General features: G+C 43.4%; 7 protein-coding genes, 1 non-coding gene and 2 pseudogenes across 13 annotated transcripts; 4 read left to right on the plus strand and 6 right to left on the minus strand.

Moving 5' to 3' along the window:
• Positions 1–10694: 10694 nt before the first annotated feature.
• On the plus strand, positions 10695–267863 carry LOC145357741 (exostosin-1-like). The gene is made up of 11 exons (XM_080211185.1): positions 10695–11644; positions 199527–199620; positions 207696–207803; positions 211348–211467; positions 226487–226619; positions 226741–226859; positions 232656–232751; positions 243271–243360; positions 249035–249195; positions 253663–253834; positions 266231–267863. Exons 1-11 carry the CDS (start codon positions 10701–10703, stop codon positions 266414–266416), a joined length of 2223 nt encoding a protein of 740 aa, XP_080067311.1. The 5' UTR covers positions 10695–10700; the 3' UTR covers positions 266417–267863.
• LOC145358081 (U1 spliceosomal RNA) lies at positions 52199–52329 on the plus strand (annotated as a pseudogene).
• On the minus strand, positions 58644–58853 carry LOC145358058 (small nucleolar RNA U3). The gene has a single exon (XR_013889428.1). It is a non-coding gene; the product is annotated as a small nucleolar RNA U3 (small nucleolar RNA).
• Positions 267864–287601: 19738 nt separating the features above from the next.
• LOC145357804 (mediator of RNA polymerase II transcription subunit 30) lies at positions 287602–316078 on the minus strand. Its single transcript, XM_080211319.1, has 5 exons — positions 315950–316078; positions 309698–309927; positions 294924–295082; positions 293054–293146; positions 287602–287906 (listed from the first exon to the last, which is right to left on the minus strand). The coding sequence occupies exons 2-5, from the start codon at positions 309908–309910 to the stop codon at positions 287811–287813; spliced, it is 561 nt and encodes a 186-aa protein (XP_080067445.1). The 5' UTR covers positions 309911–309927; positions 315950–316078; the 3' UTR covers positions 287602–287810.
• A 6128-nt stretch (positions 316079–322206) lies between these two features.
• Positions 322207–341198, minus strand: LOC145357771 (proton-coupled zinc antiporter SLC30A2-like). The gene is made up of 8 exons (XM_080211244.1): positions 341131–341198; positions 337331–337539; positions 332132–332278; positions 328944–329097; positions 328471–328678; positions 327485–327590; positions 325969–326103; positions 322207–322823 (listed from the first exon to the last, which is right to left on the minus strand). Exons 1-8 carry the CDS (start codon positions 341196–341198, stop codon positions 322678–322680), a joined length of 1173 nt encoding a protein of 390 aa, XP_080067370.1. The 3' UTR covers positions 322207–322677.
• A 5774-nt stretch (positions 341199–346972) lies between these two features.
• LOC145357842 (E3 ubiquitin-protein ligase TRIM63-like) lies at positions 346973–362560 on the minus strand. Its single transcript, XM_080211379.1, has 9 exons — positions 362240–362560; positions 360798–360964; positions 357848–358016; positions 354977–355072; positions 353791–354024; positions 352500–352522; positions 351191–351315; positions 350128–350190; positions 346973–348328 (listed from the first exon to the last, which is right to left on the minus strand). The coding sequence occupies exons 1-9, from the start codon at positions 362396–362398 to the stop codon at positions 348321–348323; spliced, it is 1044 nt and encodes a 347-aa protein (XP_080067505.1). The 5' UTR covers positions 362399–362560; the 3' UTR covers positions 346973–348320.
• Positions 362561–402679: 40119 nt separating this feature from the next.
• LOC145357716 (dnaJ homolog subfamily C member 5-like) lies at positions 402680–407834 on the minus strand (annotated as a pseudogene).
• A 48957-nt stretch (positions 407835–456791) lies between these two features.
• Positions 456792–488650, minus strand: LOC145357948 (dnaJ homolog subfamily C member 5-like). Of its 5 annotated transcripts, none has more exons than XM_080211548.1 (5): positions 488627–488650; positions 471808–471924; positions 465603–465816; positions 463608–463731; positions 456792–460160 (listed from the first exon to the last, which is right to left on the minus strand). In XM_080211548.1, the coding sequence occupies exons 2-5, from the start codon at positions 471912–471914 to the stop codon at positions 460063–460065; spliced, it is 543 nt and encodes a 180-aa protein (XP_080067674.1). In that variant the 5' UTR covers positions 471915–471924; positions 488627–488650; the 3' UTR covers positions 456792–460062. The 5 variants fall into 5 exon arrangements, with proteins under 5 accessions (XP_080067674.1, XP_080067672.1, XP_080067673.1 ...); XM_080211546.1 differs by lacking the exon at positions 488627–488650 and adding an exon at positions 477880–477993; XM_080211547.1 differs by lacking the exon at positions 488627–488650 and adding an exon at positions 475734–475801.
• A 264-nt stretch (positions 488651–488914) lies between these two features.
• Positions 488915–524552, plus strand: LOC145357783 (glucocorticoid modulatory element-binding protein 1-like). 2 transcript variants are annotated; one of them, XM_080211265.1, is made up of 9 exons: positions 488915–489211; positions 494916–495004; positions 505067–505188; positions 505728–505831; positions 509185–509342; positions 517551–517676; positions 519164–519301; positions 521367–521489; positions 522756–524552. In XM_080211265.1, the coding sequence occupies exons 1-9, from the start codon at positions 489072–489074 to the stop codon at positions 523475–523477; spliced, it is 1722 nt and encodes a 573-aa protein (XP_080067391.1). In that variant the 5' UTR covers positions 488915–489071; the 3' UTR covers positions 523478–524552. The 2 variants fall into 2 exon arrangements, with proteins under 2 accessions (XP_080067391.1, XP_080067392.1); XM_080211266.1 differs by having other exon boundaries at positions 489105–489211; positions 494865–495004.
• Positions 524553–544560: 20008 nt separating this feature from the next.
• On the plus strand, positions 544561–575950 carry LOC145357861 (YTH domain-containing family protein 2-like). Its single transcript, XM_080211412.1, has 5 exons — positions 544561–545005; positions 545180–545204; positions 548284–548363; positions 552897–554462; positions 575059–575950. The coding sequence occupies exons 1-5, from the start codon at positions 544979–544981 to the stop codon at positions 575080–575082; spliced, it is 1722 nt and encodes a 573-aa protein (XP_080067538.1). The 5' UTR covers positions 544561–544978; the 3' UTR covers positions 575083–575950.
• The last annotated feature ends 766 nt before the right edge of the window (positions 575951–576716 follow it).

Genomic DNA, 576716 nt, shown 5'->3' on the forward strand with positions numbered 1-576716 from the left:
TCTGTGAATTTTGACACACTAAACTTGGTCCCCAACTCCAAATCATCTATGTAAATCGTAAACAATTGTGGTCCCAACATTGATCACTGAGGCACACCACTAGTCACTGATCGCCAACCAAAAAAACTCCTACTTATCCCAACTCTTTGCTTTCTGTTAGTTAAAAGCATTGCATTTACATTTTATCTATAGATTGATAGCGGCTTTTAATTGAGTTTGTTGGTGGAGGTGCAAAATAGCTGCATCCTCAGACCATCCTTGGCCTCTCCTGAAAAAAATGTGCCATTAGATGGCACATTTCACTACCCCAGGCTAAGCCAGAATGCTTTAGAGCCATTGAGGTACTTTGAATTCTTGTCATTGGTGTAAGCAGCACAGCAGTGAAAGTTGCACCCAGTGAGTTCCCATCAATAGCAGTGTGATAATGATCAGATGATCTGTTATAATGATGATGTTGAGAATGCTGCACTGGAGGACAACAAGAACAAAATGAACCCACATCTGGAGATTACCTCTGAGACTTTGTTTGAGAATGGTGGGTACAATCATGGGAAAAGGGCAGTAATATATACTCCTTCCACTTTCTCAGAATAGTGCCGTGGGAACTTTGATATGCATCTGAGAAAAGAGATTGAACCTCACTTTTGCATCTCAGTCAGAATTGTTATGCTTCACTTCAAACTGTCTCAATACACCAACGATCAGTGCCAATATATCAGCCTTGACTTGTTTAGGGCTCAGGTCTTTGGATTGGGATTTGAATCCATAACCTTCTAACTCGGCAAATGAGTCACAGCTGACCTGGACAACCATTATCTACCAAGGCCCCTCTAGTCCACCTTCTAGCATCCTGCGAGTTGAATGATATAATGATGATGGAATAGTTGCCTACCTAGTTCAAATAACTTCTATCAATTAATTTGCAACAGACCTCGAAATTGTGCATTAATTAGCAGGAATAGGAACGCAAGGGTCTATTATAAAGGGCTAACTGACCCATATATTTCCTCATTGAGGGAATTTCACATTCATACTCATTTTGAACCAGTCATTTCATTCCGTACCAGTTTTGAGTTCCAGTACCACATTTTCCAGTCTCCTTCTATTACAGTAAAAACACTTTTATGGATACCATAGTGATGTGTATCAGTTACTCCATTATTGATAGTTTACTGCATCTTTTCCTAACACCTCAGCTACTATCTTATAATAAACCCTTTGTCCCTGAATCTATTTTCTCTTGTTAATGCTTTCTTTCTCTGACTTTTGCCCTGTACTCCTCACCAACATCATTTCCCCAGAGGCATAATAAATTTGTATAGCAATGCAAACTCTGATGGTGTAATCTCCACAACTTGAACTCTGATCACATCCCAAGTAAAAAAATGTGAAAGGCCAATATCCCTTTCCACGAATCCCAATGCCTGGAATAACTCAGGGCATTGACAAGATCACAGAGCAAAGAACAAAGAAAATTACGGCACAGGAAGAGGCCCTTCGACCGCCCAAGCCTGCATCGACCATGCTGCCCAACTGAACTAAAACCCCCTACCCCTCCGGGGACCATATCCCTCTATTCCCTCCTATTCATGCATTTGAGATACAGATCAGTTGATCAAGTGCAGGCCTCAGTGTGTCTATCGGTGGGGACACTACTGAACTTTGGGCACTAAAATCAAAGCAGTGTTTCACATCTTTGTACCAGTCCATGACGTAAATTTGATGTGGAACAGAGGTGGGCAACCTGCAGTCTGGGGGCCATATGCAGCCGACCTTTGTTCACAGTGCAACCTATGAGACATTTTGTTGACCTTGCCCATGTGCAGAGTTGCCATATTCCACTGATTTCCATCTGCGTAGTTTTTTCCCAACCATTATGGCTGAAGTGATACGCACATAAAACAAGGGCAAATAAAGTGAGGTGTGTGTTGACTGCACGCAACATTGTGAGAGCTGTGTTCAAAGTATCAATATTTCATTTGTTCTTACCCTTTGAAATTGATGATAGTTCTATTAATATATGAATGATTAAGTGTTTTCTAAAACTTGTTATGGAAATATTCAGCATGTACTAAATGTACTTAATCTTATTCATGGGATCATGGTTAGCAATCTTCAGGCCCACTGAGGTAAATGAGGGTCACTCATGCAGCCCACTCACTAGTCTAAATTGCCCATCACTGATGACTACATCCTACATATAGTGACTGCCTTTCCTTGAAGACAGTTAAAAGCTTTACAGAACCTCAGATTGATGCTACAGTAGGGTGAACAGAGTCTTAAATCCAGAAATCTCCCATCTTCTCTAAACTTTCTCCATTATATACTGCCCTTTTCCCATGACTATACAGACCATTCTCAAATGAAGCCTCAGAGGTAACCTCCAGACCGTGGGTTCATTTTGCTCTTGTTTGTCCTCTCTTCTTTGGGCTGCTTCAGTGATAACATTCTCTACTCTGAATCAGACAGGTTTGTGATCCACTCCAGAACCTGAGAGCATAATCCAGACAGCCAATTCAGAGAGAGATGAGGGAGCATTGTTCAGATGAGATCTTTAAATCAAAGCTCTATCTGTCCACTCAGGTCGACAGTGCTATTCAGAAAATAAAGGGAGGGTTCTCTCCAGTGATCTCTCCAATACTTACCTTTCAGCAAGCATCACTAATGACCTGGTCAGGGTAGTACGGTGGCACAGTGGTTAGTCGATTCCCAGCTTGGGTCACTGTCTGTGTGGAGTTTGCACATTTTCCCCATGTCTGCATGGGTTTCCTCTGGGTGCTCCAGTTTTCTCCCATAGTTCAAAGATGAGCAGGTTAGTTGCATTGGCCATGCCAAATTGCCCCTTATTGTCCAGAATGTGTAGGTTAGAGGGGTTAATGGAGGAAATATGTGCGGTTACAGGGATAGGGCCTGGGAGGGATAGTTGTTGGTGCAGACACAATAGGCCAAATGGCCTCTTTCTGCACTGTACGAATTCTATGATTATCACATTTCTCTTTGTGGGAGCAAAGCTGTCACATTTCCAAATTAAAACAGTGATTTTACTTGAAAAGTACTTCATTCAGTGTAAAATGCTTTGAGATGCTTTCATAGAATCATGAAAACCCTACAGTACAAAAAGAGGCCATTCAGCCCATTGAGTCTGCACCGGCCACAATCCCACCCAGGCCCCACCCGCATATCCCTACATATTTACCCACTAATCCCTTTAACGCATCTCAGGACACTAAGGGCAATTTTTAGCATGGCCAATCAACCTAAACAAGTTTGATTTGTGAAAGTTCTATCTAAATGCAAGTTCGTTTTTGAATATTGATTCTTCAATCAACATCACTAAAATAGATTAATTTGCTATTTATTGCATGCAAAATGTGATTCCTTCCTGTGCACAATTTGACTTTTATGTAACTAGTGACTTCAAAAGTAATTGTATATTTGTGTTTTGTTACAACTATGAAGTTTATGAATTATGTTTTGAATTGTATCTTAAATTTAGGTTAAAATGAAGGGGTTCACAGGCAATTCCAAATTTTGCCTGAAAATAATTGGTCACCCTGCTTCAACTTGAGATCATTGCCCTCCTGTATCCAGTTTCCAGCTAGCAAAGAACCTGCAGCCTCTGCTGACCATTCTGATTACTGTTCTGTTCCTCTCTCTCTTTTCCTTCTATCCCAAAAGCTTGGGACCAGCAGGTCTACTTACTGCTGCCATGGTCTCTAATCGAAGCAAGGTGACCAGCCATCCCCTGGGGTTGGCCTGGAACTTGGCTTCCCGTCATGGGTCTGGGCTTCCTACAACGCCAGTTGTCCTGGATTCTTCTAGTCAGCAATTGGGGAGACTGCTTAACATCTTGTCTTGACATTACCCTAGTATTTTTAGCATCTGTGGCGGGGGGCTGGGAGGGGGTGAATCCAGCATGCCTAGGGGAATTGCAGGATGTCTGGAAGGTGGGGGTGGTGTGCTGCCTGGCATGCCCCAGAGGTCCAGCATGCCCAGCCTTGAGAGAAGGATCTGGGCAGAGAAAGTGTTGGGGAGAGATATTTCGATCTTGGTCTTCAGCTCCATTTTTCAGCCACTCTTCATATCCCGTAATTCTCTGAGAGGGGTGACATGGTGGCACAGTGGTTAGCACTGCCGTCTCACAGTGCCAGGGACCCGGGTTCAATTCCCAGTTTGGGTGACCATGTGGAGATTGCATATTTTCCCTGTGTCCGTGTGGGTTTCTTCTGGGTGCTCCAGTTTCCTCCCACAGTCTGAAAGACATGCTGGTTAGGTGCGTTGGTCATGCTAAAAAAATTCTCCCTTGGTGTACCCGAACAGGTGCTGGAGTGTGGCAACTAGGGGATTTTCACAGTAACTTCATTGCAGTGTTAATATAATGTAATGTGCTTGTGATAAATAAATAAGCTTTTTAACTTTACATTTAGAGATCAAAAATGTGTCTTTTCCAGACTTAGACATATTTGATAATGGAGTATCCAGAACCCTTTGAGGTAGAGTATCCCAAAAATCCACAACCCATTATTTGAAGAAATTTCCCCTCATCTCAATCCTAAATGATTGAGCTTACCCTGAGACTGTGCCCCTATGGCTTAGATTCCCTAACCACTGGGAACAAACTATCAGTATTTACACCATCAAGTAAGTCCTTTCAGTATTTTGTAGGTTACAATGAGATTGCCTCTCTTTCTTCTAAACTCCAGAGAATATTAACTCAATTTTCTTACCTATCATTTTTGGATGTATCTCATCATGCATGTCCTGGGAGGGGAGTTGGGAGAGGAGGTAGATTGAAAATAAATTAGTTTACATGTGGAATGCTGTGCTAGGTAATCTTTTACCTGAGAAAATAATTTGGACCCCCTCAAACCTATTGATGCTTCACACTTTGCTTGCTTGAAACTCTCACCCTCTTGTGTCCCTTTACCGTCTCTGCTACACTAGATTTATTAGTACCTACTCCCCACCCGTTCGAATTTACTAGCATGCAACAACCAGCTCCCCGCATACTTGGTTCAACTGCATCCACCATCTCTGCTCTGCTGGTGAAATACCACTTTATTCTTTTTCCCCAGAATTAATCATTGAGAAGCGTTCCAATGCCATCTAAGGATTTTGGATAATTTGTCCTGGCAAGACCAGTGGGAAGAATCTTCGGGCCAGGTTCTCCTGCTGGTAGTGAATTTGAGAAATCTCCAAAAACTGAGCGAAGCATCTCAAGATACCTGGCACTGTTACTCAGTGCAACAGAAAAACATAATCCCATTGGGCAGCATGGTGGCACAGTGGTTAGCGCTGCTGCCTCACTGCGCCAGGGACCCAATTCCAGCCATGGGTGATTGTCTGTGCGGATTTAATGTTAGTACATTAAATATAAGTTACCTGCAAAAATAGGTTAGGATTTTCCTCACAACTTGCTGCACATTTTGCGGTGGCAGAGGCAACACACCATGGCCAGTGGCAGGATCATCCTGTCCCACCGTTGTCAATGGGGCTTCCCATTGAATGCATTCATTGCCATTGGGAAACCTGAGGCAGCGATGTATCGTTGCCGCTGGATCAGAAGATCACATTGGGAACGGCCGGATAATTCCAGCAATAGTGTTTAGTTAATAGTGTTTTTCATTGTTTGTTACAGTAAAAATCTTAATACATGAAATTTATCTCATCCTGTTCAGCTATTAACTGGAAGTTCACATTTCTTTTTAAATGTTATCCATCTCTATGAAAATTGTGACAGATTCATTAGGTACGAAACATTTTTGGGATATCATGAGGCCTTTGAAGGTGATAAATAAACATTAAGTTATTTGTTGGGTAAGAAACACAAAGTTAACAGTTCTTGAAAAATCAGCAGGTGTTGACCACATTAATGTATTAACTGATGGTCACCCAGACTTGAAACGTTAGCTCTATTCTCTCTCCACGGATGCTGAGTACTTCCAGCATTTTCTGTTTATATGACTGTATTAACTGTGCCCAGCATCATGGACCATCTGCATCCATATGGACTCTGTTGTGGCATACTGGCACAGTGGTTAGCACTGCTGCCTCAGCACTAGAGACCTGGGTTCAATTCCTGGCTTTGGTGACTGTCTGTGTGAAGCTTGCACATTCTCCCTGTGTCTGCGTGGGTTTCCTCCCACAATCCAAAGATGTGCAGGTTTGGTGAATTGGTCATGCTAAGTTCTCCCTCAGTTTACTTGAACAGGTGCCAGAGTGTGGCGACTAGGGGATTTTCACAGTAATTTCATTGCAGTGTTAATGTAAGCCTACTTGTGACTAATAAATAAACTTAACTTTACGTTGTGGAACCCTGTGCACACTTGTTAGTATAATTGTGCAAGTGCGTGAATATTGTTAAATTGAAACAAAAGATCTTATTTATGTCTGTTCATTTATGTGTACTTATTCATATGTGAGCTCATATTTCAGAGGCAGAGATTAGGTGCTGAGAAATTGTTTCTCCTAGATGGAGAATATAAAACTGGGGGCCATAATTTCAAGATAAGGAATCAGCCATTTAAGATAGAGATAAGGAGAAATATCTTCACTTAGAGGGTGATGAATCTTTGAAATTCTCAGACGTAAAGCATAATAGATGCTTAGTCATTGAATATATTAAAAATTGAGATCAATAGATTTTTACCTTCTTATTAAATGGCAGAATGAAGGCATAATTGATAATGGTAGAGGGAAGGTAGTGGAAAAATACATAAAAGGCGAGAGTTGGAGAAACGTAGTGGTCAGACGATGGAAAACAATAGGGATCAAAGTGATTAGACAGGGAACGGTCTTGAAGAAATTTAAATGCAGTATGAAAATGTTAAATTTGCAGCATGGGAGCAAATGTAGGAAATATTGGGGCGATAGGTGAGTAGGACATGATCTGAGAGAAGAAAAGGGCAGCAGAGCTTTGGATGAACTGAAGTGGAAGTTATATTTATAGCTTCTGGTAAACTGTGTTCAAGCATAATAAAAATACTGCTTCATGTAACACACACTGGCTGAATCAAAATCAGTACATTTCAGAATGTGGTTACAGCACGCCATTTGGGTAAGACTAATAGTTGCAGAGGACAGTTTACAACTGGTAAGACCGCTGCTGTGCAGTGTGTGACTCCTAGCTAAGATTTATTCTCCTGTCATGATGAGGAGCTTGGGGTGTTTAAAAAGAGTAGGTAAATTTAATTAGCTACTTCCTTCTGTTATGTTCCAGAACTGACTTTTGAGGCTGTATATGACTACAATTTGCATTTAAGCAAAGGTATAAAGGGGCAACTCCTCTGCTTATTTCTTCATGCCTCCCAGTCTTGCACTTTCCTCTTCAGTTGCTCATAGGAGCCTTCCATTTTCAATTTCAAGTTGTCTAACATCATCATTCTCTTTCCCCCTCTTGGGAGAAGGTCTATAGAAGTCTATATCACTCTGATCTTCTTCCAATCACCTCCTTCAGCAAGTTCTCATGATTTAAGTCATATCCAGCCATGTATTGTTATCTGATTATATTCACTACCATTCTTTCCTTCCCCATCATTGAGAACTTCTTTGTTGCTTTAGTATTTTTTCTAACTAGCCTACTCCAGAACCACATTTCTAGCCTCTAGTTACCAGCTAATCTCAAGGTTCATGTTGCAGCCCCACCCCATACAACAATCAGCCTTGATATTGATTTTCTTAAGATCTTTACTTAATCTTATGCTGAGTGGTTTTGTACATTTGGTGAATACATTCTTTGCAATTGCTATTCTCACTCTGATTTCTTTATAGCAGTAACCATCTTCTGACAGAATGCTGCCCAGGTACTTCAACTGTTATACGTGTTCCAGCTGTTGGCCACTTAACTTGACCTCTGCATTCCCACCATTATTTCTTCCAATCTTCATAACTTTTATCTTTCTCCATTCATTTTCATTGACTTAGAATTTATAACTTACTTTCATTCATGTAGCACCTTTAACATTGTAAATTGGCCCAAGACACTTCACAGGAACGATTAACAACCTAGGCTTTACACTGAGCTATGTCAGATAATATTAGATGGGTGGTCAAAAACTTTGTCAAAATCATGGATTTTAAGGGGCATCTTAAAGGAGGGAGGGAGGAATAGGGAGATTTAGGGAAGGAATTCCAGATCTGAAATCCAGTTGAAGGAATGGCTACTAATGGTGAGACAAAGGAAACTAGGGGTACACAAGTGTTGAAATTGGAGGAACATAGAAATCTGAGGGATTTAGGGTTAGAAGACCTTTTAAAGCTAGGGAGGTATAAGGTCAAGGAAGGATTAGAACACAAGGAAGATCATTTTAAGTTTGAAGTATGCTGAAGCCAATGTGTGTCAATAGAACAAGGGTGATGGGTCACCAGTACATAGCAGTCTGCAAGCCAAAAAATCCTTGCACCTTTAATTTCTGATATAAAATCAAAACAGAAAATGCTGGAAATGTTTAGTAGATCGGGCAGCATTTGTGTTCAGACAAATAGAGTTAATAGAAGGTGCAACTCGTTCAAGGCTATCTCAATTTCTCTCTCATCAGTTGCTACCTGGCCTTATTGCCAGCATTTCCTCCCTTCCTTCAGATTTCCAGCATCAGCAATTTTCTTTTGCTTTTGTGGCTTTAATTTATTCTCAGGAACCTTGGTTAACCTTTAAAAACATGCTTGAAGCTGAGCTGCTTCTGAAAGGCAGTGTAAATATTTTGCCTCTGGATAACATTTTGGTTCTAAGATAAAATCACAGACGTGCTGCAGGCCAATCTGAAGCTGGGAAAGGTTGGAGGAGTAAGGCTCCTCATCGATCAGGCTGCTGTGCAGTTGTTCTATTTTAATATTTACAACAAATCTGCTCAAAATTAAATATATATCAGTGGAAATGTCAGTCTTGGAGAATTAGCTATTTGATGTGCACTGGCAGAGAATCTTGCGTTTTAAATATTGTGTGTGTGCAAAACAAAAGTGTATTTAGTGCTGGTGCTTCCGCAACTGAGGTTTGCAAATGCTCCCTGGACTGCACAGGGGCTGTACACCCACCCTGGGCTGCATACCCCTGAGAAGTCTCACAACACCAGGTTAAAGTCCAACAGGTTTATTTGGTAGCAACTGCCACTAGCTTTCAGGGATTTGCCCCTTCGTCAGGTGAGTGGGGAATTCTGATCACAAACAGGGCATACAAAGGCATATACTCAGTTTACAGAATACTGATTAGAATGCAAGTCTTTACAGCTAATCAAGTCTTATAGGTGCAGATAATGTGAGTGGAGATAGCATTAAGCATAGGTTACAGAGTTGTGTATTATCTCCAGACAGGACAGTTAGTGAGATGTCGTAAGCCCAGGCAAGTCATGGGGGTTACAGATAATGTGACATGAACCCAAGATCGCAGTTGAGGTCATCCTCATGTGTGCAGAACATGGCTATCAGTTTCTGCTCAGCAACTCTGCACTGTTGTATGTCGTGAAGGCCACCTTGGAGAGCATTTACCAGAAGATCAGAGACCAAATGCCTGTGACTGCTGAAGTGTTCACCAACAGGAAGAGAACACTCTTGCCTGGTGATTGTCAGTGTTCATTGTCATAGGGTCTGCATGGTCTACCCAATGTACTATGTCTGAGGACATCCTTTCCTGCAGCTATCAGGTAGATGTTGGCCAAGTTGCAAGAGTATGTACCATGTACCTGGTAGATGATGTTTTCACGTGAGATGATAGCATTACCCTTCCCAGGGGCTGCGCACTCCCTCCCGGGCTGGGCTGCACACTCCCTCCCGGGCTGGGCGGGGCTGCACACTCCCTCCCTGGGCTACACTGCCCCACTCCTTCCCGCCCCCCCGGGACTGGGCTTTAAATAACATTCCTGGCCGGTTTTTTTTTACACCTGACGTTCATCACGGTGGGCATCAGGCTAAGGAGGCGGGGCCCTATTCACCCAATGGGCATACATAGAGGCGGGGCTAGCCGCCGATGGGCGGTTGGGATAACCAATAGGCGCGCAGGAAGGCGGAGAGCGTTCCCATCAGGGCCAATCAAGAGGCGAGGAAGGCCAGGCGGGCTTGGCCAATGAGCTGTGGGTGTTGGGGCGGGGGCGTGGCTTGGTTGGAATGTTGGTGGAGCCAAGGTTCGGAAATGGAATGTTTGGACACGGTTACACCTGAGTGTCAGCCGGATGGATACAATGGGCGAGTGAGCGCGTCCCGGAGGCAGCCGCACACCGGCAGCGCTGCTCCCAGCCCCAGCCCGAGCCCGCAACTCCTCTGCCCGCAGCTCCCCAGCCCGAGCCTGCAGCTCCCCAGCCCCAGCCCGAGCCCGCAGTTCCCAAGCCCAAGCCTGCAGCACCCCAGCCGGCAGATCCCCAGCCCAAGCCCGCAGATTCCCAACCCCAGCCTGCAGCTCTCCAGCCCGAGCCCGCAATTCCCCAGCCCCGGCACTCGGCAAGCCCCAGCCGGCTCTTGCAGCCACATCCTCCCCTAAAGAAGCTCTCCCAGCCTCCCCCAGTTGCAGCCAATGTGCCCGGCTGCCCCATGCCAGACTGGGCTCCCCGCCTGCCCTTGCTCTGGAAGCGGGAGGATGCCCGTCTTGGCGGCTGGAAGCGCTTGAGATCCCGGGCGTCTCTGTTTCTCCCTCCCCATCCTACCCAGGTGCCACCCCCTGCAACCTTCTCCCCTTCGGCATCTTCCCTCCGAGGAGAGCGGATGGTCCGGGACACATGCAGGCCAGGAAGAAATACATCCTGATCGCATTCTGCGCTTTCTGCCTCTTGCTTTTCTACTTCGGGGGAGCGCAGATCCGGCAGCTGAAGTTCCTGGCGCGGAGGCAGAGCGAGGAGACGGGGATGGCGAGGAGATGGCCAGCCTGGGACGACCAGGAGACGCTGAAAAGTTTTGTGGAGCAGCCCGGTGGAGGGGAGCTGGACGCCCGGCTGCGGGAGTCTCCGAGGGCGAAGAGGGAGAACAGGGCGATGGTGTACAAGGACAGCAGGTGTCGGATGGAGACCTGCTTCGACCTGAGCCTGTGCGAGAAGCGAGGCTTCCGGGTTTACATCTACCCCCAGCCCAAAGGGGACAAAGTTTCCGAAAGTTACCAAAAAATCCTCGCCTCCATCCAGGGCTCCCGGTATTACACCCCGGACCCACAGCAGGCCTGCCTGTTTGTCATGGGTATCGACACTTTAGATCGGGATCAGCTCTCCCTGCAATACGTTCACGACGTGGACAGCAAAATCCAGACTTTTCCCTCGTGGAATAACGGTAGGAACCATCTGATATTTAACCTCTACTCCGGAACCTGGCCCGATTATACAGAGGATCTGGGCTTCGACGTTGGTCAGGCCATGGTGGCCAAGGCAAGTTTTTACATGGAGAGTTACAGACCGCACTTTGATGTCTCCATCCCTTTGTTTTCAAGAGAGCACCCCCAGAAGGGAGGAGAGAAAGGCTGGCTTCTCTACAACAACGTCCCGCCCCGGAGAAAGTACCTGTTGGTCTTCAAAGGCAAGAGGTACTTGACAGGAATTGGGTCAGATACCAGAAATGCCTTACACCACATCCACAACGGGAAGGATATTATCTCCCTGACCACCTGTAAGCATGGGAAAGACTGGGAGAAACACAAGGATGGCCGCTGTGACAGGGACAACCTAGAGTATGAGAAGTAAGTAGACGACCTTCACTGCATCGTCTTAACTCGCTTTGATATTGTGCGGGTTTATAAATAAGCTCCTTGTCTACAATCCATTATCCAATGTATTTCAGGCCTTCAGCACTGTGAATATTGGGCAGATTCTCCCCAAGGTCAGGGCCCTGCTTTGGATTTGAGATAATTAATTGTGCGCCAGTGTAATTGTGACTTGTACTAAAACAGTTCGAGGGCGTGCAGAAGTTATTGTTTGTTTTACGAGATGAGTCGCAGATGCTTACTAACATTTTTAAAACAAGTCTTTCAAGTTGGGCCCTGATTGTTTGTTTGGGGAAAGTAAGTGCAACATGGAAATATATTAAAACATAGGAATCCCGTACGGTGATTAGTTTCAAATGGCCATTTCTGTTGTATCACGATACCTTTATGTCCCACTTTGGCATTGTTGCCCAAACGTTGCTTACTCTCAGGATGCGTTGTTCTCCCCCCGGTTGGAGCTGCTACTCCAGTGATGGTGAGCAGAGTATACAGACATTCCTGTAACTCCTGCATAGCTCCCTCCTGTGTGCTGTCATGTATCAGTGGCAACTCTCTCCCCTCCGAATCGACTTTAGACCAGCGTCCAGAAACGGGGTGTGATTTTTAAAATCAGGGACAGGCTTGCGTGCCAACCGCAAAGGCAAGGAGGAGACTTAAAATCAGTAACTAAAACTAGGACGTGAAGCGAGGCAGTGTAGGACTATTTCAACCGGATTTCGGAAGGGATGTGTAGTAGCAGGTAGGGACATCTTAATTGATTGCAGAGAAATAATAATGGATTTGTGGATCCCTGCCAACAAGGTAAGAGTTATTGATGGCAATCACTGGCTTTCGAAAACCCTCAACTTGCAGGTGGATCTTGTCTTATTTTTAAACTCTGGGTGGAATTTTGTGGGAGTGGTTTAATCTTGCGCAAGAATCACCTTACAATTAGATTGTCGATGTGAATGTCAAAAACAAGAGTTGTTAAAAGATCCAATGCCTTAAAGGTTTTGACACCCTTTTGCCTGAAGTGATCTGTGGATGTTGATTTCTTTTTTTCCCCTGAGATGAAGGATGTTTGTGTTCAAAATTTATGGGCAACACGGTGGCATACTGGTTAGCGCTGCTGTCTGTGTTGGGGATCAGGTTTCGATTCCAGCCTTGGGTGACTGTCTATGTGGAGCCTGCACATTCACCCCATGTGTGCATGGGTTTCCTCCGGTTGTGCCGGTTTCCTCCCATAATCTAAAGATGTGCAAGTTAAGTAGGAAGGTGATGGCTTAGAAGTATTATTGCTGGACTATTAATCCAGAAACTCAGCTCATTTTCTGGAGCCCTGGGTTCGAATCCCACCATGGCAGATGGGATTAAAAAATATCTGGAATGACGAATCTGCTGATGACTGTTACGGGGTGGCACGGTGGCACAGTGGTTAACACTGCCTCAGGGACCCAGGTTCAATTCCAGCCTCAGGTCACTGCCTGTGAGGAGTTTGCACGTTCTCCCCATGTCTGTGTGAGTTTCCTCTGGGTGCTCCAGTTTCCCCTCTCAGTCCAAAGATGTGCCGGGTTAGGTTGGTCATGCCCTAAATGCTCCAAATGTCAGGGATTAGCAGGGCATATACATGGGGATACGGGAATAGGGCCTGGGTGGGATAGTGGTTCATGCAGACTCAATGGGCTGAGTGGTCTCCTTCTGTTGGGATTCCATGAAATAGATTGGCCATGGTAAATTGTCTATTTGTGTCAGGGTGATTAATAGGATAAATACATGGAGTCACAGCTTACAAAAGTGTACAGAGGGGCAATTTTCAGAGTGGTGAGTGTCTGGAACAAGCTGCCAGAGGTATTAGTAGAGGTGGGTACAATTTTGTCTTTTAAAAGGCATTTCGACAGTTATATGGGTAAGATGGGAATAGAGGGATTGGGCCAAATGCAGGCATTTGGGACTAGCTTAGGTGTTTTTTAAAAGAAAGGACATCATGGATAAGTTGGGCTGAAGGGCCTGTTTCTGTGCTGTGAACCTCCTATGACAGGGATAGGGCCTGGGTGAGATTGCTGTTGGTGCAGACTTGATGGGCCAAATGGCGTCTTTCTGCACTTTAGGGATTCTGATTCTACTCTGACCCTATTCGTTCAAACCTTTTGCTGTGACTTATTGATTAGTATTTCTTGTAGCCATCATCTCATACCAGGTCTGGTGTTGCACTTATAGTTAGACTATTCAGTCATTGGGTTAATCCATGAAGTGCCAATGTTGTATTGTGTATGTGGAGTCATGGACAAGCAGGTGTTCTGTCCTATGGATTATTGATTTTAAGAATCCTTCAAGATATTATTTGTCAAAGTGACCAGTATCAACATTTAAGTTATCTTTCCTTCAGTAATCTAACAGTGTTATTAAGGCTGGTTTTATCAATACTTATTCTTGCCCTTTGATGAATGTGGTGTTCAATGATTATCAAGTACCATTCACTCATAACAGGTCTTCTCTTCTATCCTGACATTAGTGATACATGATGGGTATCTGAAATGCCAGTTTCAGTAGAGCCGATTATTTCAACCTCACAACAATCATGTATCAAATAAATGATTAGGTCCAGATGCCTGACCCATGTGCAATCTACATCTGCTTGAGTGTATTTAATGTATTCTCAGGAAAAAGTGAGAGATCAAAATCCATTGGTTGTTAATCAGTCTTGGGTATAGCTGCACTCCTGCTGTTGATTAAAGTCTGAACTTTGTTCTGAGCGTGAGATACTTTAACCACAACTATTAGCTAGAAGACACTTGCTTCATTTATGGCACTTTAGTCCACTTCAATTTTCTCCCCTCCTCTGGGTGGCACATTTGGTTAGCACTGCCTGACACCGCCAGGAAGTTGGTTTCAATTCCAGCCTTGGGTGCCTGTGTGGAGTTTGCATGTTCTCCCTGTGTCTGCTTGGGTTCCTTCCAGGTGCTCCAATTTCCTCCCACACTCCAGAGAAGTGATGGTTAGGTTGATTGGTCTTGCTAAATTGCCACTTAGTGTCAGCCTATGTAGGGTTATGGGGACAAGGCTTGGGTGGGATTGTTGTCGGTACAGACTGGATGGGCCAAATGGCCGCCTCCTGTAAGGTACGGATTCTAATTCTTTAGGCGCTGACTCACATTGAGTGTTGGTTGCCAGGGACCTATCGACTATCTGTTGTCGAACTAAAGTGGTTGTGTTTTAGGTGTGAGCCAAGGTAGTGAGAAGATATTTGACCATGGCAGACCCTAGAGTTGAGTTCTAATGTGAACAGAAATCCTCATAGAATTCTTTTATTTTCTTCCCTTAGCACTGCCCTAAAACACTTGGGATAATGGTAGCACATCTACTATCACTGAGACTGAGATTGGCTTTCTCCACAGCTCATTTTGGGAATGAAACTTGGAGTCTTCCTGTTTTATATTCACCAGATTGACAGTGAGATTGAAAGGGTTAAATCTGGGGGCATAGTCTGCACAGACTAGGTTTATACTCACATGAGTGTAGAAAGTTAAAGGACGTTCTAATTCAGATGTTTACGATGATTATGGAAAGAGAGAAAATATGGCCTTTGGTAGGTGTAGGGTGGCCCAGAACAAAAGGGACATAAACCTCAATTTAGAGCTAGATTGCTCAGGGCTGATAGCAAGAAGAAGCTCTTCAGATGAAGGAAATCTGGAATTAACTCCTTAAAGAGTGTGCATAATGGGAGTCAGTTGCAGTCTTTTAAGAGTCATTTTGATAACTTTCTGTTCGGTAACAGGGAAACGCAGCAAGGGTGGGTAAAGGGAGCTGAGATACAGAACAGCCTTGATTGAATGAATGACAAAGCTAGCTTGAGGGATTGAATGGCCGATTCCCACTTTTATGTCTGATTCTATGTTGGTGCATTTATCCTCTAAATTATTGGGGAAGATTCACCTGTTCAGCTTGCTGCTGAAACAAGCAATATTCTATTGTACACAGTTGCCATTCATAGTGTGTTGATACACATCACTCAAGGGCACTGTTGACGTTACTGGTCAATACTCTAATGCCAATTACTGTGCAATAGTAACTTTTTATTTTGTAGCATGTGGCAGCTGTTTAACCAATCCCATTAACCATTTTGTTCTGTGGTTCCATAAGGTTTAAAGTTTATTTATTAGTGCCACAAGTAGGCTTACATTAACACTGCAATGAGGTTACTGTGAAAAACATAACCATACCTATAATTTTTCTCTGGATTCCAAGAATTTCTGAGCAAAACAGTCAGCCCACAGTTTGGATTATGACTATAATTATTCATTATTTGTCAATTACAGGGACGTGTTTACATATCAGTACCAACAATGTTTGATTTGGTGTGGCTCCATAGAAATTCAATGAAATAAACTGAATTAATTTTTTAATTGATATTTTGCTGTATGCAGGATTGCTATTTAGGTTGGAATTGGTAAACTGCATGTCCATTGTTAAACTTAAACACATCTTATTTTCCGCAGTGTAGAGGAGCTTTGGTGTACAAGTGTGTAGTTCAATAAAGCTAGTAAGTCGCTAAGGCCAGCAATGTAGAATACAAAGCAAGAAAGTACAACATCTTATTTGATTGTTAGTGTCAGGCCTAAAAATACTTCAACTCATTGGAATGAAAACTCCTCAAAATGCTGAACAAGAAACAAACCATAGGAAGAAATCTCTCAATACCAGGTTAAAGTCCAACAGGTTTATTTGGTATCATGAGTTTTCAGAGTGCTGGTCCTTCATCAGTGATAAACCATTGTTCACCTGACGAAGGAGCAGTGCTCCAAAAGCTCATGATACCGAATAAACCTGTTGGAATTTAACCTGGCGTTACGAGACTTCTTATTGTGCCCACGCCAGTCCAACACAGGTGTCTCCACATCATGGCAACAAACCACAGTGGTACAGGATGAAAAGGGGTACTGAAACAGAAATTTGAATCTTTGCATATGGGTGCTGCGTTGTTGGAGGCACATCTTTTGGGTAGACATTTAAAGATGTAATCACAGCAACCTGGCAGAAATATTAAGTTAAATATTAAATTAAATCTAGTAGATGTAATGTACTGAGATTTCCAAAAAAACCTTTGATAAGGTATGATGTATTAGACTCATGACTAAGGCCAAAGGTAGGTTTTCAGATTAGTGAATGGCGGGAAGTGTTGCTTTCACGAGGATTTGTGCTATTACATTTGTTTATTATTTACATGAGCAATTTTGGATCTGGAATTGGAAGTATTTTAAAATTCAGAAAATGTACCAAATTGGGGGCTACCATCAATATAGAGGTGGGCTATGATAAAATACAGAAGTACATCAATAAATTTGCAAAATAGTTTGTGTAACTGGCTACTGAATTTAAATATAGATAAGTACAAAGTGAGACCTTTTGATAACAAGGGAAGGAGGCCACATACTCTTTGGAAATTAAGTGCCTAATGGTGCATTTGTGGGAGGGCTCAGAAACACATTATTAGAAGTAGGCTTAGACTTAGAAAATTTCCTGCGTCTAGAGATGGGTAAGCTTGCATCTGTTTCCTGTGACTTATTTTCCTGGAACAGGTTGTTAACCATAAGTCAGAAGCTGTAGTTTGAGGGGTGCTATTCCACTTCAAGCGTGGCTAACCAGCAGCCCATCCTGTACTTGCCTCCTGTCATAGGCATATTGGAAGGATTCGCAGGTTGATAACCAACACGTTTGACAACATTGAGTGCACCTTCCATGGTCATGACCTGGAGTTGGACTTGAACCCAAAGCTTCTGGCTCAGAGTTACCCACTGCATTACAAAATCTCTGCACTAAAAGCATCAATGCACGTTAATAAGGCCAACGTTTAGATAAATCAAACAAGGCACTGGGGGGCTTATTTCCAGAGGGATAGAATTGAAAAGCAGAGAAGTTCTGTTCAACTTGTTTAGAATCTGGAGTACAAAGAATATTTCTGGTATCCATAATATGAAAAAGATATTGAAGCAGTCGTGAGTGCAAAAAAAGATTTACAAAAATGATATCAATACTGAGAAGCTATACTTATCAGGAAAGATTGAATTGTCTGGGGCTGTTTTCTACACAAAACAAATTCTGAAGGGTGACCTGCTCGAGATCTTCAAAATTATGAGATGGTTGATTGAAAAGACTTAAAAAAAAATTTCCACTTGCAAACATAAAATGAATGCAATAATCACAAATAAATCCAGTAAAGAATTCAGGACGGTTTTTATCTAAGAATGATTAGAACATGGATAAAATAGCCCAGATGCATTCAAGTAGGCATTCAGGGGAGGTAGTAGTGTAGTGGTACTGTCACTGGACCAGTAATCCATAGACCCAGGATAATTGCCTGGGTCCTGAGTTCAAATCCCACCACAGCAGAAATGTTGCATCTAATAAAAATCTAGAATTAAGTCTAATGATGACCATAAATGCTGGCCCAGTCAGTGATGCCCTCATATTAAAAACAAGTTAAAATGATCTGTTTCTGTGCTGTAAATACTTAATGAACCAAGGCTCTGCTTGCCCTTGTGGGTTTGTATCGGAGATCCAGTAGCACTGTTTTGAAGAGGTCTCAGTGTCCTGGCTGATATTCATCCCCAAGTGAGTAGTTATCGTACTTCCAACAGTGAATCACAATTACATCGGGCTATTTTGCCTGTGTTCTAACTTGTATCCTTTTCATAGATTTATCATCTGTGTTTGGTGACTTAGGTTGGATTACAGTCCAGCAACAGCTTAATTTTAAAATGTCCAACTTGTCAAATCGCTCCATGACTTAGTCCCTCCTCATCTTTGCCACCCCTTCCAGCCCCACAATCCTATGAGATATTTGCGTTCCCCAATTCTAGCTTCAGCAAGTCTGATTTTAATCTAGTCTGTGTCTTCAGTTGCCTAGGCCCTAAATTCTGGAATTCCCTCCCTAATCCTGTCTACTCCTCTCTCCTCTTTTAAAGTCGCCCCTTATAGCATACTACTTTGACCAAGTTTTTGGCTACCTTTTGTAATATCCCCTGATGTGGCTTGGTGTCAAATTTTGATAATGCTGCTGTGAAGCACCTTCGGATCTTCTACCACATGAAAGACGGTATAGAAATGCATGTTCGCTATGGCTGTGCATTGTGCATTTCGGTGAGAGTTGAGCCTACAACATTCTGACTCTGGAATGAGGGGCTGAGCCAAGTTGATAGCTATTATCTGTTGCAGTTCTTTTTTCACTTCTGAAGTGTGTGTGCTTTATTGGCTGCTTTTGGCACTATTTAAGGGACTAAATAGGCGCTCCACTCAATATATCCTGCTTACAATGGTGTAAGAGAGAATACTTATAAAGTTGTTTCAGACAATGCGACCTCAGCGAAAAGAACGTTTGCAAGTGTGATGGCAGTTTTCACTTTGAGTTGAAGCGTAAGCGGCTGAATACTTGAAAATTGTATCACTTTTTCTCCTCCAATAAAGCCATTTACGCCTTTGGTAAGAGCTACTTTTAGCTTCATGGAACTAGGGGAACCATTGATCAAAGAGTAATATCTGGGGAATGAAAGCACTGGGTGCATTAACCAGCAGTGGCAACCAAGGTCATATGGTGAATGTAGTATTTTTATCACACACACAAAACAGAAAATGCTGGAAAATCTCAGCAGATCTGGCCACATCTGTGGAGAGAGAACAGAGCCAATGTTTCGAGTTTAGGTGACCCTTCGCCTGGTCTGGAATGAGGGGCTGAGCCAAACTGGCAGCCAGTATCCCTTGCAATACTTTCTTCACTTCTGGAGAGTGTACTAAGTTCTAATGATGGGTCAATCTAACTTGAAATGTTGGCTCTATGCTCTCTGCACAGATGCTGTCAGATCTGCAGAGATTTTCCAGCATCCACACTAATTTTGCCTTTACATTATTATGGTAGTATTTTTATTGCTGTTGGGAAACTGGATGCATTATCATGGTTGAAGAAAGTAGATAAAGAGATGAGATAAACCAGCAAGTAGGGGCTAAACTGTGTCAACAGAGGGATCTCCCTCAAGAGAAGTGACAAAGCACTGCCCTTGTTATGGAAATGAAGGCAGACCAAATTGAAACCTTCTAGCATTGTGTGCTCCGTTGTCTCTGTCCAGCCACACCAGCACCAATGTGACATGTAAGCCTTTGCCCAACTGGAATCCAGACTGAATATCACAGATGTGGACAATGGAGGTATATCTGTTGCAGGACTCAAGCTCCAGTCCATGGACATGAACACAACATCTTGGTGGACTCTCTAGAGCAGTACTGAGGGAGTTGCTGCTCTGTTGAAGGTGATGAAACATTAAGCCCAAGTCTCAGGTGGATGTAAACAATCCTGTATAACAGTCAAAGAAGATCAGGGAGTTCTCCCTGGCATGCTGACCAATTTTTATTCTACAAACAGCTTCACAAAGAACAGATTTTCAGGCCATTGTCACATTACTATTGTGGGATCTTATTGTGTATCATTTGATTGTCACAGTTCCTATATTACGATAGTGACCGTACCTCATATGTATTTAATTGGAATTGTAGTCATTGCAGTCTAATTGTAAGCCTGTCTTTCTTGTAATATTTGTGTTCAAATATTCTGTCACAACTGAAGCAGTTCTGTGTCCCAGCTTGGATTTCTTCCAAGCTTCCAAATCAACGCTTTCCATTATGTCATCTGGGATAGAACCTTTAGCCATTATGCCCTACAATCTAGAGTTCGCTTGCAAAATCACTCTTCCAGGTTGCATTTATCCTCACCTTCCAATATGTTTTCAGAACTTTTCTCTTCTTATGCCTTCATTCACATGCTCAACTTTTCTCCGGTTTCTGCTCAGTGTCTATTGCTTCCACCTTTTGGAAAATTAGTTCAGGGACAACTTGCTAAGTTATGGGTGCAATGCACGTGTAATTTGTCGGTGCTCTAATGCTCATCCAGTACCAACATCACTAATTATTCAATGGTAATTAAACTGGTAATTAAATATTTTCTCATGCTCCCTTTTTGATTCTGATATGGAGGGAAAAAGTTCCTGTGGGTGTTGTGTTAGCCACATTTGTGGGAGATTGCTGTGTTTGCTGTTTCTAATTTAACATCCCAAAGGCAGACACAATTTTACTGCAACGACATTCTTGCCTATCTCTCTTCTCATATTCAACATTCATGAAAGACAGAAAAACCTCTTGTTTTTCAGAGATCAGTTTAAAAATTTAAGGTTTATTTAACAAGTAGGCATACATTAACACTGCAATGAAGTTACTGTGAAAATCCCCTAGTCGCTACATTCCAGTGCCTGTTCGGGTACATTGAGGGAGAATTTAGCATGACCAGTGCACCTAACCAGCACATCTTTTGGACTGTGGGAGGAAACTGGAGCACCCAGAGGAAACCCACACAGACATGGGGAGAATGTGCAAACTCCACACAGACGGTGACCCAGCTGCGAATTGAACCTGGGCCTCTGCCACTGAGACAGCAGTGCTAACCACTGCTATCATACCACCCTTTTTGACTGTGCCAGGTTAAAAAGCCACAGATATGTGGTTTATGGTCATAGTGCTTTACATGGGAGAGTTGACCGTGAAATTTTTGACTAGCCTCAGAGTGAAACAATAGTGATGCCATTTAAAATGTGTTCTTAAATGTTTGTAGAGAATGCCTTGCACACAATATGAGACCATGTACTTCACACAGGTACACTTAACAAGCCTCTTTCTTCTGTTATCAGCAAAGGTAGTAAAGCACTGAGTGATCGAAAAACCCATTCAGATGTTTGTCATAAAAAATGCCCCAAAAGGTGAAAGTTCACCTGCGTATGCTGTGCAAATGAGTATTAAGACCACATGTCTACCAATGTGGTCTATTATCCATCTTTATTTACTGATCATATATGTAATTAGCCACATGTGGTTTGTAGCTAATGCATTGGACAGCATTGGTACGTAAGCAAGCTGCTTACTTAATGACAGAGTACAGTAGAAACACTCAGCAGGCCAGGTAGCATCTGTGGAGAGCGTGATACAGAGTTGTCGCTACAGTTCAACAATCTCTCGTCAGAACTATTAATCATATTATTAATTGTGTTCAAAGTTCTATAAAGCGATGGCCTCATACTCAGTGGGGGCCATATGTAGCTTAGTGTGAAGCCAAGTTATCACTGGATCTGCTAGACTTCCTGACAATGTGAAAACGTTAGTAAATGATGCTTAAATTGTTCAGTTTTTTAATCATTACAAGTGTTTTACTCCTTTTCCAAGATTATAACATTCACAAAAGACTGAAGAGGCTGGATAACAGAGGCTGACTTGATAGAGGGCTGAAAACCATGAAAGGGTTTGATGGGAGAGATGTAGAGGTGATGTTTCCATTTGAAGTGAGACTGAAACTAGACGAGACTAAAAGAAACAAATGCTTATCACTCAATGAAAAATGGTTAACTCTGGGTAGGAATGGATGCTGCCAATTCTGAGGGACCAAGGGCCACAAAGAATTTCTTGTTCGCAAAGTCAGAATGGATGTTGAGGAGAATCATCTCAAAGAGACAATACTATGCAGAAACAGTCAAGGCCACTTCCAGCAAATTGAATAGGGAATTCAGGAGAAGCTTCTTTACCCAGAGAACAGCAAAACTCACTGCCACCTTGAATAGTTGAGGTGAATAGCATAGATGCATTTGAGGAGAAAATATTTAAGTATGTGAGGGGAAAAAAGGTTGTTTGGGTGAGATGAAGTAAGTGAAAAGTGGCTTGTCTCCAGAATAAACAATCAAGAAGAAAGACAGTATGTTAGCCTTTATTGCAAAGTTGTCGGAGTCTAAGAGTAATGAAGTCTCGTATATTTGGCTTTGGTGAGACCATGCCTTGGAGTAGTGTGTACTGGTTTGGTTTCCTTACCCAAGGAAGGATATACTTAACTTGGAAGGGATGCAACATAAGCTCGGTAGATTGATTCTAGGGTGAGGGGATTGTCCTATATAGAGATATTGAATAGAATTGTCCAATATTTATTGAGTTTAGAAGAATGAGGAGGTGATCTCATAGAAACATATAAAATTCTGAGATGGCTTGGCAGGGTATTTGCTGAAAAACTGTTTCCCCTGGCTGGAGAGTCTAGAACTAGCGTTCATAGACTCATGATTAAGAGTTAGTTATTTAGAATTGAGAGATGAAAAGGAATTTCTTCACTCAAAAACTGTAAATATTTGGAATTCTCTGGTCCCAGAAGACAGTCCATGCTCAGTCAGTGAGTTGATTCAAGACAAAAGTTGATAGATTTTTGTGCATCAAGGAAATTGAGGGATATGGTGATCCTGCGGGAAAATAGAGTAAATATCAACGTTCAGCCAAGATCATGTGGAATAATGAACAAGTGTGCAAGGTCAAGTGACCTACTCCTGCTCCTATTTCTCATGTTGGGCTAAATGGCCTGTTTTCATGCTGTCAAGTTTGTTATTCTCTCTCTCTCTCTCTCTCTCTCTCTCTCTCTCTCTGTTAAAAAGAAATCAACATTTGTTGAGTGAGGATTGATGCAGAGTCTTGCGGTATAATTTGCCCCTTAGACTCAGTTGAGAGAAACGGGAATCAGGCAGGGGAACACGCCTTGCAATGAGGAAATTCTATGATTGGAACCTTGCTGGCATTGGATATTAATATTTAATACATCCATGTATATGACCCTCAATAAGGGATAAAATCTCTGTTATAGTGTGCAGTAGGTTTTGAAGAAATGTGGAAAATGTTTCTCTGCTTGACATTTATAATGGAACTGCAAGGAGAACTGTAAATTTGAGAACATTCACCATTTCCCATGAAACATCACCCAGATGAAATCTTTCTCTATTTCATTTTGTATTGCTCCACATAGTGACAGGAGCAACTCACCCCACAGCTCTCATCCAGTTACAGACTCCTGTATTGTGTCAGAGCAACATCTGTTAACATATATCATCATGTAATAAACAAATTCTCTGTTCTCCCTTTGTTAGTGGAGTTATTCAAAAATTTCTAACTGATCTGGCTTCAGAATGGTGACTGGTTTTCATCATTACTGCCTTCACAAAACACAAAAAAGCAAAATACTGTGGATCCTGCAAATCTGAACCAATAACAGAAAATGCTGGAGATGTTCAGTAGGTCTGGCAGCTTCTGTGGAGAGAGAAACTGAATTGCTGTTTCAGTTGGATAGCCTTTTGTTAGCTAATTATTGTTTTCAGTTATTGGTGTCACAAGTAGCCTTACATTAACACTACAGTGAAGTTACTGTGAAAATCCCCTAGTTGCCACACTCTGGAGCCTGTTTGGGTACACTGAGGGAGAATTTAGCATGGCCAATGCACTTAACCAGCATATCTTTCAGACTGTGGGAGGAAACCGGAGCACCCAGAGGAAATCCACGCAGGTAGGGGGAGAACGTGCAAACTCCACACGGACAGTGACCCAAGATGGAAATGCAACACAGATCCCTGGTGCTGTGAAGCAGCAGTGCTAAACACTGTGCCACCGTGCTGCCCATATATGTTTGTGGTTAGGGAAAGTCATTCATTAATTTTTTATAAACAGGAAAATTCTCATAAGCCGATTTACAAGTCTGACAGGCATTTTTGCCTTAAGTAATATTACTGGAATTTTTTATAGTTGAAGATCTGTAAGGGTGTGCTGCCTGGAAAGTGTATACTCGTGTGTTCTAACCAAGTGGGATTTTGGGGGATTTTTTAAAGACTGTGTTTTAACTGTGTAACTTTGACCTTGTGTGATTAAGTTTTTTTTGTTTAATAAATCTCTCAATTTTTAAAATCCTTAGTGTTACTTGAACTCTCTGCTCCTGGGATCAGTAGAATCATAGACTCCCCACAGTTCAGAAGGAAACCATTCAACCCATCGAGGCTGCACTGACCACAATCCCACCCAGGCCTATCCCCGTAACCCCATGCATTTACCCTGCTAACCCCCCTGACTAGGGCAGTTTGGCATGGCCAATCAAGCTAACCATAATGCCTTTCGGACTGTGGGAGGAAACTGGCGTACCTGGAGAAAACCCATGTAGACATGGGGAGAACATGCAAATTTCACACAAACAGTGACCCGGGAGCAGAATCGAACCCAGATTTCTGGCGCTGTGAGTGCTAACTAATATGCCACCATGCCGCCCGATAGTTCATTACTTTTGTTCCCAGAATACAACAAAAAGGGGTGAAAGCCAATAAGACCAGATTCTGTTTAGGATTTGGCATGATCATAAAATAACATCCACTGTGGGTGTCACATGTGATATAAACCTCCTCAGCTGGTGTGGCAACCATTGTGTGCAGTATTGGCTGCCCTCACTGGGCCTGACCTGCACCTTTTTAGCTCCTCCTGTCTCTGTTTTCACCTTCCCCTGGCATGGTTCCTCTCCAGGTACAACCATGGCGTCAGCTCTCTATTAGACCTTGAAAGATGTGGGTAGAAACATGTCCACCACAAAAGAGTTACATGGAATGTAACCACTTAATTCACGTAGCCCTTTTAGCATACCCGCAGGGAGATTGAAGGTATGCTCCCTCTCCACTGTTATCAACCCTCCAGGATTGCTGTGGCATCGCTAGGCATTTAAGATGCACCTCTAGAACATTGCTGCAAGTAATATCTGGGAGAAAATTCCTAAAGATGTTTTATTTTCATTTTTCTTGAATTTTATAATTAGTTATAGAAAATACTGGTGTTGAAGAAATATAGGCTTTTTGAATGGATAGGATAATTGGAGATGGTGGGGGAGGGATCATAGGTTGAAAACTCCAGGGCCAGAGCTGTTGACCTATCTCCCTTGCAGGCACATTCCTTTATCCAGCCAGCCATTTTGATTTCACTTCGATTGTTGAGTTGCATTGTTTACCTGAATGCACTGGTATGTGGAACACGCAGAAAATGGAAGTTCCTCTAGAATTCAATCTCCAAAGGCCACCCATGGGGAAACTTAAAAGTCGGATTCCATTACACTGGTCAGCCATCATTCTCCAGTTGATGCTGGTTGCCAAGCAACAGCACACCTGAGTATGTAGTGGAAGTTAGTCTTTCCATAACTGAGAGAGAAGAGGTGAGACTGCCTTATCCTTGACTTAAAGTAAAGATTGGAGAGAAAAGAATTGGGCAAATCCTTGACGTTAAACAAAGATCAGAACTAGCTTTCTTGTGAAGCCTAGAAATGAAATAAGGCCAAACTTAAAGATAAAAAGACAAGCTAAAATTCAAATGAGTTCTGGCACCAGGTTAACTTTTATGAAATTGATATTAAAAACTGACACACAAATAGTCTTTTTGGTTCAAACACAAGTTGATTAATCTCCAACATCTCCTAGTCTCTGAGCTGTGTGTAAAATTAATCAACTCATTTTTGAAATACATTTTTGGGGAGGGCCAAAATTCTGAAGCGACTGTGATTTTAAAAATATGGATTTACAGTTCGGTCTCCTGTTTTATCCCAAGTCCAAATCTGATTGCAATAGAAAAGGGTGCAGCGCAACTTGGAGAATAATGCTGAAAGAAAACCGACACTGAGGACTCAACAATGAGGGCTGAACTACCTGCAAGGACAATGGATAAAATAAGATTGAAGCAAGGCTTAGGAGAAAACACCAATGTATTTTTCTATCACCTTTCAGAGCCATTTGATGTCTCAAAGTACTTCACAGCCAATACGATCATTTTGATGTGTAGTCACTATTGTAATGTAGGAAAAACAGCAGCTAATTTGCACACAGTATGCTCCTACAGATAGAAATGTGATAATGATTGGGCAGTCTGTTTTTGTGATGTTGACCGAGGGATAAATATTGATCATGACACAGGGCATAAGTCCCCTGCTCTTTAAAATAATGATGTGGAGATGCTGGCATTGGACTGGGGTAAACACAGTAAGAAGTCTCACAACACCGAGTTAAAGTCCAACCAGTTTATTTGATAGTAAACCCACAAGCTTTCGGGGTTTGCCCCTTCGTCACCTTCAGGGCCTTTCTTCAGGGCCACACCCCAAGACAGCATTGGCAACCGTGGACTTCCACTGGATTGGTCCATGATTATGCTTGGTGAAGTACTGGAGTGGTTTGCCATTGCCTTTAGCAGTTTAGCTAACCAGGAACCTCTCGGCCTGCCATATTGGAAGGATTTACAGGTGGTAACCAACCTGTTTGGCCATGTTATGAACGCATCTTCCATGGCCATCATGTTCTGAAGCAGGAGTTGAAACCAGAGCTTCTGGCTTAGAGGTGGGAGCGCTACCACTGCACCGTAGGCCTGCCCTGTGTATGTATATACGTACACATTTCCAAAACTGGATTAAATTAATAGTTGCTGCTTGACTTTCCATATGGCACACTGTCCCTTTTCTGTCCTGCAAAGATATCACCTTCTGGTGAAGAGGACAGCATTTTGGATTGGCTAGTCAGACAGTTTGGTTGGAGAAGCTTCCGGAAAACCAGTAGAAGAACAAGGAGGTGTTTCGCTTTTGCTGAGTAAGTGTTAGTGAAAATGCTGTTTGTACGCTTGGGTATTATTGAGTGGCTGCGAGAGAATAGCTGTGATCGCAAGTCTTTCAGCTTGTATTAGGAGTAGCTAGACTTGTATTCCATTGCTACTAATATCCTTGATATTCCTGATAGTCTGGCTGTTAAATGGACAGTGGGGAAGCAAAAGGCTGATACCTTCAATGGAAACGGGTCCCAAAGTGTATGAAATGCTTAAGAATTTGCTCATCCCAGTAAAATCAAAAGATGTGCTGCTGTCGGACATTTGGTGTAAACTTGAGCAGTTCCGCACTCCCAATATTGGAGAGTGCTGAAAGCTATTGGTTTTGAACAATCAGTTGGCCACTGAGGATTGGAGACTTTCTCATGGCTTTGAAAAAGCTGCCCATCCATTGTAATTTTGGAGAATTTCAAGAACGAGCATTGATTTTTGTGCAGTTTAAAAAGGGGATTAACATACAAACTAGGAACAGGCATAGGCCACTTGGCCCTTCAAACCTGCTCTGTCATTCAATAGGATCATAGCTGATCTGACTGTAATCTCCCGCCTGACCCTGGCAACCTCTCACCCCCTTGTTTATCAAAAATCTATCTAATCTCTGCCTTGAAAACATTCAAAGGCTTTGCTTCTACTGCTTTTTGAGAAAGGGAGTTCCAAAGACCTGCTATCCTCAGAGAAAAGATTTCTTCCCATCTGTCTTAAATGGGTGATGCCTTATTTTTAAACGATGATCCCTAATTTTCCACTAGAGGAAACATCCTCCCCACACCCATCCTGTCAAGATCCCTCAGGATCTTAATATGTTTCAATCAAGTCACCTCTTACTCTTCTAAACTCCAGTGGATATAAACCTAGTCTGTCCAACCTGTCCTCAAATCAACCCACCCATTCCAGGTATTAGTCTAGTAAACCTTCTCTGAACTGCTTCCAACACACTTTCATCTTTCTTTAAATAAAGTGACCCACACTATAAACTACTCCAGATGTGGTCTCACTAATGTCCAATACAACTGAAGCATAACCAGATTACTTGCTGTACCTACGTACTAGCCTTTTGTGATTCATGCACCCACATCATTACATCTCAGAGCTCTGCAATTTCTTATCATTTATATAATGTAATTCTTCTATTCTTCCTTCCAAGATGAACAATTTCACATTTTCCCAGCTCACTTAACCTATCTAAGTCCCCTTGTGGCCTCCTTCTGTCTCTTGACAACTCACTTTTTCATACTGATGTTTGTGTCATCAGCAGTTATAGCAACCGTACCTTCAGTTTCTTCAACCAAGAACTACAAAACTATCCTGGAAGTCTTCTATGAATTTTTCATCTCGACAGCCTTTGTCCATCTGATTTTTCCAGTCTATACAGAGATTAAAATCCCCCATGATCACTGCCATTCCTTTCTGACAAGCTCCAATTATCTCTTCTTTTGTCCTACCACGTACAATCAGGATGCCAGAACTGCACTCCTCCAAGTAACTTTTTGCCTTAGTAGTTTCTCATCTTGACCTGTATTACTGCTACATGCTGGTTTCCTGAAATTAGATCATCCCTCTCTCTACTGCACTAATACTATCATCAATTAACAGAGCCACCCCTCCACCTTTTTCCTCACTTCCTGACCTTCCTAAAAGTCAATATTCAGGTCCCAGTCTGTCATCCCGCAGCCATGTCTCTGTAATGGCTATCAGATCGTACTTATTTATTTTTATTTGTATTTGAGCCATCAGTTCATCTGTTTCATTTCAAATGCTATATGCATTCAGATAGAGCCTTTAATTTTGTCCTTTTATTACTTTTGTTACGTCTAGCCTTCACTGCTGTTATACTCTTAGGTTAGTACACTCTATCCCTGTCATATTCAGTTTATTATTTTCCCAACGTAATGTCTCTCTCTCTTGCCTCGTCTCTACACTTTGTTTAGCTACATCTTAATTTGATCCCGTAACCCCACTATTTATTTTAATCCTTCTCTACTTCTCTAGTTAGCAGTTTATTAGAACACCAGTCCCAGCACGGGCCAGGTGTATACCACCCCGGTGATATAGACCCCACCCTTTCCCAGTACTGGTGCCAGCATTCGAAGTAAGTTACTGACACTCATTTGATATAGCTTGTCAAACAGCATCATCCATGGACATGGCAAAACAAGACCCAGACGAAGTCAGAGTTAACAGCTTCTAGCAGTCTGCTGAAGTAAACAGGTTGCAGCTGAGGAGGCAAAAGACCCTAACCACAGCAGTTGGCAGTAGCAGAGGCACTAAAAAGCCCTGTTACTGGTGTTTAGGCCAGCAAAGAACATAGAATCGTCCATTTATGAGAACAGAGCGCTATAGCTGCGAGAAGATGAGTCATCTTGCCAAGGTAGGTTGAAAAACGTAAACAGAGAAAATGTAGCAGTTAGCATGAATCCATCGAAAGCTGATTCATCGTCAAAAGGAGGTATCTCGTACACAATTACAAAGTTACAGACGAAAGAAAATCCTCATGATGGGAAATGTGTCATTTCCAGTCATATACAAGGAGCAATGTGCAAAAATTGTCCATGAATGGTGAAGACTGGAGTAAGTTTTTGTGTAGAAGTGAAATTCATAATGCAAGATGATGTGGTCGCCAAGTACACTCAAGAGCTCAGTGAAACTGGCGAACCAACCCAAAGATGGAAGGCCACTGTATGGTTAGAGCAAACTGCAAGATCAATTTAAATTTGCCTAAAAACCAGCCTCCTATAAATTTGACTATAAGGAGCCTCTCAACCTACAGTGGCTCTTTTGCTCCACAAGACCCTCCCTTCAATTTCAAACCATCAAAACCATCCAAGAAACACATTCCACATGGGAGACAGTAAACCAGAAACTGAGATAATGGTAATCTGTAAAAGTGCATGATCTTTATTTGTATTTAATCTTTGTGTGGGTAAGAATGAATGCAACCGAAGTTGCACTTGATGTGGGGTAATTGTGTGAGGATAAATAACCATCTTTATTTTTTAACTCTCAATAGCTTACTGCTGAAATATTTAATTGGCATATCAACTCAAGTGGGATAAGAAAAGGCACGCCAATTGACATATACACTCAAATGGAATAGGAAAATGTGCACCAATTTGCATATACATTCAGAATAAGAAAAGGCAGACCGATTGGCATACAAAACATAATATCATCGGTACTGAGGGCACACAAACGTTCTTTCCGTGACACAACTAGTCACTTTCTTCTCATGTCCTGCAGCTCAAGACACCCTCTCAAGACACAGCTCAGGCTGCAATTTTACCAGGTGTTACTGTTGATAACCACATCTGCCGAAGTTGCAAGTGTAGATGTATCAAGAGTTAATATAGTTCAGATAATGCAGCATGTACGATGTGCGCAGAGGGCTGAACTGTTGGAATCTGCGGGGGATATGGATGGGTTGGCACTTGTGCCCTTAACTTGCACCTTGCCAGCACAGCATTTGCTAGCAAGACAGAGAGAGAACTGATCTCTCAGTTGATTGGAACCAGCATGTGAAAACAATCCAATATCTGTCTCAGTGCACCCTGCTGTGACCATTGATGCATCTGCCTGTTTGTACCCCTAGTGTTTCAGTTCAAAGATATTGAGTTATTAAGAGACTGCAAAGTAATCTTTTAAAAAAAAGTTAATGATTTAGTTCCTTTTTTTGTGCAAGAAGAGTTTTATTGAACAACAGATGCATGCAAAAATACAACACTTTTTTTATATTAATTGGAAAACATTGCAGGATGTAACCAAGGTTGAAAACAATAGAAGTGAAACTATGGTAATCCAGAAGAAATGTTAGTTGTGGCTCAGCAGGTAACATTACCACTTTCCAATTGAAAGGTCGGGTGTTCAAGTGCCACTCCAGAGGTTGTGAACAAAATCCAGGCTGATAGTTGCTCTGGCAGTACTGAGGGAACACTGTTCCCTTCTGGATGAGACATTAAACCAGGGCCCCTTTACCCTTTTGGGTGGATGGAAAGGATTCCGGCCCTCAGAATTGAGGGACTACTCCTTAATGCCCCAGCCAATATTTATCCCTCAACCAACAATGCAATTGATCTGGAGTGCCGGAATGTGTCAGCAAAGCCATGGGCGGCACAGTTCCACCATGGTTAGCACTGGCTGCCTTGATTCCCGGCTTGGGTCACTGTCTGTGTGGAGTCTGCATGTTCTCCCCATATCTGCATGGGTTTCCTCCCATAGTCTGATTAGATGCTGGTTAGGGGCATTGGCCATGCTAAATTCTCCCTCAGTGTACCTGAACAAGCGCTGGAGTGTGGCAACTAGGGGATTTTCACAGTAACTTCATTGCAGTGTTGATGTGTCACATGTAGGCTTACAAGTAAAAAACTAAATAAATAGGATTGAGATTGAGCATTGATATTAAGGATGCCTTGATCTCAAAGTTAAATGAAAGCCCCCCCCGCCCCCCCCCCAAATCCCCTTCACGAACTTGGGATCCCTCCCTAACACACACACACACACACACACACACACACACACACACACACACACACACACACACACATTGGGCCCCCCAGTGAACTAGGGCAACAGCCCCAACCATTGCATGCAGAAGGGCAACCTATCCCCACCACTCAAAGATTAGAGCACTGCCCCAATGCCCCCCTCCCTTAAACATCACGCAAGCATCAGAATGACCCGACCCATCTCTTTTCCGCCCCCGCTACACACAGTCTCCAAACCCAACCCCCTTCACAATCTTCTGCAGGACCCACACCAATGCATGGAGAGCAAATCCCCCTCCCCCCAACACACAGATAAGAGGAATTACCCTGGTGCTGCCAACCTGACCCTGCCAGGTTAGGATCACTAAGTTGGCAGTGTTAGGGTGCCAGGGACAATCCCAGGACATTACCCAACCAAGTTCCTTACCACCCAGGGTCTAAACTAACCTCTGTTTTCAAAACCCAGTAGTGATTCACGCCAGTATGATGTCTCACTGCTGGTTTGGTGGGATGGGAGAAGGTGTTTCAACATGGCCAAACACAATGACATAAAGCCATTTAATGACATTAAAACATACTTAAATTCATGCTAATCTAGTTAACGCCCTTTCGGGTCACGATCCTGATCACATCATGGACAGGGGAAGATTGCATTGTGAAATTTCGCCTGAGCGAATCCCGTTTTGGTCGTCATGCAGGACTTTGCAGCCACAGTGCGATTTGCGCCCTTGGCGAATGGTCCTGCTAAATTCGCTCCTACATTTGAAAAGTTCTCTGGGGCATTCTATACAGCTCTACGGCAATGGGGTCATGAAAGAAGTTTAATAAATGCAAATCTTTCTGTTTGTGGGATTTTACTGTGTGTAAAATGGCTGCCTTGTTGACCTTCGTAACAGCTGAATTTTATAGTATTTGTTGGTATGGTAGATTTTGAAAGATCTGAGAGATGTGATAAGCTTCTGTATATATTTTCTTTTTTTCTGTATCCAAGTGAGATTATCCAGTGCAATATGTTTAAAGTTTAATTGCAGTGGACTGTGCAATTTCCACTTCTCCCTGGTTAAGAACGTAGGAGCAAGTTTAAGCCACCCAGCACCTCGAGCTTGTGCAATTAAATAATTCAGATCCATATCTTAACTCCATCTAACTGCCTAGGTTCCTTAATCCTTAACCTGACAAGATTCAATCTCTGTTTCAAATTTCCAATTCAAGTCCCAACCCCTTCCCCAGCCACCCACTCATTCCTTCCATGCCCCACCTTGAAGATTTACTGATGGGCATTGGTTATCATGATCATTTCGGTAGAGTCCCTTCAGTACTGAAAGAGGCCATTTTTTAAAGTTTATTTCTTAGTCACATGTAAGTCTTACATTAACACTGCAATGAAGTCACTGTGAAACTCCCCTAGTTGCCAAACTCCGGCGCCTGTTCGGGTAAATGAACCTAACCAGCATGTCTTTCAGACTCTGGGAGGAAACCGGAGCACCTGGAGGAAACTCATACAGAGACGATGAGAACATGCAAACTCCACACAGTGACCCAAGCCAGGAATCTAACCCAGGTCCCTGTCACTGTGAGACAGCAGTGCTAACCACTGTGCCGCCGATGGGCTTGATTTGGCCCATCAAGTCAGCACCAACTCTCTGAAAGAGCATCTTGCCCATGCCCTCCCTTCCACCCCATCCATGTAACCGCATGCATTTACCATGGCCAGCCCACCTCACATCTTTGGAGTGTGGCAGGAAACCGAAGGAAATCCAGACATACACGGGAAGGATGTGCAAAATCTACACACACCCAAGGCCAGTACTTAACCCGGGTCCCTGGCACTGTGAGGTAGCAGCAGCACTTACCTCTGTCCCACTGTGCTGCCCAGATCCTAATACAACTAAACACAGCAGGTGAGGACAACATTGGGCTCAATAGTATCACCAAATGGAAGTGATGATTGTGGGGCATTTGGGTGGCACGGTGGGTGAGGCCCTGGCATTTCACCTCTGGGGATCAGAGTGCAAATGCAGACCACCTGCGTAATGGCATAACCAATGTGTGAAACTAAGCAGATTGGGGAAAATATCACCTTGGTGCGGTCTGAAGGGCAGTTCTGAGGTTAGAGCTGAGGAACGTGATTGAGAATTGAATGGAGTAGTTTTAGTCTGTATCGCACAGATAATTATCAGACACGCACTGCAACAAATCTTATGCTGTTCCTCATCGAGTGGGGAAAGGGCTAAGGAAGTTCTCCTGCTTCCTAATTGCCGTCCCGGTCACTTATCCATCCTGCTGCATGCAAATTTGCTGCGGTGCTCCTAACATTGTGACAGCAACTACACTCCAGCAGTATTTCATTGGCTACTTTAAAAAATAGAGATCCTGTAATCCTGAAAGGTGCTATAGAAATGCAAACCATCTGTCCTTTTCATCACCGCAGTTGAAATGTCTGCATATTCCTCCACAGGGAGGGAGGGTTGTGGAGTGCAGGATAAGCCACGGTAGGTGGAGAATGTAAAGGAATGACTCCCATTTGTAATGCTCAGAAATAAGGAAACATTTTATTCCTCCAAAGAAAACAACCCTAAAATTTTTAACAGATTCTGAACATTAGGATTCAGTGTGTCAAAGATATGATCTAAAGCACTGACCTTCAAAAGAGTCATCCCACTCAGTTTTGCCCTGTTTTACATGTGGTATTTTTTTTGAGAGTGGAAGCTAGGTGTTGAGCAGGAGATTTATTTTGGAACAAGCCTGCTTAATGCATTTTTGGATTTTATTCAGCTAGTTCTGCTCAGCTTGGGTGAGTAATCACTGACTTTTCAAATGCCTCCTAGAAAGTATTGACTAGAGTAGGCCAAGGCCGACATGGAGAAAGGCCCCTTGCCTCTGCGCTGGGTGGGCAAGTGGTGCCGACATCAGGAGGAGCTGGAGGGTGAAAATGGATAAATATTTGCAGTAGAGGAAGACACATGAAGACATGTTGGACACTGGGATTACATTTGGGATTGGTCTGGCTAAGAAACAGCACAGATAAGATGGGCCAAATAGCTGCCTCCTGTGCGGTAAACTTCATGGTTCAAAATTGTCCCTGGTCGTAGAATCGTACAGTGCAGGAGAGGCATCTCGGTCCATTGAATCTGCACTGACACATTAGGAGCACCTGACCTCCCACCTCACCCCATCTGCCAACACTTGGCCCATAGCCCTGAATGAATATTATGAGGTGCCACTCTCTCAGGCAGTGCATTCCAGACTGTCATTGCAAAAGGAAAGCCATGAGCAAAAGTGAGGATGAGGACTGAAGCGGGTGCTTATATAATTCTATGCTGCTAGTAGATGTGACAATTTGCTGGCATTATCCCACCCCTAAACCATTTTGCTGGATGTCAGTTCCATGACGAGCATTTTAGTTAAGTGATTAACTAAAATGTTAAGGACCTCAACCAGAGGGTGGTTGAAATTTTCCAGTTGGCCTGCCGGCTTTTACGGAACAGCAGCTGCCAATGGCAGACCAGGCCCACCTGCCCAGTGCTATCTGTAATGGTGGCCTGGCGACTGTGACTCCAAAAGTTTTAAAACTGCTGAGAGGGTGCATCACTAAGGAGGCTCCGTTACTCTCCCTTACCTGCTATGGCAGATTGGAGCTTCTTCCATGCTGGAGGACCTTCTGTTGGCTATAATCAGCTTGCCTGCCATCTTTAATTGGATGGCGATCATGCTCCCTGGCCAACAATTTGCCAATTTAGGCACAATCACTGCCGAGTACCTGCTCCTGGCATCGTGCAGGATCTGAACACCGTTTGATTCCATTGTTGATTTAATTGGGTCGCTGTCCCAAAAAACAAAGTCCTGCCCGTGTACGGGAAAGAAAGAACGCTATTGCATTATATAACACCTTTAACCATTTTGAGATGCCCCAAAGAGCTTCATAGCCTGTGGAGTATGTTTTGATGGTCAATTTTCTAATGTAGGGAAGCACAGTAAGAAGTCTCTCAACGCCAGGTTAAAATCCAAAAGGTTTATTTGGCAGCACAAACTTTCAGAGCACTGCCCCTTCATGAGGTGAGTGGGAGTTGTGTTCACAAAGAGGGAACGTAGGGAGCATAGCAAACAATTTTGTTGCTATCAAGATATGACCAGATAGCTTTAATTATGATGATCAAAGGACATGCTGAGCAGGACGGTGCTCAATCTAACCAAGGGGAAACAGAGGTTGGTGCTAAGGGGAACATAAAACAGATGGAAAAAGACTGGAAATACAATTAAACAGAGGATACCAGGAGTGAGGCAGTTTGAGGTTGGGAGCAGGGTGGCCGTTTTGTGGGAGGTAGTTGGGGGGTAAGGATGATGGGGTTGGAAGTTTGAAAGTGAGAGTTTGGGAGTGGGGGTAGTGAGTGGTGGGGAACGGGGTGATAAGCAGGGCGGTTGGGGGGGTGTGGTTCAGTGGGCAGCAGTTACACAACAATGGTGTCAGTGAAGTGAGGTGCTGCTTTCCTGTACAGTTCAGTGCCAACGGTCAGTGTGTAAATTAATAGCTTGTGGACTAAGGACTGGAAAATAAACATTGATCTTTATAATTGCACAAAAAATTGAATCTATTCTGCTTTAAGACGTCTGGGTGAACAAAATAGAAATCAACAGCCATAAACTGTCCACGACTGTGTTTACAAAATAAGAAGTCTCACAACACCAGGTTAGAGTCCAACCAGTTTATTTGATTGTAATCTTACAAGCTTTCGGAAACGGTGTTCCTTCGTCAAGTGTGTCCACCAGTGTTGTGAGACTTCTTACTGTGTTTACCCCAGTCCAATGCTGGCATCTCCACATTGTGTTTACAAACGCATTTGGAATATTTTACTATATTAACGGTGCTACATAAATGCAAGTTGTTGTTAGTTGTTGAGGGAACCGCAACCCGGTAAGAGAGACAAATCTCAGCTCTGCAATAAAAATGAATGCTACAGTGAGATGACTGGGGAGTTTTGTTCATAATTCTAATCACATGAATATCTGTATGTTTGAATGTTGTTGATAAATAAATTTGCCATAATGCGAAATCCAGTCTGTCAGCATCCTCCACAGCAGTGGGAGACAGGCAGTAATGAACTGTTGATTGTGAGGCAGGAAGGCATTAATATGCTAATACATAGATTAATGACAACCTTGTTTACTTGCTTTGTTCTGTAAAGGGCCCATCAAGTCCAAATGGGTTTTACAGCAAGGTAACAAACAGTTCAGTATCTGGAAGCTATTAATTGGGCTGTAGACAATTTAAGTGTATTTAAATTGGTTCTAATGAAATTTGCTGCTGTTGGTTATACAGAATTGGAGAGATCACAGGGCTATCTGCTTTTGTGTTTTCACCTTTTTAATTTGTTCCCAGAATGCGGGCATCATGGATAAGGCAGTTGTTATGGCCTCTCTCTAGATACAGACTAGGGTCCCTGCATTGTCCCAATATGTGGAACTACGCAGGTACAGAATTAATTAAACACAGATTAAAACTCCTGCTACACTGTCTAATCAACAAGGAAATTACTTGCACTTATTTAGTGCCTTCACAATCCTGATATAGGCAGCACGTGGCACAGTGGTTAACACTGCTGCCTCACAGCGCCAGGGACCGGGGTTCAATACCCGGCATGGGTCACTGTCCGTGTGGAGTTTGCACATTCTCCCCGTTTCTGTGTGGGTTTCATCACGAGGGGGATTGAATATAAAAGTAGGGAGGTCTTGCTGCGGCTGTATAGGGCATTGGTGAGGCCGCAGCTGGAGTACGGTGTGTAGTTTTGGGGCGCCGTACTTACGCAAGGATATTTTGGCCTTGGAGGGAGTGCAGAGGAGGTTTACTAGGCTGATGCCGGAGTTGAGGGGGTTGAGCTATGAGGAGAGGCTGAATAAGCTAGGCTTGTACTCGTTAGAGTTTAGAAGAATGAGGGGAGATCTCATTGAGACGTATAAGATGATCAATGGGATGGATAGGATAGAGGTGGAGAGACTCTTCCCACTCAGAAAGGACAGTAGGACTAGGGGGCACAGCCTCAAGATAAAGGGGGGGCAGTTTAGAACGGAGTTGAGGAGGAACTTCTTCACTCAAAGGGTGGTGAATCTCTGGAATTCTCTGCCCGTTGAAGTGGTGGAGGCTGCCTCGCTAAATATTTTTAAGACGCGGGTTGATGGGTTTTTGATGAGAGAGGGGATTAAGGGTTATGGGGAGAGGGCGGGAATGTGGAACTGAGCCACGACAGATAAGCCATGATCTTATTGAATGGCGGGGCAGGCTCGAAGGGCTAGATGGCCTACTCCTGCTCCTATTTCTTATGTTCATATGTTCCCCGGATGCTCCGTTTCCTCCCACAGTCCGAAAGGTTAGGTGCATTGGCCATGTTAAGTTCTCCCTCGGTGTACCCGAACAGGCACTGGAGTGTGGCGATTAGGGGATTTTCACAGTAATTTCATAAAATTTGATGCAGATCTGCATTAGATATTGGGACAATTGATTCATAGGTTGGTAGTTTTTAAAGAGTGTCTTGCAGGGTAGAGAGGTTTAAGGAGGGAGTTTCAGAGTTCAAAGCTGAGCTTGGTGAAGACACAACCATCAATGGCAAAGTATTAAAAATTGGGGATGCCGAGAGAATAGAATTGAAACAATGGTGTGATCTTGGGGAGTTATGGAGCTGGAGGAGGTTACAGAGATGAGGGTTGAGGCCACGAGAGATCTGAAAACACTGATGAGAGTTTAAAAATCGGGTTGTTCTTGGACCAGTAGAGGGAGGCAATCATAGAATCCCTGCACAGAGTCCATTCGACCTTTCGAGTATACCAGTGAGCGCAGAGGTGCTGAAGCATGCCGAGATGACTGAAACTCAGAATCTCGCACTGCAGAAGAGGCCCTTCGGCCCATTGAGTGTGCACCAACATACTAGAAGCACCTAATCTGGATTTACCAGCACTTAGCCCATAACCTTGAATTTTATGCCAAGTGCCATCTGGGTATTTTTTAAAGGATGTGAGGCAACCCGCCTCCACCACCTTCCCAGGCAATGCATTCCAACCAAGTTAAGTTGATTGGCCATGCTAAATTGCCTCTTAATGTCCCAAGGTGTAGAGGTTAGGAGGATTTGGAGGGTAAATATGTGGGGTTATGGGGACATGGGTTGGGTGGGTTTGTTGTCTGTGCAGCTTAATGGGCCGAATGGTATCCTTCTGCACTGTAGGGATTCTATGATAAGAGCGTTCGTAATGTGATTCAGCAGGCTGATAATCAGCTTGGAAATCCTTCTGCTATTTCTCCCATTATCCCTCAAAGGGAAAAAGTAATGTGCGCTTGAAGATGCGCTTAAGAAAAAAGCTAAATGCTGTTAAGACCCAGGCCTGAAACTCCAAGGTGTTTTATGAAGATAGCCTAGACCCTAAGTTTTACATCTGAATTTGGCACGGGTGAGCGTAAGGTTTTTTTTTTTAACTCCAGGTATGATTTAAGTGACCCACTTGGAAGCTTTTATCAAAGAAGTTTATTTAAGATCACAGTTAAAATACAATAATAAGATTTACCAATTACAAGAATTGAACATGATACAGTATAGTATCTTTGTTCTTTGTTCTTTGTTAGTATAGACCTTAACAGCTAGCTATTTATCATATCCCAAGTCAAACAACATCCCACAAACATTCAGCTCCTTCCGGACTTTGCGCAAAAAAACAAGTATGCTCACGAGATGCTGGCTTTTCAGCTTTTTAACACCTGCTGTGAATTGCTCCTTTGAAAGTTGGAACAAATCTCTGAGGCTTCCCAGTCTTCAATCTTTCCAAAAAGCCTCTGGAGGGGGAGAGAGAGGAAGAGAGACAGAGGGTGAACTTTCCCACCCCACCTGCCACGGGAATCGTCACAGGCAGGGGTGGACTATGCAAAGATCTGTTGACTTTGGGCCAGATTTTCTGGTGAGCGCAGCCAGAAAGTCCCACCCAGAGACACTGCCTGCCTCCAGCAGCTTTTGAGAGCAACTCCCAGCCAGTAGAATTTCCAGAAGGGAAAAACATTGTTGCTGCTCTCCACCTCAGGCCACTACTGACAAGCAAAGCTAAAAACTTGGACTTTTCTATGGGGAGAAAATAAACTATCCCCAGAAATCACCTGACTTGTCAATCATGCTTCACCATTTCCAAAAGGGTCATAAAACCCCAGAACACTGCAATAGACCAGATTAAGAATGAACATGATGTCCATTATATTGCTATGGCAGTGATGCTGGCTACAGACAAAATGGTGCCAAAATTAAACGCTCGGAGCTGCTTGAAAAAACCTGCAAGGTACCTGGTTAAAATAAATTTCTTAAAAGGACAGTACGGTGGGGTGGCACAGTGGTTAGCACTGCTGCTTCACAGCGCCAGGGACCTGGGTTCGATTCCTGGCTTGGGTCACTGTCCGTGCAGAGTTTGGACATTCTCCCCATGTCTGCATGGGTTTCATCCGGGTGCAGGTGCCTGACTGTGGCGACTAGGGGAATTTCACCCTAACTTTATTGCAGTGTTAATGTAAGCCTTACTAATAAATAAACTTAGTACCATCACAATGCCCAGACTTAAAAAGATAGAGTCACCAAAAGGATTCATAGACAGCAAAATGAAAATTAATACTCATACTTCATTATGTACTTGTAGAAATCACTAGCCACTCAATTGACTGGTTCCATTCTGTGCACTTTAGAACTCTCAAACTGTGCAGAGGAAGGACTGTGTGCTATCGAGTGCAATGTCATCAACTGATGGATTGAGATATAGCTGCTTCAAGTCTGGAGCAGAACAGCTCATTGAAGGGCCCTGGTTGACGCAGGGTTAAACGTATGTCAGCCTTCATCAGTCTGACTGAAACCGTAGCCATGTGAAGCCTGCGATCAATAAAAGATTAAATGACTTCTTCTGATTGCTGGCATTCCATTTAGTTTTTGAAGGTGTGACTCATTTTTCTTTCTCAAGGTTAGTAGAGTTTGATAGTCTGCACACAGCGACCCTGATTTGGGAATGCCTGAGGTATCACTGGTTTACTGGAGAGTGACTGAGAGGTTTGAAAACTGGTGCTTTGTAAATGTGTGCACCACCTGAGGGAGAATCTTTTATTTACAATGACTACTAGTATGGGTCACAGGTAGTTAGGTACTTGTCAGCTGTGGCTCAGTGGGTAACGCTCCTGGCTGTATGACGGAAGGATGTGAATTTGAGAGTCACTCAAGAGACTTTGCAAAAATCTAGGCTGATGCTCCCAGTGCAATACTGAGTGCTGCATTGGCTGAAGCATTAATTCTCGGTGAGGGTTGGATTTCTCCCCTCAGGTGGGTGTAGACGATGCTATGGCATTATTTTGATAAAGGACAGAGGAGTTCCCCCCACCCACCTCTCAGCAACCCCCAACTACTCACTGGTGTTGTGAACATAGCTCAGTCCATCACACAAACCAGCCCCTTATCCATTGACTGTCTTCTCTTCCTTGGAAAAGCACCAGCATAATCAAGGATCAATGCACACCAAACATACTCTCATCCAACTTCTTCCATCAGGAAAAAGATACTAAAGTCTGAGACCATGTACCAACCAATTTGAGAACAGCTTCTTCTCACTGTCTGAAAGACATGCTGGTTAGGTGCACTGACCATGCTAAATTCTCCCTCAGTGTACCCGAATAGGCGCTGGAGTGTGGCGATTAGGGGATTTTCACAGTAACTTCATTGCTAATACAAGCGTTAACGTAAGCATACTTGTGACAATAATAAACAAACTTTAAGCTTTATTTTTCCCATTTCCCTCCCGGAGACTTTTAGAGGCTTTTCAGCCCTGGGAGGATGCTGCATTAGAGTCTAATCCTGTCTTTACACGAAATTCAAATGCACACACTTTCAGGTAGTCATCATTAGACACCTGAAAGTGTGTCATCTTTGGATAATTTAGAAGACTGCAGCATTTCAAGAAGGCATCAGATTTCTGAATGGACCTGCCTTATATTAAGTTGATCTTTCTCTACGCCCCAGCTATGACTGTAACACTGCATTCTGTGCTGTCTCCTTTCCTTTGCTTTATATGCTTTGCTTTGTCTGTAGAGTGCTCAACAAACAATATTTTTCACTGTATACTAATACATGTGACAATAAATCAAATGGTGTCTTGGCCAATATTGATCCTTTAACCAGTATGCAAGTACAGATAGTAACCATTATTATACTGCTGCTTAGGGCATCTTGCGTGCAAATAGGCTGCTGCATTTCTTACCTTGCAACAGTGATTACACTTCAACCATTAATTAATCGCCAGCAAGGTGCCTTGGGGTGTCCAGTGCTCATAAATACAAATTCTTTCTTAGAGGGTTGGTTTGGGGAGGGAAATCAATCATGGGAGATGGGCTTCGCTGGCTGGCCAGCATTTATTGCTCATTCCTAGTTGCCCTTGAGAAAGTGGTGATGAGCTGCCTTCTTGAAATGCTGCAGTCTTCTAAATTATCCAAAGATGGCACAATTTTCAGGTGTCTAATGATGACTACCTGAAAGTGTGTGCATTTGAATTTCGTGTAAAGACAGGATTAGACTCTAATACAGCATCCTCCCAGGGCTGAAAAGCCTCTAGAAGTCTCCAGGAGGGAGATGGGAAAAATAAAGCTTAAAGTTTGTTTATTATTGTCATAAGTAGGCTTACATTAACGCTTGCATTAGCAATGAAGTTACTATAAAAATCCCCTAATCGCCGCACTCCAGCGCCTGTTCAGGTACACTGAGGGAGAATTTAGCATGGTCAATGCATCTAACCAGCATGTCTTTCAGACAGTGAGAAGAAACCAGATCATCTGGAGGAAATGCACGCAGACACGGGGGAAAATGTAAAAAGAAAACTAACGATTCCTGGTATATTATGGGGCAGCACAATGGTTAGCACTGCTGCCTCATAGCTCTAGGGACCTGGGTTTGATTCTGGGTTTGGGTTACCATCTGTGCGGACTTTGCACATTCTCCCCATGTTTGCGTGGGTTTCCTCTGGGCGCTCCAGTTTCCTCCCACAGTCCAAAGATGTGCAGGGTTAGGTTGATTGGTCATGGTAAATTGCCCCTTAGTGTCCTGGGATGCATTGGTTCGAGGGATTAGCGGAGCAAATATGTGAGGTGCTGGGGGACAGGGTCTGGGTGGGATTATTGTTGGTGCAGACTCAATGGGACAAATGGCCTCCTTTTGCATTGTAGTGTTTCTATGATTATAGAATAACAAGGTGCATGGAGAATTGGAATAGTATAGCAAAGGAGTCATACTATTGCTTCCTAAAAATGCAGAATGACCTGTGAATTACAAAAATTAAAATTGCTCTGTGGTCTCCTTTTGACGAGAAAACAGTCATGGCCGCTTTTCATTATTTGACCAGAGATCATTTACCCAAAAAATTACCTTGGTTTCTCTCCCCATATATGCGGCCAGGCCTGCTGAGTAGTTGCTGCATTTCCTTTGTACATTTCAGACTGCTGCAATATTTGGCTTTTGATCATCTATTGCCCAGTGTTAGCCCAGCATTCTTCAGGCATTGACAATCTCCTCTCCAATCTGAGTCTCTTCTTAACTTTCCTCCTGAGAACTGCTTTAACCAGACAACCTATTGCCAACTGCGTTGCAGATGGAAGATTAGCATGAATTTGCATTTTATTTTGATCTTATTTTATTATCTGTGTTAATATGCAAATTTCATGCATCTCTCCTGGAAATAGCAAACTTCAGAAAAGAAAAAAAATCTTCTTTCCCTCCCTTTAATCTCAGTTACTGAAATTGTTCTAAGTTTAGAAAGCTTTTAAAGAACTACTCCCTCATATTCTGATTGCGCTAAATATCGCTGTCCTTCCTTACCACAGGTAGATGCGATGGCCTAGTGGTATTATCGCTAGGCTATTAATCCAGAAACTCAGCTAATGTCCCAGGGACCCGGGTTTGAATCCTGCCACAGCAGATGGTGGAATGTGAATTCAATAAAAAATATCTGGAATTAAGAATCTACTGATGACCATGAAAGCATTGTCAGGAAAAACCCATCTGGTTCACTAATGTCCTTTTAGGGAAGGAAATCTGCTGTCCTTACCTCGTCTGGCCTACATGTGACTCCAGAGCCACAGCAATGTGGTTAACTCTCAACTGCCCTCCAAGGACAACTAGGGATGGACCAATGGAGGACTTGATGGGCCAAATGGCCTCTTCCTGCACTGTAGGGTTTCTGTGATCCTATAAGATGCTAGCCAGCCAGTGACTCCCATGTTCCACAAATGAAAAAAAAAGTAGAGGTAAAGGGACAATACTGAAATCTGAAGAAAGTTACAATTACAGAGCACCTTTCATGTCCTCAGGATGTCCTCTTGTGTTTTGCAGCTCATGAACTATCTTTGAAGACAAATCACTGTTGTAATGTAGGAAACGCAGCACCTGATTTGGACACAGTTTCCAGATGTGATGTTGGTTAAAGAATAACTTTTGGTCAAGGTCCCCCTGGCAGAATAGAATGGGATCCTTTACACCCATCCCAGAGGGCAGTTTGACAAATTATCTAAATGATGTTGCGTTGTTGCCTCAGTACCATCCTGGGAGTATCGACCTTGGTTTAACGTCTCATTTGGAAGAATGTGAAACTGGCATTCATTTTCAGAAATGCAATTTATTGGCCCCTCATTTCATTATTATTTATGTGTCCTTGCTGTCCAAAATGGCTTCTATGGCTGCACATTTATGTGAAGAACACTATATAGTGTTTCTGAGAGATGTACAAAAGCACTTTTTAGACTTTTACACGTGTATCAAAAGTGGCCCACTAAAAACCTGTCTTGTTACTTCTTCACTGTGAAGACAGATGTGGGTTTACACAGCACTTTTTACGATATCAGAATGTCCAAAAGCACTTTGAAACCAATGGAGGACTGTTTGAAGTGGACTCATTCTTGTGATGTGAGAAACACGCTGGCCAATTTATGCACAGCAAGCTCCCACAAGCAAGACACCAGGAAGGATGCACTTGCCCTTCCTCAAGTAGTGCAAGGGGATCTCTTACATTTCCCATGAGAGGGCTAGCTGGGCTTTGTTTTCTGAAAGATGACGCCTCCAACAGTGCAGCACTCCTTCAGTGCTGCAGTGGGAGTGTGAGCAAAGATTTTATGACAAAATATCTAGTGTGGAGCTTGAACCCCTGACTTCCTGACATAGAGGTGAACCATGGCTGACTAAGTTTAAGATCGAAATGTTATACGTCAGTGTTGGTGAACTGCACATTTGTGCCAGTTGCTTGTATGCGTTACATTGCAAGAAGTCTCACAACACCAGGTTAAAGTCCAACAGACTTATTTGTTAGCACAAGCCACAAGCTTTCAGAGTGCTGCTCCTTCTGCAGGTGAATGAGAGTTCTGTTCACAAACAGGGCATATAAAGACACAATCTCAATTTACAAGATAATAGTTGGAACGTGAGTCTTTACAGGTAATCAATTGTTAAAAGTACAGACAATGTGAATGGAGAGAGTATTAAGCACAGGTTACAGAGATGTGTATTGTCTCTAGCCAGGACAGTCAGTGAGATTTTGCAATTGGCCAGAGAGCAATGTGGAGAAAGTGGTATATTTGAATGGAGGGGTAAAGCCATGTAGGCTTATCTTACTGGAGAGTGATCCAGAGGCTATTATGAAATTGTGCTGACAGTTTGAGAATTCATTTTTTTTTTAAGAATTTGACTCGCGCTGTTGGATGGTCATAAGCTCAAATGGTCCCTTGATTTTTTTTTGGAGCAGGAAACTGACCATCCTTGTTCTTAAATGTGTCATTGCCAGTTTTCTTGCTGTTAAAATAATCTCTGATTGTACATAGTCAGTCTGTCAGATCAGAGTAGAGCAGTGTCTATATGCTATTCTCCATTTTACTTATCCTGCATTTCCCCTCCCCCACCCACTTCCCTGGCATATGGCGGGGTGCGTGAAGTTGAAATTATCCCTCCCTTTTAAATTTTATTTATTAGTATCACAAGTCGGCTTGCATTAACATTGCATGAAGTTACTATGAAAATCTCCAAGTCGCCACACTCCAGTGCCTCTTCAGGTACACTGAGGGAGAATTTAGCATAGCCAATTCACCTAACTAGCACATCTTTCAGACTGTGGGAGCAAACCAGAGCACCTGGAGGAAACCCATGTGGTCACAGGGAGAATGTGCAGACTTCACACAGTCAGTGACCCAAGGAGGGAATTGAACCAGGGTCCCTGATGCTGTGAGACAGCAGTGCTAACTACTGTGCTACCATGTCACCATTAAAAATATTAACAGTTCATGCATTTTGAGCTCATGTTTCTTCCCCATTTTGTGTGAAAAGGTGATATTTTTGTGTTCACACATTAATGGCATTGTGGAAAAGAGTTGTCCAAAAGCTTCAAAGGAATATGAATCGCAGGCTCTCTCTGACCCTCTTGGACAGTTCTCAACCATAAGCAATATCTAAAACGACAGTGCATCATAATCAGACCACATTAGTAAATTTGTAGCTCCTATAATCTCCTTCAGCTTCGGATAAAACACTAACCTCTGAAGAGCTTACAATAGCATTTCTGCATGAAAGAGGAGAACTGGTTTGGGTCATGCGCACAATGCCATTAATGTGCAGACACAAAAATACCACCTCTTGACAAAGTTGGGGGAAAACATGAGCTTAAAATGCATGAATTGTTAGCATTTTTATGATGGCACAGTGGTTAGCACTGCTGCCTCACAGCGCGAGGGACCTGGGTTTGCTTCCCGGCTTGGGTCACTGTGCGGAAGCTGCACAGTGTCACCGTGTCTGCGTGAGTTTCCTTTGGTGCTCCTGTTTCCTCCCACAGTCTGAAAGACATGCTAGTTAGGTGCATTGGCTATGCTAATTTCTCCCTCAGTATACAACTTATGTAAAGCTCAACTCAACTGAGCTGCTTTTAGCTATGAAGGAATAAATTGGCTGAAAACCTCTAAGGCCTGTATGCAGCTGAATGAAGTCATGCAGCGATCTGCTACTCATTGTTCATCTCTCTTGCCTTCTCCAACTCTTTGTGCCTCTCTCGATTCTTGCTTGTTGTGCATTTCTTGATTTTTCAACAACTCACCATTGGCTGGCGTTTCTTTGGCAGCCCAGGCACTAAGCTCTAGAATTCCCTGCCTAAATCTCTCCTCTCCAACTCTTTCTCTTCCTTCAAGCCACTTTTTGACTAAGCCTTTGGGCATTTGACCTAGAATTACTTTACTGGCTCAGTATCAAATGTTGTTTGTTCACACTGCTGTTTACGATGTTAAAGGCACTACGTGAGCTGTCTGCTGAGAGACCCAGGGCCAAGGTGACAGAGGTTTGAGCATTAGGTGACATTAATCATTAAACCAAGCTGATCATCTCATGTTCTTGGCACCAATTTTGTTCTTTTTCCAAGAGAGTCAATCTCATTAGGGAATGTAAAAAGGAAGAAGCTAATATGTTTTCACCAACCCTTGAGTTGGAGAATTGCTAATATTGGGCTTGTTATCCAATTGAAGCTGTCAAGGACTGGAATGAGGCCTTGTGAGGTAAAGAATCATGTGTAAAGCAGTTGATTAGATAGATTGAGAAAAAAAAATGACTGCCAGGAGAATCCAGAATGAAACATATTAGAACACGGACGTTCTGAGTTTGTGTGGGATACTTTAGACAGAGTCGTGGAAATCTAGAACTTTACCCGCAGCCTAAATGGCTGTGTTGAGGCTTGGGGATCAATTGAAAATGTCAGAACAGATTTATTGAATTTTGTGAGGCAGGAGGAGGAAGCATTTTGACTGCACTCCCTTTTCAGTTTACTCAAAAATTTTTTGTTGTTTTGTTTGCACTTCAGTCCCACACTCCTGATCTACAGACACCTGGTGCAGAGAGGGGCAGGGAAGGTGGAGGACCTCCTCGTGAACTTGCTCCTGGGCTTGGCAAAACTTGCCATAAACGGATCCAGTGGGCGACCGAGGGGGTCATCCGAGCTGACTGTCTGCCCGTCCCTGAGATGACAAGGAGTTTCTTCACTCAGAGGGTAGTGACTCTTTGGAACTCTCTACCCAGAGGGCTATGAAGACTGAGTACGTTCAAGACAAGGATCGATAGATTGCTAGATATTAATGGCATCAAGGGATATGGAATTAGTGTTGGGAAAAGTGGCATTGAGGCATTGCAGCTGAGTGTCCCTGGAGAGGGAGATTGTGGTGTCCGAGGACACCGTTATCGCCTTTTGTGCCCACTCGGCACCGCAGGAACAAGGGTGCATTATTGATCCTTTTAATCACATTTGATTTGATGTTTTAAGTTTCCTTTCCACTTTGTTTTGGGCGATTCCCCTCCTTTTGGGAACTGCCCATTTTAATTTATCCCTTTGTTAATTTGATTTACTATACTTGGTTGGTCAGAAAGATTGGTGCCCAGCATTGCATAAGTAAAAGTCATTTAGACACAGATGATCCATGATCTTTCCAATCTCACGAAGACAGAAGATGCGAGAATTACTCGCTTCTGCTCCAGAAAACCCCAGCTACTGCTAATCCACAACAAAATGTGCGATTGAATAAGTTCTGCTCAGTGGTTGGGAGGACTGATTAGGGCTGGGTTGCTCCTGTTTAGCTATGTCAATTTGTGACAGAAAGCAATCTGTACTGGGGCAACTGGTTAGGGAACCTGATATGTAAGTGATAAGTAATTGTTCATTGGCTTCTTGCATCTTGTGTGTGTGTCTACGTGAGTGTGTGTGTGTCTACGTGAGTGTGTGTGTGTCTACGTGAGTGTGTGTGTGTCTACGTGAGTGTGTGTGTGTCTACGTGAGTGTGTGTGTGTGTGTGTCTACGTGAGTGTGTGTGTGTGTGTGTCTACGTGAGTGTGTGTGTGTGTGTGTCTACGTGAGTGTGTGTGTGTGTGTGTCTACGTGAGTGTGTGTGTGTGTGTGTCTACGTGTGTGTGTGTGTGTCTACGTGAGTGTGTGTGTGTGTCTACGTGAGTGTGTGTGTGTGTGTGTCTACGTGAGTGTGTGTGTGTGTGTGTCTACGTGAGTGTGTGTGTGTGTGTGTCTACGTGAGTGTGTGTGTGTGTGTGTGTCTACGTGAGTGTGTGTGTGTGTGTGTCTACGTGAGTGTGTGTGTGTGTGTGTCTACGTGAGTGTGTGTGTGTCTACGTGAGTGTGTGTGTGTGTCTACGTGAGTGTGTGTGTGTGTGTGTCTACGTGAGTGTGTGTGTGTGTGTGTCTACGTGAGTGTGTGTGTGTGTCTACGTGAGTGTGTGTGTGTGTCTACGTGAGTGTGTGTGTGTGTGTGTCTACGTGAGTGTGTGTGTGTCTACGTGAGTGTGTGTGTGTGTCTACGTGAGTGTGTGTGTGTGTGTGTCTACGTGTGTGTGTGTGTGTCTACGTGTGTGTGTGTGTGTGTGTGTCTACGTGAGTGTGTGTGTGTGTGTGTCTACGTGAGTGTGTGTGTGTGTGTGTGTCTACGTGAGTGTGTGTGTGTGTGTGTCTACGTGAGTGTGTGTGTGTGTGTGTCTACGTGAGTGTGTGTGTGTGTGTGTCTACGTGAGTGTGTGTGTGTGTGTGTCTACGTGAGTGTGTGTGTGTGTGTGTCTACGTGAGTGTGTGTGTGTCTACGTGAGTGTGTGTGTGTCTACGTGAGTGTGTGTGTGTCTACGTGAGTGTGTGTGTGTGTCTACGTGAGTGTGTGTGTGTCTACGTGAGTGTGTGTGTGTGTCTACGTGAGTGTGTGTGTGTGTGTGTCTACGTGAGTGTGTGTGTGTCTACGTGAGTGTGTGTGTGTCTACGTGAGTGTGTGTGTGTCTACGTGAGTGTGTGTGTGTGTCTACGTGAGTGTGAGTGTGTGTGTGTCTACGTGAGTGTGTGTGTGTGTCTACGTGAGTGTGTGTGTGTGTCTACGTGAGTGTGTGTGTGTGTGTGTCTACGTGAGTGTGTGTGTGTGTGTGTCTACGTGAGTGTGTGTGTGTGTGTGTGTCTACGTGAGTGTGTGTGTGTGTGTGTCTACGTGAGTGTGTGTGTGTGTGTGTCTACGTGAGTGTGTGTGTGTGTGTGTGTCTACGTGTGTGTGTGTGTGTGTGTCTACGTGAGTGTGTGTGTGTGTCTACGTGAGTGTGTGTGTGTGTGTGTCTACGTGAGTGTGTGTGTGTGTGTGTCTACGTGAGTGTGTGTGTGTGTGTGTGTCTACGTGAGTGTGTGTGTGTGTGTGTCTACGTGAGTGTGTGTGTGTGTGTGTCTACGTGAGTGTGTGTGTGTGTGTGTCTACGTGAGAGTGTGTGTGTGTGTGTGTCTACGTGAGTGTGTGTGTCTACGTGTATGTGTCTGCACGTGTGTATCTGTGATCAGATGGACGGGTCAGGAGGTATGAGATTAGATAGGGTACCAGAGATCAGGCAGGAAGAAGACATTGAAGTATTGTCGTAGATACAGGGATGAGGATTTTACAAAAATAATTGGGCGGCCTGTGATGGCATAGTGGTTTGCATTGCTATCTCACAGCGCTGGGGACCCATATTCGATTCCTGGCTTGGGTCACTGACTGTGTGGAGTCTGCACATTCTCCCCGTGTCTGCATAGGTTTCCTCTGGGTGCTCCAGTTTCCTCCCACATTCTGAAAGATGTGCTGGTTAGGTGAATTGGTCATGCTAAATTGCCCCTTAGTATCAGGGAGACTAGCACGAGGTTATGGAGATAGGTCCTGAGCAGGATTGTGATTGTTGCAGACTCAATGGGGCGAATAGCCTCCTTCTGCACTGTAGGATACTATGAAATCCAATGTGCAAACAAAGGCAGAGAGAATCAAACGTCATTATATTGATTAATTCTACATAGTTGGACAATAGATGTTTCTTCCATATTTGGAGGCTAGTTATCTATCTGTTCCATATGCAAGCCTCTACTATAGTCCAGCACGTGATCACCCTTGTCCACAGACTGGTGCACACACGAAATGTGGTTGATTGATGAACTGAGTGACTTCCCCATACAAGTCTGGGGGTTACCACAGCCACATGGGGAAATCACTGACTGTATTTAAAGTTTCAATAGTGTCAGCATTTTCAGACTGACTAGCCTTATTGATTTCTTTTTCTTCCTTTTCTTTGCATCCTTTCATATTCATCCATCCAAAGGATGCAAGGAAGAGGATTAGAGCAGTTGAAAAGTTCGCATGAATGAAGAAGTGATGGTCTCCTCTGTGGGTGAAGAAAGACTTGCATGTGTATATATATATTTTTTTTTCCTTTGCAACTGCTGGACAAACCAAAGCATTTTCAATCGATGAAATTGTTCGCCTTAGGGGCGGCATGGTAGCACAGTGGTTAGCACCGCTGCTTCACACCTCCAGCGACGTGGGTTCGATTCCCGGCATGGGGCACCGTCTGTGTGGAGTTTGCGCATTCTCCTCGTGTCTGTGTGGGTTTCCTCCGGGTGCTCTGGTTTCCTCCCAAAGTCCAAAGATGTGCAAGTTAGGTTGATTGGCCATGCTAAAATTGCCCCTTAGTATCCTGAGATGCGTAGTTTAGAGGGATTAGTGGTAAATGTGTAGGGATGAGGAGTGGGGCCTGGGTGGGATTGTGGTTGGTGCAGACTTGATGGGCTGAATGGCCTCTTCCTGCACTAAGGTTTCAATGATTTCTATGATTCTATGAAATGCTTTTGAAATGTTTGTCATGTAGGAGAAGTGTATAAAGCCAGGAGCAATGAGATAAGTGACCAGGTCATCTATTTCTTTTGGGATATTGATTGGAGAATGAAAATTGGTCTGGACTCTGGATTACCCATCAACCCTTCTTTGAAACAGTGTCCTGAACCTTTACATCCACTCGAGGACAGATGGATCTCCAATTTAATATCGCATCTAAAGGATTGCACCTCTCGCACTGCAGCCATTCCAATTCAATTCAGTGCGTAAGCATATTTGGCAGCTGTTGGCTGCAGAGCTAAACCCCACAAACAGCAATTAGACAAATAACCTGTTAATCTGCCTTTACTGCTGCTAGTTGAGGGAGGAATGTTGCAATTTTCTCTCTCTCTCTCTGCCTCGCACGCTTTGCTCTGTCTCATGTGCTATTCCTCTGCCTTGTGCTCCCCCTCTATCTCTGCTTCATGCTCCCTCTGTCTCTACCTCAAGCTCCCTGCCTCACACTTGTCTCTCCCTCTCCTGTTCTCTCTCTCTCTGTCACATGCTCCATCTCTCCGTCTCTCTTTACTGCATGCTCTCGCATTCTGCTTCTGCCTTTTGCACATCTTTTTGCCGCATGCTTTCTCTAACTCATGTTCTCTCCCTCCCATTGGCTGTAATGTGCTTTGACAAGCGTTGAATTCCTGTATGTTACTCTAACAGTGCAAGTTCTTTTAATGCCCCTTAAAACAGAAATCCATGTATTTCACTCTGCATCTCACAGCTCCACCTCTCATTTACTATTAGAATCGTACAATATTTCACTGATCTTTTTAATATTGTTTGACATTTGCTCACCATCATCATCTTTTGCTGATTTCCTGATCCTTTCTTCACCTCTTCCCTTTATTATTGTATACTCTCTCGTATTTTTATTGTATACTTACCTGGCAGGGGTGTAACTGTGATTATGCAGGTAGTTCGCCCAGGACGAGACTAGCCCACTGCACTTTGGGTGTGCTGACGCCTGCGATGTTCCCCAATGTGGGATACTCGACTGTAAAATTTGCAGGCTCCATATGCTTGCTTCTTAAATGTTACTTCGCATCTAATCTCTTTCTTCACTAGCAGTGTTTAGAAACTTGAAACAGTCTCCCTTTCTAATGGTAGATATTAAATCTGCAATTTTCCAATCTCCTTTTGAAAAATAACTCATTGTTGACCCCAGTTTTGTTTTCCTTGACTCACCGTGGTTAACTCGCTCCTCTTTAAAATCTACCAATTTTAACGTGGTGCCCGTGTTTTTGTGCTAACTTTGCCCCTTTCAGTTGGAATCGAAGCTCTGTCATTATTGTAGTCTGCAATTCAAAGATGTCCACCCATGTTTAACATATCATGACTCACCTTTAGTTCTAACAACGTCCCTCCCCTTGTACAAACACGCTGCTTGCGAAGGAGTCCTAAATTCATTTTAGGAAATCTTTTGTTTGTTTGTTCCCTCCCTGCTCCAAACAATGGGACCAGTTCACATCTCCCAAGGGCAATTTTTCTGTGGCTGCACAACAATATTTGCATATATATTATGCTGTTAACATGTTAAAAGGTCCCAAGGCACTTCATCGGAGCATTATCAAACAAAAATACATACCTCGGGCTCCCTATAGATTGGTCTTTCCATTTCCCTCCCACCATTTTGCAATCTGTAATGCAATCTGAGTATAATGATCCCTTTTTATCTCTCATCTCCCGCCATGTTGGTTGGGATTTTGTGTCTGATTTCCGTGAGTGCGGGTGGCAACGTGGACACACAATTCCACCAGACTCAGAAAAGTAGAATCTTGCCAAAGAGGACAGGGTGACTAGGGAGCAGTTGTTCCCTTTGGATGAGGGGGCATAGTTTTAGGGTAAGGAACAAGAGATTTGGAGGGATTTGAGAAGAAAAACTTTTGCTCAGAGGGTGTTAGGAATCTGGAATGCGCTGCCTGAGAAGGTTCTCGAGGCTGGAAACCTTACAATCTTTAAAAATATTTGGATGGGTACTTGAAATATCATAATATTCAGGGATATGGGATAAAATGGGATTAGCGCAAATTTGGTTATTCTCGGTGATGGGCTGAAGGGACTTTCTGCACTGACGCAGATCTCGTTTTCCGATTTTCCTCGCCCCCTGCTGGTGCCAAAAGCTGGCCCAGAGAGGTCAGGACTTAAATAAATTCTAGTGACATTAAAGGGCTCCCCAGCTGCATCATCCCCTCACGTAGGGATCTCCTCGTCACGTCAGCGAGGTTTACAAGTGTTTTAAAAAAAGGAAACCACTGGGGGTACACAGGTAAGTATGGCCTCCAGGTGGCAGGGAGGGACATGACCAGGTAGTATGCTGGCACTGCCCCCGGCACTGACCTCTTCTAAATTTAAATTACTGTTCATTTCTGTTTATTCATTTTGTGGGTTCATTAACTTCTTTCCTGTTCAAATACAGCCCAATTTTAAGAAATAAGTCTCTGTTACCCAGAACTGCTGTGAATATCTCAAAACAATGAATAACTCCTTCATGACACTAATGTTTTGTCACTCCATTGTGTTCTGTAATCTACCCACAAAAACAAGAGTGTGTGGATAGGAAGCACCCTATTAATATGAGTAAGGGATTGATTAGGAGGCAAAACTGGAGAATGCGATCCAGTCCAGTTTGCAGGCTGTGACTAATGTGGTTTCCCCTTATTGGGGCATCTGCTTTTTTACTGGATTTGAAACAGAGAGCTGTTCCTCAGTTTGTTAGTGTCATCAAGTTGGTAAGCACAATAAGTAGAGCAGATGAAAGCAGAAAGTTTCAAAGAAACATTGATAGAGTAAGCGAGTGGACAAAGCTCTGACAGATTGTAATGCCCCAACTATGTTAGGCATTGTGGGTTTTACACAGAAAGAAAAGCCTTGGTTTGCACACGTAGATTCAAAGTAACATCAGCAGGTTTTGTTGAAGGGCTGCTCTCTGCACTGCATCAGGATATTAAACTGGAAGTAAAACAGCAGCCAAAGCAAACACCCAATTGACATAACATCAACAAATCATGTGATCCGCTCTTAAAGCAACCCGCATTCTTTTTAAAATGTACAGCGCAGATAAAGTTTAATGTGGAGAAGCATGAGGTGATCTAATTTGGACTGAAGAAAGATAGGCCAGAGTATTTTCTAAATGGTGAGGAGCAGAGAAGTTTAGCTGTCCATCTACATGAACCTCTAACAGTTAGTGAGCAGGCGCACAAAATAATTAAAAGTAGTCTTAGTCTGACAGTGGAGTAAATGAGTGGAAATTGTGCCAAAGTTATGTAAAGCCCTAGCTGGAACACAGCTGGAATGGTGCAATCGGTTCTGGGGACTGCAGGTCAGAAGAGACATTTTGGCCTTAGAAAGCAAAGGCGCAGTATGATTCAAGTTATACTGATGCTAATATAGTTAATTTATGAAGGCAGGTTGCTTCAGCACAGCTTCTATTTTCTTTAGTGAGAAAGGTTTTTAAGGAGATCTAATTTAGGTGTTTAAAATAATTGAGGAATTTGATGGGGCAAATGGAGAGTAGCATTCTCTTCTGGTGGGGGAATGCAGACCAGTGCCATAACTTTAGATTTAGTGCAGGACCATTCAGAGGTGTTGTTGGGAAACAGTTAAGTTGTGGAAATCTGGAAGTTTCTCCTCCACAAGGCTGTGGATGCTGGAAGTCAATCGAAAATTTCAAAATTGAGATCAATGTATTTTTGTTGGGTGAAGTATCGAGGATAATCATAGAAACCCTACAGTGCAGAGGGAGGCCACTCGGTCCATCGAGTCTGCACTGACAACAATCTGACCCAGGCCCTATCCCCATAACTCCACACATTCACCCTGCTAATCCCTCTAACCTATGCATCCTGGGACACTAAGGGGCAATTTAGCATTGCCAATCAACCTAACCTGCACATCTTTGGACTGTGGGAGGAAACTGGAGCATCCAGACACTGGGAGAATGGATTCTATGATAATGGAGGTAGAGATTGAGATCAGTCGTGATCTAACTGAAGGGCAGGACAGATGAGAGGGTCCAATCAGCCTACTGTTCCTGTATTCTCCATTCTTGTAGTTGGGTAACCTGAGATTGGGACCCTGGATGACCTGTTCCTGAACTTTTCTTTATTTCCTGAATCATCTTACAGGAGTTCAGGATTTTCCTTCCATAAGTGGTTGGTTCCCATGTAGACCATGATGATTGGCAGCTCTCTTTCTTTTTTCATGATCTTTCCTAGCCTTTCCCAACTCTCCTTGACTCTAGCACCTGAGCAACAGCAAAGCATATGAACATCTTGACCTGTTATCTCGACTGGAAAAGACGGTGCCCCTCACTCTAATTCTTGAGTTGCCTGTTGCTACTGCATTATGAATTGAGTTGCTAATCTTTGTCATCCCCTGTTCCCCAAGCCATGGTTTCTGAGACCATTGAAATCCATTTCAGGATCCACCCTCATGCAGGTAATGCTTGTAACATGTTGGGGAGGATAATATTCTTCTTTGTGCTTGTCACTCCTCCCAACCCTTGAGCTGCGTTCAGTCACCATTCATTCCTCCACCAAGCCAACTCCTTATAAGAACATAAGAACATAAGAAATAGGAGCAGGAGTAGGCCATCTAGCCCTTCGAGCCTGCCCTGCCATTCAATAAGATCATGGCTGATCTGTCATGGCTCAGTTCCACATTCCCGCCCTCTCCCCATAACCCTTAATCCCCTCTCTTATCAAAAACCCATCAACCCGCGTCTTAAAAATATTTAGCGAGGTAGCCTCCACCACTTCAACGGGCAGAGAATTCCAGAGATTCACCACCCTTTGAGTGAAGAAGTTCCTCCTCAACTCCGTTCTAAACCGCCCCCCCTTTATCTTGAGGCTGTGCCCCCTAGTCCTATTATCCTTTCTGAGTGGGAAGAGTCTCTCCACCTCTATTCTATCCATCCCATTCATCATCTTATACGTCTCAATGAGATCTCCCCTCATTCTTCTAAACTCTAACGAGTACAAGCCTAGTTTATTCAGCCTCTCCTCATAGCTCAACCCCCTCAACTCCGGCATCAGCCTAGTAAACCTCCTCTGCACTCCCTCCAAGGCCAAAATATCCTTGCGTAAGTACGGCGCCCAAAACTGCACACAGTACTCCAGCTGCGGCCTCACCAATGCCCTATACAGCCGCAGCAAGACCTCCCTACTTTTATACTCAATCCCCCTCGCTATGAAGGCCAGCATCCCATTTGCCTTCCTGACCACCTGCTGCACCTGCAAGCTGGGTTTTTGCGACTCATGCACAAGGACCCCAAGGTCCCTCTGCACTGTCGCCTGCTGCAGTTTTTTGCCACGTAAGTGATAATCCTTCCTACCATTATTCCTACCAAAGTGGACCACCTCGCACTTGCCAACAGTAAATTCCATTTGCCATTTCCTGGCCCATTCGCCCAGCCTATCTAGATCCTTCTGTAGACTCTCCACACCCTCCGCACAATTTGCCTTTCCTCCAATCTTGGTGTCGTCAGCAAATTTCGACACCCTACACTCGGTTCCCTCCTCCAGATCATCTATATAAATGGTAAATAGCTGAGGCACCAGCACCGACCCCTGAGGCACTCCACTAGTCACCATCCGCCAATCCGAATAGCACCCATTGACCCTCACTCTCTGCCTCCTATTTGACCCCAATGATGTTGATACACTCTCAAACGCTTTCTTCAGAAATCTCTTTACCCCCAAATATAAAATCAAATCACTGCAGAAGCTGGAATCAGAAACAAAAGGGAAAATACTGGATAAATCTCAGCATGTCTGACAGCATCTATGGAGAGAGAATAGAACTTGCGTTTTGAGATTGGATGACTCTTTTCTGTTTTTGTCTCTTTACCTGATGTGTGGGCTTGTTTTCAACTTTTTTGAACTCGTGTAATCTCAGTTGGTGACATTTCCTAAAGGTCTGCTTGCATGAGTGAACAGAGATGGGGCACCTCACAGTGCCAGGGACCTGGGTTCAATCCCCAGCTTGGCTCACTGTCTGCATGGATTTCCTCCAAGCGCTCTGGTTTCTTCCCGTAGTCTGAAAGATATGTGCCAGTTAGGTGCATTGGCTGTGCTAATTTCTCTACGTACCCGAATAGCTGTCGGAGTGTGGCGACTAGAGAATTTTCACAGTAATTTTATTGCAGTGTTAATGTAAGCCTACTTGTGACACTAATAGATAAATTTAATCTTAATCTTAAAACTATGATTCTCCGATCGATTTAAATTTTTATTGAACCACTCTGTCCTTCTTCAATCTGCTGCAAATCCCCCAAATTCCCATTATGGAAATATCATTTTTGTTCACGGTTGCATGCTCACTTCATTGTTGGTCTCCTTACAAGCTCCAAGCAGTTTCAGTTCTGCAGTGTAAACAAGTGATCAAAGTAACTATTGGGAAATTCCAAACCTGCAGCTGAGAAACCTTTCTAGGATCTGAGGCAACACGAGGCTGATTGATTTGATTTAGCATTGTCTAAGATTGCTCTTCAAACCAATGCCTCTCTCAAGACCATCGTTCACTTTCAACAACTGCTTCCTCCGCTCCATCTCCATAAATCAGGTACCACTCCCTAAACACTATCCCAGCAATTGCAAAAATTGGGTAAAACGTCACTGGATGGTGGGAGAGAAGTGGATGAGAACGATTGCAGGTGAAGAAAGAAGGGACTGGGACCAAAGTGAAAGGGGTAAGAAGTCAAAATGTTTAGTCTAAGACAGAAGGTTGTGATTTGATTTATTACTGTCACATGTATTAGTACACAGTGAAAAGTATTGTTTCTTGCATGCTATGCAGACAAAACCTATCATTCACAGAGAAGGAAAGGAAAGGGTGCAGAATGTGTTGCAGTTCTACTGCTGAATTTGAATGCATCATCAAGGTTGATACTTCACTGCTGCAGAGAGAGTAAACACAGTGAGAAGTCTCACAACACCAGGTTAAAAGTCCAACAGGCTTATTTGGTAGCAAAAGTCACTAGCTTTTGGGGCTTTGCCCCTTCATCAGTTGAGTGGGGGGTTCTGATCACAAACAGGGCATGTAAAGGCATGCCTTTATATATGCATTTATATGCATATAAATGCGAGTCTTTACAGCTAATTAAGTCTTAAAGGTGCAGACAATGTGAGTGGCGATAGCATTAAGCATAGGTTAAACAGATGTGTATTGTCTCCAGATAGAACAGTAAGCGAGATGTTGCAAACCCAGGCAAGTCATGAGGGTTACAAATAGTGTGACATGAGCCCAAGATCCCGGGAGTAGCCAGCAGTGCTTTCCTTTGGATGAGAGAGAAATATGACGTCCTGACTCTTCAACGTGATGCTTCAGACTGTGTTCTCTTCCTCCATTTCTCTACAAGAGAGAGAAGGAACACTCAGTGACACTAAGCAGCTGCTAAAAGCAACACTCAATGCCAGCTTCCTGCTCAGAAGAGAACACTATTAATCCTCCTCATGGTTTGTGAAACTACACAGTTTAGAAACACATTTCTCTAGGAAAACAGTTTAGAAATGATCCCTAAGAGTATAATCTTGGTATAAGGGAATGTCCCTGTCGTACTTATTCAAAAATGTGCATGGGGTGCATCCTGGTTTTCCTATCATTATTGCTCAACCATCACCACTGCAAGTAGATTAACATAAGAACATAGCGTAGGAACAGGAGGAGACCATTCAATTAGATTAATGATGACCCATATCTTAACTCCAGCTACTTTTGAGCTATGATTTCATAACCCTTTAATACTCTTGTCTAACAAAAACCTATCAATTTCAATTTTGAAATGTTGAATCGATTCCAACCTCAACTGCTATTTGAGAGAGAGAGAGCATTCCAGATTTGCCCTACTCTTTGTGAAGAAATATTTCCTGGCCCTTGAATGGCCAAGCTGTAATTTCTGAAGATTCTGTTCCCTTGTTCTAGCCTCCCCGCAGCAGAGGAAATAGTTTTCCTCTGTGTCCAGTACCAAGTTGGTCTTATTGCCGTTGAATTGGATGATCAGCCATGATTAAAATGAATGGTGGAACAAGCTTGAAAGACTGAATGACCTCCTCCTGCTCCTATTTTCCACATTGTAAGATCTCATTCTGTGCAAAATGAGTGTTAGACTGGTAAGGTCATTCAGTGTACTTTACCAAAGTTCTTTGGAAGTGCAGGATTATGAGATGGTTCTGGGAGGAAGGATAAGATGTGATCGAAATGTGTCTTTCTTTCAAAGGATGATTTTATCCACCTCTTGTTAGGACAGTACAATGAGTGAACTTAAGACAAATGAAAATACAAACAGGTCACATTTAGCTTGAATAAATGTCCACGGTTCTCCTCTGCATGAATGCTTACTGCCTTATTTCTCTTTCCTTTGTGTAAAGTAGAATTGTATAAATAGTAAAAAACTGCCTGAGAGGAAATGGCCTGTTGTGTCTCAGAGAAACACAGCTTGGAGTTCTGGTGTACAGACAAATGCCGCAGTGTGAGCTTTGCCGCTGATGCTTGTGAGCAACAGGTAAGAAGGCCCTTATGTCAATGAAGACATTTATGTAACATTACTCCCACTGAGACCTTGTTTGAAATACCTGTCCATACCAAGACCACATTACTGTGCGTTGACTTACAAGCTGAACTCACAGTGTGGACACTTTCTGCTGAAAGTAAGGACTAGACGCCTATGCTCATTGATAGGAGGGATCCGCACCAGGAATGGCACCTCACTGTGACACACATAAAGTCTTCACAGGATAAAATACTTTCAATGTGAAATGTGGCTTCCTCTCACCTTCTCCTTTTCATCTTGCACAATTTATTCCTTTTGCTCTCTGCCTTCACAAGCCCCTCCAGTTTTGCGCCCCTCCAGTTTTGCACCCTTCCAAGATCTCTGCGTTCCTCCAATTCTAGTCTCTTGTGCATCCGTGATTTCTTTCTCCGTACCATTGGTAGCTGTGCCTTCAGCTGCCTAGGCCGGAAGCACTGGAATTCCTTCCCTAAATCTCCCCATGTCTCCCTCTTCCTTTAAAATTACCCTTTCAAACCTACTTCTTTGACCGAACTTTTGATCACCTATTATAATGTCTCCTTTTATGGCTTTGTATTAATTTTTGAAAAATCATTCATGGGATGTGGGGGGTCAACCAGCATTATTACTATACATCTCTAATTGCCCACTGAGAAGGAGTTGGTGAGCTACCAGTACCTGTGGTGTGGGTATGCCCACAGTGCTGTTAAGGAGGGAGTTGCAGGATTTTGACCCAGCGGCACTGAACAAATGACAATATATTTCCAAGTCAGGCAGGTTTTTTTAATCACACCTTCCAGTTGAAATGCATTGAAATCTTTTACTGCATTAAAGGTACTATATAAATGCAAGTTATTGTTGTGCTAACCAATACAATATGTTGTTAGGGCAAGAAGAAATGAGCTGGGAGGAGACTTGTTTGATGTCCATAGAATGGAATAGACTTGTTGGGCTAAAAGGCCTGTTTCTGTGCTGTCAAATTCTATGTTAACCATTAGTTACATATGGTTAATTTAAGGTGTGGTCAATTGCATTTCAGATCAATAAATTAAAAGGTGATTAATATAGTAATGAATAGTCTATTCTCTCAAGTGAACATCAAACATCCCCTATCGCAATTCTGCAGAAGAGTTATCCCTGGTTACCTAGACAATATTTATTCAATCAACATTACTATAAAAACAAAATAGATTATCAGGTCATCGTCATATTACTGGGAGCTTGCTAAGTGTAAATTGACTGCTGCATTTCCATACTTTACACAGAGATTACACTCCAAATGCAAATTGACTGCAAAACACTTGAGTCCTGTGCTCTTGACGGCGTAAAAATGCCATCTTTATTTTGCTTTGTGGTTGCAATTTTCATTCGCGTGGTATATGCGTGTGAACTTGAACTTTGGTTGTGTGTTAAAAGTATGTAAGTATGTTTTGATCATTGTGTCTGCTTTCCTGAATGATGGTAGATACTTATTAAGTAAATGTTCACTTGTGAATTACAGTTACCTATGTTGTGCAAAGCATGTTCTCGTTTAAAATTATGCATGTGGCTAAAACAGTGTCCTAGTTTCTAACATTCGCTGTTCCTTCACTGTCAAAATCCTGCAACTCCCTCCCTAACAGCACTGTGGGTGTACCCATACCACAGGTACTGCAGGGGTCCAGAAAGTTGGGTCACCAACTCCTCCTCACTGTCAGAGGTGCTGCTCGTTGATGAGACATTAAAACCGAGGTGCCATCTGACAAAATTTAAATTCTATTCAAGGATTTAGGTCGATATTTAATCCTTATCCAACACTACTGGAACAAATGACCCGGTCATTTGTCATTGAATTGCTGTTGGGCCTTGCTGTGTGTAAATTGGTTGCCTACATTGCAACGGTGGCTATATTTCAAATGTACTTCATTTGCAGTAATTGGCTTTGGGATGTAGAGAGGTCATGAAACAGAGTATAAATACAAACCTTTCTAACTTTTTCATTCTGCCAATTTGTTACCCTTGGGATGAAAATATTCTTCGATCTCCCCCCTCGATTCTTAGCAGTTTTAGATATCTCTGGAGGGAACTTTCCTGTCCTGCCTCACGTGGGAATCATAGTGGGTGGGAGTGCGAGCCATACAAATGTCCTCGGGCAGTATGTTTTCGGTTTTGGGGCTAACGTGGCTGGAAAACCCCACCTCTGAGTTTGAATGCGCCATCACTGGTTGGCCCCATTGTTTGCATCTGTCATGTTTTCCATGTATTCACATTCTTATACTTTCAAAGAAAATATAAAATTATTGAGAGAGGGGAAAAAAAGAGACATCTGAATGGAAGATTGAGTTTCGAGCCATTCAAACGGACAGCTACACAGCAAGATATTTTGACATGTTTTGCAAATTAGAATATTAAGACAGTTGCACACATTCCGAGTGTTATTTTTAGTTGTTCTGTGTGTACCTAGGACCAGGAAAGGTTCTTTGATTCTATGAATCGCTCCCATTCTACTTCATCACAATCTCTGGAGGCACATAGATATCACTGCAACAGATGCTTCATGACAGAAGATCAGTTATGTTCTTTTCTCTCTCACTTTTTTGGGTAGCAGAGAGCTGAAAGTTTCTGTCTTTTACTGAATGCTGAATTCTGTTTCACAAACAGAAGAATTGTCTAAAGACAGAAGGAATTTTGTGAACAGATGGACTTAGCCTCTGCCAAACCACTCTTTCTGATCTCCCCTACATGCTGCTCATAGGGTAGATAAAGAAGACTCCAGATAAAGACTCAGTCGATATCTAGCCCAGAAGAATATTTAGTCACAGCCTCCAGGTGTTCCATTATTTCAAGCAGTTTTTCTCCACTCCCATTCCACATGTCAATCAAACTTTATACAAAGAACAATTTCCTCACATCATCTCATGAATTTGCCTTTGCCTAGTATAACCATCTTGCCTTGCTGGCTTTTGAGCTTTTTAGGATGCTGAAGATGGAGAGAATTGCTTCCCACTGATGAGAGGTTTCGCGTACAAGCGACCAGAACTTGTAAAGTTGGGCCATTGAGGAGAGAAGATAGGGAACACCAGAGCTGATCGAAATGTGGAACTCGCTTCCACAGAAAACTGTAGATGCTAGCTGTATAAAAGATATTAAATCTGAATCTGATAAACTTCCGCTGGCCAAGGATATTGAGCAAAGGAAGATGGAGGGCCTGAGTGGAATGCTTATTGGGGGAGTCAGTGCAGACTCTATGGGCTGAATGGCCTTTTTCTACAGCGTAAGGGTTCTACAGCATGAGGCTGTGGCCCAAATCAGCCATGCTTGTCTTGAATGGCAGCATAGGCTCCAGGGACTGAATGACCTAATCCTGTTCCCGTGCCACTATTTACCATTATCCCTCAATCCCTTTGCCCTACAAGAATACATTTAATTGCTTTTCAATTCATTTATAACGCTGGCTTTATTTGCCACAGGTATTTTAACCCAATGGATTAACTAACAGCTGCTTTTGATTCACGTTTTTTATTATGCTTTCTTTACACTACAGCTGTAGTGTTGGTGTGAAGCAATTTCATCTGGATGTTTGTAGTGTAAATTAGGACTTGAGGCCTGCCTTAATATGACCCTGGAGTGAAATTCAGATTTCGAATAGGATCCCTCCATCTTCCAGGCCCCTCTGCTCAAAAAAAAGTATGTTTAATTTGCAACCCATGGGGTCGGAGGGGAGTCGATCTCCACTGCTATTTTAATCGCCCACCTGCTTGCCTTTTGACTAGATGGGGTGGGTTAAAATTGTGGGGGGGGGTGTTGTGCAGCAGGGAGCATTAAAAATGCACTTCTGTACGGAAGGAGCTGCGGCTTGTTAGCAGAATGTTGCCTTGCGTAAACCTTAGCCGGCCCACTGAGTCCCATTAACTCAGAGGAGCTGCCTTCTTGCCTCTCTGTATCCTGACAGAAGCCACGTCAGGCTGGATGCTTCCTCATTAGCTCTCCCCAGTCAGAGCTGCAAATTAATTTCCTCAGCTCCGTGCTGCGCCAAGTTAATGATGCCACAGCCACAGACACACACCAAAAGGAATTAGCTTTTTTTTTTAGCTTAATGAGCAGCGTGGTGACTGTCCAGAATCCACTTGGCCTGCCTTACAAAACGACGCTCCGCTGAAATGTCAGATTGCGGAGCAGTGGAACTGAAGAGAAATGTTGAAAAATGCCAAATGAGTTTTTATAAATTAACGACAAAGCTGATATTAGTTTTAATTAATGGTGGTGGGAGAGAAGAGAAAGGTTAACATTATTATTCTTAGAGAACTTGTAGAACAAAAACAATTGAGAAACTTTTTCTTTTCTCCCTTTTAATTAAGTATTTTTATTTCTTTCCTTGTTTGGCTTCTTACTGATGTTCAGTCCCTTGAGGATGATTGGGGGGGGTGGCGGCGTGTGGTTAATAACAGCCCATCTTGTATCTCACTTACTAAAGGTAATTGCAACCCCCTTCCAGCACTGCCCATCTTCCTGGATTGCCCTTTAAAGGTTAACTTTCAGGACCCAGCTGTGAGCAACACATTATATTCATGTTTTTTATAAAATTGTTTATTTCTGATTTTTCATCATCCACTTTTAATGATCAAAAAATTAGGTCAGGGCAAAAAAGATTGATTGCCACCTCCAATCAAATGACAAAAGGGCGCGATCTTACTGGCTATTCGTGTCACACTCCTGCTGCAGCGAGAATTTGGCATCCAGCTGACGTGAACGGTGGGTAATGTTCCAGCCTAAGAGTATGGCTGTGGGAGGATGGACATGTCAGGTGACCATTGATGAGAGTGTAGGGGCAGGAAGTCACATGATGGAATCTTCAAGAACATGTCCAACCAGAATTAACAAACCTACTTACCACTTGGCAGGAGTGGGGAGGTAGTGCAGTTGAAACGGCGATGCAAATAGTTATCACCCCCTTCACTTCTTGCGTGCGACCATCTCGACTGGTGCTTCTTTAAGTGGTTGAGATGCCTGCCTGATCCACCAGGGCAGCAGAGGAAGGGAAGGGTTTCCAAAGAAGGGTTGGAGGATCACCAGTGCTCCTCCTGGCTTCATGCAGAAAATGATGTGGAGATGCTGGCGTTGGACTGGGGTAAACCCAGTAAGAAGTCTCACAACACCAGGTTAAAGTCGAACCAATTTATTTGATAGTAAACATGCAGAAAACACAGGCCTCTTTTGCCCCAGATTGTCTTCCACCTCCTCCTTTCCTGCACTCAGCGAGTGTTCTCAATTATGTCTAAAACCACCCCACCATCCCCCTCCCCTCAATTGCCTTACCACCAGTTCAGCCCTGCCATTCTGACCTGCCGCCTGTCCAGCTCTGGTCAGACAGATGTGTGAGGTTTCATCACGTGACCTACTCCAGTCAAGCATCTCATTATCAAACGGCCAATTTTCTCTTCCAGTATTTTTACAAGTAATAATTGGAAGCATTGAAAGAAAATGTAAAGAGAAAAACATAACTCAATGGTATTCCCCCCACACTGCCCCAGCAGTACCCAGGCCAGCACGGTGGCACAGTGGTTAGCACTGTTGCCTCAAGCTCTAGGCACCCGGGTCCGATTTCAGCCTTGGGTCACTGCCTGTGCGCAATCTGTATGTTCTCCCTGTGTCTGTGTGGGTTTCCTCCGGGTGCTCCAGTTTCCCCTCTCAGTCCAAAAGACGTGTTGGTTAGGTGCATTGGCCACGCTAAATTCTCCCTCCGTGTACCCGAACAGGCGGCAGAATGTGGCAATTTTCAAGTAATTTCATTGCAGTGTGAATGTGAGCCTACTTGTGATATGAATAAATAAACTTTAAGTTTAAAGCTTAAGATTATGTTTTAATTCCAACCCAGGGATAATCCTCTTCTCATGGTTCGACTGAGAGGAGTTGACTCTGTACAGATCAAAAGATGAGCTAAATAAGTAATAATTTAAAGGATAAAAAATTAAAGTCTGGAGGGAATAAGAGCACATTTTCTCTTTTAGTTGCCAAAAAAAAGTTTAAATAAATTGAAAGAAACAGCTGCTTTTGGAACTTGATGAAGAATGGAATTGCAGTTGGCAGGTAATATGGTGTGTTACTATCCATATATATAATGTAACTATGTGGATCTCCATGTGGGTGATCTGACTTCTCAGCCGTCTGTGTGTCACAGCATTGTAAACTTCATCCTCCTCCCTCAGCCAGGTTAGGTAAGGAAGTTTGGTGCCTGTCCAGTATTTGCCCTTTCCTAGAGGCTGTGACCTCCCGTTGGAGTCTGTTTCCATTGACACTGAACAGCATCAGCTACTTTGCCCAAATGGGCACTTTCCTTGTGTTCTGCTGAGGTAGTGAACATTAGTAAGCTGTTTAACTCTGGGACAGCACACCTAGGCCCTGACCTGCCTTCACCTGATGCCCAGGAACTCACTTGCTTATGTTTATTCTCCTTCTTCTTTCTCTTTCTTCCCCTGTTTGCTTTCTGTGCCAGCTGTGACTCTGTTGTTAACACAGTCTCCTCTGGATCACAAGATCCCAGGTTCATATCATACTCCAAGGCTTGAGTACGAAAATCAAGATTGACACTCTGGTGCAGTGCTGAGGGAGTGCTGTATTATTGGAGATGCTGCCTTTTGGGTGAGGTCCCTTCTGCCCGCTCGGGTGGATGTAAAAGATCCCGTGACGTTAATTCAAAGACGAGCAGCAGGGCCACCCCAGCTTCCTGGTCAATATTTATTCCTGAGCCAAGACCACAAGAAAACAGATGATCTGATTATGATGACATTGCTGTTTGTGGGAGTTTGCTGTGCATATGTTGGTTTCCGTATTCCCTCTTTTACAACAGTGACTACACTTCAAAATGAATTTCATTGACTGTAAAGTGCTTTGAGACATCAGGTCATTGTGAGAAGTGGTTTGCACTGCTGCCTCACAGAGCCAGAGAATCGAGCTCAATTCCTGGCTTGGGTCACTGCCTGTTTGGAGTCTGCACGTTCTCACCATGTCTGTGTGGGTTTCTTCCGGGTGTTCCTCCCACAGTCCAAAAGATGTGCTGGTTGAGTGCATTGGCTATGCTAAATTCCCCCTCGGTGTAGCCGAGTGTGGCGACTGTGGAATCTTCACAGTAACTTCACTGCAGTGGTAACGTAAGCATACTTGTAACATTAGTAAATAAACTTAACTTTATATAAATGCAAAGTTTTTTTTCTCTTTTAATTTTCCATTCTCTTTTGCATTTCTTTTTTGCCCGCTCTTTTTCTCTTTCCAACTCTTTCATTATTGCTTTTGATTTTTGTCATCCCGTGTGTCCAAGTCCCTTTGTAACCCCTTCCAGCTCTATCACTGTAACCTCAGCCAGCCCCTGAACACTCTCAGATCTCTGTGCTTCTCCAGTCCTGGCCCCTTGTAGATTCCCGACTTTTCATGACTGCACCTTGGCAGCTGAGCCTTAAGCTCTAAAAATCCAGCTTTAAAGCTCGCTGCCCTTCTCCCCCTCTCTCCTTATTTAAGCTGCTCCTTGACACACGTTTCTGTAAGCATCTAAGTCTTATTGGGTTATATTTCAGAATTTTTATTTCTGTTTTGTGATCATATTCTGTAACTCAATTTGTTATTTTTCCAGAAAATTAGTGGTTTCACGATGGAAATAAGGAAAGTAATTACAGAAAGATTCTATGATTCTGTGAGGTGTCAGTGAGATGAGCTGTTTGACTTAAACTGCAGCTTATTCTTAATATTGTCACCCATTTCCATAGGGAGCACAGCAAAAAAATAAGTGCATAGATGTCCGCTACCTGATTTTTGAGCGTACAACCAGTGATTGATTCTTCTTCACGGCACTTGCCAACTAAGATAGCTTTTCTACTTCACACAGACTCTTAAGGATAGCACAGTCCTTAGGGACAGCATTACAGACAAGGCACAACAGTGGGAGTACCAGGCCCTGGACAGGGTGTTCAACTATCTTGGAATTTGGTTTTCTATCGCGCATCATGGCTCTGAGCTTCCTGGGTGCCATTTTTCCTGGGTTTCTTTGTGTCTGAATCTCTTGGGTCTGCATGTGTAGACTCAAGGCCACACGACCATGAGTGAGGAGAAGGAGCACTGGCTGGTAATCTCAAAGAATTACTCAGCTTCAGCAGGTGGGCAAATTAGGTTGGGGACTGGAGAGAATCTGGCTGTGAGATGGAGGCCTAGGCAGTGGTAACAGTGAAAGACACTATGTGGGGGCTGGTTCTGGAATCGGGTCTAGCAGCAAAGGCAGCTTCAGGATTGAAACTGAACCTTCCACTGGTCCACTCCGATGATCCTGCCAACAAAATCCCCAGCTCCCACCACCCCCATCCTCCTGCTCAAAACCCCCTACAATCCCCCTGCCAGCTCACTCCTAGTCTCCCCTGGCACCCAAACTCCTCTCCCTGTCTACGGTCCTTCATGATGAAGTGTCCCTTTTTACCTCTAGAGTTGATCCTCCTGGCCCTGGGAGATGCAGATTAGACAGTCTGTGCCCTATCCTGCCCTTGTTCATCTCCAGATATGTTCCACTTGTGTCCAATCCCACGTCCTCTGCTTTTGATTCACTTGGCCCTTCCCCAGCTGCGACAATATGTCATCCTTGGTGACCTCTCACCTTCCTGCATGTGCTTTGCCAACTCATTCTGCGTTGATTTGATTTTTGACCATCCCATGATGTTAGTTAAACGGTCCTCCCTACCTTTTCAGATCCTGGCTGCCAGCTCTTGTTCTGATGTAAGAATGAACAATGTTGGCTTTCATTACCCAAATTCTTCGCAGGAACAGCTCAACTGACACTTTGGCACAGTGGTTAGCATTGCTGCCTCTCAGCGCCAAGGATCTGGGTTCGATTTCCAGCTTCGGGTCACTGTCTGTGTGGAATTTGCATGTTCTCTCCGTGTCTGCATGGGTTTCCTCCAGGTGCTCTGGTTTCGTCCCACAGTCCAAAGATGTGCGGGTTAGATGGATTGACTATGCTAAATTGCGCCTTAATGTCAGGGAGACCAGCTAGGGTAAATGCATGGGGATAGGGCCTGGGTGGGATTGTGGTCGGTGCAGACTCGAGCTGAATGGCTCCATGCTGTGGAGATACTATGACAAGAATTGGTCACAGTCAAAAAAACACAATTAGTGAAAGTGCATGGTGCAGGTTAGGCTGTTGGGGGAAAGCTACAAGTTCCTCAGTGGTTGTATTTCAGCCTCTGACTCAGAAGGTTGTGGGGTTCACGTCTCCTGTCTAGAAACCTGAGCATAAAATTGAAGCCCGCTTCGGTGTGGATGGAACGCTGCACTGTCATTTGGCCTTTATAAATCGGAATATTGAGTATAAAAGTTGGAGTGTTATGGTAAGGTTATATAAGGCACTGGTGAGGCTGAATTTAGAGTATTGTGTACAGTTTTGGTCACCTAGTTACAGGAAGGAGGTAAATAAGGTTGAAAGAGTGCAGAGAAGGTTCACAAGGATGTTGCTGGGACTTGAGAAGCTGAGTTACAGAGAGAGTTTGAATAGGTTAGGACTTTATTCCCTGGAGCGTAGAAGAATGAGGGGAGATTTGATAAAGGTGTATAAGATTTTGATGGGTGTAGGTAGAGTGAATGCAAGCAGGCTTTTTCCACTGAGGCTAGGGGAGAAAAAAACCAGAGGGCATGGGTTAAGGGTAAAAGGAGAAAAGTTTAAAGGGAATTTTAGGGGGGGCTTCACGTAGAGAGTGGTGGGAGTGTGGAATGAGCTACCAGATAAAGTGGTACACGTGGGGTCACTTTTAACATTTAAGAAAAACTTAGACAGGTTCATGGATAAGAGGAGTATGGAGGGATATGGTTCAAGTGCAGGTCAGTGGGACTAGGCAAAAAATGGTTCAGCACAGACAAGAAGGGCCAAAAGGCCTGTTTCTGAGCTGTAATTTTCTATGGTTTCTATGTTGGCTGCGTTGTCTTTCATTTAACTGAAGATTCACCTGCCCCCTCAGATGGGGGTATAAAATCCCACAGCAGCATTCAAAAAAAGCACAAGGAAATTCTCACAACACCTTGACCAACCTTTTTCCCACATCACTAAAACAGACCTCATCTTTTATCTTATTGAAGTTTGTGGGATCTTGCTGTGTGTCAATTGGCTGCTGCTTGTCCGACATTACAACAGTGACCACATTTCAAAAGTTCTTTGTTGGTGATGAGACATCCAAGATCATGAAAGTGGCTATATAAATGTGAACCTTTCCTCCTTTTACTCCTCTCTTGGTTTCCCTGGATATGAATAATCAACTCAACACGGAACTCAGATGGGATTTGAGACCTTTGATTAGATTACTGCCCTGTAACCCTGCCCTCCTGCCCACAATTCCACACAAGACGATGAACAAGTTGCTGTGAACATCAAGTTAATAAGACTGTCAGGCCAGGCCTATTCTCCAACACCATTACCTTGTTTTGAAGTCTCCCTGTTCCCTTTGTTAGTTCCAAAAATGACATTAATTTCTTCAAAGAAATATTAGAGAACAGAAAGCCCAAGATCACAAAGGACACCTTGCTGTCAGCTGCTGTCAATATTAAATATAAAATGCCTGACAGCTCTATTGTGTCTCAAAATTCCCCCAGTGATTAAACCAAAAGGCTTGTCAGTCCAGATGTGCATCTGTGTTGTTCTTTCTGTCAGTTGACAGGAAGCGCCCGGTAATGCTGACCATTTATTTTATTTTAAATAAAGTTGTCTTCTTTCAGTGCCCATTGGGGAAGGTCAGTGAGTGACAGATGGAGAATAAGAAGTAATTCTGCCTGAGATATGAGGAATTGCTGCTTTGTAACCCTGACCTCCTGCTCCCTGGTGGCCAAGGGATCTACACTTCTCCATTCATTCCTGAAAGTGCAAATTCTGCCTTCAGTTTTATCTGGGCTGGGGCCATCTAGAAGTCTCTCTGACTTGATGAGCACCCCTTTTTTGGTTAAAATGAACCGTAAAGATTTACATTCATGTCTTTTTGTCCATCTCGTCTCTCTTTCTCTGTGTGTCTGTGTGTATCCCCTGTGTGTGTGTGTGAGTGTTTGTGTGTGTCTACCCTGTGTGTGTGGTGTATTTCGTATGTATCCCCTATCTGTGTGTGTGCATCCCCTGTGTGTGAGTGTGTGTCTCTCTCTTTCTCTTTCTCTCTCTCTCTCTCTCTCTCTCTCTCTCTCTCTCTCTCTCTAACATTCATCGGGCATTTTCTTCCATCTTGAAAACTATCTTTTCTCTTTCTCTTACTCTCCCTCTCTCTCTCTTGCTTTATCTCTCATAGAGTCGTAGTTTACAGCATGGAAACAGGCCCTTCAGTCCAGCTTGTCTATGCTGCTCTTTTTTTAAACTACTAATTGAGTCCCAATTGCTCATGTTAGGCCCATATCTACCTAAACCCATTTTTCCCATATAACTGTCTAAATGCTTTTTTTTTAAAGGACAAAATTGTACCCGCCTCTACTCACTATCTTGTGTGTGAAATTTTTTTTCCTTTGGACCTTTTTGTATCTCTCCCCTCTCATCTTAAACCTATGCCTTCTAGTTTTACACTCCCCTACCTTTGGGAAAAGATGTTGACTATCTACCTTCTCAATGCCCCTCATTATTTTACAGGTCTCTAAGATCAACCCTAAACCTCCTCCGCTCCAGGGGGAAAAAATCCCAGTCTATTCATCTTCTCCTTATAACTCGAGCCATCAAGTCCCGGTAACATCCTGATAAATCTTCTCCAGACTCTTTCTAGTTTAATAATATCCTTCCCAAAATAGGGTGACCAGAACTAATCACAGTATTCCAAGTGTGGGTTCCAATTACAACAGACAAATGTCCCTTGATTCACTTGGGGAGATGTGTCTGGAAATCATTCCTGCTATCTCATCACTTCGTGAAACATTTTCACTTCAGTTTTTCATTGACCCCTCATTTGTAAAATTTGTTTTTGAAATCTTCCTTTGTGCGATCCTTCTGTTCAGCTAATGGGAGCTTTGCTGCAGCGTATGTGTGTGTATTGCATAGCTTGAAAAGTAAGATGTGTATTTATGTAACATCTCATCAAATCTCACAGAACCATCCCAAAGTATTGCGCCTATACAATGATTGCTACATTCGCAAGCAAAATAGCAAATCTTTATAAACACACATGATCCGTTCCTGTTCCTCCAATAGTTGATATGTCATGACGTGGCTGGTTGGGAAATTATACAGGATTGAAAGTGTGGGGAAATGCCTCTTTGTAAATCATGATTCAGGATCTTCTATGTCCATCTGAGAGGGCAGCCAAAGCCTCAGTTAAACATCTCACTTCAGATCTAAGTTTGGGGTAGCATGGTAGCATAGTGGCTGGCACTGCTGCCTCACAGCTCCACAGACCTGGGTTTCATTCCCGGCTGTGTGGAGTTTGCACGTTCTCCCCATGTCTGCATGGGTTTCCTCCCACAGTCCAAAGATGTGCAGGTTAGGTTGATTGACTATGCTTGATGTGGAGGTTAGCAGGATAAATCTGTGGCGTTGTGGAGATAGGGCCTGGGTTGGGACTGTTGTCAGTGCAGACTCGAAGGGCTGAATGGTCTCTTTCTGCAGTGTGGGGTTTCTATGATTCTATAATTTCTAGGATCTCACCTGAAATAAGGCACCTGCAACAGAAAAGCATTCCCTCAGCAGTGCGCTCGAGTGTGGTCCTGAATTATGTGCTCATTTAGACAGTTATATGGGAGTTAGATGCAAATCCATAATCTTCTAACTCAGAGGCAAGATTATAATGCACTGAGCCAGGGCTGAATGACTGTATTCTGTACTCAGGATAACGCAAAATATTTCACATCCGTTAAATTAGATCTGAAGTATGGTCACTGTTTTAGTCCAGACAAACTTCCTACAGGTATGTATCTTATGTACCACAAGAAACTGTGTTAACTGTTGCTATAGGATCACTTACAAAGACTTCTGTCTCCTTAGATAAATGTAAAAGATCCCATTGTACTACTTGAAGAGTAAGGGAGTTCTTTCTGATATCCTGGTCTAACAGTTCCCTTCAAAAAAAGTCTCTTTAAAAAGAAACAGCTCATTTGTTCATTATCTTGTTCCCTGTGAGAGCTTGCTGTTTGCAAATTGGCTGCCATATTATTAAATTCTATAGTGATAGCACTTCATTGACTGTGAAGCATCTTGGCATGTCAAAAGGTCTTGAAAGACAAGATTTAAGGGCAAGTTATTCATTTATGCTTTTTCTGTCGCTTGCACGTGATCTGTCTCACTTGTGATCACACAGCCTGTTTTACGCTATTTCACTGGTATATTGTTTCTCCTGTGATCTCCATCTATTAAACTGTCTTCTTTCATACGTGCAGACTCTCTCTTCCATGTCTGTCTCTCTCCCTCCCACACATTCAATGTTGACCAAAGAGAAAACCATCAGTTTCGCAAGGGGAAATCATTTTGTTGTTCACTTGATGTGAGTGTCGCAAGCAAGACCAATATTTATTGCCCTTCTTTAAAGGCCGTGTGAGACTGTGGGTGTGAGCTTACCGCCTATTCACGCCACGCTCCCGCTGCAGCGAAATCGGAGAATTTGGCTCCCTGCCGAATCTTTGTTCGCTGCAGCAGGATGGGAAAATCCCACCAGTGTGAATGATGGCAACGTTCTGGCCTCCTTGATTTCCTCCAATCCGTGTAGTGTAGAAACACGCACAGTGTTAGGGACAGTGAAGGAGGAACAATATATTTGCAAGTAGGGATGGTATGTAACTTGGAGGGGAACTTGCAGGTGGCGGTGTTCTTGTGTATCTGCTGCCCATTTCTTTCTAGGTTGTCAAAGCCACAGCTTTGAAAATGCTGTTAAAGGTGGCTCCTCTCTTCTGGATGTTTTCAAGCTTCTTGAGAGTTCTTTGGAGCTGCATTCATTTGGCAACAGAGCAGATAACGTCACACTCCTGACTTGTGCCTTGTAAATGGTGGACAGACTTTGGGGAAGGGGGTCTGGAGATCAGTTACTCACTGCAGAATTTTCAGCCTTTGACAAGCCATTGTAGCCATTATATCTATATTCTAGTCCAGTTATGTTTCTGGTCAGTGTAACCCCAGGGTGTTGACAATGTGGAATTCAATGATGGTGATGTCATTGAACATCAAGGAGTGATGGTAAAGTTCATTCTTATTGGGGATGATCATTGTCGGCAGGAATGTTACCTTCCCCCTACCAGCTCGAGCCTGAGTGGCAACGATCTTCCTTTCTGCTGGGTGGGATTCCAACCAATGGAGAGCTTTTCCGCTAATTACCGTTGACTTCAGTTTTGCAGTGGCTCCTTGATCATATGTCACATTGAGATAACTGCTGCTTAAATGTCAGTCACTCTCACCTCATCTGTGTAATTCAGCTCTTTCATCCATGTTTGGACCAAGGCTGTAAGGATGAGCCAAGAATCACTGATGGAACCCAAACTGAGAATCAGTGAACAGGCTATTGATGAATAAGTGGTGCTTGTTAGCATTGTCATTGAGTCATTATGATGCAGAAGGAGTACATTCTACCCTTTGAGTCCATTCTTGCCCTATGTAGAGTAATCCAGTCAATCCTATTGCCATAACCCTGAAAATTTATTTCCTTCCACCACCCTCAAAGGCATCAAGTTCCAATTGATTACTGCTTGCTGTGTAAAAATGAGTTTATTTGGAACCACGAGCTTTCGGAGCACTGCTCCTTCATCAGGTGAGTGGAGAGGTAGGTTTCACAAACATGGCGTATATAGACAAAGACACAATTGCGAGATAATAGTTGAAATGCGAGTCTTAAGACTACCTCTCCACTCACCTAATGAAGAAAGCTCGTGATTTCGAATAAACCTGTTGGACTTTTAACCTACTGTCGTGAGTCTTCTTACTGTGCCCACCTCAATCCAATGCCGACATCTCCTCCTTGTGTAAAAACGTTCTTATCGCCCAAAGCCTTAAGTCCATGTGTCCGGTCCTTGTGCAATTTGGTAGTAGAAACAACCTTTCTTTGTCTGATCAAAATCATGATTTTGTATGCCTCTATCAAACCTCCCTTCAATCTCATTTGCTCCAAACTAAAATTCTTCACCCTTTGAATCAGACAGGTACCCTTTCAAGGACCTTCACATCCTTCCGGAAATGGGTGTCTAGAGCTGGTTGTGGGCCAATACCAGTTCAACATAACTTCGCTGCTATTGTACTCAGTATCACTATTTATAAAGCCCAAAATCCCAAATGCTTTGATGGGGGATTTTCATAGTAACTTCATTGCAGTGTTAATGTAAGCCTACTTGCGACACTAATAAATAAACTTTAAACTACTCTGTCAATGTGTCCTGCTACCTTAAAGGGTCTGTGGGATGTCTGGGGATCATATATCCCTCTGAATCAGTACACTCTTTAGAACAGTGCCTTCTATCAGTTTGCTGATGATTGGAAATGGGCTGACAGAGCAATGAGTGATCACATGGAATTTGTTCCGATTTTTTTGTGAATGGGAGACACCTGGGCAATTTTGCATATTGTTGGGTAGGTGCAAGTGTTTTAACTTGTACTGGAACAGCAGTGGTAGTATTGGAGCTCGTTCTGGAGCTGAGATATTGTCAGGGTCCACAGCCTTTGCAGTGTCCAGTGCCTTCAGTTGTTTCTTGATGTTGCATGGAGCGAATCAAATTGGCTGAAGATTTGGAAACCATGATTCTGGGGAACTCAGGTGGAGGCCGAGAGGAATCATCCGCTCGGCAGTTCTGGCTGAAAATGGTTACTTCTGCCTTGTCTTTTGCACAGACGCACTGGGCTCCCCGTCTTTGAGGATGAGGATGTTTGTGGGACATCCTCCTCTGGTTAGCCGTGTAATTATCCACCACCATTCACACAACTGGATGTGGCAGGATTGTTAGTCCAGCCATTATGAGATTGCTGCTGTCAGCAGAATGCTGCTTCTGCTATTTAGCATGCAATTGCTTGTTTTTATGAGACTACCGGTAAGACCTTGCTGCGTACATGGAGTAGTTAGTGTGTGTGTGTGTTTTTTTTTTTAACCTCTCCCTCACCTTTAAAGGTTTTTCAGAGGAGTGAATCGGATCTTCCGTACAGTGACCTGAGAATACAGATCAACATTGCCTTGGATCAAGCCCCTAAATTCCAAATTCCCATATTCCAAGCAATGGCACTTGATTTTATGTATCATTAATTTGGATAATCGCTACCATTTCTCTAAAGATGAGTTATGGTGCTATTAGAAAAATGTCCACTTATAACTGCCATATGTACAGATAACAATGGTTCTGATCCACAGTTGGTGTGCATCATGATTTTGGTCATTAATTCTAATTATGGTCGATGCGGTTGTAACTCTTCAACAAGCCTCATTGGAGGTGAGAATGGGAAATATCGGCCTGATCTTAGGAGAATACAAAAGAGGCTGAAAGCAGAGTCTGGCAAGGTGAGGGACACGGAGACCCTGCTCATTGTAGCATCAGGGAATAATTGAAATGAATCATTGCGGATTCCTACCTGACCAGATTGACTGCCTGCTTGGTGGTTATGAACAGAAACAGGCAGCAGCAGGACGTGTGGGAATGGTCCCTGATAGCCAGTGGGTCATAAACTGAGTAAGGAGGGGGAGGGGGCAGATGGGGAAGGGGGCTGTTGGTTTCGAAAGGGGCAAGGTGGTTGAAGTTTGGTGACCATGATGTGGAGATGCTGGCGTTGGACTGGAGTGAACACAGTAAGAAGTGTCAATATGCGCAATCGTCTTGGAGTTTGGTAGCCAGGGACCGTGCTTGGCAGGGATTGTTAAAGTTTATTTATTAGTGTTACAAGTAAGCTTACGTTAACACTGCAATGAAGTTACTGTGAAAATCTCCTAGTTGCCACATTCTGGTCCCTGTTCGGGTACACTGAAGGAGAATTTAGCATGACCAATGCATCTGACCAGCACATTTTCAGATTGTGGGAGGAAGACAGAGCACCCAGAGAAAATCCATGCAGACATGGGGAGAACGTGCAAACTCCACATGGACAGTAACCCAAGCCAAGAATCGAACCCAGGTCTCTGGTGCTGTGGGGCAGCAATGCTAACCACTGTGCCATTGTGCCACCCCACTGTGTATGAGAGATGAGGCCCATGATTGACAGGGAGGGGTGTCTTTAATGGATCACAGTACCAATAAACCTGTTGGACTTTAACCTGGTGTTGTGAGACTTCTTACCACAAATTTACTGCCATGTTTTCTGCATTCCAACAGTGGCCACACTTCTTCGGTACTTCATTAGCTATAAGGCACTTTGAGATGTCTGATGGCCATGAAAGGTGCTATTTGAATGCAAACCTTTTTCTTTTTGTCCTGAGTAGTGATGATTGGCTGCTGCCTTGAACTGTTATTGTGATGGTGTCCCTTGAGTTGACCAACTCTTGGAGACTACTCTTCCTTCAATGCCAAATAAATTCTCAACTTTGTTTGGATCTTTCCATGTTTCCTTTTAATTTCCAGTCAGAAATAGAGTAGTACTTGTTCTTGCATTGTGACTTCTATATATTTCCATGTATTTATTTTTTGATTATGCTTGATTATTCTCTTCAACCCTGCTTCACAATCTTTAACCTGTGTCACCATATTTTCAATTCTAACAAGCTCATTAGTTAGGTCAGATGAGTCAATGCCCCTGGCAGCTTTCCAGATAGAGACTGTTGACCAGAAATAAAACTCTTGACATTTGGGATACAAAAGGTTAATGAAGTAGAAGCAAAAAGTTCAAATATTGCCTTGTGTTAACAAACAATTTAACACCGACAGGTCCACCTACCAAACTTTCGGTCGAGGAGGCATTAATTTAAACTGTTCGCAGAATTTTGCAATCAACAATCCAACAATTAATTAGACTGTAAAAGAGTCATTTGGAAGATTTTAATCACTCATACCCTGGATGCTATCAACTCCATGGGTAATTATGCCTTTCCTCGTTGCGACTAAGTCTAACTTTGTCAATAACTGCAAAGTCGTAGAATTAAAAGGAGTTGTATATCAGATTAATAGCTTGGAAAGCTGCCAGCAATAGCCTGATATCCAATTTTCCCTTCTCATTTTTAAACATCAGTCATTATAAGACATTTGACATTAATTAAAAGGTAGTCAGGGCTGCGTGTGATCGTCAGCTGCAAGAGTATAAAGTTGTCAGTCTTGACAATTGTCCCTGTTTGATGACCTTTATCTATAATGTTTATGAATTAGTGGCGGTGACACCTAACCGCAGTGAATTTCACTGTAACAAGGCGGCGCATTTCAACAGCTGACTCCTGCAGGAATGACACACAGGGAAGGGAGTGGAGTGGGGGGAGGGGGGCTGGCTGGCCATCTGTTCATCAGGTTAACATGTGACGCTGCTTTGCTAGTAATGACAAGCGTTTTCTTCCTCATGTGATTGTGTTCCTGCGTTATTGCGACAATCTGGTCCTCAGGAATCCTGGGCTTGTTGGTTAATTGTAGCAGGGTAGCCGTTGTACGATAGTGTGGCAAACTCTCGAGCTCCACATTCTCTTCTCCCCACCATCCTCATTCCTTGGAGGAGACAGTGGCCCAGATCTTGCCCTTAGCTGGATTTTCCAACCTCCTCCCTCCCTCCTCTCCCTCCGCCCCCCCCCCAACCCAAGTTCTTCAGCTTCAAACGTTTCTGTTCTGAACTTTCCAGAAACATGATCTAATAACAGCACAAGGACAATTGGACGACGGAGACCTTATTGAAATATTGGACCAACCATCTATCTGTTTGAATAGTAAAATATAAAGATTGAAAAAAAAATCAGGAACGGCAGCGAAGGAAATCAACTGAGTTAAAGGGAAATCTGATACAACAAGGGAAATGGAAGGAAAGAAAGTTTGGCTCAAGGGAGAAATGGGTGAAGGAAAAATAAGAAAAAGCATCCTGGAACTTTTCAAATCTCCAGCAACAGTTGACTGCATCCAAAAACGAGACTGAAAAATTAGATTAAAAAATATTCAGGTGCTGGAATCTGAAACAAAAAGAGAAAATGCTGCAAAATCTCAGTAGGTCTGACAGCATCTGTGGGGAGAGAAAATAGAGCCAACGTTTTGAGTCTAGATGACCCTTCAAACACTGCAGGATGAGCAAGTATTATATGACATCAAAGATGTGATTAAAATTTGCCCACTTTTGTGACAGAAGAAAAATCTGATGGCACTGTTTGAGTCATATTACAGACAGGAAAGGGAGAAACAAAAGTTCTTTATTGTTTATCCTCTTCATATTTGTCCACAATGGGGACAGCATAGACGGCATGGTGGCACAATGGTTAGCACTGCTACCTCACAGCTCCAGGGACCCGGGTTCAGTTTCAGCCATGGGTGACTGTGTGGCGTTTGCACGTTCTGCCTGTGTCTGGGTAGGCTTCCTCCACATGTTCTGGTTTCTTCCCACAGTCCAAAGATGTGTGGGTTGATTGCCCACGCTAAATTGCCCCCTCAGGGATCAGTGTTGGGACTGCTATTGTTTACGATTTACATAGATGCTTTGGAGTCCCCAATTCCAAAATCATATAGTGATTTTGGAATTGAGGACCAAGTGTAGTGTGTCAAAATTTGCAGATGACACTAAGATGGGTGGAAGAGCAAAGTGTGCACGGGACACTGAAAGTATGCAAAGGGTTATAGATAGTCTAAGTGAGTGGGCGAGGGTCTGGCAGATGGAGCACAATGTTGGTAAATGTGAGGTCATCCATTTTGGTAGGAATAACAGCAAAATGGACTATTATTTAAATGGTAAAAAATTGCAGCATGCTGCTGTGCAGAGAAACCTGGGTGTCCTTGTGCAGGAATCTCAAGGAGTTGGTTTGCAGGTGCAGCAGGTAATTAAGAAGGCAAATGGAATTTTGTCCTTTATTGCGAGAGGGATGGAGTTTAAAAACAGCGAGGTTATGTTGCAGCTGTATAAGGTGCTGGTGAGGCCACACCTGAAATACTGTGTACAGTTTTGGTCTCCTTACTTGAGAAAGGATATACTGGCCCTGGAGGAGGTGTAGAGGAGATTCACTAGGCTGATTCTGGAGTTGAGAAGGTTGGCTTATGGGGAGAGACTGAGGAGACTGGGGCTATACTCATTGGAATTCAGAAGAATGAGGGGAGATCTTATGGAAACATACAAGATTATGAAGGGAATAGATAAGATAGAAGCAGGGAAGTTGTTTCTACTGGCGGGTGAAATTAGAACTCGGGGGCACGGCCTCAAAATAAGGGGAAGCAGATTTAGGACTGAGTTGAGGAGGAACTTCTTCACACAAAGGGTTGTGAATCTCTGGAATTCCCTGCCCAGTGAAGCAGCTGAGGCTACCGCATTGAATGTTTTTAAGATAAGAAAAGATAAATTTTTGAACAGTAAAGGAATTAAGGATTATAGTGAGAGGGCGGATAAGTGGAGCTGAGTCCACAAAAAGATCAGCCATGATCTTATTGAATGGCGGAGCAGGCTCGAGGGGATGGCCTATTCCTGCTCCATTTATGTTCTTCGTGTCAGAGGACTAACAGGCTAAATATGTGGTGTTAAGGGGATAGGATCTGGATAGGATTGTTGTCAATGCAGACTCTATGGGCCATTTGCACTCTAAAGATTCTATGAACATGTTTTCTGAATTATATTTAAAGTAGGCTCTGGACTGTTTCCCCAAACCATTAGTCTGTATGACCTAATTTAGTGATAACGCAAAGAAAACTCGAATTATGATTAACTTAGAAGGTTAGTTTATTCACGTTCAAACCTGAGGGGGTTAGGTTGAGGGTTAGTAGTTGGGGGCTTCAGACAACAAAAGAGCCACAGAATGATTAGAAGTTCACATGATTTCCAGTGTCCGTGAATCCAAGTCCGAGGGTAGGAGTCCTTCACATCAGAGTTAGGTCCAGTTGGGTTTCTGGTTGGAGGTAGTACAAGAATCCTAGAAATGAATGGTGATATAGCACAATGGAGTTCCTGTGCTTAGACTGCTTGGTAGGTGACAATCAGAGACTTTTAAAAACAAACAAATTCCAAGGAGTTGAGAGATAGTGGCTGGTGCTTGGTCATCTGGAGTTCTTTTTAGTTGGTGCTGAGTCAGCAGTCTGAGCTATATAACATTAAAATAGCCCAAAAGGCTACAAGCTTGGACTTATGCGATGTGGTCCACTATGAGTTAATTGTAGCCTCACAAGCAGTTTCTACGCTTTTAGCCAAAATCCTTTGTTTCCCTTGGGAGTGAAATGGTGGCGTTCAATACTTCTTAAGGTATAACGAGTTTTGACCTCTCTGTCTTTGTTATCATCATGGTTTGTGGAATCAGTCTCTCTGTGAGTCATCTAGCTTTGTAATTATAATGTGCCCTTACAATACCGCGTGCAATTCCATAAGGATGAGAGTGGAACTCACTGTTATGGAGTTGTAGAGGTTTACTGCATGGAACCAGGCCCTTTGGCCCAACTTGTCCATGCCACCCTTTTTTTTTTAAACCCCTAAGTTAATCCCAATTGCCCACATTTGACCAATATCCCTCTACACCCATCATACCCATGTAACTATCTAAATGCTTTTTAAAAAATAAAATTGTACCTGCCTCTACTACTACCACCTCTGGCAGCTAGTTCCAGACGCTCACCACCCTCTGTGTGAAAATGTTGCCCCTCTGGACACTTTTGTATCTTTCCCTCTCACCTTAAACCTATACCCTCTAGTTTTCGAGTCCCTTACCTTTGAGAAATGATATTGACCATCTACCTTGTCTATGCCCCTCATTATTTTATAGACCTCTATAAGGTCACCCCTCAGCCTCCTACACTCCAAAGAAAAAAGTCCTAGTCTATTCAGCATCTCCTTGTAATCAATCCATCAAGTCCCAGTAGCATCCTAGTAAATCTTTTCTGCAATCTTTTTAGTTTAATAATATCCTTTCTATAATAAGGTGACCAGAATTGCACACAGTATTCCAAGTGTGGCCTTACCAAAGTCCTGTACAACTTCAATACGATGTCCCAACTCCTGTGTTCAATATTCTGACTGATGAAACCAAGTATGCCGAATGCCTTCTTTACCACTCTGTCCACCTGTGACTCCACTTTCAACATGTACCCCTAGATCTCTTTGTTCTTTAACTCTTCCCAAAGCCCCACCATTAACTGAGTGAGTCTCACCCTAATTCAATCTACCAAAATGCATCACCTCACATTTGTCTAAATTAAACTCCATCTGCCATTTGTCAGCCCTCTGGCCCAATTGATCAAGATCCCGTTGCAATTGGAGATAACTTTCTTCACTGTCTACTGTGCCAGCAATCTTGGTGTCATCTGCACACTTACTAACCATGCCCCCTAAATTACCATCCAAATCATTAACATAAATGAAAAGTAACAGTGGGCCCAGCACTGACCCCTGAGGCACACCACTGGTCACAGGCCTCCAGTTGTTTGAAAAACAACTCTCTACAACCACCTTCTGGCTTCTGTGAAGAAGCTAATTTTGTTTCAATTTAGATACCTCACTCTGGATCTCGAGATTTAACTTTATGGAACAACCTACCATGCGGTACCTTGTCAAAGGCCTTGCTAAAGTCTATGTAGACAACATCAACTGCACTGCCCTCATCTATCTTCTTGGTTACCCCTTCAAAAAACTCAATCAAATTTGTGAGACATGATTTTCTACTCCAAAGCCATGCTGACTGTCCCTAATCAGTCCTTGCATCTCAAAATACCTTTCAACAATTTATCCACCACAGATGTGAGGTTCACTGGTCTGTAGTTCCCAGGCTTTTCCTGCAGCCCTTTGTTTAAAAAGGCACAACATTTGCCACTTCCCAATCTTCAGGCACCTCACCTGTGACTATCGATGATTCAAATATTTCGGCTAGGGACCCGCAATTTTCTCCCTGGCCTCCCACAATGTCCTGACATACAGTTCAGCAGGTCCCAGGGATTCATCTACCTTGATGCGCTTTAAGACTTCCAGCACCTCCTTTTCTGTAATATATACAGTCCTCAAAACATTACTATTTATTTCTCCAAGTTCCCTATCATCCGTGCTTTTCTCAACAGTAAATACTACTGAGAAATATTCATTTAAGATCTCCCCCATCTCTTGTGGATTCGCACACAGATGACCTTGTTGATCCTTAACAGGCCCCACTCTCTCCCTTGTTACTCTTTTGCCCTTTATGGATTTGTAGAAGCTCTTTGGATTCTCCTTTGCCTTATCTGCCAAAACAATTTTTTGTCCCCTTTTTGCCCTCCTGATTTTCTCTCAACTCTACTGCTACACCCTCAATACTCTTCAAGAGATTCACTCGATCCCAGCTGGCTATGCATGTCATGTGCCTCTTTCTTCTTCTTGACCAGGGCTTCAATTTCCCAAGTCATCCAGAATTGCCCTTCACTCTAAAAGAAATGTGTTTACCCTGAACCGTGGTTAACACACTTTTGAAAGCCTCACACTTACCAGACGTCTCCGGTTCTTGTAATCTTTCCTGGTGGCTTCCAGAACAGAGGACCAGTCTTGTGAGTCATGTGACCTTTAGCAGCCATCTTTTGGTTCAGCCAGAATCCATTTTAAAGTAACAAAAGAAACAAATTAGGGCAGATTGTTACCATCGCTCAAGCCGGTGGGATTTTCCAACTTTGCTGCAGTGAGCGGAGTTTGGATTGGCTCCCAATTCTCCCACCTCCCTGAAGCAGGGGCATGGCGGGAATGGCTGGTAAGATGGCACCCTCAAGTTTTAATATGTACAGTTTTGCTTTCTTCTCGTGTCTTATTGACATAATAGTCAAAGGATGAATTTGGGGGGGCATTTCCTTCCTGATTTCCTGCTTTTATTTCTCCAGTTCTGGCATGCAACGTTCCTACTCAATGACCACATGGTAGTACAGTCATTTTGAACTTTTATGCCATTTAGAGTAATTAGATATTTCATTGCAGATGACATTGATGGAGATTACAGTAAGAAGCTTCAAGCTATTGGTTGTTAATAGATATTTAGTGGAGTGAGGAAGACAAGCTCACACAGTTGTTAATTGTATTAACTTAAAGAACACTGCAAATACAGACCTCAGGTTGGATAGGAGATCTCCTTGACAGTCTCTGTTTGTCCTTAGTTAATCTGTTCTCTTAGATTCTCACCTACTCTGCGATACTCAGCACAGAAGCAAGAAAGGTTTTGGGAGAAGTACATGAGTGATTTCTTAATTTTCTCCTTCCTCTGAATAATCCTGGCTCTCTGTCTGTGTCATGGGCATGTTGACTGATTCCCTCTGCTTCCTTGTTTAACTTTTGGTGTGCTAGTGCCGGAGTCAGAAGGTTATGAGTTTAAGCTCAGTTAGGAGACTTGAGCCCGCCATCTGGACTGACGCTGTCAGTGCAGTACTGAAGGAGTGCTGCTGTGTCCGATGTGCCATCTTTGAGATGAGATGTAAAATGGACACCATGTCTGTTCTTTTGGGTGGATATAAAACAGTCCATGACACTATTTCATACAAGAGCAGGGAGGTGTTCTCCGTTGCCCTGGTCCAATGTTTATCCCTCACCAATATTTCTTGGAGGTGCAAAGCTGCAATATAAACACAAGTCTGTTTGCTCTTCCTTGCCAAGTAGCACATTATTCAAGTAAAAGCTTGGACCGTGAAAGTCAACAATGTATGGCCTTGCATTTGGTTGGTTAGCACTCCTGCCTCATAGTGCTAGGGATCCAGTTTGATTCCTGGCCTAGGGTCGCTGTCTGTGTGGACTCTGCATGTTCTCCCCGTATCGGCGTGGGTTTCCTCCAGGTGCGCCGGTTTCCCCTTCAGTCCAAAAGCCGTGCTGATTAGATGCATTGGCAAAGTTAAGTTGTCCCTGAGTGTACCTGAACAGGCCCCGGAGAATGGTGATTAGGAGATTTTCACAGTAACTTTATTGCACTGTTAATGTAAGCCTACTTGTCACACTAAGAAATGAATTTTACGTCTGAGTCTGATTACAGCAAAGCCTGAAACAAGTTGCAATTAAGCACTTTCTGTGCAGTGAGTTTATACAGTGAGCTGTTAGGAAAGGCAAGTGGGTTTCTAGTTATTATTATGAGATGCTGAGCCCTAATTCAGACTGCAACTTAGCAAGTATTTTGCTGTGACATATTGCAGTGTTGGAAGTGCTGAAGTCGATGCTGTTCCTCTTCCCCCGCAGTGCAGGATCCACACTGATGAGTGAAGGCAGCCACTGTTCAAATGAATTTTACAGAGGCAGAGTTGAGTCTGGCTTCAGCATGCTGCCATATGTCTGAAGATTGGATTGGCACGGTTATCAGTTTCTCCTCTGTTAGCTGGCTGTCGCCATGCTGCGTGAGCGTCAGATCAAAAGACAAAAATGCCATCTGTTTTAAATCTTCCAGTGCACCCATGATGCGCCAATCCTGTCTTCTCCACTGCACCCCTGCCAGGGTCAGGAGGTCTCAGCTCAAAGGCTGTGCTGTGGTTCGCATCAATTCACAGCATGGGGAGGCAAGCAGCATGAGACAAGGAGCTAATGGTACTTGAGAAGCATCCCAATTGCAAGACACTCAACTTTTGTATAATACCTTTAAATTAGCAAAATGTTCCAAGGGACTTCACAGGAGACTAATCAGAAAGATATTAACACTAAGGATTATTAAAGTGTGGAGCGCTAGCCTTGCACAAACTCTGCTTTCAAAATTACACTTTCTGATTTTAAATTTTAAAATCCTTTAGGACTTTCGAGGTTTTTCCTCTTTCCTGGTTTTCCCACAGTTACTGGTGATGATGTACAAAACTTTGTCAAGTCATATCAGAAAAGGCATTTCTTGGATATGAGTTCGCTGAATATATATCTCTTTACTGGGGGATTCACAGAAATGAATCTGCTTGACCGATTGTTAAGAAGCAACACCTCCTGTGAGCTGCGTAAATCATCCTGACAATGTCACAGGGTTGGAATGAGGCAGAGACTGAGAAGGTCAAATGTGCAGGGTGAAAGTTGTGGGCCAGAAGGAGCTCGGAGTGAGTGAGTGAACCGTGCATGTGATAATGAGGCGGGCAGGCTGGCAGCCTCCCCGGCCTCTCACTATCTCTCAGCTGGTAGTTTCAACCTCATGCTTAAAGTCCCGAGCCTATCTTGCCTTTGTTTATGTTTCTGATGCTTTCCTTATCTTTCTTTATCTGAGTGCTGATTGGATCGCCTTGTGGCTGAAGGTTGCCCAGGCTCTGAAGCAGTGATTTCTTATATCCATTCCACCAACCCTCATGTCTCTTCCATTCACTTTACAAAAAAAGGGTTCTTTAGGTTTATCCAGAATAAAATAACTGTTCAGTCTGTGGGTTTGGGTGTTAATGTTGAAATAGTGCTGCAGTAGAATACATGCTTTATGTCGGTAAGTGCAGTTGTCCCTGATTGGGGAAGGATTATGCAATCATAGACAAGAACTATACCACTTCACCTGCCATTGAATCGGAACGACAGCGGAAATTTTCATTGACCTCAGGCAGGAACTTCTGGTTTCGCTTGAGCAAGGCCATAAAATCCAGCCCATTCTAAGAGAACATAAACCAGTTCACTTAATTCCAGATTTTTATTGAATTCCTATTTTACCATCAGCCATGATGGGATTTGAACCCAGGTCTCCAGAGCATTACCCTGGGTTTCTAGGTTAGTAGTTCAGTTACCGACACACCAGCAGCTCCCCACTTCAGCTCGTTCTAAACTTGTTGGCTGTGTTTTAACTTGCACTCCATCCCACGGCCTTTGCCGCCACTGCGCTCATTGATATACATTGGCTTTTTGTTCCCCAGTACCTCGCTTAAATTTCCAATCCTCATCCCCCATCTCTGTAAATGATGGGATGAAGGGAGCAGGGACGCACAGAAGAACTCAGTTGAAAGAATAGAGAGTATCTGGTTGGTTAGAAGGCTGGAGAATGTTACCAAGATAGCTCAGACTGAGGCCATCAAAAGGGTTTAAACACAAGGATAAGAACTTTGAATTTGAAGCATTGGAGACTAGCAGCCAGTGAGCAGTGGAAGATGGGAGAGCATGGCCACCGTCACCCTGGGGGTCTGTGAAAAGGTTTCATAGAATCATTGAGCCCAATCAGCCCATGAGTCTGCGCTGGCCCTCAGAGCGTCTCACCCAGGCCACACACCTCTGCCCCATCCTTAAAATTTAGCACATCCATGATAGCTAATCTACCTAACCTACACAGTAGAGGTAATTTGGCATGGCCAATCAACCTAACCTGCATAACTTTGGACTGTTGGAGGAAACCTGGGCAGCCAGAGAAAAACCACACAGACACGAGGAGAATGTGCAAATTCCACGCAGACAATTGCCAGAGGCCAGAATCGAACCAGAATCCCTGGCGCTGTGAGGCACCAGTATTAACCATTGTGACACCATGCCGTTTTGGTGGATCTGCCAAAAATAACCGGAGAATATGTAGAATGTGGGTCTTGTAGAATCCACCTACAACTGCCTCTTTCACTCATGAATTCTTAAACCTGTGTTTGAGTGACAAGGCCGGCCGATTCATCCAGTAGCTGTGCTTTCCTGCTCCTGCAGGTACAAGAAGGTTCTCAGCAGCAACATATCGCTGCATCCCTCCTCAGAGCCTTGACCCGCTGGCCACCACAACGTTAACCGGCCACAAAAACATATTAAATTCCATACCTAATTTTTATTCATAAATACTCCTGGATCCATGGAATTTTTGTAAGATCGGTGGAGGTCTCAAGTAAAACATTGCAAACCCCTGAATGTATGATTCCCTTCAGTTTATTGCACCCAGAGTATGACTCCTCCAATCTACTATACCCCAAGTACAAGGCTTCTCCAGTCCCCAGGTCTGCATTATTTTTCTGACTCGCAGTCAGTCTGTGTACTCGTTAAGAAGAATGGAATGCAATAAGGAAAGATGATGTTTCTCTCTAATCTTGTTAGTCAAATATTGAAACAACTTCCCCTGAGCCATTTTAGCTCTACACCGCAAAGTATGGATGAAGTGTTTACATAAATTGTTAAATTTATAGATTTTGGATAAATACCTTTTTTTGAAACCTCTGCATGATTCAGCCACACATAAGGTACAAGCCACAGATTGGGAGAATAAAAAGCAGCAACATAAAAAAAAATCAAGCCTAGATATCTCTTTGTATTTTAGAGTAGAGAAGTCAGTGCTAGGGCATAAATTCTAACTCTTAATCGTTATACACATGTGCTCTTTAACTTGGGGGCTCAGTGGATAGTCCTTTCATTGCTGTGTCAGAAGGTCATGCGTTCAAATCCTACTCCAGAGATACGAGTACCTAATCTAAGGTGTCATTCCTCGTACTCCAACGATGCTGTGCTGGCGGAGCTGTCTGTCAAATGTGATGTTAAAGCGAGGTCCCCAGCTAGATGTTAGAAAAAAATCTCATGATGCCATTCAGATAAGAGCAGGAGAGTTCACCCTGTCCCCTGGCCAACTTTTCAATCTCCCTAAGGTCTCTTCAAGAAAAAGAGAATAACTGGCCATTTTCCTCATTGCTGTTTAAGGGTTTTGCTGTGTGTAAATTGGCTGTTGAGTTTCTGATATTGAGAAAAGACTCCAAAGACTTTAAACAAAAAACTTTATAAAGAACTTTGGGACATTCTGAGGTTTCAACAAAAGCAATAGAAATGCAACTGATTTCCTTTAGTCCTTTTCAAAGTTAGTAATTATGTAAACTGTACAGAGTTGTTACTACATGCAGTAGGTTTAGGGTTACGCACTATAACTTTGAATTCTTGTCCATTCAGCAGGATGAATGCAGTTCTCCAGTTTTAATAAGAAAGTAAGTGAGGTCTGACTCTGCAGTTCCACTTATTTCTTTCTGTAATGAGAAGGCTTGCTTTCTTTCCCTTTTAATATCTCTCTTTTACAAACGACTGTCATCCTATGTTTTCTTTCCCTTCTCTCTGCTGTTTCTTCCTGTTTTGCTTATTCTTTGTTTGACATTGCTGCCTTAGCTATTTTTCCACGACATACCTAAATGTGATTTTCTATTTATTTCCCACTTCTTGTTGTTTTGACCCTTGTTCACTTGCAGCCACTTAATATTTCTGTGTTTTCTTGTTCCTGTGTTCACTATTACTGATTTATAATAGGGCAGCACAATGGTTAACACTGCTGTCTCACTGCGTCAGAGACCTGGGTTTGATTCCTGGCTTGGGCCACTGTCTGTGCAGAGTCTGCATGTTCTCCCCGTGTCTGCATGGGTTTCCTTTGGGTGCTCCAATTTCTACCCACAATCCGACAGATGGGCTAGTTAGGTGCAGTTCTCCCTCAGTTACCCGAACAGGTGCTGGAGTGTAGCGACTAGGAGATTTTCACAGCAACTTCATTGCAGTGGTAACTTAATTGCAGTCACCCAGGTTTTTTTCCCCCCTTTCTGGCTCTCTCCTAGAGCTACTGAATTCTTGTTTGCACATATTGTCTTCACAGTGTCTGGCAGGGATCCATTTTCACCAGAGTCCAGATTTATATGAACAATGATGGACATGAAATGGCGCAATGGTCCATCCAGCCTCTCCTGCACAATTTGTGATGTCTGGTGCATCTTACGATAGACATTCCCTAACTCAGCCAAAACCAATCTTGGGGGAAAGAAAATCTACTGTTTATATTGTGCAGATTAGTGTACTTTATAGCCAGTGAAGTAATTTAAATAGGTCGCTACTTTTATAATGTAGGAAACAGCAACTCATTTTGAGACAGCAAGATCCCACAAAGCGCAATACGATGGTGATTTTATTTTTTAATGATGTTGATTGAGGGATGGGGTATTGGCCGGGACAGTGGCCATAACTCTCCTCCTCTACTTCAATATAGTGCCATGGGATCATTTACATCCATCCAGGTGGGCAAGTTTTTTCATATTCATTCAAGGGATATGGGCATTGCTCGCTCAGACTGCATTGTTTGCCCATTCCTGTGCTGTGCTACTTGAGGTTTAATATCTTACCTGAAAGAGAGCACCTCCAACTGTGCAGCATGTTCTCATTATTGCAAGGATGCCCTGGTGTAGGAGGTTAACCAAGTTACCGTGTGATTTGGAGTGCTACAGCTGACATGACAACTCGTTTTAAATTTGAAAAAACAGCCAATTCAGGAGAAAGCAGTCTAAGAGATTCAACAGAGGTTGACAGGAGTAAATCCCCTCCTGTCTTGCCCAGCCAGACGGTACGGTAGCACAGTGGTTAGCACTGCTGCTTCACAGCTCCAGGGTCCTGGGTTTGATTCCCAGCTCGGGTCACTGTCTGTGTGGAGTTTGCACGTTCTCCTCGTGTCTGTGTGGGTTTTCTCTGGGTGCTCCGGTTTCCTCCCACAGTCCAAAGATGTGCGGGTTAGGTTGATTAGCCATGCTAAGAAATTGCCCCTTAGTATCCAGGGATGCGTAGGTTAGAGGGATTAGTGGATATGATGTGTAGGGACGTGGGGGTAGGGCCTGGGTGGGATTGTGTTCAGTGCAGACTCGATGGGCTGAAGGGCCTCTTTCTGCACTGTAGGATTCTATTCTATGATAACACCATTTCTACTTCGCGGGTGAATTACTGAATTCATTCAATCTGTTCCAAAGATCGACTTTTGCTTGGCCATATGGCTGCAGAGTCCCAAATTGGCCACGCATGGGTTGGTCCCTTTACACGGTCACACAATCACATTGTTACTGCGCACAAGGAGGCCATTCAACCCATTGTGTCTGCACCAGCTTTCCAAGCAAGGATCATGACTTAGTGTTATTTCCCTGCCTTCTCCATCATAACTCTGCACGTTGTCAATGATCAAATAATCTACTGCCACTTGAATACATAGAACATAGAACATTACAACACAGTACAGGCCCTTCGACCCTCAATGTTGTGCTGAGCTATGTCCAATCCCAAGATCAAGCTATCCCCTCTCTATAATTCTGGAGTGCTCTGTGTGCCTATCCAATAACCACTTGAAAGTTCCTAAAGAGTCCGACTCCACTATCCCTACAGGCAGTGCATTCCACACCCCAATCACACTCTGAGTAAAGAACCTACCTCGGACATCCCTCCTATGTCTCCCACCATGAACCCTATAGTCATGCCCCCTAGGAACAGCTACATCCACCCGAGGAAACAGTCTCTGCATGTCCACTCTATCAATCCCTCTCATCATCTTATAAACCTCTATTAAATCACCTCTCATCCTCCTCTGCTCCAAAGAGAAAAGCCCCAGCTCCCTCAACCTTTCCTCATAAGACCTACCCTCCAAACCAGGCAGCGTCTTGGTAAATTTCCTCTGCACTCTCTCCAATGCTTCCACATCCTTCTTATAATGAGGTGACCAGAACTGAACACAATATTCCAAATGTGGTCTCACCAACATCCGGTATTGTTGCAGCATAACCGCATGGCTCTTAAACTCAAATCCCCTGTTAATAAACCTCGGTCACTGTGCAAAAACTTCTAAAGAAAAGGTCAAGAGCTTCAAGTTTGTAGGTATTCAGATCACCAACAACCTGCCCTGGTCCTCCCATGTTGCCACTATAATTAAGAAAGCCCACCAGCACCTCTACTTTCTCAGAAGACTAAGGAAATTTGGCATGTCAGCTGTGACTCACACCAACCTTTACAGATGCACCATTTTTTCTGGTTGTATTGCAACTTGGCACAGCTTCTACTCTACCCAAGACCGCAAGAAACTACAAACAGTCATGAATGTAGCCCAATCCATCATGCAAACCAGCCTCCCATCCATTGACTCTGTCTGTTTCCCGCTGCCTCGGACATTCTTTCTTCCACCTTCTTTCGTCGGGAAAACGATCCAAAAGTCTGAGGTCAGATACCAACCGACTCAAGAGCGTACTTTTGAGTGGACCTACCTTGCATTAAGTTGATCTTTCTGTACACCCTAGCTATGACTGTAACACTATATTCTGCACTCTCTCATTTCCTTCTGTATGGACAATATGCTTTGCCTGTATAGCATGCAAGAAATAATACTTCTCACTGTATGCTAATACATATAACAACAATAAATCAACTTAAAGAGCCAGCATAATTAAATAACTCGCCCACTCATTCGGGAGGGAGGGTTGGGAAGGAATTACAAGGAATGTTGACCAGGGAAGCGGTCAAGTGGAGATTCTAAAGTGTGTGTCACAAATAATGGCATGCTTAAAGAACAGAATCCTGCATTAGCTCTGCTAAGGTAAAGCTGAGCGTCTCCCAGCTATTACCTCCTGTCCTATCAATCACTGCACTTGTATTAGCAGAGGAATGGTCAGGCTAGCACTGACCAACTGATTAATATCATCTATGAATCTGCTGTCTGTCGCTCATTACTGCCTCCCCTGTGGGAGCTTGCAGAGTTCGAAGCTACCCGATTGGCAATCTAAGGTTCTCATTGCTCATTACAGAGACAGGAAATCTTTATCATCTCATTGGGTGCACATAATTCATTACAAAATGGGAACTTGGAGCACGGGTTTAATCTAATGAGCGCCAGCAATAAACTACTTAAAGATTTAAGTGACTAATGACTTTCTTTTTGAAAACTTCAGTGCTGTGGCAATGAGACATCTTGGGTTTAAATAAAAACAGAAAATGCTGGAAATACTCATCAGGTCAGACAGCGCCTGTGGGGAGAGACAGAGTCAACTTTTCAGGTCGATGACCCTTCATCAGAGCTGAAAAGAACATCAGGGAAGGCCTGTAATAGCTTAGAGGGCAGGAGAGCTTAAATGGCAAAGCCAAAGAGAGTGGTATCGAACTGGGTAAAGATACAATAGGTGTGTCTATTTGAGGTGTAAATGGCAACAACTATCCAAATGCTGAGTGTGACAGGGCTAATTCCTCACATTTTATATATTTTTCTGAAATATATATAGCATCATGGCTAGTTTCTAAAATTTTAAAACTAGACGATGACTTTTTACAATGTGGAGACAAGGTCTAACTGTGACCCTGGAGCAATAAGAGCTATTTGGCAGTATCACAGAAACTCCATTACCTCTAAAGAGACACTAACAACTCCTGAGAGTTGCTGAGACCAAATTCAAAGGGAATTATTCAAAGGAAATTATACATTTCAAAAGCCAGACCCGGCCAACCAAAGCCAATTCACCTGCGAGGATAAAGGACCCTGAAACCTCCTGTTAAGAGTGAGATTAACAATCTCAGGCACCCAGACAAAGAAATATACACCATTTATCAAAGCCAAGGTAGAGAGGTAGGAGTCAATGACAACCACTCCTCTTAGGAACCTGTAATGTTGCCTTGTAGAGCTGCAAAGCGCAGTTGGCCATTTTTCCATGTAGCAGCATAGAAAAGGGACTCTATCCAAGTTTGAATGCCTGGTGCATCTGCATTGTTTCCACTGGAACTTATGAACTTCTGTACCATCACCCACAAGATAAATTAATCTCTTGCATGCCTATTTTATGGAAATCATCTCACCTGGAAAAGTGAATTATCCAGCATCAGTTTTCAACCTACTCTCCTCTTTGAAGGAACACACCATTGGACTTTGCTTCTGGACTCTGGACACATGTGAAACAATAACCTTTTTTTCTGTGGTCTTTGCCATGTAAATCTTTCTTCCTCTATTCCCCTCTTTTATTGTATGAGTTGAAAGCAGGCAGTGTCGCTATCCTCCTGAGTGTGTGCAAATGAACTTACCCTCAGAGTTCATCCTATTGCGAGTTTATTGCAGCGTTATTATTAGAAATTTGATCACAATAAAACCGAGGGATTTTTCTGAAATATATATACCATCATGGATAATTTCTAAAACTTTAAAACAAACCACTGCTTATAAATTGTGTTTATAGATAAGTAGTGAGAGGTTAAATCAGAGTTGTTTAAATTAACTCCCCTTCCTGTCCATAACAAGAGTAAGGAAATTAAGAAAATAACAAGAAAAGAATGGTCAAAATAAACCAGACAAAATGGGGGCCAAGGTGATGATCTAAAATTGTTGAACTCAATGCTGATTCCAGAAGACGGTAAAGTGTTAAGTTGACACCATGAATGTCAGGTAGCTGTCCTCCATTGACCTCATGGACTGGCAATGCCTCCTTTTTAATATTCATTTGATTTGATTTCTTATTGTCACATGCATTAACAGACAATGAAAAATATTGTTTCTTGCACGCTATAGAGACAAAGCATACCATTCATAGAGAAGGAAACACGAGAGTGCAGAATGTAGTGTTGCAGTCATAGCTAGGGTGGAGAGAAAGATCAACTTAATGCAAGGCAGGTCCATTCAAAAGTATGACAGGAGCAGGGAAGAAGCTGTTCTTGAGTCAGTTGGTGCATGACCTCAGACTTTTGTATCTTTTTCCTGAAGAAAGAAGGTGGAAGACAGAATGTCTGGGGTATGTAAGGTCCTTAATTATGCTGGCTGCTTTGCCAAGGCAGCGGGAAGTGTACACAGAGTCACTGGATGGGAGGCTGATTTGCATGATGGATTGGGCTATGTTCATGAGCTTTTGTAGTTTTTTGCTGTCTTGGGCAGAGCAGGAGCCATATCAAGCTGTTATACAATCAGAAAGAGTGCTTTCTATGGCGCAAGTTGGCAAAAGTCGTAGCTGACTGCCAAATTTCCTTAGTCTTCTGAGAAAGTAGAGGCATTGATGGGCTTTCTTAACTATAGTGTGGGCATAGTGTCCAGGACAGGTTGTTGGTTATCTGGACACCTAAAAACTTGAAGCTCCCGACCCTTTCTACTTTGTCCCCATTGATGTAGACGGGCATGTTCTCCTTTATGCTTCCTGAAATGGATGACAATCTCATTCGTTTTGTTGACATTGAGGGAGAAATTACTGTTGTCGCACCAGTTCACCAGATTCTCTATCTCATTCCTGTACTCTGTCTCGTCATTGTTTGAGATCCGACTCACTTTGGTGGCGTTGTCAGCAAACTTGAAAATCGAATTGAGGGGGAATTTGGCTGCATAGTCACAGATATATAACGAATATAGTAAGGGGCTGAGAACACAATTTTGTGGGACGCTGGTGTTGAGGATGATCGTGGAGGAGGTGTTGTTGCCTATCCTTACTGATTGTGATCTGTGAGTTGGGAAGTTCAGGATCCAGTCACAGAGGGAGGTGCCGAGGCCCAGGCCACAGAGTTTGGAGATGAGTTTTGTGGGGATAATAGTGTTGAAGGCTGAGCTGTAGCCAATAAATAGGAGTCTGACTTGCGTATCCTTTTTATCTACATGTTCCAGAGTTGAGTGCAGAGCCAGGGAAATGGTGTCTTCTTTGTACCTGTTGCGGTGGTCAACAAACTGTAGTGGATCCAGGTAGTCCGGGAAGATTCTCATCCTTGTTTGCAAATTCCTAAGTGGCTTTGTCCTTCCCCATCTCTGTAACATCCTCCTGCACTACAAACCCTCCAAAATAACCCCACACTTCCAATTCTGGTCTCTTGAGCAGCTCTGATTTTCTTCACTCTACGATTGGCAGCCTCACCTTCACGTGATAAAATTAACCTCTTGAATTCCCTCCTTAAACCCCTCCACCTCTCATCCTCCTTCAAGAAGCTCCTTTCAACTTGCATCCACCTGTCGTGATATTTTATAGGGCCTGATGTCTCTTTGTGATAACGCTCCTGTGAAGCACCTTGGAATCTCTTACTGCTGTCAGTAAGATAACCATCATTGCCTCATTGCTGTTTGTGGAATCTTGTGTGAAAATGGGCTGCCAAATTCCTAAATTACGGCAGTGACTGTGTCAAATGTGCTTTATTGTCTCTGAAGCACTTTGGGATGTGAAAGGCACTACATAATTGCAAGACTTTCTCTTTCTGAGATACAAGAGGATCTTTACTTGGAGATTTAATCGTACAAATTTGCCTGCTACATCAGGCAGTTCAATAATCGAGACAAGGAGGAGGGTTCATTCATTTCAGATTAGTTCAGTGAAACTGTTGCAAATGTGTAGATGCTACTGAGTTAGTTTTTAATCAGAGGCAAATCAATGGCTGCTGATTGAGTGATCAGAGAGCATCCTTTTAATCCAAGCTTCAGAAGATGTTGCTGATTTAAATTGAAGATGCTCGTTTCGGTACAAAAAGCAGAAGTTCCCGTATTCAGTTGGTTGCTTCTTGTGGTCCATTGGGAATTTCTCAGGACGTTTTTGCTAATGTTGTCATCAGCCTGGGGTAATGTATGCTTTAGACATTCAGATGGCATCTTGATCACACTCTGGCCTTTGAGCCAACAGGTTATGGAACCAACACCAGAAATGTGAGCATGAGTTCAAGGCTGACACTCCCATTATATCCAATTCCATTTATGGCTTAGATTTGTTTCATTTCTTCAAATGGATTATAGAGGAAGAATGTCCTTCTTGAATTGTCACACAATCCAACATCTTTGCATAACAAGAGTGATTCTGAAGGGGGTATTTGTCCTTGGCTGATTGGGTCCCAGCATCCTCGAATCTTCATAGAATCTGCAGTGCAGAAGATGGCCATTTAGCCCATCAAGTCTGTACCGACAACAATCCCACCCAGTACCCATCCCTGTAATTCCACATATTTGCCCTCCTAGTCCCCCTGACACTAAGGGGCAACTTAGCACAGTCAATCAACCTAACCCTCACACCTTTGGACACTGGGAGGAAACCGGAGCACCCAGAGGAAACTCTCACAGATGCAGAGAGAATGTGCAAACTCCACACGGTCATCCAATGCTGGAATTGAACCCTCTGTGAGGCAGCAATACCTCATTGTCATTGGCTTCCTGTTACAACAGCTTGCTAAATGTTAATGCTAAATTAAAACATCTAAAATGTTAACTCTGTCTCTCTCTCCCTACAGAAACTGTCATTTTGCTGTTTTTTTTATTTCAACTTGTTAATTTATATCTTGCTCAAACCTGTTCTTACTACAACCCATCCCTTGCATAAACGGATATTCATTTTAGTGTCAATCTTAAACTTGTACCCTAATCCTGGGCCCTTTTGCCCAGGTACAGCTGAACTATTCTTCTGGGTTTACTCTCTTGGGTTGCTTATCTTAAAATACAGTTGATTCTTGGTTATTAAACCACCCCTCAGCTGATCAGCCAACGCTAGGGGATCAGTTTCATTGTTCTCTGGGGCCTAAATGCCCCCTAGAGAAAGCCTCATGAGATACCAACTCTCTCTCCCCATCTTGTTTCTCTAATTTGGAGAGTTTCATTACAGACTACCAAAGCCAAATGTCAGCAGGAGGGACTGCAGAGATTTAACTAGCGAAAACCGTGCAAATGTAAACAAGACATATATTTCTATAGCACCTTTCACGAGATGGGATGGTAGTTAGCACTGCTGTCTCACAGCACCAGGGACCTGAGTTCAATTACTGCCTATCTGTGTGTAGGTTAGGTTGGCTGGCCATGCTAAATTGTTCCTTAGTGACGGGGGATTAGTAGGGTAAATGCATAGGGTTACCAGGATAGGGCCTGGGTAGGATTGATGTTAGTGCAAAAGGCCTCCTTCTATACTGTAGAGATCCTATGAACCTCGGGCATCCTCAAAGCACATTTGAAATATCGTAACTGTTATAATGTGGAAAACATCCTGTGAAATACCGTGAGATATTTTACCATATCAAAGGCAAGTTGTTGTTAACTAAGAAGCTTAATGGTAATCTGGCTGAAATGTTTGAATGGGTGGATGGAGAGAAGCTGCTTTCTCTGATGGGGGTGACTCCTGGTCCAAAGGTGCTTCGTCTTAACTTTCAAAGACCAAGGTGACTTACCCTCATGCAAAGGGTGGTGGAAATCTGAAACTCTGTCCTCACAATGTGATGTTCTGTCTTCTGTCATCTGTGAGGTTATTCACTTTGGAAGCAAAAAAAAGGCTGTAAATTGGGAGAGGGGAGTGTGCAGCAGGACCTGGGTGTCCTTGTGCACCAGTCACTGAAGGTAAGCGTGCAGGTGCAGCAGGTGGTAAAGAAGGCAAATGCATGTTGGCCTTGATTGCGAGAGGTTTTGAGTACAGGAGCAGGGATGTATTGTTGCAATGATCAGAGGCCTTGGTTTCCTAGAATATTGTGTGCTGTTTTGGTCTCCTTTTCTGAGGAAGGATGTTCTTCCTCTGGAGGGAGTGCAGTGAAGGTTTACCAGGCTGATTCTGGGGATGGTGAGACTGATGTATGAGAAGAGATTGACTCTGCTAGGATTGCTTTCGCTGGAGTTCAGACGAATGAGGGGGGAATCTCATGGAGACTTATAGCATTTTAGCAGGACGAGACAGGGGAGATGCAGGGAGGATGTTCCCGATGGTGGGGGAGTCTAGAACCAGAGGTCACAGTCTGAGGATTCAGGGTAGACCATTTAGTTCAGAGGTGAAGAGACATTTCTTTTCCCAAAGAGTGGTGAGCCTGTGGAACTCATTACCACAGGGAGTAGTTGATGCCAAAACATTGAATGTACTCGAGGCGGCTGGATATAGAACTTGAGGTGAATGGGATCGAAGGTTATGGGGAAAAAGCAGAATTAGGCTATTGAGTTGGACAATCAGCTATGTTCGTGATGAATGGCAGAGCAAGCTCGAAGGGCCAAATGACCACCTCCTGCTCCTATCTTCTATGTATGTTCCTATGTACAAAATTGTCGTGGCTGGAACTGCATTGTAAATCTTGAAACTGAGATAGATAAGATTTTTGTGAGGCTAAAGGTATTATGACTTGTAAGCAATGCCTTCTAACCCAACAAACTCCACCACTTTGAAGGAAAAGGGCAGCAGGCAAGTGAGAACGTCACCACCTACAAGCTCCCCTCCACCTCACACACTATTCTGACTTTCAGATGTATCATCGTTTTTTTACTCTGACCTGTTAAAAGCCTAGAGCTCTCTTCTTAACATCAGATGGACTGCAGTGCATCAAGAAGGCAGCTCACCACCATCTTCCTGTGGGCAATTAGGGAGAGGCAACAAATACCAGCCTTGCCAGCGATGCCCATATCCTGTGAAATAATAAAAAGCAGGAACCAAGGTGAGTTCCTATAGCGAAATATATCAGCCAAGATCTAATGAATGACAGCTTGAGGACTGAATGGCCTCTTCCAATGCTCCTAACTCACTACTACATTTACTTGAATCATAGATTCATAGACCAGAATCCCTACAGTGCAGAAAGAGGCCATTGAGACTGCAACAACTCAACCCAGGCCCTATCCCCGTAACCCCACATATTAAGGGGCAATTTAGCATGGTCAATCAACCTAACCCCACTTACCTTCGAACTGTGGGTTGAAAACTGAGCACCTGGTGGAAACCCAAGCAGACACAGGGAAAACATGCAAACTCCACACAGTCACCCGAGGCCAGAATCAAACCCGGATCCCTGGCACTGTGAGGCAGCAGTGCTAACCACTGTACCACCATGTCGCCCTTGTAATCTGATGCAGGCAGTTCATCTTAGGCTGGTAAGTGTGAAAACTGAAGGGTTCAATGCTTTATTTAATGTAGGATGGTACATCGTTAACAACTGAACACTCCTTGTACATGATGCGAGGTTCTATATTACAAGATAATCTTTTGCCAGCAAACCGTAGGAACTTGGCATCTTAAGTAGTCTGTAACTTTCATTTTCTGCTTGTTTGATGAGACAGTTTCATGTGATGTATATACCCTTGTTAAGAGACATAAAATTGCTCACCCTTAGGAACTGTGCAATAACAAATGTACGACACATCTATTTTACACCTAAGTGACTTTTAGTGGTCAGGTTGTTCTTGAGTGACAACAACATCTGGTGGTATCAAAGCAGGACAACCTCCCCCCCGGCCCCCGCCAACCTGCTCACTGCCCTCTTATTTTACTCTTATCATCTGTCAGGAGAAATTCAAGGTAGATTTATTTGGATTCGGAATAGGGGGAGAAAGAGCAACAGAAGCCACTTAGGAGCTGTCATTCTGATTACTACACTGACTACTAACCTTATTAACAGCAGCACCTCCCCTCCCGAATTCAACGAGAAGAGGGCTTGCAGTGCAATTATCATGCTTCAGTTTTGCTTTAACACCACTGTGCTGTCTCCCTTCAGCTTTTTGAAAGCAGAGAAGGTTTGTGGATGGAAGTCTGGCACTGTATTTACAGCTGTTCCTGTCTTGGTATAGGTGAAAGCAATACATGTTCCTATAGCAATTTTTTGAATGTGAACCTAAGGCAAATAAAGAAGGGTGAAGTATAGATCAGCAGCCCCCCCTCTGCCCCACCCCATTCCTACGGTTCAAAATATGAACCATCCAATTCTAATATGTAACTGATTCTACCTGGGGGGTAGGGTCACTGTCTGTGTGGAGTTTGCACATTCTCCCTGTACCTGCATGGTTTCCTCCAAGTGCCCCGGTTTCCTCCCATAGTCCAAAGATATGCAAGTTAGGTGGATTGGCCATGGTAAATTGATCCTAGTGTCAAAGGGATTAGCAGGTTAAATATGTGGGGTTACGGAAATAGAGCCTGGATGGGATTGTGGTCGGTGTAGACTTGATGGGCTGAATGGCCTCTTTCTGCACTGCAGGGATTCTGTGATTCGAGTGATGGGCCTCCAGGAGTTCAATCTGTCAAATTATGGCCGGTGCCACTGACTCACTAATACAAAAGCAGAACACTGGAAATCTAAAATTAGAAATGGAGAATGCTGGAAATAGTAGGGTCTGGCAGAAGTTCTGACAATTGACCCAAAACATTAACTCTGGGTGAGATTTTCCAGCCTTCCCCGTGGGCAAGGTCTTCCAGTCCTGTTGTAGATGATCCCCCTTTTGCAGGTTCCCTGGTGGCGTGATGGGCGAGCCATGCAAATTGCCGGTGGCACCAGCAGACCATGCCAGCAGCCACCTCTGCCACCAGAAAACATGTCGCCGAGGTGGGGAAGGGAGCAGAAAACCCCATCCTCCGCTTCTCTCTTCACAGATGCTGCCAGAGCTACTGAGCAGTTCCAAAATGTTGCTGGTTTTCATGCACAAAAAAAAATCATGTGCCATTTGATTCAAAGATGGCAAAACACCAAATGAAGGACGATATGGAAAACCATTGCTTTCCGACTATAAAGTTTCAGCAAGAAAAAGACGGAATGTTTCCTTTTTACTTTTCCCCTTCGTGTTTCTCCCTTATCACCCCCTCTTTGAAGACCCTTGCATCCTGGCTCATGTTCCAATATTGGTTTGGGCACTGACCGCCTCTCACCCAAGTGGCCCCATTACATGCTGTTTGTGAGACCAGATAATGAACATTAAGAAGATTGTTTGTCAATGAGAATGTTGCAGCCAAGCCTGATCATGATCTCACTTACACTCCAGTGCTGGAGCCCTACCCATTTAACAATCAAGCACAGGAAACCTTGGCTCCTCCCTAAAAAGTGAAGGAATTTCTATTAATGTCAACTTCCAAATCTTCAGGATGTCCAAAAACACTTATTTTCCTGAGGTGTTACTATTGTGATCTAGGAACATGAGGCAACCAGTTCGCACACCGCAAGATCCCACTAACATTTTCGTCATGTTAGTAGATAGATGGATATTGGGGAAGATCTGATTTGTTGTTTTCCGGGTAGTGTTATTGGATTTTCTTTCACCCTTCTGGGAAGGCGGTCAGAGTCTCAGTCTGCTGCCTCATCTGAAAGGCAGCACCTGAGTGCAGTGCCCCCTCACAGTACTGCATTGAGCTGTCGACAGAGATTTTGTGCTCAGGACATTTGGTGTGGGGCTCAAACCCACATTCCTCTGACTCAGAGGCAAGTATGCTATACACTGTTGTCACTTGCTCCAAATCCTGTTCCAAGACCCCAACTGCCACAACAGGTGAGATCATATAATTCAACACAGAATTATAGAATCTCTACAGTGCAGAACAAGGCTATTTGGACCATTGAGTCTGCACCAACTCCTGCGACCCCAGACATTTCACCATGGTTAATTCATCTAATCTGCACATCTTCGAACTGTGGAATGAAACAGGAGCACCTGGAGGAAATCCACGCAGAGACTGGGAGAATGTGCAGACTCCATACAGACACCAAAGGCCAGAATTGAACCCGGATCCCTGATGCTGTGAGGCAGAAGTGCTAACCACAGTGCCACTGTGCCGTGCCAATCATGATTTGAACCTGGGACTTTACTGAAATGCTGGCTTCTATAACACAGACTGTGCCCATAGAAGAGTCAATTGAATTGAGTTTTAAAAGCAAAGTCACAATGTAAAGTCTTCAGCAAGACAAGCGGAAATCCAGCTTCAGTGTTGCTAACCCCTCACCCACCCTCTGATGGTGTGAAAAGAAACGGAGGTGTGTTGAAACTGCCAATATATTTAATTCTTCCAATTTTCCAGTGTCTGGGCATCTAATGACCCCTTAATTTAGGGAAATAAATCTGTGGATTTCAGTGTTTCAGCAATGAAACATGATCCCTTGGCGGATGCGTAAGTTCCTGGCAGGTTGACTTGCCCTTTTATCAGCTGTGAATTAACTCTAAGCTTCCAGGATTTGTTGTTGCTTCTTCTGAAGCAAACATTTCTTTCCCTCGTGTTGTGTGGTCCTGAATATCTCCATGTTATTGTGGGAATTCAGCTAGAGCTGAATGGCTATAGTTATTGTGGGAACTGTTTGTTTTCATTAAATTGTAGGGTGTTCACCCTGAAGGAAGGAACACGTTCTGTTCTGGGTCCACAGTCACAACGCCAAGCCCTCCCAGGGCAGCTGCAGCTAATTCCAGCACTTGTTTTGTCACCCCCTGTATGCTATAGCATTTCAGGGGCTCATCTTAAATGCTGTAAGAATTCCTACCTCTGTTGCCTGTAATTCATGTTTCCCACCACCGAATCCCCTCTAAATTTCCTGTCTCTTACCTTAAATCTCTGCCCCTATTATTGATCCCTCTGCTAAAGGGAAAAGTTCCTTCCTATCCATTCCATATATGGCCTTCATAATTTTGTACATCATTCAGACCCCCCTCAATCTTTGTAATTCGAAGGGAAACAGCCCTGGCCTATCCAGCCTCTTTCCATAGGCGAAATGTTCCAGCCTTGGCAACATCCTGGTGAATCTCCTCTGCACCCTTTTTAGTACAATCACGTCCTTCCTATAGTGTGGTAACCAGAACTGCACTAGCTGCACTCTAGCTGTGGCCTAACAAGCTTTTTCTACAGCTCTATCATAACCTCCCTGCTTTTATATTCTATGCCTCGGCTACTAAAGGCAAGTACCCACATGCCTTCTTAACCACCTTATCTATCTGTCCTGCTGCCTCCAGGAATCCATGGACGTGCCTCTCAAGGTTCTTCTGTTCTACCATTTATTGTGTATTCCCTTACCTTGTTAGTCCTCCCAATGTTAAAGTTTTATTTATTAGTCACAAGTAGGCTAACTTTAACACTGCAATGAAGTTACTGTGAAAATATCCTAGTCGCCACACTCCAGCGCCTGTTCGGGTACACTGAGGGAGAATTTAGCATGGCCAATGCACCCTAACCAGCATATCTTTGGACTATGGGAGGAAACCGGAGCACCCAGAGGAAACCCATGCAGCCATGGGGAGAACATGCAGAATCCACACAAACAGTGACCCAGGCTGGGAATCGAACCTGGATCCTTTGTGCTGTGAGGAAGCAGTGCTAACCCCTGTGCCAGTGTGCTACCCTATGCGTCACCTGTCACTTTTCAGGGTTAAATTCCGTTTGCCACTATTCTGCCCACCTGACCAACCCATCTATATCATCCCCTTATCTAAGGCTTTCCTCCTTGCTATTTACCACACCATCAATTTCATGTCATCTGTGAACATACTGAACATACCCCACATTCACGTCATTAAAATCCAACTGGTTCACTCAGTCTCTTCAGGGGAGGAAACTTGCTGTCGTAGCCATGACTATATGTGATACCTGTAGTACACCAACATGGGTAACCTTTAACAGTTTATTGAAGCAATCTAGCAGGATGCTTAATTACATCAAATCTCACTATGAAGAAGGTCCACCACTACCTTCTCAGGGCATTCAGGAGGTGGACAATAAATTTCTTGCCATGTCAGTGATGTCAATGCTTTGGGATGAATTTTTAGTTTTATTTTTAAGTGTTCACATTCACACTCTTATTTTGTCTTCGTGACGTTCCATCCTTTCCTCACTTGTTCTCTACTCATTTGGGGGTAGGGTAATGTGAATTGAACTCAGTGTCCCTGAACTGCAAATAGTTGACAATGTCCAAATAACAAGGCCCCTAGTCACTGCTGGAAAATCTTTTGGAGACGATTTGAGTTTTTGACGGCGATGGAGAGGTTGTCGGCACAATTCACAACTATCTCAATTTTATTTTCTCTTTAAGTTAGTGTAAAGGAAGAGGTGAAGGGGTACGTAACGAACGTCACCAAACTTCGTAAAGACTGGAAATGGAATGTGCAAATTTTCTGGACTTGATTGGCTCAGTTCCACGTGTAGTACTGGGTCAGCTAGTGAGGGGCATCCCTTTCTCTTCAGCCTTGTTAATAGATTCATTTCAATAAGAGCAGTAATAGTTACAGAATTTAGGCGGATGGATGGAATTATGATACAGGTCAGCCATGATCTAATTGAATGGTGGGCTGTGCTCAAGGGGCTGAATGGCTTCCTCCTGTCCTTGTGAGCCAACAACACAATGAAGTCATGTGGAACACATCCGTATCCAACCTCCTTGTCTGCATTTTACACTGTTAATGCTGTCAGAAATTGGTGATGAGAGCAGAGCAAAACTGTGTCTATTTTAAAACCACTAAGCAGAAGACATAAAAATAAATCTACTTGTCTCCTATGTGCACTATAACAATTTTTAGTAATAGTCATTCTGAGCATTAGATGCAGTGCCTGCTCCCCAAGCTTAGGATCCTTGAAAAATGTATGGGATGCTTAAAACAGTCTGCATTGGGAACCAGAGTATGAGGGTTACTGAAGACCTTGTGCCCAAAAGCATTGTGCAGAAGGGATTTTACACTGAGTGGAACAGAATGGTGGATGAGTGAGAGTACAGTAAAGCTACAGGAATAATGAACAGGAGAATGGCCACTTTGGCAAGATATCAGAGAGGGAGTAGCAGCAATCTGTGGATCCTACTCATGTTTGGCTTGTGTGACTAAGTTCATGATTGCTTGTGGAACAAAGTATGTTGTATATGTATGCACACATATTTGTGTATGTGCACACCAATGTGTGTTTGTGCATTGCCAGTCTCGAGCTCAATCAGATGTGCTGTGAACACAGACGCATTCCTTTTTCGTCCCTGTCATGTCCGAGTGCTTTTTATTGATGGTTGTGTTTTCATTGCTGAAGATTGTGTGCTCTGCATGCTTGTGTCTGTGTGAATCTGTATGTGTCTGTCTGTGTGTGTCTGTCTGTCTATGTCTACATGCCTGTGTCTGTATGTGTGTGCGCGTATCTGTGTGTGTATCTGCATGCCTACATGTATGTGTGTGTGTGTGTGTGTGTGTGTGTGTGTGTGTGTATCTGCATGTCTGTGTGTGTGTGTTTGGGGAGGAGAGAGGAGGAAGACCATTCACAGACAATGAATATTAACAAGATAGCAGTTAATAATCACTGTCAGCAATCATGTGCTTATTCCCAATTGTTGCCTAATTGAATGTTAAAGGGGGCAAGTGACCAGAGTGAGGTTATTAAGATGTAATTAATTGTATTTGTCTAATTGGCATCAACCAATACAAGATGTCAATTGTTTGTCCTGGTTCATTGACTCACAGTGATGGTGAGCAAATCTCCAGTTTAGTGAGGTGTTGTACAATAAGCCACAGCTTAACCTTTCATTTATCCAGCCCTCCCTGACACTTGGCCAATTGTCTGCAATAATTTGAAGCACAGTTGGCAGGGTTAGAGGTGGGACAGAGCTGCCAGGAGACCTGTGGGTGGCACCGGGCACTTAGTGTTTTTTTCATTATTGTATTTCATGAATGAACATGAGTCTTAACTAAATATTGTTTGGATTCGATCGTGAATTCAATGGCTAGCTGACCCAAGTGGCCATTCTTCATGGACCAGTCAAGGTAGTGAAGATTGGCAGGCAATTTGATGACACAGGCGTGATAGGCCAACAAGGGAAGATGGTAAAGTCATTGGACTAAAAATGGAAAGGACCAGGGAAATGCTGTGGGGATGCTGGTTCGAATCCCACCACAGCAGCTGGAGGAAATTAAATTCAATTACTGGGGGCAGCACAGTGGCACAGTGCCTGGATGGGTTTCTTCCGGCTTCCTCCCAGAGTCCAAAAGATGTATTAGGCAAATTAGCTATGGTAAATGTGTGGGGTTTAGGGGAATGTGGCAGGGCTGGGGCTAAGATGCAGACTCAATTGGTGCAGACTCAATGGGCTGAATGGCCTCTGGATTCTATGAACTGAGCCCCTTCTTATTAGTTTATTCATTAGTGTCACAAAGAGGCTTACATTAACTGTGCAATGAAGTTACTGTGAAAATCACCTAGTCGCCACACTCCGGCCTGTTTGGGTACACTGAGGGAGAATTTAGAATGGCCAATCAATGCACCTAACCAGCATGTCTTTCAGTCTGTGGGAGGAAACCGGAGCACCCAGAGGAAACACATGAGGACATGGGAAGAACGTGCAGACTGCACAGTGACACAATCTGTGAATTGGATCCCTGGTGTGAGAGGCAACAGTGCTAACCACTGTGCCACCAATGGTTTTACTGACAACAACCATTTCTAGGATGTTGAGTGAGGTTGATACCCAGGATCCTCATAAGGAGAGAAATGCACCTACCATATATGCTCGAGTACTGGTCAGTCTTGTGTAATTGTTGTCTCCTGACTTTGACTAAAAGATCCAAATTCTTTGTACTTTCCATTCACTTACCACTGAAGTCATACTTTCCCTAGTACGAACTCACTCGTCGACAGAATCACAACATCGAAGGTGGCCGTTCAGCTCCTCATGTCAGCACACACCTCGCGTGCTGTCGAGGCTACCACCTCACTGGAATGCCCTGCAATCCCACTGTCTTAATATGGGAACATGATGGAATGGGAGATACAAGCCCGGTTCTCACTTTAAAATTATTGAGATTGCAGAGCAGACACACAATTGTGTAGCGGCTAGAGAACTCAACTCGAAGATACAGTCCTAGATCCCCACTTGCACACTCACTCCATCATGGACATTTACACATGCTTTCACACTCACTTTCTCACATTGATATGTGCTATAACTCTCACTCACACCTGCGCTTACTCGCAATCGTTATAGACTCATATTCACACACTCTGTTAAGTTCATTGCTCAAACTCACACACAAACCTTGGCTGACCTTTGCAGCTGAGACGAAACAAACATCAGAACTCATATGCCTTCTAGAAATCTGGGCATACAAGTGATTTTTCTCCCACGAAATATCCTTTTTTCGGAGTTTATAAACATGCATTATATTAGCAGTTCAACTTTAACATTAAGGAAATTTGGCATGTCAGCTGCAACTCTCACCAACTTTTACAGAGAAAACAATTTGTCTGGTTGTATTATAGTTTGGTATGGCTCTTGCTCTGTCCAAGACCACAAAGAACTATAAAAGGTCGTGAATGTAGCCCAATCCATCACGCAAAGCAGCCTCCCATCCATTGACTCTGTCTACACTTCCTGCTGCCTCGGCAAAGCAGCCAGCATAATTAAGGATCCCACGCACCCTGGACATTCTCTCTTCCACCTTCTTCCTTCGGGAAAAAGATACAAAAGTCTGAGGTCACATACCAACTGACTCAAGAACAGCTTCTTCCCTGCTGCTGTCAGACTTTTTGAATGGACTTGCCTTGCATTAAGCTAATCTTTCTCTATATCCTAGCTATGATTGTAACACTACATTCTGCACTTTCTTGTTTCCTTTTCTGTGAATGGTATTGTCTGTATAGTGCAGAAGAAACAATACTTTTCACTGTATGTTGAAGTGTGATAACAATAAATCAAATCAAAAAATTACGCAAAGTGCCTGCATCTCTTTCAGAAAGAGGTGGGTGATGGTCTCTTGCCCACTGCAGCTGTCTTGAGGTCTCTGTCCACTCAAGCCATGAATCCAGGTGTGAAGGAATCATTTCCATTTCAGTTGTTTCATCTCACTCACTTTTGTGCCGGAATTTTGCCGCTTCACCCGTCTAAGATTCGTAAGATCGCACTCGAGGCCAACGGAGAATGCCAGTCTGTGAACATTGCCCTCCCTGATTACGGGCAGGCTAGGCAGTAAAGTTCCAGCCATGATCTTCATATAAGTTCAAATCAGCCCAATTCAAACACCTTTTTATTTTGTTTATTTGTTCATGGAATGCGCCAGAATTTATTGCCCATCCTTAATTGCCATTGACTGGTAGTGTTAAGCCGCAGTCTTGAACCGCTGTAGTTCATCTGGTGCTGTTAGGAAGGGAGTGCCAGGATTTTGATCCAGCGACAAGTAGAAGGAAAGACAATATAGCTCCAAGTCTCAGTGGTGTGTGATTTGGAGGGAAGGTTGCTGGTTAAGGGACAGGAGGAAAATAACTTGGGCCCATTGCTGGTGTTTCTCAATCTCCTTTCTCCTCTCTCCTGCGTGAAGAATCTTTAATGGACAGCATGCTGTCAGCAAGACTTCTGGCACAACGGGAGGTATCTTCGATTCAGTCTCCTATTGACCAACAGTTTAAAAAAAAATCAATGGAACTGATTGCATATTCCGGACATGCTGTGTGCATGTTGGAGCTGAGATTAGCTACCAACCAATACTCATGGGTGAGATGCCTGTTTGGCAGTTTCATCTATCATCTTGTTCTTTTTAATCTGAACATCTACTGCAGTATAAATACGACCCTTAAAGCCAGTGTTCTTTTCACCGATTGTCTCCCATCTCTCCTGAGACACTGTGATGTGTCCTCGAAAGGCATGGAAATGTGTCTTAGTAAGGTCTTGCAACTGACTTCAAGTCCCAGAGTCTCAGGACTTTTTTTGTGATAGATGGCAAGCGTTACACACTGATCTCCTGAAGGTACAATGTTTCAACTTCCTTTTATAACAAAAACAGAAAATGCTGGAAAATCTCAGCATCTGTGGGGAGAGAATAGAGTCAATGTTTCGAGTATAGGTGACCCTTCTTAAAAGCTGGCAAAGGGTCATATAGACTCAAAACATTGGTTCTATTCTCTCCCCATAGACGCTGTCAGACCTGTTGAGATTTTCCAGCATTTTCCGTTTTTGTTTCAGATTCCAGCATCTGCAGTATTTTGCTTTTAACTTTCTTTTATATTTGAGCCTAGGTTCTTGTTTTCATTCTTAAGATGTGAGCTCCACTCTCAAGACTGACATTTATTGCCCATCAAGAATGACATTTATTGCCCATCCCTAATTAGTGGTAGAACTGTGTGGCTTGGTAGGCCACTTCAGAGGGCAGTTAACCTCAACAGTGTGGGACTGGAATTACACATAAGCCAGACTGGGTCAGGACGACAAGTTTCCTTCTTTGAAGGACATTAGTGAATTAGTTGGGTGGTCAGTTACTGATGCCTGTTTTCCATGCAATAAATCACTTCTCTTTATGCACCAATATTCCACACACTGGGTGGGAGTGTTCGCCCCGAAACTGGAAAATCCCATCCGAGTCAATGGACCTTGCCATGGTCTGCACCTCACACCTCCGGTTCCCGTGGCAGGGGGGGCAGTAAAATTCAGCCCATCACCTCTTTCCACTCTGATACTCATCAAGGTCCCTCTGTATTCTGATGTCCCACAACCAGTCTTTCTTTCTCCTCCTGTCTCTCTGCATCTCAAAGCACCGATATACCACCTACAGCCAGTCTCTCTACCTTGGATATATTCTTTGTGATTAGTTGTATTCTGTAAATGCGGTGTGTGGGAAAGGGATTCTCTATTCTTGGTATTGAAATGGCCTTTGTGCAATAGCCTGTAGTTGTGTTTTGTTGTATAAATTAGATTTGGAACAGGGTCATGTCAGTGCAGATTAAACCTCCGATTAACCCGAAGCAGTTCTCATTAACCTGTCCCACTCACCTCTGCCATGTGCTGATGGTTCAGTGGTTGCTAACAACAATGGCTCACAGAGGAGTCTACAGAGCAGAGAGAGATGCAAACTGCAGTGCAATGCAGTGTACACTTTGCACAATAGTGCAGTGTTGCCTCTCCTGTGATGTAATCTACACTGCGATGCGGACTACACTGTAGCACCACCTTACTCTGTGCTATGGTCCTTGGTAAGATGTGAGCTATCTTGTAATAAATCTACACTGAGGTACAGTCCATTATCATGGTACGATTTTTACTGCGAGTTGAGAGTGAGGTACAGTTAAAACGGCTGCAAAATTGGCTAATAGAGTTGTCAGTTTCATCTCACAGTACAGTAGACAAAACCAAGAGGTAACAACAAGCCTACAAAAATAATCTTAATAAGATCTCAGTTGGAGGGCAGTGTGCAGTATTGGGCTCCGTGTTATAAGGATAGTGAGGTTTTAGAAAGGGTACCCTTGGATGTTGCCTGAGATGAGGAAATGCAAATACAGAGAAAGACTTGGAAAGGACTTTTGGAAAGGACCAGCTCTGACGAAGGGTAATGTAGACTCAATGTTAGCTCTATCCTCTCCCCACAGATGCTGTCAGACCTGCTGAGATTATCCAGCATTTTCTGTTTTTGTGTCAAATTCCAACATCCACAGTATTTTGCTTTTTTGGAAAGGACTTGGGTCTTTTTCTTTAGGAAAACATCTTCCAGATAAAATAGATATGTTTAAATTTATAGAAAGTTGTAATAGTGTACATAGGAGCAGACTGTTTCCAATAGTTGAAGGGTCAGGAATGAGGGGGTGGTTAGTCACAAGATTAACTAAGAGATTTAGAACAAAGCACAGGTGGAACTGTTTAATGCAGAATTGTGAGGCTGTGAGATTCACCCCCGGGGGAGTGGTTGAGGTTAAAGTTATGTCAATTAGATTAGATATGTGGGTGAAGGAAAAGGAATCAAAAGGCTGGGAAATGTGAACAGTTTTTGTTTGGATTGTTAAATGGATCACTTGTTATGATTTCTATGCAAGGTCTACACCATGTTCACCTCAACAATGTCGACTCCACTATTTTGTAAATGAGCTATAATTTTATCGCTGCACAACGCAGACTGGAAGTATAGATAATCATTGAGGTTTTTCTCATTTACCCGACATCCATTTTTCATCCTTTGTAAGACCTCCAATTTGGAAAAGCCTTGCAGGAATTTAAAGAATTGACAAAATTTGTTTGGAATCAATAGTTTCTAATTTAATTAAAGGCTTTGATCTAGAGGCTTGCAGGTCAGAACTACAGATCATACCAAAACCAGGAGGGTAATTAAATCTTAAAGAGACAGCTTGGGAAGGACAAAGTGTGTTGGGTAAAATGCGTTATTGGTTTGATCGATGACGGATGAAGATTTAATATAGACAAGTGCAAAGCGCTATAGAGAGGGGGAAAAGATGAGGAATGTTAAATCTCTGTGAATTATGTCAAATAGCCGAGGGAAAGATGGCAAAGAAACCTGAAGGTTTTGGCAGCACAGCGGTTAACACTGCTGCCTCATAGCACCAGGGACCCGGCTTGGGTCACTGTTTGTGCGGAGTTTGCACAGTCTCCCTGTGTCAGCAAGGGTTTCCTCCGGTTTCCTCCCTCAGTCTGAAAGACGTGCTGGTTAGGGTGCATTGACCATGCTAAATTCTCTTGCAGTGTATCCCAAACAGGCACTGGAGTGTGGCGACTAGGGAATTTTCACAGTAACTTCATTGCAATGTTAATGTAAGCCTACTTGTGACACTAAAAAATAAACTTTAAAACTTTAAACTGTAAAGTGCCCAGCATTTTACATTGCAGAGCAGCATTTTACAAAACCAGTGGGACATTGGACAATATATCTGAAAAATTAGAAACATTAATGTTTAAACTGGTGTTTTATGCATGGCGTTCTGCTTAAACATTGACTTCAGTGTCTAGATCCAGCTACTGAAATACCGAGACATGCAAACTAAAACTGATCCTGAGCATCTCTCAGATGAGAGATTGGAAAGAGATGGTAGAAACATGAGCTTTTTTCAACCATGAGCAGAGTAGGGAGTTTGAGAATTTTGATTTAACGTCGATGAAGGAACTGAGATACAAGTTCAAGTCAGGATGCTGGTGTATGATTTCTAGGTCATAGAGGTTTACAGCATAGCAACAGGCCCTTCAGCCCAACTTGTCCATGCTGCCCTTTTTTTTTCAACCCTTAAGCTAGTCCCAATTGCCCACATTTGGTCCATATCCCTCTATACCCATCTTACCCACATAACCGTCCAAATGCTTTTTAAAAGACGAAATTGTACTCGCCTGTACTACTACCTCTGGCAGCTTGTTCCAGTCACCATCCTCTGGAAAAAATTGCCCCTCTGAACACTCTTATATCTCTCTCTTCTCACCTTAATGATGATGGTGATGGGGGTGAGTCGTTCAAGTTGGCGCATTCATGATATCATAGAAATTTTTGAAACAGTGCAGAAGGAGAACATTTGGCCATTTAAGTCTGCACCGACAACAATCCCACTCAGGCCCTATCTCCATAGCCCCATATAGAACATAGAACACTACAGCACAAACAGGCCCTTCGGCCCACAAGTAGCGCCGATCATATCCTTACCTACCAGACCTATCTATAACCCTCAATCCCATTAAATCCCATGTACTCATCAATATATGATCCCACTAATCCCTCTAACCTACGCATTCTGGAACACTAAGGGGCAATTGAGCATGGCCGTGCACCTAATCAGCACATCTTTGGATTGTGGAAGCAAACTAGAGTACCTGGAAGAAACCCATGCAGACATGGGGAGAATGTGCAAACTCCACACAGACATTTGGTCCATATTCCCAAGCTGGGAGTTGAATCCAGGTCCCTGGAGCTGTGAGGCGGCAATGCTAACCACTGTGCCACCGTGGTTTCCTGAGCTGATGCACATTGACAGGTGGGACAAGTGACTGGCAAAAATGTATGTCATGTTTGACATCCCAGATGAGATCAACACCATTAAGATTATCCACAGCCGACTGTGGAAAATCTACTGAGTATGTAACTGTTGTGGGAAAGATCGAGGGAGAAGATAATTTCTATCAAGGAGCTGAGATTTATAGTAGTGGTTGCTACTAGAAGTGTCCCATCTACAAGTGTCTGCATGGGTGCTCCATTTTGCTCCCACAATCCAAAGATGTGCTGGTTAGGTGCATGGCCATGCTGAATTGCCCCTTAGTGTCCTGGGATGTGTAGGTTAGAGGGATTAGTGGGGTAAATATATGGGGCTATGGGGATAGGACCTAGGTGGGATTGTTGTCGGTACAAACTCAAAAAGCTAAATGGCCTCCTTTTTGCACTGTTTCTATAACTTCTATGATATCATGAATGTGCCAATTTGAACGACTCATTCCCATCACTATCAGCATTAAAGAGAGAGGGGAGAGATACAAAAGTGTTCAGAGGGGCAAGTTTTTCAGAGAGTGGTGAATGTCTGGAACAAGCAGCAACTTGCCGAGAGTTCTTCGACAGCACCTTCCAAATCGGCAAGCATTAGCAGGAGAAGGACGGCAGATGCATGTGAATGCTGCTGCCTGCAAATTCCTCATTTGCACATAGATTGACGTTCCTTCATTGTCGCTGGGTCAAAGTCCTGGGACACTGTGAGTTTCTTCACCAAATACATTGCGGCAGTTCGAGGGAGTAGCTCGCCAGTGACTTTTCAATCAGCAACCAGGGGTGGATAGTTACTGCTGATTTTGACAATGACATTGCTATCTCATCAATAAAAAAAAATCCAAATTGCAATATGGGATTGTATGGTTCTGGGACGAGCAAAGCCGTAAATCCCACTGACAGAGTCTACTAGGGAAAGATATTTAGAATTGAAGTCAGCATCTTCAGAAACGGTTAGCCAAACGGACTCCAGATTGGGAACAAAGGGCAAAAAAAAATTCCCGGTGTGATTTCAGAAAGAGCGAATGTTGTGATGGGAACCTGTTAGATCAACTAGGTTGGGTGGAATGAGCTTGCTCATCAGTATGCTCTGTGATTTACATGCCAATTGTAATTGTGAAAAAGGCAGGTAAGATTCTTAAACAAAAAACTTGGGAAATTTAATATTTTAAAATCCTTTGTTGTTTCGCTGCTATTGTGTTCTGCCTCATCACTGGAGGATGACAACAGGGTAAGGGAGAGAGAAGGTGTGAGGGAGCGAGTTAAGGAACTGGAAGGAGTTGAAAGAGAAGGATGGAATGAATGAGGAAGAGGAGGAATTGGGAATCAATGAGAGTAGGTGAGGAGGCAGTAAGAGTGTAAAGAGAGGATGTAATAAGTCATCTGAGGCAGAAGTCCCTTTGCCAAAATTCCTTTATTTATAAACTCGAACAATAGTACACAAAGTGCTCACAGTCAGCAATCTACCTTCGGGATGTCAGAGGAACTGACATTCCCGATTAAATACAAGGCAAACACTCCCTGATTGGCCCATCAATTGGATCCTTAATCAGGAAACTCTTTTTCTCCCCAACCAAATAAATGAACTCAAATTAGCTTAGGGACAAATTAAATCTCCCCAAAAGAAGGGGGAACAGCCCAAACAAAAAACAAAGTTGAAAGAAAGCTTAAAACATTAAATCAAAATGTGATTTTTGGGTTTATAATACACCCCAGTCCCTGTGCTGCCCAGCGGGCGCGGAGATCCTTAATCAGGGAGTTCACACTCCAATAGGCCAACCTCAGTCATTATAGAGGGAGAGTAAGAAAAGGAAGAGAGCACGAATGAATAACAACAATTAAGGGAATGAAAGAAAAGCAGAAGTTGAGACATTGCAGAACACAAACAGAAAGTGAAGAGACAGAAACAAAAGACTGTGGAAATCATAGTGAGGAGAATAGGAGTTGCAACATATTATGTAAAGCAATCTCTGGCATTCCCCTGTGTTTCCTTCCACTTTGGTGGATAAATGGACCATTTGTTGTAAAACTGAGCCATAGATTGGGAAGATCCAGATGCCAGGAATCCTGGCCTTGTGGATTTGTGGAAGGAGCGTTACAAATAACCTCAGAGCTGCTGGAAAATGTGTGCGCCTATATCTGTTTATGTGAGTCTATGTCTACGTGTGTGTGCTTGCCTGCACAAGTTTGCATTTGTGTGTCAGTGTTCATACACATTTGCACCTGCATTGTGTAAGACAAAATTAGGCATGGGTTAACCTGCTAATGTTCACTGTCTATGGGGAATGGCCACATACAGAAGATTCTGAAGAACTGAAGGTGCCCTGGGGCCAGGACCCAAACCCCAGCATGAAGATAATTGGAGGGAGTTCAATCAAAACCCAGTAACGGGTCAGTTCATTCATCAGATATTCATGGAAGTGGAATCAATTGCAATTATAAATATGCCTCAGTGAACCTACCTGCTGAGAAGCAGTGGAGTATCGTGGGTAGGGTAACCATGGAAACCTGTCGTTCTGTTAATCACAAATGATGATCCACAATTAGACTTTCAGTGGAGATGGGCAAGTTTTGATTTTCTTTCGGATGTGCAAACAGCAGGAGGTTTTTTATTTCTATGGTGGAATGACCAGGGGATGCAAACCACCTGTAGGGTACTTGTTGGAGTCAGTCTGCTGATAATGAAGTTCAGTCTGATGGATGCAACTTAAGAGGGAGGGTCCCCAAGTGGACTGCTCGATTGGCAGCTATCCAAATTGCTTGTTTAATATATCAGGGAGTGAAATGATGGATGAACCTATACCAGCCATGACTTACTGGGTAGCACTCTGTCACCTCTGAATCAGAAGGTTGTGAGGGTCAAATCCCATTCTAGTGATTTGACCACATAATCCAGACGGAGACGGAGCGGCCCGGTGGTTAGTGTTGCTGCCTGACAGCACCAGGGACCTGGATTCGATGTCTGGCTTGGGTCACACTCTGTGCGGAGTCTGCATGTTCTCCCGTGTCTGCGTGGGTTCCCTCCTGGGTGCTCCAGTTCCTTCCCACAGTCCGAAAGACATGCTAGTTAGATGCATTGGCCATGCTAAATTCTCCCTCAGTGTACCTGAACAGGCACCGGAGTGTGGTGACTAGGGGATTTTCACTGTAACTTCATTACAGTGTTAATGGGAGCCTACTTGTGACACTAATCAATTGGGCCATCTTGATCAATTGGGTCAGTGGGCTGATGCATGGCAGGTGGAGTTTAATTTAGATCAATGCGCTGCGATGCATTTTGGTAGATTAAACCAGGGCAGGACTTACTCAGGATACTGGGGAGAGTTACAGAACAAAGAAATCTGGGGCTACAGATTCATAGCTCCTTGAAAGTGGAGTCACAGGTGGATAGATTGGTAAAAGAAGGTATTCAGTATGCTTGGTTTCATTGGTCAGAACATTGAATACAGGAGTTGGGATGTCTTGTTGAAGTTGTACGAGACATTGGTAAGGCCACATTTGGAATACTGTGTATAGTTCTGGTCACCCTATTATAGAAAGGATATTATTAAACTATAAAGAGTGCAGAAAAGATTTACTAGGATGCTCCTCGGGCTTGATAGTTTGAGTTATAACAAGAGGCTGGATAGACTGGGACTTTTTTCTCTGGAGCACAGAGGGCTGAGGGGTGAGATCTTATAGAAGTCTATAAAATAATGAGGGATATAGATCAGCGAGATAGTCAATATCTTTTCCCAAAGGTAGGGGAGTCTGAAACTAGATGGTATAGGTTTAAGGTGAGAGTGGAGATGTATTAAAGGGTCCAGAGGGGTAATTTTTTCACACAAAAAGTGGTGAGTGACTGGAACAAGCTGCCAGAGATAGTAGTAAAGGCAGGTACAATTTTGTCTTTTAACAAGCATTTAAGCAGTTACATGGGTGTGATGGGTACTGAGGGATATGGGCCAAATGCGGGCAATTGGGATTAGTTTAGGGTATTAAGAAAAAGGAACGGCATGGACAAGTTGGGCCAAAGGGCCTGTTTCCATGCTGTAAATCTCTCTATGACTCTAAGACATTCCTCAAAGCCTGGAAAATCTCAAAAGGTCTGATAGCATCTGTAGAGAGAGAATAGAGCCAACGGCCAGAATTTTACCAGCACGCCCACCCGGAATCAGTTTGTGTGCAGTTTTGGTCGCCACATGTGCAAAAGGATATATTGGCCTTGGAGGGAGTGCAGAGAAGGTTCACTAGGCTGATACCGGAGATGAGGGGGTTAGCCTATGAGGAGAGATTGAATAGACTGGGCCTGTACTCGTTGGAGTTTAGAAGGCTGAGGTGGGATCTTGTAGACATATAAGATAATGAAGGGGCTAGATAGGGTGGAGGTAGAGAGATTCTTCCCGCTTAGAAAGGATAGCAGAACTAGAGGGCACAGCCTCAAAATAAGTTGGGGGGGTGCAGTTTAGATCAGAGTTGAGGAGGAACTTCTTCACTCAAAGGGTGGTGAGTCTCTGGAATTCTCTGCCCATTGAAGTGGTGGAGGCTACCTCGCTGAATATATTTAAGTCACGGGTAGATCGGTTTCTGTTAGACAAGGGAATTAAGGGTTATGGGGAGAAAGCGGGAAAGTGGAACTGATCCACTTCAGATCAGCCATGATCTTATTGAATGGCGGGGCAGGCTCGAGGGGCTAGATGGCCTACTCCTGCTCCTATTTCTTATGTTCTTATGTTCTTAATCGGGGCAGCCGAGGCTTGCAGAACAGAATTCTCTATTCACCTTGGGTAGGATTTCACGAGCCTCGCCCATGCGAGGTCATAAAATCCCGGCCAAAGTTTTGAGACTACTCAATGTTGGCTCCATTCTCTCCAAAGATGCTGTCAGACCTGCTGTGATTTTCCAGTATTTTCTAATTTTGTTTCAGATTCCATCATCCGCAGTATTTTGCCTTTATTATTCAAAACCTATTTCGTAGAATCACAGAATTCTTATAGTGCAGAAGAAGGCCATTTGGCCCATTGAGTCTGCACTGAACACAGTCTGACCCAGGCCCTATCCCCATAACCCCACATTATTAACCCTGCTAATCCCCTGACACTTTACCATGGCCAATCAACCCAACCCGCACCAGAGCACATGGAGGAAACCCTCGCAGACGTGGGCAGAATGTGCGGATTCCACACAGCAAGTGACCCGAGCCATGAATCGAGCCCGGGTCCTTGGCGCTGTGAAGCAGCAGTGTTAACTACTGTGCCACCCTGCTGCCCAATTTTCTTTGACCAAGCTTTCAGTCATCTGTTCTATTTTTTCCTTGTGCTTACTGTCGCTGCTCTAAAGTGCTATGGGATACTTTGTTATGTTAAAAGGTGCTGTATAAATACAAGTTCTTATTGAACCAGCTTTACGGGGGCGTGGGGGGTGGGGGGAATGATCTGGCCATTCGTCATATTACTCTTTGTAACCTTGTTACAGGAATCTTGTATTCAACTTGGCTGCCACGTTTCCTACATTACAAGAGAGACTACACTTCAAAAGTACTTAATTGGTTGTAAAATGCTATGGAATGTCCTGGGGTCACGAAAGGCTCTACAGAAATGCAAGCTCTGCCTTTTATAAGTAACTCTCTTTAAAGTGGAAAATCTTACCTCACGAAAACAAGCAAGGGGGACCTGCACACAGCAGGCTGCTATTCACAACAGAGACTCTCTGAGGTGCCTCAGTGAGTCAGGGAGTTAATGGAATAGAGATTTGCTGTCGGATAAGGAGTTGCTAATAGGTCTCGGCAGACAGACGGAAAGCTTGTTACTTCTGGCATTCTGCCTCGCATAGCCCAGCAGTGTGAAAAGGCACTTGCGGTATCTAATTTGCAACCTTTGAGGTAAACACGTGGAAAGAATTAATAGCCAGGTGTATCAGGTGAAGGGAAGAATGTGGATGAGTTACCAAGATGTACTGAACGAGCAGTTGTCGTTCTGAGCTGTGATGTTGAATTTCATGATGAGAAGCTGTGTCTCACATCTTTTATTTATTCTTTTACAGTTTGCATGCATCATGACTGAGCCTGGTATTTGTTGCCCAATTGTAGTTACCTTGAGAAGTTGGTGGTGAGCTACTTTCTTGAAATTGCTAGCAGCGGTTTTACACGACTGAGTGGCTTGTTAGGCCCCTTCAGAAGCCAGTTATGAATCGGCCACTTTGGTGTGGGACTGGAGTCACGATCCAGTAAGAACAGCAAGTTCCTTTTGCCTGATGGACATTAGTGAGCAGTTGGGTTTTCCAACAGGTTATCTCCTTATTTTGTTTGGTGTCGGATTTTTGCGGCACGGTGGCGCAGTGGTCAGCACTGCTGCCTTACATTTCCAGGGACTCAGGTTCAATTCTGGCCTCAGGTCACTGTCTGTGTGGAATTTGCACATTCTCCCCATGTCTGCATGGGTTCCTCTGGGTGTTCCCATTTCCTCCCACACTCCAAAGATATGCGGGTTAGATTGATTGGCAATACTAAATTGCCCCTTAGTGTCAGGGGGATTAGCAGGGTAAATACATGGGGTTACAGGGATAGGGCCTGGGTGGGATTGTAGTCGGTGCAAGTTTGTTGGGCCAAATGGCCTCCTTCTGCACTTTGGGGATTCTATGCTATATGGTTTCTATATTTAAAGGTGCCTTGGGGTAACTTGCTGCAGTAAAGTTAATAGTAAAAATACAGGCTGATGTTGAACCAGCATTAACTGAAAAAAATTATCCAATCATCACATTACTCTTTGCTGTGCTCAAATTGGCTGCTACGTTTCCTACATTACAGCAGTGGCTGCATTTCAAAAGCACTTAATTGGTCATTTTAACTTCCAGCTTCTTTAAACCAAACACAAATTCTCACATTGTTATAGTGGAATTTGACACCTTTCTCTGAATTATTGGTTCAGATCTCCCCCTTTATTTAAAATGAATCCAGTTATATAATCACAATGCCACTCTATCTATATGGGGCCTCCACTTGTAGGGGGAGCCAAGTCATGTCCCTGCTCATGGCGCACTTCCTATTTTAAAAGTTGGTCTGCTAGGCCAGGAATTATGGTGGGATTTGCTGCCAAGGTATTGACCCAGACAGTGAAAGACGGCATATCTGAGCCTGGTCTTGTCCTTGGGCAACATTCACACATTTCCCAGCAGAGGCCAAGGCAGCAATTCTGGCTGATTTCCCTCCCACTAGACCAGGGCCAGTGATAACACATCTGAAGTCTTGGCTGAGATCCACACACCGCATAGAATGAATTTGAGAATCCTTTAGCGTGCATCTCACTACAGACTCCTCCAATCAAACAGCACAGAAAATCCCATTGTTCTCTTTAAAGAACTGTCCACTTACTCTCCATCCCTTGCTCATTCCCTACAGGTCTGGAGTTTTTTTTCCTTTGTGGGTATTTATCCAATTTTCTTTTGGAAGCTGTTATTGAATCTGTGTCCATCACCCTTTCAGGCAATGCACTCCAGATCAAACACACTTAAACACATTCTCCTCATCTTCTCCCCTGTTCTTCTGCCAGTTATTTTAAAGTTTGTGTGCTTGAGTTACCAAACCACCCTGATGCTTGAAACAAGAGTGAGTAAAGCCAAAATGTCAGAACCATTCATAATTTTGAATGCATCTTTGAAATCTTCCCTTAACCTTCTCTGCTCCAAAGAGAACAAGCCCCCAACCCCTCTGGTCACTCCATGTAACCAGAATCTTTCATCCCCAGTATCACTGTAATAAATCTCCTCTACTAACTCTCTCTCCAAGGCATCCGTGCAAAATTGGGGAGCCTAAAACTCAACTGGAGCCTAACCAATATTTTATAAGGCATAGCATCCTTGCTTTGTACACAATGTTTTATGTATAAATGCAAGAATCCTGTATGATTTTTCACAACTTGTAATGCCACCATCAAAAATTCTGAGCCTGAACAGCCAGGTCTCTCTCTTCCAAGTTCTCTTTAAAAATGGAGCATTTAATTGCCTATAGGACCGACGCTTAGTCACTGTCTAGACTTGCTGCTGAAGGACAGGCCCTTTAGGCAGATACACTTGGAACAAAGCCCCTGGGTAAATCTTTGATTTGGTGGAGAATTTTGGAAGAGGAATGAATTCCATTAGTAGAGACATGATTGGCAAAGATGCACTTAGTGTATCTCATTCATGATATTTGATGTAAACACATCGAAAGAATAAATTCCCTAAGAGGGATCTGACAGGAGGAGAGAGACATGCTAGCAGGTTACCAAGACTCCTGTTTGTCAACGTAGTATTTTATCAATTTCTTAAGGGTGTCTGTTGGGGGAAGGGAGTGATTTAGTGGACTCTCTCTACTTACCAGTGACAAAATATGGTCCTCTTTCCATCAATCTTTGCCTTTCCCCGTGAAATTGGGAATTTAGCACACGGGTGAATTTCAATCAAGAAAAGAGGAAGAATAGAAAAGCAGCATAATATTTAAATGGAAAGAGATTGCAGAACTTGGTGGTACAGAGGGATCTGCATGTTCTGGTACATGAATTACAAGTAATTAGTTAGCAAGTGATTAGGGAGACAAATGGAATGTTGGCAAGGGGAATGGAGAATAAAAGTAGGGAAGTTTTACTGCAGCTGTACAGGACTTTGGTGAGAGGACATCTGGAATACTGTACAGTTTTATTAGAAAAAGGATCTAATTGCATCAAAAGCAGTAGGTTTGCCTAACTCAGTGAAGGGTAAATGACTTAGTTTGTGAAGAAATGTTGAATAATTAGGGTTTATACCTTTTGGAGCTTGGAAGAATGAGAGGTTATTTTGTTGAAACTATAAATCCCTGAGGGACTTGATGGAGCAGATATCAGGAGGATATTTTCTCTTGTGGGAGAGGAAAGGAGGGAGACAGTTTAAGAATAAGAGGTCTTCCTTTTAAAATGGAGATTAGGGGAACTTTTTTTTCTCTTAAGAGGGTCATTACTGGATGTGGAATTCTCTTGGGGTGAATGGGATCAAGAATTATAGGGAGAAAGCAGGATTAGGCTATTGAGTTGGACAATCAGCCATGATTGTCAGAAACAGCAGAGCAGACTTGAAAGGCCAAGTAGCATCTTCCTGCTCCTTCTATGTTTCTTCCTCATTAAGTAGTGCAGGTTGGCTCACTGAATTTATTCAAGGCTCAGTTAGATTTTTGATGGATGATTAAATTAGATTTATTGTCGTCACATGTATTGGGATACAGTGAAATGTATTGTTTCTTGTGCGCTACTCTGACAAAACATACAGTTCATAGAATACATAGGGGAGAAGAAAGGAGAGGGCGCAGAATATAGTGTTATAATCATAGCTAGGGTGTAGAGAAAGATCAGATTAATATAAGGGAGGTCCATTCAAAAGTCTGATGGCAGCAGGGAAGAAGTTGTTCTTGAGTCGATTGGTATGTGATCTCAGATTTTTGTATCTTTTTCCCAACGGGAGAAGGTGGAAGATCATATGTCCGGGGTGTGTGGGGTCCTTGATTATGCTCGTTGCTTGACCAAGGCAGCAGGAAGTGTAGATGGATGGGAGGCTGGTTTGCAGGATGGACTGGGCTATGTTCGGAGATCATGGGTTATGAAGGACAGACAGGTATGTGGAATTGGGACCACAACCAGATCAGCCAAGATTTTACTGAATGGTCGAGCTGGCTTAAAGGGTCAGATAGCCTCCTCCTCCTCCCAAGTCCTATTGACCTTTGTTCCTGAAGATTAGATTCCCATCATCATGTGAGCAACAAGTACCCTTCAATATTGACCACATTGTAAAATTGCTCAGAGTGGCGTTGGGACCTGCTCGAGTGTCTGAACTGTATGATTATTTTTAGAGTAAGTAACTATCCCTAAAAACCAGTCTGTGATTTGTTTTTTTTTAAAAATTCCCAATGAGAATTTCAACCTTTACTATTGTTAAACCATTAGGGAGCAGATGATAAGTGAGATTCGCTAGCAACAGGCGAACTCTTCTTCATCTCTACGTCCTTGGGGAAGAGCAGCTGCCAGCTTGTCATTACTGCTGCACTGAAGCACATGGAAAATAACCCAGTGCCCAGCTGCGGCTCATTTCTCTATGCCGGTAACATAACAGCGAGACCGTCCTTCTTCATTGCAATGTCTGTTTGACAATTTAGAAAAAGACGGAGCATAGTGAAGGAGGTGATGGCCTAGTGATATTATTGTTAAACTATTAATCCAGAAACTCAACTAATGTTCTGGGGACCTGGATTCAGGTCCCACCACAGCAGATGGTGGAATTTGAATTCAATAAAATCTCTGGAAATAAAAATCTACTATTTATCATGAAACCATTGTCGAGTGTCAGGAAAAACCCACCTCATTCACTAATGCCTTTTAGGGAAGGAAATCTGCCGTCCCTACCTGGTCTGACCTACATGTGATTCCAGAGCCACAGCAATGTGGTTGACTGCCAACTGTCCTTTGAAATGGCCTGGCAAGCCACTCACTTCAAGGGACATGAGGGATGGGCAATAAATGCTTGTCAGCCAGTGATGCCCATGTCCCACAAATGAACTAAAAGAAAGACCAATATCAAATGTACAATGTACAGAAGGGAATATAAGATAAGTGTAAGAAATATGTAGGATCAGAAATGGGCCATTCAGCTACTCGAGCCTGTTCTTCCATTAAATTTATGCCTCAACTGCATTTACTCATGTTTGCTCCAAATTCCTTAAAACAACAATCTCAGTTTTGAGTTTAAATTTGCCCCGAGTATCAATAGCTTTCTTTGGGGGGTGGGGATGAGATTATAAGATTTCCATCACCCTTTTTGTGAAGAAGAGCTTCCTGACATCAGCCTGGAACTGTCTGTCCTGATTTCAAGGCTCTGTCCCCATTTTTCTGGATTTCCCTCTAATACTGAAGGCCAAAGTTGTCACCGATAGTTCAAGAAGGTGGTTCACCACCACCTTTTCAAGGGCAATTAGGCTTTGCCAGTGATGCTTACATCCCAAGAAAGAATAAAATCATAGAATTCATAGCATTCTTACATTACGGAAGGAGGCCATTTGGCCCATCAAGCCTGCACTGACAACAATCCCACCCTATTCTAGTAACCTCACACATTTGCTCTGCTAATCCCCCTGAAACTAAGGTCAATTTAGCATGGCCAATCAACCTAACCCATACATCTTTGGATTGTGGGAGGAAACTCACGCAGACATGGGGAGAACATGCAAACTCCACACAGACAGTAACCCAAGCTGGGAATTGAGCATTGGTCCCTGGCACTATGAGACAACAGTGCTAACAACTGTGCCACCATACTACCCCAAAATAACAGAAAAAAATAGATAATTCTAGAGTTTTGTTGAGACTGGGGGCCAATTTAAAATCAAAACTGATAGAATTTTGTTTGCTCAAGGTATTAAGGAACATGAAGCAAGCATGAGTAAATGGAGTTGAGATGCCAATTTAATGAAGGAACAGGCTTGAGTCACTGAATGGCCTATTCCTGTCTCTACATACTCCTTAAATTTGCCCCAGAAATGATTTAAATCAATAGTTAGAATGTAGAATAGTGAGAATGTGTGCTCACAGTTGGTGTAGCTGAGGTAAACAGCATTTATGTATTTACTTACTTAGACTTAGTTCATGTGGTCCCATGTGCTATCGGTAGACAACAAGGACTCCTGTCAGCCATAGCAATCTCTTCTGCTCCAGGCAAGATGGTGTTCTGCTCTTGAAGATTCTCTTTAAATGTACTTTGCTAGGTCTTCTTTAGCCAGCCCTGCCATCTCCTTTCACTCTGGTGGTGTATGTGTCTGGGAGGCAAAGGCTGTGTCCTGCTGGTATCTGTTTTCTCTCCATTACGATGTTCCACAGGTAACCCTGACCAGCCCTTTGTAGCACTTCCTCATTGGTGATAGTAGCTCTCCATGGGATGCCCCGTGATCTTATGTAAGCTGCGTTGGTGAAAGGAGCCCAACTTATGTGACACCTTTGCTGTTCTCTTTCATGTCTTTCTGGCATGGATTGTGGTTAGTACTCTTATGTAGTACATGGAGCTACTGGAAGATGGATGTGGCTTTGCCCATTCTTCTTTGCACGAGAATGGTCTACATCACTTCCCCTGGAGATGCTGTTTCCTAGAAGTGGTCAACATCCTTGGTGTTCTATTGCTCAATGATGAAGGGAAGGAACTTGTTGATGTCTAATTGACATTGTCTTGGTGTTCTGCCAACTTGTACTTGGCTTTTAAGACTGGTGGTCATGTCTTGGAATGCAAATGATTCTTTGACCAACAGGGTGATGTTGTCTGTAAATTCTAGGTCTGTTAACTGATGGTGTTGCCACATGATATCAAGATTTGCATGTATCATTGCCTTTCTTGTGATAAAACCAATAACCAAGAGACAGACAAATGGGGCAGTACTCCTGTGATGATGACGAAAGAGTCGTGGTGTCTCTGCTGGTCTTGATACCATAGTTGGAGCTGCGATGTAAGGCTTTGAAAGTGTTAATGTACAGCCCTGTGCTGCTGTACTGTCTTGTGATGTACCAGAGTGACTGCTGGTGGGTGTCGTCGAAAGCCTTCTTGAAAGCAATGAGATTGATAACAAGTAGCTTCTGACATTCTAGGTCCTGCTGTACAATGTTCCTGAACATAAATACTTGCTCACTGCATGACCTTTGAGGTATGGGCATCACCATCTGGGCCAGCCCATCCCTAATTGCCCTTGAACTTAGTGGCTTGTTAGGCCATTTTCAAAGGGCAGTTAAGTGTCTACCATACCAGGAAAGGGTGGCAAATTTCTGTCTCTAAAGGACATTAGTGAACGAGATGGGTTTTTATGACAATCGATGATGATTTCATGGTCACGATAACCGAAAGTAGTTTCAATTCCAGATTTATTAATCGAATTTAAATTCGCTGCCACGGTGCGATATCCCCAGAATATTAATCTGGGCTTTAAGATTGCTAGTCCAATGACATTACTGCTACACCATCATCTCCACCTTAGATGTGCCACCCTGGAAACCTGCCTGGGGTCTGTCTACATCTGCTTTCGCTCTTTTGACATGCACTTAAGAGGAAGTTAAGTAAGCCCATGAGCGAGAATGGATTAGAAACTTATGTTGGTTGAGTTAAATTAGAAGGGGAAATGGGGAGAAGCTCAAGTGGAGCATGGACCAGTTGGGCCAAATGGCCTGTTTCTGTGCTGTATGTAATTGTGTGGGGCCCCATACACAGTCCCCAAACCCGAGCTCCGCAGCATTGTTGGCCTGTGAGCAACAAAAGGCACCCAATCTGGTCTATTCCCCAGCCAGCTGAACAACACTGAGGCCGCACAGGTTGGTGTACCCTGACTGGGGTCACCTAACTCAGAGCAGACCTGAATTCACTGGCAGCAGCGCGTAGGCCACTCAGCAGCCCATTTTCACACACGACAACAATGAAATAAAGTGATGAGATCTCTATTTTAAAAGTTGATTGAGGGATAAATATTGGCCCCAGGATACCAAGCGGAACTCCACTTCTCTTCAAATAATGCCGTGGGATCGCTTGTGTCCACTTGAGAGAGCATTTGGAGCCTGGGTTTAATATTTCACCCAAAGGACAGCACCTTTGACAGTGCAGCACTCCCTGCTCTCAGCCTGGAGTGTGTGCCCGTGAACCCACAGACTCTGAGGTGAGAGCTGATGTGAGCTACAGTTTACATCTATTGTGTACGGCCTTGTAGCACACGAGGCCAGGCATTTATGAACTGAGGCTGCGGGCAGTCACAATGGGGAGTTGTAATCATGGTTTGGCCTAGGGCTATGAAACATGCACTGTTGTGTCTTCTTGGGTTGAGGTGGAGGGACATCTCAATTATGCTCATAAATCAGTGTAACTTAATTATTACAACATAACCTGTATTAGTTATTTGATTAATAGCTGTAGTGAGACTTGGGTGATTTTTCAGTTTTGCTGCTGAGTGTGTTTGATTTGTCTCACTGAGGAATGGTGTCTCATCCAGGCTCCGGGTATGCTTCAGTCAAATTAAATTCCCAATCTCCAGCTCCCAGTAGGAAGCTGGACTTGAGGTAAATACAGATCAACAATAACAACTCACATTTATATAGCGCCTTTAGTATGGTTAAAACATCATGAGGCACGTCACAGGGGCGTAATCAAACAAAATTGGACACACAAGAAGAGGTAGTTAATGACTTTAAATTGCAACAGTGCATAGTCTTAAAGGAGGAGAGAGGTGGAGAGGTTTAGGGAGGGAATTGCAGAGCTTGGGACTTTATCAGCTGAAGGCATGGCTGCCAATGTTGAGGCAAACAACACTACATTACCAATTCTCTGCTCCATCCACCCTCCCTTCAGTTACTGTCCACTGCGAAAAAAAGTCTGGCGTCATGGGACAGATATTATAATAAATGGAATATCATAGAATCGCTACAGTGCAGAAAGAGGCCATTTGGCCTATCAAGCCTGCACCAACAACAATCCCACCCAGTCCCTATCCCTGTAACCCCACATATTTACCCTGCTAGCCCACCTGACACTAAGGGCCAATTTAGTATGGTCAATCCACCTAACCTGCATACCTTTGGACTACTGGAGGAAATCGGAGCACCCGGAGGGAACCCACGCAAACACAGGGAGAATGTGCAAACTCCACACAGACGGTGACCCCAGGCAGGAATTGAACCCGGGTCCCTGGCACTGTGAGGCAGCAGTGCTAACCACTGTGCCACCGGGCTCTGGAAATGCAATCTTGGTGCTCCTCCTTGATTTAACTTCCTCTTCTCTCCATCTTTTATTTTGAAAACCTCGATGGTGTTCAGCCTAGGGCTGCTTGTCATGATGAGGCAAGGGGAGAAGCGTCACTTTGAGTTCCCATAGGCAAGGAGTGCGGATTGTGCACAAGCTTCTTATTGATTTTATCAAGGTATGCGGCTGGTACAGTTACCTGGTGAACGCAGTGAGCATTGACATCAGAAGGTCCACTGTTGTGTTGCATTATTGATCAGGAAATCCACCCCTCCTCTAAGTGTGTCTATAGCAGCCTGTTTTAATGTTTAGAACAGTATCAGGAAGAATGAGTTTGAAGAAAAAGGCTGACTTTAGCCAAAAAAGTGATCATTAGTCTCTCTCCTTTCGTCTGTTTACCAGCTCTCCTTTCTTAATCTTCTCTTTGACCTTGTGCTTTTTTTTAATAATGAAGGAGCAGCAAGAGAATCAAATGCTTTGCTGCGGTTTGAAGGACACAAAGTCATGGCAACAAGCTGGCTTGGATATTCGAGTTCCCAACCTTCCAACACTCACAAAATTAAAGTTTAAGTGCCTCCAACACTTGTATTCAAGAATATGGGACAAGTGCAGGAAAATGGGATTAGCAAACCTTTAGTAATCGGTATTGTCGGTGCAAACACGATGGGCCGAATGGCCTTTTCTGCACTGTATGACCCTAGGACTCTATAACACTGTAAGAAGTCTCACAACACCAGGTTAAATCCAACAGGTTTATTTAGTTCCATGAGCCTTCGGAACACTGCTCCTTCATCAGGTGAGTGGCCATTCAACTGAAAAGGGGCAGTGCTCTGAAAGCTCATGATACTAAATAAACCTGTTGGAATTTAACCTGGTGTCGTGAGACTTCTTACTGTGCCCATTCCAGTCCAACACTGAAATTTCCGCATCTATAACACTGTGCCAAACAAACCCATTTTTTAAAAAGTTGTTTCCTTCCACTCCCTCCACCCCCATTTTCTTTGAACAATTTTTTCACAGTAACTTCATTGCAGTGTTAATGTAAACTTACTTGTGATGCTAATAAAGAAGCTTAAACTTAGTGATATAAAATAGCAGTGGCTGCAGCTGATTGGGGTAGAAGGCATTACAGACTGTTTGTCTGACGGTCAGGGGATAAGGTATCTGTTTGTACTGTGAGGATGGATGTGTTGAGTAACCAGTGATGTGTGTGTGTGTGTGTATATGGGGGGTAGGGGGGGTAAGTGTGGGGCATACCCTCGTGGTCATGTGATGAAAACCTTATTGGGTAGGCATTGTAGTTTTGTGTCTTGCTTGCCAACCATCACCCCTTGGGGTGAATATTCCCATTCCGACAATTGGAGCAAGCAAGTGGGTAGACCATGGAAAGGATTTTGACCTAGGGCGGAATTTTCCGGTTTTGGGGCGAGTGCAGCTGGAAAATCCCACCCTAGAATCCCTGCAGGATACACTTTGCCCCCTTCCACTACTTTCCTCAATAAGAATTCTCTGTAAGTGAACTCTTGACCTTTATGAGACTCTGCTTGACCTTGGAGCCCTCTATACTTAGTCTGCTGCTTATGAAGGCTATCCTAATGATCGCTCCATTAGGCAGGCAGTCTGAAGCAAGTAGTTGCGATAAGAAAATTAAAGCTTTCAGACTGCCTCTCTGGTGAAGCCAGAAATGAAATGTTTGATCGTGGGGTAATAACGACTGTTTTTGTTTATTTGACTGGGAAATACATTCTTACTAGTACTTTTTCTCAGCAGGAGAGAGGAGGAAACTTGTACTGAAACTTAAAAAGCTGCAAAAAAATACAGAGTTTGGAACTTACTGTTCTGCACTAGTGAGACCACCTGCGTAGATGTCCCTGGGCTTACTTTGTTCCTCTTGTTTGATGTAATGTGGGAATTGTAATGCTGCCAACTCTGGTTGAACATATTCCTGGAGGTTTTATCACACGATGACCTGCCATCAAACACCCCACATTCTCACCCTTCTCCACACCCACCCCCCCAAGACCAACCTTGCCGCTTCCCCACCTTCTCATGTCCAGTCAGAAATTGTTACCCACCTAGATGATTCTACAATGCCAAGCTATGACTATTTTCAAACAAGAAAGAATTTAATTAGCTCTCCTTAACACTGAATGGCATTACCATCACTGAATCCACTCCCACTATCAGTATCCTGGAGACTACCATTGACCGGAAACCAAACTGGGAATTCTGCAGGGAATAAGTCACTCCCCAAAGCCATCTGCAAGGTACAAGTGAGGAGTGAGATGAAGTATTCTCCACTTGTCTGGATAAGTGCAACCCTAACAACACTCAAGAAGTTTGACATCATCCAGGACAAAAGCAACCTGGTTGATTGAAAAACCATTCCACCATCTTAAATGTTCACTCTCTCCACCGCGAATGCACAGTGGCAGCAGTGTGTACCGTCTACAAGATGCACTGCAACAATTTACCAAGGCCCCTTCCAAACCCGTGACCTCTACCACCTGGAAGGACAAGGGTAGTAGATGCATGGGAAACCAACCACCTGCAAGTTTCCCTCCAAGCCACATCCCATCCTGTCTTGGAATTACATCAACGCCACTGTCACTGGGTCAAAATTCTGGAACTCTCTTCCAGCAGAATTGTGGGAGTATCTACATCACATGGACTACAGTGGTTCAAGAAGGCGGCTCATCATTATCTTCTCAAGGGCAATGGGGGATGGGCAATAAATGCTGGTCTAGCCAGCAAGGTCCATGTCCCATGAAAGAAAAATTTAAATGTCAAACAGCCATGTGTTTTTCATCTCCAGCATTTCTGTAAATAATGCACAAAAGTGTTAAAAGATTTTTATTTAAAACACAAATGTTTGATCACCCCAAGATTTTGGTCTTGATTTTTTGCTCAGAATAATGACCAATAAATTAGTCTTCAATTTGTGAGGACATCAGGGACAATCCTGGAAGGTGGGCAACCCGAGCGAATTGTCTGTGGCAGAGAATTAGCCATTGGGTCAGGTTGATGGCAACGAGCTTACTTGAAACTGGAAAGTAGCAGGTTGCCTTGGAGCATGTGCGATGTTCGCCAATCCTGAAATATTGTTGTGGGAACACAGGGCACCACAAGGATGGACAGATTAGGCAAATAATGACCCCAGAGTGTGCAGATGGGATGTTTGAGGTGATGCACCATGCAATGAAACCTCCTTAGGTACAAAATTGGCGTTGTATTATCCAAGCATATATCAACAGCATATTACTAACAATTAGCATGAAGACCCTAACTTGGTCCAATTACTTAGTTTGTGATGTGAGTTTGCTTGAGCTTTTTCCCAATTTGCCAACTTAAATTTGGCAAAAGATCAGTGGAAGCCCTTAAGTAAACCACACAATGTGGTTTCCACTCATCTCTGCAGTTATGGCAGCCGATTAAAAGGACGCCTGAGGAGATTGCTGGCAATGTAGTTTGGGGCCACGTTGACTTTTTCCATCAGCAGCACGGAAGTAGACTATTTTACCCATGTTGCCTGTGCTGCCTCAATTTCCCCCATGCATTCCACTCCCTTTGCCCTTTCTCCAAAGACCAGCAAATCTCTTTTTTTCCCTATATGTTTACCTAATTCCCTTTTGAAGGTTGATTGTGTTCCATCACCTTTTCAGTCAATGCATGCCACATCACAACAAATATCTTCCTCATGCTTTCACTAGTTCTTGTTCACAATTACCTGTGTCATCTGGTTAAATAAATACCCTCTCATAACTGAAAACAGAGTCTTTTTATTTTCACTATCAAAACCATCCATAACTCAGGAAGAACCTCCTATTAAATTTTCCCTTCTCTGCTTTCAGCAGAGCATTCCCAGCATTCTGGCAGCACGGCGGCACAGTGGTTAGCACTGCTGCCTCACAGCACCAGGGACCTGGGTTCGATTCCAGCTTCGGGTCACTGTCTGTGTGGAGGCTGTGCATTCTGCCCGTGTGTGCGTGCGTTTCCTCCAGGTGCTCCAGTTTCCTCACACAGTCCAAAAATGGGCAGATTAGGTTGATTGGCCATGCTAAATTAACTCTAGTGTCAGGGGAGGGGAGGTGGTTAGCAGGGTAAATATGACGGGTTGTGGGAATAGGTCCTGGATGGGATTGTGGTCAGTGCAGACTTGATGGGCCGAATGGTTTCCTTCTGCACTGTAGATTCTCTGAACTATGAACTTCTCCAGCCAGCCCATAGAACTGAATTCCCTGTTCCCTTGTGTACTTTGGGTAAATCTACTCTGCACACTTTTTTCCAAAGCCTTGAAATTCCTCCCAAAGTGTGGTGCCCAGAACTGTGATTTATAGAGGCTTAGTACAACTTCCTTGCTTCCGTACTCAGTGCCTCCATTTACTGAGCCCAGGATCCTGTAATCCCTATGGATTTATCCTGCCACCTTCAAGTGATTGTGTGTGATGCTGAAATAAGAAAGGTGTTATGATCTGTGATCTCGGCCTTGGCAGAAGTAGATACAGTTTGCCTCACTGCATTCCAGTGGGAAAAAAGAATCAGGAGTCCACGCTCCTTATCACTGAAAAATACAAGGGGCGGGAGGGGGTAAATCTGATGAAGACAGGATCATTCATCAAAGGTTCATTTAAAGTTAACTCGTCATGGTCCAAGGTAAGCTTTACATTCAATTTAAGGGAAGTTCAAGAATATAGAGAATGATATTTTAAAAAATAGCAGAAGGTTGCAAAAAAGAATAGAAAAGCAAAAAGAAAAAGTTAAAACTTCAGACAAAAATTCGCTGCAGCATCACAGCCATCAAGCAATTATAAGTAGTGAAGCCCCACACAGTTGAATGACCTGCTGAAATTCACTGCAGCAGAAAAGTAGTGCAAGGTGGGAGATATTGCATGGAATGCCTTCTACAAATAATTACTTCTGTTGAAGTCAGGAATTTTTGGATTTCAGGAATGCTGGGAGTGGGAGTGACCTCTGACCATTCAGAGCTTGTCATGCTAGAATATGAAGTTTTCAGAATATCTGGGACAGGTGACAGCATTTGTATTTGCATGATGCCTTTAACATTGCATCAGTGTTAAACAACGTTTGTCACTGAGCCACATAAGGACATGCTAGGCCAGGTGGTCAAAAGCTTGGTCAAAGAGGTAGGGCAGGATTTTTCTCCTTCCCACAGCCTGCTTGGTAGCAATGGGAGGCAGCATGCCACGCACTGGTGGTGGGACCTCATGGTCATTATGGTTGTCAATGGGGTTTCCCAAGGATGTGCCGTTGGTGGGATTATAAGACTCGCCGGCATCAACATTTCGGTAGTAGATTTTCAAGGAAGCTGGAAAGGAGGAGATGGAGGCAGAGAGAGGTTTCAGGCGGATATTCCAGGACTGAGGCACAACCGCCAGTGGTGGAGCAATGAAGATGTGGATTGTGCAAGATGCCAGAATTGGGCAAGTAAAATCTCAGTGAATTGTGTGTTTCGAGGAAGTTAGAATCCTATAGTGCAGAAAGAGGGCATTCGGCTCATTGAATCTACACCGACAGCAATCTCACCCAGGCCCAATCCCCACACGTTTACCCTGCTAGTCCCCCTGACAGTAAGGGGCAATTTAGCATAGCCAATTCACCTAACCCACTAACTGGAGCACCTGGAGGAAACCCACACAGACGATGACCCAAGCCAGGAATCGAACCTGGATCCCTGGTGCTATGAGGCAGCAGTGCAAACCTCTGTGCCACCATGCCGCCTCAGTTACAGAAAATTGAGAGGCATTCAGGAGTAAAAGAGAACAGCTCACTTTAAAAATCGATTCTTTAGTGGGGACAGAGTTGTTTGAGCTGGCCCACATTCGTCTCTCGGATGGTGGAGGGTGCTCAAGTCTGCACTGCCTCAGATTGTGAACTTTAGATTGAACTATCCATAAAACTCATTCAAAGAGCTGGCACATCGCCTTCTTCTGTGATATATGATTCGATGATCATCAAAGAGTTATTCAATTAGCCCTTGTTTTTATCCCCTTAGCTATGCAGTTTTGCTTAAAAAAAAGGAAGAGAAAGCAAGTGAGTGGAGGAAAAGTTCTTAATCGCATTTATGTAGCATCTTTCATGACTTTAGTAAATACCAAAGCACCTTATAGTCAGTGAAGCTTTTGAAAGTGAGGTCTCTTTTACAATGTAGAGCTGAATTTTATGCTCCTCTGCTGATGAGTTTGAAGGCATGTGGTTCCTCATTAATTCCAACGGGTAGTCTGTCCGCTGCCCATCCCTGCTCCTACCACAGCTTTACCATTGGCAAGCGTGACATTGAGTGTCTCACCTCCATTGAGCCAATTTTGGCTCTTAACTGCCTCATCCTGCCACTGCTGGGATTTAACCAATGGTGGGAAAGCCTCATGCCAAGTGCCCAACTTGACAGATTAGCCTCCATGGAGTGGTGATGAGTGGGAGGATGGTTTACCTCCTCATCTGGGCCAAATGGAGTTAAGTTCCCAAGGTCTTACCTTTTCCCAGGATGCTGTTCCTCCATGGCCTCTCACTCCCCAGTTTCCTGCACACCCTCTCCCCCCTTTACCAGGGCTGTCATCTTGGTGCCAGTGAGACCCCCGAAACACAGACCCAAATATCGATTCAATGCCTTTGATTAACTGGCAGCTTCCTGAGGCGCAACGTCCTGTTCCTGAGAGACGGAAATCACACTTTAAGCCGATTAATGGTCAGTTTTTCGTTAGGTTGTTGTGAAGCAGCTGATGTTCCCTCTGCAGGGGCCTTCTCCCCCTACCTTTAGCTGGGGGTGAGGGAGCACGTGGAATCCTTCATCTTGTATAAATCTAAAACTTTCTAAATCTCCTCCATTTAATCTTCAATCCCAAGCTCTTTGATTTGCTTCATCCATCTTAGAAGAAGAGTTTGAAAACCAATTCAAACCCCTCAACATTATTTCAAGTATTTTGAAATAATTTGTGTCCATTGGAGCCCAAATATTGGGCCTGTGTTGTTCTCTGTGACTGGGGCCAGCTTTAAGGATCTTCCAATCTACTGTACAATCTCCAGTAATTGCCAATACCGAGAGCTCTGACTAATCTTATCGTGGGTCCTCTCTGCTGAGTCATTGCGAAATGCAGTTGTTGTTTGTTCATAGAACATCATAGAAACCCTACAGTTGTTGTTGGTCAGAGCCTCAGAATATCAAGTGATCTGCCCTTTCTTCCAATGGTGGTTGAAGGGCCCTTGAGTTTATTTCCAAAAATAACTGTGCATTATTTGTAACTAAGAGATAAGTCTGTGTAGAGGAACGTCGGAAATTGAATGTTCAGCATCATTCACAACTCAAGAGTCCAGTCTTAAAACCTCTGCAGTAGCTTGGTGTGTGCACTAGTGATAAATTTTGTTGCTTGCGAGCGATAAAGGTCAATCTGAAAGCCGCAGCTGAGAATGGTTATGCTTTAAATCTCAAGTTTGTGCTGATCTTAGCCAAGGCTGTTGTATCCCTCCGGAAATGTATTTTCATTGTCTGGGCACATCCATCATTCATTCTTGCGTGGCATGGCTGTGGCTCATCGGATAGTGTGTGTCGCCTCTGCCTCTGGAGAGCTGAGAGTAAATGGACTTTCCCATTAAAGTATAGCTGCATTGGTAGAGATGCTGGCTTTCTAATAATATGTTTAATTCGAAGCCCCATCTACCCTCTCAAATGGACCCAAAGATCACACAGCACTATTCTGAAAAAGAGGGGGGAAGTTCTCCCCTGTGCCCTGGCCAATATTTATCCACGATGTGGAGATGCCAGCGTTGGACTGAGGTAAGCACAGCAAGAAGTCTCACAATACCAGGTTAAAGTCCACCAGATTTATTTGGTAGCACAAGCCACAAGCTTTCAGAGCACTGCCCCTTCACAAGCCCACTGTATACACAGGATCTGTTCAGATGAGGAGGATCGCAACAGCTCCAGACGCTGAAAGATGCCCTCATAAGAACAGGATATGGCGCTCGACTCATTGATCAACAGTTCTGACGCGCCACAGCGAAAAACCGCACTGACCTCCTCAGAAGACAAACACGGGACACAGCAGACAGAGTACCCTTCATCGTCCAGTACTTCCCCAGAGTGGAGAAACTACAACATCTTCTCTGGAGCCTTCAACATGTCATCAATGAAGACGGACATCTCGCTAAGGCTATCCCCACACCCCCACTTCTTGCCTTCAAACAACCACACAACCTCAAACAGACCAATGTCCAGCCTTCAGGAGAACAGTGACCACGACACCACATAATCCTGCCACAGCAATCTTGGTAAGACGTGCCAGATCATCGACATAGATGCCATCATCTCATGTGAGAACACCATCCACCAGGTACATGGTACATACTCTTGCAATTCGGCCAAAGTTGTCTACCTGATATGCTGCAGGAAAGGATGTCCTGAGGCATGGTACATTAGGGAGACCATGCGGACACTACGACAACGAATGAATGAACACCACTCGGCAATCACCAGCCAGGAGCATTCTCTTCCTGTTGGGGAACACTTCAGCAGTCACGGGCATTCAGCCTCTGATCTTTGGTTAAGTGTTCTCAGAGGCAGTCTTTACGACACACAGCAACAGAGAATCACTGAGCAGAAACTGATAGCCAAGTTCCACACCCATGAGGACAGCCTGAACTGGGATCACACTATCTGTAACACCCACGACTTGCCTGGGCTTGCAAAATCTCACTAACTGTCCTGCTGGAGACAATACATGTGTCTTTAACCTGTGCTTAACCCCTCTCTCCACTCACATTGTCAATACATTTAAGACTTGATTACCTGTAAAGACTTGCATTCCAACCATTATTTTGTAAATTGAGTTTGCGTCTATATATGCCCTGTTTGTGAACACAATTCCCACTCAACAGTGAAGGGGCAGTGCTCCGAAAGCTTGTGGGCTTGTGCTACCAAATAAACCTGTTGAACTTTAACCTGGTGTTGTGAGACTTCTTACAATATTTATCCCTCAATCAACATCGCTAAAACAGATAATCTGGTCATCTATCACCTTGCTGTTTGTGGGATGATGAGTTGTATAAATTGGCTGTGAGATTTCTTGGATTGGAGGCAGTGACTACACTAGTTATAAGGGGCTATATAACTTTAAATTTTCTTCATGTGGGCTACTTGGCTTGTCTCTCCCTCATGTCCTACATGCCAACTCATGCCTTTCATACACCTCCCATATGGCCCGTCTTACTCCTTCAAGTGAGTTCAATGCCAACTCATGCCCTCACATCCCTCACCAAGACCTCATGTCCCCCACCATGACAACTCCATGTCAATTCACCTAGTATCCACCATGAGCAGACCTCAGGATCTACAAAAAATTAAACAAACCTTCTAAAAGTTTAAGAAAATTCACTTATTACACTCAATAGTGAACAGACACCTCATTTGTGAAGCCTGTTGGAAGCTTTTAAATCTCAAGTGGTTAGTCTCTTTTAAAAAATCACCCTCTTGCCACTAAGTCAGAAGATTACATGTTCAAGCCCCACTCCAACTATTCAAGCATGTAATCTGGGCCATCATTCTTAATGCAGTACTGAAGCAGTTCTGCACTTTTGCTGGAGCTGTCATTTGGATGAAATGTTAAACTTGGGCCCTGCCTGCCTGCTCAGGTGGCTTAAAAGATCCTACAGCCCCTAACCTGAAGAATACATTTCTTGTATAGCTTAAGAGAGCTGGAGCTGGAGCTGTCACCGCTGGTCAAAAAGAGGCTGGGGACATGGAACAATTCCAGTTTATTAGATTCTCTCCAGGACACCAGCAGCCAATCAGTGGGTCAGGTGAAACAGGTAGAGTTGGCTGTGTTGTTATGTGTTATTTACAGAAAGTGCAAATTACCCAGCACACTCCTGTGAATCCAGCCGAGACATTAGCCTTGCTTATCCCAGGGGCCCCAGTGTAGATGTCTAAAACTGTTAATTTCAAGAATAAGTCACCCAAGAGGGATACTAACCAAGGGCCCCTCTAACCAGCAAGATTCCTTTTCCTCAGTCAGCAAAGTTACATAAAAAACTACCATTTATATAGATGATCTGGAGGAGGGAACCGAGTGCAGGGTGTCGAAATTTGCTGATGACACCAAGATTGGGGGAAAGGCAAATTGTGCGGAGGGTGTGGAGAGTCTGCAGAAGGATCTAGATAGGCTGGGCGAATGGGCCAGGAAATGGCAAATGGAATTTAATGTTGGCAAGTGTGAGGTGGTCCACTTTGGTAGGAAGAATGGTAGGAAGGACTATTACTTACGTGGCGAAAAACTGCAGCAGGCGACGGTGCAGAGGGACCTCGGGGTCCTTGTGCATGAGTCGCAAAAACCCAGCTTGCAGGTGCAGCAGGTGGTCAGGAAGGCGAATGGGATGCTGGCCTTCATAGCGAGGGGGATTGAATATAAAAGTAGGGAGGTCTTGCTGCAGCTGTATAGGGCATTGGTGAGGCCGCAGCTGGAGTACTGTGTGCAGTTTTGGGCGCCGCACCTGCGCAAGGATATTTTGGCCCTGGAGGGAGTGCAGAGGAGGTTTACTAGGCTGATACCGGAGTTGAGGGGATTGAGCTATGTGGAGAGGCTGAATAAACTAGGCTTGTACTCGTTAGAGTTTAGAAGAATGAGGGGAGATCTCATTGAGACGTATAAGATGATGAATGGGATGGATAGGATAGAGGTGGAGAGACTCTTCCCGCTCAAAAAAGACAGTAGGACTAGGGGGCACAGCCTCATGATAAGGGGGAGGCGGTTTAGAACGGAGTTGAGGAGGAACTTCTTCACTCAAAGGGTGGTGAATCTCTGGAATTCTCTGCCCATTGAAGTGGTGGAGGCTGCCTCGCTAAATATTTTTAAGAAGCGGGTTGATGGGTTCTTGATAAGAGAGGGGATTAAGGGTTATGGGGAGAGGGCGGGAAAGTGGAACTGAGCCACAACAGATCAGCCATGATCTTATTGAATGGCGGGGCAGGCTCGAAGGGCTAGATGGCCTACTCCTGCTCCTATTTCTTATGTTCTTATGTTCTTATGTTCTATCATAAGATTATAAGAAATAGAAGCAGGAGTTGGCCACTTGACCCTATCAAACCTTGTTCCACCATTCAAAAAGATCATGGTTGGATCTTACTGTGGTTTTAACGCCACCCTCCTGTCTGTCCCCCATAACTGAAGGTAAGCATGCAGGTGCAGCAGGCGATAAGGAAGGCAAATGGCATGTTGGCCTTCATTGCGAGAAGTTTCGAGTACAGGAGCAGGGATGTGTTGTTGCAATTATACAGGATCTTGGTGAGGCCACACCTAGAGTATTGTGCGCAGTTTTGGCCTCCTTTTCTGAGGAAGGATATTCTTACTCTCGAGGGGAGTGCAGTGAAGGTTTACCAGGCTGATTCCGAGGACGACGGGACTGATATATGAGGAGACATTGACTAGGTTAGGATTGTTTTCACTGGAGTTCAGACAAATGAGGGGGGTTCTCATAGAGACTTGTAAAATTCTAGCAGGACTAGACAGGGTAGATGCAGGGAGGATGTTCCCAATGGTCGGGGGAGTCAGAACCAGGGGTCACAGACTGAGGTTTTAAGGTAGGCCATTTAGGACAGAGGTGAGGAGACATTTCTTCACCGAAAGAGTGGTGAACCTGTGGAATTCATTACCACAGGAACTGGTTGATGCCAAAACATTGAATATATTCAAGAGGCAGCTGGACGTAACACTTGGGGTGAATGGGATCAAAGGTTATGGAGAAAAAACAGGATTTGGCTATTGAGTAGGAAGATCAGCCATGATCTTAATGAATGGCAGAACAGGTTTGAAGGGCCAAGTGGCCTCCTCCTGCTCATATCTTCTTTGTTTCTATGTTTGTACCCCTTACCTAGCGATGTTCGATCAATCTCAGTTTTGAGATGCACATTTCAACAGCCTTTTGGGGACTTCCAAACTTCTAGTACCCTTTGTGTGACCCCCAGCCCTGAACAGCCTAGCTTTTGTTGTAAGTCTGTGCTGCTCCCTTTCCTCCCCAGAGTTTACAACAAGAGCTGGACACAGGATTTTTTTTGGATACCGGGCAACGCGTTCCAGCTAATTTCGGCAGCCCCGCTGCCTTTTAATACTTCTTGAAATGTTCCTTAGCCGGAGACGTCCTCACCCGGGAGACGATCCCATCTCAGAGAACTGTCTTGCCAATCTGATTGGTCAGCCGCTCTGTCACCTCGGCAGTGTCACCATGAGCAGAGGCCATTCAGATTTCAGCTTCTAAGTGCCGGGAGCCCCAAGACAAAGGAAAGTCCAGGGGTGCCATTTTAGTGCCGGGAGGGGTGGACCCCAGGAAGGGGGAAGAGGGGACAGAGGTCATGTTGGAAAGGCCATGGTGGAGGAAATACCCAGGTGAGGCCAACAGCTGCCTAGAGCCTAAATTCTGGAATTCCCTTCCTAAATTTCTCTGATTCTCTTTTCCTCCTTTTGAGACGTTCTGTAAAATCTACCTCTTCCACCATCTTCCCTAATTTCTCTTTAAAACTCACTGTGAAATGTCTGTTTCAAAATGACCCCCGTCCAAGAACTTGGAATGCTTTATTACATTAAAGGCACTATATAAATGCAGGTTGTGTCACTTTTACAAATGCACCGTAAAAAGCATTCCTTCTGGTTGTATCAGAGCTTGGTATGGCTCCTGCTCTGCCCAAGACTGCAAGGAGTAAAGGTCTTGAATGTAGCTCAATCCATCATGCAAACCAGCCTCCCATCCATTGACTCTGTCTACACTTCCCGCTGCCTCAGCAAAGCAGCCAGCATAATTAAGAACCCCACGCATCCCAGACATTCCTCCACCTTTGTCTGTCGGGAAAAAGATACAAAAGATTGAGGTCACTAGTTCGAGAATAGCTTCTTCCCTGCTGCCATCAGACTTTTGAATGGACCTATCTTGCATTAAGTTGATCTTTCTCTACACCCTAGCAATGACTGTAACACTACGTTCTCCACTTGCTCCTTTCCTTCTCTATGAATGGAGTGCTTTGCCTATATAGCATGCAAGAAATAATACCTTTCACTGTATGCTAATACATGTGACAATAATAAATCAAATCTCTATCATTGTCAGCAAATCTGCTCACCTCATTACCACAGGGTTAGCACTGAGACTGCAAATACATTTCACAATTTCACACAACAAAGAGACAAGGTCATTGGACAGTGTTGAGTTTGAACTGTAATCCCTGTGGCAGCAGGAATTCTTTTCTCCAGCATTGCCCTCCTAATGCAGTTAAGTGTCACCACAGACCTGAAGTTATACACCCTCTCCGATAATCCGCGTTGCCCATCTGGAGTTTCTCTGTACACCAGTAATCTTGGCACAAACCAGTCCAACGGTTTAAAGGTTGTGCATGATTTATGAGCATAACTACAATATGTGTCAAGTCTGCTTGATCGCAACACCCAACCACTAAGCCCTGCATCTGAGCAAATCCCTATCCATGACAGTGAACACCCCCTCCCCTTCCCTCCCCGCAACCAAACTTCAGTATTTCTAATTGTGCTTGTTTGGGGTTTGTTCCCAATTGTATTTAAAATAATTCTTCTTCCCTTTTAATTGCAATTTGCTAAACAATATAGATCCCCAAAAATGTACCCTCACTGAGATCTCTGTTTCTTTGAATGGATTTTTATGACAAATTATGAGTTAAATTAGAAATTCATAAGCTCCCCTCTTTCCAGGTTCTTAAACGTGTTGTGCTGATGTGAATGGTTAACTAAAGCGAAATGTTAAATTTCATGACTTCAGAGAAGTAATATAAGGTGTGAGTTCAACATTTTCCTTAGGCCATGATTGTTTACGCTCATTTGTGCCCCTTTTAAGTTTGGGTATATTCTAAAGCGATTGGGAAGAGTATTTGAGCATAACTTAACATTGGTGAAATGGCTGGCTACAATATTGGATGTAATTTCTCTGTTATGTCTGTAATGACTTTAATCAGGCCGTTGAGGTTGGCCTATAGGAGTATTAACTTCCTGATTAAGGATCCAACTGATGGGCCAATCAGGGAGTCTATGCCTTGTACTGAACCAGGAATGTCAGTTCTGCTGACATGCCCAGCGATAGACTGCAAACTACCAGCACTCTGTGTACTGCTGTTAGAGTTTGTAAATAAAGGGAGTTTGGTGAAGGGACTTCAGCATCTGAAGACTTATTATAATGTCCAAGGAGGAAATTCTAGGCTACAGATGTATCTTTTTAAAGAGCACAGACCATATTTAAAGTGGACTTACCCAACTGTTAAAAGGAGTCATAATTATACATTCAAGCAACACTCAACTCAGCTATCATTGCAGCGTTATGGGATGGGGGCATCTTGTTAAAAATTTTCATAGGTTGCTAGTGGGCAGGGACTGTCCAGCATCAATTCATGGCTAAACAGCTAATGACATGACTGGTATCAGCTCAGTACTGTCATCCATCATACAGAAGCCCAAAGGCAAAATATTGTTCCCCTTTTTTGGTGGGAAAATATTAGTTTACAGATATGAGCTATGGTAAGGAGCCCCCTACAGGTGTCACGTGAGGAGCATTTAGAAACTTTGCAAACATTATTGACGTCCATTCGCGACTATTTTTAAGCATCCCTTTAAATTTGAGCTGCAGGTCATTTTTGCACATCCCCCACTAGGCTGGCAGCCAGACAAGACTTAGGTAAATTATTTATCTGGCCTGTGGGCCCAGACAGGCAGCTAGCCATTTTCAGCACCATATTGGATGTTCTTGGAAACCAGAGCTACAGAGTGTTGCTTCTAGGATAGTAAAACTTAACAGTCAGTGCGTAAAATAGTCACGCTGCATCTATTTGATCTGTTCGAGATCCAATGCAATCATAGAGTTTGATCTTTTAGCTTTGTCTTTGGAGAAAAATGTAACCGCAGGGTAAAACACTCACTGCTGTGAATCTGTCACTTGTAATGGTGGGAGCAATTTGAAATGATGAATTGAGAGTATCAAACAACATGAAGGAGAACTGGCGCTAGTTTGTGATTGACAGCTCAGTGATGTTGCACGCAATATTAACAGCTGACTAGGAGGAATGCCTAGGGGGGCTGAGTTGGAATACAGTTTGAAGGGTAGATATTCAGATAGGTTGTTGCTGCCAGAAAGTTCAAACTCCTGCTGTTTCAACACTGAATAAAGAGTGCTTTCAACAGAGAGGAGCCGAAATCTCAGAGCCATGTCTATCGACGGACTGAGATGTTGAGTGAGAATATTGTAATTGGAGAGTGAAAAATGAATGCTGCAAGTTCCACACAAAACATCCAGTTTAATGATAGCCCGCGTGTATATTAAGATATGTAAATCAAACACATCCAGCAAATGCAATAAACATGAAATGGGAAGCTTGTGTGAGAAGCGCGGTCGCACAGTGGAATACAGAACTGATAACTGCTTGTTTGTTTTTTCATGCAATCATTAGCAATGTAAAGGAAGAATTGTCTGTAGATTTAGAGTTACAATCTAATGAAACTTACCTGTAAAAATCAGCAAAGCAATGATCCTGTAGACTGAATATGGATTGTGCTGAAGACCCATTTCTTGCATTAAAGTAACAACCCAGGGGGTGCAATCTTTGTGCCCCACTGTGCTGGTTACTTAGTATAGTGGAGCAGGAAATTTGAGCAGGAGGCTAAAAGTGTGAATCGCACCAGGCATCCCCCCAGGCCATTTTTGCCCGGGGTAATCAGCCTTGCGCCCAGATATTTATAAGCTGATTTAATTCTTATTAGTAAGCCCAGGATGTAATAGTCCGGATTTATTCACTTTCCGACCTTGCTGGTGGAAGCTCTCACCGGCGCGGATCACAGCTGGTCCCCACTAACAGGGACCAGATGCGCAGGCCTCAGCAATGGGACCAGAGGCCATTGAAGCCCCTTGGGTGGTCAGGGCTGGGGAGGGCTGCCAGTAACCTGGTACTACCAGCCTAGCATCCTGTCACTGCCAGCCTGACACGCCCTGCATGAAACTCCCAACTGCCAAAACATTGACAGAGCGGGGAAATTGCATGGGGTAGCTCGCTGAAAAACCCAGAGTGAAATACTGTTCTCAGGCTTTTGTCACACATATTTTTGGGAAGATCGCCGTCTTTTATTCCTTTCATTGCATTCCCTTCATTCATCCATAACTGAGACCATCTAGTTCCATCGTTCCAATGCCACATGTTTCTACCTAATTTCATCACCGACTATCACTAGAAAGCTTCATCCAAAGCTACATCACCTCCAGCTTTAGTTTCTTCGGTACTTTATCACAGAATCCTACAGTGCAGAAGAAGGCCATTCGGCCCATCGGGTCTGCATCAACCACAATCCCACCCAGGCCCTATTCCCATTTTCTTTGGTTGCCTCAAGCATTTCGTTCTTCAGAAACTACAAGGCATCCATAACTTTTCCACCTTTATATTATCTTGCACAAAATCCCATTTTTCTAATTCCCCAGGTTCTCAACATCCTATGATGGGTCCCTGCACCCCAACACATTGAATTCTGAATCCCAGGTGTAATTCCACCGCTCAGATATTCTTTCTAACCTCCCTGCCTTGCCACCTCACAGCCTTCCTTCAAAAGCCTACTCAGAGTCTATGCCATGCCTCTGCCATGTCAAACTGTTCTCCTGACCCAACCTGGTATCCAACTACCCTGTTGTGGAGTGTTTTGGAAGTTTAGTGTGTTAGCGTAGCCACCATTCCCTACATAAAGAAACAGAAAATGCTGTAAAAACTCAGCAGATCAAATAGAGTAAAAGCTTATTAGTTACAAGTAGGCATACATTAACACTGCAATGAAGTTACTGTGAAAATCCCCTGGTCGTCACACTTCAGCGTCTGTTTGGGTACAATGAGGGAGAATTTGGCATGGCCAATCCATCTAACGTGCACATCTTTGGACCTGGGAGGAAACCCACACAGACACAGGGAGAACATGCAAACTCCATACAGACAGTGACCCAAGCTGGGAATTGAACCCAGGTCCCTGGCACTGTGAGGCAGCAATGCTAACCACTGTGCCACCGCACTGCTCTTTATGTTTCAGGATATGAGGAGAAGTTGAGAATGTGGGGCCTGTACTCATTGGGGTTTAGAAGAATGTGAGAGGCCACCTTATTGAGACACATAGGACTCTCAAGGGGCTTGACAAGTAGATGCTGAGAGGTTGTTTCCTCTACTGGATGAGTTTAGGACCTGTGGGCATAATCTCAGAGTAAGGAGTAATCCATTTATGACAGAGGTGAGGAGGAATTTCTTCTGAGGGTAGTGAATCTGTGGTTTTTTTGCCGCAGAGAGCTGCAGAAGCTGGGCCATTAAATATGTTCAAGGCTGAGATAGATAGATTTTTAAATCAGTAAAGGAATCAAAGCTTTTGGGGATAAGGCAGGAAAGTGGAGTGGAGGATTAAGTTATGAAGAGAGGTTGGATAGGCTTGGGTTGTTTTTGTTGGAGCAGAGAAGACTAAGGGGCAACCTGATTGAGTTGTTCGAGATTATGAGGGGCATGGACAGGATGGATAGGGAGCAGCTGTTCCCCTCAGTTGAAGAGTCAGTTATAAGGGAACATAAGTTAAAAATGAATGGTGGGAGGTTTAGGGGGGATTTGAGGAAAAGCTTTTTTACCCTGAGGGTGGTGACGGTCTGGAATGTGCTACCTGGGAGGGTGGTGGAGGCAGGATGCCTCACATCCATTAAGAAGTACCTAGATGAGTACTGGGAAGGCCATAACATTCAAGCCAATGAGCCAAGTGCAGTCAAGTGGGATTAGGTGGGCAGGTCAGGGCATTTTGTGCATCGGTGTGGACTCAATGGGCTGAAGGGTCTCTTCTGCACTGTAGTAATCTGTGATTCTGCGATTATCATTTCAGATCAGTCATGATTTCATTGAGTGGTGGAGCAGAATAATGAGCTGAATGATCTGCTACTGCTCTTATGTTTTATGGGTCTTATGATCAAGTCTGTATGGCCCTTCTTCAGAGATACCTGGGTCATATGGATCATAAGTCACATGAGGTTGGTGCTGGGTCTGCGGTCCTGATCCTTTCTCATGTGACTGGCTCCGTGCCTGTCCTACTAATTAAGCACTCACCCTTCCTAGTCATTCCTAACATTGCATGTATCTGATGTGAACCCTTTGAATTGGTTAATGTGACATCAATAACAATTTGCCTTCATGTACTGCCTTTGATGCAATGATAGATTCCAAGATACTTCACAGGACTGTTTTCAGGTATTAGGTTTTTAGGAGCATTTTAAGGGAGAAGAGAGAGAAATTAGATCATCTTTCCTGATAGCTTAAATTCCTGTTACAGAATTATCTATTCCTCATATTGCTCAGCCTTTGAAGTTATTGGTATCATTTCTATAATTTAATGACCAGAATATCGCACTCATGTATAATGAGTTGGGGCAATCTCAACCCATTTCCTACTGTGATGCCGGTGTGAAAATTGCTGGATTACTCAGTATCTAACACAAGCTGCATCTGCCCTGGGAATGTTTGATTATCACACTGGGAACGTGAAATGGAGAATGTTCAATTCTACAACATTGTATCTGCTGCCTTCAGTAATTCACTCACAAAAGATATGTTTTATCACCTCCTGGGAGACTCCACTCTTTCCAGATAAGTGATGTACTTGTGCAACAAAGGAATATTGAAAGAATTACATATTGAAACTCAACAACAACTTGCATTTATATAATGCCTCTGACCTAGTCAAACTTCGCAAGGTGCTCGCAGGAACACATCTATGAAGCTGACTTTACCAATACAAGCATCATACACCTGGACCCATGCATACAAACACACACCTGCTTCTGCACATACAGACACACTCACAGTTAATAATCAGGAGGACTGACTAAATGCAAGACAATATGACTAAATATGCAGAATCGATTTGATCTGATTTAGATTTATTATTGTCATGTATTGGTACGCAGTGAAAAGTATAGTTTCTTGCGCACTATACAGGCAAAGCATACCATCCATAGAGTGCAGTAAGAAGTCTCACAACACCAAGTTAAAATCCACTTTTGAACTCATGAGCTTTCGGATGAAGGAGTAGCACTACGGAAGCTTGTGATTTTAAATAAACCTGTTGGACATTAACTTGGTGTTGTGAGACTTCCTACTGCGCCCGATGCCGGCAGCTCCACTTTATGTTCGTAAAGTACACAGGGGAGAAGGAAAGGAGAGGCTGCAGAATCTAGTGTTACAGACATAGCTGCATCAGGCATGTAAATTGTAAATAAATGTTAATATAGATAAGTGTGTGGTGGTGCATTTTAGTAAGGATGTAAAGCAGGCCACATATTCCTTGGAAAGTAACAGTTCCAATAGAATAAATCCTCAGAGCAAGCTAGTGCTTCCTGTGCTCTGAATAGTGAGAAGTTGGCATTGTAGAGGGGGAGAGGCATTTGGAGTTCCTTCTGTTCCTATGTTCCTGCCATCATGATTCACTGTCTATAGGCTCGGGCATGGAACGGGTACCTGAGTGGCTGATTTCACAAGTTCTCACGCCCACTGAACGGTGTCCTCGCCCTGGGGGCAGGAGGGGAGACCACTGAGAGGGAAAGATTTTGCAAACCAGGCACATGTGTTTGCAACATTGATTAAACTCACTGCCCTCAGCAAGTCTGAACAAATAATTGAGTACATGGAACTTTATAAACTCAAATATCAATAAACCACGGACTAAGTGACATGAAAGTAGCTGCTGTTTGTAGCATTTGACACTGATGAATGATCAGCCAGGGTTCACAATGTGTCCATGAAGTAACAACTTTCTGAAGCACAGCCAATGGTCAAGTTCTCTCCTGCCAAAGCGCTACACTTAACTCATTCTCTTTCTTTTTAAGAAGTTTTGCATTTTTGAATAATTCCACTTCATTCATCTTCACATGAAGAAGCATCATTATTTCCATTGAATTACAGCACATTCCAATTGCCCATTCGGCCCAGCTGGCTTTTCTGCTCCATGTGAGAGTTTCCTATCATCCAACTTCATCCCACTCAATCAGCAGCATTTCCTTTTCCTTTCTCCTGTCGATCTGGTAACCTCCAAGACCAAAATCATCCACGATCTCGCCACTCCCCCAGTTCAGGCCTTTTACATGTCTTCTTGATTTTTATTATTCCCCACTATCTCTGTTGTGTCTTCAACTGCCTGAATGCTGAACTCTAGAATTTCTTCCCTTACTGCCCACCTAACTCTCTTCCCTCCTTTAAGATGTTCTTTAAGTCTTATTCCTTTGATGAAGTTTTTGGTCATGTGTCCTAATGTCTCCTTATATGAACGGTATTCTAACTAGTCTGATTACACTGCTGTGTAGCAGATCATAGAAACTCTACAGTACAGAAAGAGGCCATTTGGCCCACCGAGTCTGCACTGACCACAATCCCACCCAGGCCCTACCCCCATATCCCTACAGATTTACCCACTAATCCCTCTAACCTAAGCATCGCAGGACACTAAGGGCGATTTCTTTTTTTTTGGCAAGGCCAATCAACCTAACCCGCACATCTTTGGACTGTGGGAGGAAACGGAGCACCCGGAGGAAACCCACGCAGACATGAGGAGAATGTGCAAACTCCACATGGACAGTGACCCAAGCTGGGAATTGTACCTGGGTCCCTGGACTTGTGAAGCAGCAGTGATAACCACTGTGCTACCGTGCCACCGCCAATGTTTTACTCTGTATAAATATTTTTTAAAAAACAACCCTGGGATCTTCAAGCGCCCTCCAGTTGCTCAGCAACCTTCTCAACACCTGGGGCCGAATTTTCTGGCTCTTCCCATTCGCAGGATTATCTGGTGGTTGCTGAAGGCCAGTCCCTGAGGCAGTCACCCTGACACTGTGGCCAGCGAGCAACGCAACTGGTCATTGAATTTGGCAGGAATGGAAGATCCACTTCCGGAAAACCCACCGCAGGGGGGGCCAGATAATTCCAGTTCTTCCTATTGTGTCTCAACCCTCTTGAGGGAGTTGAGAAGAATTTTCATATGTAGGGTTGTTATGATCTGGAATGTGCTGCCCACAAAGTCGGTGGGAACAGTTCAATTGTAACTTTCAGAAAATAACTGGATAAATAGAACCATGTAAGCTTACAGCACCGAAAAAGGCCATTCAGTTCACCATGCCAATGCTAGCTCTTGGATAGAGCAGTTGTGCTTGATCCCACATGTCTGCATTTTGACCATATCCCTGTGATTCCTCAATCCCAAGTGCCTGTCAAACTCCTTTTCAAAGTTATTTATGGAGCGTGTAATGATGGATTTTTTAAAAAAAATATTTCTGGGATTATGTTGGTATCCTGTAAAGGTAAATAAAGCTGAGTGTGTGTGCAGGATCATGTAAACTGTGGGGAGACAAACTGAAAGATGAAAGCTAGGTTGATGCAATGAGGGGTTATGAAAGCTCTTGGAGAAGATTTACATTAACGCAAGCCTGCCGCTACACAAGGACCTTACAATTCACCTGTTTCTCACCTTCCATCACACCAGCCTATGCGGCTAAGGCAACCGTACCAAGGAATCAAAGCAGAGATCTTATGCCAGAGGAATAGAACCAACACGCCACTGTAAAAAACACTTCCCCATCACAGATATCACAGATTACCCACCTAGCTTCAACCTGCCATCTCAACATTGGGCACTCTGAGCACTCTTCAACTGTTTCTGCACTAGCCAAGGCCTTTGTGAATTAATCAGTGCAAGTGAGGCCTTGCAGGGATCTTGGACTGCAGTTGCGGTGCACAAATAGGCTTACGTTAATACTGCAATGAAGTTACTATGAAAATCCCCACCATGAAAGTCGCCACATTCCAGCTGAAGGAGAAGTGAGCATGGCCAGTGCACCTAACCACATGTCTCTTGTTCTGTGGGAGGAAACCAGAGCACCCGGAACTGGATTAGGCTTGAAGGACCAACTAGCCTACCATGTTTTGTGAAAGACAAATTTGTTGTGATAAGAAATGGGCGACCGATTCATTGTGAGCCTGCTTCACGCTGTTGGCAAAGACTAACTGCACTGACCCAAAGTGGGTGTAGGGCTCGTTGGCATAAGGAGGATAATTGGTCAGATTATAACTGCTGTTGCTGTTGTTGTTTTGTTCATGATGATGTTCAGTAATTGGCAATCCATCCCTGACTGGGAGCATTCAAATGATGAAAGTAACATCTCTGATATTTACAGAAAGGCAGCCAGAGAGATTTTGCAGTTTCAAATTATTGGATAATCTGCCACACAAATTATTGGATAATCTGCCTGTAGCGTTCATCAGATAACTGAAAGTTCATGAGCTTTTGTCTCTAGGTCACATTAAAAGGAGAGACTTGTGATCCAGTTTTATATTAATCTCCACTTGCATTGCTATAGCACCTTGCAGAACCTCAGGCCTCCCTAAAACACTTCACAGGAAGATGGTTAGGTGCGTTGGCCGTGGCAAATTCTCCCTCAGTGTACCCAAATGGGCGCTGGAATATGGCGACTAGGGGATTTTCATGATAACTTCACTGCAGAGTTAATGTAAGCCTACTTGTGACTAACAAATAAGCTTTACTTTTACTTTTTGCTCATGAAGCACTTTTAAGTGTTGTGATGTAGGAAATGTGGCCAGTTTGTACTTGACAAACTCTCACTGTCAACAATGAAGCAATGACCAGATAATTTGTTTAAATCGTATTGGTTGAGGGATAAATATTGGCACAGGACATTCTGTGGTCATCTTCAAAGTAATGCCATCTAGATGCAAGGTTAGTGAGGCCTAGCTTTGATATCTCCTTTGGAAGATGGCATCTCGGACAGCACAGCACTTCCTCTCCACTGCACTGGGAGTGTCAGCCTGTATTTTTGTGTTCTGAGCTTGAATAACTGAGAGGTGACGAACAGGAGCAGGTGATGATGATTCATGCTGTCTGCGGTTTAGCTGGATTCAAAGCTGATTTTTCCAGAGCAATTACCTGCCAATAGATAAAAGGAAATAATAAGTTGCTGCAGGTGTTAAGACTTGTGTGTAGGATGAGATTCCCGAGGCTACAGCGCAAGTTCTAAAGACCACAGCTCAGTGAGAACTGAAGGGAGTTGTGTATCATGATATTTCAATTTCAGTAAGGCGCACAATATCAGACTTATTGTGTTTATCTATTTATAGGCGACTCCTTTAATCCTCAGGACCGTACGTGTATCTTTGTCAGTGCATGATATGTTTGCCTCTGACAGGTAACAGCGGGACCAGGAAAAGGGGTGGTAGGGTGCAGTTTGGTGAGGGATTTGTGCATCACACCATACCGGGGCACAGTGTTAGGCCTGTGAACATTGTTTGCTTTAAATTGCTACTTCAATTCAGCAACAAGAGCAGCTTACTTCACTACCTTCCCACTATACGATTAAGTTTATTTATTTAAAAGAGGCTTCCCTCTGGGGTCTGGCTTGCTCAGCAATAATATTTGCTGTGGTCTTAACAAGTTAGCTTCTCTTACCTTTTTGGATAGGGCATTACACATTGTGACAGTGATGAATCTCTAGATCCTTTGCTGTCAATTAGAAAACGCAGAGGCTGGATTTCCATCCTTCAGTTTGATTTGCGTGCGTGGTGTCACCCACCCCTTGTGCTCACTGACCTCCATTAGCTCCCATACCAATAACATCTTAAATTTAAAATGCTCATCCACAAGTTTAAACCTTTTCCACAGCCTTGCCCCTCTCTATTCCTGTAACTTCCTACAGCCCTCAGAGGTATCCGTGCAACCTCCCCCCGCCACCCACCAAATCCAGTCTCTTGTACATTAACAATTTTATCACATTGCCATCGGTTATTGTGCCTTCGGCCCTGAACTCTGGAATTCCTTCCTAAAGCTCTTCGCCTCGCTATCATTCTGCAAGTCCAGGGGATTTTCACAGTAACTTCATTGCAGTATTAATGTAAGCCGACTTGTGATTAATAAATAAACTTTAAAATTTTAAGGCTGGAAGGACGGAAGTTGAGGGGGAGACCTGATAGCAGTGTACAAGATTATGAGGGGCATGGACAGAGTGGATAGTCAGAAACTTTTTCCCAGGGTGGAAGAGTCAATCACTAGGGGGCATAAGTTTAAGGTGCGAGGGGCAAGGTTTAAAGGAGATGTACAAGGCAAGTTTTTTACGCACAGGGTGGTGGGTGCCTGGAACTTGCTGCCAGGGGAGGTTGTGGAAGCAGATACAATAGTGACTTTTAAGGGGCGTCTTGACAAATACATGAATAGGATGGGAGTAGAGAGATATGCTGAATAGGGGGGGTTTTAGTTCAGTCGGGCAGCATGGTCATTGCAGGCTTGGAGGGCTGAATGGCCTGTTCCTGTGCTGTAATTTTCTTTGTTCTTTGTTCTAAACTTTAGGACCTAGGCAGCTGAAGATGAAGGACATAATATTAGAATCCCTACAGCACAGAAGGAGGCTATTTGGCCCATCAAATCTCCATGCAGGCCCAACCGTTGCCCTACCCCCATAACCTCATACATTTACCCCACTAATCCTCCCAATCTACACATCTTCAGAGACTAAAGGATAATTTAGTATGGCCAATGCATCTAATCTGCACATCTTTGGAGTGCGGGAGGAAACTGAAGCATCCAGAGAAAACCCATGTAGACATGGGGAAAATGTCCAAACTCCACACAGACAGTCATCCAAGGAATTGAACCTGGATCCCTGGTGCGGTGAGACACCAATGCTAACCACCTTGCCAACATGCCATAATGTAGGAAATTGCACCAGCAACGTCCCATAAACAGCACTGAGATCATGACTACATCGCTTGTTTCTTCATTCATACAATTGAGGACTGAAAATTAGCCGAGACACTGGAGAGAACTCCCCTGGTCTTCTTTGAAAGAGTGCTTTGGAATCCTTCTAAAATGACAGGGGAAGCAATTGGTGGGGGAAAAAACTGATTTCTTAAAAGTGCAAACTATTTGTATATAATCAAGATCACAGCTTTGCTTTGGGAGTCAAGCCTCTTGATGGACAAGCTTACTTCAAGCAGCAGTTTCCAACCACAGATACTCATTTATAGTGGTGGATGTGAATTGGGGGTGGAGGCATCTTGTCTGTAACCTAGCCTGCACCGAATGCATACAGGGGCATGTTAAAGCATACCATTGTCGTCTGGACACCTGAGGGCTAGTTAATTCAGGCTAGTTAATTAACTAGATTAACTGAATCTAGTTAATTCAGAAGTTCTGCTGTAAGTATTAGCAGAGCAGATGCTGCTTGAGAAAGTGGTGGCCATTTTATCCAGGACAAGAACTGAGAGTTGAACTGTCTCATTACACCCTCATGTCAAACTCATTTTCAGTGTCAGCTCCCTGTTAGCATTGAGGAGATAACAACTGAATTCAGCTATGTTACAATGGCTTGCTCAAGAAGTTGTGCTTTTTCCTGCTTCCACTTTTCTCTCTTTACCAAGATATTTCCCTCTCTGCTGCTTGCCGGGTACCTTCCACTCAGGACAGATGCGCACCCCAGTGGTTACTCTTCACTGAAGAAATCGGACAATGTTTAGTTCATTTATTCATTTGTGGGACATGGGCATTGAAGGCTGGCCAGCATTTATCGTCCATCTCTAGTTGGCATCTACTCTTGAGGGGAAACTTATCTTTCCGCTTTATATTCCCAATCCTCCTCCCATGCTCCACCCTCTCCCTATTGGAAGCGATTCAGACTGCTGCAATTTGCAGGTTATTCACTCCTGGTCTCATTGGGATTCCTGCCTCACAAGAGGAGGATAAAGGGAAAAGAAGGACATGAGTATAAGCCAAAATGGATATTTTAGAAGCTACTTTATTCTTTCATGCGATATGGGTGTCACTGTCTGGGCCAGCATTTAGTGCACATCCCTACTTGTCCTTACACCAAGGATCAACCACACTGCTGCAGAGCTGGACTCACACGTAGGCCAGACCAGATAAGGATGGCAGATTTCCTTCCCGAAAGGATGTTAGTGAACCAGCTGGATTTTTATGACAACCAACAATAGCTTCAGGCCATTTTTTTATTTCCAGATTTTAAATTAGTTCACCATCGGCCTTGGGGGGATTCAAACCTGGACTCACAGAGTGTTACCCTGGGTCTCTGGATTACTAGTCCAGTGATAATACCACTACGCCACTGTCCCCTGGTAAGATAATTTGATGGAGGTGAGGAAGAGGGGAGAGTGTTAGGAGAGTGAAGTTTGGAGCTGGGAGTTGAAATTTGGAATGCAAGATAAAGAAGCCCAGAGTAGCTTGTCGGAGCAAATTGATGACCTATGGACAATCCACTAACCCTGTTATGGGTCGAAAATCTGCCAATTGTAAAACATAAACTTATTTATTTAACTATATTAATCAGAAATTTGTTGTAATTTTTAAGAAAGTGAACCCCTAAATTACCTCATCGCAGAAATGTATTTCTGATATTCTGCCATCAATCTCTGTCATGCTTTTCTGTCTGTGTGAGTGAAAGAATGTTGGATGTTACTGAAATTGACTCAGATCCCTTGTAATTATGTCTTCACATGTCATAGCTCTCCAATCAGGGCCGTGTTTGTGTTGTCAGAATTTTGGAGGTGTCATCAGCTTTTGTGTGTTTTCTATGTTAATGTGTATAGGGGACCAAATCACAAGTTTTTCCCAATTCCAACACATTATTGAGTTGATTTATTATTGCCACGTGTATTAACATAAGAACATAAGAACGTAAGAAATAGGAGCAGGAGTAGGCCATCTAGCCCTTCGAGCCTGCCCCGCCATTCAGTAAGATCATGGCTGATCTGTCATGGCTCAGTTCCACATTCCCGCCCTCTCCCCATAACCCTTAATCCCCTCTCTTATCAAAAACCCATCAACCCGCGTCTTAAAAATATTTAGCGAGGTAGCCTCCACCACTTCAACGTGAAAAGTATTGTTTCTTGTGTGCTATACAGACAAAACATACCATTCATAGAGGAGGAAACGAGAGAGTGCAGAATGTGGTATTGCAGTCATAGCTAGGGTTAGAAAAAGAGCAGCTTAATGCAAGGTAAGTCCATTCAAAAGTCTGACAACAGCAAGGACAGAGCTGTTCCTGAGTCGGTTGGTACGTAACCTCAGACTTTTGTATCTTTTTCCAGAAGGAAGAAGTTGGAAGAGAGAATGTCAGGGGTGCGTGAGGTTCTTAATTATGCTGACTGCTTTGCCGAGGCAGTGGGAAATGGAGACAGAGTCAGTGGATGGGAGGCTGGTTTGCGTGATGGATTGGGCTACATTCATGATCTTTTGTGGTTCCCTGTGGTCTTGGGCAGAGCAGGAGCCATACCAAGCTGTGATACAACCAGAAAGAATGCTTTCAATGGTGCATCTGTAAAACTTGGTGAGAATTGTAGCTGACATGCCAAATTTTTGAAAATGAAGATATTCAGCTACCTGGTGCATTGACCTACACTTGTAAAGCACAAATTCCTTAACTGTTGACCCTCAGACTGCCATTGTTATCAAGAATGCAGAGGATTAGCTCTTTGCTTATCCTTTACAATGCTACCTCACCTCTTCATATCCCACTCAGCAGTAATATCTCTTGGCGTGCCAAAAACAACACGCAGTTGCACGGGGCTTCAGTGTAATTCCCAGGTGATTCAGCGAAGCTGAAAGACACCTCAACCTGCAACTCAGAAAAGATTAGAGAGATAACCAAACACATGCTTAAAGAAAGTTTGAGGGCGCTTGGGGAATGAACCACAGATAACAAGGTGAAAGGGTTTAGGGAAGAATAATCCATGTGTACCATGAACTTGACTAAATAGTCTCTGCAATTGGGAGACAAAGGAAAACAAACATGGAAGAGCAGAAGCACAGGGGACTAAAGGAGATAGTTGAGTTCTGGAAAGAAAAGGCCAAGTCCAAACATGTGCAGATCAGGTGGATTGGCCATGCTAAATTGCCCCTTAGTGTCCCGAGATGTGTAGGTAAGAAGGATTTGTGGGGTAAATATGTGGTGTTACAGGAAAGGGCCTGCGTAGGATGTTCTATCAGAGGGTTGGTACACATTTGATGGGCTGAACAGCCCCCTCCTTCATCGTAGGGTATTTATAATTCTATAGACTGGAGACAGTTGAGAATGACGATGGGAAGAGGAAGAACTTCTTCACAAAGGGAATGACAGAAGTATGACATTCTCTTCCACAGATAACAGTAGATGCTGACTGAATTAATTTCAATCTGAGATTAATATATACCAATGGTGTTCATGGATCTGGAGTCAAGACCAGTAAATGGAGTTGGGATACGGATCAGCCATTGAATGGCAGAAGATGCTCAAATGGTTGAATAACCTACTTCCCTTCCTATGCTACAGTAATCCATTAGGAGACAGGGAGGTGATGGAGTTTGAGGTGCAAGTGGGAATTTGTGGGGGCCATAACGCAGGTGCCAGAATTTTGTACCAGCTGGAGGTTTTCTAGAGAGGACCTCTGAAAGAGTCAGGTCTGGGGAGAGCAAAGGTGCAGATGAAAGGTTTTAGAGGTGGTTGTGACCCAATGCTTTGAAACAAATGAAGTTATTGAAATAGACATAGCTGGTCTGGTTGCTGAATTGGATTAATGAGCACTATGACTGCTCAGAGTTAAACAGGACAATGAGAATTTGGTTCAATCTCAGCCCCCAGCTAATGTTGGAGATAATGAGTAAATAGGATGCAAAGTTCATGGCAGGAGTTGAACATGGTCATTCTTGTTTTGCTGATGTTGAATTTTAGAAAGTTCTGGCTCACCATGACTTCTGAATGACCTGGTGTTGGTGGTCATTTAGTTGAGTGGTGTGGCAGTGAGATAAAGGCGGAATTGGGAATCATCAACATACAGATGGAAGCTGAGATGATGCAGATGGATGATGTTGCTGAGAAGTTACATATGGAGAGAAAATAGGAGAAAGCTAAGGATGTATCCTTTAGGCTTCTTGTTGGATAGGATGGAAGGGCAATATTCCTATGAAGCTGCACTGGTGCACAGACGCATTAATGCCTGGGGAGTGTTGCGCAGACCTGCTCCATTATAAAAAATGCAAAGACACTAGACACTGAAAAAACTGACCCACACAACAACTAAGGTTTAAAGGGAACTATAGGGAGCATAGTCCAAGATAATCCTGAAATAGTTGAAGAATTGTGCCATGCTGGGAACAATAGCATTCTCCTGATGGTGATGTGGCTAGACCCAGCAGCATTGGACAGATTTGATCAAGTTTACAACCCCCATAGACTTAGAGCTAAAATTATACAGGGGAGGGGAGCAGAAGGCAGAGGTGGAACTGTGATGAGCCTGGAAGGCGGAAGGAAAGGAATGGCTGAGAAGCTTGATGGCGTTGAAATGGGGTCTGGTGGCCAACATGTGACTCCAAACCCACAGCAATGAGGTTGACTATGAAATGCCCTCAGGGAAGGGGGAGAAAGCAGGATTAGGCTATTGAGTTGGACGATCAGCCATAATCGTAATAAATGGCGGAGCAGGCTCGAAGGGCTAAATGGCCTCATCCTGCTTCTATCTTCTATGTTTCTACGTAATAATTGCTGGCCCAGCCAACGGTGCCCATATCCCATGAGCAAGTAAAGAAAATATATTCCAAGCTGGTAACACTGAAACAGTCGATTTCAGTGCAAGCCATTCATTGTAATAAGGGCTCACAGTCTCAGGATATGGGGTAGGACTGAGATGTGAAGAAATTTCTTCACTCAGAGGTGGTGTACCTGTGGAAAACTCTGCCACAGAAGGCCAAATCACTGAATATATTTAAGAAGGAAATAGATAAGATTTCTAGACTTTAAAAGGTGTCAGGAGTTTTGGGGAGAGTGCTGGAGTATGATATTGATCATGTTGTATGGTGGACAAAGCTCAGAGGGCCGAATGGCCTATTCCTGCTCTAATTTTCTATGCTCATATAACAACAGCAACAATTTGCTTTCATAAAGACAAGAATGATGACGTAACAAATAGTACAGATACAATCATCTAAATTCCATATGAATAAAAAGCATGTCAACAGTAGAGAAGAAAAATAATAGCAACGTAAAAGTATCTTGATGTTTAGTATCCTGAAGTAACATTTCTCCGAGATTTATTTATGTAGTCTTCTGAAATAGGAATAACAGCAAATAACTCAGCAACAGATTTTGTGTTTCTTGTTCAACTCTTTAGTGTGACACTGCTCAGAATTTTCTTCTGAATTTGCTGTTGGGTGTTGGGACTTCAATCATTATGAGATTCAGATATGCAGCTTCCTTTATTGAATGTTTCCAGTGTTCATTGGGTTATCTTGGGAGGTAATAAGCTGAGAGGAGTTATTTCACTGGGGGAAATAGTTTTTTTTTTCATTTTTCAATCGACATTGTCAGCTAGGCCAGCATTTGTTGGCCAGTCCTAATTGCTGTTGAGAAGTTGGTGGACTGGTCAGTCACCTTCTTGAACTTCTGAAGTCCATGTGGTGTAGATACACCTATAGTGCTGTTAGGAAAGGAGTTCCAGGATTTTGACCCAGCGACTGAAGCAACAGTGATATATTTACAGATCAGAATGGTGTGTGACATGGAAGGGAACTTGCGGGTAGCGGTGTTCCCATGCATCTGCTACCGTTCTTCTTCTAGCTCATGGGTTTGGAAAATCCAATCAAAGGGGGCTTGGTGAGTCACCGCAGTGCATCTTGTAGATTGTATACACTGCTACCACTGTTCATCAGTGGTGGAGAGAGTGTTGAAGGTGGCAGGGAGGATAATCAAGCACTCTGCTTCATCCCAGATGATGTCAGACTTCTTGTATATTGCTGGAGCTGAGTTTATCCAGGCAAGTGGAGAGTATTGAATAGCTCTCATGATTTATGCCTTGTTGACGAACTTTGAGGAGCCAAGAGATGAAATACCCAGCGTAGGATTCCTAGCCTCTGACCTGTTCTTGTACCCAAAGTATTTACATGGCTAGTTCAGTTTCTGATCAATAATAAGCCCCCAGGATGTTGATAATGGGGGATTCAACAATGGTAATGTCAAGGGGTGATGTTTAAATTCTCTTTTGTTGGAGATGGTCATTGCCTGGCACTTGTGGGGCACAACTGTTACTGTCACTTATCAGTCCAAGCCTGAGTGTTGTCCAGGTCTTGCTGCATATGGACACAGACTGCTTCAGTATCTGAAGACTTGTGAATGGTGAAAATTGTGCAGTCATCAGCAAACATCCCCACTTTTGACCTTATGATGGAAGGAAGATCATCGATGAAGCAGCTGAAGATGGTTGGGCCGAGAACACTCACCTGAGGAACTCCTGCAGCGATGCTCTGGAACTGAGATGATTGACCTCCAACAACCAGAATGATTTTCCTTTGTGCCAGGTATGACTCAACTAGTGGAAATTTTCCCCCTGATTCTCATTGAATCATTTTGCCAGGGCTCCTTGATGCCACACTTTGTCAAATTATACCTTGACATCAAGGGCAGTCACTCTCACCTGACCTCTCGAGTTCAACTCTTTTCTCTGGCTGTAATAAGACCAGGAGATGAATGGCCCTGGCGAGACGCAAATGAAGCATCAATGAGTGAGTTATTTTTAAGTAAGTGCCACTTGATAGCCCTGTTGATGACCCCTTTCATCACTTTATCAATGATGAAGAATAGCCTGATAGAGCTGTAATAGCTACTTTGAAGTTTTCTGCTTTTTGTGTACAAGATACCTCTGGTCAATTTTCCACATTGCCAGATGGATGCCAGCGTTGTAGCTGCGTGGAATGGCTTGGCAATGGGAGTGGCTAGTTCAGGAGTACAAGTCTACTGTACTATTGCTGGAATGTTGTCAGGGCCCATAGCCTTTGCAGTATTCGGTGTTTTCAGCCATTTCTTATTATCACATGAAATGAATCAAATTGTCTGAAGATTGGCACCTGCGAGGCCAGGGAAATCTGGCAGAAGCCAGGATGAATCATCTACTTGGCACCTCTGGTTAAAGAAAATTGCCTTCTCTTCTTCACTGATGGCTTCAGTTCTCCCATCAGTGGAGCCTCTTCCTCTCTTTCTCCAGTTAGTTGTTGAATTTTCCACCACCATTTACAACTGAATGTGGCAGAACATATCTGATCCATTGGTTGTGGGATTGCTTAGCTCTGTCTGTTGCTTGCTGCTTCCGTTTTTTGGCACACAAGTAGTCCTGTGTTATATTTTCACCAAGTTGACAGCTTATTTTTCAATATGCTTGGCGCTACTCCTGGCTTGCCCACCTGCACTTTTTATGGAACTCTGGTTGATCCTCTGGCTTGGTGGTAAAAGTAGAATGGGGAATATGCCAAGCCATGAAGTAACAGATTGTGACTGAGTACAATTCTGCTGCTGCAGATGGCCCATAGAGTTTCATGGATGCTCTGTTTTGAGTTGCTAGAAAAGCTTGTGGTTTGTGCTACCAAATAAATCTGTTGGACTTTAACCTGGTGTTGTGGGACTTCTTACAGCCCATGTAGTCACAGAGATGTTGAGAGAGCTGGACTATGTTTGACAAACACACATTTCCTACATTATAACAGTGATTACACTTCCAAAGTACTTCATTGGTTATAGAATACATTGAGAGGTCTAGTGGTGGTGATAAGTGCTAGAATAATGCAAGTCTTTCTTTTTCAAAGGCTGCAGTCCACAGATCGTACAGTACCAATGCCACTTAACCAAGAGATTAAATTAAAAAGAGAAGCAACCTGTGTTTGGGTACTTGATATGTGCAGAAGAATGATTCAATACGATGGAGGGTATTCTTAACGTGAAGATGTAACTTTGTCTCCAAATGGACTGTGCAGTGGTTACTTCTGCCAGTATATCACCTCTGGTTAAAGATAATTGCCTTCCCTTTTCACCAATGCATTGAGTTCTCCCATAATTGGAGCCCCTTCCTCCAGTTAGTTGCTTAATTTTCCGTCACCATTTACATCAGCAACAGATTGGTAATTGGTGAAGATGAGGTTGGGTTTCTGAGGGATGTGGCGTCCAGAAAGAGGTGGGGAAAAATTGGAGCCAGCACTCTTCCGCTCCTCCACCCTTTTGGAAGAAGAGGCAAATAGGGCTGTCATGTTCTGTGATACTCTCTTAAATGAAAAGAAACAGATTATCTGGTCATTATCAAATTGCTATTTATGTGGACTTACTCTGCACAAACTGATCGCACGATTCCCACATTACAACAGTGGCCGCACTTCAGAACTATTGCAATGGGTTGTGAAAGGCTCTGTCTAAATGCAAGTTCTTTATTTCTTTTCAAAAATGGCAAATAATATAGTGATGCCTCCGGGCTGAATATTTATTACCAAATTTTCCCTTCTATAATGAATATGTGCAGACTGAGAAGTCTTGAGTCAGCATTTCAATTGAAATTAAAATCATCCATCATCGTTATTAGTTTGCTACAGAAAAAGGCGGCAGGAACTGTAATCATGAGACGTCAAAAGCCACACGTCAGAATCTTTCTTCTGCACATATCAAGTACCCAGGCACAGGCTGCTTCTCTCTTTTTTTAATTTAATCCCTTGGTTAAGTGGCATTGGTACTGTGTGATCTGTTGTACTGTTGCCTTTGAAAAAGAAAGACTTGCATTATTCTAGCACTTTTCACCACCACTAGACCTCTCAATGTATTCTATAACCAATGAAGTACTTTGGACGTGTAATCACTATTGCAATGTAGGAAATGTGTGTTTGCCAAACATAGTCCAGCTCTCTCAACATCTCTGTGACTACATGGACTGTAAGATGTTCCACAACATCAGGTTAAAGTCCAACAGGTTTATTTGGTAGCACAAGCCACAAGCTTTTGGAGCTCTGCCCCTTCATGAGGTGAGTGGCAGTTCTACATGGGCTGTCCAGAGTCATACAAACCAGAAAGTTTCATGCTTCAGTTTTCATCCAAAAGCAGCAACTTCCTTTATAACATAAGCAGAAAATGCTGGGAGAATTCAGCAGGTCTGGCAGTATTTGTGGGAGGGAGAGACAGAGTTAATGTTTCAAGTCGCTTTGACTTTTCTCCAGAATTAAATAGAGGGAGAAACGCAATTTGGAAGAAGGGATGGAGCAGGTGGAGGAGCAGCGAAAGCTGCGAGCTAGGAGAGATTTCACAATGACGTTCAGGGTGCAAGAGGAAGGAAGTGTTCATGGCAGCATTAAGGACTATAGAAGGTGCTGATAGTGTAATAACTGTGAGGTAGCAGAATGTGTTAATAGGTGAACAATGCTGAGTGAAAGCAAAACTTAAAAACAAGTGACAGTTAGCCCTGTGGGGGTGGTTTTGTTGGGTCAAAATTTTTTGGACTTAAAATACAGGACCAAGGTGAATGAGAAACAGCCTAAAGTTGTTGAAGTCAGTGTTGAGTCCAGAAGGTTTTAAGGTGCCTAATTGAAAAATGAGGTGTGTTCCTCCAGTTTGCATTGGGCTTCATTGGAACATTGCAGTCGGCCAAGGATGGATATGTGGGCATCAAAGCAAGGCACTGAGTTGAACTAACAACGGTCATGCTTTCAAACTAAGCGAAAGTATTTCACAAAGCAGTCACCCAGTCAACTTTTGGCCTCCCCAGTAAAGAGGAAGCTGTGCTGGGAGCAGCAAATACAGCAGATCAAATTGGAGAAGGTTCAAGTGAAATGTTGCTTCACCTGAAAGAAATGTCTGAGGTGTTGAATAGTGAGGACGGAGGAGGTAAAGGGGCAGGTGTTGCACATTCTGTGATTGCATGGGAAGGTGCCATTGGAAGGGGACAGGGAGTTGGTGATGATGGAGGAGAGGGTCACGGTATTCCGGAGGAGCGTTCCCTGTGGAATACTGAAATGGGATGTGAGGGGAAGATGTGTTCCATGGTGGCATCATGTTGGAGTTGGCATAAATGGCAGAGAATGGTCCTTTGAATGCAGAGGTTGGCGGGATGGAAAGTGAGGACAAAGGGGTACCCTGACATGGCTCTCAGAGAGAAGGGAAGAGTGAGGGCAGTGAGTGAGTTGACACAGTTGAGTGTCCTGTCAATCACAATGGGGGGAGAATCTCAGTTAAAGAAAAAGCAAGACATATTCGAAACGCCATTTTTGAAGATAGCATCATCAGAACAGATGCGACAGAGGCAAAGAAACTGGGAGAATGGCATGGAGACATTACAGGAAGCAGGGTGTGAAGAGCTGTAGTTGAGGTATTCTCCTATGAAGTGACTTGGGATGTGTTATGTTAAAGCTGCTTTATGAAGGAAGTTAAAAAGTAAAATACTGTGGAGACACGAGAGATATCAATGCATGGCTAAAGAGTACGGTCAAAGAGTAGGTTTTAAGGAGCCTCTTAAAGATGAAGAGAAGGAGCGAAGCAGTCAAGTTTCAGGAGGAAATGAATGGAGTTTAGGGCCTAGGCAGCGAAAGTCATCCATACAACAGAAGAGTTTATAAATTCAGGGATGTGCAAGAGGCCAGAATTGCTGAGTTAGCTGATCTGAGCCAAGGCAGAGGCCTACAGTTGAGACCTCAGATATCTGTTGCTGTGACTGTCCCCATCTCCTTCAGGCTGCCAACCCTGGTTAGACGTATTAGAGGGTGTCTTTATCAAGTTACCACCCACCTCCACTAACCCCAACCAACCAAACAGTTTTTTCTCCCCTCCCCCCATTTTAATTTTTTAAATTACTAATAAACAAAAGCTTATCAAGAAAATTAAAATTAACCACTTTTTAATGATTTTGTTAGCAACATTTAATTCTTGGAAACTTGTAAGGCAATGCTGGAGGGGTGCCAAGACCCACCTGTCCTTTGATTCTGTGAGAAGCTTTGTTCTTGATTTCACTCCTAAATGAAACCAAAAGAGAAAATGCATGGAAAATCTCAGCGAGTCTGGCAGCATTTGTAAGGAGTAAAAAGAGCTGATGTTTTGAATCCAGACGACCCTTTATCAAAGCAACTGGACATCTGGACTTGAAACGTCTGCTCTTTTTAAATAATTAAATTCTTCCTCAACTCACCTCCACCTGCCCCCCTCCCCCTACCACACTGCCACCAGTTCAAGGGAGCACCAGCCAAGACTATGCAACAGTCCTTATAGTTCATGCTGTCACGATATGGTATTATTCTGGTGATTTTGCACTGCACCTTTCAAGATCTATATATCATCTGCCACCCACAGCTGAATGCAATACTTCAGATGGGAGTTGACCAAGGCTCTGCACAACTGAAGCATCACCTCCCCACTTTATATTCCAGCCCTCTTGAGATAAAGGCCAGCTTTCAATTAGCCTTTCTGATTAATTTTTGTGCTTGTGCATTAGTTTCAAGTGATTTATGGAAATGGACTCCCGAATCCATTTGTTTCCCTAGTTTCCAATCTCTCTCCATTTAGTAATTACTCTGATGTATGTCACTCAGGCCATGAATTAATGACCTTATTTTCCCCACAATGAATGAACTCCATCTGTCACAGTTTTGACAACTCACTTAATTTGCCCATCAAGAATTCACAGAATCTCTCGAGTGCAGAAGGGAGCCATTCAGCCCATCAAATCTGCACCCACTTTCCGAAAGAACATCTTACCAAGACCTATCACTCCATGCCCTATCCCCTTTACCCTGCACATTTACCATGGCTAACCCACCTAACCTACACACCTTTGGACACTAAGGAGCAATATAGCATGGGGGCCAGTCCATCTAACTTGCACATCTTTGTAACTTCCTGCAAACCTTAACCTCAGTTGCAGACGCTGCTAAGTTCTACTATATTTTTCCTAAAAGGGGAACAAAATAATGGCAGAAGAGAAGAACTGAAATACACTCTGCAGAAAGATCTGGGGAAAAATATTGAGCAATCTTGTCGACAAGACGTGTCATTCTGACAATGGAACCATCGCCCTGTAGCAATGCTCTTTGTTGAGTCTCTCACAATAGGAAGAGTTGGATGACATGGAATGAAATTCCAACTGGGATCATTTCAGGCCAGCCACAATGGAATTGACTGATGTCCCTCCAGTCCATGATTCCAAATCCAGCCTTTTAATACAAAACGTACAATATTGATTGGAGCCCAATTTATAAAAAATGAACTAGGAATGTCAGTTGAGATAAGGAAATCAAATAGCAACTATTTGATTTTCACAATGGGAAGTGGTGAGTTCAATTCTTAAACACGATGCTAGACTGGATGTGAGCAGCAATGCAATTAGGTGATTTCATAATAAAAAATGCAGGAAAGGAGGCCATTTGGCCCATTGTTTTTTTGGTAGTACTATCCAATTAATCCCATTCCTCAGCTACTTTCACTGAATTCCTTTGCCTTAGAATATCTCACACTAAATAGAAGTGTGAAAATCACCTGTTTGTTCATAGGAATTGCGAAGTGAAACAAGACCAAGATTCATCTGGTTCACCTTTGACCATCCTGGTAATCACGTGATGCAGCAGTTATAGTGTTGTGTGTTCAAAAATTGATTTAACGTCAAAAATGCTTCACGTTGCCCAGTTCTCTCCCTTCTCTTTTTTAAATCTTTCCGAAGGTGGTCACTCTCATTGGAATACGGATTATGGACTCATAGAAACTAGAAGCAGGAGGAGGCCATTCAGCCCTTTGAGCCTTCTCTGCCACTCACCTTGATCATGGCCTGTCATTAAATTCAATATCCTGATCCCCCCCTTCCTCCCATATCCCTTGATCTCTTTAGCCCCAAGTGTTATATATCTAATTTATTTTTGAAATCAGACAATGTTTTGGCCTCAGCTACATTCTATGGTAGCGAATTTCACACGTTCACCATCCTCTGGGGTGAAGAAGTTTCTCATCACCAAGGTTCACTCCTTATCCTCAGACTATGAACCCCTAGTTCTGGACTGCCCCACCATTGGGAACATTCTTTCTGGATCTGCTCTGTTTAACCCTGCTAGAATTTTCTAAGTTTCTATGAGCCTCTATCAGAGTAGTGCAGTGTTTTTTCAAATTCATTTGTAGGACAGGGACATCGCTAGGTGGCCAGCATTTATTACCCGTCCTTAGTTGTCCTTGAAACTGATTGGCTTGCCAGGCCATTTCAAAGGGCAGTTGAGAAAGAGTCACCACATTGTTGTGGCTCTGGAGTCACATATAGGCCGGACCAGGTAAGAACTACAGATTTCCTTCCCTAAAGGACATCAGTGAGGCAGATGGGTTTTTCCGACAATCAACAATGGTTTCATGGCCTTCAGTAGATTCTTAATTCCAGATATTTTCTACTGAATTCAAATTCCACCAGGATTCGAACCCGGGTCCCCAGAACATTAGCTGAGTTTCTGGATCAATAGTCTAGCGATTAAGAAGGAAAAGCAATAACAACCTCAGAAAAGACAGACCTAGATTAAGCATCAAAAATTAATTCCTGAATCACCCAGTCCTTCAGCTATTGACAAAATTACAACCGGGATCTTTTTCTACTTGCACTGAGCATTCTCGCACATTCATCTCTCTCTGCATTAAATCTACACCTTACCTCTCAGCACCAAAATCGACCTCTTGTGGACATTTTAGTGTTGAATTCAGAAGGAGGGTTTAATGTTGCTATTCTGCAGACTGCAGAAGATGGGCAGGCAAAACTGGCGGCCAATACTGACGAGGTTCAGATCGCTTTGAAAATTGGTGTTGATCTTTACGAAAGGGCCAATCAGGATGAGGAGAGAGCAGTACCTCACACTGTTTGTCACCAAATGCAAGAGAAGTACTTTCATACAGAATGAGAGATTAACATTAAATGAATACGGGCATCTGGTGACAGCTCGGATGGAGATGATTGATACCTTCGGTCTAAACTACTGGCTGCGGTTCAGCACCGGACAATATCAATTTTTTGCTCAACTCTGTCACAGATCATTCACGCTGTGCAATGTTGAACCATTTTGTTAAATCTTAAAACCATTTTATCTAGCTCTATCTTGCTTTTATTCATATCAGCATTCCAACTGTCTGCAGCTGTGGGCAAAGAACCTGTCGCTGAGTTTGTGCCATTTTGAACTAATATTGAACCAGGTGTCGGAAAGTGCGCAAATCGACAAATTTTCCCCTATCCCCTACCCTTTTCTCATTATCAATTGGGAGCTCCCTCATACGGCATCTCACCAGTGCTCAGCTATTCACCATGGGCAGATGATCAGGATTGACCTTCATGTCAGCAATGTAGTTGGCATAATTGGCCTGCAGAAGGAGAGACCTTTTCTCCTAGAGGGTCATGAGTCTACTCCAGACAATAGTAGAGGCAAGCTCATTGAATATTTTCAAGACAGAAGTAGATAAATTCATGACTAACAAGGAAGTCACAGGGTATTGGGCTCAGTAAGAAAGTAATGTTGAGGCCATGATCCTATTAGAAGGTAGAACAGGCTTGAGGGGCTAAATGGCCTACTCCTGCTCTGAATTCATATGACTGTATGAACGGGCTATCCCAATAAGTTGCCGTTCCTACATGATAAAAAGATTCAATTGGGTCAGAAAGAGGGAAGTTGACTTGCAAACACTATCCAAAGGTGAGCTTTGAGGTCACGTGACTGGCATTTAAAAAAATTTACTGATGAGAAGTGTAACTGGGGAATATCAGAATTTCAATTAGCTACATATATTCACTGACTAACCTATTGGACAACACTGAACAGCTGGTCTTGGTTGAGACAAACTGTGGTGTTTGAAAAAAAAAGGGCGGCATGGACAAGTTGGGCTGAAGGGCCTGTTTCCACACTGTAAACCTCCATGACCTCTATGGTGCGATGATTGGCCACAGTGCCCTAAGTTTGGGCAAAGGATTGAGGGGAGGACAAAACAGCCATTCTTTCCCATCTGATTACTATCTGTTAGCAGGTGCAAATGTGTGCACTTCTGCTAAAAACAATATTGTGTTCAACTGCGATGATCATCTGTTCACCCACTACCCCTGTATTCACTGACATCCGCTGGTTCCTGGTCTGTCAATGCCTCCAATTTCAGGTGGCACGGTAGCATGTTCTCCCTGTGTCTGTGTGGGTTTCCTCTGGGTGCTCTGGTTTCTTCCCATGGTCTGAAAGATGTGCTGATTAGGTGCATTGGCCATGATAAATTCTCCCTCAATGCACCTGAACAGGTGCCGGAGTGTGGTGACTAGAGGATTTTCACAATAATTTCATTGCAGTATTAATGTAAGCCTCCTTGTGACACTAATAAATACATTTTTAAACGTTTTAAAATTCCCATCCTTGTTTCTAATTTCTCTATATACTTGCCCCCTTCTTACCTTTATAACTTACTCTGGCCCTACAACTGTATGAGATCTCTGCGTGCCTCTAATTTTGCCCTTTGCATCTTGACTGTTTTCATCATGCTTGAAAGTAAAGTTTTAGGTATAGTTTATTTATTAGTCACAGGTAAAGCTTACATTAACACTGCAATGAGGTTAGTGTGAAATTCCCCTAATTGCCACAGTCCGGCGTCTATTAGGGTCAAGACACCTAACCAGCATGTCTTTCAGACTGTGGGAGGAAACCATAGCACCCGGAGGAAACCCACGCAGATACGGGGAGAACATGCAAACTCCACACGGACAGTAACCCCAGCCTGGAATTGAACCTGGGTCCCTGGTGCTGTGAAATAGCAATGCTAACCACTGTGTTACAGTGTCGCAAATTGGAATGAGCTAAAGAAGAGCTACCTCTACCAATGTAAATGTACCCATCAAGAGCTGGCATCTTTGATAGGAGAGAAGAAAACCGCTTTATTAAAAAATATAATTAACATGATAAACTGAGTCAGATTTCCTTTTCAAGCACTTTTTTGTTTTTTCAGAGAAAAATATGACTACTTTGAAAGGTTGCCTTACAACTGGCTGCAGCAATTCAAGAATAATGATCAGCAGTTAACACCAATTTCCACGTTCCCTGGAATCCACTCACTGAAATCATTTCAATAAGAGCCACTTCTGACCACAAGTTTCTCACATCTTGTCATTTTGCTTTTGAACTATCCGGTGCAGAATCTAATTGGATCACAACTGTCTTAACATTCCTTGGTATCTATCTGTGTTAAGCCTGGGATTAATAGCGTGGAAAGAGGTTAATTAAACCCAAATGCCATACAGTTTGCAAAAATCCTTCCCTTTCTGTGCATTGAATATTGATGCCTTTAGAATTGATTCATTTCTGAAAATTGTCTCACCAGCAGTTTTTACTGACCCCCAAAACTCCCTCCTTACATCAAAACCTATCAAAACAGAATTGAAAAGGAATTGGTGGCAAAGAGAATTTTCAGAACCTGATACGATTCAGTTCGGAATGATACGTTTTTAGTTCAAAAGTGTTCACCATGCTTGTGGTTCAGCCTGGATTCCTCATCCGTCAACACAATGGTTAGCATTGCTGCCTCACAGCGCCAGGGACCTGAGTTCGATTCCCGGCTTGGTTCACTGTCTTTGTGGACTCTGCATGTTCTCCCCGTGTCTGCATGGGTTTCCTCTGGGTGCTCCGGTTTCCCCCCCACAGTCCCAAAGATGTGCTGGTTAGATGCATTTTCCGTGGTAGATTCTCCCTCAGTGTATCTGAGCAGGCGCCGGAGTGTGGCCACCAGGGGATTTTCACAGTAACTTCATTGCAGTGTTAATGTAAGCTTACTTGTGATGAATAAATAAACTTCAGCTGTGCAGGGTGCTAGCCTAATGCATGAGAGGGAGAGGGTGACTCATTCAGATGAGGTCTAAACAGGATTGCCAACCCTCCAGGATTGTGCTGGAGCCTCTGGGAATTAAAAAAATTACTCTCGAGAGGGGTTAAAAAATAAATGTTTGTGAACAATTTTCTTTGAACACTTTTGGTTACTCATCCTAAACATATTGGACATGTGGGGGTCGGGTTGCCAACTGTGATTAAATGTATTCCTAGAGGTTTCACCACATGATTTGTCTCCATGCTTCAGCCATTCATTGGCCAACATATCCACACTTGTAATATACTGCCCCCCTATGCCAACTGAGAAACAAAAAGACTCAATCCCCAACAGGACGATGTTTAACTATCAGTCAAATGGCCTTTATTTCCCATTTTCAATATTTTTATATCTGGTAAAGAGAACATAACAAAAATAAACCAAGCTTCTTTAATGTCCCAATGATCTTTCTCCATCGGGTTGCACACAGCAGTGTCCAGGAGACTGCTCTCCAATTCCTGGAGGCCCCTTGCCAATCCTAGAGGGTTGACAAACCCTACATGGGGGAATAGACTGTTCAACCAACAACGAAAAATCATTCAATTTTGCTCTCTGATTAGGTGTGAGAAGATGAGGTGCCCACATGAATGGACATGACAGGTGACCAACTGTAGGAATAATGGACCAGAGTGGTGAGAGAAATGTGATGAAACCTCTAGGGCAACACATGGGCCCAATATTGGATGCTTCTTGGAACAGACACTGGAATTGTTCCCTGTATACAAGAATGATCCATGGAATGAAGAGCTTGTCGTATGAGGAATGGTTGAGGACTCTGGGTCTGTGCTCGTTGGAATTTGGAAGGATGAGGGGGAATCTTGTTGAAACTTACAGGATACTGTGAGGCCTGGATAGAGTGGACGTGGAGAGGATGTTTCCACTAATAGGAAAAACTAGAATCAGAGGGCACAACCTCAGGCGAAAGGGACAATCCTTTAAAACAGAGGTGAGGAGGAATTTCTTCAGCCAGAGAGTGGTGAATCTCTGGAACTCTTTGCCACAGAAGTCTGTGGAGGCCAGGTCATTGAGTGTCTTTAAGATAGAGATAGATAGATACTTGATTAATAAAGAGATCATGTGTTATGGGGAAAGTGCAGGAGAGTGGGGCTGAGAAAAATATCAGCCACGATTGAATGGCGGAGCAGATTCAGTGGGCCGAGTGGCCTGATTCTGCTCCTATGTCTTATGGTCCTATTATGGTCTTATGATTTTCTCACTTCATGTCAGCAGATCAATGTGTGAAGAAATTTCACCAAGTATTAGTGTTGAATTTCCCTTGCCCCTGTTTGAGTTTGTGTTCCTTTATTGTGATTTGCTCCAAATAAATGATCCAGGGTTATCTTTTCCATAATAGCTTCACAGCTTCACCATGTCATTGTTCCCATTTTGGAGGAAGTGCTGCTTTATAATGATAGAGGTCTTATCATCAGTGGGTGACAAGGTTAGGTTTTATAGGAAGCGAGACATAATATCAGAGTTATACTTCCATAAAGTCCAGCCTTTATCACCTTCCTGCAAAGGTGGGTTTGAATGCTGTCCTACCTGGTCTTGAAGCTCGATCTTACTCATAGTTTGTATAACGAAAGGTGAACTAGCTTAATCTTAGTCTTCCTTTGTGTAGAAATTCCTATGTTTCCAAGAGGGAGAGGCCTTGGTTAATATTTCCAACCTTAATCTAAACTCAATCAATTACTGTCAATGTATTTGTTGTTTGTGAGATCTTGCTAAATGCAAATGACTGTCATTTATTGGCTACGGTACATTCTTGTTTGTACAGCAATTAATTTACATATCCCACCATCGGCACCTCAAACTCATTCTTTCCCATTGCCACAAATCTCCTCCCCTTCTTCCTCTCTTCCTCTTATCAGAGTTTATAAACCCAAACCTGCCGTCATCTAGTTGTTGATTCTTGGCTCAGCTTCCTCTCCTACTCTTTGTAACCTTGAAGGCGTCCTACACCATGGGGCTTTGATCGTCCTCACTTTCTCCATAAAAAGAAAACATTTCTGCTGGGAACCTGTGCCATTTTTCAATTACTATCATCTGCTAAATCCTGGTTTCTTTCAAATCTTGTTAATTTTACTCCAGTGTCCTCTAATTGTGTGGCTATAAAATGCGTACAGTGACACTAAATCAGTGTGGCATGCGACTTGCTTTGTAATGCCAGAGACACCTTGGAGAAGGACTCAGACTGCACAGTTACGAGGCTTCTTGTCAAGTTAAGTTAGTTCAAAAGCTGATCATTGATCACATGTTTTGCTTAGACCTGCTAGTAGTAATCAGAGTTTAAACCCTCTGCTGTATAAAATTATTCCACATTTTATCTTCCAGTATTTAGCTGGATTGTGAAGGAAATCATTCAGTTTAACAAAAGCTGTGCCATCTCTATTGACTTGCTATTATTTTTGGTTTCATAAGAACATAAGAAATAGGAGCAGTTGTTTCAGTTGTTCTCTCTTTCTCACACCGCTGGTGTTGTTTCCTTATCAGCTAAAGTACTACAGATGTTAGATACTCTCTGATAATAGAGCCAGGCGACCCTCACTTGCCATAATTCAGTGGGTAGCGCTGAATCACTAGGCTCAAGTTCCAAGCCAGAGACAGGCACTCAAAGTCCAGGCTGCCATTTGAGTACAATACTATCGAAAGTGAGGCATTGGGCAGGATTTTCCAGCCATGCTTGCCATAATGCCAGAAAATCCTACTTGAGGTCAATGGACCTTTGCATGGTCCGTGTCCTACCTGCTACAATTCCTGTGGTGGGTGGGACGGGAAAATTCTGCCCTTTAAATAAAAGTCTTATCTTGCCTTTTAGGTGCACATAAATGAGCCTATGGCACTTTTGGAAAGGAGAACAGATGAGTCACCCCTCATGTCCTGGTCGATACTAATCCCACAATCTGATTATCAGACCCTCAGTGCACTGCTGTGCACAAATTGGCTGCTGTGTTTCCTACATTACAACAACGACAGCCCTTCAAAAGTACTTTATTGGTTACAAAATACTTTGAGACATCCTGAATTTATGGAATGTGCTGTAGGGTGTCTTTATTTCCTTAGGTGAGACCCTCAGGAGTGCAGTTTGGAAAGCCACCTCAAATATAGGGATTGCTGTTCCCTTTCCTGTCAAGTGGAACTCCCTCCACCTCGCACTTGTGGAGTGTACTCCAAGGAGCTCAAATTTGAGTTGCAAAATGCGAAAAGGGCATTTGACTCCTCAAAATTCATAATTCTGATCTCCATCTGTTTAATCTCTTGTCAAGCTTGGCATGTCTCTGTCTCAATCTCTAACTGACTCTGTTTCTGTCTGTGACTCTATCCATCTGTAAGCTAATTTATCATCTCTAGACATGATGATTCTAACTCAGTCCTGGCTGACGTTCCACATTCTATCCCCTATAAACTTGAAGTCATCCAAATCTTTGCTGCCAATGTCTTAACTCACACCAAATCCTGTTTCACCTGTTAACCTTGTGCTCTGTGAACTACAATGCCTCCATTTTAAAACTCACATCCTTGTTATCAAATCCTTTTGTGGACTCACTCCATCCTCATTCCTGTATATTCTTCCAGCCCTTCAGCCCGAGATAGCAGCCAATTCTGACCTTTTGTAAGCCCATCGTCAGCTGCACCATCAGCTGCCAAAGCTTTGAGCTCTGGAATTCCCTCACTAAAGTTCTCTGCCTCATTTCCTCTCTTTCATCCTTTAAAATGGGTGGCACGGTGGCTCAGTGGTTAGCACTGCTGCCTCATAGCACCAGGGTCCCAGGTCAATTCTAGCCTGTGGTCACTATCTGTGTGCAGTTTGCATGTTCTCCCTGTGCCTGCATGGGTTTCCTCCGGGTGCTCCAGTTTCTTCCCACAGTCCAAAGAAGTGCGGGTTAGGTTGATTGGCCATGCTAAATTGAACCCAGTGTCAGGGGGATTAGCAGGGCAAATGTTTGGGGTTGCAGGAATCGACCCTGGATGGGATTGTGTTCAGTGCAGACTCCATAGGCTGAATAGCTTCCTTCTGCACTATAGGAATTCAATTTTATCCTATTCTGTTTCTTAAGAACAACCAGTTTGACCAAATTTCTGGTCATCTGAGCTAAAAGTTACTTGTGTGGCTCGGTATCAAATTTTGTTCGATAATGACCTTGTGAAGTAACTTGGGCTCTTTCACTGTGGTTAAAGGTGCTATACAAATTCAAGATCTTATTGACTGAGACTGTTTCTATCTCTGTCTCCATATTCATCCCAAGTACCTTTATGCAAGGCCTCTCCCTCACTCAAACAAACCCCATGAACCAACAAGTAGATTACTGAAAAAGAGATTTTCATTCATTAGGACAGATACAAGAATGTCAAATTTCAAAGGGAGCAACAATTTATACAGCATGAGAAAAGGATGCTGATTGGCTTGAAAGTCAACTCGGATGGGTTGTTGCCATGGAGTGTACACCAGGAAACTATTGCCCACTGCCCGCGCCCCCCCCATACTTTTGTTTAATTCAAAAAAGGCACAATGGCTGGACTTCTCCAGCTGTTGACGCTCCAATACCGCTACAAGTGAGGACGGAGAATTTGGCACTCAGCCGTTCATTGTAGCGGGACCAGAGAATCCCAGCGGTGTGAATGGCTGGAAATTTTCGGCCAATATCCGACAAAACCTTTTGAAAGAATTGGCCTGGACAACAAAAGTATCTCTATAAATTGTTTGGAATTCTTTTGTGATATATGTTCATGAGCCTTGCTTCAATAAAAAAATCAAAGTTTATAACCATAAACCTTTGTGCTGAAAGTAGCAGGCTGGCTTGGTGGGTTTTATAACCTGAGATATTAATTACTCAGGGATACCAATTGAAAAGGCAAACAGTGAGTTTTCACTCTAATCAGTAGGGAATGTCCTTGACTAACTTCATTCTGTGGTCAGTGTGTTCTGTGGTTGCCTTAATTGGCTGCTTTGACCATACTTAAGATCTGAGCCATGCTTTGCATAATCATAGAAATCTTATAGTGCAGAAGGAGGTCATTCAGCCCGTCGAGTGTGCACCAACAACAATCCCATCTAAGTTTTATCCCCGTAACCCCACATATTTACCTCACTAAGCCCTCTAACTTACGCATCCTGGGACATTAAGGGGCAATTTAGCATGGCCAATGCATCTAACGCCCACATCTTTGGACTGTGGGAGGAAACCCAGAGGAAACACATGCAGACATGGGGAGAATGTGCAAACTCCACTCAGACAGTGACCCAAGCCGGGAATCGAACCCAGGTCCCTGGAGCTGTGAGGCAACAGTTCTAACCACTGTGCCAATGTGCCGCCCCAAATGATGGGGCAGTTAGCAGAATCTAGTTATGTACCTTTTCAGGCCTAGAAAAACTGAGCTTCACTCGTCAACACCTAAATGTTGGTTAAAATGTAATGTTGGCAAAAGTGCAATATGCAGGGATTACAAATGTTAAAAATAAACAATTTAAAATTACTGTTTCAAGTAAGAGAAGGTTTTTTTTAAAATAAACACAGAAAATTCTGGAAGTACCAACATGTCAGGCAACATCTATAGAGAGAAAAAGAGAACTAAAGTTTTGGGTTGAAGACGTTACATTATTTTCGTCATTTTTTCTGCACCAGTTACAGTAAAATTACCAGTGAAGTGATGTCTAATGATTCATTCAATCGCTACAATATAGAAGGAGGCCATTTGGCCCATCGAGTCTGCACTGATTCTCCAACACAGCATCTTATCCAAGCCCACCCCCTGCCTCATCCCCGTAACTTCACACACCTACCCTGCTAATCCTCCTAACCTACATGTCTTTGGACACTGAGGGGAAGTTTAACATAGTCAATTCACCTAACCTGGACATCTTTGGACTGTGGGAGGAAACCGGAGCACCCAAAGGAAACCGACACAGACACGGGCAGAATGTGCAAACTCCACACAGACAGTGACCCGAAGCTGGAATCGAACCCGAGTCCCTGGCTCTGTGAGGCAGCAGTGCTAACCACTGTACCACCATGCCACCTACATGATCTTCCTCACAGCTCTCATTCCAGAGATGCCAGGCGCAGTTTACACCAATGTGGAGTCAACATCTCTTCACATCATGTGATGAACTGAAATAAAACAGTTGTGCAAAAGAGAGACAAGTTGTTTTCTAATGGAAGAGAGGAAGGAGTTAGAGAAGAAAGACAAGAGGGAGAGAAGGCAGGGGAGTCAATTGAAAAATAAAGACACAAGAGAGTCCTTTGTGGGCCAAAGGGATGGAATCTTACCAAACTTTCTCTAAGTGTCAGGCTCAGACAGAAAAGCAGTGTGGAGCTCTCCAGCTCCACAGACTAGTTTTCTCTTCAGATCTTGAGCCTTTTAATCAATGAAAAATGAGTGGATGTAGTTTACTCCATCAGCCTAGTGGGACAGAGCCTTACAGAGTCAGCAAGACTGACTCCATAGAGATCAAGGTGCCTTTTTTAAAGGGCAGTGACCAGCCAGGGGGCAGTGCCAGGACAGTGACCAGCCCGGGGGCAATGCCAGGACATGACCGGCTAGGGGGCAGTGCCAGGACAGTGATCAGCCATGGGTCAGTGACCGGCCAAGGTGCATTGCCATGGCAGTGACCAACCAGGGGGCAATGCCAGGACAGAGACTGGCCAGGGGGCAGTGCCAGGTCAGTGACTGGCTATGTCCCTCTCGCCCCAGGGTCATATTTACTTCCGCACTCCTGGATGGATGCTCTCAACCGTCTCATTTGGCCAAACCTATTGTGAATCTTGCTGATGTGACTTCACGTCAGTGAGGTGTGAATATTTAGTGAGGGCGGGGGGGGAATTATGTGGTGGGGGGGAGCCTGTTAATAATATTTAAGTACATTAAGGACAAAAAACAATGCAGCACATGAACAGGCCCAAGCTTGCGGTTTCTAACCCCCTTCATCTCCCATTCATCTGTCTCTCAAGATACACCTTGGATATTGCTAATGTGCCTGCTGCCATCACCCCCATTGGTAGTCTGGTTCCAGGCACCCAGCATCATGCGTGTGAGAAATGTCCTCCACACGCCTCCCCCAAACTTGCCTTCCCAAACATCCCCCACCTTACCTTGAATCTGAGCCTCTTGTAGTTGACCTTTCCTCCCTGCGAAGAAGCCTCTGACTATCCACCCTGTTATACCTCTCATAATTTTGCAGACCTCTATCAGGTCACCCTTCAGCTTCCGTATTTCCAGTGGAATCAACCCGAGTTTATCCAACCTCTCCTCGTACCTAAAACCCTCCAGGCCAGGCAATGTTCTGGTAAAAATTCTTTGAACCCTCTCCAAGTCATCCAGCGGCTAGAACTGCGCGCAATATTCCAAATGTGGCTTATCAAAAGTTTTAAAATCTATGTAAATGAGGTTCCCACCCTTTTTTAGATGTGAAAATTGTGACTGGCGAGGGGTGGGAAAAATCAAGAAACACCACCTCCCTGGAGAGAATCACGGTTTCTCCAGATTTTGCACCCAATCCGGTGATCCCGCCCACACAGAATGGGCTCAAAATCCTCCCACTCCCCACCCCGAGTCTTTTTGCTTTCCTGTTAGTGTAGGAAGGCAGTGTTGGACGGATGTGTTGGTCAACTGGTGGCTGGAGAGTGGGGACAAGTCATGTGATCAAATTTCCAGAGTTGCATGTATTCACAGTTAGAAAACATGTACCTTTGTAACGAGTATTAAAATCATCTGCAGTCTGTGTGTTTTCCTTAAACCTATGTGAGGCCTCCTTGCTTTGGAAATACAAACTTTAAGAGTGATTATTTTCCAAATCCTTCCTGTGGAGAAATAGTTAGAAGATTATTCAGGAAAGCCATGTTATGGAATCCCTACAGTGCAGAAAGAGGCCATTCGGCCCATTGAGCCTATTCCAACAGCAATCCCACCCAGGCCCTATCCCCATAACCCTACATATTTACCCTACTAATCTCCCGAACACTAAGGAGCAATTTAGCATGGTCAATCAACCTGACCCACACTGCACATCTTTGGACTCTGAAAGGAAACCAGAACATCTGACAGAATCCATGCAGACACTGGGAGAACATGCAAACTCCATATAGTCATCCAAGTCTGGAATCAAAGCCTGGTCGCTGGCGCTATGAGGCAGCATTGCTAACCACTGTGCCACCGTGCCGCCTCTAATGTTGGATGGCAAAACTGTTGACATTAGTGGAGGACTGTCTGAGGCCGATCGTTGATGCTCTTTTGCACTGTAATATCTCACTGCCATTTGCTGTCTTAGGGTGCCAAGTCAGTTCTGGTCACTTGTGTCTGGTGCTGGAGCAGCTGCTGGCATTTGGAAATGTATTTAATCGCAAGTCCTTGCAAGGGAAGAGAAAAGAAAATTGGGGCTGAGTTAAGAAAATGAACACGTTCCCAGTCCAGTCCCAAACTGATTCCTCACACCTATGTCGGCTGGTGCATATTTAATATAGCTGAAAGAGTGTGCGTGATGGTACAAGCAGAGCAGAGGATTAAGGTAAATGAGCAGACATGAAATTATATTCAGACTTCAGGTGCTGCCGTTGCCTAGCATTACAATTACTCCTCAAATACCTTTCGAAGGGAGTTAACAATTTCTCTTCACGTTCACTTGCTGCTAGAGCACTGCTCATAAATCATTGTCACATCTGACCACTGAGGAGTATCTCGATGTGTCTCAAGATGATTTTTGCTTTGTGCAAGTGACCTGTGTAACCTCTGAAGAAGTTTCTAACTCAACCCCTGCAACTGAGCTCAACCATAATGTCCACAAGAACCTCTTGGAATAGGAAATTGCAATTAGGTACATGGAGCTTGTCTCTCCATGAGAGAGAGTAATCCAAATACTTACCTTCTTGCCACATCTCAATTCCTTTTCCCCCTAGAAGCAGGTTCAATTGCTTCTTGACTTGCTTGCATTGACTTTTTCAGTGGACTATTCTGCTGACTCTTTCTACTAATCTATATCAACCCTTCAGAAGAAAGAACTTGTCCAGAAGGTTGTGGCCATTCATGCCAGTGGGATTTTCCCATCCTGCCGCAGTGAACAGATTTGGCTGGACGCCAAATTCTCTGACTTTGTTGCAGCGGGAGTGTGATGCAAATGGTCGGTAAGATTGCGCCCTTTGCATTTATTCAGCACCTTTCACAACCTCGGGATGTCCCAAGGCACTTTGCAGTTAATCACGTACTTTTTGAAGTATTGTTGTAATTCAGAAAATGCAGCAACCAATTAGTACACGGCAAGGTCTCTCAAATGCTACCAAAATAATAACCAGGTAATCTGTTTTTGTCATGTTCGTTCAGGGACACCGAGAAGTCCCCTGTTCTTCTTTGAAATAGTGTCATGAGATTTGTTTATGTTGTTTGAAAGGTTTTATGTCTGTAGCTCCCTCTCTCCATCAACCTATCTACTTCTCTGTCACTTTCCTTAACACTTGCTTTCTTGTCTCTCCCTGTAACTTCAAGTCGCCATCCCTGTTCCACTCTGTCCTCACGCTCTGCCACACTCTCATCCTGAATGACACAGTGGGAAGGCCTGCGTGTGACACAGTGATACCACGCTATAGTACTTTGGGTAATGTTGCGGATAGGATTTATTTCAAGGCTGCAGTTTAAGAGGTTCCAATTTCATGAACTACACATGGCTTACAACCATCAGCTGAATGCCTCAAGTTATTTACAAAGCACTAACTGATGCCCTTCAGCATTGTGCACGAGTGCCTGGGGCACAGTTATGTGCCTGGAGCACAGTTACGTATTTTATTATTTCTTAAAATATAGACGCCTCTGGTAAGGCCAGCATTTCATGTTCATCCCAAGGTGCCCCTTGAGAAGGGGAGGTCAACTGCCTTCTTGAACTATTGTAGTCCATGTTTAGCAACACTGTTAGCTCGGAAGTTCCAGAAATTTGACACAGCAAGAGTGAATAAATGGTCATGTATATCCAAATTAGGATGGTGTATGACTTGCAAGAGAACTTGGCGTCATAGAGGTTTACAGCATGGAAACAGGCCCTTCAGCCCAACTTGTCCATGCCACCCCGTTTTTTTAACCACTAAGCTAGTCCCATTTGCCTGCGTTTGGCCCATATCCCTCTATAGCCATCTTACCCATGTAACTGTCTAAATGCTTTTTAAAAGCATTTCTACTACTGCCTCTGGCAACTTGTTCCAGGCACTCATCACCCTCTGTGTGAAAGAATTGCTTGTCTGGACTCTTTTGTATCTCTCCCCTCTCACTTTAAACCTTTGCCCTCTGGCTTTAGACTCCCCTACATTTGGGAAAAGATTTTGTCTAGTTGATCTATGCTACTCAATATTATATAAACCTCTATAAGATCACGCCTAAGCCTCTTATGATCCAGAGAAAAAAGTCCCAGTTTATCCAGCCTCTCCTTATAACTCAAACCATCAAGACCTGGAAACATCCTAGTAAATCCTTCCTGCTGGTGATTTTCTCCTGTACCTGCTGCCCATTGATTTGATTTGATTTGATTTATTATTGTTGTATATATTAACATACATTGAAAAATATTGTTTCTTGTGCGCTATACAGACAAAACATCTGATCATAGAGAAGGAAACAAGCAAGTACAAAATGTAGTGTTACAGGCATAGCTAGGGTGTAGAAAAAGATCAACTTAAGGTAAAGTAAGTCCATTCAAAAATCCAGAAGCAGGGAAGAAGCTGTTCTGGCGTCAGTTGGTACATGACCTCATACTTTTGTACCTTTTTCCCGAAGGAAGAAGGTAGAAGAGAGAATGTCCAGGGTGTGTGGGGTCCTTAATTATGCTGGCTGCTTTGAACATAAGAACATAAGAAATAGGAGCAGGAGTAGGCCATCTAGCCCTTCGAGCCTGCCCCGCCATTCAATAAGATCATGGCTGATCTGTCGTGTCTCAGTTCCACATTCCCGCCCTCTCCCCATAACCCTTAATCCCCTCGCTTATCAAAAACCCATCAACCCGCATCTTAAAAATATTTAGCGAGGCAGCCTCCACCACTTCAATGGGCAGAGAATTCCAGAGATTCACCACCCTTTGAGTGAAGAAGTTCCTCCTCAACTCCGTTCTAAACCGCCCCCCCTTTATCTTGAGGCTGTGCCTTTGCCAGGGCAGCGGGATGTGTTGACGGAGTCAATGGTTGGGAGGCTGGTTTACGCGATGGATTGGGCTAAATTCACAACCATTTGTAGTTCCTTGTGGTCTTGGACAGAACAGGAGCCATACCAAGCTGTGATACAACCAGAAAGAATGTTTTCTTTGGTGCAGCTGTAAAAGTTGGTGAGAGTCATAGCTGACATGCCAAATTTCCTTAGTCTCTGAGAAAGTAGAGGTGTTGGTGGGCTTTCTTAACTACAGTGTCAGCATGGGAGGACCAGGACAGGTTGTTGGTGATCTGGTCACTCAAAAACTTGAAGCTCTCAACCCTTTCTGTTTTGTCCCCATTGATGTAGACAGAGCCATGTTCTCCTTTACGCTTCCTGAAGTCGATGTCAATCTCCTTTGTTTTGTTGACATTGAGAGAGAGCTTATTGTTGCCGCACCACTTCACCCGATTCTCTATCTCATTCCTGTATTCTGTCCCCTCATTGAGATCTGACCCATTACAGTGGTGTCATCAGCAAACTTGAAAATCGAATTGGAGGGGAATTTGGCCTCACAGTCATAGGTATACAACAAGTATTGTAGGGGGCTGAGAACACAGCCTTGTGGGGCACCGCTGTTCTTCTGGGTGGTAGAGGTTAAGGATTTGGATGGTGATAGCAGCAATGGCTTGGTGAGTTACTGCTGTCCATCCTGCACACTAGAGTTTCTCAAACCTTGTTGGTTAAAGGATCCCTTTTCAAATGGATTTATAATTATTGACCCTCCTCCCACCATCTAAACTATAATGCTTGTAACACATAAGTGCTGCACGCGAGAATGTTTTAATAATGTTTTTCTAACAGTTAATTACATAGAGTGACAACTTGAGGATCATTTTACTAAAGTTAACAGTGTTGACAGATCAGACAAACTGGAGATAAAAGGACAAAAATGGCTCCAATAACATTCTACTACATGTCAACTGAACTGTCTTTAATTTAGTGAAAGATTGTTTGTTAATGGCATACTCAGACAATCAGTTCACAGATCACATCCAAGACAAACAGCTATTGGCCAAATTAGTATTAACAGCAGCGTCGCCCTATTGAGCAGTTTAACAGGCTCACAGTGGGTTACTGTTTCAATTTACCAAAATAAACACACCAGTTTTCCTTCCCCTCCAATTCTAGTACAGAATATTCACTTGAATGTGACGTTCTCAGGAATATTTTTGCACACCTCTACGAACCCAGACCATTTCTCCGCTGTTTTGGTGTCATGTATTGGAGGTGTTAAAATTACCTCTGGACTATTAATCCAGAAACTCAGCTAATGTACTGGGGCTCCGCGTTCGAATCTGGCCACAGCCGCTGGTGAATTTGAATTCATTACAAAAAAGATTGTCTGGAATTAAGAATCTGCTGACGGCCATGAAACTATTATCAATTGTTGGAAAAACCCACCTGGTTTATTAAGGAAGGAAATCTGCCGTCCATAACTGGTCTGGCCTGCATGTGACTCCAGATCGACAGCTATGGTTCACATTGCCCTCAGGAATGGGCAATAAGCGCTGGCCCAACCAGCGATCCCCACATCCCATGAACAAATTTAAAAATACTAAATGTGGCAGGGCACATCTGATCCATTGGTTGTGAGATTACTTAGCTCTATCTTTTGCACACTACTTACCCTGTTTGGTACACAAGTAGTCCGGCGTAGCTTCACCAGGTTTTTTGCTCATTTTTTGCTATGTTTGGTGCTGCTCCTGACTTGCCTACCTGCACTCTTCATTGAATCCAGGTGACTCTAGAGCACAACAATGTGGCTAAATCTCAACTGTTCTCCAACAGCAACTAGGGATGGGCATAAATGCTGGCTAGCCAGCAACACCCACGTCCCATGAATGAATTTAATAAAAATTCAAGGGACTTGCATTATTGCAGCATATGGTAGAAAATGTAATCAAAGCAACAGACAGCTTTAGCACGATTATAAGAATGAAGAGAAAATGCTAGGCATCATTGTAATGGCACTTGGCACTGCATGAGTCCAAATTGAATGTACCCCAGTATCACAGCAGCTGCTGGGGCGTTTACCCCCACCCCTCCTCTCCCTCTGAAGATGAATGCAAGCCTCGCCGCTAAAACCACAGCAGGCAAGAGGTAGTGGCGTAGTGGTATTGATGCCAGAATAGTAATCCCGAAACCCAGAGTAATGCCCGTGGGATCTGGATTCGAATCCCCCCAGGACAGATGGTGAACTTTGAACTCAATAAAGGTCTAGAATTAAAAGTCTACTGATGACCATGAAACCATTGCCGATTGTCAGAAAAACCCATTTCGTTCGTTAATGTCCTTCTGGGGAGGAAACTTGTTGTCCTTACTAGGTCTGGGCTACATGTAACTCCAGAGCTACAGCAATGTGTTTGACTCTTAACTGTCCTCAGGGATGGACATCCCATGGACAGATTTTTTAAAAGAAGGAAAGGATGGATTTCCAGGAGCTTTGGGGTAGACATCTTGCCGACAACTTAGGGGATTAATTCCAGCTACCATTAATTTGAACAATGTGGGTGGCTTATCTTTCTTCCCTCCTCTCCCATCCCACAACCTCCACCGCCCCCCTGCTCTCCCATCCCACAACCTTCCCCCCCTCCTCCCCCACTCACCGGTGGCAAGGTGGTTAGCACTGATACCTCACAGTGCCAAGGAACCAGGTTCAATTCCTGGCTTGGAACACAATCTGTGCGTAGCGTGCACTTCTCCTCGTGTCTCTGTGGGCTTCCTCTCCGGTTTCCTCCCACAGCCTAAAAGACGTACTGGTTCGGTGTATTGGCCATGCTAAATTCTCCCTCAGTGTACACAAACAGGCACCAGAGTGTGGCAACCAGGGGATTTTCACAGTAACTTCATTGCAGTGTTAATGTAAGTCTGCTTGTGACACTAATGAATAAACTTGACTTTACACTCTCTTCGTCCACTGGAGAGTTGACTTCAGAGACTCTGTGAAAACTAGAGGGATGAACTGGCTGCCCTCAGTTCAGCCTCCCCTGTTGGTCACAGCAAAGGTTTTTTTACTATTAATTTTCCTCGTGGATGCCTTTTTCAAATCCAAATGTATTTTTTGCTATCTATGCAGTGAAGAATAAGGACAAAATAAATTGGGTTTTATTGAGTCAAAAGAAGAGCACTAAATCCAAGCAAAACATAGTAAATGCAACGTCACTCACACACAGATAGAAGAGGGAAGGGAAGTAAGAGACTAAATGAAAATTAAACAAGTATATGGATAAAAGTCCTTCATTGGTAAACATTGAGGCTTATTTAACATATCCGGTTCCTTGTACCAGATAGATGAAGAAGATGTTACAATTCTTTCATGATCTCAGTTCATTGATGGATTTTGGAGGTGCAGACTTCTTGAACACGATGCTCTGCTTGTTCCGAGGGACAGAGAGAGAGAGAGACCGATAGATCTTCAGCCTGTTTCCCTGCTGAAGTCTTTTTCCACAGCCTCTCTGATGGTGGCTCCTTTGGTTTCGCCAAACCCGATGTGGTTGTATATTCCAAATGAAATTGGTTAGCATCTCTGCTGTTGTCATTGTTGTTGAATTAGTAGCCACTTTTTGAGCATAGAATCATTGAATCCCTACAATGCAGAAGGAAGCCAGTCAGCCCATCAAGTCTGCACCAACCCTCTGATAGAACATCCAACGCAGACAGCCTCTCCATAACTTTACACATTTACTGTGACTAACACATCTAATCTGCACTTCTTTGGACTGTGGGAGCATCTGTAGCAAACCGGAGCACTGTAGGAAACCCATTCAGACACTTGGAGAACGTGCAAACTCTACACAGGCTCCTAAGGCTGGAATGGAACCTGGGTCCCTGAGGCTGTGAGCACCGGTGCTAAGCACTGTGCCATCATGCTGACTCAGTAGGCCAAATGATCTCTTTCCATTACCATAACCCCACACATCTACCCTGCTAATCCCCCTGTCACTAGGATCAAGTTAGCATGGCCAATCAACCTAACCCACACATCTTTGGAGTGTGGGAGGAAATCCAATCAAACATGGGGAGAAAGCGCAAACCTCACACAGATAGTCACCCAAGGCCAGAATTGAACCCAGGTCGTTGGCGCTGTCTGACTGTATGACTCTGTGATAGTTCACTCAGGAAAGAAAGGGCTTTCAATTCAGGAGCTGATTCAAGTGGTAAACAAGTCTGACATGGAATTCTATCAGTTATGCCAATCTATGAGGAATGACTAAGGGCGTTCAACATTGAAATGAGCTGCTTCAGAGGACACCTTAAGACACTTGAGAGGAATAAGACAACAGGGCTCAGGGTTGTAAAAGATAACATTGGGACTAGGAAATATTTTCTTCATATATCTGATGATCAGGCAGCAGAAGTTGCCAAGAAATAGTGGAGGCCAAGATTGATTTAAGGAATAGTTAGATCTTATCACTTTGGTATTCAAAAAAGATGAGATTAACTGTGTCAAAGGACCTTTTCATCCCAGTCCATCTTGTGAAGTTATCTTATCGGACTTAGTACAGCATTGGATTTATGGAATGTATGGGCTCGTGTTTAAAATTTGTCAAAAAAGGTTGTTACTTACATTTCAAATTCACCCTTTTCATGAGAAGGATGAATTTGAAATATAAGTAATAATCTTCAGTATAAATCTACTGGCGTTGCCCACTCTTGAGTCTGGCGATGAGGAACATATCTTGGGTTGTAAACAATTTAATCTTAGAAATTTGTCATTGGGTGGCCTGAGTCGCATTCAACTGTCGCACTTGAAGACCTAGGTAAACTCTGGGTTGTGTGCCCTCAAATTTCTTCCAGGCAAAACTTTCGTTTTTAAACAGTGAGTTGTTATGATCTGGAATGTGCTGCCTGAAAGGGTTATGGAATCAAGTTCAATAATAACTTTCAAAAGAAAATTGGATAAGTACTTGAAAAGGAGGAATTTTCAGGAAAAATATGGGGAAGAGTGGGGCAGTGAGACTAAGAGGATACATAACTCTTTCAAAGATTGATACCATTCAGGAGCAAGTGTACCTCCTACACACAGTGCTCAGGAAAAGCCTTTTGACTGGTGTGGTTGGCTCCCTAGAATTGGCGGGTGGATTGGAGACTTTTTCAAGACTCTTCTCAAATACCTTATTATGTGCTCAGCCTTGCTGATTGTCCTATATGTAGTTATCCAACTTTTTCCTTGCTGTTTGCTGCCCTCGTGGTCCTATTCACAGCCCAGCTCCCCATCTCCTCCCTTTCCACTTGGCCAAACCATCAACCGAGGAAGGATTTAGAAAACTAAAATCCATAGAGCTCGTGAAAGGCTCATCGAATTGTCCTTAAAGGACAAAAAGGATGGGGAAGTGTGGAACATAAGTTGCAACAATAAGGCAACTGTCAGCAAAAAAGGAAACAATGCCTTGTTGAAGGTCAGCCATTGTGTATTCAGGAAAGAAACTAATCTAACCTTGTGTCAGTTTCATAAACACTGCATTCCCGGCCTTGGTCACAGGATGAAAGACGAGTTACTATGGCAAATACAAAAATAAAGACATGGTGACATATTATGCTAATGAAGGAGATGGTTTTCTATTGGACAAGAAAGGGCAAAAAACTATGCTATGATTGGTGGATTATGTATGCAAATAAAGGATGAGAAAATTGCTTGTTTTTCATTTGTTGTAATAACTAAAACTGCTAATTATCCGTATGAATCAACAGAACATCATAGTGAAATTCATTGTGTCTGTTCTCCTTCCTGGCAAGTAATAAAAGCTTAGGAGATTGAGTACTCATTGTGCGTTGTCTAGTTAATCCTCAACAGGCCAAGTGGCTGTCTTCTGTCATGTTAAATTCTATAACTTTGCTGATCTAAGCAAAATAGAGTATATTAAATAATAAACAAAACGATGACACAAATAATCAACATTCAACAGATTCCCCCTCTGCCCCTCTCTCCCCCCTCTATCATTCTCCCTATACAACCATCCAGGTCTTGTTTTGCTTAACTGATTTACCACTTCAGCTTCCCAAAGCTCATGAGGAGCCACAGCTCCAAATTCCCACAACCTTGTCCTACAGGAACACAGCAAGACGTCTCACAACACCAGGTTACATCATGACTACCACAGGAACATGGCAAGTATTGCAAGTGAGATCCTGACCACCCCACCACTAATCAAATTGGTGTGATCCAATATAAACTCTGTTTCAATACATGGAGTGACCTGGATACTCATTCAGAGGACAAGACAATGCTCGCATTGCTTTGCGTGACCTCAGGGCATTCCAAAGCGCTTCACAGCAAATAAAAGCACTTTTGAATTGAAGATCTGTTGTCATCGTTGTGGATCTTAGCTTAGATTGTCTTTGGCGAGCATCAATAGAAACTGCTGGAGGCAAGGCTGTTGATAAACTTTACCTTTTATTCAACATTCATCTCACTTTGTACAAGAAAAGGCTAACATAAGACTTCACACAGAACCATCCCTCGGTAGGCTCTGTCATGTGATCTTACGTCACTGATGATGTAGACTGCCTTTTTAACACTAACCCTTTGCACCACATCTCTCCCCGCCCAAGTCATTGACTATTCAATACATGATCTACATTATCCTACATCTCCCCCTGAATTGTGAAGGTAGGTTGTGAATGTAGTCCAATACATCACACAAACTAGCTTTCCATCTGTTGACTCTGTCTACGCTTCCCGCTACCTTGCAAAGCAGCCAGTATAATTAAGGATCCCATGCGTCCTGGATATGCTGTCTTCCACCTTTTTCCGTCAGGAAAAAGACACAATAAGAACGTAAGAACATAAGAAATAGGAGCAGGAGTAGGTAGTCTGAGATCACGTACCAACGGACTCAAGAACAGCTTCTTCCCTGATGCTGTCAGAGTTTTGAATGGACCTAACTTGCATTAAGTTGATCTTTCTCTACACCCTAGCTATGACTGTAATTTTACATTCTGCACTCCTTTCCTTCTCAATGAACAATATGCTTTGTCTGTATAGTGCGCAGGAAACAATCCGTTTCACTGTATACCAATAAGTGACAATAATAATACATCAAATCAAAATCAAATTAAGTCTCTGCCTTAATCCCTGGTCTACAGAGATAACTGTTGTGATGGTTTTACCAAAATCTCTGACCTCGTTCTCAGCTCTCTCAGAGGATTTGTAGGATTCAGGTTCTCTATATTTAATAGGAATCCTTTACACTACAGACAGCACAGTTGTAATGCCAGAAACTCAGCAGTCAATTTGTGCACAGCAAGCTCCCACAGACAGTGGTTTGATAATGACCAGGTAGTCTCTTGCAGGGATGTGAGTTGAACAATCAAGGATTCCTGCTTTTCTTTGCAATAGTCTCGGAGGATCTTTTATGTGACACAAAGAGGGAGCAGATGGTGTCTTGGTTTAAGGTCTCCTCCCCTGTACTGCACTGGAATGCCAACTTGGGTTTTGTGCCCAGGTCTCTGTGCTGAGACTTGAGCTCATGACCTTCTATCTCAGGAGGCAAGACGCTACCCACTGAGTCATGGTTAGGACCTAAAAGAGAATTATATGGCCTTGTTGTTCCATTTTTACTGTTAGTACATTTCAAGAATATCTTATCGCTTGCTGTGAGCGTGGCATAAATGAAGAGTGACAGCAACACTGAGAATTAATAAAACAACGGTGATACTGCAGCCCCGTTGTTCCCACTCATGCATGAAGGACTCGCGGCTAATAGACACCACAGGCATGAAGGACGCTGAAGGTCTCCCTTGTGAGTGATGAACCAGTTGGAATTGGTTGCCGTCTGTTGTGACAGTTTCTTCTTTTTCTAATTTTCCTTCACTCCTCGTCCAAGGGGATGGTCCCATGGTTGATGTACTGTCCCGGCCACTGGCTGCCTTCCTGCACTCCGGCCAAATGAAACATTTTGCCGGATTTGATGTGAAGGTGCATTCAATGGGATCACCAAACCTTCAGAATTGCCTTCAAATCACCAGGAGTTGAAGATTAATCTCCAGGACATTGCTATAAGCAACATCCAGCAGAAAAACTCACAGTGTCATTAAAAAAAACTTGTGAAAAACTCACAGTGGCATTAAAAAAAACTTGTGATTTCTTTAAAGCTTATTTGAATCCTTTTGCACCTGTCCTTTTTACTGAGTCTGTTATTCATTCCAGCTTTATATTTCCAGATCTAAAAAAAAGAGATCAAATTCTCCAACCACCTTAATGTGTTTTGAATTATTAAGATAATTATCTCTGGATTACTTGCTCAGTAATATAGGCCCTGGAATCAGTGCAGTAATTACTTCGGAAGTTCTTATTTAGAAACACAGAAGTACCATGGGTAAAGGGACAGGGTTTGAACAGCTTAGTATGTGCCTGCGATTATAATTTTCTCTCAATTCGCGTGTTAATGGTGCTACACCCCAGACATCAAAAGCTTAATAAATATTTGCAAAAGATTAATGCTTGTTCTGCTTTATGCAATCAAATGCAGCTCCTTAATATAGCCAGTAGGCTGCACAAACTGCAGTCTTCTATCTGTGCCAGACTTCAAGTTTAGTTGGCATAATTTGTTAGTTCTGTGCACACAAGTGTTAGGTTAGTTGTGACACTGTTTCCATAAAAACCTTCAATATGTTCTTCATACAGAACGATGGTACAGTGGTTAGCACTGCTGCCTCACAGTGCCAGGGACCCCACCTTCGATTCTGGCCTCAGGTCACTATCTGTGTGGAGTTTGCACGTTCTCCCCATGTCTGCATGGGTCTCCCCCAAGTGCTCCAGTTTTCTCCCATGGTCCAAATATGTTGGGTGGATTGGCCATTCTAAATTGCCCCTTACGTATGTAGTCTACGTGGATTAGCCATGGTAAATGCATGGTGTTAAAGGATAGGATGGGAGAGGGGGACTGGCTGAGCTGCTCTTTTGGAGAGTTGGTGAGGATTTGATGGGTTGGATGGCCTCTTTCTCCACTGTAGAGATTCTGTAGTTCTGGTGCAATAATTTAAATGTGCATGCATCGGACAAAACTCCCATCAAAATGTCTTTCATTTCAGAAATTCTGTTAATGTCCATTTGATCCACTAATTGTAATTTCTAATTACAATTGGACTTAGAAAGGGATGGATAGAGTAATGGCCTGGACCATTTTATTTCCAATGTTTGCTTTGCCACTGATAGAAATCCTTTAGAAAAAGTGTAATGACTAAAACCTGATGCACAACATTGGACAGGGACAAGTCAAGGCAAAAATGTAAAAGTAGTTTTAAGTCCAATTTTAACACAGACACCTTTTGTTAAATCGATGGGTGTGTTATGCTGGATATTCCACACTGTCTGATCTTACTCTCTGTTGAAGTTAGTGTAAAGCAAATTACAGTGGCGTGTAAAACCTCTGTTCCAGCAATCTCACGAGATTCAAAGCCAGATTGGTTAAAATGTGTCCAGTTTACGTATTTTAATCACGCAAAAAAAAACATAGCTGTCAGTTCCAAATGCATGATGTGGATATGCCGGCGTTGGACTGGGGTAAACACAGTAAAAAGTCTGACAACACCAGGTTTAAGTCCAACCGATTTATTTGATAGTAAACTCACTAGCTTTTGAGGAGTTTCCCTCTTCTTCAGGTGAATGGAGAGTTCTGGCCTCAGACAGAGCATATAAAGCACAGACAGTTTACAGATTACTGATTAGAATGCGAATCTTTACACCTAACCTGCTGTTCAAGTCCTAAAGTGGCCGATAATGTTCAAGTCCTAAAGTGGCCATTCACCTGAAGAAGAGGGAAACCCCTCGAAAGCTAGTGAGTTTACTATCAAATAAATCAGTTCCAAATGCACGCAGACCCCGATGCTCCAGAGCAGGTACAGATTAGGAGTCCTGATGTCCCCAGGCTCCCTTCCAGTTCAATGAGGAAGTCAGAATAATGATAGGTTTTATTGGCACATGAAGAGAGTCAGTCTGCACAGTGCTGGGGCTGTTCACTGACTGGAATCTGCTGGGATTCAGAGCCATGTTCAAGATGTAATGAGATGTCTTTTCAGCAGTGGAATGAGAATGAATTGTTCTCATTGTCCATGAATGAGCAACTTTTGTCATTTGCTTGTACATTAATCCTACCTTGCTATTAAAAATGCATATTTTTATAATTTAAATAAAGTACAAACAAACAAAGCACTAGCATTCACTTCTATGTTAAACTTGTACAGAACCTTGGCTAAACCATAAATGGGATAATATGTAATGGAGGTGATGGGACTCTTGCCCACATGCAAGGAAGACAGGGAGGGCCCTCCATCAACTCGGTTCGGGGAGGCCTGCCCTGCCATATTAAGCACCTCTCCAAGTGGGCAGCAGCAGATGTTCCCCTGGGTTCAAGGTTATTGGGGACAGGAACACTTCCTGGGAAATCCCATCCATCCCGCAACCCTCACTGAGAGCTGCCAGTCTCTGATTGGCCAATAGCTATCATTGCAGATTGTACAACTGAGGGGCCAATGCTACAGTGGTTGGAAGGGTTCAGGAGCAAAGACAGGGAGGTGGCTCCCAGCAGACACACCCTTTCTGAAGCTGGGCACCTCCAACAAGCACTGAATGCTTTTAAATAAAGGTGTACGCGCAGCACCTCCCCCCCACCACCCCCACCCCCCAACCTTCCTCTGAAAGAAACAAACCCAGGGGTTTCTGTATCAGGCCTTCCGCATGGCAAGACCCCCACCAGTCACGAGGTTAATATCTATGGCAACCAAATGAGGCCTCAAGAGGGGGGCATTAAGATGAGAAGGACTCTGTGAGCCTTTCTTTCATGGACTTAATCGGGGCAGAGGCAGGAAGTCAGCAGAATCCTAACCACCACCTTCCTACCCAATTAACTGCCCCCTATGACACCAAAATTGCCTTGGGAGTGGGCATTAAATTCCACCTATGGAGTATTATTCACAATTCTCTATCTCCATTTTATAAAATGACATAGAAACACTGAAGAAGGTCCAAAGAAAAAAGAGGTAGTACGTAGAAGGAAATATTGAAGGGGAACTTTGGAGTGGTGAATTCATCAAGATCTTTGAAAATTATGAAGGGGTTTAATTGGGTAGATGTAGAGAAAATGCTTTCTCTTAGGAGGGAGACCAGAATTCACCATAAATAAAAGATTCCCAGCAATAAATTCAATAGGAAATTCAGGAGACATTTCTTTACCCTTGGAGTGGTAGAATGTGGAATTTGCCATCACGTGGAGTTGTTCAGGCAAGTATCACAAATGTATTTAATAAAACATTAGATAAATGCATGAGGGGGGAGAAAGGAATAGAAGTAGTATTTAAGAGTATGGTGAAGTAGGAGCAGAAGCTTTGTGTGGAGCATAAACATTGGTGTGGACTTCTTGGATCATTTCTGTGATTCAAGCACACTGCCTCATACAGTTGAATAAATTTAACAATTCTCAGGATCTGGGTTGATGCATGAAGGAGTGGTTGGTGTACAAGGCACTAGCATTCACTAATTGGCTCATTGCTCCTTAGGAAGATCTTCAGAGTCTTTCATACTGACGCTGCAGTTAGTCACGAGTCCTTCATCCTTCAGTGAGAACAATGGGACTGTGCTATCACTTGAGTCAGTGCCATTGTCACTCATCTTCCAACACTGCAAGAACTCTCACATTGTTCACCTTCCCCAGCAACACGACTCTTCATTAATTGTCAGCGGTGACTCAGTGGGTAGCAATCTCACCTCTGAATCAGAAGATCGTGGGTTAGAGTCCCACTTCAGAGACTTCAACACAAAATCTGTTTTGACGGTCCCAGCACAGTTCTGATGGAATGCTGTATTATTAGAGGGCAGAGTGTTTCGGCAGAGATATTGGCTGGAATTTTACCGTCCGGCCGCCACGGGAATCGGAGCGGGCGAGGGGCAGAATGTGGAAAAGTCAGTTGACCTTGGGCGGGATTTTATGGTTTTGGGACAAGCAAGGCCGTAAAATCCTGCCCATTAAGTGAAAACATCTCAGGAAGACAGAAGAGATCTCATGGCCCTATTAGAAGGAAAGTAGGGACCAATATTTACTCTTTCACTCATGTCACTGAACAGGATCATCAGGTCATCACCATATTGCTGTTTGTGGGACAAAAGCAGAAAATTCTGGAAAATCTCAGCAAGTCTGACAGCTTCTGTGGAGAGAGAATAGAGCCAGTGTTCCGAGTCTGGGTGACCCTTCGTCAGAGCTGAAGAGAAAATAGGATGAGATTTATACTGTAAGGGTGGGGTGGGGATTGACAAGGATGTCATAGTTAGGAAGACTGAGGGCAATGAAGGTGGACGGGGTGAAAGAGAGAAACAGAAATCCTGTCGGAGAGAAGGGCGGTACTTCTTCACGGTAAGTATTCCTGGAAGAGAAGTGACAGTGAGTTAAACACTAAAATAAGAGTTGAGATAATACTGTGGATGCTGGAATCTGGATTTCCTCTGGTTTCCTCCCACACTCCAAAGAAGTGTGGGTTAGGTCGATTGGCCATGCTAAATTGCCCCTTAGTGTCAGGAGGATTAGCAGGGTAAGTACGTGAGGTTATGGATATAGGGCCAGGGTGGGATTGTTGTTGGTGCAGGCTCAATGGGCCGAACGGCCTTGTTCTGCACTGTAGGGATTCTATGATTCTATGAAAACCTGAAAATGCTGGAAAATCTCAGCAAGTCTGACAGCATCTGTGGAGAGAGCCAACATTTCGCATCTAGATGACCCTTCGTCAGGGCTTCTCCCTGACAAGATTTCCCTTTGTCTCCTTCACCCTGTCCACCTTCATTGGCCTTTGTCTTTTTGCCTGTGACATTTTGTCAATCCCTCACCCCACCCTAACAGTATAAATCTCGTCCTATTTTCTACTGTATTGAGCTCTGACAAAGGGTCATCCTGACTCGAAATGTTGCCTCTATTCTCCCTCCACAGACGCTGTCAGACCTGCTGAAATTTTCCAGCATTTTCTGTTTTTATTTCAGATTCCAGCATCTATTGTAATTTGTTTGTGGGAGCTAGCTGTGTGTAAATTGGCTGCTGTGTTTCCTACAGCAGCTGTGGCTCACAGCAGAAGTATTTAAATGACTGACAGGCGCTTTGGAACATCCTGAGGTTGTGAAAGGCGCTACGTAAGTGGAAGTTCTATCTTTCAACTTCTGAGGAGCCGAGTCTTCCTTGAATCTCACTGTTTGGGGAAGGTAGGCTACACTCATTGCGTTTCTGGATAAGCAGCGCAGCATGACAGTGCCAATATTACAATCTTCTGGCCTTTCAAGAGCACGATAAGTGACTGGCAGCTGGTGTTGGTGTGTCTGTATGGCTGAGTCACAGCTCTTTTATACTAATTATGTGCTGTGCAAAGACTCAGTTTGAAGACGCACTAAAAATTATGGGGTGGACGACACTGCTACGTTGGTGATACTGGGAGAGCACAGGGATGATCTTGAACAATGAGACTCAGGATGATTTGCGTTTTTGCCCTTCCTGTAATCTGCCTACCAAGTCCCAGTAGGCTCATACAGATTTTACTTGTATCAGCAAGCCTCCTGGATTTGCCCTCCATTAAAATCTGGCTGAATTGATGGCAAATATATCGGAGCATCACATGCTCAAAGCAGAATGGGTTTTGTAGATGTTTTTATTTTAACCCGTTTCATTAGCTTGCCTTTTCAGACTGAATCCTATGCTTTATGTTCACTGTTGTTGATCGGTCAGATGCCCCTTCCCCTCCTCCCCTCCTCCCTTCTCTGCTCCTCCTCCCCCACCGAAGAAAATAATAGTTCGGAGTAGTATTCTTATTTTCCCTGTTTTACTGGTGTTCCATTTTAAAGTGCACAAGATCAGTTCAGGCCAGTATTCTTATTTCCCCATTTTACTGTCTTTTTCCTCCTTTCTCAAGGGTTTTGTTTGCAGCAGTATTTTGGAGGATAGCCTATAATTTCTGGACAATCCTGGAGAGATCGCAACCCTACCACTTACGGGGCGAAAAACTTTCAGCAGGCGATGGTGCAGAGGGACCTCGGGGTCCTTGTGCATGAGTCGCAAAAACCCAGCCTGCAGGTGCAGCAGGTGGTCAGGAAGGTGAATGGGATGCTGGCCTTCATAGCGAGGGGGATTGAATATAAAAGTAGGAAGGTCTTGCTGCAGCTGTATAGGGCATTGGTGAGGCCGCAGCTGGAGTACTGTGTGCAGTTTTGGTCGCCGTACTTACGCAAGGATATTTTGGCCTTGGAGGGAGTGCAGAGGAGGTTTACTAGGCTGATACCGGAGTTGAGGGGGTTGAGCTATGAGGAGAGGCTGAATAAACTAGGCTTGTACTCGTTGGAGTTTAGAAGAATGAGGGGAGATCTCATTGAGACGTATAAGATGATGAATGGAATGGATAGGATAGAGGTGGAGAGACTCTTCCCACTCAGAAAGGACAGTAGGACTAGGGGGCACAGCCTCAAGATAAAGGGGGGTGGTTTAGAACGGAGTTGAGGAGGAACTTCTTCACTCAAAGGGTGGTGAATCTCTGGAATTCTCTGCCCGTTGAAGTGGTGGAGGCTACCTCGCTAAATATTTTTAAGACGCGGGTTGATGGGTTTTTGATAAGAGAGGGGATTAAGGGTTATGGGGAGAGGGCGGGAATGTGGAACTGAGCCACGACAGATCAGCCACGGTCTTATTGAATGGCATGGCAGGCTCGAAGGGCTAGATGGCCTACTCCTGCTCCTATTTCTTATGTTCTTATGTTCTTATGTTCTCGACCTTAAAGGTGTCAAGTAGTATGGAAAAATTTGAGGAAAGATGTAATGGTATTGGAAGCAGTCCAGAGGAGGTTCACTAGCTTGATTCCAGAGATGAGGGGCTTTTCACTTGAAGAGAGATTGAACAGTTTTGGTCTATACTCTCTGGAATTTAGAAGAAAGAGGGGAGATCAAATTGAGGTGTGCAAGATAGTGAAAGGTATGGATAAAGTAGACGTGGAGCGAATGCTTCCTCTTTTGAGACATCCTAGGACAAGAGGTCATAGTCTTAGGATAATGGATAGCAAATTTAAATCAGAGTTGAGGGGAAACTACTTCTCCCAAAAGATTGTGAATCTGTGGAATTCGCTACCCCAAACTGTGGTGGATGCTGGGACAATGAGTAAATTTAAGGAGTTAAACTGGTTTTTAATAGGTAATGGGTCAAAGCATTATGGAGAGAAGCCAGAAAATGGGGATGAGGGACATATCAGCCATGATCGAATGGTGGAACAGACTCGATGGGCCGAATGGCCTAATTCTGCTCCTATATCTTATGAACTTATGAACTTATTGTGTTGAGATAGAAGATCGGCCGTGACTGTTTTCAATAGTGGAGCAACTGCGAATGACCTATTCCTATTCTACCTCAGTCAAAGTGACTCACGAACAGATAAAGGTTTTCCCATGGGAATGTCAGTCTGCACTTTCACAATGGAAAAAGGAGGAAGTGTGCTACAGGCCAGAAGGAGAGTAAAATATTGCCCTCAACACCTTATCTCCCCACCAAAGAATTTACACATCTATTGGGCACAGGTCAAAAAGGAGTTCTGCACCAGAAAGAGTTGCAATAAGTTATATCTGCGGCCAGATTAATGAACAACTCTCTCCCCCCACCTCCCATTCTCTCTGCCCCTCTCCCTTTGATCAAGGTCCCCACACTGTTATGCAGGCACATTGAAAAGAGAATTGCCTCCGTCATTGTGACAGAAACTTAGCTCCAAAATGCTGGGAATGATTTTCAACTCATGGTAAAGTCGTTATAGTCCCAGCTGACCATAAGCTGCTCTCCCCTTTGGTTGGTGGGGAGAATCACTACACCTCAGGTGAGAGGCAAGTTCATGGATAGCCTTGGCTGGGACAAAGAATTGAACCTGCACTGTTGGCATCTTCCTGCATCACTGGCCAGCCATCCAGCTAACCTATTCATTAAAGAATGATCCAGAAATGAGATGAAGCAAGTTTTTCTTTTAACACTGTGCATTTTTTGATATGGACTGCATGATCTGAAATGGTCGTGGGAGGAGAATCAGTTGTAAATTTCAAAAATAAATGAATAAATACTTGAAGGAGAAAGCTCTCAGAGCTATCGGGAAAGAGTAGGGGACTGGGTCCAATTGTAGATCTCTTTCAAAGAACCATCCAAGACCAATGGGCAGAATGTTTGTCTCCTGAGCTGTAACAGGGAGAAATCTTCCCAAAGAGCGTCAGTAAAGCTGATGAAGCCAGCTGCAGAGAGTTCAAACACCATTGAGCAGGATTCCCCGATCTTTCAGTGAACCGGGGGACATCCTTCCATTTCCCCCCCCCTCACCGCCCCCCCCCCCCCACAAACATCAGACCCCCCTCCCCCCGTCATTGGCAGTATTGTCACCCCATCCTCACATCAACATTGGGCATCAGGACCCTCCCGATGAGTCCCCTGGCGGACCCTTATGCCGCATCTCCTGCATGCCCTGTCCCCCTGCTGACCACCCACTGCACTCCCCCCTTCCATAGCTCCCCCTTGCATAGCCCCCTTACATAACACGCCGTTGCATAGCCCCCCCTTTGCAAGATAGTTACCTCCACCCTTGCAAAGCCTACTCTATTGCATAACCTTGCCTCTTTCATAGCCCCTCTTATAATCCTTGCATAGCGCCTCCTTACATAGCCCCCTCACAGAGATCCTCTCACACAACGTCCCCTCCCACAGTGTCCCCTCGCACAGCACTCCCTCGCACAGCGCCCTCTCGCACAGCACCCTCTCGCACAGCGCCCTCTCGCACAGCACCCTCTTGCACAGCGCTCCCTCGCACAGCACCACCTTGTATATCCTCCCTTGCGTATCCCCCTTTGCATATCCTCCCTTGCACAGCTCCCCTTGTATACTTCCCCCTTGCATAGCCTCCCTTACATAATCCCCCCCAGAGCATTGGCACTGCGAATATGCAAAATAGTCACTGCTGTGGGGGGCCACTGCCCGATGGACATTGCCCAACTTCGGTCGGGCTCTGAACCCCCCAGTGTGGCTATGGCATCTGATTTGTGTTGGTGGAGACCAGCACTGATTCTCGTTGGTGTAATATCACATCGGTGAGGGGGTAAATTCCAGGAGGCTGGAAGATGCCATGCGGGAGCAGGGTAAATTGGTTTACATTTATATTAATTAGCTTTGCAATCTTTCTGGGCATGAAGCCAATCTCGCCAACCAAACAGGGCCAGGAGGATAGCAAAGGTTTTTTATTCTCGCCCGCGCGGCGAGCTGGTAAGATCGCCCCGTGTAATTCTATAGTGCCTGAAATGGAAATGAAAATTCTCTTTCCTCACAAGAACTAAGAACTGGCTGTGTACAAGAGAGGAGGGCAGACTGTTTGATCTGTTAATTAGTCGGGTGAAGGGAACAAATGGAGGGTCAGATAGTAAGTACATTATCACAAACATTTAGCATTTCCTGGGTATGTGAATCTAGGCTGAGATGTGAATCATTGTGTTAAAACAGCTGAGTTCAATATGCTTCATTGAGCCTTTGAACAAAAGCTTTGTGTTTGGAGGTCTGTTAGTTTGCGATTAATCCTCAAGTGATTGACCAGTCTACATTCTTCAATCAGTTAGTTCTGTGTTGCAGCAGTGAACTTCATGATACCCAGTATCTGTATTTACTGCCATCCAAATCACTGTCAAAAGGACTCTGAAGAATTGTGAAGAGCCTTTTTATATTGATTTTGTTTTTAATTTAAAAGTACCAGATGGTATTATGTACTGTGTTGATTTATTTATCCCCCTCTATCTTTATGTTTTGCAATAAATTGGAATTAGTAGTTTTAGCCTGAATGATATGAGCTGTCCAGTTGTGGTGCTTTGCCACTTACTAGAGAGATAAGGGTTGGAGTTTCATCGGAACCATGCTGAAAATAACGATATCGTAATTCTCAATGATACCTGGGTCGATTTCATTTTGGTTGGGAATCTCGAAATGAGTGGCACAGGCGCTTAAGGGAACAAATGTGAACTTTATTAACCCATAAACACTGGAGTCTTGACCTCCGCCTCAGGTAGTGAATAGGTGAGATTATTCAGATTGTTAATTAATCTGATAAAGGGTTCAAATAGGGGGGGGGTCAGATGGTACATTTTTGCAGACTTTAATGATTGCCAGGTGCATGAGATCAAACAACACACAGATTTAAAACTGAGATGAGGAGGAACTACTTCTTGCAGAGGGTGGTGAATTTGTGGAACTCACTGCCCCATAGTGCAGTGGAGTCTGAATCGTTAAGTGGTTTCAAGTAGGAGATGGATAAATTTCTAATTTTGAAAATGGGTCCAAGGGATATGGGGAGCAGGTGAGGGGGTGGATTGGAGACAAGGGAGACATTAACTATGATCTGATTGAATGGCAGAGCAGGTTCGAAGGGCTAAATTACCTACGTCTGCTCCTAATTTTTATGTCCCGATGTACCCTCAATCCTTTGGAAATTGGTGTAGGCTGACTGAGTCTAGCACAGGCCACTGCAAACAGTTGTAAAGGGCCTTTCTAAATATTTTTGTGCTGTTAAGAGGAACATGAATTTTTCAGGCACCACCCTACCTCCAGTGCTTTCTTCCCTTGGCTTTACCATCCCAACACTGTCCACTTTATCTCACCTGGACTAGCTGAATAGAGCCACCCAACCTTTGGCACCTGTGATCAGTGAGCTATTCAGACCTTTATAATGGGGATTTTAAACGTCCACAAAGAATAACTTGCATTTACATTGTGCCTTAAATCTTGCTAGGCACTTCACAGGAACATTATCAAACAAAATTTCCAATTGAGCCAGAACAGGGTGCACTAGGACAGCTGACCAAAACATTGGTCAGAGAAGGAAATTTTGAAGAGTGCATGTAAAGGAGGAAGGAAAAGCAGAGAGGTTCAGGGAGGGAATTCCACAGCTCAAGGCCAAGTCAGCTGAAGGCACGGCCATCACTGGTGGCATGTTTAAAATTCGGGATAGAAGAGACCAGAATTGGAGGAACAGAGAGAACATGGCTGGTTTGCAGAACTGTGAGAAGTTGCAGAGATAGAGAACAGGCAAGACCATGGGTTTAGTTTCAACATTTAAATAAAGGAGCTTTATATGAATGAGCATTGGTTTTGCCTCCCTTTTTCAGGTATGATTATCAGGAATTGCTGCACAACTCCACCTTCTGCCTTGTTCCAAGGGGGAGAAGACTGGGCTCCTTCCGATTTCTGGAATCTCTTCAGGTAACACAATGTCCAACATTTGCAAGGTTGAGCTGTGTATGAATGTGAAATAAAAACAGAAAAAAGCTGGATTTGTACAGCAAGTCTGTCCACACTGAGAAAACTAACATTAGTATTTGGGGTAGAGATGTTAAAGAATGCTACTCGGAATATTAACCAATTTATTTTGGTGTCTAACTCCTCAATCTTTTATCTTTCATCCCTTTCAGTTCAATTTCTGCACACAGGGCTGTGACCACCTTGGTTAACTCCAGCAATATCCTTTCCCTTCTACTCTCTGTTCTCTTTGACATAGTCTACCATGCCATTCCCTCCCATTGTCTCATGCTCCATGCCCTATTATTAGCATGCTTTGCCCTCACCTAGTTCCGTTAGACCTTTCCACATTGTCCAGCAGACAATATCCAGCGTTCTCAACTTGTCATGGCCGGATTTGAACTTATGATCCTTGTATTTTTGGTCCTGGTTAATTGTCCAGTTACATAGCCACAATTTTACCACTCCTGTTTCTGTTCAATCATCTCCACTTTCACATGTACCACAACCATTTTCTTGCTAGTGAAGAAACATTGGGGCAGTAAGATCATTAGCCCCTCAAGCTTGTTCTTCCATTCACATACCTCTAAGAATTTGTGAACCATAGTCTGGATTCAGGAACCTTTCAAAAAGTATGGTCTAAAGATCTAACCCATGACTCCCATGTCCCCACCGAAACAACTCATTTCAACTCATGGTCCTTCCATGCTCATTCACCCAAAATGTACTATGTACAGAACCAACGAACTCTATCATAACAATGGCATGTGTAGAACTGCTAAATAAACGCCCTTCTCAAATCTTCTTTTGAAAAAATACTGCTGTTCCGACAACCATATAGAAATTTCAATCACACAGACCATTAAGGTTCCATTAACAGAAACTTCATACGTCACACACCTCTCAATCTTGTGCAATAAACTTTGAGACATTTACAAAAAAGATCACAGAGATAGAAAAAAACTTCTTATAAGCACAGATGATAAACGTGCAGTCAACAATTTTCTCTAAGTGTCAAAACAAACTCTTGCTCAAATAATCCTTTGATAAATCTGGACTCTAAGCCAGTGTATATTCATAAAAGGATTATGGTGGCTTAGTTATTAAACAATATGAGTGCAGGTCTCCTGTGCCTCCAAAATCCCATCCTTTTGGACAGCCTACCAGGCACTCAGTGCCTCATCAAGGGACACAGCATTGGGAAATGGGAGTATCCTCAACCACCCCCTCCTTGCCAGTGACCCCCATCCCACACCACTCACCTGTCTCCAGGATCTAACCAATTCTCATACAGCATAAATTGTTCTTTCCCTTTGAAATATGCTATCCTTGTGAATCAATCCTGATGGGTGCAAGATGAAAAGCTTCAACAGCATGTCACTTTTTTCAATGATACACAAATTCTGTACCACCAAGTGACCATTTATTAAAGAATTCTTAAAATCGAAAATTATAGTATGATCGGATCAGAAGGTGGCATTGTAGCACAGTGGTTAGTACTGCTACCTCACAGCATCAGGGACCCACGTTTAATTCCCGACTTGGGTCACTGTCTGTGTGGAGTTTGCACTTCTCCCTGTGTCTGTCTGGGTTTCCTCCGGGTACTCTGGTTTCCTCTCATAGTCCAAAGATGTGAGAGTTAGGTGGATTGGCCATGATGAATTAGTGTCAGGGGGATTAGCAGGGTAAATGTATGGCGTTACAGGGATAGGGCCTGGGTGGGATCACTGTCGGTGCAGGCTCGATGGGCTGAATGGCCTCCTTCTACACTGTAGGGATTCTATGATTCTTTGAAAAGTCAACATAGTTTTAAGAGAGGGAAAATACAACAAATTTAACAGATTTTTCTGTTGAGGATGGAACTCATAAGGTGAGGTGTTGTTTACTTGGATTTACAAAATGTATTCGATAAGGTGCCAAACAAATTTCCTGACCAGTCACCGTGGGAATTGTAGCGGGTGGGATGGAGAATTCGGCAGACGACGTAAAGACCTCAGGTGGTCATTTCCGGTCTTCAGGTTCACACGGCTGGAAAATCCAGCCCCTCGATAGGTTAAGCGAGTGGGCAGCAGGTGACAGGTGAAGGAAAATGTGGGGAAGTGTGAGGTTATTCACTTTGATAGTAAGAATAGAAAACAGAATATGGTTTAAAACTTTGTAAATGTTGATGTTTAGAGGGAGTTGGATGTACTTGCACAAGGAACACAGGGATTTAGCGTGGAGACACAACAAGCAATTAGAAAGGCAAATGACATGTCGACGTTTATTGCAAGGGATTGGATTACAAGAATAAAGAATCCTTGCTGTAGTTGGACAGGGATTTGGTGAGACCACATCTGGAGGTCTGAGTGCATTTACAGTCTCCGTATTTAAGAAATTGTATATTTGCGTTGGAGGCCGTACACTAGATTGATTCCGAGATGAGAAGGTTGATCTATAATGAGAGACTAAGTAAATTAGGTCTAAACTAGGACTTTAGAAGAATGAGGGCTGCCAATGTTGTAGCTATACTGGAGCAGCTTGGCCAGGGCTGTGGCATGTTCTGGAGCACAAGCCTTCAGTACTTGCTGGAATATTTGGCATGTTCTGGAGCACAAGCCTTCAGTACTTGCTGGAATATTGTCAGGACCCATTGCCTTTGCAATATCCAATGCATTCAACTGATTATCAATATAGAAACATACATAGAACAGTACAGCACAGTACAGGCCCTTCAGCCCTCAATGTTGTGCCGAGCTATGTCCCAACCCGAGATCAAGCTATCCCACTCCCTGTCATTCTGGTGTGCTCCATGTGCCTATCCAATAACCACCTGAAAGTTCCTAAATTGTCCGACTCCACTATCACAGCAGGCAGTGCATTCCACACCCCAATCACTCTGAGTAAAGAATCTACCTTGGACATCCCTCCTATATCTCCCACCATGAACCTTATAGTTATGTCCCCTAGTAACAGCTGCATCCATCCGATGTATGCAGTAGCTGGAAGTAAGCATGTTGTAAGCATGGAGCTAACATTTTAAATCACTGATATACACACAGGGGGGAATCAGGAGCAGGAAACAAAGTGGCCAGAAGAACCTGGTTAAGTGGGAAACCAAAAATCAGCTTCCCAACATCAGGTTGAACTTTTGCAATTGAACTCAGGGAAGTTTGAAGATGTGGCAAGCTTCCCGTCAGCAAGCATCGGGAAATGTATCTGAATGTTACACATGCTAATTAAAAAGCTGGCCCACCATAATGAAGTTTCCTGTCCAATTAAATTATCAGCAAGTGAGCAACTGCATACAAGTGACATGTAGCGGGCAAGGTAATCAACTTGCTGGAATTGGCATTAGTCACCACACTCTATCATTTTTGGAGAACAAGATTGGTTAACAAGGTGATGACTGGGTAGTGGCAGTGTGAGGGGCATGGGGAAAAAGGCTGGGCGAGGGAGGGAGGGAATCCAGGAAAGGGATGGAGTCTGGGAGGAAAGGCAAGGGTGCAGGGAGGAGGAAGGGAAGAGCCTTGCACATTGGGTGTGGTGTGTAGTAGGAAGGTTAGACTGATGGGATATGCTAATGTATGATGTAGATGATGATGTTACACAGATAGGGTGGAATCAGGAGTAGGAAACAAGGTGGCCAGGAGAACTTAGTTAAGTGGGAATCCAAATCGCTGAGAATGAATCAAATTGGATGAAGACTAGCATCTGTGATGTTGGGAACCATAGGAAAGACAAAGGTGGATCATGCACTCTGTACTTCTGACTGAAGATGGTACCAAATGCTTTTGCTTTATCTTTTGTTACTGATGCGCTTGGTTCCCCCATCATTGAAGGTGAGGATTTTTGTGGAGCTTCTTCTTCCAGTGAGTTGTTTAATTGTCCACCATCGTTCACAACTAAACATAGTGAGATTGCAGAGCGTAGATTTGAGCCATTAGTTGTGGGATCACTTAGTTCCATCAGGTGCACATGGTTTATGCTGTTTGGCATGCAAGTAGTCCTATGTTGTAGCTTCACCAAGTTGACATTTCATTTTAGGTATGCCTGTTGTTGCTTCTGGCATGCGCTCCTGCACTCTTCATTGAACCAGGATTAATTCCCTGGTTTGATGGAAAAGGTAGAGTGAGGCAATGAGTACAGATTGTGGTTGAGTACAATTCTGTTGCTGCTTTTGGCCGACAACACGTCATGGATTACCAGTTTTGAGTTTCTGTTTCTGTTCAAGATCTATTCCCTTTAGCACAATCGTAGTGCCACACATCACAAGGAAGGTTATCTTCAATATCATAGAGTCATAGAGGTTTACAGCATGGAAACAGACCCTTGGGCCCAACTTGTCTGTGCTGCCCTTTTTTTGACAACCCCTAAGCTAATCCCAATTGCCCACATGTGGCCCATATCCCTCTATATCCATAGTACCCATGTAACTATCTAAATGCTTTTTAAAAGATAAAATTGTACTTGCCTCTACTACTACTTCTGGCAGCTTGTTCCAGATACTTAGCACCTTCTGTGTGAAAAAAATTGCCCCTCTGGACACTTTTGTATCTCTCCCCTCACACCTTAAATCCAAGTTCTCTAGTTTTAGACTCCCCTACCTTTGGGAAAAAATATTGACTATCTACCTTGTCTATGCCCCTCATTATTTTATAGACTTCTAAAAGGTAATCCTTCAGCTTCCTATGCTCTAGAGAGAAAAGTCCCAGTTTATTCAGCCTCTCTTTATAACTCAATCCATCAAGTCCCGGTAGCATCTTAGTAAATCTTTTCTGCACTCTTTCCAGTTTAATAATATCCTTTCTATAATAGGGTGTCCAGGATTGCACACAGTATTCCAAATGTGGCTTTACCAATGTCTTGTACAACTTCAACAAGACGTTCCTACTCCTGTATTCAATGTTTTGCTCGATGAAACCAAGCATGCCGAATGCCTTCTTCACTACTCTGTCCACCTGTGACTCCATTTTCAAAGGGCGATGAACATGTACCCCTAGATCTCTTTGTTCTATAACTCTCCCCAACGCCCTACCATTAACTGAGTAAGTCCTGCTCTGGTTCAAACTACCAAAATGCATCACCTCGCATTTGTCTAAATTAAACTCTATCTGCCCTTCGTCAGCACATTGGCCCAATTGATCAAGATCCCATTACAATTAGAGATAATGTGAAGATAGGATTTATCTCCAGAAGGACTATGCGATGGTCACTCATGGACACATGCATCTGTGACAGGTAGATTGATGAGGAGACAGTCAAATAGGTTTTTCCCTCTTGATTCCCTCAACACCTACCGAAGACCCAGTCTAGTAGTTACGTCCTTTAGGACTTGGCCAGCTCAGCCTGTAGCCGTCTGCTGAATCACTCTTTGAGATGGATGTAGAAGCCGCCCACCCAGAGTATATTATGTGCCCTTGCCACCCTCAGTGCTTCTTCCAAGTGGTGTTCAACATGGAAGAGTACTGATTCATCAACTGAGGTGGGCTGAAGGTGGCAACCAACAGGAGGTTTACTTACCTATGTTGACCTGATAACTTGAGACTTCATGGTGTCCAAAGTTGATGTTGAGGACTCCAACGGCAACTTCTTCCCAACTATTCTATTGCACCAGCACTACTGGTAATGATGATGGGAGTGACTGGGACATTGTCTGCAAGGTATGACTCCATGAGTTTGAGCATGTCAGGCTTGACAGGTTTGTGGGACAGCCTTCCCAATTTTTGCATGAGCTCCCAGAAGTTGGCAAGAAGGACTTTGAAAGGTCAACAGGGTTGGATGTGCTGTTGTCATCAGGGTCTATTCCTTGTAGGCTTTGTAGCAGTTTGTGTGGTAGCAGTAGCGTGCTAATCCATTTCAAATGGCATTTAGGAGTCACACGTAGGCCAGACCAGGCAAGGACAGAAAACATATTTCCCTAAAGGAAATCAGATGTGTTCATAGTCACTATTGCCAAAATTAGCTTTTGATTGAATCTAAGTTCCACCAGCTGCTGAGATTGTTTTTGAACCCATTAACCTAGACCTCTGGATTACTCATCCAGTGCCATTACCCCAGTGCAACCATCTCTCCCAGGATTGTGAGCAAGAAAATGGAAATTGTTATTGACCACTTCTTTTAACCAGATGCAAAACATTGGGTTAGAACGGTTGAATAGAAGGAAGGGACACCGATATTTCCAGCATATCAACTCCTTTAAGATGAACAGTGAGTTCTGGACCAATGTCTTGCCCAACATTTGTCCCTGAACCCACAACTTCAGAGAATTGGACTAATCGGTTACTTAACTCATTGTTATTTCTGGATTTCATGAGACACAAAATAGTCTCTGTCTTTAATCGCAGTGACTGGAGAGTGCATTTTACTGTATGCTAAGCACTGAGATATTTCTGAGAGACATGATGAGGTATGGTGTAAATACACATCTTATTTTCTTTGTGTGATTCTTTCCAAAGGTATGGAAAGCTGTGAGAGATCTCCCCACCTTCCTTCTTCCCTTTCTTCGACATCCTCGAACCTCTTAAAAGTCAGCTTCATCTTTTACCCTTTGGTGGTGTCCCAATTCAGCACATGAAGCCTTTCCTAAGTTCCTCAGCGAACAATCATATTGTTTTAAACTTTTCTGTGGGCATGCTGTAGTATGCTCCCTGACAAAGCTTCAGCTATGATGTGGAGATACCAGCATTGGACTGGGGTAACCACAGTAAGAAGTCTCACAACACCAGATTAAGGTCCAACAGGTTTATTTGGTAGCAAAAGCCACTAGCTTTCGGAGTGCTGCTGTTTCATCAGGTGAGTGATCAGTGGTAGGGACGATGAGGATGGGGGTGGTTGAAGGCAGGAGATCACCTCCAAGAATACTCCCAACCAGTGTTGGCAACCCTAAGCTCAATGGATGACTCCTTTCCTTGCCTGCCTGTCACTTGTCTGCTGCAGTGAGTCTGCAGTTTGAAGTCTATTTCTTTAATGATGTCTTCTTAGTACTATTTGAACTGGAAACATGATGAGAATCATAGAATCCCTACAGTACAGAAGGAGGCCATTCAGCACATCAAGCCTGCACCGACAACAATCCCACCCAGGCCCTATCCCTGTGACGCCATGTATTTACCCTGCTAAGTCCCCCTGACACTAAGGGGCAATTTACCATGGCCAATCAAACTAACTGGCACATCCTTGGAGTGTGAGAGGATACTGGAGCACCAGGAGAAAACCCACATAGACAGGGGTAGAATGTGCAGACTCCACACAGACAGATAAATATACTGCCCAATGTGAGAAATTGAGAGCAGGATTTTACAGCCTCGCTCGAGCGAGACTGGAAATTCCTGCCTGAGGTCAATGGAGATTTCCATTGTCAGACCCTTGCCCACTCCAATTCTGGGTGGGCAAGGTAGTAGATTGTGGCCTATATGTCTGTTCTGTGTTGACTGATCTCAACCAAAGGACCACAGTTGGTCCCAGTGCTCATTGAGCTAGAGAAGGGAAGCTGGAAGTAATCAGCCAGAGTTCCTATTTCTGATCTCCACCCAGTAACCCAGGACTAGAAATTGATTGAGTGTAGAGGCTTGTTGAGGGTGAGATTGTTTGCTGTGCCATTGTTGTAGTGTGTCCCGTTGATAATCACTGCCTTTGACAACCTTGAGTCGCTGTGTGGAGTTTGCACATTCTCCCTGTGTCTACGTGGGTTTCCTCCACTTTCCTCCCACAGACCAAAGATATGCAGGTTAGGTGGATTGGCCATGCTAAATTACCCCTCAGTGTCCAAACAAGATGTGGAGGTTAGTGGGATAAATGCGTGGGATTATGAGGATAGGGCTCTGTTGGAGAGTTGGTGTAGGCTCAGTGGGCCGAATGGCCTCCTTCTGCACTGCAGAGATTCTTACGATGAAAGGAGTGTCAGCTGGAATACCAGAGGGTAGTCCAGATTTGTGTAACTTTAACTCAGCACAAGTAATGAATCCAGAGAGAGGACCCTTAAATTCCTGATACTGTACTTCTGTGAAAAGCATTGTTTGGTTGCCAAGTTAAGTTTGTTTTATTTTGCTTCCCCCTAGGCGGCTTGCATCCCAGTTCTGCTCAGTAATGGCTGGGAGCTACCGTTCTCTGATGTCATTGATTGGAGCAAGGCTGTTGTGGTGGGTGACGAGAGGCTCCTACTCCAGGTAAGTCAGGTACCGAATGGACTCAGCAGCACTTTTCACTGAGCCATAGCTCCTAACTCATTGTACTCGACCTCTGTCTGTGCACTCAAATGATGAACAAAATCACTTAATTGCTGTCAGTTCTGAAGCAGCCTAAGTTAATTCACCACATGTGGCCCTTTCCGTTACAAGCCCCTCTTGACATTGTCTATTCAGTGTTTCCTTGGCCTTGATGGATTTTGTGCTGTGTGTATTACTTTGTGCAGGACAATAAAAGGTACACAATAAGAACATAAGAACAAGGAGCAGGAGTAGGCCATCTGGCCCCTCGAACCTGCTCCGCCATTCAATAAGATCATGGCTGATCTCTTTGTGGACTCAGCTCCACTTATCCGCCCATTCACCATCACCTTTAATTCCTTTACTGTTCAAAAATGTATCTATCTTTGCCTTAAAAAACATTCAATGAGATAGTCTCAACTGGGCAGGGAATTCCACAGATTCACAACCCTTTGTGACTCAGTCCTAAATCAGGTCCCCCTTATTTTGAGACCATGCTATTCTAGCAATTTCCATCTTTGAAGCATTCCCCCAAACAATTGCAGCCATCTTTCTTGGGCCTTCTGTGCTGGCAATGCTTCTTGTTTGATCCACATTCTTATTCATGTCATTCTTCATCTTTTCCATCTCCACACTCACAGTATTTCTCTCAACCTCAGTTGTTGGCATCTTTTGTTCATCAACATTTCTTATGTTCCAACACTCAGATCTTTATGAGAAAAGTTGACGCATGAGGTCCTGTATGGTATCAACCCGCCTATTTCCAAATAATATAAAAACATCAAGGAAATGTCAAAGTTTTGGTTAGAGGACCGCGGTGTGTTAGCAGCGACAAAAGTTTTAAGTCACACTTCTCTCGACCATGGGGCAGCATTTTCCATGCAAACTACCACAAGTGTCATGGCAGTGGAGATATAGCCCACCACTGGCTGATAGCGGCATCCTTTGACCCCAGTGCTATCAATGGGGATTCCCATTGAATGCCCTCCTCACCACCTGGAAACCCGTGGCAGGTGTACACTGTCGGTGGAACCAGGAGATCTTGCCAGCGTGAGCGGCTGGAAGGTTGTGTGCAGAGATACAGTCACCGTTTTGAGAAGCAGCAGCACGCTTTGGTGCATGTTGACCCTGAGGGTTTGTCAAAACGCACAAAAAAAAAGATTGCATAGAGTTACATAGAATATACAGCCCAGATGCAGGCCATTCAGCCCAACCAGCCCATGCTAACCAACTACCTCAATCCTTCAGGAATGCACTTCAATGGTGAATTGCCTTTATGTTCAATGGTCATCCCAGGTAATATGACCATGACTGGAGTGACAGTCCCTTGAGTTCTGTCTTTACATCTAATCTCCGCATTCTAGGCCCATGTCCAAGTTGTTCAGTTTCTCACCTGGTGAAGTACGCTTGATAGACTAAGTGTGCTTGACTCCCACTTTTTGTTCTAGTCAGCATCTCTTCATTAATGAAAGGACACCTTTCCTGTACAAAGTAACTGAAGACAGACGAGTTAATAGAAGGACGGCCAATGGGTTGAATCTTTCAGTCAGCCTGACTATCCTCAATTTCACAGAACACTACACACATTCTTTATTCAATCTCACACACTGACAGTTTGGACATTACCACCCTTGTTTATTGCTATTGATTTCATCTGGTCATTATTGGCTAAAAGTTTCATTCTTTGTTGCTTCCCTAGCTGCTTGAAGTTTTCTCCCCCCCAACATGCCAACAACATTAACCAACTTCATCTGCCTCATCCAATTGTCCATTTTTCATGATCAAAAACAGATAAGCTGTCTGATTATCGGGTCTGAGCCTCTCATAATGTGTACAAGGAAAACACTGTGGATGCTGGAATTCTGAAATCTAAATAGCGCGTACTGGATATAATCAACAGGTTTGGCAGCATCTGTGAAGAGAAACAGAGTTCGTGTTTCACATCTAAATAACCCTTCTGAGTTCCACAGAAGGATCATTAGATCCAAAATGTTAACTCTGTTTTTCTCCACAGATGTTGTCAGATCTGCTGGGTTTATCCAGCATTTTCTGCTTTAATCTCTCCCATCTTTCAGCAGGGGACAGCAATCAGGAGTAGAAATCCTAGCTGATTTCCCATCCCAGGTACAGGGACAATAAGGTCAATTAGTACCTGATCTCGCACCAGCTATCTCCCAGAATCCATTCTGGGCTTTTGCATCTAGTTCATTTCCACAATAAGTAGCTCCCGCACCTAGTGGTGTTAGCTGTGTCTCAGTGGCAGCACGTTAACATTTAAGATAGGAGGTTGTGAGTTCAAATCTCACCGGAGCATTGTATCTGGGGTTGACATTTTTGCAGTACTGAAAGAGTGCTACGCTGTCAAAAGTGACTTCCCCCAGATGAGAAAACTGAAGGCTGTAACTATAGTAGGGGCTTCATCTAAATAGTACGCTCTGAATAGCAGTTTCGATTGATTATCTCCAAATAGAGGAGGTGATGACATCGTGGTATTATCGCTGGACTATTAATCCAGAAAGTCAGCTAATGCTCTGAGGAGCTGGGTTCGAATCCTGCCACTGCAGCTGGTGGAATTTGAATTTAATTAAAAAAAACCTGGAATTAAGAATCTATTGATGGCGATGAAACCATTGTTGATTATCCAAAAGACTCATCTGGATCACTACCGTCCTTTAAGGAGGGAAATCTGCCATCCTTACCTGGTCTGGCCTACATGTGACTCCAGGGTCACATCAATGTGGTTAACTCTCAACTGCCCTCCAACGGCCACCAGGGATGGGCAATAAATGCTGGCGAGCCAGCGATGCCCTTGTCCCACGCATGAAGACAAAAAAAATTGATTCATTTAATTCATGCTACTGTAGTTGTTTAAACAGAACTAGAGGGCACAGTCTCAAAATAAGCGGGGTGGGGGGCTGCAGTTTAGAACGGAGTTGAGGAGGAACTTCTTCACTCAAAGGGTGGTGAATCCCTAGAATTCTCTACCCATTGAAGTGGTGGAGGCTACCTCGTTGAATATATTTAAGTCATGGGTAGATAGATTTCTGATAGACAAGAGAATTAAGGGTTATGGGGAGAAAGCGGGAAAGTGGAACTGATCCACTTCAGATCAACCATGATCTTTTGGAATTGGTGGGGCAGGCTCGAAGGGCTAGATGGCCTACTCCTGCTCCTATTTCTTATGTTCTTAGTAATCAAACCTAGCTTAAATTGGAATTTCCACAAGTTGTTGTTGTATTTTATAATTTGAGGAATGTGGGCACTCCGTTCTTGAGAATAATCGAAGCGGTAATGGGCAGGTATTTGGTCTCTCCAACAATCAAGGAACAACATGGCAACCTATTAGATTAAACCCATCAGTGTAGTGAATGGTGCAGGTAATTAGCCTCTGCTGGAGAGTGTACCAGCCAGCAGATGGTGAGAGGGGTATGTCCTAACAGACTGTTTCTGAGTAGGTCTTGACGGTGCAAACTGAACTAAGAGCCTCTCCGGTTCCACTTTGCAGGTTCCATCAACAGTCAGATCCATCGATAATGATAAAATCCTGGCATTCCGACAGCACACCCAGTTTTTGTGGGATGCTTATTTTTCTTCTGTAGAAAAGATTGTATCAACCACGTTGGAGGTAAGTGATGCAACCTTCATTATTGATCTTTTTTTAAAAAAACAGCTGCGACCCTTCACTGTCTTTTGGGGAATGTCTTAACGGTTAATATTATTTTTGGCAACCTTGGTAGATTGGGAACTAGGTGTTGGTGGATTTGTGCCAAGACTGTGCCAGTGAGCAGTAATGGATCAACATGCACCCATCAGAGCCCAACTCATTCATCTGGTTATCTCCTATTACAGGTACAGGATGCTTGCTGATTCATCCCTGTGTCTGGCCTAATGGCTTGATGAGTGACCTGGCACGTTTCATTATAATAAAGGGACTTGAAGTTGATTAAAACCTTGCACTTCCATGTACTTTAATTAGCTTTCTGGCCCTGGTTCCAGTATTAAACATACGGAGGCTTTCATTACAAGCATAACTCTGGTTTCCTGTAATTGTCAGGCTGAGGAAAGGTTGGAGTTTTAAATTGGCAGACTGACCTTTGTTAGAACACTTAGTTCATTTAGCCTGCCTGTTCCACCGGATACACAAGATCTATTCATCAGATGTAAAGAGGAGACTCAAATTTCCCAGGCTGGTTTCCCAGCAATATGCAGATAGTTGGAGAGAATAATGAAACTGTAACTTGAGAAAGGGATTTACACTGTAAGATTACAGCCATTCACTCACTGCATAAAAATCACTCTTGAATAACGCACTCTCGTAACATACAATATGTTGCTCAGTCACAGCATGAGAAATAGGAGCGGGAACAGACTATACGGCTCCTTGGGTCTTCTCAACCATTCAGTAATATCATGGCCGATCTACCTCAACTCTACTGCCCTATTTCCATTTGCCTAGACTTCCTTAGGGCAAACGTATTATGCCAAGCAATGCATGTATGTATAATCCTCTTTCTAAAGTGGAGTCGTGCGTAATCCAGTCTTATCTGTTTAAGACTGTGGAATATAATTTTTGCAAGTAGACATGATCTGAGGTCAGTTAGGTTCTAATTTGTTCTCCCCTCCTTTTAAGTTGCTCATTTAAACCGCCCTCATTGGCCACCTGTTCTAATTTATTGATTTATTTATTATTGTCATAAGTATGCCTACAATGCAATGAAGTTACTGTGAAAATCCTCTAGTTGTCACACTCCGTCGCCTGTTCAGGTGCACTGAGGGAGAATTTAGCATGGCCAATGCACCCTAACCAGCACATCTTTCAGACTGTGGGAGGAAACTGGACCACCAGGAGGAAACCCACGCAGACACGGGGAAAACTTGCAGACTCCACACAGACAGTGACCCAGGCTGGGAATCGAACCTGGGTCCCTGGTGCTGTGAGGCAGCAGTGCTAACCCCTCTGCCATTGTGCCACCCTTATATAGTATTCCTCATCTGATTCAGAGTTAAATTTTGTGCAATAACTCACCTACAAGATGTTAAAATGCAGGTTGTTAGAAACTGGCAGCTTCTTACTTCAGTATAGTGGTAATGAAACCACATAGGGGCAATGGGGATTTTGCCTGTCAGTTGGATATCCAGCACGAGACCTGGACGAGATGAGGAGGAATTTCTTCAGCCAGAGAGTGGTGAATCTGCAGAATCCTTCACCACAGAATGCTGTGGAGGCCAGGTCATTGAGTGTCTTTAAGACAGAGATAGATAGCTTCTTGATTAATAAGGGGATTAGGGGCGATAGGGAAAAGGCAGGAGAATGGGGATGAGAAAAAGAACAGCCATGATTGAATGGTGAAGCAGACTCGATGGGCCAAGTGGCCTAATTCTGCTCTTATGGTCTTATGTGCTGCTTCCTTTGGGGAAGACCATGAACCAGTCAAACAGTGGAGAGACCAACAAAAGGCCTTTTCCCAGTATCAAGGCTCCGGAAGTAGAGATCTTACCTCCAAAGTAGCGGGCAAGTCAGAGGTAGGTACCTCTTTTGCTTAGCAGCACCACAGGGGCGGTAGTGTCTTACTACAGGGAAGACACCCACCAGAGGCCCAGGATGATGGAGTGACCTGGGCCATAGGTACGTGATGGTGGGAGGGGTTTTGGGAGGGTGGGGGAGGCTGCAATGTAGGAGGATGCAGGGGAATGTAGGAATGTCAGTGCAACAGCAGCAAGAGTGTAACTTTCAGAAGCCCACACCCCTCCCTTCCCCAATGCCATGTCCCTCAACCGGACATCAAGTGGCTTTGAAGGAGAATCATAAAATCATAGAAACCCGACAGTGCAGAAAGAGGCCATTTGGCCCATCGAGTCTGCACCGACCACAATTCCACCCACGCCTTATCCCCATATCCCTACACAATTCCCTGCTAATCCCTCTAACCTACACATCTCAGGACACTGAGGGGCAATTTCAGCATGGCCAATCAACTTAATCCGCACATCTTTGGACTGTGGGAGGAAACCGGAGCACCCGGAGGAAACCCATGCAGACACGAGGAGAATGCGCAAACTCCACACAGACAGTGACCCAAGCCGGGAATCAAACCCGGGTCCCTGGAGCTGTGAAGCAGCAGTGCTAACCACTGTGCTACCGTGCCACCTTGCCCTCACCCCAAGAGAAAACAAATAGCCTGCATTGGTTTGCTTGTCATGCACACTGCATGGCACCAGGCTTGCCCACGGCTAGATTAATACCTGTGATAGCAGGAAGATTATCTTCTATAGTCATTAATTGAATGCTTTACAGCCTCAATTAGCAATGAGGGTGGGCAAATCATGTAACCAATCATGACATTGGAATCTGTTATGATCTAACCAATGGGAACATGCTGTGAGGCTCAGATAACCAATGACAAAAATGATGTGGTGGTCAGCTGACCCGGTATAAATAGAAAACAGATGGTGATTGTGGGAAGCTTTTGTGGCCCAAGTGGTAGTGCAATGGTGTTTCGTTATTAAACCTTTCTCTTTGATTTACTTTGTGAAGTTAGTTCTTTTATTGCTCGCAACTGAAGGACCCTTACTGCCAGGTGAACACTGTTCTTCCTGGCCTTCCTGTCTCCCAACGTGCCACTGGAAAGTGCAGGAGATTCTACCCCCATTTTACTGAACCAGAGGGCTGGCTAATAACTCAAAGAGCGTGAGTTCAAAACTCATCATGACAGTTTCAGAATTTTAATTCAATTTCAAAAACTCTGCAAGTATAAGTTGGCATCAGCTGGTATTGAAAATGACTGATGAAACTGCCAGGTAAATATGATATCCTTTCGAGAAGGAAATCTGCTGGGCTTACCTGGTCTGGCTTGCTTGCTGCTCACGCCCAACACCAATATGATCTGTTCTTAATTGCCCTCAAAAGTGGTCTCATAAACACATTCAATTATGCCCCACCTTCTGAGGGCAACAAGGATGGACAATAAATATCTGCATTGCCCTTGATGCCCACTTTCTGAGAATGCATAAGGGAAAAGGAAATCCTCAGTCCTTTCCCAAGAGCATGAGAAGCAGCAGGAAATCATCAGCATTCATTTTTTCTCTCTAAATTGCCATGTGCAACAGTTGAAATGTGATGGACATGTCTTGATATATTTACCTACATACTAGGGAATTATCCATCACTCTCACCTTGAGGAATATTATCCCAGTATGTTTTTGATACCTTGCATTATCAAGCCCACTAATTTATGACAATTGAATAGAAATGTATCAAATCTTACAGCATAAAATTAAGAACTTAAGCTGAACTGGTCTATGCCAGTGTTTATTTTGCCACATGAGTCTCCCCCCTCCTTAATTGCTTTAAACTTGTTATTATAAGCCTTCAATTTTCTCCCTCATGTATTTATCTAGCCTTCCCTTAAATACATCGAAGCTATTTGCATCAACTACTCCACGTAGCAGCATGTTCCACAGGCTGACGCTGTCTGGCTAACAATGTTTTTCTGAATTCATTAGTCAGATTGTGTTTCTTGCACAGTTTTATGTTCGTGCTGGTGAATCTTTTGAACTTGGAGATCATGATGGTGTATAAATTTGTACATGATGTTTGACTGATTACGAAGGATGGAACGGAAAGGTGGATAGATGTCAGACGCAGTGAATAAATTGAGAGATGCTTTGTCACTATCTGTCTGACAAAGAAATAAAAGATTAAATATTCTTGTTATGAATGAATAGTTAACTGTAGAATGAGAATCTCTGGTTGGCATGGGATATTATCATAACAGCTACATATCAGTTCAGATACATTTTCTCCAACTAAGACCAAAGTCATTGTCCTCTGTCCCCATCACATATCCTGTTCTCCAGCCTTCCAAACCTTCCCTTGGCCAATGAACAAGACTGTTCACAATCTTTGTGTCCTAACTGACCATAAGGAGGATAGCAAATGTTGTCCCCTTGTTCAAGAAGGGGAGTAGAGACCATCCTGGGAATTATAGACCAGTGAGCCTTACTTCTGTTGTGGGCAAAGTTTTGGAAAGAATTATAAGAGATAGGATTTATAATCATCTAGAGGGAAATAAATTGATTAGGGATAGTCAACACGGTTTTGTGAAGGGTAGGTCCTGCCTCACAAACCTTATCGAGTTTTTTGAAAAGGTGACCAAAGAGGTGGATAACGGTATGGCAGTTGACGTGGTGTATATGGATTTTAGCAAAGCGTTTGATAAGGTTCCCCATGGAAGGCTATTGCAGAAAATGCAGATGCATGGGATTGAGGGTGATTTAGCAGTTTGGATCAGGAATTGGCTAGCTGATAGAAGACAGAGGGTGGTGGTTGATGGGAAATATTCAACCTGGAGTTCAGTTACAAGCGGTGTACCTCAGGGATCTGTTTTGGGGCCACTGCTGTTTGTCATTTTTATAAATGACCTAGATGAGGGTGTAGAAGGATGGATTAGTAAATTTGCTGACGACACCAAAGTTGGAGGAATTGTAAACAGTGAGGATGGATGTTACAGTTTGCAGAGGGACATAAATAAGTTGCAGAGCTGGGCTGAGAGGTGGCAGATGGAGTTTAATACGGAAAAGTGTGAGGTGATTCACTTTGGTAAGAATAACAGGAGTACAGAATATAGGGCTAATGGAAGGACTCTTTGTAGTGTTGACGAGCAGAGAGATCTCGGGGTACATGAGCATAGCTCCCTGAAAGTTGGCACCCAGGTTGATAAGGTTGTTAAGAAGGCGTACGGTGTGTTAGCTTTAATTGATAGAGGGATTGAATTTCGGAGCCGTGAGGTCATGTTACAACTGTACAAAACTCTGGTGCGGCCGCACTTGGAGTATTGCGTACAGTTCTGGTTGCCACATTATAAGAAAGATGTGGAGGCATTGGAAAAGGTGCAGAGGAGGTTTACCAGGATGTTGCCTGGCATGGTGGGAAGGTCTTATGAGGAAAGGCTGAGGGACTTGAGGTTATTTTCATTGGACAGAAGAAGGTTACGAGGTGACCTGATTGAGGCATACAATATGATCAAAAGATTGGATAGGGTGGACAGTGAGATCCTTTTACCTCAGATGGTGATGGCTAACACAAGGGGACATAGCTTTAAATTAAGGGGTGGTAATTATAGGACGGATGTCAGAGGTAGGTTCTTTACTCAGAGGGTAGTAAGGTCGTGGAATGCCCTGCCTGCAGCAGTTGTGGACTCGCCAACTTTAAGGGCGTTCAAATGGTCAGTGGATAGGCATATGGATAACATTGGAATAGTTTAGGTTACAGGGTCACTAGATTGGTTCCACTGGTCGGTGCAACATCGAGGGCTGAAGGGCCTGTACTGCGCTGTAATGTTCTATGTTCTATGAGCTGCCAGTTCCATATCCTCAACATCATCAAGACCCCTTACTTCCAGCTCCATAAAGCATCATCTACCTCTGCCTCTGCCACAGTTCATCTACTGCTTAAACCCTCATCCATTTGTTACCTTTCGACTCAAGTATTCCAATGCTCTCCTGGTTGCTTCCCACCCAGCACCTTGTGAAAGCTTCGACGTGTCCAAAACTCCACTCTTTAGATCCTAACTTCCACCGAGTCTCATTCAGTTGTCCCCCTGTGTTCACATTGGCTCTAGGCCCCACAATGTTAAAATTCTCATCCTTATTTTCAAACTCCTACACAGTCTCACCTCATTTCTGTGACCTCCTCCAGCCCTACAGCCAAAGTGCCTGCCTTCCTTCAATTCTGGCCTCTCACAAGTGCTCAGTTTTTATAACCCCATCATTGCCACTGTGCCTTCAGCTACCTTAGCCCTAAGCTTTGAACTTCAAGCCAGTTTACCTCTCTACCACTCTCCCCTCCTTTACGACATTCCTTAAAGCCTACTTTTTTGACCAAGCTTGTGTTCATCTGTCCTGATATCCTGTTCTGTGGTATAGTGTCCAATTTTATTTGATAGCATCCTGATACATTTTACTATGTTAAAGGTACAATATAAATTGTTGTTGTTGATCGCTTGGGAGAATAAAGTAGGAAAGATCCAGGTCTTCATACTGTTGAGAGGGCAGGACTTATTCAGTTAATGGTAGGGCATTGGGGAGAGTTACAGAACAAAGACATCTAGGGGTACATGTTCATAGCTCCTTGAAAGTTGGAGTCACAAGTGGACAGAATGGTGAAGAAGGCATTCGGCATACTTGGCTTCATAGGTCAGAACATTGAATACAGGAGTTGGGACGTCTTGTTGCAGTTGCACAAGACATTGGTAAGGCCATACTTGGAATACTGTGTGCAATTCTGGACACCCTATTATAGAAAGGATATTATTAAATTCAAAAGACCACAGAAAAGTTTTACCAGGATGCTACCAGTACTTGATGGTTTGAGTTATAAGGAGAGGCTGGATAGACTGGGATTCTTTTCTCTGGAGCATAGGAGATTGAGGGGTGATCTTACAGAGGTCTATAAAATAGAGGGGCACAGATCAGCTAGATAGTCAATATCTTTTCCCAAAGGTAGGGGAGTCTAAAAGTAGACGGCATAGGTTTTGGGTGAGAGGGGAGAGATACAAAAGTATCCAGAAGGGCAATTTTTTCACACAGAGGGTGGTGAATGTCTGGAACAAGCTGCCAGAGGTAGTAGTAGAGGCAAGTACTATTTTGTCTTTTGAAAAGCATTTAGATAGTTACATGGGTAAGATGGGTATAGAGGGACATGGGCCAAATGCAGGCAATTGGGATTAGCTTAGGGGTTTAAACAAAAAGGACGGCATGGACAAGTTGGGCCGAAGGGCCTGTTTCCATGCTGTAAACCTCAATGACTCTATGATTCTATTCATAATGCTAGAGTAACTAGTCTTTTTAGCACAAAACAGTGAGTGCTGATTTCTAGCAAACTGACCTAAAATGAGCAAATGCCAGGTGAGAAGCAGTGGCACAGTGGAATTATCACTGAACTAGAAATCCAGAGACCAGGGTAATGCTCAGAGAACTCAGGTTCAATTCCCACCGTGGCAGAAATTTGAATTCAATAAAAATCTGGAATTAGAAGTCTAGTGATGACCATGAAGCCATTGTCAATTGTTATAAAAACCCATCTGATGCCCTTTAGGGAAGGAAATTTGCCATCGTCACCCGGTCTGGCCTACATGTGATTCCCGAGCCACAGCAGTGTTGTTGACTCTCAAATGCCCTCTGAAATGGGGGGAAGTTAGGAATGGTCAATAAATGCTGGCCAGCTAGCAACACCCACATCCTGTAAAAATGAGTAAATTAGGTAAGAGATTAGAGAATAAATATGGGCTGGGAGGCTGGTCAACAGGTAGCACAGGCTACACAGTGTCTATTAGCAAAGCAGATTGATAGATTCAAGGTGGGAGGATGTGTCTGATAAATTGTAAGTGTCCACTGGGACAATAACATACACAACGGAATGAGATGACTCATAGAATCATAGAGTTCCACAGTGCAGAAGGAGGCCATTCAGCCCATTGAGTCTGCACCAACCACAATTCCACCCATGTCCTATCTCCGTAACACCATGCATTTATCCTAGCTAGCCCCCTTGACACTAAGCGGCAATTTAGCACGGTCAATCCCCACCTAACCTGCACATGTTTGGATCGTGGGAGGAAACCGGAGTACTGGAGGAAACACAAGCAGACACGGGGAGAATGTGCAATTTCCACAAAACAGTGACCCAAGCCGGGAATCGAACCAGGTCCCTGGCGCTGTGGGGCAGCAGTGCTACCCACTTACTCTGGAACATCAGGCCAAAGTGAAATAGTAGAGGCATGAGGAAAGGTAAATATTATGGAGTGTAGCATGATTGCCTTTAAGAATGGCAGGATTTAATCAGAATTTTCCCTTAGGAAAATGTCCTTTTGAGAAATCTAGGGGAGGCCTAGTGGTATTATTGCTAGACTATTAATACAGAAATTCAGCTAATGTTCTGGGGACCCAGGTTCAAATCCCACTACAGCAAATGGAGGAATTTGAATTCAGTACAAAATATCTGGAATTAAGGATCTACTGATGACCCACAAAACCATTATCAATTGTTGGAAAAGGACCATCTGGTTCATTAATATCCTTTAGGGAAGGAAATCTGCTGTCCTTACCTAGTCTGGCCTAAATGTGACTCCAGAGCTGCAGTAATGTGGTTGATTCTCAAATGCGCTCCAAGGGCAGCTAGGGATGGTCAATAAATGCTGGCCAGCCAGTAATGCCCATGTCCCACAAATGAATAAAGATTGAATAGGTGGATACAGGTTGTATCTGGGCAGTGTAAATAGAATAAGTGGTAGAATAGGGTCCATGATCAGGTGAATTGCACCTAACATATGGAAAATAAATGGTTGGACCCATAATGGAATAGGATGCGTACAGGCCATGGAAGTCAGTGGTTTCCATCCTGTGGTTCTTTAGTTTGGTAAGTCAAGTAGCTTTTTTTTCAATTTGCAGTTTTAATTTTCTTAGGAATGTCATGATTTGCTGCTTATTTATCAAAGAGAGTGCAGCGACAGAGTCAATGGTGTGTTGTTTGCTGAGAAGATCATCCCTCAAGGCCAAGGCAGTGTGTGCTGCTGTGTAAATGGGGCATTATAAAATGCAGTATAATCCGATCACAGATTCTGAGGAGAATACAATAAATTACTCTGGAGCTTTGAACAACATAATGTAGGCAGTGAGACTATGTGTAATGGGTAATGTCTCTGTTTCGGCAAAATAGGGAGGCAGAACTTGATACTTTGTCATCACGTTTCACTTCACATGCCAGCAATGCAGCACAGTGTGGAGAGTGTTGCCTAATCAATGTGTGGTACATCAGGAAAGAAAATGGAAAAGCAAGTCCTTTCAATAAAACATGCAATTTCAACGTGCAGTTTCAAATAAAAAGATATGAAGATTGCACGTTAGGAAGGAAAATCAGGCAAGGTAACTTTTAAACCACCAACATGAAGTCAATGAATGTGATCTCGCAGCATTTAAGATGCCATTGTGGTCCTCATCACATTAAGACGGTGGACTGGACTGGGGAGAAGAAATGAGCCGGTTATCCTTTTCCCGACTGTGGTCCAGTAATTCATTTTTTAAAATGTCTTCATTCACAAGATGTGGGCATCACTGGCTAGGCCAGCATTTATTGCCCATCCCCAGTTGCCCTTGAGAAGGTGGTAATGAGCATGTTTCTTGAATCACAGCAGTCCATGTGGTGTAGGTACATCAACAGTGCTGTTTTACTGCAATTGTATAAGCCATTGGTGAGGCTATGCCGTTTTTAAAGTTTAAAGTTTATTTATTAGTGTCACAAATAGGCTTCATTAACACTGGAATGAAGTTAGTATGAAAATCCTCTAGTCACCATACTCTGGCGCCTGTTCGGGTACACTGAGGGAGAATTTAGTGTGGCTAATGCACCTAACCAGCACGTCTTTGGGAGTGTGGGAGGAAACCCACACAGACACGGGAGAATGTGTAGGTTCAACACAGACAGTGACCCAAGCCAGGAACCAGACCCTGGCACTGTGAGGCAGCAGTATTAACCAATGTGCCACCATGCCACCTGGAATATTGTGTGCAGTTTTGATGTTCTTACCTGAAGAAGATGTTCTTGCTATAGAGAGAGTACTGCGAAGGTTTGCTAGGCTGATTCCTGGGATGGCAGGTCTGTCATATGAGGAGAGACTAAGTCGGTTAGGATTTTATTCACTGGAATTTAGAAGAGTGAGAGGGGATCTCATAGAAACTTAGAAAATTTTAACAGGGTTACACAGGATAGATTCAGAAAGAGTATTCCCAATGGTGGGGAGTCCAGAGCTAGAGGTCATAGTTTGAGGATGAGGAATAAACCTTTTAGAACTGAGGTGAGGAGAAATTTCTTCACCCAGAGGGTGCTGAATGTGTGGAAATCACTTCCACAGAAAGCAATTGAGGCCAAAACGTTGTCTGATTTCAAGAAATTAGATATAACTCTTGGAGCTAAAGGGATCAAGGTGTATTGGGGGAGGGGCGAGCAGGGGGATCAGGATATTGAATTTGATAATCAGCCATGATCAAAATGAATGGCAAAGCAAGCTCGAAGGGCTGGATGGCCTACTCCTGCTTCTAGTTTCTATTTTAGGAAGGGGACTCCAGGATTCTGTCCCCAGCAATGGTGAAGAAATGGTGATATAGTTCTTGTTGCGCAGTGGATAATGGCCCAGCTTTGCAATAGGAATTACTGGGAGACAATCATCACTACCTGTTGATGCTGTCCTCAGCAACTTGCAGCATCCACACATACAGAGTTAAATATAGCAATCAGGAAATTGCTGTCTGGTTTATCCTTCTCCTCCACAGGCTTACACAGGTACAGATATCATGTTGAGAGGTTCAGTATTTAAATATACTAAGGGCAAGAACTTGCAGCACTTACCCATTCATTAAACATTGCCAGAACAAGCTAGGGCTGATGCACTCAAATGCGAGTGAATTTTTGACAGGATGATGATCATAATTACTGCTAATAATCTCTGTAACATTAAAAATTTAATTTTACATTTGTGGAGTCTCATTCCCTCAGGATTTAATTATTTTTGGGGATTTAAAAAAATTAATTAAAATTTTTAAGTTTTAAATTTAGATCTGTCTTTGCCTCTCTTTTTTTTAAACGTAATCTTACTCTGAATTAAATGTTGTAAATTATATCTCTTGGCCTGTCTGATTGGATTCTTCAATTTGATTGGTAGAAGAAACCTTGACTTGCTCATACATGGTACATTTCGCCTGTAGAGGGCATCATGCAGCAATAGATCCATAATTAGCACAAGTTGCTCAATAGCCTGTGAAAGGGCTTGAGGGTAGCTTGAAGCGCAGTGGCGAGTGTGGTTCCTTTGCTGTGGACCTTAAAATCTAACTCATTGTTTGAGAGCAGTTTGGTCTTCTTCATGATGGCCCTCAGAGTGGAATAAGCTGCCAACATTCTCTGACTGGGTGCACACTTGTTGTCAATAGGATCCAAACCAATTTGTTCCATCAAAATCAAGATACAGAGCTTTTCTTTATTAAGAGAATTTATTGCTATCACAGCTCTACTCCCATACAACCCAGTGTCCCACCCATCCCCTATTTATAAGTGCTCAAAGACAATTACTACCCATCACCTGATTCTCTTAACCTTAACAATATAATTAACATGAGATTAGATTACAATTGTGTGGGAACATGAATCCCAATCTCACTTTGCCACTTTGAACAAACTGTATTCTCTCAAAGTAATCACAAATCTCTCACTAATGTCTTTTGGGGAAGGAAACCTGCTGCCCATACTCAGTCTGAGCTGGCATGTCACTCCAATCCCACACTAAGTGGTTAAACCTTAACTATTCTTAGGATAACTAGGAATGGGCATTAAATGCCAACCTTGCTGGCAACATCCACAACCCAAGATGAATTCAATGAAGTACCTAAGAAGGGAATTAGGAATTCCTGCCTGGTTTACAGCCTCCTGTTAGTTATGTTAACCCCAAGATTGAAACTTCTGTTGCATCCGGAAGCTAAACTAATCAAGATAAATAATTTGGTTCCTAAAACATAAGCCTTTTCCTTTCTGCTTTGCATTGCTCCCATGCTGAGACATGGCTCCAGCAAAAGTCAATACAGAGTATTGGATAAATACAGAAGAACACTCATTTTCAGGCTTCTGCCCAGAAAGCTGGAGAGTGGGACTACCTTGAGAGTTCTTTCAAATTGTTGACACAGGGATGATGGGCTGAGAGTACAATATACCTGTACATGCTCATGCACAGCAACATACAGACACGCAGGTGCACATGCACACACACTCAGTGACACACACACACACACTGACACACATACACATGCACACAAGCACACACACACACACACACACACACACACACACGGCAAAGTAAGAGCTGAGTGAAGCATTGCCAAATTGAGAGGGAGGAGAAGGAGTTGGTGACACTCTGATCAATGTCGGCGATGGCCTTTCTACAAAGAAACCTGACTCCTGAAGTTGATCAACGGTCAATTAATCAATTAATTGTTGCACTTCCCACAATAAATTCAGTGTCATTATTCTCTCTCTCTGAACTGGTGCTGAATAGATTTAATTCTAAACTCAATGTACTGTGGAATTGACTGAACTGGGCTCCTCGATCCATTTATTATGTGCACAGTAAAATTCCTGTTTCTGGCCGGTTGCTCAGCTGATGAAGACACCACTTTGACTAGCTCTGGTCGATAGGATTGAGGAAATGTTTGACTGGCACACTGATTGTGGAGCTTAGGAAAAGGCCAGCAGGTAACCACAGTGTTGAAATTCACTTATTTCCTCCGGATGCTTTGAGAAGCTCAATGAGATAAAGTAGAAATGGTTTAGCCTCCTGTGTAATGTTTAATAATTCTTCAATGCAGCTACAAAGGATTGCTCCTACATGAATTTCACATGTACACATTCACCAGGTGAAACATTTATATTGCAAAACAGTGGATTCTGAATTTAATTCTTTCCTGATCAATGCCATTAACCATTAGAATTTCTGCATCCAAATTTCTATTCAGATAAGTGACAGGCAGGGAGAGAGAGAGAGAGATAGCAAGGTCAGTGAGTTACAATTAGGCTCAAGGGACTTGGGCAAGGAAAACAAAAAAAGTCATCTTGAGGTCACTGCTGTTAGATGTTATACAGGCACGCAAGAAACTGGAGGTTTACATGAGGTCAGAATTGGAGGAGCGTGAAGAACTTGGAAGATTTTAAAGTTGGGGGTGGTACAGTGGTTAGCACCAAGGATCCAGGTTCGATTCCAGTCTTAGAGCAGCACAGTGGGGCAATGGTTTGCATTGCTGCCTTATAGCGCTAGAGAGCTGGGTTCGATTCACCTTCTGTGCGGAGTCTGCATATTCTCCCATGTCTGCGTAGGTTTCCTCGAGGTGCTCTGGTTTCCTCCCACAGTCCAAAACATGCTGGTTAGGTGCATTGGCCATGCTAAATTTTCCCTCAGTGTACCTGAACAGGAGTGTGGTGACTAGGGAATTTTCTCAGTGACTACATTAGTGTTAATCTAAGCCTACTTATGGCACTAATGAATAAACTTAAACTTGGGTGACTGTGTGGAGTTTGCATGTCCTCCCTGTGTCTAGGGTAGGTTTCCTCTGAATGCTGTGGTTTCCTCTCATAGTCCAACGATGTGCAAGTTAGGTGGATTGGCCATGCTAAATTGGCTGTTAGTGTCCAAAGATCTGTAAATTGGATGGATTGGCCATGGTGGGCACACAGGGTTGTGGGAGGCCTGGGTGGGATGCTTTTTTGGAGGATTGGTGCAAGCTCGATGGACCGATTGGCTTCCTGCATTGTAGGGAATCAGTGGATTCTACGGAGGGGGTTACACAGATAGGGAGAAGTGATATCATCAAGGGACTTGAAACCAGAGATGCTGGATTAGGACCCAGTGTTGGTCTGTGAGCACAGAGATAATGGGTGAGCAGAACTTGGTGCAGGATGAGCTCATCTTTGCAGAGAGTGGGAAGGACTGGCCAGGAAGCCATTGGAATTGTCGGGTGGAATTCTCCAGCAGTGCTGGTCTAAAAGCCGGAAATTCCCACCCAACTGTCAATGGGGTTTCACATTGTCCACAACCCAGTCACTAAAATTCCAGTGGTGGGAGGGATGGGAGAATTCTGGCCATCAAGTCTGAAGGTGACAAAGGCATGGGTGAAGTAATTGGTCATTTCCAATTGATCTTCAGTTGAGCTAAGGATGTTACACGAGAGTGTCAGATGGTGATGGATAGAACTTGAGTCAATCTTTAAACACTCTTATGATTATTTATTCACAGGAAAACACATTACAAATATGCACATCCTGACCCAACAACCTCAGTTCCTGTCTGTTGCTACTTACACGAACACCACTGAAGCCCCAGTTAGTGTCTGCCACCTGAATACATTTAAAAACAATTAATATTCAATTAATAAGGGAGATTCAGGATTCTTTTGCTACACAACTGTCCCAACTTAATTGGTTGGAAGTAAGGTTGAATTTCTAAGTAAATTTTTTGAGTTCAGAAATGAAATGTATGAAAATTGTTGCACCTTTAGCACTCACTGTCAGCATTAGGCACTTCCATATGAGAATACAGCAGATGCAGAATAGAGCTTGTGGTTCTCTTCTAACATAGCAAACCCTTAATGTTGGGTGATTATCCCTGATACTGGTGTGGATAGACTAATATTTTCCATTGTATGCTTTCTGTCTTCATGCTTTTAAGGACCAGTTTTGGCACCACTTCCACACTAAACTGGGGATAGTTTTCTACCATAAAGCCATTGAATTGATTTGACTTGATTCATTATTGTCACATGTAGTGGCTTACAGTGAAAAGTATTATTTCTTGCACACTCTGCAGACAAAGCATACCGTTCGTAGAGTACATGGAGGAGAAGGAAAGGAGGGGGTGCAAAATGTAGAGTTAAATGTTGCAGGTCTTTATGGTTAACACAAAGGGTGGAGACTTTCATCTCCTCAATCCAAATTGGACAAGAAAACAGATCAATTAACCAAGGAAGTCAGCACATTCAAAAGTGCTCATTTCATCAACTGGATGAGACAGTAGCTGTTCTGTTGATGATTGACCCAATTCATTCCTTCTTTCCAGATCATTAAAGATAGAATATTCACACATGTTTCAAGAAATAAACTCATGTGGAACAAACTGCCCGGAGGATTATTTGTGTTCCCTCAGTACTCGACACACACAGCAGATTACCCCTTCTACTATTTGGACGAGGGTGAGTGTGAAAGTGCAATCCTTAAGGAATAATCCTGTAGGAAATCATCGTACTATTCATGCCGATACCCGGCTTCTCAATCCTGATTGAATGGTGTGGTTGTTATTTTCTCTGCTTGCAGGTTTAACTCCCAAGAAGGAGTTCACGGGGTTGATTTATGCAGTCTCTCCCCTGGTCTCCCAATCCCAGCCTATCATCAAGTTAATCTTAGCACTGGCAAAATCCAAGTACTGTGCACAGGTATGTAACAAAGACCGTACAACATGCTAAAATGAAAGCAAAATTACTGCAGATGCTGGAATTTGAAACAGAAAGAGAAAATGCTGGAAAACCTCAGCAGGTCTGGCAGCATCTGTCAGGAGAGAAAAGAGCTGATGTTTTGAGTCCAGGTGGTCCTTTCTCAAAGCTTTGACAAAGGGTCTGCCAGACCTGCTGAGATTTTCCAGCATTTTCTCTTTTGGTATCATATACATGCTTCATTTTCACTTTTTATCCAGTATTTTTTTCCATTTTTTTGCTTTATCCACTACTCTCTGTCCTCTGTGCCAATGAGTGACCCTAACACTGACCTGAGGAGAGACGAACACCTTCTGGCAGCCACATTCTTTATTTATTCTAGAACAGTAGGTCGCTACTATGAAGTTTGATATCATCTAAAAACATGAAAGACAAACTTGCATTTATACATTACCTTTCACAACTCAACAAAGTACTTCTAAAGTGTCGTCACTGTTCTAGGAAATGTGGCAGCCAATTTGTGCACAGCAAGCTCCCAAAAACAGCAACATCTTAATGATTGTTTTACTGATGCTGGGTGAAGAATAAATATTGGCCAGGGAGAATCATCCTGTTTTTCTTTGAAAAAGTGAAATAGTGCCAATGGATTTAACACACTCACCTGAAAGCGCAGTTACCTCATATCCAAAAGGCAGCATTTCAACAGTGCAGCACTCACTCAGTACTCCAGAGGAGAAGCAGCTTGGATTTTGGGATGGATCCAGGCTCACACATGAGGAATGATAACTCTGGGTAAGATATCAGAGGACAGCTGGTGTTTGTGAAGCCAGAACTACAATAGAGATGCTGCAGGAGGCATTGGGCTGGATTTTCCACCCCCAAGACCAGAAATTCCCACTGAGGTCAACGGATTTTTTGCGTGATCCGCCAAATTTTCTGTCCCGCCGGCTGTGATTCCTGTGGCGGGCAGGTGGGATGGGAAAATTCCACCCATTCTGTCCAAAATTCCAATATTTCCGGATCCTGGGGATTTGATGTAGAGACTCTGGACAATCTCTCCCATTGTCTGATGGAGAGGAAGGCGGGGGAATGGTTCCATTTCATAAAGTGTTAGCCATTTATGCCAGATTGCACAATGCAGATACTCGAATCAATACTTCAGGCAGGACAATGTTTTCTGGAAAACATGTCATGAATCAACACCCTGGGGGTTACCACTGACCAGAAAATGAACTGGACCAGCCATATAGTAACTGTGGCTACAAGAACAGATCAGAAGCTGGGATTTCTGTGCTGGGAAACTCACCTCCCCAAAGCCTGTCCACAAGTCAGGATTCAGGACAAAGCAGCCCACTTTATGGCACCCAATCTATCGTAATCAATATCCACACCCTCTACCACCGATCCATGGTGGCAGTAGTGTGTACCATCTACAAGATGCACTGCAGCAACTGACCAAGGCTCCTTCCAAACCCACAGCATCTGCCACCAAGAAGAGCAGCAGGAGCCTGGGAATGACAGCACCTCCAGGTTCCCATCCAGGCCACTCACCAGGCTGATTTGGAAATGTATCACCGTTCCTTTACTGTTGCTGGGTGAAAATCCTGGAACTCCCTCACTAAGAGCTCTGAGGGTGTACCTACATCACATGCGCTACAGCCATTCAAGAAGGTGACTCATCACCACAACGGCAATAAAGACTGGCTAATAAATGCTGGTCTGGCCAGCGATGCCCACATCTCATGAAAGAATTTTTAAAAATGTCAACCAAAAGCAATGATAGGGTAAGCCACATTTGGAATACTGTGTCCAGTTCTGGTCCCCACACTACCAGAAGGATGTGGTGGTTTTGGTGAGAGTACAGAAAAGATTTACCAGGATGTTAGCTGGTATGGAGGGTATTAGCTATGAAGAGAGATTGAATAAACTGGGATTGTCCTTCCTGGAAAGACAGAGGCTGAGGGGCCGCCTGATAGAAGTTTATAAAATTATGAGGAGTATAGATAGAGTGAACTGTTGGAAGCTTTCTCACAGGGCAGAAATGGCAATTACAAGGGCGCACAAATTCAAGATAAGGGGGGAAATGTTTGGTGGAGATGTGCGAGAAAGTTTTTTTACACAGGAGGTGGTGGGAGCCTGAAATGCACTGCCAAGTGAGGTGGTTGAGGCAGACATGTTAGCCATATTTAAGACTTATCTAGATAGACACATGAACAGATGGGGAGTAGAGGGAAATAAGTAGTTGACCTAGATAATACAACATGATTGGCACAGGCCTGGAGGGCTAAAGGGCCTGTTCCTGTGCTGTACTGTTCTTTGATAAGGAAATTAAATGTCACCATTTTAGGAAACTAGATAAGGAAGAAAGGAATAGAAGGATATGTTGGTAAGGTTAAGTAGAGTGGAAGGAAGCATTTAGGTCAGAAGTCTATGCTGTAAATTCTGTGTAATCTATAATGATAATTACACTCAGTTTTTATTTGCCTGGACTGCTTTGATTGATCAGTTTAAAAGGTGCGTCTATTGGTGCATTTATTCTATGGGTGCACGTGGGGCAGTTGGAGAATTGGATCATGTGACACACGTGAGGCTGCCAGTGGATGGTGATGGCAGCAGTGTGGTGGGGGGGGGGTTTTCAAAGGCCAAAAGCAGGGAAAGGTGAGGGGGCGTGGTGGTCAACAACAAAGGGAGATTGTATCCATAATGGATGGTACAGGATTGCTGGAAGGAATGTGGATGGCATGAGACAGAAAGTATAGGGGTAGATGAGATGATGAAATTGGGTAAGTCTGGCAAAATGGGGGCAATTGTTTGACACAACTTATTCTTCAAACACCACTTTGGCTCAGTTGACTAGACAGCTGGTTTGTCTTGCAGAGCGATGCCAACAACATGGGTTCAATTCCCGTACTGGCTGAGGTTATCCATGAAGACCTGCTTTCTCAATCTTGCCTCTCGCCTGTGGCATGGTGATCCTCAGGTTAAATCACCACCAGTCAGCTCTCCCCATCAGAGGGAAAAGCAGCTTCGGCCATCTGGGACTATGGCGACTTTATCTTTATTCCTTGTGCTAAAAATGAAGGTTCACAAGGTTTGAATGAAAAGGTTTTAGAAAAGCTAATATCTACAGAAAATGAAGATGATAACAGTGTATTCCCTCTGGAGTTTTTTCACAGTCCAACACCTCTGGGCATGCCACAAACAAGGCCAGATTTTGATCAATAATGTCAATAGCTAAAGTCAGGAAATTTCCAAATTTGTCAGACCCAGCTCAATAAAAAGATGCCCGGTACACAAATTCTTGTCACAACGGGTGCAGATGTGGAATGGAGTTGGATCAACTGACCTTGGAAGCAGAGCAATGGCAGCTAAGAGGGAGGGCAAGTGCAAGATGGGCCAATTAGAAGGCCTGTCTGGGGTCTCTGGAGCTTCGTCCCAGGTGTATTAGATTTTAGGCCCTTCAGCGTCCACACACCCCCTCAGCTCCTTATCCCTTTATACACAAACACATGCTCCTCCAGCCTTTCCCCATGGCCCCTCATACTGCTTATGTCACTTTAATGCCAACATGCTGCCCAGCCATTCCACCTGGCTCCTCATTAAGTCCATGCCAAACCATGCCCCTTCCACACCCATCCAACCAGTATGCACCAGGTACATAACCAATGAGCTATAGAATAACAATGGTAAGTATGGAACTGCCAAGAGGAAAAAAAGCACCCATTCACAAATTTAAACAAAATGCTGTTCCTTCAACTGAATAAAAGCGTCAATCAGACAGATCATTAAAGTGTCAATGATAGAGGCTTCAAACACATCAGACCTCCAAATCTTGTCCAAATAAATATTGAGACATCGATGAAAAAGATCATAGAACAACTTATTATAGCTACCTAAAGGTATCAATCAAGCAACACCAATAATTCACTTCAGTTTTCTAAACAAGGCTGATGTTTTCTTCATCTGGTCTCACAGCCAAGTCTCATTATGTACGCTTGATTGAGTCCAGACTCCATAAATCACAAGTCATGAAGTATCTGGCCCAACTACATGGAAATTGTGGGGGCCCAGGAGATGCCTACCCGCAGCTGAGCCAAATGGACGAAGAGCACAGATTACAGGCTCGCTACGCATACCATTATGTTTTTAATTATTAGTCTTACATTAACACTGCAATGAAATTACAATGAAATTCCCCAAGTCGCCACACTATGGTGCCTGTTCGGGTGAATTCAGCATGCCTTTCAGACTGTGGGAGAACATAAGAACTAGGAGCAGGAGTAGGCCATCTGGCCCCTCGAGCCTGCTCCGCCATTCAGTACAATCATGGCTGACTTTTTTGTGGACTCAGCTCCACTTACCCGCCCACTCACCATAACCCTTGATTCCTATACTGTCCAAACACTTATCTATCCTTGCTTTAAAAACATTCAATGAGGTAGCCTCAACTGCTTCACTGAGCAGGGAATTCCACGGATTCACAACCCTGTGTGTGAAGAAATTCCTCCTCAACTCAGACATGAATCTGCTTCCCCTTATTTTGAGACCATGCCCCCTAGTTCTAGTTTCATCTGCCAGTAGAAACAATTTCCCTGTTTCTATCTTATCTATTCCCTTCATAATCTTATATGTTTCTATAAGACCCCCCCCCCCATTCTTCTGAATTCCAATGAGAATAGCCCCAATCTACTCAGTTTCTCCTCATAAGCCAACCCTCTCAACTCTAGAATCAACATATTGAATCTCCTCTGCAGTACAAGTATATCCTTCCTCAAGGAGAAAACCGGAGCACCCAGAGGAAACCCACGCAGACACGGGGAGAACATGCAAACTTCTCACAGACAGTGACCCAAGCCGGGAATCAAACACGGATCCCTGGCTCTGTGAGGCAGGCAGCAGTGCTGGGCCACCATGCCCGCCCATATGCCAAGTTGGCGAAAATTGTGGGATGCAGGAATGAGGGTTGGAATCGCGGAACTAGGTCTTGGCTGCTATTTTTACATGGCTCGGAAATTGTTTTGACTCAGTGAAAATCCAGACTTATCCAGTGAAAATCAAGTCATAACATTGCTAAAAAAGCCTGAATTCTAACCAAGGGCTTTGTCATGGGGTTGGGTTGATAGTTAGGAAGCTGTTTTCTTTGATGATAGATGCTGATATTAGAACATGCAGGTTTCAAGGGAATAAAGCGTTTATTCTTCAAATAATATTGAACCCATTTGTGTAAACCTGCCTTTAAACTCAGTGGCAAAAACAGTTCTCAATTATACTTTCATACTCTGTGTCCGTAAACAGGTCACGAGGTCTGAATCCTGACAAAATCTGTCTCAAAGGGTGGTGAATCTCTGGAATTCTCTGCCCGTTGAAGTGGTGGAGGCTGCCTCGCTAAATATTTTTAAGAAGCGGGTTGATGGGTTTTTGATAAGAGAGGGGATTAAGGGTTATGGGGAGAGGGCGGGAAAGTGGAACTGAGCCACGACAGATCAGCCATGATCTTATTGAATGGCGGGGCAGGCTCGAAGGGCCAGATGGCCTACTCCTGCTCCTATTTCTTATGTTCTTATGTTCTTATGTAGCCCTGTTTTTACTCATGGACAGCTTATGTAATTTTTTTTTCCAGAGTGAGAAACATTGATTCTGTTAAAGTCTTTGGTAATGGAATAAACTAAGAAATCTCTTATTTAAAAAAAATACTGGTGAAATAAAGATTCTATTTTGACCACAAATGTTTTGCAGTCTCAGCTGGTTCTATATCATCCACAGTCACCTGTAAAATAATCTTTGCTCTTTTGATCCTAGATTATTATCTTGTGGAATTGTGACAAACCACTACCCCAGAGGAGTAAATGGCCCTCCATCAGAATGCCTCTTATATTCATAAGGGGAGAACATAAGGTAAGGAGTAATTGTTTCTTAAGAAAGTCATATGTGTGACATTTTATTGGTTTAATGAGCCCATTAACACTAGATAACCAGAATTCCTCATCACTACAAGCAAAGGTAATTTTTTAAGTCTTGAATTGTAATATTGGGGATTATTGAAGCATGGATATGGGGACTCATAACAAGGCTGGAGTTAAAAGCAGAGTAGGTGAGATGGATGGCCAGCATGTAGAATGGATGAGAGGGCATCCGATTCAATTGCCATCCATCATGTGTCAAAGTCTCTAGGATATGAATGACAATGTGGAGCAGGTAGTGAAATCTCCTGACACCCAGTCTGTCTGGTCTTGGACGGTGGCGTAGGATCTGGAATCTTCACAGTTCAAGGTTGGAGACCTGGGAAGTACGGACAACCAATGTCCACACAACTTGGGAAGGGTGAGATCAGACCATCAAAAGCAAAGAAATGGCCCGACGACTTCCAACATCCACATTTACCACCAGCAGCCATCTCACGCAAATGGTGCTGACCAAACTCCAATATCGTTCGTCAATACAATACACTTTTAATAACGTATTAACCACATCAGCGATTTCTGGCAGCTCTTTGCACCTCATTAATCTCTTGTACAACAATTATGGATGGGTGTTCACCCGTGAAAGGACTATAGAAAGCCTCTCTGCTGTTCTGTGCCTTTCCTTAACACTCTCCCATTTTCTGTTGCATGTCTGTCAGTCATTATAAAACTGAATGAATGCTGCATCCCATACCAACTGTTTTTAAATGACCTCGAGGTGGGGATTAGTTTTATCGTCCACCACTTATAGCGAGTAAATGCACCTACCATCTGCAATTCTTAAATGCTGGACTCTTTCCACCCACAGTGAAGATTTCTACCTGCTTTCTAATAAGGCACCAAAACTGGCAGAAAGCAATATCCACTCCGGTTTGATTATTCCTTACTTTGCTTCAAAATTCTCTCCATAACTATTAAAAGCAAAATACTATTCAAACAAATTAAGACAGGTTTCTGCACAACATCTATTGATGCCACTGTGTCAGCCAATGAGCTTAAAAAAACTTACATTTATATAGCACCTTTCACAACTACAGGACATCGCAAAGTGCCTTACGACCAATTTTGTACTTCTAAAGTGTGGTTTTTCTCATAATGCAGGAAGTGCAGCAACTAATTTATGCACAGCAAGCTCCCACAAATAGCAATGTAATAATAAGTCGATGATTTATTTTTGTGATGTTGACGGAGGGATGGATGTTAGCCATAGCATCAGGGATAACTCCCTTGCTCTTCTTTGGAAAGTACCGTAAGATCTTCACGTCCAACTGAGAGGGCGATACAGCCATTTCATTTGAGAAAGGTACCTCTGACAGTACCGCCCTCCCAGCACTGCACTGGAGCTTCAGCCTTGAAGACCTGTAATGAGACTTGGACCTTCTGATTTAGATGCAAGAGGGCTACTAACTAAACTGTGGGTTGCCATGGCATGAGATGAGGCAGGATCTCTTAAGGTTAACTTGCAGCTGGTAGTTATGGAGGCAAAAGCAATGTTAGCATTCATTTCGAGAGGACACGAATACAAAAGCAGAGATGTACTGCTAAAACTTTATAATAGCTCTGCTCAGACCACGTGTGGAATATTGTGAGCAATTTTGGGCCCTGTATCTAAGGGAGGACCTAGAGGAGGTTCACGAGAATGATCCTGGGAATGAAAGGCGTGATATATGAGGAGTGTTTGAGGATTCTGTGTTTAGAAGTGGGGGGTGGGGGGAGATCTCATTGAAAGAACATAAGAACCAGAAGCAGGAGTAGGCCATCTGGCCCCTTGAGCCTGCTCCGCCATTCAATTAAATCATGGCTGATCTCTTTGTGGACTCAGCTCCACTTATCCGCCCGCTCACCATAACCCTTAATTCCTTTATTGTTCAAAAATTGATCTATCCTTGTCTTAAATGCATTCAATGAGGTAGCCTTAACTGCTTCACTGGGCAGGGAATTCCACAGACTCATAACCCTTTGTGTGACGAAGTTCCTCCTCAACTCAGTTCTAAGTCTGCTCCCCCTTATTTTGAGGCTATGCCTCCTAGTTCTAATTTCACCCGCCAGTGGAAACAACTTCCCTGCTTCTATCTTATCTATTACCCTCATAATCTTATACGTTTCTATGAGATCTCCCCTCATTCTTCTGAATTCCAATGAGTATAGCCCCAGTCTCCTCAATCTCTCCTCATAAGCCAACCCTCTCAACTCCAGAATCAACCTAGTGAATCTCCTCTTCAGCCCCTCCAGGGCCAGTAAATCCTTTCTCAAGTAAGGAGACCAAAACTGTACACAGTACTCCAGGTGTGGCCTCACCAGCACCTTATACATCTGCAACATAACCTCGCAAATGAAGGACAAAATTCCTTTTGCCTTCTTAATTACCTGCTGCACCTGCAAACCAACTCCTTCTTGCACAAGGACACCCAGGTCCCTCTGTACAGCAGCATACTGCAATTTTTTACCATTTAAATAATAGTTCATTTTGCTGTTATTCCTATCAAAATGGATGACCTCACATTTACCAACATCGTACTCCATCTGCCCGACCCTTGCCCACTCACTGAGACTATCTATATCCCTTTGCCGACTTTCAGCGTTCTTTGCACACTTTGCTCTTCCACTCATCTTAGTGTCATCTGCGAATTTTGATACACTTGGTCCCCAACTCCAAACCATCTATGTAAATCCTAAACAATTACTGTCCCAACACTGATCCCTGAAGCATACCACTAGTCACTGATGGCGAACCAAAGAACACCCATTTACCCCAACTCTTTGCTTTCTGTTAGTTAACCAATCCTCTATCCATGCTATTTCATTACCCATAACACCATGCACCTTTATCTTATGCAGCAATCTTTGGTGCGACACTTTGTCAAATGTCTTCTGAAAATCCAGATATAACACATCCACAGATTCCCCATTGTCCACTGCGCATGTAATGTTCTCAAAGAATTCCACCAAATTAGTCAAACATGACCCGCCCTTCATGAAGCCATGCTGCATCTTACCAATGGGACAATTTATATCCAGATGTCTCGCTATTTCTTCCTTGATGATAAAAAGGCCTGGATAGAGTAGACTTGGAGAAGATGTTTCCATTAATAAGAGAGGCTAGGATCTGAGGGCACAGCCTCAGAGTAAAGTGATGACCCTTTAGAACCAAGATGAGGAGGAATTTCTTCAGCCAGAGAGTAGTGAATCTGTGGAATTCATTGCCACAGAAGGACAAGTCATTGAGTGTATTGAAGGCAGAGATAGACAGGTTCTTGATTGATAAGGGGATCAAAGGTTGCGGGGAAAAGGCAGAAAAATAGAGTTGAGAAATGTATCAGCCATGATCAAATGGCAGAGCAGACTGATGGGCCAAATGGCCTAATTCTGCTCGTATATCTTATGGTCTCATTTACAACAGGACTCAGAGCAAACGGCTTATATGATAGCAGAGACTGTTTATTTCTCACACTGCAGCAAATAGTCTACAAATTACATTTAAAAAACCCCTACCAGCTACAGCGAGCTGAGCTCTTGACCGAATCTACCACAACATCAACCCGATAATAAGCAAAATGCAGCGAGTGGAGGATAATTGCAGAATACAAATTATCTGCTTTATAATCAATCCCTGTCACTTACAGCAGTGCAGCCGCCAGGTGAATCGCCCAGTCACCTCCCTTCCGGCTGGGACTGAGGGTGTTATTCTGTATTGTAAGATACCCTAAACTCTGGCCGACCTGCGTTATAAAAGGCAAGTACGTGAAATGTTTTCTAAGGTTGGACCTTTCATGTTGAATTGAATAAAAATCAAGAGCACTCATCACAAAGGACACAAAAGGTTAACCATATCAATCACATGTTGAACAAGCATTTGACAAAACATGATATCAAAGAGAACTTCCTCCTCACAAAATAGCATTCTGTGGAATACATATCAACCAAAGCAGCTTCCTTGTCCCAATTAACACCTTTTAAATAGAGTTGGATGAATATCTGGTTAGGAACAGATGGTGTTGATTAAGTCTGTGTGAAACTGCATGGTTCCTGAATGATTCCATGGAAACTTGTCATCCAAGAAGACGAAGGGCTCAGAGATGAACACAATCAAAATTTTAGAGTTTTACTTGCTTCACTTTGGAGTCATGGCACAAGGTTTAAAATCACTGAATCCCCTACAGAGTAGAAGGAGGCTATTCCGCCCATCAAGTCTTCATCAACATCTTAACCAGGCCCACCCTGAGCCCTATCCCTGTAACCCCACTAATACCTAATCTGCACACTAGGGGGCAATTTAGCGTGGCCAATCAACCTAACCCGCACATCTTTGGATTGTGGGAGGAAACCAGACCACGCAGAGGAGACCCACACAGACACGGAGAGAATGTGCAAACTCCACACAGTCACCCGAGGCCAGAATTGAACCCGGGTCCACAGAACCTTTCCATGCAAGCTGGCTTGTGGTAGGCTTGTGATCACAGAACTTTTCCAGCATGGAAGCATAGGCAACCCACTGGCACAGTGATTAGCACTGTTGCCTTACAGCGCCAGGGACCCGGGTTTAATGTGTGGATAGTGTGTCTTTGTGGAGTTTGCATGGTCTCCCCATCATTGGTCCCTCTTTGAAAGGGTTATCCAATTTGTTCTACTTCCCCAGCTTTGTCCTCACAACCCTGCAAATTATCTCCTTGCGAGTGTTTACCATTTCTAGATAACAGAGTAAGACAAGGAAAATAACAATATATTGCCTGCACTGATTAGTGCAATAGTAGAATGAGAGGGGACAAAGTTAGGGAAACATGTTTTACCGTGTGGGTTTCTTCCCACTGTCCAAAAGATGTGTTGGTTCAATGCACTGGCCATGCTAAATTCTCCCTCAGTGTACCTGAACAGGTGCTGGAATGTGGCGACTACGGGATTTTCACAGTCACTTCATCACAGTGTTAATATAAGCCTACTTGCGACTCTAATAAATAAACTAAACTAAGATTGTGCTGGCATTTTTGCCCCACGTGAGCTGCTGGTCTAATTCCACAGTCTTTCTCATTCTCCATACCCTTTAATACCCAATCTCATCCCAATCTACTCTTACACTCATTCCCCAAACCCTTTATTATCCCACAGTACAACCAATTTCTCCACTTCATTTCCAGGTTCTATAATACCCCATTCAGTCTAATTTCCCTCTCCTACTCATTCCCCATGCCTTTTAACATTCCACCCCTTTCACTTCCACTTTCCTCCTCTCATTATCCTTCAAAGTTTAAGTCTTCTGCCATTTACTATCCTGCCTAGTGTAATTTCACTGAATTACTCATTCCTGTAGGCTCTGATTGTCCTCTTTTCCAAGGAAGTATTCATTTCCATTTTGAAGGAATATGTGGATGTTGAGCAACGTGATTTGTGGGGGAGAGTTCCACATCCCTTTGAGTAAAGCATGTTTCCCTAACTTTGTCTCCTCTCATTCTACCATTGCACTCATCAGTGCAGGCAACGTATTGTTATTTTTCTTGCCTTTTTCTGTTTTCTAGAAATGGAAAATATTTGCAAGGAGATAATTAGCAGGGTTGTGAGGAAAAAACCAGGAAAGTAGAACTAATTGGATAGCCCTTTCAAAGATGAACCGAATGACGACCTCTTGTGCTGTTTGATTGCATAATCTCTACCAGGTCACCCCCTATCTTTTTTCAGCTTCAGTGAAGAAAGCTCTAACCTTTAAATGATTCCTTCATATCTGTTACCCTGTCAGACTTGGTGACATTCTCCTGAGTCTTTGCTTTACCCTTTTCACTTCAATTAGCTTCTTTCTCTGATGGATCAAATTGCTTCTGGTCTGAGGAAAGAGCCAGCTTTTGATGGGCTGAAGGCATTCCTTATTCTCTGCTTCTCAGGTTCATCTGAATTGTGTGCAGTTTGGTAATTCATGGTTGATTGGATAATTAGCTTTAATCATATCGCAGCATATATATCAACTGCACACATTAGTAATATTGTGCTATGAATAAATTAATGAACTTTCCAGTTAACCTGTGATTAATATCTCTTTATAGAGGTAGCTCTTTAGCACTTGATCAGTCTCTTCACTTCGCCCCAGTATCTTTCCTTCTACATGACTTACGAAGGCCCTTTTGTAATGACTTGATTAATATATCGCCAGGGTTCCACTCAATTTAATTTTGCCAAACTCTTGGTTCCTCATGGTTTGCCCTAATGTTGCTTTTATTCTTGCGTATACTTATATTTCCTCACAGTGACAAGAGCCATATTGGGCCACCCACGCCTTGATCAGAGTTTCATTACATTTTCTTTGAGGGATTATCATGCTAATTGATACCATATTCATTTTGGCTGTTCACGTGGACACAATCCATTATTATCATCTCCATATGTATGATTTTCCAAAGAGTCTTACTGATAAATTTAAGGCCCTGACTGCGGTTCAGTTGGTAGCACTCCTGCCTCTTGAGTTAGAAGGTTGTGGGTCCAAGTCCCTTTCCACCGACTTCAGGACAAAAACCAAGGCTGACATTCTGAGGGATTGCTGCACTGTTGAAGCAGTCAGCTTTTGGATGAGACTTCACATCAAAGCCCTGTCTGTCCCCTTGGGTAGGGCTGGAAAGGATCTCTCGAAAGATCGGAGAATTATCGCTGGCATGCTGGCCAATATTTATTCATCAGTCAACATAACTAAAACTGGTTTCCAGGTCATAATCACACTGCTGTTTATACAAGCTTGCTATGGACAAATTGACTGTTGTATTTCCTACATTAAATCTTCAAAAATGCCTCATAGATTTAAAGCATTTTTAGATATCCTGTGATTGCAGAGGGCGCCATATAAAAATCAAGGGTTTTTGTTCTTTTAACTGTCAACACAAGCACTAATAGTCTTTATTTGTCTTCTGATTAGCTCATATCAATGTATATAGATCATATGATTACATTTAAGCAGAAGTATATGGGGAAGGAAAGAGTAGGAAGACATGTTGATCAGGTGTAATGAAGTAAACAGAGTGGGAGGAGGCTCATGTAGAGCAGAAATATAACCATAGACTAGTTACTGAATGGCCTGCTTCTATAATGTAAATTGTGGGTATAATGTCAACACAGATTATATTTTTATATTTTGTGTACAACATATCTGGTTTCTGAGTATACAGTCTGATATACCACGCGCACAGAGGGTGGTGGTGGCGTAATGGTACTGTCGCTAGTAATTCAGAAGCCCAGGGTAATACTTTGGGGACCTGGCTTCAAATCCCACCACGGCAGATGCTGAAATTTAAATTCAATAAACATCCATAAGTCCAATGAGCCACCAAACCATTCCCTCAGAAGGACATTTTTGCTATTGAGAGAATGCAGCGAAGGTTCACCAGATTGATTCCTGGAATGGCAGGACTGACATACGAAGAGAGACTGGATGAACTGGGCTTGTACTCACTGGAATCTAGAAGCATGAGAGGGGATTTCATAGAAACATAAAATTCTGATGGGATTGGACAGGCTAGAAGTGGGAAGAATGTTCCCGATGTTGGGGAAGTGCAGAACCAGGGTCACAGTCTAAGAATAAGGGGTAAGCCATTCAGGACTGAGATGAGGAAGAACTTCTTCACTCAGAGAGTTGTGAACCTGTGGATTTCTACCACAGAAAGCTGTTGGAGCCGGTTCATTAGAGATGTTCAAGAGGGAGCTGGAAGTGGCCCTTGTGACTAAAGGGATCAAGGGATATGGAGAGAAAACGGGAGCGGGATACTGAAAGTGCATGATAAACCATGATTATATTGAATGGTGGTGCAGGCATGAGGGGCCAAATGGCCTATCTCTGCACCTATTTTCTATGTTTCCCTGTTTAAAAATCCATCGAGTTCACTAAAATCCTTTAGCAAAGGAAATCTGCCATCCTTACCTGATCGGGCCTAGATCCACAACAATGTGTTGACTCTTGAAAGGGCTAGTAAGCCACTCACAGGACAATTAAGGATGGGCAATAAATGCTGGCCCTCCCAGCATTATCCACTTGCCTTGAATGAATAAAAAGAAGTGTCCAGTACATAATCTGTGTGCAGTCTGTACAAATATTGTCTTCTGTGCATCTGAAAATTTGGCAGTAGATATAAACTTGCGCACAGCCTGTATATAGCATACCAATGACATATGTAAGCAGCATATTTCTAACCTACAGACAACCTATTAGTGGCTTGTTAGTATCATAAACGTATCCTGTTGATAGTTAGAATCATAGAACCCTACAGTGCAGATAAAAGCTCTTCGGCCCATTCGAGTCTGCACCGACCACAATCCCACCCAGACCCTAACTCCATATCCTTACACATTTATTACCCACTAATCCCTCTAATCAACACATCTCAGGATACTAAGGGGCAATTTAGCATGGCCAATCAACCTAACCTGCACATCTTTGGACTGTGGGAGGAAACCGGAGCACCCAGAGGAAACCCACGCAGACACGAGGAGAATGTGCAAACTCCACACAGACAGTGACCCGAGCTGGGAATCGAACCGAGGTCCCTGGAGCTGTGAAGCAGCAGTGCTAACCGCTGTGCTGCCGTGCACAGTTTGTATAGGGCACATATGTAAACTGCATGTAGACTGTGCACAGCCTCTATATAATCTGAACATAAACTTTATGTAACCTGCTTCCAGAGAATGCCACATAGACATCAAATATTTCCAACTGCGGGTAAAATGAAGGTTCTTGTTCAAGGAAATCTAGGTTAATGGTGGCCAAGAGGCTTTCGATTTGGACCTAATATAGTGTTATGCCAAAGACAAGGTTATTTTTCTTAACAAACTTTAATAATCTGTTGGGTGTGATGAGTGATTTTACTTCTTACACAATTTAACTATACACAGCATGAATTAGGGGAGGGGCTTCGAGTGGTGGATGAGACCCAAGGTTCAACTCCCAAAGGGTTGTGAATCTGTTGAACTTGCTACCCCAAAGTGCAGTGAATGCTGAGAAGTGAGTAAATTTAAGGAGGAGTTAGACAGATTTTTAATTGGTAATGGGGCTATGGGGAGAAGGCAGGAAAATGGGAATGAGGAGCATATCAGCCATGATCAAATGCGGAGCAGACTCAGTGGGCTGAATGGCCTAATTCTGCTCCTATATCAAATGAACTATATCTTATGAACTTCAGCGTTCTACAGAATGGGTCCAGACAACCTGTCAGGATCGTATCTACCATAAAACTAATCTCATCAGTGATAACCTTTAACTAGGTAGTGCAGAAAGGTGGTTCTGGTCATGAGTATAGTTGCCGACACTAGTCGGACATCATCCTGGAGGCATCATCACATGACCTGCCAGCTCTAACCAACCCTCCCAATTCTCATTGGCTGCTTGACCTCACGGTGCCCTACATTTCCACAGCCATTCAGAAAGTGAAAGGATTCCTCATTAAATTGAGTGATTCTTGGCTGTTCAGTCAAACAAGCTCCTATTCCCAAGTCCAATTACTTTTATAACTAATAAACAAAACTATTCAAAGTAATTTTTAGACAAGAAACCTTTTTTTAATAGCCTCATAATATTTTCCAGATTTGCTGAAGATTAGTCTTTAATTCCAGGAAACCAGAGTGCCAAGTCTTCTAATTACAGTTAACCCTGTCTCCTGGAGTTTGGGAAGTCTGCGAGCTCAGTTGTTATACATTCATCCGAATATAGCTTTAACGAGACAGCCCAGGAAAACTTTGCATTCAGTGTTCTGGTCTGTGCAGAGATAGCACACCTGCACCAAGGGGAAATAAAGATATCAGACAGAATTCCTGCTGCCAATAACTGTCCTGCAGCTTCTGTATCTGTGGGCACTGGGTAAGGACTGGGTTGGGTTCAGTAATGATACAGTCTTAACAACCTACTCACTGAGAGCGTGCATGAAGAACTCCAATAGGCATAATTATAGAATAGAATCATAGCATCCCTACTGTACAGAAGGAATCCATTTGGCCTATTAAATCTGCATCAACAACAATCGCACTATCCCTGTAACCTCCCATATATGTTCGACTACTCCCCCTGACGCTAAGGGGTAGTCTTACCATGGCCAGTCCACCTAACCTGTACATGTTTGGTCTGTGGGAGGAAACCTACACAGATATGAGGAGAATGTGCAAACTCCACACAGACAGATACCCAAGACCTGATTTGAACCCGAGGCCCTGGCACTGTGGGGCAGCAGTGCTCACCACTGTGCCACCTTGCTGCCCCAACGGGGAACAACTGATGGCCGTGGAACCATCCACAGAGGGAGTACCAAATGAGGAGAAAGTTATATCACTTTGTTTAAACCCAATTTTCTCCCTTTCTCTCCCAGGGGAACTGCTTGTTCCTCAGGTACTTCAGCCTAAGCAGCAATCTTCACCTGTAGGGTACTAACTGTGTAGAGTACAAATGGGAATATTTGAGTAGGGAAGGTCCTGTATTAATTGCAATGCCTCTTCTCTTCAAGGCCATGAGCAGTCGCTTCTTTCCCTATGATGTCATAACCACGGATGCTGTACTGAGTCTGGATGAGGACACTGTACTCTCCACCAACGAGGTATGTTGCATCTCCATGGAATGAAGATCAGAATTCTCCGGTTGTTCCTGCCCTGCCACCGCTGCCAGCGAGGACGAGGAATTTGGCGCTCAGCCAAATCTCCGTTCATTGCAAAGGGACCAGAAAATCGGAGTATATTGTCTTTTGGAAATGTGTATGTAAAGCCTCCAATCTTGTAAGTGACTGAAAAATTAGCAGCGCAAATAATGAAGAATAATACACTTCAATTCTGAAGAGAATGTGAGCAAAGATCCAAGAGGGGGGATATGCGTTATTTAGCACAGAGGTATAATAGTATGATCAGTAAAGACATGTTGGGTTTTTTAAAAGTCCTCTTTATTCAAAGGATTTAGGCATCACTGATGAGGGTAATGTTTATCCTTCATGTCTAATTGTCCTTAAGAACGTGGTGGTGAGTTACTTGCTTGAACTGCTATTTTCCATGTGACGAAGGTGCTCCCGCAGTGTTATCAGGGAAGGAGTTGCAGGATTTGACCCAACGATAGACGATATATTGCCAAGTCAGAATGATGTGTGATTTGAGGGAAACTTGAAGGTAATGGTGTTCTCATGAGCTTGTTGCCCTATCCTTAGAATATCATGGAATCCCTATAGTGCAGAAGTAGGCTATTCAGCCCATCAAGCCTGTACCAACAACAATCCTGCCCAGGCCCTATCCCCATAACCCCATATATTTACCCTGCTAATTCCTCTGACATTAAAGGTCAATTTAGCATGGCTAATTAACCTAATCTGCACATCTTTGGATGGTGGGATGAAAACGGAGCACCCGGCGGAAACCCACGCAGACACAGGGAGAATGTGCAAACTCCACACTGGCAATCACCTGAGGCCAGAATTGAACCCGGATCCTTGGTACTGTGGGGCTAAGCACTGTGTCACCATGCCATCCTTAATTCTACGAGGCAAAGGTTTCAGGTTTGTGAGCTGCTGTTGAAGTATTTTGGCCAATAGTTGCAGTGTATTCGGGATAATAAATCTATCTTTCTATCAGTCCAACATATTGTTACAGTAAAAAAAGGCTAAAAACACTAGGCAAGGGAATAAATGCTAATTAAACAAGTTTGCATTGTGTTGGTCAGATCACATTTGGAACCATCGTTGCCACTCTGAACATATAGCTGCAAGAAAAATTGCCCTTGAATAGAGGCAAACTGTGACGGTGATTTCAGGAATTCAAGTTATGAGGAAAGATTCAACTTGCTTCCTTTTCTGAAGAGACTGCAATGATTATAAAAACAATTGACAAAGGCAAATTGTCAACCATGGCCTATTAAAATACAAGGGGATATCACTTCTAAATTGAGGAAGTGGCGCACAAGAAGGAAAGACAGAAGAAGGTTTTGTGCTCAAAGGCTAATTATGGAATTATAGTAAAGAAGAATATTGACAGGATTAGCATTATATATAGTAAATAGCACAGAATCAGGCCATTCAGACCAACTGGTCCACATCATTATTCTACTCAAACCTGTGAATGGATTCTAAATACAATTTGGATTTTTTTTAAGAGGGAAAAGTTTGACAAAGATATGTTGGAGAAACATTATTAGTTTGATCTATAATTGATCTATCTCAAGGGGCAAGGCTTTTGGTGTAATTAGCTTTTCCTTGTATTATAAAAGAAAAATCTGTTTCCTTCCTTCTTTCCTCCCTTCTCGCTGTGTCATTTTCTTTCTCTTTCTGTCTTGATATTTCTGTATCTTTTCTATTCTTTATCATTCTTTCTTTTTCTCTCTATGTGTGTCTCTTTTGGTTTATTTTGTTTTTTTCTAACCTTTTTTATCCCTTTTAGTTTCTCACATATTTTAAATTTAGTTTCTTTTTTCCTGACTCCTTCTGTCTAGTTCTTTCTCCCTTTTCCTGCCTCTTTATTTCAACATTATTTATGTCTCCCTTTCTCCCCTTTTTCGGGCGGCACAGTTCACGCTTGCACATGGACCGAAGATGTTCTGTAAAGCAGTCACCCAGTCTGCATTTGGTCTCTCCGATGTAGAGTAAACCACATTGGGAGCAGCGAATGCAATAAACCAGATTACACTAAATCTGTTGTTATTTTGAATTGACATGTCTAAACCACTTTTTTTTTGTTTAAAACTCTCAATCCCTAACATAGTTAGGACATTACAACCCTCAACGACTAGATTCTCCAATTCACTGCTCAGCAGTCCTTCCCTGTCTTTAACTGCTATTTTATTTTTATATGCCTATAAAGTCAGTATTGTCCCAGATGAACATAGGCTGTGACTGGTGGTGAGATAACCTAAGGATCACACCTCAGGTGAGGAGCAAGGTTGAGACAGGCCCTCATGAATAACTTCAGCTGGTACGGGAATTAAACCCACGTTGTTGGCATCACTAACCAGCTGTCCAGCCAACTGAGCTAAACTGACACCGTGTGGAGCACTGGAGCTTATAAACACCTTTGCTGCCAAACATACTTGCAGTTCATTTCCTAGAGTGAAAGTATTCAAGCTGGGTACCTTGAACCAACTGCTGTCCTTTCAGTTCTGACTCATTTATCCTAATTCTGTGCAGGGTTGCAGGGGAATAGCAGTAAGTGAATTGCTCATTCGGAGAGCTGGTGCAGACATGATGGGCTGAATGGCCTCCTTCTGCACTGTAGCAATTCTGTAGTTGATTTAGTATCCACAGTTTGAGATATGCAGATTACTGACACTATGGAATTAAGCTTTAGATGTGGTCCCCAAGACCCCATGGTGTTCAGTGAAGTGTCCACACAAATGGAAAACCATGAGCAATTCGGGTGCAATGGCACTTTACAAAGCTGACCATAAATATGCACTAAATTGGTGATCGTATTCACCTTCTCAGGGCATGGGAGGAAGATGGTGTTAAGAATGGAATGTGTAGATTCACATCATTCATGCTGCAAACCCTTGTAATTCTTCTGAACATGATCAGTGAGCGAGCCATTACTTGGGATTGTGATCCTTATTACATAGCATTAACCACACTGCATTAGAGTAAATACAGAGACTAGATTGTTCAGCATTCCAACTGAATGTACAACCCTGCCTCCGGCAAAGAACAGCCATTATCATCCCCTGTTCAGTGGTTTTTTTGTAAGCATCAGTACTAGCCCAAAGATGCAAATGATTGAATGGTTGGCCAACCAGATGAGTGAAAGTGATAAAGTAGCGAGCGGGCATTGTGGGACTGAGTAGAAGGTGTGTTTCTACATGCCTCATTCAACAGTGAATAAGATGGTCAGTCCTATTAATATTAATCCACTTTATATCAAAACACAATGCCATCGGCATTTGTCATCCCTGAACTGTGTAGTGAGTCAAAACGAAATAAAGTGCCCTTGCAAACAAAATTAGAATGTGGAGCACTGGAGAAGGCATTCTGTTTTCCTTCTGCGCACAAAAGAAAATAAAGAACCTGTATTTCTTGAGGGGGCGATCTTACCGGCTTGTCATGCTGATGGGAGAGGTAGGAAATTGGGTTCGCATCCTATTCCTTGCCTCTCTTGATCTTACCAGCCCTGGATTACCGGTGTGATCAACTTGGCACCCATGAAGTGCATGAGGCTGATTTAAATAATAATTTCCATGTAATTATTGAGTCCGGGGAGTGGGTGGGGTCCACTCCCTCTACTGGTGTGAATCACGCTTTGCTGCCTTTTTGCACTAAGTGACATAAGATGGTGTCTGAAAGCTCGCTGAAAAAATAGGCTTGATTCTCTCCAATTTTCATGCTCATTCGGCACTTAGATTTTTTTGGTGAGATCCCATGGTATTAGTGGTATTATCATCTGACAGTTAATCCAGAAATTCAGCTACAGTTCTGGGTTCCTGGGTTTGAATCTTGCCAAGGCAGGTGGAGGAATTTGAATTTAATAAAAAATATCTAGAATTAATAATCTACTGATGACCATGAAACGATTGTTGATTCTTAGAAAAGCCTATCTAGCCCATTAATGTCCTTTAGAGAAGGAAATCTGCCATCCTTCCTAATCTGGCTACATCTGACTCAGAACCACAGCAATGTGAATGATACTCAACTGCCTTCAGGCAATTAGGGATGGGCAATAAATGCTGGCCAGCCAGCAGCCCCCAAGTCCCATGAATGAATTAAAAAAAACCTCAATTCACTTTTCCATAGAAACTAGAAGCAGGAGTAGGCCACTCGGTTTTTCAAGTCTGCTTTGCTAGTTATCTTGATCATGGCTGTTCATCGAATTCAATATCATGAGTGAATGCTTCCCCCCATATCCCTTGATCCCTTTAGCCCCAAGAGTTATATGTAATTTCTTCTTCAAATCAGACAACATTTTGGTCTCAGCTACTTTCTGTGGGAGTGAATTCCACACATTCATCACCTTCTGGGTGAGGAAATTTCTCCTCACCTCAGTACTAAAAGGTTTATCCCTTATCCTCAAACCCCTAGTTCTGGATTTCCCCACCATTGGTACTGTTCTTTCTGAATCTACACTGTCTAAACCCTGTTAGGATTTTATAAGTTTCGATGAGATCCCCTTTCACTCTTCTAAATTCCAATGAATATAATCCTAACCGACTTAGTCTCTCTTCATATGACAGACCTGCCATCCCAGGAATCATTGAACAAACAGATAAAAGTAGTTATTAAACTGGAAGAAAAATATCTTCTACTTTGGCCAATTAACAGTAAGCTGAAAACCCAAAAGTATCTATTTCTGCCGTAACCCTAAACTCTGCTGAGAGCTCATTTCCCAAACAACAACCATAAACCTATTGCTCAAATCTAGCTAATGATTACCACACTGAACAACGTGAATGACCAGAACGTGGGAATGGTCTTCTGTTCAGCAAAGAAAATGAAGTTTTGCACAAACTGGTTTGCCTTATTCTAAGTGCAGAACGAGCATGAAAACTGGAGAGTTTCTGATCAGTTTCTTGGGTGAATTCAAATCTGCGTTCTTAGAGCAATAAAAGCCATCAAAATCTGCTTCTCGCCCGAAGGGATATGGTCAGGGCTTAAATTGTCCAAACACTGGCTGAGAGCAGCAGAGGGCGCTATTCTGCATGTGCAGGTCTCTGAGAGCAGAGTAACCTGTCACTCAGTCTCTGTTGCTCTCAGCCAACCTCTGTGGCCTAAAGCAGGCACCCTCCCAGTTATTGTGGGGGTCCATGAGCTCACTAATTTTGTTTAAATTGTATTCAAATTTGACTTAAATAATTTATTCAGCCTTGTGCCAGAAATGGGCATGAGGCTGTCCTGCTGGATATCTGGTGCCGCTAAGATCATGAGACATGGGAAATCAGCACAAACCTGATTTTTTGCTTCTCGCGCGAACGTACATGCTTGCCCCACCCATCAGCCGCCGAGTTGTGATGATAAAATTGCTGCCTTGATCTCTAGTTGAAGATTGCTGCCTCTCTTTTTCCTGCTGCTGCTTCTTCAGCACCTCATCGGTATCTAAACTGCTTTCGGACTCACAGCAATCTGACTACTAATTGTACCAATTGCAAAGAAAACCCCGTTCGCTATTTCCTTTCTCTGAAATGGTTTACAAAACATGGCGCTTTGATTATACTTGTCCAAAAAAAATCCATTTTAATAGCATCCTGCCATTTTGTGACAAATGCCCATCGTTTGTTTCGAAGACACGCCTGATGAGCCATTGCCTTTGTTCCTTCTCCAGGTTGACTTTGCGTTCATCGTGTGGTGCAGCTTCCCTGATCGGATTGTAGGTTACCCAGCTCGCAGTCATTTTTGGGACAGCAGCAAAGGATTATGGGGGTACACATCAAAATGGACCAATGAATATTCCATGGTTTTAACTGGAGCAGCATTTTACCACAGGTAACTCAAATCAAAGGAAAATGTGAGCAGTGCTCATTGCTTCTGTGAGACACTTGGAGGATGCAAAAGGATTTTAGGCTCAGGGACAAGGCAGCTTTCTAACCCATCCTGCCCAGTCAGTGTTGGCACTATCTCAAACAGAAATACCTTAAAATGATTTTGACTCTGTTTATATATTTCAGAATGGAATTGAAGGTGGAATCCTCGTAAACCCCCACTGGCGGTTCGATGGCAATTGGGGTGGGGGGAGGTTGTTGAGAGAATTTGGTGGGAGGGCCAGAAATCGGTTTTATTCCGGCGTGAATTTATAGTGGGATCTCCCACTCGTGCCTGCCATGGCAAATTGGGAGGCCGGTGTGAACCTCATTTGCATCCTATTAATGGGATGCAGATGAAGGCCTGATCCCACCACCCCATCCTCCCCACACCCCCTGTGCCTGATTCTCCACAGCGCCAGCGGGAAATCTTGCCGTTGAGAAACAGGTCTGGGCAGTGTGGCACATGGATGCTGTGAGTCACCTGAACAATGCCTGGGGCTATCTGCATATTTCAGGATGGAGGCTGTTGGCAAACCTTGATCCTGGGCATCAGAGCGGTAGGAATGGGAAGTATCTGAAGTTAAATAATTTATTTATTAGTGTCACAAGTAGGCTTATATTAACACTGCAGTGAAGCTACTGTGAAAATCACTAGTCACCACACTCGCACGCCCGTTCGAGTACACTGAGGGAGAACTTACCATGGCCAATGCACCTAATGAACGTGCCATTCGGACCGTAGGAGGAAACCGGACGATACTACCTGGAAGAAACCCATGAAGACACCAGGAAGAAAATGCAGTCTCCTCATAGATGTGACCCAAGAAGTGACCCAAGCCAGGAATTGAGCCCAGGTCCTTTGCGCTGTGAGGCAGCAGTGCTAACCACTGTGCCATTGTGCCACCCAGGTGCATCTGCGGATGGATCTGCCAGAGTCAGTGTCCTAGAGGGAGTCCATCTTCCAGCCTCAGAATGTTCCAGAGATCCATCTGCTTTCTCATGTGGTTCATCTCCGGTAGTGTCTCAGTAATGTTGGGCACCTTTTCAATATGGCGCCCAGACAGTGCAGCGGACTATGTGCCATCATGCTCTCTCCGCCACGTATTATAATGCATAATTAAATAGTTCAACACCCAAAGATTTGGTTTGTTTTCCCGCCAACCTCTGCAGCGGCAAACACTCCACATCCCCACCCCCAATCACGGGACTTAGTCCCAGGATGGGAGAATTCTGCCAAGGGTACCGAGGTGTATACAGCTTCCACCTTTTAGTAAAAACTGCCCAGTGTTTGGACTGTCCAAATCTTTCTAATGAATATAAGCTAGGTGTGGAAAGTTTCTTTTCTACTTTGATTACCAATCAGTTTTTCTCACTTTGTTTCCATGGTCACATTAGCTTCAATTATTGGGCGGGATTTTCCAGCTGCACTCGTCTCAAAAGTGGAAAATCCGGTCTGCACCAACCGCGCCCCCCACCCCGGCAACCCCCGCCACCCCGCACCCCCCGACTACAATTCCGTTGGTGGGTGGGATAGGACAATTGCCCCCATTGTTATCATGCCTTTTGATGTCTTTTTATCGACAGAATATTAAAATTGCCTCAGCGGCCATGGCCATTCAGCCCTTCAAATCTGTTCTGCTATTCAATTTGAAGTCTGACAGGGCAGCACTCCCTCAGTACTGCAATGGGAGATTGTGTTCAGTACGCAGCCTGTGTTGAGTTTGCTGTGACAGTGCATGCCAGAGTTGGCCTCAGTGTCCTGGATAAGCCCAGCACACCGTGAAGCACAAGAGCACTTGAGGGATTCTCAATCCATCTTAATTCATTCAACCAGACAAGTAAAATAATCACTGATTTTATTGAGAATTGTAAAGGCCTCGATCAGATCACCCCTCTTGAGAAAACAGGCGCCGCCTGTTTAGTCTTTATTGATAAAACTCTCAGCTCTTGTATCATCCTTGTATATTGTTATTTTCACATTCCCTAGTGTCTCTAAATCGTTTTTGTAACAGAGACCAGAAATGCGCAGATGTAATGCATATATACTACAAAATGGCCTTCTCAAGCAAGTACAAAATGAAGAATAATAAATCAGAAGTTAAAATTAGTGTTACTTGCTCTTGCTTTGTAACCCACTGTCTACTCTGAACACTAGCACATGGCAGAAAGGAATATTTCAACCCAGAGTGATCTCACACATGGGGCTGAATATTAAAATCAATAAAACTTCACAGATGTGAACTTATCCACTTTGGCAGGAAGAGCAGAAAGACAGAGTATTTCATAAACATTCAGAGATATTGGCGGACGTTGATGTCCAAAGGGATCTGGGTGTTCTTGTTCATTAGTCACTGACAGCTAACATGCAGATGCAGCAAACAATTTGGAAGACAAATGGTGTGTTTATTACAAGAGGATTTGAGTAGAGTATAATCTTGCTACAATTTATAGAGCCTTGGGAGGCCACAGCTGGAGTATTACATGCAATTTTGGGTGTCCTTCCCCAAGGATGGATTTACCTGCCACGGCATGAAGGGAGTGCAACAAAGATTCACCAGACTGATTCCTGGGATGATGGTGTTGTCCTGTGGGGAGAGAATTGAGGAGATTGAACCTGTATACTCCAAAGTTTAGAAGAATGATGGGTAATCTCATTGAAACATACAATATTTTTACAGGACTCAATAATGCAGCTGTAGAAAGGATGTTTTCCCTGTCTGGGGAGGGGTGGGGTGGGGGGAGGGGGGGGCTGTGGGGGTGCAGTCCTGCCCTCAGGATCTCCTGGCCAACCTCTTCTATTACCAGTCTCCGTTACATCACCATGGGGACAAACTTGGCGACCATTTAAATTGTGTAAGACAGTGTGTGTTAGCAAACTATTGCACCTTGAGGGGCATCACCACCAGATTCAGTCCTACACTTACCTGATCTTCATACATGCTGGTTCGTGCATTGGCCATGCTAAATCCTCCCTCTGTGTACCTGAAGGAGTATGGTGCCAAGGCGATTTTCACAGTAACTTCATTGCAGTGTTAATGTATGCCTACTTGTAACTAATAAATAAACTTTACTTTTACATGGGTCATCCAGGAGTAATTATGCATTTGTAATCATGTTCAGGAACATGATTTTATTTAAAAGTTTTATGTTTACAGTTATGGAGACCAAATGAGACCTTAAGAAAGAAAGAACTTGCATTTACATAGTGCTTTGGCAAACTCAAAATCTTCCAATGTGCTTTACAGCCAATGAAGAGCTTTTGAAGGGTAAACATTGTCATAGTTTTGGATTTGTATACACAAAGATCCCATAAACAGCAATGGAATAAATAGCCAATTAATCTATTTTCAGGTGTTGCTTGAGAAGTAAATATTGGCCCCTAAATGCAGGAGAATCCCCCGGTCCTCTTCAAAGTAGCGCATGGGATTTTTTACATCAACCCAAGAAAGCAGCTGGAGCCTCAGTTTAACGTTTCATCCAAAAGACAGCCCTCCTGACACTGAAGTACTGGATTATATTCTCAGGCGTTTAGATTGGGCTTCAACCCACAACATGGTGGCATAGTGGTTAGCACTGCTGCCTCACGGTGCCAGGGACCCAGGTTCAATTCCAGCCTTGGGTCACTATCTGTGCAGAGTCTGCATGTTCTCCCCATGTATGCGTGGCATTCCTCCAGTTTTCTCCCACAGTCCAAAGATGTGCGGATTAGGTTGATTGGCCATGCTAAATTGTCCGTTAGCACCAGGGGGATTAGCAGGGTAAAATGCGTGGGGTTGCAGAAATAGGGATTTGCCCTCTGAAAGTCAAAATGCAGATGGAGCAAGCAATTAGGAAGGCAAAAGGTATGCTGGCCTTTATCACAAGAGGAATTGACCAATGAGGTCTTGCTTCAATTGTATAAAGCCTTAGTGAGGCTGCACTTGAGGTATTGTGTACAGTTTTGGCAGTGCCAACCTGTGCCAGGGGCAGGATTGTGGTCAGTGCAGATTCGATGGACTGAATGGCTTTCTTCGGTACTGTAGGGATTGTATGATTCTATGTGCAGGTTAGATGGATTGCCTGTGCTAAATTGCCCCTTAGCGTCCAAAGATGGATTAGTCATGAGAAATGCGTGGGGTTACAGGGATAGGGCACGGGAAAGGGCTTGGATAAGATACTCTGTCAGAGAGCTGATGCAATCTAGATCTCTGTAGGGATTCTATGAGTCTGACTCAAAGATAAGAGTGCTACCAGTAAGATCTGGCCTTTGTACTATGGCTACGCCGCATGAGATCAGGAAGTGATTGCTGGACCTTTTTCTGTTGTATGACTCAGTATCTCACATTGACTGGTGCATTTCCGATCCAGTCAGCAGGGGAGCTGCATAGAACAGCCAACTTTTGATTGCCGACCATGTTTTCTGAACTCATTTTTTTCCGTGCCTTCACAGATATTACCATCACCTGTTCACACACTACCTGCCAATAAGTCTACACACACTCTTAGACCAGACCGCCAACTGCGAAGACATCCTGATGAATTTCCTGGTGTCAGCAGTCACTAAGCTTCCCTCAATTAAAGTCACGCAGAAGAAACAGTATAAAGAGACACTGATGCAGCAGGTACGTCAAGTTATTTTACCTCGTAAGAGAACCCTGTGGATAGGACATTTACTCCATGGGTGTTCCAGAAACGTAACTGAAAAATGGGATCTGAAGGGTTTTAATCAGTAGAAACTCTTCCTACTGGCAGGAGAGTCATTAATTAGCTGGAGTATTATATCTTAATTCTGGGCTGCACAATTTAGGAAGGATGCCAAAAGCTTAGAGAGCGTGCAGAAGTGATTTACTGTGGAAGGGAAGATTCTCAGCATTGGGAATGTGGAGTAAACCCTTTAATAACTAGGTTAATATGTGACTACAGGATGAAGCAATGAAGGGTTATAGGGGCTTGAAGAGTCAATGGAAAAGAAGGGATTAAGACATTAGGCAGCCATTCAGCCCCTCGAGTCAGCCCTGCCATTCACTGCAATCATGGCTGAAGTATAATTTAATTCAAGTTATAACTCAACTGAAGTGTAACTTAACTAACTTAAGGAGGTGATCGCCTAGTGGTATTATCTGGAGACTATTAATCCAGAAACTCAGCTGGTATTCTGGGACCCAGGTTTGAATCCCAGCATGGCAAATGGTGGAATTTGAATTCAGTTTAAAAAAAAAAATCTGGAATTAAGAATCTACTGCTGACCATGAAACCACTGTCAATTGTTGGGAGAAAACCCATCTGGTTCATTAATGTCCTTTAGAGAAAGAAATCTGCTGTCCTTGGCTGGTCTGGCCTACATGTAACTCCAGACCCATAGCAATGTAATTGCCTCTGAATGAGGAGAACTAGAGATGGGCAATAAATGCTGACTAGCCAGCAACACCCATGTCCCATGAATGAATGAAAAGAAACTCCACATACTATGGTACCACATCCCTTAATACCCAATACATGCAAAACAATTTTCTCAATCAATCTATTGAGGAACCAATTGAGAATGAGCTATTTTAGATTCAGTGTTGTGTAATGCGAATGGGCTGATCAGTAATCTGGTTTTAAAGGAGCCTTTTAGGAGGCGTGCCCACAATATGACAGAATTTGACATTAAGTTTGAAAGATGTGGTTTAATCTGAACTCTGAGTCTTAAATCTAAACAAAGAAAACTACAAAGGTCAACTTGGTTACAGTAGATTGGGAACTACATTAAAAAGTATGACAGTAGATAATGGCAAGCATTTGAGGAACTAAAAAATGGTTTGCAACAAGTATAGATTCCATTAACGAACAAAAACCCAACAAGGAAAATGATGTAACTGACCCGGGTTCGATTCTGACTTTGGATGACTGTGTGGAATTTGCATGTTCTCCCTATGTCTGCATGGGCTTCCTCCAGTTGCTCTAGTTTCCTCCCACAGTCCAAAGATGTGCAGGCTAGGTGGATTGGCCATGATCAATTGCTGCTTGGTGTCCCAAGATGTGTAGCTCAGGGGGATTAGTGGGGTAGATGCATGGGGTTACTAGGATGGTGTAGAAGGGTAGGACTGGATTAAATGCTTTGTTGGAAGAGTCAGTGCAGACTTGATGGCTGGTATTTTAAACCTCGTCCATCTGAGGCTCATAAGATCCCACCCAAGGCCAACAGAGAGAGCTGGCTGTAGAGGTGGTGAATGCATTGGTGGCCATTTTTTAAAAATCTGCAGATTCTGGAGTGGTTCCTACAGTGGTTGAAAGGCAGCAAATGTAACCTAACTATTTAAGAAAGGAAGGAGAAAGAAAATATGGAACCACAGACCTGTTAGCCTGACATAGGTAGTGGCAAAATGCTAGAGTCTGTTATAAAAAGATGTCATAACTGAGCATTTAAAAAATAAATGGTAGCACTTGGGAGAGTCAACATGGATTTATGAAAGGGAAATCATGTTTGACAAACCTGTTGAAACTTCTTGAGGACTAAACTAGCAGAATAGCTAAAAGGAAATCGGTGGATGTGGTCTATTTGAACTTTCAGAAAGCTTTTAATAAGGTCCCACACAAGAGGGTAGTAAGCAAAATTAGTGCACGCGAGATAGGGGTTAATATAGGGGATAGGGACAGCCCGGTGGCAGGATGGTTAACACTGCTGTCTCACAGAGCTAGGGATCTGGGTTCCATTCCGGCCTTGGGTGACTGTCTGTGTGGAGTTTGCACGTTCTCCACGTGTCTGTGTGGGTTTCCTCCAGGTGCTCTGATTTCCTCCCACACTTTGAAGCTTAGGTGGATTGGCCATGGTAAATTGCCCCTTAGTGTCCAAGATGTGCAGGTTAGTGGGCTAAACGTGTGTTGTTATAGAGGTAGGGCCAGGTGTGAACCTGGGTAAGATGCTCGGTCAGATTCGATGGGCCAAATGGCCTCCCTCTGCATTGTATGGGTTCCATGATTCCATTAATAGACTAAGATTAAGAATTGGAAAATAAGGTGAATGAATAGAAAAATAATTCTCAGTTTGACGGAATGTGACTAGTGAGAGCCTCAAGGATCAAGGTTTGAGCCCAAGCCATTCCCAGTTGATATCAATGATCTGGGTTTGAGGATCACTTGTAATATTTACAAATTTGCTGATAGCGATTTGTGTATCTTCCTCCCTGAAGACAGATACATACCAGATGGAAATTTAAGATGTGTGTAGGAGACAAAGAGACTTCAAGGGGCTTTAGGCAGTCTTGGTGAGTGGACAAAAAGATGGCTGATGGATTATAACGTGGAAAATGTGAAGTTATCCACATTGGTACGAAAAGCAGAAATACAGAGTATTTCTTAAGTGGTGAGAAATTGGAAAGTGTTGGTGTCCAAGGGGACTTGGGGTTCTTGTCCATTAGAGGGTGAAGTATTACCAAAAAAAAGGTAAAAGGGCATCCCAATCAGACCAAACAATTGCTTCCTCCCCACCCCACCACAAATGTCTCAGAGACTCACTCCCCTCCCCAAACTACCCTGACCGAAGCTGGCATTCCCCCACTACCATCAGTTGGAGCATTTCTCCAGCATTCCCCCCACTCTCCAGCCAGCAGTTTGTGCCAGCATCCACTCCACCTTCCCACAAATATCAGACCTCTTGCACCACCCAAACCCCCAACCACACAATCAATGCCGGCATCCCCCCACTCCCACCGAGCGTTGGACACCTTCCCTCCACAAACCCAAATCCACACAGTTAATGCTGCCCCCCACCCCCCACCACCCCACAGCTACCAAGTCTGCTGCCCCCAACAACAATAAATAAATGAACCCCTCCCCCATGAGACTCCCACTAGAGTACACCCCTGGAACTGCTCCTGGCGCAGGTTGGCACTGCCAGTTTGGCACTGCCCTGCCAACCTGTGCTGGAGGCATTGCCGGGCCATGGCCCTCTCCCTCGGGGCTATACTCACCTTCATGCATCCAGGGGAATTCCTACAACAGGCTCGTGTCCTGCGGAACCTATCGTTAACCATGCCAATGGGACATCACTTCGGCACCATTTAAATAAATGGCGGGGGGTTCAGTATCTAGTGGGGGGATTAATTATATGTAAATGGATTAAAATGTCTTTAAATTTGGGTGTGAAGCTCTTTACGTAGACAAAAAAACTGAGTAGTCGCCAGCAAAATCTGCAACTTCTGGGGTTTCGCCAATTCTTGAGCCCCCGGCGCCATTCTCGCGGGTGGTGAACATGGGCTCAAGATTGCCCTCTGAAAGTCAAAATGCAGATGGGGCAAGCAATTAGGAAGGCAGACGTTATGTTGGCCTTTATCACAAGAGGAATTGACCAATGAGGCCTTGCTGCAATTGTATAAAGCCTTCGTGAGACTGCACTTGAGGTATTGTGTACAGTTTTGGACCCTTTACCTAAGGAAGGATATACTTCCCATAGAGGGAATGCAACAAAGGTTCACCAGACTGATTCCTTTGATGGTGGGATTGATCTATGAAGAAAGATTGAGGAGACTGAGTCTGTATTCGCTAGCGTTTAGAAGAATGAGAGGTGACGTCACTGAAGTGTACAAAATTCTCAAAAGGCTTGACAGGGACCTGGATTCAATTCCCGGCTTGAGTCACGTTCTGTGTGAAGTTTGCGTGTTCTTCCCGTGTCTGCGTGGGTTTCCTCCAAGTGCTCTGGTTTCCTCCCACAGTCCAAAGATGTGCTGGTTACGTGTATTGGCCATGCTAAATTACCCCTTACTGTACTCAAACAGACACCAGAGTGTGGCGACTAGGGGATTTTCACAGTAACTTCATTGTAACGTTAATGTAAACCTGCTTGTGACACTAATAAATAAAAATAAGGAACGTCTTAATGGAGGAAAATGAAGCAGAGAAATTTGGAGAGGGGATGCCAGAGCCATCGGAACAAGCAGCAGAACTCACAGCCACCAATAGTTGAACAATTAAAATTGGGATTGCTCTTGAGGCCAGAATTAGAGGAACTTGGAGTTTTGGGGTTGGAGGAGATTACAGCGATAATAAGGGATGAGACCATGGAAGGATTTGACAATAAAGATGATAGTTTTAAGATCTACTGCTTTTTGTGAGAGAGAGTTCCACGTTTCAACCACCCTTTGCATGAAACAATAGCTTTGGCTCTACTTTTAGGTCATGCCCTAAGATTCCCCCCAAACCAGTTGCTCCGTCGGTAGGACGAATAAAAAGACCTCGATTAAAGGTACCCTTGGATGAAGACATATTATGTAGTTACCAATTAGCATCAATATTTGCCACAGCGACTGTTTGAAGGGAGGATGGGGCAAGTTGCTGGATTAGGGATAAATAATTAGATAGAATGTCAGGCATATATTATAAAGAACACATGATTAGAAATAAATTCCAGCAGTTGGCATTGATTCCATGATTCCACGGCTGAGTAATTATAGTGTCATGGTAATATTCCAGTGATAAGTCTACTGGCTGACTATTTTTGCCATAATCAATAATCACTCATGATTAAGCTGGTGAATTCCTAATAACGAGTTGGAACAGGAACATTCTGCTGGCATCAGCAGTTGTGTATGCTAGTTGTGAAAAATTATCCATTTGCAATATTTATGTCTGGCTCGATTTAATTAAGCGTGCCGCATGCAATTCTTAATTAAAGCATTTTAAATAATAGATATGATCCTTTTACATTTAGTTGTTAGCAGCACTGCCATTAGTGTAGCATTAGGTAATTGATTTTAACTTTGTCCTTTGCTCCAGCAGCCAGTTTATATTAATAAACACGTACGTATTAAAGTCAAGCTCCCTCCATGATTCGTTTGCGAGAAGTAATGAGAAACTTTGTTATCTAGACTTGTAATTACAGTGCTCTTGTGTTTAGCCTCCTGTCTTTTATGTTCTGCCAGCTTCAACTCACTCAAAACTCTGCTACCCGCACCCTAACTCACACTAAGTCCCGCTCGTCCACCATCCCAATGCTCACGGACATACCACTGGCTTCCAGTGTGGCAACACCTCAAATTTGAAACTTACATCCCTCCATCCATTGCCTCAGCCAGACTGTCCCCCCCACCCCCACCAATCTCCCTCACCCTCACCACCATCACCACTCCATTCACTGTATCCTAGAGCCTCTGAGATCTCTGCACTTCTCCAATTTTGGCTTGATGCACATCACCTATTTCTATTGCTTCATCATTGTGTCTCAATTAACCTGGTGCTAAGCAATTATATAAGAAAATGTAAAACATCCCAGGTCCTTCACAGGAGCGTTACCAGACCGATTTTGACATGAGTCATGTTAGAAGGTATTTGGACAAGTGGTCAACAGCTTGGTCAAAGAGAAAGCTTTAAGGAGTTCCTTAAAGGAGAAGAGAGAGATGGAAAGGTTTAAGGAGGAAACCCACAGTTTAGGGCCTTGACGAATGAAGCCCAATCGTGGAGAAATGAGAACTCAGGATGTGGAAGAAGCCAGAATTGGAGGAGTGGAGAGATTTCATAGGGCAGGAGGAGATTACAGTGATAGGGTAGGGTAAAGCCATGGAGCAATTTTAAAACAAGAGCCAACACCAAGTCAGTCCACGCAGCAGATATGCTCGTGAAGGGAAAGAATTGCAATCGCGATTCTGGAAAATTGCAGTAGTGTCTGTCTATTAGAACAGTGGAGGCGACGGATCAAACTCTCTGCCTCACTGGTAAGTGTGACGGTGCCTGTGAAGATTCGAAGAAGACATACCTGAGCTGAGGGGGAGAAGTTGAGCACGGCCTAGGAATTTCCTGACTAGTTCCCAATTTGCGGCAACATCTTTGCTGAATGTGCAGCAGAAATGTGGGACGGAATCTTGTCCTGTTCCCTGGGAGTGTGAGACGAGATGAGTGGTGGAACTTGACTGGGTGAGAAGCCAAAGATCAGCTTCACAACAGTGGGATGAAACAAAGCTATTAAATTCAGGGAAGTTGGAAGGTGCATCTCGATGGCAAGTATTTTGTATGCATTTGCTTAACTTCATTGCAGTGTTAATGTAAGCCCATTTGTTACACTAATAAATACACTTTAAGCTTAATTAAGCCTGCTGCTGCCATCCCTGGAAACAAGACCTGCCTTTCCCAAATGGCCTGGAGGAGGTTTGGAGCGAGGCACCATTGAACTGTGGGGTCACAGTTTTATGGTCTTTTACATGGGAGGGGGAAAGGATCTGTTTTGGGGGAACTGACAAGAGGTCAGGGAATCCAGAAGGGAGCAGTTGAAGAGGGTGTTTATGCAACTGTAGAACCAAACACGACAGACTTCCAGTGAGATTCCTAACTTGAAAGGAGTGAATTCCTGTCCAGGTACCTTTTAAATAAGGCACACAGACCTTTGATCTCATGAGGTAATGATGGGGTATCAAATTTATATCCCCCCACTACAGGATTCACCACGCTCCTCTTGTATGCATATCTAATTCACTGATTGTATGCATATCTAATTCACTGATCATTATGTCATTGTGCTAGCAACACCATCCCACTCGTGAACCAATGTAACATTTACTTCTGGTCCCACTATTGAGTATCTATACCAGAATGGAGGATTCTGCCTGGGGTTTCAAATAGTTTACCAGAAAAGTTTCAGTAGCATACCCCTCCCCACCCTCCCAACAGCCCTCCACCCTCCCCTTCCCCAACCCAGAGGTCAGACCCCTTTACAATTGTTTATGGCATTAGCCATGGATGAATGGATAGCATTATCATCACTGAGTTGCAAGGGAGACCATTCAAGTTCCACTCTAAAGACTTGAGCAGATGATCTTGGCTGGCAGCCCAGTTCAGGTCTCAGGGAGTGCAGCACTGTCAAAGATTCCGTCCTCCAGACAACACTTTGAATCAAGGCCCCATCTGTCCTCTGAGATGGACTGAAAAGATCCCACAGCCATATTCTGAAGAAGAGCAGGGGAGTTGTACCCATTGTCCTGGCCAATATTTATCCCTCAAACAACATCATTATAACAGATTATCTGGTCATCATATTGCTGCTTTTGTGGGAGCTTGCTGTGCACAAATTGATTGCTGCATTTCCTACATTACCACTGGTTCTTCACTGGCTGTACAGTACTTTTGGAAACCTCTGGGGATATGAAAGACATTATATAAAGCAAGTTATTTTTGGCCCATTCCATGTTCCCGTTTCCCCCCCTCCCACTTCCCCCAGCTCCCCTCCCCTCCCCTCCATTTCAAGGATACTGTTGGCCCTTATTTCCAGCAGCATTTAACACCCTTGTAACAATCAGGGTAGATTTTATAAACAATGCATCTGGAATCCAGATGTCAATATTTCTCTTGGTGAGATATCTTGCATTCAAATCAAGACATATTGCAAACTTTCCCACAGAATTAACCCAAGGACTTTTCCGGACATGTACATGGGATTAAGATCGAGTTTCCGGGTCAATGAGGTCTCACTCCCATTAACACTTATCAGGATAGTGTCGTGAATATGTGGCTGGACCAGTAATGGAGAGAACAAGTTCCAATCCCACTGTGGTCATTTGAGAATTTAAATTCAGTTTGAAATAAGATCAGGATATAAAAGGTGGCCATGAAGCTGTTTGTGTATTGTTAAAACCCAGCTGGTTTGTTAATGCCCTTTTAGGGGGAGAAACCTGCCATGGTCTGGTTTAAGTATGATGTCAATCCCACACCAACATGGCTCATACCTGCCCCAGCCTAACAGTTGAAATCAATTCTAACAATACCTTACAGAATTGCGAGATCCCCTTCTTTGTCCTTTGGTGGCATGGTGGCACAGTGGTTAGCACTGCTGCCTTACAGCACCAGGAACTGAGGTTCAATTCCTGGCTTGGGTCACTGCTGTGTGGAGTTTACACATTCTTCCCGTGTCTGCGTGTGTTTCCTCTAGGTGCTCCAGTTTCCTCCTAGATGTGCAGGTTAGGTAGATGAGCCATGCTAAATTGCCCCTTAGTGTCAGGGGGACTAGCTAGGCTAAATGCGTGGGATTATAGGGATAGGGCCTGTATGGCATTGTGGTTGGTGCAGACTCAATGGGTTGAATGGCCTCATTCTGCACGATAGGATTCCATAATAACAATGAAACCACTTCCAACATATTCAAAAAATGCCCCAAGGCTTTCACAGGAGAGTTATTGAAAAAATATCGGGCCTATCAGGGAGTTATTAGGACAGTTGATGGGGCAGATTTTAGGGGGTTACTCAAAGGATGAGAGAGAGAGATTAAGGGACAAGAGCCCTTGAGAGAAACTATAAGAATGAAGGACCGATGCAGCTGAAGACATGGGCGCCAATCATGGGGCAATGAAAATCAGGGATGGACAAGAGACCAGAAAAGGAGGATCACATAGATCTTGGAGAGTTGTAGAGAGAGGAAGGGTTGAGCACAAAACTGCTGCTGTTTAAGAAGAAGGCCTACCACCATCCCAGGGCAACTAAGGGATGGGCAGTAACTGCCTGTGGCCCAAACAGCCTGAGAATTAATTTTAGAAAAATCTCTGCAGTAGGATTTCTAAGGTTAACCTGGGGATGAAAGGCAGAGGAGGTGAAACTGGGCCTTCTGTCCACTGTGTACAGGAGCCAGATGATACCTAGAGAATGAGCCAACCTTGCTGTCCCCCTGTCTCACTTCTCATTTGGAAACCATAGCTACGCAGTTAAGCCCAGAAAAATGGTTAAACTCAGATCCTTTATTGATCAAAAGCTCTGGAAAGATCCATAAGCAATCTGAGGAGTTAGGGAGAGTCTAAGGCTGGGGTTTTCTGGTCCTGTCAGTGGCAGGCATCATCATGGGTGGGACAAGAAAATCTGGAGAGCCGTTGACATTTCACAACTTTCCAAATGATCCCATCCTTCCCTTAATATCACCCACCAGTGGCAGAGTCAAAAAATCCCGGCCTAAGTGAGTGCCTTCCTCAGTCAAGATTCTTGTCTGTCGATCAACTGCTGACCCTGATGTCAACTTTGACTCAGTGACCTGCACTCTCCTCAAGCTCATAGATTCATCTCCTGACTCCAGAGGCTTGAGCCCATCATCTAAGCTGACACTCACAGTGCCGGTCTGAGGGAGTGCTGCACTCTCTGAGGCGTCATCTTACGGATGGGACGTTAAATGTAAGCCCTGGGAATCATAACAGGCGCGACTTGGACTATGCAAAGGTCCATTGACCTCGGGTGGGATTTTCCAGCACTGGGGTGAGCGTGGCCGGAAAATGCCACCCCTTTTCTGCATCTCGGGTAAAAGTTTCCAGAGTACCACTTTGACGGGAAAAACTGCAGTGTTGAGAGGGAATGGAGGCGAGAAAGGGTTTACATTCCCAGGCAAGCTTCCTCTTGTTACCCTGTCCAGCAGTAAGACCACTCAGCATTGCCACTTTAAGAGCTCAGCTTTTCGCCACGAGCCTTCTCTGGTGAGATCAAGTGGATGGAATCAGTTTTCAAGACGGTACTTGCTCATTCATTCTATTCCCTTCGCAGCTGGAAGTGGGATTGATTTCTGGTTCGATTGGATAGGCAGACCTGTGAGATTTAGACACCATCATTCATGGGTTGAACTAACACTGACATGAAGCAATCAATGATGTGCTCACTGTGGATGGAAGGTTTAGTAATCATACTACCGTCCCTTGTTGTTGATATATTATTGATTAACTCCTGCTGAATAATTTAGGGGCTGTAATTCTAGTAATGACTAAAGTAAATGAATTCCAAAAACCTGTGCCCTTAGCATTAACAACTTGGACCCTAACGGTGGAATTTATTCAGTAGGACAAATATTTGCTGTGATGTCTGGTCATAGAATTTTATTTAAGCGCTACCTGCCCTGAATTATTTGCTGTTTCATTGGGCTTATTTTTCTCTGCAGTGTGGTACCTGGATGTACTCTGTAGAAACGCTGAGTAATGAGAAACTCCAGAAGAAAAATCAGTGGGCCAAATTGTGCTCAAGTAAGCCACCAATTGGCGAGAGTTCTCTTTCCTGAACCGTTCTGCTCATTTAGAATTGCCCCATAACCTGGTTAGAGGGGCAAACTGAAAATGGTTCAGTGAGGGCAATCAGAGTCTGCTTGCCAACCGATCAGCTCTCTCTTCTCATGCAGTATAAATTGTTGTGCCATTTGAAATTTGGTATTCCTGTGTCTCTGTCCTGATGAGTGCAAGATGAAAAGCTTTGACAGTGTGACTTATAAAGTTAACGTTTATTTATTAGTCACAAGTAAGGCTTACATTAACACTACAATAAAGTTACCGTGAAATTCCCCCAGTCGCCACACTCCGGCGCCTGTTCCTAAACATCTTTCAGACTGTGGGAAGAAACTGGAGCACCCAGAGGAAGCCCACGCGACCACGGAAGAACGTGCAAACTCCACGCAGAAAGTGACCTAAGTCGGGAGTCGAACCGGGTCCCTGGTGCTGTGAGGCAGCAGTGCTAACCTGTCGCTTCCATATTCAGAAATTCTTACCAGGGATGCTAAAGGGGAGCTCTCGCTTGTACAAAACAAACAGAGCAGCATTGAGCAAGTTCAGGAGATTCTCAGCTCACACCATTTCTCTTAATCCCCTGAATCTGCTGAATAATCCCAGCATTAACATGACATGCACTGGTAAACACCCCAGTGTTGTTCTAGCATCTGTTCTCTCCACAGATGCTGACTGACCTGCCAAATGTTTCTAGCGTTTTTCATGTTTCAGGTTTCCTGCAGTTTTGTTTGTGGTAAGTTAGAGTTAGTAAGATCCAGCAGTGAATCAAACAAAATGGTCTTCAGAGCCTATTTAAAGAGTGTTTCTATCAGAGGAAGCAGAGTTCATGACCAAAACTACAGCAACATCTCCCGATAAAAAGCAAAATGATTTCTTCAGCAAAACGCAGTGAGTAGAGAATGGTCACATAATTCAATTGTGTGCGTAAGATCGATCCCAGTCACTGACAGCAGTGTGATCCCCAGGCATGACTGATGAGAGAATAAGAAAATCATCACCATTCTGGCCAGGAATCACGGTGTCCACTATGTTCAGTCATATATTACTAGATGTCCTATTTTGTTGGTCACTGAGTTAGAAATAGCACTCTATCCATGTACCAGATTTAAGGAGGGTTGACATAGATTCAGAAACATTCATAGCACAGAAGAAGAACATTCGGCCCATCATGTCCGTGCAGGTCAACAAAGATCTGATTGCGCTAATCCCATTTTCTAGCACTTAGCCCATAGCCCTGGAGGTTACAACAACACAAGTGAAAATCTAAATACTTATGAAATGTTACAAGAGTCTCTGACTCCACCATCCTTTCAGGCAGTGAGTTCCAGACTCCCACCACTCCTTAGGTGAAAAGTTTCTCAACTCCCCTCTTAATCTTTTGCCTCTTACCTTAAATCAATGTCCCCTGATTATTGCTCCCTCTACCCAAAGTGCCTTTCCATCCACCCTATCACAGTCTTATACACACTGTTAGGTCTCCTCTCAACCTTAGCTGCTCTGAGGAAAACAGCCACAGCCTATCCAACCTTTCCTCATAGCTCATCCACATATACGTGCCTCTGCCCCTGTGGAAAATAAAAACAAGATCTCTGTTCTGTTAATGTTTCATTCCCCAAACTGTCAGGAATCTAGCACCTCTTCCTCCCCCAACCAACATTACCAATTGCTATCCCAGCACCTCCCCACCGCACCCCCCATGTCCCACCGCCGTCCAGTAAAAAGTCTTTTTTGCCATCTCCTTGTATAAATATTAATGGACAAAAATGTTTGAAGAAAATGGGGAGATGTGGAATTCACATTTGTTTTCATATCCCTTTGAGTTTCTTTGCTCTTGTGTTTGCTCGGTGTCACGTGTTGGAGATTATCCCTTTTAACAACCCTGCTGACACTCTGAATCCAAAATGCTTGCTTCAGGACTGGACCTGGAATGGGTTTATAAGTGCAAGTGTATAACCCTGAGACAAAGCACAGAGTCTTATTCTAACTGAATTACTTCCCATTTATGATATGATTGTGTTTTTCTTCCTGTTTGCGCAGGGGTCAAAGAGCACTCTCTGGGCCAATCCAGATCATTTCACACAGAGACAGAACTGCATTAACACATTTGCCAGCTGGTTTGGCTCCATGCCCCTCATACAGTCACAGCTCCGCCTTGACCCCGTCCTGTTCAAGGATCAAGTCTCCATCCTTCGGAAAAAGTACCGCGATATCGAGAGACCTTGAAGGTGACGGCTTTGAACATTCCCTCTCTATAGGCCTGGCCAGTGGGCATGGCAGAGTCAAAGGTCTTCTGAGAAGAACACAAGACAAGTATGAACAGATCAAGGCTCCAACAGGGTCTCCTTAAACCTTTCAGACAATCTTCCGCAAAGCCTAAAAGAACAAGCCGACTGACTTTATTTTTTAAATCACTGTTATTTACTACAACACAATCCATGTGGAACTAATAGGAACATGATCTATCTCATATCAGGGGAAGTTTGGAAGACGTTCAGAGATGTGGCCCATATCCTTCTAGAACTGGTTATGCAGTAAGTTCACATCACAAGACTGTGCTTAAGCTAATTCTAATAAAGTGAACCAGTTCTTCTCGGATGTGTTTATTATAACTCCTTTTTGATGAAAGATTGTGTGCTGGTTATTTATAGGCCTGTATCATAAATGGACCATTATCAAATCATGCTATGGATTGAGAGTTCTCCAGGGTAAATGAGGAAACTGGATAAACACATAATTATTCAAGATTGCATTCATTTTACTGCCAACCTAAGAAACCTGTTACAATCAACTGATACAAAAATTGGGTGCCAACCAGGTGAGTGCCAGAGCCTGAATAACATTCCCATGTTCAGAAGTCTTCATTCTGGACCAGTTTGGTAGTATAAAAAGAAGAGGCTCTCCTACTGTTATCGTATCACAGTCTGTCCAGTTTACATGAAGATTCAGTGAGTTGGTTTTAATGGCAAATTGTTCACTGTTTAAAAAAGTGTGGTTCAAAAATGAAAGATGCATGTTGCTGCCCACAGGATTATGTTGTATTAAATTACATTTTGTCCAATGGTGTCGCATTGCGTTGAATAATTTAGCAGAGGCCTTTCCAATCTACCTCAGGAAGAAGCAGCCTTAGACTCTTGGAGCACGGAAGGAGGCCATTCGATCCATCATATCAATGGCAGTTACTTTAAAGGAACTAGCCAATCGTTCCCATTTCCGCAAAGCCCTCCAATTATTTTCTCCTTCAGGTTATCTATCAAACATATTCAATGTAAACTTTCAAGAAGAAGCATATTGGCTGGAATTCTCTGGCCGTTCACGCTGGCGGGATTCTCTGGCCCCGCTGGTGTAGGGGTGACCAGAGAATCCCGTTGCTAACAAACGATGTGCCACCTCCCACTGGTGGGAAATATGCAGCTGGGAAGCCGAAGAATTCAATCGAATTCTTCTGAAAGTTCAAAAGTTAATACTGAGTTTGCTTTCACCACCTTTTGAGGCAGTTCATTCCAGCTCATTATCTCTGGCTGTGTAGAAAGACAAATCACATCTCTCCCCTGGTTCTTTTGCCAATTACTGTAATACAGCCAATTAGCCTCGCAGGAGAAAAACATAACAACTTTGCAATTCCATTGTGTAAATTAAGAATATTGAACACTTAATGTGCTCGTGTGGAATTACATTGTCCACTCTTTCAGCTGCCTTTATTTAATTAAAAATAAACGGGTTGCTGCTGTTTAAAATAGCAAAGGTACACATTACATTGAGTGTTCATACAGTAATTTTTGGATGGTGTATGTTTGAAGCCAGTGTGAGTTCCATTCCTCAGGAATTGTTAAAGGGTCAAGGGCAATTGCCTTGGTTTGAGGATACTTACTGCCCATTCCCATCTTTGGGATATGCGATGTTGACAGGCCAGGTGGGCAGACCACAGTTTATAGCTCCAATGCCTGGGACTGCATTTATCACCATTAAAACCCATCGTTCATAGGTTTGTGGGTTCACATGAGAACTGCTCCTTTTCATTCACTGACATTGACTTGACATTGCGAGAAAGGCCAGCATTTATTCATAGAATTATAGAATCACTACAGTGCAGAAGGAGGCCATTCGGCCTGTCGTGCCTGCACAAACAACAATCCCACCCAGGCACTATCCCCTTAACCCATGTATTTACCCCACTAGTTCCCCTGGCACTACAGGGCAATTTAGCCAGTCCACCTAACCCGCACATTTTTGGACTGTAGGAGGAAACCAGAGCACCCCGAGGAAACCCACGCAGACATGGGGAGAAACTCCATAGACAGTCACCCGAGGCTGGAATTGAATCTGGACCCCTGGCTCTGTGAGGCAGCTGTGCTTACCACTATACCACCATTTGTCCACTGCCAATTGGCTTTGCCACCTTCTTGAGTACAATAAAGTGGCATGTTTGGCCATTTCAGAGGGTGGTTAAGAGTCAATCACATTACACTCCCCTTGACTGAAGGAATGGAACATTCACAATTCTCCATGCACAAATTCATGGTCCTTCAAATACACATTATTCACCACTAACATAAACACTGAGGGTTGAATTTTCTAGTTCCATCCCCCCGCAAGCATTGTGGACGTCGGGATTGAAAATTTAATGGACGTGTAAAACGTCTGTGCCATCCCTCCCCAGACAGTCTGCAATGTCCCTCCCCAGACAGTCTGCACCATCCCTCCCCGGACAATCTGCACTGTCCCTGCCTAGACAGCCCACATCGTTTCTCCCCAGACATCCTGTACTGTCCCTCCGCAGACAGTCTGCAATGTCCCTCCCCACAAAGTCTGCGCAGTTCCTTCCCGGACAGTCTGCACTGTCCCTGCCTAGACAGTCCGCACTGTCTCCACCTGGACAGTCTGCGCCATCCCTTCCCACTCAGTCTGCATTGCTCCTCCCCTGACAGTCTGCACCGTCCCTTTCAGCTTTACCCAGCCACTGCTCCACTCTTCCTCCTTCCTTGGTCATCCTCCCTCACAACTTTTGCTGCCATCACCCGATATCAAGAATGTTCTGGAATTTACGGACACCCTCCCAAAGAGAAGAATGCAACGGTGACTCACTGTTAAAGATGGTGACCTCGCCTGATACACACGAATCATTAATCATGAATGTGAGCATTCTAATTTCTCACTGGTGGGGGAGCTTGATTCCATCGAGGTGGACTTTTAACAAGCATGAACGACATGCTAATGTATGCAAAATACTTCCCAACATTGTTCGTCAGGAATCTCAACCCAAGTTTCACCCACCTCTAAAGACATAATCGGGCAGCATAGTGGCACAGTGGGGTTGGCACAGTGTCAGGGACCCAGATTTGATTTCCAGCTTGGGTCACTGTCTGTATGGAGTTTGCACATTCTCCCCGTATCTGCGTGGGTTTCCTCAGGGTGCTCCGGTTTCTTCCCACATTCTAAAAGACGTGCTGATTTGGTGAATTGACCTGAACAGGCGCTGGACTGTGGCGACTAGGAGAATTTCACAGTACCTGAATTGCAGTGTTAATGTAGGCCCTACTTATGACTAATAAATAAATAAACTTTAACACAACTATCATTGCCAAAGTTCATCCTGCTTTTTGGAAACTGATTTTTGGCCTCCTATCATTTAACTTCACCCACCCACCAAGCTTCCCACTGCTGGCAGGGCTGGGAGATTCTGCCCACCAACACAATCTTCCACACTCAGTTCCACTTGAATTTCTGCACACTGTATTCTCATCGTTCCATACACATCCCAGCAGACAGAGACACATTCACACGAAACAATTTTCCATTGTGCATTTACACACCAGCATCACATCACATTCCCCATTCCACACACAAGTACAGTTTACCAAGCATATCCACTCACCAAGCTCACAATTCTCACATTCACATCAGCCTCACAATCCACACACCAACCCTTGATCCAAACCCTGCAACCTTACATCTGTACACACAAACACACAAAATATCACACGATGGCACAGTGGTTAGCACTGCTCCTCACAGCACCAGGGACCCAGGTTCGATTCCCGGTTTGGGTCACTGTCTGTGTGGAGTCTGCACATTCTCCCTGTGTCTGCGTGGGTTTCCTCTGGGTGCTGTGGTTTCCTCCCACACTCCAAAGATGTGCAGGTTAGGTGGATTGACCATGCTAAATTGACCATTAGTGTCAGGGAGACTAGTAGGTAAATACATGGGGTTACAGATATTTGGCTTGGGTGGGATTGTTGTTAGTGAGGGCTTGAAGGGCCAAATGGCCTCCTGCATTGTAGGGATTCTATGAGAAGATGGGTTAACCTGAACTGATGCGTACAGGAATAAAATCCACCGGATGCTCCTATGGTGAAGGTTGGAGTGCTGTCTACAGAACCTCCAGAATAGTTTCACTGAAAAAACTGAAGGTAACCACTAAGTTCAGTTTACAATAATCATTCAATCCAGTGACAATGAGCCCAGATACAAAAGTTCGACACACAAGGGGCAGGTGCAATTAAAAGTAGCAGCCGATTGTAAAGAAAAGAACTTATCGTCCAACTAATGGGTCCTAAGACTACAGCAATGACAGATTCCAGTCCTTAGCAAAAGCTTCCTCACCCGACACAGCTTAAACACAGTGAAATGCGAGAGAAATGCCAAGGCTACATGCAGCTAAAACATACAATCATATAGCACAGGAGGAAGTCAATGTGGGAGCCAGTGGCCAAGTGCTATTGTTACTGGACTAGTAATCCAGAGACCCAGGATAATGCCTCTGGGACCCAGGTTCAAATCCCATCATGGCAGATGGTGAAATTTGAATTCAATAAAAATCTAGCATAAAAAGTTTAATGGCGACCATCAAACCACTGTCATAAAAGCCCATCTGGTTCATTAATGCCCTTTAGGGAAGGAAATCTGCCGACCTTACCTGGTCTGGCTTACATGTGACTCCAGAGCCACAGCAATGTGTTGACTGCCCCCTGAAGTGGTCTAGCAAACCACTCAGTTGAAGAACGATTAGGGAATGAATGTAGGCATTGCCAGCAACACCCACATCTCATGAAAGAATAATTTGTGTGGTCTTTCTGCCATTTTCATTTCTAAATCTCTCCGATGTGAGTGTTGCAACCAGTGAATGTTTAACCATTGCCATGACACATTAACAACAAAGAAATGCATCAGATCACCTCGTGGGTGGACATATAATACTCAAACCAACCAATCAATTACTTTGAAATGTAATTGCCATTGCATGAGAAAGAATTCTTGTGGGCGGTGCCCCTGCCTCTAATCCAGAAGCTCTGGCCTGATGGCCAAAGGAAGGAGTCTGTATAATCTAGCAGAACAGGTTGAGAATCAATCTGCATAATCCTTCCAACATGGCAGGTGGCAAAAGCGGAAGAGATTTCTGGTCAAGCACATGATGGAAAAGGAATTAGCGACTTTACTATCACTCTTCGGAGCTCCAGGCCATTACAGACATGTATAGTGCACATTGCCAGAGCAAATGTCACTCCTTGGAAGGCCAGTTAGCTCATTTGATTGGACAGCTGGGTAGATCTGTTTGGGACCAACAATTCCATTTTGGCGGGTGTGGATTTGGGAACTGCCTCCTTGTCCTGTGGAGGTCGTGGCCCAGTGATTGTGATTGCCTTTGGGCAAAGAACAGAAGAAAATTGTGACCACCATTTTGTACACAGCAAGATCCCAAAACTAGCTTATGAGACTGACCAGTTTATCTATGTTCGTGATGGTGGTTGAGGGTTAACTATTGGCCAGGAGACTGGGCTGAACACCCTGTCAAAATGAATTGCCATGCAATCTTGGATATCCACCTAACCGTTGGAACATACACATGGGGCCCTGTCTTTACATCCCATCCAGTGGAAGGCCGCTCCTACAACCAAACACTGGCAGTTATTACAAAAGGAAAGGAGTTACTCTGATAGAATCAAACTGAGATCTGGCACTCTTTATGGTTTTACCAAAATGGTTTTGGACTGGACAGATGACACCAATCGAAGGGTACAATAGGGGAATACAATCAACTTGTGTTATGAATGGCTAAGAAGGTAGTGGAAAAGAGCAAAAGAATCAAGGGAATATAAGAGATAAAAGAGAATAGTGGGAGAGGCGGTGGCCTAGTGGTATTATCATTAGATTATTAATCCAGAAACTCAGCTAATATTCTGGGGTCTCAGGTTTGAATCCTGCCACTGGCAGATGGTGGAATCTGAATCCAATGAAAAATCTCTGGAATTAAGAATCTACTGACCATGAAACCATTGCTGACTATTTGGAAAAAACAATCCAGTTCACTAATATCCTTCAGAGAAGGAAATCTGCTGTTTTTACCTGGTCTGGCCTACATGTGACTCCAGAGCCACAGCAATGAGGTTGACTGTCAACTGCCCTGGGGCAAGAAGGAATGGGCAATAAATGCCAGCCAGCCAGCCAGCGATGCCCATGTCCCATGAATGAATAAAACAAAATGGAGGCTTGAGTAGAGCAGGAACAGTTGAGGAGCTGTGTTAAGTAGACATTAAACAGAAGAATCAGTTCAGTATATTTGAGCATTCAACTTGACAATGTGTTTGAAAATGAGTAAAGCTACTTAAAGCATTAGAGTAATGCAAAAATGTTTAGTTGGTTCAACTGCATATACCATAGGTGGAATTATTTATTTACTAACGTGTGATTCATGGGCCTGAGGGGAAAATGGTCTAGTTTACAAGAAGCTGCAAACAGACAAGGTTAATAGGAGAGGTTAAGTTGCCTCTGGTTCTGTTTATAATATAAAGAGTGGAGGCAGCAGTTCTGTAGGGGATCTTCAGGAAACCTTGAGAGCAGGATGAGGATAAATCGCAAAAGTAGAATAGACTATGTAGTGCACACTAACTACAAGGTGCACTGTAAGAATTTGCCAAGATTCCTTTAACAGGAATTCCCAGATCTGCGACCTCCACCACCAGCAAGCCAGGGGGCTGCAATGTGTAGCGCTACAGGACGCGCTGCAGTTATTTACCCAGGCCTCTTCAACAGCACCTCCAAAACTTGTGATCACTGCCTAGAAAGAACAGACAATAATGTGTTTCAAAAAAGAATTACATAAATATTTGGAAAGGAAAAGGTATTTGACAAAATAGTGCAGAGGAGCTAACAGCTGTTGTAAATGTCTAAGGTCAGAATTTTCCAAAAAAAATGGCGTCAGGTTCTCTCCAGAGAAACAGCCAGGTTTCTCATTGAGATCTTCCCACACTTCGTCATTTTTTTGAAAGGGGCGTGTTTTGTATAGTCATTGTGTGTGGTAGGGCATAAACATGCCCGCAAGCCTGGCTCCACAGAGATTAGGGAACCATTTTAAATAGCGCCTCGATCTCAAGGTAAATTTGAGGACCCTCTCCACCACTCCAGACATCAGGTTCCCCTCACCTCCATGGATGACATGTTTCCCTGCACCCCCCAAACATAGATTGCCAGCCTCAGGGCATCGAGACCCTCCCAATGGCTCCCCCCTCTTATCTTGGTTGACCCTGCTAGGGTGCCAGTGGATAATGCCAAAGCACTGTCCTTGCATGTCCCAACCACCCAGGGCTACAATGGCCACCAAGCCCCCTAGCACGGTTATCATGATAGTCAAAGTTTCTGTAGATATGTAAAGAGAAAAAAATTGACGAAAACAAATGTAGGCCCCCACAGTCAGCAGCAGAGGAATTCGTAACGGGGAACAAAGAAATGACTGGAGAACTAAATTCTTACTTTGCCTCTGTCTTCACAAAGGAAGATATGAAGAATGTACAGGAAGTCTTGCAAAACACAACTTTTAGTGAGGATCTGAAGGAAATCAGTATTGGTAGATAAATAGTTTTGAGAAAATAATGAGATTTAAGGTGGATAAATATCCAGGATTTGATAATCTTCAGAGTACTTAAGGAAGTGGCCCAAAAATAGTAAGTCCATTCGTCATCATTTTCTAAAATTCTTGGATTCTGGAATGGTTCCTACAAATTGGAAGGTAGCTAATGTAAGCCAGCTATTCAAAAAGTGAGGTAGAGAGAAAACAGTGAACTATAGACTAGTGAGATTAACGTCACCACTGCGGAAGTTGCTAGAGTCTATTATCAAGGATTTCATAGCACAGCATTTGGAAAGCAATAGTATAATCAAACAAAGTCAACATCAATTTACATGCTTGACAAATCTGGAATTGATTGAGGGTGCAACTAATACAGTTGACCAGGGAGAACCAGTGGATGTAGTTTGTTTAGATTTTCAGAACACTTTCGACAAGGTCTCACATTGTAGACTACTATGCAAAGTTAAAGTGTCTTGAGAAAGATAGAAAGCTGGTTAGCAGACAGGAAGCAAAGAGTTGGCATAAATGGGTCTTTTTCTGATTGATGGGCAGTGACTGGTGGGGTACCACAGGGATCTGTGCTAGTACCCCAACTGTTCACATTACATATTACTGATTTGGATGAGGGAACTATAGTGCTATCTCAAAATTTGCAGATGATACATAGTTGGGTGGGAGGGTGAGCTGTGAGGAAGATGCAGAGATGCTTCAGCGTGATTTGGACAGAATGGGTAAGCAGGCATCTGCTTGGTAGATGCAGGATAATGTAGATAAATGTGAGGTTAGCCACTTTGGTAACAAAGTAGGAAGACAGATTATTATTTGAGTGGATGTAGATTGAGACAGGTGAATACTCAGCGAGACCTTGCTGTCTTCATGCATCAATAGCTGAAAGTAACTGCACAGATACAGTAAAGAAGGCAAATGGTACATCAGCCTTCACAGGGAGAGGATTTGAGTATAGGGATAGGGGTGATTTACTGGAATTGTGTAGGGTACTAGTGAGGCCACAACTGGAATATTGTGTGCAGTGTGGTGTCCTTATCTAGGGAAGGATCTCCTTGCTATAGAGAGAGTGCACAGACAATTTACCAGGCTGATTTCAGGGATGGCAGGATTGTCATATGATAAGAGACTAAGGGTGGGATTTTCTGGCTGTGCTTGCCCCGAAACTGGAAAATCCCGCCGAGGTCAACAAACCTTTCCAAGATCCACCATGGAAACAGGAAAACTCACCCCTAAGTCGGTTAGGATTGTATTCATTGGAGTTTAGAAAAGTGAGAGGGGATCTCATGGAAACTTATAAAATTCCATCAGGGTTAGACAGGGTAAATTCAGAAAGAATGTTCCCAATGGTGGGGGAGTCCAGAACAAGAGTCATAGTTTGAGGATAAGGGGTAAACCTTTTAGGGCTGAGGTGAGGAGAAATTTCTTCACCCATAGAGTAGTGAATGTGTAGAATTCAGTACCACAAAAAGTCGTTGAGGCCAAAATGTTGTGCGATTTCAAGAAGGAATTCGGTATAGCTCTTGGGATTAAAGGAATCTAGGGATATGGGAGAAAGGTGGGATCAGGGTGTTGAATTTGATGATCAGCCATGATTAAAATGAATGGCGGAGCAGGCTCAAAGGGCTGAATGGCCTACTCCTGCTTCTAGTTTCTATGTATGTTTCTATGTATCATGTCTGATCTCCATTTGCAGAGGCCAGCCGTGATTCCTGAAGGCGCCATATCACATCAACAGGTGGAAACATTGCACGTTCCTGGAAGATTCACCATTAAGACACCTTTGCATATTAAAATCTATTTAAGTGTACGGTAATCAGAGGGCAAGAACCTGCTTACATCTGCTGGGATAGCCTGGAAACATCGTCAACCGTTTGGTGCCCAGCACAAACCTTGTTCCAGGGCTCTCCCAGTATTTTCCCATTATAGTGGGATTTGCACCGGATGCAACATGGCCAGAGAATTGCCCCTCGGGTTCTGTTATGTAAAGTGTGCTGGGATATTTCTGAGGATGTGACAAACTGCTACCTAAATGCAAAGACAATTTATCTTATCTTCTCTAAAGTAAAACAGGAAGTTCTGAAACTCCACATCAAGTCAGTCAGCAGCTGAAAGTGAAAGGTAATAAATAGAACTCACATGGCCTAATCACAACTTTATGACATCCCAAAATGCTTTCCTTTAAACAAATTACCATTTTCATAGAATCCCTACAATGCAGAAGGAGGCCCTTCGGCCCATCAAGACTGCACCAACTAGAATCCCACCCAAGCCCTATTCCCATAACTCTATATATTTACCCTGTTAATTCCATGACAGAGTCATTTTAGCACGGCCAATCAACCTAACCCGCACATCTTTGGACTGTGGGAGGAATATTCTTTAAAATGACTGAGTAGACGTTGTGCTTGTGCAGACGTAATTCGTAGTGAGCCAAAGAACACATTGATAAACTAAAGAACTAAATCTTACTGTCATATAATTCTATTCATCATTGTGTATGCTAGCCTACATTGGATCCTAGTTTGCAAATGCCTCAATTTTTAAATTCTCTTTCTTGTTTTCAAACCTGCCCATGACTTTGCCCCTCTTTTTCTCTCAACTCTCCTCCAGTGCTACAACCCTCTACCTGTAATCTTCCAATTCTAGCTTCGGGTGCAGGGCAATTTTAATCCCTCCACCATTGGTGGTTCTGCATTCACTGTCTAGGCACCAAGCCCTAGAAATCCTTCTAGGAGCATCTACACCGCTCTATTTCCCCTTTAAGACTTTCCTTAAAACTGACCTCTTTAACCATTCCTCCTAATGCCTCTTTATGTGGCTCAGTCTCAAATCTTATTGGATAATCGATACTGTTGCAGGCCTGGATGTTAAAGCCATTTTATCTGTATGTTGTTGCAGTCCTAAACTGGGGAGGTTACCAAGTTTTGAATGAACAGCCAACACTCCAGTAATTAGCCATTTACTTGAAACATTTAGAAAGGAATTGTGTTACAATGCAATAGGGAGTAGAGCAACATGAATTCTGAATAGGATCATTGACAGATTAGATCCTAAAACAGAAAGCTGGGTGGGTAGTAATTGTTGAACTATGTGATAAATTTGCCATTTAAATTCAATCCTGACTCACTCCTGAATTATAAGTTATAGTTTAAGGGACCTGTAGCAGTCTGTGCAACATTAATATCCTTATTTGCAATACCAACACATCTTTTTGCCAACAAACGGGAGTGCAAGGTGACCGAATAGGCGCATGACAGGAATTATAAGGTGATTCTCAGGTAGAGGCTGACAGAGAATAATGTCCAGAGTTTAGGTCGAGGAGCCTGCAGACAGCAGAGCCAGCAATGACTGACATCTTTTCTTTGCCAATCGATCAGTCTTCACACACTCGGCCCCCTGATCTGTAGCCTGATCACCCTGCTTCCTGATTGTTCTATCAGGAACTGTGAATTCTAGAAGTGCTGAAATGCTCTGATGAAGGTTTATTTGTATGTTGCTGCATCTCCCTTCCCCTTGGGGCGTTGTGAAAGCAGGTCTGCCCTTGTCCTCCACATGGAAATCAGCCTCTGCTCCGTTTGTATTTCATGCAATCACAGTGGCCCTTAATCAACTCCAGTACATTTCTTAATTGATGGAGAGTAAAAACAAATACTTCATGCATACCATGCTCTCTCAGACACTTAAAGGGTTTTACATGTATATATATATATATTAGGGCTTCAGTTGCCAATCCCTCCTCGACCTATAGTCCATACTCTTCTGCCAATCAGCTTCAGCTTACCACTGGGGAGATCCATAAGGTCCTTGCTGGTCAGATGGCCGTTGGAACATGCCCCCTCCTTCAAGGGCCACACTATTACTCTATCCAATTAATCTTACTCCCCTCTGCTTTTTCCCCATAGTCCTGCAATTTCCTCTTCTTTTAATACTTATCCGATTTCATTTTGGAAGTGAGTATTATCGGTTTTTAACATGCTTTCAGACCATACATTCCAAAACATAGCAATGGTCTTCAAAGAGTGAGTTCTCCTCATCTGCCCTGCTTTTTGATACCAATTAACTTGGTTACTGTCAGTAGAAAGGGTTTCCCCTATAACACCATAGGACATAGGAACAGAATTAGATCACTCGCCCCATCGGGTCTGCTCAGCCATTCAATCATGGCTGATATTTTTCGCATCTCCATTCTCTTGCCTTTTCCCATAACCCCTGATCCCCTTATTAATCAAGAACCTATCCATCTCTGTCTTAACCACACTCAATGGCTTGGCCTCCACAGCCTTCTGTGGCAAAAAGTTCCACAGATTCACCACTCTCATTCACCAATCTCTGGCTGAAGATATTCCTCCTCATCTTTGTTTTAAAAGATTGTCCCTTTAGCCTGAGGTTGTGCCGTCTAGTTCTAGTTTTTCCTACTAGTGGAAACATCCTCTCCACGTTCACTCTATCCAGGTGTTGCAGCATCCTGTAAGTTTCAATAAGATCCCCCTCATTCTTCTAAACTCCAATGGGTATGGACACAAAGTCCTCAACCATTCCTCATACAACAAGCTTTTCATTCTAGGGATCATTCTTGTGAACCTCCTCCGGATCCTTTCCAAGACCAGCATATCCTTCCTTAGATACAAGGCCCTTAACTGCTCACAATACTCCAAATGGGGTCTGACCACAGCCTTATACAGCCTCAGAAGTACATCCCTGCTTTTGTATTCTAGCCCTTTTGACATGAATGCTAACATTGCATTTGCCTTCCTTACTGCCAACTATTTTTAAATTTTAAAACTCATCAAAATCTTGAACTCAGTAATATTCTATACACAAATGATTTGAAACCCCAAACCTTCCTCCTCTGGTTTCTATTCGAGAATGTAACTCAGCTCCTCCAATAAATAAACAACCCAAGAATAAGAGTCTGAGTGTCAGACAGATTTGAAATGTTAACTGTGTTTCTCTCTCCACAGTTGCTGCCAGATCTACTAAGTTTTTCTCGCATACTCTGTTTTCATTTCAGATTTCCAGCATCTGCAATATTTTGCTTTGATTTTCCTCATTTTAACAACTGGAGCTTGTTGATTAGATGCATTAATATCGGGTTTGATGGATAAATTATGAGCTTAAATTATATAAGCAACCCTTGGATGTGGAAGATTAAGGGGGTGAACAAATTGAAGTGTTTGAAATGATCAAAGAGGTTGATGGATAGGTAAAGGCCCGGATTCACTGACCTCATCCACAGCTGGAATTCTCTGGTCTCACCAATTTCTGTGTTCTCCCAGGCAGTTGCAGTGGAATGTGAATGGCTGGAGAACTCAGGCCAGAGAAAGAAGCTAGTGGGGAGGGGGTGTCCAGAACAAAGAGGCTTAACATTAAAATTAGTGTCAGACTATGCAGGGGTGAAGTCAAAAAGCACTTCTTCGAACTCAATGTAGTGGAAATCTAGAACTTTCTCTCCTGAAAAGCTGTTGAGATTGGCGGAGAGGGATTCAATTGAAAAATTCCAAAGCAGCGATTGTCAGCATTTTGTTTGACGAGTGTAATAAAGGATACGGAGCGCAGGCAGGTGGGTGGAGTTAAAATAAAGAACCCATGATCTAACTGAGTGCTGAAACAAGCTCAAGAGGTTAAGTGGTCCCCTCCTGTTTCTATCTTCCTGAAAGCAGTCATTATTATGATGTAGAATCATCGAATCCCTAATGTGGGAGCTAAGTAATAAAAAAAATGAGGTGAGTTGCTGAATGATTGAGTGAACAATGTTGGCGAGGACACAAGAACATGTAGCGCTTCAGAGAATATCAAGTGAACTGGACTTCAGTGTTTAACATCTTGTTGGACAATGCAGCATTCCCTGGTATTTCACTAAAGACAGTAAAAAGTCTGACCACACCAGGTTTAAGTCCAACCGATTTATTTGATAGTAAACTCACTAGCTTTCGAGGTTTCCCTCTTCTTCAGGTGAATGAAGAAGAGGGAAGAAGAAGAATGAAGGGAAGAAGGAATGAAGGGAATGGAGAAGAAGGGCCTGAAGAAGAGGGAATCCTCAAAAGCTAGTGAGTTTACTATCAAATAAATTGGTTGGATTTAAACCTGGTGTTGTCAGAATTCTTACTGTGTTTACCCCAGTCCAACGCCGGCATATCCACATCACAACTACTTCACTAAAGAGCCAGTCAACAACACCCATTACAACCACTTGCATTTAACTAGTGCCTTCAACACAGTAAAGCACCCCAAGTACTTTCCGAAACCATTATCAAACAAAATCTAACAACAGCTATCAAGGGAGATATTAGGACAGTGGCCAAACCAGTGGGTAAAGAAGAGAATTTTAGGTGGTTAAGGAGCGTTACAAATGAGGAGAGAGATAGAAAGGTTCAGAGAAGGAATTCCAGAGCTGAGGCACTAGATAACTGAAGGCACAAATGGTGACGTGATTAAAATGAGGGATGAACACAGGGTTGAAGGAGTGTAGAGAGTTAGGGAGCTGGAGAAGCTTCTAAAAATTGGGAGGAGAAAGACCTTGGGGGAATTTTAAAACAGGAATGAGAATTTTGAAATCAAAGCACAGCTGGATGAGGAACAACAGCAGGCACGGGGGTGATGAGTGAACAGGACTCGGTGCACATTAGGATGGCGAAAGCACAGTATGTCTAACAGAATAACTAAAACATTATTAAAATTGTACATATCACCAGAGGCTGCAGTCCAACCAGGAGCTTCTGATGTTAATGCCCAGGAGATATCTGGTAGAATCTAATCAATCCAAAAATACCTGTGATAATTTCCTACTCGTGGGCAATTAAGGGTGGGCAACAGATGCTGGTCTGGCCAGTGACGTTCACAACCTTTGAATGAATAAAACAATTCCTCACAGGCACCAGGCCATTCATTATGTTCAGTATACAGAGAGAGGTTTCGCATAGATCTCTCCAGAGTGAGCCGACTCAATAAAACTCATTTGCATGTAATTAACATAAAACAGCATCCAGTATATGTGCGAAACTGAGATCAGTGATCTGAGATTCAAAATTCCAAATCCCTGCCCCTCATAAAGGTTATAAGATGAGGTGCAATATGAACTTGTTAGCATCATAGCAAGCATTTGTTACAGAGAAGAAAATAATTAAATCTGCCACAGATTAGACAGTATATAAGGAAAATAGTACGAGCGAGGGAGCCGCTCCATGACTAACCTAATCTCACAGTTTAATGATGGTTATCAACTGAGAGTTAGGGGTCAATTAACTGGTCAAATTGAATATAATTCTCGCTCACTTTTATCCAGCTGATTTGGGGATGAAGACCAGAAAAATAATTTTGAATTGTTTGCTGGGACTGCTCTAATGCAAAAGTCTTTTCAATTTCTTTAAACAAGGGATGGTCAAGAGCTTGTCTATAAGAAATTATTGCATTAGTTTTAAACAATGGGTGCATTTATATAGTTAGCTTATTATAAAACTATAGTTGACGTGGAGTCACATAAGTATTATTATTAGATCAAGTGACAGAAAACTTGGTTAATGAGAGGTTTTCAGGAGTACCTCAAGAGACAGTGGGTGCAATCTTACCTGCTGTTCATGCCACATCCCGCTGCAGCAAGGTTGGACAATTTGACTTCCAGCCAAATCTCTCTTCACTGTAGCAGGATGGGAAAATCCCACCGGCGTGAACTGCTGTGAGATCCGGGCCTGAGAGATTCCGACTTAGGATCCAGACTTAGGATCTCATTAACTCATTAACTTAGGGTCTCATTAGGGGCGTACGGTGGCATTGTGGTTAGCACTCCTGCCTCCAGCACCAGGGAGCCAGGTTCGATTCCCAGCTTGGGTCACTGTCTGTGTGGAGTTTGCACTTTCTCCCTGTGTCTGCCTGGGTTTTCTCCGGGTCCACCGGTTTCCTCCTACACCCCAAAGATGTGCTATTAGGCTGATTGGAGGTAATAAATTGTCCCTAAATTAGTTTCCCTCAATGTGGAATGCCATAAGCATAGATAAAGTTCATGGGTGGAGGGGGGGACTGGTAATGTTAAAATGGCGGCACGGGCTCGTTGGGCCGAAGGGCCTGTTTCCTGGGCTGTTTTTGTTCTTTGTTCTTTGTTCCTCCAGTTTCCTCCCATAATCTGAAAGACGTGCTGGTTAGGTGCATTGGCCATGCTAAATTCTCCCTCCAGTGTACCCAAATAGGTACCGGAGTGCAGCGACTCGGGATTTTCACAGTAACTTCATTGCAATATTAATGTAAGCCTACTTGTGACAGTAATAAATAAACTTTAAATGGGAGTTGTGGCTAATAAATAAAATTTAACTGAGTGTACGGCCAGCTATAATGAAGTGATTAAAATCGCTAGATGTGCAAGAAGCCAGAATTAGAGGCGGCAAAGACCTTAGCTCTGCAGGGCTGGAGGAGGTTACTGAGATAGGAAGGGGTGAGGCCATGAAGGAATTGGAACAGTGGAATTAGTGTGTTAAAACTGTGACCTGGAGCCAACGTAGCTCAATGAACACAGAGCAAATGGGGTATGACGCAAGGTAGAGCACCAATTAATGGAGGGTGGTAGATGGAAAGCTGGGCAGGAAAGATTGGAATTGTCGAATCTGTAGTTAACAATGGCCTGGGTGCAGCGCAGGAACATGTTCTGTGGGCAAGGGATAGATGGTAAGTCTCTTTTATAAACTTGAATATGTTATTGCATTGTTTGATATGTAAATGAACAAAAAAGATGGCCCCTTTTTCAAGGATCATTTCTCCTTAGTACCCCATAATCCCCCCACTGCCATCTCTTCCCCAGTCAGTCAGTGAACAATACTGTTGGGCTGCTCTAGTCACTGCTCTTATTTGTGTTCGGTTGTGTTCTTTTCAGTACCTTATCCAAGTGGCCATTCTTTGAGTGCCAATGAGGAACTGAGTGCTGTCTGACCATTCACTACAGTGACTTCACAGGCCAATTCAATTCCATCTTTGTCTGATATCTGCATCCATCAGCCAGGGCTGATGGACTGGACATTTGGGAAGAGTAACCTTAGCTGATCTTGTCTCAGGCGCAGTGGTGTTGAGACCAGCTGTCAGTGCAGACTGTTCACAAACTTGCAAAGCCCTTGATCCATGTGGCACTGCTGAGCATGAGGTGAGCCTTTAGGGAGTCATCATCTCCTTCAACTGCAAGGCAGACCCAGAATAAGAAAATTGACTAACTCTTGACAAGCATTACATTATGCACTCTGTAATTCAAAGAGTTTACAAAAGGATCAATTTAACAAATGGTTTTCATTGACTGATGGGATCTAAATAAAAACTATCTTACAATTTGCGTCTTTCTACATAATAAGACATTGACAGCTTCCTCCAGCAGGCTAACACCTGCAGCCCTTCATATTTTATTGCTAAAATTCATAGGTTTTATTTCAGTCTGTAAAGAGCATTTGGCCATCAAGTCAATCTCCTTATTTGTTCACCGCAAGTATAAGGACTTTAACGTTGACTAATTGCTCGACTGCGCTTGTGCAATGAGGAATTCCACCCTCAACTCTGAGGCACAGCAGATAAACCTGTTCCTCACTCATGCTATTATGTATGGCAGTCTCGATGTGTGTGAATGGTCTGGTTGCCAAGTATAGTTTTTCTCAGTGGTTGAACAGATTTAACCAGCACCTATGCTCAGGTGCCTCACATGATGTACAAGCAACTCTTAACCAGGGTGCCAACAGGACTAAGAGCTGCACTCAGAATGGCAATAGTAAAACGAGGCAGTGGCGTAGTGGTAATGTCACTGGACTATAATCTAGAGATCCAGGTTTGTACTCTGGGGTCATGGGTTTCAATCCCACTGTGTGGCTAGTGGAATTTGAATTTACTTAATAAATCTAGGATGATAAAAACCTATGATGTGGCGATGCCAGCGTTGGACTAGGATGAGTACAATAAGAAGTCTCACAAAGTCCAGCAGGTTTATTTGGAATCACGAGCTTTCGGAGCACTGCTCCTTCCTCAGGTGAGTGGAGAGTTGGGTTCGCAAACACAGCATGTACAGACAGAGACGCAACTGGTTGGAATGTGAGTTCTTACAGGTAATCAAGTCTTTACAGGTACAGACAATGCAAGTGGAAAGAGGGATAATCACAGCTTGGAGAAATGTGAATTGTCTCAAACCAGGACAGTTAAGAGGATTTTGCAAGTGCAGGCATAATGGTGTGGGTTACATTTAGTGTGACATGAGCCCAAGATCCTGGTTGAAGCCGTCCTCATGTGTGCGGAACTTGACTATCAGTTTCTGCTCAGCCATAAAAAGCTATTCATGGCTATCATGCCCATTAAGGAAGGAAATCTGCCATCCTGACCAGGTCTGGCCTACACAGGACTCCAAACCTAGAGCAACATGGCTGACTCTCAACTACCTTTTGAAAAGCTAGTTCAAGTTACTCAGTTCAAGAGTAACAAATGCTGGCCTTGCCAGCAACACCCACATCCTCCCATGAAAGAATAAAAAGAATTCTTTGCCAAACAAATTAGGAGTCAAAAAGTTCAAATGGTTTGTGCAATGACTTTACACCAGAGCCATTAGAAAATTCATGAATAAATTAATAATCAGATTTGCCGAATGTTCATCTTTGAGAATAGCTTCAGGCTTCAGACACAGAAATCACTAAAAGTTGAAGAACAGATATAACGGCAAATCATTAAAAAGGCTAATATTAGTCTTTGCAAGGAGACAGGGTGTCTTGCTACCATAGTATACATTGAATTCTCAAACTTGGTCTTGGCTGGGATTCTCCAGTCCTGCTGTAGTGAATGGAGATTTGACTGAGCACCAAATTTTCTGCTCTCGCTGGCATTGATAGTGGGGTGTGCAAGGCTGGAAAATTTTAGCCATAATTTTTTGCACTCAAGGAAATTCATGCCTAAGGGATTACTCATTTGAGGAGTCGCATTTTCCCAAAAAAAAACGCGCATCAGTTCAGGTGAGAAAGTCAGTGTGATGCCAGAGCGAAGCTGATCGCAATCTTCATGCACTGGGCTTTTTGGGGCAGGGGGGCAAATTTTGTACTGGTTCAGAGGGGCAGGGCCTAAACAGGCCAGCAAGCCTGGCTCTAGAGATCAGAGTGCTATTTTTAAGGGATGCCCCGATCTCAGAGTAAGGTTGAAATTCCCCTCCCTCTCTCCCCCCATATTGTTGGTGTTCCTCTGCTTTTGAACATAGATCTGCTGCATCAGACAGTCAGGACTCTCCCAATGGGTGTCTCTTCATGCCCCGCCCCCTTGGCACTGACCCCTTCGGACCTGACCCCTTGCCATGACTCAGCTATGTCTCTGATCACCAGGGGGTTTTAATGGCATCCAAGTCCCCCGTATAGCCATCACACTGGTCTCCATTTGTGGATATCAGTAGTGATTCACACCAGGTTGCCACTGCACCTGAAGGTTGGAGAGTCCTGAGAGCAGGGAAAATCCGGCTTGTGAAATATTTAATTAAATATACTAAATCTGTTAATCTAGTTCCCGTCCTCCAGCTCTGCACAGTCCCACCTCGGGCTGTGTATTAATGGACGGTGCTGGAGATACGCCTGAGCTGTTCAAAAGGGGTTGATAGGATAGAGAGAAACTATTTCCTCTGGTGGGGGAAGTTCAAAGCCAGAAGTCATAACTTTAAAATCAGAATCAGGACTCAACAGGGATAATGTTAAAAAAGCATGTTCTAGCACATAGGATTGTGGAGATAGTGTCTCTCCCATAAAGCTGCTGAGACTTGGGGTGGGGGGGGGGCGTTGGGGAAACAAGTATTAATTGAAACTTTTAAATCAAAATTGAAAGGCTTTTTGTGGGGGGGGGAGGTGTAAGGGTTATGGAACTGAGGAAGAACAGCCCCGAATTGTTTGAATGATCAAAGAAGCCCGGCAGAGGGGGCGAAGGGAGGGAGGGGAGTGCAGCTGTGTGGCCTATTCCTATATTTCAAGATTCCTGGACCTCCAGGATCACACCCAGCCAGCTCATTTTTTTCTCATTTCTGATGTTTTATTTTTAATAAGGGCATGTATTCCAAGTAAATTTTCAAAGGCACACTATTTTTTCATTATGAAAGGTTTGTTTTCTTGGATATTATCCTGCAATTCCTGAGGACTCCACAAATATCCTGGAGAGTGGGCAACTAGGATTTGGACTCTCCCCACACTGCCAATTGCTTCCACACAGAGGGTGGAATGGAATGCACACCCTGTGACAGGGTTGATGGTGGGATGGCAGGAAGTGGTTGGGGTTCTCCCCGTGACTTTCCCTAGCCATCACTCACTTCTGGGTCTAGGATCCAGCGTTGGGTGAGTGTTGTACCAGCAGTAGCCATCACCTTCCCCATAGAGCTGTCATTCAATATCGCTGCAGGCCCCAGCTCTCAAGGTGAGATTTCCACCCTGGGTTCCTTGATCCCAGGGAAGGCAAGTCACCGTGCAGTTAACCCAATTCATTTCAAGGGCCTTCCCAGAAAGAGGCAATGTGGAGTTCCCACTAGCCTTCCATTCAGGTGGTCATTCTTACATTGGCTAGCAGGACACCCTAAAGATCAATAGTTGGGCCCCAGCTATTCACGATATATATCAATGATCTGGATGTTGGGACCAAATGTAATATTTCTAAGTTCACAGTTGATACAAAGTGAAGCGGGAATGTGTTGAGGAAGATGTAAAATGGCTACAAGAGGATTTGGATAGACTTAGTGAGTGGGCAAGAACATGCCAGATGGAATATAGCGTGAAAAAAATGTGAGGTTATTCACTTTGGCAGAAGGAACAGATGTGTAGAGTATTTCTTAAATGCTAACAAATTAGAAAGTACAGATGTACAAAGTGACACGAGTGTCCTTATCCATAATTCACATAAAACTAACATGTAGGTGCAGTAATCTATTAGGATGACTAATAGAATGTTATCACAAGAGGAATTGAGTACAGGAGTAGTGAGATCTTGTTTCAATTGTACAGGAGCTTGGTTAGGCTGCACCTGGAGTAGCTCATGCTCCCTGACCCCTCTAAGGCAATAATGTCCATTCTGACAGCTCAGAATGTTCCGGGGATGGTAGGACTGTCTTACGAAGAGAGATTGGGCAAAAACTGGGTCTGTATTTTCTACAGCACTGAAGAATGAGAGGTGATCTCATTGAAATCTACATACTTCTTAAAGCATTAAGGATAGATGCAGGCACCGTGTTTCTCTTGGTTGGGGAGCCTAAAACCAGGGGACACAATTTGAAAACAAGAAGGATGCCACTTAGGCCTGAAACGAGGAGAGATTTCTTTACACAGAAGATTGTGAATCTTTGGAATTCTCTATCCCAGAAGGCTGAGGAAGCTCAGTCATTGTGTATGTTTAAGGCAGAAATCAATAGATTGCTTATCAACAATAACAAAAGGTTATGAGGATATTGGGTGTAAAAGGCATTGAAGTGTCTGAGCAGCCGTGATTGTATTGAATAGCAGAGATCTATGGGCTGAATGGCCTACTACTCCAGCTAAATGGACCACCATTTAAAAAACACACAAAAGTAATGCAGCACTTTAATTCAGTCAGACTCAAAATCTCTGAGCAAATTTACTGGGCAAAGTCTCCCTCCCCAGTACATTTTTTTTGTTTTGCTTTTTATTTGTAAATGTAGAAAAACAGTTATATTTACAGTGCAAAAAAAAACGTTAAAAAAAAACACACCAGCTACTTGAATGTTGCTTTTGTTTACAAGGATCTAAATAGAGAGGTCAGTTTGTGAAACAAGTTGGGTCTTTCACCCTGAGCTTAGTTCCTCATTGCCAACATAGAATTGATGTCCCAAATGAGATTCCGTAGCTGGTCCATAATGTGCTTCAGTTCTTGGTTCTTCTGCTGCAGCTTCTGGAAGAAGAAAGAACAAGATATTTAAGAACAGGAAACACCGATGTTTCTCCTTCCTCCTTTTGACCGAACTTAGCCACGTTTCCACCATTTTTGGATGCGATTAAACTCCAATCGATCCCCTCAGGTCAATTCTTTTTTTTCTATTAGTCACAAGTAAGGCTTACATTAACACTGCAATGAAATTACTGTGAAATTCCCCTAGTTGCCACAATCCAGCGCCTGTTCGGGTCAATGCATCAATGTGCTTAACCAACATGTCTTTTGTCTTTCAGACTGTGGGAGGAAACCGGAGCACTCAGAGGAAACCCATGCAGACATGGGGAGAACATGCAAACTCCACATACACAATGATTCCACAGTCATTTCGAAGGCGAGAAGGGGAGGGCGGTCTGAATACCCTGGACAATTCCTCAACCGTCAACGAATCTTTGTCCTCAGCCCTTTTAGGCAGTGCAGTCCAAACAAGAACAACGTACGTAGTAAAATATATATTCTCATCCCCCTGCCCAGCTCTTTAACCTTGAATCTGTGTACTCTGGTTATCAACCCCACTGCCACGACAGTTCCCTGTTTACCCTGTCAAAATCCTTCACCATTATCAAATCTCCCTTTAGCATTCCTTGCTCAAAGTTAAAGTTTATTTATGAGTGTCACAAGTATTAACACTGCAATGAAATTACTGTGAAAATCCCCTAGTTGCCACACTCCAACGTCTGTTCGGGTACACTGAGGGAGAATTTAGCATGGCCAATCCACCTGACTAGCACGTCTTTCAGATTGTGGGAGGAAACCAGAGCACCTGGAGGAAACCCACGTAGTCACGGGGAGAACGTGCAGACTCCACACAGACAATGACCCAAGCTGGGAATCGAACCTAGGTCCCTGGCGCTGTGAGGCAGCAGTGCTAATCACTGTGCCAACATAAGAACAGCCATCCCAGCCTCTCCACATAATTAAAGCCCGTTCTGTAAACCAAAGCTCTTTTCTGTACACTACGATGGACGAGCTGTCCTGAGGAGCCCCTGATTGAACACCTATGTTTCAGTCTACTGAACTTACTGAGATATATCAACACTGGGACTTGGTAGCATTTGGCATTTTTCCCCCCACAATGATGATTACACTGACCTTTTTACTAATTATTTGCAATTTGCTTCTAGTCATGAATTAGCCAGTAATTGGGGAGTTATCTGGCTCAGGTCCATATAGCATAAGAGTCCCTGGCATTTAAAGGAAAACTAAGCTTAATGAGCAATCTATTCCATAAATTGCACAAGGTCCTCAATGAGTGGGTATCATGCACAAGCAAAAATAATCTGACATTTAAGGGAGACCAAGAACATAACATGACCTGCTGTAACTTAACATTTGTAATACAGCGGGCATAGGAATAAGGCGACAGTACATTACCGCTCCTATCTCAATCCAGAGTCAAGCTGTATTTAATTGTTGATCAGAAAATAGAATTCTGATGGACAGAAGAGTAGGAAGATAGATCTGAGGAGGGAGGTGTAGAAGAGGAGAGAAAAAGAGGTCGATAGAGAGAGAGAGGGGGGTCGATAGAGAGAGAGAGAGAGAGAGGGGTCGATAGAGAGAGAGAGAGAGAGAGGGGTCGATAGAGAGAGAGAGAGAGAGAGAGAGAGAGGGGTCGATAGAGAGAGAGAGAGAGAGAAAGAAAAAGAGAGAGAGAGAAAAAGGAGAGAGAGAGAGAGAGAGAGAGAGAGAGAGAGAGAGAGAGAGAGAGAAAGAGAGAAAAAGAGAGAGAGAGAGAAAAAGAGAGAGAGAGAAAAGAGAGAGAGAGAGAGAGAAAAGAGAGAGAGAGAGAGAGAAAAGAGAGAGAGAGAGAAAAAGAGAGAGAGAGAGAGAAAAAGAGAGAGAGAGAGAAAAAGAGAGAGAGAGAGAGAAAAAGAGAGAGAGAGAGAGAAAAAGGGAGAGAGAGAGAGAAAAAGGGAGAGAGAGAAAGAGAGAGAGAGAGAGAGAGAGAAAGAGAGAGAGAGAAAGAGAGAGAGAGAGAGAGAGAGAGAAAGAGAGAGAAAGAGAGAAAGGGTTGATAGGGAGAAAAAGGGGTTGAAGGAGAAAAAGAGATTGAAAGAGAGAGAAAGGAGCAGAAAGAGTGAGAAATGGGAAGGGAGTGAGTATGAACACAACAATGACCCATTAGTACCCTGCTTCTATTTCTGGTAAAGACACTCAAAACCTGGATGGTTCATTGAAAATCTGAGCAATTTCTGATTATAATGCGATGGTAGCTGTAGTTATTTCAATGACTGTGCTGGAAAGAGGACATTGCAATGACAGAATGCCACTTTCTCATAAACAGGTTTGAACAGTGAGTCAGACACAATAGCAACTAGTAGCTCTATTCAGGACTGTACTTAAAGCACATGTATCAACATCAACCAGGAATGACACAGCGAGAGAAAAGAACAGAATGTGAATGGCACACAGGGAAGAGAGAAAGAAAGCAAGGTTGTCTGGCTGCTTGAAGGTTCAGAACTAGAAAATCTGGGTGTCAATTCATTTATCCATTTAGCTCATCCTCTGTCTATTCAACCTGCTCTCTGAGACGTTCAATCTCTGGCTTTTCAACCTCAATAATACACACACACACATATAATATGTCCGTACGTGTGTGTGTGCGGATCTAGCTGGACAGTTAACCCAGTTGCCCAGGTGGTTAGTGTGTGGTTCAGAATAATGCCAATTACATGGCTTTGATTCCTGTTCCGGCTGAAGTCGGATTGGGACCAGCGCCAGTGAGCAGAAGACAAGGTGAACTACCACTGGCCAAAATGAAAATACCAAGTAAACAGCTCAGAATGAACCACCAGCAGTCAATGAGCCAAGGCTTTGCCTTTAGGCAGAGCACACATACCATCCTAACCCAAGATGTAAAGGCAAAGGGCCAAAGAGAGAGCATGAGAGAAGAGAATAAGAAGAGCAAGAGTGAGAAAAATGGAAAGAATTTACCTGAGGGTCACCGGGATATTGCCTAGTCTCGAGAGGAGAGGTTGAATAAATTAGGATTGTTTTCACTGGAAAGACAGAGGCTGAGGGGAGATCTGATAGAGCTCTATAAAGTTATGAAAGGCATGGACAGGGTGGATAGTAAGAGGTTTTTTCCCAGGGTGGTAGTGTCAATTACAAGGGAGCACAGGACGAATGTGAGATAGGGAAAGTTTAAGGGAGATACAGGAGGGAAATTTTTCACTCAGGGTAGTGGGTGCCTGGAATGCGCTGCCAGAGGTGGTGGAAGCAGGCACATTAGCAACATTTAAGAGGCATCTGGATGGGTACAAGCATAGGGAGAGAATATAGAGGGATACAGACCAAGTAAGGGCAGAAGGCTTAGTTTAATTAGGGAATCATGATCAGTACAGGTTTGGAGACCCGAAGGGCCTGTTCTTGTACTGTACTTTTCTTTGTTCATTCACAGGTGCCTTTTACAACTTCAGAACAGTCTGATGCACTTTAGAACAACTGAAATATTTTTGGCATTGAATCACTACAGCAACAAAGGAAAATGCAACAGCCAATTTGTGCAGAGCGCAAACAGCATTGAAATATCAAATAACATGTATTAATTGTTAGTTATGGGGTGAATGTTGGCCCAAGTCAGCAGTGATAAGGCTCTTATGATTCTTTGCAAAACCACCATGGAATTTTTTATATTCATGTGAAAGGGCAGATGGGGTTTTGGTTTAACATCTCATCTGAAAGACAACACCTCTCTCGGTAGCATATTCACATTCAGTTACATCTTGCAATGTTTAGGAGACAATTTCTCAAGTTTGTGTCAAGCTGTGTTAGATTGCTCAAGTAAATAGTATAACAAAGAGTGAACACCGACCACAATACACCATTAAACTTTCACTTCAGGAGTTTGTCTTTTCATTTGGATCAAATTGAAATTTGTGTTTAAGGCAAATGTGAACACGATGAACTAAAACCACTGTTGACAGTTGCTCATTTGTTACACTCTGAATAATTCAACTTTGTTACGGATGTTAAAAATGTAATTTAAGTTTTTAAAGTTTATTTATTAGTATCACAAGTAACGCTTATATTAACACAGCAATTAAGTTACTGTGAAATTTCCCTAGTTGCCACACTCCCGTGCCTGTTCAGGTCAATGCACCTAACCAGCACGTCTTTCAGACTATGGGAGGAAACCCACGCAGGTACAGGGAGACCGTGCAGACTCCATACAGACAGTGAACCAAGCCAGGAATCGAACCTGGTCCCTAGCGTAGTGAGGCAGCAGTGATAACCATTGTGTCATCATTTACAAGCAACTAATACACAGCTACTAGTTACCTGGAGTCCCAGTAGGCATTATTTAAACAAAGAACAGGTCAGTTCAACCTCACAATTAAAATCATAGAATGATATAGCACCAAAAATAAAGCCATTCAGCCCATCATGCCTGCTGCTGGCTTTTTGGTATAGCTATCCAATTAACCTCACATACCCAGACCTTCCCTGTAACTTTGTCCCTAGTCCTTACAGTCTATGGTCTAACCTTGTAAATCTTTCCCTCATATTTCCCCAGTTCTCTTTTGAATGTTCACCCTTTCAGGCATTTTGGTGCATTCCAGATCAAAACAACTTAGGTGGCACAGTGGTTAGCACTATGGTCTCACAGTGCCTGGGACCCAGGTTTGATCCCTGGCTTGGGTCATTGTCTGTGTGGAGTTTGCTTGTTCTCCCCATGTCTGTGTGGCTTTCCTCCAGGTGCTCTGATTTCTTTCCACAGTCTGAAAGACGTGCTGGTTAGATGAACTGACTATGCTAAATTCTTCCTCAGCATACCCAAACAGGCACCAGAGTGTGGCGACTAGGGAATTTTCACAGTAACTTCATTGCAGTGTTAATGTAAGCCTACTTGTGACACTCATAAATAAACTTTAACTTCCTCATGGCACCGTTGGATCTCCATACTATGGCCACAGGTGAAATGCCGTCATTTAAAAATGGTGGATGGAATGAATCTGGGGGTTTCTGGGACAGAGCTCTATCGGAGGTGATTTGAACCAAACCCCTACATTCCCCCCCTCCCCCCCACCACAAATTCCCTGCACATTTTAACAAATGTGGTAGAGAAATGATATCAAAATCAGAGGCTGTGATCGGATCCACTTTACCTCAAGGATTTCCTGGCACTCTTTGTTTGCTAATCCACCGACATTCGGGAGATCTGTAGGTCTGAAGGGCTCCTCACCCACAAAAGGAATTAACTGCAGAGAGAAAAGAGAGGGAGCAGTGAACACAAGGATTGGAGTAGCTCTCTTCAGCTCAGGTCCTGTCCTGCAATGTAATTGGATCATTGCTGATCTTTATCTCCAGTTTTCTTGCCTTTATTTCATGTCTCTTGCGCAACAAAAATCTAACAGTCCCAAAAGGTTCCGCTCCCTGCCCTCAACAGGTTTTTGGGAGAGAGAGCTTTAAATTTTTAGATATTACAGTCCAGGTCTGATTTAAGATCCTCCTCCTCCTCTCCCCCTCCCCTCCACAAATCTGCATTCCCCATCAGAGGAAATAGTTTCACTGCGTCAATTCTATTAAATTTTTATCACTTTAATCATCTCAGGTAGATCAATCCTCAACTTCTAAACCATTTGAGGGAAGCATGGTGGTTAGCACTGCTGTCTCACAGCTCCAGGGACCTGGGTTCGATTCCCGGCTTGGGCCACTGTCTGTGCGCAGTCAGCACGTTCTCCCCGTGTCTGTGTGGGTTTCCTCCAGGTGTACTGGTTTCCTCCCACGGTCCAAAGATATGCTGGTTAGGTTGATTGGCCCTGGGAAATTGCCCCTTAGTGTCCAGGGATGTGTAGATTAGAGGGATTAGTGGGGTAAATGTGTGGGGTTGTGGGGATAGGGCCTGGATGGGATTATTGTTGGTGCAGACTTGATGGGCCAAATGGCCTCCTTCTGCACTGTAGGGTTTTTATGAACTCCTATTAGAAATACAAACGGCGGCTGGGACTTCCCCGATATCGGCAAAGGCCGATGTTGGGTGGGAGAGGTGGCATTGAAGCCACTGATGGCAATGGTGGCTTTCCCCGCCATGTGGTGTAGTGTTTCAAAAATAGTTAAAGTCACAAATTCATGGATGTGATACTGGTGGGGCAGTCTCTGATTCACCTGCCCTGCCAACAACTTAGACTCTCAATGGTCCAAACTGCCATTTAGAAAGGCAGCTCCAGCACATAGTGAAAAAACCATAAGAACATAAGAAGTAGAAGCAGGAGTAGGCCATCTACCCCTTCGAGCCTGCCCCGCCATTCAATAAGATCATGGCTGATCTTATTGAACTGGTCACCAAGGTGCAATCCCTGAAACCTTCCCCACCTGGGCACTACCCACCTAGTGCCTGAGTAATGCCTACTTGATGCCCAGATCATTCCCCAATGAACACCACCCTCATCTGAGATGCTCTGGGAGTGTTGCTTGCCAGGTGCATGCTTCTGAAGACCAGTTGTACTTCACATCATTCTGAATAACGTCACTGTGAATGGTCATTTTTGACATATGGGTGTATTGGGGGTCGGGAGCGGGAGAGCAGGAAGGTGTGATGTGATTCCAGCACACTGGCCTGCTAATGATATTAAGTTAATCTTACGATGTTTTTGATATTGAAGATCGGGAAACGTGGCCAGTCACTGAAGGGGGATGTGGTGGGGGATAGAAACAATAGCGTCACGGTTTTCACACCAATATGAAATGCAACTTTGTACTTCCATGAAATTTTTCACTTTGGTCACTAAACTCACCTGAGGCTGACGGGAGTGCAAAATCCCAGCCTACATTTATGAAACCTGTCCTCATAATGTAACCCTTTAAGCCCTGCGCTGCCTCCCCCTCTAAGGCCAATATATCTCTGATGGCCTTTGGCTGGTCAAAACCCACCCTTCATATATAAACAAATAAGGAGGGCGCTGTTATTTCCTGCGTCCAATATTTGCACCAAAAACAGAAGCTATTAGAAAGGAGTCTGTGTTTGTCACTAGGCACCTCTGTTATGGAGACGTCAGAGACCCCGCACATCTCTCCACATTTATCATATAACAATCGCAGCTTCTTGAAGAGCAGAGTGAGCTGGCGAAGATGCTCCTGGAGTTTGTTGTACCGCTCCTGGTACACTGCATGATTCTGTGTTACACCATTCGGAAGCTGCGTGGAAACAAAGGATGGAATATAGATTGGGTTCATGGAGATGTAAATATTACCAGCATCCAAACATACAATCACTGCATCCTATTGCCCCTCTTAACTCTCTCTCTTCCTCTCTCCAACACTCCCTTCCACTACCACCATCCAACAATTTTTTTTATTTATTCATGGGACATGGGCGTTGCTGGCTGGCCAGCATTTATTGCCCTTCCGTTGAAGGGCAGTTGAGAGTCAACCACATTGCTGTAGTGTCACATGTAGGCCAGACCAGGTATGGACGGAAGATTTCCTTCCCTGAAGGACATTATGGTAAAAACCCATCTGGTTCACTAATCGAAAATGGTTTCATGGCCACCAGTAGATTCTTAATTCCAGATTTTTTTTTGTTGAATTCAAATTCCGCCATCTGTCGTGGCGGGATTCAGGATTGGGTCCCCAGAACATGAGCTGGGTTTCTGGATTAATAGTCCACTAACAATCCCTCTAGGCTCCCGCCTCCCACTACTTCAGGAAAAACGCGAATCACCAGTACTCTACCATCCCGCCTGTCATGGAATCGAAGCAAGCGAGGGTCCAGCAACAGAAAGCTCTGTTGACCTCGGGCCAGAATTTCTGGTCTCGCTCTAGTGAGGCCATAAAATCCCGCCCAAATGACTCAGAACTTTAACCCAAGATAGTTCCAGAAGCAAGTCAATTAGTTAACAGTATCACTTCTGCTCCCCCCCCACCCAGATTTTTTTTTCACCTTGGAGAGGTAGAGATTTACTAGAAATAGTCAAGGGTGAGGAGAGAGCCATGTTACATAGAGAGTCAAGAGAAAGCAGAATTGTTTGTAGAGAGGGAAGATTAAGCAGAAGTGTCTGTGGAGAGAAACAAGAGTTAATGTTTAAAGTCACAATGACCTTTTAGCAAAATCAATCTGATGGGATCATTGTGACCTGAAACCTTCACCAGAATTCTTCCACCCTGCCCACCACAGGAATCACAGCGGGTGAGGAACAGACAATGGGAAGGTCTGTTTATCTTGCTTGATCCAAGACCAGAAATCCCGCCCATTAACTCTGTTTCTCTCCCCACTGATGCTACTCGTTTTTATTTCCAATTTCCAACATTTCTATGGTATTTTGCTTTTGACATTAAGACTAAGATGAGATCTAATAAAGGAGTTCTTTTAATTCATCTGTGGGACATTGGCTGGCCAGTATTTATTGCCCATCCCTAGTTGCCATCATACAATTGAGTGCCCTTTCCAGCCATTTCAGGTTGAGAGTCAACCACATTGCTGTGGCTCTGGAATCACATGTAGGCCGGACCATGTAAGGACGGCAGATTTCCTTCCTTAGAAGTCATTAGTGAACCAGATGGATTTTCCTGACAATCAACAATGGTTTCATGGTCATGAGTAGATTCTTAATTCCAGAATGAATTCAAATTCCATCACCTGCTGTGGCTGGGTTCAAATCCAGGTGCCCAGAACATTATTAATCCAGAAACTCTTGCTAGTCAAATGATAATACCACTCGGCCATCACCTCCCCTAACAATCACGACAGGTCTTGAACAAGTAAATAAAGCGAAACTGTTCTTTGACAGAAGAGCCAGTATCCAGCAGATAATAATTTAAGGGAATTAGCAAAAGAAGCAGAAGTGAGGTGGGCTTACTTTTTGCAGTGAATGATGTTCTGCAACGCACTGGCTTAAAGGGCGGTGGGAGCAGATTTAGTAGTAATTTTCAAAAGGAAATTAGATAAATACTCAAAACGGAAAAACATCCAGGGTTATGAGGAAAGAGCAGGGAGTGAACTAATTGGATTGCTGTTTCAGAGAACCAACACAGACACAATAAGCTGAATGGGCTCCCTCTGTGCAACAGGATTCTATAAAATATTTGAGGCACCAACACCTCCATCTTCTTTTAATTAGCCCTCAAAGCACTTTTCTGTATTGGAGGGATAAGAAAGCAAGTGACATTTCAACATTGCTTCTTAATTAACCCAGCTCGCTGCCTGATGAAGGGATTGGTTATATCCTGACCCCTTTCATTAGTGACCCAAGCTTGTTTCTATCTATCCATAGCACCCCCGTTATAATCAACTTCCCAAGTTCAAAAGCAGATGTGGCCTTTTCAGGGAAACGGGAGTTCTAATAATTCATGTCGAAAAAAAGAAGTGTTGGAAAACAGCAGCAAGAATATACTGGCCCTGGAGGGGCTACAGTGCAGACTCACCACAATAATGACGGGGGTTTAAAAGATTAAAAGTCTAGGGTTGTATTCCCTCAAGTATAGCAAAGTAAGGAGTGACTTAATTGAGGGGTTGAAGGTCATTAAAAGGGTTCATGGGTTAGAGAGAAAGGATGAATGAGCGAGAGAGGTCAGGGAATGCAGAACAAGAGAGTTATAACCTTCAAATTAGAGCAAAGCTACCCAGAAGCAATGTCAGAAAGCATGTCTTCACACAAAGGCAAGTGGAAATCTGGCACTCGCTTCCCCTAGAGATTGTCAAGTCTGGGATCAATTGAAAATTTCAAAACTGTGATTAATAAATTTTTGGTGGTTAAGCCACGATTCAAAAAGTGGCAGAACAAGTTTAAGGGACTGAATGGCCCAACACTGCCCCAAGGGTACGGAAACTTCCATAACAATTGTTTGCATAGGGCAGGGAGACGCGATTAAATTATTTATTGCATGTCATGTAATCCCCTCTTTCAAACAATGAGGTATGTTCTGAACTGCAGTATCGGTTGTTACATTGGAAAACACAAGGCCTTTATGTCAGCCCAGGGACAACTGGCTCCTTCAGTTAAAACTGTCAGCTCAGTGGAGTGGAAGCCGGAGGGGGATCATCACGTGATATCTCCTATTATTTGGACTTTCTCTTAAACCCTGCAGCTTGCAAAGTTTGGCGCTAATTTGTTGGCAGTGTGAGTGGAGAGAGATATAGAAAATAGAAACCCTTCGAGCCTATTCCACTATTCATTATGATCCAACATCCAGATCCCCCCTTCCCCAGATTCCTTTAACCCCAAGAGCTATATCTGATTCCTTCTTGAAATCACATAATGTTTTGGCCTCAACTACTTTCCGTAGTAGTGAATTCCATTCACCACACTGAATGAAAGGATTTCTTCTCACCTCAGTTCTAAGAGGTTTACCCCTTATCCTCAAACTATGACCCCTAGTTCTGAATCTAGCACCCATTGCACCTTGGTGAATGACGGGACCAACCATCTATCTTGTTCAGCAGTGGGATTGAGTGATTGAGAAAGAAACAGTGAATAACAGAGAATGAATTAGAATCAAGTCAGATACAGAAAGAGAAATTAAAAAAAGGGAAATGAAGTTAGATTAAGCATGGAAGAGAGAGAAAAGAAATATTAATAACTGAAAATTTTAACTACAATTTACCACCTTCAGGAATGAGGGCTCGCAGTTTTAGTTGTTCCCTTTCTGAGCTGGAGAGTTGGAGTGGCATCGCAGAAACATAAATCTTTTCATTTAAAGCATCCTTACACCAGTGAGTACCAGCTCTAACTGTCTGCGCACGCTTACTGGGTAATTAATGTGAAAATGCAGCAATATCTTGAAGCTCGCAAAGGGGGTGAGATGCAATGCCCCATTTCTATGAAGCTAAAGGCAGAGTTGGTACAAATCATCCAGCAGCTCATGCCAATTCGAAAGTCAAGCGACTTCTCGCCCTCTCTACAAATCGTTTAACCACTGCTAGACAGCACAGTCGTTAGCACTGCTGCCTCCCAGCATTAGTGACACAGGTTCAATTCCGGCCTCGGGTGACTGGCCATGTGGAGTTTGCACATTCTCCCCGTATCTGCGTGGGTTTCCTTCGACTGCTCCGGTTTCCTCCCACAGTCCAAAGATGTGCAGGTTAGATTGATTAGCCATGCTAAATTGCCCCTTAGTGTCAGCAGAGTTAGCAGGCTAAATGCATGGGATTACGGGGATGGGTCCTGGATGGGATTGTTGTTAGTGCAGTATCGATGGGCTGAATGACCTCCGTCAGCACTGTAAATCCCTTGATTTACACAAGACGAGCACAATTAATTTCAGTTATTTTCCCAGTGAATTCAGTGCCCTTATTTCAGTTTCCAACTCAATAGTAGCTGTGCTTAATTACAGAACTTAGGATGGTGCAAGGCCTCAAATACTAGCTGCACTAGCATATTTCCAGCTGCACGAGAATAAGTAGGAATGGAACCAAGCAAAAGATACACACACAGGAGACAATTGAAGAAGATTCAGTTATAAAGGAAAACCTGGTTCCGCATCCATGGAGGAAAGCAGCTGAGAGGTAATCTGATAGAGGCAAAGAGGAGTGAATGGGATAGAAATAGTTGATCTAAATTACTGCCTCAGATTAAACAGTAACATGAATACAAGTTCAAATTCAGGAGACAATTTTGAGATGGATTTATGATGTACACAGCCAACTTGCAAAATTATCAACGGACTAGAATAATACAATTGAAAAGTGTAAAAAATTAAATGCCTCAAAGGGAGACAGTTCAGCGGGTCAATGTGTAGGTTCTAGATAAATAGATTTGTAGGTATAGATAGATAAATAGATTCCCCATGAGGTCCATGGGGAAATCACAAATTGTTCTCTCTACGGGGCTCATTGAGTACGAATTCCCCTACTTTAGTGTCACCTGCAAATTTGGCACCTACTTTTTCTGCATCCAAACCCTTAATTGGGGCCTAAGGACCAAAATCTGTGGCACCCCACTAGGTACATCTTGCCCACCGGAAAGACCCATTTATCCTGACTCTCTGCTTTCTGTTGGTTAACCAATCTTCCATCCAAGCTAATAAATTAAACCTAACCCCATGTGAACTAACCTTGTGTGTTGACCTTTTGTGTGACACCTTATCAAATGCCTTCTGGAAGGCTAGATATATTACCTATAGATGACACCACCAAGGACTTCTTCCCTTTGCTACTTCATATTTCTATCCAGACTGATTCTATACCTTGGATTCCAATACCCTAAAACATTTCTCACCACAGTACGGTTTTAAAAATCTCAGTTGTTTTCAAATCCCATCACTCCCCCCTTCCTATTTCTGTAGCCTCCTCCAGTCCCACAACCCTCTGCAATCTCTACATTTCTCTAATTCTGATCCCCTGCACATCTCCAATTTTCATCACTTGAATATTGGCAGCTATGCTTTCAGCTGCCAGGACTTCAAGCACTAGAATTTGATCCCTAAACCTCTCGGCCATTTTCTCTCTTTCCCCCTCTAAGTCTCTTCTTAAATTCTGCCTCTTGGACCAAGCTTTTGCTCACCTGTCCTAATATCTGTGCATGGATTTGTGTCAAACTTTGTTCAAACAGCACCCTTGTGAAGTGCCTTTAGGACCTTTTAATAAGTTAAAGGGGCTATGTCAAGTAACACAATTGACAGTCATCAACACCAAAGCATCTACTTCAGCTCTTGATAGTTAAAAGGTAATGGTAGATCTTGCACAATAAAGTAGAAAAATATAAAATATAAAACACTATATAAAAATATGCAATAAATATGCAGAGCACAAACACCACAGCTGCTGGAATTCTAAATTTAAAATGAAAAAAGAATTGCAGACACTCTGGAAGAACAGAGAGAAATGAAATGTCAAACTCAAAACTTTAACTCTGTTTTTCTCTCTGCAGATGCTACTAAACATGCTGGCTGTTCCCAGCGCTTTTTGTTTTTATTTTAAGCTGGATCTTAACATGCTCATATGAGACAGTAAAGTTTATTCATTAGTCACAAGTGAGACTTACATTAACGCTGCAATGAAGTTACTGTGAAATTCCTCTAGTCGCCACAAGTCCGGCACCTGTTCAGGTCAATGCACTTAACCAGCACATATTTCAGAATGTGGGAGGAAACCGGAGCACCCGGAGAAAACCATGCAGACACAGGGAGAATGTGAAAACTTCACAGACAGTAACCCAAGCCGGGAATTGAACCTGGGTCCTTGGTGCCGTGAAGCAGCAGTGCTCACATACCAGAAGGAGCTTTCGCACCCGAGTGGTGGCATTCTGCACCAATGTTTGAGACCGTCATGGAATGCTCTTCCCAGATTTCCACCTCTTTATCACGAGTGTGGAATTAACCATCTCTTCCTGAACCATATCGGGATGAGGGATTTTAGTGATGTGGAGAGACTGCAGGAGTTGGGCTTGTTCCCTTTAGAGCAGGGATGGTTAAGGAGGAGATTTGACAGTAATTTTCAAACTTTTGAAGGGTTTTGATAGAGTAAGTAAAGAAAAACACCAGGACACTTGGGAACCAGAGGACACAGAGATCAGGCAATTGGGAAAAGAACCAGAACAAGATTAAAGAGAGGGTTTTTAAAAATCACAGCTAGTTCTGATGATCTGGAGGGCACTGCCTGAAAAGGGAGGTGGAAGCAGACGTGATAACTTTCAAAAGGATTGATAAATACTAGATTGGGAAAATCTTTGCAGCGCTAAAGTGGGGGGAAAGCAAGGGAGTGGGAACAATTGGATAACTCTCTCAAAGAGCTGGCACAGGCTCAGTGGGCCAAATGGTCTCCTTCTGTACTACATTATTTGAAAATTCTAAAGTCTTAAAGATGTGCTGGTTAGATGCATTGGCCATGCTAAATTCTTCCTTAGTGTACTCAAACAGACACCGCAGTGTGATGAGTAAGGGATTTTCACAGTAACTGCATTGCAGTGTTAATGTAAGCCTACTAGTGATACTAATAAATAAACTTCTAAGGACACTTAGGAATATAAAGCTTGTCTGCTGTCCTTCAGTACCACTCTTCAAAGTCTTTGTCCTACACCCATTAACAATGAGGTTCAGATTCAGAGATTGTGCTCATTGCTCCCGTCACCCACCAACAGATGGTACAAACATTGTAAGCTAAATTGCAGCCAGGATTGTTCACAAAGGGCAACTGCATCCTCTGGTGGTTGAGGAACCATACTGCAAAAAACACAATGAAATATTGGCTGATTGGAATGTCAGACCGTCTATATTGGCGTCATGTAACTGGACACAGTTTGGGCATCTAGCTGTGAGAGCACATCCCTTTATATCTTATTTCTCTCCTAACAATAAAAAGTCTCACAATGCCAGGTTAAAGTCCAACAGGTTTATTTAGAATCACAAGCTTTTAGAGCGCTGCTCCTTCTCCGGTCACCTGAGGAAGGATCAGTGCTCTGAAAGCTCGTGATTCCAAATTAATCTGTTGGACTTTAACCTTGTGTTGAGAGACTTCTTACTGTGCCCACCCCAGTTCAATGCTAGCATCTCCATGCCATGGCTTTCCCAACAGAGAATGCATTTTGTCTCTTCTCAGAAGCTCTTCTCACTGTGGGTTTTTTAAAAAAAAACCTTCTTTGAATTTTTACATTTTTTAGTTATAAACACAATGAAAAGTTGCTTGACTGGGGAAGTTAGCTGAAGGCACAAGGTTCTGTAATTAAACCTCCAGGAATGTATCCAAATTTGGCAGCCTAAGAATGCAATGGATATGCTGCATTATGGGACCAGTAAAGACTGCAGGTTAAAAGCACACCATGGCAATTTGAGAATTTTAACTCGGTTTTAAAAATCTATACATAAGAAGCTGGTATCAGTAAGAGCCGCCCTGAAGCTGTTGTAGAAACCTAATACAAAAAGTAAAATACTGCGGATGCCGGAAATCTGAAATCGAAACAAAACTGCTGGAAATACTCAGCAGGTCAGGCAGCATCTGTGGAGAAAGAAACAGAGTTAACGGGTGGGATTTTACGCCTCGTTCAGGCGAGACCGGGAATTCCCACCTGAGGTCAACGGAAATTTCCATTGTCGGATCCTTGTCTGCTCCGATTCCGTGGCGGGCGAGGTGGTAGAGTTACAGCCAACGTCTCAGATTGAGGCGACCTTTCACCAGAACATTGGCAATGTTAACTCTTACTTTCCACAGATGCTGCCTGATCAGCCTTAGGAGCCTGATTAGTTCACATTATCGCCTTTAGGGAAGAAAATCTGCAGTCTTCACTCAGTCTGGTCTGCAGCTCCATTCCTACATCAGCGTGTTTTACTTTTAACAAAGTGGCCCAGCAACCCTTTGAGTCATCTCTGGGGTAACTAGTGATGCCCACATGTTGAGAATAAACATGGGGAAGAGTGCCAACAAACACTACAACATGGTTCTGAAGAGGAGTCAGATTCCACCTGCAATGTTAACTCGCTTTCTCTCTCTGGCACTGCCACCAAACCTTCCAAATATTTCTCGCACTGTTTTTAATTTATTATCACCTTTGATAATGGGGCGGCACAGCGGTTAGCACTGCTGCCTCACAGCTCCAGGGACCTGGGTTCGATTCCCGGCTTGGGTCACTATCTGTGTGGAGTTTGCATGTTCTCCCTGTGTTTCCTCCGGGTACTCAGGTTCCCACCCACAGTCCTAACTAAGATGTGCAGGTTAGGTTGATTAGCCATGCTAAATTGCCCCTTAGTGTCCTGGGTTGTATATGTTAGAGGGATTAACAGGGTAAATAATGTGTGGTTGCAGGGTAGGGCCTGGGTGGGATTGTTGTTGGTGTAGACTCGATGGACCAAATGGCCTCCTTCTGCACTATAAGGATTCTATGATAATTTTGGAATTTTCCATGAACACACAGGTCATTACAATACTCGGTTAATGATACCAAAACAACAGAATACACCAGCAAAGCGCACGAGTGATTGAATTGGCTTGATCTTGATCTTTGCAGCACAGATTAGAACTTCAACTTTGAATATAAACCTGAAGTTAGATGCGTCAACCTTGGCTCAGTGGTAGCACCCCCACCCTAGAATCAGAAGGTCATAGGTTCAAATCCCACTCCAGAGACTTTTGAGGACAAACTCTCAGGTGACAATCCGGAGCAACACTGAAGAAATGCTGCCAAGGTCGAGAAGAGGGTGGATCCCACTGTCTTTCACAGAAGAACCCCAAGGCATTAATCCTGAAGGAGAAAATAGGGGAATTCAATCCATTTCCCTGGCCAATATTTACCAGTCACCTTCAGCCAGCATCACTGCAACAGCGTATCTGGCATTATTGTATCGTCATTTGTGGGATCTTGCTGCACACAAATTGATTGCTGTGTATCCTTCAATACATCAGTGAATGCTCTGGAAATGTATTTCGTTGTGTGAAGTGCTTTAGGTATCCTGAAGTCATGGAAGGTGCTATAGAAATGCAAGTGTTTCTTATCCTTCAACCAACTTGTTAAAAGTGCCAGATAGCATCACAAGTCATCCGACTTGCAGTCATGAGAATCAATCAAAAGCGCTATTTATTCTCCATCGAGGCAGCCAGAAACACTTAGATTAGTAAAATGAGACAAGGAAACAGGTTGACTGCAAACTTACATCCTATTTGACTCCAAAGTCCCTCGCTTCACAACCTCTCCTTAACATAGATCGTCACCTCAGTAACAGCACCCGCCTCCAATGCCAGCCTCAGCTCATCAGCTGCTGAAACCTTCACGCACATTTATCTTTCACCCTTCATAAACAGTAGCTCATCGAAAACTCTGCTGCTCCATACCCTTCTTGCTAACCAACAATGGAGTGGATGTTTCCTCTTGTGGGTCAAAGGTATCACTGTTTAAAAATAAGGGGTCACTAGTTTGAGACAAGAGAGGGGGAGAACTTATTTTTCTCAAGAGGGTTGAGAGTCTTTGGAACTCTCTTCCTCAAATGGCAGTGGAAGCAGATTCCGTCCCACCTGCCACGGGAATCGTAGCAGCCAGAACACAGGCCAGGTTCAGGTCCATTGATCTTGGGCAGGATCTTCCAATACTGGGGAAAGCGTAGCTGGATAACCCTGCCCAGGATCTTTAAATATTTTCAAGGCAGAGCTGGATTGATTCTGGATAAGCAAGGGGTGAAAGGTTATGGGAGGTAGGCGGGAACGTGGAGCTGAGGTTATAAGATCAGCCATGATCTTATTGAATGGTGAAGCAAGTTCGAGGGGCCGAGTGGCCTATCCCTGCTCCTAATTTCTGTGCTCTCATGTAATGAATAGCTCACGGATCCCTAATGTTGTCAATTTGCGATTCTCGTCCTCGGATTCAAACAGATCCAGACACAAGGAGAGGGAAACCCCAGTGGAAGAGAACTTTGTGAACCATAGGCCCAAAGTCTCCTCTGCTCCTGCAAGCATTCTGCACTTGTCTGTAATTATTCAGGCACTGTATCCCAATGTGCCAAGTTCAGAAAGAAATCTAATTTGAATTGACCAATATGAGTAGCTCTTGCCATCTCACAGTATCCCTGTAGTGCAGAAGGAGGCCATTCAGCCCATCAAGACTCTCCGGCAGAGTATCCCATCTAGGCCCTATCCCCGAAACTCCACGTATTCACCTCTCTAATTCCCCAACCTACACATCTTGGGATACTAAGGGGCAATTTAGCATGGCCAATCCACCTAACCTGCACACCTTTGGACTGTGGGAGGAAACCAGAGCACCCGGAGGAAACCCACTTAAGACTCGGAATGTGCAAATTCTACACAGACAGTGAACCAAGGCTGGAGTTGATCCCAGGTTTCTGGCACAGTGAGGCAGCACTGCTAACCACTCTGCCACCATGCCGTGTTCTCCCTAAAGAGCCTCAGTTAAACTTCTTTTGCACAGATCAATTTTGTTCTCTGGTTCTCCTGTTCTGGAGTGTTGAGCAGCAAAGACTTTGATGAGGCTTTGCTTGGCCACCAACAGGCCCTCAATGTTGAGTTGGAAGTTTCAGAGAGAGGGCCCGACTGTAATATAATCTTGGAGCAGTTTTCATTGATCCTTTCCACTCTGGGTCTTTGACTAGGATTCCTTGTGTGATTTAATTTGATTTGTCGCATGTATTAACATACAGTGAAAAGTATTGTTTCTTGTGCACTATACAGACAAAGCATATCACTCAGAGAAGAAAACAAGAGAGTGCAGAATGTAGTGTTACAGTTATAGCTAGGGTGTAGAGGAAGATCAACTTAATGCAAAGTAGGTCCATTCAAAAGTCTGATGGCAGCAGAGAAGAAGCTGTTCTTGGAGTTGATTGGTACATGACCTCAGACTTTTGTATTTTTTCCCAACAGAAGAAGGTGGAAGAGAAAATGTCCAGGATATGTGGGGTCCTTAATTACGCTGGCTGCTTTGCCGAGGCAACGGGATGTGTAGACAGAGTCAATGGATGGGAGGCTGGTTTGCGTGATGGATTGAGCTACATTCCCAACCTTTTGTAGTTCCTATTCATGTCATGTTCCTATTTCATGTCAAGTGTGGACACCTCTCATGGAGTTTGCTTTGGAATTTAGTCAGCTGGTAGGATCATTAGCTTCCCCAGGCAAGCCTGAGTACCGGCGGGCAGGCACAGTTCATTCCAATGGGAGTCATTGGACACAACAAACAAGTACCTGGTCTCATGGTCAACCCAACAGCTGCCTGGTTTCAATCATCCAAGAGTGGTCCACCCTCAACAGGTTTAGGACTGGCCACGGCCCTCGCTTGGCCAACCTCCATAGATGGGGCATTAGTGCCAGCCCCCCATGTGCCAGTTGGAGACAGCAAACTGCAACACATCATAGAAGATAGTCCAATCCACAGACTCCACGAGGCCGATCGAAACTCAATACAGCAGAACTGGAGGAAACCACTTGGCTTAGGGACTTTACATTCACTAAATAAATAAATGGACTGTTCTGGACAATGGGGAAATAGCTCATCTTAGTTGACACTATCCAGGATCTTTGTGGCTGATGTTGCTCAGTCACTGCACCATTATGGGAGCTTATTTCATATCAAATGCGGACACCTTGGGCACATGCTTCCTGTTTTTTCCAATTGCAGCCAAAAGCTTAGACCTCACATTTGTGGCTTTCAAATGTCATTGCAATAATAAAGGCATAAATGTGCTGGCTGTGTCTCAATGGCCAGCACTCTCACGTTACAGACAAAAGACTGTCGTTCCAAGACCCACTCCAAAGCAATGTGCACATACTCAAGACTGGCACTTGCACTACTGAAGCAATGCTCCATTGTCAGAGGTGCCACCCTTTGGAAGGGATATTAAACGAGGTTGCTAAGGTCACATGCCACAAGATTGCCAGTCTCTGAGCTGTTCTTGCGGTCTTGGATCGATGCGGCTGAGCCAGTTAAGCTTCAGTTAATAGTGACCCCACTTCACTCAGGTTGTTGATGGTTTCAGCGATTGCAATATCATAGAACGCGAACAGAAGATGCTTACACTATCTTCCTGAAGATGTTATTGCTCAGCATTTAAATAGCAAGTAGCAATCCACACAGCACACAATGGTGCTGGTAGTGCCATATCAGTGCCTGGCACCACGTGAAAAGGTGACAGATGGTGAGCTTGTCCAAAGGGAGGGAATGTGGCCATCAACCCTTGGTATTTGGTGACATCTCCATTGCTGGGTGCACTGCTGTCAATGTCCCGAGGTTGCCATTGGCTAGAGACTGAACTGGACCAGCCATGTGAATGCTGTGAATACTCTTTAGTCCATGTTTGAACCAAGGCTTTACTATAGTCAGAAGCTGTGTGGCCCTGGCAAAACCCATGCTGAATGCAAGTGAGCAGATTATTACTGAGTAAGTATCGCTGTAGATGAAACTTTTCATCACTTTACTGTTGATGTTACTGTTAAGTGGCAAGTAACATTTGTGCCATACAAATGCCAGGCAATGAACATCTCCAACAAGGAAGAATCCAACAATTTCCCCATGATATTCAATGGCATTACCATTGCTGAATCTCTCCCAAAATCAACATCCTGTGTGTGTGGGGTGGGGTAATTGCCATTGACCAAAACCTGAACTGGACCAGCCATATAAATACTGTGGATTCCTTGGGCATGTTGAAGGCTGGGTATTTAAAAGGACAGTAATTCATCTCTTGAATCTGAAAAGACTGTCCATAAGTCAGGAATGTAATGGAATACTCTCCACTTACCTGAATGAGTACATCTCCACAACACCTAAGGAGCTTGAAACCATCCAGCCTACTTGATTAGCACCCATCCACCACCTTAAGTATTCAGTTCCTACACCATTGACGCACAATAGCAGCAGCATTTATCATCTACAAGATACACTGCAGGAACTCACCAAGACTCCTTCAAAAGCACTGTCCAAATCAGTGATCTACGAACTAGGACAAGGGTATCAGGTGCATGGGGATACCACCATCAACAAGTTCCCTTCCAAGTCCCACAAGATCCTGACTTGAAACTATACCAACATTCCTTCACTGACACTGGGTCAAAATCCTGGAACTCCCTTCTTGACAGCACTGTGATGTTCCTACAAAACATGAACTGTAGCAGTCCAAGGGATAGGCAATAAATGCTGGCTTAGCCAATGACACCCATGTCCTGTGAATATGTTTTATTTAAAAAGTGACTCTTGGATGTCCACCTCTCAGCTGCAAGACCTGTTCTGAATCTGTCCCATTGGCAATAGTGCTCTTTGTGATGGAGGTTGTCCACAATTTGAATACCAGAATTCCTCTCCACAAGGAGAGTGAGGTGGGCACTCCTACATCGCCAACAGGTAGATTGGTGATGACTAATAAGTTTTTTCTTCATCACAGCCACAGGTGTAGTCTGGCAGACATGTCCTTCAGAACGTGGCCAGCATGGTCAGTACTGAGTCACTCTTCAGCACCGAGTGACGTCCTTCATCCAAGGTAGACTCTGTGTTTTTGCTACCTCAAGTGCCTCACCCAAATGATATTCGTCATGAGAGACAGTGAGGGCGATAGATGATAATAGTGGAAGGTTCCATTCTCCATGCATGACATGACGCTTTGATTTTTCATTAGGGCTGAACTTAATGTTGAGGACTCGAAGTGCTACCCCTAAGTAGTTACCACTGCGCTGGCACCTCTCCCGAGTTTCTTCAGCAAGTGGGACAGGACATGTCCAACGATGGTGATGGAGGAAACTGGGATATCAGCTAAAAAGGTATAATTGTTTAAGTCTAACTTTGTCAAGTTGCTAGTTGGATTGTCTGTGGGGCAGCTCTTCCAGCTGTTAAAACCTATCTATGTATAGCCATTTGATACAGCCGAGTATCTCGCTAGATTATTTCAGAAGGCAGTTAGTTAAGGGCACATGTTCTCCCAGACAGATGTAAAGGGCCCTATGCCATTATTCAAAAAACACAGGCGTTCTCTCAGGTGTTCTGGTCAATGGTTATCCCTAAATCAACAACGCCAATCAGATTTTTTTAATCCTTTATGTTGTAGCTTTTGGTGGGAGCTTGATAGATTCTTCCTACAGTACAACAGTGAATATATTTCAAATGTATTTCATTGGCTGCAATGCCCTTTGGGATGTCCTGAAGTTGTGAAAGGTGCTACATGAATGCAAGTCTTCCTGAAACAAGTGCAAGTCTCATTAAAGTGTACAAATTAGATTCCAGTGATTTCCTGGGGATCATTCACATACTCCATGTATCTAATCCATGCTGTAACTTACCTGGCAATCCTTGGTGCGAATATTTTGTGTCTGAAATGGAAAGTATCCTATTGTTCAACACAACATCCCTCATTTTGCTGAGCAATAAATTAAGGGGAGGGAGGGAGAGACAAGTCACCTGCGTTGCCCGGAGCATGTGGAAGATGTCCATTGTACGCGCCACAATGTCCTGAACAGTTTCCTGGCCAACCTTGCAGAGGGTGACCCACGTGATCTCACGCAGGGCACTCTGCAGCTGCTGTGGGGGCACTGGCGCTGTGGGGTGGACGGGTGCTGTGGTCTGTGAGTGCAGGCCGGGAATCCTCGGCCCAGCCCCTGGTAAAGACGTCATGACCTGCTGAGGCAAACCTGCAAAATAAACAGAACCAGGAGACACAAATAAGCAGGTGAGTAGTCAGAGGAGCTTGCAGTTCAGGAGATTGTGGGATGATCTGATTAGAGTGTTTAAAATGATTCAAAGGCTTGGTGTTCCATTTGGTAGAGTCATAGAGGTTTACAGCATGGAAACAGGCTTTCCAGCCCAACTTGTCCGTGCTGCCCTTTTTTTTAAAACCCCGAAGCTAATCCCAATTGCTCACATTTGGCCCATATCCCTCTATACCATTGTACCCATGTAACTATATAGGGGAATCAAAGAAATAATTTTCAAAATTTGGACTCGGCTGATCTGGCAGCACAGTGGCACAGTGGTTAGCACTGCTGCCTCATAGCACCAGGGACCCAAGTTCGATTCCTGGCTTGAGTCACTGTCTGTGTGGAGTTTGCACATTCTCCCCGTGTCTGCATGGATTTCCTCTGGGTACTCTGTTTTCTTCCCACATTCTGAAAAATGTGATGATTGGGTGCATTGACCCGAACAGGTACCCAACTGTGGCAACTAGGAGAATTTCACAGTAACTGCAGTGTAAACGTGAGCCTTATTTGTGACTAATAAATAAAAGTTTTAACTTGCATTCATACAGCACCTCTAATTAGGTGAAAGGTGAACTGGGCCAGGTTCTGTACACATGAGGACGGTCTCAACCAGGATCTTGGGTTCATGTTGCACTATCTGTAAACCCCATAACTTGCCTGAACTTGCAACATCTCACATACTGTCCTGTCTGGAAACAATACACATCTTTTTAACCTATGCTTAATGCTATCTCCACTCACATTGTCTGCACTTTTAAGACTTGAATAGCAGATTAGCTGTGAAAACTCGCATTCTAATCAGTATTCTGTAAACTGTGTGCCTTTGTATGCCCTTCTCTGATTAGAACTTTCTACACACATGATAAAGGAACAGCATTTCCAAAAGCTTGTGGGTTTACTATCAAATAAACTGGTTGGACTTTAACCTAGTGTTGTGAGATTCTTACCATTATGAAGAACAGGGGACTTCTCCCTGTGTCCTGACCAAAATGTATCCCCCAACTAACACTATGAAATAACAGATTACTAGGCCATTAATCTCAATGTGCTAAACACAAAGTTGTTGCTACGTTTCTGCTGTTACAAAACGTGACCAAACTTCAAAGCTAGTTCGTTGATGCAAAGCACATTGAGGCATGGAAGATGCTGTGTGGGTGTAAGTCTTTCTCCTTTTGATTCAGAATTAACTTTTCCTTTAAGTCAGCAAAACAGCACACACAGCGAACATTTAAATCCTTGTGCTTTGAACAGTGCTGATGGAGCAAGCCATTTCTACAATTAAACAATAAGAAATCTCACAACACCAGGTTAAAGTCCAACAGGTTTATTTGGAATTTCAAGCTTTCGAAGCGCTGCTCCTTCATCAGGTGACTTTAACCTGGTGGTGTTGTGAGACTTCCTACTGTGCAGACTCCAGTCCAATGCCAGCATCTCCACATCATAGCCACAATGAAACAGCCCAGTTGCTTTACAATCGCCATTCCAAAAACACTAGCTCATCCCAAATTCTGCTGCCCAGAGTCTAACTCACACAAAGTCCTATTTGTCCTTCACTCCTCTGCTCATCAACTGGCTGTCAGCCTAACAACACCTTGTTTTTAAAAATGTTCACCCAGAGTTCAAATTGAGCCATTGCTTCAAAACCCCTTTACCTTTATAACCTCCAGTCCCATCACAGTCTCTACACTCTTCCAATTTTGGTAACGTCTGGATCCCTCACCTCCTGCATCCAAACATCGGATGCTCTATCTTCTGACATCTTCACCACATTTTCTAGAATTTCCTCCCCAAACTTCTCTATTCTCTGTGAAACCTCTCTCGAAGCAAGCTTCTGGTCACCCTGTTATTCCCATATTTAGGCTATCAATTCCTTTCTGATTAATTGTTTTGTGCTCTTTGGAATAGAATCTGTAAAATCTGTACCGTGAAAGAGGCCATTCAACCCATCTATCGACTGTCTGAAAGAGCATCTTACTCAGGCTCCCTCCTCACCCTGCCAACATCTCCATAATAAAAAGTCTCAACACCAGGTTAAAGTCCAACAAGTTTATTTGATAGTAAACCCACTAGCTTTCGGGGTGACCAGAACTCTCCACTCACCTGCCGAAGGGGCAAACCCCGAAAGCTAGTGGGTTTACTATCAAATAAACTTGTTGGACTTTAACCTGGTGTTGTGAGACTTCTTTCTGTGTTTACCCCAGTCCAACGCCGGCATCCCCACATCATGACATCTCCATAACCCAGCACATTTATCATGGCTAATTCACCTAACCTACACACCTCTTGGGACATTAAGGTGCAATTCAGCATGGCCAATCCACCTAATCTGCACATGTTTGGACTGTGAGAAGAAACCAGACCACCCAGAGGAAAACCCCACAGACACAGAGAGAACGTGCAAACTCCACACACTCACCCAAGGCTGGAATCGAACCTGATTCCCTGGTGCTGTGAGGCAGCAGTGCTAACCAGCCTGCCACTGTGATGTCCCTTGATATTTAGGCAAAGGTAATTAATATTTAAGGTGCCTCCGAAAGGCAGCATGCTGCTGTGAGTTTCCAGATCTCAGAATCAGCAGATTGTGCAGCATCAGAATGGAAACCTGCTGTTTATAGTGGCACAGAACCAGCAAGCATCTTGAATCATTAAAATACATGTGACAAAAATCTGTCCTTTTTATTTTTTGTGCATTATTTGCATGGAATTCCAGAGTTCCCCCTGCCCCCTCCTCTTTTTCCTTCTTTAGTGGTTTTATATATTTCCTTTATTTGAATCTGAACGTCAGAGGCAAGACCATCCCTAATTGTCCTGTCAATTGCTTTGACAAAGAGTCATCCAGATTTGAAACTTTAGCTCTGTTCTCTCTCCACAGATGCGGTCAAACCTGCTGAGATTTTCCAGCATTTTCTGTTTTTGTTTCAGATTCCAGCATCTGCAGTAATTTGACTTTATGCCCTATTGATTGTGCTGCTACTGTGTGTTATTGTGCTGTTATTTGTGTGTCTGTGCCCCAGATTCCTCTCTTACTCCATCCCGTTTAGATAAGTGTTCCAAGAAAAATGCAGTCTCCCAATTCTTCCTACCAAGATGTTAAATTACCATTGACATATGTTCTCTGCAAGATTATGAACATGTTTCTACATTTTGTTACAATCCTCTAATAACTATACTCTCAGTTTGGCAAATTTTGAGAGAGTCAATAGAAGTGTGTCCATTGATCCTGTACCAAAAAAAAAGCTAGGCAGTGAGCCTTAATGACTATTGCCTAGTGGCTCTGACATTCATTATTATGAAGTGCTTTAAAATATTAGTCATGGCACAAATCAGTTCCAGCTTCCCTGACTGCCTGGATCCACTATAGTTCATCTATTGCTGCAACAGATCCAAAGCAGATACCACCTCCCTGGCCCTACACTCAACCATGGAACACCTAGATAACAAAGGCACTTACATCAGAATCGTATTTATTGACTACAGCTCAGACTTCAACATCATTATTCCTACAAAACTCATTTCCAAACTCTATGGCCTCGGCTCAGCTCCTCCCTCTGTGACTGGATCCTAGACAACTACACCTCCTCCACAATCACCCTCAACATTGGTGCCTAAAAGGCTGTGTCCTTAGCTCCTTATACACTTACGACTGTGTGGCCAAATTTCCCTCCAACTCAATTTTCAAGTTTTCTGATGACACCACTATAGTGGGTCAGATCTCAAACAATGATGAGATGGAGCATAGGAAAAAAAAAGGGAATCTGGTCAACTGGTGGGATGACTATAATCTCCCATTCAACGTCAGCTTCAGGAAGGGCATGCCCTTGTCTACATCAATGGGGAAGAAATGGAAGTGGTCGACAATTTCGAGTTTCTCGGTGTCAGATCACCAAAAACCTGTCCTGGCCCCTCCAAGCTGATGCTATAGTTAAGAAATCCCACCAATGCCTCTACTTTCCCAGGAAGCCAAGGAAATTTGGCATGTTCACTACGACACTTACTAACTTTTACAGATGCACCATAGAAAGCATTCTTTCTGGTCGCATCGCAGCTTGGTATGGCTCCTGCTCTGCCCAAGACCGCAAGAAACTACAAAGGGTTGTGAATGAAGCTCAGTCCATCACGTAACTAGCCTCCCATCCATCAACTCCATCTACATTTCCCGCTGCCTTGGAAAAGCAGCCAGCATAATCAAGGACCCCATGCACCCTGGACATAACCTCTTTCACATTCTTTCATCAGGAAAAAGATACAAAACTCTGAGGACACATACCAACTGACTCAAATCTGTAATCAGATTTTTGAATGGACCTACCTCGTATTAAGTTGATCTTTCTCTACACCCTAGTTATGACTGTAACACTACATTCTGCACTTTTTTCCTTTCCACTCAATGAATGGTATGCTTTGTTTGTATAGCGCAAGAATACTTCTCACTGTATACCAATACATGTGACAATAATAAATCAAGTCAAATGGACACCTTCTTTCTCTACACCTTAGCTATGGCTGTAACACAACATTCTTGTCTTCTCTATAATCGGTATGCTTTGTATCACACGCAAGTAACAATACTTTTCACTGTATACTAATATATGTGACAATAATAAATCAAATCAAATCTTAATCTTAAAACTTTCAGATGATGCCCCCTCTCCCTCTCAACAAACAAATACAGGAAATTCCAGATTTCACCTTGGCTTGGGTGAAACGGCAGTTCCCCAATTTCATTGCTAAATCACTGTGAAACTGATGCTTCCTTAATCTGGAATCTTCAACACCGTAGAGAACACAAGCCAGGTTTACGTGACCTGTCCAGGCGTTTTAACCCTTTCAAACCAGAAAACAATTTCAATAACTCCTGCCCCAGGGCGGAATACATAAGAGGGTGATCTGTTTTTGTTACAAAGAGGTGGCAAGACAGGGATGGGATGAAACTGCAGGGTCAGAATTGGGAGAAAAGGAAGCTAGGAACGGGGAGCGAAATGGAACAAACCTTATACGCCAGTTCAAAACCACGAGCAAATATATATTTAGTGGTCAAAAGAGCCAATAAAATAATTCTATTTTCCTCTCCCTCGGCTGGGGAGTGAGTCACTGGCCTAGGTCAAGGTAGTGAAGGAGTTTTCTTGTTTGGATAAGCCCCATATCACAACACTGTGTCTTGACTCGAAGTGGAGAGGAAATTGGGTGGGCAATTCTAACAATGCCTTAAATTGCAAACTCCCAATAACAAGACAATGCAGCCTCCCCTTCTCCTGAGGAAGTGTCCCCCTCCCTCCCGGCCAGCCAGCCGCGACAGAGGCAGCGACCACTCAGTGCTCCCCCAAGGGGAGAGAGAGGAAATAATTCCAGGATATAATTCCAGAATATAATTTAAAAGTGAAATGGGGATTCGCGCGCGTCCAGATAATTCGATCAAATCAATCCAATTCAATATGATATGTAAAAAAGTCCTCGTGTGACTACGCAGAGGAGTGAAGAGGATGTTGTCAGGATAGTGAGGATTGGAAACGGCAGCGAAATTGCCTCTGGCGGGTGGAGAGACTGCGTCGATGGCCAGTGGAGTGGGTGGGAAAGAAAGGCCAGGTCGGTTTCACCGCACTTGTCAATTTCAGGCGCGCGCCGCTGTGGCAAACATTCGAACGCTGATGAAATCAACATTCCAAGACAATGTTGCAATGTTCTAAACAAGTTGCTACAATGTATCGCAGCCTGCCACATTCCACAAAGTAACCCCGCCCCCCGCCGCGCCAAAGTAGGAATACAATAAACACCTCCCAGCCTTTTAACTCAGAATTCAAATCAAAGTCAAGAAACGATCGTGTCAGCGCGACATTGACTGGTACCAGAAATAAAACAGGACCGAATCTTTCTGTCTGCGAAAAGTTAACACGTTTGCGGCTTAGGAAAGAACCGTGCCTTCTCTCCCCAAACAGTTTGAAAGAACAAAACCGTTCACCTCTTTAAACTTCTAATCTCAAAGCCGCTAGGTCTTCCCCAACTCCTCGTTTGCTCTCCAGCCTTTCGGATGTAAAACAGAAACTTTCAACATTGTAACAGGAAACGGTCTTGTTGTTCGGGAACAAATCAGAGATCGAGGGTGAATGACTTCACTTCCGCGTCGCGAAACATACTGTGGGTGAGTTGGGGCATTAAATTGAGAGAATTGCTGTCTGTCCGTCTTTTTTAAAATTACAACGAAAAAGAGAAGCTCTGTCAAAAAATATTGTTTCTAAAAGGGCAGAGCTGTATCATACACAAAGGATAGTTATCAAATGAATGTCTAATATGTCCTCCACGCCCTCCAGTGCCCACTGTGCACAGAAATCTGTGGGTGTACGGGCAGACAGCAGGGTGGTATTCCTCCTCCATCACAGAGAAGACTACAGGCGAGGCAAGTGTACCCCCTTCCCACGGGCCAGTGTCCAACCTGTGGAACGTCACCTTGGTCAGTAGCAGACCCATGAGCAAGTAGTAGAAATAAACAGAGCAAATAGGAAGACTAGGCCATTCGCCATTCGAGCCTGCTCCACCATTCAGTATGATCGTAGCTTATCATTCAGTTCAATAAGGCACAGTGGTTAGCGCTGCTGCCTCACAGCACCAGGGACCTGGGTTCAATTCTGGCCTCGGGTTACTATCTGTGTGAAGTTTGCACGTTCTCCCCATGTCTATGTGGGTTTCCTACAGGTTCACCAGTTTCTTCCCACATTCATAAGAACATAAGAAATAGGAGCAGGAGTAGGCCATCCAGTCCTTCAAGCCTGCCCCGCCATTCAGTAAGATCATGGCTGATCTGTCATGTCTCAGTTCCACATTCCCGCCCTCTCCCCATAACCCTTAATCCCCTCGCTTGTCAAAAACCCATCAACCCGCATCTTAAAAATATTTAGCAAGGCAGCCTCCACCACCTCAACGGGCAGAGAATTCCAGAGATTCACCACCCTTTGAGTGAAGAAGTTCCTCCTCAACTCCGTTCTAACCCCCCACCCACCCCCCCCACCCACCCCACCCACCCCCCACCCACCCCACCCCCCCCCCCACCCCCCCCACCCCCCACCCACCCACCCCACCCACCCCCCCCACCCCCCCCACCCCCCACCCCCCCCACCCCCCACCCCCCACCCCCCACCCCCCACCCACCCACCCCCCCCACCCCACCCACCACCCACCCACCCCCCCCACCCCACCCCCCACCCCCCCACCCCCCCCACCCCCCCCACCCCCCACCCCACCCACCCCCCCCACCCACCCACCCCCCCACTCCCCCACTCCCACCCCCACTCCCACCCCCACCCCCACCCCCACCCCCACTCCCACCCCCACTCCCACCCCCACCCCCACTCCCACCCCCACCCCCACTCCCACTTATCTTGAGGCTGTGACCCCTAGTCCTACTATCCTTTCTGAGCGGGAAGAGCCTCTCCACCTCTTTCCTATCCATCCCATTCATCATTTTATATGTCACAATGAGATCTCCCCTCATTATTCTAAACTCTAACGAGTACAAGCCTAGTTTATTCAGCCTCTCCTCATAGCTCAACCCCCTCAACTCCGGCATCAGCCTAGTAAACCTCCTCTGCACTCCCTCCAAGGCCAAAATATCCTTGCGTAAGTACGGCGCCCAAAACTGCACACAGTACTCCAGCTGCAGCCTCACCAATGCCCTATACAGCCACAGCAAGACCTCCCTACTTTTATATTCAATCCCCCTCGCTATGAAGGCCAGCATCCCATTCGCCTTCCTGACCACCTGCTGCACCTGCAGGCTGGGTTTTTGCGACTCATGCACAAGGACCCCGAGGTCCCTCTGCACCGTTGCCTGCTGCAGTTTTTCGCCCCGTAAGTAACAGTCCTTCCTACCATCATTCCTACCAAAGTGGACCACCTCGCACTTGCCAACATTAAATTCCATTTGCCATTTCCTGGCCCATTCGCCCAGCCTATCTAGATCCTTCTGCAGACTCTCCACACCCTCCGCGCAACTTGCCGTTCCACCAATCTTGGTGTCATCAGCAAATTTCGACACCCTACACTCAGTTCCCTCCTCCAGATCATTCCAAAGATGTGCTGATTAGGTTGATTGGCTATGCTAAATTGTCCCTTAGTGTCATGGGGAACACACTAGGCTAAATAAGTGGGGCTATGGGGATAGGCCTGGGTGGGATTGGGGTTGGTGCACCTTCCCCTCTCCCATATCCTTCACCTCAAGTGCTGTATCCAACAGCTTCTTGAAAACACTCAATGTTTTTGCCTCAAGTACTCTGTGGTAGTTGAATTCCATAGGCTGACAACAATCGGTAGGAGAAATTTCTCCTATTTCTGTCCTAAAATCTGACCTTCCCACTCACTCTTGCCCCTCGTTGGCCAAAAATCAGGAATGTGGGAAGAAACCGGGTGTCAAAGAGCAGCCACCTTTAAATAACAGAAGGCCTGCATCCTCTCAGTTATCATGATGACACAGGCCACATGAAAGTTACAGGCAGGCTGTGGGTACATGAAAGGACTTTAAAAAATCTCATGGGGTGATTGTAACTGCATCCCCAGTGGTGCAGGTTCCTCCATAGTAAGATCCCCATTACATCCCCCTAGATGGCACAACAGTGAGTGGAAGATGAAATGAGGGATTGAAGGATGGTTAGTGTGCAGCCAGTACAGGCAACCCCTTTGCACAGAGGCATTTCTTGAGGGTTGATTAGGGCAGTACAATGCAAGCACTGTTGCCTCACAGCGCCAGGGATCGGTGTTCGATTCCCAGTTTAGACCGCTGTGTGGAGTTTGCACATTCTCCCTGTGTCTGTGTGGGTTTTCTCTGGATGCACCGGTTTCCTCCCACAGTCCAAAAATGTGCAGGTTAGGTCAACTGGCAATGCTAAACTGCCACCTAGTGTCAGGGGACTAACAGAGTAAAGACATGCATTTACAGAGATAGGGGCTGGTGGGATTTTGGTTGGTGTAGACTTCATGGGACAAATGGTCTCCTTCTGCACTGTATGGTTCTATGAATCAGAAATCCAGGAGTTACACTTCAATTTTATAATTCAGTGAGGTTATACCACATACATAAAGCTGCATCTCCACTACCAGTCTAGGATGCAGAGAATTGAGCATTTAGTAGTAACTAAAACATAACATAAGAACATAAGAAATAGGAGCAGGAGTAGGCCATCTAGCCCTTCGAGCCTGCCCCGCCATTCAATAAGATCATGGCTGATCTGAAGTGGATCAGTTCCACTTTCCCGCTTTCTCCCCATAACCCTTAATTCCCTTGTCTGTCAAAAACCTATCTACCCGTGACTTAAATATATTTAGCGAGGTAGCCTCCACAACTTCAACGGGCAGAGAATTCCAGAGATTCACTACCCTTTGAGTGAAGAAGTTCCTCCTCAACTCCATTCTAAACTGTTCCCCCCTTATCTTGAGGCTGTGCCCTCTAGTCCTGCTATCCTTTTGAAGCGGAAGAATCTCTCTACCTCTACTCTATGCATCCCTTTCATTATCTTATACGTCTCTATAAGATCCCCCCTCATCCTTCTAAACTCCAACGAGTACAGACCCAGTCTATTTAGTCTCTCTTCATAGTCCAACCCCCTCAACTCCAGTATCAGCCTATTGAACCTCCTCTGCACTCCCTCCAAGGCCAATATATCCTTGCACAAGTGCAGCGACCAAAACTGCACACAGTACTCCAGCTGCGGCCTCACCAGTGCCCTGTACAGTTGCAGCAAGACCTCCCTGCTTTTATAGTCTATCCCCCTCGCTATAAAGGCCAGCATACCATTCGCCTTCTTGATCACCTGCTGCACCTGCAGATTGGGTTTTTGTGACTCATGCACAAGGACCCCCAGGTCCCTCTGCGCCGTAGCATGCTGCAGCTTTTCGCCCTTTAAATAGTAATCCCTCCTACTATTATTTCTGCCAAAGTGGATAACCTCACACTTGCTAACACTGTACTCCATCTGCCAGGCCCTCGCCCACTTGCTCAGCCTATCCAGATCCCTCTGCAGACTTTCCACACCCTCCACACAATTTGCTTTTCCACTCATCTTTGTGTCATCGGCTAATTTCGTCACCCTACACTCAGCCCCCTCCTCCAGATCATCTATATAAATGGTAATAGCTGAGGCCCCAGCACCGATCCCTGCAGCACTCCACTAGTCACCAACCGCTAATCAGAATAGCACTCATTGATACCAACTCTCTGCCTCCTATTAGGCAACCAATCCTCTATCCACGCTAACACCTTATCCCCAGCTCCATGCACCCTAACCTTCTGAAGCAACCTTTTGTGAGGCACCTTATCAAACGCCTTTTGAAAATCAAGAAACACCACATCCACCGGTTCCCCTCTGTGTACCGCACAAGTCACATCCTCATAGAAATCCAATAAATTCGTTAAACACGACTTCCCCTGAAAGAATCATAAGGGAGTTGAGATTATTTTAAAAGTAAACACAGCTATGATGGTCAGGATTGCACTGTGAGAGTGGAAGCAGATTCAGTAGCTATCAACAGGAAATTGGATAGATTACTTGGAGGGGAAAAAGACCAGAGACACTAGAAGTGGGATTAAGTGGATAAATCTTTCAAAGAGCTGGCACAGGCATGGTGAGTTGCTCCTGTGCTGTACAATTCTAGAAATCTGGTCTGATACACGCGTGTTGTGTCCGGCTCAATATCACGAGTAGGATATTTATCAGAGTCCATAGGGGGCATAAAGGCTTTCACTTAAGTTACACGATGGTTACCAGAAACTAAGTTTCTGAAAAGGGTGAACATATTTTAAAAAAATACAACATTTCAGTAAGACCTGCACAAACTTAGCTTCTCCCCATGTCAAAATCTTGAAACTTCATGCAACAAATCATATGTCACAGCCATCTTATGTGAACAAGATTTCACCTAAACAGCAATAGCACATGACAGTAACAATTCCATTCCTGCCTCAGCTCAGCTACTGTTGTTAACTTCATTTCCAACTTTGCTACACTCCTGACCAGCCACCCTCTCTGTCCCCTCTAGCAACTGGAATCTGCTGCTCATATTCTGGGTCTGACCAATGTCCAATTCATTCATCATCCCAGTGTTCACAGTGCCTCATCCCGGCAGCAACTCCATTTTAAAGTTCTCTTTGCTTTGTGTTTATCTCCATTACCTCAACCCCTCTATCTCTAAATTCCTCCAGCTTTACAAACTTCCAAGATCTCGCTTCTCTTCCAATTCTGGTCTTTTGCACATTCCCAATTTTGCTCCACCATTGGTAGCCATGGCTTTTGCCAAAACTCCTTTTTTGATCGCCCCTCTTTGAAGGGGCTCCTCAAAACCTACTTCTTTGACCAAGCTTCTGGTCACCTGTGGTCAGAAATTGATGGTTCAGCCTTAGATTTTTCTTAAAAGTCACTCCCAATATACACCAGAAAAGGATCTCACCTCGACTTAGATCACATTGAGGTAGAAATGTATTGTCAATCCACGTTATGTGCTAAATTCTGATTCATGGTCTGCATCTCCTGGTGGAGAGATGTCAATTACTGTCAACTAGATTCAGAGAGATGCTCTGCAGAAATAGGCCATTAGCCCTTAGAATCACATCATAGAATCCCTAAAGTGCAGAAGGAGGCCATTTGGTCCATTGAGTCTGCACCAACCACAGCCCCACCCAGGCCCTATTTCCTTAACCCCACGTATTTACCTTCCCAGTCCCCCTGACACTAAGGGGCAATTTAATGCCCCTGACACTGAGGGCTAATCTGCACATCTTTGGACTGTGGGAGTTAACTGGAGCACATGGAGGAAACCCATGCAGACATGGGGAGAACAAACTCCACAGAGTCACCCAAGGCCAGAATTGAATCCAGATCCTTGGAGTTGAAAGGCAGCAGTGCTAATCACTGTGTCACCCCTTAGTGCTGGCTCTTTGAGAGCGTTGTCTAATTAGTTCCACTCTCCTCTTTGCAGAGATCGTCTTGCAAAATTTACTCCTTCAATTATTTGTCCAATTTAATTTCAAAACTTATTACTGAATCTAATCCCTTTTAGGCAGTGAATTCCAGATCATAACTCATTACGTAAAATATTATTTCTTCAGGCTGCCTCTGGCTCTGTTTGAAAGATAATTGGCAAATTTAACACACAGATTTTGAGGTTACAAAATTTTATTTAGGTTCAGAAAAATGTTTTCTTAAACAGAATAAATATGAAAAGTCTAGACACAGGCAATCAATGGCACGGAATGATAAATGGATCTTAACCAGTGTCCACCTCAGTCTCCCATCACCAAGATTCAATTACGTTGATGGGAAAAAGCCAGCAGAACAGTCAGATCTAAAACATTACACTCATGTTCAATCAATACAAAAGCTTTGTTCTCTCCCCCAGAAACAATCCCAGAAGACACCGACATACACAGAGAATGACCTTGCTAGTGCGAATTGAATGTCCATATTCAAATATCATTTTGATGTCTTATTACAGTAGGGCTCAATATGGACACAGACTTAAAATCCTTGAACTTGATGTGTGCTAAAAAAGTGGTTACTGCAACTCACACTCCCCCCAGTGCTTGGTCAGTCAGCAGCAATGCACAACAACACTCAACTTATTCAGGTGCAATTCCCCGAGACATGATCTCAAGCGATGTCTCTTTCAGACATACGCACTTAAAGAAGTGACATGCCCCGGTGGAAACTAGTCTCTAGGCTCCTGGCATTCCCGGCAATTAATCATATCAGCAGAGTAATTTTCAACTTGGATAGTGATGGAGTGGAAGTCAAACTTCCTCTGGAGCCTCTGGTTAGCTTCAGCCAATATAACCTGGGCATTCGCGTCGTCATCTGCAAGAAACACAGCCAAAATAAATTGAAAAGGCAAATGGAATCTTGGGTCTTTATCGCAAGCAGATATTAGAATATAAAGGTTTGCAAATTACCGTATAGTTACATAAAGCTCTGGTTTGAACACACAAATAGTTCAGGACATTGGACCTCAGGATGGGTGGACGGATATATTGACCAAGGAAAATTGTGCAAATTCACCAGAATACCAGGGCTAAATGGGTTAATTTCAGGGATATATTACACTGATCAGGTTTGAATTGCCTTCAGTATAGAATATTAAAGGTTGATTAAGGTATTTCTTAAAGTTTATTTATTAGTCAAAAGTGAGGCTTACGTTAACAATGAAGTTACTGTGAAAATTCACCTGGTCTCCATGTTCTGGTGCACCTAACCAGCACATCTTACAGACACTGGGAGGAAACCCATGCAGGGGCAATGTGCAAACTCCATACAGACAGTGACCAAACCCGGGAATTGAACCCAGGTCCCCTGGCGCTGTGAGGCAGCAGTGCTAACCAAAATGAATAAAATGGTACTGATGGTTTCCTCTCCATCTACCCCATTTCCTCTGGTAAGGGAGCCCAAAACAAAGGGTCAAGGGTGATAGTAAGCATATCTAAATGCAGAGAGTAATGAAAATCTGAAATTCTCAACCCAAACAAACCAGGCTAAGGATTAAATGAATGTTTCAAACGGATATTTTGTTAGTCCAGGGTATTAAACAATCCAACGGAACCACGGCAGATAGAATTAAAATACAGAACGACCGTGAACTAATTGAATGGCAGAACTGGTCAGAAAGACTGGAACGCATCCTCCTTTATCTATATTCCCGTATCGCAACTTGATCATAATGGGAACAAATAAACGTGTAAACTAACTCAGCACTGGGGGGCTCAATTGCCTTGGTTATTTGGGACCACCCAAATAACACCTTATAAAACGCAAATTTGTTTCAGATAGTTTTGATCCAGTTTTAAATTACATTAATTATCAATAGCCTCTCACACTGGAATAAGACCAAATGTTGGGCACACAAACTTCTTGAAGTTAGTAGCTTTGGACATATTCCTAAAGGTTTGATCATATTTTTAAAAAGTGATCAAAGAATTCATTCATTATAAAACTAACAGACTTGGGGAAATGGTTGTTTGACCAACAGTCAGGAATCATCCAACCAGCTAATGAAGAATCTGCTCACTTTCTAACAGATCGTGAGGCACCACGAGGATGATGAAAGGCAAGAGCGAGGGGGTGCAGTGATTGGGGCAGCATGGCGGCACAGTGGTTAGCACAGTGCCAGAGACCTCGGCTTGATTCCTGGCTTGAGTTGCTGTCTGTGTGGAATTTGCACATTCTCCCCATATCTGCATGGGTTTCCTCTGGGTGTTCCAGTTTCCCCCCCACAGTCTGAAAGATGTGCCGGTTAGGCACATCAACCCAAAACAGGCGCTGGAATGTGGCAACTAGGGGAATTTTACAATAACTTCATTGTAAGCCTTGTGACTAATAAACAAACTTTAATTTTACTTTACTGAAGATTGGAGACAATACAATCAAACTTTCAGAAATATAACCAGAGCCACTAACTTTAGCCAGAGGTTTTAGTGTGCCCAGCCATCTGGCCTTAAACCAATGTAATTTAAAACTGGATCAAAACTAACTGAAAGAAGCTTGCATTTATATAGCACCTTTGAATCCCTACAGTGCAGGAGGTGGCCACTTGGCCCATCGAGCCAATGTTGTTGTTGTTCTCCAACAACAATCCCATTCAGACCCTATCTCTGTAATCTCATGTATTTACCCTCTTAATCCCCCTGACAAAGTGACAATTTAACATGATCAATCAATTTAACCCACACATCTTTGAATGAGAGAGGAAACCAGAACACCCAGAGGAAACCCATGGAGATTACATGGAGAATACATGTAAATTCCACACAGTCACCCAAAGATGGAATTGAACCTGGGACTTGAGGCAGCAGCGCTAACCATTGTGCACAACTTCAGCACCTCCCAAAAGTGCTTTATGCCAACTGAAGTGTAGTCAATTTTATGCAAGCAAATGTGAGGCAGCGGCATAGTGGTATTGTCTCAGGATTAGCAATCCAGAGGCCAGAGATACCAATGCTCTGGGGACCCAGATTCAAATCTCATCACAGTAAATGGTAGAATTTGAATTCAATAAAAGCTAGAATTTAAAAAAAAACTATGAAACCATTGTCAATGGTCGTAGAAAAATATCTGGTTGTCCTAATTACCATCCTTACATGCGACTGAAAACCCACAGCAATATGGTTGACACTTAAATGCCCTCAAATGGCCTAGCAAGCCATTCAGTTCAAGGGCAATTAGGGATGGGCAGTAAACGTTGGCCCAACCAGCAACACAAACATCCCATTAGTGAAGAAATTAGTTTTAAATGTTTAATTTAAACAGAATAGTCAGGTTTGGGAATTTTCTCTAATTACTGCCACACTGGAAGAAGCTACATGAGGTGTTTAGGTAAAGTTTCAAAATTAGGTCAATAGAATGGCTGAAATTCCCACCCTGAAATATTTTCTAATATGAATTGAACAGACACTTGTTGGTGAGAGTACAGCATCATCCCCTATAAGTTTAAGCAAAAAGAAAAACAAGAAGCATTTATATAGAATCTCACAAACTCAGGATGTCCCAGGACATTTTACAGTTAAAAAAGTACATTTTTGAGATGCAGTTACTGTTGCAATGCAGGAAATGGAGCAACTAGTTTGTATACAGCAAGGTCTGACAACAGCACTTCTGATAATGACTAGATAATCTGTTTTAGTGATGTTGCTGGAGGGATAAATATTGGCCAGGGCACCAAAGACTGCCCTTCTCTTCTAATAGCCTTGACATCTTTTACATTCACCCAAGAGTGATGAGTCTCCACTTCAACCTTCCAGCCAATAGATGGTAACCTTGACAGTGCAACACTCTCTTAGTTCCACACTGACACCGTCAACTTGAAATGTGTTCAGACTCCTGGAGTTGAACTCTAAACCATCTCACTTTGGAGAAGAATGAAATACCACCAACTCATGGCTGATAGTTTCACAACACAGCTGAATAAACTTATAGCAATTGGTGCCAACAAGAAAACCACACTTGTACTTACTGATGGCGATGTGAACAGAAAGCACTGGCTGGTTGATAGTCAGTGCCCACATGTGGAGGCTGTGCATTGCCTTCACCCCATCAATTAACAGGAGAGTCTCTTTAACCTGATTAAAATCCATACCTCTTGGAGTTCCTAGATCAAAATACAGAGCGCAGTTTCAATGGGAATAATACATGCAGGTGAATATACCCTGATCCCATGTCCTGATTCTTGTGCCTTGTTTCCCCTAATCACAAATGAAAGTGCCCACATCCCTTGCTTTCTTGTAACTGTCTTGGTTCCTTCCCTTGTATCAAACACTTCTCCTCAGCGTACTTTAACTCCACGTACAACCCAACTTCTGCCAAGACACAAACTCCACTCTCTTACCTGAAGATGCTCTCCCACATTTATAAGCAGAATACGAAAAGAAAAAGCATCCTCCCAACAGGGGATCCTTCATCTTTCACCTGTCCCCTGCCCCTCTTATAACTTCAGAATGATCCAATGCTTCTTCTAACTACACTTTGCTGTGAACAACCAACTTGTTTCACTGTGTGGTGCCATTAAGATGGACAGGCAGTTGAACATGTGCATCTTAAAGCAAATGTTCTTTTGTGAGAAGCTTATTTGCTCTCTGTGCTGTATATTCCTGATTACTGCACAGCCACATAGCTACTCAGCTTAGACAGAATATTACTATGTTTCCCTCCACTGTTATAAATACCCTAGGCTAATTGCTCTTCACATTGAAATCCAAGACATACTACATTATCTCCAACTCATCACTGAATCCCCCACTACCAACATCCTGGGGGTTATCATTGATCAGGAACTGGACTAGCCATGTAAATTCTGTGGCTACAAGAGTAAGTCACAGGCTAGGAATTCTGTGGAGAGCAGCTCACCACCTGACTCCACCAAGTCTGTCCACCTTCAGGAGTGTGAAGGAATACACTCCACTTGTCTGGAGTCCACCTCCAACAACACTCAAAACTTGACATAATAAAGAACTAAGCAACCCACCTGATATGACACACCATCAATGTCCACCACGAGTAGCAGCACTGCGTACCATCTACAAGATGCACTGCAGCAAGCTCACCTAGACAGCATCTTGCAAACCCTGAACCTCTACCAACTATGATGGATAGGAACACTACCACCTGCAAGTTCCCCTCCAAGTCACACACCATCCTGACTTGGAATTATAATCATTCACTATCGCTGGGTCAAAATCCTGAAACTCCCTTCTCAACAGCATTGCGGGTGTTCCTGCAAGGCACAACTGGAGTGGGACAAGGTGGAGGCTCCCCACCAGCAATTTGGGATGGGCATTGAACACTCGCCTAGCCAGTGACACCCACATCCGATGAACAAATAAATACATTAAAAACCTCTGAAGCCACTTATCAATAATCACACCTTTCCCAATCCATAGGCTTTAAAAAGCCAATCCCCAACTCTTTTCACTCTCTGATATCCTTTTTAACCTGTTAATCAGAAATTTTAAATGTTCAATCTGTGGACTTACCTTCCATTAAAATGCAGAGAACGTCCCTCAAAATGGATAAGGTGGTCCCCAGAACCAGCACAGAGAAGAGGAAGGTACAGATTGGATCCACAATTTTATATTCAGGCTGAACAAAATTAAAGGACAATTATTCAATTGCTGTGCACAAGCATTCAAATCTTCCGATACATCAGGAGATTAAAAATAAACAGTCAACTGTATGTTCACAAGCCTCTGATCTCTTGGCTTCTGTGCCAAATAGGTCCTGGTCAGTCCAGTCAGAGTGCTGGACTGGTCATTCAAGTATGATTTAAAAAAACTAAGGATGAGATTCTCTGGCCTCCCCTCAGTGGTGCCGTTCACTGGAAGATCCCACTACAGTCAATGCAAGGAATTCCCATTGAAGTCACTCTATATTGTCAGGAAGCCCGCAGCAAGGGGTGTGCTGCCAGTGGGACCACGGTGTACAGCTAGAGAATTCCGGCCTAAGTATTTTAAAGAGGAAATTCTGTGTTTAGTGCAGTACATCCCAAATTCTTTTACCACACAATTGGCAGCCGTGCCTCCAGCTGTCTAAATGCTAAGCTCAGGAGTTCCCTTGCGATATGATTTACTTCTTTGACCAAGCTTTTGATCATTTCCTCTAATATGATTATGATACTCACTCCTAAAGCACCTTGGACATTTCAGTAGGACTCTCCCCACCGCCAGACAGTGGATGCTAACTCTCCAGCCATTATCCTGGAGTATCCATGAATTAAAAAGTTTCCCTAACACTGTTAGGAGCAATCTGGGAGAAAAGCATAGGGGCATAAAATATCTTTTTTTATGCTTTCATTTATTTGTTCTATAGTGTTGAAGATTCGTTTCTAAAGCAAAAAGACAGAGCTTATGTTACAAAACTTCCAGGAGTTTATCCAACTAGGGTCAGTAACCCAACTCCAAACCCTTTGCAAAGTTACCAATACCCCCTTTAAAAGGCAAGTCACTCAAGTGTTGCCCCATACCTTAAAATAGATGACGTAAGCAGCAATCAGGACACTGACGCTTTGCAACAGGTCTCCCACGACATGGATGAAGGCAGCTCGTACACTGGGATTCACGTTGCCACTAGACTGTGATCCATGACTGTTCGACTCGGAGTCATGTACTCTGACCTCTCCTGCACTGCTGTGGCTGTGGTTGTGACCAGACTGATGGAGGATGATGCCCATTCTACGGGTGGATAATATTAACATTGAGTGTATAGCAAAGTCAATATTTTATTACTGCGCTTTCAATATGCGCAGTAATAAATTCAGACAAAAGGATTGGTTGAGGGCCCAAGTCTTCATATTTACACAGATGGGGAAAGATTGGGGGTGAGGTGTCAGCAGGAAAAGTGGCGTGCTGAGTTTTCCCACCGTATTTTTAATTGAGCGGACAAAGCTCCAATTAAGTAACAAAGCACTACTTACACACAACACAAGAGGATACTCACACAATATTGACAGCGACAGCACAGCCTGAGGTGATCAGCATAGCGCCACCCTCAATTTCATACTGTCCAGAAATGAGTCGCTCCACCGCCAAATACACAAGCACACCTGTCACCACCCAGATGGACAGCACAGAGATCAGAGCTCCTAGAATCTCTTCAGGACGGAGGACAGAAGAAAGTGTTCATTTGTATAAAATAATTGGGAATGATAAGAACAAACATCTATAAATAAGTATCATTAGATAACTATCTCCCTGCCCCAATTACAATGTGAGCGATTACAAACATCTCTGATTTGACCAAATCTATGCAGTAACTTGACTGAATTTAGTGTACCAGCATGCCTTTATAAACTGAGGGCCATGTTTCTAAGATAACTTCTGTTAAGATGGGATTGTTATGGTTTCGAGGGTTTTTTTTCCCCTCTTGTAAAAATATACTTTATTCATAAAATCTATGAAAGAAACATTACAAAACCTTTCAAATTGTTATAACAGTAAAGTGCAATAATATTCACAGTTTCTTCAGAGATCAAGATGCTCTCTGAGGTGCTTCAGATTAGTAATGAGAACATTTCATTCTTTTCAATATTTTCATTAGAGAATACAAATTGGTTCAAACTACATGCAAATCAGTCATACAGTGCTTAAATACAGTTACATACATACAGTTAGGATTGAGCACAGTCTGGGGGGTTTACTTGGTTATCAGCCCCTTGGTGTACATTTGCTGAAATACCTCCCATTCAAAGTTGTTTTTTAATGTTTTACTCCATTCTTAAAAGTTATAAAGCCAATGCTCAGTGAATTAGGGAAGGCTGAATCCAACTCCTTGCTTTCTCCAAAAACCAAATTCAAATTGAATCCAATTCCTGGTCCCCACAAGAGAGAGACAAACTGATAAGACAAGATATTGCATCCCATTTTGAGCTTGATCTTAGCCAACCCCTTTCAAAGTATTATTCTTAATTGTAACAGTTTCTTCAATGATCTAGATTTGAGCTGACTGAGCAACTGCCATTGTCTGTGGCAAGCTCAGAGTCAAGCCGATTGGAACTGGACAATGATATCAGACTAGAAAACCACAAGCTACAGTAGAAACGTTTGCATCTCATATAAGGGAGTCATCTCAGAAATTCTGCGAGACAAACCTTCAAGTCGTTGCAAAATGAAGAACTTCAGCAACCGCTGCAGAAATGATGTCAAGGCCCATTAGCTGTAGATAAAGAGTTGAGATACTAAAGGAGGAATTTCATTAACAAGCTCCGTGACATGTATGGATAAAAAGGTTGGCCAATGTAGAAGAACAACAGCCCACAGACACTTATGGCTGGTGCAGTGAATCAGGCAACATGATCACAACAAGAACCTCCTACTGACAAATGGATCACTTGCTGGTGTTTATTTGTAATCATTGTTGATGTAATTAATGAAACAATTACCAAAAACTTTTGTCCCAGTTTATCTGTTCCAACAAGGAGCTGAACTCAAGACCATTTGATGGAAGTAAAGATAGCTATGTCTTAAAAGTGAAGGAGAGAGGGTAACAAGAAAGAACTAAGATTATGAAAAGGTTTAATCAAGACATCACCACTTTTGGAAAGAGTGAAAACTGAAATAAAAGATAACGATCAATAAATCCAGTTAAGAATCTTACCCAAAGACTGATTGAGATAGAACTCATTAACACAGGACAATTGAGGGGAGTAGCACAGATTCATTAAGAGGGAGATTATGCCAAGAGAGATATGAGTAGGTCCATGTGGAGCATTTACATGGACCAATTGGCTTATTTTTATGCTGCAAGTTTTCTATCTCCCCTAGAGTTCATTCCTTAGCTAAGTGGCTAGAGACTAAACTTTTGAACAGAGGAGGCGACCATTCAAACCCCTGTGTCAGTTCAGCCATTCAATTAGATCAAGTTCAGTCTGCACCTCAAGCGCTTACTTCCCCACATTTGCTCCATACTCCTCGTTATTTCTTATCAAACATCCAAGTTTCCAACTGGAACCAGCAGAGAGCAAAATAAAATCAGACTGTCTTTGCCAGCTCCCAATCCAAACAAGTGAAGCAAGTCACAGGCCAACTGTTGGCACAGCTGGAAACATCTGGTGCATTCATCACCCATGGCATTGATTGGGCTGAAGCCTGAAGCAAATTGTCCTGGAATTAATTCACTTTAGGATGCAACAGCTAGAAACCATCTCTTCAGCACTTCTAAAACTGAGTTGGGAAAACCAGCAATTTGACTAGAGTCCCTAGTCCCACTAAGCAACTACATATTCCAAGACAAAAAAAAAGGGTAAATATCTAACAGCACAGTGGAGCTCCGAACCACCTTGCTACAGGAAGCAAGTCCACAAGGGAACCCACAGTTAGGGCTTTGTGGGATCAGGCCAACAGGAATCCACGGTCTTCCTCATGAGAGGGAAGCAAAAGGGATCAGTGATGACAGATTTGATACTCTAAACTGCTGTCAAAATTACAAACTACAGAAAAGGCACATGCAACTGACAAGACTTATTCGGAGGTAATGAAATCACATTACTGATCCCAGCTAAACAAGTATCTTGTTAAACCTTTAGGAGAAAGATTGGCTTTGACAAACAATGTCAGCCAGAAAAATATAACCAGGTGGGATGTAAAATGGGTTGATAATTCACTGATGCCTGCAATCAATATCAACATCTCAATCTCCATAATCTTACCTATTTAGGATTCACCATTCACTATATCCTTCCTTTACCTATCAAATGGCAATCTCCATTTGCTTTGCAAACTGATTCATTTCATCATTTAATCTCTATTGCCTTTCACCCTATCACAGACATTTTTTTGTTCTTTCGTACTTTCTTCCCTATCACATTTTCTGCACTGACTTAAAACAGGTTACATCTCTAACTTCCAGTTCTGACAAGGAATCATCAACCTGAAACCCTCTTTTCACAGATTTTGCCCAACCTTTTAAACATTTCCTGCATTTACGGCATCCACAATGTTTTCCTTTTGAACTAATGTTAACATGGCCTGACTATCCTAGAGTAATCGCAACCATTTTTGAAAGGAAAAGCACCGATTACAAATCGATTTACTCAGATTATCTCAAACAGAGGAACACATAACCGGTCACATTGTTGAGATGTCTCTCACGAGATCTAAATACAAACACCAGATCTGATCTGATCTCACCTGAGCGATGCCAGCCAAAGTTCATGGTTTTAGTTGCAGGTCGAGAAGAAATCCACAATGAGAATAAGCTGACAAGCATGGTAGCAAAATCGGTCAAGAGATGAGCAGCATCTGTCATGATAGCCAGACTGTGCGCCAAGTAACCCCCTGAAAGAGGAAGATAGACAGTTGGCAAGGCTCAGAATTTGAAGTTTCGATATGCTCATGAATTATTACAAAATTCCTTATATCAAGGATTTCTACATTATCCCCATAGCTCATTTGCTCATCTCTTCTAAAGGTGATATCTCTTTCTGGGTCAGTTCCAGCACCAACTGTCCTTCCAAGTTATCATCCTGTCGTATCAAGGTATTTAGGATTAAGGATTAATGTGGGACTGGGGAAACAGTTCAGCCCACATTATGATGGAGCAAGTCACATGGGAATAGTAGAGTGTAGCAGCAACTCTTTTAGAAGATAATATCTAGTTAGGACTATCCTGTATACAAGTATGGAGGTGTGCGTTATTAATAAGCAGTTACTGCTGACCCATAAAGCCTCTAGACCTCTTCATGAGGGGGACATACAACCTTACAATACTGTGGTAACAATTCCCCAAGAATAAAGGAGTAAAGAAATTGCAGTCTGATCTGAAAGAGATATATCTAACTTGAAGGCCTTGGGATACACAAGTGGAAATCACCCAAAGTACTCCACTACAGGCATGGAAGCTGTGATACATGATTAAAAGCAGAGTCAAAGTAATCGCGGGGTGACTTCAATCTGCATGTGGACTGGTTAAACCAAGTGAACACTAAAGCTGAGGAAGAAGACTTTCCAAAGTGTGATAGGGAAGGATTTCCACAGCAGTATTGAGGAGCCAACTAGAGGACTGGCTATTCTAGATCTAGTATTATGTAATGAAAAAAGGCTAATTAATAATCTAGTTGCAAAAGAAGCTTTAAGGATGAGTTGCCACAATATGATTGAAAGTGAGCAAGTTCAATCTGAAGCTAGGATCTTGCAACTGAATAAAGGAATGAGGACAAATTAGTTGAAGTGGATTGGGAAAATACATTATAGTATAATTGTGCACAAGCAATGGAGAATCCTCAAAAAACTATTGCATAGATTATAGCTCCTATACATTCCTTCAAGATGCAAAACCCAAAAAAAGACAGTCAACCATGGCTGACAAAGCAAGTTAGGGATTGTATAAAATTAAAAGAAAAGGCTTTTAAAGTTGCCAGAAATTAGTAAATCTGAGGGTTGGGAGGTTTTTAAGAATACAGCAGAGGAAGGTCAAGAAAGTGATAAAAGGGAGAACAGAATCAGAATGCAATTGAGCAAAAACCACCACGTTCTGCCAAAAGCTTCTTTAGCTATCTAACAAGGATACATTTAGCTAAGCGAAATGTGGTTCCATTACAGGCAGAGTCAGGAGAATTCATATTAGAGATCCAAATGGCTAGGGAGAAAGCAAAGTTGAAGGACATTAATACAAGATTATATTGGAGAAATGAATGGAACTTAAAGTTGATAAATCCCCAGGACCTGATAATTATGCATCCCAGAGTGTTGAAAGAGATTGCTATAGAGATAGTGGATGCATTGGTGACCATCTTCCAGAATGGTACCTGAAGATTGGAAGGTAGCAAAAGTGGAAAGAAAACAGGGAACTATAGTCCAGGTAACCTATCAGTGGTTGGGAAATTGCTACAATCCAAAGGATGAAATAAATGGTAAATCCATGATTGTCCAGGTGTCCAATGGGAAATCATGTTTGTCAAACTTGGAACTTGTTGAAGATATTACTAACAAAATTGATAAGCAGAATTGATGGATGTAGTGTATTTAGGCTTTTAGAAGGGTCTTCATAAAGTCCCCTACAGGAAGTTGATTAGCAAAATCAAAGCACATAGGAGGCAATGTACTGGCATGGATTAAGAATTGACTAACAGGCAGAATTCAGTACGCAATTCTCACATTGGTAGACTGTGGCTAGTGGTATACTGAAATGACAGGTACTTGGGCCCCAGCTGTTCACAATTTACATCAGTGATTTGGATGCAAGAACCAATGTAATATTTCCAAATTTCCAATGACACAATGCTAGGCAGGAATAAATGTTGTTAGGAAGATTAAAATGGCAACAGGAGGATTTGGACAGTTTTAATGAGCAGGCAAGATGATGGCAGATGGAACGTAATGTGGAAAGGTGTGAAGTAATCCACTTTGGTAGAAGGAACAGATGTACAGAGCATTTCTGAAATGATAAATTAGAAAGTGTGGCTATAGAAAGGGGACTGGATGACCTTATCCGCAAGTCACTAAGGATAAACATATAGGTCCACAAGCTATTAGGAAGGCTAATGGAGTGCTAGTCTTTATTCAAATCCTCTTGTGTTAAAGGAGAAGGGAGATCTTGCTTCAATTGTATAGGAGCTTGGTTAGACAGCACCTGGAATATTGCATACAGTTTTGATCCCTTTTCCTCAGAAAAGAATATTATTGCCATTGTGGGAGTGCAACAAAGGTTCACCAGACTTGTTCCAGGGTAGACAAGACAGTCTTCTGAAGAGGAATTGGACAAACAGATAGAATGCTACAGCGGAGAAGGAGCATTTGGCCCATCGAGCCTGCACTGACAACAATCCCACCTAGGTCCTGTCCCCATGTATTTACCCTGCTAACCCCCCTGACATTAAAGGACAATTTAGCATGGTCAATCCAACTAACCCACACATCTTTGGATTGTGGAAGGAAACTGGAGCACCCAGAGGAAACCCACGCAGACATGGGCAAATGCACAAACTCCCAGCAGACAGCCACCCATGGCCAGAATTGAATCCAGGTCCTTGGCACTGTTGTGGAAGTTAGGTCACAAACAATTGTGAAAATTAAAGTTCCATAATTGTCAAAAAACTGTCAAGTAATGGATTATTAACCAAACGAGGCCTTCAGTAATGCTGTAAGGCCGACGCTTACATACTTGAGATAAGCGACCAAATCTAAAAACCTTGCTCCATAAACGCTGCATTCCAAGACTAGGACACAAGATAAAAATAAAGAACACGTTTCCATGACAATTACCAAATAGCAAGATAAAGGGACATATTATACTCAGGAACGATTGGCAGGAGATAGTTTTCTATTGGACAAAAAAGGGCAAAAGGCTAAGAACAAAGAACAATACAGCACAGGAACAGGCACTTTGGTCCTCTAAGCTCACACTGATCATGTTATCCTATCTAGGCCATCGACTTATATCTCTCTAATCGTTGTTTATTCATATGCCTATCAAGATAAATCTTAAATATGGCTAATGTAACTGCCTCAACCACCTCACTTGACAGAGCATTCGAGGCCCCACCACCCTCTGTGTAAAAAAAAACTTGCCCCGCACATCTCCACTGAATCTTTCTCCCCCTTAGAATTGTCATTTCTGCCCTGGGAAAAAGCTTCCACGCCCTATCTATACCTCTCAATTTTATAAACTTTTATCAGTTCACCCCTTAGCCTCAGTCTTTCCAGGAAGAACAATCCCAGTTTATTTTATCTCTCCTCATAGCTAATACTCGCCATACCAGGCAACATCCTGGTAAACCTTTTCTGTACTCTCTCTAAAGCCTCCATGTCCTCCTGGTAGTGCGATAGTGGTGGATACGTATGCAAATGAAAGATTAGAAAAATTGCTCATTTCTCATTTGCTGTAATTAACTAAAGCCGCTAAATGTTCTGTATGAATCAATAGAACATCCGGCAATACTTTGTTTGCCTCGTGTTCTCACCTGTGCACAAATTATTAAAGCTTGGAAATTGAGTACTCTGGGTTTAAGTGTTGTCTGTACTCAAAGTCTACAACACTGAGGCAGCAGTGCTAATCACTGTGTCACCCACAAACGTGACCTGTATCCTCTAGAGTTTCAAAGAATGAGGGGTGATCTCATTGAAACCTGCAAAATACAGGGTCGATACAGGCAAGACGGTTCCCTTAGTTGGGAAGTCTAGAAGCACAATTTCAAAATAAGAGGAAAGCCACCGGAGATGAGAAAAAAGTCCGTTATACAAAAGATTGTGAATCTATGGAATTCTCTACCTCAGGGCTGTGGAAGTTCAGTCATCGAGTATAATTAAACCAGAGATTGATAGATGTATCAACAATAATGTAGACAGTTATGGAGATAGTGCACGTAAAAGGCATTAAGTGTCCAATCAGCCTTGATCTTATTGAATAGTGGAGCAGGCTCGGTAGGCTGGTGGCTCACTCCTGTTCCTATCCAAGCCCAAAGGACCAAAGCCAGATCATAAAAGGGCGAAAAAACAAAAAGGCTGAAATAAGCTTTTAAATTTGGTGCAATACTCAGGCAGCCCTGGCAGACACAGATTTAACATACACTGTCTGAAGAACATCCCAGATGCAGAGTTGCCATTGAAACACACAGCGGCCACGTGCAAATGAAAAATTAAAGGGAAGTCAGATCAAACAAAATGCTTCAATTCTCCAAGCTCAGGAAGGTAACTAGCTGGCCAAAATGATTTGTTCAAAAGATTTTCTGTAGTATAGTAGTGAGTCTGATAGAAGTCGGCATAAGGATAACATCTGTATATAGTTATGTGTTTGTTGAACCATACAAGCTTCCAGACCTCATGAGACAACTTGCAACACATTCCACAAGGATGAAGCAGTTTAAATAGAATCATCAATCCTACTAGATCCTATAATCTCACCTGATGCCCGTACACAGGTCAGTTGCCTAACCAGAAGTTAGGATCCTGGATAATTCCTATCATCTAACATTGTGGGTGGCACAGTGGCTAGTCCTAGCCTCTCAGCGCACTGTAGGGACCCATCGAGCTTTCATCCACAACAATCCCACCCAGGCCCTATCCCCACGTATTTACCCTGCTAATCCCCTGACAATGAGGGGCAATTTAGCATGGTCAATCCACCTAACCCACACATTTTGGAACGTGGGAGGAAACTGGAGCACCCAGGAAGAAGCCCATGCAAATGCACAAACTCCACAAAGACAATCACCCAAAGCCAGAATTGAACTCGAGTCTCTAGCACTGAGGCAATAGTGCTAATCACTTTTTCGAAACTTACCATGCATAACTTGTCTGCCACATTTCCCACATTATGACACTAGCTATAGTGCTTTGAGACATTCTGAGGTTCGTAAACATACTATAAAAACATGTTATTTCCTTCTTTACCTATCACTTCACCAATTATAAAGACTAAGCAGACAGCAGAAGCTAGATACAGCCTCCAACGGGCGTTCTCTTTATCCACTTCCTTATGATCTGTAGATGATTGGTTAGAATGGCAGTGCCGAGGCTCCAGTTGCTCTAGGGCAGTGTCCATGTGGGTCAGACTGCCATACAACTCAGTTGAAAAGGTTTCATGTTGCTCCAGAGAAATGCTACAAACCAAAAGAGGACAGAATGTAAGATTACATACAAACCGGAATAGATCATTCAACCCTTCGAACCCCTTCTGCCTTTTGCTCCAATTCTTTCCTGCTTTTTCTCCATATTCATAGAATTCCTACAGTGCAGAAGGAGGCCATTTAGCCCAATGAGTCTGCACTGACTCTCTGGCAGAGTACCTTACCCAGGCCTACCACCCCACCTTTTCCCTGTAACTTCAACATACTTACTTCCCAGTCAGTGTTTCTTTCTCTAGTACGGATTCAATTTGCCAATATAGTCCTCTGAGACAATGTTTCCACATTTCCCAGACTCACTCTGCAGAGGGTTCTATCACCCAGTCTCCAAAACCATCTACTTGGTTCAGGCTATAGGCCAGGGTCCTATAATGTGAATAGTATGCCAATTGTCACTTTAGGTCAGAATTTATTGTATTTGGTTAGAGCTTGCACAGTGCCCAGGGGCAATAAAACCCAAAGCAAATGTCTGATTATCTTGTGGGGGCAACCAACCTTGATGATGTCACCCCCAGCTTTCCTGCATTGGGGATGTCCCACAGTCTTAAATCAATTATTGGGGCCTTTTTGTGACCAGCCAATTAGTACATTCTGCCAGTTGATCATCCAAAGATCAACCCCATCCTTACTCCCCATGGTGTTGAGATTCATTCTTCAGATACCAACATTCTTGGACCCCATACTTGTGAGCCTTCGTTCAATAGGTAGCACTCTCACCTCTGAGACGGAAAGTTGTAGGTTCAAATCTCACTTGAGACATGAGCACTAAATCCTGACTAACGCTCCAATGCATTCTTTATTAAACCAAGGCCCAGTCTGGCCTCTTAGATGGAGGGGAAAATATCCCATTGCACTAATCTGAAGCAGAGAAGTTCTTCTTGCTATCCTAAGCATTATTTATCCTTCAATCAAAAAAAACACATGGCTTAATGTGTTTTACAGCCAATAAAGGTACTTTAAGTGTGGTCACCATTGTAATCCATGAACATCGCATTGTTGTTGGTGGGATCTTGCTGTGATATATAAGAAACACGGCACTCAGCAATTACACTTCAAAAGTAATTATCTGGCTGTTCAGCACTTTGGGACATTTGATTGTCACACGAGGCACTAACTAAATGCAAATCTTTCATTCTTTTCCCTCCTATCAGACGCTAGCTTTTGAAAGCAAAATTTGTATCACCCGAGATCTGTTTCCTGATTTATTTTGCTTCATCTCTATTTCCCCAACCCTTTTTGTGAATTTCTTTCCTCCCCCTCCTCCTTAATCTGGTTCAAGTTTCCATATCTGTGCCTCACTCAAGCAACCATTCTTCAGCAGCAAGTCCAGAAAGGAAAATATTTGACTGCAAATCTGCTTTACATTAGAGTCATAGAATCATAGAATTCCTACAGTGCAGATGAAGGCCATTTAGTCCATTTGAGTCTGCACAAATATCTGATCCAGGTCCTTCCCCCCACTCTTTTCCCACAACCTCATACTTTTACCATTTCTTACCTACACATCTTTAGACACTAAAGGGCAATTTAGCACAGCCAATCCATCTAACCTGCACATTTTAAGAGGAAACTGGGGCATCCAGAGGAAACCCACGCAAGCATAGAGAGAATGCGCAAGCTCCACACAGTCAGATAGTCATCCAAGGCCGAGAATCAAACCCGGGGCTGTGGCACTGTAAGGCAGCAGTGGTAACCACTATGCGGTTCGGTTCATCATGTTCACAGCATTCAAGCACTGATCTATCCTAATCTTGTTTTCCAATATTTGGTCGATAATACGTATGCTATTGAATTTCAAGTGTTCACCTAAATGCTTCTTAGGGTTTCCACCTCTACCCTTTCGGCAGTGAGTTCCAGATTCCCAACATCTTTTGGGTAGAAAAGTGTTTCCTCATATCTCCTATAAACCTTCAGCCCCTTTAAATCCATTTTCTTGTCCAACCACCTACTAACAGATATCCACACTATTCCAATAGGGATGGCTGGTGAGCAATCCGGAGTTCAACTGATCAGTGGGGTCCGGGTCCATAGGACTCTTAAATCAGCCTCGCAGGTGGAGGATGTGGTCAAGAAGGCGTATGGTGTGCTAGCCTTCATTAATCGAGGGATTGAGTTTAGGATTCGGGAGGTAATGCTGCAACTTTATAAGACCCTTGTCAGGCCCCACTTGGAGTACTGTGCACAGTTCTGGTTGCCCCACTACAAGAAGGATGTGGAAGCTATTGAGAGGGTGCAGAGAAGATTTACAGGATGTTGCCTGGATTGGGAGGCATGCCTTATGAAGATAGGTTGAGGGAGCTAGGTCTCTTCTCCCTGGAGAGACGATGGTTGAGAGGCAACCTGATGGAGGTTTATAAAACGTTGAGAGGTATAGATAGGGTGGATTCTCAGAGGCTATTTCCCAGGGCTGAAAAGGTCGCTACGAGAGGACACAGGTTTAAGGTGCTGGGGAGCTGGTACAGAGGAGATGTCAGGAGTAAGTTTTTCACTCAGAGGGTGGTGAGTGAGTGGAATCGGCTACTGTCAGTGGTGGTAGAAGTGAACTTGCTGGGGTCTTTTAAGACTCTTCTGGATGAGTACATGGGATTTAATGGGATTGAGAGTTATAGATAGGCCTGGTAGGTATGGATATGATTGGTGCAATTTGTGGGCCAAAGGGCCTGTTTGTGCTGTAGTGTTCTATGTTCAACTCTCTAATCATAGAGTCAGAGGTTTACAGCATGGAAACAAGCCCTTCAGTCCAACTTTGTCCATGCCATCCTTTTTTTCAAGCCATGAAGCTGGTCCCATGTTTGGCCCTTATCCCCCAAATCCCTCCTAGCCAGGTAACTGTCTAAATGCTTTTTCATTGAATGAATCCTAGAATCCCTTCAGTACAGAATTAGGCCATTCGACCTATCAAGTTTTACCGTCTACAATTCCACCCAGGCCCTATTCCCATAACCCCACACATTCATCCTGCTAATCCCCCTGACACGAGGGTCAATTTAGCATGGTCAATCAAATTAACCCACACATCTTTGAAATGTGGGAGGAAACCAAAGCACCTGAAGAAAACCCTCAAAGACGTGGAGAGAACGTGTAGACTCTGTACAGACAGTGGCCCGAGGCCAGAATTGAACCTGCGACCCTGGCACTGAAACAGCAATGGTAACCATTTCGCCACCTTTGTCTTTTGAAGACAAAATTGTAACCACCTTTACTACTACCTCTGGCAGCTAGTTCCAGACACTTACCACCCTCTGTGTGAAAAAATTACCCCTCTGAACCCTTTTGTATCTCTTCCTTCTCACCTTAAACCTATGCCAATCGATTGTATTTGCCCCCACACAGCCCTCAAACTGCTGAGCAGACCAGGAATGAATTGAACAAGCGTCCGATCAGGCACCCAAGCAGTGAAATTTACTGAAAGGGTCAGAAAAGTTTCCGAATTTTAACAGTGAACCTTTCAGTAAATTTCACAAAGGGGTGATGCCGGTGACTAGTTTGAAAAGTAGGGGCCCCGGTTGTTGCAGCTCTGGGAGGGGGAGGGGATTGCCTCAGATACATCCATCTATCAGCACTCACCCGGCGGAGGGACGGCTTCTCAGGAGGAATGAATCCTTAAGCGGTGAGGTCTCGCCCATCTCATCCATTGATTTCCAATTCCTTCGGAGGGAGAAACTTGGGAAGTTGGAGCAAGTTCATTCGGGGTGGTTCCCAAAAAAAAGGAAATCTCTTCCTGGATAAAGGCTGCAGAGTTCCCTAGGGGAGGGAAGGAATGATCAGGAGACCCGAGGACGTGTGATCTGGGTTATTTTATCAGTAGTTTAGGACCGTGTGAAAAAACTGAATTCAGCTCTTTCTCTCTCTCTGTACATCATGTGCAATGGGGAAAAGATGTTCACAAACTATTTTTGAAAGCATTTTAAAACCGAAAATGGGGGGTGAGGCGAGCTGTTTAAAAAACATAATTAGCCTGAAAGTTGGGATTTTGCCAATACTCGTGTTCCAAAAGAAGTTTTCTTTTAAATTAACTAATATGGTGGTGGGTGCGAAATTTAAATTGAAGCTAACACGTTTACTCCCGGCTCCCTGGGATTAAAGTGACGCGAGGAAAGGGTCAGGTACTTAATTCATCAGGGTTGTTTCTTGTGTGGGGCCACCCAGCGAGAAAAATTTTCTCAAAACCTCTCGCATTGCAATGGCAATTTGCATTTAAATAGAGTCTTTAACATAGTGAAATGTCCCGGACCTTTCACAGGGACAGTATTAAACACAGTTTGGCATGCTGCCACATGAAGATATTAAATTGGGACTCTTTTCCCTGCAAGGAAGTTGGGATTGTTAAAGGAAGTTTTGAAAATCGTGATCTGGACAGAGTACATCGGGAGAGGGCGCAAATTAGAAACAACTAGCAAAAATGTACCATAGAAAGCATTCTTTCTGTTTGTATCACAGCTTGGTATGGCTCCTGCTCTGTCCAAGACCACAGGAAACTACAAAAGGCCATGAATGTAGCCCAATCCATCACGCAAACCAACCTACCATCCATTGACTCTATCTACACTTACTACTGCCCCCCTAAAGCAGCCAGCATAATTAAGAACTTCACACACCCCGGACATTCTCTCTTCCACCTTCTTCAATCGGGAAAAAGATACAAAGGTCTGAGGTCATGTCCCAGCCAACTCGAGAACAGCTTCTTTCCTGCTGCTGTCAGACTTTTGAATGGCCTTACCTTGCATTAAGTCGATCATTCTCTACACCCTAGCTATGACTGTAACACTACGTTCTGCATTCTCTTGCTTTCTTCTCTATGAACGGTATGCTTTGTCTGTATAGTGTGTAAGAAAAAATACTTTTCACTGTATGCTAATACGGTGACAATAATAAATCAAATCAAAAAAGCAACAATGGTAATATGAGGGTGGTGCTGTGGCACAGTGGTTAGCACTGCTACCTCACAGCTCCAAGGACTTGGGTTCGATTCCCAGCTTGGGTCACTGTCTGTGTGGAGTTTGCACATTCTCCCCATGTCTGTGTGGGTTTCCTCTGGGTGTTCTGGTTTCCTTCCACAGTCCAAAGATCTGCAGTTAATGGCTGATTGGCTATGTTAAATAACCCTTAGTGTCCCGGGATGTGTATGTTAGAGGGATTGGCAGGGTAAATATGTGGGGTTTCAGAGATAGTCACCGTTACTGAGACTAGCTTTATATTCAGTTGCATCAATTGAATTTAAATTTCATCAGCCGGGGTTCAATTTAAACCCCTGTCCCCCAAAGCATCAGCCTTGGTTTATCAGATTAACAATTTTTTTGGCCAACCAAATAAATTAAATTAACGAGGGGTCAAATTAAAAGAGGCAGCTCCCAAAAGGAGGGGAACCATCCAAAACAAAAGACAAAGTGAAAAGGAAACTTAAAGCATCAAATCAAAATGTGATTAAAGGGGTCAGTAATGCACCCCAGTCCCTACAGTGCCTAAGAGGCACAATGCCCTTGGAGGTTTGCCTGATTATCATCCTCACTGGCTGGTCAAAATCTTTGTCATAGAATCATTAAAACCTTACAATGCAGAAGAAGGCCATTTGGCCCATCAATAGCAATGTGGCAAACCTATTGGCAATGGGTGCAATGTCTGCACTCATAAAAGCATTAAAAATAAGAAGGCATGGTTGTGATCTGGAATGCACTGCATGAGGGAGTGGCGGAGATAGAGGACTTTCAAAGGGGAATTGGATCATTATTCGGAAAGAAAAAAATTGCAGAGCTACAAAGATGAGGCAGAAAGGGAAAGTAGGTGAATTGCTCTTTCACAGGGTGGACATGTCATGCTGCATGGCCTCCTTCTGCACTGTAACCATTCTATGATGTCACCACTACTGAAGAAAAGCTTGATAGGTTGTAAGAAGTGCTGGAAAAGAAGAGACTGGTGTGTAGAAGGAATTCCAAAGTTTAATATCTAGGCAATGAAAGGCACAAAGGCCAAAATGGAGTGATTAAAATCAAGGAAGTGCCATGGATCAGAATTGGAGGAGTGTAGACAGAGATCTCAATGAATAAAAGACTTGCCATTTGTATAGCACCTTTCACAACTTCCAAACATCTCAATGTGCGTTATAGCCAAGGGAGTACTTTTTGAAGTACAGCCACTGGCTAAATGTAAATCTCAGAGGCCTGCAGGACTGTAGAAGGTTACAAAGATAGGGACGGGTGAGGCAATGAAGAGGTTTGAAAACAAGGATGTGCATTTTAAATTCTAGTCAGGTCAGCCAATATAGGTCAGCAGTTGCAGGAATATTAACGGAATGCAACTTGGTGCAAGTTAGAAGTTTTGGATAAACTCATTTTTGCTAAGGGTGCCAGGTGCATAACGTGCCAAAAAAGCATTGTATTAGTCATGTCTAAAGATAACAAAAACATGAATGACAGTTCCAGCAGTGGATGACTGCTACAGAACTGGCCATGCAGAAACAGGCCATTTGGCCCAAGTATTTATACTAGTATTCTCACAAGCTCCTTCCACCCTATTTCACTTCACCCTATCAGTGCATTGTTCTAGTTTTGTCTCCCTCGTGCAACCTCTCTCCTATCTAACTTTCTCCTTAATGCATCTAAGCTATTCATCTTAACCACTTGTGGTAGTAAGTTCCCCATTTTTATCAACTCCCTAGGTAAAACGTTCCTACTGAATTCTTCATTTGTGACTATCTTATATTTGTGGCCCCTAGTTTAGGACCCCCCCTAACTTTCCCACCCTCTACCTTTTTAAACTATTTCACAATTTAAAAGATCTCTATTAGGGGGACTAGCTAGGGTAAATGCATGAGGTAATGGGGATAGGGCCTGGGTGGGCTTGTGGTCGGTGCAGACCTAGTGGGCCAAATGGCCTCCTTCTGTACTGTAGGATTCTATGAGGTCACATCTCAGTTTTCTGTTTGTTAGAGAAAAGAGCCTCAGCATGTTCAATCTTTCCTGTTGAATTTGAAAGATCCACAAGGTGCAAGTTATCAAGAAATGTTGAAACATATTCCCTTATGACCGCCTGAGAGAGCAATCTAACCCCTCAGGCTACATTATCAATGCATTGCAAACAATGCAAAGCATCAAATTCAAAGAACACTTCATGCGGAGATATAAAGTTTTGTAAATATTAACTGCACAACATTCAGAGCTTGCAAACATACTACCTTATTTCTGTTTCTTTTATCTGACCACTCCTAAAAAAATGCACTTGACATTATTGATAAGTTTTTAAGTTTATTTATTAGTGTCACAAGTTAACACTGCAATGAAGTTACTGTGAAAATCCCCTAGTCGCTACACTCTGAAGCCTATTCAGGTACACTGAGGGAGAATGGCCAATGCACATAACCAGCACATCTTTCAGGCTATGGGAGCAAATTGGAGCACCCAGAGGAAACTTATGCAGACACAAGGAGAACATGCAAACTCTACACAGACAGTGACCCAAGCTGGGAATCAAACCCATGTCTCTGGGCTGTGAGGCAGCAGTGCTAACCACCATGCCACCCTTAGAAACAGAAACACCAACTGTTCAGCTACTGTTGGTCAGCTGTGCAGTTTGTCCTGTGAATACCAAAAGTTAGTCTTTAATTCTTTATGTTCATGGAGCTATTGTGCTAAATACAGCTGGATAAACCCTAGGATTTGTTCCTCAAACATTTCCAACTCTTTTAAAAAGACACTTAAAAACTTATCTTTCTGACCAAGCTTTTTCGTCACCTGCTGTAACATATCTTACCTGATTTGATGTGAAATTTAGTTTGATAATGTTCCTGTGAAGCACCTTGGGGTGTGTTACAATGTTAACACACTATATAAATGTATGTTCTTCAGTAGCAGTGAAGTTACTGATAAATTCATATCATGCTCTAGAACTTATGTCTGCCAAGACCGATATTTTCTTTTCATTTGCTTTATTTGCATTATTAAGTTAATAGAATAATTCTTGTGGAAATTCTATGTGAATAGATTTTTTGAAGTAGTTTTGCCCCGTGTGGCAAACCCATTGGCAAACACCCCATCTTGTGACACTAAGAGTTAAATAAACAAATACAATATTCAAACAAAGACCAAATAAAAACATAGGTACTCAGAGGAGCTGGCAACTGAAAGACCATTTGTTTCACTACCTCCTTTGCTTCTGCCCTTTGCACCATGTGACAGCCTTGGCTCAGTTAGTTGTCCTCTTGCCTTTGATTCTGAAGGTTCCAGGTTCAAGCCGGGTGAATGGAAGAGATGCCGTGGTACTGTTGTGAAGAACAGCAAGTGATATATTTCCAGAGTACTGACAAATATTTCTTGCTCAGCCAAGGGCAAAAGGAATGGATTATCCAGTCATTGCCAGATTGCTGTTTGTGGGACCTTGCCGTCTGCAAATTGATCTGATTCCTGCAGTTCAACAGAACCTGCACTTCAAAGTTCTTCACTGGGCATAAGGTGCTTTAAGGTATCTAGCAGTCTTGGAAGATGCTATATAAATGCGAATCGTTCCTTTTATACTGGCCTGTGTTCAGCTTTTTGAATATCATGAGTTCTCCTCATTACATCACCTTGCTTTCTTCTTTATTTCTTCTGGCCCTCCAACTCAGTCATCATCAGTTATGTTCCCTCTGATCTCTTTTGTGGTTTCCTGGTCAAATAGGTGAGGATTTGAAATCTTGTAGGCTGGGAAGAAGTTTCATTCAGCCCATCACAACTGCACCGCCATTCATGGCTGAACTTCCACCTCAACTCCCCTTTCCAATCCAATCCCCACATCTCTTGATTGTCTCTCAGGCAGGAATTTTATCAGCACGCCTGCCCCAGAATAGGGGCGAGTGAGGCTTGCAGAATGGCATTCTCAGTTGGCCTTGGATGGGATTGTATGAGTCTCGGGTAGGCACAGCAGTAAAATACCAGTATCAGTGTTCATAAATCTACTAGTTTCATTCTTAAAAATAATCAACAATGGAATATCAACAGCTCTCTGAGATAGGGAATTCCAAAGATTCACAATTCTCTTGAACAAAGAAATGTCTCCTCCTCTCAGTCCCAGGCGATAAGCCTTTCATCCTGAGATTATGATCCCTTGTCCTAGACTCTGCTGCTGGAGGAAATAATCCCTTAGCATCAATACAGCTTGCCCATGTAATTTAACTCTTAAGATCTGGTATCTTTATAGGGTGAATCTGCATTGTATCTTGTCCAAAACCAATCTGATCTTCCTGAGGTGATCTGTGCAGCACTGAGCACAATATCAAGGCCAAATCTTACATATGTATCAAAAGAAAGTTGCGGACAGTGCCCAGGTGATTTTTTTCCATATCGGAAGTTCGCTTCATCAGAAGAAAGGAGTGAACTGATAACGGAAATATCCCATCGTTTAGCAAAGAAAAAACAAGAAATATAGGTAACCTGGAGAATATCATTTATAGATCAGTTTATTTATACTTAATAATTTCAAACAACATACAGGCATGGAGCTTAAAGGGCCATTTAACAGAGAGGTCTCAGGAATCATCTACAACCAAAAACCTCTTTTACTTTCAGATACTAGGCACAGCATTTCCTATTTCTATTTCAGGTTTCATTTTATTTTAGGAACAATTTCCTGATTAATTTAATCTTTCCTTCTTGTTTCCTTGCTCTACACTTGCCACCTCTAGTGCATTAAACTTCAACTAAGTGCTCCAAGGTCCTCAAACTGATCCTCTGATCTGAGGGGTCTTGGATTGACTGAGAGCAGATAAGTGGCCAAAGGTGCTGAGGATGGACTTGGGAGGCTGGGGGAGGGAGGGTATGAAAGAGTTGCTATGTCCAAGGATGATCAAGCTAAGCTTTGTTTACTGAGTACAGCAACTGGGCCTTTACCAGACCTGGATTAAAGTCATGATGTAGTTACTGGCAGTATCCCAATGGCAGAAATGCAGCATAACAGGCATTGCGTCAGTGATAGTTAAACACAGACAGGCCAGTAAACAAGACAGGGGGAAGAGCAATGTCCTTAAACACTCAGCAGTCATGCAGCAAGTAGGCCGGTGTTAAAGGATTACACCTGAAATGGTGCCAGTGCACTCAGCAGGAGGCAGAGAGCCCTTCCTCGATGCAGGAAGAGCAATGACATGTTCTTTGGTGTACCAGGCATGTAGCTGAGCCTGTAGGATTACGTTCTAAGTGATGGGAAGGCCCAAGTTCACTTTATCAGAAAGCGTTCGCAAAATTTCATGCAAGTCCCTTTAGTAGGAATACGAATAAGCTTTATTTTCAAAAATGCAAATTTTGAAGCAAGAATTTGTTAGAATTTAAGTGGGGTGAGAGTGGTCTGTGATTAATAACCTATTTGCAAAGAATCCTACAATCCAAAAAGTTTGAGAACCAAGCACTTCAGGAAGCTTTTGGTACAAGCACTTTGCCCTGGACTATATCGCAATGTAACAATGCTCAAACTAAAAAGCTTAATGGAAAAGCAGACATATTGCAAAAGGTGGATTTAAGCTATGCTGGCTGCTAAGTCTCAAGTTGTTTAAAAAAAAGTACAATGAATTGTTACTCCATTGCATTATATACAAAAATATATAAAATGTACAAAACCATTAATTTTGCACCATATAAAAACTTTTTTTTCTTTTTTTTTTCAAAACAGTTTTATGAACAAAAAGAAACTTGTTGAACAAATTTGCTGCCTTCCTGTAATTTTGGGGCCAGGACAATCCCAAGGATTCACAAGAGACTTTCCACGTCAAAGGTTGTCAATTCACAAAGGCAACGTCACTACAGATCTGTGGGAGGGGAGAAAGGAAAAAAACCATCACTTTGCTGATCCCCTTGCTTGCATTCTCTCAACCTTTTCCACTGTCCCTCTGCTGAAGATGCCAACCAAACACCGGCTAGAAATATTCAAGGAGGTTTCATCAGATGCCCAGTCACCACTGGGGAAATGGGGAACACAGACAAACTCGCCTGCTTCTGCTCTCCGTGATACCACCATACCTTTACAGTTTCTTTGGATTGATGGCCAGCTGCCTTGCACCCCAACTGGCCTGGCTATTGATGTCAAAGCAACTTGAAGAGCCTCCCCCTCAAATCGCTCAGCCACAACCGTTGGCAGTGATCAAAGTTCTCAATAGTTTGTGAAATTGCTTATGCCAGGAGTGTTCCCTCATGCACCCTGCAGAATTTCCAGCTCATAGATTGTCACTGTGGCTGACTAACATAGCATTACAGCCAAAACCCATGTTGCAATGTGATCTAGACGTCCATCACACCACATTATCAATGTCATTGAGCTGGACAGCTATTGATATTTTTGTACAAGAGAACTGCAAAATTTTTTGACAGGGCCATTTGTCAACAATGACCAAAATCATATCAGCAACTCTTAGATGTTAAACCATGGCCAATAACAGATGCACTATAAGGCTTGGGATGAGGTTAAATATTAACCAGTCAATAGTTTTATTTAAACAATTGGCAAGTGCAGAATGGGATTTCAACAGGGGTTAGTGAAATGAACCTAGACCAGTCAGATGATAACCTAATAATAATAACTCTCCGGCTAACCTGATGTATAATGAGGTCATGTATACCAAGGAGGTCCCATGGTGTGGCTTGAGTTAGCTGATGTCTGACTGAGCAACAGCACGGAGCCTTATATTGGACATATTAACCCCATATTAAAGGAGACGGTGGGGTTGCCATCAAAGATCACCCATGGAAAATAGCCACTATATTAAACCACTCTCCCTGGCCGCTGCTTCAGACTGAAGCAGACTATTTGTGACCGCAGAGGGATGGGGTTGGAAGTGGGTAGGGAAATAAGGAATCTGAACACAGAGTTGGGAATTTTATAATGGAGACTTTGCCAGCCCTGGAGCTAATGTAGATCAGTGAGCAGGTGGGTGAAGGGTGAACATTATATAGAGTATGAGTTAAGACACAGGCAATAGAGTTTTAGGATGTGCTCCAGCTTGCAGAGACGCAAAGGAGAAGGCTGGTCAGGAAATGTTGCCCACTAAACAGCCTTTTTTTTGGTGCCTTTATTTCTAATCAAAAAAGCCAATTCAAATTCCGTCCAATCATGGTACCCACATGAGGGACAAATAAGACAAGACATTGCATCCCACCTTGGGATTCAATCTAACAAGATGCAAGCTGATAGGATGAGACATTGCGCCCCCTCCTGGGCTTGATCTAATGTTTCATCTTAACCAAAAAGGCCAAGAAGGCATCAGGTAAAGTCTTGGTTTAACATCATTGGCTGTGCTGACACTTTATTCTACACTTGCTCGGGCAAACCACGATCACTGAAGTCAGCACGTCCCAAGTGCAATGGACTAGCCTCAACCCCTGCCTGATCATGGTCTCACCCCCGGGAGGTCAACCTTCTTGATTATTGACTCTCCCCACCTACTAAGTAGCCTTCTGTAACATTTATCTGTCATGATGATCTCATTAATCCCATTCGATAAAATACTGAGGGTGGCCTCTTTCTATGAGGCCTACTGGATGTGTTAAGGTGCACGTCAGTGAGACGGAGGCAGCCTCAAGTCTGATCTGACTGGAATGTTCTTTTTCTCACCTCCAGCTTGATCTTCTGCTTCATCTTCTTCCTCAGTCTCCACTTCTTCTAACTCCTCTCCATCTGGAGAAAGAACATGCAGATCCATCACTCAATTTTCTGACTGCAGTATTTCCAAATCAGCATAATGCATTATTTGCTTTGAACTATTATTGCTTTAAGTTGGTTGAAGGACAGTTTCTGGAAGATTTAGTGCTGTTCTTGAATAGGAAGTTCGCGCAGTAGCTCTGCAGCATTTTTAACTTAAGTTTTAGATGAAAATCAAGCCATTTAAATACCACAGATGTTGTTGGTGGGTACACCTGACCTCAGTTGGTAATTCCACTGGGAAAATGGGAATGATTCTAATTGAACAGTTCTTACTTATAAAGGGCCAAACAGCCTTTTCTGCTGTATCATCCTATGATTCTATAAAAAAATCCTTTAATTTATCTAGAATTATAATACATCTCTCAAGAATGCTTCATTTGTTTACTTATTATCCCTCATACAGATGAAATAGGCACAGCACAATGGGCCAAATGGCCTGCTTCTGTTCTGTATCATTCTATGAGAAAATAAGCTCAGTCTCAGGTCTGTGCTGAGTTAGCTACACTTAGCCAAGGGCCATAGTAGAAATATTAGAATTGCTTTCCAAATCCCTGGGTTATGGAGGGGGGAGAAAATCAGACTGGGTTTCCAACTGCTGGTTACCAGTCAGTGCCAAAACACGTCCCATAAGACAGCAGGTTTACTCTTAGCCACCAGGCCCAACCCACATTTAATTTAAACTGCTAACATTTACTAGTGGATTGTATCAAGTGTTGTGGAACCAATGCAGGTAGATAGAATTAAGATACAGTTCAGCTGTGGTAAAACTTAATGGTGGCACAGGTTAGAAGGGGTGAATGGTCTCCATCTGTTCCTATATTCTCTCCGGTAGAATTTGCTGATATTCCATCCTTATGCCCACTCTGAATAGCATTGAATTATGGGGCATTTAGGGTCCCCCAGGGTGAAAGGTCAATGAGCCAACCTGTTATACTTGGCCACAACATAACACCAATATCTACAATGATTGTACCTATTCCAAATGTTATATTTTTCAGCGTTTCCTCAGCCTGTTCCACATCCACTGTAAACTGATCCATATTATCGTAGCCGTCTTCGTGTTTCGCTATGTGAGACGTCCTGCAGGCTTCAAGAATCCTAGAATTTCAATTAAAGAAAATAATTTCGATGAGTTTGGACTGTAAGGGAAGGGGTCAAGGGGTATAGGGGTAGAGTGAGAAAGTGAAGCTGAGGGGGAAGATCAACCAGGATCTTATTGAACATGAGAGTGGAATCAAAGGGCTTCCTCTTGTTCCTTTTTTTTGATGGTCCCTGCACAATTAATTTATCAAATACAGCTCTTCATTTAGATGAAAGAATTAATTGGTCATCATTGACAAAAAATGCAGGGAGAGAAAATGAGATATTTTCTTTGTTATTATGATCTGGTGTGAAGGCACGGTGGGAGCAGATTCAATAATGACTTCCAAAAAAACAAATTGGGTATCTATTTTGTGGAGACTGCTGGGCTAAGGGGAAAGAGCAGTGCAAGTGGGACCAACTGGACAGCTCTCTTGAAGCATAGTTTGCAGGCATGATGGGCCAAATGGCCTCCTTCAATTCTGCATCATTCTCTGAATGTGCAGTCATAGATACAGGATTTTCCAGCCGTGCTCACCCCAAGGCTGGAAATTTCCACCCGAGGTCAATGGACCTTTGCACGGTCCACAGAATATTGTGTCCCACCCGATACAATTCCCATGACGGGCGGGACAGGAAAACTCTGCCCAAGATGTCCGAAAGATAAGAGATCAGATACTGTTTTTTCATGATGTTGGTTAAAAAGAAAGAAAACCCTGCCTTTATTTAACACTTGTCATGGCCACCAGACATCTCAAAGCACTTACAGCCAATTGCTTTTGAATGCATTCACTGTTGTAAAGTAGGAAAGTTGCATCCAAAATAGTGCTATATCAATGCAAGGTCTTTTCATTATTGAAGAGACTTTCATTGGAAAGCAATGCAGGTGTGGACAGGGTTGGATTCAGTTGTGATGCCTGTCCCTGGTCAATCAGCTGTCTGATTTTCACTGTTTTGACTCACTGAGCATGGTACCAGAGATCAACCAATGCCCCAAATGGTTCATGTTCCAGACAGTATTTAGGAAAGAAAAGGGAGAAGTTTGGCACTGCTCAGTTAATCCAATAATTCACTACATTCAATGCTTTCCCTCAGAAAGTGGAAGGGACAATTGGGTTAAATGTGCTGGATAATTAACAATGTATTGTTTTAAATTAGGAAATAGTGAGGTGGAAGCTTATTAATACTCAGATAACACTTACTTTTCCAGGAGCTTCTTTGCATTCTGTGGAAAGGAATAGAACATTGATTAGATATTTGAATATCTTATCATTTAATGCAAAGAAACTCTTTCTTAATAAGCAATAACTCTAACAGTGCATTTGACAAAGTGCAGGAGAATATCAGTTTGTATGTATTATTGTGTTCACTCCCTTGCTCTCCTGTTGTGCAAAAAACAGGGTGACTAAAATGTTTACCAGATTTATTGGTGCTTGGTAGCATCAGGGCAAAGATGGGTGGCACAGTGATTAGCACTGCTGCTTCATTGCTCCAGGGACCTGAGTTTGATTCCTGGTTTGGGTCACTGTGCGGAGTCTGCACGTTCTCCCCGTGTCTGTGTGGGTTTCCTCCCACAATGCAAAGATGTGCGGGTTAGGCTGTTTGGCCATACTAAATTGCTCCTTAGTGTTCTGGGGTGCGCAGGTTAGAGGGATTAGCGGGAAAAATATGTGCGACTGTAGGGATGGAGCCTGGGTGGGATTGTTATCGGTGCAGAATCTATGGGCTGAATGGTCTCCTTCTGCACTTTAGGATTTCTAAGATGGGATTATAAATATGAAGCACAACTTCCTCAAGAGCTTTAGTGGATGCATCCAGGATGGTACTGAACTATATCTGGATAGGGGAAATAAAATTGGTTCCGCTCTGCCTGGGCGTACGTAGGGGATTAGAACTAAACCTAACTCTCCAGGGTTATCAAGAGGGATTTTTTCATTCCTGTCTCTAGACTGGAACTCAAGCAAAAATGCTACTCCCTAAACCACAGCTAACATAGTACGATGCGCTGCATGGACTTTTGTGAAGGGCTCTGTGTTGGCAAGGAACCCATTCCTTTTTTTCTGTCCATCACAAGAGGAATGGTCTTACTAATTTCAGAGTAGAGAGAATTTACTGATGAGTCTCGGCTCTTTATGATTGGGGTCAAGGACTGTGTAGGATTGAGTTTGGCTGTGTGGGCTGGCATGGAGTGTGATGTTGTGCATCTGGGTAGGTACTCCAGTGTAGCTGAGAGATGCTACACCTGTGGGGGGGTGGGCTGGTGGGCTGCAGCATCAGAAGTGCCATATGATCCAAAAGAGACGGATGGGGAGATAAGTGAGGATGGGGTGGGAAGTGGGGACAGTACTAAACAAGCCAATGTTTCAATGTGTGTTACGAGTGCACAACATAACTCACAACAATATCCTTGCACGGAACAGTGCATTACTGGATCTAAGATTATAGCAATGGATGTATTCAGGGAAGGGAATAAACAGTACAAGTGTCTCTTACAACGAGGAAAGTAGCAACTCCAGGCTCGTCCATGAATTGAATGGCATTTTCCACCAGCTTAGAGGAGACGTCTAGATGTTCTTTGTGTTGCCTGATCAGTTCCTTGATGAATGTTACTCTCTCCTCCTGTTCCTTTGTAATTGATTGCAACATATCATCTTTCCTTTGCTCCAGAATGGTGTATAACTTGTCAAACTGTTCCATGAGCATGTGTTTCTGGTGTCTGCTATTGTCCTGAAGGCAAAAAAAGAAACCTTCACCATATAGCAGGCACAGATGTCACCAGTTTGTATCAGATGTTAACACTGAAGTTATTTTTTCCTGAGGGACAGAGAACCCTGATTAGATTGTGTATGGATGGGGAATGCCTCACTGATTGATCAGTTATTAATGGGGAAGCAGAGACTCAAGATTTTCACCAAAAGTGAGAGTTTTTGACACAGAGGATTGCCACACCACAAGTATCACTCAGTGACAAAGGCAGAAAGATGATTGATGTCAAGTAGCCTGTAATAGCCATACTCCTTACTGGGAGAGAGACGTGTGCAATGCTTTGCCAGCTATCAAATTATTGTTGTCCGTGCTTTTTAAATTTGTAGTCCCGTACCCAGCCAAATCTTATACAGTATTGTTTTACTTCTTGAATGAATTGCTCTGGCTGGCAATTGATTCCTTACATTCACTCTTTTTTTGTTTCATTTCGAGGCACTTACACTCACAGTTAGCAATATCATTAATTTAGCTCCTTTAACGTAATAAAATGTCCCAAGTCATTTCTTGGGAGCACTGATAGTAAAGTGTAAAATCTAACGAGATATTTAAACAGATGTCCAAAAGCTTGGTCGAAGTGGGACATTTTAAGAAGTGTTTTAAAGGGAGAAAACTTTAGGGAGGGAATTTCAGGGTTTAGGGTTTCTTGAGCTAATAAACCATTCAAGTCTCTTTGTCTCAGCATTCTGAAGGAGTCATGAAAGAAAATTGGATTAAACGCTGAAGGTACATTCTCAATCCCTGACTTTTTAAAAACTGGTTTATTTTATATGAGCTATTTTAGAAGTGGCATAAGGAATTCCACTCAATGTCAATGGTACTGATGAGATTAATCATTGCCACAAAAGTGAGGGAAGAATGCAAGCATCTATTTAAGAGACCCACTGCTCAGAACTTTTTGTCATTTATACTATACCTCGATGTTTTTGCAAGTCTCTTCCAACTGGTCAACAATGACCTGGACCCTGTCGTTGCCAGCCACAAGCATGGCAATCCCATCACTCAGTTCTGACTGTGGAAATACAGCAGAGAAACATCCATGTTAGAAGGAGTGATTGTGAAATAAAATCTTGTCGTTAACAGGAAGCATAAGGTTTGAAAGAGGAAATCAGCATTCTTTTCTGCGAGCTTTTCTGCAATTGTTAAAAGCTGATTGTAAGGTAAGGTTGTGCTACATCTTAATAATACAATTTAGGCCATTCACTCTATATGTAAATTGGTTTCAGTTCTGAGTTGAAGCAAGGTGTATAGTGACACGCAGATTTGAAACCACCTTCACCGAATTGAAACATCTAGAAGTGGCACATTCTAAAAATCTTAGGATTTCCTTTGTAAGCTGTTAAAGATAGCTGGCTTTTTAAAACTTTATCACATTCATATTAAAAGTGTACTTCAGTGTGGTGTAGTGATCTAGAACAGTGTGTCCCACTGTACGGTATTAGATCAACCTAGAACATTAAATTATTCTGTATCCTATTGTGTTGTTTCAGAACAGAGGAGCTTTTGTGCAGATACTTAAGGTGTGATGCTTTTAAAGATAACTGGGTTATGCATTACTGAACTCTGTTTTCTTGAACCAAGAGGATAAATTCAGATTCATAGAAAATGTTGGCTTATTCAAAGAAAGGCAACCATTAGTTGATTTTCTTTTCATCTGAAGATAAGTTTAACAGCAACAACTTTCAGTTGGTTGTGCCTAGTGTCAGCCACGGCTCAGTGGGTAGCATTCTGAATTAGAAAGTTATGGGTTTAAGTCCTGGAGGAGGAACTTGAGTACAAAATCTAGCCTGACACTCACTGCAGCACTGAGGGAGTGCAGCACTGTCAGAAGCACTGTCTTCCAGATAAGATATTCAACTGGACCCCCAGCCCCTCCTCCTCAAAAGATGAACGATAGAGTGGTTAGCCTCAAGATCCTGGTCATTATTGATCCCCAGTCAATATCACCAAAAGAAATACGTTATCTGGTGATGGCATTTCTATTTCTGAGAGACTGTGATTGCATTGCAAAAGCATCCCATTAGATGTAAAGCATTTTGGGATGTTCTGGGTTCATGACCTTTAGAAATATAGGTTTTTTTATAAATGACCCAATGATTTACAGCAATTAAATGATTAATAGACTAAATGTTCTGCCTTAGCAATAGACTAATACTTGGTATATTGCCCCTTCGTTTACAGGATAATGTAAACTCTGTTATTGCATGACAACACTAAGTTATATTTTGAAACTATCATGGTAATGGGAATGACAATTGTGATGCTTTCCTGAATGAAATCCTGATAAATTTGGGTTGTTGATCAAGATTACTTTGACGGGCTGAAGGACCTCTTCTGTGCTATATGATTCTATGTAGAGGGCCACATTTCAGGAAGTCAAATTGGCAGAAAATTGGTAGAAGCAATAAACCAACACTTCCCATGAATCGGACAATAGAGCAGCTCTGGTGCTCCCCCAGTGGCTGGGAAGCCAAGTGCACTGCGTGCCTGCAGGTCAGGAAGTCCGTTGGTTCCAGCCATGGTTTGTGTTGAGTTGACAGACACAGCCACTTGAGGGCGATATATATTCTGTCTGGCTGCTCTCGACTTAAGGAGAGGGAAGGTCAAACAAAATCCCTACTCCTGAACATTTTCCATCAAGTCCAACTGGAAACCAGGTGTCTTTGGACAAGTTTGGGTGGCACTGTGGTGACCTTCAAGGTCAACAAAAGCTACCAGCATTTAGTGCCAATCTCCCACATGAAGTATATTTATTTGCATGATTTATGGTATTGGCCACACATTCTCCAGCAACGACGGATGGCACCTTCTGGAGGGGCACAAGTCAGGGAGACCCGAGTACATTTTAAAAAGCACAATGCAGATTCAATTTCTCAGAGTAAGCAAGCAGACAAGCTGAAATGTGGGAGGCCGTAGAATTCCTTCCTCCTTCCCACCATCCTGCCAGCTGTCGCACTGCGACACTCCTGCACTAAAATTAGCCAGAACGTCAAGAGGGTTAATGCACAAGTTATTTTAACCCCTTATTGCCCAGGCATTTCTGAAGTGCTTTACACTTGTCGACCACATTGAATTTACAGAACAGAATCAGCTCCAAAAGCTCCATGCTGGTGTTTATGCTCCACACAATCTTTCTCTCATCCTTTACCTTAACTCTCCCAACAATATTTCTTCTATTCCTTTCTCTCCCTCTCAAGCTACAAACTGGCACAGAAAACCATTTGACCCATTGAGTCCATGCTTCTATATTCCTTTTGTTCTGTGGAGATCAGAACTGTGCATGTACTCCTATGTATGGTCTAACCAAAGTTCTGTGCAAGTTTAATATCATTTAATTCATTTGTGGGACATGGGCGTCACTGGCTAGTCAGCACTTATTGCCCATCCCTAGTTACCTGATTAGTTGAGAGTTAACCACATTGCTCTGGAGTTACATGCAGACCAAACAAGGTAAGGATATTAGTGAACCAGTTGGTTTTTTCTGACAATTGACAATGGTTTTATTTATAGTCAACAGTAGATTCTTAATTCAAGATTTTTTTTTATTAGTTTCAAATTCCACTACCTGCCATGGTGGGACTAAAACTCTGGTTCCCAGAGCATCAGCTGAGTTTCTGAATTAATAGTCTAGCGATAATATCACTAAGCCATCACCTTCCTGTTTTTTGAATTCCATTCCTCCAGAAATGAGCCCCACCGCTTTGCTTGTACTTTTTAATAGCTTTATTAACTTGCCTTGATATCTTTAATGATTGTGCAACTCCCAAACCCCTCCTCCGAACCTTACCTTTTGCTGCTCAAATACGTTCTGTAGAGGGGCCACCTCACAATCCTTGTGAGCCCCGAAGACTTTGCACATTGAGCAGGTGGGAACTTGGCAAGAGATGCAGTAAATGTTGATCTTTTCATCCTCGTGCTCTTCACACATGGGCTGGTTGCCTTTTTTCAAAGGCTTACTGGATATCAACAGAATAAATGTACTTTCATTGGTCAGGCAATCATTGAAAAGAAGAACAGCTGGGAATAATGTCAATTACATAAACTTTGCAGCACAGAAACAGACTATTCGGCCAATCTGATCTCTACTAGTGTTTGTATTCCATACAAACCTTTTCTCACTCTCTTCATCTAACCCTAGAGGTATGTCCTTTTATCCCTTTCTCTCTCATGAGCTTATCCAGCTTCCCGTTCGATGTAATTCAACGCAAAACTATTTGTGGGCACCAGTCAGGGCAAAAACACAACTGTCTACATCCAAAATGTCTTTTTCCTTCCATGTGCCAACATTGTGCTTTCCCACCACTCAGGGTTATTTGTTTTGGTATCTCCAGAGTGATTGAGCCTATTTTTCAACCATGAGGGTTGACTGACCACCACCTCAAACAACATTCCGCCACCTGTAGACACTGAAGTCTGCATCGGCATTGCACATTCGACATATTAGAGGGAAACAGAGCATGGGAAAACTGGAAATGTGGCTGAAAAGAATAGGTTTTTGAGGAGATAATCAAAGGTGCTGTTGGTGATGGTGAGAGGGAGTAGGGTAGGATCAAGATGGCTGAAAGCTCCTGTAGCAAGTGAGGAGTGCATGAGGTGGAAGAATGGTGTTGTGATAAGGAGGGAGCAGTGAAGAGATGAGTAGCAGGCCAAGGTTAGAGGGACTAAAAGAGAAAATGCTGGAAAATCTCAGCGGGTTTGGCAGCATTTGTAAGGAGAGAAAAGAGCTGATGTTTCGAGTCCAGATGACCCTTTGTCAGCTTTGATAGAGAGTTCCATAATTTTGATCAAACAACCATGAAGGAATGGTGATACTTGTCCAAGTCAGGACGAAGTGTGACTCAATGGGAGACTTACATGTGGCATTCTCACGTGGCTACTGCCCTTGTTCTTCTAGGTGATGGAGCTGTTGGGATGGAAGACCCATCCTCACACTGCCAGCCCTTCCTTATAAAGGCATCCTATTGGGCCATATGTCTCATGGTCTTATGAGTGTCTTTAAGACAGAGATGGATAGATTCTTGATTAATAAGGGGATCAGGGATTATGGGTAAAAGGCAGGAGAATGGGAATGAGAAAAATATCAGCCATGATTGAGTGGCAGAGACTCGATGGGCTGCGTCTTATATCTTATGGATGGCATTTTTGAAAATTGAAGTAATCCTTTGATACAATTTATTCCCTCTGCAACTGAATCTCAGAGACAATAATTGCTCATGAAGTTAAATCTCTCAAGGTAACAGTTTTTGACATGTTTGTTTTATATCAATGTATTATGACATTTGTGTGTGGATAAATTGTTCATTTCAAATCTAACAACTAGCAGCAATAAATAAGGTCAGGATTTCTTAAAGGCATAGCTCAGCAAACTTGGTTAGTTACTGGGCAACTATTTTTAAACACTTAGAAATAGCTGGGCTAAATAAAGTTTGTGTCATCGTTACCACTTGAAACATTGGCCAGATGACTTTGCAGACATTAATGCAGTGGAAAGTGACAATAACTAAACATGTTGCCAGGGAGTGAAAAGCATTCCTGAAGATGCTTTTGGTCTGACCTTAATCTGAAATATGCGCCTTGTCGGTCAACGTTCTGCTTTCTTTCCACCAGTGAAAAATGAGAATAAAAGAAAGAAACTAATTATTTCATTTAGATGGCATCTGATCCTACTCTCAGGTATTTCCCAGTGCTCGAGACTCAACTAGTTACTTTTGAACAGTAGCTACTGTTCTTCTTCAGTCTAATTAATATAGTCTATCCCTTGCTCACCCGAGAAATATTTCAGTCTGAAGGCACCACTTATACATTATCTTATCCTAATCTGTACTCAAAAATATCACAAAATGGAGAAAGGCTTTAAGGTTTTTTAATTTGTAATATCAGCACCTATATCATATCAAAATTCTTACACCTGCTTCTTCTTACATTCACATTTATAATGCCTATTATAATTTATAATGCTTATTTAAACTAGGTTTTTTAAAAATTCATTCATGGGACATGGGCATCACTGGCTGGCCAGCATTTATTGCCCATCCCTAGTTGTCCAAGGGCAGTTGAAAGTCAACCATACTGCTGTAGCTCCAGAATCACATGTGGACCAGACCAGGTAAGAGCAGCAGATTTCCTTCCCTATGAGACACTCATGGTTTTTCCAACAATCAACAATGGTTTTATTGTCATCAATAGATTCTTAATTCCAGACTTTTTTAATTGAATTCAAATTCCACTGTCTGCCATGGCAGGGTTTGAACTCAGGTGCCCAGAACATTAGTTGAGTTCCTGGATTAGTAGTACAGTGCTAATACCACTAGGCCATCATCTCCCCCATGGTCACACTGTAATTACATTCTCCTGTCAGTGGAGGCATTATAACGCTACCACAAATGAAAGGGTGTCATTACATAGAACTTATAACACAGAATCAGAGCATTTAGTCCAAGAGGTCTATGTTGATGTTTATACCCCACATGAACACCCTTCCATCCTATTTTCTTCTCACCAGATCAACAAGTCTGTCTATTCCTTTCTACCTCCAGCTTCCTCCAAAAAGCATCCATTCTGATTGCCTCAACCACTCCATTTGGTGGCGAGTTCCTCATTTTAATTGTTCGCTCAGTAAAGATATTTCTCTTGAATTCCTTAGAGGATTCATTAGTGGCTGTCTTAATCTGACATCCTGTCCCTCACAACAGGCTTGATGCAGAAGGGGAAGGTAACCTGAAGGTAATTATTCTAACCTGATGCCCTCTTCCTTGTAGATATCAATGATGTTCTCCACAAGTAGGTTTCTCTGCAGTCCATATACCCCATGACGGTCCAGGATAACTTCATGTCGACAGGATGGACACCTGAATCTGCCACCAGAAATCATGGTACCTCGACCCTGCCAGTATGGATTAGAAGCCTAAAAAAGAACACATATATAAAGGTATGAACACGCAAAATGGTTAAAAGCAAGCATTGTACCTAAACTGGTTACAGAAGATTGAAGAACTGGTTGCGGACTTGAAACATTAACTCTGTTTCCATCTCCACAGATGCTGCCGGACCTGCTGAGTCTTTCCAGCATTTTCTGCTTTTATTACAGTATTAACCATATTAATGATATTTTTTAAATAAGCAACTTTAGAAGAAGTCATCTCAAAAAAATCATACAAAAACATTGTCTGAGAGGCCAAAATGTCTGATTTCAGAAAGAAATAGCTCCTGGGGCTAAAGGGATATTGGGGAGGGGGAAAGGAGGATCAGGTTATTAAATTTGATGATCAACCATGATCAAAATGAATGGTGGAGCAGGCTCAAAGGCCAAATGGCCTACTCCTGCTTTTAGTTTCTATGTTTAATTTCTAGAAGGGACCTGCTGAGTTTATCTGGCATTTTCTGTTCTTTTTTAGAAGATGCCATGCTTTTGTTTTAGAACTATGGCTCTGAAAAGTTTTCAAGAGAATTAATTACCCAATAAAAAGTTTATTCAATTTTATATGAAAAATTCTCACTATGCCTTAGTGAGCTTTCCTACATTTCAGTAACTATACCAAAAACAAATACTCCATTGGCTATAAGGCTTTGTGGGACATCCTGAAATCCTGCAAGGTGTTACAAAGGCATAATTCTCTATTTCTAACCACTTTCCAATCTGGCCTTCTGGTAATAATCCAGCTTTAATCACAAATTTGTGTTAATTTAGCGGATCTCAAATGAGTCATCGGCTGAAGTGCTACAACTAGTTTCTGTGCCATTGGACTGAGGAAACTGGGAGAAAAATTAGTCGTGACTTCTACTGGAAGTTGCACATTAATGGAATCAGTTCACAGCAAGACTGAGGTCAGCTGCTGACACTCACCGTCAAGGCTGACATATGAGTGAAGTATGAGGATGGGGGTGCAACAAACCAATAACATCAATTTGCATTTGTATAGCACCTACAGCATGGTGGAAACATCCCATGGTGGAAACTGAATAATATTTGACACGTAGTGATATTTGGCCTGATGATCCAAATTGAACATCTCTGGGCTACGATTACCCAGCAAGGGGAGGCGGGGGTCAGAGTTTTCCCAAAGAAAAATTTGAAAGCAAAATGAGTTTGGCTTTTTCAAATGTTACTGCCTCTGGAAGTTTAGAATATTAAAAAAAAACTTCACTGAATTTTCAATTAACTAAGTTTAAATGCACTGACCTGGAACACATCATTGGCACATTTTCTGCACAGATTGTGCTGGCAAGGCAGGATCACAACTGGCTTTTCAAACATTTCAAGGCAGATCGGACAGATGAGTTGCTTCTCCAGCGTCTCCATCGTGCTGGATTCTCGAATTATACTCGGCTGGAAATCCATCTCTAAGTATAGTGTACACTCCTTCAAACCTGCTGAGTTGCTCTTTGCCTTTTTCCTCTCCCTGTCGCTCTCGCTCCTTTTGGTCGAATTCCTGATGAGTATCCGATGCTCCTCTTCAGTAGAGATTCAGTAGAGCTCAGGCGTTGTGATAAGATTACTCCTTGTTCCTTTTCTGTCTGGACAGGGACAGCTCACGTCCTTTTTATAAGCAGTTCCAGCATCACATGATAGCCAGGGTCAGGGCAGCAGGGGGATGGGGAACATAGCCCTCCTCAACATAACGTTTCCCTTATTAGAAACTTGCAACGTGAAACTGAGAACAAGCAGGACCTGGACATGCAATCACATGTGACTCTCAGCAAAACAACTTTCAACGAAAGAATAAATAAAAATAAAATTGCTAAACATTTTACATAACTATAAACTGACAAAGGTGAGTTTGAGAACAGGTTGTCCAAGACATCCAACAAAAACAATTTCAGTTTATTTATTGCTATCACAAGTAGGCTTACATGAACACTGCCATGAAGTTACTGCGAAAATCCCCTAATTGCCATACTCCAGCGCCTGTTTGAGTACGCTGAGGGAGAATTTACCATGGCCAATGCACTTAACCAGTATGTCTTCTGGACTGTGGGGGGAAATGGGAGTACCCAGAGGAATCCCACGCAGATACAGGGAGAACGTGCAAACTCTGCACAGATAGTCACCCAATGTGGGAATTAAATCTGGGTCCCTGGCGCTGTGAAGCAGCAATGCTAATCATTGTGCCACCATGCCACCCTAGGAAATTTTGAGAGCATTTTTCCATGGATTGAGGATAATCGTGGACATTGGGCATGAAGGCAAAGAATATCAGAACACTAGAGCAGGATTTTCTATTTTTAGGAGAATTGGAAGGCCGGAAGAGAGTTGATAAAGAAACCAAGTTTGAGAGGGTTGGCGAATTCTCATGGTGATGAAAGAGTGAATTGAAGGGACAGGAGCCAGAAATGAAATGGAGAAGCAGACTGTCGGTAGAGCTAGGTGTTCTCATTTTCCTTTAAAGTTCCCGATTGGTGTGTCCCAGAATATTTGACAAGTGATTGATATGAAAGAAAAATAAATCCCATTCACTAAATGTTTGCAAAGTTTCTGCAGCTGTTGCATTTGAAATATGCAACAAGTGGTGACCTTGCCAATGACACTGGCATCCCAACAATTCATTTTTAAAAATTGTAAACATAACCCCAGAATTTCCTCCTCATTAGCAAAAATCTGGGGACAAGCCAGTCACATGGTTTAAAAGATGGATGGGAGTGAGTTATGAACATAACTACAATTCACTGCAAATCTCTTCAGTCTTTGCAACCAGCTATTAAACTCTGTTTCCACCTACAACACTGATCACCCTCTGGCTCTCAACCTCGAATATCCACCAATTGTAATTGTTCATCAGTCTCACCATAGTCCCTCGATGACCATAGGCTGCTCTCTCCTCAAAGCTTCTGAAAAGCTCACCAATATCCCATTTGGTTCTGGCCATCGAGTTTTTTTTTATTTGTTCATGGGATGTGGGCATTGCTCTTGGGCTAGCGTTTATTGCCCATTCCTGAGGGCAATTAAGAGTCAACCACATTGCTGTGAGTCTGGAGTCACATGTAGGCCAGATCAGGTAAGGGCAACAGATTTCCTTCCCTAAAGGTTATTAGTGAACCAGATGGGTTTTTATGACAATTGACAATCGTTTCATGGTCACCATTAGATTTTTAATTCCAGATTTTTATTGAACTCAAATTTCACATCTGCCATGGTAGGATTCAAGCCTGGATCCCCAGAGCATTACTCTGGCTGTCTGGATTGCTAGTCTAGTGACAGTATAACTATGCCATTGCATTATGTTTTTTAAGGGCAGTGATATTTTGCCAGGCGATATGCAATGCATTATTCTGTTGCAATTGCAAATTTGTATAGTATCTGTCCCTTTAAGGCAACATAGCTTCGTGATTACATTTTGATGTCCAATCCGCTTAGACATATATTGGGGGCAAATTGAAGGATAACGATAGTTGCTTGGCTGTGAATGGGTTAATTTTTCATCACATATTTTATTCTCACTTTTAAGGTTGTTCAGTGTTTTGAGCAAAGTGCAACATTTAAAGTGCAACTTCTGATGTTTGAAGGCTCAAGATTGTGTTTTCTTTGTATGAGCAGGTTTCTGTGTATTCACAGTGACATCCATCACTCACTGTGTAGCCTTCTTCCCTTTGAATTGGAAAATTATGGGATCATAGACCCACCCCAAAGCACTGGAGACCTGAACCCATGAGCTAAGCTGAAATTTCAATCCAGCACTGTGGGGTTGGTCTGGAGGTGCAGCATTGTCAGCGGTGCTGTTATCAGATGGGACATTAAACTGGAGCTCGGTGTATCCCTTCGGGTGGACATAATAGATTCCATGATGATGATTGAAGAAAAGAAGGGATATTTTCCTTGGAGTCCCGGCCAACATTCGTCCTTCAGTCAACATAATTTAAAACTGCTTATCTGTTTTTTATGTCATTGCTGTTTGTGGGATCATGCTGTGCAAGAAATTGGCTTTTGCATTGCCTGCATCACAACACTTCAAAAGTGCTTAATTGCCTCTAATGCACTATGCGATATCCTGACATTGTGAAAAGTGTAGGAGAAATTGTAAACTGTTTTTCTTTCCAAAGGTTTGTTAGAGGAAATGGCTGCCTGGAAATCAGGCAGGTTACCAACAGAGGCGGGAAAATGGGGCAGGAAGGCCTATGATCAAATCCCTGCTCTCGAAAGAGACATTTTAAGACCATAAGATATAGGAGCAGAATTAGGCCATTCGGCCCATTGAGTCTGCTCCATCAGTCAATCATGGCTGATACGATCCTCATCCCCATTCTCCTGCCTTCTCCCTGTAACCCAGCAGGGAATTTGTCTGTCCAAATTTAGGACATATTGGTGGGACCTGGGACCACAGAAATCTAGTAATTTCCTTGTCCTTGTACTAAATATCTCGTTCCCAGGCAACATAAATGGAGGGGTGTCGGGGTAGATGATGGGACAGTGGCTGGAGTGAGAGTTTCTGGTAGTTGGCACTGCTCCCTCTATCAGCCTCCCACACTTGGAGCGAAGACAAGTTGTTTTAATGATGTTGTTTGAAATGGAAACACAGGAAGTCTTCCTGCTTCATTGAGGAGTGTGGTGGCCTGATGGTAATGGCACTGGGTCCAGGAAAACAGAGATCCTGAGTTCAAATTTCCACCATGGCAAGTTGTGAAATTTATGGGTTAACAAAAAATATACATTTTTAAAAACCTATTGATTCACTAATGTTCTTCAGGGAGAGGATTCCTTACTTGGTCAGGTCTATGTATAATTCTAGACCCACACAATGCACTTGTCCCTTCATGCCCATTGGGTAAAATTGTCATTCACATCCTGAGAATAAGTCAAAAATAAGGTCAAAAACAGATGGGGAATAGAGGAAATCTCTGTATGATGCGGAGGGGTTTTGTAGGTCAGTAGATCATAATCTCATCAGCAATAATAAAGAAAAATCTGACAGCATCAAAAAGCCAAAGTACAAATACACGGACAACTGAAATAGATCATTTGGCCCCTTGAACCTATTCTGCCAATCAATAAGATCATGGTGGATCTATTTGTGTTTCAAATTCCACATTCCAATCCATGCCCCATAATCTATGATTCCCTTGCCCAATAAGAATCTAAATAAAGTAGTCCATCGTGAGCAGGATAATTAGACTCCAGTGGGGCAGACACAGAGGCAGGTAGTGACAAAACATGGCACTGCCAACTAGCTTGCCAATTCCACAGCTGCAACCCATAATCAGACCATTTTCCCAAAGATGGGATGTACGGGGTATTGGGTTGTGGTGAGGCAGGAGGGCTACCCCCTGTCAAGTGGCAGGTAGCTAACACAACTAATTAAAGGCTTATTAAAGTCTATTATCCGAGAGTCTAGTGAAGCAATGGGGGACAGGACAGTGTCAAGAAGTGACCTTCCATTGGCAACAAGGGGACCCAAGCTTTCCTGCCTGCCTGGCTTCAGCCACAGCCACAACTGAAAAGTCATCTTTTGTTGGGGTTTCCATCATCCTGTGTTCCAAATCCCAGGGGAAAAATCCTGCTCTTTTCGAATTCCAAAAGATCTAACTCATTGTGTTGAAGCCGTATTGCAGTCTGCCACAAGGTGGCAAAACTCTGTTAAGCCACTTCCCTTTGCTGAGTTCTTGAAGTCATTCTTTTTGCTTTTGTTACTGTTGACTTAATTTTCAAATTCCTTAGTAACCCTGCCTCTTCCTATCTCTGTAACCTCCTCCAGCCCTACAACTCTTTGCAATTCCCATGCTCCAATTTGTGCACATCCTTATTATCCATTGCTGTAGCATTGTGTTCTGCCCCTGAGCTCTGAAATTTCCTCCTGATACTTTGCAGCCTCTTGGTCTCTTCCCTCTTTAAGATACTCCTTAAAACTAATCTCACCTGGCCAAATATTTTATTCATGACTTGGAGTCCAATTTTGTCCAATAATGCTCTTGGGATGTTTCACTACGCTAATGGAGATATATAAATGTGTGTTACTATTGCTACTAAGTTACAGTGGTTAGCACTGCTACCTCACACCGCCAGAGACCTGGGTTCGATTCCCAGCTTGAGTCATTGTCCATGTCCATGTCCATGTTCTCCCCATGTCTGCATCTGTTTCCTCCAGGTGCTCCAGTTTCGCCCCCCCCAATCCAAAGATGTGTGGGTTAGGTGGATTGGCCATGCTCAATTGTTCCTTGGTGTCAGGGGGACTAGCCAGGCTAAATGCATGGGGTTATGGGGATAGTGCCTGGGCGGGAATGTGGTCGGTGCAGAATTGGTGAGCCAAATGGCCTCCTTCTGCACTGTAGGGATTCTATGTTTTGTTTTTAATACTCACCAGCCATGGACCTTTACAAAGGAAAGGAGATTACATGTGGGTACGTGTGTACAACGACAAGGGTTTCTGTTTAATCCAGGCTCGCTACAATTCTGCAAATATCGAGAATGTAAAAGAAAACTGCCTTCACAGTGCTTTGGTTGAAATAAATTCTTTGAGACCTGCATTTATTTACCTGCAGTAACAGTTGGGATTAGTTCACTGGGCACAGATTATCCTCATAAACTCAATTCAGTTCCACACAGAGTGGTCCAAATATCAATTGATGTGAAGATCTCACTTCATGATCACTGAGTCATGGACTTCCCTAGGCTTCTGGTCTGTTTAATTCAAGATCTGCACTTGCACCATCTTATGTTCCTATGTACAGGACCGACTCTGACTTTGCTGTTGCGATATCCCCAGGGAGGGGATGACAATATAAGAAGAGGGTCTGCTGAGCATTTAGGCATTGCAAGAGTTAATTGAGCCTCTAGCAGTCTTAGAAAACAGTCTTTCTGCAAAGAGACACACAGCCTTGGATTATTTGCTGATGCACAGCTTTGGATAGCATTGACATGCTAAAAGTGGACACTGGTTATCACCAAAAAAGGACCCAAAGATATTGCAATTGTATAGGGAATTGATGAGGCCACAACTGGAATATTGTATGCAGCTTTGGTGTCCTTTCCTGGGGAAGGTTGTCTTTGCTTTGGAGGGAGTGCAGCGAAGGTTTACCAGGCTGATTCCTGTGATGGCAGGTCTGTCATATGAGGAGACAGTAAGTCGATTAGGATTCTATTCATTGGGGCTTAGAAGAGTGAGAGGGGATCTCATAGAAACTTATAAAATTCTAACAGGGTTAGGGTAGATTCAGAAAAAATGTTCCCAATGATGGGGAAGTCCAGAACTAGGGGTATTAGTTTGAGGATAAGGGGTAAACCTTTTAGAACTGAGGTGAGGAGAAATTTCTTCACCCAGAGAGTGGCAAATGTGTGGAATTCATTACCACAGAAAGTAGTTGAGGCCAAAACATCGTCTGATCTCAAGAAGAAATAAGATATAGCTCTTGGGGCTAAAGGAATCAAGGGATACTGGGGGGAGGGGGATCAGGATATTGGATTTGATGATCAGCCATGATCAAAATGAATGATGGCGCAGGCATGAAGTGCCGATCGGCCTGCTCCTGCTTCTAGTTTCTATGTTTCTATATCTTAGCTTTATCTCTTAACAAAATAATGTAATCAAATATAAACCCTTTTTCAGTATTAAGATTTGCTGCAGTTAGAATTCTTGTCATTATCAAAGTCCTGGGTTGTGTCATGTACCATGGAAGCAGAAACAAAGAACAGAAAAACTTGCGCTAATGTTGAAAAAGCAGTCCAGCACCTGTGTCTGGAGTTAGAGCTGCCACATCTTGCTGAACTCTGAGCTTGGACAAACTGTGACTTCACTCCTGTAATATTTCCAGGAAGAAATAACAGTGGCAGTCAACAAGTGATCACATGACTTTGCATGAGCAACAATGGCAGCTCCTGCAACTGTTGATGAAAGAGGAGAACCTTCAGTGTGCCAGTGAAACTTATCAGATGACATCCACATGAGAAATATCAGATGAAAAGGAGGGGCTAAAGGCTGTGGCTGTCAACCAAAAGCTTTTGCAAGGTCAAAGCTTACAAATCTTTGATTCACCATCTCTTCTACCCTTCCAAACACAGAGACCCAGAGCTCGCTGGGGTGGAGCATCACGTGGAACATCCAATAGCTTTCCCCTCACCCATCAGCTTGAATATCCATTACCTGTAACTTGCTGGAAGCATGAGATAGTGCAGCAAGGGCAATGGGACAACTGGGACCCCACTGAAATACTGAACAAACTGTCGATCTCCTTAAAAAGTGAAATTTAAGGACTGAGACAGAAATGGAGGGAGAAAGAAATAACATGAATTGGAGTCAAAGTAGTTATGAAGGTTTAAGGTTTATTTACTAGTGTCAGAAGTAGGCTTACATTAACATTGCAATGAAGTTACTGTGAAGATTCCCTAGTCACCGCACTCCGGCACCTGTTCAGGTACACTGAGGGAAAATTGAGCATGGTCAGTGCACCTAATCAGCATGTCTAATCAGCATAAGAAACCTATGCAGACACAGGGAGAACTGCAAACTCCACACAGTGACACAAGCTGGAATGAAACAAAGGTCCCTGGTGCAGTGAGGCAGCAGTGCTAATCATTGTGCCAACATGCCGCTCCAGAGAAGAGAAATAAAGAGAAGAAAAGGAAGATTGGATTAAGAAAGAGAGAGAAAAGAAATAGAATAGGAAAGAAAAATTATAAACACTAAAAATGTAACCTTTATTAATTCTCTGACAACAATTTAATACTTTTTGACGCTATATTTTAAATGAGTCCCTCTCTGAGCAGAAAGATTTTGCAAAAAAAATCTTGTCATTAACATTTGGCAGCACAGTGCTTAGCATTGCTGCCTCATAGCACCAGGGACGCAGGTTCGATTCCAGCCTTGGGTCATTGACTGTGCGGTGTTTACATGTTCTCCCCGGGTCTGTGTGGATTTTTCCAGGTGCTCTGGTTTCCTCCCACACTCCAAAGATGTGCGGGTTAGGTTGATTGGCCATGCTAAATTGAGCCTAGTATCAGGAGATTAGCAGGGTAAATATGAGAAGTTATGGGAATAGGGCCTGTGTGGGATTGTGGTCAAATGGCCTCCTTCTGTAGGGATTCTATGATTCTAACAAGCTGTGCAGTATGAGTCCTAATTTTCTGTGGTGAGTTTAATGAATAACCGATGTATAACTGTAACAATTTCCAGAAACTCATGTGAGGCTGATGCTGAATAGACTAACAAATTGTCCAACAACATGTGGAAATTCATAGCTCATGAGCGATATCATCTTCAACTGAACTTGCCAGCTGAATTTCTCATTAACAATGGCAAGTGTCGTGAACTCACTATTATGTCAGATGCAGAATTGCAGCCATCTTTCTTGCTTATTCTGTGGACTGTACCTTCCACTAGCTAGGGTTAGATGGCACAACAATTGGCCACTGTCAAGCTGTCTTCACCTACCAACTCCCAATATCCATGCTGTCCAAATACAATATAAGGTGCACGCTTTTCTATGATAGGAAGTACTTTAGTGAGGATTAATATAAAGGGTATACAAGATCACAGCAGGGAGCTTTTTGAATTCACTTTACAGGATGTGGGCATCACTGGTTAGGCCAGCATTTATTGTCCATCCCTAATTGCCCTTGAGAAGGTGATAATGAGCTGCCTTCTTGAACCGCTGCCATCCCCGAGGTGAAAGTACACTCACAGTGTTGTTGGAGAGGGAGTTCCAGGATTTTAACCCAGTGACTATATAGGAGCAGCAATGCATTCCCAAGTCAGGATGGTGAGTGACTTGGTGAGTGACTTTGGCCTTGGAGGGAGTGCAGAGGAGGTTTACTAGGCTGATACCGGAGGTGAGGGGGTTGAGCTATGAGGAGAGGCTGAATAAACTAGGCTTGTACTCGTTAGAGTTTAGAAGAATGAGGGGAAATCTCATTGAGACGTATAAGATGATGAATGGGATGGATAGGATAGAGGTGGAGAGGCTCTTCCCGCTCCGAAAGGACAGTAGGACTAGGGGGCACAACCTCAAGATAAAGGGGGGGCGGTTTAGAACGGAGTTGAGGAGGAACTTCGTCACTCAAAGGGTGGTGAATCTCTGGAATTCTCTGCCCGTTGAAGTGGTGGAGGCTGCCTCGCTAAATATTTTTAAGACGCGGGTTGATGGGTTTTTGATAAGAGAGGGGATTAAGGGTTATGGGGAGAAAGCGGGAAAGTGGAACTGAGCCACTTCAGATCAGCCATGATCTTATTGAATGGCGGGGCAGGCTCGAAGGGCTAGATGGCCTACTCCTGCTCCTATTTCTTATGCTCTTATGTTCTTATGTAGCTATATTGGAAAGTCTTGGCTAGGGCTCTAGCAAGTTCAGAAACACATCCTCAGTACTATTGCCAGAATATTGTCAAGGCCCATAACATTCTTCAGTATCCAGTACCTTCAGCTATTTCCTGTTTCGGCTGTGACAGCTGTTACCTGATCACAGTGAAAAATCGGAAGTCCTTCCTCTCCCGCCGGGCCTGAAACGGATGCTCCACAATCGATTAGGATGGGTCCTCTCTATGAATCTAATTGGAGTAAATCTAATTGGCTGAGGATTGGCATCCGGTGTGGACCTCGGGAGACTTTTCTTGTTGTTCAGGGTAGCATACTGGGGGTTTTAGCAGCAGTCTTTGGGCCAAAAGCTTGGCTTCCATTGGGTGTGACTGTGACCTTGGTTGCCCGTCAGCTGTTTTCCTCCAGTGCAGGATTACCCTGCCACAGAGATACAGTTTATTCCTTTTAATCTTGTCTTGTCTTCTTAACTAATGTTAGAAGTCACTCTTTTAGCATATAAAAGCAGCGCCCATTCTTATTTCCCATTTGAAATTCTACCCTTTATATCTTTAATTCCTGCATTTCTATGCCCTATCATTCTCCACTTCTCTTAAGTATGTATCTGTTTACCCTACTACTGCATATCAAAAGTTTTCAGTGCAGTTGAATCCTTATCAGTTTCCTACTATCCGATTCTTTTATCTTCATGTTATCCCAACTTCTTGACAATAGTAACCTTTAAAGGATAAATATTTGAAAAGGAATAATGAGGATTAATTGCAATTCCCACAAAAAACCAGTATAGACACAATGGGCCATATGTCCTCTTACTGTGCTATATCATTTTCTATGACCCTTCCTTGTCTAGAACATTCTTCTGACCTTGAAGTGTCAGGGTCATGTCCATGGTTACGTATATTTGTGGAATTATGTGGTATGTTGAAGTTGTACCATTGTTTAACAGCTATGGGTGAGAGTGGGGCCAATGGTCAGGCAGGGTGGAATGGGAGAGATGATGGAGACAGCAACCTCAGTGGTACCAAACCAGAGTGGAAACCTTAAGGTCCCAAGAGTCGAAGTCCCTTCAATGATCGAATCAAGACATGGGTCTGGATCCCTGGTGAGATTACTAGCCAGAATACTCCCCAAGCAGCATCTCACTCATCTAGCAGATCCTGGATTGGGGCCACCTCTTCTCCACTTATCCTTCCTCTGTCATGAGGTTCTGGACAGGAGGAATTTAGTCTTTAAGTTGGAGTTAACTAACCCATAGATGGTTAAGCCCATACATTTACCAATGTAAGAAATCTCACAACAGCAGGTTAAAGTCCAACAGGTTTATTTGGTAGCACGAGCTTTCAGAGCCCTGCCCCTTCATCAGGTGAGTGGTTTACCAATTTACCAATGTGGCAGCAGAACAATGTAACATTAATAGGAGGAGGCCTTTCAATCCCTCAAAGCTACTCTGCCATTTAACTCGATCATGGCAAATCTGCACCTCAGGTACATTTCCTTGCATTTGCTCCATAACCCTTGATACCCATATCCATTTAAAACCTATTGATCTGAGTTTTGAAATCTTGGATTGTCTCAGAGCATTGCAGCTTTTTGGGGGAGAGAATTCTAGGTTTCCAAGACTCTCTCCCCCTATCTCAGCTCATTAGCTGCTGAATTCTATTCCATACCACTCCACACCTCTAGAGTTGAAGGTTCAAATGCAATCCAGGCCATCTATGAGTTGTTATCCTTCATAAACTCAAGGTCAACTAAAACTGCCCTGGTCCTTACTCACATGAGTACCATCCCTGTGCACACTGACCAGGTGGGCAGTTTAAATCCCTGTTTCCTAATGCCTCCACGGACCCAATTTATGCAATTTCCTCCAGTCCTACAATTCTCTGAGAGATCCACACTTAATCCAATTCTATCTTTTTAAGCCTTCTAGTTTCAATCAGTCCATCGTTCCATCCCTCTGTGAGGCAGCATGGTGGCACAGTGGTTAACACTGCTGCCTCACAGCACCAGGAACCCAGCTTCAATTCTGGCCTTGGGTGATTGTGTGTGTGGAGTTTGCACATCCTTCCTGTGTCTGTGTGTATGTGGGTTTCCTCCGGGTGCTCCGGTTTCCTCTCACACTCCAAAGATGTGCAGATTAAATGGATTGTCCATGGTAAACGTGTGCAGTTATGGGGATAGAACAGAGAAGAGAGCTTGGATAAGGTACTCTGTTACTCTGTCAAAGAGCAGGTGCAGATTCAATAGGTGTAAGGATTCTAGGATTCTATTCTATGACATTATTGCTGGTCTTTCCCTCAATTGTCTGGACCCTAAGCTCTGGAATTTCCTCCCTAACCCTTCCCCACTCCTTTCATCTCTTTCCTCTTTTAATATGCTCCTCAAGCAACAACCACAATTTTGGCTGGGTTTAGAGTTATCGGTCCTGGCATGTCCAATGGGGGCTGGTGGCTCTGGATCTAATTTGTTTAATAACACTCCGATGAAGTGTCTTGGGATAATTATTACAGTATACTATATATATATAGTGCTATTTAAATACAGGTATTTATATTGTTAATCCTTTGTACAGAAAGGAAATATCCTTCAGCAAATACCCAAATGATGCCCACTCTCCCTGCCTCCAACTCTCCCCCCAGTAAAAGATACTCGTGGGTTGAACAAAATGCCCTTGCATTCCATCCCATTATGCCAGATTGTCAGTGAGCTAATTTTAATAGCATTACCTCACATGTTCTGGAAACAAATTTTAAACCTGTGCTGTAACCCACTGTGAATCATTGAACGAAGGCACATTGCTTATTGTGTGCCATGTCAGCTGGTCAAAGAGCAGAGATAACAGGGTGCCGGTTATTATTAGACTTTCCTAAGGGTGCGCGATTTGATTCAGAGTCTGGAACGATGGTTAACTTCACAGCAACTTTGCAGGAGGAGCCACGGTCTGGTCATTCAGGATATATCTGGTCGTTTGGGCAGCACAGTGGTTAGCACTGCTGCCTCACAGCGCCAGGGTCGTGGGTTCAATTCCGGCCTCAGGTCACTGTCTGTGTGGAGTTTGCACATTCTCCCCATGTCTGCTGGGTTTCCTCTCACACTCCAAAGATGTGCAGGTTAGGTTGATTGGCCACGCTATATTGATCCTAGTGTCAGGAGGGTTAGCAGGGTAAATATGTTGGGTTATGGGAATAGGGGCTTTGTGGAATTGTGGTCAGTGCAGACCCAATGGGCTGAACAGCCGCCTTCTGTACTGTAGGGATTCAATGATTCTGTGATATCAGACAGAATTTGATGATGAGGGGATTGTGGTAGGAGAGGGAAGGGACAGTGAGTGAAAATATCAGGAGATTAACATCCTTCAACCCCTTGCCTTGTAGGGATCATTTATTTCCTGAGCACTATGTGATTATTTTTCTCTCAGTTTTTGTCCTGTCACTCTGAAGGCTTGAAGTTCCACCTAGAGATCATCATATGGATTACTAGCCTCCCGACCCCATCCCCCACCCCCCCCTTCTGCCCCGGGGTCTCACTCCTCATGATATTTTACCATTGGTGAGCCTGGAGGGTGAGTTTTAGATTTGGCAGTCAATCAGACCATGCAGTGGGACCAGGCAGGCATCATAGTTGAAGCCAGTCCTGTTCTCAATCAAAACATTCTTGGCTAGGGTTTCACTAGATGACTTTCAGTAGCCAGGACCCTGCTGAGTGCTCCCATTCATAGTCCAGGTGCACTGAGCCAATTGTAACATCCCAACTTTGGCTATCTACAGATAACCTATTTATTTATTTTTATTCATTCATGGGATATGGACATCGCTGGCTGGCCAGCATTTGTTGCTCATCCCTAGTTGCCCGACGGGAGTTGAGAGCCAATGACATTGCTGTGGTTCTGGAGTTACATGTAGGTCAGGCCAGGTAAGGACAGCAGATTTCCTTTCCTAAAGGACATTAGTGAACCAGATGGGTTTTTCTGACAATCAACAATGGTTTCATGGTCATTAGTAGATTCTTAATTTTGAGATATTTTTTATTGAATTCAAATTCCACCATCTGCCGTGGCAGGATTCGATACCCAGTGCCCAGAACATTAGCAGAGTTTCTGGATTAATAGTCTCGTGATAATACCACTAGGCCATCACTGTTCTTTTTGTAAATGTGGATATGGGAATTTTTGATGGGAATATGAATAAGAGTAATTTGGACTATGGGTAATAGTGGTAAATGATGATATTGATTCAGCCACCCAGTATATATTTCCAGTGTAAATCTCCATTACATATCGTTGAACTCAATGGAAATGCAAGATTTAGAGAGATTTATAATGAGCAGCCATTTAATATTGCAAATTTATAACCATCACTAAGATCTTTCAAATGCAAGCTGAATTACATCTGTGTTTCCCAGTTCAATTATTTTCCCACCCTCTACCTGCACTCATGGCCTGTGATTTTATTGGGCGGCAGTAGCTCTTTCCATTGACTGGAAAGTTTGAGGGTACCACACTCGTTCTCCCAGGAAGCAGAAACTTAACTGACTGATTCCATAACTTCTCTGGAACTAATATTCAGCTGCCAGGCCGATAGTTCCCTGCTTCCTCTCTCCCACCCATCTTCAAGAATGGAGATACACCTGAAATTTTTCAATCCAAAGTCACAAGCCCTAAAACTACAGAGCTTTTGAAAAGTAAACTTAATGCATCTGAAAGCTTTATTCTTATCTAACCTGTGCCAACAGTGTTTCGGTAGGGTGCTGTGCCAGGCTGTTTGTGTCTATGTTTGTAGAAAGCCTAGCCGTGTGTGTGTGTGTGTGTGTGTGTGTGTGTGTGTGTGTGTGTGTGTGTGTGTGTGTGTGTGTGTGTGTGTGTGTGTGTGTGTGTGTGTGTGTGTGTGTCAGATGGATATATGCGTGTGGGCAGTGCAGTGTGTGAGATGGCTGTGTGGTAAGTATGTCTGGATCAAAGGTAGGATTATGTGTGTATGTATGTGTGTGTGTGCTTGGCGGGTGTAGTGTGGGTGTGTTTTGGGGTTTGTAGACAAGTATGTGCCTGGGGTGTTTATGGGAGTAAGTGTATCAATGTGAGCATGTGCAAGGGCTGATATATGGGTGGGAGTATGGGCAGGTGGCACAGTGGTTGGCACTGCTGCCTCACAGCAGCAGGGACCCGAATTTAATTCATGGCTTGGGTCACTGTGCGGTGTTTGCACATTCTCCCCGTGTCTGTGTGAGTTTCCCCTGGATGCTCCAGTTTCCTCCCACAGTTCGAAAGACATGCTGGTCAGGTCCATTGGCCATGCTAAATTCTTCCCCAGTGTACCCGAACAGGCACTGGAGTGTGGTGACAAGGGGATTTTCACAGTAACTTCACTGGAGTGTTGACGTAAGCGAACTTGTGACACTAATAAATAAACTTTTGAAACTTTAAAAAACTTTTGGTGTGCATCAATGGCATGTGATATCAGTGTGACGGTGTGTAGGTGTGTTTGTTTGAGGGGGTTGGAAGGGGTGGGTGAGGGGCGGGACATGTTATTTACAGTATATGTTCAATATGTGCGATTACGTCAGCTGTTTATGAGTTGGTCAGGCAGTTTACTTGCTGCAGTAATGGGAACCGCAGCTAATTTGAGATATGTAGTGGAGGTCAGATCAGACTAAAATAAGAACGCTTTAAATCATTCTGCTTTGGTTATTGCAGGCTCTGGGAGTCATTTGCCATTTTAACACAGGCATTGGAGTATATTTGTAACACCATCTTCTTCTCTGGACTAAAACTAAATACTAATCAGCCTGATTGGCGATTTAGAATATTGTTACATCTTAGGGTAGAGAGGATTAAGGAGAGGTTTAATCAAGATGTTCAACTCTGTGAAAGGCTTAGATAATAAATGAGGGGAAGTGGTTGTAGTAACAGGAAGGTTTGTAAGCAAAGAACAGAGAAATTGGCATAGGAACCAGAGGGGAAATGAGGAGAATTTGTTTTACACAGTGAGTTGTTATGAGCGGGAATGCACTGCCTAAAAGAGTTCTGGCAGCAGATTCAACTTCAGCTTTCAAAAAGCAATTAGACATATGCTTTAATAGGAGAAAATTGCAGGACATTAGGACAGCAAATAGAATCACAGAATCCCCACAGTTCAGAAGGAGGCCATTCAATCCATCTAGTCTGCAATGACTCTCCAACAGATCATCACACTCAGGCCCCGTCCCTGCAGCCCCATGAACCTATCCCGCCAATTCCCCCCACCTATACATCTTGGGACACGAAGGGCAATATAGCATGGCCAATCTACCTAACCTGCACATTTTTGGACTGTGGGTGGAAACCAGATCACCCAGAGGAAACTCATATAGATAAGGTGAGAACATACAAATTCTACAAGGATAGTCACCCAAGGCCGGAATCAAACCCAGATCCCTGGTGCTGCAAGGCAGTTGGATAGTTCATTCAAAGGACTAGAACAGGTACAATGGGCCAAAAGGCCTTCAATCATGCTTTATAATTAGATGATGTGACATCACTCTATACATCTGCGGACACCTGCCCGCTAATAATTAATTAACCTACCATTGAAATCCTTTCTAAAGGATCCATCCTCCTCTCTCCTGTGTTTCATTCACAGCATTTCTGGTGAATTAACATCATATTTTACAATGCTTCCAATTTCTATTTCTATTGAAATTTAGTGGAAATACTGTGCTGAAGAGGCAGCCTGCTGTACTGAAGACCGGGAGTGGGCCTTGAACCCTCAATCCTCCCATCAGAAGAAAGCATGTCATACAGTATCTCAAATGTGTTCTTTCATCATATAGATCTTGATTGGCCTATAGCTTAACTCATTTATCCACCTTGGTTCAGTAACACTCAATATATTGGCTCCAAGAAACAGCAGTTTCAGTTTTGAAATGAACCCCAGTCTCCACAGCTAACAATAGTGGCACCAATGAAAGCTCATACTCCAATTTTGGGTTATAAATAATTGTCATTGTGGCTATGTTTATTTATTAAAAGATAAAATAATAATGCAAACCAGGTGGAAGTACATGTACTCCATCACTTCATGTCAGCTCCCTTGGATGAGGAGAAAAAAATAAGCCTCCTCCCTCCCCAAACAAAACACAATTTGATGAAAACTTTGTCAGAAAGTCACTCCACCCACATTGATTTTCCCACTTCCGCTGTCCCATTAGTTTTATTGAGCTTCAGAAATATAGAAATCCTACAGTGCAGAAGGAGGCCATTTGGCCCATTGAACCGACAGCAATCCCACTGAGGCCCTATCCCCGTAACCCCACTCATCTACCCTCCTTGTCCCACTGACAATTTAACACGGCCAATCCACCTAACCCGTACATCTTTGGACTGTGGGAGGAAACCAGATCACCTGGAGGAATCCCACGCAGACACAGGGAGAATGTGCAAACTCTACACAGTCAGTGACCCGAGGCCGGAATTGAACCCAGGTCCCTGGCACTGTGAGGCAGCAGTGTTGACCACTGTGCCATTGTACCACCCCATGCAGTTGATGACCCTGTCAGGAGTATTAAGAGTGCAGGTTGTGTCAAGTTGTTCAATCCAGCAGTGCAGGGAACCGAATTAGAATCAAGTCACCCATGGGAGCTGTGTCTGTACAGACCAGAAGCACCTGCTCTCAGCCCAACAAGTCTGTGCCACTGTTTGTTCTCCACCTCAGTCTTCACCCACTTTGCTTCACTGAATCCCATCAACACATCAGATTCCTTTATTTCTCATGTGTTTGTCTAACTTTCCCTTAAGTACAACAATGCCAGTTGTCTCAACTATTATATGTAGTCGCAAAGATCACATTCTCACTACTCCCTGTGCCATTTACTGCTCCCAATCAGTAAACAATATCCAGCTCTGTTGGTTAGCCGAAAGGAAATGTGCTGGGGTCACAGCAGACTGCAGCCTGCACAGACAGGAAACCAATCTAATTTTGTACCAATTGTTTTAAAGGGCCCTCAGTTGTGGTACCCGCCCCACCACCTGCTTATCGGATATAACTAGCCCCAAACCTGTCCTCACAAGCTGCCTCGGGTTGCCAAATGTGGTCGGGAATATTTCTAAAGATTCCAATACAAAATTTCCTGCTTTGAGCTGCCCGCCTTCACACTCCCACTATTGGTTTGCACGCTGCCTTCACTCGATCAATTGGAAAGTGAAGAGACACATTGGCAGATTTGCATGCTAGCAGGGCGGTTCCCGGTGGTGGACCTGGCTGTGGGCAGCGTTGCCATTGGCATTTGGGGCAGAAGTGTCTGGAACGAACATCATTATGTGGCAGTCAGTTAATTAACTATTTGGTTGTGTGGACTGGAGGAACCAAGGGTTGGGGCAGTCTGGCAAGCACCGGTCATAGTATTGGGTGATGGGACCACAGGTCCTGGTGATTCTGCGACAGCAGCCAGACCTGTCTGCAGTGTTTGAGAGCTTCCTGCACCTTCATGCCAGCTGCTGGTGAGAACCCATCTTTTAGCAAAGAGGGAAGGCAATGGCCTAGTGGTCTTATCATGAGACTATTAATCCAGAAACTCAGCTAATGTCCTGGGGATCTGTGCTCGAATCCCACCATGACTGATTATGGAATTTGAATTCAATAAAAAATAAGTGGAATTAAGATCTACTGATGATCATGAAACTATCGTCGATTGTCAGAAAAATTCATCTGGTTCAATTATGTCCTTTCGGGAAGGAAATCTGCCGTCCTTCCCTGGTCTGACCTACATGTGATTCCAGAGCCACAGCAATGTGGTTGACTCTCAACTGCCCTCCAAGGGCAACTAAGGAAGAGCAATAAATGCTGGTCAGCCAGCAATGCCTACATCCCAAAAATGAATAAAGGAAGGAAGGAAATCTGCTGTCCTTACCTGGTTTGGCCTACCTGTGACTCCAGAGCCACAACAGTGTGGTTGACTCTCAATTGTGCTCTGAAGGCAATGAGGGATGGGCAACAAATGCTGGCCAGCCAGTGATGCTCACATCCCACAAACAAAAAGCAAACACCCTTTACCCCCAGACCATGAGCTAACAACTCAGGGTTTCACTTGTACAGTCAAAAGAACAAAGCAAGAGGCGATAAACAGTCAAAGGATGGCCCCACGATTTAGTCAAATACTTCTCTGCAGGTTCTCAGATGGTGCTGCCCTTCCCCATGGATGGCAAGGAAAAAATCCTTCAGCCTGACTAAGCAAGCCTAGGCAAAGATAGCAACAGAGTGCAGCAGCTATAGGGTACACCTGGGTCCAGTGGCGAAAGCGAGTCAGTGACCTTCTCCACACTGCCAGGTGTGATTGACTCCCGAGTGCACTGAGATTTACACGTGCATAACACAAGCTGGGCCTCAATGTCAAGAGGGATCAGTCAGGAGGGCTGAAGATTTGTACGCCACATCAGCAGCGGCTTCATGAGAGATGGCTACATCTGGGTGTCAGGCAATTGCCTCTCAGTACCAACAGCCTGCAATTCACTCACCCCTAATTTCCCTTGAGAAAATGATGATGAGCCACATTCTTGAACCACCATCTGATCCACCCAGAGTGCTGTTAGGGAGTTCCAGGAATTTGGCCCAGTGACAATAAAGTAATGCCAGTCTAGATCCAAGTCCGATGGCGTGTGATATGGAGGGAAGTTGCAGGAATTTTTTTAATTCATTTGTGGGACATGGGCGTCACTGGCTGGCCAGCATTTATTGGACATTCCTCATTGTCTGAGGGCAGTCGAGAGTCAACCTGTGGCTCTGGAGTCACATAAAGGCCAGGCCAGGTAAGGACGGCAGATTTCCTTCCCTAAAGGACATGAGTAAACCAGATGAATTTTTCCAACAATCAATAAAGGTTTCATGGTCATCAATAAATTCTTAATTCCAGATGTTTTTTAATTGAACCCAAATTCTACCATCTGCCATAGCGGAATTTGAACCCAGGTCCCCAGAATATAAGCTGAATTTCTGAATTAATAGTCTAGCGACAATACCACTAGGCCATCGCCTCCCCTGATGGTAATATTCCCATGCATCTGCAGCCCTTATCCTTCTATGTGGTAGACATTGTGGGTTTGGAAGATGCTGTTGAAGGTACCTTGGTGAGTTGCTGCAGTGTGTCTTGTATAGGTACACATTGCTGCCACTCTGCAGCAGTGTATTCAAGGTGCTGAATGGGATGCAGATCCATCAGGCTGCTTTGTCCTTCATTGTGTTGGGCTTCTTGAGTGTTGTTGGAACCACATAAATGGTGGACAGGCTTTGAGGAGTCAGGGGATGAGTTATTCGCTCTAGCCTCAGTCTGCTCTCGTAGACACAGTGTTTATATGGCTAAGCAAGTTAAATTTCTAGACATTTGATTATCCCCATTGTTAATAGATTCCATGTTCGTTGGTGAAACAGAAACCAAGACACAGAGCTATTCTTTATTGAGGGAGTTTATTGACTTGTTCAGTCTCACAGCCGTCCTCCCACACAACCCAGTGTCCCAGCTATCCCCTATTCTCCTGTTCCAGTAAAACAAAAATCAATAAGTTGAACAAAAATCAGTAAATGAGAGGGGGAACAGCCCCTGGTGGGGCATTGTAACTAAAATAAGAAGGTTAAAGGAAACTCAACCAAAACATCATTCTGGGGTGTAATCAAGTACCCCAGCTCCAAAGTTGCCCACCAGTTGCGATAAACTCAAGTGTACAGGTGGACACCATGTGCCCTCTTTCCAGGGCCACCTGGCTGTGAACATAATGACAGCAGAGGGATAGACAGTCAGGTCAGGTGACCACCTCGATCACCATCGATTTTTTGATGGACACCTTGGCTAGGTCCAGGAGTAGGCTTACAATCAGGTCCTCCTCCCTTCCTTCCCTCCTCCACACTAGGCAACCAACGATCAGGAGCGTGGGGCTGAAGTGAGATAGCTGGCACTCTGCATACACATGAAACACTGGTTCCCCTTGGCCACAGTAAACACATGCAGCCTGGGAATCTGTGGACTATTAACCATTAACCCCAAATGCTGCCTTGATGTCAAGGGCAGTGACACTTCACCTCTTGAATTCAGCCCTTTTGTCCATGCTTGGACCAATGAAGTCAGGATCCCAGTGGCCTGAGCGGAACAGTTTATTGCTGAGTAATTGCCACTTTATAACATTGTCGATGACACTTTCAATTACTTTACTGACGTTTGAGAACAAACCGATGGGAAGGGTTGGATTTGTCCTGCCTTTTGCGGCCAGGTCATACCTGGGCAACTTTCCACATTGTTGGGCAAATGCCTGTGTTGTAGATGTATTTGAACAGCTTAGTTTAGAATGTGACTAGTTCTGGGGCACAAGTACGACTGCCAGGATTTTGTCAGCGCTTGTAACCTTTGCTGTATACAGTAGCTTCAGCCATTTCTTGATATCACATGGACTGAATTGCATTGACAATTTTGGGTGTCTGTGAAATCAAGAGGAGGCTGAGATGAATCATCCACTCGGCACTTCTGGCTGAGAGTTGGTTGCGTCAGCCTTGTCTTTTGCACTGATGCACTGGGCACCTCCACCAATGAGGATGGGGTTGACTGCGAAGCTTCCTCTGTGAGTTAGTTTAAATGTCCACACCATTCATAACCGCATGTGGTAGTATTGTATGGGATCGCTTAGGCCTGTCTATCATATCCATGGCACGCAAGTAATCCTGCATTGTAGTTTCACCGTGTTGACACCTCATTATTGATACTTCTAGTGTTGTTCCTGGCATGCCCACCTGCAGTCTTCAGTGAACCATTTTTGATCCTTGCTTGATAGTAATAGTAGAATGACGAATTTAAAGAACAAAGAACAAAGAAAAGTACAGCATAAGAACAGGCCCTTCGGCCCTCCAAGCCCGTGCTGATCATGACGCTCTAACTAAACAAAAAAAAGTCTTCTGCTCTTCCTCGGTCCATATCCCTCTATTCCGTTCCTGTTCATGTACCCATCCAGATGCCTCGTAAATGTTGCTAATGTGCCTGCTCCCACTGGATCCTCTGGCAGCACGTTCCAGGCACCCACCATCCTCTGAGTGACTTTCCCCGCACACCTCCCTTAAACTTTCTCCCTCTCACCTTGAACCTGTGTCCCCTTGTAATTGACAATTCCACTCTGGGAAAAAGTGTCTGACTATCCACCCTGTCTATGCCTCTCATAATTTTGTAAACCTCTATCAGGTGTCCCCTCAGTCTCTGTATTTCCAGTGGAAACAAACCTAGTTTATTCAATCTCTCCTCATAGTCAACACCCTCAAGACCAGGTGAACCTTCTTTGCACTCTTTCCAAAGCTTCCACAGTCCTTCTGGTAGTGTGGCAAATTACTTTATCATGAAGTTACACGTTGTGCTTGAATACAATTTTGCTATTGCTGATCCACAGCAAGTCACATTTGGATCAGTTGGATCTGTTCTGAATTTATCCCATTTATCATGGCTGTAATGCCACAAAATATGATAGGTGGTGTCTCCACAAGTATTGTGTGGAGCTATGTCCTAATATTTCCTCATGTGACTCAAAATCAAACTTCGAAGTTTGAAAATGCTTCCAGGAAATATGTTAAAGGCACTTATATAAACATAATTTGCTTTTGCCAGTGTAAACTAGGGTAGAAATAGCTGCAAACAGGCCTCTTTAATCTGAGTGCCATTCTGCGCCTCAGTAGAAAGTGTCCAGAACCTGTGACAGTGGGGACTGACGTGAAGTGCTGTTGACCTCATTCTGCGTTGGGTCCTGTTGTTTCACTGTTTGCCTCTGGTTGCTATCGAAGCACCTGTTGTTTTGTGCTGTCACTGTTTGTGTTTGCGCTATTTAAAACATCCAAATGCCCTGGTTCGAAGAAGAGGTTGACGAAGGGAGGGCAGATTAAAACAAGACACCCAAATCTTCCATACCGCTGCTGTACCTCATTACAGACCCAGACAGTAATAAGAAAAATGATATTTTACTGTATTCAGTCCCATGAAATTTGAGTTTTCTGTAGGGCAGAGCCAATGCGAATCCTCTAGTTAACGTAGCAATTTATATAGTTTTATTTTTTCTCAATGTTCCAAATTTCCTCCTATAGCTTCTTGAAAGTGCTGCCTTATATTCAAAATGTGGCTCTAAAACATGTGACAAGTGCAAACAACTTGCATTTATATAGTGCGTGTAACATAGTAAAAATATCCCAAGGGGCTTTCCAGAAACATTATCACACACAATTTGACACTGAGCCTTCTAAAAGAGATACTTGGACGGGTGACCAAAACTTTGGCCTAACAGGTAGGTAGGAGAAACCTGTTCTGATGAAAGGTCATCCATTTGTAACAATGGCCAAGTCTGTCCGGTCTCACCTATGACAGAAAACCAAAAGTCCATTGGCTTTCAGCAAGAATGGAAAATCCTAGCCATTAATTCTGTTTTCTCCCTCTACAGATGCTGATTGACCTGAGTATCTCCAGAATCTCCTGTTTCTATTTCAAGTTTTAAGCCTTAAAGGTGGGAAAAGGAGCATTAAGATAAAGACGTTTTGAAGGAGGGAATTCCAGAGATTGAGGCTTAAACAAATAAACACAATAATTGTGGTAGAATTAAGGGGAGGTGATGGCATTGAGGTATTGTCACTGAATTAGTAATTAAGAGACCCAGGGCAAGACTTGGGATCCATAGTGATGTGGTTTACTTTTGAGTCTCCTGTGTAAATTAATTAAGAAAATAAAATCAGGAAGCTAGATTTTTTGGAATACAGAAATCTTGCAGGGAGTTGAAGAAATAGGGTTGGATTGCTTGAAACAAGGAAGAACTTTTTAAATTGCAGCACTGCATTGGGAACCATTGATAGCCCTCTCAAATGGCTATTGTTGTCTTTGTACCAACATGGTGAATATCAATCATGAAGAGACAGCATGAATCAGATTTTCCAGTGATTGGACATCTCTGAAAGCCTGGCGCCCATTACTAGCAGGTGTACATGATTCACAAAGAAGGGAAACCTGAACTCAGCAGAACTATTTGAAATTAAAGCTAAGTTCAAACAGAAGCCATTTTTCTATTTCCAAGGGCTTTAATCCACAGTATTAGAGTTGCAAGTTTATGGATATTGCGGGGTAATTTGAGATAGTCAATTATGTTTTAATTTGAACGATGTAAATCTCATGAGGCAAGTATCTCTGCATCAAGACATAACATTTATTTAAAACAAAAACACAATAAGCAGCTGCTCAGAGATCACAAAAAAGGGCTAAGCAGTTCTAGAAAAGAGCGGCAGAACATCTCTGATGATTCTACTGCCTACAATCAAAAACAGATCAATTATAGATTTTCCCATTGATCATTCCTGCCTCATATTAGTTTAAAATCAATTACGCTCAGTAAACATACATCAATAATAGTTCCTGATGTATTCCTCAGCCAATTACATTCTACTATTTAGCATAATGATATTTCTTTTGTCCATTTAACCCAGACACTAACTCCCATCTTGGCTGAGCTCACTTCCCTGTTGCTAAGTAACTGTAGACGCTCATCATAGAGGTCAAAGTGAATGTTCTCACCAGCTCTCTGCCAAGTTGAATAGACATGTGATCCTGCATCCAGGTACGCATCTATTCTATATCTGGGCAATGAATGTCCCTATTCATAAAGTTGCAAAATATATTCCATCACCAGAAACTTTCTGATATGAATTCTGTAAACTGCTGGAATCCTCAGACTTTCGGCTTTGAACTTTTCACATTTACCATCATCCTTACAGCAACCTGCTCTTGGCTGAAGTGAACATTGATTCATACAATACTTAAAATACATTTTAAAATATCAGTAATAGTTTAAATCATAATTACCTGTTTGATTCTCTGAAAGCATTTATACAAGTGTTAACCATTTGTCTCATTAGCTTATTAACTTTGTTTCAAGAATCATTTAACTCTTTACTGGTAGTACTGTCAGTGCCTTATGTATTATGTCTATAACCTTATTAGCTGATTAATAACTTCCCTCTTCAATAGAGGGGAGGTAAATGCACTTGAGGGACAGATGAGTTCTGCTTAAGTATCATGGCTTGGATTTATTTAAATTTCCAGCCATTTAAAATGAAAAAAAAACTAGGTTGTATCTGTCAGTTACAGTAAGAGAAGTCATAAACTGCTGGAGCTCATTAATTGACCATTTGGTGCAACTTCAAAAAATTTATCTTATGTTTCTGCAGTTTCAATAACATCGCTGTTTTTATTCCCAAGGTTTGTTTTTATAGCTGAGCCCATTATGAATGTTTGGTTGAGTTTTTAAAGCTCTGATAATGTTTAACTTAGTGGGGGCCTGAGTTCACATTTTGATTGACAGTTTTAGATGATGATTAACTGATTAATTCTCTTTGATAATAGTTAGTGAAGAATAGTTTTGTTTTAAACACATTAACCCTTAAAGGGATTTAAGATCTTTGATGTGGTTGCATGACTGACAGTTTTTCCTGGATCAGGTGTGTATTAGTGGTGGTAGTGATGTGTTCTCATTCACTCAAGAACTCCATGTTTCTGTGACAGCATACACATTTACATGTGGGTTGCAGTCTGGAGTTATGGATAGCGATGGTAGAGGCGCCAAGATTTTTACATCACATGGCTGACCAGGAATCTCTGCCACTCTCAATGCGTGTTGCTGGTGTGTGTATTGGAAAGATTTGCAGATTGCCATTGAACCTGTTTGGCCACATTATAAATGTGCCTGCTTTAGCCATTAAGTCCTGGGGTAGGATTCAAAACTGAATTTCTGGCTCAAGAGACAGAGATGATACCTGATGTGCCACAAAATATCAATGTACACTTGCAAGAGCTCAATTAGATTGTTCGAAGTTTATTTTGACTTTCATCTCCGTGTGGCTCCAGAGGTCTGCCCATAGCAGATGCTGGGTGAGTGGCATGAGTGGTATGAGGTGGCATGGGGAGTGAGAGTTGAGGGCTAGAGTACCTAACAGCCCTTAATAAAAATGGGCCAAAATTTCAAAGAATCAAGGCAGGACTTCTAACTAGCCCACTTCAGTACTTATCCACCATAACAACCCCTGGGGATGTCCAATTTGATTATCCGCCAGCCACACCTCCCTGCCCCATGGTGAAAATTGCATCTGACAAGTGCCTTCATATTGAGCTGAGTTACGCTGTCCATCTCAATAGTTACAGTCCATCCCATATCCTATCCTTCTCCAACATCCACAACCGTGCACTTGCATTGGTCAGTGACTGGTATCCAAGCTAATCATTTCCTGTTCACTCCAATGGTGTTGAGGCCAATTGTGGAGCAGCCACAAAGACTCTTGTACCAGTAGATTCATTTAACAAAAATGAATAATTGGAGCAAAGATTTCCTGGTCTATATGGCACCGTTACACAACAGAGGATGCATTTACCCATCCAGCCATTGGGGACCAAGCTGTGATCTCAATGATAATCTGAACCCTTTTGCAACAACAGGTACATACAATCCAATAGCATGTCCCAGGTTGGTTCAGTCAATCATACACTCATCTTTCAGCTGGAAGGTTAAGTTTGAGCCCCAAACCATGAATTGAGGACATGACCTAACTTTACATTCCAGTGCCACACTAATTAACTGCTACATTTTTAGGGATGTTGTCCTTCAGATTAAATATTAATCTGAGCTCCAGGCTTTTTGGTCAAATGGTGTGATATTATTTCCCTTGGTGCTCTGACTGTGATTCCTCTCTCAATGAAAAACTGATTAATCTTTCTCTTGTTTATGAGACATTGCTATAGGTAAAATGGCTGACATTTTGGTGTCCAAAACAACAGACATTGCACGTCAATTAATATGTTGTGTTTGAATTGCTTTGAGACATTTCTGAGTGCTTTATGAATTCTTTTCCAATGGATATTCTTCTCTCAGTGTGATACCACCAATGTAAGAACAGTGGTTAGCCGTGCTACCTCACAGTGCCAGGAACCCAGGTTCAATTCCAGCCTCAGCTGACTATCTATATGGAGTTTGCATGTTCTCCCTGTGTCGGTATGGGTTTCCTCCGGACATTCCAGTTTCCTCCCACAGTTCAAAGATTAGGTGGATTGGCCATGCTAACTTGCCCCTTAGTGGCCCAAGATATACAAGTTAGGTGGATTGACAATGCTAAATTGCCCCCTTAGTGTCTAATGATGTGTAGGTTAGGGGATTTGGTGGGGTTTTAGGGTTGGAGCTGAGGGAGGCTGGTGGGCCTGGGTAAAATGCTTTGTTGGAGAGTCAGTGAAGCTGGGTTGAATGGCCTCCTTCTGCAGTGTAGGGATTCTATGATAAGAAATAGAAGCCAAAGTAGGCCACAGAGCCCATCCATCCTGACTTAACTTTCAATATGATCATTGCTGATCTTTGGCTTCAACTCTACATTCCCACAACTCCCCATATTTCTTGATTCCCTGAGAGACCAAAAATCTATCTATCACATCCTTCAACATAGCCAATGTTAGAACATTCACATCCTTTAGAATAGAAAATTCTAAATGTTCCCAACCCAGTCAAGGTGTATAAGATTAGGAGGGGAACGGGCAGGATGGATAGGAAATAGATGTTCCCATTATTTGAAGGAGAAATAATGAGGGAGCAAAATTTTAAGGTGAAGGGCAGAAGGATTAGGGGGGATCTGAGGAACTATTCTTTCACTAAGAGGGTGATGAGTGTCTGGAATGCACTGCCTGAGAAACCATGGAGTGGTTTAAGATGATTTGTTAAAGATTATGAGGGAAATTTTCCTATCCGGCCTGCCACAGAAATTATAGTGGGCGGTGGCAGACCATGTAAAAGTCCATTGACCTCAGGCAGGATTTTGGGGTGAGCCTTACTGGAAAATCCCACCCTAAAAAATGTACACGAATGAGCACTTGGAATGTCATAACATTAAAGGCTAAAGGCCATTGGCTGGAATGTGGGATTATGTAGTCTTGTCAGTGCATATTTGATGGGCTGAAAGTCTCTTCTGTACTTAATGACTCTATGGCCTTTATATGATAACATTTCTCATCTCATTTTTAATTTATTGACCCCTTATCCAGGGTCTATGCCCCCATCCACTAGGAAAAATAACCTCTCAGTGTCTACCCTGTCAAGAACCTTTAGAATCTTATGTATTTCAATGAGATCACCTCTTATTTTTCTAAACTCCAGAGAGTATAGGACCAACTTATTCAATTTCTCATCATAGGAAAATCCACTCATCCTGGGGTGGGGAGTGTCATGGGGTGGTCTAAGATGATTTATTAAAGACTATGAAGGGAATTTTCCTGTCCTGCCTGGCACAGAAATTGTAGTGGACGGTGGCAGGCCATGTAAAAGTCCATTGAGCTTGGGCAGGATTTTGTGGTGAGCATTGCTGGAAAATCCTACCCTAAAGCTATGGGAGTCCAACTTAAGTCAAGAAGGCCAGTCAGAGTATATAATTCAGAAATACACAAGCAGTTATAGTTTCAAATTTGATTACGAGTAATTAGCATCTACCAATTAAGGCATAGGAGTTGTCTCTATCCACTCACAGTTATTGATTAAGACTACATCATGCATACATATATAGCGTATAGCATATAATTATAATTTCTGCATGTAAGATCATCAATGATAGCTATATCTCTGACCAATGGTGCATCAATCTCTGTTTCCATTGTCCCTTGCTCCAATGGGCAAACATGAGCTGCAACTGTACATCAATTAAATGGCCCTTGACCCTTATCTGGGTCTCTTTAATCAAGACCTGTCACTTGCACATAGTTTTTCCTGTGTGACTATGATTCAGCTTGCAATTTATGTGATTTTTAAAACTTGTGTGATTATTAATCCTTTCACCATTTCAGCTGAAAGACAGCACATCTGACAATGCAACACTCTCTCAGTACTGCATTGCAACTGGCAGTTCGGATTATGTGTTTCATTCTCTAAAAAGGGAGTTGAGCCGATGACTTCAGTGGGTTAGAGGGCTATCCACTGAGCCAAGGCTCACCCCAAAATCCTGCCGAGTTCAATGGACTTTTACATGGTCTGCCACCGCCTGCTATAATTTCTGTGGCAGGCAGAACAGGAAAATTCCCCTCAGGATGAGTGGGTTTTCCTATGATGAGAAACAGAGTAAATTGCTCCTATACTCTCTGGAATTTATATTGCATCATCTTGCTGATGTTGCAGCTGAAGTTTTCTGAGACTGCACACGTCCAAAGGATTACGTATGAGTATAAAAAGGATATCTTGTCAAAGTTTTTTGGTTTGCACTCATCAGGACAATCACAAGAATTCCAATGCCAGGGGAAACAAAAACTTTATATTGTATGAGAAGAGAGTACTGATTGGTTGACAACTGGACTCTGATTAGTACGGTGTTGTCAGGGAGAATGCACTAATTTTTAGTGATTGACACTTAACTGCCAAGCATGCTTTGAAAGAATAAACCACCTTGACTTTGGTCAAAGCATTGTCCTGAGGAATGAACCAAATACTTATTTTGTTCAACTGAAACAGGCACAATGTGCATATGTGTTCTTTCTGTCTGCAAAGAACAAGGCGTTGTGTATTAATAAACGTAGCTTCTAGTACACAGAAATGTGCAACATTGTGAACCTTAAATTGATTGTCAGTGTAATTTTTAGTACATTGTGGATTATTTAGCAAATGTTGTCCAATGGCAGAACCACAACCAAGGTTGGACACAGTGTCCTGAGTTTTGCAAGCATGGACTGGTTGGGTATAGTCTGCACTTTGGCCATTGTGAACAATGGAAAATACGAGCAGTTTGATTTAATCCATCATTTTTTTGGAACTACATTCCTAGCATCGCACTGACACTGAAATTCATATACTACAATAGGAGCGGCATAGTGGCACAGTGGTTAGCACTGCTGCCTCACTGCGCCAGGGACCCAGGTTGATTCCCAGCTTAGGTCACAGTCTGTGCGGAGTCTGCATGTTCTCTCCGTATCTGCATGGGTTTCCTCCAGATGCTCCGATTTCCCCCCTACAGTCTGAAAGACATGCTGGTTAGGTGCATTGGCCATGCTAAAATTATCCCTCAGAGTATCTGAACAGATGCCAGAGTGTGGTGACTAGGGGATTTTCACAGTAACTTCTTTGCAGTGTCAATGTAAGCCTACTGGTGATTAATAAATAAACTTTACTGTGTGATGGGAAGAACATCTTTTTGACTTGACAGCAGCATCTTATTAGTGGAGAATACCACCGCTGTTACTATTGCAGCATGAGGCAATTAGTTTCACTTGTTGTTCAAATTTTTCAAGTGTCTGCCCTTCCAGGAAAATCTGAGGTAGACTTGACACTTTTCAGGATAGAAAATGATGGTCTTAGGCCCATGCATGGGTTTGCGTGTGAAACAATTCGATCGGAGTAGCCATTGACCTGCTGGAGAACTGTGTTAAATGGACAGCAATCAGTCTGGTTCATTTTTCTGGTCCTTGATTTTCGTTGTCCAACTGCTCACTCGGGCTGTTTTTAAACAGGCTGCATAATCAGGAGAAACATAAATGGAAATAGTGTGATCTTGTCCACTGCTGCTCATGTGTCGACTCTCACTTTATTGTGGTGGGGAGGTGAGATTGGGGGTGGGGGGAGAGGGAACAGGAAGCTTGCAAGAGCTTAGAGGCTTTTTAAAACCATGTTTCCAAGAGCCATCTGCTCCAGTCATAAACAGTCCCCTTGGCTAAATGTCAATCTAGGTCAGAAGCTTTGCACTCTCAAGGACTGTTGCTATAAGCAGGCAACTCCATTTAAAGGGATGTCTCAACTGGTTCTTGGATGGCCTCATGTGTTTTAAAAGCCGATTCGACATTTCCACTGTTACTGTAACAGCTGTAGCACTTCCTTGATTGAAAAAAATGGAGCCACAAATCTAAGAGCTGTACGCTTTTGTGACGCTGCGCATCAGTTTGGAGCATCGCACCGCACGTGTGACACTTCATATCCAGTTAATGATTCTGATGAGAGCTCTATCATTTTCATTTTTCTCTCTGGGTGTCACCCATGATTCACTCAGTAACATTCTTACCACTGAGTCAGAAGTCAAGTTGAACTCGTGAAACTTGAGAACATAACCTAGGCTGAGAGAATACTGCACTGTTAAAGATGCTGTTTTTATGATCAGATGTTTAACCAAGGCTCTGTCTGCCCTCTCAGATTGACACGAAAGAGTCAATGCCACTAATTTGAAGAAAAGCAGGAGACTTCTGTCCATTGGTTAACCAACATCGCTGAAACAATTTGCCTGGTCAAAATCACTTTGGACGAGATCTAACGGTCCTGTTCACTGTGGGTGCAAATTCTGTTATGAGCACTAAATCTTGCAAGAGGGTCAAAATTGGTTTTTGCACAGCGAGATCCCAGTTTGCGATCTTCCCCACTGCCCGCTAGTGATGTAGTCGGGCTTGCATACAGTGAGGGATTGAACCTGATTTCCATTAATTAGAATAAATTTCAGCATAGTTAAACGGCTTGATGCTACATTATCTGCCCACAATGTATCATCCCGTGATGTCACACCAACGTGAAACACACTGGTTTTCGTAGAATTCCTACAGTGGAAAAGGAGGCTATTTGACCCATCGAGTCTGCATCGACCACAATTCCACCCAAGCCCTATCCTGGTAACCCCATGCATTTATCCTAGCTAGTGCCCCTGACACTTAGGGGAAATTTAGCATGGCCAATGCACTTAACCTGCACATCTTTGGACAATGGGAAGAAGTTGGAGCATCCGGAGGAAACCCGCGCAGAGACAGGGAGAATGTGCGAACTCCACACAGACAGTGACCTAAGTTGGGAATCGAACCCGGCTCCCTATGAGGCAGCAGTCCTAACATGTGTGCCACCATGCCACCCCCCTCAAGGCTGGACATTGCCTGCCTGGCACCCTGGCAGTGCCCCCTGACAGGGGGTCCCCAATGTTGGCATTGTGGTTGAAGGGGGTGCCCTGATGCTTGGAGGGGGATCCCAATCTCCACGGAGGGGGAGGGGGGTTTTTGAGGTCCTTTTATATGGGACTTTGGGATTGGAGGGCCCTTTAGAAATGATCTCAGAATCCCAAATCTGTCAGTGTGTTTAGGCCCTGCCGCCCACAGCCAGCTGTGTGACCCTTACCTGCAGAGAGTGCTGTTTAATCAGGCAAGATAAAGCATCTGTGAAGCCAGCAAGTTTCATACAGTTTTTCTCAACTGATCCAGCACTCAGTGAAATTTTGGGGAAAGTCCACCCATTCTGTTTGGGGGAGTTTGATGTGTGCAAATTGGCTGTTGTGTTTCCTGAATTACCACAAAACTATGCAAATATAAACTTAATTTTCTGTGAAATGCTTCACAAAAGATATTATAGAAATGCAAGTCTTTCTGATTTAGAATAGAAAAAAACACAGTCCTGGTTTCAGGGACCCCCATGGGGATCAGTTCCACATTCACTAGTTGCCTCCACTCCACCGGCAATTCTATGTGAGCCAGACAGTGAGTGCTGAGACGCAGTACAGGCATGGCAGCATCGCAATGAGCTTCTGTGAAAAGTTAGCCTAATAGTTCTGGGTGCTGCAATTCAGTGAGGGATTTTCAATTGCTTGTGTATAATTCTCTTGACAACAGTTTTGTACCATCAGTCCATGTCTCTGATGAACTGAAAACTGTGTCTTTTACACCCTGCTTCACTGAGTTTGTGTAGCTTACACCTAACAATTAACCCAAAGCATGAAAGTGTCAGTTATGATTCAGTGGGTGACACAACTGTTTTTAGTTCAAAAGGCTGCAGTTCAAGTTCCAATTTGGAGCGTCAAACACAAAATCTAGGTTGACACTTCTCATGTTGAGAGTGCTGCCCTTTCAGAGGAGTCATTTTTCAAGTGAAATATCATACAGAAATACCTTCAGGTAAAAGGAACTGCAGTGCACTAATCCTTTAGATTATGGCCAATGCATACCTCAGCTTTGATCCAAAAGAGAAAATGCTGGAAAATCTCAGCAGGTCTGGCAACATCTGTAAGGAGAGAAAAGAGCTGATGTTTCGAGTCCAGGTGACCCTTTGTCTTTGACAGTGGTGTTAGTCTGTAACACTAAGAATATGGAATGTTTAGGCAATGAGGTGAACGTCTTAAAATGGGTTGAAACCAATAAACTGACATGTTTACTTTCATATCAAGACAGAACTCAGAAGGAATTTTACATACATGGAAAAAATTCTGGAAACTTGAAAATAAGAGATTGATTAGTTTTTAAAAAAATGCTAATTTGGTTGATCTTAGGAGTTTTGAAATTGATTTTGACTGGTAAGGTCAGTTTGCTTCTTTTGAAATACAGAGAAACCAGAAGACACGTGAAATCTATATGTGGGTGGCACATTGGTTAGCACTGCTGCCTCACAGCAACAGGTACCCAGACTCAATTCTGGCCTTGGGTGACTGTGTGGAGTTTGCACATTCTCCATTTGACTGCATGGGTTTTCTCTGGGTGTTCTGGTTTCTTCCCACAGTTCAAAGATGTGCAGGTTAGGTGACCCTTTGCCAAAGACTCGAAAGGTCAGCTCTTTTCTCTCCTTACAGATGCTGCCAGACCTGCTGAGGTTTTCCAGCATTTTCTCTTTTGGATTCAGATTCCAATATCCCCACAGTAATTTGCTTTTATTCAGCTTTGATCCATATCGCTTGTGTAAGATGTAGCCTTCTAACCGTGACAGGCTACTCAACTGTTCAAACATGAGAATAACAAGATAATTTGCAAAGTTCACCAATGCCTTTTTCAGATTGAATAATACAATACATCCATTAGCTATATATACATTAACAATACATCTGTCAGTCACAAATGCATTTCAAGAAATCACACACATGTTTACCTAACAATTGGTTAACTTTCAGCCAACCATGATATTCAGTAGCTAACCAAACTGCTTTAGCTTAAGCATTCAGTCGCCTTTTGAACCCCTATCTTCGCCAGCCGGACAGGATGGTTCATTGAGGAGATCAAGTTCCAGTCTCCACTGCAATTATCCAATGAGATTCCTTTGAATATATGTTTAAATTCCTTCAGCAACTTTCGATTTCTCTGGGTATTGCATGATCTTATTTCACACTGTTGCTTAGAGCATTAAAGCCAGAATTTATATGACAATGCGTATATAGAATCCGTACCATGCAGAAGGAGGCCATTTGGTCCATCTGCACCACTGTCTGACAGAGTATATTACACAGGCCCTCTCCCTTGTCCAACACAGGCCCTCACCCTTGCCCTATCCCTGTAACCCCACACATTTACCATGGCTAATTATTCTAACCTACTTTTCCCAGGCGACTAAATGGGCAATTTAGCATGGCCAATCCACCTGACCTGCACATTTTTGAACTGTGGGAAGAAACCAGAACACCCAGAGAAAATCCATGCAGTCAAATGGAGAATGTGCAAACTCCACACAGATAGTCAACTAAGACCAGAATTGAACCTGGGTACTTGTTGCTGTGAGGCAGCAGTGCTAACCAATGTGCCACCCACATATAGATTTCACGTGTCTTCTGGTTTCTCTGTATTTCAAAAGAAGCAAACTGACCTTACCAGTCAAAATCAATTTCAAAACTCCTAAGATCAACCAAATTAGCATTTTTTTAAAAATTATCAATCTCTTATCTTCATGTTCCCAGAGTGTTTTTCCATGTATGTAAAATTCCTCCTGAGTTCTGTCTTGACATCAAAGTAAACATGTCTGTTTATCGGTTTCAACTCATTTTATGACATTCACCTCATTGCCTAAACATTCCATATTCTTAGTGTTACAGACCAACACCACTGCAGCCTGTAATGGAAAACCAATCCTGCAGCTGTTACACCTGCTTTCTGTATTTCATTTAAACTATCGTTGCTTCCATGGGTTGAATTGCTTCAGCAAATCTTAATCACAAATTTTGATTAAAAGTATGATTAAAACAAGTTCCAAATATTAGTTTCTTTTACTTGAAACCCTTCCTAATACTCATTGTGGGTGCACGGTGGCACAAGTGGAGGCACGATATTACAGTGTTAGCGCTGCTGCCTCATAGCGCGAGGAGCACTGGTTCGATTCCCGGCTCTGTGTGGAGTTTGCACATCCTCCCCATGTCTTCGTGGGTTTCCTCTGGATGCTCTGGTTTCCTCCGACAGTGTGAAACACATGCTGGTTAGGTGCATTGACCCAAACAGGCGCCGGAGTGTGGCGACGAGGGAAATTTCACAGTAACTTCATTGCAGTGTTAATGTAAGCCTTACTTGTGATTAATAAATAAACTTTAACTTTGATTACAGCCCATAACAGAGATATCAGTATTAGTAGAACACCATGATGCCAGAAGTCAGTAAGTTGGGGGGGGGTGCGGGGGCTAAATGCTACAGATATTTATAATGAGAAGTTATCCAGACTAGGGGCAGAGGTTTCCTTCTGAAGAAACATTGCATTTATATAGAGCCTTTCATGATTTTAGGATATCCCATTATGTACAATCAATTATACACTTTTTAAAGAGTCAGCACTATTGTAATGTAGGAAACACAACAGCCAATCTGCACGCAATAAGGCTGCCAAGATCAGTGCCAGGTCAGGACCCCTCTGGGGAGCCCTGCTGGGAGAGGTTCCCCAGGTCCATGGTAGGTTCCCAACTGCACTTGGGAGAGGGGGGTTCCCAATGTATGTGAGCAGTCTGTCTGGGCTGCAGGGCATTGACTATGTGTGTGTGTTGGGGGGCTCTCCATTGCATGAGGGGTGTCTTCCTTCTTTTATTTAACTGGAGATTGGGGTACACCCAATCCCTGGAAAGTCAACACTGCTCCATCCCACCAGGATGGCGAAGCGGGACATGCCTCCAGGATTATTTTCTTCTAGATACTGGACAATATGGTGAGAAAAGCCACTGTGTTGCCAACGAGACACATGCCGCCTTTCTCACTGACCCAGCACTGAGAAAAAAAATGGAAAATTCCACCCATAGAGATGAATTTTTCCATTCTATGTGCCACGGGAATCAGAGCATTGATGCTGGGCGGGATTTTCCGGTCCCGGATCGAACATGGCTGGAAGATCCCGCCCATGATTTCTAGAGTCGGACTTTAATCCACATCATTCCAATTCAAAACTGAGGGTGTTATCCATTGGGCCACAGCTTTTTGATATTTCTAAACTTATTATCTTACAGAGTTAGCAAAAAGTGGCAATAGTAATTACAGCATTAATGGTATGCATTCCTTTAATATATTTTAATGAATTAGTGCACATAATGCATGTACTGGGGGGAAATGGGGATGTGGTGAAAGGAGAAATGAACTCATTCTCTGCAGAATAGGAGATGTGAAACTGTAACATTTACAGATGAAGTGAGGGAAATAGCTGCCCACAAGTGACCAAGGGAGCTAAATGGTCTACAAGTGATTTAGTCAGCCAAGAACATTAGATTGAAGTAAATACTGCAACACAGATGGTAGAGCTATCAACTCTAATTTCATGACTGGCGCTGATAGTTCAAATGTCTCTTAAACTTGTCATTAGACTAAAATTTCCTGAGCTGAGAGGAATTGGTTTACAAGGTTTTAAGCACGGGTCAGAGATTTCAAACATGATGCCTGAATCCTTTCCCCACCCCTCCCCATGATCATGGGATAATGAGTGACTAGCCGGGCCACCTTGTTTCTGTTACCCTTCCTTTGTTAGGTTGGGGTGATATATTTCCTCTGTATAATGGTTCTGTCAAAATCATCCTCCAAATTCTCTGACCTCGCTGCAGCGAGACTGTGACATGAATGGCAGGTAAGGTCACATCCACAATATTTTGGCCTCATTCTCTGGTAGTAGAGACACAAGCTCATTAAAAATGTGTCTAGTTATGCACCTGAAGTACCCTAACCTGCAGCGTTAAAGACCAAATGCTGGAAAGTGGGATTAGGTTGGGTGGCTAATCTTTCAATGGCACAGCCACAATGGCCAAGTGGCCTCTTTCTGTGCTGTAAACATTCTTTTGTTATATGAATCGATTGGAGGACACAATTCAGGTTGACAATCCTTGTGCAATACTGAGGAGGTGCTACACTGTCAGAGATGGAGTCTTACAAACACAAAGCTACATTGAGACCTGATATCTCAGGTGAAAGCAAAAATTCACGTGGCACTTTTTGAAGGACAGCGGGAGAATTCTCACCAACATCCTGGCTGATATTTATCTCACCAAAAACAGCATCACCATTTATCACACTCACTCTCTGTAGGATCTTGTTCATTTGCTATTAGATTTGTCAGTGTAATAAAGGTGCTTTCTATCACCTAGCAGGTGTGAAAGGTGAAATATAAATGCATTACATTTTTTTAAAACTTCTTTTCGCAGACCTGCCAAAATCAACTGTGAGCTATGCCCTTAGCCACAGAGGCAATTCAAATTTAGATTTAATTCTCAGGCTGTGAAATTGTCTTTTCACAATTTTATGTGGCAATTTTATTCATTGGATCCTGTTCAGGGCAGCATTGACGTACTAAAACCCCAGTCACCAGAATTAGTGCCAAATGCCTCCATGATTACCAGGTGTACAAGCAAGATTTTATTATTTAAAGAATTAGTTACCCACATTCCTAAAATATCTTAATGGTTTTCTGTTTTAAAGTTAAAAAAAAGTCCACAATTCTATAATGCAAAAGAAACCCATTTACTCTGTGTGTTATACCCTGATAGCTAGAGGGAGAGCACTCTGATTTCGGAGCAGAGGCAGACAGAGGGGTTGGGTTGGGGGTAGTGTTGGGGGAAGCAGTGCAAATAGGGAACGTTACAAGTTCCAAAGGGGTAGTGGGCACATTTTTGGCACACGGGCATTGAAGGGAAGGAGAGATAAGACACGGTTGGAAGTGTGTGTCCTTTGGAACCATTCTGATGGATGGACGTGACCTTCTCCAATCCTGATGTGGAGATACTGGTATGGGACTGGGGTGGGCACATAAGAAGCCTTACAATGCCAGGTTAAAGTCCAGCAGGTTTATTTGGTAGCATGAGTTTTGGAGCACTGCTCCTTCATCAGGCGATTCACCTGATGAAGGAGCAGCAGTTGGAAAGCTTGTGCTACCAAATAAACCTGTTGGACTTTAACCTGGTATTGTGAGACTTCTTACTGTTCTCTAATCCTGTACAGAACTGTTTCTTTAAATCTGTCACTCCTGAGACAATGATGGAGTTGGAGATTGATTGACTGAAGGTGAGGTGGTGAGGGTCATGACGCTGCAGTGACCCCACTTCTGCTGAGAAAGGTGGAACTGAGCCAATGGTAGTTTGTGGACTTTACTTTATTCCTTAAAATCCATTGTTGATTCAGTGGATGATAATTTTATGTTATCACCCTTCGTTATGCAGAGAGTGGTGAGAATCTGGAACTCCCCTGTCACATAAAGGGTTGAAACAGAGACCTTTGACATATTGAGTGGAAAGCTTAATGAGGGAAAAGTGAAGAGTGGATGGGGAGGGTGGAGAGAGTCAATTGGAGTGGGAGGAGATTTGTGTGGAGTATAAATGCTGGCATAGAGCAGTTGAACAAAATGGCCTGTGCTTTAGATTCAACGTAATTCTAAATAATATTTTGGAGGAAGGGTGTATTTATTATTCCATCATGTTGAAGGAGATTCCTCAGCATTTGATTGATTTTCTGAGAGAACTGGGGAACAATTTTCCACAGGTTCCTTATTCCTGAAATAGGCTCCTGGTTTATTACGTCAGGGAAGAATGAGGTGTAAGTTCTACTGGGATAGAAACTTTTCTTTCCTTGGCAATTTAGAAAAATAATTAATGAAATAGGGGGACAAAGCAGAATGTGCTGAAAATTAAAACATAACAGATAGACACAGTTGCACAGGTTCAAGTGGGGGAAAGGATAGTTCCTGAGCTCCTAGGGTAATGGACAGATCATGACCAAGGATTAATAAAGCTTTGGATTGTCTGCAGAGAAAGGAAGATGATTTTGCAATTGGAGGTTAGGGAGTGGGGGAGGAAGTGGTGGTCAGGGGTGAAGCACGGAGGTGTTGGGGGCTGGGGTCTGATCTAGCTTTAGCACAGAAGTGGACACACAGAAAGATAGAGGGGAGACCATCACAGGCAATTCTTGGATTGAAAGATTGGATGGAGGAATCTATCACAAAAAGAACTTGGAATGGATAGACACACCTCGCAGCCCAACAAAAATTGCATCTGTGGTTGATCATTGCCCACGGTAGAATGGATTATGCATGGTCTGTGGAAGGAATGAGCTTCATGGACGAAATGGTGCTTTAGGCCCTTAAGATATCTTTATCGAATGCTAAATGATAGCAAATGTTGACTTGTTTCAAAGGTTCTACCAAGTTTTAGGAGGACTGAATTGGGCCATGATCGCCATTGAAAACAAATATCTGAATTCTCCCTAATTCATTGTGCTGTAGTTCTGATCATACGCCCAGTTTAATGGATTGGTTTCCCTGGTGCCTGGCTGATGCAGGATAGCATTTGAAGCACCTGAAACAGAAAATAAATGTAACATTAAATGTAAAGGCATTACAATAGTAAGGATTGCATTCTGAGGGAACTACTTTAGTCTCTGATGCATCAGGTTGTGCATTTGTGATGCGACTGTGCCTTCAAAGAATATATTTTAATCATGTTTCTCTGCAGGTTTTTTTAATCAGGCCGTTTTTTTTTAGTATTGTTGTCATAATGTCTGTTGAAGGCAGATAGTAGGCCTTTTTGTTTATTTTTAATCAGGGCCTAATGCAATGTCCTGGAGTTCTATGGCCCTTTTGAATTGTTCAAGGAAGACTGATCATGGTTGTTTCTTCACAGAGAAATCATAGAAACATAGAAACTAGAAGCAGAAATAAGCCATTCAGCCCTTCAAGTCAAATCCAAGGATTCGCTTTCAGTTTGGCTAGTTAGAAGCTGCTCCAGACTGCGAGCAATGTGTTTCTGGGTCTCTCCTTGGTATTGCAAATTTAGCTCTTGGTGGCTGGTTGGTTTTTAACTAGAAGCAAGGGCTGTCTCCGTCTCTTGGAACGTTTGCTAGCTAAAAGCTTGAGGTCAATAGTGGCTCTTTCTCTACTTCAAGCCATGCTGGAAGCTATAGGACAGGGAGGTCAGAGTATCTGACTAAATCATAGCAGGTGTTGTAAAGCTGCAAGATCCAGCATCATGTGAGCATACTTAAGCCTAGAACTGGAGTGCATATTTGTAGGGGTTCTTGTGTTGGAAAAGTATTCATAACTGTTAAGGCTTATATAATATTATGGTAGTTTTTTCCTGTTAGTAATTGATAAAAGATATTGCTAATTGTCTTATTATATGGTAACTGGATTCTTAAATAAACTTTGTTTGATAAAAGCTCCCTAGTGGGCCATTTGAATTATACCTGGAGTGAAAAATGCATACCGGTGCTAAAGTTCAAAGTGCAAAACTTAAGATCTAGGCTGTCTCCATAAAACACCTTGAAGTTTCTGCCCTGGATTATAACACATTGAAAACCATTCCAAAGCCTTGAGAACATAATCCAAGCTAACACTCCATTCGCAGGTTAAAGGGAGTGAGTGCAGAACTGTCAGTGATGGCAGTTTTCCTGTGAGACAGTAAACTCAGGCTGTATCATTATTATCACATTATTATACAAATTGACTGATCCATTTCCGTATCTATTAAAAATGACTACACCAACACGAAGTCTAGAAGGTTGGTGTTTCAATCTTTGTTTTATACTATGTTAGCCCATCTCAATTGGAGAATTCTTTGAAACCCAATAACATTAGAGAGCAAAAAGGACATTTGATTCATCATCCACAGCACTCATCAACATATTATAGAATCATAGAAACTCTACAGTCTACAGAAGGAGGCCATTTGAGTCTGCACTCAAATCTCTACTTCGAGGTGTGCTGGAAGCTACAGGACGGGAGGTCAGAGCTTCAATTCTCCATCCAAAGGGCTAAGACACAGCAGGTGTGCAAAGCTGCAAGATCCAGCATCACATGAACATTCTTAAGCCTAAAACAAGGGGTATATGTTAATAGGGGTTCTTGTGTCAAAAAAGTATTCATAGCTGTTAAGGTTTCAGCCCATTGACAATCCCACCCAGGGTCTATTCCCATAACCCCACATATTTATCCTGCTAATCCTCTAGGTCAATTTAGTTTGGCCAATCCACCTAATCAGCTCATCTTTGGCATGTGGGAGGAAACAGGAGCACCCGGAGGAAACCCACACAGACACGGAGAGAATGTGCAAACTCCACACAGACAGTGACCCGAGTCTAGAATTGGACTTGGATCCCTGGCGCTGTGATGCAACAACGCTAACCACTGTCCCAATATCTATTCTATTAACCCATTATACAACACTCTGACTGTCCCAACAAAATGTGGCCCTCTAATACCCTAATCCTAAAACTGTCTAGGAATGCATAAACTGCGGTTCACCTCATCATCAGTCTGTGGACAAAGGAAGTAGAAGGTCAGCTGGGTATCTAATTTCTAGTCATGTCCTGATTACCTGCTGGAAAGAACAGGTTTTTGGAGAATGGGCAGGGACCAGGTCAGGTTCAGCTGAATTCGGCCGTCCAGGGGTGAAGTCAGGAAGCAGTTCTTCACACAAATGTTAATGGAAATCTGGAACTCTCTCCCCTAAAGGTTGGAAGTGTTAGATGGACAATGGGAGTTTCAAAGTTGGAAACTGATAGAATTTTGTTGGGTAAACAATACGGATCTCTGGTGGGTAAACAACAGTATTATGATACAGATCAGCTGTGGTCTAATGCAATGTGGATCAGGCCTGAGGAGCAGAATGGCCTCCCCCAGTAGCTATGCTCCATATTCTGGTGAAAATCAACATCTTTAGGAAGGCAGAGTGAAAGTCAGAAGGATGGACACAGGAATTAGCATTTTCAAACAAGTCTTTAGCATGCACCTCCATCACTATGTGTTCTTTACCTGCAGCAATGTTGGATTCCAATTGTTAGGATCAACCTTTGGCAAACATTTGCCACAGCAGCAACGACAGAAGCAGTAAGTGATGATCGTACAGAAATAGGCACAAAACTGCAAGACAAGCAAAAGCAATTCAATGCACAATTACAGAAACCAAATTCCATAGGAACTGAGACCAATGTTCTTCCTCTTGAATGCGTGGTCCTGTGACCCAGTGGTAAGGACACCAAATGCAGTGCCAGTTTTGGACCAGACATATCTTTCAGTATACCATTTTATGAGCAAGTGGTTATTTGGCTGGTACTACATTTGATTACATTTTTTAAATTCATTCATAGGACATGGACATCACTGGCTGGCCAACATTTATTGCCTATCCCTCGTAACCCAATGGCAGTTCAGAGTCAACCACATTGTTGTGGCTCTGGATTCACAAGTAAGCCAGACCAGGTAAGGATGGCAGATTTCCTTCCCCAAAGGACATTAGTGAACCAAATGGGTTTTTCTGACAACTGGCAATGGGGTCATGGTCATCAGTAAATTCTTAATTGCAGCTATAGTTTTTATTAAATTCAATTTCCACCATCTGCTGTGGCAGGATTCGAACCCAGGTACACAGAACATTAGCTAAGTTTCTAGATTAATGGTCTAGTAATAATACCACTAGGTCATTGCTTTCCCTTTTGTATTAACATCTTTAACTGTCCAGTAGCCTATCGACGGTAGCTGATCTCATTGCAATTTGACCATGTCTTTGTTACAATAGGTCTTTGAGAGGTTAGAGGCCTGAGTGGACGTGTAAATGACATGACACCTTGAAGGCTATTTTTCTTTTGATTTCAGAAGGCCTGCAGGGGAGTTAAGCCCAACGTTTTGATGGTTAGATGACCATGGTAAGAAGGAGTTGTATTGATCAGAAATGGGTGTTTGCACGCAAAGCCAAATGGTGCAGAGTATTAGAGAAATAACACTATGACTGACAGAGATAATTGATTGATTGTGAATTTCTGTAAGTCTGCTGCCTAAAGTTTGAATGACAGATCAATCGGGATGTGTGAACCTGAAGTTATTGGTACAAGAATGAAAGTAGAGTAAGGAATGCTGAAAGATAATGAGACTGAGGAACAGAAATGAAAGATTGGATGCAAGAGAGAGAAATCAGAATCAATTTGAGCTTTGATCAAACTCAAATTTGGAACTGATAACATTTGTGGATTCTCCAGTGAACTTGTAGTTTTTGCTGCCAGTGTTGCTGTGTTTATTGTTGTCAATTATGATTACTATCAGGTACTTAAATTTGTGCCATAAGTACTAATATTTTGATCAGTAATTTGTATAAGGGCACTCATTTTTGAACGTTAAATTATAGAATGATATAGCAAAGGAGGAGGCCACTTGATGACCAGTGATAGGAGCGGGGGGGTGGAATGATTGGGAGTGACAAAAGCTCCAAGAATGTGTCCAACCAGTGTTGGCAACATAGCTCACCTTAATGCAGCAATTATTCTGTAAGGCCAGAATGTTATCCCTATCCTTCCCAAACCTGAGGGCCATTTGCAGACCGGCTGAACCATACGAATCATGAACTCGCTTCTTCGTTTCGTCAGATAGTATGGCTTTGGCTCTCTTTATTTCCTGGAATCGCTGAAGGTGCTTCGGGGTTATCTGGATTATTATCCAGGTGATATCTCGGTACCAGCTCTCTGCATTACAACCACACAAAGAATCAGTGACTGTCAAAACAACCTTTGACACGGGCACCAGCTATCCTTCCGAAACCATCCCAGTGCTCATCTAGACAGCCTTTCATCTTCCACCCTCCGTAAACTTGAGCTCATACAAAACCTTGTTGCTTATAGGACACAGTGGTTAGCATTGCTGCCCCACAGCGCCAGGGACCTGGGTTCAATTCCAGTCTTAGGTCACTGTCTGTGTGGGTTTCTTCCAGGTGCTCTGATTTCCTCGCACAGTCCAAACATGTGCAGGTAAGGTTGATTGGAGATGCTAAATTGTCCCTTAGTGTCAGGGAGACTAGCTAGGGTAAATATGAGGGGTTACGAGAATAGGGCTTGGGTGGAATTCTGATCAGTGCAGACTCGATGGGCTGGATGGCCTCCTTCTGCACTGTAGGAATTCTATGATTCTATATCCTAATTCATACCAAGTCCAATTTGCTCATTACCCCTGTGCTCAGTGAACAACATTTGCTCCAAGCAATACCCTTTTAAAAATTCACCATCTTTCTCTTCAAATCTGCACTGACTCTCTGACAAAGTATCTTACCAAGGCCCCATCTGTGTAACCCCACATATTTACTCCTAATATGTTTATCCTGCTAATCCCCCTAACCCACACATCTTTACTCTGTGGGAGGAAACTGGAACACCCAGAGGAAACCCACACAGACATGGAGAGAATGTGCAAACTCCATACAGTCACCCGAGGCTGGAATTGAACCCAAGACCCGGTTGCTGTGAGGCAACAGTGCTAACCACTGTGCCACCATATCACCCTGTGACATTGAGCTATTTTAAAGATGTCATGTAAATGAAAGTTGTTGTTGACATTGATTAGCTGGTACTGATTGTTCATTTGTAAAATATGCTGCATGATGTAGCGTGAAGTCACACAGATTGGGGCAGATCCCAGGTTTGATACTCAACTCTGTGCTGACTCAGTGATTTACCAACTAATGCGATAGGGGGGAACTTTTAGTGTTGTCATATAATATGATTCAGCTCAGGTAAATTATTACTGTGGTGATCTTGTTCAAGTGACAATGGAGGCAGTAATGTAGCTGGAGAAAGATTATTTCCTCTGGTGGAAGAATCCTGAACAAGGGAGCACAAATTTAAAATTAGAACTGGACTCTTGAGAGGGTGACACCAAGAAGAACTTCTTCACACAACCAATTACTTCAAAAAAGCCACTGAGGCTGGGAGGAATTTAAAATTTTAAAACTGAGATCAGTAGATTTTGTGGTATAAACATATGAAGTGAAATTGGCAGGTGATTGAAGCATAGATCCCTCTCTCAGAGGGCCTTTAGTCCATGGCTTTTCCTTCCCCCAAGAGAAGTGGAGGCAGGGTGGTTTCATATTTTTGAGGCAGCGTTAGGTAGAATCTTAGAGGTTTACAGCATTAAAACAGGCCCTTCGGCCCAACTTGTCCATGCTGTCCCTTTTTTTTAAAACCCATGAGCTAATCCCAATTGTCCATGCTTGGCCCATATCCCTTTGTACCCATCTTACCCATGTATCTGTCTAAATGCTTTTTAAAAGACAAAATTGTACCTGCCTCTTCTATTACCTCTGGCAGCTTGTTCCAAGTCACTCACCACCCTCTGTGTGAAAAAAATTGCCCCTCTGGACACTTTTGTATCTCTTCCCTCTCACCTTAAACCAATGCTCCCCTACCTTTAGATTTGGAAAAAGAAATTGACTACCTAGCTGATCTGTGCCCCTCATTATTTTATAGACCTCTATAAGATCACCCTTTGTTTGCAAATAGTGTTGCATCTAAAGCACAAGATCCATTCAGAAGCCAACTGTCATCTCCTGTGAAGATAATGGGAGCTGATTATCATTATGAAAACATGAACCAATAGACTCAAGAACAGCTTCTTCTCTGTTGTAATCAGAGTTTTGAACAGTCCTATCATACACTAAGCTGATCTTTCTCTTCACCCTACCTGTAGCTGTAACATTATATTCTGCATCCTCTCCTTTTCCTTTTTCCCTATGTACTTCATGAATTTTATGTTTTGCCTGTATAGTGTGCAAGAAACAATACTTCTCACTGTATCCCAGTACATGTGACAATAAATCAAATCAATCAATCAGTTCATCCCTTCTCATCTGGGGTAACTCGCCTGGGGACAAACAGATCAATTCTGATACTATTTAATGGCTCAGGCGTCTTAATAGCCTCCCCTGCTCCTATGTTCTGTTGAGGGAAATAATGAATATGATTTATTACAATGATTTATTTTGGGCAAATAACAAGTATGGGTTATGAAAGGATCTCTTTAAATGTCTCATCATGAGAGAACAAGGAATCTATGAAGAACTGTTAGGATGTTTCAGTAAAATTCCATAATCAGAACATGTTGATGTAAACAGAGACTGCTTACGTGGGTGAACAGCTAGCTAGTATGCCTCGTGACCTCTGTAACATCTCAAGCTGGCAGTACAATGCCAAGCCTGGTAACAACAGGAGATTAGGAAGAGAGATCATTCTTGAAGCAACAGACACCCTGCCTTGCGGTTTCTGTTAATTGCTTAATGTGAATCTAACATAGGCAGTGTGGAATTCAGAACAATAGACTGCTTCTGTGATTTTTTTTGCTGTATAAATATGCCATGGTTCATTGGCTGGGCAGAGTCTGCTGCAGAGATCTCCCTGAATTACTGCACTTGCTGCATGTGTTTGAAAAATAAAGTGATCATAAACTGTTCTGAGTCTCCTGTGATTAGCTCATAAGAAACCAGCGACAACAGTTCCTACCTATACGCTGCTTCAATATCTTCTGGCGAAGATTTCTTTAGCAAATCGAGAATCCTGTAGAGACTTTCAGCAGTTACCGACATTGATTGTTGATGTCTGTTGGCCATCGGTACTTCCTCGGTAAAGTGAAGACAATGTGAGAGGTTAATGGGTAGTTGCCAAACCCCCTTCTGTTTGATAGGCTTTAATGAAAGGGCAACGTGTGGTTCACTCCTGGGGCTGAACATAATGGAGGGAGGCCATTTATAGGCTGTCAGATTTACATTAAAGCAGTGGAACGGGGTGAGGCAGAGATGGCTAGCTGTGTTGTAAAGCCTAGATCGGGTGCATCAAAGGATTTATTTACATTTGTCTTAGGTTCAACCATCTTTAGCTGCTTCATCAATGACCTACTATCCATCATAAGGTCAGAAGTGGGAGGTTCACTGAATATTGTACAATGTTGAGCGCCATTTGTGACTGCTCATAGAGTCATAGAGTGAGAGATTTACATCATGGAAACAGGCCCTTCAGCCCAACTTTTCCATGCTGACCTTTTTTTAAACCATTAAGCTAGTCCCAGTTGTCCACATTTGGCTCATATCCTTCAATAGCCATCTTATTCATGTAACTATCTAAATGGTTTTTACTAAGACAAAATTGTACCTGCCTCTATTACTACCTCGGGCAGCTTGTTCCAGACACTCACCACGCTCTGTGTGAAAAAAATGCCCCTCCCTGCTCATCTTAAATTTGTGCCCTCTAGTTTTAGACTCCCCTACTTTTGGGAAAAGATATTGACTATCTAGCCGATCTCATAATTTTATAGACTTCTATAAGATCACCCCTAAGCCTCCTAGTCTCCAGAGAAAACGTCCCAGTCTATCCAGCCTCTCCTCGTAACTCAAACCATCAACTCCTGGTAGCATCTTAATAAATCTTTTCTGCACTCTTTTGAATTTAATGGTATAGAGAAACTGAAGCAGTTCATGTCATCTAAGGAGCTCTAGATTGGTTTGTCCTGCCTTTCCCCTTAGTGGGAATATACCTTGACTGTGCCTACCTATCTCTCATTGAAGGTTTCTGCTGCTGATCTTTGATTCCAGTTTAATCAGGCCGGACTCATTCTTACTCCAGTGAAGTTGGCTTTCCCTCCAGAAAATTCTTCTTCCATACTTAGCCTAAACCCTATGATACAATGATCACTGTTTCCCAGATGTTCTTATCCTGACATTTGGTCCACTTGACCCAATTCATTCCCAAAAAACAATGCCTCCTTTCTCATTGGACTGGAAACATAAGATGGAGACAATTTTCCTGAAGAAGTTTCCAGAACTCTCACCCTTCTCTGCCCTTCCCATTCTACTATCCCAATCTCTATTTGGACAATTAAAGTTCCCCATTATAAATAATGTACTGTTCTTGCATCTCTAATTTTCTTACTAGTTTATTCCTCTACGTCCTTTCTTCTAGTTTGTGGCCTATCGGATACACCAAGGAATATATTGCAAATTTCATTGAAGATCCTAACATCACTGTGATGTCCAGGCCAGCGATCGTGGGGTTGGGAGTGGGGGGTGGGAGGGAGGGTTTGATCGGCTGGGGTGGGGGGGGCAATGTTGGGGGTGGGGGGAACCTGGATCAAGGAATGATTGACAACGGCTCCTAATGTCCATGGCGGGGCAGGGGACAGGGGGAGGTACCTGACAGGAGATCTCCCAGTGTACTGGGAGATTAGGGCACTTGCACAATGGCGCCCTCAAGCTCAGCAGTCGGTTTCACCAGTGAGATTAGACTCCACCCCTCTGCCTACTGATGAGAATCACATCCTGACACTTCTTTTTGACTAAGTGACATAAGATTGCTTTTTTTAACTCACCCAAAAAACAAGTCTGAAATTCCCCCTTTTCCCTCACTCATTCAGCACTTACAATTTTTTTTGATATATGTCATATCCAAGTTAAATTTATCAGGAAGATTTAAGCTCAGCCAGCTCCAAAGAATAAATAACGTGATTCACAACTGTTACAGAACAAAGAACAAAGTACAAGAATAGGCCCTTCAGCCTTCTAAGCCTGTGCCCATCATGATGACGTAATTAAACTAAAAAAAAACTTTCTGCCATAAATACTTGTGGTGAAGTTTTCCCCGGGATTCATTCAAGAATTTTCCATCATAGTTCTTCCAGTGAGAATCCTCAGTCATCTTGTTTTCCCTCTGCCCATCAGTGGAAATAATCTTTCCTGTGCATTGACAGTATTGGCTCCAGGTTTCACTCTCTTCACTGGCTGCTTCTTTCTCAGGGACGCTCCCACTCATCATCTTGCCACCTTTAGTCCCTTCTCTTCGTCCCATTCCCTAGTCTCCTTGTCCTCACCATTTCCTCTTCCAAATAAAAACAAAACTCCATTTTCCCTCTCTTCCCCTTTCCTCATCTCCTCTCACTGCCCCATTCACCAGTCTCCTTCTGTCCTGCATACCATTCTCCAACCATAACGACCCCACCCCGAATCTTTCTTTTATTCATTCAGGGGATGTGGGCATTGCTGGCTAGGCTGGCATTCATTGTCTACCCCTAATTGCCCTGGAGGAGGTGATGGTGAGCTGCTTTCTTGAGCCACTGCACTTCCAGTGCTGTTAGGGAAGAAGTTCCAAGATTTTGACCCGGCGATAGTGAAGCAACAGTAATATATTTCCAAGTCAGGATGGTGAGTGACTTAGAGAGTTTCCAGGTTGTGGTGTCCTCATATGCCTGCTACCCTTTGTACTTCATAGTCATGGTCTTGGAAGGTGCCGCCTAAGGAGCATTGGTGAGTTCCTGCATCTTGAAGATGCCATTCTATCCCAGCTGTGCACGGAGTGAATGTTTGTGAATGTGGTGCCAACTAAATCCTGGATGAAGCTGAGCTTCTTAAGTGTTGTGGGTGATGGACTTATCCAGGCAAGTGGAGAGTATTCCATTACACTCCTGAACTGTGCCTTGTTAATAGTGGACAGGCTTTGGGGAGTCTGGAGGTGAGTTACTTATTGCACGATTCCTAATCCCTGACCTGCTTTTATAGCCACAGTACTTATATGGCTGGCCCAGTTCAGTTTCTGATTAATGATAATCCCCAGAATGTTGATAGTGGGGGATTCAGCGATGGTAATGAATGGATGCCAGGAGGGATGTGCAATAGACAGCCTATTGTCAGTTGCTTGTTGTACATTATTAAACAAACCCAAAAACTACTGTCAGGTTATTTAACATTGTTTTAGAAAGCAAATAAAAAAATACATTTTAAAATAACTTCAAGACTATTCGCAGTAATAAACACAGAAAATGCTGGAAAATCTCAGTAGATCTGATAGCTTATGTGGAGAGCTTGGAGGCCATTGAAGCCCTTGGGTGCCTGGGGACATGGCAGGGCAGTTCCCATCTGTCAGTGCCAACCTGGCATCCTGGAAGAATCAGATGGGCACTACCAAGGGGGTTGAGTCTGACTGGGGCATGAAGGTGATCTTGAAGGGGTGGGCATGATGGGGGCCCAGGAAGGGGGATCATAAGGGGGACCCATTGGCAGGGCCCTAATGCATTGATGCTAGAAATCTATATTTAGGAGATAGCTGGGGAGACATGCCTTCAATAGGGGTGTGGGGTGGGAGCCCCAATGTCTGTGAAAGAGGAGGGGGGGGGCGGTTCTTCATTTTCATTTTGAGATCAGGGCGCTCTTTAAAAATGACATAATCTCAGTGAAGCAGGCTTGCCAGCGTGTTTAGGCCTCTCCCTCTCAGAACCGGTACAAAACGTACTTCTCTCCCAAAAAATGACAAAGGGCACGATCTTACCAGCTGTTCACGCCACGCTCCAGCTGCAGCAAGGTCAGAGAATTTGGCACCCAGCCAAATTTCTGTTCACTGCTGTGGGATTGGAAAATCCCGCCAACATGAGCGATGATAAGATTCTGGCCTAACTGTGGGAAAACTGTGAGCTGATTCATACCGAACAACAACATTGGTTTGCTATCTAAAATGACACATTTTTGGGGAAAAATTCCACCCACTGTCTTGGTGATGAGACATTGTTGGGTATTTTCTGGTCTTGTGAATGGCAGGGATCATTGCAGGCAGAACGGGCCAACTTAGAGAGCAGCAAAAAGTCAATAGATTCTTTTCAGGTGGGCCATTGTTGAACATGGTTCAATTCTCCTGAACTGAACAGTGGAATAAAGCAATCAGGGACCTTGCTTCAGATTGCTCTCCAGTGACCCCTGTGGGTTTGTAAGAGTATCGGTGACAACATGCTTGTCAGCAACCCACACTAACAGAAAGCCATGGGTGGGATTTTCTAACCTCGCTCGACCCATGTCTGGAAAATCTCACTTGAGGTCAACAGATCTTTGCATGGTTCATGTCCTGCTTGCTACAATTCCTGTGGAGGGAGGGATGGAAAAAATCCACCCCATGATGTTGAGGAGGCTTGTGGAATTAGAGCCACAAAAGAGACAAAAGGGGATTGGAGGGAGCAATACTAACAAAAGAAGTCAGCCCTTAAGCCAATGTAACATATTAGAGGTGAAGGAGAGTTGGTTCATATTGCAATAGATAGAATAACAGATAAAATGCTGTTCTCAGTTACACCATACTCAATGCACTGTTGTATCCAATCCTTACAAATTTCATTATTTACCATGATCTGCTCAATGACTGGTTAGTCCAGTTTTTGGAATTTGGATGATCAGAAATTTCCAAATTATAACTACTGTTGCTAAAAAATCAGTTTTGACTCAAAAGAAGTGCAGGTTTGCATCTTACTCCCACATGCACTCTATCCCCTCTTACCCCTTCCTCTCCTGATTCTATCCCCACCTCTCCACATTCCCTCTCAACAGTTAACCCTCTCAGGTTCTGCTGATCTCCCACTCACCTGCTCTCCATTTGTTTCCTTATCCCACTCTGCCTCCGCACTCACGTCCATTCTTCCCCATTACCACTCCTCTAACTTCCCATACCCTCTCTCCTGGTCTCCCTTTCCTTCTTTCCCATTCTTCTACTGCCCATGTGAGCTAATCCTCACCCCGCTCCTCTGATTCCCCTCTCTTCCACTGTCCTTCTTCCCCTGCTCCCTTTTTCTTATTTTCCCCTTCACTGCACTCCATCATTGTCCCTCTGCCGCAGACTCCAAGATAGCTCCTCATCAGTTTTTGATCTTGTAACATTTACACCAATATTCCAACAATCACAGCCAAGAACAGGACATGAGGCAGCCCTGGCCCAGTGTACCTGGAGTCGCTAGGAACTCTCACACAGACAGTACTCCACTTCCTTACTTTCAGTCTTTAATCAGATCCAATGAGTGCAAATAACTCCACTGGCTAGATTATGACTTGGAATGAAACCTTGTAGGGGGACTTCCTCAATTCTACTGTTCAAAGTCTGTCCCGTACATGTAACAAGTCTTCTGATCAGTGCCCAATCAGAAACAGAAACTGCAGGCAAGATTCTCCCAAAAGTGCTGAATAGGCAAGAAATCTGGTGTACATCATGATTGTTTTTTCAGTTCAATTTCAGAACCAAATCTCCCACACTCTGTGCAATGCAGAGGTCACAGTCGTGAATATCATTAAAAGCTTGGGGGGAGTGGGGCCTATTCACACCAGAGTTTGACAGTTCCAGGCCTCTGCGCATGTGCAGTGGCCCCGATCTGTCAGATAGCAGTTTGCTGGCCAGCTCAATCACTGGCCAGCCCAGGATCCTTGCACTGCTGCCCACCCCCAGCCCCCCCCACAGTCTGATCGCATCCCGCACAAGCATTCCTGGGCCATACCCGACCCACCATCCCAGAGGGCCCCAATCTCCAGCAACACCCCACCCCCCCACCTTGGCAGATACCCCACCCCCCCCAAGAGGGAGACCTCTCTACAGGAGGCAGACCACCCCCCCAGCCCATCCCAATGGCTGTCCTCCCTCCAGCTCCGACCAATCCCAATGCAGAGTGGCTGCAGGACCCCCACCCCCACTGATCACTGTTCTCACGCCCCAACCAAAATTGCCCACTTGCCCCACCCCTAACTGGCCCCATCCCATCCCCAATCCCTCGGCCCCACCCCATTTCACCCTCCCTCTTGCCCCTAAGCCCTGCCCCTTAGCCCCATTGGGCATCAGGCAGTGCCAAGGTACCCCCTGGGCATGGGCACTTTGCCCCTTGGGCAATGCCAGAGGGCACAGATTGGCAATGCCCAGGGGACATCACCCCCCACCATCTGACAACCTGGGGGGACCTGATTGTCCCCCTTCACTCCAGTGAGGTATCATACTGGTTCCCCGCAAATGGGGAGCTACTCTAAACCCCACTGGAATGAGATACTCCTGGCGGGATGGGAGATGCTATCAAGCCGGGAGAATTCTGTGCCAGGCCCGATAATCACATTTAAAATACATTAAAAACAGATTTAAATGACTTATCACTCTTCCCGCTGGTTTGCAGCGCAGTTCCGACTGCGCCTGCTCTCCCGCTGTGGGAGACGCACAGGCATCAGGAACGCACGTGCAAATCCCTTGAAATGGCCAAGATGTGATTTTCCGTTCCCGACACTCCAAAAAACTTGCACATCGGGATGGGAGAATCGGACCCTGCTCTTCAGGTTAGGAGGCATAAGACACATCCTTCTAATTGGTGTATAACATAAACAATACATTGTTAGATTCACTGAGAAAGTCCATTTCAATAACCACAGTGGCTCTGTTCACACACACACACACACACACACACACACACACACACACACACACACACACACACACACACACACACACACACACACACACACACACACGTCACAGGGACAATATAAAATTATTCCACTCATTAACTTACATTACAACCTTTTACCCGGCTAGCAATGAGAACAGGAAATATGTTAAGGAAAAAGCCTTACGGATAGAGCCACAAAGGAGGACTACAATCAGAAGATCTGGAGTTGATACAGGCATAAAAAGAAAGCAAAGACAGGAAAAGAAACACCAAAAACCCTTGTGAAGAAGAGAAGCAAATCACTCTCAAGAAGAATTCATTTCTCTGTTTGGTGGAAGCTAGAGACAGGGTTAGAACAGAAATTTTGAATTAGGCAATTCTATGGCTAGGCTTCAGTTTTGTCAGAACCAACCAAGCTGTTTAAAAAGATTTATTGAAAGTAAGATAAAAGAGTCTCTTAGAAACCTGTGTTATCAAGACTGTCATGAACCTAGATAAGGGGATTCTAAAAGACGATGCCATTTGAGTGATGATAGGCACTGGAGAGTCTTAGGTAGACTGGGGATGTCATTGCAGGTGACTCCAGGACCAAATCCGCCGTGTGAGAGATTCTAGGGGCCAAGTTGAGAGTTCTGGGATTGCCCGTGATGCCACATTTGTGTGGGGAAGTGGTAATGAATGCTTGAAATCTCACTGATACAGATAAGACAGTCCTGGGTGAGGCCATGGAGAGATCTGCAAATAAGGAAAAAGATTTCATAATAGATCGTCAAATGAGAATGCATTTAAACAGCAGAACCTCCACAGGACACCAGAGAGTGCTTCAAAGTCAAAGGAAAGTTTATGAAGCATTTTTATGCAGGGAACCACAGCCAATTTGCCAACCATGGTAATGTTGGGCAGTGCACTGAGAACTCCCCTGCTCTCCTTCGAGGTAGTGCTATGGAATCTTTTACATGTATCTAGGAAGAGGGACAGACTGAAAGAGAACACCTTTAACAATGCAGTATTTCACTGAGAGAATCGGTTTTGATGATGTGGAGATAATGTCTGTGGAGTGAGACAAATTCACAACATTCTGACTCAGACACAGCTGTGCTAACGGTGAGTGACATGTGACACTCAGATCTGGGGCAAAGTTTATTCATTTTACTGTGTCACAATTTTAGAATAAAGAAATAATGACCAGGACTCAGATTCAAGCTTAGGAATTTATTTAATCAATAAAACATTTATTGTTTAGATGTACTTTATTACTGTTGAAGGTTAATATTGAGACTTCAGGCACAAAAGCAGTGCAGGTCTCTATTAATGTGAAGAACACCCCCTGGTTTATAGTGATGGTATTTCCATTGCTTCCTCCCTAAAGTTGAATGGCCGTGATGAGTGCTTGGATCAGTCACCCAGTGGTTTAAAGAATAACTATACTGCTTTAGAGTCATGCAGAACAACAACACTCCAGGTTCGATCTTTGAATTGATCCCAGTCAGAGCAGCTGGCTGTAATGTGTCTCTCAGCTCTGAGCTAGGGGAAGGGAAAGAAGAACCAGCACTCCCAGTTTTAATCTCTCCCAAGCTTGAATTAGTGACTCCACTTCCACATCCCCAACTACTCCCAGCCTGAAAGCTTTGGTTCAAATCCCAATCGCTGATTGGAGCATATTGTCCAGGAAGGGACATGTCAGAGATATTGGGCGGAGATTTCTGCTCCTGCCAGTGCTGGCATTTGAGGTGGGCAGGGGCATAATATTTGGTGAGATGTTAATTTCACCAAAAATTAATTTTCTGCCAGTAAGAAATTAGTTTGGAATTTTGTTCCTCTGGCTTTGATGGCAGGTTAAGTTTCCCACTGACCCACGTCACATTTGCATCCTTTGCATCTAATAAATATTCATTGAAAATACAAAATGCCAGGATCACATCTCTGTCCAAATTTAAATGCCCCGTTCGTCAATAATTTGAATGCTGGCTGGAACTCTACCACCTCGTCTGTCACAGAATTGGTGCGGGTGAGGGTCCGCCAACGGAAATCTCCAAGATCTTGGCCGGTCTCACACAAGTGAGACCATAAAATCCAAGACTGTGTTTAAGTGGTGTCCAGCCGGCACTCTTCACTTTTTTAAAAAATCCATTCATGGGACATGGGCATCACTAGCTGGCCAGCATTTATTGCCCATCCCTAGTTGCCTGAGGGCAGTTGAGAGTCAATCACGTTGCTGTGGCTCTGGCATCACATGTAGGCCAGACCGGGTAAGGATGGCAGATTTCCTTCCCTAAAGGACATTAGTGAACCAGATGGGTTTTTCCAACAATGGTTTCATGGTTATCAGTAGATTCTTAATTCCAGATATTTTTTATTGGATTCAAATTCCACCATCTGCCATGGGTTCCCAGATTATTAACTGAATTTCCAGATTCAAACTCTAATGATAATATCACTAGGCCATCGCCTTCCCAGAAACACAGATGCTTTTCTTGCCTAACTTTCACAGTGGTACTGCAAGATTCGGTTCTTCGATGAAGCTCTACCATGACTGGTGCACAGCAGAAAATACCAGCTTGGATGAAGAAAGCAGAGACATGAATGGGGTTGGTAAACAGCGGGTGGGATTGTTGTTAGTGCAGACTCGATGGGCCGAATGGCCTCTTCTTGCACTGTAGGATTCTATGATTTAATGATGACCATGCAACCACTGTCGATTGTTGTAAAAATCCATCTGGTTCATTGATGTCCTTTAGGGAGGGAAATCTGCCATTCTTACCCAGTCTGACCTACTTGTAACTCCAGCCCCGCAGTGATGTGGCTGACTCTCAACTGCCCTCTGAAATGGCTGAATGAAACATTGGGTTCGTGGGCAACTGGGGATGGACAATAAATGCTGCCAGCCAGCGATGCCCATGAATAAATCTTAAAAAAGATTTGGTCTGATTGCCAACTCACTGTAATAGAAGTATGTGAAGAGGGAAGGGAGTGCAGGCAATTAAGGAGTCATGGCTTATACATGACCCCAAACGGCAAGGAAGATTCCATTCTGCCAGATGGCGTAGGGATTACTCCCCCTGACCTGTGCTGGGCCATTTCTTTTAATGGAGCTTCCCACCCTGCTCAAGGCAGAGAACTTGGAACAGCTGGACACTCTTAGACAATCCTAGGTGGATTGCCCCTATAGTGTCCAGCTGACACTCCTCTCTCTGGGTTACCGAGGGCCCCTCCCTGACTCCTTGAGGAGTAGGAGCACATGGAGGGAGGTTGAGGTGCCTCCCCTCACCAAGCCACAGCTAGAATGCACTCATGACTAGAATGATAGTGTGCAGGTCCAAGCTCAGATCCAGCAGAAACTGCCAGACCTCGAACTCCATGGCAGCTGCCATCGTTTGATCGGTGACCTTGATGTTTTTGCATGGCAGAGCCACAGCATCAGACTGACCATCAGACAGACTCATCAGCTTTCATTCTAATCTGCTGACAGCAACTGATGACTCCGCCTGATGTTCCCCAGCGTCACTCTGCATCTCCAACTTAGCTCTTAAGGCCAATTTCAGAGTTCTCAGTGGAGGCCTCATCTTCAGCAGTTCTCCGAGTGTCAGACACCTTGACTCTCACTGCCTCCACCTACTGTGGACTCATACCTGAGAAGTGTTCACGAATGAGTGACTCCTTGAGCCGATAGAATTAGGACCCACTGAGGTGAATGGATCTGTGCTGATGGAAGATACAGGTGAACATAATGACGAGTCTTCTACAGATATCTCTCCAGATCTTCATCAGAGATGTTCTGGGGGCTGAAGCTGACACATTGGCTGATGTGCTGCCTCCATTTCTCTTGCTGACAGCTAAAATAGAGGAAAGAGATAATTAGTTATTGGCTAGATAGACACCTACATTATAAATCCCTGAGTCATTGTTCATGTATGGTCAATATCTACTGTATGGAAACTCACTGGCTCATTGGGAGAGGCCGTACTCAATTTCCACGCAGGACAGTTTCTATCCTCACCAGTGAGCTCTGCTGCCTGTTCCTCAGAAAAAGTGGGTACCCTCAACTTTGGCACCTCCCTCCAGTCTGGGATCTCTGTCTTAAAAGGGAGGCTTCTTATTTTAAAAATATATCCCTTATTTTTAACCCAGTTTGAGACCAATGAACCTTCCCTGAACTGCTTCTAAAGCAGCTATAAATTTTTTGAAATAAACAGACCAAAACTGCATGCAGTTTTGCTAGATGCATTCTCCCTGAATCCTGTACAGCTCTAGTAAGACCTCCGTACTTTTATATTCCATTCTTCTTGCAATAAACTCCAACATTCCATTTGTCTTTCAATCTCCCTGCACGTTTACACTATGGGCAGGATTTTATGACTTGGCTCGGGCAAGGCTCGTAAAATCCCACCTGAGGGCAATGCCTGCTCCAATTCCAGGGTGGGCGAGGTGGTAAAATTCCAGCCTATATGGCTCATGTACTAGGGCACCAGATTCCTGTGTACCACTGACTTCTGCAATCTATCTCCACTTAAATAGTATACTGCTTTTCTATTCTTTCAACCTTCGTGAGCAAGTTCACGTTTATCCAGTTTATATTCCATCTGCCAAATTTTTACCCACTCACCTTTGCAAACTTTCTACCTCCTCTTGATAATTCACTTACCCACTTATTTTGATGTCATCGGTAAATTTAGCTACTGTACATTCGGCCCCCTTCATCGAAGGTGTAAATTGTTGAGAATCCAGCACTGATTCCAGTGGCACTCCATTGGTTACAGCTTGCCAATATGAAAAACATCCATTTATCCCCATTCTCATCTTCTTTGTAGCCAACCATTTATCCATGTTAAATAGATTACCCCACCCCCACATCATCTGCTTTTCATAGGATCCATGGAATCCCTAGCTTGCAAAAGGAGGCCTTTTGGCCCATCGAGTCTGCACCAACTCTCTAAAAGAACATTTACCCAGGCCTACTCCTCCCCCTCCACCGCCCCCCCAACCCTCGCCCCGACCCTCCCCCACCCCATCTCCATAAATCCATGCATTTACCATGACCAATCCACTTGCACATCTTTGGACTGTGGAGGAAACCAGAGCACCTGGAGCAAAACCACGCAGACAGGGAAGAACATGCAAACTCCACACAGACAGTGACCCAAGGCTAGAATCAACCCCAGCACTGTGAGTCAGCAGTGCTAACCACTGTGCCACCATACTGCCTATACTAAGTTTAGTTATTTCATATGAGCTATTTCAGATGGGATATAAGGAACTCCATTCAATGTAACTGGTATTGATGAGATTAGCTGTTGCTACAGAAGTGAGGGAAAAGTGCAGGAATAATTCTAAGAGGCCTAATTTTCTGTAAGTTATACTAGAACTCGATGCTTTTGTATGTCTCTTTCAAATTGTTGACAATGACCTATAGTTGATATTCATAAGCATAACAATCCCATCAGTCAGCCACGCAGCTTAGGTCTTAACACATTTAACACACAGAGCCAGTATCACACTGACCCTAGGCCTGGGTCATATGCCTCCTTAGGGTGATGCTGTATCCACTCCTCTATTAATCCTGTATATACCAGATTTTTATATTGCACCCGTGAGAGTCGAGGATAACTTCATATTGACAGGATGGAAACCTGAAACTGCTGCCAGATACCATGGTACCTCAACCTTGTCTGAATGGAGACATTGGCTTTAAAAGCACACGTATCTATGTTTCTGCATATATACAAAATTTTCTACAAAATATTTAGAACTTGCATATACACCAGCACTGAATCAAATTTATTACAGTATTAAGCTATATTTGTTTTTTAATAAGGAACTTTAAAATGTGTCATCTTTTTTCAATTTATTAAATTAAAATGCTCAACATAATTTCATATCATTGAAGTCTCCTATGCCTTAATGAGCTTTTCTTCATTACATCACTAACTACATTTTAATTTTAAACTTTTATACTTTATCAGCTATAAGGCTCAATGGTCTATCCTGAGGTCCTGAAATACTCTCTTTCGACCCACATTTTAGTCTGCCTTTCTCGAAAGGCAACAGTGCTGAGGCCACAGGATCCAGATTCAATTTCAGGTTTGTGCTAATTTAACAGATCTTAAATGAGGCATTGCTGATGTGCTACAGTTAAATTCAGTGCCATTGAGTTGAGGAAGCTGGGAGAAAAAATTAGCCGTGGCTTCTACTGGAACATGTGGGAATCAGTTCATGGCTGGACTAATATTGACTACCATATTCTCAAGTATTGAGCAGTTTGCTGACACTCAGGGCAACATTTTCCATCCGCATTCGCCCCAAGACCAGAAAATCCCACCCGAAGTCAGCAGACCTTTGTATGGTCCGTGTCATGCCAGCTACGATTCCCGTGGAGGCGGGATGGGAAATTCCTCTTCCTGTCTGAGTGAAAGATAGGATGGGGAAGTGCTAAGTCAGCAACATCTACTTGCATTTGTATAGCATGGTGAAAACATCCTAAGTCACTTCACAGCAGCTGTACTGAATAATATTTGTCACATGCTGATATTTGGCCTGATGATCCAAATTGGACATCTCTGGGCTATAGTTACCCAGCAAGAAGGGCGGTCAGTCAGAGTTTTCTCAAAGAAAAATTTGAAAGTAAATTGAGTTTGACTTTTTCAAATGTTACTGTCTCTGGAAGCTTGGAGCATTGAAAAAAATCTTTGTTGAATTTTCAATTAACTGAGTTTAAATGCACTGACCTGGAACACATCATTGGCACATTTTCTGCACAGATTGTGCTGGCAAGGCAGGATCACAACTGGCTTTTCAAACATTTCAAGGCAGATCGGACAGATGAGTTGCTTCTCCAGCGTCTCCATCGTGCTGGATTCTCAAATTATACTCGGCTGGAAATCCATCTCTAAGTATAGTGTACACCACTTCAAACCTGCTGAGTTGCTCTTTGCCTTTCTCCTCTCCCTGTCGCTCTCGCTCCTTTTGGTCGAATTTCTGATGAGTATCCGATGCTCCTCTTCAGTAGCGATTCAGTAGAGCTCAGGCGTTGTGATAAGATTACTCCTTGTTCCTTTTCTGTCTGGACAGGGACAGCTCACATCGTTTCTGTAAGGAGTTCCAGTGTCACACGATAGCTGGGGTCAGGGCAGCGAGGGAAGGGGAACATAGCCCTCAGCATAACGTTAGGGGCAAGGCTTTTTTCAGGAGATTTTTTGAAGGCAGGAAGGGAGTTGATGCAGAAACCACGTTTGAGGGGATTGACGAACTCTCATAGTGATGAAAGAGTGGATTGAAGGGACAGGAGCCAGGAGTGAAATGGAGAAGCAGACTGCCTGTAGAGTTAGGTGTTCTTGTTTTCATTTAAAGTTCCCGATTGGTGTGTCCCAGAATATTTGACGTGTGACTGATATTAAAGAAAACATTAATTCCATTCACTAAATGCTTGCAAAGTTCTTGCAGCTGTTGTATGTGAAATATGTAACAAATGGTGACCTTGCCAATGACGCTGGTATCCCAACAAATCATTTTTAAAAATTGTAAACATAACCCCAGAATTTCTTCCTCCACAGTGGTTAGCACTGCTGCCTCACAGCAAAAAGTCTGACAACACCCGGTTTTAGTCCAACCGATTTATTTGATAGTAAACTCACAAGCTTTCAGGTTAGCCCCTTCGTCAGGTGAATGGAGAGTTCTGGCCTCACAGCGCCAGGGACCTGGGTTCGATTCCTGGCTTGGGCCACTGTCTGTGCGGAGTTTGCATGTTTTCCCCATGTCCGTATGAGTTCCTTCCGGGTGCTCCGGTTTCCTCCCGCAGTCCGAAAGACGTGCCGGTTAGGTGCATTGGCCATGCTAAATTCTCTCTCAGTGCAGCCAAACAGGCTCAGCAGTGTAGCAACTAGGGGATTTTCACGGTAACTTCATTGCAGTGTTCATGTGAGCCTACTTGTGACACTAATAAATAAACGTTAAACTTAAAGCATGTAGTATTCTGGGTTTTATTAATAGGGGCATAGAGTACAAGAGCAAGGATGTTATGCTGAACTTGTACTCGACATTAGTTAGACCTCAGCTGGAATATTGTGCACAGTTCTGGTTTCCACATGGTAGAACAAATGTGAACACATTGGAGTGAGCGCAGAAGAGGTTTACAAGAATTGTTCCAGGATAAGAAACTTCAGCTGTTAGGATAGATTGCAGCAGGGTGGGGCTGTTCTCCTTGGAGTGAAAAGGCTGAGAGGAGATTTGATGAAGATGTTCAAAATCCTGAGAGGGCTAGACACAGTAGATAGGGAGGAACTGTTCCCCCTCGTAAAATGATCAAGAATAAGAGGGCACTGATTTGAAGTGATTTGCAAATGAAGCAAATGTGATGTGAGAAAAATCTTTTCACACAATGAATGGTCTGGTCTGGCCATTGCTTGGCAGCGTGCTGGAGGCAAGTTCAATCGAGACATTTAAGAGGTCAATGGATGATTATTTGAAGCAAAATAATGTGCAAGGGTACTGGGAAAAGGCCCTGGAATGACACAAAACCATGAAACTCTTTTGGAAAGCAAGTGCAGGCATGATGGGCCAAATGGCCTCCTTCTGTGCTGCAACAATTCTGTAGGCCCGATTTTACCATTTCCATTCTAAGTGCTGAATCTGGGTACAATTCAGATCTGACTTGGAAATCTGCTTTCAGGTGCCCCCCTGCCACCCCTCCACGCCACAACGACACCCCCCCCCCCACCCCACATTTGCATTTAGCCTGAAAAAAAATCGCGAGTCTGAATCGCGCTGTGGGCAGGGCTTAGCACACCCAAAACGCTGCTGCTCTGATCAGGGGTTTGAAGTGTGCATGTGCAGTCGGAAAAAAATTTGAAAAATGCACCCTTATCACATTGCTCCCGAGCCACAAAAAGTGGATAAAGCGGCCCGGGAGCAATGGCCCCCCACAGATTTCACCCCCAGTCCCACAGCATAATTATCCCCCTTATCCACCCACCCACCTCCCCCGCTACCCAGCGGGATCATTTCTGTGACTCTCTTCCCCCTTCCCCCCCACCGATCGCCTGCAGAGTGGCAGCGGACCTCTCCTGCCCCACCCCCGATTCCCCCTCACCCCCAGAGATACATCTGGCCTCCCTCCCCCCCCCACCCCCCCCCAGAGAATGATCGGGTCACCGGCCCCCCCCCCAAGAGAATGATCATGCCTCCCTCCTTGGCACCCCCCCACTGCCTGCCACCTCCCTCACCCCGCACCCTCCCTGACCAGAGAATGATCGTGCCTCCCTCCTCACTGTCCCCCACCACCCCATCAGACAGCGACCTGCCCTCCCTCCCCACTATCAGGCAGCAATCTGACCTCCCTCCCCACCCCCATCAGACATACATCCGACGCAACTCCTCCTCCCTCCCCTCCCTCGCCAGAGAATGATCTGCTCCCCCCCCTCCCCCAGCACCACCACCGTTCTGAGTCAGGGGACGCTGGAAGCTCTGAACTTGCCTCCTCAGAAGCTGGAGCGCCTGAAACAGGCCTTTGCCGAGCATGTTTCTTTCGCGCTGAATCTGGATGCGCGAACGCGATGGTAAAGGGGGAAATGCTGGTGAAGTTGGGCGGGTAGTTTATTAATGCAATTTAAATGCATGTAAATCACGTTAATGACCACACGCTCGACTTTACCGAGGTTTCACACCTGAAAACGGGCGCGATGTAGTGGGCCCTGTGTTTCTGGGATTTGCACCCAGAGATACCCAAAATCTGGGGGCAAGCCAGTCACATGGTTTAAAAGTTGAACACAAGTGAGTTATGAGCATAACTACAATTCACTGCAATTCTCTTCAATCTTAGTATCCACATTTTAAACTCTATTTTCAAACAGGTTTCCACCTACAGCACTGACCACCCCCTGACTATTAACCATGAGTAGCCTTACCACACCACCACCACCAGCCTCCCAGGCTCAGCAGGAAAGAAAAACTTTTTTTTTTCTGTTGTTTTAACTGCAATCATCTCAGCCCTTTTTATTTTTATTTCTCATTCTGAATAAAGTAGTTTTTGAATGGATTTTTTTTAAACAAAGTACAATTCACATTAATAATGATGAAACGTTCCCTGAGTGGACGTTTGTACACACACTGGCAGGAATTCTTTTCTCCGGCCCTGCTATAGTGAACGGAGATTTGGCTGAGCGGTGGGGGGGGTTGCGGGAGGGCAATGAAGCATACAACATTGGAGAATTCTGGCCATTGTGTCTCGTCTATGAAGGACAGTTAATTGAGAAGAAAACAGTGAAGCGACTCAGAGAAACGATATAAAACATGAATTTAGCGTTTCCTCAGGCTACAATTGCTTCCAGTAATTTTCACTCACTTTAAATTTGGGCGGATCGAAATTGGAGAATTGGGAGGACATTTGGATGTAACTTGACTTGGCAAAATGGGCCAATAGTTTCAGGAGCAACCTCAGAGGAAACTTAAAGGATCATTATGAAGTGAACAGCCTCAGAATTTGTTCTAAAATGTTAATCAAAACCCAGTTCTCCAGTGCATTAGTCATAGCAAATTGTAGAATGTATGTTTTCTGAAGGCAGTAATATTATGTCAGGTAACATGCAATGCATTATTCTGTTGCAATAGCAGGTTTGCTGGTTAACTGTCCCCTTTAAGACCAAACTGTCCAATGATTACATCTTGGAATCAATTTGATGTTGAATCCGCTTAGACATACATTGGGAGCAAATTGAAGGATAATGATGGAAAGCAGTGAAGGCGGATGGGTCGGGTGGTGGGGGGAGACATACGGAGATCCTGTCAGGCAGAAGGGCAGTACTTCTTCAGGGTAGGCATCCCTGAAAGAGAAATGGCAGTGAGTTAAGCACTGGATAAAAGCAAATATCAGCTTTGGCAAAGTGTCGTCTGGACTCAAAACATCAACTCTTTTCTCTCCTTACAGATGCTGCCAGACCTGCTGAGATTTTCTAGAATTTTCTTTTTTGGTTTCAGATTCCAGCATCTGCAGTAATTTGCATTCATTTATGAAGAATAACCAATGTTGCTTGGCTGTGAATGGATCTACTTTCCATCACATTTTATTTTCATTGTTTAGTTTTTTTAAGCAAAGTATAAAATTTGAAGTGCAACTTCTGATATTTGAAGTAACGCAGGCTCAAGATTGTGTTTTCTATGTAGGAGCCGGTTTCTGTGCGTTTAAGGTGACATCCATAACTCAATGTGTAGCTCTCTTCCCTCTGAATCAGAATATTATGGGATCATAGACCCACACCAAAGCACCTGAGACCTGAACCCGTGATCTAGGCTAGGATTGCAGTCCAGCGCTGCAGGGGTGGACTGGTGGTGCAGCATTGTCAGTGGCGCTGTTTTCAGATGGAACATCAAACTGAGGGCCAGGTGGACATAATAGATTCCATGCTGATATTCAAAGAAAATGAAGGATATTCTCCCTGGAGTTCTGACCAACACCCATCCCTCGATCACCATAATTTAAAACAGTTTATCTGCTTTGTATCTCATTGCTGTTTTTGGGATCATGCTGTGCACAAATGTACTGTTGCATTGCCTGCACCACAACAACGAATACACTTTGAAACTGCTTAATTGACTTAGAAATACGCCAAATCGTCCATTAATTATTCAGCTGGGTATTATGTACCATATTCCACAGCAGGGCAGACCTAATGGTGTATAGCCCACTGTTGTATCCAGGTGCCATATTGAAATGTTGCCCATTATCACTGACCCACAATTAAAGAAAGGCAGTGGACCTCCTGATAGGGTAGACAGATGACTGGGACATTCTGAGTTTGGAAAACAAACCCCTCCTGGACACTGAATCTGGAAGATTGATGTACAGATATTCCCCTGATCCACTGCTATGGTGTTCAGGGTCTAGAATTGCCAGCGGTCCCCATCCTGAAGTCAGGAGGCATCCTCAGGAATTGTTCAAGTGAATCCCAACATCTGCACGCCACATTTTTCCAGGCAGGAGGGCTACCCATTGACGGATAAGGCAGAATGGTGGCACAGTGGTTAGTTCTGCTGTTTCACAGTGCCAGAGACTCGGATTTGATTCCTGGCTCCTATCACTGTCTGTGTCTAGTCTGGGCGTTCTCCCTGCATCTTCATGGGTTTCCTCCAGATGCTGCAGTTTCCTCCCACAGTCCAAAGATGTGCAAGTTAGGTAGATTGGCCCATGCTAAATTGCCCCTTAGTGATCCAAAATATGTAGGTTAGAGCTTCCTATGGGCCCTCCAACCTCAAGATCCTCATAGAAGAATCATAGCATCCTTATCATGCAGAAAGAGGCTATTCAGCCCAACAGGCCTGTACTGACAGCAATCCCACCCAGGCCCTATCCCCTTAATCATCCTGTTGACCTCTCCAACACTGCTCAATGATCTTTTAATTGGAAGACGAATCTGTCCTCTGGCCATTAATTGGTCAATTCAGGGAAAATCGCTAATGAGTGAGTGTTCCAGCCGCACAATGCCAGCTTCTTACCCTGATTTCATGATTACAGTGATGTTCCAAATCCCAGAGGAAAATCCTGCTCCATTTAGGGTGGTACTTGGCGCAGTGGTTACCACTGTTGCCTCACATCGCCAGGACTCAGGTTCAGTTCTGGCCTTGGGTCACTATCTGTGTGGAGCTTGCACATTCTTCCCATGTCTGCGTGGGTTTTCCTCTCCAGGTCCTCTGGTTTCCTCCCACAGTCCAAAGATGTGCAGATTAGGTTGATTGGCCATGCTGAATTGACCCTAGAATCAGTGGGATTGGCAGGATAAATATGTGGGGTTACAGGAATAGGGCCTGGGTGAGATTATGGTTGGTGCAGATTTGATGGGCTGAATGGCCTCCTTCTGTACTGTAGGGATTCTATGATTCACTCAAATTCCAAATCTGGCTGATTGTGTTGAAGAAGTACTGCAGTCTGCCACAAGGTGGCAAAACTCTGTTGATCCGCATCCCTTTTACTGAGTTCCTGAAGTCAGCCTTTTTGCTTTTGTTACTGCTGGCTTTATTTTTAAATCCCTCAGTAACACTGCCTTTTCCTATCTCTGTAACCTTCACCAACCTACAACCCTTTGCAACTCCCATGTTCAAGATATGCCCTTGTGCACATCCTTGTTGTTTATTGTCCCAGCATTGCCTTCATTCTGGCCCTGAGCTCTGAAATTTCCTCCTGATACTTTGCTGCCTCTCAATCTCTTTCCTCTTTAAGATAGTGCTTAAAACCCATCTCACGTCATACTTGTCCTCATACTTTCCTCATACTTTCTTCACAGGCTTGGTGTCAAATTTTGTCTGATAATGTTCTTGTGAAATACTTTCAGATGTTTCACTATGCTATTGGGAATGTATAAAGGCATGCTAGTATTGCCACTAAATATGGGGACAATTTTCCAAAAAAAACTAAGTGGGAATACTTTGTGGGATAGATTTTCACAGAGTCTGCTGGGGAATTCATGCCAATAAGGGGGAAAGGTGGGGCCTAATCTCCCCTGAGAGGCTGGCAACAGCATGTTGAGCAGGCCACTGTGCATTTTGCCCCCCCGCCCATCGCTCTCCTCCCTCCAGATTGGCAGTGCCAACACCACCTACCCCCTAACCTGGGGGGGGGCCTCAATATCCTTTTTACCATCAGCGAGACTATCACACCTGGTTCCCCAGACGATACCATTTCGGGCTTGCTAATGATATTCAAACGAAGATTTAAATATCTGCCTTGCACTGTTTCCTGACACGAGGTTGATCACGCCACAAAAAATGGCCTGGGAAAGTTGTGACCAGCTGGGCACCGATCGCGAATCCCCCTATAGCCCTCCCACCAGTATTTCATGCTTGTGGAATTTGGAAGAGTGAGGGGTGACTTGAATGAAGTATCTAAGATCCTGAATAGTCTTGGATGTGGAAAGGATGTTTCCTCTTGTGGGTGAGTCCAGAACTAGAGGACACATTTAACACGGAGGATTGTCTCTATAGGACAGAGATGAGGAGACTTTTTTTCTCTCAGAAGGTTGTGCAGATTTGAAACTCTCAAGCGGGGCCATTGGATATTTTTAATGGAGAGGTAAATAGCATCTTATTAGGCAAGCAAATCAAAGGTTATTTGCGGTAAATTGAAATGTGGAATTCAAAACACAAATAAATTAACCATGAACTTATTGGCTCAAGGGTCCTAAAGATAGAATCATAAAAACCCTATAATGCAGAAGGAGACCATTCAGCCCATCGAGTCTCCACCAATCCTCTGACATCATATCTAAGTTTAAATTTCTGTATTACTATCACAAGTAGACTTATATTAGCCCTGGTCGCCATACTCCAGCACCTGTTCGGATACACTGAGGGAGAATTTAGCATGGCCAATGCACCCAACCAACACGCCTTTCAGATTGTGGAAGGAAACTGGAGCACCTGGAGGAAACCCACGCAGACATGAAGAGAATATGCAGACTCCACATAGACAATGACCCAAGCCGGGAAACGAACCCAGGTCCCTGGTGCTGTGAGGCAGGAGTGCTAACCACTGTGCCACCTGCCCTCTCCCTTGCCATATCCCTGTAACCCCCACAGTTGGCATGGCTAATCCACTTGACCTACACGTCTTAGGGCTCCGTCCACTCCTATTTTTCATATGTTCATATGTTTTGTCATTTATACTCCCAAGCTATGGACCTCCCTAAAGGCAAAGAGATTACATGTGGGTATGTGATGTATCATGTGTAATGACAAGAGCTGCTGATTAATCCAGGCTTATTACAATTCTGCAAATATCAAGACTGTAAAAGAAAACCAGCTTCTTAAGGCTTTGTTTGACACTATCCTCGGAAAGAATTCCAACTGTAATCAAATGCCATCAATCAATCGAGGAATAATGGGACAATGCAAATGAGAGAAATCCTCTCAAAAATTCAGATGCTGACTCTAAAAATATTAAAAAAAGATTGAGAAGGCCATTTGTCATACACAACCTTGGAGTTTTTGCTGATGCACGGTTCTGGGTGACATTGGCATAATAAAATCATACAGTAACTGTCACCAGAAAAGTACCCAGAGACAGCTTAGCTTTTTCTCATAATCTCAATTTGAAGACATGTGCTAAGGATTTTTAATGTAATAATGTCATCAAATAGAAATCCTTTTTGCCAAAGCCAGGCAGAAACTGGGCTTGTGGGAGCAACGCTCCCTCTCCATGACAGGAAAAAACCTGGTGATCCGGTGCGAGGTGCTGTCCAGGTTATTGTACGTGGTGCAGGTGTGGCCTATCCCCAAATCCTGCGCTGCAGCAGTGACGCGGGCCATCTTCAAGTTTATCTGGAGATCAAAGATGGATCGCGTCCGGAGGGAAGTGATGTACAAATCTCCAGAGAACAGAGGGAAAAACGTTCCCAACGCCGCCCTCATCCTGATGGCTACCTTTGTGTGCGGCTGCATCAAGCTGTGCGTAGATCCTCGGCACACTAACAGCAAGTGCCACTTTGTTTTGAGGTTCTACCTGTCCCCAGTGTTGCGAAGGATGGGTCTGGCCACACTGCCGCAGAACGCTCCGAGTAGTTGGACCATACCGCAGCACCTGTCCTTCGTGGAGGAATTTTTCCAGAAACACTCCTTTGACCACACGACGATTAAGCAGTGGTCAGCGCGTGACGTCCTTGGGGCCCTGAGAGAAAAGGAGACGGCGGATCCTGTCGGAAGGTTCCCTGAGCGGACTGTCAGTGTCATCTGGCAGAACGCCTCATCACCAGAACTGACAAACAAGCACCAAGATCTGGCTTGGCTGGTGGTGAGAAGGGCACTCCCTGTCAGATCCTTTATGCACGCTCAAGGTCTCAACAGCACCGCATGCTGCCCTCGAAGCGGCTGTGGGGCGGATGAGACGGTCGCACACCTCCTTATGGAATGTGCCTTTGCAAAGAAGGTCTGGAGTGAGATGCAGTGGTATTTGTCGAGGTTCGTCCCCAACAGCCCGGTGACGCAGGACTCTGTGCTCTACGGGCTGTTTCCGGGGACGCACACCGAGACAAATATCAACTGCCGCTGGAAGGTCATCAACTCGGTGAAGGACGCACTTTGGTCCGCCTGAATCTTGCTGACCTTCCAGCAGAAAGAACTGTCCTCGACCGAGTGTTGCAGACTGGCACATTCCAAGGTCCAGGACTACATGCTGAGGGACACGCTGAAGCTTGGGGCAGCTGCCGCAAAGGCACAATGGGGAAAGGCCACACTGTAAGGCCTTTTAATGGAGGCAGACCGAGGGCCCGGGAACTGCAGAATACCCTCGACCTGCGGAGCTGTGTGCCAATCTGAGCACTAACGGCACACAGTAATTAATTGAGGCATGTAGAAAGGTTTTGGTATTGAAATGTAATCATTGTAATAATCAGAATAAATCTGTAAATATTGAGGCATGGATATAGTTTTTTAAGTTTTGAAATGTAGTCATTGTAGTTTGTACAGATCTGTAAAAGTGTTTTAATTCCACGTTGTGTTTGCTGTTCAAAGCCCTGTATATTTAAAATAGATTAATCGAGTTTTTTTTTATGAATAAAGTATATTTTTGGTTAAAAAAAAAATCAAATAGAAATCCTTTTATATTGGCCTGGCAGAGGTGCTACCATGATCTGCCAGGGACACAGCTAGCCCTTTACAGTGGGGGTGTGTGCTGATGCCTGGGATGGTGGTTTTGCTGAGCTAGGATAAAGTAAGCGATAAGAGCAGCCAATGAGGTCAAATCAAGGCTTTACCTGATCCAAGCCTTTTCAGCCTTTTGGCTAAGATAAAGCTCAGGTCAAGCTGGGGGGTGGGGGGATGGGGGGAGAGAGGGGGTGGAGGGATGGGGGGAGAGAGGGGGTGGGGGGAGAGAAGGGGTGGGGGGATGGGGGGAGAGAGGGGGTGGGGGGATGGGGGGAGAGAGGGGGTGGGGGGTGGGGGTGGTGAGGGGGGTGGGGGTGATGGGGGTTGGGGGAAGGGAGGCAGGGACTGAGGGGAGGGTGTGGGTGGTTGGGGGAGGATGGGGCGGGGGTGCCTTGTCCTGTCAGCTTAGATTTTTTTTTCAAGCCCAAGATGGGATGTATATTCTTATCTTGTCAGCTTGGATTTGGTTTTTTTCCTCATGTGGGACTCTGATTGGATTTGATTGGCTTTCTTTGATAAAGTACCAAAAGGTACAAAAAGAGCAAATATAAATTAAGTTTATTTAAGATGTGGCGATGCTGGCGTTGGACTGGGGTAGACAGAGTAAGAAGTCTCACAACACCAAGTTAAAGTCCAACAGGTAACACAAGCTTTCGGAGCGCTGCCCATTCATCAGCAGTTTAATTTTCAGCATTAAGCTTTGCTATAGTTAGAAATCTTGTCCTGTGTACTGTGGAAGCAGAAGCAAAGAACACAAAGAAAGAAACAAAGAAAGTGTGTAGAACTGCTGCCCCACAGCTCCAGGGACTCGGGTTCAATTCTGGCCTCAGACCATTGTCTGTGTGGAGTTTGCACATTCTCCCTGTGTCTGTGTGGGTTTCCTTCCACATTCCAAAGATGTGCAGGTTAACTTGTCTGGCCATGCTAAATTCCCTTTGAATGTCAGGGGGATTAACAGGGTAAATACATGGGGTTACAGGGTTAGATACTGGGTGGGATTTTTGTTGAGGCAGGCTTGATGGGCCAAATCGCCTCTTTCGGTACTGTAGGGATTCAATGAGGAAAAACTTGCGCTATTGTTGAAAAGACAGGGTCAGCACCTGTCTCTGGAGTCAGAACTTGCATCTTGCTGAACTCTGAGCTTGGACGAACTGTGACTTCACTCCTGTAATATTTCCAGGAAGAAATAACAGTGGCAGTCAACAAGTGATCACATGACTTTGCATGAGCAACAATGGCAGCTCCTGCAACTGTTGATGAAAGAGGAGAACCTTCAGTGTGCCAGCGAAACTTATCAGATGACATCCACATGGGAAATATCAGATGAAAAGGAGTGGCTAAAGGCTGTGCTGTCAACCAAAAGCTTTTGCAAGGTCAGAGCTTACAAATCTTTGATCCACCATCTATTCTACCCTTCCAAACACAGAGACCCAGAGCTTGCTGGGGTGGGGCATTATGTGGCACACCCAATAGCTTTTGCCTCATCCTTCAGCCTGAACATCTTTACCCTGTAACTTGCTGGAAGTGTGAGATAGTCCAGCAAGGGCAATGGGCCCCCTGGGACCTCACTGAAATACTGAACAAACTATCTGTCTGCTTAAACAGATTTAAGGACTGAGACAGAGACAGCGGGAGCAAGAAATAATGTGGAGTCAAAACAGCAGTAAAAAGAAATAAAGAGAAAGAAAGAAAGATCAGATTAAGAAAGAGAGAAGAGAAACATAAAAGGAAAGAAAATTTATAGATATTAAAAATGTAACTTTTTTAAAATCCAAGACAACAATTTATTACCGTTTTCATCCATATTTTAAATTATTCCCTTCCTGGGCAAAAAATTTGCTTTGCTGCAGAAAAAAAACCTCATTATTAACAGGATACTTAAGCTGTGACCCTCCCCCCAGCTTTCCCCATCCCTGGTTATCTGGGAGGACACAGTAAGAAGTCTCACATCACCAGGTTAAAGTTCAACATTTTTGTAGCACAAGCCGCAAGCTTTCGGAGCATTGCCCCTTCATTAGGTGAGTGGGAGTTCTGTTTACAAACAGGGCGTACGTAATGGTTGGAATGCAAGTCTTTATAGGCCAATGAGTGGTGGCGTACCACAGGGATCCTTGCTGCTGGGCCCCCTACTGTTCGTCATTTATATAAATGAAATAGATGACAATGTAGGGGTGGGATTAATAAGTTTGCCAGGAGGTTAACAGTGAAGTTGAGTGTTTTGGGCTGCAGAAAGATATAGGTGAGATGGTCAAATAGGCAGATAAGTGGCAGGTGGAATTTAATCCTGAGAAGTGTGAGGTGAAGCACTTTGGAAGGAGTAATTTGACAAGGAAGTATACTCTGAAATGTCTGACACTGGGAAGTTCCGAAAGGGACCTTGGCATGTTTGTCCATAGATCTCTGAAGTTGGAAAGGCAGGTTAATAGGGTGGTGAAAAGGACATATGCCACAGTTGCCTTTATCAATCGGGATTTTGATCACAAAAGCAGAGAGGCCATGATGGGGTTTGGTGAGGCCACAGCTGGAGTACTGTGCGCAGTTTTGGTCACCACATTATAGGAAAGCCCTGGAGGGGGTGCAGAGGAAATTCACCAAGGATGTTGCCTAGGATGGAACATTTAAGTTATAAAGAGGGGTTGGGTAGGCTTGGGTTGTTTTTTCTGGAGTAGAGAAGACTAAGGGATGACCTGATTAAGGTGTTCAAGATTATGAGGGGCATGGACAAAGTGGATAGGGAGCAGCTGTTCCCCTTAGTTGAAGGGTCAGTCAGTTACAAGGGGACATAAGTTAAAAGTGAGGGGTGGGAGATTTAAGGTGAATTTGAGGAAAAATGTTTTTACTCAGAGGGTGGTGACAATCTGGAATGCACTGCCTGGGAGGGTGGTGGAGGTGGGATGCCTCAAGTCCTTTAAAAAATAGTTGGATGAATACTTGGCACATCATAACATTCAAGGCTATGGACCAAGTGCTGGCAGGTGGGATTAGGTGGGCAGGTCAGGGCCTTTTATGCGTTAGTGCAAACTTGAAGGGCCGAAGGTCCTCTTCTGCACTCTGGGTTTTGTGATTCTGATTCTGTGATTCTATTTCAAGTGATGTTCCATATGATTCGGTGTTGGGACTGTTTGTGTTTTATATTAATGATTTGTATGTGAACGTGGGGGGCATGATTGAAAAATTTGCAGATGTTACAAAGTTGGCCGAAAAGTGGATAGTGTAGAGAGTAGCTATAATCTACAAAACAATAACAATGAGTCATTGATATCGTTTTGTAGAGTAGGAGGTAAAGTGGCAGATGGATTTTAACACAGAGAAGTGTGAGGTAATGCATTTAGGAGATCAAACAGTTATAGGGAATACACAATAAATAAGAATACACTAAGAGGGATAGAGGAAGTGAGAAATCTTGGTGTAAAAGGAGACAGGTCCCTAAAGGCAATGGTTCAAATAGAAAAGATGGTAAAGAAAGCATATGGAATGCTCTCCTCCTTGGCAGAGGTATAGAATATAAAAGGAAGTTTATGATATTGGAATTGTATAAAACACTGGTGACGCCAGAACTAGAGTATTGTGTGCAGTTCCAGTCACCACAGAACAAGAAGGATGTAATTGTTCTGGAAAGAACAGAGGAAATTTACGAGAATGTTGCAAGGGCTAGAACAGTGTAGCTCTGGATAGGTTTGGAGTTATTTTCCTTGGAACAAAGAAGGCTGAGGGATGACTTGATTGAAGTGTACAAAATTATGAGGAGAAGATATGGTGGGTGCTAGGGACAGGATTGTTGGAGAACTCTAGAACTGGGGATATAGATTCAAGATAAATGGCAGTAGGTGTAGAGGGGACATAAGGAAGAATCTTTTAATGCACAGGGAAGTGGGTGTCTGGAATTCACTACCCATGCTGCTGATGGAGGCAGAGACCTTAAACTCTTTTAAAAAGTACCCGCATCTGCTATAAGTTACAGGCTGTGGGCCAGGTGTAGGAAGATGGGATTAGGTAGAGCACCTGGGTGTCCTCAGGCTGGCATGGACAAAATGGAGTGAATATTGTCCTTCTGCGCTGTATATTTTCTAAAGTTTCTAAATACCAGACCTAGTATTCTGTGGCAAGCTTAACGGACAATCAATGTTTAACAATTTCCAAAAACCCACTGAGAAGCTAAGGATGAGTTGCCTTTCTCTTGGGACCAACAATGGAGCAGTACAAATTGTCCAGCAATGTGTAGAAACTCAAGGCTCATGACCAATATCTACGGCTTGAACACGCTGGATGATTTTCTTGTTAACAATGACAAGCATCGTGACCTCACCACGGCATGCTGCAAAACTGAGGACATCTTTCTCGCTCATTCTGTGGACCCATACCTTCCACTGGTTGGGGTTGGAGGGCACATCAATTGACTGTTGCCAGGCTATATTCACCTACCAACTCCCAGTGTGAATCCTTTCCAAAGTTAGTATAAGGAATACCCTTTTCTATGATGGGAGGTACGTTGGTGAGGATTAATACAAAGGGTAAGTCTGTGATTCCAAGATCGTAGTGAGGAGCTGCATTTGCAGGAAGTTCAGGTTGCAGACAGGAAAATAACATTCATTGAGAGTTTAGGCTTGTGGGATGATTCCCATTTTTGCCCTTTCACACCTCTCAGAAATGTCTGAAAAAACAAATGAGTTGGGTGTCTAAGTTCACAGACATAAAAAAAAAGTATCTTAAACATCTAAAAAGGACTAGAATGGAAAAGGGATTAAGTCATATATTTTCCCCTCACCCAGGTGATCACATGACCACCAGGGAATGAAGGGGGCAGGGGTGGCTACTGGCAGGGAAAGGGCAGGGGGAACATCTCACAATAGTAAATATCTATTCATAATGCTCTAGGCGTTTTTAAAAATCGATTCTTTCGTGGGATGTAGGCATCAGTGACAAGGTCAGCATTTATTGTCCATCCCTAATTACCCGTGAACTGAGTAGCTTGCTATTTCAGAGGGCAGTTAAGAGTCAGCCACACTACAAAGACCACATCATGAGTGTGGAGGAGGCTTAATGGATCAGCCAGCTTTTCCAACCCTGACACTTTTGAAAGGAAATATATCAAAGTTACAAGTCGTTTGATAGTATAGAATTTGAGTACTGATGATGAAAGGAACAAATTGTCAAAACGTTTTGTCTCACTCTCATCAAGACAGATGCAAGAAAACTAAATTTCAAATTTCAATCAGTCAACATCCCTTTTTCATGGATTATAAATTGTCGTTCCCTTTGAAATTTGGCATTATTGCATTCTTCCTGATGAGTGCAAAATCAAAAGCTTCAACAGCTAATCTCTTTTTTACAGCAATGCTAAGGGTACAACCATAGAACAAGCTGTTTGACCTAACCAGGCCTGCCTGTGTTTACCCTCTGTATCAATGAACAGTTCTCAACACATCTTCCCATATCCCTCCTTTTCATTCATTCACTTGTCCAATCGAACCCTTCCCATTTCACCATTAGGAGGGTGAAAGGTCAGTGGAAGCCCCAGGTTCAAGCATCCAGGTGGTCATTGATCCTGGAGTAAAGGATAGGAACCTGGGGGTGCAGAAGAAGTTGACAAGGCTGTTTTTGGAAATAAATGGGTTTATAAATTGAGTAAGAAGTCTCACAGCACCAGATTAAAGTCCAACAAGTTTATTTGGTAGCTAAAGCCTAGCTTTCGGAGTACTGCCCTTTCATCAGGTGATTGGGAGTTCTATTCATAAACAGGACATATAAAGACACAAACTCAATTTACAAAATAATGGTTAGAACATAGAACATTACAGCGCAGCACAGGCCCTTCTGCCCTCGTTGTTGCATCAACCTTTGAAACCAATCTAAAGCCCATCTAACCTACAGTATTCCAATATCATCCATATGTTTATCCAATGACCATTTAAATGCCCTTAATGTTGGCGCGTCCACTCCTGTTGCAGGCAGGGCATTCCACATCCTTAATACTCTCTGAGTAAAGAACCTACCTCTGACATCTGTCCTATATCTATCACCCTCAATTTAACGCTATGTCCCCTCATGCTAGCCATTTCCATCCGAGGAAAAAAGCTCCCACTGTCCACCCTATCTAATCCTCTGATCATCTTATATGCCTCTATTAAGTCACCTCTTAACCTTCTTCTTTCTAACGAAAACAGCCTTAAGTCCCTCAGCCTATCCTCATAAGATCTTCCCACCATACCAGGCAGCATCCTGGTAAATCTCCTCTGCACCCTTTCCAATGCTTCCACATCCTTCCTATAATGCGGCAACCAGAACTGTATAGACCAGAGTTTTTTACAGCTGCAACATGACCTCTACCATAAAAGCTGACACACCTATACCTTCTTAACAACCTTATCAACCTGGGTGCCAACTTTCAGGGATCTATGCACATGGACACCGAGATCTCTCAGCTCATCCACACTACCAAGTAACTTACTATCAGCCTAGTACTCTATTCCTGTTACTCTTTCCAAAGTGAATCACTTCACACTTTTCTGCATTAAACTCCTCTTGGCCCAGCTCTGCTGCTTATCTATGTCCCTCTGTAACCTGCAATATCCTTCAACACTGTCCACAATTCCACCAACTTTAGTGTCATTCGCAAATTTACTAACCCATCCTTCTATGCCCTCATCCAGGTAATTTATAAAAATGACAAACAGCAGTGGCCCCAAAACAAACCCTTGAGGTACACCACCGGTAACTGAACTCTAGGATGAACATTTCCCATCAACCACCACCCTCTGTCTTCTCACAGCTAGCCAATTTCTGATCCAAACTGCTAAATCACCCTCAATCCCATGCCTCTGTATCTTCTGCAATAGCTTACAGTAAGGAACCTTATCAAACACTTTACTGAAATCCATATACACCACATCAACTGCTTTATCCTCATCCATTTCTTTGGTCACTTTCTCAAAGAACTCAAAAAGTTTTGTGAGGCACAACCTACCCTTCACAAAACCACGTTGACTATCCCTAATCAAATTATTCCTTTCTAGATGATTATAAATCCTATCTCTTATAATCCTTTCCAAAACTTTGCCCACAATAGAAGTAAGGCTCATTGGTCTATAAGTACCAGGGTTGTCTCTACTCCCCTTCTTGAACAAGAGGACAACATTTACTATCTTCCAGTCTTCTGGCACCATTCCTATACACAATGATGACCTAAAGATCAAAGCCAAAGGTACTACAATCTCCTCCCTAGCCTCCCAGAGAATCCTGGGATAAATCCCATCTGGCCCAGGGGACTTATCTATTTTCATACTTTCCAGAATTGCTAACACTTCCTCCTTATGAACCTCAATCCCGTCTAGTCTAATAGCCTGTATCTTAGTATTCTCCTTGGCAACCTTATCTTTTTCCTGTGTGAATATTGACGAAAAATATTCATTTAGCACCTCTCCTGTCTCTTCAGGCTCCACGTACAACTTCTCTCTACTTATCCTTGACAGACCCTAACCTTACCCTAGTCATTTTTTAATTCTTGACATACCAATAGAACGCTTTAGGGTTTTTCTTGATCCTATCTGCCAAAGACTTCTCGTGTCTCCTCCTGGCTCTTCTTAGCTCTCTCTTTAGCCTCCTTTCTGGCTAACTTGTAATTCTCAAGCACCCTAACTGAGCCTTCACATCTCCTCTTGACATAAGTCTCCTTCTTCCTCTTCACAAGCGATTCAACTTCTTTAGTAAACCACGGTTCCCTCGCTCGACCACTTCCTCCCTGCCTGATAGGTACATATTTATCGAGGACACGTAGTAGCTGTTCCTTGAACAAGCACCACATTTCACAGAGTCATGGAGGTATCCAGCATAGAAACAGACCCTTTGGCCCAACTTGTCCATACCACCCAGTTTTTACTTCTAAGCTAGTCCCAAATGCCTGCATTTGGCCCATACCCCTCTATACCCATCTCAACCATGTAACCGTCTAACTGCTTTTTAAAAGACAAAATTGTACCCACCTCTACTACTACCTCTGGCAGCTTGTTTCAGACACTCACCACCCTCTATGTGAAAAAATTGCCCCTCTGGATACTTCTGTATCTCTCCCCTCTCACCTTAAAACTATGCCCTCTACTTTTAGACTCCCTTACCTTTGGGAAAAGATATTAACTGTCTAGCTAATCTATGCCCCTCATTATTTTATAGACCTCTAAACAATCACCCCTCAGCCTTCTATGCTCCAGGGAAAAAAGTCCCAGTCTATCCAGCCTCTCCTTATAACTCAAACTATCAAGTCCTCTTTGTTCTAGTTTTCCCCTCCTCCCCCACAAGGAGGAATCATCCTCTCAGTCTCCACCCCTCAAACCACCCCTCACCCTCTCAGAATCGTACCTTTTCTATAAGGTCACCCCTCATTCATTCTAAACTCCAATGGGTACAGGTACCCCCAAATCCTCCCCTTAATGAGGGAACAAAAAGGACACACAATGTTGCTGGAAATTGTGCCTGGCCTGAGAAGACTAAGACCTATTTTGAACATCACTGCCATTAGCTCCAGGTTGTGAATCTGCCCTGCTGAACTTGTACCCATCCTCCAAAGACTCACAAGAATGCGAGTCTTTACAGGTAATCAAGTCTTAAAGGTACAGACAATGTGAGTGGAGAGAGCACAGGTTAAAGAGATGTGTATTGTCTCCACCCAGGACAGTTAGTGAGATTTTACAAGCCAAGCGAATCATGGGGGTTACAGATAGTGTGACATGAACCCCAGATCCCGGTTGAGGCCGTCCTCATGTGTGCGGAACGTGGCTATCAGTTTCTGCTCAGCAACTCTGCGCTGTTGTGTGTCGTGAAGGCTGCCTTGGAGAACGCTTACCCAAAGACCAGAGGCTGAATGCCCATGACCGCTGACGTGTTCTCCAACAGGAAGAGAACAGTCTTGCCTGGTGATTGTCGAGTGATGTTCATTCATCTGTTGTTGCAGCGTCTGCATGGTCTCCCCAATGTATCATGCCTCGGGACATCCTTTCCTGCAGTGTATCAGGTAGACAACATTGGCCGAGATGTATGTACCATGTGCCTGGTGGATGGTGTTCTCACGTGAGATGATGACATCCGTGTCGATGATCTGGCACTTCTTGCAGAGGTTGCTGTGGCAGGGTTGTGTGGTGCCGTGGTCACTGTTCTCCTATACTGGGTAATTTGCTACGGACAGTGGTCTGTTTGAGGTTGTGCCGTTGTTTGAAGGCAAAAAGTGGGGGTATGGGGATGGCCTTGGTGAGATGCTCGTCTTCATCAATGACATGTTGAAGGCTCCAGAAAAGATGTCGTAGCTTCTCTGCTCTGGGGAAGTACTGGACGACGAAGGGTACTCTGTCTACCGTGACACGTGTTTGTCTTCTGAGGAGGTTGGTGGGGTTTTTCGCTGTGGCATGTCGGAACTGTCGATTAATGAGTCAAGCACCATATCCTGTTCTTTTGAGGGCATCTTTCAGTGTCTGGAGGTGTCTGTTGTGATCCTCCTCATCTGAGCAGATCCTGTGTGTCCACAGGGGATGGCTGCTTTGATGTGTTTAAGGTAGAAACTGGAGAAGTGGAGCATCATGAGTTTATCCGTGGGCTTGCAGTACAGTGAAGTACTGAGGTGACCATCCTTGATGGAGATGCGTGTGTCCAAGAATGCAACTGATTCTGGAGAGTAGTCCATGGAGAGTCCAATGGTGGGATGGAACTTGTTGATGTCATCATATAGTTGTTTTAGTAATTGTTCACCATGAACAAAATGGAAGAAAATGTCATTTATGATCTAGTGTATAGCATCGATTGAAGGTTCTGTGTGGTGAAGAGGTCTTTTTCGAACCTGTGCATGAAGATGTTGGCATACATAGGTGCAAATTTGGTCCCCATGGCTGTTCTGTGTATCTGGATGATAAATTGCTGCATGGACTACAAAAGCAAAGAAGTTACGTTAAAGCTCCATAAGTTACTGCTTAAGTCTCAGCCGCTGAACAGTAAACTTTAACAGGAATTGGATTCAGAGTCTGAAACAATGGTGATTTAACCTTTAAGATTACTTTGATTTTCCCACTCCCACCATCGCACAAGTCTTACTGGTTTTCACAAATATTCTTGTTTACACAGTTGTTGACCCTGCCAGGAGTATTAAGAACGCAGGTTGCATCAAGTTGTTAAATCCAGCATTACAGGGAATTGCATTAGAACCAAGCTGTACCTGTACAGCCCAGAAACACCTGCTTTCAGCCCAACAAGTCTGTGCCACTGTTTATTCTCCACCTCAGTTTCCACCCACTTTGCTTCATCGAATCCCATCAACATATCAGATACCTTTATTTCTCATGTGTTTGTCTAGCTTTGCCTTAAATGCAACAATGCCATTTATCTCAACTACGCCATGTGTTTGCAAAGATCACATCCTTGCAACTCTCCGTGCCAATTATTGGTTCCAATCAGTGAACAATATCCAGCTCTGTCGGTTAGCCGAAAGGAAATGTGCTGAGGTCACAGCAGACTGCAGCCTGCACAGACAGGAAACCAATCTAATTTTGTACCGATTGTTTTAAAGGGCCCTCAGTTAAGGTACCCGCCCCACCACCTGCTTATCGGATGGAACTAGCCCTAACCCTGTCCTCACAAGCTGCCTTGGAATAGGGTTGCCAAATGTGGTTGGGGATATTTCTAAAGATTTCATTGCAAAATCTCCTGCCCGCCCTCACACTCCAACTATTGGTTCATTCCACTCAGCACACTGCATTCATTCGGCCAATTGGAAAGTGAAGAAGCATTTTGTTACCCAGTTGGATGATTCTTGCCTGTCAACCAGCCTTTTCTCCTCCTCTCTGGTATTTTTTTACATAATAAAAGGAATGTTCACATTTTGTAAGAAAAGGAATTCGTTTTTGTTTAATGTCCCAATGATATTTCCACGTGGACTTTGTTCACTGCAGTATCCTGGAGATTAATCTTCAATTCTGGAGACTTCTGGCAGGTTGCATGACAACCTGTCCTCAGGTGCTTGCTGTGTTACCTCATCCATTTGGACCTATGTTTATATCTTTGATACTGTACAAATAAACAAGATCCAGTTAGTGCTCACTCAGTTACAGGTCCCAAGGTTGCCAATCACAGTCTCTCCTTACCTTCTGGATGTCCTACTGCTCCTCCACCACCCCCACCCCCCCGACCCCCCACCCCCAACCCCCCCTCCCTCCATTCCATTCCACCGGGGAAATACAACCATGTGATGATGTTTACAGCTCTTGGGTGACGAATGCAGAAAGGCAGCTTTTACCCCAGGGATACCCAGCAGTCTGCCACATCCAGACTATTGCAAATTGTTCTGAGTAGGCTACGCAGTTCCAGCTGGAGTTTTTAAAGTTTTTTTTTAAATTTAATGTTTATTTATTAGTTCACAAGTAGGCTTACATTAACACTGCAATGAAGTCACTATGAAAATCCTCTAGTTGCCACAGTCCAGTGCCTGTTGGGGTACACTGAGGGAGGATTTAGCATGGCCAATGCAATTAATCAGCACGTTTTTCGGACTAAGAGGGGAAACCAGAGCATCCAGAGGAAACCCACAAGGACACGGGGAAAATGTGTCAACTCCACCAGTCACCCAAGCCAAGAATCGAACCTGGGTCCCCGGTGCTGTGAGGCAGCAGTGCTAACCACTGTGCCACCGTGTCACCTATATTGGACTTGGAAGCAGAGAACAACTGTTAGATCTTTGTCTCTCTGGATTTTCCCACTCCTCTCATGTACAGTAAATACTCATTTTAACTCTAAGTGGTACTTTAAGATATTTGTACATATGCTGGGGTTAGCAGCCCTGGATAAGCATCTTCATGGCAGTTTCATCAGATGACCATCAGTAGCATACACTTCTACTACTGGCTGTCCAACATGTCCATCTTTGTGGGACCTGCCCATAGCCAATCAGGAACAAAAAGAACTCTTCAGTAATCAATTGATTGCTTCTTGACTGCCAGTCAAACAATAACTTTTCCTTATGTCCAATACTCTTAATTAATAGGCAAAAATGTTCAAAGAATTCTTTCATGAAGGCAATTTTTTATACCCCAGCCAAGTTCACTCCGATGTTGTTCACAACAACATCCTCACGATTAGTCTTTAACTCCTGGTGGTTCCAGGGTAACCTTGGAGGGTGAGCACCCCTAACATAAACTACAAACCTTTTTTACAGTGTGTGTTCTTTAAGTATATCAGGTTGACTCAGTCAATGGCACACGTATCTCTCTTTATTCACCCTCAGACTGTGGGCATCACTGACAACTTGGGCATTAACTGTCCATCCCTAATTCCCTGGAGAAGTTGGCAATGGGTTGATTTCTTGAACTGCTGCAAGTAGCAGTTGGATACAACTGAGTGCATTGCTGGACCAATTCATGGGACATTTAAGAGTTAATGACCAGCAATGACCATGTTGATGTTGAACTGGAATCATGTATAGGCCCAGACCATTTAAGGATGGCAGGTCTCCTTTCCTGAAGAACATTAGACAACCAGTTGGATTTTTACAATAACCTGACACCTTCGTGGGAGGTTTTATTAATACTAGATTTTTATTTCCATTCTTTTAGCTGAATTTTTGTTCTCAAGCTGCCATGGTAAAATATGATTATCAGTCCAACCCTTTGGATTATTAATCCAGCAGTATAATCACTGCATTAATCAGAAGATTTAGCTTCGGGTTCCATCCAGAAATTGAAATGTTGATTTAATTTTATTTATTATTGTCACGTGTTTTGGATTTACAGTGAAAAGTAATGTTTCTTGCACGCTATACATACAAAGCATACGGTTCATACAGTACATAGGGGAGAAGGAAAGGAGAAGGTGCAAAATGTAGCGTTACAGTCACAGCTAGGGCGTAAAGAAAGATCAACTTAATACTAGATAGGTCCATTCAAATTTTTGATGGCAGCAGGGAAGAAGTTGTTCTTGAGTCGCTTGGTATGTGACCTCAGACTTTTGTTTCTTTCTTCCCTGATGGAAGAAGGTGGAAGAGAGCATGTTCGGGATGAGTGGGGTCCTTAATTATGTTAGCTGTTTTTCTGAGGCAGCAGGAAGTGTAGACAGAGTCAATTGATTGAATAAGAATTAGATGAGTATCCATTACTGAGGAAGTGATACATTGCTGAAGCAGCAAATTTTGAATGAAGGGTTAAGAAAAAATGGCTCCAGGATTCCAAATAGACATTGATAATCTTTTGGCACCATATGGAGATTCTATTCTGGTCAACAATCATCCCTCAACCTCAAAGTAATATTTATTGGTCATTTATATTACTGTTTTATATGGGATCTTGCTGTGTGTAAAGTATTGATGTTTCCTGACAAAAGAGTGTAATATTACAAAAACAAAAACAACAAAAACAGCCCGGGAAACAGGCCCTTCGGCCCAACGAGCCCACGCCGCCATTTTAACATTACCAGTCCCCCCTCCACCCATGACCCTTATCTATGATTATGGCATTCCACATTGAGGGAAACTAATTTAGGGACAATTTATTACCTCCAATCAGCCTAATAGCACATCTTTGGGGTGTGGGAGGAAACTGGAGCACCCGGAGAAAACCCACGCAAGCACGGGAGAATGCGCAAACTCCCACAGACACTGGCCCAAATCCATGTGTCTGCACAGCAAACAGTGATAGTCACTGAGCTGTCGTGTTGCCCAGCATCTGGTCCAGTTTAAGCACACACTAACGACATGAAGCACTAGGCTATTCTCGAACATCCAAGAGCAGCCCTAGTACAACCCATCGTGTGTATGCCCCTTGTTGGACAACAAGGCGGACCAACTTAAAACCTGTGAATTATATTAATTATTCCAAACACTTTGAGATGTTTCTGAGAGATGTAACACAATGTCATTGAAATATAAGCCTTTATTAATCAAGTTAAATATATTTTTCTATTTTTCACAACTGCTGTCAGCACCTCCTTTTTTCCACAAATATACTTTATGCATAGAATTTGTAGAAGTACATTGCATAACAGTTCAAATTTGACATTACATAAAATCCAATAGATAAGTTTCTTCCAAATCAGCACCTGAGGAGACTCACTGTCCTTGCCATTATTACAAGTTGTATTTACAGAGTACAGTTGCATTTCAAGTCAAACATTCTTTGGTGCATGCAACTAACTGGCTTCCAGCTCCTCTGTATGCCATGGTGGGAGAGTTTTAGGAAGGGGCCTTTCTCCAATGAGCCATGTGGAGACTTCCCCCAGTTTTAGTGTGTTCCTTAGCATGTGCTGGTAGACCTAGACTTTAGCCGTTCTGTGTTTCATCTTGAATTTGGGGCCTAGACAGAGTTTCTTCAGCTTTAGCCAGTTTCTCTCAGAAAGCTACTTTAATTTGTACTTGTAAAAACCATTCTTCTTTCCTTACAGATCTACACACACCTCAGTAACTCTACACAAGATTAACAGTGGAATTCTCCCCAGAAAAAATTGTGTGTCTAACTTGCAGGAAAAAAGGAGTATTCCCTGCCCACTTTTTGGACGTACCTACCAAAGTGAATCTCTGACTCTCAGAGAAATATAGACTGCCTCGGTGTGATTGATTCTGGCAAGCAGGAGGTGGGACCTACTCTGCCCGAGAGGCCAAAAGCACAGTGCTGCGTGGGTTACTGCAGATGTGCCAATCTGTCAGCGTGGAGATCGGTGTTTGCGCAGTGGCCCCCACCCTCTCTGCCCCCACCCTCATTGCTGGCCTCCCGATTGCTGGCCCACCCATTGCTGGCCAGCCCTGCAATCCCCCCATCGCTGAAATTCCAAATCCCCTAATCCCTTGATTTCTGGCCTCTCCAGGCAAGCCCCTATCCCCCACCCTTCCTCCAGCCAGCATAATCTCAGCCAGCCTGATGCCCAGTCAGCAGTGCCAAGGTGCTGGGTGGGCAGTGCCAGTTTGCCCCTTGGGCCATCAGGGGTGCCAGGCTGGCAAGGCCCAGAGGGCAGGCGACTTACCCCTGACCTCCCAGGGGAGCCGCAATGGCCTCTGTTTCCTCCAGCGGGGTCAGGGTGCTGCTCCTTGTTAGTGGAGAGTGTTTGTAAATGCTGCTGGAGGGAACCACTCCTGGCGAGGGGGAGATGCTAGCCCAGAGAATACCATCACGGGCCCATTTTAATAAGATAATCAGCTCCATGCTGACTTCTGGCGCGGGGCTGATTGCACTAAAAAAAATCTAGGAGATTTCCAACCTGTAACACCGGTTCTGATCTTTGCAACAGGCTGGTGTCTCCCAGCCCTGCAGTGCAGCAGGCCCGGAGAATCCCGCCCTATACTTCTGCTTCTTTCTAGAATTATTACTTAGTCACCTCACATTGCATCATAGTTATGCCAGCAGTTACATCAATATCAGTGCTGCTGATATTAATCATTTTCTCTACATCTATAATATCGGTCTGTAGTAGATCCTTGCACTGTGAGACCTTCAGGCAGACAGAAGAGCGTCTTTCACCAAGCTGATGGTCTTCCAGTCACAGTTGATGTTTATCTTGGTGTGTGTCCCTGGGAACAGCCGGTAGAGCATTGAGTTACCTCAAGCGTAACAGGGCTACGTGGGATTAACCTCAAGAAACACCACTGCATCTCTTTCCAAACCTGCTTTGCAAAGACATAGTCCGCACGAAGGTGAGCATTAAGCACTCCTGAATGGATAAAGCTAATGGGCAGCACGATGGCGCAATGGTTAGCACTGCTGCCTCACAACGCCAGGAAGCCTGGTTCGATTCCAGCCTTGGGTGACTGTCTGTGTGGAGTTTGTACATTTTCCCTGTGCCTGTGTGGGTTTCCTCCAGATGCTCTGGTTTCCTCCCACACTCCTGGGTTAGATTGATTGGCCATGTTAAATTTCCCCTTAGTGTCAGGGGGATTAGTAGGGTAAGTATGTGGGGTTATGGGGGTCGCACATGGATGGGATTTTTGTCAGTGCAGATTCGATGTCTGCACTGTTGAATTGAGAACGCTCCTGGAAACAATTAAAAAGGTGCTATGTAAATGCAAGTCCTTGATGCCAATGAAAACTAGGGTAGAAATGACTGCTAACAAGTCTCTTTAATGTGAGCCCCATTCTGTGCCTCAGTAGAAAGTCTCCAGAACCTGTGACAGTGGGGACTGACGTGCAGTGCTGTTGACCTCATTCTGCGTTGGGTCCTGTTGTTTCACTGTTTGCCTCTGGTTGCTATCGGAGCACCTGTTGTTTTGTGCTGTCTCTGTTTGCGTTTGCGCTATTTAAAACACCCAAACACCCTGGTTCGAAGAAGAAGTTGATGAAGCGAGAGCAGATTGAAACAAGACACCAACTCTGCCATTCCTCTGCCGTATTTCATTACAGCTCCAGACACTGATGAGAACAATGATATTTTACTGTATTCATTCCCGTGAAATTGGATCCATGTAGTTTTTTTTAGGGTAGTCCCAAGGTAGTTGCTTTACTAAAGAGGCTTCTATTTTGTTTATTCTTTCATTGTATGTGGGCACATTGGGCAGGGCATTATTTGTTACCCATTCCTAGCTGGCTTTGAAATGAGTAGCTCAGTGGGACAATAGTCAACCACATTGCTACTCTGGTCAGCATTCTTCCCGCAATCTCAAAGACATATTTATTGGTCATTTAGCTTATTGTCTTATATGGAATCTTGCTGTGTGTAAAATATTGAATTATATGTAAGTCAGACCACATAAGGATGGCAGATTTCTTTCCCCAAAGGACATCCGTGAACCAAATAGATTTTTACAGCAAAAATAGTTGCCATAGTTACCATCACTGATACTATCTTCTAATTCCAGATTTATTCATTGAATTGCAATTAGATGATCAGACGTGATGAAATTTGAACCTGTCTATCCAGTCCAGTGACATTATTTATTTATTAGTGTCACAAGTGGACTTACATTAACACTGCAATGAAGTTACTGAGAAAATCCCCTTGTTGCCACACTCTGGTGCCTGTTTGGGTACGCTGAGGGAGAATTTAGCATGGTCAATGCACTTAACTAGCGCATCTTTCAGATTGTGGGAGGAAACTGGAGCACCCGGAGGAACCCATGTGGACATAGGGAGAACATACAGACTCTGCACAGACAGTGACCCAAGGTGGGAATCAAACCTGGGTCCCTGTCACTTTAAGGCAGCAATGCTAACGCACTGCCACCATGCCGCCCCTTATCACTATACCATCATTGTATTTCTTTTCTTGCATTGAGGATATGGTTCTGCAGCTGCTGATAACAATAATATGTATTTACATAGCAATCTCTGCATGTTAAAGTCACCTCAGTGTGCTTCACAGGGGCCACGTAAGGAGATACTAAGGCAGGTGACTAAAAGCTTTGCCAGGGTTTTAAAGAGAAACCTGTTCTGATGGAAGGTCATGGATCTGGAACATTGGGAGGGATTTTCCTGACCCTCCACAGAATGTTTTCCAGCAGCAGAAGTGGCTCGCCCTTGTTCGTTGGCAGGATCTTCTGTCCTGCCTATATCTGAGGTGTTTGGTGTGGCTCATCATTACCCCACGCTCCCCTTAACCCCACATATTTACCTGACTGATCCCCCTGGCAATAAGAGATAATTTTAGCATGGCCAATCAACCTAACCTACACAAGTTTTTGGTCATCAAGGGGCAATTTAGTATGGCCAATCAATGTAATCCTCACATTTTTGGACTGTGGGAGGAAACTAGAGCACCCAGAGGAAACCCACGCAGACACGGGGAGAACGTGCAGACTCCGCACCAACAGTGGGTCCCATGATGCACCGGAACCCACCCACCTAGTAACTTCACTTTTAAAAGATGCAAAGAATTAAAAACAGAGTCTCCCCCAATTAACATGGAACTGTCCCCACCCAGAGCACCCCCCTGACACTGTCCCCTGGCACTGCTCCTAGCACTGCTCCCAGCATGATCTCCTCCCTCTGAGATGTACTCACCTGCATGCCACTGCTGGTTTGGCTGACCAGGTGCATGTCATGGGGAACCTTTTGTGATTCACATTGGCTTGCTCTCAAATCGAGGTGAATGCACAATCTAATGTGGGGATCAGGTGGGGAGGGGGGACAACTATGAGGTGCAAAGGTGCGATAATGACATTTACATTTATTCAAATTGTGATTATGTCATTCAAAGTCTGGATTCCCATGATGTCATTGTCGGGAGGGTGGGGACAGTCACAGCAGGATTCACGCCAGCATAAAATGTGTTTTTGGGCTCCCATGGGATTCTCCACACCAACCACTGATGCTGACCCTTGAAAATGGGGGCAGAAATTCCACCCCCCCCCACTTCTGTTTCTCTCTCTGCAGATGCTCCTTCAACTGCTGAGTATTACCAGCATTTTCTGCTTTCATTTCACGTTTTAAGGACAGCGTAATAAGGGAGAAAGACGGAAAGATGTACAGATGTCAAGGGTGGGAATTTCAGAAATGCGTCCTGGGTAGTTAAAGCATGGCTGCCAAATGGGGATGTGCAAGATCCCGGAATTTGAAGAATGCAAAGATTTTGGAGGGCTAAGGGCTGCAGGAAGTGACAGAGATATGGAAGATTAGACCAAGACGGGACTTGAAAACGAGATAGAGAATTTTAAAATTCTCTGAATCGGGAGAGAGTATAGGTCAGTGAGCACAGTGGGTGTTAACCCATGATACCCCTTGCAAATTATCATATTTTTATTCATTTGTGGGACATGGGCATCGTTAGCTGGCCAGCATTATAGACCATCTCTAATTGCCCTTGATTGATTCAACTGAGTGGCTTGTTAGGCCATTTCAGAAGGCATTTGAGAATCAACACACATTGCTGTGGTTCTGGAGTCACATGTAGGCCAGACCAGGTAGAGATGGCAGATTTCCCTCCCTAAAGAACATGCGTAAACCAGATGGGTTTTTCCAACACTGAACAAAGGTAGATTCTTAATTCCAGACTTTTTTTATTGAATTCAAATTCCATCACCTGCCGTGGCAGGATTTGAACCCAGGATCCCAGAACATTAGGTGAGTTTCTGGTTTAATAGTTCAGTGTCAATACCATTCAGCCATCGCCTCCAAATTGCAATGTGTGCACCTAGGTATTGAATATCAACATTCCCACCCAATCATAAGATACAATGCCGTGATCTAAATGATAATCTGAACCTAATTGCACAAAGATGCACCCATACAATCCAATAGCTTGTGCCAGCTTGGTTCAACTGGTTACACATTATGTCTTGGTTGCAAAGTTGTGCATTTGAGCCCCATACCATGGATTAATGAGTATACAATTGAACCTGATATTCCAGTGCTGCAGCAAGGCGAATGCTACATTGCCAAAGATGTTCAGGGCGATTCTCCTATTCTAATCCGCGAGTTTTTTTGGTGGGTCAGAATGGGAGACGCATGCACGTGCCGATTCGCAAGATTGTTGAATTCGTGCCCGACACATGTGTGTCTCCCCCACAGCCAGAGAGTAGGTGCAATCAATACCACACTGGAAACCGGCGGGAAGATAAGTTATTTTAATCTATTTTAAATCTATTTTAAATGTGATTATCAAGCCCGCACGGAATTCTCCAGGCATGGAATTCTCCGGGCCCGATAGCATGTCTCAGCCTGCCAGCAGTGATTAACTCTGGCGGGGTTTAGAATAGCTCCCCACTTTCAGGGAAGTAGCGGGAGGCCCCGCTGCAGTGAAGGGGAGGGTAATCGGAGTCCCCCGCATTTTGGGTGGTAGTGGGGTGGTGCCCCTGGGCATGGGTGCTCTGGCAGTGCCAGCCCTGGGCACGGGCACTTTGCCTCTTGGACAGTGCCAGGGGGCACCTTCGCACTACCCACCAGGTGTCAGGCAGTGCCAAGGGGACAGGGTCTAGGGGTCGCTGCCAAGTTGGTGGGGCCTAGGGGCAGGTCCCTATTGTGGGCAGTGCTTAGGGGTGACCTGTGGAGATATCAGTAGGAGTGGGTGATCCTGCTGCCACTCTGCATGGGGATCGGTCAGGGCTGGAGAGAGGCCAGCAATTGGAGCTGGCTGGGGTGGATTGTGGTCTGCCACAGGGTCTGCCTCCTGTTGGGGGGGGGGTGTGGTAGGTGTGTATGTGGGGATAAGATTGTCACTGCTGGGAGTGTGGGGGCTGGAGATTTCATTGCTCTGGGATGTGGGAGTTGGGGGGAAGTCGGGGCTGGTCTGGGAATGCTTGAGTGGGCCGCGATTGGGTCATGGGGGTGTTGCAAGGGGCAGCACTGTGGGGGACCTGGGCTGGCCAGTGATCGAGCTAGCCAGTAAGCTGCAGTCTGACAGTTCGGGGCCAATGCAGATGCACAGAGGGCCGGAACTGTCATACTCTGGTGTGAATAGCACCCCGCCCCACCACCCGCCCCCACAACAACACCTCTCCACCCCGCCCCTCTGAGCTTTGAATAATATTCACAACTGTGACCTCCGCAGTGCACAGAGTGTGGGAGATTTGAGTCTGACCTCCCACTGAAAAAACAATTGTGATTTATACCATTTTCCCCACCAATTCAGCACTAGAATTTTTTTGGGAGAATGGCCCCCTTTATATTTCGTACAGGATATGAAACAATTCCATTTAAATGCAAGATTCCTTGACATTATTCAATAAGGACTCGGTGCTTCCTGGTGTCCTGACTGTAATTCCTTTCTAATGAAAAGCTGATACATCTTGTTTGCCGGATGTGATAAAATGGCTGATATTCTGGGTCAAGAAAACAATAGTCCTTGCAGTTTAACACAATTCATTGTGTTTGAGTTTTTTTGAAACATTTCTGAAAGAAATGTTCTGTGAGTGTTTTCTCAATTAACATTCTTCTCTCAATGTGAAATGTCACTAATGTGCAATGACAAAGCACATCTTGTAACTGTGAAAAAAAGAACTTGCATTCCTATAGTGCTTTTCATGAGCTCAGGAGATTTGAAAGCACTTTCCAGCCAATTAATTACTTTGGAAATGTGGTTACTGTTGTAAAGTAAGAAACCCGGCAAGCAACTTCTACGCACCACCCTTCCTAGCCACTGGGGAGATCCCACTGCTCTTATTGGAAATAGTGCTGTGGGATCATTTTTCACAATAACATTTCACATTCAACTGAAAAGGCAGATGGAACCTCAATTTACTATCTCAACTGAAAGACAACGCCTCTGACAGTGCAGCATTTCCTCCGTATTGAGCTGGGAGTATCCACCAGATTATGCGTTCCCGTCTCTGGGAATATGGGAGTTGACTCTACAATCTTTTGATTCATTGGCAGTTTACAGAGCCAAAGGTGATATCTGGCGATCAGTGACTAGCAGTCTGCCTCAGGGATCAGTGTTGGGATTGCAATTGTTTACGGTTTACCTCGATGATTTGGAGTTGGGAACCAAGTGTAGTGTGTCACAATTTAGGGGTGACACTAGGATGTGTGGCAGAGCAACATGTGCAGAGGACACTGAAAATCTGCAAAGGGATATAGATAGTCTAAGTAAGTGAGCAAGGGTCTGGCAGGTGGAGTATAATGTTGGGAAATGGGAGGTCATCCAATTTGGTAGGAATAACAGCAAAATGGACTACTATTTAAACGGTAAAACATTGCAGCATGCTGCTGTCCAGAGGGATCTGGGTGTCCTTGTGCAAGAATGAGGGGAGATCTCATTGAGACGTATAAGATGATGAATGGGATGGATAGGATAGAGGTGGAGAGACTCTTCCCGCTCAGAAAGGATAGTAGGACTAGGGGGCACAGCCTCAAGATAAAGGGGGGGGCGGTTTAGAACGGAGTTGAGGAGGAACTTCTTCACTCAAAGGGTGGTGAATCTCTGGAATTCTCTGCCCGTTGAAGTGGTGGAGGCTATCTCGCTAAATATTTTTAATACAGTCTAGGTTTCAGGGATTCCCAGTTGAGAACAGTCCCACAGTCACTAGTTGCCCTCACTCCACTGGCCATTCCACATGAGCCAGACAGTGTGCTGAGACACAATTAATACATGGAGGTAGCATAATGAGCCTCTCAGAAAATTTAACCTAATTGTTCAGGGTGTTACAATTCACTGAGGGATTTTCAATTATTTTTGTATGATTATCTTGAAAACAGTTTCTCTTGTCAGGCCATGTCTCCTTATGGACTAAAAGGTGCATCTTTCAGGCTCTGCACTGAACTCATGTAGCAAGGTCTAACGATTAACCAAACTCATGGCGCCGTCAGTGACGGCTCAATGAGTAGTGCAACTGTCTTGGACCAAATGCAGGCAACTGGGACAGGTTTTGTAGTTAAAAAAAAGGGGCAGCATGAACACGTTGGGCTGAAGGACCTGATTCCATACTATAAACCTTTATAACTCTATGGGCCCTATTTTAGCATTTTCATTCCTAGTGCTGAGCAGATTTGAAACTGGGAATGGTTTAGATCTGACTTTTAGACCCGTTCTGAGGTGCCCCCACACACACTCTGCCTGCAAGAATATCAGCGAGTCTGAATCGCACTGCACAAGTCTGTGGGCGGGGCTTAACGCTTCCAGATGCGCACGCGCAGAAAAAATAAGTGATAGAATGTCGCTGCCCTACCACATCCCTCCCGGCTGGATAATGCCTCCCCTAGCCCCCAGAGACACTGCCCCACCCCCACAACATTACTGACCGCCTTATCTCCCCACCCCCTCCGTCACCCAGACTGATCGAAGGTCCCTCACACCTCCCCCCCCCCCCAACCAATCTCAGGCAGAGTGATCCACCCTCCTGCTTCACCCCCACTGATCTCAGGTGGAGTGGCCATAGGCCCCCTTTCCCCCCACTGATCTCAGGTAGAGTGATAGCGGGCCCTCCTCCCTGTCCCCCCTCCCCCCCCCACCGATCTCAAGCAGAGAGCCATTGGACACTCGGCACCTACCTCCTCACTAACCTTCACTAATGGAACGCCGAAATCGGACTTATACGGAGCGTGTCTGTTTCGCACTGATTCCGGATGTGCGAACATGGTGGTAAAGGGGGAAGTGCTGGTAAAGTTGGGCATGCAGCCCAGTAAGCCAGTGGAACAGGCCGGACCATCCTCATGCCCCCTGTGCCTCAGTTGCTCAGAGGGGGACCCTCTCTGACCCTACCATGGAAGATGCATTACAGCTGTCACCCACACCCAACACCAGCGCAGATACTCACGCCTCAGTGGGCCCAATGAGTAGGCAGGCTTCTGGATCACTCACTTGTGAGCACATCACAGCTGATGATCCACTGCAGACGGAGATGGGGCATCCAGGGAGCCTGCACTCAGAGGGATACTGGAGTCCAGGACTCTGCCGCGCCCCAGGACAATGATGTGTCCCTGGGCCCTGTGTACCACAGCTGCTGGAGCTGGAAAGGCAGGGTCACGAGGGATGACAGCAGCCCTCCTTGTAGTGCAAGGCCAAAATTGGAGCAGTCCTATCGCCTTCTATCCAAGGAGAATGTGTCATCACTGCTGTGCACTGGGGCCAACACTGTGAAGGTGGTGACTGCAGTGGCGACCTTGGTGCAGGATATGCACTCCATGGCAGGAGATGTCCGCATCATAGTGCAGGGCTTCAACTGCATGGTGTAGGCACTGATGGGGATCCATGAGTGTTAGCTCCAAAGATGGCCGGGCTTCCGGATTTCACTCCAGATGCCTCTCCCTCCTATGGAGGAGCCCAGAGGCCCCTGAAAACCTGAAAGAAAGAGGATCAGTAGGAGTACAGCCTGGGGCTCTCCAGTCAGGGGACCCTAGGTGTCTTTGGTCCATTTGACACTCTCTGTCCTTTGAGTGACTCTCTCCCTGACACCGAGGAGGGAAGCAGTCAAACATCCGTGCTGCCTGAAAGCAGGCCTGGTCCCTCAAGGTCACAAACTCCCAGGGGAGTCTGCCAGAGTGATCTCAGGCCAAAGGGCATGGAAGTCAGCAGGCTGCCTCAACCTCAGCTGTAGATCCTGGGGAGAAACCTAGACATAGTGGATGAGAAAGATTAATAAACTGTAGACACTTAGTGGGCATGGGTGAACATAGGCATTGTTGCAGTAAGGTCACCATTTTGTTCCAAATGGTTGTCAATAAATTTTACTTTGTTCACCCAGAGCATCCACCCTGTGTGTTCATACTTCCAAGCTTAAGGAACTTCGCACTTACCCTGTAGAGTGTGAGAATGGCAGGGCTATGTCCCTCCCATCCTCTTGTCAGTCCCCACCAAGGAAGGACACTCCTTCAGTTGATATGGACAGGAACCCAGGAAGGAGGAAACAGAAAAGGCTGCCTGCATACCAGTCTTACAACCCCTGCAGAGCAAGGGGACATGAAAGATAGAGAAGGTTAGCAAGCGAGGAGCTCCCCGAAATGGCAATTCTGGGACCCCCGCCCCGAGTTGAAATTATCCATGTCGTCCGAGACCCCTCTGGTGGCCCCTGAGCAGTGCACACTGCAGAGGGTGCTGACTGCCTGACCGCTCACCTCCCAAAATCGGAGGTGCAGGCACCATGTTCACGCTTCCATAGACCTGTTGTAAATGGCACTGACGTGACGTTCTGGGCAGATTCAATATCTGGAGAGACAGTGCTCACTTATGATATGCTAACATATTAAAGTGAGCTTTCTGTGTCCCACAGGGTGTTTTACAGCACTCCACCAGCGAGGGGCCGATAAGGTCAGAACTCGGAAACTCGCCGGTGCGAATCTCACTCTCCAGATTTTGCGCCCATGCACCATTCTTGCAGACAGAGAGTGCGGCCCCAAAATCACCCCACATGTGCCTCTGTAAGTGATATCTGTGGTCAGAGAATGTGAGAGGTGAAATGTAAATGCATAATTTTTAAAACTTATTTTCTTTTTGCAGACTTGTGAATGGCTCAATTTAAAGCCAAAATCTTCAGTGAGCTGTGCTCTTAGCCATTGAGTCACTTCAAATTTACATACAAATTATCATTTTCACAATAACACAGCACTTTTTATTCATTGTATCCTGTTCAGGGTGTCATTGATGTATTAAGGTCAGTCACCAGAAATATTGCCGAATGTCTCCATGGTTACAAATTGTGCAAAAAAATTTTAATATTTAAAGAATCCTTTTCCCTCATGTCCTAAGTATCTTCACGCTTTTCTGTTGTAATTTTCTTTAAATGTCCACAGTTCCACAACGCAAAGACCCATTTACTCTGGATCTTACACCCACCTCCGCGCCCCCACCCCCACCCTGCCCCTGCCCCAATGGTTTGACAGTGAACAGACTGATCCTGGGGCACAGCCAGAGAGAGGGGTTGGGTTGGGGGTGGTGTTGGGGGAGCAGTGCAAAGGGGGAATGTTACAAGTTCCAAAGGGGTGGTGGGCACATTTTTGGCACAGGGCATGGAAGGGAAGGAGAGATAAGGTGCAGTAGGAAGTGTGTGACCATTGTTTGGGACCATTCTGATGAGTGGACACGGCTTCCTCCAATCCCGTACAGAACTGTTTCTTTAAATCTGCCACTCATAAAACAGTGATGGAGTTGGAGGTCGATTGTCTGAAGGTGAGGTGGGCGGTTAGGGTCAAGCTGAGGAAAGTGGGATTGAACCCAATGGTATTTTGTGTACTGTACGTTAGTTTTTGAATCCATCGAAGATTCAGTTGTCCGGTCATTTTACATTGTCAGCTTTTGCTATGTGGAGTGGTGAGGATGTTGAACTTGCTGACAGATGAAGTGGTTGAAATAGACAGCATTGATGCACTCAGTGGAAAGCTTTAGTGAGGGAAAAGAGGAGAGATGGATATGGGGGCGAATGGGGAGGAATGGGGAGAAGTAATTGGAGTAGGAGGTGGTTTGTGTGGTGTTTAAACACTAGCGTACACCAATTGGACAAAATGGCCTGTTTTTATGCTTTGATTCGATGTAATTTTACATACTATTTTGGAGGGTTAAGGAGGAAGAGTAAATCTTGGTGCATCATGTTCCAGATTCCCTGGGCTTTGTCTGATTACCTTATGGGATGGGAATTAATTTCCCATTTTTTTTTCTGAACTTAACTCCAGGTTGTTCCTTCAGGGGATGGTGAGATATAAGGCCTGCTGAATAAGAGGAGCTTTCTTTCTCTCTCTTTTCTGTCCAGTTTTGCAAAATAATTGATAAAGTAGGGAAACAAAGCAGAATGTGCTGCAAATAAAGTATGACAGATGGACAAGGACAAACGGGGAAAAGGAACATTTACAATGGAAGTCAGGAGATCTTAGCACTGATAGCCAATGGTGCTTGCAATAGACTCTGCATGGGATAGTGGAGGCAATACTCTTAAAATAATTTTAAAATGTTCAACATCTGCACAGTAAGGTGGGGTGGGACAGCACTGTGAGTTTTTTTGAATGGGTGCATCAAAATAAGACGCAAATGACCTTATTTGAACTTGCCCGCTGAGCTTGTGAATGTTAAGGCAACAGGTGGATCAGAGAATCAAAATATCTGATTCCCATCTTTAAAAAGACATGTAACTAGAAATTAACGTCAGCTGTTAAAATATTTGACAAAATGGCATAAGGTTGGAAAGTAAGATATATAGCTATAAACAGAAATTCCAGTGAGACACTCTGGTTCGATCATCTCTTGAATAGGTAATGGTTCCACGGGTTGGAATTTTCCGACCATTCATGCCGGCAGGATTTTTCCATTCTGCTGTAATGAACGGAGATTTGGCTAGCCGCCAAGTTCTCCAACTTCGCTGTAGGTGAGCATGATGTGAAGGGGGCGATAAGATCGCACCCATAGTGTTATCCAGTTCTAAAGCCAGCAACTGGATAGAGATGTCACACATTTGTACAGTGCCTTAAAAGTTATATAAATGTCCCAAGCTGGTTCACATGACTGATTATCTGTCAAAATTTGAAAACAAATCTTGAGAAATATTGGGGCAGGTGACCAGAGACTTGGTCAAAGGGGTAGATTTGAAGGAAAATCTTCAAGAAGAAAGAGGGCGAGCGGTAGTGAGGGAGAGGATTATGGAAGGAATTTCAGACCTTAGGCCGTGGGCATAGCTGCCCTTGTGGAATGGTAGAAATTTGGGAAATGCAAAGTTGTAGGAATATCAGGATCCTGGAAGACTGGAGTAGTTTACTGATGAAGGAAGAAGCTGAGGCCATGGAGTAATTTGAACATAAGGATGAGCATTTAAAAAATGGAGGCATTGCTGGATCAGGATCCAATCTAGGTCAGTATGCACAGCGGCTGATGCAGGAACAGAATTTGCCCTGAGTTTGAAGTGAGCTTATAGTTATTTTAATGTGGAAAAAAACATCTCAAAAAGCTTCCTTATCCACAGTGAATACGGATTAGACTATTGGGTTATAAAGATGTAAGAGGTTCTGACTCCCGCAGTGTATTCAAGCTGAATTTCTCCAAGTTCTTCACCTCCATTCATACATTTCAGCTGTGAGGGGAAGTTGAGGAGCTGGCTTATCCCTAACCTCCCCAAACCAGGGACACTACGTCTGCTATACTCTCTCAATTCAGTAAACTCTGCACTGGATGCTAATTGAATGTAGAAGTTTCTAGGTTTAGGATTGCTCAGTATCTTGCTGAGCAAGGCATTCACTGCTTAAACAAATCCTGCATTAGGGTATTAGCTACCTGCATTTTCCCAACATGGGCCAATCACTGAGGCTTCCTAAGTCATGCAGCTTCTTCAACCCTCATGTATTTGATTTTTTAAAAACCCAGGCCATTTCCCTTAAAATAATCTTCATTGAGTGGCTCTTTGTTTAATACAAAGACAGTAATTGAAGTTTTCTGTGCAAGGCATCTCAGGGCCTATTGCACAGTATTTCAATATTTCATATTTTCTTCATTAATTGCATTGAGCTGAGCCAAGTGCAAGGGTGGAGAGGGGGTGCAATGCTCAAACAGAAACCCTATCCCTCAGGATATCTGGGACATAGGTGACCCCTTCATACCAGAGATCAAAACCTTAAATTATGACGGCAGGCTACATTGTCTAGAAGGTTGAGGGATCCACGAATTAATGTTTCCAAAATGATTTAAGAATTCCCTAGGATAGATAGCAAAAAACTGTTTCCCCTTGGTGTAAAGAATCTCGAACAGACTGGTAAAGAAATTAAATGGCACCTGAGTGTTCAAATCTTCATGTTATTTTCCAGTGATTAAAAACCATGAGATGGAGGTCAGCCATGACATTGTTTGCAAAGCAAAATTTACAGAGCAGTTAGATGCAGAGGTACAGGAAAAGCATTAGATGGATACCAACTGTGCTTCTATCAGCCAATTTGTGGCATTATAAAATCACTCTTTATAGTTTATAGAAACCTAAACGCCCAAAGTTCAAATCTTACCATGGTAAATTGTGAAATAAAATTTGACAAAAGAGGCAAATGCACTATTAAGTAAAAATCAACAAAAATGCTTTAGTAAAGGGATCCTGCGGCCTGTACTTGCTCAGGGCTATGTCTGACTCTAGCCAGACAATAGGGATGACTGTTAGTGCCCATTTTCTCAAGACAACTAGGAATGAGCAATAACCATGGTCTTGCCAGCCGAGAACAACAACAGTGGCAGACCCCTAAGAATGGCCCAAGTTAATGCCAAGCAAGTTGCTGCACCCATTGCACTGACCTGTAAGGCATCATCTTCATATCTAATTTCAACTGGTCTTGATAGTTCCTGGGCTGCTGGGATAATGGTGAATTAAGCTTTGGATTTTCTGAAAAGGAAGGGAGATGATTTTTCACTCAGTGTGAATACTGGGGGCAATTCTTGGATCCAGAGAGTGGACTCCCAGTGGAGAAACCTGTGTCAAAAAGAACTTGCAATGGACGGACACAATTCTCATCCCTACAGCATCTGTGGTTGATCACAGTCCACGGTAGAATGGATTATGCATGGTCTGTGGAAGGAATGAGCTTCATGGACTAAATGGCCTTGTGTACCTTAGGCCCTTAAGGTTTCTTTATCGAATGCTAGATGATAGAGAATAGTGACTTATTTTGAAAATTCTACTAAGTCCACAAAGGGTTGAATTGAGCTATCTTTGCTGAAGGCAAATGTCCGATCTCTCCTTATTTGACTGCATTGTAGCTGTAATCATACTCCTGGTTTAATGGACTGGTTTCGCTGTGAATGGTAAATGGCTGATCCAGAATAGGGTTTGAATCATCTGCAACAGAAAAATAAAATGTAACGTTCAAAGTAAATGCAATCAAATAACAAGGAATATGTTGTGTGGGAACTTGGATAACATTTTGGTTTCTGACACAAAGGTTGTGGGTTCAACACCCACTCCAAAGGCTTGAGCACCTAATCTAGCCGGAAGAAATTGCTGAGGCGTTGGCCAAAATCTTTGTATCCTCTTTAGCCATTGGCGAGGTACCAGAGGATTGGAGAACTGCTAATATTGTTCCTCTGTTTAAGAAGGGCAGAAGAGACAATCCAAGAAATTACAGGCCGGTGAGCCTTACATCAATGAATCATTGAATCCCTACAGTACAGAAGGGGGCCATTTGGCCCTTTGAGTCTGCACCGACCACAATCCCATCCAGGCCCTTTTCCTGTTACACCACGCATTTACACTGCTAATCCACCTGACACTAAGGGGCAATTTAGCATGGCCAATCAACGTAATCTGCCCATCTTTGGACTGTGGGAGGAAACCAGAGCACTGGAGGAAATCCATGCAGACTCAGGGAGAACATGCAAACTCCACACAGACAGTGACCTGAAGCTGGAATTGAACCTGGGACCCTGATGCTGTGAGGCAGCAGTGCTAACCACTGTGCCACTATGCCACCCATGCAGGGGGGTGGAAATTACTGGAGAAGATTCTTAGGGACAGGATGTACTCATATCTGGAAAAGAATAGGCTTATTAGCGATAGGCAGCATGGTTTTGTGAAGGGGAGGTCGTGTCTCACAAACTTGATTGAGTTATTTGAGGAAGTGACAAGAAAAATTGACCAGGGCAGGGCAGTGGATGTTGTATACATGGACTTTAGTAAGCCTTCGATAAGGTTCCTCACGGCAGGCTCATACAGAAGGTGAAGTCATATGGGATCTGAGGTGAACTGGTAAGATACACAACTGGTTTGGGCATAGAAAGCAGAGAATAGCATTGGAAGGGTACTTTTCTAACTGGATATCTATGACAAGCAGTGTTCCACAAGGATCAGCGCTGGGGCCTCTATTGTTTGTAATATATAGAAATGATTTGGAGGAAAATGTAGGTGGTCTGATTAGGAAATTTGCAGATGATACAAAAATTGGGGCAGTAGCAGATAGTGAGGAGGATTGTCAGAGCATACAGCAGGATATAAATCAGCTGGATACCTGGGCTGAAAGATGGCAGATGGAATTTAACCTGAACAACTGTGAGGTGATTTGATTTGGAAGGTCTACTGCAGAAGGAAAATATGTAGCAAACGGTAAAGCTCTTGGTAATATTAGCATATAGAGGGATCTAGATGTGCAGATTCACAGTTCCCTGAAGGTGGCAACTCAGGTGGACAAGGTGATCCAGAAGGCATATGGCATGCTGGCCTTCATCGATTGGGGCATTGAGTGTAGGAATTGGAAAATCATGTTGCAGCTGTATAAGACTTTGATTAGACTGCATTTGGAGTATATGTACAATTCTGGTCGCCACACCACCAGAAGGATGTTGATGCATTGGAGATGCAGAAGCCTTCTGATTTGAAGGTTATGGACTATGGAGAAAGGTTGACAAGCCTGGGTAGTTTTCATTGGAGCATCGGAGGATGAGGGGGGGACCTGATTGAGGTTTTATACTAATGGAGTGCTGCACTGTTGGAGGTGCCATCTGTCGGCTAACATATTAAAACTCATATTCATTGTCACATTACTGCCCAAATTGGCTGCTGCCCATGCCTACATTATAACAGTGACTACATTTTGTACTCCATTAGTTGGAAAGCTCATTGAGGCATCCTGAATTTGTGAAAATGCTGCATAAATGAAAGCCTTTCTTTCATTCTGTAAGGAATTTTGACTCTCCAAGTGCTATTATGGTCTCGTAGGTAAAGGTACCATCTCGATTGCACTGAACCCCAGAAACCAGAAGGTTTTCTCATCTCAGCTGAAGAATTGATTGAAAGACAATGACAAAAATATAAAGTGGAAGGGAAGCCAGTCACGGCTGCCCCGAGGTCAGAAATCTCTGCACTAGATTAGCAGATATTTAAATGGTCTGCCAAACTGTCCATCCAATCCATGATGATTCCCGTAGGCAGCGGGATTGGAAAATTTACCCATGTCTCATCAAAGCTAACCGCTCTTGTGTCTAAACTCTCCCAACAATCCCCTCATTACCCCAATTTCCTGATTGAAACTAACCCTCTCATATCCTAACACTTCCAACAAAGCTCATCAATCTATTCCTAAAATCTCTCTGAATATCCTGTCTCTGCTACTCATCAAAACCTGTTACAAGGTGAGAGGGGAAAGATTTAAAAGGGGCCTGAGAGGCAGCTTTTTCACACAGAGGGTGGTGTGGATATGGATTGAGCTGCCAGACAAGGTGGTAGAGGCGGGTACAATTACAACATTTAAAAAGCATTTGGACCAATATATGGATAGGAAGGGTTTAGAGGGATATGGGCCAAACACAGGCAAATGGGACTAGTTCAGATTAGGAAACCTGGTCGGCATGGAGGAGTTGGGCCAAAGGGTCTGTTTCCATGCTGTATATCTCAATGACTCTATGGCCAGAATTTTACCAGCCCACCCACCACAGGAGTCAGAGTGGGTGAGGGGCTGAGAATGGGAAGGTCCGTTGACTTCAGGTGTGATTTTACAGTTTCCGGATGAGCAAAGCTGTAAAATCCTGCCCTATGACTCCAGTATTTATAGGCTCCCATAGAATCCCATTTTGTCTCTTAATCTTCCTATAGAAGTCCATTCCTCTTGTCCCTTATTGTCTCAAATATATCCTTTCCTCTACTGCCCTATCCCCCATCAGTGCTCTAACACTCCCATCAAGACCCATCCCCCAATATCTTATCCATCCTATCAAACCCGATTCCTCCAGTGCCCTACCTCTTCCATTGAAACCCATTCCTCCAGTACCCTAACTTGAAACCTATCACCTAGGAATGCATGATCTAAGCACTAAGATCAACCTAAGCACTTCTCACTTCTGATCATGTCCTTGTCACCTACTCGAAAGCACAGGTGTTTGGAGAATGGGCAGAGATCAGGTCATGTTCAGCTGTATCTGGCTGTTCGGGGTGTAGTCAGTTCTTCACACAAAGATTAATGGAAATCTGGAACTTTTTCCCTCAAGACTGGGAGTGCTGGGAGGATGATAGGAGTTTCAAAGTTGGAGGCTGATAGAATTTTGTTAGGTAAGAGATATAGATCACTGGTAGGTAAACAACAGTATTATGATACAGATCAGCTGTGATCTAATGGAATTTGGCTCAGGTCTGAGAGGCAGAATGGCCTCCCCCTGTAGCTATGCTCCATAATCTCAATGAGAATCAATATCTTTAGGAAGGCAGGGTGAAAATCAGATGGATAGACACAGGAGTTAGCATTTTCAAACAAGTCTAAAGGATGTTTAGCGTGCGCCTCCATCACCGTGTGTTCCTCACCTGTGGGAATGTCCTCTTGGCACACATTGGTTCGATCAACCTTTGGGAAACATTTGCCACAGCAGAAACAACAACACAAACAGCACCAACAGCAAGTGATGATCGTACAGAAATAGGCCAAGAACTGTAAGACAAGCAAACAAGTCAGTGCACAATTACAGAAACCAAGTAACCGAGACCAATCATTACAATCTTCTCCCAACTAAACCCGAGGACCTGAGTCCCAATACTAAAGGCAGAAAATGCAGTGCTAGTTTTGGACTAGGCATGTTCAATTTTTGAATGGACCAATTTGTTAGGAAATGGTTAAATGGATGTTACTGCAATTGATTATACTTTATATTAATTTCTTTACTTCAACTATCCAATAATTCTTTGACTCTAGCTGATCTCATTAAAGTTGATATAAACAGATTCTGTAACTTGCAACAAGCCTTTGAGAGATTGGAAGCCTGATTGATGTGTGAACACATGGCATTATGTAGGCTGACATATTTCCATTGGTTAGATAAAAGTGATAGGAAGGAGGTGTGTTGATTAGACTAAATTGAAATGGTCCGCAATGGTGGAAAAATAACACTCAAAGTGATGGATCAAAGTCATTTGATTGTTCATGAATTTCTGTAACTGTCTTCTACCTAAAGTTTGAATGACAGATCCATTGGGACGTGTAAACCTGAAGTTATTGGTACGAGAATGAAAAGTAGGTTAAGGAATGCTGAAAGATAATGGGAGATCGTGTGGCGGTGTCCGAGTGGTATAAATCTATAAACTCAACTAATGTTCTGGGGACCCAGGTTCAAATCCCACTGTGGCAGGTGGTGGAATTTGAATTCAATAAAGAAATCTAGAATTAAGAATCTACTGATGACCATGAAACCATTGTTGATTGTCAGAAATCCCATCTGGTTAGTCTAGAGTGACCAGAAGGACCAGAAAATAGGCTGGAATTCTGATGTACGTGCCCTCAGTATTGCACCAAGGTATCAGCCTGGATTCTCTACAGTGCAGAAGGAGGTCATTCAGCCCAATGTGCTGACAACAATCCCACCCAGTCCTTATCCCTATAACCCCATATATTTACCCTGACACGAAGGGTCAATTTAGCATGGCCAATCAACCTAACTTGCCCATCTGTGAACTGTAGGAGGAAACCAGAGCACCCAGAGGCAACCCCTGCAGACTTGGGGACAATGTGCAAACTCCACACAGTCACCCGAGGCCGGAATAGAACCCGAGTCCCTGGTGTTGTAAGACAGCGGTGCTAACCACTGTGCCACCATGCCTCGCTTGTCTCTGATGGTGGGCACACTGCCATGGAGCCAAGGCTGATACTTAAGCAACAGAGGATCTGAAGTTGAAAATGAATAAGAGAAGATGGATTAAAGTTTCACTCTCCAATATCAAGGAGAGAACAGGATTGTATCAAGCTGCAGTGGCACAATAGTTGAATAATCTCCAATGCTCACCATCTTATATGTGGAGAATGGTAACTTGGGAAGAGGCTAGAGGACATCCAATGGCTATGGAATCTCAACTGATTCGGAAAAAGGCAGGGAGAATGGAGACACAATTTGGAACATATATGTCATTTGACTCATGGTCCCACTGTCCCACAGCAAATGCATTGGCACTCTGGGCAAAACAATCATGGTGATGGGCTTCAGGATTGTCCCAGACACTGAGAGCAAACCCTGAGAGAAAATAATTATAGGGGCACTAAAATAAAACATTGCTCTGTGTTATTTTCATTTTCTTTGAACACTTTTATTCATACCTCATGTAAATAAACTGGAGGTTTGGGATAAACATATAACGAGGAATCATCCAATCGGGTAACCAAAAGTACATGGGAAGGTGGGATAACGCAAGAATAGATGTGTCAGTTCACCAATGATAGGAGCATAGGGACAGAGTGATTGGAAGTGAATGGTTATGTAACAAAATCTATGTCCAAACAGTGCTTGCAACAAGAGGCGCAGGACACCAGCTCACCTTCATGCAGCAGTTATTCTGTGAAGCCAGGATGTTTTCTCCATCCTCCCCAAGCATGGCGGCCATCTGCAGCCCGACTGAGCCGTAAGAATCATAGATGTGCTTCTTCTTTTCATCAGAGAGTATGGCATTGGCTCTGTTTATTTCCTTGAATAGGTCGGCTGCTGCAGGGTTGTCCAAATTTTTATCTGGATGGTATTTCAGTGCCAGCCTTCTGCATTACGGCCAGACACAGAATCAAATGACAGCCAATAAACACTGACACAAAAACTTGTAACACAAGCTCGAAGAGCTCAGCGCTGTGTCCTGAGCTAGGGGTGATCCCTCACTTGGAATGTCTTCAGTTTAAAACAGTTTATTTATTAGTCACAAGTAGGCTTACATTAACACTACAATTAAGTTACTGTGAAAATCCCCTCGTCACCACACTCCGGCGCCAGTTCGAGTACACTTTGGGAGAATTTAGCATGGCCAATGCACTTAACCAGCAAGTCTTTCAGACTGTGGGAGGAAACTAGAGCGCTCAGAGGAAACCCATGCAGACACAGGGAGAATGTGCAGACTCTGTGCAAACAGTGACCTAAGGCCAGGAATCAAACCTGGGTCCCTGGTGCTGTGATACACGGTGCTAACCACTGTGCTAATGTGCCGCCACCAGTAGGGACTTTTCCCTCCTGAATTGGCATTGCCCTCAACCCAATTCTTGTGCCTCTTCCTGGAATGATCTCTCTTTCTCCTTGCCCTGGAATTCTTTTTCTTTGATTTCTACCTCAAGTCCCTGCCGTTCCAGTTGTACCTTTGCTAAGACTGGTCTGTCCATTTCGGCTCCTTCAGGTTCAACGTCCAAGTGGTTTGCCACATGTTTCGGGATGTCCATTTTCCTAGCTTTAGGATGGATCTCTGGTTTTAAATGCCTTGTAAGAAGTAGAACTTTTAAATTGTCCCGGGTTATGTCACCCTGTTCTAGGAAGGCCCTGGCTTAGAATGTGGACATTTTGTTAGTATTCCAGCACCACAAAAAAACTTGTAATGGAATTTTTTAATTACTTCTCACGACCAATTTGGTTCTCCGCTTCTGTGGGTCCCAGTTGACTGTGGGTCAATTCAAATGCTAGTCCCCAAGTTTCGGTTACACGCTTGTTTGGCTGCAGCAGGGGTTTTTTTGTTTAAAAGAAGTTACCCTTGCCAATTCTGTGTGTACTTACCTGTCTATTTGCTGTGATTATTAAATAAATAGGCAGTTTAACAAAGTATGGAGTTAGCTTTTTCTTGCACTAAAAAATGAACCAGAATCTTAAAAATACGTCACAACTTCCACAAACTTACACGCGCTCAAAACCCACACACGCAAATACTGATTAGACAGTAGGAGGGGATAGTTTGGACCAATTAAAAAGTTCATTTGAAAAGTTCACAGTTCGTTGGTTGCTTTCTTATCTGGCTGTAGATATGATTCAATGGATTTGTTTTCAGAGTTGAGGAAGTTCAAAGTTGTAGCTGGTGTTTTCTTCTTCTCTGGGGACACTGCTGAAATTGAATTCTTCCTTCTTAAAATCTCTGTCTACTACAACAATGAAGACACGGTCAAATTTAGCAGACAGGGCCTAGGCTTTAGATGGGACGGGGAGTGGGGGGTGGTGATGGTGGTGAGGGGGGGGAGAGAGAGAGAGAGAGAGAGAGAGAGAGAAAGAGAGAGAGCAGGGGCCTTTCTCTCTTTCATTCAAGTGTTGCTGACATCCTGTCCCAATTATGTGCTTCAAACACATACAAAAGGCTTGGTTGGATGTGTGACTTTTCTCCAACCGCCAATATTTGAAAATAAAGTAATTACATTTTCCAATAAAAACATCACTAGCTCATCTGGAAACATTTCTTTAAAAAACACTGAGGGGGGGAGGTGGTGTCGGTGCGGTGGCAATTCTCCCATCCCACTGTGCTGCTTTTGTTGCGTAGTGGGCTGGGAGACTCTAGCAGAGGCTGTTTCATGGGTTCCCCAGTGGCCACCACAGCTTCTGCGCAGCACCAGATTTCTGGCACTGTCAGCTCCTCGCCAGAAAACTGCCTACTGTATTCAAGATGTAACTTTAACCTACTTTAAATAGCATTAGTGGGCCCAGGGCTGAAGTCTGCAGGCCCACTGGTCCCTTCCCAGGCTCCACCTCCTCCAACCCTGGCCAGGAGTATTACACTCCAGTGGGGTTTACAGTAGCTCCCCACTTGTGGGGAGCTGGCAGCCAGACCAGGCTAGAATAAAGGGAGGCAATCAAGATCCCCTAGAGGGTGCCAGGGGGTTGCCCTTTTGGCATTGCCTGGGCTCCTGGCACTGCCCAATGGAAAAATGCCAATGCCAAAGAGCATCATGGCACTGCCCATCAGGTATGGGGCAATGCCAAAGAAGTGGGACTTAATGGGGATGGGGCCTGATGGGGGGGCAGGTCTGTTGGGGGGGGGAGGCGCAATATGAGTGGGTGGGGGCCCCGCTACCACTCTGTAGTCGGGATGGTGACAGAGAGAGGGAGACCAGCAACTGGGGCTAGCCGTTGAGGGGAGGGAGGGGGAGGCCTGACGGGGGGTGTTGGGGCTTTGGGGAGCGGCTGCTGCAGCAGGGAGATTGGAGCTGCGGGGGAGGAGGGATGGGGTTGCTGCAGGAGTAGGGAGGATCAGGAGATTAGGACTTGGGGGGAGCGTGGGGGGGAAAGCTGGCCCAGGCATGTTTGGGGGGGGGAGCGAGTGATCAGGCCATGGGGGGGAGGGGTCACATGGCCAGCAATGCGGGGGTCACAGGCTGGCCAGCGATTGGGAAGCCAACAGACAGGGGCCACTGTGCACATGCTACCTCGGCGCTCACAGATTGATGCATGCATAATGGCCCACTCAACACTATGCTGCTGGCCTCTCCAGCAGGAATTGGACCTGCCCACAGATTTTCACGTGAATCATGCTCGGGCAGTCTGCAGTGCACAGGGTACGGGAGATTCATTTTGAAACTCCCACTGGAAAAAAACAATGTGATTTACTCCAGTTTTTAGGCAAATTTGACACTGATAATTTAGGGGCGAGAATCTGGTCTTTTGTTCAATTAATTAACCTTTGAATGGTTCATTTTCCATTGTTGAATACTGTGGCTGCCTCCATAGATATACTTGACAGGTAGAAAGAGGGTTACTTAAAGAGTCCCCATGAAAACCATTGCCTGCAATGGATTTTGCGGACTTCCTATCTTTGCAGTAATTTGATTTGGCCATCCCGCTTTGGATTTGAAATTACTTGAGTCTGTCTGAAAGGAAATCCATATCCTAAAAAGTCCAATATTTGGCACATGCATATCTTCATAACAGAAACCAGACATCCTTCTTAAACTATTCTAGTAATCTGGTGGAAAGCCACCCACCTTCCACCGTCCTTAAACCTGAACTCATACAAAACCTTGCTGCTCATATCCCAATTCACACCAAGTCTGATTCACTCATTACCCCACACTCAGTGATTGATCTGCTAGGTTCCTAGTCTGGCCATACCCCAATTTAAATATTCTCCATCTTTCTCTTTAAATCCCTCAATAGGTTAAACCCTTTCCTTTCTCTTTAATTTTCTCTGATCTCTGCACTCCCCCAATTCTGGCCTCAGGTACATCATGGCTGTGCCTTCAGCTGCCTAGTCCCTAGGCTCTGCCAATCCCTCATAAGCCTCTCTACCTCTCCTTCTTTGAAACGTTGCTTTTGCATAACTCCCTGTCAAATTTGTTTGATAATTGCTGCTGTGAAACACCTCGTGTGCAATTTTACCTGCTGTTCATGCCACACTCCCACTGCAGTGAAGTCGGAGAATTTGGCAACCAGCCAAATCTCCATTCACTGCCGCGGGATGGGAAAATCCCACTGGCGTGAACGGTGATAATATTCCAGCCCTTGTGACATTTGCCACTTTAAAGGTGCCTTATAGACGCAAGTTGTTGTTGATTTCAATTAGCTTGTGCGGTGGCACTTGTCACACAATACGGTACAGAATCACACAGTTTATGGCAGTCCTGGGCTTGACACTCAATCTGTGTTGAATCAGGAGAACTATCAGTGTGCTAATTAATATGATTAATCTCAGTTAAATTAAAGTATTCTTACTGGGATTATCTGAACCAGATGCTCAAGGTGCTCAGAAGAGATACATACGAAGTAGGAACAGAAGTAGGTCATTCAACCCTTCGAGCTTTCTCTGCTTTTCAGTAAACTCATGGCTGATCTGTTGGTGTTTCAAATACAGTAAAAAGTCTGACAACACCAGGTTTTAGTCCAACCTATTTATTTGATAATATACTCGCAAGCTTTCGGGTTAGCCCCTTCGTCAGATGAATGGAGAGTTCTGGCCTCAGACAGAGCATATAAAGCACAGATAGTTTAGAGATTACTGATTAGAATGCGAATCCTTACACCTAACCTGCTGTTCAAGACCTGAAGTGGCTGATAATGTGAGTGGAAGGAGCACTGATCACAGTTTAAAGAGATGTGTATTGTCTCCAGACAGTACAGTAAGTGAGGTTTTGCAAACCCAGGCAAGTCACGGGGGTTACAGATAGTGCGACATGAACCCAAGATCCCTGTTGAGACCGTCCTCATGTGTGCGGAACTTGGCTATCAGTCTCTGTTCAGCGACTCTGCGCTGTCGTGTGTCATGAAGGCCGCCTTGGAGAATGCTTACCCGAAGGTGTTTCAAATACCACATTCCCTTCTATCCCCAATACCTTTGATTCCCTTGCCTAACAAGAATCTATTTATCCCTGCCTTAAAGTACGAAATAACCCCACCTCCATCACATTCTGAAACGGAGTTCCAAAGTCGTACAATCCTCTCAGTGAAAAAATTTCTCCTCATCTCTGTCCTGAAAGGGCAACCCCTAATTTTAAGTAGTCTTTTAAATAAGTAAGTGCCCCCCTACTTATGGAATCACCCACAAGAGGAAACATCCTTTCCACATCCACCTTGTTGAGATTGTTCAGGATCTTATAGAACATAGAACATTACAGCGCAGTACAGGCCCTTCGGCCCTCGATGTTGCGCCGACCAGTGGAACCAATCTAATGACCCTCTAACCTAAACTATTCCAATGTTATCCATATGCCTATCCACTGACCATTTGAATGCCCTTAAAGTTGGCAAGTCCACAACTGCTACAGGCAGGGCATTCCATGACCTTGCTACCCTCTGAGTAAAGAACCCACCTCTGACATCCGTCCTATAATTACCGCCCCTTAATTTAAAGCTATGTCCCCTTGTGTTAGCCGTCACCATCCGAGGTAAAAGGCTCTCACCGTCCACTCTATCCAATCCTTTGATCATCTTGTATGCCTCAATCAGGTCACTTCGTAACCTTCTTCTCTCCAATGAAAATAACCTGAAGTCCCTCAGCCTTTCCTCATAAGACCTTCCCACCATACCAGGCAACATCCTGGTAAACCTCCTCTGCACCCTTTCCAATGCCTCCACATCTTTCTTATTATGCGGTGACCAGAACTGTACGCAATACTCCAAGTGCGGCCGCACCAGAGTTTTGTACAGTTGTAACACATACGCTTCAATCAAGTCACGGCTCACTCTTCTAAGCTCCAGTGGAAACAAGTTGTCAGTCCAGCCTTTCCAATCAGAGATGGGAAGGTAAACATAGTAAAACCGTTTAAGGCGGGGTAAATAGATTCTTGTTAGGCAAGGGAATCAAAAGTTATGGGGGATAGATGGGAATGTGGTATTTGAAACACCAACAGATCAGCCATGAGCTTATTGAATGGCAAAATAAGCTCAAAAGGTCAAATAGCCTACTGTTCCTAAATGGTATGTATCTCCTCTGATCACCTTGAGCACCTGGTTCAAATAATTCCAGTAATTTAACTGAGATTAATCATATTAATTAGCACTATATAGTCTTGTTCCAGACCACCTTCTCTGGCCTGGATCAAGAGGCCATAAAATTAAAATTATTTCTTCATTCATTGGGTTCTGGAAATTGGGACTCTCGTACCCAAGGAGCTGTTCAGGCTGGAGGAACAACTGGAAATTTCACAACTGAGATCTGTATGTAGGTTTTGTTGAATCAAGCTCTCGGGGAGACTGGGGCAATGATTGATTATTGGAGCAAAGATGCAGATTAATTCTGCTCCACTTTAACGGCAGAACAGGTTCCAGGGTCTTAATGGATTCCTCTGTTCCAATGATCCTACCTATAAGCTGCTTTGACCTCTTCTGGTGTTGATTTCTTTGGCAAATTTAGAATCCTGTAGAGAGCTTCACCACTTGCCGAATTTGATCGCTCACGTCTGTTGGCCATCGTAGCTTCCCTTGAAAAGTGAAGACAATATGAGTGGTTAACTGATAGTCATCAAACCTCCTGCTCTCTGATGGGTTTTAGTAAAGTGTAATGTACGGTTCATTCCTGGGGCTAGACATAATGGAGGGAAGACACAGAATCTTAGAGCACAGAGGGAAGACGTTCAACCCATGTTACTATGATGGCTCTTGGAAAGATTTATCTACCATTCTCAGGGAATATAGAATGGGCAGTAATTACTGTTTTCTGGTATTGCAAACATCCCAAAAGCAAATGTAACTAAATCCTTTGATGAACCTAATCTAATCTTTACCACACAGCCACCCATCTCTGCCTCACCTTCTGTTCCAGTGCTTTAATCTGACAGCCTATAAAGGGCCTGAATTTCCTTGGGCTTCCTGTCACTGTGACTTTGCTGGATATGTGTTGTCAGGAAGACCAACATAGGGAAAAGAGCCTCAACGCAGCAGCAAATACGAACATGGCACCAGAAGGCAGGTCATTGCTCCTAGAATCCCGACAGTGCAGAAGGAGGCCCAGGTGCTCCGGTTTCTTCCCACAGTCCAAAGGTGTCACATTAGGTGCATTGGCGATGCTATATTCCCCCACAGTGTCCCAAGATGTGTAGATTAATGGGGTAAGTACATGGGATTACGGGGATAGAGCCTGGATAAGATGTTCTGTCGGAGAGTTGATGCAGATTCAATTGGCCAAATTGCCTCTTTGTGCATTGTAGGGATTCTCTGAAAATATCAGGCTATCAAACATTCAGCCATGTCTCCAATCAGAATTGGCATCTACAAAGTGAATACTCCTTCTGTGATATGAATTCTATATAGCAACCAATCGAGGGGTTTCAGGTGGGTTTTATGGATTCCCACAATCCAAAGACAAACACACTTGATTATCCCATTGGATATCAGCCTGTAATTCTGAGCAGCTCTGGGTCTCTGCACGCCAAGTCTTTCTGGAGCAGGGTCAGAACCTGGAAACTTCTAACTCTGAGGCAGGAATGCTACAGCGCTGAAGCCCAAAGTTGGCTCTTACTGAACTGTTTACTGTTTACCCGAGCAGCTGCCAGATCCAGGAGCAAAGTCAAATGTTGTTTAGTTTCATCATATAAGCGCACCTGTTTAAATCATGGGACAGGGTATCAGAAATCCACTCAATCTGAGCAATTTATCAACGGAATGTCGTATTTAAGTGCCAGATCCGAGTTAAATTCATCACAAAGTTTTAAACCCAGCCAGCTCTAAAGAAAAAGAATCAATAACACCTTTCATAATCTCAGGACTTCCCAAATCACTTCACAAACAATGGAGAAATCTTCGGAATACATTCACGTCCGGGTTGGGGATATTCCTGGAGGTTTCACTTTATGGTGTTCCCAGTGTTTGAGTTCCGTCTGTGGGTCAGATGGTACGAGCTGCCTGACCACATGATGTCTGATGAGCTGACTTCTCCAAATGTTGTTGCATTTACTGCATAACGATGCTCCCCCCATCCTACTCGTTTATTACTGCACAGGATTTTGCTCCAGGTACTGGTGGGAGAGAAACTCTGAGAGCCGGGAGATAAAGAGGGAAAACAGCAAACAGGAGTAGGGAAAACCGAAGGAGGAGTAGGGAAAATTGAGGGCAGGGTGGGATTTACAGAACGGAAACCAGAGTTGTGAAAAACATTGATTTCACCAGGAACTAACAGCCGTTCAATTAAATTACACTGATAACCAATTGATAAAGCTGAGATTTCCTTCAGAAGCAACAATAAGATGAAAACTCACTAACACTCTAAATGTTCCTGTAATCGGGATATCACTCAATATTCTACTTACGTCCAGTAGTAATTCTACGTTCCACAGTAATTCACCCTGAAAACATCACCAGCACACACACACAAACACTACTTTTAATAGGCTCTATCTCTCTCCTGATCTCAATGGGATATAGTGTGAACAAGGTTCCGTGTGACGGTCATGACTCTGAACTGGGAATCTCAATCCGAACTGATCTGTCTATAGCCTTCACCCGAACCGGTACAGACAGGCCTGAACCAAACCGAGAGATCACACAAAGGGCCGTGGACTTGAGGTATGGGTCACTTCTCACAGGGCACATTATCCAAGCCTCAGCTCAGCTTCAACATTTCTAAAGCACTCTCTGTTCTTGAACCAAATGGAATAATAGAAATCAAAGCACAGGAGGATTCCATTTGATGCCTGGTGCCTTTGCCAGTGCTGGCATTCACTGCAGTACACCCCATTTCCCCCACTCCACCTGGGTCCTTTTATATTCCTCATTTTCAAATACTTCTTCCAATCCTTTAAAAACATAGAATCCTACAGTGCAAAAGAAGGTAATTCAATCTATCGAGTCAGCACTGATCCCAATCCTACCCAGGCCCTATCCCCATAACCCCTTGTATTTACCCTAACTAATCACCCTCTCAGTACATCTTGATCATTTGGGGTGGCACCGGGGCACAGTGGTTACCACTGCTGCCTCACAGCTCCAGGGGCCTAGGTTTGATGCCCAGCTTGTCTGTGTGGAGTTTGCATATTCTCCCCCGTGTTTGCGTGGGTTTCCTCTGAGTGCTCCGGTTCCCTCCCACAATCCAAAACTGTGCAGATTAGGTTGATTGGCCATGCTAAATTGCCCCTTCGTGTCCCGGGATGTGTGGGTTGGAGGGATGAGCAGGGAAAACGTGTGGGGTTGTGAAATAGGGCCTGGGTTCGGATTGTTATCAGTGCAGTCTCAATGGACCGAATAGCTTCCTTCTACATTGTAGGATTTCTATGACATTAGCATGGACAATCCACCTAATCTGCACATCTTTGTACTCTGGGAGGAAATCGGACTTCCTGGAGGAAACCCATGCAGTCACGGGGAGCAAGTACTAATTCCACACAGACAGTGATCCAAGCCAGGAATTGAATCCGGGTCCCTGGCACTGTGAGGCAGCGGTGCTAACCTATTATTTCCGCTCTTTCTTTTTGAAATTATATTCAAGATTTTTCCACCACAACAATTTCTGGTGAAGCTTCCCCTGGGTTTCATTCAAGAATTTTCCATTATGGTTCTTCCAGTGAGAATCCTAGTTGTCTTGTTTCTCCTCTGCCCATCAGTGGAAATAATCTTTCCTGTACATCGACAGTATAGGCTCCCTTCACTGGCTGCTTCTCTCTCAGGGATGGTCCCACTCATCACCTTGCTCCTTGTTCAGCTGCTGCCATTCCTAGCTTTTTAGAAAATATCAGCACCCATTCTGAGGCCGTTCCCCAGTATCCCTCACTTCTCAAATAAAAAACAGAAAATGCTAGAAATACAGGTAGCATCTGTGGAGAGCAACAGAGTGAACTCAAAGCTCCATTCCGCAGTCTCTCTCACTTCTCTTTTCTCAGTCTATATCACTCCCACATCACCTCACTGAAGCCCTAATCTTCAGTAACCACCCCCATCCCACCCCCTGATTCTTAAATGGAAATATAAATTGGGAGAGATATAAGTTGAATTCTATTGGCACACCCGCCATGGAATCAGAACGGGCAAGGGGCGGACAGCAGAAATCCCTGTTGACCTCAGGTGGGAATTTCCAGTCATGCTCGAACAAGTCTGTAAAATCCTACCCATAGGCTGGAATTTTCCAATCTCTCATGCCCCACTACCACTGCCAGTGAGAATGGAAAATTTGGCACTCAACCAAATCTCCATTCACGACAGCAGGCCTGGACAATCCCAGCCATGGATAAGGTTGAGCTATACAATAGGCAGTCAATTCTCTATTACCCATTTTATATATATATAAAAAAAACAAACTTACTTCCAGGTTATCCAAATTTGTTTTGGAAATTTCTTTTTTTAAAATACCTTCAATACTGTTCACAGTAAGTAATCTTTGTGTAAAGCTGCAAAATGGTCAAGCATTTCAATATATTATACTCTTTAAAAACTATTAATGGTTTTGGTAATATTTACAGCCATCTACTTAAATGTTGTGAAGATCAAAATAATCATCAGGGACTTGAGGACAGAATCCAGGCTGAAACTCTGCCTAAGATACTGGGTGAGGCTCTCTGGCCTCCCAGATGCATGTCTCCCAGCAGTGGAAGGTGTCAATAAGATTTTCCTTTGATGACACCCCACACCGGCAACCAAATCTGCAGGCAAAGGTGTGCTGCCAGCGGGGCCAGAGAATCTCGTGGGCGTGAACAGTCGTAGATTTCCAGCTACTATCTTTCAGATGAGATGTTACCTGAGATCCCATCTGCCCTCTTAGGTGGATGGGAAAGATTCCACAGTGCTATTTTGAAAAAGAGCATTGGCGTTCTCCCTGGCTTCCTGACCACTTTTTATCCTTTAACGTCAATCAAGATTACCTGGTCATTACCAATCTGTCAGCTCACTAGGCACAAAGTGGCTTCTCCATTTCAAAAACAATCAGACTTCAAGAATATGCATCACTAGGTGTAAGTGCTTTGGGATGTTCTGAAGTTGTCAAAATTCTTTCTTACTCTTTAATATCATGATTGGACCAGACCCCTGGTGCTATGCTACTGAGATTCCGTGGTTGAAGTGAAGGCATCCAATTCTACTCCCCGTGGGGCATTTCTGAACCTGGTCCTATAGTTCTGGATGAATAAATGGTACTCCTCTAGGGATTGTTCTCCACTGCCCTCTGCTGAAACATGTATGTGTCTATATGAACATTTGGTAGCAACACTGTGCCCTTCCCTACTCTCGCCAGGAATACACAATAATCATAGCCTACACTCAAAAGACACGCACAAGATTGAGAGTGTGTGTAAAACCTGGGTCCCAAAAGAGACGAAAGGGGCTTGGGGGATAAGAGCAAAATAAAATCTGTTCCTAAACCAGTGTAACATATTCAAGGGAAGGGGGAAATGTTTGGTGTTGAAATAGAATAACAGATAAAATGCCCATTCTCAGTTACATGATACTGAATGTATTGTAATATCCAATCCTTACAAATCTCACTATTTATCACAATCTGTCCTTTGATCGGCCAGTCCAGTTTTTGGAGTTCGGATGACCAGAAATTTCCAAATGTAGATCCTGTTGTTAACAATCAATTTTGACTAAAAATAAGTCCTTTTGTTTCCATTACAATTTATACTCGCAAGGTTTGCATCCTACTCATAGAATCACAGAATCCCTATAATGCAAAAGAAGGCCATTTGCCCACCAAGCCAGCACCAACAACAATCCCATCCAGGCCTTATCCCCATAGTCCATGTACTAACCCTGCTAATCCCATGACACTGAGGGATAATTTAGCATGGCCAATCAATCTAACCTGCACGTCTTTGGAGTGTGGGAGGGAACCAGAGCACCCAAAGGAAACCGACGCAGACACAGGGTGAACGTGCAAACTCCACACAGTCATCCAAATTGAACCTGGCCAACTACTGTGTCACTGTGCTGCCCACATCTGCTCCCTCTCTCTCCTCATCACTCTTCTTTTTCTCATTCTCCATCTCCACCTCTCCACATTTCACCTCCACACTTAGCCTTCCCATGCATCGTTGATCTCCCATTCTTCCTCTATCCCACTCTACCTGCAAGCCCCCCTCCTCATCTTCCCTTCTTCCCTCTCCCTCATTCCCACTCCCCCAGTCTTCCATTCCTTCTTTCCCTCTCCTTGTGCTTTTCTATTCTATCTTTCCTCGTCCTCCCACAAGGTCTCTTCTCAATCCCTCTCTCTCTCCCCCTTTCCTCTGCCCCTTGCTCACTCTTGTCTCCCTCCCTCCCCCCTCCATTCTCCCTCTACCCCAACCTCTGAGCTTATTTCCCATCAACTTTTGAGCTTGTCAAGTGTACAGCTTGTCTATAAATATTCCAGTTATCACGGGTGCACACAAAGCAGCTCTGGCCTTATGTACCTGTGTAGATAGAGTCACTAAAACTGTCACTGGGACAGTACTGCATTTTCAATGTGGTTCTCTTACCTTCAGTCTTTAACTGGATTCAATGTATGCAGACAATAACTCCGCTGGCTAGATTATGACTTGGCAAGAAACCTTGTACACAGACTTCCTGAATTCTGCTGCTGAAAGTCCGTCCCTTGCATGTAACAACCTATGATCAGTCACAAATTGAAAGAGAAACTGTCTTTCAGAAGGGAACATAAGACCCGCCTTCCTGACTAGTGCATAACATAACAAACAACACATTGTTAGATTCATTGAGAGAGTCAATTTCAACTACTTAGGGGTGGCTGTGTTTGTACATGCAGCACCCAGTGTGAAATTGAGCTATACCCAGATAGTACCCACCTCAATTCCTGACCAGCATCTAGTTAGTTCATCTGAAATCATGGGGTACTGGAGGTATAAAATTGGTCTCAACAGGCCTTGGGCTCACTTAAGGAAACAATCGTCTGTGGCTCCCTGCAACCTGAACAGCGTCAGCATGGTAAGTGTGTGGTTGTCAAGTGGCTTGGGCTGTGATGCTCTTCATTGTTGAATAGTCAGTAGAGAATATCTGAGCTCTCAAAGGGTGATGGGTCATTGGGCAAGTTATCAGTATATATAACTTACTCATTATATATAAATAAAATATAAACAGATCAGCCATAATCGTATTGAATGGCAGAGCAGGCTTGAGGGCCCACATGGCCTACCTTTCCTATTTTGTATATTTGTACTCCTGACTATAGAATCATAGAACCCTACAGTGCAGAAAGAGGCCCTTTGGCCCATTGAGTCTGCACCGAACACAATCCCACCCAAGCCCTACTCCCATATCCCTACATATTATATCCACGAATCCTAACACATCCCTGGACACTAAGGGGCAATTTCTTAACATGGCCAATCAACCTAACCCGCACATCTTTGCACTAAGTAGGAACAATGTACAGTTATTCTGCCACTAACTTAACCATTGAATCAAACTGTCTAAAAACAGCAAAGACATTTCACATGAACACAGAGTTGCATTTCAACTTACAAATCTCTACAGTTTAAAGATTGCTGCAAAGCAAATTAAATCAGAATATTCTATCACTATGGCTTGCTGAGTAGGTAATTATGATGTCAGCATATTCTATCACTATGGTTTCAGTAATGAGTTCAAATGGGCTTCATGGGATCTATTAGGAAGATGCCATGGTTCTTGTTAGAGGAGAATAAGATTAAATGGCTTGGAGGACTTTTTTCATATGTCGAGCTAATATTAAAAACTAGCAGCAAAGATTATTAAGTGTCAGAGGGTAGATAAACACCTGTGGAAATGTCCTGCAACATTAATTTGCATCTTTGGGAGGGGATGTGAGGAGAATTTTGTGATAAAATGCAGAAGCTTCCTTGGGCAAAGGGGAATAAGGCAGGTGCTGACGGTTTCAAACTGTGTATCGGAGCATTCCTATGATGCTTGCAATGTGAGATTCTAATCTGTGCTAAGTTCAGTCTGTCGGGGTGGGGTGGGGGTGGGGGGGGGTGGGGTGGGGTGGGGGTGGGGGGGGGTGGGGTGGGGGTGGGGGTGGGGGGGGGTGGGGTGGGGGTGGGGGGGGGTGGGGTGGGGGTGGGGGGGGGTGGGGTGGGGGTGGGGGGGGTGGTGGGGGTGGGGGGGTGCGGGGGGGTTGGGGGGGGTTGGAGGGGTTGGGAGTTGGGGGGGTTGGGGGTTGGGGGGGGTTGGGGGTTGGGGGGTTGGGGGGGGTGGGGGTTGGGGGGGGTTGGGGGGTGGGGGTTGGGGGGGGTGGGGGTTGGGGGGTGGGGATGGGGGTTGGGGGGAAGGGGAGGGGGGTGGGGGGAAGGGGAGGGGGGTGGGGGGAAGGGGGAGGGGGTGGGAGGGGAAGGGGAGGGGGGTGGGGGGAAGGGGGAGGGGTGTGGGAGTGGGGGAGGGGAGTGGGGGAGGGGAGTGGGGGAGGGGAGGGGGGAGGGGAGGGGGGGAGGGGAGGGGAGGTGGGGGGGTGGGGGGGGTGGGGGTGGGGGGAAGGGGGGGTGGGGGGTGGGGGGAGGGGGATGGTGGAAGGGGAGGGGGGGTGGGGGGGAAGGGGAGGGGGGGTAGGGGGGAAGGGGGGGAAGGGGTGGGGGTGGGGGGGGAAGGGGGGGTGTGGGGGTGGGGGGGGAAGGGGGGGTGTGGGGGTGGGGGGGGAAGGGGAGGGAGGGGGTGGGGGGGTGGGAGTGGGAGGGGGTGGGGGGAGGGGGGAGGGGAGGGGGTGGGGTAGGGTGGGGTGGGGGGTGGGGGGGGGATTGGGGGGTGGCGTTGGGGGGTGGGGGTTGGTGGGGGTTGGGTGGGTGGGTTGGGGAGGTGGGGTGGGGGTTGGGGAGGTGGGGTGGGGGTTGGGTGGGGTGGGGTTGGGTGGGTTGGGGTGGTGGGTGGGTGGGGGGCTGGGGGTGGGTGGGGTGGGGTTGGGGGGGTGGGGGTGGGTGGGGTGGGGTTGGGGGGGTGGGGGTGGGTGGGGTGGGGTTGGGGGGGTGGGGTGGGTGGGGTGGGGTTGGGTGGGTGGGGTGGGGGTGGGTGCGGTGGCGTTGGGGGGGAATGGGGGGGGTGGGGAATGGGGGGGGGTGGGGGGAGTTATCTTTTCCTGTTATTTCTCTGTTGTGATGGATAGAACTGGTGCTGACCAAAATACCTGGCTCCTTTCCACCCCTGCCACCCCAAATCCTCACAAGAAGCAGTGCTGACCCTTCAAGTTGCCTCGGACCTCCAGAAATTAAAGATTAGTCTCCTGGACAATGTTGTAAGTCTCTGTCATGCAGAACCATTGTGCTCACTAATCTACAGTGATCCCCAGCTGTTAATGCCTTGATTTTAAAATTTTCATCCTTGCTTTCAAATTCCTCCATAATCTCTGCTTCACCCTCCATTCCAATTTCTATAGCCAACCTTAGAGTTCTCCAAATCTGGCCTTGATTTCAATTCCTTCACCATTGATAATGATACTTACAATTACCTAGGCCCTAAACTCTGGAATTAAACCTTCATGCATCTCTGCCATTCTCTCGCTTCCTTTAAGTTTTTTTTAAAACAATCTACCTCTTTACTAACTTCAGGTCAGCTGACCACCTTATGCGTCTCAGTGTCAAATGTTGTTGTTGTTTTTGCTGTTACAGCTGATACAGAACAGATAGTCCTCGAAGAGTGAGCCCACGGACATATCTGTAAATGAGGAACAGGATTTCATGGTTAATCTTTAAATGAGAGTGCATTTAGATAGCACCTTATCACATCCACGGGTCATCCTAAAGCCCTTCATGGCCAAAGCAATTTTTTAGGCGTTTCTTAATTCAGGGAAAACAGCAGCCAATTTGTCGACTGTAAGAACCCACAAACGGGCAGATAATTTGTTTTAGTCAGGTTGGTTGAGGGATAAATTTTGGATAAGGGACTTGGAGAACACTCCTACTCTTTGTCAAAATAGCACCATTAAAGTTTATTCATTGTTCTCAAAGTAGGCTTATACCAACACTGCAATGAAGTTACTGTGAAAATCCTCTTGCCACCACACTTCGGAGCCTGTTCAGGTATACTGAAGGAGAATTTAGCACGGCCAGTATGTCTTTCAGACTGTGGGAGGAAACCGGAGCACCCAGAGGAAACCCACGCAGACACGGGGAGAATGTGCAGACTCCGCGCGGACGTTGACCAAAGCCGGGAATCGAACCTATGAGGGAGCAGTGCTAACCACTGTGCTACCAACATTCACACGAGACAGCATGCAACAATTTAGTTTAATGTATCAGCTGAAAGAGAACTCATTTGACTCCCTTAGTACTTCACCGCGGGAGTCAGCCTAGATTTGGTGCCTAAGTGCCTTGGGTGAGACAAATGTACGACCTTCTGACTCGGAGAGTGCTACCGATGAGTGATGGCTGACATTGTTCACTCTCAAACCGCAATTCCAATAAAATTGCAGTAAAAAAGGTATAAAAACTAAAGAACTGAACTATGGGCTACTTAAATTGATGATTTTTGTGGACATTTTGTGTATTGGATGATAATAAATAAGATGTGTGCGCGAGATTTCTCGTGTTGGATTCAATTTACTAGTGGAATAGTGACCCCTGTTGTACACCGTGGTTATGTGATGAGGTAAAAAGTCTGACAACACCAGGTTTAAGTCCAACCGATTTATTTGACTTAAGCTGGTGTTGGACTTAAACCTGGTGTTGTCAGACTTTTTACTGTGTTTGCCCCAGTCCAACACCGGCATATCCACATTATGTGATGAGGAACAGATCCGCACCATTTAACTCATTTTGCTAAACGATCTCCGGGAATAGGCTGGAGTAAAATGATGCAGTTTCCGTTTGTGCTAAAAATCCCAGGATCTATGGATTTTTTCCCCTCGATTTTCTATTCATGTGGGAAACATGATTTACACTCCACGCTGGAACTGCAGGCGTTGAAGTAACGTAGGCGTGTGAATTACAAGTGGAGTTTTGATACTAATGATGAATTAATTGGAAACTTACACAATCAATAGTTTCACATCGCTAAAAGTCGAAATAAGTTGATTGCTGTTTTAAGATAACAGCTTTCTGGTGCGTGGATTCTATTTGCATACTTTAAGACAAATAATGTTCCCCCCAGTTTAACAGTCTTCCTCTTCCGTTCTCTACCTGAAGGCAGGTCCAACCCATATTGCTATAAACTCCACCATGGAATAGGACAAGGAGGCAGAACCCAAATCCATCCCACCCAGAATGAGGATCAAACCCCATGCTGTTGGCACTGATTCACACTGGCCAACGCCGGCATATCCACATCACACTGGCCACCCAGCCAACCATTCTGACTTGCTGTAGTAATGTACACTTTTACATGTTGTAGCCCAGAGCTATGGATAGTGATAGTAGAGGCTCCAATCTTCTTTCTCACATGGTTCTTCCTGCCTGCCACTGACATACCTTGGAAGGACTTACACAACCTGTTTGGCTACATTATCTGTTTTTTTTTTGCAAAATTGTACTTGATTCAAAAGTCTAAAGGAACATTACAGACAATTCAAAATGGCCATCACAAAAAGTGCAATAATATTCAGGATCTCTGCATACATCATGTTGCACTCTTGAGGTTCTTCAGTACAGTCCGGGAAACACTACAGACATTTCAGAATGGTCATTACAAATGGTACAACAGTGTTTAAGTTGTCTACCTGGAACAAGTTGCACTCTGAGGTGCATCCATACAATTATAATACATGTAATATTCATTGTGTAGATTCAATGAGCCATATAGCTTGAAGGAGATCTGTACAATTCAATCCCCTCAGTTCACAATGGCTGAAAGTCTTAAATGGCAACTTTCCCCATTGTGTCTTTGCAATGTCCGCTCCAAGCTTTAGTGTGTCTTTCAGCACATAGTCCTACCTGGCCACACTATCAATGAGTCTTCCTTGCCCGTCAAGTCCTGTAATAAGAACTGAACACAGAGCCTCTGACTTAGAGGTAACAGACACTACCCACTGCACCATTAGACCACCTCCTGATTCAAGAATGAGCCAAACCTTTTAAATGTATATGCATTTAACACAAATATAATTTCACTTAATGCAGTTAATATATTAAAGATATAGACTAAAATGTTTAGAGCCCTTCTTCTTATGTGATCACACAAGGGGGAATATGTTAAGTGCTGATATCCTAATATAGAGCAAGGTTTCACAGAAATCATAAAACTGTTATAGTGCAGAATGAGGCCATTTGGCAAGTTGTATCTTGAAAACGAAATAAAGACTTGCATTTATATAGCACGACCATTGGATGTCTCAAAGTGATTTTTTTACTTAATTCATGGAACATGGGTGTCACTGGCTAGGCCAGCATTTATTGCCCATCCCTAGTTGCCCGAGGACTGTTGAAAGTCAACCACGTAGTTATGGCTCTGGAGTCACATATAGGCCAGACCAGGTAAGGACAACAGATTTCCTTCCCTAAAGGACATCAGTGAATCAGATGGGTTTTTCCGACAATCGTTTCACAGTCAACAGTGGATTCTCAATTCCAGATATTTTTTATTGAATTCAAATCCTACCAACTGCTGTGCAGGATTCAAACCCAGGTCCCCAGAACATTAGTTGAGTCTAATTGTCTAGCAATAATACTATTCGGCCAATGCCTCCCCTTATCTGCTTTAAAACCAACGAAGTATTATTTGGAGTATAATTGTTATGTCTTCTGGCTCCTGTAAATTGGAAATAATCACATTTCAAGCTAAAAAATCTATAGCGTCGCGAAATGTGTTTGTGTGTGATTACTAGACTGATACATTATTACCCAGCACATGATAGCATTGTGAAATTGAATGTGGCACTAACATTTAGTTCCCAGCTCTTTACAAATAACATAACAATATAACTAATCACTGCTGTAATGCAAGAAATGCGGCTGGCAAAACGCACACCACAAAATTCCACAAACAGCAATCAGATAATCTGTCTTGGTGAGGTTGATTGAGGTTCATCATTAGACATATCATAAATGAATATTAAACTAGTGCACCAATTTGTGTAGGTCTGCACCTAGCTTTGTCTTTCTTAAACATCTTACACATTATTTTCCTGCATTGCAAATTCAGATGAATGAAAGAAGAACAAAAGAAATGCCGCAACTGAAAAAGCCAAGGAAACAAAATTATAAAACCACATTCTTGAAATATTTTTGAATAAATTACAGAAAATGAAAATGTCGCTCTTGTGATGAAGCTGAAATACCTTTCTTACTTTCTCTACTTACCCTATTTACTCTACTTCCTCAGGAGGCTAAGGAAATTCGATCTGTCCACTACGAATCTGTATAAATCGGTAAAGCACTTTTAACGGATGTATCACAGCTTGGTATGGCTCCAGGTCCGACCAAGACTGCAAGAAACTACAAAGGGTTGTGAACTTAGCCCAGTCCATCATGCAAACCAGTTTCCCATTGACTCTGTGTAAACTTCCCGCTGCCTCAGAACATAAGAACATAAGAAATAGGAGCAGGAGTAGGCCAACTAGCCCTTCGAGCCTGCCCCGCCATTCAATAAGATCATGGCTGATCTGTCGTGGCTCAACAGCAGCCAACATAATGCATAATCAAGGATTCTATGTATTCTGGATATTCTCTCTTCCACCTTCTTCCATCAGGAAAAAGATACAGAAGTCTGAGATCACATACTGACCAACTCAAGAATAGCTTCTTCCTGTTGTCATCAGACTATTAAATGGGCCTATCATATGTTAGCTGTTATTTCTCTACACCCTATCTGTAACTGCAACACAGTATTTTGCAACCTCACTCTTTCCTTCTCTCCTATGTACTCTATGAATGGTATGTTTTTGTCTGTATCGCGTGCAAGAAACAATATTTTTCACTGATCCCAATACATGTGACAAAAATAAAGCTAATCAAATCAAATCTCATTCATCTGAAGTTGCTGGTCAACAACTCCAGTTCCCAACAAGCCTCAGACTGTTTGCACATGTGCCGACTAGGAAATAGCTTCCACATGTGCTGGTCAGTGGTGTCGTATTCTTTTGGCCAAGGACCAAATTTGTGTGTCTGTGCAGCGAAGAGAAAGGAATAGCCTGAAAAGAAGGCCAGAATATCTGAGCTGGGGCACCATTACCAAATAGATGTGCCAGGGAACAGGTAGTGGGATAGGATAGGAAGAAGAACTCAGGTAAGGGGCAAAGCATCCCTTAAGTAGGCTGGCGTCCCTTAACTGAAGTAACAAGGGCATAGGAACAGTCTCTGAATACAAAAAAACAGCACTAGAGAGCAAACCTGAAGCGAAGCGGGCACAGGAACTGCCCTGAAGATCCAAGAAGGCAACCAAAGATTGGTGATTCCATGCTGTGGGACATTGGGGCATAAGTACCCCTATACAGCAGTCATCTTCTGCCTGGCATAGCTGAAGATCTGAAATTGTCCTTGGAAAATGACACTTGAACATATTTGGGAATCCAGAGGAAAGAAATCTCGGGAGGCAAGAGTGAAATCCTGGGAAATGTGCCCCTGTTGAAACAGTCTGGGTGGGAGTAACATTTAGAAACAATTCTGAGGTGAGATCTTCAAATGTGGACTTTGGAAATGCTCCTGAGAAAGACAATGTTTCAGTGAGATTTGTAGGCACACAATTTTGCAAACATCAGGGTGGGTTTTTAAAGAAATCCATGGAATCTGTTTTGGTTAGTCCTGTCATTCATTAGAGTTCAGTTTCTGTCAGAGAGTGAAGACAGAGGTTTTCAAATCTCCAAGAAGAAAATGCTACAGGACTATTGAGGCAGTAGTCAACCGAATAGTCAACTACTACTATAGTTATTGAACTCTGTAAAGTGATCAGCTTGGCACAGGTGCTACTGGAAGACTGAGTTTAGAGTGTGGGTTTTGGGCAACTTGGAGAGAGATACAACTTGGGTGAAAAGCATTGAGCAAATGCCCAGGTATTTACTGGAAGAAAGCTGTTTGCAACTGTCCGAAGCAAGAAACCTCTTTGTGTCAAGCTGGTGGAAATTCTTTATTGGTTTATGTATCTATAAAGATATCGCTGAGGTGAAGTAATAGTGTGAATTTGAAGCATCTTCTTGTGTTTGTATTGAGATCTTTCCAACCATTTTATCTAGTGTAATGTAGTCCTTGTTTAATAAATGCCACATAATAATATATTATTATATTGTTATATTGCAGAGGGAGGCAATTTGACCCATCATGTCTGCACTGGCTCTCAGTGTAAATTCCCTGCCTTTTCTCTGCAACCCTACATATTGTTATTCAAGTAATCATCTCATGCCTTCCTGAATGCCTCAGTTGAACCTGCCTCCAACACACTTCCAGGCAGTGCATTCCAGACCCAAATCACTCGTGTGAAAAAGTCTTTTTCTCAGAGCCCAATTGCTTCTTTTGCAAATCACCTTACATCTGTTCCCTCACATTCTTGGTGCTTTTATGAGGGAGGACAGTTTCTCTCTATCTGCTCTATCTAGTCCCCTCATGATTTTGAACAACTCTTTCAAATCTCCTCTTAGCCTTCTTCTCTCCAAGGAAAACAGTCCTAACCTTTCTAATTCATCTTCATAACTGAGTTTTCTCATCCCTGGAACTATTCTTTCAAATCTCTTCTGCAATCTCTCCAATTCATTCACATCCTTCCTATAATGTGGAGCCCAGAACTGTAAGCAATATTCCAGCTGAGGTCTAACTAGTATCTTGTATAAGTTCAGCATAACATCCATGCTCTTGTACACTTTGCTCCTATTAATAAAGCCCAGAGTGCTATTTGCTTTATTAATAGTTCTTCCCAGCTGTCCTGTCACCTTCAATGACTTAAGCACATATACACCCAGGTCTCTCAGCTCCTGGACCCCTTTTAGAATTTTACTCCTTATTTTATATTGTCTCTCTCTATGTTCTTCCTACTAAAATGCATCACTTCACACTTCTCTGCATCAAATTTAAACTGCCACCTATCTGACCATTTCACCAACTTGTCTATGTCTTTTTGAATTTCTACACAGTCCTCTTCACGGTTTACAAGACATCCAAGTTTTGTATCATCTGCAAACGTTGAAACTGCCCCCTGCACACCAAGATCTAGATCATTAATATATATTAGGAAATGCAAGGGTTCCAATACTAACCTCTGGGGAACATCACTACAAACCTCCCTCTGGCCCAAAAAATATCTATTGACTATTACTCTCTGCTTCCTTTTATTCAGCCAGTTTTGTCATAGAAATCCTACAATGCAGAAAGAGGCCATTTGGCCCATCGCGTCTGCACTGACCACAATCCCACCCAAGCTCTACCCCCACATCCCTACATATTTACCTGCTAATCCCACTAAGCTACACATCTCAGGACACTAATGGGCAATTTTTAGCATAGCCAATCAACCCTAACCCACACATCTTTGGACTGTGGGAGAAAACCAGAGCACCTGGAGGAAACCCACAAGGAGAATGTGCAAACTCCACACAGACAGTGACCCAAGCCAGGAATCAAACCCAGGTCCCTGGAGCTGTGAAACAGCAGTGCTAACCACTGTGCTGCCATACCACTGATATCCATGTTGCTGCTGTCACTTTCAGTCTTTATATTAAAAGTTCATCAGTAGACTCCAATGAATTCATTCAGTAACTTTCCTTCTTGGTTTCTGAAAAGAAATTAGGATCTATCAAGCTAGGTTTCACTCTGGGATCTGATTTGTCCAGTATCAGCATCAGCTGTTTTCCTAACAATCTTAAATTGTTGAAATTTTTTTTAAACCTCAAATTTATTGGGCAGCATGGTGGCAAAGTGATTAACACTGCTGTCTCAAATGCAGGGACCTGGGTTTGAATGCCGGCTTTGGGTGACTATCTGTGCGAATTTGCATGTTCTCCCCACGTCTGTGTGGGTTTCCTCCGTGTTCCAGTTTCCTCCCACAGTCCAAAAGACGTGCTGATTAGCTGCATTGGCCATACTAAATTCTCCTTCAGTGTATCCGAACAGGCGCTAGAGTGTGGCAACTAGGGGATTTTTACAGATACTTCATTGCAGTGTTAATGTAAGCCTACTTGTGACACTAATAAATAACCTAAACCATCTGTCTCCAACATTCGCAAACGCGCACTTTCTTGATTGTTCACTGACTGGTATTCAAGCTGATCATTTCCTCCCCACTCCTAACGTAGTGGAGATACCGGCGTTGGACTGGGCTGGGACACAGTAACAAGTCTCACAACACCAGCTTAAAGACCAATATGTTTGTCCCCGGGATGATACTCACTTGATAAGGGCTCCAAAATCTCGTGATTCCAAATAAACCTGCTGGACTTTAACCTGGTGTTGTGAGACTTCTTACAGTACTCTTAATGTAAGTCTACTTGCGACGCGAATAAATAAACTCTAGGCTTGGATGGTGCAATAGCTGGCATGATTGACAGAATGAAATATGGCGGCGCGCTGCGTGATCACAACGCGAAGTGGAGACGGCACGTATCACGTGGTCCCGACATCAGCGGACGTCATGCGTAGTGACGTTGCGCCGCGCCGACGCTGGCAGGGAGACGTTGGTGACGGAAAAGCGCCGAAGCAGCGAGCGCGGGGCCTCGGCCGTTTTGTGGTGGTTGAGCGGCGGTCAGAGCCCGCGGTTGGGCCGCTAGGCCCCGCAGGCTCGCTAGGAGGCGGCGGGACTATCGTTGGGGGCGAGAAGAGGAAGCGGGGAGGGAAAAATGGCGAACGCGGCCGAGGTGAACGCGGTGACTGTTGGGGATATGGTGGTGGTGAAGGCCGAGCCTGCGAGCCTGGAGGGGGAGAGCTCGGAGGAGAGCAAGACCCAGGTCATCCTGCAACTGCAGCCGGTCCAGCACGGGTAAGGAGCGGCCTGCCGGCTGACTCCAGCCACAGCAAGGCCTGGAGTATAGCCTGGGGCAATGATAGACACTGCACGATCGGTCAAATACATTTAATATATTAAAGCATTAACTGTAGTGAGACTGTGGAAACATTGATATTGAACCCTGATGTATTAAAATATGTTAATACATTAAAATATAGGATTAAGCTATAAATACATTGAGGTAGATCTGATGCCCAGAGCAGCGAATGTGGGGGTGCCTGAAGCCCAGGGAGGCAAATATGGGGGCGCCTGATGCCCAGGGCAGGAAATGTGGGGGCGCCCAAGTGCCAAATGTGGGGGTGCCCGAAGCCTGGGGTGCCAAATGTGGGGGTGCCCGAAGCCTGGGGTGCCAAATGTGGGGGTGCCTGAAGCCTGGGGTGCCAAATGTGGGGGTGCCTGAAGCCTGGGGTGCCAAATGTGGGGGTGCCTGAAGCCTGGGGTGCCAAATGTGGGGGTGCCTGAAACATGGGGTGCCAAATGTGGGGGGTGTCTGAAGCTTGGGGTGCCAAATGTTGGGGTGCCCGAAGCTTGGGGTGCCAAATGTGGGGGGACAGCTAATGCTGTAATTGCCCGGAAAGTTTAAGCTTCCACAATCGTAGAATCCCTACAGTACAGAAGAAAGCCATTCGGCCCATCAAGTCTGTACTGACTAGAATCCCACCCAGGCTCTATTCCTTTAACTCCACACGTTTACCCTGATAATCCCCTGAGACTTGTGTCAATTTTAGCATAGCAATTCAATCTAATCTGCACATCTTTGGATTTTGATCACTGGCAATCACTCCAGCATCTAGTTCACCATATATTGAATTACATTAAAATAAATAATTATAATAAGCCAAGTATGTTCAGAAGTAAATATGAAACAATGCATGTTAAACAAACTATACGACAATTAATTTGAATTTCACTATGCAACTAAAAATTCAATTCTAACATTAAATTAAGTACATTAAAATTTAAGCAATGAACTAGCCGACCAATATTTTAAAAGTAGAACTAAATTAATAATATTGCATTATAATTATAAGATTAAATTGTAAATCCATTCAATTACAAGTATTCAGCAATAATATAAATGTAAAGTTATAAACAGTGTAAATATTTATATACTATAAATAAAATACTGTGAAATGCATAGGACTTAGACTTGGTGGAGATATGGGTAGTCCAAAGCTTAGGGCCCACAAATGTAAGATAGCCACAAATAAATTTTAATAAGGAATTCAGGAAAGTGGTTAAAATGTAGAACTTGCTACCAATTGGTGTGGTTGTGGCAACTGGCATAGATGCATTTTGAGGAGGATCTAGATAAGCATGTGAGGGGGAAAGGAATAGATGATCAGTTAAAGTGGGAGGAGGATGGCATAGTCCATAAACATTGACTAGTTTCAGTGGTGTAAATTCTATGTAATAACTCAGAAAAGTAAAAACAAATAAAATTCAAATTCAAATCTGCAGCATAAATGCAAAAATGTAGATAAGTGCATTAACTTAAATTGGCATCAAACATTAAGTTTTAATATAAACATAGCGTAAACAGTTATTTTAATAGATTACATTTTGAAAGCTCAAACATTTGTTAAATGGTAAATTAATACTTTAAATAATAAATACAAGTCGTAAAATAAAATGCTAATTAAATAAAACAAGTTTAAAAATCAAATAAGTTAGATGTTAACGTTGCTCTAAGTATGTAATTTAATAAAAAGATAACTAAAATTAAATCTGACAAATATAATCTGGAATTCCATCTTGCATACAGAAAAATCTTGCAAAAAGTTCATAGACTTGGAACCTGAACACAAAATTCAGGTTGGCAAACCTAGTGCAATGCTGAGAATGCTGCATGGTCAGAGGCTTTTAGATAAGGTGTGAGAGAGCCTGCCCTCTCAGGGGACATAAAGAAACAAGTAGCATGAAAGGATCACATGAAGAGGAGTTCCCGCTGGTGTTGGGCTGATATTTATCCCTCTGCAAAAATCACTGAAAATAAAGTGATCTGGTCATCATCTCATTTCTGTTTGTGTGAAAATTGGCTGCTGTTTTTTCAACAGGTGAATTACACTTTTTTAAAAAGTACTCAATTGGCTTGGGTGGGCTGAGGAGAGAGAAGCAAAATACTGCACTTGCTGGAAATAAAAATAAAAACATAAAAAGTGGAAATACTTAGCATGTTAGGCAGCCGCAGGGAGAGAGAAACAGGGTTTATGTTTCACATCACTAAACTGTTGTCCAAAAGAAATCTTTTCAGAATGACAGCACAGAAGCTCAACCCCTTGTGCCCATCCTGCTGCTAGCTCTTCAGTTGGACCTGTGAACTCAAACCACATTTCCCTGATCTCTGTCCCATATTTTCTTATATTCATTTTCAAGCAGGTCCTATTCCGTATTGCTTAGTGTTATGGTCTGCTTCTAATAAATACATTTTAAAACCATTTTCGTTTGGAAATATCTTGCAACTGGAACTCTTTTCAAACATTTTTCCTGCTGGGGAATGTTCATCCAAGTGCAAAATTACTTATTAAAAAAGAAATTCAGAAAGTCTCAAATGATAAAGAATGGCCCAAAGTCCATTTTTAACCGAGGTATAATTTGTACCTTAGATTCCAGTGTTAAGATATGGTTCTGATGGGTGGGTGTGATGCCAGCTTACTATTATAGAGAAAATTGGGGGAGATGATGGTATAGTGGCAATATCACTGGAATAGTAATCCAAAGGTCCAGGTTAATGCTCTGGGGATATGGATTCAAAACCTACCGCAGCAGCTGGTGGAATTTGAATTCAGTTAATAATAAATCTGGAATATAAAGCTAGTCTCGGTAATGGTGACCATGATAATGTCACCGATTATTGTAGAACCCATCTGGTTCATTAATGGCCTTTAGAAGGAAATCTGCCATCCTTACCTAGTCTGGCCTACATATATATGACTTCAAATGCACAGCAAAGTGGCTGACGCATAATTGTCCTCAGTTGAAGGGCAATCAAAAATGGGCAACAAATGTAGTCTTTTCAGGATGCCCACATTCCACAAAATAAAAATGTTGAGCAAGTGGGCCTTTCCAGTGTTCCTGGGTGTCTCCTGCCTAATGCTGTGGTCTAGGGGAGGCTAATTTTTAAAATATTTATTGTCAGAGTGTGGATGATGCTGACGAGTTCAGCATTTATTGCCCACTCCTGAAGGCATAGAGTCAACTATGTTGTGTGGGATCAGAGGCACATTGGGCAGGCAAGTAGATGGGCATGAGGCAAACCACTTGGGTTTTTAAAGATAGTTTTCATGTTTTACCTTGTGTTGCAGACAAACGGTCAGATTTTACCAAATTAAATTTTCAGTCTGCCATGGTGAGATTTGAGTTCTTAATCTCTGGCTTGCTGGTTCACTATCATAAACTAAATTGCAGAGCAACTATTCCCTGCTCCATTGGTATGATCCATTCTGGCAGAGGTGCAGTTTCAAACTTTAAAAATGGCTTTATTTTGCTGCTTCAGTTGAGGCTTTGGTATATGAGCCCACTTTTCCATAGTCAGACCTGCTTGCAACGTGCACTGGAGTGAGTCTGATGATGTAATTTTCCGGGCTTCCTCTTTAACATTGACAGGGGTGGGGGAGTAGCTGATAAGCCCCTTTCCTCTCCTAGCTGGATTTTGTTTTGCTGTTTAAAAAGTGTGGTGTGACTCTAATCTAATGCTGGATCTGCCAACTCCCTTCCATTCCAGCTACCAGGCTTGTACCATTCCAATTCCAGAAACTTCAGCATTTTGCTTCTTGAAAAAGGATTACACTGCCACGGCATTTATCCTGGTGGACTGTTTTATATAGATGCATGCAGAGTGTAGATCTGGATTGGCATATGCCAATAATGAATTACCCCCAGGGATTGTCATGTTTTTTTGCAGTTTGTACAGTGTTTCTGGGAGTTGTGCCAATCTACAACTGAAGCCATGGCCTCGAGGTCAAGCATGGTGAAAATCCAGGGCTGCTGTATGTTTGATCATTGTCAGTGCCTGTAGTGCACGAATGTGAGCTGATTGCCTCAACGAGGAGACAGTAGGCTGTGAATGTGTGTGTGTATGATATTGGAAGTCCAAGTGAGTAGCTGGTGCAGGTACGATGGGCTGATTGATCTTTTATGCTATTCTATAATTATGACATTCCATCTTGCATATAAATCATTTTGTCAACAATGCAAGATCTCCAGCGATTACTTTTTTGAAGGCAAGTCCATATTATTTCTTCCATTGATAATATTCTTTGATATAAACTAGGGGAACCTGTGTGGTCCTGACATTGTTGGCAGTCCACCATTTTTCGTTTGTTCTGCAGGATGCTGTCTTCTACTCACCAAAGACCTCCAGCATCTAAAAAAAATGTAACAAAAGGAAGTTAAATTATGTCTCCAGATTAAACAAGGAAGCTCTGATGGTAGTGTGGTGTAGTATTAATCCCATATCCTTCTTAACGTAAGTCTGTTGCAGTACAGAGACCAGGGTGATATTGGGCTGAATTCTTATTCTGTACTGATTAAGATTTCAGTTTTAAGTCTAACTTGATTAGAGTTAAAAGTGCTGCAGTTGTCCTCAGCATCTCTGGGCATAATTTCTGATCACCATCCATTGACCCGTTGCTGGAGACTATATGTGCATGGATGTGGGAAAAGGATGTAATCGTGCTAAGCTACTGTTCTCGCATGATCATATTGCTTACCTACTTTTTGTTGTAGAACTATATGGAATTCAGCACCTTCAGGAATGGAAAGGGGAACATTTCAGGGGATCGTTTTAAGCAAAACTTGAAATCTAAGCAGCTGCTTTAAAATATTGCTGGCTGTTGAGGATCAGAGCATCGTTGTTATTTGGCATCTAAAGCTTATTGACATGAATGTGCTGCTGAGGGAAAAATATCACCATCAACTGTGTTTGTGTGTGCATTAGCTTGTGAGGAGGCTGTAAATTGGAGTTTATCATGACACGATGAGCTTATAATTGAAGTTGACACTAGAGTGCAGTACAATATCGTACTTTGGATCCTAACATTAAACTGTGGTCTCAAATGTTCTAATGTTAAAAGATCTGTGGAACTGTTTCAAGGAAAAGCAGGCCTTTTGCTTAGAGCTTCTTTGGTGCCCAGGCCAATGTTCCATCTGCATAACTGAGTGCAGCCAAAAAAAATTAATTGTGTACATCACTGAGAAATTTCTCACAATGTGCTGAAATACTATATAAATGCTAGTTTTTAATAATGAGCTGAAACTTTTTTGATGTGATCTTCATTTATTCATTATGTTGCATTGATATCCACATGTTCTTCATGACTCAAAATGCTTTTCCAGGCACAATCTCAGGTTGATTGGAGAGAATCCAAAATGGTTGGATCTTTTTCCACTTGAGGTATGTGTGTAATTGCTCGCGGAGAGTTGGAGCAGATATTTACAACAATAAGAGTGAATGCTGGGCAAAGTGTTGCATGCAATGAGTGTGACAGTTGCAAGAAGTGCCTGTCACAAACCAAACTTTCAAAATACCAACACCAAATTTTGGTCAGTTGGTGCATTTCACTGAACTCCCAGTGACAGCACTATATTGTTTTGACTAGACTACTTTCCATTTATCTTTGTGCAGTTGTTGATTCCTGTACTTTGGACTGACCCCCGTTTGAAATTATTCCAATAGCATGTGTGAAGAAGGAGCAGAATCGAATTGCAATGCTTCAGTTGTGACCGTGGAGACTCACACTTTACAGAAGCTAGCAGACGGGGAAGGTAAGACTTCAGACTATTTCTATGCATAACAAAAAATTGGTTATTGCCATTTGAGTTTTGCTTGTTTTAAGGTTTGAACATCCAAACATTGCTAAATAAACAGGATAAGGTAACAAAATTTCTTCAAGGCTAAGGGGTTACAGGAGTAATGTTTGTTGAACGTTTGATGTTACAGTTTGATTTCAGCAGTATTTTAAAGCAACATAAACATGTTCTGTACAGTTTAACTTTTAGGCTACATATTAAAGAGGAGGAAAACTTTATAGCATCATAGGAGGCTGTTCAACTCTCTGTGCTGGTACTAGCTTTTGAATTGCTAAGTTATGCAACGTAGTAACAGACTAATTTGGTCTTACTTATCCGTACTAGTGTTTATGCTGCACACAAGCTACATCTAACCCACTCAGCGTGTTCTTCCATTCCTGCCTTTCTTGTGTGTTAATCAAGCTTGTTCTTGAATGCATTAATTCTATTCACTTCACCTCTACCCTGTGGGGTAGCAAGTTCCACATTCTAAACTCTCTCTAGTAAAGAAGTTCCTTCAGAATTCCTTGTTAGATTATTTGTGACTTTCTGTGTGTAAAGTTTGGTTTCAGTTCTACTCTTCACTGCCAATTAAAACATTGGCAACTCCTCAGCTTTCTCTTTTCTAGCAAAAAGAACCCCAGTCTAGTCATTGTTCTCTGATAGGTATAACATCTCTCAGTTCAGGTACAATTCTGGTAAATCTTTTGACCCTTTTTCCAGTATATCTAATTTCTTTTTCTAGTATGGACAACTGGGCTGTGCTCATTAGTCCCAAATTGTCTAACCAGTGTTTTTCATAAGCTTTACACAATCTCTGCACTTTTTAGTTCTTACACAACCTCTCCACTTTTTGGTTCTATTCCTCAGAGAAATTAATCTCTTAACTTAATAAGAACATAAGAAATAGGAGCAGGAGTAGGCCAACTAGCCCTTCAAGCCTGCCCCGCCATTCAATAAGATCATGGCTGATCTGTCGTGGCTCAGTTCCACATTCCCACCCTCTCCCCATAACCCTTAATCCCCTCTCTTATCAAAAACCCATCAACCCGCATTTTAAAAATATTTAGCGAGGTAGCTAAATTTGTTTGCATTTTTTATAGTCTTAACCTGTGTTTAATGATTTGTGAATTCTGTACCCTTGGGTTCCTTGTGTTTCTTTGTCTAAGGAGTATTTAGTCTCCTTAAGCTTTGTACAAAATGTACCACCTCGCATTTGCCGTATTGAAATTTGATTGCCAATTGCATGCCCATTCTGCAAATTTATTACTGTCTTGTTGCATTCTTTCTCAGTACTAATGATACCTCTGATTAAAACCCCTTTCTGTTCATTCCCGCTATACAGATATCCTGATCCACAAATCCAGTCAGTGTACTATAATCCACTTTGTATTCATTCTTACTTGTCAAGAGTACAGTTCCAAAACCCCACCCTTTGCTGCTGTACAAAATTCTTATTCCAGATTAATGGTCCAATAAAAAAAGAAATCTCTGCATAGCACTATCAGAATCAGAACAGGCACTTTAGTGGATCTATAACTTTAAATCTGCTCATCTAAATACCTCTGCGACATTGAGTTTGTCGGTTTCCTGCACAATTCACGAAAATAGTGCGGACTATATGCTATTACTATGGTTTTATTGGAGCCTCAATATGTCAGCTCAATACAAACATAAGATTAATAGCTGCTAAAAGAAGACTTTTCATTATTCTTTCCCATTAACAGATCATTATTCTAGGATCACTGAATAAATTGGGGGTGGGGAGACACTTAAAGACTTATTTCTGAGTTGAACATTTATATTAAAAACAACTTGCTCTTTTTAGAGCACAGTAAGATGACATTTACCAAATTAAATGTTTCCTACGATTTAATTACTTTAAATGAATTCTACAAAGTGCATTTCCAATGAAGGAATATCCTAGTCCTTTTTCTCCTCAAGTTCTTGAGATAATCCTTACCCTGATGTCTCAAGGCTTGCATGGGACATTAAAAACACTATTAAGATGCAACTGTTTTCATCGCAAGCCAGTTGAGCTGCTTTTTCTCAGACTTCACTTTTTGCAGTTGAAGGGAAGGGAAGAGGTTAATCAACCCTGTCCAGTCCTTTAAAAAGATTATAACCAAACCATCACACCACATTGCATTTCTCAGTTAAGCCAGACTTCAGTTGATTATTCAGTAGGTAACTATGCTGTTAGGGTGAGGTTAGCTAATCTGCAGTTTGTGCTGTTTGGTTGTCCTCAAAGCCCCTTGGACTAAGGAAGACACATTCTGCCATGATTCTCTTTGCAGTTGCTGTACAGTGACCTTAGCTAGAAATTGTTTTCTGTGTGGACAGGATCCAGCTTGGCTCTGATCAAAATTGTAGCCTACCAACACTCATGAAGATTGTCATATGGGTAAGATAATGGAGGGCAAACGGTGTCTATGGAGCTGTACCCCAACATCAGTAAGTGCACTCAGGAGTCAAGAGATTCTGTTAGGGATATCAGCAGTGGTATCCTTGCATGCTGTTGCACTTATTTGTGTTCCTTCATTTCCCAGGGTGTAGTGGCACCTGGTACTCTGTGTGCAAAGCTTAATGTCAGGAATGTCCAAGCTTCATCACTTTTTTGGCTGCTTAATGGATCCATTACAACATTATTGTTCATCTAGAGCAACATTTTGACAAGGATCTGCTGCCAGAGAATTAGTGCCAGTTCAGAAAAAATTGAGGAACTACTAATTTGGTGTTTGCAGTTAGACTGCTCCAGGAGAAATGCCAAGGACTGAACATAGACCTCTACGCCTTGTTTATTGACCTGGCCAGAGCATTTGATACAGTCAGCTGTGAAGGCACTCGGAAGATAATGAAGAAATTCAGCTATCCTGAAGCAATGATTCACCAGTTCTGTGGAGATATACTAATGCATTCCCTGGGTGGCTGAGTGTCCTGAGCCATTCCTGTTCACTGCCGATGGCAAAACCAATTTGTGTGCTAGCGCTAAACCTCGTCAGCATATCCTTCTCTGCCATGCTTCTCAATGCTTTCAATGATGGTGATCCTGTCATTGTAGTTGGGTGTCTCATGGATGGGAACCAGGTCAAAGTCAAGCAAAGACCAAGGTCATCATGGTCATACTTTGCTATTTCCTGTTTGCTGCTGACTGTATTAGTTAACAGTTCAGAGTTGGATGTGCAGTAGAGCATGGGCTTGTTACCTGAGGATGTGACAACTTCGGCCTTGCAATCAGCACAGAAAACCAAAGTAATGTACCAGCCTGCTCCAGGAAAACCCTGTTTCAAGTCCACGATTTCACTCCATGACCTGTCAGAAGTGGATAAGTTCATTTTCTCTCACACTTTCTCTCAAACTGACTATATTGACAATGAGACATGTAGAAGAATAGCCAAAGCAAGTGTAACTTTGGCAGACTTTGAATATCAATGTGGGAACAAAGACGAATCAGTTTCCCGACTGAATTGAAAGTTTGTAAAGCACAAGTACTGCCTGCTCTACGCATACCAGATTTGGCTTGTGTACCACCACAGTGCCAAAAGCTCAACCGCTTCTTCATTTGAGCTGCCTTCAGAAGATTCCCAAGATCAGGTGACAGGGCAAAATATCAGATATTGAAGGTCCTTACCCGAACTGGCATGCCAAGCAATCACACCATTTTGAAACTGCCAAAACTAGGTTGGGCTGGTCATACAGCCAGACTGCCTGACACTTGCTTACCAAAGCAAATTTTCTGTGGAGAGCTTGAGTCTGGGGTTCACTCTCATGGTGGTCAAAGGGAATGCCACAAGGACATTCTGAAAGTTTCACATAGAAGTTTTGATATCAAGTTTGTGCCCTAGGAGAAACTCGCCCAGGAACGCTGCACCTGGTGCAATAAATAAAAAATGGTATGGGCCCTTCAAAAGCAAGCTCATGTTAAAGGCAGAGGAAACCTCCAAGTCAACCAAAACTCAATCATCTGCAGTATTTTGTCCTATTTGCAGCACAAACTTCTGAGCACAGAACAGCTTTAGCAGTCACCCAAGTGTGCACTGGAATCTTACCAAATGCTGCAGGTGAACATATTCAGCTTCACCTCAAAGGATGAACAACAAGTAGTAGATCGATTGGAATCTTTTTGGTATGTTTAAAGTTTTAAGTACATCATTCCATTTCTGTGTATATCTGAAGTTACTGCTACTGATAGATTCTGGTGTTCTGATTTGAAATGTATTTATCCAACAAGGCAACAGTACTAAAAGTAGCACTTTGCACATCTCCAGACTCTCAATACATCAAACAGGACAAGCCAACGTAATGAATGCAAATCTAAATGTGTTTCTTGGCGTCCATGTCCACTTTAAGAACATAGGAAACAGGAGTAGGTATAGACCACATGGTCACTAAAGCTTGCTTCACCATTCAAAAAGACCATGGCATATCTGCCTCAATTCCTGTATACTGCCTGAGCTGTATATTGCCCACAGCCTGTAGCTTGAACTGATGGAAGGATTTTACCTGATCTGTGTTACTTGACCCCAGATCTCTTTTTTATTTTCTCAACACCCTTCTCGAGTGAAACAGAGTATTTCCAAGAAGGAATTTCTAACAGCATGGAATGGGGGAAGGTCAATACTTGAATCAATAGAAGACCATCAAACAGCAGAACCTTCACTTGCAAGCCTAATCAGATGAAAGCATGAATTACTCACTGATATTTATCTCTGTCTGGCTTGGTGCAGTATGCCTCACAGGCAGATATGACTCAGAAGGTTGTGCTTCAGCTCTTACTGCAAAGACTTGAGCACAAAATCCAGAATGATTCTCCATTGTGGCGCAGAGAGTACTGCTCTTTCACTCTTGAATGAGACATTTAACCAACTTACAGTAAAACAGATCATCTGTTTGCAGGACTTACTGTGCGCAATTGACTGCTACATTTCCTACATTAGAACTACTCTTCAAAATGTAGTTCCTTGGGACATGTTGAGGTACTGAAAAGTGCTTTACAAGTAGATGCAAGATTTTCTTTTACAATGCTGTTGATCTATCTGTAAAGATTCCAGACCACTTCTGGTCTTGACTCTTGATACTACAAACAAATGTCTTCCTTGCAGTGAGGCTGGGTGGTGGCGACGTAGGGTCAGGTGTTGTCGGCATGTGACCGCAGGGCAAGACCAGCAGGCAGGGTTAAATAATAGACCTACTCAGCTGAAACCATGCGATTGCTGATGAAGTCTAGAGAAATAACCAACATTTCTATTGGCATTCATCCCCCTCTCATACAGCTAGGTACAGGAGTGCCTCCTAGTCATACCCTACAAGAAGACCATCAACATTTGGAAAGGAAAAAGACAAGGGGGAGGAGAGTGAATGGGAAGAACAGGGAGGCTGAGAAGGTAATGAAGGAAAGGGAAGAGAGTTAGTGTATTTTGGTTTGGTTTTATTTTAAGTTACTGAGGATATATTCCCTTAAACTCCTTACTCACAAAGCATATTTGCACCATTTAAAGTTCATACCTCATCTTCTGATGGCCTGGTTAGTAAAATCACTGCCCAATGTAGAACTAAGTTACAGAGTAGGCCTGGGTTTGCTCCCCAGTCTCTACTACTTTCAGCCTGAGTATTCGGCTGGACCTCTGCATCATTAGTCAGTGGGACAAAATTTGACATGGTTTCTGATTACTATCCAGCAGCTCCAACCAGAAAGTATGCATACGTTGTTTGAGTTTTTGTAATGCCAGCCTGCCAACACTCCCTAGACTCAGAACATATATCTGACAGCATCTGTTACCTATGGCACAGTAACCCAGGGAAGTATCACAAATAAATATATCAAATTGCACTGTACTGCAGTCCTAGAAAGGAACAGTGGTGGAAAGTTTTAGAAGAACCTAAGTAATGAATGGAAATTGGCCCAGGAAAGTGGATTTTTTTTGTCATTTGATGCAACTGATGTGCAGTAACAATATAATGTAACGGTGTTAGTTAATAACCCAATCCCTCTGGATAGGAAAGGCTTTGAACTTCTGATATTTTGTTCCTTTAATCTTGTAGGTATGATTACTACGTGCACTTCCTGCAGTGGTTAAAGTCATTGAATGAAGCTTGTGAATAAATTTCATATCAGCATAGGCAACAGCTGCAACCCTTTAAACTAAGGCGTGTTGTAAGGTCCTGAGGGGATTTATTTTACTGGAGGGCTGCAGCAGTTTGCTGGGCACTGATTTGCATCTCTGGTTGTTTCCGTCCAACCCATATTTCTCACATTCCCAGTAATGGCCCAGAACAGCATTTTCAGTGAGGAGTGAATAGGGGGAATTGTTAAGACAAGTGGGAGCAGCTGAAGTGGTGGTCTGGGCATGGGATGACTGGCTGTTTCTGCAATTAGGTGATGGAGAGTAGGAGGACATTGTTTTTGCTGTGGTACAAAATGTTTATAAATCTGATTGTGTTTGAGCCTTTTCCATTAATTTTCTTCACTACTTCCTTGAAAGTGCTGTCCGTGAGTGGGATGCAAACTTCGTGGTTCCTCGATATTGTAAAGGCTATTCTTTATGCATAGTTATAAGACAATGAGTGTTGACCAAGTTTCTTCGGTCATCTGTCTGAAATATCTCCTTTGTGACTCTGTCAGATTTTGTCTGCTAATGCGCCTCTAAAACATCTTGGAACTTTTTTTAACTTATGGTAGTGGCACTTGTGATCCTGGACCAAACTCCCAAGTATTTTGTTACAATCTGGTTAGGACCAATAACTTTTTGTTTAAAGTAGGCAAAGTTTGAGATTCAACACATTTGCTCAGAAAGTAAAGCCTCAAAGATTCCAAGCTTTCTGAACAAACAAAATAAACTTTACTATGCAAGGTTAGAATAGTAAAACACTTTGCAATGTCTTTTTGTACCTCATGCTAACCCTGAATGTTAGAATAGAATCATTGAATTTCTACAGTGCAGAGGAGGCCATTCAGCCCATCTAATCTGCACCAATCACAATCCCAACTGGGCCTATTGCCATAACCCACATGTTTACCCTGCTAATCCCCCTGACACTAGAGTCAGTTTAGCATGGCCAGTCAGCCTAACTCGTGCATTTTTGGACTGTGGGAGGAAACCGGAGCACCCGGATGAAATCCACACAGACACAGGGAGAATATTTTGCACAGCGACCCGAGGACGGAATTGAACCAGTGTCCCTCGCGCTGAGAGGCAACAGTGCTAATCACTGTGCCACCGTGCCAGAGAAACTGTGGCCCAACACCCACAGTGCACATTAAAAAGCAAATGTGACCAAGAAAGTCTCCTGAGATTTCTCGTCAACCCACCCAGATGTCAGCAAACAATGAGTCACTTAATCTTGTTGAAACGCTCTCTCTCATGCGGGATTCTAGTCATCAGTTACAAAGATCTGGCCTTGGAATTCTTTCCAAACGTTGCTCCAACTCAATGCCTCAACAGTGGCCCACTTTTCAGGGTTTCAAGTCCATCTCCCAAGGCTTAGTCCCCCTGGATTCCCAAGTCTGCACTTCTTCAACTCACAAGCACAACTTCAGCTGTTGGGCCACGTGGAACAGAACATTTGCAGCATGGAATCAACAATCTTAAATCGTCTTCTCCAATCTCCAGGTCTTCTCCCAAACCCTCAAAAGCCAGCCAACTGCAGCACTTTTACTACTTGGAGCTTCATTGCTCCTTTTCATTTTCTGGTATCTCTCTCTGTTCCATCTGGAACTGTTCTGGAATCTCACCATGTTCCAGAATTCATGTTCCAATCCAATATTTACTGACCGCACCCTACTCCAGGCAAACTCCTCCCTCCTGAACGAGGGCCTACTTTCACCACATCCTGTCTGGCATCCATTCTAACCTGTATTGGATTGGATAAGGAGTGCCCGTGGTATTTACTGACTGCATCCTACTCCAGGCAAACTCCTCCCTCCAGTGTGACACAATCAGTCAGCGTTCCCTGACTGGCACATACTTCCCTCCAGAAAAGCAAACCCAAAATTCATGCTGAAATCTCACAGCGAGCACTGCAACGTCAGAAGGGTCAGTGCTGAGGGAGTGCTGCACTGTCAGAGGGTCAATACTGAGGGAGTGCCGCTCTGTCAGAGGGTCAGTACTGAGGGAGTGCCGCACAGTCAGAGGGTCAGTGCTGAGGGAGCGCTGGGCCACATGATCGGGGTTTCATGCCATTTTCTTTTTTATCTGCGTGCACTGGACCTGTGTCCTTGCACTAAAGAACTAAAATGCTCGCTCCTGGTCCGCATATGTTTGCAAAATCCCAGGATATCCTGGGAAATGTAGTTCCCAGCCCCCACTCAGTGATAAGGTAAGTTTGGATTTGCAACACTTACTTATTGTTAGTTGTGTTGGATTGGCGGAGGGGGAAGGGCGCTGGGGCTGGGAAGCAGCGTAATTATTATAAAGATAGAGTGTATCACAAGTGAAGCTGAATTTGGCATTAGGAAGTGAATAGTAATAATCAGAAGGGAGCCAGTGGATGGTGAGCATGGAGCACACTGACTTGTTTTTCTCTTATGGACTGAAGTGCTGAGGCCTCTTGCATCCTAACCACCAACCCCTCAGATCAGCTAAGGTGGCTAAGGCTGGCTATTGCGCCCTCTGTCTAGTTCAGTATCATACTGGATGAATTTGCTGATCAAGCTTTTCAGGGGCAGCTAATGCTGAGCATTTCTGACATGGACCTGTATCCTCAAGTAAGTTGGGTTCTTCTGAGTAAGAATATTAGTTACATAAAAGCTATAGTTGATGGACATTCTGAAGTAACTGGCTTCATTCTGAAGAATGACTTGCAACGTTTGGAATCCCGTGCTTGATTCAGGCATGCAGTTAGCTGGAATTGGCTGGCTAACCACAAGTTCAGAGCAGTCTGATCTTGTGTTACTTTTTCTAGCCACATTCCTAGTAATAGCATTGGTGCAAAGTTATTTTAAATTGCATCCATTTCGTTGCTCATTTGTGCAGTTGCGATTATGTGCCTGCTGTTGGCAACTGCTGGCAGCATTTAGCATTAAAGCATTTTGTAATTGTTCACGTAAAGGGCTGAGTGTCAATATCCACTACTTCATTTTGAACTCAGACCAAACTGATGGGATGAGTCATCCACCAGCTGTGAAATCCTGAGTAAGGTGAGTGTGAGACAATTTCAACCCAGTTGCAAGTGGATGAAAGTTCACATCACTAGTCACACGGCTGTAGTCTCACTCAAATGACAGGATATCTATTGTGGGAAACCAAGCTATCAAAACAAAATGGTATGTGCAAAGTGATGGATTTTGTACCTGATCTGTACTATGGTTTGGTCTTAGTGTGTGTGGTGGAGGAACTGTCAAAGGAGCTTAATGCTTGCATGTTAGTTTGTACTCATTTGGAAGTACTTGATTGGGAAATTGTAGAAGTAGCTTTGCTCTGCAGCTAACCCACTCTTTGTTTCCTGCTTACCCTGGGTGCCATTTGTTTTATTCCTGCTCTTTTCCCTTTGAACCAAATTCCATTCATTGAACCTTCACTGCGGTCAAATAGCGCCCCTCCCTATCTCTGTAACTCCAGCAGACCTATAACCCACCTGAGATCACAGTGCACCTCCGATTCAGATCTCTTGCACATCCTTGATTTTTGTCATTTGCCATTGGCAGCAGTGCCTCAGCTGCCCTGTACTCTAAAATTCCATTCCTAAGCACTATGCTTCTCTACCTGTCTTCCTTAAGGCACATCTTAAAACTTGCATTGTCACCTATACTAAAAATTCCTTAAGTGGCTTGACAATGTTCCTTTGAAGTGCATTGGCATTTTACTAAGTTTAAAAAAAACATAATTCATTGTTGTAAACTGGTCACTGGAAAAATAACTGAAAACAGGACGTGGTACTGACCAAAGAGGTAGATCCCTTTTGCAGTGGTTTTCACCAGATATGACCTGGCATAATTGCAGCAGTTTTTTTTTCCGTTATTCTGGGTGGGGTTGCAACGAATGTTTGCAGAGATGCAGTGAAAATTTACAGTATATAAAGGTGTATTTTTTTAAATTTCAGATATCTGCAATGAGCTCAATGAAGAAGTTGAAATTGCTTATCCCATTACCTGTGGCGAAAGCAAAGCTATTCTCTTGTGGAAGAAGTTTGTTTGCCCGGGTATTAACGTGAAATGTGTAAAGGTATGATGGAGATAAAAATGTTCTAGTTATAAGTGCTCTAAAATTTCTGATAAATTTCCAGCTCTTTATCTTACTGAATCATGCAAACCATGAAAGTCCTACGTTTGATTTCTGGCTGATAGAGTTGGCAGATCTCAAATGGAATTGCAGCAGGTGTACCTCACTGGCTCTAACCCCTTGTGATTGGGACAGGGCTGCCACTTCTGGCTGTTAATCCCACTCCCATGTGTGTTTGAAATATGTTCTGTTGTACTGCCTCTAAAGAGTGAATGGTCTGCTGCTTAGTAGGTTTACAAATGTTAATGATCTCTTGTCCCCTTGTGTAGCAAATGGAGAGCTCAACATTCCCCAACATGAATCAGTACCTCACTTTCAAGATTCTTGGGGGAATGTGCCTGCATGTTTTAGTGTGTCTGCGTATATGTATGCCTGCGGTATCCTAGTACCAATGTAGACATCTCTTTCACTTGTGTAGTATGTGACCAAAGGTGCCAATATTTCCAGTTCTGAATGAATTCTCCTGGTTTTCCTTCTTTCAGTTTAATGATCAACTCATTAGCCCAAAACAGTTTGTACACCTGGCAGGAAAGTCTACACTGAAAGACTGGAAGCGAGCAATTCGGATAGGAGGTATCATGTTGAGGTTGGTACCATTTTACCAGGATTCTTGTTTTTTGTAGACCTCTTTGCTTGAACAGTGATCTTGAGGATAATGCTGTCTATGTTGTTCATTTTGTTAATTTTCAGATGTGCTTTTCTGTGCTGACAACCAGATTCCTTGAGCTCCTTGCTGTCAAATTCTTAAGATTTCCATGGTCCCCTTTCCCCTCCCCTTCAAAGCCATTGTCAACACCTGCACTTAAAAAAAACTGAATCCATTCTTCCCATCTAATTATTGCTCCATTTCTAATGAGCTCAATGAGCTACTGACTTTCAGAGACCAAGGGCACCCACATTTGATTCCTTATCTGTGATTGGTGAACTAGGATTTCGCTTAATTCATCCTGCAGAGTTTTTAATCATTTGGACCCTGTTCTCTGCAACTCCTATCTGAGCACATAATCTAGGTGCAGTGCAGTACTTCAGTGAGTGCTGCATCTTTGAAGGTACTGTACTGCAGATGAGATACTGAACAGAGACCCTGTCTGTCTGTCTCAGGTAAAAGGGGTAAAAGATCTTGTGGCACTATTTTGCAGAAGAGCAGGAAATATCATCCACTGGTGTCCTGGCCAACATTTTACCTCTTGACCAACACTATTGAAAAACTGATTATGTGATCTCATTTCTGTATATAAATTGGCTGCTGTGTTTCCTATGTTACAACAGTGACTACACTTCTAAGGTATGCTGGAATCGTTTAAGACTTATCTGGATAGCCACATGAACATACTGGGAATGGAGGGATACAAACGAATAGTCTAGTTGGAAGCATGAGCGGCGCAGGCTTGGAGGGCTGAAGGGCCTGTCTTCTAAACTGTATTCTTTGTTCTTTTGTTCTTTCTTTTGTTCGTTGTTCTTTCTTTTGTTCGTTGTTCTTTCTTTTGTTCGTTGTTCTTTCTTTTGTTCGTTGTTCTTTCTTTTGTTCGTTGTTCTTTCTTTTGTTCGTTGTTCTTTCTTTTGTTCGTTGTTCTTTCTTTTGTTCGTTGTTCTTTCTTTTGTTCGTTGTTCTTTCTTTTGTTCGTTGTTCTTTCTTTTGTTCGTTGTTCTTTCTTTTGTTCGTTGTTCTTTCTTTTGTTCGTTGTTCTTTCTTTTGTTCGTTGTTCTTTCTTTTGTTCGTTGTTCTTTCTTTTGTTCGTTGTTCTTTCTTTTGTTCGTTGTTCTTTCTTTTGTTCGTTGTTCTTTCTTTTGTTCGTTGTTCTTTCTTTTGTTCGTTGTTCTTTCTTTTGTTCGTTGTTCTTTCTTTTGTTCGTTGTTCTTTCTTTTGTTCGTTGTTCTCTTTGTTCGTTGTTCTCTTTGTTCGTTGTTCTCTTTGTTCGTTGTACTCAATTTGCTGTAAACACTTTAAGGTGACCCATAGTCATGAAAGGTTCAGATAAACACAATTCCTTTCATTTTTTAAAACTTTTTTTCTTGAAGAATCTTCTCAAAATCTTCAGTATTCATCCCTAAACTTACTCTACTTGACTCAATGATCCGTTCTTCCTGCTATCCTTTAAACACCTTGGAATTTTTTTTATTAAAGGCATTATAGAACTGCCCACTGTTGTCAGTGGAATCCTAAAATGATCTTCTTTCTCTCTTGTTCCTTCTGAACTTTAATTGCATCATCGTCAACCAGCACACTCAGACTCTGCCCTGCATCCTTGTTATATGAGGTCAAGACTGCCCTTCACAGCAATTCAGAACTGTCCCTCCTATATCCTAATCATTTAACATTAGTGTTTTCCTGCACATTTGGATCTTTCTGGCTAAGTTTAAATTTTTAAAAGTTCAAAATTTACTAGTTCTGTGGTCTGCAACTGAGGACTGGCGGCATCTCAAATGTTTCCTTTGGGGAGTTCCCACCTGGATTATTTTTGTTCATGATTTTCCAGTGTGTGCAATGAAAGAAGTCAAAGCTCCTTCGTGGGTAGTGTGCATTTGTAAAACTCTGCTCTCAATTTTTTGTCACCTCCCACACTGCTCTCCTGAATGCTGTAGTGAATCTCCTATAATTGGTAGCAATCACTGCCAAGAATGTTGTGCTGAACTGTCAACAAGCACATGTTAGTCTGCAGCAATCTTGAACCTGTAAAACTGCATTTACACTAGTGTTGGTAGCATTGCCTCCATAAAGACTTTTGATGGGTTGTTCACCCGTGGTGCAGAGCAGCTTCAAATAGTTTCTGCTCAGGGTGAGGGGATATAGTTCAGGGAACTGAATCTCCTGTGATGACTATGACAGCAGTGGCCTATATGTACTTGTCAATGTTTCTGTGCTTGGCTGCTGGTGCTGTGACCTCTGCGCTGCAACATAATTCAAATGAGAGCAAGAGCTTTTCTGTTTGAAACAACCATTATCGCAGAAGGTGAGAAGTAAATTCGATTTGTAGACTTTTAGAGCTTTTGACTCATTCGGTATTTATGGTACAAGACTAGGCCCATGCTAACAACTGTCTATACTCACACCTGAAGAGTGACTACCTTAGTAATGTGAAGTGCTGCCAATGCGATCCTCTATACATGACAGTGCTTTCAGGCAAAAGAGCTAGGGAGAACGGTAAAGAGGAAATTCCAGTGGAGCGTCAGTGGTATTCTGATGTGACCTCGCTATGGTATTGGAGCACTTGGGTTAGTAGTTTATTCATATTATTATTTTTTAAATTGAGGACCCAGACTAAGTCATACAGTGCAGGGCACTACTAAACTGATAAAAATTTAAAAATCAGAAATTAGGAATTGAAGGACACCTGTTTATTTCTTGTTTTTAAATCCTGTAGATTGTCAGAATGCTGAGGGGATTCCACAGTTTTAAAACTGTGGGAAGATTCAGGAGATGACTCGGACCTCCTGATTTTAATTGTACTGCAGTGAGAATCTGGAAAAATGTTGAAAGGGAAAAATATGCTCACTAATTCAAGTGACAGGGACTCTTCTGTGTTCTGAATGGCAATCGGAATAATCCAGTGGGTAGGGGGGAGAGACAATAAAGCCATTCTGCCCACTTTGTTCATGCTGGATCTTTGAAAAAGTTATCCAATTAATCCCACTCTCCAAGTTGCTGTCCCAAGGACCTGTAAGTTTTTTCCCCACAAGTATTTATCCAATTCTGTTCTGTAAGTTATCCATTTGCTTTCACCACCCTTTGCTGTTTTTTTGTGGGGATACATGAGAGCAATAATGAATCCCAGCTCAGACCAAATCACAGTAGGATAGACTGAAGGAAAGCCCAGAGGCATGTACGGCATCAAGTCTGAAAGGCTGGTAGATTATGGTGTGATAGTTGGCAAGTCCCCCTGGGCTGCATCATGTGTGCCACCTTTCTAACTGATTGTCTCTGGATACACTTATTTGCAGGAAGATGATGGATTCTGGGCAGTTGGACTTCTATCAGCACGACAAAGTTTGCACCAATACCTGCCGCAGTACAAAGTTTGACCTTCTAATCAGCAGTGCAAGGGCACCAGTTCCCAGCCAGCAGAGCAATGTGATACAGACCCCTACCTCTATGGATGGTGAGTACAATGTGACAGAGATGAAGGGAGAGGACTGCAAGTGGTAGAGATGTGAAGTAGAATTAGGGAGATGTGAATTTGTTGTGAGCACATGGCTTGCTTTCACTAGAACTGAAGGAGTCTACAAAAAAGTTGATTCGTTGGTTCGGAAGAAAAAGGAGGCTTATGTTCGGATGAGGCTTGAGGGCTCAGGTAGTGCATTAGAAAGCTTTAGATTGGCTAGGAGGGAGTTGAAGAGGGAGTTAAGAAGGGCTAAAAGAGGACATGAGAAGACTTTGGCTGATAGGATTAAGGAGAATCCTAAGGCGTTCTATAGGTATGTCAAGAACAGAAGGTTGGTTAGGGCAAGATTAGGGCCAGTTACAGACAGTAGAGGGAAGTTGTGTGTGGAACCGGAAGAGATTGGAGAGGCATTGAACCAATATTTCTCTTCGGTGTTCACGAAGGGGGACATGAATGTAGCTGAGGAGGACACTGGGGTGCAGGGGTGTAAAATAGAAAGTATTGCAGTTGATACCGGGGATGTGCTGGATATTCTAGAGGGCTTGAAAATAGATAAGTCCCCTGGTCCGGACAGGATTTACCCTAGGATTCTCTGGGAGGCTAGAGAGGTGATTGCAGAGCCTCTGGCTCTGATCTTCAGGTCATCGTTGGTCTCAGGTATAGTACCGGAAGATTGGAGGACAGCGAATGTTGTCCCATTGTTTAAGAAGGGGAACAGAGACTTCCCTGGGAATTATAGACCGGTGAGTCTTACTTCTGTTGTGGGCAAGGTTTTAGAAAGAATTATTAGGGATAGGATTTATAGTTATTTGAAGAGTAATGAATTGATTAGAGACAGTCAGCATGGTTTTGTAGCAGGTAGGTCGTGCCTTACTAACCTTATTGAGTTCTTTGAGAATGTGACCAAAGAGGTGGATAGGGGTAAGGTAGTTGACGTGGTATATATGGATTTTAGTAAGGCGTTTGATAAGGTTCACCATGGTAGGCTTCTGCAGAAAATGCAGATGTATGGGATTGGGGGTAATCTAGGTACTTGGATCAGGAATTGGCTAGCAGATAGGAGACAGAGGGTGGTGGTTGATGGTGAATATTCGTCATGGAGTTCGGTTACGAGTGGTGTGCCTCAGGGATCTGTTTTGGGGCCACTGCTGTTTGTAATTTTTATTAATGATCTGGATGAGGGTATAGTTGGGTGGATTAGTAAGTTTGCTGATGACACCAAAGTCGGAGATGTGGTAGATTGTGAGGAAGGGTGTCATAGTTTGCAGGGTGACTTAGACAGGTTGCAGAGCTGGGCCGCGAGGTGGCGGATGGAGTTTAATGCAGAGAAGTGTGAGGTAATTCATTTTGGTAGGAGTAACAGATGTGTTGAGTATAGGGCTAACGGGAGGACTTTGAATAGTGTGGAGGAGCAGAGGGATCTAGGTGTATGTGTACATAGATCCCTGAAAGTTGGGAATCAAGTAGATAAGGTTGTTAAGAAGGCATACGGTGTCTTGGCGTTTATTGGTAGGGGGATTGAATTTAGGAGTCGCAGTGTCATGGTGCAACTGTACACAACTCTGGTGCGGCCGCACTTGGAGTACTGTGTGCAGTTCTGGTCCCCACATTACAGGAAGGACGTGGAGGCTTTGGAGAGGGTGCAGAGGAGGTTTACCAGGATGTTGCCTGGTATGGAGGGGAGGTCCTATGAGGAGAGACTGAGGGATTTGGGGTTGTTTTCGCTGGAAAGAAGGAGGCTAAGAGGGGATCTTATTGAAACATATAAGATGATTAGAGGTTTAGATAGGGTGGATAGTGATAGCCTTTTTCCTCGGATGGAGAAAGCTAGCACGAGGGGGCATGGCTTTAAATTAAGGGGGGGTAGTTATTGGACGGATGTCAGGGGTAAGTTCTTTACCCAGAGGGTGGTGAGGGATTGAAATGCCCTGCCTGCTGCGGTTGTAAATGCGCCTAGTTTGGGGGCGTTTAAGAGATCTGTGGATAGGTTTATGGACGAAAAGGGATTGGTTTAGATTAGTGGGTCAGTGTTTTTTTTAAAAAAACTGGTCGGCGCAACATCGTGGGCCGAAGGGCCTGTTCTGCGCTGTAATGTTCTATGTTCTCTACCTGCTTTGTGTTTTCTTTAATCACTTGACTTTAATGCAGTGGCAGGTTTCATAGATTGGGACAGAAAGTGCTCTGAAAGGCACTTTCAGAGACAAAAGAAGTTTTGTCAGTGGTTCAGGTGAGATCCTTGACTGAAAATTATTTTGGAATGCTGATTTGTTCAAGTGTACATTTGCCTCATTTTGGATTTTTTTGTTATCAGCTTTTTTTTATTCCATCCTGTACAATGTGGTCTAGTAGGTCCATCATTGGACCAGCTCATAGAACATCAGTGCAAAACTCACCGTAGTAGTTTAAATATTTGTATTATCTTTTTAAAATTTGAAAACCTGTAAATGTATTCTTGAAGCTGTCAGACCACTGTTAAAAACCCTTCTTCTGAGGGAAAGAAACCTGGCATCTCTCCCTGATCGGGCTTACATGTGAATCCAGTCCCACATTAACTTGGTCCAACCTAACAAAGCAGTTAAGGGCATTTGTGATGGACATCAAATACAGGCCTGGCCAGAGACAGCCACATTGCAAGAATTAATATTTACAAAACAGCTGAAAGGAGTGGGAGTGTACGTGCAAAATATGCATTACGAGGCAGCTTGAATATTTTGTTTTCTTTTGATTCATTCATGGGCTTGGCTGTCACTGGTAAGGACACCATCTCCTAATTTTCCTTGAGCTGGTGATAATAAGCCACCGCTTGAACTCTTACCGTCTGTGTGGTGAAGGTATTCCATAATTGGTATGGAATTTAAAAATTTTGGCCCAGCGGTCATGAAGGAACGGCAATATATTCCCAAACCAGGATGGGGAGAAACTTGCATGTGGCAGTGTTCCCATTCACCCACTGCTCTTATCCTTCAAGGTGATATAAGTCACTGGCTTGGGAATTGCAGTCAAAGCAACCCTGGCATGTTGCTGTGTGCATATTTTAGGTGATACACACTATAGCCACAGCTTGCCAGTGCTGGAGGAAATGAATATTTAAGGTAGTGAATGAGGTGTTGATCAGCAAGCTGCTTTCTCCTGAATGATGTCAAGTCTCTTGGGTGTTGTGGAGCTGAGCTAACCCAACAATCAGAGAGTATCCCAAATGGTGCCTTGTAGAAGGTGGTAAACATTGGCTATGGGTAGGGACTGTTTCATTAGCTGAAGAGTTAACACTGTACATTCTTCAGTGATAATCCTCACTTTTGATCTTGTGATTGAGGGAAGTTAATTGATGAAGCAGCTGAAGATGGTTAGGCATAGGACAGTACCCTGAGGAACTGCAATGTCTTAGGGCTGAGACTATTGGCCTCCAACAACCACAATTACCTTTTTTATGCTAAGTACAATTTCAACCAGTGATGAGATTCCCCTGATTCTCATTGATTTCAAGTTTGCTAGGGTTCCTTGATGCCACACTGGATTAATTCCTGTCTTGATTTCAAGGGCAGTCTACCTCACCTCTGGAATTTAACTTTTTTGTCTATGCTTGGGCCAAGGCTGTAATGAGATCTGGAGCCCAATAGTACAGGAACAATAGTTAGCCAGACTGGATTTGTGCTCCTTTTTGCAGACAGGACATTCCTGAACAATTTGTTGGGCAGATGTGACTATTGTAACTGTACTGAAATAGCTTGACCAGAAATGCAGTTAATTCTGGGGTGTAGTTCTTCAGTACTACAGCCGGGATGGTGTCAGCACCCGTTGCCTTTGCTGTATCCAGTATACACAGCTATTTCTTGCTGTCCTTGATGGAAGACTCACATCTATGACACTGGAGACCTCAGCAAGAGGCCGAGGCTGGATCATCCATTCAGCATTTCTGAATGAAGATGGTTGCTGCGCTACAAGGTTGCCGTGCATTATACTCGTATTGTGTTCTGCCATCATTGAGGATGGGGATGTTCATGGAGTTGCTGCCTCTTGTTAATTATTTAATTACCCACCACCATTCAGCATAAGATGAGGCAGACTGCATTGCTCTTCTGACCCCCTTAGGTGTAGGATAGTTTAGCTCTGTCTGTGGCATTCTGCTTCTGCTGTTAAGCATGTGTGTAATCCTGTGCTCTAGCTTCACCAAAACGTAACCTATTTTTAGGTATACTTGATGCTGTGTTGGGCATGCTCTTCCATAGTTTCCTTTGAACCAGAGTTCGTCCCCTGACTAGGTAATGATAGAGTTACGGACAAGAGATAGAATACAATTCTGCTGAGCTATTGTCCTATAGCACCTCATGGATGCAAAGCTTTTAGCTGATAAATCTGTTCTGAAGAAATAAATAATAATAATAAATAAATAATAAAATCTGGAGAAAATTCTGAGGGACAGGATTTATGAACATTTAGAGAAGTTTAGTACGCTCCATAGTAGTCAGCACGGCTTTGTCAAAGGCAGATCGTGCCTTACGAGCCTGGTTGAGTTCTTCGAAAATGTGACTAAATACATTGACAAAGGAAGAGCGGTAGATGTAATTTATATGGACTTCAGGGCATTCGATAAGGTCCCCCGTGCAAGACTTCTTGAGAAAGTGAGAGGGCATGGGATCCAAGGGGCTGTAGCCTTGTGGATCCAGAACTGGCTTGCCTGCAGAACACAGTAAAAAGTCTTGACAACACCAGGTTTCAGTCCAACCGATTTATTTGATAGTAAACTCACTAGCTTTCGGGTTAGCCCCTTCATCAGGTGAATGGAGAGTTCTGGCCTCAGACAGAGCATATAAAGCACAGACAGTTTACAGATTACTGATTAGAATGCGAATCTTTACACCTAACCTGCTGTTCAAGTCTTAAAGTGGCTAACAATGTGAGTGGAAGGAGCACTGATCACAGGTTAAAGAGATGTGTACTGTCTCCAGACAGTACAGTAAGTGAGGTTTTGCAAACCCAGGCAAGTCATGGGGGTTACAGATAGTGCGACATGAACCCAAGATCCCTGTTGAGACTGTCCTCATGTGTGCGGAACTTGGCTATCAGTGTCTGCTCAGTGACTCTGCGCTGTCGTGTGTCGTGAAGGCCGCCTTGGAGAATGCTTACCCGAAGGTCAGAGGCTGAATGCCCATGACCACTGAAGTGTTCGCCAACAGGAAGGGAACAGTCTTGCCTGGTGATTGTCGAGTGATGTTCTTTCATCCGTTGTCGTAGCATCTGCATGGTCTCCCCAATGTACCATGCTTCAGGACATCCTTTCTTGCAACTTATCAGGTAGACAATGTTGGCCGAGTTGCAGGAGTATTTACCGTGTACCTGGTGGATGGTATTCTCATGTGTGATGATGGCATCCATGTCGATGATCCAGCATGTCTTGCAGAGGTTGCTGTGGCAGGGTTGTGTGGTATTGTGGTCACTGTTCTCCTGAAGGCTGGATAGTTTGCTGCAAACAGTGGTCTGTTTGAGGTTGCTTGGTTGTTGACAACACCTGGTGTTGTCAGACTTTTTACTGTGTTTACCCCAGTCCAACGCCGGCATATCCACATCTTGCCTGCAGAAGGCAGAGAGTGGTTGTAGATGGGTCTTTTTCTGCATGGAGGTTAGTCACCAGTGGAGTGCCCCAGGGATCAGTTCTGGGACTCTTGCTGTTTGTAATTTTCATAAATGACCAGGAAGAGGAAGTGGAGGGATGGATTGGTAAGTTTGCTGATGACACGAAGGTTGGTGGTGTTGTAGATAGTTTGGAGGGATGTCAGAGGTTGCAGTGTGATGTAGATAGGATGCAGCGCTGGGCGGAGAAGTGGCAGATGGACTTAACCCGGATAAATGTGTAGTGGTCCATTTTGGCAGGTCAGATGGGATGAGGGAGTATAATATCAAGGGTAAGACTCTTAGCAGTGTAGAGGATCAGAAGGACCTTGGGGTCTGGGTCCATAGGACTCTTAAATCGGCCTCGCAGGTAGAGGATGTGGTTAAGAAGGCGTATGGTGTACTGGCCTTCATCAAGCAAGGAATTGAGGTTAGGAGTTGGGAGATAATGTTGCAGCTTTACAAGACTCTAGTCAGATCTCTCTTGGAATACTGCGCTCAGTTCTGGTCGCCTCATTACAGGAAGGATGTGGAAGCTATTAAAAGGCTGCAGAGGAGATTTACAAGGATGTTGCCTGGATTGGGTGGCATGCCTTATGAGGATAAGTTGAGGGAGCTTGGCCTTTTCTCCTTAGAGAGACAAAGGATGAGAGGTGACCTGATAGAAGTTATAAGATGTTGAGAGGTATAGATCAGGTGGATTCTGAGAGGCTTTTTCCAAGGGCTGGAGTGGTTGCTATGAGAGGACACAGGTTTAAGGTGTTGGGAACTAGGTACAGAGGAGATATTGGGGGTAAGTTTTTCATTCAGAGGGTGGACGGTGAGTGGAATCGGCTGCTGTCAGTGATGGTGGAGGCAAATTTGATAGGGTCTTTCAAGAGACTTCTGGATGAGTACATGGAACTTAATAGAATTGAGGGTTATAGGTAAGCCTAGTTGGTATGTTTATCATCGGCGCAACTTGTGGGTCGAAGGGTCTGTTTGTGCTGTAGTTTTTCCATGTTCTATGAATCTATCCCATTTAGCGCAATGATAATGACCTACAACACTATGGAGGTACTTCTCTGTGTGCAAATGAGATTTTGTCTTTGCACAATCCTACCAATACTGTCATGGACAGATATACATGTATAACAGGGGATTGGTAAGGATAAGGTCAAGTAGGTTTTCCCTCATGTTGGTTTCTCATCACCTTCCACAGCCCTAATTTAACAGGATTCAAAAAGCATGATCAATAGTGAGCTAACTGATCCAGTCTTGGTGATGTATGGAGGCATTTGTCAAGCTTCTGGAGACACGTAGGCCAGGTTGGATAAGGACAGCAGATTTTCTTTCCCAAAAGATATTAGTGAAGCTGGATTTTTATGATGAACCAGTGGTTTCATGATCACCATAACTGAAATTAGATTTTTTATTTCATATTAATTTAGTTAACTAAATTGAAATTCCTTGGTTTGAATTTGAATTCCCCTTGCACACACTCACTCGCTCATCTAGGCTGTTGGACCAGTAAAATGTCCACTATGCTGTTGTACCCTTGTATTTGATCGGCAATCTGTTAGCACAACCAGATTCTGTAAATCTGGCATCACACAAGTTCCAAGACAAAACTGCTCTTGTAGCTGCTCCCTCCACTGAGCTGCCTTGTGTTTAGTGTATTTAAATATTTGTCACTCTTAATGCATTATGTGCTTCTTGGGGATTGGAATGCCTGACCCAGCAGTTATTGAACGGTTGCCAGCTGCCCCACCCCAACTCATTCTTTGGCCTTTAATGTCAAAGAAGTATGCATTTTCACAAAGCATTCAAATAAATGGAATGCCACAGAATATTGTTTATGGCTTCCCCTCAATTTGTCCTCCTAAACAGAATATGTTCAAGGTGCACTGCTCAGGCTCACCTGGTGTAGTGTGAGAGAAATTGGGGCCTTAATAAACCTTGTGCAGCCTCTGGGCAAACTCAGCTGCGTGTTGTGCTGCTCAAATAAACATCAGGTCTCCACGCTCAGTCATACAATTCTTTATCGAAAGTGCCTCATTAACTACATTTCCTTTTTGAGGATAAGAAAATATTGAAAGGGCTGAATGGCGTCCCTACTGATGGACCATTTCTGCTTGACAGATTGGAGCAGTATCAGAGGCATGCATCTGAGCAGCGCAAAAGTAGGAGTAGGCTAGATGTTAGACAGTTTTGTTTTTTGCCTAGAGGGTAATGTGCTTCTGGAGTACAGTGCGAGTATCTGTTGTGATGCTAATCCTTTAGATCTTCGAGAAGGAGCTGGTGAGGTTCCTAACTGAGCAGGGATCGCGTTATATCAGTGAATGGATTACCAGTTAACATATCTATTGCCTGAGAGAGCTGCAAGGAATTTTGTAGATTTTTTTTGTCCTTTTTTTTGATTACACAGGATTTAGGGCTGGGGTAGAAAATGTTTTGTCACAATGCTTCAGGAATCATGTGAGACAGGACTGATGAAGCAGTTAATCATTTCCTGCCATCTTTTCATTATGTGTGATTGCTCCTTAGTGAAAAATGATACAGTGAGATTGAACAAAAAAAAGTACCGTTAGTCTGAGGATTGTCTGTTCATTTTTGCAGGTAATGGGGCCCACATCACTGTGTCCGAAGAGAACGCTGAAGAGTGCATTGAGTGGAGTCCAGCTTTGACTACAGTTGCGGTCACTACAGAAGATTTAAACAGGAAAGAAGGTGAAGAGATCTCTGGTGAGTTCAGTGAGCCGATCTGTGAGCTGTAATCAAACTATAAAACCCATGTCAGAATGTTAGCATTCTAGCTGATATTGGGCATCATTGTTGGTACAGGAGGGATCCAAATGCTTTTTTTCACAAATCATTAAGCAAGCTTTATTGGTTGTAAAATGTTGTCACTCCAAAACATTGTACCAATTAAATGCACTACCTTGGTCTCAGTATGTAGACCAGCAAGTCTTGTGTTCAGTCCCCAGAATGTGCTGATCCTGATTGATTTTGCCCCTTAAGGCGAACTACAATGTGACCTGCAACTGAAATGTGAACATAATGCATATTACATGCTATGGGAACTTCTGATGAACATTGCATTCTATATTGGTAGGATATTACAAGGTTCACTAGCCTACCAAAATTACTGTGTAGAATTGCACATGAATAGGCATATGGTTGTGCACTGATGATAGAAAAGGGAGAATCTTTTGTTTGATTCCTTGACCAAGAGTTATGGACAGTCGATCCTTAAATGGATTTTCCATAGCACGTTGAATGATATGTTGTCTGAAAAATGTCTGCTAATACCTTAAATGCACAATTTATTCTTCAGTGAAAATAGAATTATGTTGCTTTAAAGCCATAAATTCTAAAGACAGACTTGAGTTCCGTTATTATGAAATTATGCAAATTGGAATGTGGTCATTTTTTGTTAGGCTATGCTTTGGAATCTCAATGTTTTAAGATTGTTTTGCAACAGATAGGTAGGTGTATTCTAGGTATGTAATGTTATTACATTGAGTCATGACTACTAAATGATCAACACAATGATCAAAAGTAGCTTGGCACTTTAAAGACTACTGGGAATTTTATAATGTTGGCAATAATTTCTGCAATCCTCCCTTTTCCAATGTAAGTGCATCTGTAGGAACAGGGTCAGGTTTAACGGTGAGGCTTTCTTTGGTAGAAACACCCAGCCGCACACGCTATTTAGACCTAAATTTGAGGAACAGGCACTTTGGGAAATAGAGGATTGGGAAGGAACATCAAAGCAGATTAAGTCCCCGTTCATTTGTGGGACCTTGCCATGCACAGATTTGCTGCATTTGCCTGCGTAACTTTAGTGACAGTACATCAGGTTGAAATGTATAGAAAAGTGATTCCACTGATGGCTAGATGAGTCTTTTCAGTGAGCCATAAAGTTTTGGGTTCAATCCTTGGTGCATTCTGATCAGCTGAGCTCTGGGAAGGGATGGTTGTGGGGCTGATACAGTTGGGTTGATTATTGCTGGACTCAAGAGGGAGAACATTGAAACAGAAGAGCAGGAGCAAGTGACATGTTACCATCAAATAGTTTATGAAAGTCTATTTTGGAGGAAATGGAAGTTGAATCTTTGTTTCACAACTACTGTCAGTGTGGGTTTCTAAAATATTCTGAACCTTCAACCTGGACTTAGTGGTGCTGTTCGAATATTAAATTTCTCAAGTGGTCTTATTTCTTGCTGCAGAGGATACCCTGGCATTCTGGAAAGGAATAGCAGATGTGGGTTTGCTTGGAGAAGTTGTCACTAACATTCAGAAGGAACTGATGGAGATGCTAGCTGGTGTTCAGCAGAGAATGGGTCAGACTACTCTGCAGATCACAGGTAGGTGACGGAACATTTTGTTGCATTCTGTTCAGATTAAATAGCATCCTTGTGATGGTGGCTTCCAGCCCAGCACCTCTGTACAACCCTTCACTTGAAGATCCTGCAGAGACCAGCTTTAAAAGAACTGTGCCAGTGTGCCCCTGTCTCACCATTCCACTACCTAACTTTCCTTCCTGGCCTGTAACCTGCTACAACTCTCCCAAGCCCCTTCCCTTCCCAGACACACCAGTCTTCCAATTCTGACCACCCATCCTTTACCACACTACTTGTAGCTGTATCTTTATCTCGACAGACCTCCAGAATTCTCTCCTTAACCCACTCAGCCTCTTGCAGCTTTCTTCTGTAAGATCCTCAAAACAGGTTCCCTTGACCAAGTTTTTGGTAATCTCCCCAAATTTAATCTTCTCTGACTCAGTGTCAAGTTTCTTTGTACCTTGCTTAAGCGTATTGGAACATTTTTACTTGAAATATCAAAATGTCAGTTAAATTTGTAAGTTTATATTCATGGTTTTCTGTTCTCTTTCCCCGCCGCCATTAGTGTCAGTTGTAACTTAATGCAGCAGTGTCCAGGGTGCATATAAATTTTAAGACGTGACAATATAGCCTTCAAAGCCAAGCAGTTCAGTCCTATATACAGTTATGCACCTTCAAACCTTCTTGTTTACTCTTATTGCATCAAGTCCCTGGAAGTTGAAGAGGGTGGTTCTTGGTATTGTTGCTTCACTAGTGGATTAAACCTAAATAAAACAATAATTAATTGTTGGGTCCAACAATTAGAAGAGACACAGATTAATTTGCGGTTATATACTTTACAAGTGGTCCATCACTTCTTTAACTTATACCTAAATGGCTTGTGGAGACAAAAGATTTGGACACTACCATCCTATGAGTTTCTCGATCTAATCTGTGGCTGTATAATTTGGCCATCAATGCCTTTCTAACTAAAACCTATAATTATGATGGGTCATTGAATTTACTTTAACCTGTTTATAAATCTGTAGACCACTTTTGATAAGCTTCTGAGATGGCTGCAATATAGAATCATAGAATTCTACAGTACAGTAGGAGGCCATTTGATTCCCGGCTCGGGTCACTGTCTGCAGAGTTTACACATTCTCCCCATGTCTGCATGGGTTTCCTCTGGGAGTCCAAAGGTTTGCAGGTTAGGTGGACTGCCCATGCTAAATTGCTTGAGGATAGGGCCTAGGTGGAATTGTGATGAGTGCAGACTCGAGTCTGCACCAACCGCAACCCCACCTAGGCCCTATCCCTGTAACCCCATGCATTTATCCTAGCTAGCCTCCCCTTCAAGATACTAAGACAATTTAGCATGGGCAGTCCACCTAACCTGCAAACCTTTGGACTGACAGAGGAAACCCATGCAGACATGGGGAGAATGTGTAAACTCTGCAGACAGTGACCAGCGCCGGGAATCAAAGCTGGGTCCCTGGTGCTGTGAGGCAGCAGTGCTAACCACTGTGCCTCTCTACTTAAATCTACAAATACAAAAGCAATATGCTGTGGGTGATAGAAATCTGAAATAAGCAAAATAGCTGGAAAAACTCGACAGGTCAGATAGTATCTATGGAGAGAAAAGAAATGAACATTTCAGGTTGATGATCTTTCAATAGAAGTAAATCTGCTGCTTGATGTAATGTGAAACTGTCATGTTCAAGAATGTTAGCAGGTTTGATCCCCCACTCTATCTTGAGTTAATTATTGATGAAGCTCTAGTTGTGATGAATCTCGAGTGGGGAGAAAACAATCAGAATTCCTAGTCCTGATTACCAGCGTTGCCTGCTCGTGTCTGTGAATATCTGGTTAGAATATCAGGCTTAATCTGGTGTCCTCGACAATTGAATAGCCTGTTGATTCGGCACATGAAGGAGAGTAGGCACTTGCATGAGGTACTTAATGGTTTTCCAGATACCACAGGATTATCCCAGCAGTGGTCAATGCCTTCAGGAGAAGAGAACTGGAACTCCTGCTGAAGGAACTGTGGTCAGTTGATCCACATTCTGGATTAGATAGATATTGCAAAGTATTTGTGCTTTGGTTTCAGATGCTGCTGTGCTGAACAATATGGCACACACTTTTGGCCTGTTGGAGACTGTGAAGAAAGTTTTGGACAAAAGGAAGAGTCAGACCGATCAAAGCCAAGAACAAATTCATAGTGATCTTGCGGGTAAGTTGTCTTCTCCCTCACTGCCCCCCATGCCCCCACATGGTGAGTGAAGGTAACGACTGAAGCAGGTCATTGGTACTAGGATGAAGGGGCCACTTGCCATCGAGCATCTGCCAGAACTGCTGTGAAATCTGAGGTTTAGTGAGGGTTAAGAGGAGATGGCTTGCCCTCCAGGGGAGCACCTGGTTACCACTCAGCCGCTTCCCACAAATCAATCCTGTGATTAATGCAGATAGTGAAGTATATTGCCAATTAAAAAGTGGCTTCAAGCTTCAAACGCTCTTGTTTCAGTCAATATTACTCATTCCTATTCCAGGTGCACAAGAATATGAAGTTTCTTAATAGTTCTTTCTCTCTTACTGAGAAAAGCCTGCTGCCTTATGACGTTGCCCTGTTTGCTGCTGCTGACTAAAATTCTATATCAACCATATAGGGACTGGGTGCCCTTCTTCAACTATTCTTTATAAGTTACTCCCATTGTCTGGCCCATTCATCTCAATGGCACTGATGACCCATAAATCCAGAATTAATTTTTTGTTGGGATAGGAGAGATATATGGGGCTGTCATGTTTTGTAATGTAAGCCCCTATCCCAAATCTTTGTTGTCCAGAGCTGTACCTTGAGGTCTGTTGTCAATTATTAAAAAACTCCTGCCCCAGTCTCTAAAACTCGATGCACTTGAACAATGCATCATCCTGAAATATTTAACAGGATCATTAACAAACAAAATCTGACTCTCAGCTACAAAAAGTGATATTGGAGCAAGCGACCAAAAAGCTTTGTCAAAGATGTAACCTTTCGGGAACATTGAAAGAGTTTGTGAGGTGGAGACTTGGGTATGGAATTTCAGAACTCAAGGCTAGGCAGCGTCGGGCTGTGCAAGATGCCAGAATTGAAGGAGCACAGAGATCTAGAAGGTTTGTAGGACCAGAGGAGGTTATAGAAATGGGGAGGGATGAGGCAAGAAATGCAGAAGAGGTGGGGCAGAGGGGGGAGAGATAAGAATGGTAAAATTAAGTGTTTTCTACATGTTACGTTTTTATGTAGTTACATTGAAGGAAAAGAAACTTCCTTCTCTAAGTAGCTGTTATTTCCTTGAATTATCCTCTTTTAATGATCCATTTAGTGGTATTACACCTGCTATATAATAATGTGTTAATACTGATTGAGGAAAAAAAAGCGTAACATGAACACATGCAGTTAGATATTGAATACCGCACTTACTTTTCTTCCCCATTTCTTTTTCCATTCACTTTCCAACAACAGAGCTAGAACGTCAGCTGGAGGAGCAGAGGAGACGAGCCAAGGAGCAGAAACTGAAAAACCAAACTCTGCAAAACGTGGTACTGATGCCGATCGCTACACCCAAACCCAACAAGCGTCCCCGACTGCAGAGACCTGCTTCGGCCACCATCCTAACCCCAACCACCCCTGTCCAAACACCCCAGTTCACCGTTATATCACCTATTGCCATCACTCCAATAGGAACAAACTTTTCTGTCGCCAACGTTACAACCATGCCTGTGGCCATTGGCCAACAGTCCAGCCCCGTCACTGTACATACACTGTCGGGCGGGTCCCAGCTCTTCACCAGATATGCCGGTGTGGTCTCCGCGGCCAAGACAACTGCCTCTGACACGGTCACCATTCATCCTGCCTCCAGCCTCGCCCTGCTGAGCACAGCGGCCATCCAAGACAGCAACACGATCACTACCATGGCCGGCATGAACGTGGGCCCCATGGAACTAGTGACTGTGGACTCCGGTCTGGTGTCTGTTGTTCAGAGCCACGGTGTTGACCATTCAACAGCAGAATCACAGACTGTGATTGAGATTCATCCTGGGCCAGAGATGGACTCTGACCCAGACGGTGCAGCAGAAGCAGAGTGTGATGACAAGGTGCCAGACACGGACAACGAAACCCAAATACAAGCCATCGAAGTTGTGACCCAGGAGGAACAGCAGAATGAGAGAAATGATGAAAATTAATTAAAAACAAATTTGAGTTATTGAAGTACTTGCTTGGCTGTATCTGAATGTACTGTTACCAAAACATAGTTATGTGTAAAAGGTATGACTTTCAACGCGAGGATTTTTTTTAAAGGAAGGAATGCAATATTATAATGCATTCTTTGTGCTGTGTTCCGCCTATTCAGCTGGACCCTCAACCTTGGATCAGAATTTGCTCCAGTTTGCCTTGTTTTGCAAGCTGCTAACGACCAAGCGGTGTTTGGGTAGCATGTTAGCATCTTGACCTTAGCGATCTCACATTGTCTGTCCCCTCCCCTTCCCAGAATAACTTGTAAAGAGGATACAAGCTCAGGTTCACTGATGTAAATTAATACAAGATAAATACACCACCCACATACTTCCAATTGATAACCACAAATCAGTTGCCACTGACGATTCCAACACCAGATGGGTTGAACTGGTTTTACTTAAGCACGAGGATGATGATATTCAATTTTGATTCTTTCCCTAGTTGGGCTGGGGTACTCTTGCTGCATGAAGTAAAAGTTTTAAGGTTGATAGTCGGTGATGAAACTGACTCAAAAGAAGTGTTCAGAGGCAATGCTGCACTGGGTACTTAGAGGAGGTTTTCGGAGGTAATCACTACAAGCGCAACTGATGAGAAACATACTGCTGCAGTTGTTGTAAATCTGAAATAAAAACATGAAACTGCTGGAAATTTGCAGCAGATGTGCCAGCATCTGAAGATTTAAAACACGATTCTGCGTCTCTTCAGCTTAGAAAGAGATCCACTTGTAAAACATTAACCTGTCATCTCTATCCAGGTGCTGCAGAACCTTGCTGTGCTTGTATTTTTACTCTTTTAAGTGTAACCCTGTTGCATATCCTTGCCAAAATTTGAACGAGCCTCATTTGTGTAAGGGCAGCTTCAGTGTATCTCCTTTCCAATGATGTTTTCAGAAGTTTCTTAATGTGAGCCTGTATTGTTTTCGTTTGCTTCTTATTATGAATCCACACTATGTACATTTTTTTTACTAAACCAACAAAAGATGCATAGCATTCCTGTATAACAATTAAATGCATGTGACAGAAAGGTGGATGAAAATATTCAAATGCTTTTATTTCCGCGTCATGTCTGAAAATACTTTTTTTTTCTTTTTGTAATTCCACCACCTCACTACCCTTTCTACCGGTTTTGTTGCTGGCAGATGGATACCAAAACCTAATTTAGCATTGCTGAAAATGATTTCCGGTATCGATAAGCTGCTCTTGGATGAAGCTACAGTTCAATACAACTGGCTGCAGCATTTCTGAGCTTGGGAAGACTGCTGGGATGTGTACCAAAGTTGGCTAAACTGTTTGGTTCGTGAGTCCCATTAACCTATGGGGAGTTTACCCACAAAGAAAGCAAAATACTGGAAATATTCAGCAGGCAGATGAGAAAGACAGTTAACATTTCAGCTTGATGACCTTTCAGTGGGACATCTGTTTTGGGTAGTCTCAACTCAATTCCAGTGATAATGACAAATTGTATTAATACAATGCCTTCAATGTAGTAGAATGCAAGGAACTTCACAAAAAGCTAGTCAGATAATGAATGACACCAAGCCAAAGAAAGACAATTGACCAGAGTTTTGACACAGATTTTTGAGTGCTTTAAATTATAATAGTCTCCCACATTATAAAACTTCAAAAATGCTTATTGGCTATAAAGTGAATTGAGGCGTGTTGAGTTTGTGGGTGGTCAATGCACATCTTTTTTTTAAAGGTGGAGAGAGACCTATAAAGGCAGATGATTTAGAGTCAGAATCCCAAAGCTTAGGATCTAGCTATCAGATGGCATGGGTACAAGGAAAAGGTGAAGGAAATTGATTTGTAAAAAGTGAGCATTGGAAAATATAAATAGCCCCGGAGAAAAACTCTTGTTTGCTGCCAATTCTAGATCTCCAGTGTTGTTCAAGAATTGGATAATTTGAGAAACTGAAAAATATTTGTTGCATTCAGAAATGCTTTCTCAGGCTAAGGCATTTTGAGTCAGTGCAACGCCAATTTGTGTTGGCTGAGCCCCTTTCTGGTCCAAAAGTAGAAAATATGTTTAGCTTTTCATTCCCTGAACCCAAAAAAACATAGACAAGTTTATTTTTAACTGATTTGTATGACCTGATTCTGCTGAATAATTGGATGAAATTTGTATGTGGGTTACTCGTTCTCATTTACTGACTACCCTAACTCTCTAATTTCCTCGCATGTTCCTCATTGTCTGCCTTTCAGTCCTCTGATGAACCCAGGTCTCTAGCACTGTGAGGCAGCACTGCTAATCACTATGCCACCAGATTTTTTTTAGTGCCAAGCTTGAACCTATCCCCTCTTTATAAATCTACAGCCAGGGGAAACAACATTTCACAAGGTGGATAAGCAGAGTTGAGGTACATAGCAACTGTGATCTAATTGGCGGAGAAGCTTGAGGGGCTGGAAGAAAATTTAACACAATCTCAAAACAATTCACAAATTGAAGGACTGATTGCGAGCAAAGGTGCTTAGCATTATTTACTAAATAACATTTTGTGGGAAGTCAAATGGACAATTAATGCGCAAATTCAACAACCTCATGATATTGACTTTTGGAAGCAATGTGCCGTTTTGTAACAGTAATGGTGTGGCACAAATCATCCAGAAATTTGTACCTCCTTCCATCCGGAAAAAGAGTGAAAACATATACCAACAGACTCAAGAACAGCTTCTTTCCTACTGTCATCAGACTTTGAATTGTCCTATCATATCTAAACTGATCCTGTCTATACCCTGCGTCTAACTGCAACACTATATCCTGCACCCTCTCCTTCGCCCCTATGTACTCTACGAACAGTATGTTTTGACTGTATAGCACACAAGAAACAATACTTTTCAATGTACCCCAGTACATGTAACAATAATAAATCAAAGAAATTTGGAGATCACAGGATACCACCTCCACACCACTAGTTATTGCGTGATTTGTGCCAGCACTGTTGAGGTGCTATTACTTTCCCAGCATAGTCTGATCCTATGTAAAATGTGAGTTATTGTATGAACACAAAAGAGGAGGAGATTTTGCCACAGCTGTACAAAGTCCTAGTTAGTCCACATCTGGAGTAATATGTAAAGCTGCAGCATCTTGGAAAGGATATATTAGCTTTTATATATAAGCATTGCTTTTTCAGTGTTACCAAGGCTTTGGGGGCTAGAATATGAAGAAAGTTTGCATAAAACTGGCTGGCTGTCCATATACAAGATAAAAGAGTGATTTAACTGAGATCATTAGAATTTTGAAAGGGGTTAATGGGGTTGTTTTCTGCTGATGATGAGAGTTCAGGGCATCTCGACATAAAATCAGAACCAGGGAAAATAGCTGTTCCAAATGATTTTCTCATCCTCTAAGCTCACACATGGCCACTTGCGTGAGGCCAGCATCTCCATCAAAGGAACGGAGAAAACTGGAAAATAAAAGAATATTAAAGGAGATGAAAATGATAATTCATTTGTCAGGTTACTCTTAGAGTGCATATGTTTACCCAACCTCAGGGCAGCAAACTATCTTCTAACCCATAGCTCTCACACATGCAACTTCCAATCATTTGGAAAGTCCTGTAATGATTACCATTGTTTTATCAGTGGGTGGGGATTTAGGCGCTAGCATTAACTCATTCTTCTCTGAGTCAGAGGGTTGCAGATCAGTCCTCCAGAGACTTGGGTACAGAAGCCAGCCCTGTGCAGTACCAAGAGACTACATGCCTGAAATATTGTCTTCTGAATGGAGGCACTACATAGAGGCTCTGTCAAATGGATATAAAAGAGCCAAGGGACTATTTCACAAAGTAGCAGAACAATTCTTCCTGGTGTCCCGCCCAACATTTATCTGTTCATTAATCTCATTGCTATTCATAGTGTACAAATTGGCTGCCACATTTCCTACATTACAATGTGGCTGCTTTGAAAGGGTTTGGCTTAAATCACTTTGGGATGTCCTGAGGTAGTAACATGCTCTATTTAAATGCAAGTTTTCCCTTTAAAACAAAACACCCAAAATCTTTAGTAACTTAAGATATGTGGGAAAATAATGAAATGGGATTTTAAACTTTTTTATAGAGCATAATGAATTCAAAAGGCTTGACCATCCTACACTGAGAACCAACCATAAAGATGTTCAAAATGCGATGATACATGGAATAACAGAAAACTGGATCAGATGAATTTGCAGATTGAAAAGTCAACATTCTTTTCAATTAGTATTGATACATGTATCAAGATTTTTAATTATGTTGCTGTCTGGCGATATCCTACAAATTGTAAGGTAATGCAAATTCAATTGTTCAGGATTATTTAAGTTAGTATTGTGTGACATTTGTGTACCTTTAAGAAAGGTTTTTCTTTAAATCATGATCTCTGGAGCTGTCACAGCTTCAGTGTTTCTCATTCCTGCTGTGCTGTCTACCTGATGTCCTTTCATTGCTACTTCAATAGCTTAAATTGGGTCTGTTTATTTTAACTCAGGGTTGTTTTATGATCCTCCATTGTTAGGAGAACAGACATATGTTTTTGGACAGTTTTTTCCTTTCCAGTAGGTTTACGGTTTTAGTTTCTGTTTGGCTGCAATTAGAGTTTAGTTTTAGAAGGGACAGCAAGCTGAAAAAATTGTTTTAGAAGTCCTGCTGGTCATCTGAAAGCAAGGTCTTGCCTTTCTAAAGGGGATAATGTGCTGTTGGTGCGTAGCCTAGAATCCTGATGCTTTTGGGAAGCTGTTCAGACTTTCAACTGTTTCAAGTCTATCCAGAGAATCACAGACTTCAGCCAATTCCAGTATCACATGAGCATTAGCCTATGCTATATTAAACATGTTTGAGGGGTCTTGTTTATGGGATTGATTTGATGGGGACAGTTCCTATATTCGTAAGGGTTAACCACATTATTGTGGTTGTTTGTTGTTGTAACTGATAGAAGTTATTACTAATATTCTTACTATACATGTTAATTATATTCTTAAATAAATTTTGTTTGATAAACGCTCCCTAGTGGGTAATTTGAACCATACCTAAAGTGAAACTTTTCATGCTTATCCTAGCCAAATTCAAGATACAGAACTTATGATCCAGGCGGGCTCCATAAAACTCTTTGGAGTTTCTGACCTGAACCATAACAATTGAATAATTCCAAGTTGTATCTTCCAGAAATTCCAAGTTGCTGCAACATCATAGAGAAGTGAAAGATGATAATCAAAGTTCATTGTTTACAGAATAGTAGAGAAAGGTGCATTCAATCCATTGTACTGTGCTAACACTTTGAAGGGGTTATCAAATTAGTTGCAATCCTCATTCTTCACATAACTCTGCAAATTTCTCCTTCACTTGGCTTTCACAGAAGAAAATAAGAAATCAGATCTCAAAGCAACCATTAGAAGAAAATCCTCTAATCCCGTGTAATAAATGTGTACTGAAGTATAATGCTGTTCCAATGTAAGTTTAGCAACCTGAAATGTTAACTGTGTTTGTCTCCAGCCAAACCTGTTATTTCCAGCATTTTCAGTTTTTATAATAAATATGTATTTTGACATAAATCGGTCACCCCATAACAAACTATTTGGGAATAATTGTAACTGATTGGAATATGATAAACAAATGCTGAGACTTTTCAGCATTTTCTCTTTTGGTTTCAGATTCCAGCATCTGCAGTAATTTGCTTTTATCTGCTCTCAGTCATGCCACACCCCATATGCTCTACCCCTCCACACTCTACCTTCCCCACACTATCTCCCTCCTGAGACTCTCTTTCACCCTGCCACATTCTCTCTCCCCCAGATTCTCTCTCCCCTCACACTCTTCCCTTTTTCCCATCATACTCTTCTTTTTCTCCCCATATTCTCTCCAACCACATACTCTTCCTCCTCCCATGTTTACACCATCTCTCCCACATTCTCTCTCCCACGTATTCTCTCTCCCAAACTCTTTCTCTCCCCCACATTCTCCCTCCCACACCCTTTCTCTCCTCTCTCTCACACTGTCTCCTGTCACTCACATATTCGGGCGCCAGTGAGCTGCATACTTCTAGCTGTCTCACTCGGGCCCCACACAGCTGCTCCAGTTGCCTCATACTCTGGGCCCTGAAACTTATTTTCAATAGGGGTGGCACAGTGGTTAGCACAGCTGCCTCACAGCATCAGGGACCCCGGTTCAATTCCGGCATCGGGTCACTGTCTTTGTGGAGTTTGCACAATCTCATCGTGTCTGCATGGGTTTCCCCCAAGTGCTCTGGTTTCCTCCCACAGTCCAAAGATGTGTGGGTTAGGTTGATTGGCCATGCTAAATTGACCCTAGTGTCAGGGGGATTAGCAGGGTAAATATGTGGGGACTACAGAGATAGGACCTGGATGGGATTATGGGCAGTGCAGACTTGATGGGCCGAATGGCTTCATGCACTGTAGGGATTCTATGATTCAATGAATCACCATCCCACTCTTTGCAGCTCGTCCAATCACAGTTTGGTTGCTCTCTGATTTGGTGTTGATAGGCTTACTAGTGAGTCTATCCGGGAGGAAGCAGCCTGTAATTTGACCTGAGCAACTTTACAGCATTTTTCAAATATAAGAACATAAGAAATAGGAGCAGGAGTAGGCCATCTAGCCCCTCGAGCCTGCCCCGCCATTCAATAAGATCATGGCTGATCTGAAGTGGATCAGTTCCACTTTCCCGCTTTCTCCCCATAACCCTTAATTCCCCTGTCTATCGGAAACCTATCTACCCGTGACTTAAATATATTTAGCGAGGTAGTCTCCACCACTTCAATGGGCAGAGAATTCCAGAGATTCACCACCCTTTGAGTGAAGAAGTTCCTCCACAACTCTGATCTAAACTTCCCCCCCCCCACCTTATCTTGAGGCTGTGTCCTCTAGTCCTGCTATCCTTTCTAAGCGGGAAGAATCTCTCTACCTCTACCCTATCCATCCCCTTCATTATCTTATACGTCTCTATAAGATTCCCCCCTCATCCTTCTAAACTTCAACGAGTACAGACCCAGTCTATTTAGTCTCTCTTCATAGGCCAACCCCCTCATCTCTGGTATCAGCCTAATGAACCTCCTCTGCACTCCCTCCAAGGCCAATATATCCTTCCTCAAGTGCAGCGACCAAAACTGCACACAGTACTCCAGCTGTGGCCTCACCAGTACCCTGTGCAGTTGCAGCAAGACCTCCCTACTTTTATATTCTATCCCTCTCGCTATAAAGGCCAACATTCATCAGTCCCTTGAATGTTCAGGTTTGTTGGACCACGTCGGTGCTGGGGCCTCAGCTTTTTACCATTTATATAGATGATCTGGAGGAACGAACCGAGTGTAGGGTGTCGAAATTTGCTGATGACACCAAGATTGGGGGAACGGCAAATTGTGCGGAGGGTGTGGAGAGTCTGCAGAAGGATCTAGATGGGCTGGGCGAGTGGGCCAGGAAATGGCAAATGGAATTTAATGTTGGCAAGTGCGAGGTGGTCCACTTTGGTAGGAAGAATGGTAGGAAGGACTATTACTTACGGGGCGAAAAACTGCAGCAGGCGATGGTGCAGAGGGACCTCGGGGTCCTTGTGCATGAGTCGCAAAAACCCAGCCTGCAGGTGCAGCAGGTGGTCAGGAAGGCGAATGGGATGCTGGCCTTCATAGCGAGGGGGATTGAATATAAAAGTAGGGAGGTCTTGCTACAGCTGTATAGGGCATTGGTGAGGCCGCAGCTGGAGTACTGTGTGCAGTTTTGGGTGCCGTACTTACGCAAGGATATTTTGGCCTTGGAGGGAGTGCAGAGGAGGTTTACTAGGCTGATACCGGAGTTGAGGGGGTTGAGCTATGAGGAGAGGCTGAATAAACTAGGCTTGTACTCGTTAGAGTTTAGAAGAATGAGGGGAGATCTCATTGAGACGTATAAGATGATGAATGGGATGGATAGGATAGAGGTGGAGAGACTCTTCCCGCTCAAAAAAGACAGTAGGACTAGGGGGCACAGCCTCAAGATAAGGAGGGGTGGTTTAGAACGGAGTTGAGGAGGAACTTCTTCACTCAAAGGGTGGTGAATCTCTGGAATTCTCTGCCTGTTGAAGTGGTGGAGGCTACCTCGCTAAATATTTTTAAGACGCGGGTTGATGGGTTTTTGATAGGAGAGGGGATTAAGGGTTATGGGGAGAGGGCGGGAAAGTGGAACTGAGCAGCGACAGATCAGCCATGATCTTATTGAATGGCGGAGCAGGCTCGAAGGGCTAGATGGCCTACTCCTGCTCCTATTTCTTATGTTCTTATGTTCTTATTGAGTTTACAAATCTTCTTGAATTCATTGATGCCAGAATGGCACTACATCACTTGATCTAGTTATTATCTCATTGCAGCTACGAGGCATTGGCTGTGTGCAAATTAGCTGCTGCATTTCCGACAGTTTTCAAATATAATTGAATGGCTGTAGATAAAGCTCATGGGATGCCCTAATGCTGTGAAAGTTGCAACTTCTTTTTATTTTCTAACTGATAGCAATGGCAACAGCACCAACAACGCAGCACTCCCTCAATATCACACTGAAACACAAACTGAGACTGCGTACTTGAATTGTTGACGCCAGAATCTTCTAACTTAGTGATCAAGAGAGCTAGCACTGAACTACTGGCAGAATGGTGCCAGTATTACAAATGCATCCTAGTCCTTCTCCTCAATGCTACCCAGGCACAGAGTGTATTGCATCATAATATCATGAAAGTCCAAGTTACCCACTCTAAAGTGATGTTAACCTCCAAAATTCCCCAAATAGCACCACAAAGCAAGATCCCTCACTATTGCTGCAAAAATTAGAAACATTATCCTGGTGTTGGCAATCTCCAAGGTCCCTAATCCAGTTCTGTCAAGTGTTGCCAGAAAGGGACTATTTCATTTCCTGGACAAGGTTGAATCACAGATTCCCTATAGTGCAGAAGGAAGCCACTCGTCCTGTCGAGTTTGCACTGACAACAATCCCACCCAGGATTCATCTCCGCAACCCCACACAAATACCCACCAACTCCCTGACACTAATAGACAATTCAGCATGGCCAATACACCTAACCTGCGCATCTTTGGCATGTGGGAGGAAACTGGAACACCTGGAGGAAATCCACGCAGACACGGGATGAAGGTGCAAAACTCCACAAGACAGTGAACCAAGTTGAGAATTGAACCCAGGTCCCTAGTGCTGTGAGGCATAGTGCTGACTTCATGCCCTCGTGCTGCCACTGTGATCATCCAATGTGGTCAGAGATGTATTTTCCAGATTACTTTTCCCCTAATTTGCTTAGACGTTCCCCCCTCTCACCCACCCCCAGGAAACTACTGAACTGCAGGCAGTTGGGAAAATGTTATATTGTGTCACACCGGGTCTCACAACAAAAAATTAAATTTATATAACATCTTTAACATAATAAAATGATTTTGAGGCACTTTGCAGGAGGATTATGTGATAGAATGTGGCACTGAACCACACTGAGGTACCATGATAAATGATGAAATGTGTGATTAAAGAGAGACTTAATGGAGGAGAGAGGGAGGCAGGGAGGTTTAGTATTGGACAGGCTACATTCATCAATTGCCAAAGGGGTAGGAGCACACAAATCCCAGGGCTGAACGTGGATTTGGTCCTTCTCCACAATGGAGAACATCCTGAATGGAGAAGACACATATTGAAGCACTGTGTTAATTAATAGTCGTTGTTGTTAACCTGGTGTTCACCAATCAGTACGATGATCACATTGGTGAAACAGAAAAACAGAAGAGCTTGAAATCGCAGTGAAAAATGTGAAGGAGACCTTGTTTGAAATGGTCCAGCATAAATCCTTTCAGGACCAACCTGCAAAGAGGCCATCAGCAACATGTCTATCGTTGACAAATTAAAGTTTAAAGTTTATTTTTTATTGTCACAAGTAGCCTTACGTCACTGTGAAAATCCCTAAGTCGCCACACTCTGGCGCTTGTTCGGGTACACTGAGAGAGAATTTAACATGGCCGATGCACCTAACCAGCACGCCTTTTGAACTGTGAGGAAATCGGAGTACCTGGAGGAAACCCACACAGACATGGGGAGGACATGCAGACTCCATACAGACAGTGGCCCAAGCCAGGAATCGTTGGTGCTATGAGACAGCAACGCTAACCATTGTACCACCATGCCGCCCTAATGCAAATTCTAAGGACTGGGTACAATATGAAGCATTTGCAATGTTTTTTCCATGCTAATGAAATAGAGAGGAATTCCAATGGAATTAAGCATACCCAAACAGTGCTATTTCACCCCTTGTGTAGAACAAAGAACAGTACAGCACAGGAACAGGCCTTTGGCTTTCCAAACCTGAGCGATCACGTTGTCCTGTCTGGACCAACCGCAAAGTCTAAAGGGCTCATGGAATGCATGGTACAAACTTTTGAAGGCTGGCATGAAGAAATTATGATCGATGTCCCTTGAAACAAATTTAGCAAGATTCCTGCTTGCTTACAGGACCACCCCACATAGGACCACTGGAATAGATCCTTTTAAGCTACTGATGGGTCATAGTTTGACAACCAGTTTGACCCTGGTAGTTCCAAGTTTGGTGGGGAGGCTGGAGTCAAGGCAGAGTATGCAGAAAAGGAACCATGATTCATCAAGCGTTGTGAGAATATTTGAGATAGATGATTCAGTATTTGTAAAAGAAATTTTGGCCAAATTGGCTCCCAAGTGTTGTAATGGACAAAACCGTCCAGTGTCCTATGAAGTGAAAGTTCAGGACAAAATTCTAATGAAACACTTAGATCATTTAAGAAGATGTGAGTCATCTCAAGGGCAAGTGTTGTAGCCTCCTCCAGTTGTGCCTGCTAGTAGCATTGCCACAGCACTGCCTGTTGCAGAACCAAGTGTTGATCCCACTGAAAACCCAGGAAATAATGGAAAGTGATGTGCCTGTAAAGAAGAAAGACAGACTCAAGAAAGTCCATCTAAATCTAACTCAACAGTACAATCACAACCAGTTGAGCTACATCGCTCCCAAAGAAAGCGAAAGTCCCCTGACTGAACTGTGTTAAAGATATTGTTAATGTTGTGTGAATAGTTTAACTTTTCAAGCTATTGTGTAATAAAAGACTTAAATAAAGCACAATGAATGTAGAGACAATGCCTTTTAAGGAGTAAGTGTCTGGAGGTCATGTGACCTGATTGCCACTGGGGCAGGAGCATGCAAATCCCAGAGATGAGTGCAGGCTTCTATCATCAGAATTGATCCAAGAGTTGAAATGAAGAAGACACATGTTGAGGCATTCTGAAAATAGTTTGAGTTAATTAGTAAATAGTTGCTTGTTGTCAACCCAGTAGCCACTGTGATGATACTGTGCTATTAATATATCTTATGTCAAGCTTTAAAATGCAGTGTTTAGTTACAAACAGTCGGTATATGTAGAAGGAATACAGCAGATGCTGGAAAGCAGGATAATTACTCATTTTAGCCATATCAGAAGGCTTAAGGAGCTTTTGTCTCCCAAAAAATGGATCCTTGGGGTGTTTTCTTGATTAAAGTAATGGAAGGTGAGTTCGATATACAGAGTCATATAGTCATGTGATATTAGACTAATGGGAAGAACAAGTTTTGGAGCTGAGAAAGACAGCTGCTGGAGAGGTTTGTTTAAAGATAGAAGCCTATAAGTAACTCTCTCTCTCTACAAAATCTCTCTGGAAGCTTCAAAGCTGTTACCCAAGCCAAAGCAAGTATGCCTGGACTCACTAACTATTTTTAAAGTGGGGTTTACATCTATAAGATAAATATTGCCTAATTGGAACTGAATAGTAATAAGTTAGAATTTAAGAGTTGATTCTTTCATCATTCAAGATTGTTCAATGGTTAATAGTTAAGCTGTTCCAATTTGTTAGAGTTATACTTAAAGTGTGTTCTGAATAAAGATCATTTTGATTTTAAAAATCCCTCATTTGTCAGTGGAATTACTCCTGGAGTGAAGATTCTTTTCTTCACGCTTATGCCAAAATAGAAAAATTGTTGGGGTCCAGTCTGGTTTCATAATATACCTTGCGGTTTCTAATCTGGCACCCTAACACTGCCAGCCATTCCGATTATCACTAAGGCAAAGTCACTTTTTGTGTTTTAAAGTCCTGTCCCTCAAAGGGTTAAGAGAACTATCTAGGCACTTCTGATTCACTTAAATATAGTGAGATGTGCAACATTACTGCGTGTGTTCGGAAAATTACGTCACGACCGATAGGCGGTGCTATGAAAAGAAGTAGAATTGGTAAGGATGCAGTTAGAACTCAAATAATTGAATATGAGAGAAGAGAGAGAGGAAAGGGAAGACAATTTCCAGAGAAGAATATGTGAACCGGACAGGAAGATAAAGACAGTGAAAGCATCCTGTAAAATAATGCTCAGGAGTAGTAAGGAAAAATTGATAGAATCAAAAGAAGCTATAAGGACTGGGGGAAGCCAGCCAGGATCTGAAGGAAGCTAGCCAGGATCTGTAGGAATACAGGGAACCCAAAATGGTTCAAAGGTACTAAAGGGGGTAGTAGAGCCAGTAAGTAGCTGGGGAAGAGCAACTTGCAATCGAGGAGGCAGGGGACATGCAGCTAAAGTCTGCAGCAAAGCAGAAAGTTGGAGAGTGTTCAGGGGCTCCAGAGGAGACAATAGAACCAGTGAGGGTTGAAGTTAAGGAACAGTTTCTGCAATTTACAAAGGCCAAAGTTAATTCTGAGTCATTACTAAAGGTCCAGGTGAGACTGGTGGAATTTAAACCAGGCAAAGATGATGATCTGGAATTGAGTTGGCAGCTACATTTTTTGCAGGGTTCAACAGGGGGACCAAGTGAATTCCGAGACAAGCAAAGGGATGGTGAGAGGGGTGGCAATGCCAGCTACAGAGTTCCTGGAAGTTAAAAGGGCCGGCAGGAGTACAAAGAAACAAGGTAGAACCTGAGCATGTTAAAAGAGCCAAAGGCAGGCCAGCAATCATTGAAGAGGTCTGTGAGGGGCCTGTAAAGGGTGAAAAGGATAGGAGTGGGTCAGTGACCTGTTAAGCAGTCAGCTTCACGGCAGGTCTAAGCGTGAACAAGGGGAGCCCCTGAGCCAAGAAACAGATAGGGAGGGTGTAAAAATTCTTGTTCACCAGTTAAGGGAAAAACAACATGTTTCTTTACAGAGGATGTTGATGACCCAGCGTTCTGCTCAATTTATGACTTCATGGCATATTTAAATGCAGAACAAGGAAATTCCCAAATAGACCAGGGGAGAGTGTGTGTGATGCCCCACTTAGCTGAGAAGCCATAGTGCCTCATGGTTGCAACTGGCTCCTGAGATGGTTCAGGAACAGAAACCTGAGCTCACCAGGGTAATCCCCCCCACCCTGCACCCTGATTGGTTCTCCAGGTCACGTGATCATTGCTCTGCAGATTGATCCTTAAGGAACAATCACCACATCCCTCCTCCCTTTAAACAAGCATCAATACTCAATTTACACAGTCCAAGACAATTAAACGCTTCGTATATGAATTCAGTCAATTATAAAGTAAGTCTTTCAGAGGTTTTCGAATCCTTATGGGGCAGCATTACTCCTCTGTCTGGGGCACTTGCACAGGATTGCTATCTGCCAAAACCACAATGACAGGTGCCTCCTCAGGCACAGGCAGTTCAGTTCTCTGTTTCCATGGAAATGTCAGTTGTGCCTGCCACAGGACTATCAGATACCTCAGTGCTTGGATAATCAACAACATTCCCAGATGGCAATGTAACCCTTGATGCCAGGACTGTCTCCTGGGGCAACTATCCCTCTCTCAAATGGTCTACATGTTTTCGGATGATCCTTCTTTCTTTGTTCACCTGTTATCATACAATCCCTTTATCATCATAGAGTCCCTATGCTGCAGAAGGAAGCCATTCAGCCCATTGAACCTGCCACCGACTCTCTGAAAGAGTGCTTTTTTCTATAACCCTGCGCATTTACCATGGCTAATCAACCTAATCTTTGGACTGTGGAAGGAAGCCAGAGCACACAAAAGGATGCCCACACAGACGTAGAGATTTGCAGTTACCCAAGGTCAGATTCAAACCCAGGTCCCTGGCGCTGTGAGGCAATATTGTTAACCACAGCACCACCATGCCACCCAGGGGTTCAGTATTGAATACCACGGCCCCAGGAACCCAACTTGGCCCACTTCCAAAATTCCTCACCATAACAGTGTCATCCACTGAAAACAACCATGTTGACTTCGATGAATTATGGCTTGGCTTCTAACGGCTTTGGCTGGACTCTACCCTCCCCGGCAAATTTGGAAACACGAGGGTCAGTTGCGATCTGAGGTGACGATTCGTTAACAGCTCTTTTGGTGAGACCCCCATGGTTTCATGTGGAATGGTCCTATACTCAGAAGGAATCATGAGATTCTGGTCTCCAGGGTCCCTCAGACCAGAATTAAAGGTTTGGACAGCTCGTTCAACAACTATTCTGTTGGATGTTGGGTGGTGAGGCGTAGTCCTAATGTGCTTGATGCTACTGAGGGTGGTGAAGTTCTGAAACTCAGTATTAGTGAAGGCTGTTCCATTAGCAGACACAATGGTAGGAATTTTACCACCTCACCAGCCACAGGAATCAGAGCAGGCGAGGGGCGGACAATGGAAAGGTCCATTGACCTCAGGCAGGATTTCACAGTCTCAGGATGACTAAGGCTGCAAAATCCTGCCCTATAACTTCAGGCATTTTCAGGAAAAAACTTTGGCATAATTTCTCAACCATAGAGTCCAAATGCTTCCATCCACTTTGAATGTGCATTGGCAAGGAGCAAAAACATTGTGCCCATGAATGGACCAACATGATCAATGTAGCCTCATACCCAAGTTCTGCTAGACCACTCCCAATGATGCAGTGGGGCTGCAGCAGGCATCCTTTGTTGCGATTGGCACTGTTTACAGTGCTGGCTGGGCTCCCAATGTTGGCATCAATGCCAGGCCACCAGACATAACTCCTGATGAGCATCTTCGTCGTAGATAAACCTGGATGGGCGTGCTCTTCCTGGTACAGGGATGACTACTCTTGGTCCTCAAAATATGATGCTAACTCATCTTTTCATGGTTTCATGTCTTCAGAAACTGGCTCTGTCTGAGGCCAGAACTCTCCATTCACCTGACAAAGGGACTAACCCCGAAAGCTAGTGAGTGCACTATCAAATAAATCGGTTGGACTTAAACCTGATGTTGTCAGACTTTTTACTGTCATTAGCCCAACCCATTAGTATCTTACCCCTCATTTTGGACAGCACTGGATCCCCACTGGTCTAGTACTCAATCCATTTCATTGGAGTAGCAACAAGTCCAACAAATTCAATGCCATGACATTTTCCTGCGGTTCTGGGGGAAAGTACAATGCTCTCATGCAAAGGTGGGCAACTAAGTGCATCCGCTTTGGCTCTGTGTGTTCTCGGTCATCGCTTGAAGGAATATTTATAGGCAGAGGGATTACTGCCCTTTGCTGAATTCTTGCCAATGCAATTGGCTGAATAGCCTTGTCTCTTTATAAAAGACTCAAAAGGGGTTTGTGATCAGAAACAATAGTAAAGCGTCTACCATACAAATACTGGTGAAATTCTTGACACTAGAAGCTATGTTCTCAATCTTTTTCAATTTGTAAGTAGCCTTCTTCGGTTTCTGAGAAGGTTCTCAAGACGTACCCTATTGGCCTTTCAGATCTGTCATCCATTTCATGGGACAATATTGCACCAACGTCATGTGGAGAGAAATTACAGATTAGCACCAATTCCTTCGATGGGTCACAGTGTACTAATAAGTTTGAAGAATACACAAATCACTTCACTCTGTTAAAAGCTTCTTTCTTAGGGTGCCTTTTAAAACCAGAGCTGGTACTTTTTTTAAAAGCATATGCAAGGGAGTAGATAATATCAAGAAATTTGGTGAAAACACCCTCAGTAATTCACCATTCCTAAAAATGGCTTGTGTTCAGATGTGTTTTGAGGGCCGCTGCCCCATTTATGGCTGCAATCAGCTCCAGAGATGGTCAGGCATAGAAACCCGAGCTCACCACCCTGCTCCCAGATTTGTTCCCCAGGTCATGTGACCCTTACATTGCAGATTGATCCTTAAAGGGGCAATCACCACAGAGGAAGATGTCTCACCAGGGTGAACAGCCAACAGCGTGTATGGCCCTGTTGAACATCCACTTGGAGGTGGTAATGTTCTGGGAGATGTGAACAGGGTAAGGGAATGCACATTCCTAGGAAACAGAGATTGCTGATGACACAGAGTTCTGCTCAATTTATGACTTCATGGCATATTTAAATGCAGAACAAGGAAATTCCCAAATAGACCAGGGGAGAATGTGTGTGATGCCCCACTTAGCTGAAAAGCCATAGCGCACAGCAGCCGAAGATAGACCAACCCCTGTGAGTGACGGTATCCCTAAAGATATGTTTCAAAGAGTTTTCAGGGACTGCTGTGTACACTGTCTCATGGAGACATGGCTCACTCCTGCTTCACTGGATTGTGCCCTACAACCCGAGGGCTTCTCAATCCACTGAATGGACTATACAGTGGCCTCAGGCAAGACTAGAGGAGGTGGGCTCTGCCTCCTAATCAGCACCCCATGCTGCCTAGGTGTAGCAACACTGGTGAGTTTTTGCTCCCCAGTCAAGTTAAAGTTAAAGGTTTAAATAAACACTGAAATGAAGTTACTGTAAAAATCCCTTAGTCGCCACACTCCGGCACCTGTTCTCACTAAAATCAGTGTATCTGAACAGTCGCTGGCGAGTGGCAACCAAGGGATTTTCACAGTAATTTCATTGTAGTGTTAATGTAAGCCTACTTGTGACACTAATAAATAAACTTTAAAACAACTCTTCCAAGGGCAGTGTCCCTTCACCAAATTTAGATTTATTTACACGGTAAGCAACACTCAGCCAGATACTTCCTCATACAGAGTGTAAACCCAGAATGCCAATAACCTTGACACTCCACATTGTGTACACATGCAGGGCTCCCTGACTGGACAAACTATTACTGCCTTAATCTGGGAGTTTGTATTCTAACACCTCCACATTGTAGGCCTTGTTAAAGTCATTACAGGCAGGATATACCCAATTCCTGTTTAGAAAGTACTTATGCATCATGTTAGCGAGCAAGCCTGAAAGAGGACAAATGGGTAAATAGAAGCCAGCACAGATTTGTTAAAAGAAAATTATGTTTGATTAATTTGACTGAATTCTTTGTTGAAGTAACAGCAGGTTGATGGGGTAATGCAGTTGACGTGTAAATAGGCTTTCAAAAAAACATGAGGCAGAATTGATATATTAGCAAATTTTAAACAATGGTGTTTAAGGGACAGTTGCAGCGGGTGGCACAGTAGTTAGCACTGCTGCTTCACAGTGCCAGGGACTTGATCCCAAGCTTGGGTCACTGTCTGTGCAGAGTCTGCACATTCTTCCTGTATCTGCGTGAGTTTCCTCCAGGTGCTCTGGTTTCTTCCCATGGTCTGAAAGATGTGCTGATTAGGTGAATTGGCTGTGCTAAATTCTCCCTCAGTGTACCCAACAGATGCCAGAGTGTGGCAACTAGGGGATCACAGTAACTTCATTGCAGTGTTAATGTAAGCCTACTGGTGACAAATACCAAAAAAAGGCTTGGACACAAAATTAGCAAGTTTCAAAAAACAGAGAGTAATGGTGAACAGTTGCTTTTCAGTTTACAGTGTTGTTCCCAGAAATTAGTATTAGGAATACGCTGCTTTTTTGATACATATTAAGTTAGACTTGGGTATGGAGGGCATATTTCCAGAGTTTTCAGATGTTGCAAGCCTATTAGTAAATGCTGAACAGGATAGTAATTGGCTTTGGTGGGGGTATAGATACACCGGTGAAAAGCCCAGTCAGATGCAAATGAAATTTAACACAGAGTGTGAAATGATTAATTTGGTGGGAAAAATAAGGAGAGCTAATATAAAGAAAAGGGTACAATTCTGAAGGGGGTGCTGGAGCACAGGGACTCTGGGTTATAAATGCACAAACCATTGTAAGTTATGAATAAAGCATATCGGATCCTGTGCTTTATAAGTTGGGGTGTAGAGTACAAAAGCAACGACGTTATGATAAACCTGCATAAATTACCAGTTTGGTCACAATTGGAGAATCATGTTAGGGTTGTCAGCTGCGATGAAATGTATGTCTGGAGGTGATATCACATGATTTGCCCTCACACCCCAACCATTCACCAGCCAGCACTCCCTTCCTTGTGATGGACTGCCTGCTTGCTGCAATTTCATAGAATTTCATAGAATCCCTACGGTGCAGAAGGAGGCCAATTGGCCCCTCAAGCTTGCAGAGACAACAATCCCATCCAGGCCTCAGCCTGTAACCCCACGTACTTACCCTGCTAATCCCCTGATACTGACAGGCAATTTAGCCTGGCCAATCAACTTAACCTGCACATTTTTGGACAGAGCAAGGAAACTGGAACGCCCAGAGGAAACCCATGTAGACATGGAGAGAATGTGAAGACTCCGTACATACAGTAACCCAAGGCCAGGGTCAGCATGGTGGCACAGTGGTGAGCACTGCTGCCTCACAGCGCCAGGGACCCAGGTTCAATTCCCGGTTTGGGTCACTGTCTGCACATTCTTCTCTTGTCCCCATGGGTTTCCTCTGGGTGCTCTGGTTTCCTTCCACAGTTCAAAAGATGTGCTGGTTAGGTGCATTAGCCATGCTAAGGTCTTTCTCAATGTACCTGAACAGACGCTGAGTGTGGCGATTCGGGGACTTTAAAGTAACTTAATTGCAGTGTTAATGCAAATCTTCTTGTGAAACTCAACATTAAACTTTATTCGGGTCCCTGGAGCTGTGAAGCAGCAGTGCTAACCATTAGAAAGACCCATTTCCTCTCCCCTCAACCCTCCTTCCCCCATGACCATTTTCAATATTTTTTTATACCTCTATGATCTTTTTCCAAGATTACATAGGCTGGTATCCTGAAGTTTGATCTTCAGCTTCTGGAGCCTCCAGGCCAGTCCTGGAGGGTTGGCAACTCTAGGTTGTGTCCTACCTTGGGCACTAGAGTTTAGGAAGGATGTGGATTGATTGAAGAAGCTGGAGATGTTCAGAAGTGGGTAATTGTCTTACCAGGAAAACTTGGAGAGGTTAGGTCTGTATCCGCTAGAGTTTAGAAGAACAAGAGGTGACTTGATTGAAACTTTTAAGATCCTGAGGAGTGTTGACAGGTTGGGTGTGGAGAGGATGCTTTGTCTTGTCAGAGAATCTAGATTCTAGAACTAGGGATCGCTCATTTAAGACAGAGATGAGGAGAAACGTTTTCTCTCAGACAGTGGTGAGTCTCTGGAACACTCTTCCTCAAAAAGCAGTGGAAGCAGAGTCTGAATAAATTTAAGGCAGATTTTGTTAGATTCTTGATTGACAAGGAAGTGAAAGGTTATTGGGGTAGGCAGATGTGGGTTTGAGATTACAATTGGATCAACCATGATTTTATTGAATTGGGGAGTAAGTTCGAGGGGCCAAGTGGCCTACTTCTGCTCCTAATTCTTCTGTCCTTGGCAAAAAGAAGATTCAATAGGAGGTTTGTGCTAAACAGAAAATGGATGTTTCACCATGTCAGAGAAAATGCTGGATAAACTCAACAGGTCTGTGGAAAGAAACAAGAATCACAGAACCCTTATAGTGCACAAGACATTTAGCCCATTAAGTCTGCATGCACCCAGGCCCACCAGTCCCCACCATATCCCTGTAATGTTGCGCATTTCCCATGGCTAATCCATCTAACCTACACATCTTCATCGACACTGAGGAGCTATTTAACATGGCCAATGCACCTAATTGCACATCTTTGGACTGTGGGAGGAAACTGGAGCACCCAGAGGAAACCCACACAGACATGGGGAGAACATGCAAACTCCACACAGCCAGGCACCCGAGGCTGGAATTAAATCCGGGTCTCTTGAGCTGTGAGGCTCGTGTACTCCAAAAATGCTATGTTTTGTCTGTATAACACACAAGTAACAATACTTCTCACGGTGACAAGAATAAATCAAATCGAATCAAATCCTTGCACAGATCTCTTTTGTTTCTATTTCAGATTTCCAGCATCCGCAATATTTTGCTTTTATTTGAGATGTGTGCAGCTTTACGACACTGCCTGTGGCATATCCAATTCCTCTCATAGAATCATAGACTCCTACAGTGCAGAAGGAGGCCATTCAATCCATTGAGTCTGCACTGACCACAATGCAACCCAGGCCCTATCCCCATAATCCCATGCGTTTACCTTAGCTAGTCCCCTAACACTGAGGGGCAATTTAGCATGGCGAATTCACCTAACCCGCACATCTTCTGTGGACTGTGGGAGGAAACTGGAGCACCTGGAGGAAACCCATGCAGACATGGGCAGAATGTGCAAACTGCACACAGACAGTGACCCAAGCCAGGAATCGAAATCCCCGGTGCTCTGAGGCAGTAATGCTAATGTCTGTACTGCCGTGCCGCCTGCTCTATTCTTAAAGTTACAAAGCCAATGCTCACAATGGTCCGGGCAAACCCAAATCCATTCAAGAACAAAAATACTGGAAAATGTCAACAAGTCTGACAGTGTCTGTGGGCCGAGAATAGAGTCAATGTTTCGAATCTAGATTACTTTTCGTCAGGCCTCCCTTCCTGGGTTACTCCAAAAAGTAAATTCAAAATCCAACTGAAGCCAATTCAAGGCTCCCCACAAGAAAATCAAATAACATGCCAGCTGACTGGGAAAGAAATTGCTGAAGGCAAAATGTGGTTAGAAGGCCGGGACTTCCAAGCCGGCAGGTGGCGCTGCGGTGAAATGAGCGCCGGGGTCGGATCCTCCGGACCGACGGGTGGCGCTGCGGCGGAAGGACGACCAGGGGTCCGATCCTCCGGAACGGCGGATGGCGCTGCGGCAGGAGGAACGCCGGAAGGTCGGATCCTCCCGACCGGCGGGTGGCGCTGCGGCGGGAGGAGCACCGGGGGGGGGCCGGGGACGAGCCCGAAGTGGGGCGGGCGGCGCTGTTTTTTTTTCGCAGCCGGGTTTCCGCTGCGGCCCATGTGAGCGGCTCGGCCATTGTGTGAGGGAGGGAAGGGAGAGCGAGAGAGCGAGGAAGCGGCAACGAGGAGCCTCGGCAGTGAGCGGGCGGACAAAAAAGTGTTTTTAAACGCCCAAAAAAAGAAGAAAACACCCTCCCCTCCCGCCATATCTTCCGTCTCCCGGCGCTGATCGATCCACCGGGAGTTAGCCCGCTCGGTCGGTCAGAGAGAGAAAAAAAGAGAGAGAGAGACGCGCGGCGCCCTCCCGCACCCTGCCCCGCTCCGCTCAGTCAGCGCCGCTGCTGCTGCTGCTGCAGGCCGCTGGAGCCCAGCCCAGAGCCTCGGGACCCGCGTACTTAACTCTTCCCCCACCTCCTCCCCCAATCCCCTTCCCCAACCCCCCCGGCCTCGGTTCATGAAGAAATGTCGGCCACCAGCGTCCTGGACCAGGTAAGGAGGCGAAAGCGGTTCCAGTTTGTGGGATTGTGTCTGGCCCTTTTTTTCTCTTTGCACAAGGTAGAGTTAGGCCGCAGCCTCGGATCTCGATTAATGATCTTTTCCCTTTTTCTGTTTCAAATCGCTTCCTCTTCCCCTCCTCTGCCCGGAAACTTGACTTGGACGCAGAGACCGAAAGGCCAAGGAAATAAAGGTAAGAAAGTCTGCCTTCCTTCCTTCCTTCCTCCCCTGTCTGCAGCTTCGGGCTGTTCCCTGTGTGTTTTATTTTAAAATGGTGGCGGGGACAAGTGTGGGGAGGAGGGAAGTGTGGACTTTATTTTAGAATTAATTCCCCTTGGGGCTGCCTCGGATCTGTTGAGGGAGGTTTCCTGCGTTTTGGGGGGAGGGAGGCAGGAGGAAGCAGCACAGGCCCTAAATCCTGGGGCTGGAGTAGGAAACTAGTCTCCAATTGAGTTTTACCCGCCTCAAAACCCTCCCTTCATTTTTCTTCCTTCCTTTCCCCCTCCATCTGGGAAATCTCTGATGAGAATTTGATTTTTTTTTAAAAAAACCTCACAATTTGGGGAATCTGAGTTTGATTTGAATTTCTTACAAAGATCCCTGATCTAAAACACACATTTTCCCCACGAACAGGAAGAATGACTAATGCATTTCATTGACATCATCTTTATAGATTTTATTTTTTAAAAAAAACAGCGGGACAGTTGCATTATTGAGTGTGACTAGTTTTACTTTTCGGAGGTTTCAGATTTTTTTCAGCTGCCCAAGCATGTACATTTTAATAGAGTTTAAGTAGAATTAAACAAATTATAATTGCAAGACACTCCCTTAATTGGGGGAGGGGGGAGCATTTCACCACTTTTGATGAATGAGTTTAATATATGGTGTTGCAATCACATTTTTACACCCCACTTGTCAATTAAAAAGATTACCTCCATGTAAATTTTATAAATTCTTTAACTTTCTGATGTTTGAAAGTTTTTTTTAGCTGTAATTCTTCCCCCATTATTGTGCTGCAATTTCTTTGTAGTGTTCAGTTGTGAATTGATAAGTTCTGATATTTTAAATATCTAGGCTGGCCAAAGATCCTTACTATTGTGTTTTCCCTCTACCACGTCCTGATGCTGCCTGTCTTTTGTTTCTACTCCTTTTAAAAGTCTTCTCATTCTTGGGAAGACTTTTGTTTTCATGTGGCCTTTTGCGAGCAGCAAGCCACAGACTTGTCAGTACCCATTCATTTGGAGCAAGTTTGTTCATATGCAGTTTTAGAGGTGTGAAGTATTTTTATACAACTCTGGGGGGAAAAAAAATCACTATGTAAATGCATTTGCAGTGGTAATGCTTAATGTTTATTAGTGTCACAAATAGGCTTACGTTAACACTGCAATGAAATGTGAAAATCCCCTAGTCACCACACTCTGGCACTTGTTTTGAGTACACTGAGTCAATTCACCTAACCACATCTTTCAGACTGAGAGGAAGCCAAAGCACCTGGAGGAAACCTGTTCAGACATGGGAGAATGTGCAAACTCCACACAGATAGTGACCCAAGCCAGAATGCAGTCCAAGCCCTTGGCAGTGTGAGGCAGCAGTGCTAACCACTGTGTCACTGTGCTACCCTTAATCATAGAAATATGGTACCTGATTGTTTTCCTGATGCAGAATGCTCGTTTGAGGGGTAATTGATTTTCCAGTCAGCATATGCCCCCTGCCCATCATAACTTCATTACTTAAGTGCTAAATCACCCTGACCCCTCTAGACAATTTACAGCATTCTCTTTGTGAGGCCATTCCAAATGCATCTATCTTTTGCTTGTGTTTTGCTGTACTAAAATGCTAACGGGTCACATGCCTGAAGCACACAGTTTAAATATGCATAGTAAATTAGGGAACTATTAATGTAGAGGCGAATCTCATAATGGCTACAATTCATGTGGTGAATTAAACTAAAAGGACTGTTGGACTCTTAAACTTGTCTGGTAAATTAATATGAGCTCTGGTTAGCAGTCTGTATATGGAAAATCTTTTCTGGATTCTCTGCTAGTGTTGCTGTTTGAACTATAAACACTTGGCCAGCAGGCAGAAATGCTTCTTGCTGTACATTTATGTTGATAAAAACATATTGATCGTATCACATTGTTGCAGGGCTCTCTGCACTCATTAAAAAAAATTACTCACCTTGATTAAAATAGTGGCGTGCTTAGTAAGATTTTACAATTTATTCTGTGCTAAGTCTGGGTAGGCCCTGCAAGATTCCTCAACTGAACTTTTTTATTTCCTTTTTGGTTTATAGTTTAATTTCATTCGCCCCAAAAAAGTTCTGCTTTCCATAAAGGTGCTGACTCACTCTAGGATACAATTTCAGTTGGCTGGCCCTCATTTGCAAGTCTAGATGTTGTGTTGGCATGCTGTTTGACTAGAAGGGCCATCATAATTAGATGAAATCCTGTACGTGGCTGATAGCTGTGGCTGAACACGTTTCCAGCAGGTGTAATTGAAAAGTTATTGGGGGCAGTAACCCTGACTGATTTGATGCTTTGCTAGGAAAGTTATGGAACCTCTCGCTTGCATGCTGGCATAGATGGGAACTTTCAGATGTCTGGCTAAGCACCACACAAGGCGGTGCATTATCAACGGACTCAGTGAGGAGTTTTTACTGTTATTACGTTTTTTTTCTTGAAACTTGTAGTTCATGTTGTAAAAGCATCAGTGTAATGGCACTTTCTGTTTTACCACAATCGGTAAGCTATGTTCATTTAAAGAGCTGGTTGAGACAATTATTACTAAAAGGTGCCTGGGTTTTGTGACTGAGAATATACCCAGTTAACAAAAACATGTGATGAGAAAGCCAAGCTGCTATTCATAGGCCTTGAGCTTGTTATCTTGGCAGGAATGTTGTATCTTCGAATGGCTGCACCACGTGCTTGTTTGGCCTACTGAGTAAATATACTGCATGGTGAACTAGTGAGTCATACTGACCAGATTCTTGGTTGGAAGTAGGTGCCTGGTGAGGATTGGATGGGATTGTCTGATGATTCCCTACATGCTGATAGTTGCTTCCTAGACTTTTGACTTCACGGAAGGACACAATTGGAGGAATAGTAAGAGAGCAAAATAAGTTGAGGTTTTATCTTCACCTAATTCTATCGTGGCTCTTTGATTTCTAGATTAAGCTTTCATATCGTCTGTTGAAGTTAATGCTGCGATTGGTGGGTAACTTTGTTAATAGGATTTCTAGTTTTCATTAAACCCTTTCCTCCATTTTATTATAGTGCAAAATGGAGCTGTTCATCAAAAGGATGCACTAAACGACGATGACTTTGAGCCTTATTTGAGCACTCAGACCAGGCAGGTGAGTGTACAACAATTTTTTAGCAATTCGTGGGAACTGAGGAGGAGGAGGAGGAAGTGGCTAATGTTCCATCGGTTTTAGAATGAGACATTGGAGGTTGTGATGTGATTGGAGGGGGCAGTTCTCTGTTTTTGCGAAACAAAATTAGCAATATCTTTGTGTTAATTGTGAATTTAATTTTTGGGGACTTGTTTCCTTAAGTTGGTTAGGAATTTGTTAGGGTAAGTTAGGATGGAAATTTGCAATAACCATGTGCACTTGACTATTTCAGATCTGAAATATTTATACTGCCTGGGTGTATTGTTCCTGGATTTGTTGTTTGGGGGGAGGTGGGGGGTGGTGGTATTTCAGATAGATCACTATTCTGTATTCTTTTTCCTTTCCTGTCAGCATTTCATCTACATCCTCGCTTAGACTCAGTTCTGCAGTTAAGTAACTGAAATAGGGAACCTCGTTTCCTGTGAATAGGGGAACAGCAGCCTTGGTACAAATGCCAATGTTAGATTTCAAAATGAGGACAGTTTTCCATAGTGTACCATCCAATTTTTCCCAAAACTACTTGAATCAATTTTTAAAATTCTCTCTTGGAAGTTTTCGTCCCTTGTGCACAGGTACTTTGACATTTTTATTTTGTCCTTTAGCATTGTGAGGACAGGCTCCTTAAAATCTACCTTTTTAAACTTTCCATTGAAGGTATAAAATAAAGACAATTATTACTCTTGAATCTCTCTAGTTTTTGGAACTAGGGAATCTGGTTGATTTCCCATATAAGGACTTTAGGTCAATAGTTATGCCCCTAAGTGAAAGACACTAATGGGATCAGACTAGGCTCTGAATCTGTTAGGTTATCTGCTAGAAGGTGGAAACATCAGGGAGCAAATCAAACAGAGGAGTGACCAGCCTGAAGTTCTCCTAAAGAGCAGAAGCTATAACTAGGTTTGCTAACCTGTGCATGTAAATAGATGCTTCTGCAATAAAACAATCTGAAATATCTTGAGAATAAGCCCCACCCAGATGTTTGAAACGTCATTTTCAAAGTGTTTGAGAGACAGGCTAATGAGGTTGTGGTTACCTGGAATGAGAAGAATTAATCTGCGAACAAAGAGCGGGAATACTGGCAGATCTTAAAATGAAAGTTTATTTGGCAACATTTCAAAGAGCTTCATTGCTTTGGAGGCTGAGATGGTGCTTACTCTTGATTGGAAAGGTGTAGTCCATACCATTCAGACCATAAATAATGACCCCTCAGGGTATCAAAACAAAGCCAAATTTGGCCATTGTGTCGTTAGCTTGGAGTAAGATTTGCTGAGGTTCCCACTCTCCTTGCTTCTGCTTGTGGACATTTGGTGAGGTTCACTTTTTGCGGGGCGGTGGGGGGGGGGTCAGCTTCTATATAGACTGCTGACATCGGCTCTGCCTCTGAACTGATGCCTTCCTACAGCTAATCTTGAATAGTTTAGTGCTTGCCAGCTCAACATCTGGAAGATCAAGGCCACGATTCTTATTCCCTCCACCCACCACAAACTCCACTTGCTTCTCCTTCCACTGATTCTCCATCCCTTCGCTGCTCCAAAGCCACAGGTTTTACCTCACCCAGCCTCAGCTCAGTTTCATAACTCTTCCAGTCTGTCAGAAAGGCAGCTCCACAGCAATTTTTGCTATTGACCTTATCTCAACTTAATTGCTAAGAATCTGAAGCTGTAGTCACTACCATTATTTGTGTTTTCCTTACAGGTCTGTTCATTTCATTAAATTTAAAGATTCCCATCCTTGAACCTCTGCATGGCCTCAGGCTAACCTGTCCCTGTAACCAATTACAGCCCCCTGCCCCCTAATTCATTCCTCTGGCTTTTTGTACTTTACCCATCATTTTTATGCCATCCTTGTTTTGGTAGCTGAACTTTGGATTACCTTTTGCCTTTTCTTTTGAATACTGTCTAATTCTTTCCTCTTTTAAATCTTTCTTTTATACAACCTTTGCCATAGATTCCTCTTTCAGTTAAGTGGGGTCAGTCTTTGTAAATTGTTCTTAGGTGCTGCAGTAGACTTTATGCAGCCTAATGTGTACCTGGATAACACTGTAATCCAGTGTTAGAATGATAAAGTCCTTTTGTGATCTTTATCTCATACATTTGTCCTAACCTTTTTGGAGGCATACTCAAACACGTCAGGAAGTTGACAACTTGTCTTTGCATGATACAAAATAATGTGTGTCTTGCTCTGTTAGTCATTTTTTGCATCCCTAACTACTATGCTGTTTACTCGACTGATCAAAGCTGCCCTGATAGTATTCTGTTTAAAACTTGACTGACTTTGCAGTCGGCTCCAGCAAAGGCAGCAAACACATGGGTGGTATTCCCTTATTTCCTGTCCCTGGAGGGAGGGGGATTGTGTCTTGGTTTCTGACTAATGGTTCATTGTAGTAGTGCTCATCAAACCTTCTTCCACCTTTTCTTTTCTGTGTCACTCTGTGAATCTCAAACGGACCTAGCTTAATGCAAAGATCAATGGAAGGGGATGCTCCATCCCTAAGGAATGCGTCTTTTCTCAGAGCACCTGAGGTGAAATCATGACTGTTACCGGCAATGTCAGTCTGGTTTTAATGCATATTGTCTAAATGGTAGTATTTTCTTCCAACCCATTGCATGTTTACCTTTTTTTGAACAAATGCTTAAAAGTAGCTCAGTTCAAAAATCCATTTTATGAAGAAGAATTAAAAATCCAGAAACATGAAGGTGTCTTAATGTCCATTTTTATTTGGTTGATCGCTATTTGTGGAGTACTGTGGGTGTCCTTTGTATAGTTCAGTACAAGCTGTCAAAGCTGTCCAGAGTCAAATTGTCTGCATGCTCACAGGATGACCAGTTACTTTCTAATGCTCCTGTCTTTTTGATGCCTATGAGAGGAGCAGAAAAATTCCCAGTGCCCTTTCCAGTCAGTTCCTTGGATTGGGTAGGGTGGGATAGTGCAGCAGCACTAGATAAAAGATAAATTACAGGAGTCACTACTTTTTCCTGAATTTGTTGGGAAGTTGACTGCACTTTTAATTTATTAGGGAGATACAACGCAAGACCCAAGCCTTTCTCCTCTTCAAATAAAGTAACAGCTCTTTACTCTGTTTTGCTGGTAAATGGTACAACCGTTGGCCACCTTTTGAGTCCTCAACTTTCTAACTGAATGCCTAATGGGAGTTGTTGCAGCAGGATTGAATAGAAGAGTTGTGCCATTTCTCCATGCAGTCTTGTAATTAGAATGTAGTATAATTGTGCATATAGTTTGAGCTTCAGCAGTCAGAACAAAGGCTGCATTTGTGTACTTCCATGGAGATGTTTATGGCCAAATTACTTTGCAGAATTAGAAAACCACTTGATCAAGCAAAATCGTTTAAAGCTATTTATTTGAAAAAGATTCTTTATAATTAGATGAATCCTTGTTCCGTTTGTTTTATGCTGACCCATTCATTGTAGAGTGATTTATTTTAACCTTTTCTATGTTCTATAATGTTTATAATTTTTTCTGTTTCTCTTCTATTAATAGTGTGTGTTCTGGGTGGGGAGAGTGAAGAAAGAATTTCACATTTTTAAACTGTTACTTGTCCACGTGAGGAGTATTAGTGCAAAAGAAGGAAAGTGATTCACCCAACTAATTAAATTTATCTATGGCACTTTTAACGCAATAAAATTTCCCAAAGTGTTTTCACAGGAGCATTACAAAATGAAAATATGACAATGAGTCATGTAAGATATTAGAATGGGTGATCAAAAGTTTGGTCAGAGGGATCAGTTTTCAGGACTGTGTTAAAGGAGGAAAGTGAGAGCCTGGGAAATGTAGGGAGGGTATTCGAGTTTGGGGCCTGTATTGAAATCGACACCACTGATCATGATAGATGAATTTAGGATGATAAATTAGATCTTTGCAGCCTTTAATAAAATTCAGGTATGCAAATGATTTACTAATGCCAAGTTGCCAACCTCAGGCTATGCTCCAGGAGACGCCAGGGAAGTTTGATTATTGGGAAGGGAGTAGCATTGAGTTATTAACATCTTGGTTAAAAACCTCAATTAAAAGGGGCTTGGATGTTAATGTGGAGACTAAAGAAGTTTTAAGGAGGGGTAAGTCTAAGAATCTATTCAATAATTACTTTTCCAGTTTATGCAAGGTATACATTTTTCCTACTTCTGTTTACATTTAAGCTTCTAAATTCAATGTTTCAATCTAACCAAGCCTGTTACTTGAGTATCTCTATGGTAACTTTGTGAGGATTGGAGGAGTTTTATAATTGAGGGCTATTCTGTACCTAATGTTTAGTCTAAAGATTCCTGGGGATTATGTTAGCATTGTTGACGGTTTAAATGGAAACTTCATACACCGACCTTAATGTTATAAAATCCAAGTGACATTGCTGAGCACTTGTCTTGGTTTCTCACAGCTTTGGGCTGGGTTATGCAAGTTCACTTAAATTCTTAAGATACAATTAAGTTTAATTGTATTTTATGCACCTCTCACTGAATATTCTCATTTTGTTTTAAACAGAACAATACCTATACTGCCATGTCTGACTCCTACCTACCAAGTTACTATAGTCCATCTATAGGGTTCCAGTATTCGTTAAGCGAGGCTGCCTGGTCTACAGGAGGGGATCCACCTATGCCCTATCTGACATCGTATGGACAGCTGAGTAATGGAGAGCATCACTTCCTACCGGATGCAATGTTTGGACAGCCAGGAACCTTAGGGAACACTCCTTTCCTGAGCCAGCATGGGTTTAACTTCTTTCCTAGTGGTGTGGACTTCTCAGCTTGGGGGACCAGCAGTTCTCAGGGACAGTCCACTCAAAGCTCAGGCTATAGCCCCAGCAGCTATGCCTACCCTCCTAGCTCTTTGGGTGGAGCTATGATGGATGGACAGTCAGCTTTCACTAACGAGACGCTGAATAAAGCACCAGGTATGAATAGCATTGACCAAGGTATGGCAGGACTGAAGATAAGTGGTGGTGAGGTCGCTAGTAACGTATCTAAAATGGTAGGTTCTGCTGTTGGGAGTAATCCTATATCGACTATTTCAAATAATGCGATACCTTCTAATCCTATGCCACCGACTACTATCGCTCCCCCGAAGCCAACTTCATGGGCGGACATTGCAAGCAAGCCAGCAAAACCCCAACCCAAGAAGGCAAAAGGTGGGTCTAGTGGACCATCCCTTCCACCACCTCCAATTAAACATAATATGGATATTGGTACCTGGGATAATAAGGGGACTGTGGCCAAAAGTGCTCCTCAACCATCAACTCAAGCCTGCGGCCAGCAGCAAAGCCAACCACCTCCGCTGCCGGTGAACCAACAGGTGGTGAACATGCAGCCACAGCAAGTGTCCTCAGGCCAGCAGCAGCAGGTGCCACCGCAGCCAGTGCAGCAGCAGCCACAGCCAAACCGCTGGGTTGCACCCCGCAACCGAGCAGCTGGCTTTGGCCAAAATGGAGTGGATGCTGGAGGCATTGGGCTGGCGCATGGAAATTCAAATTCCGCTTCTGTGGAAGCGCATCCAGTCTTGGAGAAATTGAGATCTGTCAACAATTACAACCCCAAGGATTTTGACTGGAATCCCAAACATGGACGAGTTTTCATCATTAAAAGCTACTCCGAGGATGACATCCATCGCTCTATTAAATATTCCATTTGGTGTAGTACCGAGCATGGCAATAAGAGACTGGATGGAGCCTATCGTACCATGAACGGCAAGGGCCCTGTTTACCTCTTGTTTAGTGTCAACGGGAGTGGCCACTTCTGTGGTGTTGCTGAGATGAAGTCAACTGTGGACTACAACACTTGTGCTGGGGTGTGGTCTCAGGACAAGTGGAAGGGACGGTTTGACGTGAGGTGGATATTTGTGAAGGACGTGCCCAATAGTCAACTGCGGCACATTCGCCTGGAAAACAATGAGAACAAACCTGTCACCAACTCCCGAGACACTCAGGAGGTGCCCTTGGAAAAAGCCAAGCAGGTTCTGAAAATTATTGCCAGTTACAAGCATACGACCTCCATCTTTGATGACTTTTCTCATTACGAAAAACGTCAAGAGGAGGAGGAGTGTGTTAAAAAGGTTGGTCATGCTAAAAAATGTTAATTGGAAGATTGTAGTGTGCTGAAAATTGTCAACCTGGGGCAGTCCCTGCAAGCTTTTGAGTACAGTGTTAAGTTTCATTATTTTGTTACGTACAAAAAATCCTGTTTTACTTGAACCCTGTTGATCCTAATTCTGTCTGAATTGATAGCTTATAGAATTAGATTTATCTAAGTAATGCCACTAGAATTTCAGTAGACATTATAGGAGGGATATAAAATGTTCAGTGCCCACTTGAACTGTAACTCTTCTCCCTGCGTTAACAATATAGATGTTGCCCATTCAACTTGGGCAGAGTAGAGAGAGCATTGAGTTGACAATAGGGTCAAGTGATGGGAAAAATTTAGGGCAAAGATTTTGGGATGTCGCACAAGTATATCATACGATAAGTGTATTGGTTCAAATGTGATTTTTCTTTTCATTTAGAATATTTGCAAAATAAGACCAGCAATAACACTGGTCACTTGCACAGTTTAATGAATTTAATGAGTAGGTAAATTTATTTTGAAGGGTTGGGATGCAGCTCGTGATCAAGCTTAAAGCACATATTTTCCCAGAAATGCTAGTGTGCATTCTATTCTGCTTCTGTTTGTAGAAAAGAGAAAAATGTAATAAATACCAACCATTTCAATTGACTATAAAGGCTACCTGAAATTTCTGGGGGTGAGTTGGTGCAATGGATTAGTCTCTGGCTTTTCACCACTGGGATAAATAAAGTAAGTGCTGGAAATATTCGGCAGGTTTGGCAGGGTCTGCAGAACAAGTTGTTTTAGACTCAAAAACTACTTCTCGGTCCACAGATGCTACCAGACTCGCTGAGTTTTTCCAGCGTTTGTTGTTATGCCAATATCTGCAATATTGTTTTTAATTTGGTGCCTGGACTTGGGGTCAAGTTCAGCAGGACTGATGGGCTAAACGTTCTTTTAACAGAAATGGAGGGATACAAACAAATGGTCTAGTTGGACCAATGAGCGGCGCAGGCTTGGAGGGCCGAAGGGCCTGTTTCCTGTGCTGTTTTGTTCTTTGAAATGATTTGGCGGCAGTTCATCTCCATCCTGAATGTCCACAGTTCCCCTAGTTTGGGATTGTGTTAGCAATCTGAGAAAATCAGGTCGTTGGGCGTAGTAGTAAATGAAAAAGCATAATTTGTACTACAAGGAGAGGGCACTTCTTTAAAGTTAAGGTGCAAAGAAAGGGACTGCTGCCTCACATCCAAGCATGCTATACCTAATCAGTGTGTGTAATGCTGACACTAAGTGAATGACGTTCAGTATGTCAGCATAGAATTTGATTTCTCTAAGTAATGTAGAGTTTGAGTGAACACGGGAGGGCTATAAAATGTTCAGTGTCCACTTGAACTGTAACTCTTCTCCCTGCGTCTGTTCCTCAGCATCAACATGCTCCAAGAGCACCAACAAGTGGATGACTGTCTATTGTTGAGTTATGATGATGTACTAGTCTGGTACTGTTCACATTGTCAAATACAGTTTTTATAAATAGTTGATTATGATGGTAATGCTATATGAAATATTGCACAGTGAATCCCCATATACTCTACCAGGCAAAGCTGTGCTCTTGATTGGTACCCCATCCATGTGTTAAAACATCCACTTTTTGTGTATCGTAGCTGCAATATGTACTATCTAAAGGATGTACTGCAGCAAGGTTCCGTTGGCAGCACCTCCTAAATGCACAGCATTCATCATTTAAAAAGACATGCACATCAGGATGATGGGAATACCATCATCTTAATATCACTGACGATCCAGATCGGAACATATATCGCTGAACGAAAACCCTGGAACTCCCTAACTGTTTTGCAGGTGCACCTTCACTGTATGTACTGTCACTGTTTAAGAAGGCAACCTACCATTTCCTTCTCAAGGGCACTAAAGATGGGCAACAAATACTGACCATGTCAGAGAATGAAATTTTTAGATTGCTATAGTCCCATTCAAATTGATTTAAATAACCACGGAGGATAATTATTTTGGGAAATGCACGAGATCTAAGTATTTTAGTCGAGTGAAAATAATATGACTGGATTCTGTACTTCATAGGTGTCAGATAAAATATTCATTAATATTCAATGTGGAGCAGTGGATTTGGATACTGTATTGAATGTTAAAATCTGGCATAAAAGCACTTTTCCTCGTTGCCTATGCTCATTTCAAAAAATGAAGCAATTCAGTGCAGTGTAAGTCAAATGGGTTCTTGTTACTGGATTATCATGAAAAATATCAAGCTGATGTGCTGGAAGCTACTCTTCTAAAGGTGTATAAGGAACAGAAGTAGACCGTTTGGCCCATCGAGTGTGCTCCACCTTTCGATGAGAGTAAGATTGATCTGGTGTAATCCTCAACTCCACTTTCTGCCCTTATCCACGTAGCTCCCGATTCCTTTATTGATTTTAAAAATCTGTCTATCTCGGTCTTGAACATACTTTATGTCCCAGCATCTACAGTGCTCTGCAATAAAGAATTCCACAGATTCATTATCCTCTGAGTGAAGAAATTCCTCCTCTTCTGTCTTGAATGCGTGACTCCGTACTCTGAGATTATGCCCTCTGGTCCTAACTCTCCCACAGGGGAAACAATCTTTCAGTATCTACCCTGTCAAGCTCCCTGTGAATCTGCTATCTCATTGAAGTCACCGCTCATTCATCAAAACTCCAAAGAGTACAGGGCCAATCTACTCAACCTTTGCTCGTAAGAAAATCCCTGCATGCCTTGGGTTAACCTCTTGAACTTCCCCTGAACTGCGTCCAAAATCAGTCTAACTTTCCTTATATAAGGGGTCTAAAACTGTTCACAGTATTCCTGGTGTGGTCTAACTAGTGTCATGTATAATTTTAGCAAAACTTGTCCATTTTTATATCCATCCTCTTGGAAATAAAGGCTAACGTTTTGTGTTTTCTCAATTACCCGCTGAACTTGCATGCTAGCTTTTTGTGATTTATGCACGAAGATCCCAAACCCTTTTTTTTTTTAGCAGTCTTTCTCCATTTAAATAATATTTAGCTCCTTTATTCTTCCTACCAAAGAACATAAGTTCATAATTTCCTTCATTGTATGCCACTTGCCAATTTTTTTGCTCACTCATCTAACCACTCTATATCTCTCTGTAGACTCCATGTGTTGTCCTCACCACTTGCGTTCCCACCTATTTTTGTATCATTTGCAAACTTGGTAATAGTACATTCATTTGTCCAAGTCATCAATGTATGTTAAGTAATCGTGGCTGCCGGTTTAGGCTGGGGAAGAGGATACAACTTTCACCTAGTCCTTGCTAAGTTGAAACTGTCCATTGTGCTAATATTGCTGTGAGGTCATGGGGTTGCAGGTTCAGTTCTCTTATCCAAGACTTTGTGCATGTCATTTCAATTAACATTCGTGTTATGAATCGGGATGTTGCATTGCCAGAAACATCCTATTTGGGTAAGAGGCCAAATCAAGGTTTTGTTTTTTTTTGTGGGGGGGGGTTTGTTTCTGGATGCTGAAGATCCAATGGAATTAGTATAGAAAATTATTTATCTCAATTGCTGATTGTAGGACCTTGCCATGTATAATAAATTGGGTCATCCTGAAAGGAACAGAAGGATACGCTAAATGAGAGTGAGATGAGGAAGAGTGGGATAAGGCTCAAGCAGAATATGAAAAATAATATTGGTTATTTAAGGCAAAAGTGGCCTGTGTTAATTTTATATGAATGTATAAACAATCAGGACAACAAAATTTTGTTCAGTGCTTTGATGTGCCACAGCGCTGCAGTAAACCAGTATTTTATAATTTTCTTACGTTTCCTCCCAAGAATTATCCAGCATAAATCATTTGGTGTAAGTGGAATGATAATTGAGTGATGTCAGATCAGTATTTTGATGGCTCAACCTGAAATGGTTGATTAAAAACCCTGCTCAACATTGTATACCTTTTTGGAAAGAATCTGATGTGTGCCTTTGAAGGCAGAAGTTAACACTGTTTCAAGTACTTTACAAGCAAGTAATCCAAAATGTGCCCTCACTTCACTTGATTGTTTTATGCACTTTCTGCAATTACTGAATTTGATCACTTGATTGTGTATTCATTATCATCTGGGCTCTGGAAATTTGAATAAAAATTTGAATGAAACTTTAGCATGCATCGTAGAATCCCTTTAGTGCGGGAGACCATTTGGCCTATTGGGTATGCACTGACTGTCTGACAGCATCTTATGCAAGCCCTATCTCTGTAACCCTGCATATTTACCCTACTAATCTGCCTAATCTACACAGTTTGGGACACTAATGGGCAATTTAGCAAGGTCAGTCCACCTAACCTGCATATCTTTGAGTGGGAAGAAACCAGAACACCTGGGGAAACCCATGCAGACATGGGGAGAATGTGCACACTTGCACAGATGGTCACCCAAGGCCAGAATTGAACCCAGGTCCTTCGTGATATGAGGCAGCAGTGCTAACCGTTGTGCTACTGTGCTGATCAGGGGCCCAGGATGGGGGATTGAAGAATCAGCTTGCTACTTGGGACTTTCAGATAAATTGCAGCATGAGTTGCATGCAAAAGCAAGCTGATATCATATACCAGCAATGTACCTGAAGCCTAGCCTCATATCCCTATGCAGTATTGGGGTTGCTAAACTACTCGCCACTTTTTCTGAGAGACTGCCAGGGTCTGTTCATTAAATTGTAACTGAATAAAAATTATTTTCATTTGAGCAGTCTCCCCCAGAGAGACTTTATTCCATCAGTTTGATTCAAGCCCAATAATTAAACATTCTGATTAGACATCAGATGGACATAAAAGCTTTCTAGCACTGCAAGAGAAGGGGAGTTATTAATGTTTGTCCAATATTTAACATCACTAAAACAACTATCTCACATTGCTGTTTGTGGGAGCATGTAGTGTGCAGATTGGCTACTGCTTTTCCTTGCATTATAACAATACTGTACTTCAAAAGTATTTCATTGGCTGTCAAACACTTTGTGGGTCCTGATTTAGAAAGATGGGAGACAATGCTTGAAATATCTTCTGATAACCAATTTGCATCCTCAACCTGATGTTCTGGCTGAACTGATGAGTTTAAATGTTCGGGTGTACAGTGGCATGGTGGCACAGCGGTAAGCACTGCTGCCTCAGTGCCAGGGACCTGGGATCAATTCCTAGGTTGGGTTATTGTCCTTATGGAGTTTGCACGCTCTCCCCATGTCTGTGTGGATTTCCTTCAGGTGCCCTGGTTCCTTATGTTCCTCCCACAGCCTGAAAGACGCGCTGGTTAGGTCCATTGGCCATGCTAAATTCTCCCTTAGTATACTTGAACAGATGCCGACGCTAGGGGATTTTCGCAGTAACTTCATTGCAGTATTAATGTGATACTAATAAACTTTTTAAACCGATTTACAAATCCTACACAATTACTCTAGCTCTTTAACCCAAGCTGGTGCTTCAGTGTGATATTGAAGCTGTACTGTTGGAAATATTTTGTAAACTGAATCTTCTCCAGTCAGAAAAATCTCAGCACTGCTTTGAGGACCGGAGAAGTTTTGTTTGATCCTTGTTGGTATTCCTCTCTCAGCCAGCCTCACTGTTAGTTGGTATCATCTTACTGTGTGCAAATTGGCTGCCATGTATAATGTAATATGCTTCAAGAATTTGCTGGTAAAGCATTTGGGAATCCTGAGGTTGCAAATAGTGCTGTATGTGTGTTTGTATTTTCAGGCTTTTTTTGGTCCTCCTTTCTGGTGTGTACATCCTCCACCCCCATGTTCACTGGAAGAGTTTCCAGCTTTGCTGTTCAGCATGCTCTACCTGAAGCAAACAGTTTTGATACCTTTTTGGCTAAAAAGGCCACTTCAAATTCCGAGCCTTTGGTCTTTTTTTTAATTCCTAATGCTTGAAGGTAGCTTCCTGTCTATGAAGCATCATTGGGAACTTTCTCCGTGAAAGTTGTTATATAAATGTGACTTAAAAATACTGAATACTACAACAGACCATAGAAATTGCTATAGACCCAAAGGATAGGCTAGGTACTGTCCAATTTGTGAAACAGATTACAAATTGTGCATTCCAGTCGTCTGGAGTACTAGAAATGGAAATTTTATTTGACTATTGCCTATAACAAATTACTGCTTGGTATGAGAGGACTGCTATCTAATGGGCATTGATCCCAAGAATGTTGATTAGGGACCGGTATGCAGTGGTGGATAACACTGAATTATTCCATCGCTTATTTGGCTGAAGATCAGTAAAATGAAGCTCATAGATTCTTTACTGTGATTCCTTACAAAGTAAATGCACAATCCTGGCTGTCATTAGGAGTGACAGGGTAAAACCTGAACATATGGGTGGATGAGGGTAGAGTTCTTGATTTTTCTCCTGCCCTGCTGAGTGGACTGCCACCTTGGAAGTCACTTGCCTATCTTTATATAGAGGTCTGTAGACATTTAAAGAAACTGCATTTGTAGAGTGTCACGTCTTCTAGATGTCCCAAATGCTGCATTTCAAATGAACTATTCTTGTAATGTGCTCACTGTTGTCTGCGACGTCACGTTAACAAAGGAAAATGTTTGAGCAATTTCTAATTGGCCACAGAAAATACATCTTCAGAAAGTATCTATATATGGCAGGCCAGCTTGTATCAAAATTTCAACATAATTACGCTGACGTTTTGCACACCGCTCCTTGTGCCATAATCCGAGAGCTAAACTGTGTTTTAGCAGCTTTTTACATTTTTTTCCTTCTCCCTGGTGATCTTGGTGGCATTTGTAGGGGTTCTTTTAGACACTGACATAATTGTCCTCTGGTGAGAGCTTTGTCCAATGTTTAAAATGTTCTGAAAATATTTTGTATGCATTAAAACTTAATTGGAATTTAACATTCAGTGAACTTAGTGTGAAGTAGCACAAGCTAAACATAGAACATTACAGCGCATTACAGGTCCTTTGGCTCGCGATTGTTGCGCCGACCTGTGAAACCATCTAAAGCCCATCTAACCTACAGTATTCCAATATCATCCATATGTTTATCCAATGACCATTTAAATGGACAAGATTAAAGTTCACTCAGCAGCGATAAAGCAAATTCCTTTAGGTGTTGCTTTGTGACTGGCCAATGACAGCAGTGAGCTGAACTTCCAGTGCTAAGCTGTTAACTCTGGTTCTGCTAATAGACCTGTTGGCCCAGTTTCCCGAGGGGTCTGAAAGTTCTTCCTTATGATATAGCAGGTTGAATAGATTGCGGCCAGCTGAAACGCAAACTGAAATGCGCCAATATAAAATATTCATTGTAATTGTGAATGCAACAACTTTGTTAATTGTGTCTTAATAAGACTTTATATTAAGTGTTCATCATCTGCTTGCAAATATCAATTGAGACCTTGAATATTCCAAAGGCATTGCAGATATTTGTGTATCTTGCCATCTGGTGTTCATTTGAAATGCCTGCTGTTGTGCCAAATGCAGCTAAGCATCTCTACATCTGTGTGCATGTGACATGATGCTAGTAAGCATTTATATAACAAAATAAAATTGAGTACTGACTACAACGTTGGGCATCAAGCCTGCAGAAAGTATTAAAATCCTGCTGTTGAAACTTCGCCAATGAAACCTCCGATTAAAATGTCTGCACTGTCAGTGTGCAAATGGATGAACAGTGCACGGGGTGCGGGTATGGAATATGTCTGCCATAACTGAGAAAATGTCCTCTTGTTTTCCTGAGAACCTGTTGATTAGTGCCCTGATGTGTTTTAAGATGTGTTGTACATCCTGCATTTCTGAGCTTTTGAAGTTGCTGGTGATTATCATCTCAATCTTGTAAAAGAAAATGCTGACTTGTTAACTGTAGTTACATTTACTGTTGTACGTTGAATATTTGAAAATCTTGGCTTGGAATTGGTGTAGAGCTAGTGGTTGTTAGACTTTAAAGGGACCGAAAACCCTGGGTTATATACCTTGATGTCTTGAAGATTTGGGAAGTATTTCCTTGAGGAACTCTCTCTACTTGTGGGGAAAAAAAACAGATGTCCTGGAGTTTCTGTGCATGAAAATGCACATCTGCATTTAAAAATAAAGAGGACTCAGGAAGAGACAAGTCTGTAGTATTAACTGTTGGTGAAAGTTTATTAAGGGTTTGAGTTGTACTTTAATGCAACTGATTGGTGGGAAACTATGGACTTACCAAGAGGAGTTGCTGTGGATAGACTTCTGTTTAATGTTTTGAGCCAAATGTAAGTGAGGTTAGTCATGACAATCTGCAAGATGTAGTTTGCAGTTTCAGAAAGGCGCCAAAACTAAGTAACTAGGCAGCCCAAAATAGTGAGACCAGAATTCTTGTGTGAAGATTCACCGCTTGGATTTCTTGACATCCATGGAATGAGGCTCTAAGTGTCAGTGCCTTAGAACAATATGTTTTGGAGAGGGTTGATCTCCAGACTGGAGTCGATCTGGATAGGAACACATACTTAAACTGAAGTGACTCTTGGGAAAATGTTATGTTTGAGTGAGTGAAATATCCCCAAGAGAAAAAGTTCAGCACTTTATGCACCATAGTTGGCACGTAGAATAGGAAACAGTCTGATTCAAACACACTAACTTCAGTGGCATTAATATTCATTGTTGTAAGTAAGATCCTTGTGAGACTTTGTAATTCAAGTTAAATGTAAAGAAATAGATATGTAAAAACTTGATAACCCATGGGTATCCTGGTTATCTCTTAACCAAAGCACTGGAATTGTATTTGTTCATGGGATGTGGGAGTCATTAGCAGGGTACATGAGTCGCAAAAACCCAGCTTGCAGGTGCAGCAGGTGGTCAGGAAGGCGAATGGGCTGCTGGCCTTCATAGCGAGGGGGATTGAATATAAAAGTAGGGAGGTCTTGCTGCAGCTGTATAGGGCATTGGTGAGGCCGCAGCTGGAGTACTGTGTGCAGTTTTGGGCGCCGCACCTGCGCAAGGATATTTTGGCTCTGGAGGGAGTGCAGAGGAGGTTTACTAGGCTGATACCGGAGTTGAGGGGATTGAGCTATGAGGAGAGGCTGAATAAACTAGGCTTGTACTCGTTAGAGTTTAGAAGAATGAGGGGAGATCTCATTGAGACGTATAAGATGATGAATGGGATGGATAGGATAGAGGTGGAGAGACTCTTCCCGCTCAAAAAAAGACAGTAGGACTAGGGGGCACAGCCTCAAGATAAAGGGGAGGCGGTTTAGAACAGAGTTGAGGAGGAACTTCTTCACTCAAAGGGTGGTGAATCTCTGGAATTCTCTGCCCGTTGAAGTGGTGGAGGCTGCCTCGCTAAATATTTTTAAGAAGCGGGTTGATGGGTTCTTGATAAGAGAGGGGATTAAGGGTTATGGGGAGAGGGCGGGAAAGTGGAACTGAGCCACAACAGATCAGCCATGATCTTATTGAATGGCGGGGCAGGCTCGAAGGGCTAGATGGCCTACTCCTGCTCCTATTTCTTATGTTCTTAAACATTTGTTGTTTATCCTTAACTGTCCTTGAGAATGTGGCCATTTACCACCACCTTGAACAGCCACAGTCCATCTGGTGTAGATACACCTGTGGAGCTGATGGGCAGGGAATTTCAGGATTTTGACAGTGACAGTGAAAGAATAGTAATACGTTTCCAAGTTGGGGTAATGTGTGACTTGTGATGGAACTTGTACTTGATCACATTTCCATGCGCGTGCTGATCTTATCCTTTCAGGTAATAGAATTCATGGGTTTGAGGGATACCTGTAGACTGAACATTTGCTTCCTGACCATGCCCCTGAATGGCTTCATTTTCAGCAGGTGCATTCTTGTGTCTAGGTTAGCTCCTGAGAAACTTTTTTCTCTCACTATTGTATCAACTCCTTTTGATCACCTCATCCCTTAACCTCTACGCTCTAGGATCAAAGTTTAATTACGTGGTATGACATCCAGTGCCACCCTGTTAGAACATAAAAACTTAAGAAATAGGAGCAGGAGTAGGCCAACTAGCCCTTCGAGCCTGCCCTGCCATTCAATAAGATCATGGCTGATCTGTCGTGGCTCAGTTCCACATTCCCGCCCTCTCCCCATAACCCTTAATCCCCTCTCTTATCAAAAACCCATCAACCCGCGTCTTAAAAATATTTAGCGAGGTAGCCTCCACCACTTCAATGGGCAGAGAATTCCAGAGATTCACCACCCTTTGAGTGAAGAAGTTCCTCCTCAACTCCGTTCTAAACCGCCCCCCCTTTATCTTGAGGCTGTGCCCCCTAGTCCTACTTTCCTTTCTGAGCGGGAAGAGTCTCTCCACCTCTATCCTATCCATGCCATTCATCATCTTATACGGCTCAATGAGATCTCCCCTCATTCTTCTAAACTCTAACGAGTACAAGCCTAATTTATTCAGCCTCTCCTCATAGCTCAACCCCCTCAACTCTGGCATCATCCTAGTAAACCTCCTCTGCACTCCCTCCAAGGCCAAAATATCCTTGCGTAAGTACGGCGCCCAAAACTGCACACAGTACTCCAGCTGCGGCCTCACCAATGCTCTATACAGCCGCAGCAAGACCTCCCTACTTTTATATTCAATCCCCCTCGCGATGAAGGCCAGCATCCCATTCGCCTTCCTGACCACCTGCTGCACCTGCAAGCTGGGTTTTTGTGACTCGTGCACAAGGACCCCGAGGTCCCTCTGCACCGTCGCCTGCTGCAGTTTTTCTCCACGCAAGTAATAATCCTTCCTACCATTATTGTTGCATGGGACAAATTACTGAGGTGAATCTACATGTGCTGGAAACACTGGCACTGCATTGCTTCATACTATATTTCCGTGAATGCCACAAACACCCCACTAATCTCTCCTTGAATTACCTTCAGGACATGGCCGATTCCGGCTTTTTGAAGGCTGCAGATTGCAGATGTGAGTCTTGAGTAGGCCATGTAAACATCCTTATCCATATAGCTGGCTGCAGGCAGAGACAACTTTTTCATAGAATAGAGATCAACCTCGATCTCTTCTTGCGACCTGCTAAACACGTTCTTCGTTGTGTTGCAACATTTGAACTCTGATACAAAATAGAACAACGCATAGGTCACCGATGCACAGCGCCAGTCTGGCATTAAAATGTATAAGCTGTAGGAATTCACATAATTGAATGTATTTGATTAATCATATCTCCTATCCAAGAGGGTATGCTTGTGTTTTTTCCTATAAGAAGGTGGAAGATTAAGGGGTAACGGGAAAGATATTTAAGATTATAAAATATTCTGATGGGGTAAATGTAGGGCATAGTTGTGATGCATAGCATGAATGCATTTACGAAAAAGCTAAGTAAAGCATGATGACCTGTAAAAGTTTTTGCTGGAAGGATGAAATGAGTAGCAGTTTCATACCTTTTTGCTACTGGCCCAAAGTACTTTACAGCTAGTGAATCATTGTTGTAATATAGAAAACTGCACAGCCAATTTACACACGGTTTCTATCAACAGTTTAAAATACATGACCAAATAATCCCTCTTAGTGTAAGGGTTGAGGATACATATTGGACAGGATGCTGAGAACTCCTGTTTTTTTAAATAGTATTATGGAACTTTTAACATCCACCGGAGTGTGTCAGAGCTAGGAGAATATTGATAGTTAATCTTCTATTGTACTTAATTTCCTTTTTGCTCAATTTTGTACAGATTCAGCCCACCCTTTGTGTGTATAATTTCCTTCACCCCAATTTTCTGTATGTTCATCCCACCCTATGGGTTTGTGTATGTATAATGTGCGCACAATTTTGTTTTTACAGCTTTTTGAATCAAACATAAAACTTTGAATTTTCCCTATTGGGGATAGCAAACCAGTTTGAGCACAAAGTGGGTAAGCCTTGGGATACCTTCAGAGTCTTGTAGAGCCAAACTGAGGATTCTTGTAACATGCATAAATAGAGTTTTCAAATACAAGTTTACTTCAGGTCAGACTCGTGAATATTGCTAAGGCAGCAAATGCTGATGTCTTTATTGTACAGTATGGAAGTTTTTCCATGGAAGCTGCCTAGAAACTTCCAGTATTTGTGCTAGGTGTATAATTTTTTTCTTTATTGCATGGGATTTGGGCATTTCTGGCAAGGCCAGCATTTGTTGCCCAAACCTAATTGCATTTGAACTGAAGGGCTTGCTGATCCATTTCAGTGGAGCAGTTAAGAGTCAGCCACATTGCTGTAGGTCTTGGGGCCTGTGTAGGTCAGACAGACCAGATAAGGACAGTAGATTTCCTTTCCTAAAAGGAACCAGCTGGATTTTTTACAACAATTTGTGATAGCTTTGATAACTATTACTCAGAACAGCTTTTTGCAATTTATTAACTGAATTCAAATCCCACTAGCTGCCATGTCCGCCAAAGCATTGGATGGGGCCTCTGGATTACTAGTACTGTGACAGTACCACCATGTCTTCTTTTCTCCGTGGTGATTAAGATAATTTATTTTGTTAGCTAGGTGCATAGAAATCCATCACTTCCAAACTGTTGAAAGTATCACACCCCATTGTCCTAATAGAAAGCGTGCTGCCTTTTCCCCAATATAGCACACCCATCTATATAATCCAGATTCAAGTGAGGGTCGCAGAACCAAAGCTTGATCAAGTGTGTGCAGCAGTACTGCTGCACGGCTAAAGGTGCATGCAACATCAGGCTGCTAGAAACTTCTTCAGTAAGAAGTCCCACAACACCAGGTTAAAGTCCAACAGGTTTATTTGGTAGCAAACACCACTAGCTTTTGGAGCGCTGCTCCTTCGTTGGGTGAGCCCACTCACCTGACAAAGGAGCAGTGCTCCGAAAGCTGGTGACGTTTGCTACCAAATAAACCTATTGGACTTCAACCTGGTGTTGTGGGACTTCTTACTGTGTTTACCCCAGTCCAATGCCGGCATCTCCACATCAGATACTTGTTCACTCAGTACTACATTTATAGGATTATCAAGAGCTAACAGAATAATTCCAGTTGGCAGTGATTGATCTACTCCCCTCCAGCTTTCTATTGTCAGTCAGGCTAGTCAGTTGTCAGTGGTATTCTGATATGTTTGCAGACTTGTCTGGCTTGAATATTGATTACTGGGCCAGTTAAGGATTTGATATGGTTCAAATATTAAGTTGTATGAAGCCAAAGGAGTTATATACAACTTATGCCAGTTTTTATTTCAAAACTTTGCTTGCCACTTTTTACTCTCTTGCTTTTCTGAAGATATTGATTCTTGCAATGGTACCGCTTAACAATTGGAAGCTGAAACCTAATTAATTGGCATTTCTTGTATGTAATTAGCATACTGTTCTACTGATGAAGGGGCCATTGAGCTGTGCCTGACCCTGTCTTCACCTGATACCATCTGGTCAATGGAAAGTGATCAAGAACAGGAAGTCTTTGATTTTTTTTCTAAACCTAAATGTTATCTTTATATTAAAATGTTATGTATTGGAATTATAGACATCCACCTCTGGAACAAATTGAACCTAACATCTGCTTTAAAAGAATCCTGATGGCTTCAAAAAGCTAAATGTGCAACAAGGGGATGTTTTCCTTTGTGGATTTGAGTGGAATTTCTGGTACTTGGAAGTAAAAATTCATGCTCTCATGAATTCACATTTATCTTAGAGTCACTGATTGGAAATTATCCTCCAATGAAGTGATGCAACCAAAATTAGCCCTTTCCAATTCTTGTCCACAATATTCAATCAAGATAAGTCAGCCAATAAGAGACGAAGCAAGTTATAGAAGCTTGAAGGCTTCATGTAGCACAGAGACTGAAAGTTGGGCAGCCATAGTGTGAAAGACATGAATTGGTGACACTGCAATTAAACCACCTGCCACCACATCAAACTCCAGCACTGATGACTTGCGCCTTCATCCTAAACTATTGTCAGTGCACAGATTAAACAAATATTCAGACTGCAAGAAAATTCTTAGAGGGTGTTAAAATTGCTTCTTTATTTTCCTTAACTTTTTTTGCTATCTTAAAGTTGAAAACTGGCTTCCATGGAACAGCATTCCAGCCAAATGTCGTCATGTACCGTGCACGTGTTCATTATATTACAAGATGCACATTGTGATAGAAGCTGATGATCGTTTTTCCTCCTCCCAACACATTCATACAATAAATCATTTTACCAAGCAATGTGGTGATCAGAATTAGGAATCCTGGCTTTCTTCCCTCCCCTCTTAATAAGGTAGTGAAGTAAATGAAAATGTTCTCGTTTTCGGTTTAGCTGAGATACCATTCTTTCGTTTCAATTTTTAGGAAGCGAGAGAAAACTGGAGTTAACCAGCCAAAGATGATTGACAGTGCAAGAATTCTGATTGCAGGCACTTGTTATAGACACAAAATTAATATGAGGAATAGGATCAGGACCTTTTGGCTTCTACTGTCATTTAGCAAGATTGTGGCAGCTTTGATTCGGGCCTTAATTTTTATTTTGCCACCCCTACTCTGTCCTTGGCCTAATTAATCTTTGACTGCTGTGCAAATCAAAATGTCTCAGTTCAGCTTTAAGTATATTCAGTGCTCCAGCCTCTCTCGCTCACTGCGATAGTGAATTCCAAACATTAATGACCCTCAGCGAAGAAATCCCTCATCTCCATTCTAAGGAGATCCTCATTTAGAAATTGCACCTGTTTCTAGATCTCCCCACAAGGAGCATGTTGTTTCAGTATATCCTGAAAAGCCCCCTCATACCGATGTTTCAATAAGATCATTTCTCGTTGTGTACTGAGTATAGGCCAAACCTGCCCATTTTTCTTAAGACTTTGTGTAAGTGAGCTTGCTCTGAACTGACTGCAATGCAAGTATATCGCTCCTTAATTGAGACAAAAATTGAATATGGTACTCAGTTTTGGTCTCAATTGGTCTCACCAATGCCCTGTACAATTTGTAAGAACATAAGAAATAGGAGCAGGAGTAGGCCATCTAGCCCTTTGAGCTTGCCCCGCCATTCAATAAGATCATGGCTGATCTGAAGTGGATCAGTTCCACTTTCCTGCTTTCTCCCCATAACCCTTAATTCCCTTGTCTGTCAAAAACCTATCTACCCGTGACTTAAATATATTTAGCGAGGTAGCCTTCACCACTTCAACGGGCAGAGATTCACCACCCTTTGAGTGAAGAAGTTCCTCCTCAACTCTGATCTAAACTGCCTCCCCCCGCTGCTGCTGCTGCTGCTGCCCCCCCCCGCCCCGGTCTTGAGGCTGTGCCCTCTGGTCCTGCTATCCTTTCTAAGCGGGACGAATCTCTCAACCTCTACCCTATCCATCCCTTTCATTATCTTATACGTCTCTATAAGATCCCCCCTCATCCATAACGGGACTTCCCTACTTTTGTATCCATGTCCCTTGCATAAAAGGCTAAATAAATGAACATTTTGTTATCATTGAGTAGCTGTTTCAGGAAAACATGGGTGGCATGGACAAGTTGGGTCGAAGGACCTGTTTCAAAGCGGTAAACCTCTGACTCTAACTGAGGAGAAGACTTAAAAATTGGATCAAATCCTGAAGCAAGGTTTTTAAAAAAAATAATTCATTAAAGTGCATGCATTATTCTCATCTGTACTTCTATGAGCACACTCTCATTGCAGAATTAGAGAAACCATGCATGTCAGTGGTGTGGGTGGCGGTAATGTGTGTGTGGTTTAACTTGATCTTTTAAAACTTTCTCTGAGAGCTTTAAGCTGTAAATGCTAATTAGTAACTGGCAAACAAATAGTAAAAATCATCTGATGCAATGTATCCTTCCAAAATTTCAAGGATTATACAAAATATATTTCATAAAGTTTTCCATGATATCCTTTAGCCAAAATATTTTAATCTTCGAATTCCACCTTTATCAAATGAGGATTAGTTTCTAAACTTGTTCCAGAAATTTTTCACTCGGTAATCTTCATGGAATCAAAAGAGGACATCTCACCTTTGACCTGATCCTGAAAATTCTGACAGTTTTGAGATTAAAAAATCTTGAGATTAAAAAGCAAAATTTTACAGGTGCTGGAATCTGAAACAGAAAATGCTGGACAACTCAGCAGCTCTGACAACATTTATGGAGAGAGAAAATAGTTATGTTTCAAGTGTCCAGAGCTTCAGCGTCTTAAGATTTTTTTTGAATTTTGTTTGTAATCTGAAAAGTATGTGATTTATTTGTTTACCCTTGGGCTTAAGAAACTTAATCTTTGGTATTTCCATAGACCCCTTCCTGTAAGCATGGATAAAAAGGGAAAAGCTAAATTAAGCAATAGATAGCATTTACACTCACTTTTGCAGAGGTGACTCCTGTGTGCTTAAAAAAACTTTTTTTTGAAAAACTGAGTACCACTTTTTGGAAACGGCATACATAATTGAAACTTGGTTCACCAAAGGCTGTTAAACCATTAGACAATTATGGTGTGAAGTAGATACTGCACAGGTGGAAGACTGAAAAAGAAGCTTTGAAAATGACAGAAATTTGCCAAATAATTTCTCCTTATTTTAAGGATCTGCCTGCAAGAGAAGGAATGTAGTCTTATGGTACTAGACTATAAATCCAACTCATGCTGTCATATTGACTTCAGAATCCAATATCATTTTATTCCCAATCTCTCTCTTGGCGGCACTGGGAAGATATTTTGGAATTGCCTGCTGAATTGGTCTTCTAGAAGAACTATTTTAATATATAGAAAATGGCAATCACCATGACAATGTACCATCACGAGATGCGTTCTGCAGCAGTCCGGTCTCTCAGACTAGTTTGTAGTATTTTGATAGTGTTCCAGTAAAGTCATTGTGATGTTCAATTATCTGTCAGCTTGGAATGGCTATACTGCGATTTGCATTTTGTCCAAATAATTGAGCTCTGGAGAACACTGGAGTTTAAGTGAGATGTAAATGTGCCTCAGCTGAGCAGGCTGCTTGTGCTGGCGATGATAAGCATTGCATCATCAGTGGCTTGTGGGTTTCATATCCTGGGAGAAAGTGATGTGCCGTTTCCGGATGTCTGGAGCTATACTAAATTAACTGCAATGCAGACTGATATGCAGAAATGGCAGTGGTGAGAAGAAATAAAAATGAGTGAGCTAAGATAATGAGAAAACAGCTCACGATGGATGTTTCCCAGGAAAAGGGATATGTGTTGGGATAGTAAAGATACGACTGTAGTTTTAATCACAACTATATTTCGCTAATGTAACTTGCAGTAATTACCTTTCTAATCTGACCAAACTTTGGGAGGGGGAAATGATCCTTAGTATTTTTTTGTACATTGAGAATAGTTTTACTGTGTGTGTGTGTGTATATAATCTTTAATCTTTTGCCAAGTGGTGGTGGGGAAGATGTTTTTTAGTCAGTGAGACAATGATCTGGAATGTGCTGTCTGAAAGGATGGTGCAATCAGATTCTGTGGCAATTTTCAAAAGGATAAGCCCTTGAAAAGGTGACATGCACAATGACGAAGAATAGAGAGAGAATGGGAACCTCCTTCAGAGAGCTGGCATAGTGAATCAAATCACAGCCCCTGTGCTAATTCTATGTGCTATGTTTACTTGAAAATTCAGCTTCCTTCTCATCGACTCACCTTCCTCTCCCAAAAGTACTGACTCTCATCTTGGGTGCAGCTTGTGAGCATTCCAAAGGATGACACTCTAAAGTTATGTGACATTGCATTGGAATGCATTAAAGTACAAAATGTTGTGATTGTATATATTCGTACTAATTTCAAATATTGTACTGTGTGTGGGGAATTCTTTTTAAACTTGAAGATAATGATCCAAAGCCACCATTAAATGCCAGTCGCAAAAGGAACTTTAGTTTTGAACATAACCATAATTCAGTGTTTCTAAGCAGTCGTGTCTGAGTAACCTGTATACACACAGTGCCCTGTGTAGGAGTACTGGCTCACTGTTCTATTGTGCCCCAAGAACTTTGTAGTGTAAATGCAAAATGAATCCCAACACAATAAGGCAAGGAAATAATTCTGTGCTGCAAAGAATGAAGTTGTTATCCATGGACCTTGAGTTGACTCACCTTGTCAGCAATCCCTGTTGAATAAAAGTTAGTAGATTTCTGCTGGTGATTTGCTCTGTAATAGTTGCCCTTTTGCTTTCAGAACTTTGAAAACAGACAATTGATAGCTCAATGGTGAGAGAATTTGAGTTGTTTCCACCAATCGCCTCTTCTCCCCTCCTCTAAATAGTGGAAAGCAGGGACAGAAGAGCATGTCCCACTTCATGAAGCCTCTGATTCAAACCCAAAGTTAGTACATTAGGGTAGAATTGAAGTTTGAATGGCAGACTGGGGAATGAACAGAGCAGCAGGATTATAAAGTGACCATAGGGTGAGTTGAAATGTTGCTGCAAATAAAAAGTTGAGAATTCAGGTTAAGATAGTAAGTTTTCTCAGAATAGGGATAGCATTATTACTGTGAGCTTATTTATCAAAGTCAATCCATTATTAACATGAACTAAATGTAGTACAGTGGTTAGTGCTGCTGCTTCACAGCACCAGACACCCAGCTTGATCCCCAGCTTGGGTCACTGTCTGTGTGGAGTTTGCACGTTCTCCCCGTATCTGTATGGGTTTCTTCTGGGTGCTCCAGTTTTCTCCCACATTCTGAAGGACGTGCTGGTTAGCTGCATTGACCCGACCAGGTGCCGGACTGTGGCGACTAGGTGGATTTCACAGTAACTGCATTGCAGTGTTTATATAAGCCTTACTTGCGACTAGTAAATATTAAACTTTAAATACGTGTCAGACTGGTTAGTCCAGAAAGACAGGAATTATCTAGGTCGTGCCACCAGTCTTAAGAAATAAGTGGAAAATTCATCATTTGGAATGATGCATGACACATATCAATTTATTTTATCTATTTTTGTCCCTACATTTTTTTTGAGACGGGGGTTTTGGACGGGCTTCTCATCCTTTACTCATTCTAGTTATTTACTAAGGACTTTAAGAACAAACACACAGAAAATGAAAGACAGGGAAAGTCCTTCCTGGTCCACCCTGCCTGTCCCACACAGTTGTGATGTCTTATGTGTCACAACACAGACATCACCTCTTTGCATGGAGACTGCACGGTTCAGAGGCATAAACTGAGGCCAATTGGAGAAAACCCTTGACAAGTTCCTCAGTCAAAACTAGTTTAGGAGTCTGTTCTGGTCTTGATTTTTCAGCACAAGATACCCACCCCCCAGCAGAGATCACCCACTGCCTTAGCCAGAAATAGGTTCAGCGTTCGACTTAAAGGAATTCTGTGAATCGGTGTTCATTGCATAAATTGCTAACCTGTTCTACAGGTTTACTACTCTCTGGAATATAGAAACACCACCTCAAACCTAATCAAGTTCTGCTACTACATGGCTTGTAGAAGTGAATCCTTGGTTCCTCCCCTAATCTATTCAGTTGAATTAGTCAATAAATGCCAAGTTACTCTACAATGGTAGCATTGTATTTACCCTTATACTCATCAAAGCCCTACATTTCCCAGCAGGGACCACTGAAAGCAATTAGGATTTTAACCTCTTGCTGACTTTTTTAAAAAAATTTTTTTCCCCCACCCATTCTCTCACCTTCATGTCTTTGTTCTCCATCCTATCTCTCTCTCTCTGCACATATAACCTGCCCTGCCGCCCAACAGGCTCAGGGTGATTGCCTGCATCCTCATTGTTATGCTTAGCATTCTTCCTCAGTTGGAAACATCAAGATTGGACATTGTTTTCACAACCAACAAATGAGAACATACATGCAAAACACCTGTGTTTTCTTACAAAGATGGTGGCCTTTGAGAAATAATTAATTGGACACAAAGTGTTTTGAAATCTCCCGAGGAAACTTAGTGCTGTTAAGTGCAACTTTGTACTTCATTTCTCACCCATGACAATTATAATAAAGCACATACCAGACATTGAACCTACTTATTAGCTTGACATACTTGCTTTACCAACAGGGCCATCAGCAGATCTTAATTGCTTTCCACTGATTGGAGAAAAATAGATTCTAAGAACATTAAAACATAATTGATAATTAATCAAAGAATTGCTGTAAAATGGACAAAGCACATATTGTACATGCCAGCGTTTGTTTTATACAGGTCATGTAATACAATCTCCATCTACTCCCTTCCCAGCTCTTTTTGATGTGGAGATGCTGGCGTTGGACTGGGGTGGGCACAGGAAGAAGTCTCAACACCAAGTTAAGAGTCCAGCAGGTTTATTTGAAATTATGAGCTTTCGGAGCACTGCTCCATCATCAGGCGAGTGGAGAGGTAGGTTTCACAAACACGCCATATATAATTCTTTGTCTATATGTGCTGTGTTTGTGAAACCTACCTCTCCACTCGCCTGATGAAGGAGCAGTGCTCCAAAAGCTTGTGCTTTCAAATAAACCTGGTGTTGTGAGATTTCTTGCATCACTTTTTGAAAAAGAGGAATATTAAAAGATATCTTAAAAAGAATCTGCATACGCTTGATTCAGCAACTGAACGTTCCATATTCTGAGCACCCTTAACGTAAAAGGTTTTTGCCTCAAAATTTCTCTTTTCTAGCTGTGCTATTTGTGTTTTGCTGAAAAAGCAGCAGCTTTGGGAACTGAGCATTAAACCTTTTCCTTTCCATTGCAGGAGCGTCAAGGTCGTGTCAAGTAACGATGTATTCTCTGGAAATGTGACGTCGACCTAAATGTCGTGTCCTGAATTCTCTTCAAGAAATTGAGTGATAATGAAGACCCCCTCTCTTCCCGTCCCTTCCTTCCCACCCACCCTCTTTCATTTTCAGTGAATTCTACGACTTTCAGACTTGTAGTTGTCAAACTTTAATCCTCTTCTATAGAACTTTGGTAACGATAGCAAGAACTAGGTGGGGAAAATATGTTTAAAAAAATCCTTTCTCAACAATCGGTTGTGACTTTACAAAGTGGTACAACTTGTTTTCCTTCTGTTTAAAAAAAAAATTAAAATCAATTTTTGATTTTTATGGTTCGTGGGCTACATTTAAACACATTTTCTTGGGAAAGAAACCAGCTGCTTCACAGCGTCAGAAAAGTCATCGCACAGCTGGGCCAGCACGTGGACAGATTCCTTCTCCAACTTGAGTTCAATTCATGGAGCCCAAATTGAAACATCCAGGTCCTTTTGAGAACTGCACCCCACCCCCCCGACCCACGTTTTCCTGAAAATGCTGCTCATTTTGTTTCAGAAATGCTCCAGGAAAGAGCTGTTACTTCTCTGTTGTCCCTCCTTTTTGTTGCAAAAAAATTAAAATGGTTACTGTTCACGCAAGTTAAAGTGAGCAAGTTTTTTTTTAAATTGCTGCCAATTAAGTCTAAATCCGCCTAATTAAAAAAGAAGACTGGACTAAAGGAATACTGTAAGGAATTTTCTGGACACTGAACTTTGTGAAACAAAAACTGCTTAATCTTTTTTCACTCCTCATCAACAGTGAAAAGTTGGGAATTTGCCCTTCATTATTAATCACTTCTCAGTAATAAATGTGATATCCTGTTCAGCAAAATGATTGTGCTTGTTTGCCTTTTTCTTTTTGGTCGTTCCTTCTCTGGCTGTATTTGCTTTCGTGCTGGGTGTAGTAACAGGTTGTTGGGGAAGATTAGAGGAAACTCAACTCTGCATCTGAATCTTGCCTGGTAATGGTTGCTGTTTCTGAAATGAATTATAAGTTCCTCACCTTGCATGTCAAATATTCCATGCAGGGGTTCGGACTGGGGAGGTTGCAATCTCCAGAAATTTAGGCACCTAAGCCAAGCCACTACTTCGGATCACTACTGAGGGAGTGCTGCACTGTTGGATGTGTGAACTTTTATTGGGGATGCTAATCTGAGGCCTGTCTGCCTCTGATAAATCCCAAGCACTTTTTGAAGAGGAGCAGGAGAGTTCCTGGTTACATTTTGTCCCTCCGGCTGTTTGTGGAACTTTATTGTGCATAAAGTGGCTGCTGCATTTTCTCCAGTACAGCATTTCACAATCATTTAATTAACTGTGAAGCCGTTTGGAATATATTGAGGCCACAGAAGAGACTATATCAATGCAAATGTGTTCTTTCAAATATATCAAATTTTACATTGGCCCAACGAGTATTTCCATGAACTGAATGTTCAATGTCTTGCAAATCATGGGCTGTATTAAATCAATGGGATGAAAGTTTGCTCCTTCTCCCTGGATGGCTGTCTTTAACTGATATGAAATGGCGATTGCAATCCAATTTCCAGTGGATCTGGTTCCACAGCAGGAGATGACCTAATTCAACTTTGCAGATCTTGCTCTGA

This window comes from Carcharhinus amblyrhynchos, chromosome 24 (assembly GCF_965287045.1).
Source record: "Carcharhinus amblyrhynchos chromosome 24, sCarAmb.v2.hapA, whole genome shotgun sequence".
NCBI classification, from domain to species: domain Eukaryota; kingdom Metazoa; phylum Chordata; class Chondrichthyes; order Carcharhiniformes; family Carcharhinidae; genus Carcharhinus; species Carcharhinus amblyrhynchos.

Coding starts and splice junctions, on each gene's coding strand:
- LOC145357948 (XM_080211548.1), bottom strand. CDS start 471,914: ATGGCCAACAGACGTGAGCGATCAAATTCGGCAAGTGGTGAAGCTCTC. Junction 465,817..471,807: donor GAGGTCAAAGCAGCTTATAG/GTAGGATCATTG, acceptor GCCGTAATGCAG/AAGGCTGGCACTGAAATACC. Junction 460,161..463,607: donor CCAAGAGGACATTCCCACAG/GTGAGGAACACA, acceptor TTTCTGTTGCAG/ATGATTCAAACCCTATTCTG.
- LOC145357771 (XM_080211244.1), bottom strand. CDS start 341,198: ATGGATGAGATGGGCGAGACCTCACCGCTTAAGGATTCATTCCTCCTG. Junction 327,591..328,470: donor CTTACGTCATCTATTTTAAG/GTATGGGGCAAC, acceptor AATTTTGTTCAG/CCTGAATATAAAATTGTGGA. Junction 322,824..325,968: donor TTCTGTTCACATCGCCATCA/GTAAGTACAAGT, acceptor TGTTTCTTGCAG/ATGACGACGCGAATGCCCAG.
- LOC145357804 (XM_080211319.1), bottom strand. CDS start 309,910: ATGACGTCTTTACCAGGGGCTGGGCCGAGGATTCCCGGCCTGCACTCA. Junction 293,147..294,923: donor CTGACGTCTCCATAACAGAG/GTGCCTAGTGAC, acceptor TTCTCTCTGCAG/TTAATTCCTTTTGTGGGTGA. Junction 287,907..293,053: donor AGTGCCAGGAAATCCTTGAG/GTAAAGTGGATC, acceptor TTCTTCTTCCAG/AAGCTGCAGCAGAAGAACCA.
- LOC145357783 (XM_080211265.1), top strand. CDS start 489,072: ATGGCGAACGCGGCCGAGGTGAACGCGGTGACTGTTGGGGATATGGTG. Junction 505,832..509,184: donor ATAGGAGGTATCATGTTGAG/GTTGGTACCATT, acceptor ACTTATTTGCAG/GAAGATGATGGATTCTGGGC. Junction 519,302..521,366: donor GACTACTCTGCAGATCACAG/GTAGGTGACGGA, acceptor CTTTGGTTTCAG/ATGCTGCTGTGCTGAACAAT.
- LOC145357861 (XM_080211412.1), top strand. CDS start 544,979: ATGTCGGCCACCAGCGTCCTGGACCAG. Junction 545,006..545,179: donor CCACCAGCGTCCTGGACCAG/GTAAGGAGGCGA, acceptor ACTTGGACGCAG/AGACCGAAAGGCCAAGGAAA. Junction 554,463..575,058: donor AGGAGGAGTGTGTTAAAAAG/GTTGGTCATGCT, acceptor TTTCCATTGCAG/GAGCGTCAAGGTCGTGTCAA.
- LOC145357741 (XM_080211185.1), top strand. CDS start 10,701: ATGCAGGCCAGGAAGAAATACATCCTGATCGCATTCTGCGCTTTCTGC. Junction 207,804..211,347: donor ACGAGAGGCTCCTACTCCAG/GTAAGTCAGGTA, acceptor TCCACTTTGCAG/GTTCCATCAACAGTCAGATC. Junction 211,468..226,486: donor TTGTATCAACCACGTTGGAG/GTAAGTGATGCA, acceptor CCTTCTTTCCAG/ATCATTAAAGATAGAATATT.
- LOC145357842 (XM_080211379.1), bottom strand. CDS start 362,398: ATGGATTTCCAGCCGAGTATAATTCGAGAATCCAGCACGATGGAGACG. Junction 360,965..362,239: donor GTGCCAATGATGTGTTCCAG/GTCAGTGCATTT, acceptor GTTCTTTTTTAG/GCTTCTAATCCATACTGGCA. Junction 350,191..351,190: donor AAATATAACATTTGGAATAG/GTACAATCATTG, acceptor TTCTTTCTCCAG/ATGGAGAGGAGTTAGAAGAA.